The sequence below is a fragment of the Stegodyphus dumicola genome, chromosome 11 (genome assembly GCF_044657685.1).
Source record: "Stegodyphus dumicola isolate Sdum_Otavi_A_Nest chromosome 11, ASM4465768v1".
Classification (NCBI taxonomy): Eukaryota; Metazoa; Arthropoda; class Arachnida; order Araneae; family Eresidae; genus Stegodyphus; species Stegodyphus dumicola.
In genome coordinates this window covers 90,521,355-91,098,070 of record NC_140778.1, presented here as the reverse complement: position 1 = coordinate 91,098,070, position 576,716 = coordinate 90,521,355, and the positions used below count along the sequence as shown (strand labels likewise).

Sequence of the window (576,716 nt, the reverse complement as noted above, 5' to 3'; positions counted from 1 at the left end):
TTTTCCCTTGAAAAAAATATTGATAATAAAATAAAATCTGAAAGATTTCACATTTTAACTGTTGCATAAAGCTGTTTGTTAAGGTTTTCGAAGCTCTCGCTGAGCTCGCGGTTTACCAGTCTGCTATTGCACTCATTCCTACTAAAGCATTTTTTTTTTGTCTTTTTAGCTTTATTTATGAAAACTGTTTTCCTTCTCACTTACGTCATTTACAATTCAACAGCAATCACAAAAATCTTAAAAGCAGCATAGCAATATATATTTAGAATTCACGATGCACTGTTAAAGCCTTTTGCTTCGAATCACTATGAAGGCCTGTATTACTTTTCAAATCGTTGCCACCAAATATTAATGCCCTGCATTATATTCAAAAAATTAAATATACAAGAATCCGAATAAATGTATGCATGTTTCTCGCATTGTAAAAAAAAGATACCTCCCAAGCCAAAGTGCTACATGACGTAGCAGAGATGTTGCAAAGTGGTCATGGTAACGTCTTTGGTACGTCATGTGCTACTTGGGCTTGAACCATTAAATTTTAAATAACGTAGTCCTCCACCCGAATCTGTGCACCTGCAAGCCCGAATTTCCAATTTCCAAATTTATATTTCATATTTTATAAAGCTTTAATGTATTTTTAACAAACTTAAGGATCTGAATGCGAACAGTGGAAACGCTGAAAGGATTAAAATATTTTTATGTCCAGCGCGCGAGACTATCTATCGGAAGTTCTGAAAATATGCTGTTTATAAGTATTGTTAGCCCAAAGTGGCCTTAGCCCAAATGCTTTCGAAACGTGTATGTAAGTGTAAATGAAAACAACGCCAGTTTTTTTTCTATTTTTTGAATCTTTTCTCAATTCATCATATGAGTACTCAGTTTCCAAATCAGATAGCTTGCAAAACTTAATTTTATACTTTTATTATTAAGAGTTTGAGGGTTAATTTCATTTATTAAATATCACTGTTTTCGGACGTACTCCAAATGAAATTCAATTTAATAGTAAAATCATAAAATATTTTAAAACAGCATATCTTTAGAATTTCCGTCAGACAGCCTCCCTTGCTGGAGATAAAAATGTTTTATGTTGTTTAATGTTGCCACCGCTCGCTTTCAAATCGTTGTGATGGTTAATCAAAAATTCATTAAAGTTCTACAAAATACGAAATATATAATAAAAAATGTATAACTTCATTCTACGAAATGCTGAATATTAATTAAATACCTCATGAATTAAACGCATTTTATTATTTAAATCAATCTGATTCAAAAGTATGAAACGAATACACATAAGAAATACATTAATTGCTTTCATAAAGCTTAGTTTGGTAATCAACAACAGATTCAATTTGGAAGATAAATATCTTACATTTTGCCGAATCGCAACAGACTCGAATGAAAAATGAAGCAACACATTTATAGCGATTCAACGCAAAATGACGTTCCGAACCTAATAGCCCTTTTGGGATAAATATATGTATAATATAGGGACGAGTAATGTTCCATTACAGGACGAATTCAGTTAGATTTGAGTTTGACACGTAAGAGGCATCTAATACATCCAGATTTGTCATATGGTATTTTAGACACCATTCGTTTACATATTATAGATTATATTGATGATTTCCGAGCAACTGTATGTGAAGATTTATTTAATTTAATTCACATTTAATTTTATTTTGAAGCAGGGCTTTCCTATCCTTCTGTCTTCAACTGACGCTTTCTTCCCAGAATGTAAATGAGTTATCGCGCGTGTAGTCAAATGAGGTAGAAAGAAGTTAATATTTAAGGGAACGTTTTGGAAGGTGAATTTAGAGCATGTGCTATCTGCCTGAAGGTACAGATCTACCACAGATTAAACTTCTGGGGTATTGAGCTCTTCTTGCCATTAGGTTCGCTTGCGCCGACTTTCGACTCAGAGCCAGCTTGAGCATTAAGTAAACCTTGAAGCCGTTAGACTAAACGTAACTTCATTTTGCTTTAAGATAATTGGTATCTTCTTAAGACAAAAGTGCCCTTTTGGGCTAAATATAACTGATTTCTAACTTTTTCTAAGCAAGAGTCAATGCCATCTGTGAACTTTAACTTGAGACACCCTTATCCTGAGTTTCTGTTACCTTCTGACCTAGGAAAAATTCCTTGAATGATCTTCTAAGGTTCAGTTAGTTTATGCTACTAAAGTATACGAGACGTTATAAGTACACAATACGTATTAAGCTTTTGTTAAATTTTTATCGCAACTGTTTCTCATTATAGTCAGAATTCCTGTGATACTCACTTTTTATTATTTTACGTATACTGAATGTGTAAAACAAATTTTAAATGGATTTATTTTTCTCGAATTAATCACTTCGTAGTAATAATGACTGGTGATTATTGTTCATTATTTTTTACATTTTTACTTTGTTCGGATTCGTGGATATGAAGTAACTGATGATAACCCGTGATTAAGAATCAAAACACAACTTAGTCGCCAGTAGGCACTGTTACACGGGACAATTCGAAAAACACATTTACAGTCGTCGAAAAACTAGAATAAACACGCTCAAACAATCAGCATGACAATCTTCAGGCTATAACTGTGAAGATAGCTTCAAGGCAAAACACTACAGTACAATACGGAATTCAAGATACTACTTTCTTCGCGTACAGGCAGGGTATGTATAGCTTTAACCTACCTTCCAGAACATTCCCGAGGAAAACCACTAAGAATGTGTTCTAGAATGCTCTCGCTCCGTCTATGGTACATCGCCAATTTTGTCTCCTAATATCGCCAAATTGGCGATTTCGCGACGAAATCTGGCAACCTTGTCTTTACCCTGCTACTTTCTGGCAACCCTAATCTCACTTTGCGCGGAAGCTATCTTACCGCAGCTGGGCATTTCGCAACAATATTACTTAAATGCAGATGGCTAGTTTTAATAGTAGTTACATTCTAGGACAAGATCCCTCTGTTTCTTCATGGCAGATGGAAATCAAATTATCAGAATATTGCATATCCCTAAATGATTCATTGGAAAATGAATACGTACGATTAACTACGTATTCATTTTCAAATGCATCATTTAGTGTTTTCAGTTTGAAGCTTAACTTACCTGTTTCGTAATGTGCTAGAAATCCTTTACCCACATTGGTCCCATCTGCCACCAATTTCACCAGCATTTGATTACTAGTGGAAAAGATTATTCCTTCTGGCTTTGCACCGCAATACTTCGCTAACAAAGGCGCATTAGTGCTGTTTCCATCATGTATCTAAATCAAATACATTTAAATAGCTTAATAAAGCAGAACAACATTAACATTAAAACATTAAACTGTACATTAAACAAACCTGTACATTAAAACGTGATCCAATGTCGCATTGTTTTATCAAAATATTAGTCATATAGTTTAAATAAATGAATTCAGTCTGTGATTTTCTATTATTAGTTACTCCGATCAAGATTTAAAACGTGTTTATCTAAGTAAATCATATTTAGATTATGCAATCAGCTGTTAATGTTCGTTGAAAATGTAATTTGATTTAATTTGATTAAATAGAAAATATTAATTTCTTAACATCACAACCAAATAAATTAAATTGAGTATATTTTATAGCAACTGGTTGTGACATTTTATTTACAGCTAAGGGAGAAAATATGCTGCGTGAAACAAATATTTTAAAATATTTTTGGAAGTTTGTTGTTTCAAAATCATTCTTAAACCTAAATTTGCAAACTAAATTATTAAATGCCTATTTTTTTTTTTTTTTCTGTTGAGCACTTTTATTGTAACGTTATTTATATTGTAAATACAAATATAAGAGAGATTTGTATAATAATAATTACTTCAGTGTTATTAAGGCCTAAAATTCTGCAAGCATATTCAAATCAATCAATTAATAATTTAATTTACCAGTACCGAATTATTCGGCAATTAATTAATAATACAGTTTATGATAAAGGTGAAGGTATACATAATAAAATTGAAAATAAAACTTTGATGTGGACGCCACATGACTTTCTTGTACGTCCAATTAACTTATACAAATTTTTTGCTACATTTCATTTAAACTCATCTCCTCGAATTTCATTAGAGATATATTTCTCATTCAACTAATTCAATTCCCATAACGAGACAAAGCAAAAATACGTAAATCTCAAAACATCTTCATAAAAAAAAATACAGAAAAACGTATAACACCAAATACAGTTAAAATATTTAAAAAAATGTTTTACAATTTAAATTAGTTTCTACGCATAAACCAGTAATTCGACTAGCGGGCAAGAAGGCAAGTCTTTCGGTGCACAAAACTGAAAGTTTACCTTTGATCTCACTCGGCAAAAGGACATTAAAAGTGCAGAAATTGCCTAATTCACTATTCTACCGAGTTTCAAATGTAAACAAATAGCGCCTCGTTAGGCTTAACTCGCCACTTCAAATTTTAAAATGCTGGTAATTATACAACTATTCCATAGAGATTAAAATAAGGAACAAAAGCTTTAACAAGAACATAAAAACTACGTAATTCAATCACTTTTAAACCAAAACATGCACAATTTACCAACATATAAGACTTAAAAAACTAAGCTCACTCAGCTAGGTAACTGAGTAGGAATATATATATATATATATATATGATGTACCAGATTGGTGAAGAATCATAGATGTAGTCGTAGCTTAAATTATCAGTCAATAAGTTTAAAAAACAGGATCCATTTATTATTGGTCAACAGAAATAGCAATTACAAAAATCATATCTCCGGAGTAAATAAAAAAGAATTACTAATAACTTTTTGTATGAAGTTTACTGCATCGTTACATTAAAGAAAAGTCCCCGATATTCCTTTACGAGTCCTTTTATAGCCTCTGGAAAGGCGGAGCTTCCAAGAAATGACGTCAGCCTCGTCAGCCATTCCAGTTCGCTTTAAATATCTCCAGAACTTTCTATAACTGTACGTGTAGAAAAGGCGGGAAAAACAACTTGACTACGGGGCTGTGGATTGAATTCCACGTACTTTCAAATAAGAGACCGTCGCCATTAAAAATGAAAAGAACATACAGTTAGAATTTTAAGTGTATTATTGAATATGAAATTTTAGATATATATGCATATATTTATTTATGTACGATTAGTGCAGCTAAATGCAATGAAAAAAAGAGATGCACAACTATATGTTATAGAAGTCCCGTATGCAAAATTTCAACGTTCTAAGGCTACTCATTTTTGAGTCATGCGGGATACACACACACGTACAAACGTATGTACATAAGTCAAGAAAAGCATCTCTTCTGAATCCATTTAAAATCTATTTTACAAACCTTTTTGGCGAAAAAGGTCCTTTATTTTGTCCGTACATGCAGATGTCACACAGAAACACCGTTCAAATTGTTTCGAGAGCGGTCGAAATATGATGCCCGAAATGTTTCGTGATTACAGTATCTCTTTCACTTCGTACAAGGAAGTAAAAGTGAGTTTCTTAAAGTATTACAATTAATTAAAGAATTACAATGAATACTCTTTTTCTTAAAATATTAAATTTTCATTAAATGATAATCAGTTTTTGAGTTTTCGGTTAGAATAAATGTTTACTGCTAACAAATGAATTACTCTGGCACTCAGTAAATAAATATCTAATTTTAAATATTTTTTAATGACGGCTTCAAATGTATTTTTAATTCGTTATCAAGAAAATATTTTATTACATACATAAAAATTTATTGATTATAGTTTATAGAAGTTTGTAAATGAGTCAACAGTGAAATTTATTTTGCATGTTGCTTGTATTTAATAGATATAAGCATGTTACACAGGGAAATAAATCACTTATTAAATCAATGAATCAGTTTATAACAGTTATAGACTTAAATGTAAATATTATTAAAATCTCACCGCCACATGTCCTAGAGCACAATTCGTTCCAAGAGGTAGCTCGAAATCGTAAAATTTTAACTGTACTCGGTGGCCCAAAGATACTTGTATCAACCATTCACATTCGTCATTTGCGTTGTAAGGATCAGGAAAATTCGGGGACATGATTGTACTTTCTCCTGCTGTGAATCGACCTCCACATCCTGAAAATAGAGCATAGGTTTAAAGCAAAAGGAAAAGAAAGTTCCACTTATCAGATAGCGTAACACCTTACAAAATTCTAAAAGTAAATTGTGTATTTATTATAGAATAGACTTCTCGATGTAACACTACTCTTATATTTGATAATTTACTCTCTTGCCTCTGAAACATACATTATGCTATAAGGTTTTTCTCCCGCTTTCCTAGCGTGCCTTCGTAGTGTAGTGGTTCTGCACGCTGGGCGCGTATTTCAGAGGCCCGTGGCTCGATTCCCGGCGAAGGTGGTTGCTAATTTTTCATCTCTCCGGCTTTCAAGAATCCTAATGTCTCTACAGTGACGCCCAAACTAAAAGGGTGTTGGAGGATGATTCTCCTCACCCCAGTCTCCCTTTAAAAGGAGGAGTATATAAGGTATTTATTTCTCCCACCTTCTTGGCGTGCCTTCGTGGTGTGGTGGTCTGCACGCTGGGCGCGTATTTCAGACATCCGTGGTTCAATTCCCGGCGAAGGCAGTTGCTAATTTTTCATCCCTCTGCCTTCCAAAAATCCTAATGTCTCTACAATGCAAACACACACGCACAAAAGGATGCGAAAATTCTATATGCCGCATTTTGCTAGGCCGATTGACGAAATTTAATTTGTGTTTTTCATATATCGAAAGCGCAACTTAGATTATACATTAGGTTGATAAATTATTACGAATTTTGCATTTAGACAGATAATTTTAGTAGAATTATAATAAAAATTGTTGTATTTCGCCGTGCAATGCAGCTCGAAACAAATATTAAGAGAAAGCTATGACGGAAAAGTAAAAATACAGAAGTACGTGCATTTAACATTAAATAAATTGATATCTCGGTAATTTGTTTTGAAATTAAATAAGTGTAATTGACCACTATGTTAGCTGTAATCGTAATTCCATCTTCTTATTGGTTTCCAGAGATCTCAGCTCGGTTGTTTAGTTAGTTGCTTAGTTATTACAACTTATTTAGTTGCGCGTGAATTGAGATAGCTGAATTAGCTTTCTCTTTTGATAACGCTTTGAATTGCATTGTATTTTAACGTTTTTAGTAGTTTGAATTATAACTACTAATTGTACTGCATGATACTGTGAACACTTGTACGAATATCTCTGAGAAAAATTCTGATATATTTCTTTTGATAAGAATAAAATTTATTAACCTATTATCGAACTTATGCATTCAATCTACGTATTACGAACCCTTACGCAAGCAACAATATATTATTGTTCTTACACAGGTATTTTGACACAAAAGCGGGCATTTTCTGGAAAAACATACGATCTTTTCAGTATTTTGATTCTACGACTCAAATTATGCCTAAATATTAAATTTTAGTGAGAAATTTAAAAACACTGGTGTACTTTTTTCAGTTTGAGTGGCGAATTCACTTGGCGAAATTCTTACTTTACGACAAATAATTTCTCTTTCCATTTCATTGTGCAGGAGGGGGGGGGGAAGGGACATCGTTCATTCTTTCAAATAATTTTAACAGATACGTAAACAACATTTAGCTTTATTATCGTTTGTAACAAGTAAGCTGAATTTCAAAATGCACCAGTATATAAATTTACGTATATCTTGGGAAACTTTGAATAAAAAATCTAATTTTTTGCACGATTGGCTAGAAATACGTCTATTTTAAGATGAATGCATACATTTTATAGGAACATGACTTTGAAAATCCTGATAAGTTTTGAATAAAATACTTGTTTTTTTGGGGGGGGATTATTTATTTTCGTAATAAAATATTTACAAACTGTTCGGCAAGGCCGTATATATGCGGCGTAGACCATGTTTTGTGACGTTTTTAAGAAACTATATAAATAGGCATTTTGAAATATGTCCAAGAAATTAAGGCAATATATTAAGAGTACATAATTCTGTTTAGAAATTACAAGAGGCACAAGAAAACTCCTTATTTCTCCTGGCAGTTTTGGGAAATTTGAATATGTTAGCAGAAATCTTCGGTATTGAAAGTGCCTTCGTTTAGTTAATGAAAAGAGGTATGTTAGCAGTTATAGTTTGAACTCTCCCACACAACCTTGGCTGGCATTCTGCCAAAAAACTTAGACTCGTCTAAAAGGGACATTATTACTTAGTGCGATGTGAAAGATCAAGTAAAAGTATTCTCTTCTTCAGAAAGAGAGAATTTATATGCTCGAGGGAATAAAGTCCCTATCCTTCCACCCTATTTTGAGAATAATTCGGCCCGAATGGCGCATGCGTGCTTGCGGTCATGGTCTCGGCTGAGGTGGTCGAACTATACCTTGTTATAAGATAAGTTGGCTTTCAAATAGCAAAAGATGAAGAGGATATATTCATCGGGAGATATATTCATTGGGAGATATATTTGGGAGATATATTAATTGGGAGATATATTCATTGATGAAAACAATTTCTTCGTAGTATTTTATGATGACTAACGTTCCTACAGTTTCAGGCACACTTTATATTTTTCATATACTAATTATTATTACATAATTAATGAACTATATAAATAATTCACTAAATGTACATTATTATTAAATAATTTTCGTGTATTTTCAATACGTAGTTTCTTATTTAAATCCTTAAATTGAAAATGGTTTTCAGAGATGCTCCTCAACCAATGATCAGACACTTCGTCAGAGTTTTGAGAGAGCTTTCAGATGGTAGCTCAGCTATCACAACTATCAGACATCTAAAAGCCGCTGGCTTCATTCACGCCTCTGGAATAAAGTTTAAGCTATATCCTATACCTGTGGAAAAAAAATTCATGCGTGAATCTGCATTTGCATGTCAGTTCATGTTGGCTGTGCTGTGATTGGTTGATTCGTGTACCAGCTTGACATAAATTTGAAAAGTTCAAATATTTAGGCAACATTCTTATACCAGTTTCCGTGACGTAACAAAGTCATCTCACCTAGCAACGAAATTTCAGCTATTGGCATTTGTGATCGTAAAGCCCCAGTCTGATAACTCCCTTAGTGTATAAATGTTCATCTTCAGCTCCTCTAAATTGTTAACTTTTAAGTGCACTTTTATTCACTCTCTCTTTCTCCCTCTGCATTCATATTCGTTTTGCATGGTCTGAATTTATTATATTATGCTAAAACACTACGGCTATCTATCTGCCTAAAAGGAAGGGATGCTTTCGAGGAGAACTTGCTAAGGGAAATTCGCTCGCATTCACGTTACACATAATGGAATAACACGAAAGTTGACCCTCAACTATCCCATTCGTCAAGATTTGAACCTTTTTGTAGAACTAACTAATATTTAACCATCTGTACACCAGGCCTCTGATGAGACACATTTTACCCTGGACCTACAACTAAAGATATAATGTAAAAACCATAGAAATAAATGATATGTATATGCAAGGTGTCAATGACTATATATAAGCCATATGGTATGTACTATATGTAAGACATTAAATATGCGATATATATTGCATATATAAGCCATGTGTTTTTAATGTGCATCGTAAATTTTTCATATACACAAGATATCATTGTTATGTACTGTTCAAAGCACATAACCTGACTTTCATTATATAATTATTTTTGCGTTTAAAAATTAGGACTTCTACAAAAAATGTGCTTCTGGACCCATAAGTAAATGAAAACGTTTCTTATACCTTACCTGCACTGAGTTTCTTATAGGATGCTTTGAAGCCCCTGCCACGTATGTTAGTCTCACTGTTAAAATGGATTACCATTTGATTTCCATGACTGGTAACAATCTGAGAACCGTTTGTTGTGTGGCAGGCATTTAAAAGTCGTGGAGAGTTCTCATTTTCTCCCCCATACACCTGAAAATCAGAAGATTTTATAATCAGAGCAAATAAAAACTGTGACATTATATTCACAAATGAAAAGAAGCTGTCTTTAAACATTAGTCTAAAGAAGTATTTCAGGATTTTCTGTACACCAGTCTTTCAGCTGTAAAATATAAGCGTAGTCTATATTAATACGAACGTTAAATCGAAATCGTGTATTCCTCCTTTCAAAATTGCGCAAACACAAAATATTTCATAATTCCGATTTTATTTACCACAAATAAAAATGTGTTTCTAATAGGTATCCTTAACATTATTATCGCTATAGAATCTTCGAAAAGAAAGTGAAATTTCATTTTAAATTCTCAAGAAAACAATTCACAAACATACTAAGTAATAAAATGTATATGGACATATTACAGAAGCCATTCGCACATTTTTTAGACGATTTTCATTGTATTTACATAAATATATTATCTAATGCTTTTCTGTTTTAGATATTCTATTTGATAACTCTTATTCTTCACTATCTTTCTACACCGTGATTTCCAATGCAATAAAGCCTTTTGTATTATCGGAAGAGGCATATTATCCCATTCCTCTTGAAAAGCTTTCCTAAGGAGTCAACGTTTAGTCAGTCCACGTTTTAAAACTCCAAAAGAGGAAAAATACACGAGTGACGCATCACGCTATTTAGTAGGGATATGGGTGAAGGATATGGCCTTGATACCCATTGCTTATTCCACCCTTTTCAGAATATTAACAGTGGATTTGGACGTGGGGCTGCTTCTTTTCTTTCGATGCCGTTTTCTACCGATTTATAGCATTGTGGGTAAAGAGTAGGTATTTCATATTTGAAAACTGGATATAAAGTATATCCCTGATAATTTATGGAGTTGATACGAATCTTTTTCTCCCATTTCTTTATTTTTAACTAGCAGCTTCGCTGCCAGCCTTCGTCTTACCTTTTAAATGTACTAGAGAAATGGCTGAAAGGAACAACAAACGTTAAATTTAAAAACTGAGTAGAATTTTACTCTGCAGAACAACTTCATAAAAAAACTTATTACGTATAACAAAATTACAATGAAATAAGCAATATCCCTTAATAAAAATATTAATTATCCTAATAAATAAATTAACCAACTTCCCTTTGCAAAATCTTAAGAACTCAAATGGTATAAAGATGTAGAGATTTGCCGTAATATGACCTTAAACCATCAAAAAAGGATAAATTCTTCTGAAAAATTTTAGATTCCTTGAACCACGTTTTAAAATTATTTTCTTCTCTTTGATATTAATAAGTTGATTTCCTTTTATTGTAGTCATTTACGCATGTAAAGCGTAAATGACTACAATTCAGCCAAGATTCATCTATTGTGACAATATTTTTCCATTTTTTTTTGTCTTCATAAATGTTTTTCAGAAGGAAACCTGCAGCGCGTTTTGCATTCCGCGATACGCTGTGAAGAAAGACGACGCTTTTTAGAGATAGATTATTAGCTTAGATATTTTATATCTTACACTCTCACACCGACACATATACATACAATTACAAAACAGTTCTTTTGAAAACAAAACACAAACATGCCTAGTATTTTCGCGCAATAAGCTGCAGAAAACAAGTTCTTTAACCCTCCCAGCGTTGTGAAAGTAAAATTCCTTATAGAAGGATACCTTTCCAATCCCTTACACATGAGAATAGGTTCCAGCTTCTAATCTATCCGATTTCGGGTTGGACGCATTATAGAATCGAACCATCTTAGGTAGCATAAATTTAGTGCAGAACTCTAGTAGCGAATTATCACTATGACTTTTAAATACCACAGACGCAGGCAAAGGATTAAAGGACTTTTATTAATACAAATAAGGTTTAACAGACGGCACCAACTCGTGTTTACAAAAGCCAATAGCGTTGACTTTAAGTCAAAGATAATGGATGAACTAAAGCTAATGAAATTTACTGTGTAGCTTAACGGCGTCACAATATAACGCCATCTGGCCTTGTTGAAGTCGGAGTGAACAATTCAAATGGCAGGAATAACTCAGCTTCACAAAATGCTTATCGCTATAGAATCAAAGTTGCCAACATGGCCTTGCTTTTCTCGAACATTCGTCGTAGAATTATTGGAAGTAAAAAAGTAACTCTGCATTGCTGAAAAATGGTTTTAATTAAATAATTTCGTTGAGAAAGTGTCATAGCTACTAAAAGATGTATTTAAAAAATGTATTAAAAGTTATAAAAAAATCTAAAGCTTTTAGATTAAAGAAATTACTATTTTAGATTATTTACATATTACTCCCAAAGGGAGCGTTTTTTAAATTTACATACACATACACGTTTCGAGAGCATTTTGGCTAATGTTCCTTTGGACTAAAAATATTTTAAAAAAGCATGTCTTTCGAATTTTCACACAAAAGAATAGAATTTTAGAATTTTCTTCACCAAATCACAGAGTGCAGTCAATAGTTCACAGTCAATAGAGTACTACACAGAGTACAGTCAATAGTACTTCAAAGTACTATGAATATTAAACACAACTGAATGCAAAGCGCATCTAAGGCGCGAAGCTGAGCTGGAAATATCTCGGCACTCACGCCGAACTAACCACTCACAACGACAACAATAACTCTCCGGTCTCACAACAACAACTGTACAGTCTGTCTATGATAAGAAAAGCTCTCGCCAGTTGGTCTGCAGCTGTCTGTTGCGGTAGAAACGAGTCTTGACTCATTTCCCGTAGGGCTGCCTTGAAGATGAACGATAAGCTCTTTTCCCCTCAGCAAACAGTCGCCAAAAACAACAATAAAGCAACCATTGATTCCGCCCTATTTGAAATAAACTAGCCATGTTGCTATAGCGACGGCCACCCGCCAGACACTGTGACGGGTGTTGTTCTTCTCGTAGACAGATAGTATATTTTCCCCCGCCGCCGAGATATTTCTGAGTGTTTGACGAAATTTCTGGAAGACAGGCGGATTACGGTCACAGAGCACCTAAAATTAATTAGGATACAGGGGATGCGTTCGCATATTCAGGCATTAAAAATAATTGTTATTAGTAAAATCAAGGATTTCTATTATGATTGCTGGGAAGACAAATGGAACATTTCGGGAAGACTGAAAAATTATTGAAACTTGAACTCTCTAAAAATATGAGAATGATAAGTAATTTTGATTACAATCAAATAATTCCTGGACATTGGCCTTTCTCAGCGTAACCTAAAAAGATATTGATTTGCAAAGTAATATTCTTTGCAGCTTTTGTAATGTTGAAAGCAATGCACGACATTTCGTCGAAAGCTGCGTATTCTTGCGACATTCTAGCAGAAAACGCGATAACATAAAGAAATTCTATTCCCGCAGTAAAGAGTTTAGATTTGCAAAAGATTTGATGAGCTTTTAAATAGGCAATAGGACAATACTCGGAATTTCGATTTGATGTTTATAACTGTATTTTTGTTTTAATCTGGGTTGGGTGTGCTACGATGAGGCCGATAATGGCTGCAGCACTCTCGTACATTACATTAGATATCTAAAATCAATTATAATAGTTATTTAGTTGCAATACCTAGTGCTGTGATATAGGAACGAGATAAAATGTCGGAAAACTGTTCGCCAAATTTGGCAATTTCTCGCCAAATTTGGCGAAAGAATTAGTCAGCAAAGCTGTAGCCATTTTTAAGACATCTCGCCAATTTAGCGAAATAGCCATTTACTCAATGTGAAATAGATTTGCCCCTGTGTGGCTTCTGTAGAGACAAGCTAAGCGTTACAAAACTTACAAAGATGTTATGTAATAAACATGCAAACGGAATATTACTAGAAAGCATTTTCTGTAGTTATTAGATAAGACATGTGCGTAAAATATTTGGCATTAGAAAACAGTAGTAACGTATTCTTCGAAACTCAAACAAAGTTATCAAACAATCCTCCGTGCACTTCAGTTATTAGTTGTTCTGAAATAATTGGGTGATTCAAATTCATTAAAAGCTTATAGTCATTCTTACTCTAACATAATCAGATGCACATTCTGCTTCTCCTGGAAGATCAAGCTCAAGTATCGTCAACTCTACTCGTTCTCCAGGACGATAAAAAATGCGCCAGAAACAAGTCGTTTTGGATGGATACCCATTGGGGTAGCTCGGAGATGTAATGAAGCCTGAGTTCTTGTTCTCGATATCTTCACCACACCCTAAAAATACAATAATTTGTAACAAATAGTAATGATGATGGGGATAATAAAAATAATAAATCAATTATTTTAATGGAGTATTTATTACATATAAGACAATAACTAATATAAAAGAATCTGATGCCGACACTGAATGACTTCCTTGTACGGCCTATTAAGTTATACACATCATTTTGCTGCACTTCATTTAGACTTATTGCTTCGAATTTCATTAGAGATGTATATTTTATTCATTCAGTTCAGTTCTCACTTCGTGGCAAAGTACGTACGAAATCAATCATTATAATATGCTAATAATTGTTGTCTAGCTAAGAAGGCCAGATCTTATAATATCATGAAAAACTGTATTTTGTATACCTAACAACATTTAAAGAATTAACATATACATGGCATTAATAAATTATTTATCAATTTATAGGCAATTTTATAGAGATATCGAAAAATTTTTATAATACGCTATAACAAAGTCATTGAAATAACAAATTTAGCAAGAAATCCATGTACCCAAGAAAGGTGGTGGATCTTGATAACTGCTACAAGACATTGGAATACAGGTACAGGATAAAGGTGTGGGACACAAGAACTTCGCCATTGATCGGACAGATATAGTTTTACCGCCCTTAAATGCGTAGCTCCTCCTAACATGTTTTTCCAGAGGTTTTGTGGTCGAGGCTATTGGACAAAGAAGGACTATCGTCAGCCCATGGCAAACAAGCTTTTTAAGGATTATCTAGATAAAATTTAAACTTTTCTGAGAAGTGTTCATTAGCGTTTTAGGCCTATCTCCACTTCTGACGTTTTCTCCATAGAATCCTTCGTTCCATTGACATCTTTTTCCAGAGATTAACAATTTCCATTTCCCTCAGAGGGATATTACTGTCACTACAAAGTTTTCTCTGGTGATACCCACATGTGGGACTTTACCCATTAATGTCTATCAGAGATGATTTCGGCCGCAACTAAACCTGAGGATAATAATATTTTCCTTCCTCGGATCAAAAGCCTATTAATAAGGTTATAGGAGAAAGCACCACAAACGAGAACATCGCGAAAAAAACAATGTAAGGCGAATACGTCGTAGTACAAAACATCGTAAGACGAAACAAAGCAAGGATAAACCATCGCAGTTCTAAAACATCCTAGTACAAAACATTGTCATCGAAAATAAAGTGGTTCAAAAACCTCGCAATTTAAAAACATCGCCTTCGAAAATATCGTAATAAAAAATAAAGCATTTACAAATCATCGCATGACGATAACATCACAATCATGCGTTTTTCAGCTTTAAAAGCTGTAAATGCATGTTTGTAAAATGCTTTATGAACGCAAGAAGGAACGAGGATTATTTTTGGTTTATATTTTTAATTAACGAAGAAATTTTACTGAAAAATTAAGAAGGAACTTTAAGCGTCCAGAAACTGAAAATGAGCTGATAACTTATACTACTTATAGCAGTTGAGAGAAAGTTATATTTCGATAACGTAATTAAACAATTTTAATATAAGAAACAACATGCAGTTATTCATTCCTTTTCTAATCTTTTTTAGACTGTATTTTGCATGGAAATTAATGAAAGAGATGAATTAATTAATGACCATTACAAAACTAAACTAAACTCGACGGCGCAAACAGCCCTTAGAGAGCCATGGCCGGCAGAGCCCTGATATCTGCTTTTTAGACCGTGGGCTACGGGTGCTTATGCATCTCGCCTGGACAAGTGGTTAGTTTGTCGCAGGACCCCTGATGTTTAGTTTCCAAGCGAACTTAGTACTCATTTTATCGACCCACTCAAAGAATGAAAGACTGAGCAGAGGTGGTGGATTGACCTAAGAAAGTGACTTTTGTGAAATTATTATAGTTTTTCTATAGATTTAACAATTTATTGCATTATATAGAAAAAATAAAATATAATACTACAAAATTTTAAATATAATATACATATAAAATAATATAAAAATATTATAAAAAATACGATAAAAAATATTTTTTTATTCACTAAGTTATTGACTTATTTGGCTATGTTTTTTGTTTGACAGTAATTGTATATTTGGATCAAGCTTCGTAACACACAGCTTTAATTGATCCTCTAAATGTGCATCTGTAATTTGCGTTCTTAAATTTGTTTTTATTTTTGACATGAGAGAAAATGTTGTCTCGCAACAGTAGGTACTTCCGAAGCAGGAAAGTAAACGGCGAGCATGTTCTCGAAGGCATGGATATTCAACAGCATTTTTCCAGATTTCTATGGGATCCTTTATAGCGTTAAAAAGAGATTTGATGATACTATCTTCCCCTAAATCAATTAACTCCATTTGTAGTTCTGCAGGAGCCTCGGATATATCTATTAAATGTGGTTAAAATGCCAGTTTCATAGCAGGAGTGTGCTCGTCAAAATCAGAAAATCTATTAGTATACTCTTCTATTAAACAATCCAAGACACCTACATATTCATTGAATATTTATTTTCACAGTTCTGCTCATTTAACATTTTAGCTAGCTCCGGGAAGTGTTGTGCAGATATTTCCGATCGACAAAGCAATGTTTTGAAAAATGATAATGTTTTTCCAAACGCTTGGATCTTTTGCCACATTTCATAAATATACCTCGTTTCACCTTGCAGGCAAATATTTAAATTGTTTTGTTTTGTCATCATATCAGACAAAAATGCAAGGTTTCTGAGAAATACTTCATCTGATAGATCACATTGTTTTCCTTGTTCTTTATAAAAGTTTAAAATTTGTCGTCGTAAAGACAAAACTTTTATCAAAACCTCACCTGTTGATAGCCAGCAAACCTTGCAGTAGTATGGCAGGTCAACACTATACGTTTCCTCATCTAAAGAGAGCATCTGCCGAAATTCACGATGACGCATTCTATTTACGCGAATATAGTTGACAATGGCAATGGTTCTGTCCAGAGTGTCTTGCAAAATGGTAGATTTTGCGCAAAGATTTTGCTGATGCAAAATGCAGTGAAATGATATCAATTTTTTCAAGTTTAAGCTTTCCTTTTTTAACAAAGCAACGAATACTTCTTTCTTGCCTCTCATGGAAGGTGCGCCATCGGTGCAGACACTGACTAAATTACTGACATTCAATTGTAATTTATTACATACTTCTTTGAAGTTTTCGAAAATATCGGCTCCGCGAGTTCTTCCAGGTAGTGTACCCAACGCAAGTAGTTCTTCGTAACATTGAAAATCTTTAGTTATAGCACGAATAAAATATAAAACGTGTGCCGAATCTGTTTTATCAGTGCTTTCATCTAAAGCAATTGAAAAATAAACATCTTCATTTTGTATAATTGCATGAAGTTGCTCTGTTACATTTTGCGCTAATTCGTGCTGTCGATCTGTTACAGTTCTTCTTGAAAGAGGTAATTGTTTGTATTCGTCGACATTTCTTGTATCTAACATACTCACTGCTTCAACAATACATTCTTTAATTATTTCAATGTCACTAAATGGTTTGCCCCTTTTTCCAAGTATATGTGCTATTTTATACGTAACAGCAACTGCAGCGGAATTTTGATTTACAAAGGCACTAAAAGATGCCTGCTGATGATGCTTCTCATTTTTCAACTTTTGAAGTGCAGCTTTTCGTGATTCACCTTCTAAAACGAAATATTTATGTTCTTTATGAGTCAAATAGTGTTTATTTGCATTCGCTTTTTTTAAAGTATTTAAAACTGTATTGCACAACAAACACATCATTTTATCTTTCTCAGCAGTAAAGAAAAAATCTAACTCAAATTCTACATTAAATGTTCTGTTTTCATCACTTAATTTTCTTCTCTTACTATTTGACATGATGGATAAAAAAACGAATATCAAATAATATCTTTAACAAAGTGTGTACTTTCTAGAAATACAATAAAACCGTGTACCTGTTATAAGCACGCACTGTTAACTACAGTTAGCTGAAGATCGCAACAGGGAAGCGTTGAGAGATGCGAGTCAGAGAAGCCAAAGCAAGGTGTGACACTCAAATGGGAGATCTGAAACCGAGTTTTATTTACTTCTTAGACAAGGTAGTTGGCGCTGTTAGCTGTGGGCCAGAGCCTCGCTCATGCGTGTTAGAGTCCGTTTCAGATTAGTATTCTGACGTCATGTTACAATATGACTGTCTTTGGCGGGATTTTTCGCGCAACTGTCATGGCGTTGATGTACAATAGTTGTTTGAAACGAACTCTACAATTTTGTACTAGGTGGCAAAGGGCCGCACAAGAACCTCGCGGAGGCCGCAGGTTCCCCACCTATGGAGTAGACCTTACCTAGTCCGGGGATGGAACCTGGAGCTGTGGTATTGCGGCGCAACGAGCTAGGTTCAAAACGAGGTTCAATGACCTTTTACTAGTTAATTATGTTATTATAAAATTTTCTTAACTACTGCACCTAGCGTTAGTTTTCTACTCATTCTTAATTTCTGAATATCCTTCTCAGTTTTGCAGTAAAGCAGTCATTAGTTAATTCAAAGATATGAAATATAAACGCAAAAATATTCCTCATTCCTTCTTCATATCTCAAATCATTATGCGAATACGCATTTACAATATTTAAATCTTAAAAATGCATGTCAGCGATATTACCATCATGCGATGATTTGTAGGTGCTTTATTTTTTACCACAATATATTTTCGATGATGATATTTTAGAACTGCAATGCTTTCTTCTTGCTTTGTTTTCTCCCACGATATTTTGTGTGACGACGTTATCGCCTTGCGTTGCTTTTTCCTCTATGTTTTATTCCACAATGTATTAGCTGTGATGTTTTCGGTGGACACCATTAATAACATCTGCTGCAATGAGGATTTGAATAAGTTCATAAGAGCGATTAGCATCATTTAAAACACTAGGTCTTTCAGTTCTTTCAACCAAGGGCCTTTACTTACAGGCAAGACACTTATTGGCAGCTAGTGAAATTCCCATTTAGTTGCTTTCTTTTGTAACTATTACGCTTATCTTCCTTAATAAAAACACTACCAACCGAAGAGTGTTTAATCGTTTCTTGAAGACTTATGGGATATTTCATCTCTTTTACAATATCCTTTAAAATGTACGATTTTTGTGAACCAGTATCACATAGCACACGAACAATTCACTCTTTATCATCACAGATAATTTTGGCTTTAAAAGTCCGAACACATACTTTTGGGCTTGACTTCATATAAGTTAATACCTTTTCTAAGAGAAATTTCTTCTTTCTTCGTCTGATTAGATCTGCAGTTGATTACACACCAAGGACACATGTTTTGCAATACAGATGAGATGTTTTAAAAGCGTTCAGTGCAGATGAGATATTTTAAAGAGACACTTTCTAACTGGATGATCAAGAACAAGGTACGCGAAACAGCACTTATCATCCGTCTGCCTCTCCTCTAGTGTAAGTTTTTGAGAATCAAAGCAATCATACTTGCCTTCACAAAATATGCATCTTCCAAAAAATGCAATTTTCATTCTTTCAGGATTTTTAGTGGACGTTAGTGGATTTAGGAGATTTCGAACTACGATTTACGGTTTAGCTTGAGAGTGATTTGAGGAAAGTGCTAAGGAGGAAGTGCCAAATATCCGTATTCTCCTTGAGTTACTTCGAGAAACTATTATGCTATGTGAGATATTTATTTTGCTTATTTTCTTAAAGCAATTATTCATTTCTTCCTGCTTATCTGGAGTTATTATTTAAAGGAATATCAAGGATCCCAAATTCCATCAAGTTCGCAACAATATTAATATTATTAGCTAAATCATAAGTTTAAATGTTTTTATAGCAAATCCAGCTATTTTGCAATTTTATCTTGATTTCGAATTTTTTAATCTACTTCCTCTTTGCTGGACTGTTACTGATTCTACTTATACATAAAGTTCTAAAACTTACCTTTCATCTTCCATTCTAATCTGAATTGGAATATCTGCCAGTCTATTCGGAGTTCCACAAACACTTTGCTCGTTGAAGTCTGGATTGTCTTAGGAATAGTGCTCAAATCTCCGCAGTAGCGATAAAACCGATTATAACTTTCATATTCGTCAACTTCTGTAATCTGCAAAAATATCATTTGCTTTAAATAATTCTTATAATTAAACAAACCATTTAAAGCAACTATAATTCTGCCTCTTGAATTGTGAGCCTGAATTCAGTAATATATCAGAAGCAGTTGATAGCTCTGAGAAAGAAACTGTACAGTCACTAGGATTTTTGATGCTGGAGAGATAAGAAATGTGCAATGCCCTCGCTGAGACTCGAACCCGGACTTCTCGAATACGCGCCGAGTGTGCTACCGTTACACCACGAAGGCATGTTGAAAGGAGCGAGAGAGCGAATTGGGAGTAAGGGAACCAATCGCTTATTCCTTATGGTGAAGCATCCACTACCATTTAGTTTGCACGCTACTGTAGAATCATTAAGATTACCCACCAACATTTAGTTCGGCCGCCACTGTAGACTCGTTAAGATTTTTGGGGCTATGTGTTGTGGCCTCACCGGGATTCGAACCTGGGCTTCTAAAATATGCACCGACTGTGCTAATGTTACACCACGAAGACATCCAGGAAGAAGGGAGAAAATATCTTATAAAACACAGATGCAAAATTACTTCATCTGACATTCAGGTTATTGTCATAGAGATTATTTTCAATATTATTGTTAGATTTAGTAATTGTTTTCATCCTTATCATTCTATTAAATTGAATGTTTCGGATATTGCTTACCACTGTTTATTAAAAATTTTCTGAAATTCAAATATTCGCAAATCTTTCCTGAATGCTTGTTCTTTCTAAGTCAACTACTTTCAACACCTACTCGACCAATTTCATACAGCTAACGGGTAACGGGTAGGTATTAGAAGCGAAAAAAAAAAAAAATTGATGTGTACACCACATGACTTCTTTGCACGGAATATTAAATTATACCCATTTTTTCTTGCATTTCATTTAAACTTATTGGATTGAATTAAATCTACTTCGTCGATAGCTCATAAGCCACAGTAGAATAAACGGACTCTTTAAAATTCACTATATTTGTTTACCATAGCGACACTCTGGCCCTAGGTTCACTTAAAAGCGTTATATTTCATTCATATTATAACTCAGAACGCATACAAATTCATATCATTTGAAGAATTTTCTAATCGTTGTCACGTGTTCTATTCAAATACTATAATAAATCTAAAACGATTTATAAAAGAAATTAAGCAAACAAAACAAAAAAGAAATAGTTTTTCACAGACGATTCAGTATTCCTCATTCAATTAACTCAGTTCTCACTTCCCGATAAAGCAAAAATACATAAAAACGCAAAATATCTATATTAAAAATTACGAAGTAAATCTTAAACAATTATTTCCTTGAATAAATTCCAGACTGGATTAAACATGATTTAATTCCCATTAAAAAAAAGAAGGCGCTGTCTTTCTTGTTGCGAAGCTTAATATCTCTAGATTGGCAACAAATCCGCTCCTTTGCCAAGTTTGAAATGTAAACAAACATGTCTGCCATCGCAAAATTAATTAGGCTTAGCTTCACTGTTAAATTGTTGATAACTCCACAAATATTGCATGCAGATTTACTAAAGGCATAAAAACCTTAACCAGAAGATAAGAATAATATAATTCAATCATTTTTAAAGCAAAAATTGCACAAATTACAAACATATAAGAGTAAAGAAACTGAGATCACTGAGCCGGTTAACAGAGTGGATATATTTACATATATTTAGATACGTTTGGTGCGACCGATTGCAACCAAAATACGAGGTGCACATCTGCATTTTATAGCAGTCCTATATACAAAATTTCAACGTTCTGAGGCTACTTACTCATTTTTGAGTTATGCGAGATACATATGCGTACAGACGCCTCGAAAAATTCTCTTCAGAATTCATTTTAAATCAGTTTTATAATTTTTTTTGAGTGGAAATGAGTCTTTTATTCTGTCCTTACGTACACATGTCACGCAAAAACATCGTTAAATTGCATTCAATAGCTGTCAAAATGGATATTTTCGTTGAAATATGATGCCTGAAAATTTTCGCGATTACAATACTTCTTTTTACTTTGTACAAGGAAGTAAAAAGGCACATTTCTCTATCTCCTGTTCTAATAAGCCGATTGACGAAATTTAACTTGCTTTTTTTTCATGTTTCGGAGGCGTTACTTGCGATGTATGTTAGATTTATTTTTCTAACATAGGTGTTCTCCCCCAACATTGACTATTTCTGAAATTACATATCGATGTTATTCCATATTTCGTTTCTACGGCTCAAAATATGCTAAAGTGACAAGTTTCGTAAAAATCCCACAAAACGTTTTTAAAAAATTAGCTCCTCAATGTTAATTGAACTTGATATATATTTATTAGTATCTCTTTTCTATTAAACTTATTTGATTTCTTTTTCAGAATTCAAAATTTAGTTTCAATCAAAAAAAATTCTGCGATATTTTCTGATTTTTTTAAAAAAATTTGTATTTTTTAGTAATTTTTATAAATTTTTCGAAACATTTTCGAATTATGACTTATTTCTACCATCATCTTAAAGCAGATATTTGTAGGCACACCTGCAAAAATTTAGAATTTTTTCTTTTATGTACGAAGTGAAGGATGTATTGTAATCACGAAAAATTTCAGGTATCATATTTCTACGCAAACGTCCAGTTTGACCGCTGTCGAAGGCAATTTAAAGATATTTTTGCATGACATCTGTACGTAAGGACAGAATAAAGGACTCCTTTTCCCCAAACGAATTATAAAACTGATTTAAAATGGATTCAGAAGAGATTTTTTCGTGGCGTCTGTACGTACGAACGTGTGTATGCATGAATCTTGCATAACTCAAAACCGAGTAGCCTCAGAACGTTGAAATTTTGTGTGTAGGACTGGTATAGCATGTAGTTGTGCACCTTTCGTTTTAGTTGCAATCTGCCGCAACAAAATTATATAAATATTTATGTAAGATATAATAAAATACGATAGCTGCTTTAAAAGAATATTTAGCGACCTCAAAATTAACATTCTTGATTTGGCGCTCTACCCCTAAATTCATCTGTCCTCCCGGATTCAAGATCTTTCTATGTTACGTAACGTTTTAATGCAGATACCTGTTGTCCAATCAAATTAATTGTAAATCAAAACTTCCTTTAAACCGAATAGAAACTATCGACTCCCTCCCTTCTTCCTCTCAGTTGCAGCTTTCTCTTTCGCTTATACTTCCCTGCTGACAAGACGGTGCTTTCCACACTTCTGTTTATTTGCCTAAGATAATGTCTTACTTTAAAATGGAACTTACTGTATTCAACTATAATTAAGAAACACCTTGTCTGCAAAAGAATGATTTAATATGCGTCAAAAGATAAAGATTGTTCTTCTTCAAGCTTCTTGGGCTATATGCGTCATTATGCTTTTCCACACAGTGCTACCTTTAGCCACTACGGTCTTCTCGGCCATCTACGCAATATCGAAAGCTGTTGAAAGTTCCATTGCCTTTATGTACGCATTTTAAAATCATGGCATATATATATATATGTATGTATATATCTACTTTGTTTCTCACCTCTGTGAGCTCAGTTATATTTTTATTCTCATATGTTTGTAAAGTGTGCTTTTTGCCTTAAGAATGATTAAATTATGTTGTTCTTATCTTCCGGTTAAGATTTTTATGCCTTTAGTTTATCTGCATGCAATAGTTCTAGAATTATCAACAATTTAAAATTTGTTTAAGTGCGGCTAAGCTTCATTTATTTTTGCCATAGCAGCCATGTTTGTTTACATTTGAAATTTAGCAGAGTAGTAAATTAAGCCTTTCTGCACTTTCAGTGTCTTTTTGTCGAGTGGGAACATAAAGAAACTTTTAGTTTGTGCAATGAAAAATTTGCCTTCTTGCCCGCTGTCCAAATTGCTTGTTTTTGCTTAGAAACTCAAATTTTAAGTACCAAATAAAATTTTAAATGTAAAATTTGTCAGCTTAAAGGAGCAATTTCCCCAAAAGGGTTATTAATTTCTTTTTGGAATTTTGCTTCGAATCACAAGTTTGCGTAGAAACAAAGAATTGATATTTAGTATGTTGAAAATAATATAATCACGTGATAGCTGGCGACCGTGCGTTTGCAATCGTCTGATCTGGTATCTTTTTCCCCTGCAGGCCTTACGATAAATGTTTATGTAAACAAATATTTAGAATTCGGAATATAACGGATATTTTTTGCTTATTGGTTAGCTTATCTTTTGTTCTTTTTCGCGGTAGTGTATTTAATTATGGCAAAGCACACTATCTGCCTAAGGGGATAAGCACAATATCTGGGCTATCTGCCTAAGGGGAGGGATGCCTTCGTGGAGGACTTTCTAAGGGAAACTGACTCGTATACACGTTACACATGGGGAAAACCAGGAAAACGCCCATGCAGCCAGCCCGTTCGCGGGATTCGAACCTCTAACCGAACTACCAGTGTTCAGCCACTTTACCGCTCGGCCACTGGTGGGCGCTTCTTTTTTTCGGATTACCCAATTGATTATACTTAGGTTTCAGTCTAATATGTTTATGTATCAGACGTGCGAATAAAAATAAGAAAAACTTGGACAACATGGTTTTCCTGCGAGAAATACCCATTTCATGTTAGAATTTATATGTTTAGTGTGTTATAATATTATTTTTATGATATTGTTGTCGAAAAGAATTTTATGATTTAAGTGCGAAGAACATGATATTTAATAAATAAAGATAATACATAAAACTTTAAAAAAATATAAAATCAGAATATAAAATCAGAAAGCTTTCAGGTTTTCTTTCTTTCTTTCTTTCTTTTTTTTTTTCTAATTGTTTTATCTGTATTTAGTGTTTTATATTTTTCTATATTTTTAAATTTTTAATAAAGGTATTTTTGAGGTTTTATGTGTGCTTTGCCGCGAACAGAGAGCTGAATTAATTGAATGAGGAATACATCTCTAATGAAATTCGAGATGAAAAAGTTTAAACGAAATGCATTAAAAAATGCATATAATTTAAAATTCATGTGGTGCACACATCAGAATATTTATTCCAAATTTTTAAAGATATATGTTAATTTATATACAGGAGGGCTTCAAAATTTAGGATATTTGTATAACCGATAATGACGCCAAATATGCGTTATGCGCTTTGTTTAAATTATTTGAACGAATCAGTGATTAAGGGGAAAGGAAATAAGTTACTATAAATTAAGAATTTTATTAAGCGAATCATTTATTTATTATTAAATTTTTTTTAATTTCTCGCTAAGTATCTCATCAAATTTAAAAAAAATTAATATTTGAACATAATTTGAGTGGTAGAATTGAGATATGGAAAAAAAATCTGTATGTTATTTCAGGAAAATTCAATTTTGTTTGTCAAAATATCTATGTTAAAACAATACTATATATAAATCTAATATACACCCTAAATTCGACACATGAAAAATGCAAGTTATATTTCGTCAACTGGAAATTCAAGTTGCTCGACATTTTTCAGGAATCTAAAAGAAAGATAATTCATTAATAATTCACTTAGGGATAATTCTAATATATCCTAAGAGAAAGATAATTGTTGATCGGAGACCTTTGTAATGGTGTGAAGGCTGGCCTCAGCGCAACTGAACAGGCAAGTTCAGCACTCCCTTTTGGAAAAGAAGGCTATTCCAACCACCAAGGAAGGTAGGAATTCAAGCTACCTTTACTAGCTCCATGATTTGAGTCTCTATTAGTCAATTGTGTTAGCCCTGACCTTCTTCTAATGAAATTTACAGTACAGCGTCGTCGACAAATAGAAAATCGAATCCTCCTGTTGTTCGAGCAAAAATCATATAATTCACAAAAGTCACGAGTAAATCTCCCTGGAAAGATATTAATTATGATTTAAATTCGTGTATTTTATACCACCAGAGCCGAACTATCAGAGTACAGATCTCAGACAATACAATTAATGACCCCCCACGGAATCCACCTTCCTGTTAATATATTACTTGTTATGAACTTTTTATAAATATAAATAATAAAAAGGTATATAGTAAGTGCATATAATCTACGAAGGTATTAAATACATTTAACCATATGTGCACGAGAGGCAGAATGAGAAGTGTATTCTGTTAGATCTATAATAATGTGCAAAGCTCTAACCTTCTCTCAAATCATCTTTTCATAATATAAATAATGACTATTCCGTGAATCATTATTTAGATAGAAAAATGTACTTTACTTTATATAAGATCTTTATATAAGATACTTTATATAAGATCAGTACTTTATGCCCTTTGTAAATATTATACCTTTCACTTGTAAGAAGGGTATTACGTTTATACGTATCTACAGTCGGTTATAGGCTTAAAACAGTCTGATCAACAACTAAATACTATTAATACAAGTTGGATTTCCAGAGTAAATTATAGAACTCTTCTAAAGTAAAGCCATAATGAAAGTTGCACTACCCATGGTTTTTAGCTCATTGAGATCTTTGAGTGCTATTTTTAGTCGACCAATGAGTTTATATTTGAGCTGGGGTTATTTTAAGAATTTCTCCTTCCTAATGACAAGGCTCACATATCTGTCTGTGCGAAGAGCAAATTATATTACTACGTATAGGACGGAAACTTAGAGTCTTATAAACTCATAAAATGCAATATGGGCTTAATTTTGGCTGATTGAAAAGTTTTATTACCGTTTCTCTGATAGGGAATTAGACGAAAATACGCGACCTGTATTCCTCCTTCCCCACATTTAAGTCTTTTACATTGATGCGCACTTTTCGCATTTTATAAACGAACCAAACCCTGAAATAGATGGTTTTGTGACATCCACCTTAGCACAACAGTCATTGGCAAATTCATCTCCTAAGTTAAAGAAACCTCTTTTAGCATAACTTTCTTTTTAGTTTTAAGAACATCAGTATATATCGCTTAGACGATATGCAGAATGTTCTACAGCTGACACATCAATTTTAGATCGATGCCGACTACAGGTAAACGTATGGTGGTCACCAGCGAGGTACCAAGGGCCAGCTGATCTAGAATTTATCTAGTTTGCTTCAACGTGCAGCCGCATCGTACACCCCGTATTTTTTAAAATTAATGATTTAGAACATGAAGCGAATATAATATAATTACAATGCAATTTGAAATTCGCAAATTAAATCGAGAAAACTGCTTTGATACAACAAAAATAACAGATAAACAAAATGAGTATAAGGGTAAGCATAATGAGATAAATAATAGTAAGTGCTGAGAACACTTATAATGAACTGTAACAATAATGCTAAACAGATGTCCAGGGGGTTACATGTTACAGTTATAAATATTACAATTTATAATGTTCACAAGTGGAGTCCATTTGAACACTTGACAAAGATTTAGGTCGCAGGAAGAGAGTCGTTGCATAATTTTTTGGAACTTCTGATACCGATATTTATCTTTAATTAGAAACATTTGAAATGCCAGGAGATCAACTTTGTGGCGAATTTATGTGATTATCCTCAGTTAAGAGACATGAGAAAGTGTAATGATCGGGAGTTACCTGCTTCCTACATATACAGATGTCGAAGTTTGCAACATTTCTTGAGTTGAAATATGTGGTAAAGTGTCTTTTATATAGTAATGTAATAAAGGATTCGAGTACAGAGATTCGAAGTTTACAGTGAGTGAGCCTGAGGAAGGGGAAGCCCAGATTTGTCAAACTCGAGGCCGCCTTACACGGTTAGAAACGCTCCAACCTCCAGAGGCCATTCGAGACGACGCCATTCCCCTTGGTCAACGCAGGGGGACTTCACAGTGTCAAACACCATCCATCCTCAAGTATTGACTAAGGAGTCCACCCCATCGGGCATTTGATATCTGAAAACGTAATGTCACCACATCCAAGGGGCAGGAAAGATACTTTAAAGAAAGGATAAATTCTAGATACTTTGATACTTTTGAAATGACTGTTTCAGCAGGAATTATAACCCGCTATTACAGGCACCTCAAATAATCCCGGTTAGGGAAGACGTAACATACAGTGCTTCGCAGGAATACTAAATTCTATGACACCATAATTGCCTAATATCTACTTTATTTTCATGTTATTAGACTTCCCTCCAAAAGTTAAGGAACACCATGTCTTCCAAAGTTCACCATTACAAAAATGTCAGGAACATTTAAATTAGCCGTTTATATGCGTGATAATAACGAAGTTTAAGAAAATATATGCAAAAACAATAGCTACCACTTCTATTTTATAGAAATAAATACTTATACAGGAGTTGGGGGTCATAACTTCCCTATGATTAGTGCCATATGCCAATGAGCCTATTAATCTGTAAAATCTTTTTGCTTTAGTATCGTAGTTATGTGTTATAAAATTTTAAAAAATGCAAAAAAGTTTAAAATCATAAAACTTCCAAACTTAAAAACTGATTCAAATAAAAACTTGATTTTTCCTATCCCTAAACTTTCTCGAACTAATGTAGCTCCCTCTAGTGTGCATGATGATAACCAATTTTCCTATTTCTGGTCACTAATTAGATATTCTTCTGATGTGAAGGTACATGGTTTTGAACCATAGGCACTCCGTGACTTTTAATCATTGGCATTGACATAAACGAAAGAATTTTTAATTGTGTTAATCAGTATTGATCCTCAGTTGTTATTAGCAATTTAATTGACAATATCCAGGAGAGTCTACCAGTGCCCAGTGGAAGTCGTTTGACCGAGTCGTAGTGGGCGATCGTATAAATGGAGATAAGATTGTCACTAGATGATGCTGTTAGACGTCTCAATGTCTCTTGTAATCTGGTCCACCGACTATGGAATGAGTTTTAATCTCACGATTCTGTATGCAGAAGACATGTTCCTGGTAGATCAAGAGTTAAATACCTGCGGGAGACCACTACTTAGCCAATTCGACCCCAAGGAGAAGAACATTATAGTGTCTCAGCCCATGGCAGATCATTTAGTGGCAGCAGGAACCAGAATCTCAGCTACTACAATGCGCAGACGCCTACATAATACAAGTCTGTATGCAAGACGACTAGTTGTTTGTGTCCTTTTGACCCGAGGACACAGAGGCACCCGTTTATGTTAGGCAAGAGAACGTCTCCTGGACTAGTCAGCAGTAGGTTTCTGCTTTCTTCACAAGTGAGTTCAGGTTCACAATGCAGGGTGATTCAGGTCTTCAGGTGTTCTGGAGGGAACAACGCACCAAGTACAACCAATCCCACATTATGGAAAGCCACAGTTACAGATGTGGTGGTAAATATTTTGGGCTGAGATCTCTCTCGGTGATCGCACTGACCTGTATTTGTTCCATGGTGGAACTTGGACCGGTGTGAGATATCGAGAAGAGGTCCATGAACCATATTTACGCCCACATGCAGCTGCTATTGGTCCTGAATTTCCTCTGATGGACGAGAATCCGCAACTGTTCCGAGCTCGGGTTGCTGAAGAATATCTTGAGGATCATGGTATGGAGCGGATGGAAAGACCAGCTCAATCTGCAGGCAAGAATCCAATACAGCATCTTCGGAACTATCTCGGTAGATGGGCTGCTGCTTCAAGTTCTCATCCAAGATAGTTAGTTGAGCTTGAACAAGGATTACTCCGTGTCTGGCCGTTGCTTCCCATTTCACTGATGAAGAACTTAACTGACAGCATGAAACGTCGCTGCCACAAATTTATTGCAGTTAGGAATGTAAAAATTACATATTAGAACCTATTTTCGTAATGCTGTTATAGTTTTCCTCAAAAAACTGTGATATACTGTTTCTGCAAAACTGAAATTTCTCTGCCAAGGGTGCGATTTTTTGTTGTAATTCATGTTTGTGTTGTTAAACTTTAGAAACTTTCTATGTCGCATTCATTAAAGAACTGTTTAGTGATCATGTGCTCTCAGTTTCTTGTTCTTATGTTGCTTTATTCTCAAATTAGAGGCAAAAAGCCTGCTGTTCCCTAACTTTTGGAGGGCAGTGTATATAGTGCGGCCCTAGTTTTAAAACATTTCACTCAGTCTCAGATATTTCCAATAAACTTACGTACTAAAGACAGAAATACGGGATAAATACATTTTTGACGGGAAATTTTTAAAAGCTTCCATTTCTATCAAGGAACGGTGGAGATAAAAATATTGTAGTGTATTCCTTCTAGGAAGGAAAGCTAAATTTCGAAAATTTTGTCCAATAAAATACAATTCTTTAACTGAATCACAAAATCAACCTTTTCACATCTTTTCTAAGTAAGGAAAGGTAGCTTAAATAATATGACTTTTAAATAATATGACTTTTTTCAGAGTTGGCTTTCATGTTACACTGCTGATGCTTTTAAACCGACCTCTGATAGACTAAAGAAACATTTGCTAATGCGAATTTTCTTTGTAGAGTGTCCATAAGAAGTTACAAACGTATGCATTTTTAACTAAACGGAATGATTTGTAGAAAATTTGATGTAGAGTGAAATATTGCGCTTTTTGATTCAGCTTTTAAACTGGAAAGTACCCTAAGGGCTGACTTTTCAATAGTTGAACATGCCATCTTTCTAAAACAGCCACGTAGGGTGCCTTCCAAATTGAAAGTAAAGGACACCATGTTTTTTGTGTCTAATTTGCGACAGAAGCAACATAGAAACAAGAAATTTTTGGGATATGTTCACTACACAGTTTTTTAATGAATGCTACATGGAATGTTTCTAAACATCAACATAAGGGTACCGGGAAAGCCCTATCTCCACCATGTTAAACTCACTAATTTTATGTACTTTTCCCTCAGAAATGGTGAAAGATAACATTTTGAAACATTTACCGCTTTTAGAGCAAAATTTTTTACATATGTTAACAGACTCTTTCCTTTTAACCTTAAATAAAAAGTTGCTATTAATGTGTGGAGTCATTTGGATTTTATTTTAAATCACCCTCTAATCCTCATGATAGTATATGTGCTACCATATATTAAACGCCACATTTTCATAGCAGGAACGCCATGAAATGCAATTTTTCTGTCATAAATTTATAAATTGAACATTCCTCCTGTATTATTAACAAATTTTAGGCATAGATAGCTGCACGAACTTAAAGAAAAAAAATGCAAGAAGCATGGATGCAGCAAACAATGCAAGAACATGTTCAGACGTAAATTGTTTGTTTATTTTACAAACATTTTATTAATAAAACAGTAAAAAATTACTATTTATATAAAGTAAAATAGTTAATGTATCACACAGTGTAAAATAGCTTTTACAAAATTATCGTTTTTAATGCTAAAATGTATCTTTAAAATCATGGTAGCAAATTCGTTCTCTGAAGAAAACATGTTTTTATATTATATTTATTTTATGATCTTTAATCTTTGTAATTTTACAGATAATATATCCTTAAGTACAATTTATAGACTTAAATTTTGATATTTTCCAATTTAAAAAATATTTTAAGATATATTTTTTCTGTAAAAAAGTCTCTAGGAAAATTCCTATCTCCTTTTGAGATTTAAGTAGAAAAATTAATTTAATCTTCTATTAAATCTCAAGTTCTTTTTAATATATATGCATTTTATTTATTGAACGAAATTTCAAAAAAAAATAATTTAATAAAAATGTTTAAAAATTTTGGAATTTTGAATAAATTCTTGAACTTTTTTTAGCCATGCACTTCAGGTCCTTTTTTTCAACAGAGTAAGAGGAGGACATATGTTTAAAAAACTAGAAGATGCCAAAGCATATATGAATGGTTTGGAAAGTGATTTATCCGATATATCTGATGACGATTCTGATGATGAATATATGCCTACACAAAGGCCTGATATATTCCATGAAGAAAGCTCAGATAATGAAGATGTAGAAAATGATCAAAATGCATCAAATATTGAAGAAAGTGTCTATCTACATAAGATGTATAAAAATTTTAAAACTCTCTGGAGGAAAAAAGAACCTAATCTTATACCTTCATCAAGTGATGATAATTTTCCTGATCGTATAGAACCTCTTCGATCAACTCTTGCATATTTTCAGATGATCATATCAACAGATATGATAAAATTTTTAGTTGAACAAACAAATATAGTGTTCAATAAACAGGAACTCCTCTTATGGTGATGGCAAATGAAAAAGAGCAAGTAATAGGAATGACTATCAGAATGGTATTAGTCCTTATACCTCGTATTAGAGGATATTGGGAAGAGGGAATAAAGTATGAACCAATTGAAGAAGTAATGTCTAGAAACAGATTTAAAAAATCTTAAGATTTTTGCTTATTGCGGATAATTCACAAATTGATGATGATGTTAAGAAGTGACAAATGTGGAAGGTGCGATCGTGGTTTTCTAAACTTAGAGAAAACATGCTATCCTTTCCAGATAAGACCAAGCAGTCTATTGATGAAATAATGATTCTATTTCATGGGAGAAGCCACATCAAACAATATATGCCTAAAAAAAATCCCTTAGCAAATACGGTTTAAAAATGTGGGCCCGGTGTAGACAGTCAGGTATTTGTTACGATTTTGATGTTTACACTGGAAAATCTGAAGGTTACTATGGAGATCAAAGTGCTTACGCATTAGGTCTAGGAGCAGGTGTTGTGATGCAGTTATGCAACACTCTAAATAACCCAACAAAAACTACTATCTTTGCGGATAGCGTTTTCTCTGGAATCCCAGTATTATGTGAATTATCCAAGAAAAGTGTAGGATTTGTTGAGACTTTGAGAGAAAACAGGCTGAATAAATGTAAATTACAGAATGAGAAGGAATTGAAAAAAGAAGGTAGAGGATCCATTAAAATCCACTAAGAAACGTAGCTATCATAGCTGTAGGATGGTACGATAGCAGATGTTGTACTTTGGCATCAAACACTCTAGGCGGGGAACCTCGGACTACCGTGAGAAGGAAACTAGTCAAATCAACAAAGAACGAGGTCGAAATACAATGCCCGGCACTATAACAGAAATAGGGAGGGGTTGATTTAAATGACACGATGTCATTCAAATACAAGTATCCCATAAAAACAAATCGATGGTATATGTATATTTTTGGCATACAATTTCTATGGCAACAACTAATTCATGGCTTTTGTATCGACGACATTGTAACCAGCTGAAGAGCAAACACATCTGCTTTCGCAACCTTTTGAATGAATTGGCTGCTAGCCTTATCACAGTAAACAAAGAGAAAGTAGGTAGACCTTCTCTAGACAGTCCAAAAGCCCCAGTGAAAAAAAAGCTCCATCACATGAACCACCAAAGGTAAATAATATATATTTATGCAAATAGAAATATTGTAACCTTAAATATTTGTTTTTCAATTATTTATTACTTTTAGGATCAAAGAACTGATGGTGTGCATCACTGGCCAGTGTATAATTCCTTACGGCAAAGATGCCACATATGCCTTATGTAATATTTACTCAAGTTAAATGTGACAAATGTGAAAAATATTTTTGTTTCAACAAGGACAGAAATTGTTTTAGAGCTTATTAACATTAAAAAATATTTCTTTCATAATTTTTCACCATGCTTGTTTTATTTAACCTAAAAATAACACTCTTTTAACTAATAAACAATTTTTTGTTTGGAAATTTGTGGTTGGCATTAGAGGGTCAATCACTTTAACTGTATCAACATTTGTCGCTGCAACAATACCATTATGTGACACACGAACACGCTTTTGACATGTGCCATCAAAAGCAACACACAAATTTCTGTTACCATCATTAACTGATATGCATTCTTCAGCTGTTACCTTCATTTGTTCGGGGCACACTTCTTTTGATGCAACAGTCAAAACGTTAATGTACAGGGAAAATTCTATGGGTGGAGGAGGTAAATTCATCATTCCACCAGAATTCTACCAGCTGTTCGAACTTTTCTGAGTAGAGCATACACAAATCTGAAATTTAAATCAAACATATTTACTTTACATTCGGTGTCTTCTAATTTATCAGTGCTGAAAATTTCGCAAGAGCTTCTAAAATTTGTGCAAAATGTTTGTAATTCTGATGCAAGGCTTTTTCATCTTTTCACATGTACAGATATGCTTACAGTTTTACAAGCAGCAGGCTAATATAGAACATTCGGCACAACATTTAATTATAAAAATTGATATCCAGATTCTGTATATTCATCAAATTCATCGTACTGAATGCATGAAGTGTCTAACTTGTCACTTTCTGTCATCAAAGTTTCATTCGGTTCAAACCAGTCTCAGTATCAATAAAAACTGCTTTTAAAACACTTTTACGCCTTTTAAACAGATGTATACTTCATAGCATTTTAAATTAAATAATTAAGTATATAATATCAGTAACATATCACTTACTAACAGAAATGTAAGTGTATGAGCCGAGATAGGAGAGAAAATCAGCTAAAAAAAAGGGCGACGCACGAGCAGCAATGAAAAAAGTCAAAACACTTAAAAACAGTCACAGTTAACTTTAATGTTGCCAATTCTTCAATTATAAAAAAGTAAAAAGTGTTCAACAAAAATAATAATATATGTAGAGCATCAACTGAGTGACTATGTAAAAAGATAAGTTTGTTTACGTTCGCCAGCTGTTTAAATGGCGTATCAGCTGTGAAGTGCTTTGAGAAAGAATAACAAATTCTAATACTTCTATTGTTTTGATAAACAATTGTGATACATCCATGAAAAGATAAAGATTTAAACTATTTAATGCAAATGAAAACAAAAAAAGGATTACCTTCACCATAGACAAGATTTACAACAGAGAAATTCCTTTTTGGAGAAAATATCCCAATGTTTTGAGGAAATAAGTTGTAAAACATTACAAAAATAAGTTGTAATAACATTACAAAAATAAGTTTTAATAAGGAAAGTGTCAGCCGCTAGCTGCAATACATTGGCATCAGTGACGTTCGTTGCTGTTAGTTAAATTGTCAGTCAGTGAAATAGGAAACAACGACCAGACACGGGGTAAGCCTTTTTCAAGCTCATCTAACGATCTTTGAGGAGGGCTTAAAGCAACAACCTGTCTTCTAAGGTAGTCCCAAAAATGCTTTATCAAAGTCAGGTCTGGGGATTGAGCTGGCGATATCTACTTCATATCATGACCCTCAAGATATTGCTCAGCATCCTAATCTCTGCAAGGCCGCGCATTGTCTTCCATCAGAAGACATCCAGGGCCAATAGCGGCGGCATATGGGCGGACATATTGATCAAGGATCTTCTCTCGATATCTCACCTCGGTGAAAGTTCGTCTATGAAACACATGCAGGCCAGTGTAACCACTAAAAGATCCTAATCCAAACCATTATTCCACCACCTCTGTAACTCTATCTTTCCACAATGCGGGATAGCTTCTATCTGTGCGTTGTTCTCTCCAGATCAGCTGACGACTAGTCAACAAGCGTAGTACCTGAGATTCTTGTTCCCGTTGCCACTAAATGATCTACCATGAGCTGAGGCACAATAATATTGCTTCTCCTTCGGGTCGAAAGAGCTAAATAACGGTTCCCACAGATGTTGTAAATCTTGGAGCATGTTTTCTAGACCCCGTATGCTCAAATTCAAGCTGATTCCATAGTCGATGGACCACATTACGAAAGACATGAGACGTTCTAGCAGCCTCAGCTTATGATATCCCCAATTCAATTTTTCTGATCAGCACAACCTCAACGAATCGGGCATACGACGTCTCCTGGATATTTTCAGCGAAACTACTAATAAAAATTCAAGATCATTTCTCATGAACAAAACTTACAATTTGTTTTGCGTCTGGATCTGGATCGTAAATTTAAAGTCTGGCCTCTACTTCAAAGAGTAATCACCAGTAGATATCTTGGCTCTTGGGCTCTCACTTTATTTTTGAATTCATTCAAAGGCACACTGTCTTGTGTGCCGCGTCCTGGGGAGGAAAAAAACTAAGAAACGCAGGTGGGAAGTCAGAAAAATCATTCTTACGTGATAGTTCAAGCATTTAACCAAAGATGCTAAAATTAGTCCATTGAAGCAATAATGCCTTCGTAAATAAATGAGTAGGTGCGGCTGAAGTCTTACACACAGTTAGCAGCTACGTGAGCGTTCAACTGAGCAGGTGAAACAAGTACTTCGTAAAGTCACATGACTTAAAGTCAAATTCAGACTGGTCCTTGCTTAGAGCAGGGCGGTCATGATGATGAGACGCAAAAAGACTGATATCTAAAAAACTAGGAATTTTTAACAATTTAGTATTACTGAAAATCATTTATCTACGCCCTTTTAAGATTTTTAAATAATAAAAAAGATATCAAATTTAAACTCTGAGACGTGATTATTTTCTTTTGTAGGTAAAACACTTATGCAGTCACGTTTGGCTCGTAATGTAGTGGGAATTTAGGGATTATTCTGAATGAACTTCAGAGACTAATTAATTCCCACGTTCGTAAATATTTAAATTACAAAGTTCGGTGGCTTTGCAAAAACAAAATCCTTTGAAGATACACAAAAAACACATTTTAAAATAACGCTAAGCTTGGCTATGTACAAAATGCTGCACAGTTCGCTTTGTCAAGATGATTATAAAATCACAAAGTCCTAGGTGCAAAACACTAAACATAAACTTGAAAAGAAGTGGCAAAGAAGATACGAAAAAATACGAAATATTTAAATTATGCCGATTATTATTATTAGTATTCATTTCTATAAAATAAAAGTGCTAGCTGTTGGTTTTGCAAATATTTTCTTAAACTTGGTTATTATCATGCATGTAAACTGTAAATTTTACTGATGTTTTAGTAATGGTGGGCTTTGAAAAATATACTGTTCCTTAACTTTTGGAGAATAGTAGTTAAGTATTCAATTAAAAACATACACTTACCTCAGCATACACATATTTACACCTTTTGCAATTTGATCTGAAAGACAAATGGGAGAAAGACATGGTTATATTATTTCCTTGAGGAACCTCGATAGTCCATCTGCAGAGTGCGAAACCCTTCATTTCAAAAGGCAACTTCGGGCCCTCGATAACGCCACTCCTCTTAGTTAAGGTAACACTGCACACTATTGGAGAGAAAAGGTAATATTTCAGTTCACAGTTTCTTTAAAGAAAACCTACGCGCAATGAATATAATCTCTCGGTTAAGTTAAAAGATCGTTTAATCATCATTTTAAGAAGAAAGCAAATGTTAAAATATTTGGAATTTCAAAAGATATAGATTGCAATTTCATATCTGAGAGCTTTGATCAACAAAATTTCCAAAAATTAATTTGTTTAGATATAATTAAAAAATTCAATATGCTTGATATGCAGAATATATAGCACCTGAAATTATTTTAAGCAGGTACGTTAATTGTAACAGATTAAAAAATAATCCAGCAAAAATTAAATAAAAACAGTATGAAGTTTTATTTAGAAAAAAAAAATAATTCTGAAAGTTATCAGATTTTAACGGTTGCCCAAAGGGCTTTGTTAAGATTATTTATGGTCTCGCTGAGCTCACACTCTACCAGTCTGCTGTTACACGCACTTTTACAAGCTTTTTTTTTTTTTTTGTCTTTTTAGCTTTATTATTAAGCATTACTTTCTTCGCATTTACAATTTAACAGCGACATTACAAAAATTTTAAAGGCAGCATAACAGCATACGTTTAGACTTCCAGATGTAGCGTTAAGTGTTGACATACATTTTTCAGTTTTTACTAAAATGGCTTTACAAAACGTTTTTCGCCTTTTTATAATTCACATTTTGTATGTTTGCATTATTTCTTAAATATCACGCTTTTGACTATTACGCCATATAATATTCGATTCAACAGAAAAATCACAAAATATTTAAAAACTGCATATGTTTAGAATTTCCGATAGACAGTGGCGTGCGCTGGAGATAGAAATGTTTTATTCTGTACAGTGCTTCCACTGCTCGGTTTGAAATCGTTGAGTTTGTTAAAATTTTACAAAGTATAAAATACACTGATTTCCAAAAATTTATGAAAAATCACAGAAATAGTGATAATTCCACAAAAAATAACTTAAAAGATAATCCGTATAAAATATTATGCTGTAAAATTAGAATTGCTCAGTAAACCTGAAGTATTCAAATAGTGGTATTGCAATCGAAATATGTCATCCACGAGGAGCATAAAATTGCATGTTTCAGACCAAGCATGCAAATTTTGCTATGATACTTAGACAAGAAACCTGGGATAGCCAATTTGTAACAATGACCTCCATGTATCATTTGCTCGAACTGCAATGGAGAAATATTGTTCTTCTGTGGTTCACAAACTTTGTCAACAATTTTAACCACAGATCCAGGGAGTTCAGCCCAGGTCGGCCAACCGCTAAGACGAGCACTGATGACCGATATTTGTTATTATGCACACGAAGGAAGGAGTAGAAACTCAATTCGGAGTCAACTCACCGGAAAGTTGGCGTCGACGTCAGCCGTGCGTACAAGGTTTCATGACGGAGGTCAGTACGCGACGCGACCAGCTATTTGTTTGCCGCTCACGTCACGTCATAGAAAGCACGTCAACATGTTCACTAGAAAAATATCTCTGATCAATGGAAGGTGTATACGAGCCAGTTTCCCTTAGAAAGTCCTCCACGAAGGCATCCCTTCCCTTAGGCAGATAGCCCCCGAGGCTTTGCCATAATCACACACACACACACTGATCAATGGAAGGCTGTTCGCTTTTCAGATGAGTCCTGGTTTAGCTTCCAAAGCGACACAAAGCGTTATTTGATTTAGTTTAGAGAGAACCTGAACTCACAATCATCCATCAATCATCTGTGTCAGACGCATACTGAGGTAGCAGTGTCTTTGTTTGAGGTGGGATCTCATTGGTTGGACGCGAAGACATCCGTGTCTTTCCACGTAATAGGGGGACCGGAAAGTAATGTCGCTTTCTTACATTAAACTCAAACGAACACATTTTTAACAAGGTTTTTATTTTTAATCAATAATATAATCACCCTCGTTGTCAACAACCTTTTGCCATCTAATGTGCAGATTTTCAATCCTTAACTGATAAAAATTATTTGGTTTTTAAGTAAAATATCTCGAGAAGACATTTTGGAAATCATCCATATTTTCAAATTTTTTGCCACTAAGAAATTATTGTAGGGATCCGAATAAATGGAAATCCAATGCTGCGATATCTGCCGAGTATGGTGGGTAAGTATGGTAGTACCTCCCACCCCGATTCATTAATTTTTTCCAGTGTTCGTCTTGCACAGTGCAGTCTTGCATTGTCATGTTGCAGAATGACGCCTCTTCTGTTGACAATTGTTATTTTTGGATTAAAGATTGGTTCACTCGATCCAATTGTTCACAATAAAGGTCTGCATTAACAGTTTGTCCACGTTTCAGCAATTCAAAATGAACAATTCCGCGAATACTCCATGAAGCACCCAGAAGCGCCTTTTCGGGGTGTAATTCCTTTGTAAACCCTATTAGAACTGCCTTTTGAGTTTTGGATTATCATATAGGACTTATTTTTTTGTCTCCACTAATCAAACGATCAGAGAACGGTTCTGTATGGTGCCGTTGAAGCAATACGTTGCATGTGATGGATAAGTTGGCTTGTTCTTTTCGGACAGATTATGGGGGACTCAAACACATGCTTTGCTTATTTTTACATTCTGCTTTAAATGTTCTTGTATGGTCGACCAAGGTTGGTTAAGAGTGTTTGACATGGATTAGCTTTCACTTCTGCCCTTAGCATGTTGTTGTCGACATGCACAGAAACGACATTACTTTCCGGTCCCCCTATTAGAAGCATGAATGTTCAGGCTTGTGCATATGAGGCTTGTGCTTAGGCTTATGCTAAGGCTTGTGCTTAGGCTACTGCTTCAGGCTTGTGCTTAGGCTTGTGAATCCTTGATGCTTATGTGCACCCTTTCGCTGGGGCAATAAGTAGTAATTTCGTGCTACAGGACGACAACGCTAGATCGCATGTACAGGGCTCGCATCATTGATGATTATTTCAGCAGCAAACAGTTCAGCACATGGAGTGGCCGGCTTGATCACCGGGGGGGGGGGGACCTGAATCCTATAGAGCAGGGATGGCCAACTTTTTTGTATATAAGATCTACTTTTTATCTTAAAAGCATGTCGTGATAGACTTGTTGTCATAGGTGTAGTCTAAGGGGGGTAGAAAGGTGTAAAATAAATACAATGTTTATACACTGTGTTTCAGTGTAAGGTGCATATGGGTAGATAAGTAAAATAGATGTTCAAAATTATTTTTGAAATCACAAGTTTTCGAGATATACGCTGATGAAGAAAATAAACCTCCTGACCCAGCTTTTAATAGCAGCATTCCATACAGGCAATACCTAAAAAATTCGGTTTTCCTACACGTTAAGATAGATTGTTACTAAGTTAAAATGCAATTTCATTTTTTTATCTCCTGCCATGTATAAGTTATTGTACTATTTGATCGTTAATATGAAAAAGTTGTTATAAAAATACACAGTATGGCTGATTGTTTGATTTCAGCATTTCACTTTTGCATTTTTGGGGGGCCAGGAGAATTTATCATGACAGAATAGCATGGCTTACTTTTTACTAATCTATCAATAACTCGCTGAGCATACCTCGAACATAATCATAGATATAATATTTATCTACTTACATAAAAAACAACAATAATTATTTAAAGATCCCAAAAATTCATGGCAAAGGGAAGAAAAGAACAAGTATAATTATTAACAACTGTTATTAATTCAAAATAGCTACAGATAAAGACAGATTTAGAATTCTTAACATCAATGGAAAGACTGAGTTTTCATTTTCCTAACCAATTAATCATAACTAGATGTATATCCTGACAAAGATAATAATAATGAAGCTTCAGTATGGGAATCAGTCAGGACAGAACGTCTTCTTAGTTAGTTTCAAGTATGAAAATGCTGATTCGCATAAGTATGTATATCCAGAACAAAAATAGGTATATTCACAACGTTTGGTGATACTGGGATATTTTTCTCGGTTAACATATTTCCAAAAATCCTCCTTCAAATTTTCGGTCTTGTAAGATTAAATCAGTTTGTAAAATTATAATTTCATTTTCTAATGCCTTTTGATCCGTATGAAATATGTCTGAAATTGTTTTGACTAATATATTTCACACTTGATTCTTTTTTAAAAGGAAAAGATATGAATTCCACAATTTCTTTAATTTTTTCAAAATGCTGGAATCTTATCTCAGAATCTTCAATTACTTTTTGGATTTCCGTGACACATTTGTGGATCTTATAATTAATACTTTTATGTTTTTGTAGGTTATCCGCCATATTTGGAAAATGATTCAGATTATTTTGTTGCAGATCTTCTACAGCAAAATAAATTTTGTTTTATATCCGCCTATGCAGCTGACCATATCAATTACTGTTTTATTTTTACCTTGTAATTCTAAATTTAAATGGCTTAAAATTGAAGTAAAATCAATAAGAAATGCTTAGTCACTAAGCCAATTTTCATCATTTAAATTTTCACAGTTTTCATTTTGTTCGTGAAGAAAATCTATAATTTCAGGCAATAAATCACGAAATCGCTGAAAAAAGTTCCCTCTACTTAACCATCTGACATCGGCATGTAGTAATAATTTAGGTTCGCCTTCATCGAGCTGTAGTTGGAACAGACGCCGTTTGAGGGAACTTCCTCGAATTGAATTAGCAATTTTAAATGCTACGTCCATTACCTATTTTGTGTTTACCTATTTTGTGTCTTACCTCTTTTGTGTTTAGTCTCTTGCTAGCTAACTCTTGCTGGTGAATTATGCAGTGATAGCCTTAAAAGGCAGAGAATTCATCTTTCTTTTGACATAGAGCTATAAATCCATTTATGCTACCTATCACTGCAGCTGCCCCATCTGTTGTTATTGAGACTAATTTAAAATGCAGTACTTTCAAATCATTGAGCAACTTTTTAAAGGCTTTAAATACGTCTACACCTCTCTTACTTTCCTTCAAAGAAATCATACCCAACAACTCTTCTTTAGATGTTAAATCCTTAAAAGCCATACGAACGAAAACAAGTAATTGTGCCGTATCACTTATATCTGTCAATTCATCATATTAAAGGGAAAGACAAGAATAGCTATTAATATAATTATATAACTGCTCTTTTACATTCCCACTCATTCTTTCAATTCATCGCATCACTGGGGTTTGAGACAATTGTAGATCTTGCATTGCAGCAGCAATTTCACTCTTGCTCTTAAAATCGTTAAAAAGTGAAAATGGCATTTCTAAAAAAAATTGCTTTTATATATCCATCGTCGGAAAATGACTTAAAGTTTCTTGCGAAGAGATAGCTTACTTCGAATGATGCAGTAGTTCCTGCATGTGACTTTAAGAACGCTTTGTTGATTTGTTAACTGAGTTTTAAGATCCCTAACTTTATGTTTTCTCAGTACAGAATTTGGTGGATAATCTGTTTGATACTTGTTAAGTTAAGCTAAGAAATTTCTCCCCAGATTACCCTTTTTTTATCAATGGATAGAACTGCAGCTATTATCTCTGTTATGTTGAGAGAAATGATAACAATACTGCATAATACGATTGGACACAGCAATACAATATTAAAATCTAATAAAAATATATTCAAATTTGCAAGAAGTATGTTAAAGTTACAATATATTTATTACGGTTTAAACACGGAAATCTTAATTTAAATACAATTACTGTTGTTTCTAATATATTTGTAATACTGTCCCTTATCTCAGTGTAATAACCGCAGTTGAGATATCTGTTGCCGAGAATGCTCACTTATCAAATAAATAGATATGTAAAAAAAAAAGCAATTTGATTTAAAACAAAAAAGGTACTTATATTTTAACAGAAAAAAATTGAAATCCAAAGTGGTCACTGAGGATAAATAATATTGATTAATAATAGTACTGTTAGTATAAAAGAAAAGAAGCTACCGTATGACACTACCAAATATTCGGAGCTAACTGACTGTATTCTTCGATGAGTCGAGCCCTAACAGTTGCGTTCAGGTATTGTGTCCGGTAACAAGTTTAAAACATAAGTCCAAATGCACTGTGCTGAATGGGCGGAGATCACAGTGTCCGGCTGTCAGAATTCTAGGAATTTATGACCTCGGCAAATTCCCAGACTGCATTATACTATTGTTAAAAGGTTTTTGTCCTCTACAGTCGCTCCAAAATCCATTGTACACGGAATTCCACTACAGTCATTGCAAGCGATCGACGATCGATCAAAATTAGCCTCGCGATCGACTTGTTGGCCACCCCTGCTATAGAAGATGCTTGGGATGCTTTAGAAACAGATATGGCTGCTCTCAGTCCTCCTCTTCAGAACTTTGACGCACTTGTAACCGCTTTGCAAGTGTTAATTGTTTCACTTCCTATGGAATGAACAGATTGCATATTTGAGAACATCGCACATCGCTGTCCGTGTTGTATTGCTTTTAGGAGAGATCATACATATTGATGGCAATTTACCTACACCAAACTCACATATCCGATTTGTTCTGTTTATACATGTGTTAACTTCTATGACACCATAATTGCCTGGTAACTTATTTTCATGTTATTACACTGCCCTTCAAATATTAAGGAACAGCATGTTTTCCAAAGTTCAGCATTACAAAAATGTCAGTAACATTTAAATTAACCATGCGTGATAATAACGAAGTTTAAGAAACTATATGCAAAAACAATAGTTACCACTTCTGTTTTATAGCAATGCTTATATAGGAGTTGGGGGGGAAAGAATGAAAAAAAAAGTTAAGTTTTGTTCATATGTATTGATCTTTAGTTGTTATTAGCAAGGTAGTTGACAATACCCAGGAGAGTCTGTCAATGCCCCGCTGGAAGTCCCGATTCGTTGCGGTAGTGAGCAATCGTATGGATGTAGATAAGCTTGTCACTAGCTGATGCTGTTAGACGTCTCAATGTCTGTCGCAATTTGGTCCACCGACTATGAAATCAATTTCAATCTCAATATTCTATGTGCAAAAGACATGTTCCTGTCAAACTAAGAGTTAAATACCTACGGGAGACCATTATTTAGCAAATTTGACACCAAGGAGAAGAACATTACAGTGTTTCAGCCCATGGCAGATGATTTAGTAGCAACAGGAACCAGAATCTCAGCTACTACAGTGCGCAGACGCCCGTACAATACAGCTCTGTATGCAAGACGACTAGTTGTTTGTGTCCCCTTGAGGCGAGGACATTGAGGTACCCGTTTATGTTGGGCAAGACAACACGTCTCCGGGACCAGTCAGCAATAGATGTTTTCCTCACAGGCGAGTCCAGGTTCACAATGGAGGGTTATTCAGGTCGTCAAGTGTTCTAGAGGGAACAACGCACCAAATACAACCAATCCCACATTATGGTCACAGTTACAGATATTCCGGAATAATATTTTGGGATTTTATCTCTGTCGGTGGTCACACTGACGTGTATACGTAGGAACCGTGGAGGAACATATCATACACCGGTGGAATCCAAGTTTCTCCATGGAGGAAGTTCCACCGGTGTGAGATATCGAGAAAAGATCCGTGATCTATATTTACGCCCACATGTCGCTGTTGTTGGTCCTGAATTTCCTGTGATGGTTGAATGGGAAAAAAACACGAAAACACCCATGCAAGCTAGCTCGTTCGCAGGATTGGAACCTTGGACCGAGCTTCCAGTGTTTAGCGACTTTACTGCTTGGCCATTAGTGGGCAGCCTTGTATTGTATTGATTAGATAAAGAAAGAGAATGGCCAGTCTTTCTTTCCAGTAGAGTGAATGAAATACACACTCTATTTTCTGACGGTAATGTGCCAGGAAAATTGAATCCCGCTGATCCGATTTCTCGCGGATGATCTCCTAAACATTTATTTAATTCACATTGGTGGAAAGGACCCTCTTGGTTGAGAAAATCACCTGATTCTTGGCTTATGGTTGAAATAATAAGTAATGAAACTCCTGAAATTGCTTCTGAAAAGAAAAAAGTCAAACTTTGCCAAATAAATCTATCAAGAGATCAGTTGCCATGGTACGCAAAAACGTTCTCCAACTTTCATTCGATCTTGAGGTTAGTAGCTTGGGTATCGAGATTTGTTAACAATATAAATCTAATCAGAAGAACAGAAGAAAGTGGAACTTAACGTTAAAAGAGATTAAGAACGCTGAGGTTATGGTAACACGAGAAGTGCGAAAGAAATGTTTTCCTCCCGAAAGAGAAATTGCACATATATGTACATTCAAAGATGAAAAAGAAATTATTTGTGAAAAAATTCGTATAACAGAAAGAATTCATGAGCCTGAGTTTATATTGCCACGTCCTAATTCGTCCAATTCAAAGAATGTTCCCTCCATAGATTCGCAGTCAAGACTTGCCCATGGAGCTTCTTCCTAGGGAGATTTCTTCTTCAAGTGACTGACCAGCATATTCACCAGATTCAGATAATGATGACTCCAGAAAGTCTTCAAAGACTATGTCTAGATTTAGTTGTGCTTTCAAGAAACCAAGAGACTGAATTTAAGCTTTAAGTGACTCTTTTGAGTAGCTGTCCAGCAATTCAAAATGAGGAAGCATGTATGTTGCGAATGGCATCATTTCTCTCGCCAAACGACACGAGTAAAAGACTGACGTCACGTAATGAATTGTTGGATATAATAGCTTTAGAACCTAGCAACCAGTTGTAATTGCCTTGTAACCAGATGTAGTCAGAAGAATGTCTGAATGCTTAACGTAGGTTTTCTTATAAAATTGTGTTTTGTTATATGTCACACTATCTTTTCATTTTAGGAGTTACCAAAGTGACGTCGGGTAGAAGTTCTTTATTCTATTGTTTTTAAGAGACTGCGACTGCCTTTACTGCGAGACGTGCAACACACTTAAACCATCAAATTCAACTCAACGGCAATATCACAAAATATTTAAAAAGAGCATACTTGTATAATTTCCGATTCAGTCTCGCGCGTTGGAGATAATTTTTTTTTCGCACGGTGTTGCCGTTGTTTGCTTTGAAATCGTTGAGTTTGTTAGTCAAAAATTCGTTGAAGATTTTCAAAATATGAGATAGATAATAAAACATCTTCCAAACTCGGGCTTCCAGATTCACATATTCGAGTGGAAGACTGCGTTATTTAAAATTTGATATCTCTATGCACCGTGGTTTATTCACAATGCGAGAAACATACATACATTCATGCAGAGTCTTCATTATTTAATTTCGTTAAATATAGTGCATTGCTGTACTATTTGGTGGCAATAATTTAAAAAGTGATTGAGAATTTTATAGTGAACCAACAGAAAATGCCAAAACGAAATTAATAGCCTCTCTGGGTAAATTGCCGCTTTGGGCTAAAAACAAATGCAAGTAGATGAAGAAATGTCAATTCAAGATGATTATGGAGCAGTAAAACATCAAAATGTTCTTTTATAAATTATTAGTGTTTAAATGTTTTTTTTTTGTTTTCAGTTTTTCTCAAAATGTGTTATTTTTAACTTTTGGTATACTTTTCTTGAAAACTGTTCAGCTTAGACGGTTTAAATTTTCTGCAGTTATTTATCTTAACTATTTTTTTTTTAACTATGCATGCACGATATAAAATTTTCGATCATTAGTATTGGAGATATTATAGACTTAATACTCTTTTTTTATAATATTCAAAACATTTTACTAATTTATTTTTAATATTTTCCTTTTTAATCAAAATGTAAAATCTTTTTCTTATATGACATGTTTTTTCCCATTATGCAACATTTGGAAAAGCTTAGTGCAGTACGTTTTAAGAAAGTGTATTAAACTAGCACACTGTCACAAGAGATTTGTCAAAGGAAAGTGTAATAAAACAACTGATTTAAAAAAATAGACAATTAATTTAAATTTTATGTGTCTAATTTGTGTATTTTAAATGAAAAAATTAATTGTGTAAGTTTATTTTGAGAAAAGTTATATCCTTATAACTCTTGTCTCGAAATAGTTGCATTTATCTAGTGGTGATATTTTATGTCCCCTTAAACCTATTTATATTCATTATTTCGGAACTTGTGTTATTTTAGTGCTTAAATGCTAAAATAACACAAGATACAGTAGATACATGATACATGATACTGTTTATATCCTTAAATACTAGTTATATACTTGAATACTCGAATGCAATAAAAACACTTGAGTACTTGAGTACATTAACCTACATACACTAAATATATGAGCACTTGAGTACGATTCTTAACATTTATATATATATAGATTAATTCTTGAATACGTAAAATACCTGTGTACAATAGTTTAGATTGAATGCATATTTATAATAACATGAATTAAATTGTTATTCAAGTAACGTAATTGGAAACTACACAAAACCTCTAATTAAATTGGCTCAAATATTTTAAGTGCGCGTTTTTAACGTCGGCTAGTAAAATCGCTAAAGCCGATATAATTTCTGGCTTTATAGGCGATAGGACGTAAGCTGCAGGTAAGGCTGCCAAAAGCTCCAATACTAAAATTCAACTTAGTACAACTTAATACGAAGCTCTCAACTTTAATACTCAGACAGCTAATTTGCTTATGGGCCAGGACTACGGAAAAAAATTATAGTAAAGCTTTAAATCAAACGAATTACTTAATTAGCATAAAATACCTTAACTACTAAATTACAAATGGCGTTTCAAGTCATTACACTAGATATTTGAGGAAATAAACTCACAGGCTTTATAACTCAAGCGAAAACTTCCGGCCTCTCCCGTGCCATTCGATCGATACCGAAGGAACATGGAATTATCAGTAGATGTAATATTTCCCGGATTCTGTTGGCCGTTACAAATGCGCAACACGGATTTGGAGTCTTCTGAATCGCTATCAAATATCTGAAAGAAAATTATCATTCATGAAATCTTACTCAGAAAAATTATCATTTGAATCTCCATAGACTACCTGAAAGAAAATAACCTTTAAAAAATCTCCTTCATGAGAATTAGCATTTGAATCCTCGTGTGCTACCTGAAAGAAAATTATCAATCAAGAAATCTCATTCAGAAAATTATTATTTGAATCCTCATTGAGTCCCACGAAAGAAAATTATTTTTATGGAAATAAAGTAACGTAAACTAAATTCGAAAAAAAAAAAAAAAATTAACAATTTCAGATTTTTGCGATTTCCCCAAAGGGTTTGTTAAGGACTTTTACACTCTCGCTGATCTCACAGTCCACCAATTTGCTCTTACACTCACTCCAACTTGTGGAACCATTAGGTACTTTTGGAAACAGGCAAGATGAAAAATTAACAAACGCCCTCGCCCGGAATCGAACCATGGACTTCTGGAAAACCGGCCGAACGTGAAGAACCACTACACCACGAAGGCACGCTAGGGAGACGGGATAAATACCTTATATACTCCCCCTTTTAAAGGGCGACTGGGGTTTTAGGGGACCCAATTGCCAAATCCTGGGTGAGGAGAATCATCATCCAAACCCTTTGAGTTCGGGCGCCACTGTAGAGTCATTAAATATTTTTGGAAGCAAGAGAGATGAAAAATGAGTAGTCGCCTTCACCAGGAATCGAACCACGGACATCTGGAATACCGGCCCAGCGTGCAGAACCACTACACCACGAAGACACGCTAGGAAGGCGGGAGAAATACCTTATAAACTAACTACCTGTTTTACGTTTTTAAGCATCATCTTCTAGGCACTTACGTCATACACAAATCAACAGCAAAATTACAAAAGTTTTAAAAGCATATGGGGTTTCCAACCTTTTATCTAGCAGCTAAATGTGTAGGAACCTCGTGAACCGTTAAGCGACTAATCGATTTAGTTCAGAAAGAGAGTCTTAAACTCAAGACGGGTTAATTACCCTTTATTTCTCAAAATAAGAACTTAACAGCTGGCTGATTTCTCAGAGCGTACAGCAAAGCCTCCACTTGGGCTTGAACGCAAAGTAATAAGAAATAAAACTTTAGTAAAATGATATAGCCAAAGCTATCAAAAGTATAAGTAGTTGTTCCCTAAATATCAAATAGGCTAGCAAGCTATCAAGGGCCCTAAATGTGAATGAGTGCTAGTCAGAAACTCTGAGGCTCTCTCTCGAAGTCTTAGGTCGTGGCTTTGTAAGTGGTGTACGACTCGAGGGTCTCTATCATTTGTATGTGGTGTACGACCCGAAAGTCTTTACCATTTGTAAGTGGTGTACGACCCACTTACAAATAGGTAGGGTCTTTACCACTCTGTATTGGATTCCTAGAAGGAAAAACATAAAAAACGAATTAAACTGGCGAAAAAAGCCTGTCCCTCATAGTGTCCATTTTTGGCCTCGATGAAAAATGGTGCAGAGCAAGCCGGGCTACGCCCGAACCGACGACAGTCAGGTCCGCATGTCTTGACTAAGTCCGCTAGGCTAAGGTAGCATCGTAAGATTAAAGTAAGTAAATCAATCTTCTGCAAATTTCAGGAGGAGTTCAACTGTTTGGAAGGCTAGTATCATCTTATTTGCGGTAGTCTTTTTTGATCTTCTGAGCTATTGAAGTAATACCGATAAGGAGATTCAAAATTTTAGGATCTTTAAAAACTGATAAAATGTCTGTGCTTTCCTCAGCTTGCGGGAAGTTAGAATTTAATTTATAGCTGTAAGTCTGCTTCGTTTCTGCGAATTTCTTTGTTGGGTGAGACTTGATCAGAGCTGAAAATTCATCAGTTTTGAGAGGGGTAGGTCTGGGAGCTGGACTTTCTATTTTCTTGAATCTTAACTGATAAACCTTACATGCTCAGTATGATCTTACGTGATCCTCAGAGTAGAAAATGCATTTCGGTTTCTCCTCTGGTTTGAGCTGACAAGTATTTGAAGGGTGATTTTTCCCGCATTTACGACACCTGACGTTATTGTAGCAACTACTCCGGGAATGTCCGCACTCCTTGACAGTTGTAGCATTGAATTGGATGCTTCCTGGGAGTGTATTTTTCTATTTAAATGTCGAAACTGATCATGTTATCAAGCTTATGGATGCCTTTGCCTGCTGCATTTCTTTTTAATTCAAGGAAACAAATAGGTAGTTTGATAATTTGATCTTCTTGTTGTTTTGGTAAACTGTTTTCCTCTGAGAATAGGAAATCTTCTATTTTCAAGGTCTTGAAAGAATGCTAGCTCAGTAATTGAACTGAGGAGATCTTTTAGGATAATCTTGATAGTAGCTTCTGGATCGAGAGGGAAGGTATGGAAGCTAAGTTCTATTTTCTTGAAATTTTCGATAATCGTTTTGTAGTCTTCTAGTGTAGATGTTTGGAGAAATATTTTTCAGTCTTTTATAGTAGACTCAAGCAGCACGGCAACGTTGCAAACTCGTGGCGGATGATGTTGCAAAAACGTGGCAATATGTCGCCTTTAAGACGCCCAGATGTCTGCGAAGCTGAACTGTTTTGCAACCGTTGCAAACGTCTTTATTACGGCTTTGCAGTTGAGATTTTTGTCGCATGGATGTCGTTATTCCGTCTTCCTCAGGTTATATTTCGGTTGTGAAAACATCGAGCCAAAACGTCGTATCATATCACGACGTCTTAATGACGCCCAAATGTTCGCAGAATTCCACCTTTTTGCAACAGTCGTGAAAACGTGGTTTTTATTTCCTTGTGTTACATATTAAATTTTGCAGAAAAACAAGCTTAATAATTAATATGCTTTCTTCTTTCCTAAAGTTTTGTACTCCTTGTATTTTTCTAAAGTTTAAATATTTTATCATTTTCTGGAAACCAGAAGATAATACAATATTTCCTCTGTAGAATAAATAAGCATAATTTCAAGGAGGCAAAATTTCAAGAGAAATCAAAACTTACGAACCTGATACTACATTGCAAGTATTCAGTATAAAAATAATATACTATAAAGAATGATAATTTTGCATCCTTAAAAATAATTGCGATATTAGATTAAATACAATTCGCTTTTTAACAAATATAATTCGTTAAAATAAAACACCAATAACAATATAAGGTATTTCCCCCACTTTACTAGCGTGCCTTCGTGGTGTAGTGGTTCTGCACGCTGAGCCGGTATTCCAGAGGTCCGTGGTTCGATTTCCGGCGGAGGTGTTGGCTAATTTTCATCTTCCCTGTTTCAAAAATTATACCTAATGTCTCTACAACAAGCTATATTAATAGTTTTCAGCAGTTTACTATGCGATAAAAATAAAAGTTATGTTACAAAACCATTACATTATTTAACTATACAAAAGATATAAATACAGAATTCTATCAATGGTATTAAATGACAAAATTCTTACAAAATTATCAATGGCTGCAAAAGAAGTTTTCTCAAGAAACATTAAATGGATTTATTGTTCTCATGTACTACAATTTGAAAAAAGTGCATAATCTTAACAAATAAATATTTGCTAACGGTCTTTCCATAGAGTTAATAGATAGTTTATAGATTTAGTTATATTTATAGTCCATAGAGTTAGTTTTATATGCTTTTCAGCTAATGCTGAAACTTGACGAAGCTTCTGTCTATCAGTTATCCTAATATAATTAATCATCTACAAATAAAATACATACATATGCATATATATATAATCCTTTTTTAAAATTCATCTACATATTTAAATATCCAATACATGAAGGCAAAGGATTATTATTATTGTGATTTTCTAGACTAACAACATAACAGTTTACAATAGATTAATTCCTTTAACTAGTCATTTTCTAACATTGTTTGTTACCATAAGAGAAAAAATGCAAAAATAACTTTAGATGAAATGGACTATATATATTTTGAAATATTTCCTACACCTTTTGAAATAGTTTGATAAAAAACTTCATTTAAAACCTCACGAGGAAAGCTTCTGAATTTGATCGAATTTTCGAAGAAATACTTGCATACATGCTTATTGAAAAAGCATACTTTTCAAGATTGTTTTACTTAGTTATCCATACGTTTAAAATATGGCAATGATTATAAAAAGGTATAATTCTAAAAATTTTGGATTGCTCAAATTTTGAGATTTTTTAGTTTTTATTTAGACATTTTTATAACGTATTTAAACATGGTTGCCCATGAAAATTACAGGTAGTATAAGGTTATTTAAAATAATACTGATAAAATATACTTGGGGTGTGAAGAGTACAGAAAGCTCTCCGAATAATTTCTAAAGGGAATTAGAGTTAAATTAATTTTAGATTGTAAAGCTACTTTTGAACAAAATAGAGAAATTTAAAATTATGATTAAATTAAAAATATAAAAGGCAGGTTATTATCCAGAAATCTCAGCTTAGTAACAGCTGTTTTACTGCAGAACTTTCTAAGCGAATATTACACAGAGATAAGCCATGAAAAAATACATATGCAGCCGTAACAATAACACCGAGATTTAAATTGGGGTCGAAATAGCGATGATTCAGGATTTCATTCATTTGTCTGGTTAAAAGCTAAAACAATTAATGGCCAAGGAAAGCATCATCTTTTCCTTGTTGATTGATATGCAATACTAAGTTACCTGTAGTATTCCTAACAAAATATCATTAAATAACTATAATTTTGGCTATTTTTAGCCAAATCGACAAAATGGGAAATATGTATAGCATATAACAATTAAAGCGACAAAATGGGAAATATGTATAGCATATAACGATATTTATTTCAGAATTTTAATTCAACGTTACTTATGATTGTACCTGTATATTGTTGTTATGTAGCCTTTAATTATTTCAGCACTTTAACAGTAAGACCCCGCTTAACGGGGTCTTACTATATACAGTATAACCCCGCTTAACGCTGTTTCGTTTTGCGCTGTTTCGGTTTAGCGCTCTTTTATTTCAATCAGGGGATTCCACGAAATCGCTCGCAGCATAAGGGGATTCCCCGAAATACTATGCAGCGATAGGATACAAATACGAAAGAGTGTACTTGTATTTCTTGTTTGGTGCGGTATTGTACAGACATATTTTGAAGGGGTAATTGTGGAAGATGTCGAAGAAATAATTCAAGAAGCAGCGGCTAGTCTTTCTAATGATGAGCTCGAGGAATTAACTGAACAAGAAGAAAACAAAAATGTTGACAGCAGTGATTCAGAAGAAGAGCAAAAAGAACTTTCGATGGCGTTTGTAAAAAGGAGTTTGTCTACCATAACTGAAATAATGGATCAATTCATTGAAAATGATTCGAATTTTGACAGGAGCTCAAAAGTAAGGCGTGGTGTTAGAAATGCTCTATCCGTTTATGAAGAACTTTTAAGAGAACAACGCAAAAGAAAAAGGCAAACAATATTAGATGCTTTTGTCACAAAAAGGCAGAACACTGAAAACGCGGAAGGCTAACTAAATATGACTGAGAATTTTATTTGTTTTTTTTAAGAATATTCGTTTTGTTATTTATATTTTGTTTTTATTTTTGCAAGAAATAATAATGTGGTATTAATTTGGGCTTTAAGAAATAAATGTTTCGTTTTATTTTTATTAAAAAAATACTTTTTAAATTTAATACATAACCAATTTCCTAGCCATCTTCCCCTAACCCCAATATTTACATGTAAAGATAGCCTCGTTTAGCGCTGTTTCGCATTACGCTCTACTTTGATGGAACGTAAAGCTACGATTATTTAATATTTCATCATTTTTTCTTAATTATTTATTATTTAAGTGAGAGTAATTATGAAAGCAGTGATTATTATAAATATATAACCATAATAGTAGGTTTTAAGTAGGTAAAACTCAATCAGACATAAATAAAAGTAAAGCTAAATACGTGGCGGAAAATAGAGATCTGATTATAACAGTATTATCACATTCTTTTCTGTTAAAACTCAAGAGACAGCTTTGCAAAATAGCCATATCATTTCCAAGATATTAAATTATTACTGTAAAAAATTCTTTACTACAAAATATGAACATAAGCAAACTTTTTTTTTTTAATTTCAAAAATAACGATATTAATCAAAATACATGCAGTAAGAAAACTATAACAATATAAGATAAAATGATTAATTATGCACCACAAAAATGTTAGTCTTTGTTTAATCGTTGTAATTCATTAAATGTAAAAGCTATTTAAAAAAATAATTTTTTTAGTTGCAAACAGTGCTTACCTCTGCTAACAGACAAGGAAAATCAATTGGATCTTACAAAATATCGCGCCTGTTTTATGAATAATACACAGTTACAGTTAGCAAACTTAACTGATCAAAATTTTGCTGAATGCAAGTGTCATAAGGAGAATAAACATTATTTAAAATTTAACGTATATCTATCGCTGTTGTTTAATTTATTTGTAGTTGTGCCTAGTGATGATAATATTAAGAAGATTAATTAAATTAGTTAAATATTATGCACATAAATATTCACCATTTACAATAACGTCTGTTGCAGTAAAAGTAATTAGTATCTACAATTTATAATTCTCTTATAACGCGAGAAATAGCCGTCCAGCCGGTATAGTGACTCTGAATACCATAGCGATGGGCCCGGTTTCCAATCACGGAGAAAGCGTGGTTGTAACTGATCGTCCCTTCATAGAAAACAACAGTGGCCACCTATTAGTAGCTTCCATAATGAAATGTCCACCACTTCCTGCCCTTGTAGAGACACAAGGCTAATGGTCATTAAATAAAGCGCCTGGCCATCAAGAAAATGCGAGAAACTTCGGTTTTTACCCCTAGGCCGACATCAGCCAGATTTATTTTATTTATTTTTTTCCTAACGGCAGATTGTGAACAGTTGCAGTGTAATACAGTCCATTAATCTAAGCAAGGCTAGACGTGGTGGTGTCTTTATTAGGGAGGCACATAATAAGTGGCTCACCGTCGCCTCCTGAAGGACGGACAGTTATAACCGTGCCTTCTTCGGCATTCGAACCCAGGCCCTTTGGCATCGCAGTCAGCGAGATTCATCTGTATCTTTAATGGCATCCCGAACGTGAGCTCAACAAGGATGGTACTGGTTGGTGAATCTTGTTGTTGGTGAATCTTTTTAAAAAGCATATTTTTTTCAGATTATTATTCAATTTTTGCAAGCAGTGTATAACAAGTATCAATTTTTCAGTTTCAGAAAAAATTCCAAAAATATTCTATAATGAAATGATAAACAATGAACCTAGCTTTCAAAAATATCTTGACATTTCTTCTTACTTGTAAGTAGGCATTCAAGCAAGTCTCTTCCTCTTCGATGTTCAATTCGTTGATGGTCAAAGAATTATATTATGTTATCCTACTAATTTATACGCTGCTTAAGATTCAGATCTTGGACGACTTCCATTTGATTTTGTCCCTCCTTTCTGCATGCCCTAGTGGTGTAATGGTAACACAACTCGGCGCGTATTTGAGAGGTCCAGGTTAGAGCCTCGGAGAGGGAATTGCACATTTTTTACTTTTTCTGCTTCAAAAGACCTAATTTCTATTCAAATGGCGCCCGAAAAGGGACCACTCTAGAGTCATTAAATTATTTTGAAACAAAAGATGTGAAGCATGTGCAATGTCCTCGCCGGGACTAGAACCTAGACCTCTCGAATACGCACCGCATGTGCTACCGTTACACCACGAAGGCATGCTGGAAAGAGGGAGAAAATACCTTATAAGCCTACCAATGAACCGCTACTTTTGCACTTCATGTAAATGATGCTTGTGGGTCATTATTAATGACTGTAAAGCACTCTCAGAAATCCCTTCAATTTTAAATATTACACACACGAATTCCATTATGCGCCTTTTGCGCAACACGTTTTCTGTGGTCTAATTTTGACATTTCGTGTGCTAACCTTTTCCCAGAAGTCCAATTTTGCGTTCAATTGCAAAAATACAATAAAAGGTAGTTACTCTATTGGACTTGTTGAAAATTTTAATAAGCATATTTTTTCAGATTATTATTCAATTTTTGCATACAGTGTATAACAAGTATCAATTTTTAAATTTCAGAAAAAATTCCAAAAATATTCTACAGTCATTGAAATGATTTAAATCTTCATAGACAATGGACATAGCTTATATAAAAATATATTAATATTTCTTCTCACTTGTAAGTAGGCATTCAAGCAAGTCTCTTCCTCGTCGATGCTCAATTCGTTGATGGTCAAAGAGATCAAAGAGCCGAGCGGGACCCGAATTAGCCAATCGCAATCACCACTCAAGGAATAATTTTGCAACGCTATCTCACCGTAAGTAGACGTTAATAATCCACCACAACCTAACAACAAAAAATAAATCAGATTATTAAGAAAGCATTTATATAAGTAATTCAGATATGATGAATTTATGGAAAAGAAAAGGATGGCGAAATTTTATAAAATTGTTATTTACAAAATTTATTTATTAAATTATTATAATTGTTATTTATTAAATTGTATGAGAGTAGGTTAATTTAATTGAATGGACTTATATTATGTTTCGTTAATTATAACCGATTTTAGCTTCAGATCAGCTCCAATTTAAGTGTTTTTTCAGGTAATTAGGGGTTTGATTTGAGCGTTAATAAATTGTATTGGTAATATGACAAAAATGTTTGAAATAAATATCTTTCTGTATTATTCCTGGATTACGTTATGAGTCTGAAAGATTATGTGTATACAGTTTTAACTGTTTGAGGGCTGAAGAATTTTCGTGTATGTATGTTAAAAGTGCCGAATAAAATACGTAGCTATTTTTTTTTAAGAAAATAATAAAAACTGTTATAGTTGACTCTAAATTTTGATATAAAAATTAATTTTTATTCGTACTTATTACAAGCATGTTTTGCTGCACAAATTCCAGGAATACATTTTTACATATAGAGCAAATTAAGTTGAATCGTTTAATTCTATTACCATTTTTTACTTCCTTGTACGAAGCAAAGGAACTATGTAATCTGCAAATTTGATATTGTTGGTTTTCTCGGGTTTCTTGGATACGTGTAATTGATGATAACATTTGATGAAGAATCAAAACACAATTTATTCGCCAGTATTACACAGGACAGTTCCAAACACTGGTTACAGTCGTCGAAAAACTACGATAAACACGCTGAAACAGCAACACAGCCTTCAGGCTGTAACCTTGAAGACAACTTCACGGCAGAGCACTAAAGTACAGCTCCCGACTTGGTCAATCGCTCTTAAGCTAATCTCTGAGCTTACTACTCAATTCAAGATACTACCGTCTCTGCGTACATGCAGTGTATGTATAGCTTTCGATCTGCCTACGAGAACATTCCTGAGGAAAACCGCTAAGGATACGTTCTAGAATGTTACGGCTTCGTCTGTGGTATATCGCCAATTTTGGCACCAAATGGGCGATTTCGCTCCAAATCTGGCAACTTTGCCTTTTCCTGCGTCTTTCTATTAACACTAAATCCGCTTTGCGGGGAAGCTGTATTAGCGCAGGTGGGCATTTTGTAACAATATCATCCGTTGCTTCTGTCTTGTTGATCTGACGATAGCTACTTGATACAAGCATTATTAGTATTATACTTTAGTGTTAGACTGTATAATTTTCGAATCGGTAGTCTAAATTACAAGTAATTCGTTGACAATACAGTGCAAGACATCATTCATAAATTTATAACATCATTTCAATTACAATAGTTCTACAATGATGTAATAAAATAATGCATGTTAAATAATGTAAACTAGATATACAAGATTACTAATAAGCAAAATAAAGATTTTAATTTCTTAAGAATGCATTTGTAACTTTTAAATCTCTATTTCTCAAGTAATTATAGTGTAAAAGATAAATTAAAGATGTTATGTCATGCTGGATTGGATTGGATTGATTAATTATGGCAAAGCACTCGAGGGCTATCTGCCTAAAGGGAGGGATGCCTTCGTGGAGTACTTTCTAAGGCTTTCTGACTCGTACACACGTTACACATGGGGAAAACCACGAAAACGTCCATGAAGCCAGCCCGTTCGCGGGATTCGAACCTCGAACCGAAATACCAGTGTTCAGCGTCTTTATCGCTCGGCCGCTGGTGGACGTTATGTCATGCTGAAGAGTATCATCATTCTTGAAATTGCTCAGTCATAGTAGGTCAGTGGTCAAATAAGTTATTACATAGGTCAGTGTAAAATACATATGCCTCGGAAAAGAAGTACTTACGAGGCCATGTAGATGATAAACGGTCTAGTAATGCAAATAATAATTTTTAAAGTCCCTGCTAAAGAAATTTTTAATATTAAAATCTTTGTAATTTGGAAAATAATAATATGAGGTTAGTATTTTACAGTAGACTCATAAGTAACAATCTCACTCATGATAGTATATGCAGCCACGGCTTTTGAACATATTTTGGTCTAGATGCTGGAGTACACACCTACGTAAGGGTCCACTGTTTGTACTCAACTTGATGTACTATAAGTGACTTTCTTTCTTTCTCTCCACCGACAACAAGGCAGCCGATCCACTGGGGCAGTAAGCACATTGGCCAGAGAGCCCTGCTGACGGAAATAACTTGGTCCGCATAACACACTTTGGTGCATATTGTGCTTAAGACGAGTGTTGGAGGGCGGTGCAAACAAATGCTAGAAGAGACGATAGTGCAATGATGGAAGAAGGGGGCATTGCGGGTGAGGAGAATAATTTCAGTTACACATTTGCATAGCTAGATGGTTGCAATAGGCATCCGCAACGTGAACAATAAATGAGCACAGTACACTATACGAGCAATTAACAGAGTGACTGATAAAACAGTGAAAATAGTATCTAAAACTAAGACATGACTAAGTGACTAAATGAAAATGGATCGACTCCATCTGCTCTGCTTCAGCCTGTCACATGAGAAAAGCCCATAAGAACAAAGGGTGCAAGGAAAGACGCCTACAGGAGAAAAGCCCACAGTGGTCAATACTCGCAAGGAAAGCCACCTACTGACGTTGCAAAATACTCACATGTAAGAAAGCCCTCATAGGAAAAAGACCGCATTGTAAAAAGCTCATGTGCATATGCACTCACGCAAAATTAAAACATAAATAAATTGATATAGTAACAGAACAATTTGGATGTAACCGAACTATTTTATCGAACGCCATCTAGTAGAGACGACAACAACTTACAGCAGTCGATCTCCAGATGCGATGAGTATAGATTCTCCAATTTTATGTCCCCGTGACTCGAACGTTAATTTTAAATGTTAGGCTTTCTGTTTTGGTGTATATTCTGTTTTGATGTACATTTTCTTTGTAACTGTTGCTGTGGCATATTAATGAATATTTTTAGAGTTAGCCGGCGTTTGTATTTATATACGAGTGATGCTTTTCCTGGCATTCAGCAGGGTAATTCCTTAATCCGTGCCAATATCATCAGAGAATCCGACTGATATATGATGACCGAAAATATATGCACCTGATATATGATTGATACATCATGATGACCGAAGTTGAGAGTTCTCAATACGAGGTAGAATTGAAGAGGTGAAATATACGAGTGTTAGAATGTTATACGTATGTTAGAGAGTTATATTGTTTTAATACTCAGATACGCATGAAAAATCTGGTAGTCATTTAAATGATTTTAACTAAGGTTCCCCCCCCCCACACAGCACGGCGACATTTGGAAAATGAATGATGTTTAAATCTGACACTGAATTATTTTGATGACTTAATTTGTCGTGGGTTAATTTAAATTTTATAACATCTTTTCGACAAGAAAACTTTTTATAAAATTCTTAACATTAATCTCTAGAATACTTTTATCATCTTAAAGCCTTATGTATGCTTCAAACAGTAAGATCGTAATTATTATTATGAAGGTGTTTATGAATGCAATTATAATAAATAAAATATCTTCAACGGGTAGAAGTGAATTTTGATATTCTGTGCATATGTAATCTACAGATCTAATATTATCCGTTCTTTCTGACTTGTTGATCTGTATTTGATACTGAAAAGCGTTCTTAGCTTTACTTTACTGTGATTTAGTACAGGTATGTATTCAGAGCTACTTTCGGAGGTGCGAATTAAATTTTACGTTTTCTTTCTTGTTCATTATAGTATATGCGTCCTGCCAACCGTTGCCATTGCATGGGAGAAGCAAAATTTTCAAATTATCTTCCAAATAGATAGTATTTAAAGTTTTACGGGTAGATGTGGCATTAGATCTTTAGTTTGTGTTTGAAAGTATAAGAATAATTGGTTAGCAGTAGGTAGAAAACGTTGGTTCTGCACTAATGTGATTAAGAGATTAAAAGTTGCACAGTGTTCAAGCCACAGCTAATGCCGCTTTGCGCTGTCATCATGAATGTCATCAGTTAAATTTTGTTCTCGAACCTGAGAGATAAATTATTGTTGCACTGTGTTGGCATAATTTGAATATCGGCGCTATCTCAAACCGCATTCTAATTGGTTACTTATAATTTCACTGTGAATTTGTGTTCATGCTTTTTAAAGCTACTTTAAAATTAGCGCTCTAGGTCAGCAACGCTGGTAGAGAGTGGTATATTGTGCCTCTTGGAGTGTTTTCCCACTCCAAATTAGTTAACAAAACCATGCATTTTTTAAAAAATTTTCTTTATATATATTTTTTTATTTATCTACCGGTAGTTTAGAAATATTGAGGTTGTCACAAAAACGTTTATATGGCAGCGCATTCTTACACATACCTTTTTTTTTTGTAACATTTTTTAATTTCAATGTTATTTCTGACATTTCTGCCCATTTTATTTTGGTATTTTATTGAAGCCTGGGTTACTACATTAATATGAAAAGACTGGTTCAAATTTCATTTTATGCCGGAAGTTAAGTAATATTGTAAAGATAGAAATTTTTAATTTAAATTATTATTAATCTTAAATAATTCTGCAGGCCACTCAAACACCCTGCAGACTTTATACGCGAAAATCAATCAAGCAATTTCTTTCTGCCAATACTGTTGTTGTTGTGGCTTATCTCACATGCCTGACAGTAACGTCAAATCAAGCCCACGGAATTCATTGTATGGAACGCAAGGAGTGCAAGATTGTGCCTATCGTTCGTAAGAGCCTTGTGCACTATATAGGTGAGAGTAACGACTTAGTTCCGCCCACCCCCAGTTTTGATGGAGAGCTTCCGGGAAAGACGGAACCGATTATCTCCCACCCTCTTCACCTACCAACTCTCGGTAGGACTTTTCTCGTCGATATTTAGAATTCCCCCAAGCAGTAGAGACACTATACATTCACAAATATTTATTCCTTCTCCTGGATTCGAACCTGGGTCCATCGGAACAGCAGTCAGAATTACTAAGCACTATCCTGGTTCGACGACTCCAGATACTACCTGCCTCATACAGCAAGTAAATAAAACAGTGATAGCTAAATTTGAATTACATTGTATGGGGACAATAATTAATCAGGCCATCAAGGTGACGAGCAGGAAACGTGTGTCGAAAATTAAGAGTGTTTGATCCAAAGAAGCTTTGTCCCTGATGGACTATTGTTTTCGTTTTGCGTTTTTGCGTCGATTCACTACAAACGGCGAATCAGTTTTCAAACTCTTGTCACAAAGTATTATCACCCTGTGTTATATTTAAAGAAATTAAATAATGAAAAATCTGCATAAATGTATGTATATTTCTCGCATTGAATTTTGAATGACTTAATCCTCTTACGAGAAGGGGCATGTGGAAGACCAAATTTGAAATTTGGAATTTGTTTTTTATCGATTTCATATTTTGTAAAACTTTAACGAATTTTTGATTAACAAAGTCAAGGATTTCAAAGCGAGCAATGGCAAGGTGGTACAGAAGAAACATTTTTATATCCAGCCCGGGAGTCCCTGTATCGGAAATTCTAAAGATAGGCTCATTTTAAAACTATTTTGTGATATTGCTGCAGAACTGAATTTAAGTGCGAAGAACGTGATATTTAATAAATAAATGTAACACACAAAATGTTAAAAAAAAAGCCCCTTATTTTTTTTGAAACTCTATAATATATGGAACGCAATAAAGAACAATGGACACTCTTGGATTGAAATAAAAGAGTTAAAATTGAAAGATTGCTGAAAGAAATTACGTCCACAAATAATGAGTGCTTTTATAAATGATGAAGATGAAGTAGTTAGTCTAATAAATGAACGAAATTTAGACGTCAAAAAGAAGGTGGTGAGTTGTTTGAATCTCGCTCAGTACCTCTGTTTAAATGAGTATTTAATTATAGTAGCAGCATGAGTTAAATTAAATACACACTGCAAGTGAGGAGGGAAAAGCTGAAATATTTTGAAGGTTTTTGACAGTCAAAAATACGAATGAAGCCCTCATACATCTTAAAAAATTTGTGACTGTCATGAAATAATGTGATCCCAGTGCAGAACGTATAACTCAAGTACGTAAGGGGAATGAAAAAGACACTGCCTGTTGTGAAACTCTTCATCAAGAAATTAATAAAAATGTGGTATTCAGTTAACTCTAACAAACTTTTATGAAGAAAGTACTTGAAAGGGATTAAACACACCTTCTTAACTCAGTTATGTATACTGAAAAATAAATAATATTCTTTATAAAAAAAAAAGAAAATCTGAAAAGTTTCAGATTTTAAATTAGGTCCAAAAAGGCGTTTTTTAACATTTTGTCTGTTAACTTTATTTATTAAATATCACGTTCTTCGGTCTTAGGTCATAAAATTTAGTTCAAGAGCAATATCTCAAAATAGATTTAAATTGAGTATATCTTTAGAATTTCCGATACACAGTCTCGCGCGCTGGAGATAAAAATGTTTTTTCTGTGCAACGTTGCCATTGCTCGCGTTGAAATCCTTGAGTTTGTTAATCCAAAATTCGTTAAGTTTTACAAAATATGAAATCGATAATAAAACAAATTCCAAATTTCAAACTTGGGCTTCCACATGCTCATATTCGTAGGAGGATTACGTCATTTAAAATTCGATGGCTCTATGTACCGTTGTTTTATCACAATGCGAAAAATATGCATACATTTATGCATATTTTTCATTATTCAAATATAATGCAAGACTCTAACATTTGGTGGCAACAGTTTGAAAAGCGAAACGGACGTTTATAATGAAGCAACGCAAAATCGCAAAGCGAAATTAACAGTCCTTCAGGTGCAAAGCCTCTTTGGACTAATAATCTTTTTATAATACAGTTCTTATTTTTCTTTTACATCCCTCTACTACCGGTTCAACATTCGCACGCATTTTCAGGAACCAACTATGTGTGAAATTCGAGGGTTAACTTGCAGTACATTTTCATGATATATGTTTCAGTCAACAGAACTTGGATAATATTTATGTTTAATACCTATATCTTAATTTCTTTTTATTCTGTTTTTACTTCTTGCAAATTTTCATCTTCTGCTTCTTTCGAAATGAAATTGGATAAATTATTTCTTTATATTTAGTGACGTTTATTTATTTGTTATTTTCTAATATACACGATTTCATATTTTGCAAAATTTTAATTTCAATGCTTTATTTTTTTAATTCTTAAAATGCTTCTTCTTGGTTAATATTAATAATACTAGCTGAGGTTGACATTGAATTTCTATTACATTTGTCATTTGTGGTTAACAACAGCAGAGCGGTAAAATCATTAAACACTAGTAGTTCCGCCCTGGGTTTTAATCTAGGCGAACTGGTTGTCTGCATGGGCGTTTTCGTGTTTTTACTCATGTATAACATGTATACGAGCCAATTCCCTTTAAAAGTCCTCCACGAAGGCATCCTCTCCTTAAGTAGATAGCTCTGGTTTGCTTTGGCATAATCAGCTAAACTAAAGCAAACCATTAGTCGTTTAGTTAATAGCGACCAGTAATTAGGTTTAATCTTGATTACCAAACATTTGATGAAGGTAAAATTGATATAAAATATTCGAGGGATAAAGGAAACAAGTTTGAAACAAAAAACAAAGGCAAATTTACGTAACGTAAGGATCAATAATATGCAAAATAAAGAAAATTTCAAAATTAATGTTCTCCATATAACTTCTTTGCCTGCATGAATTCTCATGATTACGATAATCAAGTGTAGCAACATTAAGGAAAGTTCACTTTTATTATTGTCTTTGGATTTCATAATGAATACACATTTTCAGTTCTTTTTTCTAAGGTACACTCTGCATAATAAAAAAGAAAGAAAGGACAGTTTTACATCACCCGTTCCACTCGGCCGATTCACGAAATTTCGTTTCTAAAACTCAAATTATGACTTAATATTAAATTCTGTCAAATTTGGTGAGAAACTTCAGAGAAATCTTTATCTTGGCGCAGTTTCTAAATTTATCTTGGCCCAGTTTTTCTCAAAGTGCTCCAAGAGAAATCACTTGGCTAAATTCTTAAATTGAGGCAACCTATTTTCCTTTTCTTTTCTTTGTCTACGAGTGGAAAAAATGGTGTTACGTTCTTTCAAATAATTTAAACAAAGTGCGTAAACAGGTTTTGGTGTTATTATCGCTTATAACAAACAGGCCAAGTTTCAAAACGCGCCAGTTTTTGAATACGCGTATATCTTGGAAAATTTTGAACAAAAACTTCCACGTATGCCTAGAAATACATCTACTTTAATGTGATGGTAAAATTTTATAGTTTATAATTAAAAAAAGTTTTTGAAAAAGTAATAAAAGTTATTAAACATACAAATTTTAAAAATAAATCAGAAAATATCTGCGATCTTTATTTGGATTCAACCCATATTTCAAATTGTGAAAGAAGGAATTAAGTAAGTTTAATGAAATGAAATATATAGGCAAAATTCAATTAGCATTTAGGAGCTAAAATTTTGAGAGCTAAGTTTTCAGAAAGTACTCGTGCGATATTTAGAAAACTGGCACTTTGACATAATTTGAATCATTGAATCGAAATAACAAAAATCATCAGGGTGTCATCTCAGGAAAAGTCCGATTTTACGTCAAGATACCTATTTAGAACAATGCTAGACATAAATTTAGTAAGTAGCTGTTTCGAGAGTTGAAAACCGCAAGTTAAATTTCACCAATCAGCGTAGTAGAACGGGAGACACTGAACTGACTTTTTTCCCCAAGGTGTGCATGGCTACACACTACGTAAACACAAAATTAACATACAGATTTTTTATAGTGAAAATATAGCTTGCTTCTTACATTAACAACATTTTTTAACATTTATCAGAATTTAATGAGTTGTTACGTTTTTTTCCTTCTTTTCACGTTCGTAAGTACGGGTTCATGCGGATTTGGAGTGAATAACGAGAACAGAACTTGATGAAGTAGCGAAGCAATTTTTATTGGCCAGTATTCTCAGGACAGTTCCAAAACACGTCTTTACAGTCGTCGAAGAACTACTATACACAAGCTGTAACACTCTGTAACCCTCAGCGACACAGCCTCCAGGTTATCAGGCTATAACGGTGTAGACATCTTCACTGCGAAGCACCAGAGCACAGCTTCCGACTCTGCTCGGTTGTTCTCGGAACTCCACGTACTCTCGAGACTCTCCACGCTACAAAGCACCAGAGCACAGCTCTCGACTCTGCTCGGTCGTTCTTGAAACTCCACGTACTCTCGAGACTCTCCACACTACAACTCGCGATGCACTCGACGATACACAAGAGTACAGCTCTTGACTTTTCGGTTTAGTCGTTCCTGGAACTCAGCACGCTATCTCGACGACGCACTAACCGCGATACATTAAGAGACTCGGTGCACTCGACGACCAACTTGGCCCTCGCTCACTGACTGTCAACTCGATGGACTGCGCACGGGCTGACTAACTCGATACTAACTAACTGACTCTCCGCTTACCAGCAGGTTTTTTCTCGCCAAATGTGGGCAATTACTCGCCAAATGTGGCAACCCTGCTCTCTTTTGCCATTTCATGGTAACCCTTAACCTGCTTTGCGGGGAAGCTATCTTACCGTACCCGTACATTTTGTAACAATATTATATATAAGCTACAGTAGGTATATTCATAACAATATTTTGAATTTATTACTTGTATAACCTTGCATTTTACTTCTGTAATATGTTGAAAAAATTGTTTAAAAAGTTAAGTAGAAATAAATATCGACTCGAAATCTATATTTTTTATTCCAGGACGTTATTCTAGATATTTTTGAAAAAGGCGTAAGCAAAACACATTGGGAATCCAGGAACGTCAATAGACATCGGAAGTAGGTCCTTCAGTACACTATCTAACAATATAACATACGTATATATACATTTAATTTCAAATGAATTTCATAAATATTACATACTTTTCTAGAATTTATAACATGTTACTAAATCAGCAATACTTCAAGTTCGACATCTAATTTCCTACCTAAATTTAGTAATTAAAATTATTTTCCTTAATCTATTCAAAAATCTAAGCAGGGCTTCTCAACCGGTGGTACGCAAAAAAAAAATAGGTGGTATGCAAAAGAAGTATTTTGAAGTATTAAATTCAAAAATTAAACCCCCAACATCCTGATTGAGTTTTTTTTTTCTCTAACACTCGTAAATTTTTGCCATCTGAGCTTTGTTTAAGACTGGTGGTGGTAGTAGTGCTTTGTAGTGGTGGTACTAAAGGTTTTCACTTTTTGTTTAGATAGCATGTCTTAATCAAAAAAAGTTGAGAACTGCTGTCTTAAACCATTGCTTGAAAAATATGTTATACTATTAGATACTAAACTATTAGATACAGGGTGATCAGCGAATAAGCCCTGATTTTAAAATTAAATATCTCTACAGCAAAGATCGATAGAATTATGCGATAAACTGTAAGTTCATTAGCAAAACTGTAAAAATGGTGTACAAAAGTTTAGAAAATTTAGTTACGAAATTCGTTAACAGATGGCCCTCTAATCGTAATGACCTATCAATAGCCTAAAAATGTGCTTTGAATTGGAAAGTGATCAGTACGACTGTTGGCTAGTGAAAAAAGGCTAGCGTAGAAAGTGAAACAATGTATTCCATTGAACAACGTGTTTTTTTGATTCTGGAATTTCACCGATTAGAACACAGTCCTACGGCAACACGTCGCAGTTTTCGAAACCGATTCAATGTTCGATTTGGACCCGATGCGAAAACCATTCGCATGCTCTTCGCGAAATTTGAACGGACTGGCAGCGTGGCTGATGATCGAAAGGGAAGTGTTGGGCCTAGGCAAACTGTAGTCACTCCTGAAAATGCAGCCAATGTTTCTGGAATTGTTCAGCAAAATCCTAGGAAAAGCATCCGACGGATGTCATCAGAGACAGGTTTGAAGTACACGAGCACGTAAAAAATATTAACAAATAGCCTGCGGCTCTTTCCATACAAAATCCAAAGTCATTAGGCCATACCCATGAAAGCTGTGCAACAAAGGGTTGACTTTGCGAATCAGATTCTAACGATGGTCGACAACGACAGGTTTGAACCGAAAATCCTCATTTGTGTGAAGAGAAAGCACTGCATTCGCCTAAAGTTACTGTATGAGTTGCGGTATGCGCCAGAGGCATTATCAAACCATTTTTTGTACCAGAAACGATAACTACTGAACGTTACGTTACAATTTTGGAACAATATATCAGCACTTAACTAGCTTTGGAGGATCGACCAGGTATCGACTTGTTCATGCAAGATGGGGCTCGACCACATCGAACATATAACGTTTTTTCGCTTTCTTCATGAATACTTTGGAAATAGAGTAATTGCGTTAGATTATCCGCAATTTACTGACACAGGAATAGCTTGGCTTCCATATTCTCCCGATCTGAGTCCTTGTGACTTCTTTCTGCGGAGCGCATTGAAAGAGACTGTCTATCGAAACAATCCCACTACTCTAGATGAGCTTGAATCGTTGATTGGTGTTGCATGTGATTCCATTTCCGTTGACACATTGCAAAACGTGATGTCAAATTTCATTGTTCGTTTACGCCACCTCATTGTTTCGAACGGTGAAGATTTTGAAAAAATTGTATTTTGATTGCAAAGGCTGCTTCACTTTATTATTATTATTTTTTAATTTTTTTAATTCCCCCCCTACTCCTTTTAGGGAAAGCGTTTTCAGCACAGAGCGCCATCTGTTAACGATTTTCGTAACTAAATTTTCTAAACTTTTGTACACCATTTTTACAGTTTTGCTAATGAACTTACAGTTTACCGCATAATTCTATCGGTCTTTGCTGTAGAGATATTTAATTTTAAAATCAGGGCTTATTCGCTGATCACCCTGTATCTAAAGCATTCTTTGATTTCCTATAGAATAGCTAATTTTTAAGAAATAATAATATATGTTAATAAAGTTATATAAAGCAATGAAAATGTACTTTTATTTTCAGGATTATTTAAAATCTTCAAATATTACTGATTACATACCAACAGACGTTGACTCAAAGAATGCTTCGAAACCAGAAAACTCTTTCTCAGAATCGGACACAAATTTCAACCACAACATATTGCTGTGCGATTTAACTTCAGGCATTTTCCGTTTGGAGAAATATTTTTCCACTAAAGGCGATGCTTGAGTGTCTCCATTTCTAGTTTCAAAAAATAATATATTAAGTACAGAAGAAAAGCTGTAAATAGTACAGATCAACAGTATTATCTATATTTTCTTACAATCCAGATTTTGGCAGCACACACTAAATTGCTTAGACTCGAGACATCTTAAAATTTAACTTTAGTCTAAAAATACGTTGATTAAAATATTTCATGTTGAAAACTTTGTACGGATTTACTTATTTATGTTAAATAGCTTTACTGTCATTCTCGCCTTCCTTTTCTGTTCCAGAATGGAAATTTTAGTTCGCAGCATTCAAACGGGGTAGAAAGAGACACAGCATTTAAAGGAAGGTTTTAGATTGTTGAATCAGAGCCTGTTCCGCCTGCTGAAAGCCACGTTACTAGTTGAACCTCTTCGATAGCTGTCTGCCTGCGGCGTTGCGTTATTCTTGCCATTAGAGCTCGTCACTTCTGTATTAGGTTCGAGCCAATTTGCGCGTTATTGATTCTGTGTAGCCCATGGCTATTTTGCGACTTAGTTTAATTTGAATACATCATTTTAGTAATGCTGGCTGGTTTTGTAAGCACGAGAAGTAACTTCTGTTAAATCGCTGAATTTTAATAAAAGATTCCTTTACGCCCTCTTTGTATTCAACTTAGTGGTAAGTCATTTAGCTTCAGCTTAAGTCTCGTTCTAGCTCATACTTCCCAAGATCTGCCTCTACAACTTGAAAGCGCGTATGTAATGCGAAAGTCATTTAGTATTAGTTGACTTAAACTGAGTCATATGCTGACTGAGTCATATGCTGCGCATTCTGCGTTAATGTAGAAAATGCGGTACCTTATGTTCATGTGGTATCTTATACGAAAAATACCTTATACGAAATAGACTAACCCAAATGGTTTTTCTCTTTAATTTTCAACATAAGGCAAGTAACACTCTGATGAAATTAGCCTATATGCGGTCTAGTCGAAATGTACAACCCCATTTTTCACTGGGGGATCTGAAAAGGAGGGGATAATCTTGCTCGGGGTCGTGAGAAAATGTGAGGGCCCTTTAAACATCTAACTTCTCTGCATTCAGTTTTATACAGAGGAAAATAAAAATGAATTCTTCGAATGAATGGAATTTTGTAGAATGAAAATGTATTCTTGAACGATAAACTGTAAGGCAAATAACGTCTTTTTTCTAAAGCCATAGGAATAGAAAGACAGATATTTGTTACATCAATGAATTCAAAGTAAATATTGAGTTTTGCATTTCAAATGTTACGTTACATGTACGCGAATTATCTGAGAAACTGAGAAAATAGTCTTAACCCAGACTTCCTGGATCAGAAAACAAACAGATAAACAGAATTCCTACTTCCTGGATCCATAGCCGAAAACAGAAATTTACGGTTTGCTGTATCGAAATATCCCCAGGAATCTAACACCTCGCGAGGAGTACTAGTAGTATCAGCACTCGTCGACTTATCGGAGAGAGTTACCCCGGTGAGAGTTGCCAATGTAACTGACAAGGCGAGAGTTATGAGAGTTGCAACTTTTCATCTAAAAGACGATGTTACGCCGAAAGAATTATTCTGTGTGTTTATATTATGTAACTTTTCGTTAAAATATAAACGAAATGTCGTCATCCCTTTGTGTACCAAATCAAGATCATCAAATTACCACCGTTGCAAATTACTCGAAACCAAAGTAGCTTTCGTATAAGACTCTTCAAGTGGCGTATTCGCTTTTCGAATTTCGCATTCGTATTTCGGTTCGTAACATTTGAGGACTTAGGCCTGGAAGAGTCATATTGTGATGTGAGTAAATAGTTTTGTTGAAAATTTGTTTGAATAGAATATTTTGCAATTATTGAAATAGTAAAGCTGTTTTATGACATTGATCTTGTTTTCGTAAAAATTTTAAGCTTTCCGTTTCTCATTACTTAATGTTTGGATTGATATTTAGAAGTTCGAATGTATTTAAAAGTTAGAATCTGTTGTGCTTTTATAGAATGTGTTGCTAATGCTTGAAATGTGAAATGTTGTTGAAAATTACAATTTGTTCTGTTAGAGGTTTACATTTAGAATTTGTTATTAAAGTATTTGAGGAGTAAAATTTGTTGCTAGAAATTGCGAAAGTGGCTGAATTGTTAAGATGCAAACTAAGCGTGGAACACATCGAGAACAAATTCTAAAGTTAGTAGAAAAAACAAACAAATATTTTAATGAATGGGATATCCACATAGATGAGTGTAATTCATATTTAGAACAGTTGAATAGTAAAATCGAAATTGTTAACATACTTAATTGTGACATTGATGAATTGTTGAAGGAAGAAAGCGAAATTAAGGATAAAATTAGCAAGGTAGAGGAAAATAACGAAAAAATAATACCAGTTAAAATAAATTTACAAAACGAAATTAAATCAAATGGAAAAGTTCCATATCAGTCAGGTGAACAAACATTAAACCCAGAAAGTTCACATAGAAAATAAAACTGTGCATTTAGAAAACAGAAATAAACTCCCTAAACGTTCGCTTCCATGATTTATGGAGAGCCTTCAGAATATTTAGACTTTGGAATCAGTTTGAGAACTCTGTACATAATAATTTTAATTTATCTGAGGTTGACAAATTTTGCTACTTAACGTGGTTATTAGATGGTAAGACACTTGCTAGCATTAAAGGATTCTCAATTACTCCAGAAAACTATAACCTATTTATAGTTAATTTAATCTCTGAAACATTTGGGCAAAAAGACATTTTAACAAATATTCACTTGTCAAATTTATTAAATCTGACACCTGTAAAAAATGCTTCGGCTCTTATTTTGAAGCCAAATTAGATGTTTAGAGTGAATGTCAAATCGGAAACATACACAACAATACTGACTTGACTCTTGAACTTTCTAAGCAAAACATAAATAACTGTTAGGATTTACATGAATTGATGAAGAGTTTACGTAATGCCATCAGTGCAAGAGAAAAAGCGTACCGTATTCATTCTAATAATATCTTCATGTAATAATTTTCATTCTAACCAAAACAATTTTCGAAGCCAGAAATGAAACTTCCCTCCGAGCCGTAACAGTCAACACGCTTCAGTAACAGAATTTATGGCGAAAATATTTCAAGTTTGTTTATTCTGTGGTCAAGGTCACTGTAAGACTGAATGTGAAAATATACCTGTGCAACAAAAAAGGAATAAACTAATTAAGGAAAGGAGATGTCTGTTGTGTTGTAACATAAATTGTTTTGTGAAAAATGTAATGCTAAACAGTGTTCATTCAGCTCTGGCTAACATGTCAAAGCTATTTGTTTTAAATTTCAAAATTCTAGCAAATGTAAATCTAATTCGAATCCGGAAAACGAAAAACCAAAGGAAATGGAAATTCAGCCTACTATTTCGAATTCAGTTGTAAATGATAGGAATGTGATTTTATTGCAGTGTGTTAGGACAGAAATTGTTGGTCGTAAATATTCAGATATAGTTATTGAAATGTTTGATAACGGGAGTGAAAAAGGTTTTTTTAAAAAGAAATGTGTCCGTGATGTTGGGATTAAAATGTCTAGGGTCAGAAACATTTGAGATTTATTCATTTTGGAGCAAAGGAGCCTTGGTTGCAAACTTGTCTCAGAGTGGAAGTGAGATTGCGAAATATTTTAGACGGAAATGAAGTCGTAATACAGGCATCGGAAACAGATGAAATTTAGAGGACTTCGATTAATTTGACAAATGAGAGTACGGCAGCTGAAATGAAAGCCAAGGGATTCATTTTAACGGTGGGGATATAATCAAACGCCCGATGATAATGAAATTTCTTTCTTAATAGGTTCAGATTTTTATTGGAACTTGACAAAGTGTTTTGAAAGGTTAAATACGTCATTGATAGCTGTAAACACTGAACTTGGATGGTCCTATTAAAGAAATTGTGGTGATATGAGTAGGACATCTGCTGAAAACTTAGTTTTTGGTGATTAAAGAGCTGTGTTAGCTAGGCGTTTCTGAGAACTGGAAAGTTTAGGTATTACAAAGGCATGGAATGTTTGACTTTAGTGGAACAGAAGATACTTGAGGAATTTAATAACTCTGTTGGGTTCATAGATAAAAACGTTGCCGTGGAAACCAGGTATGCAGGAGAAATTAGCGAAAAATAGAGAAGTGGCTCGGAAACATTTTGGAGTTCTGGAGATTTAAAAATGATACTTTTTTTTTTTTTTTTTTTTTTTTTTAGGATTATAAAAAGGTAATTGATGGTTATCGTAAGGAAGGTATCATCGAGAACTCTTCGTCAGATATTAAAGTGTCATGTTCTGAGCAATCATTCTACTTACCTCGCCATGCAGTCATTCTCGAGGACAAATCTACTAGTCGACTTGAAATCGTGTTTGATGCTTCTTCCCATAAAGGAGGACAATTTTTGTTTAATGACTGTTTATTTAAAGGACTAAATTTATATGAAATTATTTTAAAGTTACGGCAACATACAAATGCATTCAGAGCCGATACAAAGCAAGCATATCTATAAATTTTGATCGATCCTAGTGATAGAAAATTTACTAGATTCTTCTGGACTGATGATATCGGTTCTAGTTCCTATCAAGAAATGAACTTTAGTAAAGTTTTACTTGGACTAAAACCAAGTCCATATTTATTAGCTGCAAGTCTGAAATATCATTTTGATAAATGCAACAGGAATTTCCCCGATACTTGCAAATTATTGTCAGAATGGTTTTATGTAGATGATTTGGTTAGAGGCAAGAAGACTTGCAAGCGGCTTTGAAAATTACGACTGAATGTGTGGAAAATTCTCAAAAGAGGTAACATGATATTACGAAAATGGAAAACCGATTCCACAGAACTTCGTAAGCTATGGAAAGATGCTGAGTTCTACATCGATGAGGAAAAGAGCTCAGGGACGGGACCAGATGAATCATCCAAGGTGTTGAATCTAGTTTGGGACCCAGATGCGGACAGTACATCTTTCAGTGCGAAAGATTTATCAAAGTTTTTCAAGAATAGAACTGCTTCAAAAAGGTTTATTCTTCGAGTAGTGGGTCATACTTATGATCCTATCGGATTTCTAGGATCTTTCATTGTAAAGTTGAAGAGCAATCTACAGGGACTATGCAGTCATGATACGGACTGGATGACAAACTTCCATTGTCACTGGATCACAAGTGGTAGTTGTGGTGCAGCGAAGTCGAACACTTAGAACATCTCCTGAATCCTAGATGTTACTTTTCAAATTTGAACTGTAAATTTATTTCATTTTAAATTCATTCTTTTTCAGATTCATCTCTTTTAGCCTATGGAACAGTATTTTATTTAAGAGCTCTATCTGAAGATGGAAAGATGGAAGGATAAATATTAGTTTTATTTGTTTTAAAAGGGGTGTAGCTCCTCTGAAAGGTCTTACAGTACCAAGACTCGAATTAAAGGGAGACTTATTATCTGCAAGATTAGTCCATAAAGTAAGTAGATGTCTTAAATTTAATACTTCTAGTTATTTTTGGACCGACTCGATGATTAGGTTATATTGGATTAAGGGACAATCTAGTAAATACGGAACTTTCGTAAAAAATAGAATTGAAGAAAGTCAATCTTTATCAGATATCAATAATAGGTCTCATTGTATTGGAAAAAACAATCCTGCAGATAACTTGTCCAGAGAAATTTCTTCAGCAAATTTAGCTACGAATCAGCTTTGGTGGCACGGTCCACCGTGGATAAGCCAATCACCTGAATACTGGCCTACTGGAAGGGAGAACTTAAAATCTACAGATGTAGACTTAGAGCTAAAAACGGAATTTGAAAGAACAGTGCAAAATAAATTTTTGGTAAAAAATTCTAAATTTATTTTAGATTTAAGGAAATATAGTTGTTTGTTAAAAGTACTAAGAATACCTGCACTAGTTAAACGGTTTGTTAATAAACTTCGAAAACGACAAACGGTTGCAGGTCCCCTCACAGCAGAAGAACTTTAAAATGCAGAAGTAGACTGGATAAAACATGAGTAAAACATTGATTTTGACCTAGAATTACAGAAAATTAAAAATGGTAAGTTCACTTTCGAATTTAGCCCCATTTCTCTACAGTTGTCGTGTACTGCGCATAGATGGAAGAATAGAAGGAGCATTTGTGAAGAATGAGGCTCACTCTGTGCTTCTTCTTAAGCAGTCTAAGTTTACAGAGTTAATTATTATTCGAGAACATAATAAAACTTTTCATGGGGGTGACATTTACGCTCGCGAAAATTAGGTCTAGAGTTTAGATTCTATGAGGTACACAAATTGTAAAATAAGTTTTAAGTAACTGCTTAATTTGTCGAAAATATAAGTTGAAACCAGCTAAACAAATTACTAGTCAACTAAAACCAAAAATTAGAATTACTGAAAACCCTCCTTTTACTGTAACTGGCATAGGTTTTTTTCTGGCCCAGTTTTAATAAAATCAGGAAAGAATACGCCTCAAAAGGCTTAAATAACATTTACATTTAACATTTTTTTGGTCTTCTGACGTAGGTCGTAATTTGACACAGAATAAAATCAATATGGGGAGTTAACTACCGATCCAGATACACCCAAGACGTTTATCGATTGCTAAGCAGGCAAAGATAAGAGGACTTAAAGAACATGCAAGAAACCGATGTCATCGAGGCTTCAGCAAGTCCATGGGCATCTCAAATCTTCCACGTCATAAAAAAAGACGGTTCAACCAAATTTTTCGTTGACTATCGCTGGCTGAATGAGGTTACGAAGAAACACAGCTACCCTGTTCCTAGCAAGTGGTTTCAGATGCTGGGGGTTTAAAAAGTGGATATTGGCAGGTAGAGATACATCCTGATAATCGAGAAATAACGACTTTACTACCTTACTTTACTATTCGAAAGCCTCCTGAAGACTATGCTGAGAGGTCTTTCCTACGAAGCTGGTCTGACATACATGGATGACATCATCATCGTCAGAAAGAATTTCGAAAACCATCTAGAAAATCTTAGAAAAGTGCTTCAGAAAGGGAAGGGAGCCAATATAAAGTTAAGTCCCTCCAAACGTAAATTACTCTGACAGCAAGTGACTTACCTGGGGCATGTAATCTCTACGGAAGGTATGTGTACCGATCCAGATAAAGGGTCAGCAGTTGAAAACTGGTGACGCCCCGAGAATGCGCATCAGCTGAGAAGTTTCCTAGGTCTTTGCACCTACTAAAGGAGATTTGTGAAGGATCTTTCCTTCTATCGCAGGAGCTCTTCGTAAGCTGACAAACAACAACCAATATTTTTTGTGGACAAAGGAATGTGAGGATACATTTAACAATCTGAAGGAAACTTTGATATCTGCTACAATCCTGAAGTATCCTCAGCTCGACAAACCAGTTATTCTTGACACGGATGCGAACAATGAAAGTTCCTGTCCTGCTTTGTCCCAAAAAATAAATGGCCAAAATGCGTCCTTTCCTACTGGAGAGCAATTTTTATCGGAGAGGAATTCTTGTGCCATCAGGAAAGCGTTGCTAGCCATAGTTAAAGCCATGGAACATTTTCATCATTATCTCTACGGCAGAAAATTCCTGCTACGCACGGATCATGCATTGTTCACCAGGCTTTTAAATTTCACGAACCCTAAACGTTAATAGCCAGGTGGGTTCAGAGACTCCAGGAATGACATCACTATCCGTCATCGGAATTGATCATCACATGGAAACGCCGACGCCTTATCTAGAAGACCTTGCCTAAGAAGCTCCCGATATGGTTCTAGGGTCAAAGCGAAATACGAGCTGCGTAATACGGTCTCGCGAAATCTTGATCAGCCTAACACCGACTGATCGAGGCTTATGGAGTAGCAAAGAAGTCAGAATAGCTCAGATAGAGGAAAGCGACATTTAATTTATAATTGACTTAATGGAGTCTTCAAACAGAAAACCTACCTGGCAGGACATTTCGATCTATAGTCCTACGACAAAACAATGCTGGGCTCTCTGGGTTCATTCCATATTCGAAACGGCGTTTTGTACTTTAAATTCGAATCGGATGATAGAAAGGCTTCCAAAAGTCGAAATAAAATACCTACGTATTGCAGTGGACAACCATTTGAATTTTATTATTCATTTTGTACTTTTCACCGTAAAACTGAAAACATTTTGAATAACTAAAGGTAAAGTTTTTTCTGGCGATGTGTTGTCCACCAAAATTGTCACCTGAGAGCAATTTAGGACAGGTGACAGGTGAGAGCGGATCCGGGTGTCTTACTAGGACTATTCAGGTATCGTCCGGAATCCGCAGCTGTACAACACGATAATTCTTTGGCGTCCCAGAAGCGCGGCGTCAGGAGCTGAATAGAAACTTTTGTTAGTCCTGTATATTGAAATTTGAGCATTTTAAACTGATATTAAAACATTTTACAATAATTGTAATTTACAATACAATAATTGTATACTGATGCACACACTGCAGCTGTTACATAAATATGACACATTAATAATTAAACATTTCCGTGGTGCATTTTATGTGTACCTAGGTTTAAACACTGGAAGTAAATTTTACAATAATATTTGTTTCTCTCATGCGTACGTTGTTGCAGGTACATAAACATTCCACATTAATAATTAAACATTTTACTCTTGGTTACAGGTCAGTTCTACAATGCTACATGCATATATACATAAATAAATAAACACATATAAGTTACCCTGGTGCATTTTACATATATAGTAGGTGTGGATAGGTTAGTTACTTTAGAATGTTCAAGTACTGGGCTCCATCATACACACACTAAATAGCACACTCACATGCCGCACAAGAGCACTAGTACCATACAACGAGACACTCAGAAATAAAGCAGTAAGTACTGAAGATTGGGCAGGAATCTGTACTGCAATAGGTGGCATGACGAAGGTCCTGTCCCAAAGCCTGCAGTTTTTCCATTATGAGTTTTAGTTTTCTGAGCAGAGCAGGATGCTTAATGAAGAAGAACATGAATGGTGCATCATCAACTAGTAGCCGCATGTGCCACGTCTCTGTGAGTGGGCATGCTGTTATGTAATGCCCACTCACAGAGACGGATGTATAATGGTCTGGAGTTCCAGCCTCACCGCACACACAGAGGTTAGATGAGACAAATCCCCTTTTACAGAAATACTCTGGAAAAGGGCTGTGGCCCGTTACAAATCTTGTTACAAAAGGTGCCGAGATAAGTCGATCAGTGGAAAGTTTATGATAAAATAAATGAGCTCTTCTACCTTGAGGACGTGCATCCCATTTCTCTTGCCATTTTTTTAATGCCTTGTCCATATCTGTCTCTTGAGATGAGATCTAGATAGCAGAATGGGCACAGGCTGAGCATTGGCGTTTCTTGCTGCTTCTTTGGCATGTCCAGAGGCTTCTTCATTCCCCTGGTATCCAGCATGTGCCTTTATCCAGGAGATATGAATAGTCCTTTGACGCTCGCTCTCTCTAAGCAAAGCCTGGATATCAGCTATCTAAGTAGAGGAAAGGTGGGGATTATGGATTGCATAAATAGCAGAAAGGCTGTCTACGAAGATGTGGAATGTGTGCTCATCAAATTGTTCCGTCACTGCGATGGCTGCCTAATTGCGGCCACTTCAGCTTGAAATATCGTATTTCCTGATTCTAAGTGTCCTTTCCATGTTTGTAAAACTTCATTGTTACATTTTATTACAGCACTGCATCCAACGCCTCCATCGAGTTTGGAACCGTCTGTATATATGCAAATTGCATTTTCCGAAATAGTTTGGCAATCGAGCATCATTGGGTGGGCATGAATATCTGCTCCATGTTGCGCTATACGGCATAGCTCCACGGGGGTCCAGCGGAAATAATTACATTAAGAACTAAATTAGATTAAATCCAGAGGGCTTGGCTTTTAAACGCTTACTAGATATTTTAGAATTATCTCCACCGAAGTTGCCAGATTATTGGCCGACGTGCTATCGTCTCTCAGAATCCCCACTTTCCACTATGACAAATTTTTATTAATGACCTGAAGAACAGGTTTTAAAACAAACAAATGCAAGGTAGTGACCCGTTGAGCCTTTGAAAATTTTGATATGCTTACAATTCACCTAGCTAAAAGACTTCAACAATTACCAAAAAAATATTTTACGAAAGCTCGATAATTATACATATGGGTCCTCCTGTGGAAAGAGTGACTTGCTAATAGATAATTATGTCACTGAAATTGATCACGAAAATAAAAACTGAACACGTAAAATTAAGTTTTCCAAGCAAAAGCGGCAGGTCTTTTATACGCAGTGAAATGGATCAAAAGAGGACTTAATTCTCTTATTTTGCTAAGTAAGCCCAAATTTCCCAAACCTGCAATGAGAAAGAAGTATTTTCGCGATTCTAGTAACAAAATGCCGCTGGTACTTAATACATGGATTTATGTTTTTAAGTATATTGCCTCAATTTCTCAGGCATATTTTAAGATGCACGCATATATATTCTACTTTCTTAAGATGTCACAAAAGTAATCTAGACCTTGTCGATCAAAAGGGAATAATAGTCATAATATAAATATTTACAATTATAACTCCAGCTTTTTAAGTGTAAATATTTACATTACACTTATACAGCTGGAGCAGACTATAGGCTTTACAGTTTCTACTCTGCAGGTCTCTCCCAGGCAGACCAGTCCAACGAACTAATTTTGGAAATCAAGGGAAATTATTACGAGCTCTCCAAGAAATATACTATTATCTTCAGTTGAGTGAAAGCAAGGGAGTACTTCTTGTGAAATTTGAGAGCCGAAGAGTTGATAAGAAAGCAATAAGCGATCTACTTTATATTTGCAGTATAACCTGTAGTTGTGTTCATATATGATTGCTCCTACTCACCTTATTTCTAAATAATCGTAATTATCATCCATTGGAGACTCTGCCAATTGGAAATGAGTGAAATTCAGAATAATCTGTCTGTATGGCTTTGCTCGAATTATCCATACGCACTCAGAATCACTTGGGTACTTATTTGGAAACCCAGGGGAACGGATTACTCCAGATTCTTGATAGTAAGTTCCACCACATTCTATAAAAAAAGAGAAAAATTTTAACTTTAAACTTGGTACTTTTTATTAGTTAACTAAAATTTTAAATACAAAATTGAATTGGAATTCTACTTAAATCTCAATGAGATATAATCAAGTAATAGCTAAAAAAAATTACATTGTTAATTTTCTACATACATCCTGGGCAACAATTATCCATTGATGGATATGTTATAAAATAAAAACTCTATTACATTTGTGAGAAATTAATAATAAATCTCATTTATACCTGCGATACTTTATATAATCTTGACAATCTTTACAGACTTTTAACGATCAATACAATGATTTCTTATCTCGAATAAAACAAAGAACTGTGATTTACGAGATTTTAAACTATTCATGAAACCTTTTATATCCATAATATTTTTCTTCTTGAACAAGAAACTCGTTCCTATCTTCTCCAAATTGAAAATTAACCTATACAATGGATTTTAACTTAATTATTAGTTTTATTTAATTTAAAATCTGAATTTTTCACACTTTTCCATACTAATCAGGACGATAATTTTCCTGTATTTCAGGGCATGTCGGCAGAAATTTTAAGCCATGACGTAAGCCAATTTAGGCCTTTGATACTTCGTCGGTTTAATGGCTTAAAGCAGGAGATATTTTTTCCTGCTCTTACCAGTACCTTTGAGATTCCCGTTTAGAGCCTGACTTTAATGAAATCCGCAACTAAGTATATCCTCTAGATGAACGTGAATTTTTCGGAGAAGAAGTTCGGAGCACTTTGTCTCTATTGTAAGCCGACCGGACGCTTGGGACCTGGTCAGGTGGGTTTCTTCGACCAATCCTGAAATGTGGGGATTATTTGCAAACTATAAACAACGACCATTCAAACGGCACAGAAAATTACATTCCTTACAATTTAAGCCATGACCATGCAATTCCGTACAATTTAGCCAAGGCCATTTTAAGTCATGACTGCAGAATATCAGTCGAATTTTATTTCTTCATTCTTCACGAAAATTTTTGAAATTATGAAAGATAAACCCATACTTGAAAGCTGATTCTTAAAAACCGATATAAAATCCTTAAAGGAATCAATCATCTAAATGCATTTTTCGATCCTACTTGAATTTCATGGCCCATGCTATCGAAATGTCGTCAAGGTTAAACTACTCGCATAGAGTTTGCGACTGCAATGTCTCCGCGATTGCTTTTATTATGACATCAAAAGGCCTGTCTTTGCAAGAGGATTTCCACCACGAGAATTCCCAGAGATGAGACTTTAGGTGATGTCGAGCCGTACGCCTTTGCTATTTGTTGTTGTTGCTTATGTTCACTTGTCTGACGTAGTCACTCCAAGTCCACGAAATTTCTCGTGCCAAGGAGAGCTAGATTACGCCTACCGTTGGCAACAGCCTTGAGCATCTTTCACGGGGTAGTGCAATTTAGCTCAGTTCCACCCCTAGTTTTGAAGAAGAGCCCCCGGGGAGACGTGTTCGGGGGTCTCTCGTCCCCTTCCCTTCCACTAAGCCACACGAGAGGACTCGACGCATATTTAGAGAGCCGCCATGCCGTACCAACACTAACCATTTACAAACATCCATGCCTTCTCCATGATTCGAGACCGGGCCATTCGGCACGGCAGTGACTGACGCTAATCACTACACAGGTTGGGCGGCTTGCTTTTTGTTTCGCCATTTAACACAGCGCAGTGGCTAATCGCACCGACAGTGCGAATAGCTAAGAAGCTATTTACACCACCTACGTTCGCGCATGCGCACAATCAGCCGCAGGTACCACCATTTTTTATGCTGATTTCCGTAAGGCAGGTGGTAGCGAGAACGGAGGTTGTTAATAGTTCACCAGCGAGAGAATAATTTGCAAGTAATAATTATCAGTAACAAAGACGAAGTCAGTCTATATACATGATAATGTTCAGGAAATGATTAGATGAAACAGGGATTTAATTATGGTTCTAATTGCAAGCGAGGACGTGTAATTAGTTAATAAATCTTTAATCTATTGACAAAAAGGCTACAGAAATTACTTAAATTCAGAGAAATTAACAGAGAAATTTTTATGCAAACTTAGACTCTAGTCTTATAGCATAGGACTGTCAGAATTTATTATTCAATAAGAAAACTTACTCAAAATTATAATATTATTAGCTATTCATCACTTTTCTAGTATCCACTCATGTTTATAGGTTCAAATGCCATATTTCAAATTCAAAGTTATTTATGAAATAAAACCTTATAAAATGTGATAAATTATTTGTGTGTGCAAATTTTTAAAACTAAATCTTTTACATTAAATTATTTCTCTCTTTTAAATTACATCCCATTATTTATTTCAATTTAATTTATTGATGTGTTTGTACTAATATTTCAAAGTTTTTTGAAATACATTTTGTGTCCTGAAAATGCCAAGTATTTCCATAAAAAAAATAAACAGGCATATAAAATTGTTAATAACCAATATTATATGATTAATTATTCATTTAATAGTTGATTTAATAGCTTTTAACTTATTTCATGTCTAAATTTTCTACACAGTAGTCCTCTGTCTAATTTTTATTATATTTTCTCAGACGAAAATTTTCAAAGAAGAATGAATTAAAGTCTTGGTTGTGCAAAACACATCTTTGAAGTTAAATGTATTCTAAGACGTACAAAAAATGTGAACAAGATTTGCCCCCCCCAAAAAAAATCAGTCATTTAAATTATTCCAACCGTTCAGGAAAGCGATAAACATTGTGAACATAAAAATCTGCCCTTTTTACTTCCTTGTACAAAGTAAAAAGGAAGTATTGTAATCGCGAAAAGTTTCCGACAGCATATTTCAACGAAAATATCCATTTTGACCACTATCGAATGCAATTTAACGATGTTTTTGCGTGATATCTGTACGTAAGAACAGAATAAAAGACTCGTTTCCTCCAAAAAATTTATAAAACTGTTTTAAACTTAATTCTGAAGAGAATTTTTCGTGGCGTCTGTACGAACGTATGTACGTACGTACGTACGTATCTCGCATAACTCAAAAACGAGTAGCCTCAGAACGTTGAAAGTTTGTATATAGGACTGCTATAACATGTAGATATGCACCTCGTATTTTGGTTGCAATCGGCCGCACCAAACGTATATAAATATATTTATATACTATATATCCACTCTGTTACCCGGCTCAGTGATCTCAGTTTCTTTACTCTTATATGTTTGTAAATTGTACATTTTTTGCTTTAAAAATGATTGAATTATATTGTTTTTATCTTCCGGTTAAGGTTTGTATGCCTTTAGTAAATCTGTATGCATTATTTTTAGAATTATCAACAATTTTAAAGTTGTTTAAGTCCCGCTAAGCCTTTATTTTCATGGCTGCCATTGATTGTTTACATTTGTGTGTATGTGTGTGTGTGTATTTAATTATGGCAAAGCACACTAGGGCTATCTGCCTAAGGGAAGGGATGCCTTCGTGGAGGACCTTCTAAGGGAAACTGGCTCGTTACACATGGGGAAAACCACGAAAACACCCATGCAGCCAGCCCGTTCGCGGGATTCGAACCTCGGACCGAACTACCAGTGTTCAGCGACTTTACCGCTCGGCCGCTGGTGGGCTGTTTACATTTGAAACAGCAAACTAGTGGATTTGTTGCCAATCTAGAGAAACTTAGCTTCGCAACAACAAAGATAATGCCTTCATTTATTATTGCCAATTAAATCATGCTTAATCCTTTCTGGAATTTTTTCGAGGAAATAAGTGTTTAAAATTTACTTCGTAATTTTTAATATAGATATTTTGAGTATATATTTATATATTTTTGGCTTCTCGCGGAGTGAGAACTGAATTAATTAAATGAGAAATACTCAATCGTCTGTGAGAAACTGTTCCTTTTTTGTTTTGTTTGCTTAATTTCTTTTATACATCATTCTAGCTTTATTATAGTATTTGAATAGAACATCTGGCAACGATTAGATAATACTATTCTTTTAATGATATAAATTTTGTGCATTATGAGTTATAATATGAACGAAATATAATACTGTTAAGTGAATCTAGCGCCAGAGTGTCGCTATGGTAAGCAAATACTAGTGAATTTTAAAATATGCATTTATTCTATTGTGGTTTATGCGCTGTCGGCGAAGTAGATTTAATTCAATCCAATAAGTTTAAATGAAATGCAAGAAAAAATGCGCATAATTTAATATTCCGTACAAGGAAGTCATGTGGTGTACACATCAGATTTTTATATATACTTTAATAAAATTAAATATGTTCCTTCTTTTTATATATATAAGGAAAGGAACCCATTTTCCTTTCTAAACTTTTGAAAATCGCCAACGCTTAAAAAATGGTAAACTACGCCGTGGTACTTTAACCCGCCCTTAGAAAGATTCACTACAACACTTAGCAGTTCGCGTACGTAGAATCCGTTCTTTTCTATTGGGTTCAAATGATGGATGCGACAACTCATGCGCATGCGTGATTAATGTTTGTGCGAATAGCTCCAGCGGCTAATCGCACCGCTGGTGCGAATAGCATCGGCCTTTAAGCCCCACAATCTTTCCACATTCTGGGTGCAAGCACCCACTGCTGGATCAACGAAATAAAATTTGTGATTTACAGTTAAATGGCTGTAACCAGCTTTTTCAAGCTCGTCTGTTACACAGGCTCGCCAACAATCTGAATACGTTGCCGATCCTTCCAATCGTTGATATCAATGTGTTTGCTTCCCAATTTGGAACCTGAAGAAGAAAGCAATCGTCACTTTCATAGCGTAATCTACCAAGTACCCACTGATGTAGAAGTACCCAGCCAGCGTTGCATTTTCACTGCACAAACAATTTCTCAACAGTTCAACTAATTTTTCAGGCTTATTTATTCGTCCTTTACGCTGTCGAAGTAAATCTAGCGAACAAATCCCTCTCATAAAATTGTTCAATCAACGTATTTTGACCTAAGTTGAGCTCTTTATAGCACCACTTAAGAGACGTTAGTTCTTTTGCTCAACAGTACATGAAACGATGTAAGTTCGAAGAAAATGGTGACAGCAGAAGTGAGTGAAACGGCAGACTGGTAAACTGTAAGTTCAGTGAGAGCGTAAAAAAACCTTAACAAATGCTTTTGCGCGATTGCTAAAATTTGAATTCTTATACATTTTTTTCATTCTTTATTTGTCCATGAATTCTTGGATATGTTTTGCTTTAACTCAGTTAAAAAGATCTGAAAGTCATCTCAGTAAATCAGTTTTCCAGTGAAAATAATACTGCTGTTTAGTCATTCTGACAATGACTGAACATTCTGATAATGACTGAACATTTTGACAATGACTGAAAATGACAGCGTACGGGAAATGCAATAATTCTGTCTCTCTGGACGTACAGTAAGACAACAATTTAATGAGCTATGATAGAAATATTTATTTAAGTTAAGTATCACTTAATCGACATTAAAACTGACGTCGAAAAAATAACTTCGCTTTCTAATTGAGGAATTTATAGTGGAAAAAGCTAAATCAGAAAATCGGTAATAGAAGCAATTTCAGCTAAATCATTTAATAACGTCAGTAGCAGTATCATTTATCAGTATGCATACCATAAAAATATTACTTTGCGTTTGCTTTCATAGTAATAGATATTTGGTAACTTAATTATGCAGTTTTCACATGGGAGAACAGCATGTACAAACTCCTCATCCATTTTCATGTTGAAAATTGATATAAAATTTCTATAATCACTAATTTTCGCAAAAATTTGTTGCTTTCAAGAAAGCATAAAAATCATCTATACGAATTTGTAGTATTATCACTTTAAAATCAAATCCATTACATTTTAGCAAAAGGATTTTCATTCTTATCTCATATTATTCTTATATTATTATACTCTTCTTATATATTTCTTATCATATTATATTATTCTTATATTTTTATACTATTTCTTATATTATTCTTATATTATTACATTATATTAACCTTACATTATTATATTATTCTTATATTATTGTATTATATTAATCTTATATTATTATGTTAATCTTATATTAATAGCGAATGCATTCGTTATTAATGCATTAACTATAGAACCGTTAATGTTATGAAAATATCCTCCATATACATTTAGCATTTCAGTCAGTTGATCAGTACACAATACCAAAATGAAAAGGAATGTGAATTTATGTCCATTGAATCAAATAAGGCATTTACATATTTACCTTTAGAGGTGTTCAAAAATACATAATTAGCAGTGAACCCATCTCTTGCTATACTCGCATCCGTTACGAATTTCACTATAAGAGTATTACTCACTGAAGTGAGAATTGGTGGTATTCCGTTGCCACAAAACCTAAAAATAAAGTAATAAACCCAAAAATGATTAATAATGCAGATATATGCTTATTTTGTAAATCTTCTATCATACTAGAACTTATAATACAGAGAAAAGTATTGCAATTCAGAAATAAAATAACATGTTCTATACCAAAACGTATTTCTATCTTTAAATTCTACATGTAAGCAGTATTCATACATCAATACTTAATTCAAAACTCCATTTACATAAATATTCATGAATACCCTATTTACAGGTTAATTAGCAAATAAATCCACATGTTGGGTATCTGTAAATCAAATAACGTGGCTTTATATGCCATTCCTGTCTATTCTTATCATCTATCTGTTCTTCCTCACCTTAAAGGGGGCGAGGTATGATGTCACATCTTTACAGTATATCTAAAATACACTGCTCCGAGCAACTGGACTTCTAAACGTGAGTCAACGAAGTGCTGGTGCCACTTTCGAGCAATTTCAATAATTGCACAGAATGCTGTTCTCTTTGTTGCACAACACTGAAAGTATACAGTTAGATTTACATTTTCTTCTACAAGGCCTCAATAACTTTTAAACATACAGTGGTGGCAGCAGTGGTTTGTGGAATACCCTGAGGTCAGCAGATTGTAGATTAAGCCATTTTGTTTTAAACGCGCACAATAAGGAACTGCATTATTTTGCAGATTCAAAAAATCACCAGGCATTCATAAAGAGCTGAAAATTGTGCATTTGTGTCAATTATTAGTTACCTCCTTAGGTCTCATGGAACCTACAAAGCTCAGCACACAAACAGGGTTAGGCTGTTCCCAACGCTAATGTCGCTTGCTTTTAGATGTGGCCAATGCCAAGAGACAAAGAGAGTTGGGAAGAAATTCCTTTTGAGTAGAGTAGGAGTTAGTGATGTTACACACGAACAAACCTTGTAGTATATTAACCTTCGGTACTCCAAAAAGAACATTACGTTTCAAGAGCGTTTGACCGCGTCTGGCATCCAGGACTCTTGTACAATCTCATAAAACTGGATATCCCTAGGCAATTGATTCTGCTGATCAATTCCTTCCTTGACAAATGCACCTGTACTGACAAACGCAATTCTATATCCAGTACAAAAAATATTCTGAAGGTTATTCTCCAAAAATCTATATTAGGACCAATATTTTATATACTCTCTGTCAACAGCTTTCCAAGTTTTACTGATGACATTAATGCACTCCTCCCCAGCTACGCAGAGGACACAGCAATAATCTCCAAATCTGGAGGACCTGATCTCGCTATAGCCAAGCTCCAGAATAAGATCCCTGCCGTTGAACTTTGCTGCAGCCAAAGGAAGATTAGCATCTAGCCCAAAAAATCCAAAATCCTACTTATCAGGAGATACTGCAAGAGAGACAGGAAATTAAAAGCACTGTTAAACCTTTCGGTACCCCGGTTTCAAGACTAATAAAGCGCAATATCTCGGAGTCACGCTCAACCAGAATTTTACATGGTCAGATCACGTGAACAAGATGTACGGTAAAGCGTTTGATGCGACTATCAGACTTTTCCTAAAAAGTGAAAAACTTGCTTTGAACTTAAAGAGGAGACTTTACGTATGGTCATCCGAGTGGTTATGACGTACGCCTCACCTGCCTGAGCTAATGCCACTGTTAAAGATCTAAAAAAACTCCAAGTTTTTCAAAATAAGGTTTTGCAGATTATAACAGGAGCCCCTTTGGTTTATACGTAATAGAAGCCTCCTTGCAGACCTCAGCCTGGAGTTCATTAAAGAGTTTATAAACAGTTTCAACGAAAATTTCTTTAACAGAGCACTTTATAACCCAGCTAACATTGCGAACTGCCCACTTCCTTTATTTTACCGGTGTAACCTAGCCAACCAATCAGTGCGCTTGACACCAAATGCAAACGGTCAGTTTGGAGAAAATTTTCATTGCTGTTTCATTTGTTCTGAGTTATTCTGTCTAAGTTCCTACTCATGGACCTTAATTTTGGTAATATTTTAAAGGGTCATAGCGCATATTAACTGCACATTCATGTGTTCAACCCAGATGCAAAGCGCATCTGCATTTTTCTCCCCTGAAATGTGTCTCGTCTGGAGAAATTATCTTCGGATTTCAACTCGAGTCAGGCCCAATTTGGGTCTCAAACATAGACAGAGCAGGACTTTTCTCCTGCTGAGTGCCAGTATAGTCAGCGAAGTATCGAGTATCAAAGAGCATTAAAAAATCACCTACAGATTTTCGAAGCACCTTACTGACAAGAAGGAAATATATAAATGTGTTCAGCCTCTTCCACCTTCTTCAATCTGCCCGAAATAGCTGAAGATATGATTCTTTCGATAAAATAATACTCTAGTTTGAAATTTTAGCGGAAAATAAACGCGGTCATAAGAACAAACATGCATGCGTCATTGGGAGCAATTTAGTCACGAAATAAGATAGATGGCCATGAATCATGTAATAAGGATTTTTTCCGTTCCTATTTTCTCCTGTTTGTATCCACAACGTTCAAACAGCACAGGAGGCAGAAAATTACTATTAAGTAATCTAAACTGATCATTATTTGCAATTAATTATTAGATTAGAAAGTGTTTAACTTCATCTATGTAATTTTTTATTGCAAAAATACTAGCTTTTTCCAAGTTTGCTGTATATGCAAAATTTTATAATAAAATGTGCTACATAATACTAATTACTACAAAATAATTATTTAACAGCAAATAAATGTTAAATTAATATATTTTATAAGATAATTTTCGTTATTATATTATCATTTCAATGCATTCTAATAATATTATTTTAATCAGTCATAATAATTATAAGATAATAAATATTAGAATTATAATATACCGTATTTGCCAGTGTACAAGACGCAGCCCCTTTTTATACACATTTTTGACGGATAAAATTTTATTACTGTATAAAACCTTATAATTATTCAATAGTTTTTTCTTCATATTTGTCTGGCATCTTTTGGGATATTTTTGCTTTAGTCCGCCTACATAAGTAATTTCTCTTCATGAATCTTGAACACAATGATGTTGATCCATTAAAATCGACAATCTCTCTATGAGTCGCTATCGTTTTCGCTTGACGACTAATGATTTTTGTAAAGATTGGAAGTCCCGTTTTTCTGTGGTCTAAAATCCAAGTATTTAGCTCTGTCTCAAGTTCAGGCCATTGTGCAGTTCCCCTTGGTAGGATATGTTTTACTTTAAGTTGCTTTTTTTAGATACCTTTTCGGATTCCGCCAACTTTTTATCATTTTCTCAGTTGGGGGGGGAAGGCGGATTTGCCTCTCTGCAGCCCTATTTCCATGTTTTTTACATATGCAATCACACGTAGCTTGTATGCTATGTTAAAACAATGCCGAAGTTGTTTTTGAGTTATAACTTGCCAACAAAATTAAGAAAACTGAACAGTAGAAATTTCACACACTTAAAAGTCTTTCACAAAAATTAGAAAGTTTAAACGAACCCAGCTGTGATCGTCGATGACAGCGAATGCGCATTCACTGTACTCTACGTGACTGTAATATTCCCACACTCCGCAAGGAAACAAGAAAAAAATCGCTTAACTCCGAAATAAACTGAGTATCGACGTATAAGACACACCCCGTTTTTCAAACCTATTTTCAGAGGAAAAAAGTACGTTTTATACACTGGCAAATACGGTAATTAATTATTATTCTGTATATTTTTAACTTTGCTCAAAAATTTGTGAGCTATTTACAGTCTGAAAAAATTCATAACGATTAATTTTTTTAGTTATACGATAATAAGCGATTATTATGTTTATTTAAGCAATTAAAATAATTATACTAATGTAAATAATTTTTACATAACTATTTTACTCTTTTTTTGATTTTTGCTCTAAAATTTTATTTGTGCGAAAATCTATATGCTTTGTTTTTACCAAATGTTACAGCGTTTAATATTTTAACTTCAGATTAAAACAAAGTATTCCCTAGCACTAATATAAAAGATCCCAATATTAGCAGGCTACTAATGATGAATGTCATACGAATCTCCAAATTTTCAAAATTATTATTATTGAAGAAAACAACTTTTCAGCGTGTAGGCTTTATCAAAAGTGTTTTGGGCTTGCCAGCTGCCGAGCGGTAAAATCACTGAACGCTGGTAGTTTTGACCTGTGCTCATTTTCAGGCGAACGGGTGGGCTATATGGGCGTTTTCATGGTTTATTACATGTGACCGTATTACTAGTAAATTACTACGAGCCAGTTTTCCTCGGAAAGTCCTCCACGAAGGCGTCCCTCCCCTTAGTTAGATACCCCTAGGATGCCTTGGCATAGTAAACTTAATAAAAACATTTTGCCGGGTTTTAAGTCTATCTTAGTGTATATGCTACAGCACGTGACTGAGTGGATCAGAGTGGATCAATTCCTTCGCCGCTTAATGTCGCTAAAGACTAAGAATTCAAAGATTCTTGCATAGCGTAGAGTACTACGTATACACCATTGCTGAAACTGCTGCGAATCCTACTTTGTCTGGAACACTTATGACTACTTATGACTATTACACTTTTGACTATTACGCCATCATTCTTTCAACATAATGATACAATTCTACTAGTTTTCATTGTCATCATTTTAACAACACAATATATTTCTTCAAAAATAATAGTTTTCTTGACGGTATGGTACTTAATATTTAAGATTTTCTATAATAAATTTTCATGCTATAGGCAAATTATACATTATACTGTTAATAATTAAATTATACAAGCTTATTCCAAGCCAAGCAGATAAAAGCATGCTTTACGCTCACCTTTGTGTCAGAGTGTAGAAAAAAAATTGGATTTGATTTTCTATTAAAAGACTGTTATTTAACAATGTTTTTATGCCTCTCTTTTCAAAACCAGTTTGCAAAAAATATATTTGTTAATACATCTATATGAAGAATTTTTTCAGCGTTTTCGCGGCAACGAGCTATGTAAGTATTTTTTAACATAAAAAATGTTTAGCATTATGTTACATCATTTTACATTTTATGGTCAACATGTTTAACATTTTTGTATTTGTGCTGCGATGCGCTAGCATATCGTCTGTGAGAGTATCTGCGCAGTCGCAAAGTGTTACCATGGTTACCAGTTTTTACTTTATCATTGTTATTGTTAAAATAAAAAATGTCTGTTCTAAAGCTTTTGAAGTTTTGTTTTAATTGCTTATTCGGACAACATTTTTTAATACTTCTTTCAGTCTTCTATAAATTTTTCGTAATGTCTGACAAGTTTTGAATAAAACATTTATTTTTAGCCTAAAAGAGGCCTTAGTCCCGAATGAGATACTAGTCACGAAACGGTACTTTTCATTTAATCACTATAATCGGTGTATCACTTTTGAAATTACTGCTACCAAATATTATTGCACTGTATTATATTTGAAGTAACCATATAATGAAAAATCTAAATGAATGAATGTACTTTTATCGCACTGTGAAAAGCAACGTTATGTAAAGGCATCAAATTTCGAATAACGTAGTCCTCCATCCGAACATGGACGCCTGGAAGACCGAATTTCGAATTTATTTTATTATCTATTTCATGTTCTGTAAACCTTTAATGAATTTTCGATTAACAGACTCAACGATTTCAAAGCGAGCAGTGGTAAATCTGTATGAAATAAATCACTCTTATCTATAAGCGCAAAACTGTCTGTCGGAAATTCTAAGATACATTGTTTTTAAGTAATTTGTGGTTTTGGTGTTGAATCGAATTTTAAGTATCGTAAACGCGCAGAACGTGATTTTTAACAAATCGAGTAAATCGTTAATAATAAAATGCCAAATAAAAATTTTGTGAAGCCTTTTTAGTAAGAAAAATGAGCATTGATACCGTAAACTGAGAAACAACTGGAAAAAAATAGAAAAGCGTGTGAAAGCTTTTAATCAACTATGGGTTAGTGTAGATGAGTGTAGCGACACACTGGTAGACTGCAAACTCAGGGAGGGCGTAAAAAACCTTAACAAACCCTTTTGCGCGACTCTTAAAATCTGAAACTATGCTTTGTATTTATTATCTATTCTTACATTTTGAATTAGTATTTTAGGAAAAAAATCAATTAATTACTGGTACTAACTAGTTTTATTAGCAATTTTTCAAAATTACTGATATCTGAAAAATTCTGTTAATTTACAATACATAATTTATGTACTTACGCGCACACAATTCCTACATGAAAGGTCTTTTCGAAATCATCTCATGTTGCTTGGTTAAGCAGGTTTTTATTTTTTCCATTACTTTCCGTTCTATTTACTTTCCCCAAACAAATTTTACCGTTTCCATTTTTTAAATTATTACAATTAGTACAATCGCAATTAAATATTTTACATAGATTTTATGATGACAGATTTTATTAATTTTTTACACTATGTCATCATTTAAATCAGAATACCTTATTAATTTAAGCATTCAATTTCAACAGAGGATATTTAAATTATAATGCATCTCGAAAAATAATTTTCATAAATATTTAATTACTAAAAATCCGATAACTGACGGAAAGAAAAAGCATTCATCTATAAACGCTTATAGAGTTGTGTCTTCTTTGGAAACATATTTTAGGACGTGACTTTTAAGATTAAATCGAATTATTTCTACGGCAAAAACGTACGAAGGCGTAACATCTTGTAATCTCGGTAAAAGCGTACGAAGGGTGTAGAAAACCCTTGTATTGAACTCAAATAAATTTAACGGAAGACACTACTTGTGCTTTCAGAACAGCCAGCATTTATGGCTTAAATCAAAAGCAACGAATTTTAAATTATGACTAAGTTACTTAAGTTAGTCAAAAGGCTACATAGACTAAAACGCGCAAGTTGGCTCTGCATTAATACCGATGTGGCAAACCTAATGGCAGCAAATATATTGCTCTTAAAAGAATCAACCAGGAAATGTGACCGTTAATAGGCAGACCACGTTCCGATTCTCCCGTCTAAAATCTTGCTTTAAATACTAATCCTTTCTACTTCATTTGAATGCATGTGAACTAGAAGTTAGCATTCTTGCAGAAAAGGACTGTAAAGCATATTAACATAAAATAACTGTTTTTTAAAATTTAAAACAGTCCATATACACTAATTAGTCATAAAATGCACTTATCTTAATTATCAAATTATTCAAATGTCTCAATATTTATTTGCGTCTATGAACAGCCGTCCTTGAAGTTCCGACAGTGTAATAATTATAGAAACCAGAGAACTAAAGATAAGCGATTTATACTGTTAGTTATTAGAACACATCTCACCTTCCTAAAGACATCCCATTGCTTTCTTCAATATCAACGTAATCGAACTGACATTCATTGTCTTCCTGGAGATCGAAAGAAGTGAAGGTCAAACGAATGACATGTTTTTCCGGAGCCTTTATAAGCCATCTGCATGTAAGAGAATGTGGGTAACTAAACGGATGTTTGGGTGAAGATATCTGTCCTTCATTACCAATTAACAAGGCACCACAACCTGCAAAAATGAACATTTTAGAGGAAATATTCTGAAAACCAAACCAAAGTTTTAGGTAATGAATTTGAATAAAAGTAAACAAATATAACTACTTGCTATTTTGAGTAATACTGCATGCATCTCTACGTTCATGGGTCAATACTAAGTTTTAAACTAGTCATATAAATTACATTTATTTCAACATATTATATGGTAAACTGATAATATATATTATAATTAAATTTAAAAATGTTTTGATAAATTTAATTCAAATCTATATTGAGTGATTAACCGATTTAAAATTAAATAATAAAAGAGTTGTAAAAATAAAGTCAAAACATAAAAGCGTTTCGGATAATGATTCGAGTGAATAAACATCATAATAGTGTTTTGAGTAATGATTTAAAAGAGTTCTAAAAATAAATAAAATCACAGCATAAAAGATACATCACAAAAGTGTTTCGATTAAATAACACATCATAAAAGTGTTTCGAGTAATGATTTCAAGGAATTAAAAAATGAATAAAATCACAACATAAAGACACATCATAAACGTGTTTCGAGTAATGATTTAATAGAATTGTAAAAATAAGTAAAATCACAACATAAAGACACATCATAAAAGTGTTTCGAGAAATGATTTAATAGAATTGTAAAAATAAGTAAAATCACAAAGTAAAGACACATCATAAAAGTGTTTCGAGAAATTATTTAATAGAATTGTAAAAATAAGTAAAATCACAACGTAAAGACACATCATAAAAGTGTTTCGAGAAATGATTTAATAGAATTGTAAAAATAAGTAAAATCACAACGTAAAGACACATCATAAAAGTGTTTCGAGTAATGATTTAATAGAATTGTTAAAATAAGTAAAATCGCAACATAAAGAAACATCATAAAATTGTTTCGAGTAATGATTTAATAGAATTGTAAAAATAAGTAAAATCACAACATAAAGACACATCATAAAAGTGTTTCGAGTAATGATTTGTTACCTATGGTTGTATTAAAGCCACTTTAATCATATGGTAAATTAGCAATGCCTGCTGCTAAATCGCTAGGCCCGCTTGCGAATCTCCTAAAAGGGATGAAAATACTTAAAATATATGATGCCGGAAGTTTTCCCTAGAGGTTACTGAGGAAGGAAGGGAAGATAAATAAAACCATCGGATTTCATTCTTTCAGGTGTTCTTGATCAACACTGGGTGGTCTGTGCGGAACATAAAGTCATTCTATCACCATCGACACTGAAGGACTCATGCCAAAGCTACGAACTTTCGACTATACACATAACTTGGATGACGTCTTTTAGGAATCCTCAGAAAATTAGCTGGGCTCAAGTCATCCAATAATTGTGAAAAAAATCCAACAAATAATTAGATTGCTTGTATAAGAGTCAACCACACTGCACAACAACATTGTATGGTTTACGTGATTACGGCAAAGCACTCGAGGTCTATCTGCCTAAGGGAAGAGATACTTTTATGGAGAAATTTCTAAGGTAACCTGACTCGTATACAAGGAGAAAACTACGAAAACCAAGCATGCAGCCAATCCGTTAGCCGAGATTCGAATCCCGGAGAGAATTACCAGTGTTCAGCGACTTTACCTCTCGTCCGCTGCTGGGTTGCACAACGACAACTTCAGCAGCATCAGAGTTATTAGAGCAGTAAAGAATGTTTAAACTCCGGTATATATATATATAAATACTAAGACTGAAAGACGCTTTTTGCATAAAATGATCGGAGTTGATATCTTGCTGTTGTTCTTGTTACTGCGCCAACGCTGCAAAGTGCGATAGTCCCCAAAATAAGAAAGAATGGCACTTGATAAATTTCTCAAATAAGTTTAGATTTGATGGTTCGAATCCTCTTTCAGATCGCCCACTAGCGGCCAAGCGGTAAAATTGCTGAACACTGGTAGTTCGGCCTGTGGTTCTAATCTCGATGAACGGGCTGCCTGTATTGGGCGTTTTTGTGGTCTTCCTCATGCGTAGAGGGCATACGAGCCAGTTTCCCTTAAAAAGACCTCCGCGAAAGCATCCCTCCTCTTAGACATATAGTCCTCGAATGCAAACAAATAAACCAAATCAAAATAAACCTCTTTCAGATCTAGTGTGACAAATACAACTGATTTCTCCCATATAAAGCCTTTCAAGAATAATGAAGGCATTGGGCGTAATTATAGGAATTACAAGATAGAAGAAGACAGAAGACCATCAATAGAGCAACCGCACCATCATTTAGACTTTCGGTTTGCCTGGTCTATTGATGGGTACAATCAACCATCTGCAGCTCAGCGACATTTATTAAAATAATTTAGTGTACATATTACGTTACAATTGGTTAATGTACAAAACATAAGTAATTAGAAATGTTGAATACATAATATAATTTTCAACTTAAATAACTTTTAAAATAAAATATAAATAAAATATAAAGTCCATGTAGAAGTCAACATATAAATATATGTAAAAGACCATATGTAGAAGTCCATATCTTGTAGAATGGTCATATGTATGTGAAATTCCATAATGTCAATAATGTAGTAAAATTAATAAAGTTATAAAATCAAAAGTATAAAGTCTATGTAGTAAAATTAACAAAGTCATAAAATCAAAAGTATAAAGTCTATGTAGTAGTCCATATAATTATTTGTAGAAGTCCATGTCATGAAGGGAGTGAAAGAATGTCTATATGTAGAAAGGTCATATGTAGAAGTCCATATCTTGTAGAAGTTTATATATGTAGAAGTCCATACTTTAACAATATTGTTAATTAGACCAGAATCTCCTTGTTCAATATTTTTATGGAGATTTTAAATTTTCGCAGTGGATGGATAAATAGTTTATGATATCTTAAAGTTTATTGCTTTGTAGTGTTTATCTGAATCAGAGTTGTGCTGACGTTGTGGTAAATGGCTTGCGATGGAGGTCATTTGTGATTTCGCAGTTAAAGAGGCATCAAGAGTGCCAGTGTGTCCGCAATTCATAGGTTTGAGTGATGGAGACCGAATCTGTTAAGATATTCTAGAAAAGGAACATGAAATGTGAGGTGCGAAAGATGGTGATTGCTCTATTGAAGGATAATAATTTTCTTGAGGGTACAAGGTAGGAATAGAAAAATTCTTCTACCTGTATTTTCCAATGTCCATTGCTGTTTCCAAAGGTCAAGTAAATCTTCTTCTAGTTTATTGCTTAAATAAGATAAAGGATTTGGATAATTACAAGATAGGAAAACCAGGCATTGGTCATAATTATAGGAATTACGAGATAGGATTCCTCATAGGAATTAAAAGATTATGAATTAACCAGGATGCCCAGCGGAGAAAGTGGTTAGTGACTCTGACTGTGGTATCGAATGGCCCGGATTCGAATCCCGTATAAGGCATTTATTTAAATTGTCTGTCCTTTCATAGGCTTCTTAGTGCTCGGTCGGAGAGCCACTTCGCCAGTCGAGTTGTCCTTTCATAGGAGGCAACGGCAGCACACCTATTAGGTGTCTCTTTAATTCAGTGACCACGGCTTCCGGCTTAACGCCTATAGCGCCTATAAACGTTACGCCAACGCCTATAAAGGTTAGTGCCCAGCATAATAACCCTGATGATTGCTCAGAGTAATTCTTCTGCTGATGATCGTAGGGGGAAAATGAATAAATCGGCGGCGTATGATTAACACTTTAGGCTGAGAATTTGCTGACAAATACGCATCGTTTTCACAGTTTTATGGTTAATATAGTAAGATATATTATGAGTTCCTCGTCGTTCACTTCTATGTACTGATATTTTTCCTCCTGCTTTTATAACTTTACTTGGTTGATGATAACAAATAAATACAGGGTGTAATGCCAAAATGGTGCCTAACTGCCTTTCACTACCACCAAAAATATGCAAATAACGACTATACATACTTATACTAGCTTTGGTGATAATATCGAGTCTTAGTCATTGGATGGTTCATACTTAAAGACTAACAGTATAAATGATGTCATATGTAAGCTACTCACAGTGATTGAATCTTTGTCCTTCCGCTTCCTTCCGCTACTGAAAATCTATAATTGTATCAATTATAATCTGCACTACAAATAATTTAGCGCAGAAGTGTATTTCTTTACATAATGTGGTTTTAAGCAATCTGATGAGCGAGAATATGTAAAAGGAAGAGAATTTTTACAATTTCATATAAACTACTGAGTTTTTATCCATAAAAACACATGAAGAAATTTACTGTTTCATTTACATATCTGAGGCAATGAAAATGGTATTAAATTATTCACATAAATAAATGCACGATAAAGTCAAATTTGACTCCAAAAGATTTGTTTCCTCTTTACTAATTTCTGCAATAAGCTAGGAAAATGAAGACTGCATACACATCAAGCTATTCAGAAAACGACTCTTACTCTACAGGCATAACGTAAGATTTTGTATAATCTGTTCAAAAGAAGGTTATCGTAGATTTAGAAATTCAATCCGTTATTTTCAAATACTGTTTTGCTTTACATCATTAAAACTAAAGGCAGCTAGACAATGTAAAGCGTAAATTTCAGTCAATTAAATTTAACAAGTAGTGAAAATTAGCTTCCTTACGCAGAGGCTAGTCGGAAGCTTTTTGCAGTTACAAAGGTATTTTATCTAAGTGTTTTTAGTTTATTTGAAAACTCTTACTCTTCATTATCTTTCTACACCGTAATTTCCAAGAAAATAAAGACTTTGTGGTATTAATGCCAAAGTCCAAAGAGGTCTGTAGCTCGACGTTTGGACAATTCGTTTTTAAAAACCCAAAAGCCCAAATATCCGTGGATATTTGCGCTTTTGAAAAAAAAAGCGCACTCTGAAAAAAAAAAAAAAAAAAAAAAAAAAAAAAAAAAGACAGTTCTATATCTCCCGTTCTACTGAGCCGACTAACAAAATTCAAATGAAAGCGCGAGTTAGGATATATATATTATATTTACACATAGCATTATTCTAACATACAGTGGATGGACAAAAATATGGAAACACCTTGTGAAACGCATGTTTGAAAAGAAAGATTGATTTTAATGAAATATGTAGGTGGCGCTGGCGTTTTTGACTACTGACGCCATCTATACAACTTCGTAAATGTGCTAAACAGTTCAGTTGTTGTCGGAGTACTGTTATGTGAGGTTGTCATTGCATTATGTCAGAGTTAACAGACTTCGAATGTGGGCAAATTGTTGGAGCACGTATGGTAGGTGCTTCCGTAAGCAAGGTAGCCGAGGTGTTTAGTGTTTCAAGAGGTACTGTATCGAAGATTTATTCCGCATATTTGAAAAGCGGAAAAACATCATCTGCTAAATCACAGCGCGGACGAAAGTGTGTTCTCAGTGATCGTGACAGACGATCATTAAGGACATTTGTGACGAAAAATAAGAAGACCACAGCTGCAAAAGTTACTGCTGAAATGAATGTTGTGTTACCGAACCCTGTGAGTACCAAAACAATTAGAAGGGAGCTTCATAAACAGGGAATTGCTGGCCGTGCTGCAATTGAGAAGCCACTCATCAGTGATGCTAATGCCCGTAACAGGAAAAAGGGGTGTTTAAGTCATAAATCCTGGACTATAGAGCAGTGGAAGCGAGTAATATGGTCTGACGAGTCTTCTTTCACATTGTTTCCTACTTCTGGCCGAGTTTACGTCTGGAGAACGCCATCTCAAGACTATAATACAGACTGCTTGTTGCCAAGAGTGAAACATGGCGGGGGTTCTGTTATGGTTTGGGCAGCCATATCATGGTTCTCTGCTAGCCCCATGATAACTGTGTCAGGGCACATGACTGCCAAGACTTATATGAACATTTTGGCCGATCAAGTTCATCCCATGGTACAAACTTTGTTCCCCGATGGTGATGGTGTCTTCCAAGACGACAAAGCCCCTGTTCACACAGCTCACATTGTCCAGGACTGGTTTTCTGAGCGCGAGGATGAGTTGTTCCATATTCCCTGGCCACCACAGTCACCAGAACTGAATATTATCGAACCTTTGTGGTCTACATTGGAACGGAAAGTGCGTTCTCGTTATCCACCGCCAACATCGTTATCTGAACTTGCCACCGTTTTGCAGGAAGAATGGTATAATATTCCCTTGGCAAACATACAGGAACTGTATTTATTCATTCCGAGAAGACTGCAAGCTGTTTTGGATGCCAACAGGTTTCCTACACCATATTAAGCAAAGAAACATGTTTTTTTAAAGGTGTTTCCATATTTTTGTCCAACCCCTGTAGGTATTTTGACACAAAATCGGACATTTTCTAAAATAACATATCAATTTTTTTCGGTACTTTTCCGTTTTGCCGGCGCAAACGATAAAGTCGCCAACAATGGTACAATTGATGCCAAACGCAATATCTTCGCTGGTAACCTTTTACGCCTCATTTTCGAAACAAGTCGCCGCCATTTCTTATCAGATTGATTGTTTCTTTCAATACTGGCATACAATTGCATAGAATTTTTACAAGATACTTAAATTTTATGCCCTAAGACCGTTCGCGGTAAATAAGTCAACTAGAGCCCAGACCGCCCATCCGAAGGCGAAAATAAAGAAAAGGCAAAATCAAGGGTTAAATTCATCAATTCTAATGACAATGCATTAGCGAAGTAAATGCACTAGCGGTTTTACATAATTTCTGAGTAAGCTATTCGTACGAATTGAAATAATTCTTGCATTTAAACTTGAAATTAATGTAGATAATTAATGAGACAATTAGATTTTTGTAGCGTAGTTTACGTAATATGAGATCACTTGGGCTCACGTGATATGAATCGGTGAATCAGAATGTTGAACCATGAAAGCATAGTAAATTCTTAAATTAATGTCTTTATACAAATTTATTGTCTTTTTATTGGCTTTTTACGAAATTTTAAACCATATTAAAATGTTTATGCATTCAAAATAAAAAATTCTTAGAACTAACGTTTGTTAAATTTTTTTATGTGTATAATGTATGTTGCTACCAACAAAGTCTGCTTGGCGAGATTTGCGCCGGCGAAACGGAAAAGTACTTTTTTTTTTTTTTTTCCATATTTCGATTCTACGACTCAAATTACGTCTGGATATAATTGTAAAAGTTGGTGCGAAAATTTCGGAGAAATTCAAAAATTTGTCTTGGCACTATTTTTTTCAGTTTGCGCCAAGAATAATTCACTTGGCGAGCGTCTTAATATATGGCAACCAATTTTCCTTTCCCTTCCATTATGCCGGAGCGGACAAAAAGGCACCTCGTTCCTACCTTTTTACATTGTGCATGATCGGAAAAAAAAGTCACGTTGTTTCTACTTCCAAATAATTTTAGCAAAGTGTCTAAACCACATTTGATGTTTCATTGTTTTCAACAAATATGTCAAATTTCAAAACGCGAAAATATATACATTCACGTATATCTTTGGAAATTCTGAATACAAATCTGTAAATTTTGCGGGTATGCTTAGAAATACGTCTACTTTAAAATGATGATAAAACTTTTACAGATTATAATTCAATTTTTTTTGAAAAATTTATAAAAATTATTTAAAATTACACATTTTAAAAATAAATTATAAAAAAAATCGGTCAGTTTTATTTAGAATGAACCTGAATTTCGAAATGTGAAAGGAAGAATCAAATAATTTTAATAAAAAAAAAAGAGTCTAAATTCAATTAACAATGTGGGAGCTAAAATTTTGAGAGCTTATTTTTTAAAAACTACTCGTGTGATTTTTACAAAACTTGCTAGTTTTGCGTAACTTGAGTCGTAGAATGGAAGTGGAAAACAAATTGATATGTTATTTTAGAAAAAATCTGATTTTTGTGTCAAAATACCTATATTAGAACAACACTTTACATAAATCTAATACATATCCTACGTCGCGCTTTCGGGACATGAAAAATGCAAGTTGAATTTCGTCCAGTAGAAGGGAAATATAGAACTGTCCCCCCTTCCTTTTTTTTTCCCTTTTGCGCAGTGTACATTGAGAGATTTAGCAGAAAAAGAAGTGAAGGGTATGGCCTTGATACACGTTTCTCTTTTCATTTTTTCCACGAAATTAATAGCGAATCTTGTCGTGCAGCTGCTTCTTTTGTCCTGATGCAGCTGCTTTTTTGATGCTTAAGTACGAATCATTTTCTTCCGAATGAGCATAAACATAACCATTCATTCATTTTTTTTTAAGAGCACCATTTCAAGAAAGCCAAACTGTCAAGTTAAAAACGATAATTTATACTTTCAAAAATACAGTTGCATATTCAAAATGGGCCTCCAAGCAGGCAATTTTAATAGCAGAGAAAAATGGTCTAAAAATGTGAGAATAGCCTCTGCAGTTTAAACTTCTAATAAGAATTTCTATTTTTTGAACAAATAAATATTAAGAGATCAGTAATATTTACTGCTTACCCATTTCTATGCCTTCATAGACAATATAAAATCCGCGCGCTGAGTAATAACTCTCCGTTTTGAATTTCATCCACAAAAAGTTATATGAGGAAATGATGTTACGTGGCATATCATAGCCACAGAGACGAGCGAGACGAGGTGCATTTGATGACTCTCCATCATGGATCTAACGAAATGAGACGGTTATGAAAAATTTGTTGTCATCATTAATAATTCGGAAGCAATTTTAACAATTTTGACAGCAGATTTAAATAAATCTAAAGATTGAGAGAAATGGGTTCTGTATCAAAATATAACACGTATTAACAATATTTAATGCTTTAAAAGAATTTTACGTTTGCTCAAGAGAACACGAATAAAAATACTCATCTGATTCGGCATCTTGAAGACATCTTGAACAGCAATTAAAAAATATTCCACTTTAAGCAAAAAACCAAAACATTCCATACCTGAAGGTTGTGTACTAATTAGAGAAGAATAAATACTTGAAGTTTTGCTTCGCTTACCTACTAACAAAACTTAGAAACAAAAATTTGAACAAAAATTCGAAAGTAATTCCTCTACATAAAAGCATATCATATAAACTAAATGAGAATACATTACTCGAGATTAATAATGCATTTCAACCACACATCACTATTCCTCTAACCGACGAAGCCGCATATATACGGACTAGAATATTTTTCGTGATGCCTATAAGAACGTATATATACGTGCATTTTGAAATATGTCCAAGCAATTACGGCTATGTATTAAAAATACATAAATCCAGATATAAAGTACCAGGATTATTTGGGCATTAAACTCAAGTAACAATGGCTCTTTCTCTTGGCAATTTTCTGAAATTTTGGCTTTATTAATACAACTCCGTGCCGGCTAGAAGGTTAATTTGCTTTTGTTCTGTAGAGAAATTAGATATATTGACACTATCAATTTCTTTTAGCTGTCATAAAACCAGAGAACTTTTACAATGATGTGTGCGATAGTGCGGAATAACAATCGTATCACACATTCAATGTGACAGCTTTTCAGCTTTGTCACTTGTTTCAGAAGTTGAGATCGTTTGTCACTTGTTTCAGAAGATGTTTGTCATTTGTTTCAGAAGGACAGCTTTTCAGCTTTGTCACGCGATATGAAACAGCTAGTCACCACGAATCGTTTAGGGGCTGCCATGTTAAGGAGAAACTAGTTCTCCAGTGCAAATGATAGTTGATGGGAGGGATTTGATGCTGATAGCTGATTGGTTGTTGAAAATGAACAACTGACATTTTTTTTTTAGAAAGAGGAAAAAATCGTGCGTCTTTCTTTCAATGGTGATATTGGTAGACAAATTGTCTGAAACAGTTGTTTCTCTGAACTAAATGGATGTGTGCCAGCCTAAGAGTATGAAAAGGATAGAAATTTAGAAAGCAGTTATTTTTTGAAAGAAATCACATGGTTAGTTTTTAGGAGTTCTAGAACATACAGGTTTAAGTAAATTTTGGTTATCTTACATCATTGTAAAAGTTTAAGTCGCTTTAGCTTCAAAAGATTCGAAAATCTTTCGATACACACGATGTTCAGTAGGACATTAAACAACTGAAATGCAATACTTATTTTGTCCCCCCCCAAAAAAAAAACCCAAAAGGTCCAATTTTGGTGTCAAGCGACGAAAGTTTCTATAGGAAATATAATCCTGGATTCATAAGGATCATGAACGCAGAGATTCAAATTCCAGCGTATCCTTAATTTCAAATTTTTACGTAAATATAAATACATCTATGTACGCTTTGATAAAGACGTGTAAGTGTACTACGTATGCGGACTATTAATGGACCCGAAAAAAAATGCGACACTTTTATAGCTTCCGTTCACGAAAACAAATGCGACGCACTTACAAAAATGTAATGCGAAAAAATGCGATTCACAAAAAATACTACACACTTACAAAAATATGCATTCCAGCAAAAAATGCGACAGTTCTACAGGGTACATCATTACAGCGGTAACAAACATTCAGGAGAGACAGAGTACACCTAGACGATTGGAAATCACACAGCAATGCATGGTCGAAAAAGCTTTTCTGGCGCGGTCGTGACGACAGAAAATTCAAGAAAAAAAGACACAAACGGGGTGAGAAAACATGTTTGTTGCTCGGAGTACAACAAAAATAAAGAAAAAAGAAAAACAACCTAAAGAGACAATGATCATCACCAAAGGTGTTCGAAATTACGACCCGGACCGTGATGCAGGAACCGTGTGTCATGCATCTGCCATGCGAGTTTCATTTATGATGCAGATCTTCCATGCGCCAGAGGAGTGAGGCCTGCATCACGGTCCGAAGTCGCAATTTCGAACACCTTCTTTAATGACGATTGTTATTTGTTTTGTTTTTACTTGTTGGTTTCCGTTGTACTAAAATATGTTTTGTCTCACTGTTTGTGTCCTTCCTTTTTTGCATTTTGTGTCACTACCGCTCCAGGAAAGCGTTTGCAACCATGCATTGCTATGTGATTTGCCTGGTCTATGTGTACTTTATCTCTCCTGAATGTTTGTCACAGCTGTACTGACACACTACAATTATAATCTGTCTCTGAACGTAGCGGACGTGCATGAATTTCGCTCCTACATTTTGCTTCATTGTGTGTGGAATATTCAGGCTTACAAAAGTATTTTTGTATCTGCAGCTACAGAAAAGCACTAGGAGTTCAGTCGTGTAAGTTTCTTCATTATTTTCTAATTAGTTAATTAGTTTTCCAAGTGATTATATTCTGGTAAGTGTTTCTGACCCGTCGTACTATAACACAGTATACGGTTACGTGATCTGCCTTCCTTCTGCCGATAAGACAAAGGAATTTCTTCTAAGCTTCTCAATATTCACATACATTTATTTTCATAATAAAGAAAGCATATTCATTCATAACAACATGCTAACCAGCAAAAAATTTACTAGAGGATTTCCCAAGGATCCTACCTGAGTGCTGATTTCTGAGAACACACATTTAATGACATCTTAAAGTATGAATTCCCGATTATACGAAGGTCTTCGCGTTTGCGGATGACACTGTATTGGTTGTTAGTGGCAGGACTAGAGACAACCTCGAAAGGAAAGGGAACGATTCTCTCAAACAACTTAACATTAGAATGCCAGAGGTTGAAACTCTGCATTTCACAAGATAATTCTAAGGCTATATATACTTTTTAACAAATCAGGCCAAAAGCTGTTATGGAATCCCACCTTCATCCTGGACGGAAAGAAAATTAAGATTATCCAAGTCCTGAAGTTTCCAGGTATCCACACAGATAACCAACTCAATTTTATCATCTCGCAAACATCTCACGGAGACTCAAAAAAAGACAAATCAAATCGCTAAGAATTTCAAACAAATGCAAGTCAGAACCTAGGAACTTCGTCCTCTCATTCAAAAGATTTTATTTGAAGCAGTAAAATCGAGTATAGTTAATTATGGGGCTGCAATCGGGGCGGATACTATGACAGAAAGGAAGAAAAGGAAACTTTTCGCCATACAAATATCTTTTCCCCTGAGCATCTGCAAAGCTCATAGAACGACATCTAATTACTCTCTATGCACTCTCAGTGGGATACCTCCCCTTCATTTACTTGCAACAAAGGAATCAATAAAAGCCAAAGTACTCCAGTTGAAAGAAGATGTTTACACCTTTTATACCTCAAAATATAAGTCTCCAGCCATACCGTTGACTTACCATCCTGCAAAGTATTCTAATTTAATAATCAATACGGACGCATCAGCAATCAATAGTCAAGAATGTCCAAGAGCATTTACAGACGGCTCTAAAATTAATGGAGAAGTGGGCACAACGTCAATAATCTATTCATCTTCCTCTATTCCAACAACATGGGAAGGAAAATTATCTCCAGAAAATTCTGTGTATCAAGCTGAGCTGTCAGCAATTCAATCTGCAGTATATAAAGCTACATTAAATAACTTCAGGACAATGGTGATCTATTCAGATCGTCAATCTGCATTATATGCCCTGAAAGATAGAAACAATAAGATCCAACTGGTTCAGAATATTCAAAATATAATAAGCGCCTACCCAGAAATCCAGTTTTTCCTCAGTTGGGTGAAAGCCTGTAACGGGAACAACGGCAACGAGGCGGCTGACCTCCTTGCAAAGGATGCAGCCACTAACATCAACAGTGAGGTGATTCATGTCCCGTGGTCCAAGTCCCATATAAAATTTACACTGAATGCAATTGTCGACTCAAAGTGGCAAAAAGAATGGGATTCTACATTGCAAGGCATTCTACACTGCAAGGAGTCCACGATTTTTCCCAAGAACTGACAAAAAGGCACTGCACTGTCACCATGTTCTGAATCAGTATATCACAGTGCACGGTTCTTTCCCCACCTACTTCCATGACAGAGGCATGTGCCCCACGTATCTCTGCATATGTGGCGAAAGGGGTGACCCTGATCATTATAATGTTGACTGTAATCTAACAGACGGTAAATATCGGATTAAGCCCAATAACAATCTAATACGATTTAAGAAATAAGCAATAGAGAACAGACACCTTAGGGCCAAAATCAGAGACGTTCTTTTACAAGACTCGGACTGGATATGTGTTATATGTAATGCTTATGCATCTCCATATATTACTAAAATATATTTATTTAAATTAATTGAATGTCCCAATGAACGCAATGCTGATGGACGGGAGCTCCAAAGACTTTCTTATTACACCTTCCACCTTGGAAAGTACATTTGTTCACACATTTAGATTTTTGGAAGCATCAGTTGTTCAACTTTAAAAGTACAGTCTTTTTTCAGTATGATTTGTGTACACTAATAATACTAGAAATCAGCAATCTCAGAAAGTCCTCTCAAGGAGTTGATGATAAAAAAGAGGGCCGGGAGATCCTTGAACCACCCCTCCGGGATGTTCTCTCTCAAAATTGGGGTGGAATGTTATAGTTAGCTAGGTTCAGCAATATCTTAATTACCTGTAGTACTACGGAGGTGCTGGCCTAACTTCTACCTGTACCTGTACTGACACACTCTGTATATCTCTCGTTCCATGGGGATGTGTAACGTGTATACGAGCCAGTTTCCCTTAAAAAATCCTCCGCGAAGGCAACCCTCCCTTTAGGCAGATAGCCCTCGTGTGCTTTGCCATAATTGAATAATCCAATCCAATCCCGTTCCACGAGGGCGACTGAAGAAATTTAACTTGCGTTTTTAATGTCTCGAAAGTGCGACTTAGGATATATATTATATTTATATATATCATTATCCTAACGTAAATATTCTAGCCTAAAATTGAACATTTTCTGAAATAACGTACCAATTTTGTTTCAGTATTTCGGTTCTACCACTCAAATTATGCCAAAGTGCCAAGTTTTATAAAAAATCGTGCCATTAGTTTTTAAAAAAATTATTCTCAACATTTTAGCTCTTCCATGTTAATTGAATTTGGTATATGTTTATTAATATCTCCTTTTTTCGTAAATTTACTCGATTCTTCTTTGACAATTCGAGATTTAGATTTAGTTTGAATAAAATTCAAAGTTGATCTTTTGTTTATTTTTAAAATTATATTTTTTAAAGTTTTTGTCTGAAAAATGGCGAAATAGTAACACGCATCACGCGTCGGGAAAGCTGTTGTCTTTACCCGTCTGTAGTATTGCTTTAATGCTTATTTTGATTAATACTATTGTATACACTATCTGTCATCTGTTTCCTGTAAAGTATCAAGATCTCATGAAGTTATTGGCAAGTTTCACACCTCCCCCACACGTTCCGGATGGTCGCTCGACATCATATGGCAGACAGATTCTTCCTGGACTTCCCGCGATTCACCAGCATTCCAGTTAAGCATTTAAGTTAAAAAAGAGCAAGAAAAACCAATCTCCTATCTCCTGCAGTGAAGCAGTATGAAAAGAACGGTACCATAGTATACGTTTAAGTGTTGCGTTTGTGATTTTAATTATTTAGTTAGTACACTTTATTATATTTGCTTATTGCATATTTGATTTAATTTACAATTTGGAACACCTTACATTTGCACGTGTTTATTTTCTCTCTTGCAGTTTTAACTCTGAGTTCACTAATGTTCTCTAAAACTGTAAGTTTCAAATAAAAATGGCATTTTATTTTACACACGTGAGCTATATTTAGAGATTTCTCGTCAAATATGCGATATTCTAGAAATTTCCTCAAATTCATTTTTGTCACTCGTGGAGTGATTCTCCTCGAAGTTTCAAAATTCTGTAGGTTTTCATAATTTTTGTCTTTTTTAAGTATCATGCATTTATATACGTATAATTTATTCTGCCAACGTATAAGTCTATTGTACATTCAGCATTTTACCACAGTTAATAATCTGTTCAAACAAACTACACTTTCGTCTTCCTTTATATTTTCTGTTAAAACAGTTCAAGACTTCCTCTTTTTCTCTGATTTGGGGCGCATATTTCCCTCGATATTTGAAATGAAACAACTGATATTATGTGGATTCACATTTCTCCAGTCGAGATTTACGAAAGGTTTGTTGGATAATTTAAACCTCAATATTCCAGTTGAAAATATTACTATACAAGACCCGCTGAAGTTTTTAGAAATACCTATAATTTAAAGCTGGATGAAAATGGAAAAAGAGACACATTAGATATTATTAAAAAATGTCACTATTGTAAAATAATCTTCCTGAACTAGAATTGCTATATGTATTTAGAGACGGCTCTAGAATGAATGCAGAAGTTCATGTCGTCATTTTTGACTGTGTCTAATTTGAAATCTAAAATTGAGGTTTTTACAAAGCCTGTTATTCTTGTTGATTCTAAACCTGCCATAGAGGCAATAGCTCTTCAACACCACTCTGAGCCTCTTGTGTCAAAAATGAAACGAGATATCAGAGATTTCATTAGCAACTGTAAAATTGTAGAATTTCAGGGGATACTTCCCACGTAGATAGTGATGCTAATGAAAAAGCAGATCTCTTGGCAAAGAGGGGTACAGAGTTATTTATTGAACGGATTTCCATTCTTTTGGATTCAAATGGAAGACGTATCGAGGGAATCTTATGTTGGCATACAACGCAGAACTAACAATTAAATCGAAGGGTAAACTCTCAAAGAGTAGCAGGAATGACTAGAGAGAGTTGAGTTGCAGACCACGTAGAGAGGCGGTGGCTAATTTCACACTGGGTACAGGGCACGACTGCTAAGCCGAACATCTCTGCCGAATAGGCATATCTACTAATAGCCAATGCCATATTTGTAAAACAGACACATGAACTCGCAGCACTTTCTCGTGTGTCCGGAACTTGACCTTAAGTTGTAACATACTGAAGAGGTTCTCCTGCTGCACTGGATGTCTGAGGATTTTATGTTTTGAGCACACAGTTGCTCCTCAAATGTGAAATTGTTATCACTTAATTTATTGGTATTACAAAGACTTAAATTTTATCGTTGTAAATTTTAAGTCTTTCTGATATTTTGAGGATGTAATTTTGAATTTAATGTTTTCTTTGTTCTGGCGAGTGGTTTGATGTAAATGGATTGATTTCATAATAAAGCCATAAGAAACAACCATAATTCGAAACATCTCTTCATCCAACTGTATACAAGGATCTTTCCTAAGGTCTCTGCTTAGAAATATTTCCGATTTGCTCTTTTCTTCCGACTCTAAAATGTATAGTTCCCTACGTTTTCCGAACTTAAGTAACTTATAAGCCCATTATTTTAAATACCTGTTTAGGCGTCTTAGAAAACATCGTGGGAGAAAATAAAGCAAGAAGAAAATGTAGCACTTCTAGAATATAGTGGTACAAAACATCATCATCGAAAATAAAGCGGTCCCAAAACTTCACAGTTTACAAACATCTTGGTCGAAATTATCGTGGTAAAAAATAAAGCACTTGCAAATCATCGCATGTCAATTACATCGTAGATATGTGTTTTTATTCTTTAAAAATTTGCATATTCGGATAATAATTTGAGAATAAAGATGAGTGAGGAATATTTTTACTTTTATATTTCATACCTTTTCAATTAACTTATAAATGTTTGAAAAATAATGCTAGGTATAGTATACAATAGAATTTAATTTACATAGTCATAGAATAAATATCATCAATTAATTAACATCTTTTATGAAGTTTTAGTGGTAAATTATGAAACATATAGTATAAAAAATTAGAAAAATGAAATGTTTAAATACATGTGGTAAACTCGATTAAAATTGTTTAAATAATTATCAAATTATAAAATTCTCTTTTATAGAAAGCATTAATATTCAACGCATATTCAGTTTTTGTATGCCTAAGATTCCTTCTTAATTGTTCAAAAAAATTATTAATTATTTCAAAATATAAAAGTAAAAATATTCCTCATTTCTTCTTGCGCTCAGAAATCGTTATGCGAATGTGCATTTATAAATTTAAAGCCTGAAACATACAAGTCCTCGATGTCATCTTTATAGGGTGATTTGCATGTGCTTTATTTTTTTATCAAGACAATGTTAACGACGATGTTTTTAAAATGCGAAGTTTCTGAACTGCTTTTTTTCTACAGCGATGTGTTGTACTATGATGTTTCAGAACTGCAAAGTGCTCTTCTGGATTTGTTTTCTCCCATGATGGTTTGTACGCCGGCGTTTTCGCCTTGCGTTGTTTTCTTCTCGATGTTTTTGTCCATGGTGCTTTTGCAGCGAAGTTTTCGCCTCTAACTATACTACAAAAGGACAACATGCAAGCTATTCGAGAAATTGCCTACCTAGGCATTTTAATTTGATGACCACATGGCTTGGTTTCGTTTTATTAAGATATCTGAATAGAAGCTAATTCCAATAAAATCTAATCCGGCTCAGTTTGAAGAACCGCTACATGAAACTGGGAAATATCCTCGTAATTCTGCAACATGGAAGGTCAGACAATGATGCTTTTCCTTGGACTTCAAAAGTTACAAAATACTAGAAAGAAGCTTTTTTTTGTCAGCGCAACAGCACTTCCTCCTAAGTATATATAAAAGATATTATGCCACACCGGTGAGCCGTCTCAGTGCATTCTCTGAGTTTTCATTGCTTCCTTTAATGGCTCAAAAACAATCATCAAGATATTACGTGCAAGGTAACTTGGCGAAGTCTGTTGCGTATACTTGACCACATTGCACTTTGCAACCAAGCAGACTTTAACTATAGCTTCGATAGTAAAGCTTCGGTGTCTTTTTAGAACAACAAGCCAGTGCAAAGAACGGAGCAAAGGCAAGTAGAGGAGGTTTCAAACCAACAATACAATTAGTAACTGTACGTGCAGACTATATAATGAAACATCTGTGCTCCAGCCGGAACTGGCAGTGTTGCATCTGTAATAACTCGTAAAATTACCAATGGACACCTTGCAAATGCACAGTTTCCATCTGAAATCTGCAGATTTACAATGCAGTAATCCTCCTGTAGGTAAAATACAAGAACTATTCTTAAAAATGCCGACAAATCTAACAATACTGGATTCTTGTTCCCTCTGGTTTAGTGAGAAACCAAGCTATAGGCGAATTAGCTAAATGAATGGCTAATACAATTACTTAAGGTATTACAGTGCGCTAGGAGGAACGAGCACCCAGACCTGGCCTGCTCGAGGCTACCTTAGATGTTTAATCATCCCCAAACCTAGAGGGGCAATCCAAGGAGATATAATCTCTCCAGTAAACTCAAAGAGATAATTTTTTATTCCCAGGGTTAAAAGCACACAAGTCAAAGTTGGACGACAACGCATCCACCACAAAGAGAACATAGTAAGATATCGACCGTCCCACAGTGTTGACAAGGTTAGCCAAACCTCCAAGGACAACCTTCGATATCTGAACATGGAACCTCTCCACAACCAAGAAGCAGACAAGACGGTACCATATGGTCCTGCCGAGTCTGAACCTACCACCGAGTAAACGATGGTTCTAGTCGTGAAGATTGTTAATTCCCCCTCCTTCAAGTATTACAATTAGTACAGTTTCGTACTTCAAAATGAAAATTTTTCCTCTTGCAGTTAAAAAATGGCATCGGACTGGAATGAATATAACTGTTGTGCAGAATTCTGCACTTATAAATGGCAAAAATCATTTCACACAATTCTTGTCCAGGCATGGCCCGTTCATTGCATGTCTCCACTGCTTCGATTTCTGAAGAGAGTATTTGTTTCGTTGCGTAGAGAATGGATGACCTGGAATGGGTGCAAGAATAAATTGACAATCGAAAATTCTGTTATGTGTTCCTAAAATAGGACTTCCAAAAGAAAAATACGGATGCCACAGAATCTAAAACTTGAAACTGGTATCGTCACAGATATGCAGTAGTATGCTATAAAATAGTAATCTCTATATAAATATTAAACTATTCTGTAATTTTCTCTAAGTTAAACCTTTTTATGAATTTTGTATCAGATTTTTTTAAATGATATTAATACATTTTATTCTTTAACAATCCTTTAACAACCTTTAACAACTAGTCCTTTAACAACTACCTCCCAGTCCTTTAACAACTACCTCCCATACCTTTAACAACTACCTCCTTAGTCCTTTAACAACTTTTAGTCCTTTACAACTACCTCCCATTCCTAAAATTCAAACTACCATTGTAAAAAATAAACATGATAAGTTACTTTTGTTCCAATTATATCATCTTATAATACCCCTATAAATCAAATATTTTTTCCTAAATATATTTAAATTTTAAATAGATAAATATAAGATTAATATTTCTGAAATAGAAAATTTTAGGCAACAAAGTATTTGAAAATATTTTATAAATAAATTTATTAATCAACTATTTAAAATACACATTTAGTTAATAAGAGTATATTAAAATGCCGAAATAATAACGGAAAATATTTAAGGTAGCTGTGTGTAATTGCTTACATGCTTCGTGCTCTCTCTCGCTATCTCATTGGCTTACAGCAAACCGAACTGTGCGATGAAATGACGTAAAAAAAAGAGGTGGCACCTTCTGTTATAAAATTAATTAACTAACTAGCGAAATTTGGTAGATCGCCAGTTGCGACAATACCACAGTTAATTAAAATAGATAATAAATTAGTATTAATTTTAAAACAAAAGTTTCTTTTTAGTATTAATTTTAAAACAAAAGTCATGTTCCTGAGTTCGAAAAATGCATTCAGTTCCTTATTTTCTCAACCTTTGCGTCGATTTCTCAATGAATAGTAAGTTATTCAAAATATAAAAAGATAACTTCGAAAGAAGAGATTTTTAAATCTGGTCACATACGTCTAAATAATCCAATTTGCATTCCGAGGACCATGGTATGATAATGCTATGAAATGTGACGTTGACGATGTATCCTGCTGGCAACCGAATCTCATAGATGCAAAGAGAGTGTCGGGGGTAAGCTTCGGGGTAATTAGGCGAGGACAACACTCCTGTGAGGTCAGTATATATTCCACCACAAACTGGAAGAAAAAAAAATAGTTGTTGGTCATAAAATGTTAAAATCTTAAAAACCTAGAAGTATTTAAGCTTAGAAAATATTAAACGTTAAATTCATTGAGAAATTAGCCGCAAGTTATCATTTTCTCCTCATAAAGAAATATATTCCTGCTCATAAAATATAAAACAATGGCAGAACACAGAATAAAATAAAAACTATTTGATGAACCTGCGTGATCCAAGAGGTTGTTGCAGAATTACTATACTACACAGCAAACAATAAAACAAAGACATACAAACACATCTATTGAGACCACCACATTGCCAATCACCAAATGGGTGGAAAGAAGGTTCAATGGAAACAACACACTAATAACGTTTATCATAACCTCCAGCTGAAATGCATGCTTGAAAACGGCAAGGAAAGCTGGCAATGGTGTCACTGATCGCTTGTTGCGGCAATAACGCTCATGCCTGTATTAATGCATGTCGGAACTCGTAGAAAATGCCTGGCGGCACACTGGGACCTGCTATCGTTCGTCACAACATATTCCACACATGCTCTGTACAATTCAGTTCCGGTCATCTAGTAGGCCACGGCAGATGTGGAATAATTTCACTCTCTAGATAACTCCGCAACACTAGAGCTCCATGCGGGCAGGCGTCATTGTTCATGCATAACTCGTCAGTACCCATTTCAGCGATAAAATGAAACATTCCATCAGGCAGAATTCCATCAGGATACCGAACGGCAGTGACGGAACCACCAGGAATCAAGCAGAGGATATGTGTGACCTTTTCGTTGCTATCCCAGCTCATACAAATAAGCCTTCTCTTCTAACAGTCACTTTCGACGATGTTTGGCGCCCGATAGCGTGTCTTTGGCTTTCGCCCTATCAGTGTCGTTTGGAAATTGTTGTGGATGATAAATGAAGACTTATCTGCAAAAGAGTCCGCTGCCCTAGTGTACAACTGCGATGTTCGCGAGCTGAATTCAAAGGAGTTCCGACCTGCGATGGGTATATAGGAACACAAACCATACGTTTTTGGGCGTACTGTCCACCTTCCGCGGCACATTTTGGCCAGATTTGGATCGTCCTGCAGCAGCAGAGAGATGTGAGGTCACCTCTCGAGCTGTCAATGATCTACGGCTTCTTGAGCATAGCAGAAAGAAACGATCATCTGCTGTTGTGGCAATCCCACGGCGTCCAGACCCACGTCTTCTACAACGGTTTCGATCCCTTAGGTAAGGATTCTACTGCCTATTGCTCATTCAGCTCTCTCGCAGCAGCGAATTGTCTTGCACCAGTTTACAACATCTCGACAGGCCTCCAATGCATTTCATCATGCGAATCGTGTCTTCGGCTCATGTTTTCCACTTTGGCAATCTCGTATTAATATCGCTGCTTGCGAAATGACGCATAGGTCTAGTATGCCCCTTTTTAAGGTGTTGTGATGTGACTGCGAGATTGCTTTTAAAGCTAATTTGGGTTGCCTACTTGCATTCAAATCTACGCTAGGGAATATTGTCAACAGGAAAGGATAAAAAAGTCTAAAGTTTGGCTTCAAGTGGAAAACATTATTCCTATCAAAGGAGAAAACGGAATGTTTCGAACGTTGCAAAGGTAAGATCTTTAATGTTGAAAGGAAATCTGACAAATCAAAAGACAGTTGCAAAATCATTAAAATGTTCAGTTTCAACTGTAAACAAAGGGATTAACGCTGATTTAAATCTTAAAAAGGTGAAAAACCATAACGTGCATCGTTTTCCTCCACGACATATAGACGAACGCAGAATGCGCTGCAAAATTCTGTATAAGAAACATTTATCTGCACAAAAATAGAAAAATATTGTCACAATAGATGATACTTGGGTTTATTTAAAGGATTGCACTTAAAAGAGATCGATTTATTACCATCAAAGAAACGAAGAAAATCCGAAAACAGGGATCAAAGGATCTAAAGAACGCTTTTCAAAGGAATTTATTGCGCTGCTGGATTTTTCATTTTACCGCAAATTAAAAATAAATATAATGGAGAAAAGTGTTTTCCGATCAACTCCACATATCATCAAGAACATATTTTATACTCATTTTTCAAATATGAAACGCCTTCTCTTTACCCACAGTGCCATCAATTAGTACAAGTAGAAATGTATCAAGACAAAGCAAACAACCACATGTCAAATTTCACTGTTAATTTCCTGGAAAAAATGGAAGAAGAAACGGGTATCAAGGCTATACTCTTCACTTGTGTCTTTTCTCAATCTCCTGAGGCATCACCCATGGAATTTTGCGCTTTTCGACTTCTAAAAAGTGGATTGTCGAAACACCGACCTACAAACCTCCTTGGACTTTGGAAAGCTGTCCAAGAGCAATGGGATAAAATGACTCTTCCGGTACTAAAAAAGACTTAGAAATTACGGCTTAGAAAGATAGGGAAAAATAAGCGTGATCAAATAGAACATTTAAAACACGAAAATTTTAGGTAACATATTTAGGAAAATGCTATAAAAATCGTCAAATATCCTCTAAAATATGTACTAAATTTAAGATTCTTATTCCTTCTAAAGCCTTGAGTTAAAAATGGTACTAGATTATTAGTATGAATAGTCTAGGGATTTAAATAGAAACAAATCTGCATTGAGGTTTTGAATCTCCAATAGTTTTAAAAATGGTGAAACGCCGATGTCTTAGCTTCACTAAATATTCTGCTTAAATCATTAATAATGGTCTATTATTCTGAACTCATGAGTTCTGCAAATCATAATAAACGTGTTTTCTCACCATTTTTGTGTCCTTCCTTTCTTATTTATTTGGATGAAAAATAAACACATTCAGAAATTTATGGCACTATATTATGATTAACAGAGGAAAAACACTTTTCAAAATTCAAAATAGTTTTTATTAATCCAATTTATCACATTTTATTTGAATTCATGAAAAACAATCTTATATCCATGTATTCTTATGTATATAAGAACTCTTGATAAATTGGATCTCTGTCATTGCCTTTCACAGCACCTAAAATAAAAAAACACTCACAATTACTATATGTGAATATAATTCATAATTAAATTTAAACAAATGACTATTAGAATGCAAATTAAAGGAAGCATTTAAAATATTTTAACATTTAGTACCTATAAACAGAGTAGCAATTATTTGATTTTTCGATTATAGTAAAATAAACATGGGGGATGCCTTTTAAAATTTTTTATGTCAGAAAATAAACTCAAACCACCAGCTGAACATATGAGCAGTTTTATCAATCAGCCACTGCTAGGTAACCTGGATACTGAATCAACATATAAAGTTGCTAAGATAAAGAGAGAAACAAAATTATGATAATCACATCTTACCTATTCATAAAACTATTTTAAATTTAATGTGTAAGCAAGTCCAAAAAGAGTGAGAATGAATTTATTTTGCAACACAAAGTAAGGTCTTGCAGGAGCAAAAAAAAACTTGTCTCATGAGATTGGCAAGTAAAAAATAATTAACTGCATCTGGTGACATTTATCTGACAACACATAAGTAATTGTTAGCTACGTGCAGAAAATAAAATCTGATCAGGGGCGTAGCTAGAGGGGGGCATCTGTCCCCAGGTGCAGAATCCAAGGGGTGCCAAACTGATGTTAGAACATTTTAGAATTAAATGTTTTCCATCCTTGGCAAGCAGTAGGGGGCACGAAATCTTCAGTTGTCCCTGAGCACTGAAAACCCTAGCTATGACTCTGAATCTGATCATGTTAATGCAATTTTAAACTTTTGAATTTAACCGCAGAAATTTACCAAAGAAGTACTTGTAATAGTAGTAAATGAAGATGTGGCTAATCTTTACTGTATGGTACACCTTACCTCTGTCTGAAAAAAAATCGCAAAGTGGTATTGGTTGTTTGTGAAATGTGGAAGACCATTGCGTCAAATAAGTTTTTCGGTAACCCTAATGTTGATAATGTTGGCAAAAGTAGCCTTTGGGGAAAAAAAAACTTTTTTTTTTTTGTCAATAAAAAGGAGTTATTTCTGCAAATATTGCCAACGTGCTGTGATAAATTTAGTTTTGGGCTACTTTTTTTAATATTAAACCTTTTGTACGGTCCCAGGTTTTTGGTTCTTACCATTCTTTTCAATTGCTGTGTTTGGTTGCACGGAAGTGGTATGGTCTTGTATTTTGAACATGCTATTTATTATTTTGGTGTGGGTACCATCGTTTGAGTATGTCTGAGGTGACTAAGAGACGAAAAATTTAATTGAATTGCTTACTTGGAGGATGGTGGTGGGAAGCCTAAACATATGCATGTGAAAAAAAAGGTATGTTAAAAAAATGATGTTTCATTTATTTTTTTGTCTCTGTGTGTTAATTTTTGTTAGAAGATTTGTTTTTTAATGTTTTTATGTTAGGAATATGTATATTTGGTAACTTATTCCTCTCTGTTTGTGTATTTTTGGTTGTCTGTGTGTTAAGACAGTGGCGAATTTTTTCTGGTAATTATGATATTTTTAACTTTCTGATTTTCTTAAAGTGAAAATAGATCAATGTGTACATGGACAAAGTTAAGGCAGTGCACAATGCCCAGTTTGTGCAGTTCTCTGATTTAATAGATCGATGTGTACATGGACACAGAGTTTGTGTATGTCTTTGACTTCTTATTTTGGTTTTGTGTAGCGGCCACCTTGAAATTGGTGCCGATCCTCTCAAGTGACGATCTTGATATAAAAAAAAAAAAGAAACGATTCACCAAGGGTTACAGTAGAGTAAATTTTTACCAAAGATATTCTACCATAATCACCATTTCAGTGGTTTAAACACTAGTGGAGCAGTATGCAGAGATGAAGATTTGAGTTTTGTTTACACAGCATGATGGTTTAGGCACTCCAGCCATTACAGTGAACAAAATTATAATAAACATAGCCACAATAATTGTCTATAAATATTGATGTATAACACTGCATTAACTAATATATTTCTTATGCTAGTATATACAGAATCCTTAATCGAAGGGAAAATCAGAAGACTGTGCATGCATTTTCCTTTAACTGAAACATGGATTTGACCATACAAATCTCAGTCTTACGGGACATGCCACACTATGCAGATAGACAGTATAAAGTGCTTGTGTTGTTTTTATTTGTTAGAGGTATGAAATAAATATACTTCTAGATTTTAATTTTTTCTTTTCTTGTTTTACATTTGGATTACCTATCAAAAAGTAAGGAATTTTGATATTATTACAATATCGGAGTTAAAATAACAATTATTAGACATGTTAAAGTAATGAAAATTTTAAATTAGGTTAAAAAGTAACCCTTTTTGTGGCATATTTTTTAATTAAACTCTATCAACATTAAAAACAACAAAACGTCCCTCTTTATTAAGGACTTTAATTAACTAATTTTAAATACGGAGCTATGAATGAATTTTTTCCCTTGCATGTTATAATAACTGAAACAAAATTACTCTGATACAGTCAAAATTCCTAAATGCAAGTACATAAAATTTACTTTAGCAGTTTACAGAGATGAGACACACTGAACACATGAATAAATTTCTATCAAAGAATAATTTATTAAATTTGGCCCGTTCCATAGTAAACTTTAACCATTAGATTACATTATTACACCATGTTATCAGTTTGAAAAGCAAGTCATATGCCAGATCTTGGATGTAAAAGAAATGCACAAAATAATATACAGATTATTGAAAAATGGTGTATAACAATATTTATAGATATGATTAAATGTAACAGAAAATTTACTGTCACAACCACATTTTTAAGTGAAATGTATTATTTTAACATTTTACAATATTTAAGGTATGGCATTAAATGCAACATTATGTGCCTGGATATAAGTTAGTAAATTAAAAAAAATAATAATAATCAAAGAATGAATGACATGAAAAATTTCAAAAACAAGCAGAATTTAATTTAGACCTTTAGACACTTATGATAAATAAATTTGAGAATTCTTCACCCAAAATTAAATTATAATTAACTAAAACCAGTTTGACTGACATTCTACAAAATCCTTCAGCTGCAATTTTTTCTAGCTTGAAAACCAAATTCTTCTCCACATGGTAATAACATCTTAACCAGTTGAAATTCCTGCAGAAAGTTTGATAACACAGTAATAGAATTAATAGAATAGAAAAATTAACACAAAAGTATAGAACATCATTTAAACTTAACATTATTACAAATTTTGGTGCTTTCTGACCATCTGCAAAGCTGTGAAAATTGGCAAAATGCTTAGTTTATGGTTCATATCTACTGCTCTGTTCACAAGTAGTAATTCAAATAAGCACTTTATAAGAAACAAGAAATTTTAGGATGCACACACACAAAAATATATACATTGGGTCAATATTCACATATTTTTCATCCAATGGAATACTATTCATAAATAAAGATTAAATATAAAGCATGTAAATACATGTGTGTGGCATGCATATTCATAGTTTGCTATTATCGTGTGCATACTCTTGCTGTTTTAGCATAAGCAGATGATAAGAAAGTATCAGAATTTTTCACATATAAGAAAAGATTGCCCTGACAATAGTATCTCAATTGTTTAGCACTGACGTTTACATAGCGCATTAGAAATATATAGTAATATATGTATAATAAAAAGATAATTGCATATTATTAATTCATTTTTTTAAACGCCAAACTTTAACAATTCTTTCACATATAATTAAACAGAATTCTTTCACACATGAACATCTAAAATCCATTCTTAACTAAAGAATAAATAATAAAACCATGTAAATTTCTTATCAAGCCCATCATTTCCGAAATGTCTACTTCTGAAAGTTCCCAGCATTTTTCAATATATTATTAAATTACTAAACTAAGCATCAATGATCGTCATGTTCGCTAATGTGGCAATATCTTTCACACTTCTTTGTTACCACAAGTAACAAGTAGGCTTCAATAAATCTTTAACTGTTACATGCTACTTTTGTCTAAAATTTGTACAAATAATAAAATTAAATGAGCTCTTTATAATATGCTCAAAGAAATAATTTTGTATGAAAATTTGTATGTTATATATTGGCCTGATTAATGATTCAGGAAATAATTCGGGTTTTCAAAGTGCTTCCAATAATTCAAATTTTAGCTTGTGTCAAAATAAAATCTATAACACAAAGATAAGCAAATTTCCTTATGAACAATGCATTTTAACATTATTCAATCACTGGCAATCACACAGTACTGATTGCTTCAATAAACATTACTGTAACTGTGTTATTTAAAAGACTGTAATGTTTTAATTATTTCCTTAATTAAAACATTACAGTCTTTTCCTCCTTCTAACACCAAAAGAAAACCCAGATAAGAAATATAAAAATATCAGTAAAATAAATTATATTATTGAATGACACTTTACATTAATTACACTTATGCATAGATTATTTTATTATAAATTATTTCAAAATCAAAGAAGAGAAGGGGGAGAAACTTTAGTATTGACATTTCTAAAATGATATAAACATTAATCATTTAGTACAGTTTGTTATTTCAGGCAAAAAGAATTCACTTTTCTGGATAGCATTTATATTTCCATCTCACTTTCAATGAAACCCTAAGAGAAATGCATATAATTTAAACACCAGTTTATTTTATTTATCAGACAGATTATGTTAACTCGAAAAAAACCTATCAGTAAAATTCGGTAGTAATAATTCTGAATGTTAGGCAACTTTTTATCATAATGACAATACTACAGTAACATGAACATACGTAAAATTAAACTGCATATAACTATAAAATAAGCCAGCATATAATAATGGTGCATTGGTTTCTAAAACAATGGGCTCGATGAAAAAATACATTTATTATGGTAGCTATTCATATTCTTCAGCTTTCCTAATATTCTCATGTTCACTTTACATAACTAAAGTATCTAAAATACAATAAAAATGCAAACAATATTTATGAGAAAATGTTAAAAGCAATCATAAGCATTTGATTGAATGACCATATTTTGTCTTCCTGCAAGTTGAATCTTAAAATGATATGCAGTTTGAAAAATGCTTAATCCTTTTATAAAATATTCAAAAAAGATTAAAAAAAAAGGTACTGTTCTGTTATCAGGACCGGGTTCAGAATTGTATTTATATATGCTTGTATATTTGTATGTTTGTATGTCTACATATACACATCTATGCACATACTTACGAACACAGGTTCATACATTTCCGATTCTGGTCCCAATAACAGAACAGTACACCCAAAAAAACTTGAATTACAAACTAGATTAAGATAATGTTTCAACCATACATATTTTGGACAAAACAATGCAAACTCTTATTTTTATACAATTGTTCAAACTATTTAACCATAAATTTATTGCTGCAATAAAATAATAAGCAATCTGATCACACATATTATTTTGAAACTGAATAACTAGACTAAAAAAAATTCAGTCATAAACATTTGGATAGCAGGGCAAATTAGATATTTGAAAAGACAGCCAGCCATTGAGATACACGTAATTCACGACAGAATGGAAACAATTCATAAAGCTGTGAAACATTTAACTGTCAAAATGACATAAATTCGAAAAGCAAAAAAAGTAAACATACAAGTATTGCAACTGAACTTACCTTTCATGTAACAAAAAATATCCATACAAGTTAACCTCAAGGCGCAGCCATTTTGGATTTCGTTTCAAATCAGACAGATGTTTACGGATTTGCGGAAGAATACGAGGAACTAGTAGTTTGCCGGATACAATGTGCAATGACGCGAAAGAATATAGTTCTGTAGAACTTCCTACATTATTCCGTAATAAACAGTACTATTTCCTAATTTTTTCTTTATGTAATTAATTAATTAATAGGGAAATAGTTAAATAATGCCGAATTCATTTTTAATGAAATGTAAAATTTTGCATGTATGGGACGACCACCTTCCGTCCAATATTTCTGAGAATATAAACAAATTTTGGAATCTGAGAGTATCAGCAAATAAATATATAGAATATCGCCTCTCAAACGACCACTTCTGAAAGTGACCAATAGTTCTGAGATTATAAATAAATATTGATATTAAGCATTATTTCTATAAGACGACCATCTCTATATAAGACCAAAGTTTCTAGAATCTTGGATAGTCATCAGAGATGTATCTTTACTGCGAAATTATCGCACGACAGTAATTCAATATCAATAACAGATCGCGCGATTGAAAAACATTTTCTGTCCTGTAATTAGAGGAAAAAAATTTTCCTTATGAGGTATTTCTCCCGCTTTCCTAGCGTGCCTTCGTGGTGTAATAGTTCTGCACGCCGGGCGGATTTTTCCGAGGTCCGTGGTTCGATTCAGGGCGAAGGCGGTTGCTAATTTTTCATCTCTACGGCTTCCCAAAAAAAATCCTAATGTCTCTACAGTGGCGCCCGAACTAAAAAGGTGTTGGATGAGGTATATCCACACCCAGGATTTAGTGATTGGATCCCCTTAAAAAAAAGTCGGTCTTTAAAAAGAGAAGTAATATAAGGTATTTCTCCCGCTTTCCTAGTGTGTCTTCGGCCCACCAGCGCCCGAGCGGTAAAGTCGCTGAACCCTGGTAGTGCGATCCGAGGTTCGAATCCCGCGAACGGGCTGGCTGCATGGGTGTTTTCGTGGTTTTCCCCACGTGTAACGTGTATACGAGCCAGTTTCCCTTAGAAAATCCTCCACGAAGACATCCCTCCCCTTAGGCAGATAGCCCTAGTGTGCTTTGCCATAATTAAATACACCACCACCACACCTAGCGTGTATTCGTGGCATAGTGGTTCTGCACACTGGGCCGATATTCCAGAGGTCCGTCCTTCGATTCCCGGCGAAGGCAGTTGCTAATTTTTCATGTTTCCTGCTTCCAAAAAAATACCTAATGTCTCTATACCCAAATTTAAAAAAAAATTCGTTTCCGTAATTAAATATATCTATATCTAATTTTACCTATATTTGTAGTAGGGTTTGTAATCTGTAAGTAATTATACATGTAATTTATACATTTTTTATAAAAAAAAATATATATTATTTAGAATTTTGCAAATATTCTAGAAAATGCTAATCCATTGAAAAAAATCTTTTCCGTGACTAAATAAATTTTTAAAAACGTCAGAAAAAATAGCAGTTAAAATTAATAACAAAATAACAAGAATAAATCATCAATCATATCAATATTTTTAATGTACAGCATTTAGAAACAACTTAGTAAAATACATATGAAAAATAAAATAATGTGCAAGTTTCAGATGTGCAATGTCAAAAAATTAAAACTGGTAAATTTGAGAACAAATATCCTCAAAATGTTTGACAAGGAAAGTCCTCCGGACAATGCAGAATGAATGTCCTCAGGATGTGAAATTGGTGAACTCCTCAGGACATCTGAGAATCAACATCTTCAGGACATCCTGTCATATCCCGGGACATAGCGACTTAAATAAGACATCCTCAGGATGTTAAATTACGATCTCCTCAGGACATCTGAGAATCAACATCCTTAGGACATCCTAAGTATGTCCCGGGATATTGCGACTTAAATAGGACATCCTGAGGATGTTTTGTGCTATGGGGGCGATAATACTACGATTGATGAACACATGGCATAGTACTGAAACCACACTGAATGAAGTACCTGTGATCCAAATTTGGTTCGACTCTTCTCATCCGGTTTACAGCCGTTGGTGTTGCCAAAAGTGTAATGAATTTTTCACGCCTTCTATCCCAAACCACCTGTAAATTTAATCATGTTTTCCTCCCATTGTGTATGTATATGTAAAATAACTAAAATTCTGGCATTTACTTTCCCACCATTCTCCATTTCCAAAATTCCACCACTTGCAACAAATTTAATAGCCAGCAATGTATTTTTAAATTAAATTCAAAACTTGTGATATTTATGCACAATATTTTTAACAAATGAGACTAATTTCTGTGAGGTAATGCAATCAGCATAGAAATCAATCAAAACTAGTTCCAAGCTACCTAGCGATTGGTATGTCGTTAAACCAGTTTACTAATTTCCGAGAAAATCATAAAGTATAATAAATTTTAATCAACATTTCTTTTTCGGTTATTTGGTAAATAGGTGATCGATATGACATCCGTATGCATCGTTATGATATCCGTATATACCGATGCATACGGATGTCATATAGATCACCGCTAGTGTCAAATTCCACCGCTAGTGTTTTAGAAAAAATCACATATATTTAAAATTAGAAACTTATTTTATTTGACAAAGACTTCTCTATTTCTCTGGTACAATATTAGCATTACAACCGTCAAAACTTTATTGAAGGCTATTATTCTGTATACTTTAATTTATAAAGTTCTGTTTTTAGAGTGATTTCAAATTTAAGGAGCTAATAAATCAAAGCATAGTTTTAACTAATGTGGGTGATGTTTTATCATTAAATAGAGATCATACCCACTGTTCTAAACATCTTGTTTAATTCCCTGGTTCACTAAAGTAAAGCTAAACAGAATGAGTATATTCAGATGAATTGATTACTCTAAACACTTCCAACCTACGTGCGGTCACTTTAGATAAGTCCAGGCCTGATCACCTACCCGCGACCCAAAAGCGTCTCGTCGTAGCTCCTTCGCCAGCGTTCCATTAGACCGCTTCTTTCAGACTTTCCGTACCAAGTGAAGATGCGTTAACCTGGACGGTTTCTACCGTAGATGTAGATAACGCCAGATACTAATCCCAAGTGAAAAAAAAAATGCTTTTTCCTGGACGCTTTCTACCCTAGATGTAGATAAAATCAGACACTAATTCCAAGGGAAGATGCGTTTACTTGGACGGTTTCTAATGTACATGTAGATAACGCCAGACACTAATCCCACACTAAAAAAATGAATGTAAGAAACCGCCACCTAGACTGTATAGTGATTAGAGAGCCTATTGCTATACCAAAGGGCCCGGGTTCATCTTCCTAGGTCTTAGGCTTTTCGCTTATTTAAGTGTTTGTACGACTCAAGAGTCTTACTCTATTTTTTGTTCCGAAAAGGAAAAACAAGTAAAATGTTTCAAAAACTGGCATTAAATGAGCAGATAGCGTCCATTTTTAGCCGAGGCCAAAAATGTCGAAAGGTGAGCCAGACTACGCCTGAACTCGTGATCCGTAAGTCTTGAATTTACCCGCTCGGCTGTGAATCGTCGTACAACATAAGCAATTTAGGCATTTTGAGCAAAATTCAGCATAAGTTCAGTCTTGAAGGCAACGCGAAGTTTCTCTATGGGTTCATCTTCCGGAGAAGGCATGGTTATAAACTGTTTATCCTTCATAAGAGGTAACGGTGGCCTCCCATTATGTGCCTCAGTAATAAAATGATCACGGCTTCCTGCCTTAGTAGTGGCCGAAAGCCTAAAAATTGCTAGTGCTCGTCTTTATGTATAAGAGCAAAAGCAATGCTGCTGAATTACCAAAACGAATACGAAAAAAAATAATTTTGAAAGAACTGTAACACGAAAAAATTTCTTAAGGCCAACTGCACTGACAATTACTGTAGATTTATTAATGGGAGAAAAATTTCAGTTCCTGATGATGATCAAAACCACTGTATGACCAAAAAAAATCAACTCTTATAAATCTGTAGATAAATAAATGAAGCTTTCAAAAAATGATTAGAATATTTTCACCAGAAAAGAGTAGGAAAAACAAATATTAAATAACATGTGATTTCCTAGCGACTTCCGGAACTATAAGTACTCAAGAGCTTTAATTATTAGGCTGTATGGTTTTGTAAAGAAAGCACAGTTTCAACAGTTTGAAAAATTTTTTATTTATTTGCGTATCTGTTTTTAAGAGGTCCTTAACCTCTATTAAAATATGCTTTCGAGAGGTTATGGTAAAGGATGAATCTTGGGAATCGGGTTTCATCTGCCAGGAATGATCTTCATTAAAACTACCATACTCTTTCTCTTGAAGCTTACGTTAGAATATGTTATAGTGGGCGACATTTCCGGATTATTTTCGTGAAATTTAAGTTCTTTATTTTAAATCCTTTGGGGAATATGAAATTTTTGCAAACATTAAATGAACTCTAAAATTTCTAATTTTTAGTAATAACTGGTAAATTATTTTATATATCCATGTAATTCAATAGACTTTACACAAACCATATATAATTAAAATAATCTCACTTTAGCATCTAACACTGAATCATGAATTACATCTTGAGCTTTCAGATCGCAAGACACATGATTATATGATTATTTTGCCAGTTTCCGGTGTTTCATTTGATGAGCTTCGTTTCCGAAATTGTCTGAAAAAGTTTCAGATGTGTACATAAACCTAAGCATTTAATCCACTTAATTCACAATATTTCTTAGAAAATGTGTGAAACGGTTCATAAAATTACTGTAGTAATATTTTAAGTTAAAATTTGTTTCGTTACAGAAAAGCTGTAAAAAATCAAGTTTTGCAAAAAATAGGTTTAATAAAACGTAAACACAAACAGAATGTTGTCAAAATGTTGTCAAGTATGAAGATTAAATTGCGAAACTAATCTCGTTCCCGAAAACTTCATAACAAATTGGAAAGTTCAAAACTATCTTTAGAACAGCATCAAAGTATTCAAATAAAACATTCTCAATTTAATGTTATTTAGAGCAGTGTGTGTACCTTTAGACATCAATTTCGGGGTTCTTGAGATTCGGAACCCCCTATACCGGCTATGTTAAATTGACCATTTTCGATGTATCTTTTCTCAAACTTTGCTGCAGATACACGTTTGAAATTTTTTGTGTAATTAAAGTACACCTTTCTGGTTATACCAAAATGGGCTTTTGAAACATTTTGAGTTTTAGAGTAATTTATAGAATATTGTATTAGGCATAGTAAAATTTAGCACTTTTTTCACAAAAAAAAATTGTTTTTGTTTAGTTATCTCAAAAAGCTCATTTTAGTAAACATTAGGAAACGTATAAACTAAGCCATAAAAAATGTATACATACCTCTGAGCAGTAGTGCCTGAGGAAAGGTACATCAAAAATAAAATATTACATTTGGAGAGAAATGCACTTTTATGTAAAAATACTCATTTATCAAAACATTCGATGATAAACTGAAACCAGATTTTTTACAGTTATAATTTTTATAGTGGTTTCATAGTATTGAACAAGGTTCACGGTTCAAGAGAACAACAGCCATAATTCTGCCCCTAAATATCGGAGAGACAAATAAAAGTAGTTTTGGGAAGCTTATTGTATAAGCTTTAAATTAACGTAATAAAAAGTGTTTAAAAAATTTCATCGAATTTGATGATTAGAACTTAGCCGGATACCTTAATAACATAATCCTTTTAAATGTATCACTTCGGAAAATATAATATATAAAGACGTCGGTCAGACGATACTTCAGATCTCAAGTTACTTAAAGTGGTGGTTAAATTAGTGAGCAGCCAGTGAGTGGATTTTTCTGTTCCGTTTAGTTAAAATAAAAGGTTGTTATAACCTTCGTTTGCAGTCATCTGTTCTTCCAAGACCTAACGAAAATTCGCTACTGAATGTTTCACTAGTGTCTACCAGTTTAGGCTCCCGAGACCCAAAAGAAGAATTTACAACGAGAGCATTTATAATAGGAGGACAGGAAAGTGATGTCGCTTTCTTATATTAAATTCACACGAATAAAATTTTAAACACATTTTTATTTTTAATCAATAATGTAATCACCCTTGTTATCAACAACCTTTTGCCCTCAAGTGTGCAGATTTTCAATCCCCAGATCGATATAAATCAATTCGTTTTGAGTAAAATATCTCGAGAGGGCATTTTGGACATCATCCAAATTTTCAAATTTTTTGCCACTAAGAAAATGTTGTAGGGATCCGAATAAATGGAAATCCGATGCTGCGATATCGGCCGAGTATGGTGGGTGAGTATGGCAGTACCTTCCACCCCAATTCCTTAATTTTTTCGAGTGTTCGTCTTGCACAGTGCGGTCTTGCATTGTCGTGTTGCAGAATGACGCCTTTTCTGTTTACAACTGATTTTTTTCGATTAAAGATTGGTTCACTCCATCCAATTGTTCACAATAAAGGTCAGCATTAACAGTTTGTCCAGGTTCAGCAATTCAAAATGAACAATTCCACGAATACTCCATCAAACACCCAGAAGCGCCTTTTCGGGATGTAAACCCTTTGTAACCCCTATTAAAACTGCCTTTCGAGTTTTGTATCATCATATAGAACTTATTTTTTTGTCTCCACTAATCAAACGATCAAAAAACGGCTCTGTATAGTGCCGTTGAAGCAATACGTTGCATGTGATGGATAGGTTGGCTTTGTTCTTTTCGGATAGATTATGGGGGACTCAAACACCTGCTTTCCTTATTTTTCCATTCTGCTTTAAATGTCCTTGAATGGTCGACCAAGGTTGGTTAAGAGTGCTTGACATGGATTTGCTTCCACTTCTGCCCTTAGCATGTTGTTGTCGACATGCGCAGAAACGACATTACTTTCCGGTCCCCCTATTCTTACCTCAAATTTCATCGTTTAAATCTATTGGGAGGAATTTGACAAACTGATTAAAATACCTTAACTGTTAATGTAAATAGTGGAAATGTCTTCAAAGCTTTTCCTTGCAATAAGAAATATGTTTTAGCACTTCTGTACACTGCGCAAAAAAAAAAAGGGAGCAGTTTTATCCCGTTCTACAGAGCCCATTGACGAAATTCAACCTGTATTTTTCATGTCTCGAAAGCGCTACATACGATATGTATTAGATTTATATATAGCATTGCTCTACTATTGATATTTTGACACAAAATCGGACTTTTTCTGAAATGACATGCCACCGGCTCAAATTATTCCCAACTGCCAAGTTTTGTAAACATCGCTCGAGTAGTTGCTAAAAAATTAGTTCTCAAACTTTTAGCTCCGCAGTGTTAGTTTAATTTGATATGTATTTATTAATATATCTTATTTTATTAAACTTACTTGATTCCTTCTTTCAGAATTCGTAATTTTAACCTAATCCAAATATAGTTCGCACATTCTGAGTCCAAAGGCGAAAAACTATTGTTTTCGTTTTGAGATTTTGCGTCGAATCACTATGAACGGCGTATCACCTTTCAAATTGTTGTCACCAAATGTTAGAGTCCTGCATTATATTTGAAGGAATTAAATAATGAAAAATCTGCATAAATGTATGTATGTTTCTCGCATTGTGATGAAACAACGGTACCTAGTGCCATCCAATTTTGAATGACGCAATCCTACTGCATCTGAAAGCCCAAATTTGACATTTGGAATTTGTATTATTATCAATTTCATACTTTGTAAATTTTAATAAATTTTTGATTAAAAACCTCCACGATTTAAAAGCGAGCAATGACAAAAATCTACGGGGACAGAAAAAACTTTTTTATCTCCAACGCGCGGGACTGTGTATCGGAAATTCTAAACATAGGCTCATTTTAAAATTGTTTTGCGACACTGCTGTTGAACTGAATTTATGGTCTAAGTGCAAAGAACATGATATTTAATAAATAGAGGTAACACACAAAAGTTGAAAAAAGCCCCTTTGGACGTAATTTAAAATCTGAAACCTTTCAGATTTTTTTTCTTTTATTTTTCATGATTTATTTTCAAAATTTGTATCTTTAAATATTTTTTATAAATTTTTCAAAAAGCATTTTATGTTATAACCTATAGAAGATTTTACATCATCTTTAAGTTAATGTATTTCTAGATACACCTGCAAAAAATTAGAGTTTTTTATTCAAAATTATCTAAGCTAAACATGAATTTACAAAAAAGTGCTTTTTAAAATTTATCATCCTTTTCTTTTTAGCGATAATAACGCTAAATGTGGTTTGGGCGCTTGTTTAAATTTATTTGAAAGTATGAACGATGTCCTTTTTTTCCTCTCGTCTGCAATTTAAAAAGGGAAAGGAAATTAGGTTTCTATAAATTAAGCAGTTCGCCAAGTAAATTATTCTTGGCGCATACTCAAAAAATTGCGTCAAGATAAATTTTTGTATTTCTCCGTAAATTTTGCATAATTTAATATTTAGGCATAATTTGAGTCGTAGAATCGAAATATGGGAAAAAGTGCCATGTCATTTCAGAAAGAGTCCGATTTTGTGTGAAAATACATACATTACAACAATGTTATATATAAATTTAATGTATATCTTAAGTCGCGCTTTCGAGACATAAAAAACGCAATTTGAATTTCGTCAATCGGCTCAGTAGAAACAGAGAGATATAGCGGAGAAAGGGAGTATATAGAGCGGGAGTCTTTTTTTTTTTTTTTTTTTTTTTTTTTCTTTTTTTTCACAGTGACCTTCCTTCTTATCAGTATCAGTGAAGACAACGTGAAACACGGAAGAGATGGTGTATAAACCTTTAAATGACTAACGTTCTTTTAAAAACGGAAAAAGAGAAGACCTTAACTTTACGGATAAATTATTATCAGAATTCTAAAACAATCTGCAATTATTTTCATTTCAAGTTTCCGAATTGGCTATTTTACTTCAAACACAGCAATATTTTACCAATACCTGAAATCCAGCACATTTCTTATATTTCCCTTAACTGGAGTAAAACCAACAATCACTGAGCCGAAAAACCAGCTCTTTAAATCTTTGTTGAAAAACATTAAGCATTAAAATTATTTGAAGCCCGCCAATTCCAAAGCACATCAGACCGCTAAACACTAACTTCACTAAGGTTTAAATCTAAGTGAATGTGTCTTTTATGGATTTCCCTAAGGTCAATATGCTTCAAGGTTACTGTACAAAGATTGCTCTTCCCGACCAGAAATTGTTGATTATGTGACGTCACTGACTAATATTCCACTCAAAAGTGATTAATCCCTACTCCCTTTGTGCCTTCGCTTCTCACGCTTCTGTTGGCAAGTGCCGTCACCGAACTCAAGCACCAAAAATGGCCTAATTTTTTTTGCCTACACTGACCTTGATTTTCCTTACCAATAACCTAAATAACCTAGCTTCCTTCTGAAATTCTTCCCGAAGGTAACCCTTTCCTTAGGCAGGTAGCATTCGTTGTTTTATCATGATCAACTAAAGAAACAAATAATATTTTTTAATAAAAAAAGGAGAAACTTTTTCTTTTCGGCAAGCCATTAATACACTGACTACCAATAAGTATTTGGACACCTGTGATAGAAAAGAAAAACTAGCTTTAATTCAAAATCAATAGTTGGTAGAGCCTCCACTAGAGGTAATTACAGCGTGCACCCTCCGGGGCATACTTTCCACAAGTCTTTGTATGACAGCTAGTGGTATATTCTTCCACTCGGCTTGGAGAAGACATAGAAGTTCCTTCACCGATTTTGCACGGGTGGTGCACCCCTGAATTCGGCGATGCAACTCGTCCCAAAGGTTCTCGATAGGGTTCAGGTCTGGACTCTGGGCAGGCCAGTCCATTCGATGAACTCCATCGGCACCATACCAAGCCTTGGTTAACGTCGAAACATGACAACTCGCATTGTCGTCCTGAAAGTAACAGGGGTCCAACCCGTAAAACTGCCACAACGTAGAAAACACATTGTCATCCAAAATAGTGCAGTAGGCATCGGAGTTGAGCTTACCGTCAATGGGGACCAAGGGTCCCAGCCCAAACCAGGAGAAACACCCCAGGACCATAATTCCGCCGCCTCCGAACTTGACTGTTGGCACAATGCATTAATGCATTCTGGCAGGAGACGTTCTCCAAGTAGACGCCAGATCCTGCCATCCGAACGGTAAAGGGTGAACCTTGATTCGTCACTCCAAAGAACCCGTTTCCACTGATCTACGGTCCAATTTCGATGTGCTTTGCACCACATTAACCGAGCAGCGCGGTTGGACTTTGTGGTCAAAGGCTTGTGGGCAGCAGCACGACCATGAAAACCAAGCAGATGTGCTTCCTTACGGATGGTATTCATTGGAACAATACTCCCGGATGCCTGTTGAAACTCCTCGCGGATGAGGGCCATCGGTTGGGTGCGGTTCTTTCGAATTTCTCTGGACAGCACTCGTCGGTCTCTATCTCCCAGTTTCTTTGGTCTGCCGACTCGGGGTACATTCCGACAATCACCTCTCACCTTCCACCTCTTAATCACATAGGCCACTGTCGGTTTTGGGTACTTCAGATCGCTAGATATGTCCCTTAAGGATCGGCCACATTTGTGATACCCGATAATTATACCTTTCTAGAAATCAGAGAGCTCCAAACTGCGAGGCATCTTGCATGCGACTAAAGCCAATGCTGTTTCCTACACGATATATACCGGCGGAGTCCGTGACGTACCTTAGGACCGCAGATATTGTCATTTGCATAGGTGTCCAAACACTTATTGGTAGTCAGTGTAGCTTCAAAGCTTCTTTATTTTGATTACTTTCAACATTGTTATGTTTCAGGTGATAAAAAGAGATTTTTAGTGACGTTGCGTATTCGAAGATGTGACCAACTAAAGTGTGAATTTTATTTATATAGAAAAGAATATAAAAAAGTTTTGCGTTAATAAAGGCCTATTAATCATTTGAAATAAAAATATCTATATAAAGATGAATGGAATCATCCCCTCTCACCTGCCACTACGCTCATAAATGTGTACGTTTTGTGCTGAACAGTCTAGTAAAGAATAAATGTAGTACATTTAAAATGAAAGAAAATGTTTCTTTTTATTTAATAGCACTCTTATCACTAATCTCATATTGCACTTATTAACTCATCGCATATTATACTTATCACTATCACTTATTACACTTATCACTAGCACTTATTTCATTTATTACTAGCCCTTATTACATTTATCATTATCACTAATTACATTTATTACGCTCATCACTAAGACCCTTATCATTTATCACTTACTTAAATTGCACTTTAATCATATGTAACGGAATAGCGTAATTGCCATAGTGGTATCAGTTTACAGAGATATGTAATCAATTTTAAAAAATACGATAAAATACTTATTGTGCCAAATATCTGCAACCTAGGTATTTATCAAAATTTGCTTTAGAATGAAATTAAAATATTCCTCCTAACTGCCAATAATTTTTATAATAGAATAACACACTATATTCTGCCTGAGTTGTATAGTCATCAGAAACGTAAGCAAGGCGATGTAGTTTATGCAGAATATATTGAGAAAATATATTTTGTTTCATAGCTGCTAAAAAGATAACAAATAATTATTATTATTTTCTAATTGTAGAAAAAAAAAGACTGACCTTCAGATAATCATGAGAACAATTTTCATGATGCTCTAGCATCATAGTGGCAAATACGAATTCTATTCTTTTCCCAGCAGGAACATTAACAGTCCACGTGCAAGTTCTATTGCGTGGGTATTTGCCAGGGTAGCCGGGAGAGTAAACGGATCCATAAAGAGACTCACTTAGATTTCCTCCGCAAACTAAAAGAGAAAGAGTACGAAAACATAAAATAGATAAACACTTGCACAAATTTTATTTAATTATTTAGAAACATTATTTCAAAATCAGTTATACTTCATTTCTGCGAATTTCATATTTAAATCGGTTCTATGTATGTCTAAAAATCCATAAAACTGGCTTCAACTACATTTAGAGCTTTCCATAATATTTAAGTGGAGATTCTTAGCCACCAGCTACTTCTAAACGTTTTTCTATGAGGTAATTTCTCAAAAATTATGTAATAAAATAATTTTCAATGTAAATTGAGCAAAATGCAATGAAAATAAACAAGAACAATCCTGAAAGTATTTTCAGTGTTTATTGTGACATTTAGATATAAAAGAAATAAAAAATATCTGATGTGGACACCAAATGAGTTACTGCTAGGGCCTGTTAAATTTTTCACATTTTTGCTGCATTTCATTTGAACATATTTCCGAATTTCATTACAGATATATTTTCATTTCTCACTTCAAGACAAGGCAAAGATACATAAAAACTCAAGACATCTTTATTAAAAACTGTAAAATAGCATAAAAACATAATCTATATAGTGCAGTTAAAATCAGTTAAAAAACAATTTTTATAATTAAAATTAGAGTTTCGAAGCAAAATCAAGCAATTCTCCCAACAGGCAGGAAAGCAGATTTTTCCATTCTGCAAAAAGACATTGTGTTGGTGCACCAACTGACTTATCAATATTCTACTAAGAGTTTCAATGTAAACAAATACTGACTCCTTAGGATTAGTAGCACTTAAACAACTTTTAAATTGTTGAATTCTACAACTATTGCATGCAGATTAACTACAGGCATAAAAACATAAGAATAATCTATTTCAATCACGTTTAAAGCAAAAACTGCACATTTTGCCAAAATAATAAGAATAAAAAATCTGAGCTCATCGAGCCGGACAACAGAGAGGGCTGACGGAGCTGGGAAACAGAATATATACGTATATATATATATATATGTTTGGTACCGCCGATTGCAGTAGAAATGGAGGTGCGCGGCTACATGCTGTAGCAGTCCCAACATAAAATCTAATCAACAGTATCTCGACAGAAAATAAGAAAAATTGGCTTCATTATGATAGCAAACATTTTGCTGGAAATGTTGTGCCCTCTGTATTTGTACAAAAAACTAATAGCCTGGTTTAGTTTTTTGTATATTGTTTCTATAAAGCAGATATGGTGATTCAGGTATGGTGTATTAAAATATTTATTTACATTCTAACACACCACGTTTGAGGTATATCGTTTCTTCCATACTTTTATCGTTTCTTATCGCAGCCCGTAGAATAAGTTTTTCTGCGATGGCATGGGGCTTCTTGCATTCCACGATTCTGTAAGCCACCTTATAAGATGTTAGCAAAGAGTTGTTTGGTATTGATGCAATCTTAAAAAGTGTAATTTAATTTATTGTTTCAGTTCTATTAACTCTCTGTCAAACAAATCTCGATATCTGCCAACTATGCTGCTGTGATTAGCTTCCGAATTGCGCTTCAATTTACTTAGAAAGCATACATTCCTCTGCTAAAATTTTCACCACCACAATGTTTTCTCTCTTCACCATTTATCTTCGTTGACGTAAAACCAAACTCTAAATAACCGTCATCACATTTGTAATATTTTCGTTTCTTCATGGTCGTGCCACTGGTTGAAGACATTCTAACTTTTATTACTGTTCAAAAATAAGTTCATCATCAAAGATACAGGAGGAAAACATAACAAAACTATTTATCAAAATAAATAAATAAATAAAAATCATAAAACTTTAAAAAAATTTGAAATGTTTCAGATTTTAAATTAGGTCCAAAGGGGTGCTTTTTTTTAAACGTTTTGTGTGTTACCTTTACTTATTAAATATCATGTTATTTGCACTTAAACTATAAAATTTAGTTCAATAGCAATGTCGCAAAATAATTTTAAAATGAGCCTACCTTTAGAATTTCCGATACATAGTTCGACGCGCTGGAGATAAAAAGGATTTTTCCTCTCCCCCCGTAGAGTGTTGCCATTGCTCGCTTTTAAATCGTTGAGCTTTGTTACTCAAAAATTCGGTAAAGTTTTACAAAATATGAAATGGATAATAAAGCAAATTCCAAATGTCAAATTTCTGCTTCCACATGCCCATATCCGCAGTAGGGTTACGTCATTCAAAATTCGATGGCTCTATGTACCGTTGTTTTTATCACAATGCGAGAAATAGACATACATTTATGCAGATTTTTCATTATTTGATTTCTTCAAATATAATGCAGAACTCTAACATTTCATGGCAACAGTTTGAAAAGTGAACCGACATTTATAGGAGCAAAATATCCGACGCAAAATGCCAAATCGAAAATAATAGTCCTTTGGGATTCAGATCCCTTTGTACTAAAATACAAAAAGTAACATAACACTAATACTATACGAAATAATTTATATCACCGGTTTACTTATATAAAGCGCTGAATTTAATTTCACTGTAGTTAGATTATAAACCGACTGGAGAACTGAGCCAGTAACGCTTGCTTATGTTTTCCCAAAACGGTCCAAATCTTTCGCAAATGGGCTCACCAGCGGCCGAGCGGTAAAGGCGCTGAACACTGGTAGTTCGGTCCGAGGTTCGAATCCCACGAACGGGCTGGCTGCATGGACGGTTTTGTGGTATTCCCCATGCGTAACGTGTATACGAGCCAGTTCCGCTTAAAAAGTCCTCCACGAAGGCATCCCTCCCCTTAGGCAGATAACCCTCGGGGCTTTGCCATAATCACACACACACGCGCTTTCGTAAATGGCCTACGCACTTCCCGTCATGTCTATACTACCAGTCAAGCTATGTTGAGAATACTAGATATAATAGAAAGTGTATGCGTCCGCTGTAGAATATAGTTCTACTATTTCGAGATGTCGTATTGTAATATATATGTAATAAGTGTGAATGAAATAGAAATATAGTTGAGCAAAACTAACTGAATGAAAAAAAAGTGTGCGAAATGATAGATTATTTTGCTCCGATCTTTTTATTTAAAAATTTGCTAATATAACGTCAATCATTTGATCATCAGTAGAGCAATAAAAAGACATACCCTTTTTTGGCATTATTATTTGAAATGACAAATTTCGGCGACCCCGAACTCACTCCCTTCTCAATGAGAAAAGCAATTACGGTATTCATTTATTCACTGACAGTGAGTTCTCCTCACTGTCAGTGAATGTTAAAGCGATAAAAGCATTTGTTATAACACCTGCTTCACTGCATGTATTATGGTATATACACTGACTACCAATAAGTATTTGGACACCTGTGATAGAAAAGAAAAACTAACTTTATTCAAAATGAATAGTTGGTAGAGCCTCCACGAGAGGTAAATTACAGCGTGGAACCTCCGGGGCATACTTTCCACAAGTCTTTGTGTAACAGCTAGTGGTATTTTCTTCCACTCGGCTTGGAGAAGACATAGAAGATTTTTCACCGATTTTGCACGGGTAGTGCACCCCTGAATTCGGCGATGCAACTCGTCCCAGAGGTTCTCGATAGGGTTCAGGTCTGGACTCTGGGCAGGCCAGTCCATTTGATGAACTCCACTGGCACCACACCAAGCCTTGGTTAACGTCGAAACATGACAACTCGCATTGTCGTCCTGAAAGTAACAGGGGTCCAACGCGTAAAACTGCCACAACGTAGGAAGCACATTGTCATCCAAAATAGAGCAGTAGGCATCGGAGTTGAGCTTACCATGAATGGGGATCAAGACCATAATTCCACCTTCAGACCATAATTGCACCTCTTCCGAACTTGACTGTTAGCACAATGCATTCTGGCAGGAGACGTTCTCCAGGCAGACGCCAGACCCAGACCCTGCTATCCGAACGGTAAAGGGTGAACCTTGATTCGTCACTCCAAAGAACCCGTTTCCACTGATCTACGGTCCAATTCGATGTGCTTTGCACCACATTAACCGAGCAGCGCGGTTGGATTTTGTGATCAAAGGCTTATGGGCAGCAGCACGACCATGAAAACCAAGCAAATGTGCTTCCTTACGGATGGTATTCATTGAAACAATACTCCCGGATGCCTGTTGAAACTCCTCGCGGATGAGGACCATCGGTTAAGTGCGGTTCTTCCGAATTTCTCTGGACAGCACTCGTCGGTCTCTATCTCCCAGTTTCTTTGGTCTGCCGACTCGGGGCACATTCCGACAATCACCTCTCACCTTCCACTTCTTAATCACATAGGCCACTGTCGATTTTGGGTACTTCAGATTGCTAGATATGTCCCTTAAGGATCAGCCACATTTGTGATACCCGATAATTATACCTTTCTCAGAGAGCTCCGAACTGCGATGCATCTTGCATGCGACTAAAGCCGATGCTGTTTCCTATACGATATATACCGCCGGAGTCCGTGACATACCTTAGAACCGCAGATATCGTCATTCGCATAGGTGTCCAAATACTTATTGGTAGTCAGTGTAGATGTAGTACTGACATGTATGTATAATTTCTAAACTTCATAAGGCTGGAAAAACATTACGCAAATAAGCTAAGATTATTCGGTTTGAAATTCTTTGTCAAATTACGGGAGCATTCTTGTAATAAATCAGGTATCGATATTGTTACTTTTGCTGCTGATTTGACTGCTGTTTCTGCGACAAGCATAAGTCGCATGAAAACACGACCTGAAAGTATATAGTGAATTCTTGATATCGAAAAACGATCTCTAAAATGTAGAACACAGGAACTGGAATCAAACGACGTGATGCGCTTACTTTAGCAACAATACGAAGAAACGTTCACCTTTTCTTTTCACGGAATGAGTCATGAAAAGCTGTGAAAATGTTTTTCTAGCCCTACACGTGTTCTCAGGTTAGATTGTCGTGAGATATATCGCGACTATATGGCGCGATCGATAAGGTGTGGAGTTGTTGTTTCGAATTCGCAAGAATATTCTGCGCCGGCTACTTTACAGAGTCATGCAACAGCAAACCATACAAAAAAGAATCTAAATATTTTTAGCCTCTCACTTTATTTCTTGTTTAGTAGGCCAAATGTCTTGTTTCAATTAATTATGAAGCTTTTACAATATTTCGCGGTGCCCCTGTGCAGAAACCTCGGCTCCTTGTGGTGCACATAAGCATTCTGTACCGCGCCACGCGCATAGGGGAAATTTCGTACTTGTAATTGGACATACTTTCAGATGACATCATTTTCTCTTGGCGCAATGACCTTTAGGCGGGGTTCGTACGGTTTTGTTTTCGTCAAATAACGCCATGAGTGACAAGGAAGCGGGAAAATTATCGTTTATTTTCTTTGAAACGAAAAAATGTAGCTGCAGCGTTCTGCTGATGGCTTCCTGTTTCATGGAATAATAAAATTATAAAATCTCTCCAAGCTGCTCTAGTATTAGAAGCAATCTTAAGTGCTTAGATTATACAAGTATAAATAGCTGAATGAGTTCAGTGCAAAAAACAAAGCACGACGATCTCGATCGAACTCTAAAGACATAGTGTGCTACTAAGTGTATTATTATTATTGCAATTTTGTTGCATTATGTTTCTTTCACATTGCAGAAAATAGTTCTTTTATAAATATTATGTTATTTCCATATTAATGTCCATGTCGTTCTAATATATCTGTTGACTTAAATGAAAGAAAAAAGTGCATTCAGTACTGTGGCTGAATTTAATACACGTGTATAAGAAAACTTCTTTCTCTGACAAATGCTATTTTTGATGCAAAGGTACAAAAAAAAAGTATCTCTATTTCTGTGTTCAAAATCTATATTAGTCTAACTTCAAAAATAAATTTTACTTTTTCAAACTGATTATAAATATTGTGAACGTGTGTAATTTTAGCTCCCAACATCGTTTTAGCTATTTCCGAAAACTAACTTGTCTCATGCTTCCCCAGATTGCATCAGCCGAGAATGGATATATATAATGAACATGAAATATTTAATTAATAATCACACCTATAATAAGATTTTAAATTAAGGAAACATTTATTAAAGATCTCTGCACTTACACACTTACGGAGTTAGCGCAAGAAGAAGTAATACTTTTTTCTCTCTAGAGGAAAAAAAATCATTACATATTTTACATAAAATTCGTCACACTCCAGTGTTGTAAGAAGTGTAATCTCATGGCAAAAATAAAATAAAATAAAAAAGAACACGCACATAAATAATCTTTTCCAAACTGTTATCAAAATGTAAACAAATGGTATGTATTTGTACCTTCGAGCCAAAGCAAAGTCAAGGCGCTCCTAAAAGTAGAGGAAATTATGTCATCGGAAGCCAAATCCAATCACGAAGGGGCATTATTCCCTATATGCGTGGCGCGGTACAGGATGCTTATATGCACCCGGGGTGCCACGGCGCACGATTTTGGAAACACTGCCGTAGATGGTACTAGTATAAAGAACAATTTTTGTTGCCCTTGTTTCGCCTCACTCTGCATCTGAAATAAATGCAAACAAAATGCGATAGTTGCTGTCATTTAAGAAACTATATGCAGTTATTACTGCAACTAATTATATACAACGTATCCAAGAATCTGGCATTTCTTTTCCTGACCTGGTATTTATTTCCGAAACAGTTGGTCGTAGTTGCTATACTTCCAGATAAGAAAATGCTTTAAAAAACGCAAATACTCGTGTTTTGGCAATTTTCGATTCACAAAAATAAGTTTGGGACAAATTACAAAATTAAAATTCTATGCGGTTTCCAGGTCTCTGTGCGTCTATTTAAGAAAATTGTATACGTATTATAAAAGCATAATAAAAGAAATTTGAGAACTTGCTGTTTAATTTTAAATTAGTGATTTCTGATATTTTTTACTTGCTTTATTATAAAAAATGATGTAGAATAAATCGACATAGTTTTTTGCCTCATCAGATATCATTTAGTAGTATTCTTTTTTTGATTTATTAAAGTGTATCATTCCTTAATTTATAATTTTGTTATTACCATTCGTGGGATAAAAGAATTTTCGCCCGAATACTGTATAATCTTTGAAACGTTAAACTACATTATTAATATTTTCATGCAGTTTTTTTACTGAAAAATCCTAATCCGAAAGTTAAACAAAAACTTCACTAAATTAAAAATAGTTTTAACATTTAATATACAAAAATTATGTTATGGATTGGCAATATGACAACACCTACCAGCGTTTCTTAGAACAAGAATTCTGTAAGTTTAGTGAAAGCCATTTTTTTAAATAAAACGTATTGTTCAGCACTTTTTACTGTAAGTAATATATATAGGAAACCTCGCCACTTATTATTATATGAATTCTTTTCTTAAGCTGGTATTTTGTTTTCAGTTAAGTACAAATGCAAATACCTTGCTACTTCATTCTTCAATTTGTGTACGACCCCTGAATATGATATCCAACTTTAAAACGAAATATTTCGGTCAGTTTTTCTCGTACATGTGTCACACTGTTTGTATTGCGCATTTTATAATAGCATTTACAAAATTAATTTTGTTTCTAGTTAAAATCGCTAAAGCATGAATAACTGCATCATTTAAAACAAACGATTCTGTAACTGGAAATGTATGTCTACACCAACGGCTTCGAGAATAAAGAGTAGGTAAGTACTTTTGAAGACAAGGTAAAGCTACGTTTTTGTTGTTGTTGCTAATTTCGCTGAGTTCCGCCTCCAATTTTGAAGCAGAGCACCCCGGGTGGCCGTGTCCGAGGGTCTCCAACCCCTCTTCCCTACCAGCAATCAAAGGAGTTTCTGCTCCCCTCCTATTTTGAATTCCTCAATGCCGAACAGACACTATACACTTACAAATATCCATGACTTCTCCGCGATTTGAATCCACACCCTTCGGTATGGCTGTCAGAGTCACTAGGTTGGGCAGCAAAAACTGCTCTGATTATCTAAATTTCACATTAATTGAATTATATACATAAATTTAGAATAACTAACCGGGTTCAGCTGCTGTCCAGTTGAGTGAAAAACCCGTTGCGGCGACAGTCCTGTTGGACCGGAACCAGATATACAGCTGATTATGAGTACTGACAAAACTCCGATTTTGCAAATCATCTTGACAGAAGCGGCCAATAACGTGAGAAGCAGCATTCGGACCATCGTTCAGTTGCAGAAAGTCGAATTCACAGTTAAGTCCGCTTTCTAAACCGAAATGTTCAAAAGTGATGTTCACAACCTGCAAATGTAACACAGACAAAAATTTCAGATAATAATAATCCTAAAAGGTTTAAAAAAAAGATATATTTTTTATTTTAGAGAGAGTATTAAACAATGGGCCATCATTGTTAGTGAGCTCTTGCGTTGCTGGTCTTCCTATCCTTTATCCGTGTTTGCTCCTCCTTACGGCGGACATTATGTGAAGATAGTTCTATGTTATTGAGCCCATCTGGCATAAATTTGATTGAGCCAGATAAACTATTGATCTCAGTGGTATTCTGGCTATAAGTTATCACCCAGTCAGTCAGTGTGCCTGAGTTTACTCGGGACGGTGTAGGCTCGGCAGGGACCGTACTGGTACTGTCTCGTCTGCCCCTGGGCCGTGTGGTTGAAACATTGTACATAAATAAGTTGGCGGGACGGCACTTAATTCCGATTGGTAAAAACCTTAGGACGGAAGTTGTACCATCACAAGAGTTGTCAAGGACTGGAAAAAAAGTCAAAGCGTTCCTACCTTTTTACACTGCGCATGAGAGGAAAAAAGCTGCATAGTTCTCCTTTCAAATAATTTTAACAAAGTGCCTAAACCACATTTCTTGTTATTATCACTTCCAACAAATATTCCAAATTGCAATTGATATGTAGCTGCATGAAAAAATTTAGGTAACATAAACGTTTGCTGTTACTAGGAATTATGGAACTCCGCACAATTCAAAAGATTAAATCTGGATTTTAAACCACTTTATCATAAGTTGAAATAACCAAATAACATTCATTGATAACATATTTAAAATTTCTACTGGTTATTCGTCACAAGGAGAAACAGATGGTCCATCATAATCTTGGTTTTCATTCAGTAATATTTCTTAAGTCCTTCCAGCACCGGTTTATCATACGAATCCTTTTTAAGCTCAAATGTGCACGTTTTTCGTTAAAAAAAGGAAAATGAAGACAGAAAAGAAGAAAGAATGAAAAAAAAATTAAATAAAGAGAGAATAAAAGAAATAAAGACAGAATTAAAAGAAAGAATGAAAAATATTTGTTTTACAAAATTGGCTTAGTCAAAATCTACAGTATTCGATTCATTTCTTAAATTTTAAGTAGGATTTTAAATTTTAAGCAGGGTTTAAAAGTCTAAAACCAACTATTCATACGACAATGAGCAGTATAAGTTTTTATAGTATCTGCTACATATTTTGCCGTAGCTCACTCTTTTGCCCGCTTAGTGGTAAAATATATATTGTGTGAATCAAAAATATCTGGGAAACTGTAAAGACAGGTCGAAAGGTCCGAAGTTAGATTTTCTAACGGAATGTATGTGCCAAAATGGCGGGTTGAGTTGGTACAGGGCGCTGTTGGTCGTTAGCCAAAAGCATTCTGCTGGTGTCAAATGCGATTTCGAAATTCATCAGGCGAAGTTCTCCTCTAGTAAACACGTTTTGAGGTCGAGATTACTATAACAATTGATTCATCGAATAACAAGTATATTTTAAAATTGAATACTATTCAGAGTTTTATGCTATTGACTGAATAGTTGTCGCCTTTTGGCAGTTATTGGATATCAAAAACCTCAGTTGTAATGATGAGTACTGTTCGAGTTGGAGCCTCAATTGCTGGAGTTGTGATTGCAAATACCCATCCTTTCTTTTAGCCCCAAAGGACGTTAACTCCAAATGGGATAATAGTCTCGAAACGCTATCTTGCGTCGAATCACTTTTCAGATTTTCGTTGAATCATTATTCAGACGGCGTATCACTTTTCAGAGTGTTGAGCCCCCGATATTATCGCCTTGTATTATATGTAAAGAAATTAAGTAATGAAGAATATTCATAAATGTATGCATGTTTCCTGCATTTGAAAAATCATCAGTACCTAGAGCCGTCAAATTTTGAATAACATAGTCCCCCACCCGAACATTTGTTTTATTATCCGTTTAATATTTCGTAAAACTAACGGATTTTTGATTAACAAACTCAAAGATTTCAAAGCCAGCAGTGGCAACACTGTACGGAATAAAATATTTTTGTCTCCAGCGCGCGGGACTGTTTATAGGAAATTCTAAACATATGCTGTTTTTTAAATATTTGTGAATTTGCTGTTGAATCAAACTGTATATAGCGTAAGCTCATAGGAAATGATATAAAATAAATAAATTAAACACGCAAAACGTTAATAATATAAAGATAAAAAACGTTTTGTAAATCTCCTTAGTAAGAAAACATTGATATGATGAACTGAGAAAAGACTGGTGGGGGGGAATAGAAAAATGTATGCCTCCCGCTTAACTCTGCACAGGGAATTCTAAATGTGTACGGCTATTGTGCTTTTAGAATTTTTATAATTTTGCTCTTGAGCTTGCGTAAGTGCGAAGGAAATGACGCTGAATAGTAAGAGCTAAATAGATGAAAAAGCTTAGGAGTGACTGTAACAACTCAGCGAAAGCATAAAAAACTTAACAATGGGCGACCATTAAAATCTGAAACCTACATTTTCTTATTTTTTATATCAAGAGATATTTTTATATATTTATTTTATTCCTTTTCTTAAGAAGAATTTAGTAGACCAGTTTCGCTCCCTGTCTTTTCAATATATTTATAAATGACCTCCCAAATCCCTTGGATTCCAAGATTCTAAAATACGCCGACGACACGGTCGTACTTACGGATTCTGTCAGGCCGCCTCTTGCAATGGAAAACTGCAATTCAAAGTAAATATCGTTACGAAATGGTGCGAGGATTGGAAAATCAATTTAAATTCCAGTAAATGCTGTGTTGTGCTTTACAGACGCTACAGGCAGAATGTAATTGTTAATACGGATATCAAAATTAAAAACGATACAGTTCCCATGGCTGTCTCCTATAAGTATTTAGGAGTTATTATAGATAGCAAGCTTACCTTTATATACCATGTTACAGCCGTAGCGAAAAAAGCGAATGCTGCGTTCTGTGCCCTATACAACTTGATTGGCAGGAAGTCTAACTTATCGATAAAAATCAAAAGAACACTGTATCTGTCCTTAATCAGACCGATTATGTTATACGCAGTGCCAGCATGGGCGACAGCCAACAAGACTGAGCGTGCTAAACTAGACATAATACAAAATAAAATACTTAGAGCGATTGTGAACTCACCGTAGTTTGTGAGGAACTCTCAAATTCAGGAGGATCTGAATGTGAAGGCCATGCATGAACAAATTTTGATCACTTCACATAATTTCTTTGAAAGCCTTAGAACCTCTTCCCACGCTTCTATTAGAAGCCTGTGCGACTATGATCCTACTGTTGAATATGTGGTCAAAAGACCCCGCATCATACATCACAACCCGTCTTGGTAGTTGTATTTATGTAAATAGTTTTCAGCTTTTTTCTATGTTTTATAATTACGACTTTTGTTATTTTTGAATGCAACTTTTGCCACCACGACCAGGAATGCCAGTCCCAAGCTCTGAAAGTATTTACGCCTCCGGGTGACAGACGTACCTAAAGTACATCTCTTTTATTTTACGACCGTCATTGGCCTTTGGCAACTCTGAACTTTTGGTAATAACTCTGTGTAGTTGAAACCAAGTGCGAGCGAAAGCAATTGGATTGAGTAGACCAGTTAGTGAGTGGATTAAATTGCTGAACACTGATTAATCAACCGGAATTCAAGTCCTGGTGAACGAGTTTGCTGCATGAGCGTTTTCGTGGTTTTCGCGAAGTGTAGTATCATTAAGTGCTAATTTCGTTTAGCAAAGCGTCCACAGAAACATCATTCCCTTTACGCAGATAGCTATTACATGCTTTTCACCGTTCAAATAATCAAACTGTCAAAAGTGCCGCTAATGTGTTTGCGGACTACTCTTTGGCACGAATATTTTACTTTGTTATAACGTAAAATGCAGTACTTCTCAATAACCCTAAAAGTTTTGCAACTGATGTTCTTGGCTTACCAATTACATAAACTCAACAGCATATTATTCCTTGAATAATACTACTATGCTCATTTTGTGTTCACACTAAACTATTTTATTCTTTAAACAATTAACCCTCTGTTTAACAAAGTAAACTGATTTGACCGTGATTTTTATATATTTTGTTCAAATCTTAAAAATTTTCATGACTTAACTAGAAAAAGAGAAATTCTTGAATAAAAAAACAGAGTCAAACTTACTCTCATTATATACTCACCTTATCATCGTCAACTGTTATCACCCAAGCGCAGCCCATCACATGGATGTAGTGCACTCCATTTTCAGGGAATTTAAGTGTCCCGGTGTTTCCATTCAGAAAACCACCACAACCTATTTGTCAAAGTCAATAATAGCATATGTAGTTTACGAAACAAATACTTGTTTGACATATAATCAGAGATGTTCAATTAGCAAAACAAGAAATATATTAACTGAAAAACTATTTGAAATGTTTTACCTACAGTTTAGAATGCAATGGCAAAATGCTTTGAAAAGAACTAGTCAGCTTTAAAAATCTTTAACATTTAGATGGAAAAATTCTCGTTAACAATGCATATCTGAATGATTTTAAATATCCACATATATTTATCATTAACCAGAACAATATTAGATTTGTTCATCAATAAACAATCATTATTATTCAAGTAATATTTTACGACGATTCATACTTTTGGAAATTAAGAATCTAAAATTTACTGTCTTAACAATTTAAAACTGACTAATAATTTGAACTCTATAATAAATCATGTCCTATTATTATTATCAACTACTTCAGGAAAGTTTTCATTAGCGGGCTGTGGCAACATCAAAACGTATTAAAATAGGCACAAAGTATTATAAAATTTACATCAGGGTTATCCTGAAAACAATGTATGTTATGAATTGTTAATTTTTACTGCTTCTGATAGAATAGTTCACCTACTTTTCTTTCCTTTATCTAATAGTTCTTTCCCTACCGGTAATACGCGCTGAATCATTCACAACACTTACATCCTTAATATGAAGCGACGCTATGTGATTACTGCCTAGTGTTATAAATGTTAAAGTGAAGAATTCATCCAAGGATGGGTAAATGGCAAGAAAAAAAATGGCTCTCTTAAAGGAGGTCCGATGTGATAGGAAGCATAAAACAGAACTCTTGCATCCTCCTGGAACTCTCGAAAGTAAGTTTATTGTTGCGCACTACGTTTTTCGGTTTCTCTACATAAGGACATGCAAGAACATTGAAAGTACAGTGACTTACAAGAGATCACAAACACATAACATGGGTACTCTCTGTTTGCCCGGTGTTCTCTCAAGGGCTTGTCAGAATACTTAAAGCATAAGAGACGACACCCGGCCAATCGGGACGCGTAACATAGAGCTCTCCGACCACCTGGATTTTCGAAAGCGATAGAGAAAGTCAGTGCACGTCATGTTAACCACGGAAATACTGCCAACTTTCAGACTAATGTCAGCCGGATAGCCGAAAGGCTAATACACAGCCGCCTCTGTCAGACTAATACACAGCCGCCTCTGTCAGACTAATACACAGCCGCCTGTGTCAGACTTTCAACACAGCGCTGAAATTCCGGACTGGGTAGATGCGCCTTTCTTGACAACATACACCGAAAGAAACTGGACAGGAATTAACTGATATACTAATTTACCTATTAAATTGTTCTTTTTGAAAAGCAATACCATTTCCTCTCTCTGGGGTACTTGCATTATGAATCTTTGGAACAAATAAGCGGTAGTCTGAGACCCAAGATGAGCCTTGTAAATCCTTCCTTCTTCTTCGGGCTTGGACTGGATCCTGTCGTTGCAGAAGTATGATGGCATGCTAAATATGATTCTGAGCAAAGTTACAATAGCCTCTGTGCGGTGGGCCTGGTTTTTTTTGGGGGGGGATTCCCCCAAGTGTAAAGAGAATTCCCCAACGTTAAAACAGACCAAGGAGTTCCACAGTCTCAAACGAGTTAGCTTGACCGGCAATAATTCCCTTGTAATTATTCGCCCGCCTTGTGTTACCTCATCCCTATGGTGTAGTTAGATTGTGAGTTATATATTTTTCTCATTTCAGGTAACTAGAAGAGCTTACCTAATAACAAACACTACAAGGGGCGAAATTGTCGGTTCGCGTCCACCTTCGGTCGTAGTCACGAGCGTTCAGAATGGCGGAAGGTGTCAGATACATAAAAGGCGGTATCTTATGCCAAACGAAAGGCCATAGTTCTATGTTATGTGAATGAAAATAAATAAACGTTATCGAGTGCGATGCTGTAGATGCCTTATATTCTTCCAGTGAAACTAGTACCTGTGGGAATTTGCCTAAACACTGAAGTCGTCACGTAACGGCCATAGCAATGACTTTTGAGATCACTCAAAAACACGATGTTAATAATAATATTATGGCTCTTTTATTATGAAGACCCTTCTCTAACCTGAGAAATATCGTCAAATATGAATGATGCAATCATCAAAGTATCTAATTTTCATATTAAATTGATATATTTTACATGATGAAACAATCGAGGAGTGACATTTCCTTACTATAACAACAAAATTGTTTTTATGGGAAACATCAACTAGTTATTTCTCAATGTCATTTTATGCTTCTGCGATTTGGTGTAATTTATCATATAGGCTTGCTTTGAAACATTATTATATTACACTCCTTATGATTCGTCTCATTCTTTTTTTTTTTTTTTACTTTTATTTCCACCTTTCGTTTTTTCAACTGGTGAAGTATATAAAATCAATGTTCAAATGGTGCCAAAGAGTTTACTTAGATTCTGTAGGAAGGGAAAGTTACCAAAAGTTAGTGAACAAAAGCTAGTTAACAGTAACAAGAGGATTTACATTATAGAACTGAGCAGATTTAGAAAATGAAGTCAGATTCATTCAGTTTTAACAAGTAATGAGGAATTTTGCAATTATTAAAGAAAGTTTATAATGCCTAATTTTTTATCCCTTACTCAAAGATCTGTATTTAAAAATATCATTCACTTAAAGAGTATTTCTGAAGATTATGTATCAGAACATTTTCTGTAATTTTCATTTTTCTACATTATTTTCCAATTATTTCAGGAATTGATTCTCAATTTTGTAATGTAACCTTTAAAACTCAATATTCCTCTCATCAGTACGTATCTATTCAATGGATTCCAATAATCTTATGAAGTCTTGCATTCTTTCGTAGCATCAAGTGTATGAAACACTTTAGACTAAAAGTGAATTATTTCTGTCTTGTAAAATGCCACAGAGACTCAGAAAGGGTGTAAAAGACTAACTCAGCTAAAAGTTTAACAGAAGCATTGTTCGTGTTTACAGTACAGCCGGCATGTATGGCTTAGATAAAAAGTAACGAATTTTAAATTATGGCTAAGTTAACTTAAGGTAGCCAAAGGCTACACAGACACAAAACGCACAAGTTGACCCTGGCCAACTTGCGCGTTTTACATAACTACTTTACTTTCTCGTTTATACCTCATTTGAACTAAAGAAATTTTTGTAATTCTTTAGTATCATTTAAATCAGAGAACTATTTTCTGTTAACCAAAGCAGCATCTTAAGTCAAAGTGTCTCTCATGGATCCCTTTGGGGTTACCATGTAAAGAAGAAACTAGTTCTTCATTACAAATGGTTGATGATGGCGGATTCGATGCTGAGAGCTAACTGGTTGAAAACAAACAGATTTTTTTACGAAAGGAAGGATAAAACGTTTTTCTTTTAATAGCAGAGCTGGTAGAAAAATTGTTCGAAACAGTTGTGCTTTTCAAAGAAATGGATGCATGAGATAGCAGCCGTATTGGCTGGTACGAGCATATCGATAAACTTGGAAACAGAAGTAATCATGGCAAAAACCCAAAGCATCCTTTAACTACTTCTTCGTTATTCCTTCTGTGCAACTAAACAAATAAAAAAACGACTATTTGGTGCATTGCAAGCAATAAAGGTAGAACACGAACACAAATGCAGATGGTTATCAAATAACGGGAAAACCCAACAGCGGGCAAAGTTTCAACTTCAATCCAACAGTTCTCCAAAAATCAATTCTAGCAATTTAATGCAAATAATAATGACTAAGAACATGTATTTTCAGAATGCGCAAACTTTTACTGATAATACACACATTTCCTATTTTCCATTCTATACTATTAAAGCTTGTACGCTTTTGTCTGTTTGTTTGCGACATCATCTCCTCCGGAACGATGGGAAGTTGAGTATCGAGAGAGGTTCCCTCAGATTTCAACAATTTTTGAGAAGCCATTTCGACCATTCTCGTCTTTGTACGATTTTAATCAACCAAGGTATTAATTAAAAACTGATTTTCGCTCTCATTTTTCCGAGTGGCAACAGTCTCGCGCAATGGAGATAAAAATCTTTTTAAATATTTCGAAAAGTGTTGCCACTGCTCCCTTTCAAATCGTAGATTTTGTTAATAAAAAATTCGTAACTTTTACAAACTACGAAATAAAAATAGCTGTTTTTGTTTCAGGTTAGGATAATTGACACGATATGTTATTCCTGCGTTAATTCTTTTAATGATATGGAAAATAATTGTTATATTACAATTAATTTAAATCGTGACGACATACGTATTAACCTGAAGTACCAAAAGCTTTTGTATTCTGGTTTCGTAACAGAAAATTATTTACGAATTGGCTGTTGCTTGGAAAGAATGAACTAATTTTTTTCATATTAATATATTTTTCAGATGTACAAAAACTTATAAATTTTGTTTTGGCCACAGCCAGCTAGCATGTTTTACTTCTCATTTATTCTATTATATGTTAGCAGTTTATGATGAAAAAAATGTATTTTCCTTAGGTATTTAATCAAAGCATATATTATAGTTCATGACCGTATTAAAATGCTCACCTGCTGGACAAGCTCCACATATCCTTGATCCGATCGTATTAGTGCATTGAAGAAAAGGATGCACAGAACAGCCTCCATTGTTTATCTCACACTCATTAATATCTGTACAGCTGTGTCCGTCACCAGTGTATCCTTTAAGAAAGAAATGTATAATATTCACTCAAGATATTATTTAAACTGTTAAAATTCTTTAAAGTATTTCATTGGGCTAAAAGACTAAAATAAATGTCTAATTTTACCGAGGAGCTATTCGCAAAGTATATTCTACAGCTTCCACACATAGAGAGAGTATTCACATATTTTTAGAATGATATCGGGGACCTTTAATTAATGTTTAAAATATAAAGAGTATTTTTAATGTTCGGTCCGATAGCCTCTTTTCTGCACTATTATGATTTCCATGACATCAGTATGATTTTCATGACAGAAGGGCCTTTCATTTATCATTTCCATTCGTTTTTCCATTGCTTTTCAGAGTCCATCCATTGTTGCAGTTTGTGCTTATAGAAAACTTTCAAGAGACCGACGGCCCAATATTCCATAGGTGATACAGAGAACTCCTTTTCTATAGGTGAAACATCAGTAGACTTAGCAAGAATACGTTGAAAATCTATATGCAGTACCTGTGTCAGTCTTCACTTTTTCAAGGAATGCAGTGGTACTTTTCGAAGAATGGCTCATTGCTTTGTCTTGATGAAGTTTCACTCTTTGAAAGTCATTGCGATAAAGGAATGAAATTTCTTCTATAAATACCGGACTTAAAACTTTCTTTTGATAGTACATTGAGTTGATTTTAATACTTTTTCCCAACCCTCTAAGCGGCAAGGCCGTATATATACGGCTAGAATATATTTTCTGATGTCTGTATGAACGTATATATACTTGCATATTAAAATATGTCAAACAAATTAAAGCAATATGTCAAAAGGAAACAAATCCAGGTTTAAAATACCAGAAGAGTTTTTACAATAAAATCAAAAAAATAATTTGTTCTCATAGCAGTTTTGGAAAATTTGAGCTTTCTTAGTGAAAACACAGGCCGCTCAGAGGGTTAAATCTCTAGATATAAAAGAATTCTAAGAAATCATAAAAATTTTCTTTGTATTTACGGAACAAAGTCTGTGCATTTTCTCCTTCATTTCCTATAATTAATAAATCTTTTTTTGTTGCAGTAATTTAAGTAAGCCCATGCTTCATTAAGTGTCACAATGTTTCTAAATAGTTTAATATAAACTAAATAGTTAACATTAAACTAGTTAATATTAAACCAGCTAAATAGTTTTCACACTGGTTTCTGCAAAATTATTCTGTGTTGATTCACATGCCCCAGCAAACGCTGGTGAACGTTATGTTTTTTGCCTTTTTTTAAGTTTTGAATCTTTTTTGTCATTTTGCTTATTGTTATTACAGATGTGTTTAAATACTTAGCAATTGTTTTTTCCGTCGGAGGATTTTCTCTTGTCACCACCGAAATAACTTTAGAAACACAAGAAGCAGTACGTATATTTTTTTGAGTATTAAGTCTTCTTACCAAGTAGATGTAATGATTGTCGGTTTTTCCCTTTCCGATTAATATTTTTTTATTTGAAATTTTAATACCATGCATTTCGACAACGTTTTTGAATTATGGAATAAAAATATTTCTCTTTGGAAAGCGCAAACAACATGCCCTTCAATCCACAGGAATTTTGGCAGAAATTTTTATTCCAAAGCACTTTTTTTGATGCTTTATCTAAATCGTTCTAAAAATATGTAAACACTTTTTATATTTGTTGTTTTGAAATAATGGAATTTTTTGTTTCTCAAGGAACGCGAACTGTCATGCAGAATTTAAATTCTATTTTATTATTAATTTTATTTCGTGTTAATTATGATTGCACATATCTGTGCAATATTTTTCGTTTACTCAAACGCTTAAGATAGCAAGCACAACCTAATATTGTGTTTACGCGTGTAAATCAAAGGAAATGAATATCAACGTCTCTAAAGAACTACATAAAATCATGCAGTACATTTTTTTGGCAAAGGTCTGTAAAAGCATCTTAAAATATAAAAATACTTCTGTAATCACTTTCATAAACGAGCGCGCGACTATTCGAGCATAACTGCATAATTTGAAGTTACATATTTTAAATATAGCAAAGCCACGAGATCTATGTGCGTAAGAGGCGGAATGTCTTCGTGAAAGACTTTCTGAGGAAAACTGGCTCGTATTCATGTTACACTTGGAGACACTAGGAAAAACCATTCATTCACTCAGCCGATTTCTAACCCAATCTAAGTTGAACTATCAGTATTCAGAAAGCACCCACCAACGGCCGAGCGGTAAAGTCGCTGAACACTGGTAGTTTGGTCCGAGGTTCGAATTCCGCGAACGAGCTAGCTGCATAGGCGTTTTCGTGATTTTCCCCATATGTATACGAGCCAGTTTCCCTTAGAAAGTCCTCCACGAAGGCATCCCCCTTAGGCAGATAGCCCTTGAAGCTTTGCCATAATCACACACACAGTATTCAGAAATCTTAACTACTCGGCTGGTGGAGATACATAATTTGAATATACTCCAAAAGAACTTGAGAACGGTCCTTCTTCAGGCGAATTCTTTTTCGAAAATTTTCAATGCAATTTTTCATGTTTTCCTGATAGCTTTGATAAAACGATATATCCTTCAGACGATGATAGTCATCATCAATTAAAAATTCATTATCATCTTCAAATTTTAACAGGTTATAAAATAAGGAACTAAAGATTTTTAAGCAAAATCATAAAATGATGAGTTATACTTAGCACAAAGCAGCACAAAGAAAGATAAATATATTGATGTATAACTATGCGGTTATTGTTAGGTAAATGAGTGGCATTGTACAGTGTTATAATCTAATATGAAGTAGATTTTATCTGAACTCGTCATGGTTGTAAACGCCAATTTATAATTATAGTAAAGTTAATCACTGCTAAATCCATTCAAAAATTAAATTAGTGCTGTATCAGGCGGCAATAAAATTCTTCATTTTGTAATTAGGCATTCTTCAAGAATATAACATTACCAATAAACAAAGTAATTTGTTAATGAAAGCTCAGTAGTTTAGCTATTAAAATGCTAAACACTGTCCATAAATATAAGCTTCCAATAAATTGAAACACCTTTTTACTTGTTGACATTACGGACTGGTAAGAGACATTCTTAATTCTTAATTAATAATTCTTAATTAACAATTCTTATTTCTCAATGGCACATACACTGGTGTGCAAAAATTAAGGACGAAGTCGAAAAATTAGCATATCAGCTGAACGAAGAGGCAGAGCGGACAGAAAGACCAATCAAAAGATTAAGTAAGGTGATGTACGGTAGCACATGCGCAGATACGCAGGTAGACGTAATGGGGGAGTGTCTGAGTAGTATAAAGCATGTTGTCGGTGTAAGATCAGTATTTCTGGCAAAGAGATTGCACGCCGTATAGCAGTTAAAATCACACCGAGTTGCTGCCTCAGCGAGAAATGGCGAATAATCAATCTGTTAGACGACATCTGGATGCTTTTACCCGAGGTCGAATCATTGGGAAGTTGGAGGAAGGCCGCAGTGTGACAAGTGTGGCTGCAGAGTTCGGAATTGCTCACAACATCGTTTCACGACTTTGGAGACAATTTCAAACTACAGGAACAGCTATCCGGGGGTTTAGTAGTAGTCGTCCACGAGGAACCACACCTGCAGATGACCGGTATATTGCCTTACAGGCCAGAAGAATCAGGCGACAGACAGCGGGAGAAATCGCTAGACACACGACACAGGCGACTGGACGACCGATATCGCGTTTTACCGTGGCCAGAAGACTGCACGGTGGTGGTCTGTTTGCACGACGCCCTGTGTACTTCTAACGCCGGCCCATCGGAGAAGGCGTTCGTTCTCTGTGGTGCCGGGAACACCGGAATTGGAGAGACAATGAATGGAGACGAGTACTCTTTACAGATGAGAGCAGATTCAGTCTGAGTAGCGATTCTCATCGCATACTCATCTGGAGAGAGCGCGGAAGCCGCAATCATCCCTCGAACATCATTGAAAGGGACAGGTATGGAGGTGGCGGTGTTCTCGTTTGGGGTGGCATCATGCTTGGTAGTCGTACAGACCTTCACATCTTCGACGCAGGTTCAGTCAACGGGACCCGTTATTGTAACGAGATTCTTCTTCCATATGTGCGTCTTTTTAGAGGCGCTATGGGTCCGCAGTTCCTTTTCATGGACGACAATGCACCATGTCATCGCACAGTAGCTGCCGAACAGCTCTTAGAGAGTGAGGATATTGAACGTATGGATTGGCCGGCACGATCTCCGGATCTCAGTCCCATCGAACATGTATGGGATTTTCTAGGCAGACGCTTGGCAGCTCGTACCTTACCACCAGTAACGATTCCGGAGCTTCGATTGGCGCTGCAAGACGAATGGGCAGCAACTCATTGACACCCTCATTCTCAGCATGGGCAGACGCTGTGAAACCTGCCTAGCAGTCAGGGGAGATCATATCCCCTATTAAAGACCGGATGTTTCTTGCTGGACACCCATCACAGGGATGTTTCGGCCTTCAGTCGCATTGCGCTCCATGCTACTTTTTCAATAAAGCTTCTTTTTATCCCTCTGAGTTCTCTTTTAGTAAGTGTTGCTTACATTACTCATGTCCTTACGTATTGGGGATCTTACGGTATTAAATGTGTTGATTTGGAAAGCCTTTGTACAAAGTTATATTGAAAAAACCGTCTCGTCCTTAATTTTTGCACACTAGTGTATGCTGATCCTTGGATTACTCTCCACTGTATCCAACACACTTCTCTAACCACCGAGCGAGTCGACCGTGGCCTAACTTACTTGTCCTGCCACTTCTTAATGATCTCTAATCGAATAAATTTTAATGCAGACGTGCAAACAAACTGTGGTGTGGTTGATGTCAGTCGGGGTAGCTTTCTTGATAAATGCGTGCAGCGTCTTGTCCATTACCCCGTTCGTATAGCATTCCATTCTCTTCGTACGGTGCCTACCGCTCGAATGAGGTAAACCTCACTTTCCACTAGCACTCTCCTGTACAGCACTGCCTGGCGGCGTACAGACACGTTTCTGGGCATGGTTTCCTATGCAATTCTTAATCCTTATGATGTGCCCTACCTCCCCGAGATGTTTGTCTCAACATTTACAGGACATCCTGTATACATCCTGTACCAATCTGTTAATCGGCTCAGTGGGCTCATTTTTTATTCTTATATGTTGGTAAATTTTGCACTTCCTGTGAAATTAATTGAATTATGACGTTTTTATGTTCAGTTTAAGGTTTTTATGCCTTAAATTATTCTCCATGCAATTGTTATAGAATTATCGGTAATTTAGAAGTTTAAGTGGCGCTGAGTCTAATGAGACCGCCGTTTGCTTACATTTGAAATTTTTAGTAGTGGTGAATTCACTGAGTTAAGTCATCTGGTGCACCAGCTTCAGTGCCTTTTTGCCTAATGAGGCCGAAAGTTAAATTAAAATTTTGTGCTCCGAAAATTTTGTCTTTTTGCTCACTGGCCGAATTGCTTGTTCTTTCGTTGAAATTCTAATTTTAATTAAAGAAAGTCATTTTTATTTAAACTGTTTGTAACTGTATTTGTTGTTTCAGGTTTTTCTGTATTTTACAATTGTTAACTTCTTAACAGATATTTAAACCATTAGCCTGTCGTTATGCAAAAAAATGTTAAAGTACTTACCTTCAGGACAAGGCCCACACTGAAAACTCCCAGGTAGGTTGATGCAGGTCACGGAGGGATTTTGTGAGCATCTTTTCTGAGGACCACTACATTCATCAATGTCTTGAGTACAGGCACGATTACCCCTGAAACTTTGCCAGCCCGGATCACAGATGCAGCGATATTTTGGCTACCAAAATAGTTGAATACGTTTTACATAAATATATAGGATAAAAAATATACAACATGGTGAGTGATGTAAAAAGGAGAATATGTGCCAGAAGAAATTATTAATTATGGAATAAATTTGTGTGTCTTGTTATCTATAATGTATTCCATATTTGCCAGTTCCTTCTTTTACTCTGACATTAAGCCAGCACCATTTATAACTATCGGGTATGATTACGAATATTTGTGTCTTCTTACCCGCATTCCTAAATCATTATATATGCATATATAATTAATAACTATTATAAAATAATTAGGACATAAAATAATTATTTTATTTTAGTGTTTTTTGAATTTTTGAATTTTGCTTCGAGATCGAAAGTGGTGTTGGTGTATATTTTTGACTGGGGGGGTAGAATGAGGATAAGCTTTTAGAAAAATGTTTGTATAAGAGTATTTTAAATTTGTTGATTCAAAACGTTAAGTTGAACAAAACGTGTCTTCAGAACTCCTTAAGTATTCTTGTTACATGTTTCAATTAATTACCCCCTAACTAAGCTAACTAGAACATGAAACTGTGAATAATTATTCTACAATTTATTTTTCGCATTTTTTAAAAAATTCCACCGTTATTTTAAAATTTATTTTAAAGATAAGATTGATTAATACTTTACTTTAATTGCATAATTTTTTGCTTCTTTTTTTTAAAAGCAGTGTTTGTTCTTTATTGCAATTATGATTACACTCCGTTCCGCACGTTCCAGAATAGTATAAGCTTTTTCTTTTAAAAAATTTTTATTTTGTAATACATATATGTAATGATAGCACAAATTTTGGAAGCACTGCATTAGAAGTTAGTTCCACGCACTTTTTCTGAAGAATTTTCAAAATGAAGTAAGCACCATATTTGAATACTCCATAATATCTTAAGAACGATGAACTTGCAGATACTTTTCCCTTGGAGTTCTAGGCAGCAGTTCAGCACATATTTCTTGAACAAAGAATGTAGTCGCAAAGCGTCTGGACAGGAGGAAAGCTTAAGAGAAAACGTCTAAACAGGATGAAAGCGTAAGCCAGAAGAGAGTGAGTGTCGCAGTAGTAATGCAGCGGAAAAAGGGAAGAGGCAAAACTTTCATTTTTGGTTTACATTTAGGTGATTGATCAAGAGGCATCTGCATTAAGGATTACGTAAGATCACATGATTAATTTGAATGGCGCAGTTTAGACTAAAGCGCTATTTTTAGGACAGATAGATGAAGTTCCCAAATAAAATAGAAAATAAAAGGGGTTATAGTGAATTAAATTTAGAAGTTTGCTTTCATATTTTTTATCTTACACATCCCCCCCCTTTCAAAAGAAAAAAGGCGGAGCGACAGAGAAGCCTTTTTGAGAGAAAAAGCATTCGAGTAGCAAAACATGATATATAATTTTGAAAGAAACAAAATATATTAGCTTCTGAACAATAAAATTATAATATGTAAAATTTAGATTTCAATAAAAATTTTTAAAGTCCTATAAAGATTTCAGTCCAATCTGTAGAAAGTTCTTGTTTCTGAAACATTCACATCATAATTTTGATACTTCAGGGAAAGATTTCCAAACATTTTTGCATACCAGGTCACAAATATAAAAATTTTATATACCTATAGATTATTAGGAATAATCATAAATCTTAAAATTTATACCAGTTTTTCACATTTATAAGTGATACTTTATCATTTCTAATAGCACTGCTGAAATGATGGTTTTTACTTTTACTACAATTTTCTTATTCTACGCAAACTAGAAGACCCCACAGCGTTCTCCTAGTACACACATCCAGTTATTTGGACAAATCCACTTTAAACAGACTCATGTATTAAATTTTCATGAGTGGTTAGTGAACTGCGCTATAACATTCCATTATATTAAAAAAAATCACACTCCATTATATGAAAAAATAAAAATTCTATATAATAAATAAAGTGGGAGCCTACAAAGTTTATATTACTCGTATATTGCATGAAGAGGGTAAAAGAACAATTATGTAGAGGTAAAACAGGCCTCTGTTTCTGAACCAATACTCCCTCATACTTCATATTTAACATACAATTATTGACAATTATAACATTCATTTACCATAATTCCAAACAAATTTAATATATTTTACTCTTAATTAAATTCTGATATAAATTTTATAACTATTATGCAATTTCTTAAATCTTTGGTATTTGCATATTAATTTTAACAGTATTTAACATTCTCTCATTTAATAATTATTTCATTTATACTTCATATAGACATCCTTCTCAAAATAATTATAAAATTCTTAAAATTAAAATTTTTAAACGGTAATCTTAATTACAAAATAATTTCAAAATTCTTATCTTGTCAACAAAATAAATCCAAAGTTTTAACATTAATTCAAAAATTTTTGACGAAACTTATAATTACTAATTACAATAAAATTTAAAAATCTTCCCTGAATAAAATCTTAGAAACTTACGACATTTTAATTTGATATTTTCGTAACACAGTGCCAGATTACATTTTCAGATTTCAAAATATAACCAATTATTGAGTAAGTTATTTATAATGATGTATATGGAGAAAAACTCAAAATGCTTTTTTTATCACGTAACACCAAAACACATTTTCGGAATATCGGCACTTAATTTTCTGGACGGAAACAACTTTGAAGAATAAATTTAGAACCGAAGAAATTAATCACACATCAATATCACTTTTGATGACGCCGTTAAATCACTTTTATATAAACACACCATATTTCGATGTTACAGTGACCTTGGCCTGATTGGGAATTCAGATGAATAGTTTCCTTTTTTTATTTTATCTATTCGTTAAACAATGTGAGATTAGTTGAAATTAACTGCACAGGAAGTTTCACGCCTGTAGGTTCGAAAATCCGCTGCGCCATTTTATTGTAATGATAGCACAAATTTTGGAAGCACTGAAATAAGAACACTGAGACGTAGATGCGTTGAAATACAAATTCCGTAGATACTTAATGCTTAAAGCGTCCATTCATTTTGAAGAAGAAGCAGTCGAGCCGGATTAAATTCTTTTTTATTTAAATTTTCATTTTGTGGCCACAATTCACTTGGCACTCTTGCCTATTAAAGAACATTTATAATTTTGATATTATTGGCATAGAAGCGAAAGTAGCAGTACACACATGATTGCAGAAAGGTGTCTGGCCAAAAGGAAAGCGCAAGCTAAAGTGACGCATCAGTTCATAGAAAGGAGGGAAGGAGTCAAAAGTTTCAGTTTTTAGTTTTGGTTTGCAATTTGGTGATTGGTCAAGAGGCATCTGCGTTAAGGGTTACGTAAGATCGCATGATTAATTTGAATGACGTAGTTTAGATTTACAGCGCTATTTTTAGAACAGAGCGATGAAGTTTCCAAATGAAATAAAAAATAGAAGAGGTTATAGTGAATCAAATTTAGAAGTTTTCTTTTATATTTTTTATCTTACATATATATATATTAACATAAGCATAAAACAAATAATTTATACGGGCAAAATAAATGTTGCAACTCAGATAATGATATGGTTTTTTTATTTTGAAATATTCTTACATTTCAACAAATGAGGCAATTTATATATTATGATAATCCTTGTGTGAACATAAATTTTTATTATGCTTCAGATAAATTACCAGTTTATGATATTACTTTGCTCATGAGATTGGGTAAACAAATTACAGTCTCAAACAGTTATTTTCATCTTTAATTTTACCACTCTTCATGCAAAAATAGGAATCCGGTTTGACGATAAACTGATGAATCAAAGCTCTTTACTGATAACTTAAATAATGATAAAAATCCAAATTTGATTTGGTTGTAAGTGTATTAATACTAAATGTCAGAGAGAACAAAATTTCCTTACAAATTACCTTTCCCGGTCGAACACGCTTTTTGTCTATGCATCTCCCATGCCCACACAGTTCCTGATGTGATGCCATACCGCAGCCATCAAAAGTTTGGTTGCAATGAATACCGTTCCAATTGTTGGCACACTGGCAGCTAAAACGCAATAGAATTAAACTTCGTTCTTTGTTATAAATATAGAAAATGTATGCTAATTAATGTATCTGTGCCCGCAATAGCTCAATTATACTCATAATTAAATAACTCGCTTTACACAACAACTCAAAAATGGACTGTATACTAAAATTTATTAATTACTCAAAAAGCTTCATAGTTAGTTCACATCTCTCGGCGGCATCTCAGAACACACCCAAACTCAATACAAGTGGCAGCAAGGTGGCGCTATCAACAAACATCAGCGTCATCGTTTTAAAACACAAATATTACATATTTTTCATAGATGGCGCCTCTGGCGTCAACATCTAGCCAGGCCTTGAATGTTACATTCAACAATAAATTTAGAAAACAAGTTATAAAATACAAGCACAACACTCCAAGATAATAATAATGATGGTTATACAATTGTACAAACTCAAGCTTGATAATTAACTACAAATAAAATTTAAGTAACTGAAACATTTTCATTAACAAAAGGCAAAGGTACAATTTTTGTCATTGGCCTTTTATAGGCCCCAATTTTATCTTTAAGTGTCACAACTAGAATAATATTATCTTGACCTAGATGGATTTTAATATTTCGTGTTAAATGCCACTTTACAGGAGAATAATCAACCGAATCTTTTACTAAAACTAAATCCCCTTTCCTCATTTCTACTTTTCCTTTATACCATTTAGGTCTATTTAAAAGTTTGTTTAAGTATTCAGACGACCATTTTTTTCCAAAAATTTTGATTTAATTTCTGAACCATTTGCCCTCTAGTTATCCGATTTATAGGAATCTCTGTAAAATTAGGTTCAGGCAATGCAATTAAAGATGAGCCAATAAGAAAGTGAGAAGGTGTCAATGCCTCTACATCATTTGGATCTTTTGATATGGAACAAAGAGCGCGAGTATGAAGTACAGATTCAATTTGAACAATTAGAGTAAAAAAATCTTCATAAACTAGAACTTTTTTCCCCACACACACGTTTCAAGTGATATTTAAGGGATTTCACACTAGCTTCCCATAAACCTCCAAAGTGAGGAGTAGAGGGAGGATTAAAATGCCAATTTATACCTTCAGTGGCCAAATAACATTTGATTTCTTCCTCACTTTTATCCTTAAGCAAATATTTTAGAATCACTCTTAATTCTCTATGAGCACCCACAAAATTTCTGTCATTATCACTGAAAATATCTGAGGGTTTACCTCGCCTGGCAATAAAGCATTTAAGTGCTGCTATAAATGCTGCACTTGTTAAATTATTTACAATCTCAAAGTGCAAGGCTTTCGAAGTGAAACATACCAAAATACATACAAATAACTTTTCTTACCTGTTTACTTCTACCTACAAAATTTTTTACCACAAATGGACCGCAGAAAGCGAGTCCTGTTCTAGTAAAAACTCTTGATAGGTCACTCTTCGCAGCTGGTAAATCAGCCATCTGTTGCTGCGCAGACCTAGAATTTACCTTTTTACAAATCATACAATTAAATATAATTTTTCTAATTACATTTCTTGCAGAAACAATCCAAAATTTACTCCTTATAAGTGATAATGTTGTTTCAGCACCTGCATGAAAATAAATTATTATGCTGCATTATTATGATGCATTATTATTATGCTGCATTATTATGAAAATGTTTAATTACAATTACAGTAAAATTATGTTTAGTTGGCATAATCACAGACTGTTTTCTCATTTCACTTAAGTCACTGTTTTTCAGTCTGCCACCCACTCTGAGTACTGCATCATGATGTAAAAATGGACACAAATTCAATAGTTTACTACTATTAGGAATAGGAGCACCGTTTTCTAAGCACTTGATTTCTGTCACAAATGAAGTCCCTTGAACGTTTTTCACAATACACAGTAACGCACTAGAAAGTTCACTGTTTGTCAACGTTTCGCGTGTAGCATGCAATGGATGCCTGGTGTTATGCAAGAATTTCTTGCACCAAGCCACTACTCTTAGCAATTTGTTGTAAGATGAACAATTATTGATGACATCTAATGGCTCAGAAGTGTTAATAAGTGCACATATTTCACTTACTACTGGTGGTTTTAATTCGCGAAGATACAGTTCTTCGGACTTCTCAGGGATACCATCTTGGCACTTAGTCATCACAGATTGAAGAAGAATTTAGAGACTACACCACCACAGTTCACACAGTTGAAGTTTGACCGGATCAGCACCTCTTGATACGAGATCCGCAGGGTTCTGTTCAGATGGGATGTGATGCCACCTCCGCCATTTCTTGAACCACCGCAACTCGATTAGCAACAAAAGTTTTCATACAACAGGGCTCCTTTTGCAGCAAAGCCAAAACTATCATAGAGTCATTCCAGAAAACTACCTTATTAAGTTTTAGAGCAGATATTACTCGAGTCATTAACTTCGCAAGCAATACAGCTGCGCATAACTCTAATCATGGTATGGTAACTTGCTTTATAGGAGAAACTTTTGATTTACTTGTTACCAGCCTTATCACCACTTCACCGTATCGGAAGACGGATTTACAATAAACTACAGCTCCATAAGCTAAGTCAGAGGCGTCACAAAATCCGTGTAACTCAATAACAATTGCTTCTGCGACAAGAATGCATTTGTTAATTTCTAATTTACATATATGTGGCAGTTCAGAGAAAAACCGTTGCCATTCTTTGGCCTCTTTTTCAGGTAGAAGATCGTCCCAATTGAGATTCAAAACCCATAGTCTCTGAAGAAATATTTTAGCTTTAGCTATCACGGGACTCAATAAACCAAGTGGGTCAATGATTCTCGCTATTGTTGACAAAACTTGCCTTTTAGTAATTTCACACTCAATTTCTAGTTTCACTTTAAAATTAAAACAGTCTTTATCTGCTTTCCGGGAAACACCAAGGACTGACACTTCATTCGCGCACTGAAATGTGTATTTGTTACGGTCAAAGCCCGAAGTCGGCCAATTCCCGTATTGGTCGGCTAATTCCCGTATTGGCCGGCCAAACCGCAAAACAGCCAGTATCGCTTCACAATGACCGGCCAATGTCCGATCCTTTCTTGATTTCGAAGTTTGGCCAGCCAGTTCGAGAAATGACATGAGGCGATCGGCAAAAGTCAGAAGAAAAAGGTCATGATCAATTTTGGGTGTTTGTATACGGTAATGCTAATGATAATCCCATTATAGTTGCCACAGAGAAGTTTTCCGACGAATCCGCTCCTCTTAGGCGCCTAGGATCGTCCTTCGGAACAAAGGCCAAGGAGGTACGGTGGCCCTTGGTGGGCTGTAGTCTTCTAATGGCACTGAGCACCACTCAGTGCCATTAGAAGTTTGAGTTAGGAGAAATTATTCGAAAAACTGTAGTTGCTGTGCTTGGAAAGCATGTACAAATTCTTGTAACTGAGTTTGATTCATAGTATAAAAAAAGAAACGAATATTGAAAGGCTTACCTATCCGGGGAAAGCACACTAACCCGCAATCGAAACTATTCAGTTGGCGGGCCCGTAAATAATAACGCGTTGCCAGATTCGTGATTCGATACAGGAATGTCAGATACACTGAACGTGTAGCACATCGAACATTGGCCAGGGAGTTCCGGGCACTTCGGGAAGTGGCCTGCTAAAGTCGCATATACGCTTCAGTCATTTTCAGTGCATCGGACATTAGCCACACGCGCCGGCCAATGTGCGAAATTGCCGACCAATTCGGGAACTGGCCGAACTTCGGGCGTTGGCCGTAACACATTCATCATCAACGTTAACTGCAAGATCCGGATTGTTGCTGCACCTTAGGTGACCGTGTCCAACTCAAAAGTTTTAACCGGACCATTAATTGACTCTTTCCACAAAATTATCTGTAGCTGCCGTTGAGTAGGATGAATCGATATCATTCGGTACATCTTTCTAATATCCGCTGTAAAAGCATAAATATGTTTTCGGAAACGTACCATAATTGGAAACAAGTCCTCTTGAATTACACCACCATTACAATGAATTGAATTCAGCTAATTACCTTTTGACGTTGCAGTCGAAGCATTGAACACTATTCTCAAAGGTGTCGAACTTTTCTCAGGGCGATAAATACCAAGGTATGGAATGTAATATTTCCCCTTCATCTTTCACCTCAGTCATGTGCAATAGTTCACTATATTCATGTATAAAATCAGAGTACAATAATAAGTAATTTTAATTCTTATTTAAACGAGTTCAACCTTTTAAGCGCGATTTGTTTCGAATTCCCTAAACACATTGGATCTTCCTTAAACGGTATCTTGACCATACTTTCCGGTTTCAGTCCTAGAATAGTTTCTGAGAAAATGCTGTTCACAAATTTCTGCTTCTTCACTCTTAGAAATCTCAGACTGTCTTTCTACGTTTTCGATTTCCCAAAAATCTCTTACTACTCTTTCTAACTCAAAATTATCTGTAATAAGCCCACAATGTAATTTACTTTCCCCTTTAGCAGGAATAGTCCCACTTACAACATAGCCTAGAACACTATTTTGTAATATTAAATTTAAATCCTGAAGGGAAATTTGACCTGGTTTTAAAAGCTCATAGAAATGTTCTGCACCTATCAGGAATTCAATTGGGCCTGGCTGGCTCAAAAAATGTTTCATCTGCTAAATTGATGTTATTTAAAGATGAAACATTAATTTCAAGAAGCCTAGAGGGCGTATATTCTGTTATTTTAGGAACCACCAAAAAATTTAAACCTAATTCAAAACTCTTGTCTCTAGTTAAAATAGTTGCACTAACTCTAACTTTTATATTCAAAGACAAATTATTGGCACCGACATCTAAAAAACCTCTAACTTTAAAAATGTCACCCGATGCATCTTTAATTAAACAAACAAAAGTACTGAGTAAGACTGCTTTTAATTCATTCGCAAGATTGCACGTTGTCGAAAATAAATTTTGATCAATACTCGTTTTAGCTTGTAGAGTTTCAAATGATAGAGCCGAAGCGTCCAAATTTGAATGAGTATTTTTATTTTCATGACTCACCACCTGCGCAACTATGTCTTTGTTTATTTTTTGTCCGCGAAGGAAATGAAGAGTCACATGATGTTTCTTTTTACAAATACCGCAGGAGAATTTATTGCTGCAATCAATCACCTTTTGATTTTCTAAACAGTTGAAACATAGATGTTTCGATTTCACTAGCCCAACTCAATCGCCAACTGTCATGTTTTTATAAACAGGGCATTTGTACAAAGGATGAATTTCATTGCATGATAAAATACATTTCGAATTTTGTACATCAGTTAGAAAAACCTTTGACATATTTTTAGGATAACTGTTTTTATTACTCAACCTAGAATTATCCACTACAGGTTTTCCCTTTGATGTATAATATAAATCTATCTCCTTCGCCAATTCTACAAGTTTAAACCACGAATTTCCTTGCCTTATATTTATAAAACACATAACCTCTTTATCAAGTGTTTGACATAATTTATCAGAAGTCATTAATGGTTTTAATGTTTCAAAGTCATTTACCTTTCTCAGTTTCAAATAATAATCCCAACTCGTAGTTAATCTAGACGCGAACTGCATGTAAGTTTCATTCGTCATTCGTTGTGTCTTCCTAAAATTTTCTAAACAAATTTTGAGGGACGGTTCGAATTCTCTTAGCACTATTTCTTCAACCTTCAAATAACCTAATTCATCGTCTTTAATGTACGTAATAACATTTGTGGCTTTTTCTCCCAACAAATTTAGAAGAATTTCCGATTTAAATTTCTCTGGAACACCTTTAGAAATGAACTCCCTTTCTAAAGATGAAAAGAAATAACCCCAACCTTCCAATGTAATTGGAATTTTAGTTGTTAATGTGCGTATAGTTTTAATAAGAGAGTCAATAGACTCTACATTTTCCCTTTTCTCATATTCTATGAGGTTTTCACTCTTTGATTCTGCTCGCAACTTCGCGAGTTCTAATTCCGATTTCGCTCGTTCCGTTTTCAATTTCTCAAGTTCGAGTTATCGGCTCTCGTCACTTTTCCTTTCGTCGATAATATTATTAGCTATACCTACAACTCATACAGGATCCTTCTTATAGTTTTCACTGTTTTTAATTATATCAGTTAAAGCTGATATAGTTTTCGCTTCTGAAATGTCTAAATTCAGCTCTACAGCAATACGCTGATAATCTTCTTTTTTTTTTGCACTTTTAAACATTTTGAAATTACTTTTACAACTAAAATTATTACAATTAAGGCCACGTACCTCCTTTTTAAGAGTAATCCATAAGTTTTCTTCCATAACGCTTGTCTTTCGAATTTGACACGTTTTACACAATTTGGTACACACGTTTTCACTACCGATATAACTCTGACTGGGTAAGGACCAAAAATTGGCCCGCAATAGCTCAATTGTGCTCATAATTAAATAACTCACTTTACACAAGAACTCAAAAACATACATTATACTAAAATTTCTTAAATACAGTATATTCAAATAGCCTCATAGTTATTTCACATCTCTCGGCGGCGTTTCAGTACACACCCAAACTCAATACAAGTGGTAATAAGGTGGCGCTATCAAGAAACATCACGTCATCGTTTTAGAACACAAATATTACATATTTTTCACAAATGGCGCCTCTGACGTCAACAGTATCATTAGATTTTTGTGCGCGTGCATAATATAAGTAACACTGAATTACGAATTCTACTGTGATAGTTCAATATTCCAATCGATGAAATCATGGGACAGGAAGCGCCAAAATGGCTGTGTTTTCAAACTTATTTATCCATCGTTTATACAATGAAAGGAAAAGCATGTGAAAATTTTCACCGTGACTCAATGCAAATAATAGATATTCTAATTCTCCCAACTTTGTTTCTTACCTGTATCCGCCTTGAGTATTGATGCAAGTCGCTCCATTCTGGCAGCCAAACGTCGTGCCATTATACACAGCACATTCATTGACATCTGTTTCACAAGTCACTCCCTGTGTATAGGCATAAAATAAGTATGCAAATTTTTTAAATAAGAAACAATATCTATGACACTAAGAAATACATAATGCTGTTCAAAAACATGAAGTTATAATTTTTTTCTTGAAGCAGAAAGAGTTTTAGCTCAAAGCAAAATAATAACTGCATTTGATTACGCAGAAAAGATAATAACACGTTCTGCAACATAAGAATAAAAATGATTTCGTATTTCCCTGTCAGGAGAAAAAGAGTGAGTTGTAATTTTTATTAATGTAAAAGCCCAAAGAAAATCTTTAGATTTTGACAAGGTAACAAGTTTATTTTCTGTTGATAGATTAAATTTATTAAACATCCCTAGAACACGTAAGGAATATCCCTTGCATAATTCTGGGAACATTTCGTGGACATTGGAGAATATTCTTTGGATATTGGAACATTTTTGGACAAAGTAGGTGGACATTGGGATATTTTATGTTTGTTCTAGTATGTAGTAGAATCCTACAAAATAATAGAATCAGGATCAGGAGAAGAAGGAAATATTCCGGGACTATATGATTTGCATTATATATGTGCAGCAGTCATCCGACGCTGGCGGTAAGATGTAGCCAAGATCACACGAGGTGGGTTCTTTAGTTGTTTTTCCTATAGGCGTTTCCGGCAAATTTTGGGATGACAGCAATATTGGAAATATTGCTTCTTAACGCCCTTACTGGCTTGATAAAAATCGCCAAAAGAAATATTAAGGAGATCTCTATAGTAACATTTTGCTCAATAAAGGTGTAATTTATTTAACGTACAATAAATTCAAAATTCTTACCTCCCAGTTCGATGGGCAATTGCAAATGTATTCATTGTTTGCATCGATGCAGATCCCACCATTTCTGCATGGATTAGTGCTACATTCATTTTCTGTCGAAAGCTATAAAATGAAAAACATAAAATAATTCTGAGCCAAAAAAAAAAAAAGAGTTTACTTATCAAATAGTTATAGGGGTTTATTTTAATGTACTAATAGTCATTTTAATTTTTGAACACGTTTTCCCTTACTTCCTCATTTTCCATCTGCAATTCCCTGCCAGAGGCTTGCGTTCTTAGTCAATGAGGTAGAACCAGTATTTAAGTGGAAGTCTCGGTCACTTCAGTAGACTCACTCTCAGGATTATCACTGGAGCCCCGTACTACGTACGAAATAAAAATCTTCACGATGACCTCAAAGTTGAGCTTATTTCCGAGTTTCCCAAACTAAACTCAAAATTTTATGACAAGGCCATCAGAAATACGTCAGCCTTCATTTCCGACATTTTTGGCTATGAAATACTCGACGAGGACAGGAATATCAGGCACTACGTAGCATTTCTTCACGAAAGTCAGAAAATGCAGAGCCAACATATTAGCAGACAGTGTTCCGCCCAGCCCGCATACTAGAAGTATTTCACTCAACTTAACTTTGTTGAAAAGCATACTCAGGACTTTACTACTTTTGACGTTTGCGTAATAGGATTCAAATGACTATTTTCTCGCTCCTGATTGAACTTCAGCTCATCACACTCTCACAGCCAGTGAGTCTGAAGAGACCACGTGTCTCATTTTATTAATCTCAAGTGTTCACATCTTTATGGTGAAACAATTATGAAGAGCCGTTATGTGTGAGGCCCCTAGTGATATTCCGTGATAAGCTCTGGTGTTCAGCAGGATAAATTCCTGCTGAGCACCAGACTATGAAACTAAAGAATCAAAGCATCAGTAGACTCATCTTCTATGGTGACACAGTTATGAAGAGCCTTTAAGAGTGAGGCACCTAGTGGAATTCATTGATTGATCTGATAAGGAGCAGGGTAATTCCCTGCTACATACCATAATCAGACTCGTAGTAGAGCGTGTTCTTCTTTCAAGCCACGTTGTTGCTTGAAGTCTACCACTTTTATGTCATATTGTCACGTGCATGCTAGTGGTAACCATTGAGTTTTAATAGGGATCTAATTTTATACCTCTTCGGCTGGTTTTAATTTAGCTAGCATTAGAATATTTTATTATTTTCTATCCTAAGACTAGGTTTAATCCCGAGAATAGCCATCTGTGAATCATTATTGAGTTGAATAAAAGGGTAATTTAACACTTGTTTTTACTTGTCTTTTCCATGTGATTTCAGCGATAATTCGCTATACAGTTGACAAGTATTTTAGCTACTGGGGCTATTAATTTAACTAGAACATTATATAGTATTTATTGCTAATTTTATAAATAGTAAACAGGCAATCTACTTCTCATTCATGTGTTCTATAAAATTTCGCGAACTCTTTACTCTTGACTGGAACAATATAAAAGCAATTTAACTTCTATCTATTTTTTTTTCCTTAACATTTTTGACGATACACATAAAAACGCAGCCACTCTAAAGGAAGCCTTTGCAATGGATAGAATGCAATCTCAGACACAATACGTTTACCAAATGTGCCATATATTGTTTTACATCTACCGGTAGGAGCAGCGTTCACAGTCTTTTCGAACAATGAAGAAATTCATCAAGAGCAATTCCGTCTAAGCAACCAAGCTTCAGTCTTCCAAGCCGAGTCTCTCGCTCTCAAAGACGCAGCGCTATGGTTAGGTACGCAACCAAAAGCTTACACTTCAATCTTCACAGATAGCATGAGCGTTCTGAATGCGCTGAATTCCTTTCCTCCAAAACATCTGCACACGGCAGCACTTAGAGAGATCCTCTTGATGTTAGGCTCTTCCATACCTTTAAAGATCAACTGGATGAAAGGACATACCGGGCAGAAAGGCAACGAACGAGCGGATGAACTAGCGAAGAATAGGATTACTTCCTAACACTGTAGTGCCATTAACTTGGTTTGGCAGGAACAGGTTAAATAAAGTGACCCTATCTGCGAGTAATTTCTTAAGGCTGAGGTAATTTTTAAAGTACAGGCAAACGGTGAAAAAAAAGTCTTACGCTATTATATTATTAACGTTTTAATGAGTTCTTGTTTATCTTCAAAGTGATAAGAAACATTGAAATTAATAAAAAGGGTAATGAAATGCTTACAGGAAAAACTTTTTCGGACGCCGATTATGCTATCGATATGTTTACATTCTTAACAGTAATGTAATCTTACCTTTTGTACAAAATAAAACGAACATTTATATTTTAGAAGCTTTAAAAATGTAACCACGTATCTCTTTCTATTTCATGTAATCCTGAAATTGATGTTTAATCATCAATAGATGATAATGATTAATCATGAGATAGATGATTTAAATAAAATCATCTATTTCATATATCTATTCAATGTAATCATGTAACTATTTCATCTATTACACGAATACATGATTTTTATTTTAAATGAAAAATCTTATACATGTCAAAATCTGTTTTGATTCAAGAACAGATTTACTAGAGAATGTAAAAATGGATGAATTCCTTTTTAGAGCTCTTATTCTTTCGCAAGACATTTAATTTAACCAGCCTCCTAAAATGGTAATTAAGAAAAAAAAAAGCATATAATGATTTTAATGGGTCTAGCGAGTGTAATTGCATAAAAACATTTAATATTTCTAATTAGGTTTAAATAAAATGCATTTTTTCTTTAGATTTGTTAAAGTATTAATTAAAATTTTATAAAAGAAATTTATTTGATAAAAAGCACTTTTATCTTTGATAACATGTTATAGGCGTATGCTATTACGTAATATTTACTCAAGCACACATTGCACTTAATCAGGAATTTTAGTTTTCAAAAGCCATTATGTTCAGGGTTAATTTGAATATTTGATAAACAGAAAATATCTTTGATAATCATAATCTTACCTGTGTTAAAGCGCTGACATTGTCACTGACCTCTTGCACCTAAAATATGAAGTTCTTATTAGTGCAAATACACATTATGCATCTTATTTTACGCCTTTTTAGGAACAGTAAAGTTTTGTCACAACGCATATTGGGTTATTTTTAACTTTTACGATGCAGAATATTTCACAGTTATTTATTTACAAGGAGCTTAAATTATTTAAGCAATTACTATTATTATTAAATTATTTAAATAAAATACTTAAGCCTTCATGCATTAGCATGCATGTTATTGCATCACAAGCATTTTCTTCACTTTTTTAAAGTGAACTTGTAATATTTGTCTCACAAAGCATTACTTTCGCTGTGAAATCAATTATGCCACCAAAACGAAAATCGACTACTTTATCTACACCTCAAGCATGAAGGAGAAAGGTGTTACGAGCTTCAGAAACACAATGTGTTTCTGAAGGAAAAGAAGCAGCGAGAAGCAAGACTGGATAACGCTCGATTACGCACTGTTGAAGACCGTTCGTCGTTTGTCTGAAACAGACGAGCAACGGAAAGCAAGACTGGAAAATATTCGAGTACGCACCGCTATATCCATGTGTATTTTAGTTAAAACGTTGTCCCGGTATTAATGTAAATCAACTTAAAATAAATACGCAAAGTAAATGTTTACGAAACGAAAAATGTACATTTTATTAACATGCATTTAGTTAAATTTTATAGAGGATATTTTCAAGTCCACGTCCACATTCTTTCGTTTGTTTTCACAAAGTCAACATTACGTGATTCAATATAAACTTTAATTAGAGAGAAAAAATGAGGTAGGCTCTCTCTTTTAGTTTAAAGAGCCACAGGTGTTTAATGCACAGGATTACTAACGGAAGTATGAGGGTATTAATGAATAAATAACACATATATATTTCATTCTTATTGAATACATTTTTTCATTCAAAATTTCCCTATGTAAAAGAATAATTGGTCGATGTTATGAGAAATACGATACATAATTAAAGATATCTGAAATTATATTTCTGATAAATATTAAATTTATAAATGAACTTCCAAGTGCATTTGGAAAGTTATTTGGCACCATATTGACATTAAAACGATGTTCGTAAAATCAAATGCCTTTTCATTTAGTTTGACGTTTACACTGAAATCTCCCATTATAATAATAGGAACATCTGCACAGTAAACTCTTCATCGATCAATAAAGTAGTCTCAGAATATTTCAATCAATGCACTAACCAAGCACATCTTCAGATCTACTGAATTAGCAACTAATTATGTGAAATCTTGGCTTGAAGCGCCCAGTCTACGAAACGTTGCGAACCTTTCCCCCTCCCCCGCATGAAGTTAACAAAATAATTAGAGCGCTCAAATCAAAAAAGGCCCCAAGTGTCGACGAGATTAATAATCTGATGTTAAAAGATCTGCCTTTCAAAACAATCAGTAAGACCTTACTGATTGTTTTGAAAGGCAGATCAAGACACTCAGGTTACTTAAGACCAAGCGATAATTCGCTTTAAATCGGTTAGGAGTTTGATGCCTTATTTTACTACCAAAGAAGGTCAAACTGTATAAGTTATTAATTTCTAACTCACTTTAAATATTAGAATGTTTTTTTTTCCTGATGATTTTTACAATTAGTCAAAGAAAATCATTTCTTTCATTTAGTGGAGAACGTTAGACACAATATCGTTATCAGTACATCTGGTGGGTCGTACTCACCCTCCTAACGATTCTTCTTAAATCCACATTGTTGACAATGTTTCCTTGACCACTCGTTGCAATACTGACGTTCCGGTTGAAGGCAGTTTGAAGAATGAAGTTTTCGTCTTGCACCACGATCGGAAACCTAGAGAAATAAAACGTGAACTGAAGTTTCTTGGAAAAATAAATTATATTGGCTGTCCTTTTTATTTATTTATTTTTAATTTAACGTTGTAGTTCACAGGTACACTTATTTGTTACTTAAATTTCTCAAACCTTGGAAGGGCCTGAAAATTCATAAAATTACTCTTAGATTTTAAAAAAGAGATTTCTATGCTTTACGACAGTAATTTACAGTTAACATTGATTTAAATAATCATATCTGAGTTACAAAATATTTGAACAATTTATGTTTTGATTTAATTTTGTAGTTTCTGTCAAATATAAGTGTATCTAATAAATTGCTGTATTACAGAATATTTTGATGATTTTCAGCTTTATGGGGAGAAATACAAAAAAAAGGGGAAACAAAAAAAAGAAAAAATATGTCCGTTTAAATTTTCTATGAAATATAAAACTTAATATTAAAATTTTATAAAAAATTTCATATGGACACCACATTATTTTCTTGTACGACGTCTGAAATGATAACCGCTTTTCCTGTAGTTCATTTGAACTCATTTCCGCGAATTACTCTAATTTAATTAACCGATCCAAGGTATCTTACATTGGAAGTCTGACAGAAACGACGTCAAAAGTTAAAAATTTTGAAATTAAATATGCTAGTCAATTTTCTTCGGGAGGAAGTCAACCTTCATATAATTTTAGTTTTTCCTAACGAGTATAAAGATTTCACGAATATGGGAACCAAGAGACTGCATTAAAAGCTAGATTTTGCTATTTAATAGTTTCGCTTATTGTTTTTTTAATTTGGAATTTTATTTCGTAATTGGAAGCATATGTCTACGACCAATGACTGCAAAAATAAAGGCTCGGTAAGGATTTTTAAACTGGGCGAGATATAGATGTAAAAAGATTTGGAACTACCAATTGCAGTAAAAAGGGAGATGCACAACTAAATGTTATAGCAGTCCCATATACAAAATTTCAACGTTCTAAGGCTAATCGTTTTTGAATTTTGTTAGATAAATATATATGTACGTAGGCAAGATACATACGTAAGTCACAGGAAAAATCCCCTTTTAATTCACTTTACAATTCGTTTTTTTTGCAAAAAGAAATCCTTTACATCAGCACATACAGACGTCACGCAAAAGAAATAGCCCATGTGAATTCGGGAAAGGATGGATATTTCTGTTGAAATATAATTCCTAAAATTTTCAGCTATTACACTACTTCCTTTACTTCATACAAAGAAGTAAAAATAAGCGCATAACTATCCCTTTTAACGCCCATCAAAAATTAACAGTACAACAAATTATTAATGTTTGAGCTAATTTGTATTTTATTTATTTATTTATTATGCAAAAATGATATTTTGAGAATAACAATAAAACTCGCATAAGAAGGCTTCACGAAAATAGTTTTTCCTCTAGAAATATGATTTTTAAAGTTCCGAAATAAGTCTCGTAAGATGCGCACTTATTCTTTTGGTATATAAAGTTTCCGTTTATTACGTCTTCCCAAATCGTCTAATACCAGGATATCAAGAATACGTGCTTCTACAAAGTTATATTAGTTTAGTAAATTTTAACGACACGGTACAAAATTTTTCAATGTTTTATATCTATCGAAGATGAAAAATGACTTTTTTCTTGTTTAAGTGACCATCGTTAAATTATTTAATATGCAAAATTTGCATCTTACAGATCCAGCGATTACGTTTTCCAAGTCTGGTTTTTGATCTATTTAACATGGAAGTATCTAAAAGTTGTTAAATTTTAAGCCGGTTGATCAATCTCTTGAGTATGGAGTTATCGATACATCCGATGAGATTTTTATATTTAATGAAGGTTTTTTAATTATATGATTTTTACCAATATGATGATTTTATTGTAGTGGATGATAATATTATACCGTGTCCATGCAAATGATTGAATACCTCTGTGAGGAGAGAAAACTTGCTCTTATTTATTGTACTTTATTGTCTTTTCGACATCTTTACTGTTAATATTCGTTTATAATATCTTATTTAATGCAATTTTTGTGCGTATTTCTTGTGGATATTTGGGCATATTATTCTCAGTTACTGTGTATGTACGTATCTGATTAAGTTATTGTTTTATAGTAACTTAAATTGTATGCAAATAGCTTTCGAAAATTTATAAGAAGAAGTAAAATCCAATACATAACCTACACCAGTTTGTTTGAGTCCATTATAACCATTAACACTCACATAAGACACAGGACCGCCCAGACGATATAGTGATTAGGGAAGCCGGCAGCGATACCGAAGGGCCCGGGTTTGATTCGCGGAGAAGGCATGGATGTGTAAATTGACTGTCCCTTCATAGGAGGTAACGGTGGTCGCTTATTAGGTCCCCCATAATAAAATGTCCACCACTTCTGGTCTTCTAACCTCCACGTAAGAGTTGCCAATGCCGGAAAAGGCATTGCCCGTCATCCGATAAAAACAGTAAATAAATCAAATAAGAAACGAAAATTATAAACCTTTCAGATTTTCCATTACGCCCAAATGGGTGTTTTTTAACTTTTTATGTGTTACTTTTATTCATTAAATACTGTTATGAAATTTTATATTTAGATAGCTAATACTATTAGAATTATGGTTAGAATTGTTTCATTTCCCTGTGCAATGCAACAAGAGATATATTTTAAGAGAAAGATACACAGGAAAAGTAAAAATACAGGAGCACGTGCATTTAGTATTTGAATAAAAGTCTATTTCGGTAATATGTATTTAATTTGAATAAATGTAATTGATTACTATGTTCTCTCGCGACCGATTAAAAATTTTTAAAAAGCCAGAGAGAGACATCTCAGCTCAGTTGTTTATTTAGCTGTCTTTGTTATTGTTACGAATTTGGTATTTAAAAAGCTAATGTTAGTTCAATTATAAATTAAATGGTTTTATTTCTCGCGCAGTGCAGCGCGTGACGAATATTAAAACAAAGCTAAGCAGGAAAATTGAAAATACAAGAGCGCGTGCATTAATAATAAATTTTTGTTCCTTTTTCATCGGACTTGTGCATTCATTTCGTAACGAACCCGTACGCACGCAACAATTTTTGGTGTCAGAAGTGGGATTTGAATGCCAATTACAAGAGCGATGGAAGAGCAGTTAAGACAGCCTTTGCTGCATTTAAAGAGGAAATGAAAACGGGCCAGCAAGAAATGAAAGCGGGACAAGAAGAAATGAAATCTCGACAGGAAAAGATGGAAAAGCTGGTCAGAAAAAGATGGAAGAATCCGTTAAAAAGGAAATGGAAGCCGTTCACGAAAAGTTGGAAGCTGGTCAAGTAACTTTTAAAGAATACATAAAAGCTGTACAAGAAAAGATTGAAGCAGGTCAAGACGAAATGAAAAGAGAAATAACCCGCGTAATAGAAAGTAAATTTGAGGCTATGGAAGACAGAATAGGAGCTGTCGAAAATAAAGTCGAGCAAATAGAAGACAGAGTTTCGGTCGTGGAACAACAAATAGGTTACAGAGTTGATTCAGTCAAAGAAGAACTAGAACGAAGAGTTTGCTCCGTTAAACAACAAATCGAACAACAAATTGATGAGAGAGTTTCTGCAGTTGCGAAAGAAATGGATACTTTAAAGAAATTCGTAGCGTCGGCAGGGAGCAGGAGTGATGATTTTAAATTCTTACCGATGCTTGCTCGTCCACCTCTGAAGCTATCCACATATGATGGGAAGACATCCTGGAAAGTGTATAAGACCCAATTTTCTATAGTTGCGGATGCGAATGGATGGGATTCCCAAGCTAAGGCCTGTCATCTCGCCGCTTCTCTGCGAGCAGACGCAGCGGATATACTGCAGACGCTTCTCGAAAACCAAAGACTTGACCTATCCAGCGTATTGGAGCTGCGCTTTGGCGAGAAATGCTTAGAAGACTACAGCAGGCTTCAATTAAAATCCCGTCAACAGAAGCCCACCGAATCACTCCAGGAACTCGCCACGGATGTTGAAAGGCTGTCCCACGTCGCCTTTACGGAGTGCCCGAGAGAAACGAGGGAAATTCTGTCGCTGCAATATTTCATCGATGGCATCCGGGACTCTGAAATACAGAAAGCACTGCGAATGGCGGATGTTAAAGATTTGAAAAGCGCTTTAGTGTACTCCATGAAATTCGAGGATTTGGATTGAGGTACCCTTTCCAATGGTGTGCAGCATGGCCTTGCCTGTAGTATATAAAGGCACTACCTACACCCTCAGCAGTTTTCGAGCCATCTGTGTAGAACGCGTGCATATTAGGGTTTCCTTCTGGTTGACTTCGTGACGGTTTGAGGATAGTGTGAATGCCAAGTCCCTTGTGTGCTGGGTGCGTGTGGAGAGGAGTACATGGATGTTCGTAATTTGCAGGGCTATGTAAGATGCCTGCAAAGGTTGCGTGTTTCTGTAGATGAATTATTTTAGTATATGTGGCCTTTAGCTCCGCTTGGATATGAAGTGGTATGATGCCTGCCAAGATGAGAGCTGCATAAGTTGCAGTGGTGCGGTAGGCTCTGCATAAGCCTATGGCGAATGGGCGCTGTAGTGATAGGAGTTGCTTAACCTTGCGTGCGGTCATGGGTTGTGCCCATATAGCTGCCGCATAGAGTGCCACCTTCTCAGCTACAGTTTTATAGAGTACCTTTTGAATGTGGGGATTCCGTCCCCAGTTCCGGCCTTGGAATTGTCGTGATCTCCTGGCAATTGCAGATGTTTTAATCTTTTGTGCCTGGATATGCGGAAGCCAAGTCAGACCTGGGTCCCATATTACCCCAAGGTATCTTAAAGTTTTTACGACCTTAATATTACGGCCTTGTAGTTTGATACATGGGCTACGTGTTGGATTTGTACCCTTTCTTGGAAAGATGATAGCAGTGGACTTTGTGGTGGATATTTCGAGTTTTAGCTCTTCGCAGAGGTTGGCAAATATAGTGCATGACTCACTGCCATGGGCTTCAAGCTCAGCGCGTGTGCGGCCTCTGACCAGTAATGCCGCGTCGTCCGCGTATGCAACTAACACAGTATGTTGTGGCCACCTTGCCTCTAAGACTTTATTAAAGGTGAGGTTCCATAGCAGAGGCCCTGCACAGGACCCCTGTGGACATCCTCTCACTTGTGTTATTGAAAGAGTACTACTGTTGTTAGAGATCATCAGTTGCCGGTCTGCCAGATAGTTGTCCAGAACTTGATAGATATTTCTTGGGCATCTTGCCTCTCTGAGGGCCTATTTGGCTCAACAACTGCGAAACAAACTTATCTGGACGCCGTCCTGCGTTACCCTCCAGACTGTGTCCGGTTAGAAGATCGACATCGACGGAAAAGTGAACGTTAACATCACGTTTGGAAGTGCCGCTTACCATCACACGGCCTATGTAGCAGAGATCACTGATTCTTGCATACTCGGATTAGACTTTCTAAGGAAATACAATTTTTCCTTGGACTTTTAAAATAACGAATTGCATTCTACATCTGAGGACATAGCCCTATTCGGAATTAATGATGGAGTTAAATCTATCCACAAAATTATAGCTCAAGATGATATCACAATAACCGCAAGAACTGAGTTTTTACTTCCTGGATCCTTAGCCGAAAATAGAAATTTCCGCTACGGCATCATAGAATATCCCAATAACTGTAATAGCCCAAAAGGAGTACTAGTAGCCTCAACACTCGTCGACCTATCTAGAACGGTTATCCCGGTGAGAGTCACCAATGTAACTGAGAAGGCGAGAGTTATTAAGAAAGGTGAAGTGGTTGCTGCATGTACTCCAGTAACCAGCGTTGAAAGAAAGAGTAACATTCAAGAAGCCGTGTCTTCAGAAAGCATTACATCAGAGTTACTTCAGAATGCGCAATTAAGCCATGAAGAGAAGAATGCTGCCGATCGCGTCATTAAAGATATTCAAGTTGTTTTTTCCCGCTGGTCTTCTGACGTGGGTCGTACTAGTTTGACACAACATAGAATCGATACCGGCGATCATCCCCCGATCAAGCAACATCCAAGACGTCTACCGTTTGCTAAACAGGAAGAGGTACGAACACTTTTAAAAGATATGGAAGAAGGCGATGTCATCGAGCATTCAGCAAGTCCATGGGCATCTCCCATCGTCCTAGTCAGAAAGAAAGACGGCTGAACAAGATTTTGCGTCGACTATCGCCGGTTGAATGAGGTTACGAAGAAAGACAGTTACCCTCTTCCTAGAATTGACGACATTCTAGACACTCTTTCTGGAAGCAAGTGGTTCTAAACACTTGATTTAAAGAGTGGGTATTGGCAGGTAGAAATACATCCTGATGACCAAGAAAAGACAGCATTTACTACGGGACAAGGGCTTTGGCAATTCAAGGTGATGCCGTTTGGACTGTGTAATGCGCTGGCAACATTCGAACGCCTCATAAAGAGTGTTTTGAAACGTCTTTCCTACCACGCTTGTCTGATATACCTGGACGACATCATCATCGTCGGAAAGAGTTTTGAAGAACATCTAGAAAATCTTAGAAAAGTGCTTCAGAAACTGAAAGAAGCCAATCTTAAGCTGAGTCCCGCTAAATGCAAATTATTCCGAAAATAGTGTGTATGTGTGTGTGTGATTATAGCAAAGCATCGAGGGCTATCTGCCTAAGGGGAGGGATGCCTTCGTGGTGGACTTTCCAAGAGAAACTGGCTCGTATACACGTTACACATGGGGAAAACCACGAAAACACCCATGCAGCCAGCCCGTTCGCGGGATTCGAACCTCGGACCGAACTACCAGTGTTCAGCGACTTTACCGCTCGGCCGCTGGTTGGCTCACTATTCCGAAAGGAAGTGACTTACCTGGGACATGTCATCTCTGCAGAAGGTGTGTGCACGAATCCTGAAAAGGTGTCAGCCGTTAAATCCTGGAAACGTCCCGAAAATGTCCATCAATTGAGAAACTTCCTAGGGCTTTGCACCTACTAGAGGAGATTCGTGAAGGACTTTTCTTCCATCGCAAGACCCCTTCACAAGCTGACAGAGAGCAAGCATAGATTCTTGTGGACAAAGGAATGCGAGGATGCATTTAACAACTTAAAGGAAGCTTTAACATCTGCTCCAATCCTGACGTATCCTCAGCTCGACTGACCATTTATTCTCGACACGGACGCGAGCAATGAAAGTGTCGGTGCTGTTTTGTCCCAAGAAATAAGAAACGTGTAGTAGCTAGACGTGTGTAGGCTAAGAACGTGTAGTAGCTTACTGGAGCAAGTGCCTTTCTAAACCGGAGAGAAATTAATGTGTCACTAGGAAAGAGTTGCTCGCCATAGTTAAAGCCGTAGAGCATTTCCATCATTATCTATACGGCAGAAAATTCCTCCTCCGCACGGACCATGCCTCATTGGCCTGGCTTTTAAATTTCAAGAATCCTGAGGGTCAAATAGCGAGGTGGATACAGAGACTCCAAGATCATGACATCACTATCCATCATCGTAAGGGATCATCACACGGGAACGCCGACGCCCTGTCTAGAAGACCTTGCCCAGAAAGCTGCCGATATTGTTCCAGGGTGGAAGCGAAATACGAGCCGCTGACTCCCGTCGCAAGACAAATTACAACATCAGCATCGGCTGATCGAAAACCGTGGAGTGATGATGAAGTCAGGAAAGACCAGCTGGAAGACCGCGACATTAAACCTATAATTGATTTAATGGAGTCATCAAACAGAAAACCTACCTGGCAGGACATTTCTATCTGTAGTCCTACAACAAAACAATACTGGGCACTCTGGGATTCACTTCACATTCGAAACGGCGTCTTATACCGGAAATTCGAATCGGTTGATGGGAAGACGTTCCGATGGCAGCTGATACTTCCAAGATCCCGCATTTCTGATGTCCTTAAAGAACTACATAACAGCCCTACGGGAAGTCACTTTGGAATAATGAAGACCTTACAGAGAGTTCGTGAGCGCTTTTACTGGAATAATGCAAAGGATGACGTGCAAAAGTGGTGCCTTTCTCGTGATGCCTGTGCAGGTAGAAAAGGACCGAGAAAACGCAGCCGAGGCAAGCTGCAACGTTACAACGTAGGTGCGCCTTTTGAACGTATCGCTTTTGACATCTTAGGACCTCTGCCACGAACTGATGATGCCAACAAATACATACTCGCTGTCATTGATTACTTCACCAAGTGGCCTGAAGCGTATTCTATTCCTGATCAAGAGGCTGTCACAGTAGCTGAGGTGATGATACAGCACTGGATTTCCAGGTTCGGAGTGCCTCTTCAGTTACATTCAGATCAGGGAAGGAATTTTACCTCGGCAGTAATTAAAGAACTATATAAACTACTCGGCATTGACAAAACCCAAACGACGCCATTACATCCCCAGTCGGACGGCATGGTAGAGAGGTTCAATCGAACCATCCTTAATAACCTCTCATTAGTGGTTTCCAGAAATCAACAGGATTGGAACAAGAAATTACCACTGTTTTTACTGCCTTACCGCAGTGCTGCGCCCGAGACTACCGGCTATTCCCCATCACAGATGCTCTTCGGTCGTGAACTTCTTCTGCCTTGTGACCTCTTGTTTGGTCACCCTTCGCATGCTCCTTCATCGCCTGAGGAATATATTCAAGATCTCCAGGCCCGGTTTGAAGTGATGCACAACTTTGCACGAGAGCGAGTCAACTTGGCGACGGAGAAGATGAAGACCCGATACGACACAAGAGCTACTGAACATCAATTCCACGAAGGAGACAAGGTGTGGTTGTGGAATCCGACTCGACGGAAAGGACTTTGTCCGAAATTACAGTCACCTTGGGATGGTCCGTACACGGTCCTAAACAGGCTGAATTACGACGTGGTTCGGATCCGTAAGTCTTTGAACTCTAAACCTAAAGTCGTTCATTACGACAGGTTAGCTCATTACTATGGCCATAGTACATAATGTAAATAATTGTAAATAGTGTAAGACCATGGTCCTTTTTGTTTCAAAATGTGTATTTAGTATTTGATTTGTGTTTTGCATTTGATTTGTATTTTGTATTTGATTTGTATTTGATAGCATTTGATTTGTTTTATTTATTGCATTTATTGTTCATGTTGTTTGATACTGTAATGTAATGTTTATGCCTCAGTTGTAAGTTTGGCTTCCTGTCCAGGGATTGTACTGCCCGGGACGTGCAGTCCTTGTGAAGGGGGCAGTGTTACGAATTTGGTATTTAAAAAGCTAATGTTAGTTCAATTATAAATTAAATGGTTTTATTTTTCGCGCAGTGCAGCGCGTGACGAATATTAAAAGAAAGCTAAGCCGGAAAATTGAAAATACAAGAGCGCGTGCATTAATAATAAATTTTTGTTCCTTTTTCATCGGACTTGTGCATTCATTTCGTAACGAACCCGTACGCACGAAACATTATTTTTGATCGAATAAGCTTTCTCTGGGCTTTGCGTTCTATTTAACGTTTTTGTAGTTTAAAGTATAAATAATGATTATTACTGCATGATATTGTGAACACTTGTACAAATATTTCTGAGAAAACTTCCAGCATTCTGTTATATTTCTCTTTATTAGAATAAATTTTATTAACCTTTTATCGGACTTGTGATTTCAGTCAGCTACGAACCCGTACGCGCGCAACAATTTTTTATGTCAGAAGTGGGATTGAATGCCAATAACAACAGCGATGGAGGAGCAGTTAAGACAGCTGACGGCAGCCTTTTTTGCATTTAAAGAAGAGATGAAAGATTATGTTAAAGAGGAGATGAGTGCTAGCCAAATATCTGTTAAAGCAGAAATGAATGTGGTTCATGGAAAGGTGGAAGCTGGTTCAGAAGAGATGGAAAAATCCGTTAAAGGAAAGATTAAAGCAGGTCAATAAGAAAAAAAAATTACCTGCATAAAAGAAAACAAATTTGAAACTATGGAACTATGGAAGGCAGAATAGACGCTCTTGAAAATAACGTTGGACACCTTGAAGAAAGAGTTTCTTCTGTGAACGAACAAATAGAAGAGTTTCTGCTGTGTAGCAACGAAGGGTAGGAACAGTTTCGGCCGTCCAACAACAAATCGAATAACAAATTGAAGAAAGAGTTTCTGCCGTCCAAGAATATCTCGAATAAAACATTGGAGAAAGAGTTTCTGCCCTCCAAGGACATATAGAACAACAAATTGCAGACAGAGTTTCTACTCTCGTCACCAAAGAAGTTGACAAACTAAAGAAATACATATCGACGACAGAAAGCAATTCTGACGGCTTTAAATTTTTGCTAGGGCCTGCTCGTTCATATATGAAGTTATCCACATATGCCGAGAACACCTCTTCGCAAGTGCATAAGACACAATTTTCTATAGTGCCGGATGTGAATGGATGAGATTCCCTAGCTAAGACCTGTCATCTCGCCGCTTTTCTGAGAGCAGACGCTGCAGATATCCTTCAGACTCTCTCGGAAAACCAAAGGCTAGATTTCGAAGCTTTATCCGGCGCTTTGGCGAGAAATGTGTAAAATAATACAAGAGGCTACAATTAAAATATCGTTCAACAGAAGCCCACGGAAACACTCAACTAACTTGCCACGGATGTTGAAAGGCTGTTTCACCTCGGCGTTTCGGAGTGCCCGACAGAAACAAGGGAAATCCTGTCCGTGCAATACTTCATCGACGGCATCCGGGATCCTGAAACGCAGAAAGAATTGCTACGAATGGCGGATGTAAAGGACTTAAAAAGCGTTCTAATGTGGGCCATGAAATTTGATGCAGTCCAGCAAGCAACTCATGGAGTCCGACACCCAGTTCACATCTGTGCAAGTCCACGAGGTAGTCACTCAAGTGATGGTTCGTTTAGATGATTTATCCAGACAAATCAATTCTTCGATGCGGAGTAGGAGTAAGAACAAACAAGTTCTAAAGTGTTGGACATGTGGTACTGAAGGCCACGTACGACGGAAGTGCAGAACAAGGGCACGGAAAATAAAACAAATGGCTTAACCAGACAAGTCAGTGCCTTGAGACGGAATAGAAATGAAATGAAACCCACCCTAAAGTTCTGTTACTGCAGTGCTGAAGGCCATGTACGGAGGAACTGCAGAACACCCCCAAGGCACGAAAATAAGACCATACCCCAGCGACGACGCGAGAAACAAATTAATGGCCATATCGCAATTTCGAGGAAAACGAGAAGCCCCATTTCAAAGCGCTTCACATTTCTGCAGTGAGTGGCGACAATATTTTCTTGCAGTATGTAACTATTGTCAATGGAGTTCCTTCCAATATGGTTAATGATACAGAAGCGAATGTTACTATCATTCGGAATCTGATGGTAAAACCGACATAGATGGGAAGTCAGATGTAAACATCTTTAAAAACCCTGCTCAGAAAGCTGCCGATAACATGCTATGAACACGAGAAAATACGAGCTGCTGAGATCGGTCGCTCGACACATTTTAACGTCAACATCGGCGGATCGAGAACCATGGAGTGACAAAAAAGTTAGAAATACCAGCTTTGAGGATGGCGACATTAAGCCCATTATTAATTTCAAACAGAAAACATACCTGGCAGGACATTTCGATCTGTGGTCCGACGGAAGAAAGTCTATGTAAAGAAGGAAAGGCTACATAGGCGTAATGTAAACCAGTTTGTCTTCTACGCCGCTAGAAAGAAGAGGGACAATTCGCCAAGGGATTTGGCGACGGAAACTCTTGGCGAGAATTTCGGAGACTTTCCACCTCCGCCACGTGTACAGGAAGTTGAGGAACACGGGTTAAGATGAATCGTTCTTTGACTTTTCGAGATAATTTAAACTCGAATTTTCGTGCATTTTTGCTTTACTAGTTGAACTTATATTATCCATATCGCAGTTTGATGTCTGATTTTATATCTGCCAATATGTAGGGGAAAAAATGGAGTCACACGGCTTTAAACTCTTGATAAACGTGACCATCGAACCTGTTCGAACTTCGACATCAGCTTCGAGCTTTGGCGCTTTTTGGCGACAGATATTTCACTAATGCGCAGTTGTGCTCCTTTTCGTTCGGAGGGAGCCACTCCTGCTGCTGCGAAGCTTTCCTTCTTAACAATATATATGCTTTGGTCCAACGACAAAACAATCCTGGGCTCTCTAGGACTCACTTCACATTGTAAATAGTATCTTAAACCGGAATTTCGAGTCAAATGGTGGAAAAGTAATCTTCACTTTCGCCGTCTTTCTCGGAGATTTCCAGCCTTCGTTTGTAGTTTGGGGTGGAGTCTTACTTTTACTAGCGGTGATTAGACAGTTATAAATTCTTCAGATTTCTTCCGTTCTTCTGGGTCTCATAAAATATCTTCGTTTTCTTTCAGAAACTTAATTTATCGTTCTTTATCCATTTTTGCCCTTACCTGAACTTCTTCCGACCTGCTTAGTTCTTTGAGTTCTTTGAGTTTGAGCTTAGTTCAGTGGGTCTTTCGTAACTTCCTCTGCTAGTGGGTTTTTGCTTTTCTTAGCTTTACGTTTAGGAGATTTCATAAAGTCTGATATCTTTAATGGTAGGGATTTTGCCGATATCCGGGATCTATCCGAGTCCATTCCTTCATCATCAGTTGAGTCAGCCGGTGTCCTGTATAAGGACATTTTATTGTACCCGCGGGTACCTTAGAGAAACGCAATAAATATTAGAACACTTCACTGCCTGCCTACTGGACTGGGGCAGCTACCGCACGAGATATGAGATGAATGAATAATCCGAATTCGAGACAAGCGTCTACGGAGAGAAGGCAACTTTTGGGATCATGATCTGATTCTCCCGTCTTATGCGCATCATATGACGTTTTCAGATACCTCAAAAATTTGTTTACAATTTGCATTATTTGACTTTGTGCATCTTAACATGTGAATTTTGCTTTCACATATTTATTATGAGTGAAGAATCTTTCAATAAAGGCCCTTCTCACATCCAAATATTTAGGAATATTCTGAGGATTATGAGCGGTTGCTTCAGAATATTAGAATATATAACATCAATTTAAATGAGCTGGATGAGGATACTCATGATCATTCAGACGATGGATCTGAAATTCACAGTTCCGCTTTGATTACGAGTGGTAACATGTTTCAGAAAACTGTAATTTCAAAATCTTTCTACAGTTCTATTTGCAAAAAGCGTTTTTCAAATGCCAGCAATTTATAGCAGCATTTGAAGAACATACATTCCAATAAAGAGCATATTTCTACTACTGAAATCTCTAATTCCAGTTCATATCATGCATTTTATAAAGTTGTCAGTGGTAATTCGATTTCAGATATTTTTCCTTCAGAATCCAGTATAATTTCAAAAACCTTTTAGCTGCCCTGATTGCTGAAAATGTTTCTCTAACAGCAATCGAAAATGCCACTGCATGAAATTGCATATGTCACAACAAACAACATTACTTAAAGCCAGTAAAAGTAAAGTTTTCGAATTTAAATGCAGTTTATGTAGTCAATTCAACAATAATAAAAATATTTACTATTTTCACAAGCACATAGTGCATTTATTGCCCTTGAGTGTTCATTATAAAAAATTATATAAATGCCAATTATGTAATAAATGTTTCCCACAGGAAAATTTTTCATTATATTTGCAAATGGAACATGAAATATCCATTGAAAAAGAAGAGAGAGAATTCTCTGTGTTTAATTATGTGAAAGGAGAATTTTGAAATGGAAACGTGATCTAATTTTTTTTTTAATTTACAAAGGAATATGACCAATTACATGTAAAAGATATTTATTTTATATGCCATCATTCAGGACATTATATATCTAAAGAGCAAGGTATACGACATTTAAAAATACAAGTGAGTAACAAAATTAATGCTTATTTCCCAGACTCTATAAAAGTAAGCCAGTTTAATAACGGGAAATGTACTGCTTATTTCGAAAAATTCACATAGGTCATAAAAAGGGTATAGGGCATCTGTTTCTTACAAACTTAGAACGACAGAATTGCCTTTGTAATTTTAATTTATGTAACCTGCTGGAAAAGTGTTTTTTGATGCAATTTTAGATAAAATTTGACATTCTGCATCTGATACTGGGCTTGAGAGAGAGAGAGAGAGGGAGTGCTTCTTTTGACAAAGAATCATTTACGGAATAATTGAAAATTCGGTACTCTTCTGCTATCAGAGCCACATTCAGAAATTTAGAAGGTCAGAACAGGGTTTTGAACCTTTATCTCAGGTCCTCGTGATACGCTGATGTATTTTGTGATTAATGAGTAAGTCCATTTTTGTTCATCCTCCCTGCATTACTGTCTTCCTTCCCCCCCAAATCCAAAAATACCAAATATTGTCCATACAATCAATCATTCATTGACTTTTGTACTGCTCAGTCAATAAATTATTACCAAACGTTTTAATGTAGATAAATATATTTTGGTGAAACTGAGTCAATCCCAAATTTGAACAGTAAGCAATATTTTTTACTATTTAATACTTGCTATTTAATATTTGTCAAGTTTTTTTATTTTCTGATTATTCAACTCCATGTACATTCACATGTCGTGCAATGGCTATTTTATTATGTGTACAATTGTTTAAAACTAACTGAACATTGTAACAAGTTCATCACAGTTTTGTTGATTGCCACTTGCTGCTACATTTTTATTTTGGGGTTTTAATTATTAATAACATTAAATAATAGAAACCTTAAGTTTTTTTATACTAACTAGCTTTACATACCTAGTGTGTACCTTTAATAAGGCTTACTTGTACATTATGTAAACTTGTATTTTATGCCAATCGGTCCCTCTCCCCACACATGTTGATGTCAGTATTTATTCGTATTCCTTACATTTTACAGAAATAATTCATAAGTTTGTCTTATGGATATCTGAGGTATGAAGGAATATGTGAAGTACATGTTTCCCCCTCCCCCTCTTCGGGGCCGAATTTTGAAAACGTTTGAAATTGGTTTTTAGGTTTTCATATTCCATACATATTAAAGCAAGAATCTTATGTACATCTGTTTCTTCCTTATATGAAAAAACATAAAAATACGCTTTGCCCGACGAATCTTAAAAAATCGCTTCTCAAATGACATCTTCGGTACAAAAGGAATAAGCTCCAAGTTTTGATATCTGTATCTCTAATAGCTTTGGGCGATGACCTGTAGGTGAATAAATGAATAAATCAGGAATTCTTCCTTTATGTATAAATTTATAATAAAACATCTGAACAAATAAATGTGTATACCAATTAAAAAGAAAACTATTTCAGAAAAACTAATAAAAGAACTTAATTTACATTCAGTAATGCGCACCAAGTTCGTAACGTGCTAAACGAGTTGCGTTTTAAAAAAATCGGCTTTGACCCATGGAGGTCCATGCTTTGACCACGCCGAGCTCCAAATACGCTGCGCATGAATCTGCGCAGATGATCAGAGAGGAGGAAATAGCATCTGAGGGGCTAGACGCTTGTGATCAGATCACGATCCCAAAAGGTGTCGTCTCTCCGTATGCGATTTCCTCCAACTCTACTTTGTTGTTGTTTTACGGATTTTGAAAATAAATATGACGCTTAGGAATATTAGATGTATAATGGCATAACTGTTTTATTTTAAGTTTATTAGGAGAACGGTTAGTTCTTGCATATCTGGAACGCTAGTTGTAACAGTAATTGTTCTCTTGTGGCATGTTATTTGGGAAAAGAAATAATTTAAATGAGTTTCATGCATATGTACACAAGGAAGAAACCTCAAGTGTGTGAGGTATGCACGAAGTCATTTAAACGAAAGGGTGATTTAAACAAGCATCTGCTTGTTCACACAGGAGAGAGGCCTCATGTATGTGAGGTATGTGAAAAGCCATTTTCACAAAAACCAAATTTAAAAAAGCATATGCTTATTCATACAGGAGAGAGACCGCATGTGTGTGAGGAATGTAACAGGTCATTTAAACTAAAACGCGATTTAAACGAGCATGTGCTTTTTCACAAAGGAGAAAAACCTTGTGTCTGTAAAATATGTAATATATCATTAAGACAGAAGGATAATTTAAGGAGGCATATGCTTATTCACACAGGAGAGAAACCTTATGTGTGTGAAAAATGTAATAAATCATTTAGACAAAAGAGTAACTTAAATAAACATATGTTTATCCACACAGGAGAAAAACCTCATGTGTGTGAAATATGTAAAATGTCGTTTAGACAAAAGGCTCATTTAAATGAACATATGGTTGTTCACACAGGAGAGAAACTTCATGTTTGTGAGATATGTAATAAATCATATACACAAAAGAATACTTTAAACAAACATGTACTTACTCATGCAGAAGAAAAATGTCATGTATGTGAGGTGTGTGACATGCCATTTAGACGAAAGGATTATTTGGACAAGCATATGTTAATTCACACAGGAGAAAAACCTCATGTGTGTCAGGTGTGCAACAAGTCATATAGAGAAAGGAGTTGTTTAAAGAAGCATATGCATATTCATACAGATGAGAAACCTTATCTGTGTGAGGTATGTAACAAGTCATTTGGACAAAAGACTGATTTAGATAGGCATAAACTAATTCACACAGGAGAAAAACCTCATATATGTGAGATATGTAAAAAGTCATTTAGACAAAAAGATAAATTAAAGAAGCATATATTTATTCACACAGGAGAGAAACCTCATGTGTGTATGGTATGTTGCAAATCATTTATACAAAAGACTGATTTAAAAAAGCACTTATTAATTCATATGTAACGTATTACACATATGTCTGAGGTAGATTGACCCATGCTGCTATTTATGAGCTTATAAACTACAGGTAGCATTGACTCGTATGCTATATGAAGGAGAGAGTATTTCTACCTTTTTCTACCAGCTGAAAATGAGACCTTGTCTAGCAAATGGAGATCATATTTGTTAAGATTTTAACACGCATACTAGCTGCTAAAAATATGTTTCTTTCAACAAGAGGTATTTTAAATAATGGCATGTAATCATTTCAATGAAATCTAAGGTCATTGTAATTTTTTTTCTTCTATGTACTATCAGTAACATATATATATACTGTAAGTAGGAAATACTGAATAAAATCCTAGTGTACGGTATGGCCTTGGTGAGATTTTGAAAACTGTCGACAACACCAAAATGACTCATTTACTTCTCATCACAAACATCATGTTTACTGATCATCATAATGCTGCCTAATCCCATGTATACCATGTACAAGAATTAAACTAAAATACTGTGCAGTCTCAATATGCATTAAAGAATTTTAAGTTGATTTTAGGTAATGATTCTGCATTTACTTTTCGTTTATATCCATATCCACATAGTTCGTCTTTGCCAACTGCAGTGTTGTAAAAAGGAGCAGTATCTCATACATTTAAATAGAATAAGAATAGCTGCTGGCACAGACAGTTGTCTAAAATAGTTACTATAAGAAGAGATATATAATGCTTTTAATAAATACAACTAGTAATTTGTAATAACAGACATAAAGAACTGTATCAATTTAAATTGCTGTTAATCAAGAACTGTTAGATTAAATTTGAAAGAAAAAATTAATATCTTTTGCATTGCCATATGCTAACAAACTGGGACATGAAAGACAAAAATATTTTACATCAGACAGTGATAACGTTTTTTTTTTTTTTTTTTAATAGCTGAGTTCTTTTATTAAATTTTAAAGGCAAATAATATGCACTTTGTAGAGTGACATAGCATTTTTTTAAATCCCTCAGTTTCCTGATTGAATTTGAAATATAAGTATTTCATACTCTACACAGTGGCAACACATTGCATTTGAATTCCTACATTTGTTAATCGAGAATTCATTAAATTCACATAAAATGTGAAATAAATAAAAAAAGAAAACCCAAATTCCTGCTTTGAAGTGCATGTATTTGGGTGAAGGCATACGTTTGCCACATGTGTTTGCAAATTTGGTGGCTGTAGGCATACCACGTTTCTGCAGTTCAAGGAACATTTCATTATTTAATAATAGATGTAACATGAATAAAATGGAACAACTGAATTCAAATGATATTTAAATTTTCTGTGATTTTGATTATTATCAGTAAATTAGTGCAGCTTACAGCTCATTGTTTGGCTTCATTCTTTTGATTTCAAGCCTTACAAAAGGTCACGTAAGCAAATTCTATGTTTTCATTGTTCCTACATTACATTCTATATTCATTATTCTGTCTTCATTAAAAAGTATTACTACTTCCACCATAGTTTTCTCACTGGTTTTGTTTGAGTGCAGAAGCATTCCTGTGCAAGAAGAATTTAAGAAACATTTAAGGTAAGAAATTTTTCATCCTCTTTTTTAAATATACAGTTCAGTACAAAGTCTGGACTCATCGGGACTTCGGCAATTCCGGATTTGGGATTTTTCCGGATATTAGATTATCAGTTTAAATCTAGTAAGATGGCATGTAGAAATTATAAAATTAAAAGCTCACCAACGGCCGAGCGGTAAAGTCGTTGAACACTGGTAGTTTGGTCCGAGGTTCGAATCCCGCAAACAGGCTGGCTGCATGAGTGTTTTCATGGTTTTCCCCATGTGTAACGTATATACGAGCCAGTTTCCCTTAGAAAGTTTTCCACGTAGGCATCCCTCCCCTTAGGCAGACAGCCCTCAAGGCTTTACCGTAATTAAATACCCTATCCTATAAAATTAAAAATATGAAATTGTGATTTATGAAATAATAAATTATTTATGATCTAAAGGATATCAAAATTTACAAAAGAAAGCTTAATATTTATTTGTTTAGCTTATTAAACATTTCTTTCAACGTAAGTTGTTTAAGCTGCTTCGATTTTTCTGCTAATACTTTCTTTTTAATTCTGTAGGCAGACATAATCTCTTGCTTAGTTACATTTTTGAAGTCCTGTAACTGCTGTTTCGAGAATTCTGACTAACTGGTCAATAAAAATTTTCTCGTTTTCAGAAACTTCTCTGTCACTTTCTTCACTATCGGTAACAGTATTTTCTTTATCTAGAACCATACTATAGATTACGCCATTTATTAATTGATTGATGATTGAGAAGCATTGTCATCACAATGAAAAACTTTTATAGGTACTTTTCCTTTTTGCCGGCGCAAGCGAAAAGTCGCCAGTAATGGTACAACCAATGCCAAACGAAATATCCTCGCTGGTAACCTTTTACTTTAACTTTTACATTTTCAAAACAAGTCGCAGCCATTTCTTATCAGATTGATTGTTTCTTTCAATACTGGAATACTATTACATAAAATTTTTACCAAATAGTTCAATTTTACGAATTGAAATAATTCTTGCATTTAACCTTGTATTCCAAATTAAGATTTAACTTGAAATTAATGTAGATAATTACCGAGAGAATTAGATTTTTGTAGCATAGTTTACGTGAGATGAGATCACTTGGGACACATGATATGAACCAGCGCAGGATATTGTACGATGAAAGCATAGTAAATTCTTAAATTAATGTCTCTTTACAAATTTATTGGCTTTTTTACGAAATTTTAAATGACATTAAAATGTTTATACCTTCAAAATAAAAAATTCTTAGACCTAATATTTATCAACATTTTTTATGTGTATACCATGTGTTTTCGCCAATAAAGTCTTCTTGGCGAGATTTGCGCCGGCGAAACAGAAAAGTACCCTTTTATATCATCTTCATTTATTACATTTCTTTACAAAATCCGTTAATTTTAAAATTTCCCCTTTGTTTTGTGATATCTGAAAACCTTTAAAATAAGTGGCTATCATCATCAAATTTAGCTATCCTTCACTATACATATTTGGTTATGTATCATGAGCTTGGCGACTAATGACAAGTTGTTCTGTTAAATTTTTTTTGCTTCTATCGCGCACTGAGACAATGAAGCCTGAATTGTATTAGTTTAGTTATGTATTATAATTTTGTCTATTCCTTGCACATGCTTAAGGCTTATCAGAGTTCTGAATATGTAAATTCCCACATGTACTTAAGCCTTATCAAGGATTGTCACTAGATAGCTTACTGCCTGATGGTCTCTGTGGGTCCTAAATTCTGCAATTTTGTGCGGCCATCCGAGCCCTGGCGCTGGTTCTGGATTTATGTGAATAACAAATCCGTTATTCTTAATTCAGATAGTCCTAAATGTAATCTTTGGGTCTATGGGTAACATCAATAAAATCTATTTTTAGCATATGGAAAGAAATTTTTGGTAAATTTTCCCCATCAACATTTTTTAGCGCATTTAACATAAATCTGTAATCATCGCCTAGCATACTGTCAACATAAAAGGTAACCATACTCTTTTATTATTCAATTACTAGCATAAAAGAATTGTTTAGGCATCGCTACATGAGTCATTACTCAAGTTGTCATATTTCAGTGATGAAAGAAAAATATAATAAATAATGGGCTAGACTGGAGATTATAGTCCAGTCGCGAAGTGAAGCAAAATTTTGCCAAATCTGGTAACCTTTTGGCTTAAATACAAATCAATGCTTTCCAATCATTTATTGCTCATTTAATGCTTATTACAATTTCTTGAATTTTGTGATAAAACGCTTTACTCCATTTTGCTACTGTCTGAAAAATGGTATATGATATTATGAAAACTTTTAATATTGTTGATCCTTTCAAATACATAGTTATTAACTTTCAAATACTGTAGTTAAAGTGCAGAATCACCCGCTTATTTGTTTGGCGCTTTTTACAAGAGTAAAATTAATTGGATTTTCGTCAATTTTCTTTGACTTTTTAAGTGAAAATAAGTCAATGTGTACGTGGATTAAGTCAAGGGTGTGCACACAGTCATTTTTGTGCAATTCTGGGATATTTCTTAAGTGAAAATAGGTCAATGTGTACATGAATACTGAGTATGTGCAATTCTTAAAAACGCGGCAAGCAGTGGGTGATTTTGCATTTCACCCTTTTTCGTTGTTTTATTTGAAGTCCTGTTTTAGATGTTTTTGCATGTTTACAGGTTGTTTAGATATTTTTGCATGTTTACATGATCTATTCTTTTGCATGTTTACAGAATTAATTCAAATTCACAACCATCTAATATGGCGACATAATGAGTTAGCAATTTTCTAAAACACGTGAAAACAATCGATTTGGCTACTTGGCAATTTTTTGAAAATGCACCAAACTGGACCGTAATATCCAATTTTACTTAAATAATGATTCGCCAGGTTGTCATCAGATCAACGATGTATCTGTGTGGAATGTTTCGGTTTGAGATGTGTGACAAAGTAGATATGCAGCAACAGAGCCAAATTACTGATCGTACAAATTTATGCTAAAATGATTGTTTCTTCAATAACAAGGTATTATTTTATTCAGTGTCGAAGTGAAATTAAGAATTTGAACTCTCCAGATGTTTTATTATGCGTGGGGTGGGGAATCAAATGTGCATGCGTAAAGCCTACGAGAAAAAACGTTGGTGGTTGCTTTGTGGTCCAGATTTTAGATCATTCTGGATAATGGACATCCGGATTTCAGACTTTTTGTACTATATAATGTCCAAGATATGTAATCATCAGTTAGAACTGGAAGGAAAGCTTGCTGTAATCCAATGGGCAGTAGAAGCCGGATTGCTGCCAAAGGCTTTCCCTTGTCCCAAATGTGGGAAAGAAATGGAACTTGCCCGACATTCAGATGGGTTTAACTGGATTTATCGGAAAACTGGAGAATGTTCCCATCACATCAAGCGATCTCTGTGAACAGGCACGTGGTTCAATGGATCAAATTTAGATATTTCAACTACAGTACGGAGTCCAAAATCCGAACTCGTCAGGACTTCGGCGATTCCGGATTTGGAATTTTTCTGGATATTAGATCATCAATTTAAATCTGGTAAGATGGCATGCAGAATTTATACAATTAAACATAAGAAATTGTAATTTATGAAATAAAGAACAATTATGATCTAAAGGGTATCAAAATGTACAAAAAAAAAAAAAAAAAAAAGCTCAATATTTATTTGTTTACTTTATTAAACATTTCTTTCAATGTAAGTTCTTTAAGTTGCTTCCACAAAAATTCAAAAAGTTTCTTTTTCTTATATCATATACAGTTGACTTTCCAATGACATACTCCTCACATAATTTTGAGATGGATATGCCTTTATCCATTTTTTTACAGCAATTTCACTTTTTGTTTAGTGGACATCGAAACATGGTTTCGCTTTATAGAGCCTTTGGCAGCTTCAAAATTAGAAACTCTATTGACATAATCGAAAGTTCAAGCTTAGTTTTTATAAAATTGCTGTAATAATAACAGTCTGCAAAAAATAATAAGCTGGATCAAACTAAAAGATTAAGAAGCAGCGCAGTCTACTTACTACATTAACGGAAATGCCTTTGTTGCAACTCTCAGGGCTACAACGTGCAGGTTACAAATTAAATAATCACAGCAGGGATTATTAATATAAAGATTTAATATGATATCTAACACAAGCTGAAAACATTGCATTACTCTATCAAGTGCATACATATAACTGAGTAAAAAGGGAATTTCCCCGCTTAGTTTGCAGTTAAAGAAAAAAATAATAAGAATAATAAAAAATAGCCCAATCAAATGCAGGGCTCCTTCTGTCGACTTCGGACAGCCGTTACATAATTGTCTGTCTGCAGCAGCCGTCTCCAACATTCTTCCCCTCTTTGAGTCGACTTCAGGTTGGCTCAAAAGCATACAGTACCTGGTCGAAGAGATCTAATTTCTGAGGCACCTTGATCAACCGTCCAAATCTTGACACTTTAGTACCTTGCAGGATGTTACTAGAGTCATTTGAAGAGTCATTAGAATCTGAATGCTCATCACTAGAAATAGAAGAAATAGGATTACTAAAAGCGTTATTGTGTATGGGATCAGTGGGTGTGTCCGTTAACTGCATTTCCAATGGAAAGACTCGCTGAATGGGATGAAGCAGCATACCAGCTTGAGTCTTCAGTTCCACAGTTCTCACCTTGCCAACTTTCCCAGGAATTAGTCGAATGACCGTAGCTAAAGGCAATGCATCCGTTTTTTTATGTCATCTCCTATTAGGACAATTTCACCCAACCATAGCTCTGATGATGGATCCTTCTTATTTTGGACCAGAAGGCCTAAATATCCTAAATCTATGCCTTAAATCATTAAGTAGTTTTTGGCAATATCTAGCCCTTTTTCATTTCATTCTTAAATCATTAAGACCTTTCGAATCGCAGAAATCAACATCAGGAACACCTAAGCTACGATTCTTGATGAGAAACATGGCTGGGGAAAGTGGGATTAAATCATCCGGATTTTCCGACAGATAGGTAAGAGGTCTATTATTGACTCGCAGTCGCACAATGCTGTGTACAACTCCTCGGTTGCAAGAACCGCGTTACCGAGTGTCTTTCTCAACAGTTCCTTTACTACACGAACTAACCTCTCCCATCAGCCTCCCTACCAAACGGCTGTGGGAGGACTAAACTTCCATATTAGGCATTGTATAGCCGCTTGCCTTAAAATTTTTTCCCAATCAATGTTACTAAGTTCTCTTTGCGCTCCTCTGAAATTAGTTCCGTTGTCGGAATAAATTATTCTCAGCCTCCCCCTTCTGGCTACGAATCATCTCAATGACAACAAGAATGCATCGGTAGACAATGAGGAAGTCAATTCCAAATGAACGCCTCTATATATTGCACATGTGAACAAAACAATCCAAACTTTTTCACCTCCCTTCACATACAAGGGTCCTGCCAAATCAATCCTACCACCTCAAACACCGCTGCATCATTGACACGATCGCCTGGTAGTGGCATCGGCGCGCTGCTGGGAAACTTGGCCTTGTATCGATTGCATTTTACACATTTTTTTACGATTTTCCTGACCGCTCTTCTGCCCCTCACTATTCAAAATTGCTCGCTTAATATTCCAAGTAATATTTGGATTCCAGAGTAACAATTTTGTAAATGATAATATTCTATCAGACGCTGGGTGAAAATACACCGGTCTGGTAAAATAATTGGACAAATAAATTCAGGGTTGTCTGATCACTCTGTAATGCGTGTTTTCACCCTTTTCATACCCTCTCTGTCTGAGATGACACTCATATTGGGAATAGAGTCGGCAGAGGGAAAATACTTATTTTGTACAATTTTTATAAGAGTTTTTTCGGCGTATTTCATCTCTTGAGCAGTTAAATCTCCAGTTTCTGGAAATTCACATTTACTTTTTGCATTTTTCACAAAGTGCAATATCCATGCGACTAATCGAATGATGGATTGAAAATTCGAAAACCTAATTGCATACCAAGGTATTTCCTCTTCAACTGAATTAAGGTTACACAATCTGACCTTTTTTTTTTCTCGTTCTATCTCAGAGGTCTCGTAAGCCAAATGGTCTGGTGGCCAGTTGTTATTAGGTTTCAGGAGCCAGGATGGACCCTCCCACCAAAGAGAATCTAAAAATGAACGAGGGAACTGCCTCTTGAAAGCATATCTGCTGGGTTTAAATCACCTGGTACATGGCGCCAACACTGAGAAGGAATTAGATTGTTTATTTCTTTTACTCTATTCGCAACGAACATTGACCATTCACCACGGTTCTTAATCCACCAGACTATTACCATAGAATCACTCCATGCAATAATTTTCAAATCGGGCAAATCCAAGGCGGCGTATACTGAGTGTACGAGTCTCGCGCCAGTGCAGCAGGCCATCAATTCTAACCAGGGTATTGTCAGAGATTTTAATGGCACTACCCTGGATTTGGCTCTGATCAATCGAATTTTAACTCCCACAGGCATTACAGTTCTAATGTAGACACATGCACCATAGAAGCTCTTACATGCATCAACGAATAGATGTAGCTCTGAATTCTCATTTATCTCTACATATCGTGGAATACTAATTTTCTTAAGCTATTTAATTTCATCCTGCCACTTCTGAAAAGTTTTCTGAATGTTGTCTGGCAAGGGGTCATCCCATTTTAATTTCATAGTCCAAGCTTCCTGCAATAGAAACTTAGGTAACAAGGTAGTTGGACTCAAAAAACTCTGCGGATCAAAAATTTTATGCAGTAGCCGTCTCCAACAGCCTTAAAATCAGTAAAGATAATTTTAGCCTAGCTTAATAGCATCCGTTATACATTAATGGCTGTGTATCACAAGATTGGCGATGAAAGCTAAGTTGTTTCGCTAAATTTTGTCTCGCTCTATTGCGTACTGAATTAAGCCTGAATTGTATAAGTTTAGTTATTTACTTTACCTACATTTATTTCTTGCACATGCTTAAAACTAATCTGAGTCCTGAATAAATAAACTCCCACATATACTTAACGCTTTATCTAGGGCCAGCGCTAAATACCGCATAGTGCAGTCTCTACAGGTCCTAAATTCTGCTACAAAGCGCCTTTCTAAGTTCTAAATTTTGCATCCCAGTGCTTTCCCTAAATCATAAAAAACTTCTCATCCCTTAATTTTCCCGCTCAGTGCTTCCCCAAATTCCAAAAATTTCATCTTCCCTAAATTCTGCCGTCCGGTGCTGACATATTCTGCCACCGCTTTTGGGTTTATGGTGAATAACATATCAGTTATTCTTAATTAAAATAGCATGAAATGTCATCTTTTGGCCTATGAGTTTCATTAACAAACTCTATTTTTAGCATATGAAAAGAAATTTTTGTTGAATTTTTCCTCGTCAACATTTCTTAGAAAATCTATAATCATCGCCAAGCGTAATGTTAGCATAAAAGGTTGCCATACTCTTGTTATTCAATTACTAATATAAAAAAAAAAGTTTAGATGTCACTGCATGAGTTATTACTGAAGCTGTCATATATTGATAAACATGCAGTGATGAAAGTAAAATATAATGAATAATGATTTGCCAGGTCAACGTCAGAGATGTAAAATAAGTGAATGCTTCAGTAAGCGCAGCGAACACCGGTAAATGAAATGGAACGTTTGAGATATATGCCAAGCAGATACTCAGCTGCGGAGCCAAATTAGTATTAATCTCACAAATTTATGCTTACATGATTGTTTTTCTATAACGAGGTATTTTATTTAGTGCCTAAGTGAAATTAAGAATCGTAATTTTTAAGTGAAAATCTCCACATGTTTCATTGTAGAAGAAAAAATCAAGTGTGCATGCAAAAAGTATATCAAAAAAAAAAAAAAAAAAAAAGAAAAGAAAAGAAATATTTGTGGCTTTGAGGTCCGGATTTTAGATCATTTCGCATAATGGACATCCAGATTTCGGACTTTGTACTGTAGTTTGTTTGCATTTCTTCTATCTTAAGCTCTTTTTTTTTTAATATATTTTTAAATTCAAGTTTTGTTTTTACAAAGCTTTGGGCTATTTGCTCATATTTTGTTTTTGTTGTTAAATTATAACTTAAATTTTCCACTAGATTTTGATTTTTGAATTTTTAGATTTGTGATTGATATGGAGGTTTTATGAAATTTTTTATAACAGTTCATTTTTTTTTCCTGCTTTGCCAAATTACTTTTTTGTATTTTCTAAAATTTAAACTATTCTGTTTGCTTTAGCTTTCTGGTTACTTGAATGCCAAATTATCAGGCTGTTACTGCATCACCTTGAAATACTTTTGAAATTTTGAAACACTGCTTGATATTTCATCACCGTGTACCTGCTGTAACTTGTAAATGTATTAAACTTGGCTCTTTCTGCGTGTGAAAAAGAATTTAATTGGACCTTCTGCGATTGATCACAAAAATATATTTGTCACAATCTGATATGGTGTAGTTAGTATTTCAATTCATTATGACCAAATAATGCGAATCATGGGTGTGGGTCATAAGTTTTAAACATGTTAGTATGTAATATTCACAAAATCAAGTACAGGATTACCAATTCTAATGTTGGAAATAAAGGCTATCTCAAAAGTTCAGTCAGTTTTCTCATATTCCAGTAGAGTAATCCAGTGCTGTTCCTAGCCCATTGGCTACCCAGTTACTTTCCTAAGATTGCCATCCCCAAATTAAAAAAAAATAATTGCTCAGTGATTTATAAAATTTTTATTTCCTACTTACTAAGTACTTACATATGACAAGTACTTACATATGAATTTAAAATATTTGGGTGTAGTAGTACGAGAGTCTGGCCATCCCTGATTTTGGCTGCGCATACTTTTACGTGCTGTACCCTCACTAGGAAATGACTCTGGAGTAATCCTATGTGCATAAAGTATATAAGAGGCTATTTGTGAAAGTGAATCATTAGAGAAACATCTTTTCCGTGCGGGTAAGAATCCCATATACAGGGTGATTCTAAATTGTTTTTACAAATTAAGAGGGGTGATAGTACTCATCCAGATGAGCAATAATTACCGTAGAACATAGGGTCACATTCCACTCTGAGAGGCAGAAAAGAGAAATATTATAATTCCAGCCATAATTTACCACAGTGTTGGGAGAGCAAATGAATGAGACCAAAAATTTCACAATCAGTTTAGTGAAAAACTCATAGAGCATGCACAAAATGATTAAAACTGAAACCTTGGCCTTCGAGTGTTAATTCGAGCTCAGACTTTGATGGCAAACATTCAAATGCACATCTTTGGCAAGGTCTCAACCTCACAAACAATTGCAACAAGTTAATTATCTAATCAAGGCTGAATACTATCAACTAACTCCAACTTCCGCTGTATGCCAAGATTAGCATGAAAAGTTAATGCTGTGTTCCGGCTGTCAGAAGTTCGTGTCATCAAAGTCTGAGTCGCCCAGACGGTAGAGTGATTAGGGGAGCCTACTACAGTACTGAAGGCCCTGGGTTTGAATCCTGGAGAAGACATGGATGTTTGTAAATGTATAGTGTTGGTGTGGCATGGTGGCACTAAATATGTGGCGAGCCGAAAGTCCTCTTGTGTGGATTAGTGGGAGTGGAGAGGGGTGGGAGAGCCCCAGAACCTCCCCTTCCCCTCCCAAGTGCTCTTCCTCAAAATTGGGGGTGGAAAATAGAAGTCCAACCTTTCTTCAAAGTAGGCTCTGGCAACCATTATTCCATGTAATATGCACAACTCAACAACATCAAAGTCCGAGCTCGAATTAACACTCGAAAACCAAGTTTTCAGGTTTATTCATTTTGTGCACTCTCTGTGAGTTTTCACTTAACTGATTGTGCAACTTTTTGTCTCGTTCATTCACTCTCCCAACACTGTTGTAAGTTCAGGTTGAAATTCTAATATCCCTCTTTTCTGCCTCTCAGAATGGAATGCGACCCTATGTTCTATGGTAATTACTGCTCATCTGGACAAGTACTGTCACCCCTCTTAATTTGTAAAAACAAATTAGAATCACCCTGTATACTAAATGTTTATTTTAAAATTGCTCTCTGATTTTTTCCCCCAATCCAGTGGCAGAAGAAACTTGATTTTTAACTTGCAAGTGTACTATAGCAGTTTGCTATAGTAAATATCAGTGCTTGTGTAGCAAATCTGAAATTTAGCTTACATCTCCTGCTTTTTTTTTTTTTTTTTTTTTTTTTTTTTTTTTTTTTTTTAAGAAGCATTCATGCAAATTACCAGTATCAGAAAAAGAAACCTAAAAATGTTTTAATTTGAATGGTAGAGAAAGTTTGGCTAAACAGTTCCCATAATAATGCAGCTTTAGAGATAAATAGAAACTAGCCAGATATGGGTGCTTTTCTGTTATTGAGACCGGATTCAGAAATGTATGTATATGTGGATGGCTGTATATGGGGATGCATGTATATATACATATGTATGTATATGAGTGTCATTGGGATTTTGATTTCAAATGCCATTCTGTTTTGATATTACACCCAACAAATATATGGGGAACAGAACTCATAGAAATAATTAAACTTTGCCAGATCGCTTTCATATTTTATTTCACGATATTTACTGATATCATGTTGTGTATATTTTAGTCTGCTTATTTTATTTAATAACAAGTCTGCTTTTTTAATTATAATCACACTTTTTTATAAATTTTATATATAAACAAAATAAAAAAATAATGAAGGTATTTAATGATACAAATTAAACAAGAATTTTTTAATGCAGTTTTGAAATAAGTTTGAAATGCAGTTTTGAAATAATACTTTAAATACTTTTTACTTATTTGAGAAGGTACTGATGTCTAAAGCAAATGTTAAATGTTATGTATGTAAAAAGCAGATTGTGGAAAGAGTTTTGCAGATTTCACTTAATACAAGTTTTTAAAAATAATTCATAATTAAATAGCTTTAGGTTTATGTATTTTTGATGTTCACTATATCAAAACGAACAAACATAACAGATAAAATAATGGTATCTTTGATTATTCAAGAATGAATATTTTAGTGTTAAGTCATTAACCTTTAAACTTACTGCACACAAAATTGAAATACTTATTTTCTACTTATAAAGAATGCATTTCTCATAATTTTATGTCGAATGAAGTCTAGAAGAGAGAGTGATGAAAGTATACTATTTTAGCATGCTATGCATTTTTACATATATAAAATAAGATGTAAATGTTTGGATTTAAAGTTAAGGGAATTCACATGAATGTCTAATGACTTCATTTATTGCGAGTGAGTGAATTTACTTGAGTGAATAAGGCATATATAGGCAAAATTTATTTTAAATATTTTATCTGTCATATTTCATAAGTAATGAATTACATTTTCTTCATCAGTAGCTGTTATTTTATTATGCAATAAACTTTCCTGAAGAAATATGTATGCCTTTAATACTCAAAATAAAGCACATAAGTGAGTTTGCAAACACATACATGCAGAATTATATATACATACATATGTAGTAGAACACAAGATGCAATACATTAGCAGCTGAGTAGTAAAGTCGCTGAATAGTTTGACTTGGCTTTGATCTTAGGTAATGGATTGGCTGCTCGATACAAGCACAGTAGTATTTATAGATGTGAATGATTGCATTTAATTATTTATTCTTATCTGCAAGATAAAGTTAACTATACAGTTATGAATACAGTAAGCCGGATTATTGGGCAAGCTCGGAAAATGTTGAGGTTAATGTGGAGGAGCGAAAGTTTTGGGAGCTAATTTTTTAAAAACTGCTTGGGCAATTTTTACGAACTTGGTAGTACTACGGCATAATTTGAGTCATGAAATCGAAATATGGAAAAACAATTGTTATGTCATTTCAGAAAAAGTCCGATTGTGTGTCAAAATACCTATGACAGAACAATGTTATATGTAAATCTAATATATGTCCTAAGTTGCACTTTCAAAACATGGAAAATGCAAGTTAAATTTCAACAATCGGTCCAGTAGAACAAGAGATACAGAACTCTCTCTTTTTTTTTTTTTTTTTTTGTGCAATGTGTACTTAGAGTCTGATATCCTAGCCTTTTTGAGAATGCAAATGTAGTTTTTGCAAAAATTCAAGATACATTCTTAATAAAAGAGTTTAAAATCTTTTTTGTGTTCTAAATTTAGAATAACAGTTTATTTTTCCCAATGTTTTTATTTTATAGGTTCGTAAGTGGAAGGCATAATCAATTAAACAGTTGCAGAAAGACATGTCCAATTCTAAGACTACCATATAGTTGAGGAAGAGTTGTTTAGGATAAATAGGATGGAATTTGCCAGTTCCTTCTTACAGAGGCCCCTTCTCTACTCTCTTTCAATAATGAAAGCTGATGAGACCAGTCACATTTTCACAGAAATGCAGCAGTTTACAATCTTATGCTACATTAATAAAACTAATGCAAACATCTGCTGATTATGTTGTGAAGTCACTGCTGTCCATTATTAATGCTAAATCACACTATTTAGCAGCATGGTTCTATATGTGTTTTATGATGACTTAACCCTCTGAGTACCATGACTGGCTTCATCCAATCATGAGATTTCTTGTCACTTGGTACATATTAGCTTGTAATTTAAGATATTTTACTTTTCTACTTTTTTCATGATATAAATGTCATCTTAATAAATGTAAGCTTTTGCAAATGTAGACTAAAATAAGTAAATATCCAAATTTAACTAATAAAGGCTGTTTAAATAGAGGTCTTCATGATGAATCCCAAAACCCTCACTGCTCAGAGGGTAAAAGTCTTGTATTTGTTTGTTTACTTTTTCAGGAGAGTGCAGAATTTTTTAAATTTGTAAAATATTCTGTTTACTTGCATGGTAGATAGTTTTACTGTAATTGTTAATTACGTGTTTCATTATTTTTATTAGTACATAACAGGTAAAGTTATATGAAACAACTTTTTATGTTGTGTGACATCTACTAGCTAAATTACATAAGTATAGATACATAATATGGAGGTACATGCCAAGTACTTACATTAGAACTTGTTTTCAAGATTAAGCTAACCATAAAATTATATAGGTAATTCAAGTATTATGTGATGATTGATTTTGAAATGGTTCTTTAGTTTGCTGTCATCCGTGGTGGTAATCCAATAATGGGACTTCTTTCTTCTCACACATTATTTTATTTATATATATATAAGAGGTATAAATTAGATTACAAAACATTTGCATAAGATTAACATTATTTAAAGTCAATTGGAGAGCACACGCCTGCGATAATCGTGCAGTCACCTCCGACGCTGGCCAAACCCTAACTGACTCTCCCCTGCAAAATCAATCGCCAGAGGGAGTTGTACAAACTTTTCTCCTCGAATACCAGGGGGAGGGAGGTATGAGACATTACATATTAATTATATAATTTAGTGCTTGCACCACTTGTATGCCGTAATTGATATTGGTGTACATAGTAAGGAAAAATACTGGAATAGAATGAAAATAATTCCCATATACAGTCAAAAGTCTTTAATCCGGACTCGTCGGGACTTCGATTCCGGATTATCGGTTTTTCCGGATTATAGATCATCAATTTAAATCTGGTAAGATGGCATGCAGAAATTTAAAATATGAAACCGTAATTTATGAAATAAAGAGCAATCATGATTTAAAGGGTATCAAAATTTACAAAAAAAAAGCTTAATATTTATTTGTTTACTTTATTAAACATTTCTTTCAACGCGCGCATGCGTAAAGCATACATTACGTATAGTCGAAATTAGAAAATTGCAACCAGAAAACTATTTGATGTGTATTCGTGATATTTATAATGACGCGGAATTTGATTCAAATCATATCAAAGAGGGAGTACGTCGAGATGAAATACTACGTTTAGTAAGGAATTATAAGCCGAATAAAATAAAAACATCTACCCTGAAGATAAGGATAGTGCTGACAGATAAACTTCCAGTTCATTGCGCGCCGCGAAGCCCCCCCCCCCGCAGAGCAGCGTGAAATTGATAAACAGATTTCGGAATGGTTAGAGAAACAAAGGATATACCTTTATCCATTTTTTGCAGCAATTCCACTTTTTGTTTGATGGACATCGAAACATGCTTTTCCTTTGTAGATCCTTTGGCAGCTCCAGAATCGGAAATTCTTTTTGACATAATCGAAAGTTCAAGCTTACTTTTATAAATTAGCTTTAACAGTCTGCAAAAAATAATAAGCCGCATCCAATTCGAAGATTAAGGAACAACGCAATCTGCAACATTAACTGAAATAGATAATTTTAGCCTAGCTTATACCATCCGTTATACATTAAACGCGCATGCGTAAACGTATTATGCGCATGCGTTTGCGTTTACGCATGCGCAGAAAGTTTGTAGCTTTGAGGTCCGGATGAAAGACTTTTGACAGTAATATGTTTACACATAGAATTATGAATATATATCTAAATGTAAATGTATGTAACAGATGTATGTGCAAGTGCTACTATAACATAATTTATGCACAATTGCATGCCAAATAAAATTAATTGCAGAAATATGCACGATACACCATTTTTGCTGTATTCAGATCTTTAAATTAGGTATCTTGAGGAACAATTTCACTCCCATTTTTGCTTTTTTCATAATCATAATACTAATATATGCCTTGTAGCCTTGTATAAAATGACAGTCCCTGGTCTCACTTCCATTTATTGGTGGCAGTTAATGTGAATACATGAAAAATAAACTTGAATATCTTGACTGTTGTGTTATTCAAATAAAATGTAAAAAAATCATTTCAGTGTGGGTGTATTACAAGCAAAATCACAAACAAAATATAAGACATAAAAGTAGATATAATTAAGCATACCAAATAACGAACAATTACTTATGTTGTGATGTACAGGTAATATGATCAAGTATCCAAGTGAAAATGAAAAAGATGTACATGAAAAAATTTACGTTAGCATCTGCTTATGTGTTACATTTTATGAAATAGAGTTAATTATGTTATTATTAAGTAATTTATTTATCTTTTATGTATGTTAACTTTCATAATAGTTGTATCCATAAACAGATACTGAATTGTACTTAATACTTACTAAAAGTAACACCTACGTATATGTATGCCTGAAACGAAGTGCAGTAAAAATTCAAGAAATGCTAGACAAGTAAAAATTCTAGGTATTTGAGTGTATAAATAGTGCAGTTCATGGCAGAAAAGCCAAGTGAATGAAGTAAGGACTTTCTTCTCTGAAACTATAAAAATTCATCTTATGTTTTAGAGGAGGGATTAAATTAATTATATTACTGTTAGTTCTCTTGAAGTTAAATTTCTAGCATGGGAGACATGGCCAATAAAAAAATGATAAAAAGATGTGTCTGATTTTAATACTTCCATGCAATTAGGGAGGAGTTACCTTTAGGCTTAAAATGATGGGATATAACGGCTGCCTATTATAGAGGCCTTATCTCTGTTCTCTTTCAGTGATGAAAACCAATAAGGCAAGTTGTGATTTTAGAAGTGTTTCTGTTCTGTGAAAGCATATGCTTTTAGGAATAATTCATAAAGTAAAGAATGTCTTATGATTGTGTTGCAAAGTCACATTTAAACATTACTGAGACTAAACCAAATTGCTTGATGGCAGTGTATTGTATATGCTTTCTGATGGCTTTACAAGTCTCTTGCTTACTTTTTCAAGGGAGGAGGGGCTTTTAAAATTCTATAATACTCCAGTTACTTGAGTTTTCCAAATAGTTGAAGGCTGGATAGTCAGATTTTTACTGTTCATATGAAGAAGTATATGCTTGGGAGGACAGTGTGTAGTAGTATCAAGATCCACTGAACACTCGCAAATTTAAAAGAGTTTATAAGATATTTCTCCCACTTTCCTGGCGTGCCTTCGTGGTGTAACGGTAGCACGCTGGTTCGATTACCGGCGAAGGCGGTTGCATATTTTTCATCTCTCTTACTTTCAGAAAAAATCCTAATGTCTCTACAAGTAGCGACCGAACTAAAAGGGTTGTGGATGATAATTCTCCGCACCCAGTATTTGGCGACTATGTCCCCTAAAAGCCTAGTCACCCTTTAAAAAAGGGAATATATAAGGTATTTCTCCCACTTCCCTAGCGTGCCTTCGGGGTGTAACGGTAGCAACGGGCCGGTATTCCAGAGGTCCGTGGTTCGATTTCCGGCGAAGGGGGTTGCATATTTTTCATCTGTTCTGCTTCCAATTAACCTAATAACTCTACAAGTTGGAAGTATTAAACCTAGGGCACTGGAATTCATTTGTGCTAGTGGTCTTGTATGAAACAGGCCTAGGATTGAATCCCAAGGTCATTATCATCTTCAAGGGCGTATGAAACTCGTGTCCTGCTGTACTTCTCATTGACACTAATAGATGGTGACAGAAGCAAGCAGCTACATATCAAGCAGCACCAAGTGAGCATACCCCCACGTGATCATTTCAATCTCCTAAAAAGTTGCATATGAATGGCAAGTTGATGACTTTTTCAAAAAAGGTTGCTGGGGAACTATTGACGATCTTCACTTGGCAAACATTATCAACGTATCAAAAGGAAGCAATTAAAAGTGAAATTTTAAATTCTGAAATTATATGATATACTAAACATTAGACATACTATACTATATGCTAGATTACTTTCATTGTTCTTTCCATATATAAAGTGATGTCTTTTGGCTTAAAAAACGTCTGAGCGTTGTTCAGACCTTTCATCTTTCACAGCCTCAGCGTTATACATGTTAATCTACCTCGTCTCTGGACTTAACCATACTAGGTCAAACATAGCAGGCTCTCGTTGTGCTTTGTTGGCCACCAACATCCCCAGCTCTAAACTTTTGTGATATTTTCTTCTGGAATTTTGTTAAAGACAAAGTTTTCGTGCCTAGGACTTACAGCAACTGAAGTGGTCGAATCGTTAACAAAGGCTATTCTGTCAGAATGAGTAGAGAAATGGAATACCGCATAAATAATTGCCGTTTCACCGGAGGATCACACATAGAACATTTATAGAAACTTGAATAATTATAATTTCACTGTAAATTTTATTTACCAAAATAAAATAATTACAGCCTACACAGATATGCGTTCTGTTTGTCTCATTCAATATGAAACACTCTATTTTAAGTAAATTTCTTTAAACTGATATTCAGATTTTCAATATCTGGAAAAGGTTTCCAAATCCTTTTGATATCTAGTTAACGAGAGCCTGCTATACATTCAACAATAGCAAAAATTACTCGAATAATCATTAATATACTGCCATCGTCAAATATTGGTTACGCAATTTCGAAATCGATTCTGGCAAATTTACTATTCTGTTTTAAAACACCGGTAATTAAAAATGCCATTCAGTTTATTGAGTTGAATCTCTTTCAAATAACAGAAAACACCCAAACATTTGCTTATTTTATTTAAGTTTTTAAAACAATGACCGATGTATTTGTCAGGGAAAAAAAAATATATCAGTGGCGGTCATTTTTTCATCTTCCGCCATTGATCGGGTAGTTGATTTAGTATATTAATGAAGAATAATTTGTCGTGGAACACGATGAAGTTGTTAACTCATTTCCGTACATCGTCAGATGTTCGGAAGATTGAATCATACACAGATAATTGAATAAATGATAGTCTGAAAAGACTATATCCGGATTATATGCACAGAAACATCTAAGCAAAAAAAAAAAAAAAAAAAAAAAAAAAGACTTGTAAATATTTCCTACCCCACTACTGCAGCTTACAGTCTAGCATTTTATGGAGCAATTTTGCGGGATATATTTATGATCGATTTCTTGATTTAATAATTGTCGGTTTCAGAAATCAGCATTAATAACTGATTAGCCATATATTTCATTTCTTCGTAAATGAATAATACCAAAACATTTTTCGAGTGGTTTTTGCGCTTCTACTTCAGTTGTTTGAGTTTGCTTCACCGGCATCTACCTAACTCTTTTTTCAGTACTTTATATTTGTTATAGCGTATTTGCTTTTCGTTACCCATCAGGAATTTCATCCGAAGAGGTTGGTTTGGTTTGCTTTATTTGATTACGGCAAGCACTCGAGGGCTATCTGCCTAAAGAAGACTTCTTTGAGGTCTTTCTAAGGGAAACTAGCTCGTATGCACGTTACACATTGGGAAAACTACGAAAAACATCCATGCAGCAAGCCCATTCTTGGGATTCGAACCTCGGACCGAACTAGCAGTGTTCAGCGACTTTACCATTGTTATAGCATGTTTGCTTTTCGTTACCCATCAGGAATTTCATCCGAAGAGGTTGGTTTGGTTTGCTTTATTTGATTACGGCAAGCACTCGAAGGCTATCTGCTTAAGAATGCCTTCTTTCATGTCTTTCTAAGGGAAACTAGCTCGTATGCACGTTACACATCGGGAAAACTACGAAAAACATCCAGGCAGCAAGCCCATTCGCTGGATTCGAACCTTGGACCGAACTAGCAGTGTTCAGCGACTTTACCACTCGGTTGCTGGTGGGGCCCTCCGAATCGAATACTGTTATTTTTGGTCGTCTATTAAAGCGATTAAAATATTCCACGACACCTGCATTCTGCTTCTTCAGGGTCAATTCATTTAGCACATGTTTTCATACTTTTTAAATTCTTCTCATTGCAAATAAACAACGGAAAACAGATTGTCAAGACAGTGCAATTTGTTTGATAAGCTCAACTTAGATATGACATAAATTTTCGTCCAGCGCTGCTAGCAGTGCCTCTGTGCAATCTGCTGCGCTATGCTATTAAGCTCGCATTTAGTAAAATCAAAAGGACCAACTGTAAACCGTCGGAACCAAACCTTCATATTAGCTTCACAATGCAAAATTCTCCTTATAAAACGTAAACATCAATATACGTGTTCTTATTGCAGATTTCCTTGACGAAACCTCTAATGCTTTTACTGCATTTTTTCTTCACGAAACTTCTAAAATCTTTAGTGGTTTCTATTTGAGTGACTTTGTCGCTTATTTGTTTAATCAACTAATATTAAAGTATGTTTATTTGTTTAATCAACTAATATTAAAGTATGTTTATTTGTTTAATCAACTAATATTAAAGTATGTTTATTTGTTTAATCAACTAATATTAAAGTATGTTTATTTGTTTAATCAACTAATATTAAAGTATGTTTATTTGTTTAATCAACTAATATTAAAGTATGTTTATTTGTTTAATCAACTAATATTAAAGTATGTTTATTTGTTTAATCAACTAATATTAAAGTATGTTTATTTGTTTAATCAACTAATATTAAAGTATGTTTATTTGTTTAATCAACTAATATTAAAGTATGTTTATTTGTTTAATCAACTAATATTAAAGTATGTTTATTTGTTTAATCAACTAATATTAAAGTATGTTTATTTGTTTAATCAACTAATATTAAAGTATGTTTATTTGTTTAATCAACTAATATTAAAGTATGTTTATTTGTTTAATCAACTAATATTAAAGTATGTTTATTTGTTTAATCAACTAATATTAAAGTATGTTTATTTGTTTAATCAACTAATATTAAAGTATGTTTATTTGTTTAATCAACTAATATTAAAGTATGTTTATTTGTTTAATCAACTAATATTAAAGTATGTTTATTTGTTTAATCAACTAATATTAAAGTATGTTTATTTGTTTAATCAACTAATATTAAAGTATGTTTATTTGTTTAATCAACTAATATTAAAGTATGTTTATTTGTTTAATCAACTAATATTAAAGTATGTTTATTTGTTTAATCAACTAATATTAAAGTATGTTTATTTGTTTAATCAACTAATATTAAAGTATGTTTATTTGTTTAATCAACTAATATTAAAGTATGTTTATTTGTTTAATCAACTAATATTAAAGTATGTTTATTTGTTTAATCAACTAATATTAAAGTATGTTTATTTGTTTAATCAACTAATATTAAAGTATGTTTATTTGTTTAATCAACTAATATTAAAGTATGTTTATTTGTTTAATCAACTAATATTAAAGTATGTTTATTTGTTAATTCAATTCTGAATCTGCTCAAAACAGATGAGAAACGCGCCAAAGTGAAACCTAAAATTAGCAAAGCAACAGCCTTGCGTAGATTTAGTCAAGGACTCAATCGGATTTCGAGGCAAACAGGTACAGACGGACATTGCTGAAGAGAGACCTGTAGCTGTTTGCATTCAAAATTGATTGAGTTATTGACTAAATTAAGTTTTGCTTTGCTAATTTTCAGACTCTGTTACAGTTATTGCTTGTTTTGTAAATAAGCATAGTTAATAAAGCAAAGATATAATTTAAAACTCATTAAATATGCACAAGAGATGAAACTAATATGGATAGATTTACTAAAAAAATGAATACACGATAAAATATACAGGCATTCGTTTCTAAATATCGTGTTGATTGTTGCTCTAAAACGACTGGAAAATATCTTTTTAAATCAAAATACGAAATTCATATAAGAAAAATAGGTAAAGACATTATACTGAAATATAATGTAGCTATGAATTAATGTATTATCTGATTAATATTGTTCGTACCATAAATTTAAGGACGGAAACATATAATAATTTGTTCTTAAAATATTACATTTCATTTCAATAAATTGATCTAGATATGACTGACATTTTCTAAATAAAATGGGCTCTATAAAGATTCTATTTTCCTCCAAAGTGAAACAATAGTTTCATTTGTGATCAGAAAAAGTTTAACATTAAAATTTAGCAAATTTCATTTGTGATCAGGAAAAGTTTAACATTAAAATTTAGCAAATTTCATTTGAGTAGATTTTTTGAAGTTCTAGTTTAGAAATATAGCATAAGTGAGTTTAACAAATTTAAAAATTTTTATTTTCCTTTTTTTATTTAATACTCTTGATATAATCTCTATTTTTAACTTGATAGAATTAAGACTTTTATGCGGAAATAATATATAATGTTTAAAATAAAATAAGCTGCAATTAATTATCATGAATTTTTGTGGAAGAATTTATAAAAGACCAATTATATTAACATCCTGCAAGACGAAACACCACATTGTTGTCCTTCGTTCAGTCAGAAATCAAAGCAGGATGAGATCACAAATGTCGGGACGATATGGTGATGGAAATTATTTTAGCGATCCGAAACTATAACAGTTATGGTTGCTTGGTTTTTATCACTGTATTTCGTATTTAGCAATTTAACAACTAAACACCATGAACTGTAAAGTTCCATTATAGTATTAATCTAACTAGTGCATTTCTCTTTTCCGTTATCCTCGCAGAATGCAAATCATGTTTCAGAGTTATTTAAGGCGACATTTGTACTTTGGTGTTATTTACACTGGTGTGCGAAACTTAAGCAACAGGTGTTCTTTTTGGCATAACTCCACGAGAAAACATCTGAGAGACATGAAATTCAGAATTAAGAGACAGCATTTCGTATTTAAACGATGACGAAATCATAATTGCTCTAAAAATTAATACAATGCATACAGTATGGAATCAAAGAAAAACAGGCTTTATTGAAATCATAGTATCGTTACACATGATTGTCCTGTACAAGAGGAAGAACAAGCAGGTGTTCCTTAGTATGGGATATGCCCTCCCCTTACTGCAATGGTTGCTTCGAACGGTCTCTCCATACTCAGCACCAGATTGTCCAACAGATCTTGAGGTAAGAGTGCCCATTCCTCAATCAGCATCTGTTTCAGTTGCTGGGTGTTCCTCGGAGGATGTAATCGTATCACAAGCGTCTTCCCAAAGCATCCCACACATGTTCTATGGGGTTTAAATCAGGGGAGCACGCTGGCCAATCCATTCGAGTGATATCTTTACTTTTCAGTAGCTTCTGAACAGCAAGAGTCCGGTGTGGCCGTGCATTGTCATCCATAAAAACGAAGTCTTCTCCAACGGTACCTCGGAACAGACGTACATGGGGAAGGATCACGTCCTGACGATAGCGATCTCCGGTTACAGAACTTCTGTCGAAAACGTGGAGCTCTGTCCGCCCGTTCAACACAATGTCTTCTCCAAACGAGATTTTCAGGACACCGTAACGGCCTCTTTCCGTAATGTTACTGAGATTAAACCGTGTCCCGACCTCTCTTCAAATCAATTTGTGTTGAGAATCGCTTGTGGCACTAAAACGATTCTCATCCGTAAGGATAATACGATTCCATTGATGAGATGCCCGGTTTTTGCGCTCCTTGCACCACTGTAAACGGTGATGCCGATGGCGAACTTTCAAAGGGATGCAGCTTTCAGGACGGCAGGCGCATAGGCCACCTTTGTGAAGATGTTTGGGCACAGTAAACCACGACAATTGTCGCCCGTTGCTGTTCACCGTTGTTGAGCTGTGGCGCTTGCTGACTGGTTTCAGGCTCTTTTCGTCTGCAGGACTTACATATAGGTTATTTGCAGTTATTTTCCTGGGACGGCCAACCTTTATAATAGTTGTACCTATGGTTTGGAAGGCTTTCTAAACTCATGAAACGCCACTTTTGTTGATTCCGAACTCTTCGGCTATACTGGTCACACTTCGCCCTTACTCCAGATTTTCGATCATTCTTCCACGTGTGAAGTCATCCAGATCATTTCTTCTAACCATATTTCACGGAAAAACTCCTTGTACTTGCAGCGAATGTCTTTAATTGCATCTCCATCTTTCCTTTTATGGTAATCTCGAGTTGAGCGCTGCGATCGTACGCGTTTTGAAGTACGTTCACTTAGCCTGTGACGTTTTTTCTTGATATTTGCATACGCGTGACCTTTCTACTGAATTGCGTGTTCATGGTACTGAACGCAAGAACCTCTTTTCTACAATTTCCTGGCTATCTGATTAAAATTTACATTATTGCTTAAGTTTTGCACACCTGTGTAATTTGTTAGGATGGTGAGACGTTTTATGTAGAAAAATGTCTGAATTTTTCTATTGGGAAAAATATAAGCGTAATTATATTCATTTAGGGAAATTACAATTTTTTTAATTCTTTGGATTAGTAGCTTGTGTTATTAATAATTTGTTCACTGAATTATTGAACGGAAAACCAATTCTTCAATGCTATTTTTTTTTCATTAAATTTAATCGGAAAATTCATGAAAATAAGTAAAATAATTTGTATCTAAAAGAACCAGGAAGGCTAACGCGACAAAATGTTACCTATGTCATTCGTTTTCAAAGCACGGGAAGGAAGTCGGAAATTCCAGAAGGTTTTTGTATTGTCTTTCGTTTGCCAGGGTGACTGGTGTACGTGAGGAGAAGGCCAAGAATTAATATGAGATTACGCGAAAAGGTGAACAGGTCTTGGTGAGAGAAGTGTTCACTGTTGGCTACTGGTTTTGACTGACTGCGTTTGCGCAGAAGATTGTTTTTGGTCGAGTTGGCGAAAAGGCGGAAATTTATTTTTTAGGGGGTGCGAAATTCTGCATTTTCTGGGTATCATGTTTTTTGTGTGATCGGGCATAGGATTTTCTTGTGTAGGCCACTTTTATTGAAGAAGTAATGCCTTAATAAAGTATAATGTTATGTTCAGACACAATAATACGCCGAACAAATACTAATTCAGAAGTCAAACAACAAAATTCAGCGTACTGTGAAAATTTTGAAAATATAACGCGGATTTTTGTTGTTTGACTTTTGAATTAGTGTAATGTTATGTATTAGAATGAAACAATAGTAATTTTACTCCTGCTTTAGTTATGAATAATAGCGAATTTTTTCAATATGTGCAAATTTTGTTCATTTTTTTTGGCATTTCATTAATGAATTTTATAAAGATAAAAGGCATATTGAGAGGGATGTAATTAATTTTCAGATAAATTACTGAAAATAATGATTATGCAATACTGATGTGCATTCCAGATTTTGTTAAAGAAAATGCACTTTTCTTAAGGCCCTAAGGTGAATAAATGAGATCATTCACCTGCTCGTTCCCGGAATAGTTATAACATAACGCAATGACTTATCGTAATTACGATCATAAAAATGTGCACTTTGGTAAAATTGAATTGCGGGATAAATTAGAAAGAGGGAATATGTTCCTTTAAATGAAGTAAAATTTTCTTTTGAGTGCTAAAGCTCGGTTAGGTATTTGAACCAGATTTATTGTAAAACATTGATGCCGTGACTTGAGCCCTTTGGCAGACAAGGCACAGTAAAACAGACGTTTTGAAACAACTTTGCATTAAACCCATTCTATAGCCTTTCAATATTACGTTTAAAATTTGAATCTGACAATTATCTTAAGTTACATTGCCACAAGTGGTGATTGATTTGAAAGCACGAGATGTGTAGTGTTCAAGTTCTGATTTAATAAAAAAAGTTTGTTTTAAAACCATCTTAAGATCATGAAGTCCTTTTCAAACTCAGCGATACTTCGCTTTAAGTTTGTTAGGAGTTTGGACTTCGTTTACGCTACCAAAGATATAAAACTGTGCAACATACTTAGGATGATTGCTCAAAGCAGCATTTTTTCCTGTGCATCTTTCAAGGTTGGTTTGATTTACGTGATTACAACAAAGGCTCGAACTCTATCTGCCTAAGGGGAGGGATGCCCTCGTGAAGGACTTTTTGAGGGAAACTGAATAGTATGCTTGTTACACATGGGGAAAACGACAAAAAGTTCACGCAGCCAACCCGTTCTTAGGATTCGAACCGCGGACCCAAACAACCAATATTCAGCGACTTTACCTCTCGGCCGCTGGTGGCCTCTTCTTTCTCGTTATGTCAATAAAATATATTCATTCCCAGAACTATTCTAAGATCTTAAAATGTCTGTGGTAGGTTTTAATAAACAATTATTTGCCGTTTCGTAACACGAATCTTGAATCTTATAGGGAGTAATTAAATAATTAAAAATGTGATTTCCTTTAAGACCTGAATATTGATTTTGAAATATTTATTTAAATATTTCAAATTATTTGAAATATTACTTAATCTTTTTAAAACAAATTTAAAGTAAGTTTCAGGCTGTCCTTCACTAGTGGATAAAATATGTATAACATTCAAGTAGAGGAAAACAAAAGTCACTGACATTTGCATGAAATTTTTAGGTATTAATAACTCTGAAAACTTCCCGTATAAACAGCTTAAAATTTGTTTTAAAAGATTTTTAATACACAACTCATTAAAATTACATTTGTATCAAGCGATGGATTGGTTATTGGTTCTATTTGCCCAATTCTGTAATTAGTATTTAGCAATAAGCCTTGAGCAAATCACCTTTAAAAAGGTCATCTTTTTTTTATATCCTTTACAACACGATGAAAACTGTTGGTTCAGAGAATAGGATATCTGTCGGGAATTTCATAAACATTCTCGCATAATAGCATATAATATCTCATGGACGAAGTTATCCATCTATGACTAAACATGGAGAACTTGTTATCAGCAATTTTGAATGGCATGTTATTTTATCATCAAACGGTAATTTAAATTTTTCTTGTAATATTTTATCTGCGAAAAACACTAAGATTTATAAATATCTGGCTGCTGTAAAAATAATTTGCTGAGCTTCTCAAATAGCTGTGATCTATATCAGAAGACAGGTAATATCGCTTTAAACGCTTAGGTTACCCCTTCTATTTAGATCAATAACTAAGATCAACTTGCTAAAAAAAATCTTGTTTCTGTAATTTCTTTTGTCTATTCTTTCAGTAATGAATAGGAAATGGAATTCACCACGTAGATTCAAACTAAACAGTAAATCTTTATAGCGCATGTCTCAATATCTATTCTGTTCGTAACATAAATTTTGTAATCAGTTGCGTGCTTATTTTGAGTCATAGCTGAGATTATACAAATATCGAATTTACAAGGAAATGTAAATTCAATTCCAATCCTAACGTACTTGAAATTTGTGATGATTTCTCATTACCTGCAATTGAGTTTGTTGCTAAATCTGCTACAGAAGGATTTCCGCTGATTACGGTGTCATTATTTCTCCAGTCACGTGTTGGTCTACAATTTTCTCGAATTCATATTGTTCCAAATAAAGAGGAGAAACAATATGTGCAGTTAAAATTACGCTTTTTAAGCTACCTGCTTTGTATTGGTTCACAGGCATTGTTTACATTGCGAGTTCAGAATCTTGAGATAGGATATACAGCAAATCTCGAAATTTTCGTTTCAAGTATCGTATCATACTGTTAAATAAATTAGGTGTTTTGTTAATGCCACAAAACTCAATTTAGGAATTATATCGTTTTGCCATAGTCTCTAATTTAGATATATTTTTTTCACTGTCAAGTAAAACATTTTGATGATAACTTTTCAAACAATGACGTACTTATCAGTATTCAGATATATACAGTACATATATGTAAATACCTATCAGTATTCAGATATATATAGCACATATATCTGAGTAACTATCAGTACTCAGATATATGTGCAGTTGCAATCGCCTTTAGTTTCTTTCATAGCAAGCTAGTCTTCCAATCTCTTAATTTCGATTTCTGAGATTAAAACTTGGATCCTAGCAGTTTCACATATTCCTTGAATACTTTGGAACTTTGGAATTTTGCGGTTATACTGGCTTTCAGCAGGAAATTAAAGTCCTGCTCTTGCCATTTCCTGATGTGATCCCATGTGGAGCCTGACAGAGTAGAAACCTGAAAGAAATTTTCTCTCGTGGAGGTAGAAGTGTGCTGGAGAGAGAGAAAGAGAAAAAGAAGCACTTTGCTCCTGTACTACTACATCTTGGATGGAATCCGTCAAGCAGGGGCCGGAGAAAGAAACTTCGGATGACCTGTTGAGGAAAGCCCGAATACTAACTGTTCATTCGTCGGAGCCAGTCACGTGGGAGGTCACCCTCCCAGAAACTGACCCCGATCGATGCTGCTTGAAAACCAGAAAACTGGAACTTAGAATTCTGAACTCAAGAGGTGGACGGCAAATGGGCGGAGGTTTTTGTCTTCAGCCAGGATTTCGTAGACAAGAATGTCCGTGAAATTAGCGGGATTCACATTGATAATATTATTAAAAAAGTTGTTGTTTATTCTGCTGAGGTAGTCCTGAATAGTATCTATTTTCAAGTCGGAGTGGAGGGTCCTATTCCGAACATAGTAAGGAGCTTTTGTGATGATTCTTAGCACCTTATTTTGAAGCACTTGGAGTTTGCTAATTTCGTTTGCTTTGTAGTTTGCCCAGGCTGGGGAAGCATACGTGAGAATGGGTCGGATTACAGTTTCATAAATCCTCTTTTCCAGTCTGAGGGTGAGGTTTTCATTCTTTAGGAGAGGGAAAAGCCTGAAAAGGATCCCGTGTGCTTTTCCGCTTACTCTAAGCATATGATCCTTCCAATTGTAGTTCTTGTTAAGGGTAACTCCCAGGTAATTAGCTTTATCAACTGTAGGGATGATTTTGCCAAAAAGTTTAACCTCAGTTCTGACCCGTTTCCTCTGTCTGCGATTTCGAATGAGTAGAATCTTGGACTTTTCTGGCTGAATGCACGTTTTCCAGCGACTGCACCACCGCTCAATAGCAGAGATTTTGGCCTGAATTCTTGACAAGGCATACTCTTGGTTTAGAGACTTGGTGGCTATCGCTGTATCATCAGCGTAGCTGGCTGCGAGAACATTTGTATCCTCGGAAAAGCATGGGAAATCGTTGGTATAGATGATGTAAAAAAGCAGGCCTAAAATATTCCTTGAATAAATTAAGGTATTTAATTTTAACATCAGTGCATTTACTTGAAGAGTGGTTGCTTACAAAAAAGAGCAAAAACTATTGTAATGTAAGCATATTACTATCCATTTTGTATGTATTTGTTAAAAATAATATTGTAAAGCAGTTAAAAATGACATTTAAAATCCAGTGAATGTGTAAATGAATTATAAGTTTACTTTGATTATCTCGGTAAAAGTATTGTAAATATGAATTCAGATAATACTTAAATGTGCACATAACTGTCATGATTTTATGTAAATATCACATGTAACTTGTACAAGACAATGTTTTTGATTAACATAGCTATGCTTATACACTCGCCTTGTATGCCCATGTAATATTTATACTTTTATACGGAAGAAATAATCTCTTCTGCCAGGATGACTATTAACACTGTAAGACTTTTATAACAAAGTCAGGTCAGTGGTCATCTCAGGCGGTGTTCAGTAGTTGCTTATAATATCTCATACGTTTTCAGGAAAATTCAGATTCGAACTGCCGAACTGAATAAATACTGTTGCTTCCTCTGCAACAGTTCTGTTAATTTAATTTTAAACCGAGCATTTTCTTGAAAAAACAAATTTCTGGTTTATCAATTCAAAACGAAGGTATATTAATACATTTTGTACAGTTAAGGTTTTGCTGAATCCATTTTATTACTTATCTTTGAAACTTCTACTTTAGATTCCATAGCTCAAACCTACCAAGTATACCAAATTTCTGGTTGCAATACGATGTGGAAATTGTGCACGTAACAAATTAACGAAATTCTCAACTGAAGAAAAGTGCATCTAATCTCGTGCCAATATCCGAAAACATTATTTCAGGCATACCAAATTATATAAAAGTAATAGGTAACTATCTTATAATTATAGTGACAACTAATTAGCATAAAAGGTTACACAAATGAGTCAATAATAAATAAATAATAAAATACAAATTAATTAAATAATCGCTAATACATTTTCAAAATTGATGACCTAAATCTGGCAATACTTTTATACCTGATTCAATTACAAGCTTTATTGATAACGATAATAATATTAGATGTGCACTATGTTAATAGTATGATTATAAAATAAATTTTATGATTGTGATACGAATATATGTTAATTATAGTAGAAATTTTATTTCTATCTATTATTATCTATTTTCTGAAGTAGGAAGCTAATGAAGGAAAAAACAATCTTTCTGAAATTTTAGGTATTTAATGGTAACGTTTCAAGAGCATATAGACTAACCTCCCTTTGGTCTAAAATATTTAAATATAGCATATCTTATGTAGAAAAACATAAATTTATTAGATTTCAATCAAAAAATAATTGTAGCTCATTAAAAAAGAATTAAATATGCAGGCTCACGTGGACTAAACAAAATTTGTAGCATAATTAATACATAAATTACTGATGACTTTAACAAAAACTAGTAATAAACAAATGTTAATAGTGTGACCAGGGGATTCTGATAAATTTATGGAAAAACATTTAGAATAAAAAACAAGCATAAATGTATTTTGAGAAAGTGTGAAAGCTTTCAGGTTTTATGTTAAACTCAAATGGGCATTTTTATCATTTACACACACATAGACGTTTCAAGAGCATATAGACTAATCTTCCTTTGGGCTAAAAATATTTAAAAATAACATATCTCTAGAATTTCCGCTAGACAGTCTCCCACCCTGGAGATAAGAAAGTTTCTTTTCCGTACAGTGTTGCCATTTGTCGCTTTGAAATCGTTGTGTTTTTTGATCAGAAATGCGTTAAGTTTTACGAAATAAGAAGCAGACAATAACAAATATTCAAACTTCCAAATTCGGGTTTCCAGGAGCCCGAATGTGAACTACGTCGAGTGCAGGACTACGCTATTCAAAATTTCATAGATCTAGGTACAGTTGTTTTTTTCACGCTGCGAGAAACATACATACATTCATGTAGATCCTTCATTATTTAATTTCTTTAAATATTATCAGCAAAAATAAATTTAAATAATGTTTGATAATATATTATCAGCAAAAATAAATTCAAATAATGTTTGATAATATATTATCAGCAAAAATAAATTCAAATAATGTTTGATAATATATTATCAGCTTATATTATCAGCAAAAATAAATTCAAGTAATGCTTGAAAATATAGGAACAAATTTTGCTTTTGCTTACGGGAAAGGAACGCAACATTTTGAAATTCCAACTTACCTCTTGGCGTTTCCAACATTAATAGCATATAGAAAGCAGATTGCGAGTACACCCAAAAATCCCATCGCAGTGGCAATTAATTTAACATTTTTATGAAATATTTTAGTAGCGATAATAATAATGATAATTCAATTACTTAAACTTTTTTAGGCTGCAATAATTCATTTTCTGAAGATTCTAGGAAAAACTGATTTATAGCTAGTTTTCCTTCAGTTAACTAGTGGCAGATATTAAGAAGCGATTCCTAAACTAATGGACCGCTCAGGTAAAAAAGCGTTGGTTAGATCGTATTTTCAACCCGGACACCAGCCCACTGCTCACTACGAGCAAGAGTAGAGAGGAGTCATTAAAACTGGCCTATCAGAAGTCAGCTCCGAAGAAAGGGGAGGTCTTGCTATATGAAGTATGAGAAGTATTTTGAATACAGGAGATGAAATTATTTGACTTATGTTTCCACATGAAGGTATAATTATCATTTTTTTAGACATTTCAATAAATAAAGTAACTTAATTATTATAAAAATTAAAGTTCAAAATATAAAACAAAATAAGAAGTTTATTTTTCAAATTTAAATTGTGCAAATGCATTGTATAATAAATTTTACCTCAATAGAAAGCGTACTTACAGAAATGATTCAAAATTCACATATTCTATTTGTGCAAACAAAACGACAAATTAATTCATTCAAATAACTAAATAAAAATATCTGTTATTTTTTAAGTATGTAAAATATATTTTTTAATCAACTAAAAAAAGATTAAACTTCTGTAGAAAAACATAGAATCATGGATAACGGATATATTTCAATTAAAAAATAATTGTAGCCCACTAAAAAAGAATTAAACATGAAGTCTCACGTGGACTAAACAAAATTTGTAGCATAATTAATGCATAAATTACTGATGACTTTAACAAAAGTTAGTACTGAACAAATTTTAATAGTCTGACCAGGGGATTCTCATAAATTTATGGAAAAACATTTAGAATAAAAAATAAGCATAAATATATTTTAAGAAAGTGGGAAAGCTTTATATTAAGCTCAAGTGGGCATTTTTATCATTTGTACACACATAGATGTTTCAAGAGCATATAGACTAATCTGCCTTTGGGCTAAAAATATTTAAAAATAGCATATCTCTAGAATTTCCGATAGACAGTCTCCCACCTTGGAGATAAGAATGTTTTTTTCCGTACAGTGTTGCCATTTGTCGCTTTGAAATTGTTGTGTTTTTTTGATCAGAAATTCGTTAAGTTTTACGAAAGAAGAAGCAGACAGTAACAAATATTCGAAATTCCAAATTCGGTTTTCCAGGGTCCCAAATGTGAACTACCTAGAGTGGAGGACAACGTTATTCAAAATTTCATAGTTCTAGGTACCGCTGTTTTTTCACGCTGCGAGAAACATACATACATTCATGCAGATCGTTCATTATTTAATTTCTTTAAATATAGTGAAGGGCTATAATATTTGGTGGCAAGAATTTGAAAAATGATTCAGACATTTACACTAATTCAACAAAAAATACAGTTTTTGGATTAATAGCCCTTTTGGGCTAACGATCCTTAGGGTTAATTATGTCTGTAGTGTTGCAAAAAAACTAAATACGTTTTTATTGTAATGAATTTTTAAAAGGATGATACAGCGGACACCGGAAAACGTGTGATGGATTGAATCTACAAGCCTCTGATCGGTATGCCTAGCGAACATAAGATAGCAAACTGATATCGGTATTCATAGAGGCATAGCAAACAAAAGAGATTATACTATATCACCAATGATATTGGATTTTAAACCAAAAGTATCGCAAGAGACCCGAGTAATTCTTCTAAGTATATATTCGTATTTTTTTATTTAAATATATATGATTTTTTCAGTAAAATTTATAATGAAGAATGGTGCTTAAATGTTTAGTTTCGTTCATCGTTTTTAGTAAAATGTTGTTAAGGTAATTGTGTGTTTGTAAGCTATCGTGCTTCCTTTTAAGTATCAAATTGTAAATTTATTAGGATTGAACTCCAACTTAAGCCAATCTGAAGCCTTATTAAACGTGTTCTGAACTATATCTTGTGCTTCTGAACTGAATCTGACTGAAACTGCTAACTGAAAGTGCTTCTGAACTGAATCTGACTGAAACTGCTAACTGAAAGTACTTCTGAACTGAATCTAACTTGAAACTGCTAACTGAAAGTGCTTCTGAACACTTCCCTTGAAAACAAACGCAGTTGTCATCAGCAAAAGCGATTGTTTTACAGTCCAGGCAATCTGAGAGTCTAGTGAGAAGATCATCTATAATTAAATTCTACAGTGAGAGTCCCGAAATAAAGCCTTAAGAGCAACCTTTTTCCAAAGTGCGGAAAGTAGAAGCATGAACAATCGAGAGCAATGCAGATTTGTCATGCAGAAATACTAAAGGGAAAAATATCACATGAAACACCTTCTTCAAAAGGCAAGTATCCCAGTTCACTAAGCGCGATCAAAAATACTTTTAATATCAAAGAACCCTAGACTTGCGTGTAAATTCCTTTTCTTACCTTCATCCATTTTGTTTTTCAGGTACAGGATGAATCGTCCTATCTCTTATTAGAAGTAAAACCAAACTGCACTTTGCTTAAGAGTTTTTATTGTGTAAGCACCAGTTAAGAAACAGTTTTTCTATGCATTTTCCTAAAGTGGGAAGAAAACCAATGCATTTGAAATCCTCTAAATGGGTTGTAGAAAGACCGCTTCTCTTAAACATTCAAACATTTGCTTTCTTCCAGCAATGAGGAAGTGAACTAAGTTTCAGACAGATTCTGAAGATTTTAGAAAGCAAATTTGAAAACATTCCACGAATTTGCTTCGAAATTTCTTTGTAATAGCATCAAGACCAGAAGATTTATTGGATTTAAGGTTTTCAATAAAATTATTAATTTTTGAACTAGTGAAAGGAGGATCTTGATTAGAAACAGTTTGTAGAAAGCTCAGACCGAAGCATACAATGTATAATTCTTGAGTTATAGATTAACAAATGAATCCAAGCGTTCAGACAATTTTAAATTTATACTCCACGCATAAGTTGTACACAAGCAGGTATTTAGTGGCAGGTTTCAGAGAACAATTACAACTCGTTAGAAAAGCCGCGAGGGCAGAATCAATACTACCAGCAACTTAAATAAAAATTAAGCCTTCTCTTTTTAGTCCATTCACAAAGGTTTCTGCCGCAAAAATCGTTGCCAGTCTCAAGCCTTTAAGCATTATCACAGCTGTTAACTTTTCTGGTAAAACCAAGATACTTTCCATTTTTTCATGACATCTCTTGGCCTCCCACATTCGTGAGAACTAATATGTGTTTATAACTGTACATGATATGTGTACAGACCGAGCATCGACAAACTGAGGCACAGGAACCGCATGTGCCTTTTGATGCCTTAAATGTGACTTGCGTTGTAATAGAATCGTTTTATTTCGGAAAAATAATTATAATTCAAAGAAATAGAATAGCATTTCTTTTTAGTGTCAGTTATTTAATTTTTTAATCACATTTTGGGTACAATAATTTGAAACTGCTTCAAACTATTTTTTTATTTGCTAATATGTGTTAAGTAGAACATACAATGGAAATAATTCTATATCTGTTAACATACTACCACGTTAGTGCTACTGTTAAAATGTGCAGTGGCTATCAGTGCTACAGAGAAGATAAATGTATGGTATGCTGACAACATGCTGCATTCATAATGTATCCAAAATCTTACTGAATGATGTATGAATATGTGCAGTTTTAATTTCCATCTGGAAAATGAAAACAGTTAACCTTTTGAAGACGGGGTGGCCATTATAGTGGCCATAGAGTCCTCTCTTTGAAAAGACGGGGTTGTCCACTTTAGTGGCCATGTCTTTTCCCCCCATTTTCCAGGCTGAAAAGTGGGGTGAAATGTCAAATTTGACGTCCCTAGGGTTTTAATCACTTATCTCTTTCAAAGGTCTTCCTTTTGCGACATAGATGCACCCCTCTGAGAATCCATTGAACTACACACAAGAATCTTTGTTGCAAATAGGAGGTGATTTCTTAAAGGGTGGAAAGCAGTCGGTTCAAGATTCCCCGTCCTTTGGTAGCTTTTACTGTTACCAAAGCCCCGGTTTCGAAAGGTTAATGATCTAGATTGCTCATGACTGACTAATTGACTGACTGATTAATTTATTGCCGGACTACCACACAGTGTGCAATTTTTCAGGCTCAATCAATTTGCCACATGGTCGCATCACATGGTACTATCTGCCCGTGGTATCCCAGAGGGAGCGTAGGAGGTGGAAAAAAGGGGGAGACAGAGACATTGCGTGATCATGGACAGCAAGTGGAACGTCCTAAAAGCACAATGTCTTAAAGTAACAGTACAATAGAAATACAGAAAGAGTAAAAATATAACAGAAATATATATATATAATATGTACACTATATACAGGATATTGCACACTACTAATCATTAAGTAGGAAAGTTAGAGTCATTTGCAAGGTGGACCGCTAATGGTCGAATTTCACAGTCCTCGTCTAGAATTGTATAAGTTAGTGTGTTTAAATTAGACAAATGTGCACAGTTAAGAGCTTTCATGAAGAAATTCCTGTTGAGTTTGTGCAAATGCTGCTCAATTGTACTAAGTTTCAAGTCTCTGTGTAGAGTGGCGTTGCTGACGTAGTAATGAGCATTAGTAATCATTCTAATTATGCTATTCTGAATTACTTGCAGTATGTACAGGTCTCTCTTTTTATACATTGCTCATGGATTAATTATGTGATTTAGTAGCAAGACAGTATATCTGTATATTGGTCCTCAAGTTAATAATGTGGGAAAAAATCACTATAATTTTTTAACCTTAGTAATTTGTCAGCTTACTAGGGTTGTTGTCCTCCCTTTTTTGTTTTACTTTTTCCAGAGGAGACTGTATAGGTTACGAATCAAAAGTCTCTAGTTTTTTTCTTTTTTTTCCCCAAATTACTCCATTATTTTAACTTTATTGTAAATAATAGTATGTCTCTTCCTTATTTTCAGTTTACTCCTATTAAAATCTGTTTTTAATTATAAATGGAAAAAAAATTGGGAAATCCCAAAAATTGTATTATTATTATTATTTGTAAAAGTAAAGTGTAGAAAAGTTTACAATTCGTACATACAAGGAATATGCAAAAGTAATCATGCTTATTTATTTATGTTTATAAAAAAGCACAATTATTGAAATGCAAAATTTTTGTTAATTTACTTAAAATATGTCTTTCCATTTGAAAATAGATTTACTAGTTTTAAAACATAAACCTTTAGTTGCAATTCTTGAATATTCCCGAATTCTAACATGCTCTTCTTGGCATGAAGTTTGGGAATAGAGTCCATTACTGTCCATAAAATAAAACAATTTAATTTATAATTATACTAACATTAGCTATTTAAATATGAAATCTGTAACAATATCGATCTAAAAACATGGGCAATCTAAATGAATTTTATTTGACCTTTTGGTTTTAGTAATATGCAATATTGGTACATAAAATTAACACTATTTTGTATTTTATTACCGTTGTTTCATTGTGCAGTAAAAATTGTAATAATAGTTCTTTGTATATGTACCTGTTGTTTCCCTCGATAAAAACTGCATACCAGTACTAACAAGTTTAAAGAGTTTGTTATAAATTTCAATGTTAAACTGTGGATGGTAATTTTGGCCCAATACATATAAGGTAAAGGAAAGGCGCCTATCAATATTTCGCACAACAGCGCTGGTAATACTCCGGGCGGTACTGTTCGTGAGAGGTCCCCACTTCCTGTGCTAACTCTTCGATGGTCATTCTTCGCTCTGATCTGATTAACGGTTTCACTTGCTCCACCGTTCCAGCTCCTTCGTTTTTGGAGGTTGAAGAACTTCCACTCCAGCTTTCGTCTTTCAGCGAATTTTGGCCGCCCCTAAATCTTGCAAAGCCACTCGTAAACTGTTATTTTCTTCAAAAAATCGTGACCGTGAACTGTTTGTAGCCCTAACAAAGTTTCCGAAGCAGATTTCCCAATCTGCCCATGAACTTGATGTTCGCGCTTTGCTCGAACTTCGACACTGCTCCAACTGATTACCACGCAATCCCACCTATCGCAGATAGTAGATCATCATTCATTTTAGAGGTCTTCGACCCTTGCGGGCCTTCTCCAATTCCTATTTCTTATCAATTTGGTAAAAGTATATTTTAAGGTACTCCTTGGCGAAACTTGGCGATTTTTGGCGGTAAATGGATACTCAGTTTGTGCAATTCTTTGACTTGTTATTTTAGCTTGCGTAGCAGCGATTTTTGGACCAAAAATCTACACAAAGCCGAAATAACGCAAAGCTACACAAAGCCAAAATAACAAGACAAATAATTGCACGAACTCGGTATCAATGTACACATCGACGTATTTTCACTTAAAAAATCATCTCAGAATTGCGCAAAAAGCATTGTGCACTCTCTTGACTTTATCCATGTACACATCGACCTATTTTCACTTAAAAAAACATCAGAGAGTTGCACAAACTAGGCTTTGCGCACTCCCTTTATCCATGTACACATCGAACTATATTCACTTAAAATGTCAAAGAAGCAGCCAACAAAAAGTATATAATCTGAGTAAACTACATTTTAAATCAAACAATGAAATAACATAAAAAAGGAAATTCATCTTAGCACTACACGAAGGAAATATCCACTTACCTCCTTATTTACGAATTTACGCGTCTTCAGTCAAACAAAATTCCTTAACAGCATCCAAACGCTTAACAGCATCCAAACGATCTGAACTAGAATCTGTATACTGGTGTCACCACATAAATTCACAAAATAAGAGTAAAAAATATCCTCCGTTCGAAAATATCCGATGTTCGACCACACGCATTTCCTTCCTCCAAACCAGACACATAATAATGGCTACTAAGCAAACGTTGATTTACACACCAGTCAATTAATGCTTTTTTCCCTTTCCTTCCAAGTACTACAGAAACTTCAAATTAATCTTATCACATTCAGCCAATTTACCGTGTAAATCACAAAATAACAACGTGCTAATCCATCATACACAAGCCCTTACCCAAAATCCGACACACACTTTCCAAATTTTTTCACATGATTCAAATTCGCCGCAACCAATTACGTCATAATAGGGTTCCATAGACTTCAACTACTCAGGTTGTCGTAATGAGACAACAACTTGGCGATAAATGAAACAAAAATTTCTCGATAATACAAGGGGTACCCGAAAGTCAACTCTAACCCCATTTGGACTTAAAGATGAAAAATGTTAAACACCAGACAAGTGGAAAGTCTTTTGCGCCTTTGCGCAAGAGTCTCTAAAGAGTAGTCATAATAGACGTAAAATAATTCGTAAAACTCATAACACATTTTAGATAACTGTTTGAGTAGTCATAATGTAAAATAATAATTCGTAATATCCTAACATGTACAGTAGGCAAGTTTTTAGCAATTACAAGTAATTATAAACATGTTTTGAGTAAATGTATAAACACAATAAGTTGAGGATACAGTATGAAGAAAAAGAAAGTGAAGAAAAATAACATAATAGTTACAAGCCCTTCGCTATATTTTGTGTTCGGTTGGGATCGAACCTGTGCGCTAAGAGTCTCGAAACGGAAACTTGACTAGAACCGCTCAGCTGTTGAGCTCGTTTTTCGAGGTGAGAATTCAACAGTCTCTATTATGATGAGAATTCAACAGTCTCTATTATGATGAATAGTTATGGGTCTTTTGTGGGATTGCAGAATAAATTAGTTACTAATTTGTTTGATGACACCTCGAGTAGTATTTTCGAAGTTTTTGTAGAATTTATGTGTGAATTTCAAAATTCAAAGTTGAGTTCAGATCATTATAAATAGCAGTGTTTCTTGTGAACCAAAGAGCATTGATGATGATGATTCAGAGCGGGGTGGGGGCTTTTTTATTTTGGAAATTTTTGTAATAGTAATCTTGCAACAGCTACTCATGCAGGCACAGCGTATAGTAGAGTTTGCCTAATTAATTGTAGGTAATGAATTATTGGAGTTGAGGGCGAGTTGGAAGTTCCTTCCAATTTTAATGGGTAAATTAGAGCTTTATAAGCTTTATCGGTTGCTTCAGTAATATGGTGTTTAAAGGTGAGATTTTGATCGAGATAGACCTCAATATATTTAATTTTGGTTTTACTTGATATAACTGTGCTGTCGAGCGTGATGTCTTCATAATATTTTCGTCTTGCGGAGTATTTTTAATAGATAAAGGATGATTTTGGTGCATTGATTTTTATTTTCCATCTCTTAAACCAAGGAGAAATTAGATTAATGGCATTTTCATGTTTCTCTTGAGCTCATTGTCAGCTGAAAGACTTACAAAGAAAGGCGGTATCGTCGACATAGCAGGCGATTAAGAAATCACTGTTGTTGGGCATATCATTAATGTAAATATTTAAAACCAACGGCACCGAGATTCACTTACAGAGCATGCTATGAATTTCAGTATTAAAATGGCTGCAATAGAAATATAAAGGAGTTACTTGTGGTGCTGAAGAATTACAAAAAATTTTGGAAACATTTTCATTGCCGGTCGTATAAAAGTCCTCCTCTGATATTCACTTGAAGAAACTCGTACTTAATAAGCATAAAATGCGAATGAGAAATGTATGGGAAATTATTCCAGAAATCTCCTGCAAATGAAAATAAGTATGTTCTAATTGGTTAAAAAAGTGATGAAAAAGTATCCTTTTGGGAAGTAAGAATTGTTTAAAGAAGCACACGGTTGCACATTCTAGTGAGAAACCTCATGAACGTGATAGAGATCGTACTACATTTGCTGCCAATCAGAATCTTGAAAGGCATATTTTTATTTACTCAAGGAACAACTATACGAATGTGATATACGGAATGTTTCGAAACTCATGGGTAAAAATTTAAGGCACAATAAAGACGCTTATTATAAATGCATTTACGAGTAAAGATGCATTCCTCCGTGAATAAGACATTTGTGAAGTGAAATCAGCTGTTGCAAAAACCAATGTATAAACTCTACACGTGGCGCATAATCTGTAGCTATCAAGGCATGCACTTTTTGTACAGGCTAGAGGTGTAATACTCGCCAAACTATTGAGTTGGGCACATATACGACACGGGAAATTTCTCGTGGGCTAATATCTAGACGATCGTCCACTCTTTGCAGAATGTTCTCTAGAACTTATAGCGTCCGCACACTCTTGTCGTGCCCTGTATGATGCATGCAGGTGACAAAGGATCCTGTTTCACACAGGCACCGATGCAAGCGTTCAAACACTTTCCGATGTGGCACGTGTCTTCTTGGGAAACGCTGGCGTGTACAGTCTTTCGGCTTCCAGAGCATTCCCATTCGCAAGACCGTACATATGCACCTCCGCTTTTTCTTGATTACTCTACGCCGACATGTCTTCTGAAATCCACGCTAGGAATAACGATGTGTAAGAAAACTGGCGCTTTACGCTTTTCATTACAGCGGCCTCAAGGGATTAACCGCTTGCTCTCCGCTCATGCATTGTGTGGTGAAAATTGCTTTTTTAGGTGTTTTCTATCATCCCTTAAGGTTTTGCCCATGAGTTTCGAAACACCCTGTATACAGGAAGTAATTTGTAGTGCAGGATTTATGCAACAAAAGATTTGTTTTGTCTAATTTCTCAAATCTTAATTGGTGCTATCTTCCTAAATATTTTCTCTAATATTAATACTATTTAAGCGAATGCACTATAGGACAAACGAGTACATTATATAAACAGAAGACGTAAAAAGGAAGAAAATATTCTTCTCAAAGTTAGATTTATACTCACAAATGTTAGAAATCATAGAAAAGATGTTTACATATTTTATTTAAATAGAACTTACTCATAATTCATAGCTGTTCAATAATAGCTTTACATTTAATAGGTATACCATGCTCGCACAAATGACGAAAGGTAAATATATTCATATAACTTTCACCAGGTATACCAATATTTTATTTGAACTAGAATACATCCAATTAAATTTCATATTCCTCATTCCAAGTTCGGCATTTTTTGCTTCGATTCATTGCTGTATTTGCTGGGCAGTTGAAATCTCTTGCAAACTGTGGTAGGTTGGACATAGCTCCTATGACTCTGAAACAGAGATATGATTAAATGCTTTTATACGAATCGTAATCTGTCTGTAATCAAATATTCTTATCTAGTTTTGAAAATAATCAATGAATGGATATCGTGCAATTGTAAAAATCATATCATTTCTAATAATCAGGCAAATTTTTAATGCGCCCATATTGTACACTCATTGTCATACAAATTCATCATCAAGAAAGTCTTGCCAAAATTGAAACAAATTTTATATATGTGGCTGCAATGTTGTTATATGTAAGTAATTATAAAATCAAAGCAAAAAGGATTATTTATTACAAGGAAAACTATAAATGAATGGAGGTTCTAGTGCTTTGTTGGACCACCTCTAAGTGAATACAGAATACGATATGGACGGGCATTGAGGCATGCAGGTGTCTTGTGTTATTTTGATACCGTATTTTCTGTTAAGTCCCCTTTTGTTTCGAGAAACTTTCAGGGCTGCCGAGATATGCTTGATTGATGGAAAACAATTGGTGTGTTTTTAAGAAAAGTTCAATTTTGAGTCAAAATATCTCTGTTAGAGCAGTGCTATATATAAATCTAATATATATCCGAAGTCGTGCTTTCGAGACATGAAAAACGCAAATTAAATTTCATCATTTGTCCCACTAAAACAAGAGATATAAAACTGTGTTTCTTGCTTTTGCAGCGGGAACATTATTGGTGATTCTTTTGCAGGGGAAACATTATTGGTGATTCTGCTGCGAAGCTGCTTTTAAAAGTGCCTATGTCCAACAGCGCAATTAGTCGGAGAATGCAACATATGGCAGAGGATATCAACGATCAATTAATTGAAAAAATTTGCAGCTAGATGAGGCTACGGATAATAATAAGGATGCTCATTTGATATGTTATGTACGATTTAAAGATGGTAGTAATATTAAAAAAGATTCTTTTATGTAAAAATATCACTGCATGAGGTAAGGCTCATTACCTGTTCGAGATTCTTAATACATTCATACTTGAAAATATTTTCAATTGGCTTAAATGCGTTGGTGTCTGTACTGATGAAACTCGCTTCATGTCTGGCTGCTATGGAGAATTACAGGCATATATTCGAAAGAAGGGACGATTGCATTTTTCACACAGATGCGATTGCATCAAAGCATCTGACTGCTGTACGCAATCAGATGTGAGAATGTATGGTGAATGTGGTAAATTTTGCAAAATCTTGTCCATTGAAAGCAAGGTTTTTAAAAAATATCTCTGAGGACATGGGAGCCAAGCACTCGTCTTTGCTGTAGAGCAGTGCACAAGTGCGCTCTCGTGATATTGTTTTATCACTACCTTTGAATAGCTGAAAAAAATCTTTTATTTAACTTTTAAAGGAGGATACAAAGATGCAGAAGATTTTGCTGACACCGAATTTAATAAACTGACGTATTAATGCGACATTTTTTAAAAGCATTAACCTTTTGAAGTCAAAAGTAAAAATATCAGCTTTTATATAAAAAAAACTCAAATTGGGAAGAAAAAAATTGAATGAAGATGTAGGAAAATTTTGCTTTTCAACATTGCAGCAGTTTTTAACGTCAAATGCTTCCTCAGGATATAAAAACCATGTTTCAAGGGCACTTATCGACGTTAATAATCGCGTTTCAGAAATACTTTAAAAAGGAAAACTTCGTTAGGTTTGCAATGGACTTGAGATTCATTTAACACTAGTGATTCGTCTGAATTTACTTCTGCGGAAGATTATCTTATCGAGTTATCTTGCGGCAATAGTTTGAAAGCAAAATTTGATAGCATGGAATTGACAGAATTTTGGATTTCAATTAAAGATGAATATCCTCTTTTCGCTGTACCATGTACGGTTCAGCGAACTTTAATTAAAATCTCTCTGTCGTATTTGTAAAAAGCTGGGTTTTCGTCGGTTGCTGTGATGAAAAGCAAGTATAGAGCGAAAATCTGGGTGGAAAGGGAAATGAGGTGGCCATGTCTAGTTTAATTCCACGATTTCGAGAAAATATGCAGTGATTGGTAGGGTCATCATCAAATTAATTACTAATTTAATATTAATAAAATATAAAAGTTAAATAATGAACATAAAGGGGTTTTGTTTATTTTTACCATTTTCTTCTTACGTTTAATCATACTTTTACTTTAGTTAGGGCGCCATGGAAAAATTTTAATTGAGAACAGGCGCCGTGTGTCGCAAAAGTTTGGGAACCACTGTCTTAACCCTTTGCGGCACAGTGTGTCCGCTCTGGACACACCTAAAAATTTCCTTCTGTACGCACAGAAAAATTGAATGAAAAAGGATTTATAGGTTACTATAGGTTACTCTGAACCTTCTTTATTTATAGTAGATGGCAGCTGAACACAAATCAGTCCATATATTTTAGCCATGTTTAATATTTTTAAGACCCTCATTTTTCAAAGAAATCTTCCAGATTGTTTTTTAGGGTATAAAATGAATTGTTCGAAAAGAAATTTTTATATGATATTTTTTGGCTGTGTGCTAATCTCCTTATTCTATATTAGTTTTAAATTTTTACCTTGAAATCTTGCCTAGAATTAAACGACGAACCCTACGTGCACGCAGACCGGGCTCACCGATAATCTAGGACAACTGAGAGTCTGCATTCTTTGTTTCTCCGCATCTCATCGGTCAGATTATTGACAACAATGCTCGTTTCAGCACTCTTTTGGAAGCTCTATTCAATTAGTGTGCCACTTTGGGCACATCCACAGAATTAAAACGATAAGTGCTATCTTCACCAAATTTTACTTGTGTACTCCTATAGGCCTAATTAAATTGCCTACTTTCTTTTTTTTTTTTAAATAAAAACTCTGACTTTAAAAAGTAGCGTGCCGGAAAGGATTAAGGAAATGATTACATGTGCAATATTTTCTCATAAATAACACAATGCATGCACGTTTTTCAGGTAGGAAATGATTACATGTGCAATATTTTCTCATAAATAACACAATGCATGCACGTTTTTCAGGTAGGAAATGATTTACATGTACAATATTTTCTCATAAATAACACAATGCATGCACGTTTTTTGAGGTAAACTCCCGTAACTTAAATAAAATGATACATAATTCACTTACCGAAACATTGGTGGAATGCGGGACCCACCGAGATCGCTATTTTGTAGATTCATCTTTCTTTGCTTTTCACAAAGTACCTGAAATGGTTTTTAATATTGTGTATCTATAAGAATATATATGTCGTATAAATAGACATACTAAGAAAAAATTAACTTTTAATGGCGCCATCCTCAAATGATTAAACATGCTATTTAATACTTCTACGAAAATTGAAGTTATTTTAAGTACTGTCTGATTTATATTACTAATTATGAGAATATTTCCTTGTGTAAGGTTTCCTATAAGGTTGCTTTTCTTTATTTCTAAATGCTTTAAAGTAATATTTTAAGTGCGCATTCTTTTTACGTTCCTTGACAGTACTCCGCTTTATAAATAATTCTTTAATCCAGCCTTATACCTTTTAAAAAGCTCCAACTCAAATTTCAATGCATAATAGTTTTTATTCATAACCATTTTTCTTTCAGATTAAGCTGAAGTTGGTTGCTTAAAACTTTAATTAAAGTAGTAATAAACATTGCATCTTACAAATAAAAGATGTCTAAGACGTTCCCATGCACACAAATTATAAAAAGAAATATGTTTTTGCTTATGTATGTTTGTTTAAGTTTGTTTGTTATGTGTAGTGTTTCAAGAAGTTTGTTTTGATTTCTCGTAGAGCTCATTATTCTTCCGTGGTTGTCATCCCTCATATCCTAGGTTAATGCCTTGAGTCTTCTTATTCCTTGCTGATACTTACCGTTTAAAAGCAAAAAATAGTACCATTTCCCACGTACTGGAGTATCTAGATTCTTTCTCCTAGTGTACTGCTAGCTTTTAATGTATCCGATTGCAGTTGGATGTATATTGGAAGAAAAGGAATCACGCCACAATTTGAGAGGGTTGTTTTTTAATTATAACAAAGAAAATACAATTTTGAGAAACGTTAAAATTTCAGGGCTAAACTCGAAACGCTAGGAGTATTAAATAAAAGTTTTTTTCAGTAACAGATTCCCATATATAAACGGTTTACTTACTTAAAGCAGCGCCCGAGTTCATTTATTTCTCTGAGACTAAAGGTCCGGATTGAATTGGCAAACAAGGAGAAAACAGATCTCCTTTTATAAGATGCTCTAATTTTCAATTTGAATTCAGATAGAGAAAATATTAAGGTTATAAGATCCGCCTTCCTAGCGTGCTTTCATGGTGTAGTGGTCTGAACGCTGGACGCGTATTCCAGAGGTCCGTGGTTCGATTCCCGGAGAAGGCGTTGCTAGTTTTTCATCTTCCCTGCTTCCAAAAAACACCTAATGTCTCTACTCTGGCGCCCGAACTAAAAGGGTGTTGGATGATTATTCGCGCCCAGGATTTGGCGAGAGGGTCCCCTAAAATCCCCAGTCGCCCTTTAAAAGGGGGAGTATATAAGGTATTTCTCCCGCCTGCCTAGCTTGCCTTCATGATGTAGTGGTCTGCACGCTGGGCGCGTATTCCAAAGGTCAGTGGTTCGATTCCCGGCGAAGGCGTTGCTAATTTTTCATCTTGTCTGCTTCCAAAAATACCAAATGTCTCTACATGGTTCTAGGATTCAAATATGTCAGGATTGTGGAATAAACGAAAGGAGAAAAAAATAATAGCTTCAGTCTCAGCTCCGCGAACACGTAGATTTGATTAAAAAATTTAGGAAATTCTGTAACTCTAGGCTATAATTCAATAGATATTGATGTAACATGTCATCTACCGCTTTTGCGATCGCATCCTACGATGGTCAGCTAAAATCCGCCAAAAGAACTTCGTCAATCCTGCAAACAAATTCTAATACTCTAACAACTGAAACGTGCTGGAGGCTGGAGCTTAAGATTCTACACAAAATACGGTACTTCGCAGAAGCATGGTGAAGAACCGTTAGCAAAAGTGACAGTTGTTATCTGACCCTGCTACATGACTTTCGGAGAGTTATACTGCGGAATGACTCATAACAGAAGGCGTTGTTGAGAGCATTTTGCTTTTGTTTTGCAAAATTGAAAGCAGTTTCAAGTTATTGAATTAAAAATTGAATAGAGTGAGTGAGCGTCACCAAGGAAGACCACTGACCTGGCCTCATCCTCACAGTGTGTTATCCCTTACTGGCAGAAACCACCTACTCTCTGCTCCACCCTGCTCCGAGAACGCAGCCGAATAGACGGCTAAGAGCCTCATAAAATCTACATGTAAGCTTGGATATTGTTGTTCAGGGAAAGAGTATCCTGTTAGGAACTACTTAAAATTAAGCAAAGAAGCAATCAAAAGACTGTTAAGAATCGGTGTTACAATAGACAGAAACTTGTGTTAGATAAAGTAAAGGAAGAAGGACTCTGCCTTAAAAAATAACTGTCGTGGATTTTCTGGACTTGCTAAATATTTGCATGCGGATGCTAATCCTGAGACAACTGTCATATATTTATGGGGCTTTTGTAAAGTCGTTGGTCCTGCATGGAGGAAAGATGTAACCTATTAAATTATTGCACATAGGAAACTTAAAAAAAAAAAAAAAAAAAAGAGAGAGAAAAATTATTAAAAAAATCCCATCACCCAAACGTAATTTAACGCAGATTACTTTCCATGTGCCTGACTCTTATGTAAAAACATTTAAAAGATTGTGTACCTGTTATCACTAAAATAACAAATTCCTGCATAATTTAGTTCTTTGCGTAAATATAAACTGGAGTTGTTTTACAAATTGAACCATGCATCTACATTTTCTTTCGTAGTACTTGCAGACAGGATAATACATACATAAGTACAAAACTGAATATTAAAGTGAAAAACTAACATGATGCTGAGTACAGAAATACAGAAAGCTGATCCCTAATACCTGCATACATAACACTTAAAAATGCATACGTAATACATGAAAACTAAAGCTAAAACTGATGAACATAATACATAAAACTGATCAGTAAGTAATGCTATGTAGTCTAAATCCTAGCTAAGAACGAAGTGACTTTCATGGTACATGCAGAGAAGTAAGAAATACAGACTTGAATACGTTAAAGTGAACATAAACAGAAAAGTACAGCACCATACTCAGTAAAACTGATATCTGATTCCAAACACTTGAATACATAATGCTGATACATAATTACAAAGAAAACCTTACCTACATTAATTCCATAGTTACTTTTATCACCTTAGAATATGCACATAATTTATAAAAAACATAAGTAAGCACTTAATGCTGATCGCTAGGGAGAGATTCAAATATACAGTTGATCACATAAATACAGATACCATATGTTTATGAGATAAATATATGATTAATTTCCTAAAATTTACATAAAACGTTGAATATTTATTAAAATTAAGAAGGCAAAGATGCCATACCATTCATTCACAAATTTAAGTTGAGGTGATAATATAAGTTGACCTTGCCCTTCTTGAACCTGCTTATCACAAACTTGTAATTTAAATACGCGATTAGTAAGTGTAGGAAAAACTCATTGCTGTTGAAGATTTTACTGGCTCAAACTGGTCTTGCGAGTCCTAGACCTGTATATTAATTGCAAAAGTAAAATTTTTAAGGAATATAGGCAGGTTGTTGCCATAGTCCTAATTATCTAAATTAGGCTTGGGCTGAGAGGTCCGAGGTTGCCCCACATACTTAACAGATTGATTTAGTGTCACTTTTACATTTTATTATTCAGAGCGCTAAGCACTTGATTATTTCTGTTTGGGAACACTTATTATCGTATTAGAGAATACTTTCTCTGACAATGGCTGATTACCGCTTTTAGCTTTTTATTTTCTGTTTTGTTTGTTCTCATATTTGCCGCCCATTGTGGCCAGTAAGCGTGACTTGGCTTTCTTATATGGTACTGTGCCGTGTTTGTGCAGTGGAAGACGTAGTGGTCTGGATCCCCCACCTCTCCACGTTGACATCTTTCCATGTCACTCAGGCTGAATCTATGCAGATAGGTCAAGAATGGGCCATGACCTGTATAAAACTGTGTCTGACTACCACTATTGCAATTTAACTCTAGCTTTGTTTTTGGGAAGAACATATATGTTCTCCTTCCTGTATACGCTATCCGCTGTGTGTCTGCAGAATTTCCGCAGAATTTAATAGAGTATTAAATTAATTAATTGATTGGGAATCATTTTCTTTATGTATTTTAATCATTTATATTTATTTTCGCCCTTAGACATAGCGCCTTAGTAGCGTCCTAAGCGGTAGATCGCACACTACATCAATATCTTGCAATGTGTATTTGTTGGCTCTTTGAATTAAGCCACATGCCACATTTTATTTCAGAAGAAAATTATCGTTTTTCGACTATTTTCCGCCAACTTTTCACACGAAAGACATGCCTCTCTAGCTTCCAAATAAATTTTATCTTCTGCAACAAAACAAACAGGACCTACGTTTGCTGCACTTATCCAAAATAACTGGTTCTGTGTGTACTTCACTCCTGGCAGCTTTTTCTCTTTTTCATTACCATTTACCCAGGATTGGTAAGCCTGAAAAGTGGAAGAATAGTATTTTTAAATAATACATATATTAAAAAATAAAAATAAAATAAAGAAATTTTTTTAAAAATACAAAATTTCACACAGGAAACCTAAAAAGAAAAATCAAATGTGTTCTGGGCTGACGACCATCTCAATATTACATAATTCAAAATCATAGGGTAATCTTTTATAATGTACACTAGTTTAAAGTTAAATTTAATGTACACTTATGGAAAAGTGCCCGCCCCCAACAGCACGTGTAATACTTCCAGAGTATATTGTTGCAGCACCAAACCATTTTATTTATTTTGATATTTTTCTTTTATAATTCAAGTAACTGCATTCAAATAAGTTTCTTATGAAATGTTTGAATTCTTTCCTTCGTTTCAGTAAAAGGCAAATTTAACTTTAAATTTACATTTTTAAGTTATATAAGTATACGATATAAGTTTCAATTATTAATCAATTATTTTTTTTAATAATTTTGTCTGTATTATTTATATTAATTTCACATTTTAAATCAGTTTTTTTTTACATTTTTTTAAGGATACCGTAATCTTAATAACAATATGTTTCGTTTTCACCCACGACAGCTTACTAGTATTAATATACATATATTTCCTTTTAACAACTGGCCAACCAGCTGCCGAGCGGTAAAGTGGCTGAGCGCTGGTAGTGCGGTTCGATGTTCGAATCCCGCTAACGGGCTGGCTGCATGGGCGTTTTCGTGGTATTCGCCATATGTAACGTGTATACTACCCAGTTTCCCTTAGAAAGTCCTCTATGAGGGCATTCATTCCTTTAGGCAGATAGCCCTCAAGACTTTGCTGTAATCGCATAAACCGAAACCTTTTAACAACTCGTACTAATTGCGTTATTAGAATCATAATTTTCTTCATTTCATTTATACGAATATTGAAGCACTTTAGCACTTCCTAAACAATATGTTGCAGATAAACTAGTATTTCAAATTATCAAATTTCGCAATAGTCAGTTTGTTAACAAATATATATTTAAAAAACACGGATTTTTATCTTGTAGATTATGTACATTTTGTATTAGATATATATATATTTATGTTGTAGTATATATATATGTGTGTGTGTGTATATATTTGCAGAACACAAATATATATACAGTATAATATAAAAATCAAAGCACTAAAAAAGAGTTACCCGAAAGGGACCATATATCGTATGCCCATATCTTACGATAAAACATGCAAATGACAGCTTTTGGAGGACAGTTCGCTTTAGCTGAAGCTAAAGCACATTGCAACGGAGCAATCGGATGGTGAATAAAATAAATGACCAATACTAAGGCGTAACTTCTATGCGAATCTGATTTCGTCAACCCATTTGGGCTTTACTTTCTTTTCTTTGCACCGGATGCAGGGCAGCCGATGCACTGGGGCAGATGGCATATCGTCCAAGTAGCTCTGCAAGCGGAATTAGCTTTGTTACAAAAGTTCTTCGATTATAGGCTTCCTCGACCTATGTTTCGCGAAGGAGGAAGTAAACTGATGTATTTTAGTTCTTTCCAGAAGTCCATATAATACACTTTGGTACGTTTTGTGCTCAAACCGAGTGTGCTGGGGGTGTAAAACAAATTCTGGGCGAGTTAATGATGCAGGGATGCAATACGAGTCATGAGTATACTTTCACTTTCACATGTAAATTAAAAAAAAAAAAAACAGATTTCTAGATAGTTACAACTTAAGTACTGTTAATAGACTTAAACGTGAACAATAAATGGATTCTGTAGATTTTTAAATCACAGGTAAAGATATAACTGAGTCACAATCAGCTACTAAATTGTACATCAAGTATGACTATGAACAGTTAACAAATTTATACATATACAAAGTTAAAGTAATGGGTTAAATAAGATTGTAGGGATTTATATTTATTTTAACTAGCAATTTAAAGTTTTAGTTTAGACCTTTCCTGTAAGCTTTCATTCCCCTCAGTGCCAGAATAGTTAAGTGTTGTAGCGCGTGGAAGGAAATGCAAATTTTCTACTTTGGAGGAAGTAGTTAAAAGCCGAGTTTCGGTAGGAGGAAAAGGGAGAGTTAGGTTTTAATTGCCATCGCTGTCGTAGGTACGTTTACTTATTGCTAGTTCAAATGGCTTAATAGCATTGCTTTGCTGCCACTAGCGTAAAAGAGGGTTTAAGTTACAGGATCTCGCTGAGCCATGTAGGCTAGTTTTATCACTTGTTAATATTTCAACTTTTAGTTTCAATTATCTGACTTTCAGTTACTGCCCAAGCAGAGGCGAAGTTTGTTAGCGTCGAGTTGACGCATTGTAAATCTTAAAGAGTTAATAAAGGGTATTTTAAGTCTTCTTCTGTGTAGTTTCCTGCATCTCCAGTATACCGACTGAAGTTCATTCACTGGACTCTACAAGGTAATACACAGAATTCAAATTTAGTCAACAGGAAGAAAGAAAAAACAGAAAAGAACAGAAAAAGCTAACTTAAAATAAAAATAATTAATTGCAAGTACAGAATATACAGGGGTTATGCTGGCGAAGAGGATGGCAGCTGAATATTACTCCAGCCTGTCTGAGGTATTACCTGCGATATTAAAGCAATCGACGATGCGTTTCGAAGCATAGCGAATTGTTGAAGTAACTTCAGCCCGTGCATGGGTATGGTCCGCTGCTGACTGTCTAAGGTAATTTTCTGCAGTCTCTCTGCAAACGAACACATCGAGATAAGGATCTCCTGCCATCCCGCATGAGCACTGGCCTTTTGCATGTCGTCTAAAGCGATGCAGGTAAGTCATAAAGGACCCATGCTCTGTTAGGAATTGCGTAAAAGTGAGGCGAGCCACTTCTGATAAACTGACCGACTTTGGAGAAAATTCTGTAAACTTTTCTGCCAGTATTGTCCGTCTCTCACAGATGTTGCCAAAACATGATTAACTCTCTTTCGAGTTCGACTTTTAAGAACGAGCCCAAGAAAGACATATTAAGTGTGCGAACGTGGAGGAGCAGTCGCTGCTGTTTTGACTGTTGCTTCTTCAATTTTATTACCCATTATTCTGGTGTGGGCAGATACCCAGTGGAGTCTGGCGCTTACTGTAGATTGGTGTATTTATTAGGGGTTTTTATGGCCCTGACGAATGGATTATTTACAGCATGTGCCTTGAATTGCCTGAAGGCTAAAGGCCGAGTCTATATGAATATTGGAATAATTATTTTCCATTGCATAGAAAATGTATATTTTAATACAATGAATTCAGCTTGAAAAACTGTGTTTTGCAGCCTGAGCTTCCTTTCCCAGGTCTTTAAGATCTGGTTTCCATGTACAATAGACTATCTGCTACCGGTGCCACAGTCTCCTTTGGGTCCACAGATGTGATCGCAATGGCTTTGGAACACACCAGCGACTTACAGTTAATCGAAATATTGAATTCTGCCGGGTGACAAAGTGGCTCAGAAATGCTTTGCTCATGGTCAGTATTAAGATAAGTCACATCCCACAAACTTGTTGTCTCTGAGGCACATTCACTATTGAACTCTCACGATGACTAAGGGCTGCAGAGGCGGAAATCTTGAAATCACGTTTAATGCATTAGTAGGTGAGATTTTGTACCCTAAGGAAATACTTAGGAAGAATGATCTTTATGTTGAGTGTAGCAGATTCTCCATTTTAGTAGTTATAGTTAAAACGGAGACCGAATACCTCAGAGAAGTTCTCGAACAGTATGAGCACGAGTCACCATTTGAGAGAGGTCAGGCAATTGATCTAAAGGAAGCAGAGTGGTCAAATCGCAAGATCGCTATCGATTTGGATTCTGAGCGATGATACCTTTGGACGATGTTTGCGGGAATGTGGGGACCATGGTCGTACAGCGCATCGAGAAGGTAGAGGTCGACAGAAGAATGAACGTCCTGTCGGTGCTCACAGCCTCCAACGATCTGACGTGTAAGCTGGACACCAATAACTGCAGTAAATGTCAGCGAACAAGGTTTGAGATTATGGAAGTTATTCCGCCGACTGATCTTCACCATTGTTCATCGCCAGACACATTTCCAGAGATACTGAGCTCATTCGATCTGGGATCTTACAGACTGAGTCGAATTGTTTTCAGAGATGAATCATGCAGCGAATAGAGCCCCGATGCCCAGCGAAGACGTATCTGTAGGTTTCTAGGATAGCCGTATGATTCTCACTTGACTGTCGTCCGCAAACAGCCTGAAAAACCAGGAGTTTTGGAAATGTAAATGAAAAGGAACTATGGGGTTCCATTTCATTCTATAGCCGAACCCCTTTGGTTTTCATCTCTGACACCTTACAGTATGGGGGCACGTCGAAAATAGCACAGCGGCATGCCTCATCGTGTATTCCTTCCTTTCACGGACCCCTAGGATTATATTCAACAGAATAATGCTCGGCAGCCACGGCCCAACTTCCTAGTGCTTGTTTCTAGGTAATGTTTCTACTTCTTGTTCCTGAGTGTCTGTGGATCACGCCGATAGTATTCGTCAAATAGAACGTGTTTGGCAAGCAGACTAGCCGGAACATATCCGTTAACTCTACGATTCAATTCCCAGCTGGAGTTTTTCAAATTAAAGTTAAAACTCACTTCTTTTGAGAGATGTGACAATGGTAGTCATTTTTTTTTAATTTTTTCTAACACGTTAATCAATTTTTTATAATATTTGAGATAATCCATTTCTTTCTTAGCACATTGCACGTAGTAAATCACTGGATATACCCAACCGTACTTTCTTAAAGTTCTTTATCGCAGGTTCAGTTGTAACATTATTATTTAATAGTCTAAACTGATATTTTAGTAATAGTATCTGTATTAGTCGAAAACGGCATTAGCCCGAATGGATTATTAGCTATAGTCTTGAAACGGGATTTTGCGTCGTCAATATAAATGACGAATCAGTTTTCAAAGTGTTGCCACCAAATATTATCGCTTTGTATTATTTTTAAATAAATTAAATAATGAATTATGCCTGTAGGTACGTATGTTCCTCGCACTGTGAAAAACGAGGGCAGCATCCAGTTTTGAATGACGTAGTTCAACTCTAAGGCCGAATTTTGAATTCCGAGTTTCATATTTTGTAAAACGTTAATGAATTTTTTATTAACAAACGCGACGATCTGAAAGCTACCACGTTACCACTGGTGGAATAAAGCATTTTTATCTCCAGCGCGAAACTGTCTATCGGAAATTCTAAAGATATGCTGTTTTTAAATATTTTTGGTTTTGCTGCTGAATTCAGTCGCATGTGGGTTAAGTGCGAAGAGAATATGATATTTAATTAATAAATTTAACACACAAAATATTAATAATAAAAAGATAAAAAATGCTTTGCAAACCATCTTTTACTAATAAAATTGAGTATTGAGAAATGACTGAAAAAAATAGAAAAATGCATGCCAACACTTAACACTTTACCGGGAATTCTAAACTCATGCCGCTTTTAAAATGTTTGCAATTTTGTTAACCATATGCTGCTTTTAAAGTTTCATAAACATATGCTGCTTTCAAAATTTTATAATCATATACTGCTTTTAAAATTTTTGCAATTTTTGTTGTTGAACTATATATGGCATAGGTGCAAAAAATTGCTTAATAATAAAGCTAAAAAAACAAAAAGGAATGGGTTAGCAGGTGCAATTGCAACAGCAGACTAGTACTTGTGATCTCAAGTACAGTGTAAAAAACCTTAACAAACACTTTTGGGTAACCGTTAAAATCCGAATCCTTTCGGATGTTGCTTTTTTTCCCGCGTTTTCTTTTTCACAGAATTTACTTGGAAAAATATATTGATCTGGAATGATCGGTAAGTAAAACAATTCTACAATTGTAAAACTGATAATCCTAAAACATGTCCTTTTTCAGTTACGTTTGCGTGGGAAAAAATACTGCTTGTTAAACCCAACCGGCATTACAGCTGATGGAATCGACGAAGCTGCACCGGAGAGCAGAATTTAGAAGTGGTAGAAATTGCACTTGACAGTTTTTAACCCGGAACCACACGTGATACTGAGATTCGAAAAAATATTGTTCACCAAAATATTGGGTTGAAACATTAGTAATGGCCGTTTTTTGAATTTAAAAATTTTTATTTTAACAAAACAAAAAACAAATTAGTCAATAATATCCGAGTTTTTGGATTTTTCCCACAGACCCAAGATGTCTAACTACAGTCATTTGGCTACTACACATTCGTTCGGCTAATTCTCGAGTGGTTTGACGCGACGTGCGTCTTCGTGCAGAAGTTGGGCTCACCAGCGGCCGAGCGGTAAGGACGCTGAACACTGGTAGTTCGGCCCGAGGTTCGAATCCCGCGAACGGGCTGGCTGCATGGGCGTTTTCGTGGTTCTCCCCATGTGTAACGTGTATACGAGCCAGTTACCCTTAGAACGTCCTCCACGAAGGCATCCCTCCCTTTAGGCAGATAGCCCTCGTGTGCTTTGCAATAATTAAATAATCCAATCGTGCAGAAGTTGATGCAAACGCTCTTCATCAAACTCATTTGGTCGTCCAGAACGAGCAGCATCTGCGAGATCAAAATTTCCATTTTTGAATATGGCAAACCAATTTCTAGCAGTTCATTCAGGCATTGCACCTTCTCCATACCTTCACAAATCTCTCGGTCAGCTTGTGCAGCTTTGTCGCCTCGATTAAACGCAAAAAGAAGAGGGTGTCGGAAATGCTTATTTTTGTCGACACTTGATTTTTAATGATCTGAAAAATAACAAAAATTAGCTCAGACAAAAAATTAAATACACCATCTTGCTAGACGGAAAGATTCTCTTTCGAATTACACAAAACATTATGCAAATACATTTTATTTTTACCTCGTAATTTTAAACACAACATAAACGGTCATTACTTACGTTTCAACCCAATATGATTTCCATTTATTTTATTTCGATAAATGTTTTAATTTGAATATATTTCAGCTAGTTTACAGTGCATTAAAATATTTCAAATATTCGTAAAAGTCAAAATTCAATTTGTGATGTTTGTTTATACATATTCGAACGTATATGGGCTTAAAAGAATCGTGATTAGACAGTCGCAATACTATTGAAACGCGTATAACGATTTCGAGAAGTTTAAAGAATGTTTCGTGTACAAAAGTCACTAACATATGGGAACTGAAGTTCAAAAAATCTCATCAATAGGCAATGACCAGGACCGTTTATAAAAAGCATTCAGTTTTATGTTGAGTGGATATAAAATGTGGCGATTATGTTTCTGATGTTGCTGTTGATGTTTTTCTGATGTTGTCCATGTATTTCATGGAAGAATGGTTGGCAGAGCCTCAAGAAGGTTGGACTTCTACTTCCACACCAATTTTGAGGGAGAGCACAACGAGGGAAGGAATCCGATGGTTCCCCCCTTTCCCTTACCACCGAATTACACGAGAGGTCATTCGGCTAGCCATATATTTAGAGTTCCCGATTCCGCAAAGACACTATACATTTACAAGCGTCAATGCCACCTTCGGGATTCAAACCCTCGCCCTTCGGTACCGCACTAAGCTCCCCTAACCACTATACCGTTAGGGTGGTGCTGTTTCTGATTATTACGTCAAATGATATAATTTCTTTGTTGGATATTACAGCATTAGGTAAAATCCTAGTATACGGTGCAGCCTTGGCGCGATTTTGAAAATTATCGCCAAGACCAAAAATGACCCAAACAACGTTTATGTATATACTATACACTATAACCATAGTATATACTATGTATACGATGATTAGATCTATGTATACGAGTATATCTATGTATATTCTATGTATATCTCGTATATTCTTTGAATGACCCGTTTAGTACTCATCGTATATGTCCAGTTTTTACTGCTCATCATAAAGTAGCCAAAAGTAGCCAAATCCCGTGTGCACCGGATACTAGGATTAAACCCAGCATTAAATACACTCATGTCCATAAATTAAGGATAATGCAAAATCAGGCAAAGGAAGAGTTAGAAGCAAACCAAATTTGACTTATTTGTAAAGCTTATTTATTAAACAAAAGGTAAAGAGCAAAAAAAAAGATGCTATATGTTTGATATTATTAAAAAAATTAGGGATTGTTTCTCCCTGGAGCAAATTACAAAAAAAATCTATTTACAAAAAACCAATATTACATGGTTGGTATGATTGTTAATACATTGTATGTCTCCCAGACGATGCAATACAGTCCGTACAACGCCTAGGCATGCTGAGTATCAAATTATCGATCTGATCTTGGGGGATATTACACCACTCAAAAAGCAATGCTCTCCGAATTTCCGGTAGACATGTAGGAGGACGCTGACGGGCTGCAACTCGTCGGCCAAGCATGTCCCACACGTGCTCTACTGGATTCAAGTCCGGTGAGAATGCTGGCCAGTCCATACGGGTGATATCCTCCGATTGAAGGCATTCGTTTACGATGTTTGCACGGTGAGAACGGGCGTTGTCATCCACAAACACAAGTTTTGCGCCCATGGCGCCCCGAAACAAACGTACATGTTGTTCCAGAATGACGTCCCGATAGATTTGATTTGTCATGGTTCCAATTTGAACATGCAGGTCAGTTCTGGAACCCAGAATGATTCCACAGAAAACGAGCACTCCTGCACCACCGTAACGGTGTCGTTCAATGATGTTTTCTTCGTGGTAACGTGTTACCTGGAGCTCTCCATATGAACGTCCGGCGAGAATCAGACTGCAAGCTAAACCTGGACTCGTCGGAAAACATCACACAAGCCCATTGTTGCGATGTCCACAATGCATGCTCTCTACTCCAGGCTAACCGCAAGCGAAAGTGAGTTGCAGTAAGGAGCACGCATCTGACATGTCTACGAGCATATAGACCAATCTGCCCTAAGCGTCTTTACACGGTCTGCCTTGAAATTGTCGTACCAGTGGCTGAAGAGAGCAGACGAGACAGGTCTGAGACTGTACTCCGCCTGTTTCTTTTGGCAGTAACTGCCAAATACCGGTCCTCATTCGGCGTTGTAACTCTGGGGCGACGTGTGCTGTAACGTCTACTCACATTACAATCATCTTGGAATCGTTGCCAAAGTCTGGAGATGACACTTTGGGCAATTCCAAGTTCGTCTGATACTTCCAGTTGGGTACGCCCACATTCCAGACGGCCGATAATTCTACCACGTAAAAAATCATCCAAATGCGTCTTTGTGTCATAACTATTCGGTTATTGCACTGAAATGCTTATAAAGCGCCTGCGAACAATTTTACTTCTTTGCCTGTATTCCTTATACACTCTTTTACACTCTCGTCATTGTGACGTACCATCGGTGTCATCTGGTTACTTCCTGAAATTTGCATATTATTCTTGAAGATGTGTGTAGTGATTTTACAAGTGATATATTTATTTTAGAGTTCGATTTCCGCGTGACTCCGAATTATCCTTAATTTATGGACATGAGTGTATTTGATCATATGTTTGGGGAAAACGGAACTACTCTGATATGCGCCCTCAAGTCGCCAAATTTCTCACCAAATGTTTTTGGCGAGAAATTTTCGCTGCCATATTACTATCTAAATTTTTTGTCTACATTTCGAACTTTAAGCCTAAAATGTCTCCAAAAACATGGTTTTCGCACCTGCAAAAAGTACGTTTTGAACACACGATTTAAGCTAAAAATCCGAAACAAAAACAAAAAATTTAGATAGCAAAAACGTAAAGTTTCTAACCAAAAATATTTGACAAGAATCCATGTACACAGCGACATGTTTTAACTTAAAAAAACATCTACGAATGGCACAGTGTAGGCAACGAACGAACCTACGAATTACGCACACCTTGCTTTAATAAATTAACATAACAACAATAAATTTCAAAGAATACCATGTACGCAGCGTTCTGTTTCAACTTTAAAAAGCATCTACGAATTGCACAATCTACACTAAAAACAAATCAAGAAAATAAACTAAAATAAATTTCAGACAATTCCAAAAACAGCAATAAAAACGGAAATTCATACTAAAAACAATGAATATAACATTCTACAAAATAAAACGCACTTACCATAATGAAAGCTTCTTTTAAAAGCAGAAATATCTTTCCCCCCTATCTTCTCAGATACAGAGCATACAAAGTCCAAAATACATTCGTTAATAAAATTTCGCCAGTCACACAACGTCTGTGAAGAAAACTTCCACGATTTTGCTATATCACATGCCTTCCTACGATTCAAAATTTCGAAAGTAACAATAAAAACTTCCTCCAACGTTAACTTGCTACACGAAAACCAAGATCCAAACCTTAAACTCCGCTGACACCAACATACTTTATTAGCAACAATTTGACTGCAAACCCACACAAGTCTATCAGAAACACCATTTTTCTTCCGAGTTCTGATATCAGCTCCGCATTTTGGACACGTCAAACTCCGTTTTAAAAGTCCCGACTCCCACAGAAATTCCAAAAATACACTACGATCCCCATAAATACATCGGTGAACAAAAGACTCGTTAACAACTCCAACATCGTACCTTCTCATACTAAATTTACTCTGCACATAATCTAAAATACGCAGCTGATACCTTCCCACCACGTCTGTCTTTCATCGCAACACAGGCCATTTCAAAAACACACGCGACACGAACCAACTAGCAATTAAACTACTCCACCAAAAGATTTTTCAACGTCGACATGGTTGCCGTACAACACGCAATCGCGCCAAAAACCAGCGCAAAACACATATCGCCACATTTGGTGAAATTAGGGCGTTTATCAGAGTTGTACCGGGAAAACTTTAGATTTGTGCATTGGTCTGTAATTAAATAATACGTATTCTACCTTCATTTCTCACTTTTTAAGTTGTAAACTTTGGGAAATTTTTACTTTTGTGGAAATGAACGTCTCTCACTCTATGTGTTTTTTTAGACCTAAAGCGACGCTACTCTCAAATGGGAGTTTGTTCTCAAAAGGGCATTTTTCGTTGAATCATTATAAACGGCGTATCATTTTTCAAATTATTGCTACCAAATATTATCGCCCTGTATTATAGTGAGGGAAATTACAAAATAAAGAACCTACACGAATGTATGCATGTTTCTCGAACTGTAAAAAACAACTGCATTTAGCGTCATAAAATTTTGAATAACGTAGTCCTCCACCCAAACATGGACAACTGGAAGCCCGAATTTTGAATTTCGAATTTGTTTTATTATCTGATTCATCTTTTGTAAAACTTTAACGAAATTTTGACTAACAAACTCAATGATTTCAAAGCGAGCAATGGCAACACTATACGGAATAAAACATTATTATTCCAGCGCACTGGACGGTCTATCGGAAATTCTAAAGATATGAAATTTTTAAATATTTTACAATTTAGCTGTTTAATCGAAATTTATATGGCGTAAGTGCCAAGAAAGTGACAATAAATAAAATGAACACACAAAATGTTAGTAATAAAAAACAAAACAAAAAAAAATTGTAAAGCCATCTAAGTATAAAAAACAAACTGAGAAACGACTAAGAAAAACAGAAACATTTAACCCCAACACTTAACGCTTCACCGGGAATTTTAACATATGCTGCTAGGCTGTTTTTAAAAGTTTCGAAGTTTGCTGTTGAATTGAAGTGCGAAGAAAATAGTGCTTAATATGATAAAAAGATAAAAGATATGAATAAGATAAAAAGATAAAATAAAAATGGGTTAGTAGGAATGAGTGTAAAAGGAAACTGGTAGAATGCGAGCACAGTGAGAGTGTAAAAATTCTAGCAAACCCTCTTAGGCGACCGTTAAAAATCTGAAGCCTTTCAGTTTTCTTTCTTTCTTTCTTTTTTTTTTAATTAAAGTAATACAGATGTTTTCCTTACCAGATAAGCTGTTTCGAGACTTCCACTGTCAACCATATATTCTACTTTTGTACTAGTGTCGTTTACCTGCGAAAGACAGTATTTTCAAGACATATTCAAAAATAGTTTGAGTTAAAAGAAGAGGCTTAATTATAACATATGATGAAGAAAATTATTATGTACATTCTTTCCCTCTAATAACCCTGCAATGGCAGCTAGAATATGAAACCTAAGCACTAACAGCTAGAGCCAACTTGAGATCCCGACGAGTTTGACTGCATAGAGGATTCGTGTTTTTCCCACGTCTAAGCAGAAATATGAGACAGTTTCTCTCGAAAAGAACTCTACAAAGGCATTCTTCACTTAGGCAAGCGGCCCTCATGCGCTTTAGATTAATGAATAAAAAAACTTAAGCTGTCTCTCTAGTCAGAGACATATACAGACACGAATCACTAACTGCAAGTAGTTAAGACCCCTGAACACTGATAGTTCGACCCGGTTTTGAGTGTCGGAGAACAGGCTGATTGATGGGTGTTCTCGTGGTTTTTCTCAAGTCTGAAGTAACTTAAGTTCTGTTAATATTTTCTATTCCAGATAGAAGCATTATAGAATTTTTATTTATTGATTATATTACATTTAAAATCCTCTTAAACGAACTTATAACTTCATAAGCTCACTCTAGAATTTTTTTAAACATAAATTTTGCTTTCATTTTTGGTTTCTTTGCATTACATGTAGAAAATAAGAGTAATGAATGCTAAAATGGTTACATAAATACTTTAGAGTCAAGGCTAATCTCTGGTTAAGATAACCGTTGGAGCCTGACTTTTTTTTTTTTTTTTTTTTGTTATTTTATAGCCTCCTCAATTACTTGAAAACAATAATTTTTTACCTTATCTTTCATATAAGTCTTCTCGACGAAAAAATCTAAGCCAAGTGAATTGTCCTTTAGATGGACTATTAGTATTTTGTTTAAAACTTTTTATTAATAATACTAGTATCACAATGTGTAACGAATGAGTTAACATTAATGTTTCTCACACATTTTTTATCGGCAGCTCGCTTTCATATAGATGCTAAGAAAAGTAAAATATAAAAATTTCGCATGCAGTTCCCGGGGCTATATTTAACAAACTACGTGCTAGAGTTGAATTCCTCTTTAAGATTTGATTTTTACGAGTTAATATTCAGGTTTGGTTTCACTCATGTAGTATCTAGTACCCCATGTTCCGTACCATGGCAATTTTCCAAATAATGACAGAATTAATAGGCATGAGCAACAGACCATTTTCCAGAAAGGGGCGATGTACCTGTTGGACACAGTTAAATACAATAACAAATTATTGTTTAATTTTTAAATTGGGGAGCTTAGAATTCAGTTATAGAATATATATTACAGTGTAGAAAAAAATTAAATTTAAAATTTAAAGAAAAAAAAATGCACAATTTACTAACATGTAAGGAAAAAAAATTGAGCTCACCGAGTCGGGTAAAAGAGTGAGAATATATATATTTATATATGATTGGTGCAATCGATTGTAACTACATATAAAGCAGTTTCATATACGAAATTCCAACGTTCTACGGATGCTCGTTCTTGAGTCATGCGGGACACATATACACATACGTACGTACGGATGTGAAGAAAAAAGTCTCTTCTGAACCCATTTTAAAACCTTTTTACAATCCGTTTTGGCAAAAACAGTCCTTTATTCTGTCCGTACGTACAGATGTCACGAAAAAACATCGTTCAAATCGTTTCGAGATCAGTTGAAATGGATATCTTCGTTCAAATACGATACTCGAAATGTTTCGCGATTACTTCCTTTACTTCGTACTAGGAAGTAAAAAAGGCAATGAAACATTTAAATTAACTAGATTTCATTGAGTTCTTCTAGGCGGTTATAATGTGACAAGTAACTCTGGGAGTCTCTTTGCATTCTGTCTATGGTTAAGATATAAAAAAACTCTCTTTTTCTTTCTCAAGTTATCGTTTTGTAATTTTACATTTATAGTATACCTTGTTTCCTATATATCTGATAATTAAGAGTTAAAAAATTATTAAAATTATGCTTTCTGAATAAATATCAGTTGAGTGCTACACTTTAGGTTACAGGAGTTTAAATTTTTCCATCACTCTGGAACTATGTTGGAAAAGTTAATATATCATAGGAAGTCATTTTATAGCCAAAGCTTTTAGTTATTTAATCTATAATAAAACCACCTTTTTTTAATTACCTCATTAAAATTTTCTTTCGTTAAATTAACTGCAATATATTGGCCGCATCAGTTTTCAGAAACACAGCATTTGGCTAAAGAATACACTAGCTTTTGCTTTCTTTAAACATATGATACAACTCCATTGTTCAATTCTGTTGTTCATTTTCTTCTATTTTACCTTCACTAGCCCTCTATCTCACCTGTGTAAATTTATGATCATAACAATTCTAGTAAATTTTTCGTTAGGCATTAATTTTTTTCTTTTTTTTAAAAAAGATTTTTGAATTACAAATTTATATGATTTTTCGCTTACATTATTTGTACTTTTATTTTTCATTCTACTTTCAAAAGTGTCTCATCATAACCATCTGTTAATTTTGAGTGTTCGTATGTTGCCTTTTAAAATTCAATTAAATTTCGACTTTTCGATCGAGCATATAATGCTTAACTAGTTATATATTGATCAATATAATGCTTAATATCATATAGGTAAGCGTGTTCAAAGCTTGAAAATCATGGCGTCCAAGATCAGATCAATCAAACTGTAACGATTTGAAAAATGGAGAATCCGCTGGAGAAGCTTCGTTTTCGACCCGCTTTGCGGGGAAGCTATTTCACCGCGCAGCCACTGGGCATCTCGCAAGTATATTCTTTAATTATAGTATATTCTCTTATTAATATTACCTAAACAAGTGTATTCTTTGCTCTAAGCAGAGCTGAAATAAACCCACCTATAATTATGAAAATAACTATATTAAATATGTCTTACCCATAGTTGAAATTCAGGTGGTTCATTAGCGTAACTTGTGTAATTTTGATACTGTTCTACAAAACACTTGACTTTCCTGTAGAAAACCGTGTCTGCAATTTGGCTCCAATATCTGCTTCCATCATACGCGTCTTTACCAGACAAACCTGTGATTTTATCATTGGTATTAGCAATGATGATGGAAAAAGAAACATATAAATGACAGTTTGCTAGTTTTTATTTCATTTCTCCTGCCCAGACTGGATAGTGGTATAATAGCGACTCTGACTACCGAACGGCCCGGGTTCGAATCCCTAAAAAGGCAAGGATGTTTGTAAATGCCTTACGGCGTGGGTGCATTCTAAATGTCTGGATAATCGATTGAAACCGAATTTCGACTTTTTAACACTTTGTTTCTTTGTTTCTTTTCCTTGAAACTTTCTGACAGTTTTAAAACTAAGACTGTAGAAATACATCTCCATCTCGTATGACTCTCTGAAAAGTTTTGTAACAGAAAAAGACTCCATTGTTCGTTCTCGTTACCTTTTCCTGGTTAACAGCCCACATTCCAGTTTCGCCACCATTTGAATTACTCGCAGAAAGCGCGGCTCTTAAATTTGTTTTTAGTTCTTTGCTATTCGACCTTCACGAGTTTTTCTGTTGGGAGTTTTTCCTTTTTTGATAAACTCCTAAGCCAGGTTCGTCTAAATTTTCAGCAAAGCATTCTGTTGATTTGGAAATCAAAGGAAATGTATGTTTGTATTTTATTTCATAATTTTCTTTGGTTTTCATTTTAACTTAGCTTGCCTAAGCAGCTTACTTTTATGATTATTCTCTGGCATAAATTTAAAATTTACAAAAAGCTAATTTTTCGAGGAAACTGAGCCGCCCTTGTTTTAGGCTTCATGTAATTCGACTGAACAATTTATTTTTCAGTTTTGAGCAAAAATTGTTTCATTAATTATTGATGTGGAATTTTTCTTCTTGACTTAATTTCGTTTATGTAATTAATTTGTATTTGCCTTTTTTAGGTATTTCATTATTACTTTGACTACTATTTAGAATTTATATATAATATTTGGTCTAATTTGAGGTCGAATGCATGCGGGAAAAAGATCTGAACATTTGAGAACTATTAGAATGTTGTTTTAAAATGAAGGATTGGTACTAAAAAGGAACTTTGAGTCTTAAATAATTCAGAGGAACAAAATATGTATTCGGAACTCATTAATAAACTTGGTTTAAAGCTTCAATTTTTTTTTTCTTGGCAAGTTCTGTTTGAAGTGTTAAACATAGGAGATTAATGAAAGAAATTTTTTATCTTGTTTTGTTACGTAAAATGTTCTGCAATTTTTTTTAAAGTTTCTGTTTCCTCATCTTAATTTTCAATTTAAGATCCCGTTTTTGAAGGTTTCATTTATTTGCGTTTATTCAATTCGGTAATTCTTACCAGGAGAAGAAAGATTAAACTTTCAAATAAAAGGAACAAAATTTTATTCATTTTCGTTCCGACATTTACTTTTTGATTTATATATATATATATATAATATATGCGTATGTATATATGTATGTATATTATATATGACAAGATATTTTAATATAAACATTTACTTTACCTATTTTAAATAATCCACGAATAAGTTTTCGACCAATCATTGAACCAATGGCTCCAAAATTCAAGTAGCTGAAAAAATATTTTAATATATATAAAGTTTTTCTGATCTTTTTACATTATAAAAGAAACCATAGAACTGTACATTAACGCAATACAACAACTTAATTCACGATTAAAGATATATGCGACTTTATTAATATCTTACTTTGGCCAATCCTTGTCGTAGAAGGGGCGTTGTAATATACCCGCAGGCAACTCTGCAATATAAAAGTTGTTGCTAAAAAATATGAAAATAATAAAAATTTCGGTTTATGTTCAAAGGCAGCTGTCCTGAAATATTAGCTTTCAGTTGACGGTCTTGTCAAATATTGCGATGTCTTTAATCACGATTAAAGTCAAAAGAAGTTCCCTCTGCCCAGGTAAAATTAAAACGGAAATAGTTCAGAAGACATTTATAAATATCTGATGATATTTTAGATTCAATTTTCTTGAGCTCTTTTATCCATTATTTAAATTAATATAATAAAAAGAATTATCTTGAAATGTCAGTAGAAACATGATGCCCATTTTCTTGATTATTTCATTGTAAAACAAAAATAAAAAATGAATGATAAACGCAGATTTCTCCAATTAAACATTTTCTGGAGTTGAGAGAAAACAGTAAATACTTTCCTGGGAGAAAGCGAGTAGTGCTTTGATGAAATTTTCTTATGTCTTTTTATTCAGCGGAAAATTTGAATCTGAAGTCCAGCTTCACCTTTAGCTTGCTGCTATAGTTATGAAAAACACGGTAAAAGCATCTTTTTTTACTTAGTTATTATGAAAAACATATCTTTCGTCCCCTCCTTTAAGATTAATGCAAAACACATTTTTCTTTGTCAGATTACTCTCTCGCCTATATCTGGGGTTATGGTACTACAGTTAACGAATTATTGCCCATAAGTCTGTAGTTACGCTCCCCACTTCTAGAGTTTAAGTATAAACTCATTCAAATTAATCTGCGTTCAAAACTAACCTTCATCCAAAGTGTAATATCACAGTTTGAGAAAAAAATAGTCCTCTGAAATTTTATAAAAATATTTTTTTTCATGGCCTCGCAGAAGTGAAAGAGATACTATTGCTAGGAAATGCCCAGCTGTGGTCAGACAGTTTCTCCGCAAAGCGTGTTTAGGGTCACCAGAAAATGGCAAAGAAAGTGCAGGGTTGCCAGATTTGGAGCGAAATCGCCCATCTGACGATGCCTGATCACAAAATTGGCGATATTCCCCAGACGAGAACATTCTAGAACAAATTCTTACCGGGTTGCCTCAGAATGTTCTCGAAGGCAGGTCAGAAGCTATATAAACGCTGCCTGTACGCAGAGTAGCAGGGTATCGTGAGATTACTGTAAAGGAAATCTGTAGTACGTTCAGTAGTAGTGGTCTTGAGCTCGAAGAGCGATCAACGAAGTCAGAAGTTGCTGATTGTTTCAGCGCCTTTATCTTAGTTTTAACACGTCTTTAGAACTGTCCTGTAAAATACTGACGAACTGTGTTTTGATTCTTCATCAGTTGTCATTAATCACTCCAAATTCATGAACCCGTAGAACGCAACTCTATTTTATAATGAAGTAGAATCATGCTAGTATAATATAAACAAAAATTTTAAAACATCAAAGCTCTGTTTCGATACCATAACTCTTTTAGATAATGATAGTCAATGAAATTTCAATTATTACAAGAATTATGCTAATTTGATTCATGTAGCTATTTCCCTAAAGCTAAGCCAGCAGAACTGATGTGAAGTCATGAAAACTTTAAAACTAGTAAAAACACTGAAAATATTAAAAGAGTTTGAAAAATATTATGTACGATATTTTGCCTTTTCATAAATAAACGTTTCATTAGTGTAAGAAAATTGTCCTGTAATTATTAAATACGCTTTCTGAAAAAGAAAAACTAAGTTTATATACAGCATATCCTCGCACATTTTCTCTCTTCGCATTTTAGCGCCAGTTCTGAAAATTTTAAATATGTTAGCGGAATTTCCTTCTTCTTTAGTGCTTTCGGAGAATGAGCTTTAATAAACTTTAAAATGGATTCATCTTCTATGTACTGATTGTTTTCGTCGTACTGTAAGGATCCTAAGTTTTACTAACGTTTATTTTGTTTTAAATCTTTACTATCACTTCTTATTTTCTACTTCCGGCCAGAATTAAAAGCTTTAACTTATTTATGCAAATTTGTCTTGCTAACGCAAGTACTTAAGTTGTGGCTTTTTGCCAAGCAAGAGAGAGGAAGGAGTTATTAGAAGCAGGCCGCTTGCCATAGTAGTTTTACTCTGTTGCTGGTTGCCTTCAAGGCCAGAGGTTTAGTCCTCTTGATAGTTTCAAACGTATCGTAGTTTTAGCAGCTCTCTGTACTACATTCGGATTTTGTTAAATAACGGCCAATCTTAAAGTTAGGCACTTGTATATTAATCCAAAGTTAGTTTTAGTTAGAGCTTTTAGTTAGTATTTTTATATTCTTACGTTCAGACCACAAGTGGTTGGTCTCTGTATTCCGAAGTTCTGGAAATCGATGTAAAGATAGAAAAATAAAGGGTTTTGTATACCCTTCCTGTGTGTATTGTCTACTTCACAATTTATTGAACATAGCTTGAGTAAGCTCCCTGTTCCGAGTCAGGACAGTTCATGTTTCCAAAGCAAGTAAAGAGGAATACAAGTCCTGATAGTACAAACAAGACAAACCTTCGCAAAGTACCTGCAAAGATCAAGCGAAACCTTTCCCTATTAATCGTTGAAATTTATGCCAGCCTAGTAGAAGAATCGACCAATAATAGCGAAGCAAACACGAACTGACATTCAGTCTACAATTTCGCTGAGTCAGCTGCACATTCACCTTCTCTAATTATGTATGAATGGCTTGAGGTCTAAGGAGTAGCAAAAATACAATATGAACGGACGAGATTCAAGTTACAGAGAAGTAGAAATGAAGGGTTACAGCCGAAAACATCGCGGATGAAAACGTCGCCGAGAAAACAAAGCAAGGCAAAAACATCGTGGTACAAAACATCGTCGTCGAAAATAAAGCGGTTCAAAAATTTCTCAGTTTAAAAACATCGACATCGAAAATATCGTGGTAAAATATAAAGTATCTACAAATCATCGCATGACGATAACATCGTAGACATACCTTTTCCAGTCCTAATAAATCTGTGAAAAACTAAACAAGAAATTTAAACAAAAAAAGAAATAATTTCCACTAAAAGAGTATCAGATTAACAAAAGTGAAGAAAATAATCTCATGATTAACTTAGCAATTTTTTTTATAGATAAAGGCATGCAATTACTTATATTCCTTTTTCTAATTTTTTAAAATTATACTTTTTATGAAAAATTACCAGAAAAATTTTATAAAAAATAATTTATTAATGACCTTTGTTAGTTAACTATGTCAGTTTAAAATGATATTAAGTGCTATAAGTTGCATTAATTTTCTATGCTTAAGTTTCCGTTTTACATTTCAGCAAATATTTATTAGTTTATAAAAAACATGAAAGTAGAAATTATCCTTCTTTCCATCTTGCGCTCACAAATCATTATGCGAGTATCCTTTCACAATTATTAAAGCTTAAAAAAGATATGTCTGCGATGCTATCGTCGTGCGATGATTTATAGGTACTTTATTTTTTCCATGATATTTTCGACGGTGGTGTTTTTAAACTACCAAGTTCTTAAACCACTTTATTTTCGACAACGATATTTTGTACCACGATGTTTTAGAACTGTGTTTTCTCTTTGCTTTATTTTCTCCCACGATGTTTTCGCCTTGCGTTGTTTTCTCCGCGATGTTTTCGGCAGACACCGAAATGAAAATGTCTTATTACATATTGCATCATTAATATTACTATTTATACACATTAGAATGTAAGTTTATTGTAAAGAACTAATATTTTGGCTTATACGCGACTACTTTTCATTTTTTACATTCTTCGTGAAATTACGTCCTTAATTAAATTATTGACGAAATTAAATTATTGACATAATTTTCTCCTCTCTGTTATCAGGCGATAAAATTAGCCAACAAAAGGGGGGAATAGGCGAGTAAATACGATTTAGAATAATGCATGGAGTTTTCTTTGTTTTCTTTAATGTGTTTTTTAAAGTTCACATGTTCGCATAATGAGAAAGGGGATTTATTAGTAATTTAAAATTGCTGGCTTTGAAAAAAATAAAACATTTTAAAAACTTGGGTGTCACGCTCTAACCAAAAAATAAATAAATAAATTGAAAATTTTGAATTATTTTATACAAAGTGCGTTAAAAGATATAATATTGCAAAAATCATGCAAATTGAATTAAGTTGTGGTCAATTTGAATCAAAACTTGTATCGTATTAATAAACTTGTAGAGTTCCTCACTGTTATTGCACTAAAGTAAATACGAAGGAAACTAGTGAACTATTAAGGACTTATCGCTGAGTTCAAATAACAGAGGTCGTAAACTCAAGAAGGGTTAACTACCTTTTATTTCACTTAAAATAAGATGAACAGTTGGCCCCTTTCTCTGGGCTTACAATAAAGCCTCCACTGGCGCTTAAAAATAAGAAATAAGAGCTAACTTAGAGCTACCTAAAAGAGACTTAGCCGAAGCTAACACAAATCTAACGTAGTTGGCCCTTAATTTAAACTAGTCGGCGAAGCCCGAAGGCAAATGCGAACTACTCAGGATTTCTAGCTCTCACGAAGTAAGTTGAACCTTCCTTAAATACTACTTCTCACTCAACGCGATTCTAGAAACTCATTCTGCCAGGGTGTTGTAAATGGGAAACAATAATTGATAGGAAAGATTATCTTACTTAAAATAACTGCTATAGAATTAAAATATACCTTACAAACTGCAGTATTAATAAGCAAAATAAATGAAATCTTTAGCATTTAATCTTATTTCAATTCAGAAAAATATATTCTTTCTTTGAATAGAGAAAATAATACTTTTTTTAATTGATGGAAGGAAAAAATATATTGTTGACTTAACATTGATTTTGAAGAAAATAACAGACTTAAAATTAGCTATTAAAATGATTTCTTTTGACACTGATATTCAGTGTTTATCAATAAAATTGAAAATGAAAGAAAATTACCAAACAGTTTCTTCAAAGGTTTATAGAAGTATCCTACAGAAAAGATATTTGCATATTTCTTCCATCTGAAAAATATATATATGTATATATATATATATACAAATAAATGTAAGCTGAAATTTCTTAGCTTTTATTCACAGTTTCTTGTCTGTACTATTAAAATCTCTGCGTGTCTGACTATTTGTTTGTGGTATGATCTCCTCCGGAATGGGGGGGGGGAGATGAATTTCGAGAGCGCTAACTCCGGATTCCAAAAATTTCTGGTAAGCCATTTAAACCATTCTCATCTTTGTACGACTTTAATTAGGCGAGATATTAATTAAAACTCTAAAAACATTAATTTTTGCACTCATTTTTCCGAGTGGCAATAGTCTCGAGCGTTGGAGATGAAAATGCTCTATTTTGAAAAGTGTTGCTACTACTCCCTTTCAAATCGTAGAGTTTGTTAATAAAATTTTTGTAAGCTTTACAAAATATGAAATAAAAATAAAATTGCCAAACATTAGACGTATTATTATTGTATAAGGTCATATTCTGACGTTGAAAGAAATCACGCAATTGCATGTGACGTCATTATATTTCGAAAAATGTTTTGTTAATGTCAGAATTTTAAATAAATAGCTGCTGTTGACGATTTTTGTTTCAGGTTAGTATAATTGTCAGTTAGTATAATTGGTACTATAATTCTGTTACTAATATTGTGAAAATGTTGTTATGTTACATTAAATTTAAATGAAGATGTCGTACATATTAACCTGAAGTATCAAAAGGTTTTGTTTCCTGGTTCGGCAATAAAAAAAATTATTTACGAATTGGTTATTCATTGGAAAAAATGAACTAATTTCTTTCATATTGAAATGTTTTCATACATTTGCTTCACAGGCGTGCATAGAACTTACAAATCTTGCTTTGGCTGCAGCCTGCTAGTGTACTCAAAATACTACAACAACTGAATATCAACACTAGGAAAATAGCTCACCCCGTAGAATAATAACAGGACTGTAAGAGCAAAACTATTGTAATGTAAGCATATTACTATCCAGTTTGTATGTACTTGATAAAAATAATATTGTAAAGCAGTTTAAATGATATTGAAAATCCAGTCAATGTGTAAATGAATTACAAGTTTAATTTTGATTATCTCAGTAAAAGTATTGTAAATATGAATTCATATAATGTTTAAATGTACACATAGCTGTCATGATTTTATGTATCTATCATATGTAACTTGTACAAGACAATGATTGTAATCAACATATCTATGCTTATACACAGGCCTTGTATGCCCATGTAATATTTATATGTATATTTTTACACGGAGGAAATTTTCCCTTCTGCCAGGATGACTACTAACACTGTAAGACTTTTACAACAAAGTCAGGTCAGTGGTTATCTCAGCCTGCTAGTGTAATATAATTTACGTATACTTACAATCGAACTATTAAGTTATTGACTGGAAATTCAAATTTCGAGTATAAAATCAAAAGTCGCAGAAAGAAAAGTTTGCCAACCACAATAACTTTTTTCTTTTCAATATTTTAAGCCATAACTAGCCCAAATCGCAGATCTGCATATGCATTGATCCCAAAATTTATATGCCACATTATATTAACTTTCAAATGATCTTTTCTAGAGCAGCGGTCGTCGACCCTTAGACCTTTACGGACCACTACATATATAATTTTATTTTTTATATCTTCTGTGTCCTAACTATGAGAGCAAAAGAAACGTCCTGAAACTAGGACTGAAAAATTTTAATATTAACTGGCCTCCAGAATTTTACGAATTTATTTCTGAGAGAAGTGCCTTTAACAGTTTTTGTCAATTCATTGTAAAACTTTGTAATCATCCTTAATTTTATTTCAGTTTTCTGTTCTGTTTATTAGTCCAAAGGGATTTGAATCCCGAAGGACTATTAGTTTCGTTTTGGCATTTTGCGTCGGACGGATAAATGTCGGTTCACTTTTCAAACTGTTGCCATAAAATGTTAGAGTCCTGCATTATATTTGAAGAAATTAAATAATGAAAAATCTGCATAAATGTATGTATATTTCTCGTATTGTGATAAAACAACGGTACATAGAGTCATCGAATTTTGAATAACGTAATCCTCCAACGAATATGAGCATGTGGAAGACCAAATTTGAAATTTGAAATTTGTTTTATGATCGATTTCCTATTTTTTAAAACTTTGACGAATTTTTGATTAACAAACTCAAGGATTTCAAAGCGAGCAATGGCAACGTTGTGCAGAAAAAACATTTTTATCTCCAGCGCGTGAGTCTCTGTATCGGAAATTCTAAAGATATGCTCGTTTTAAAACTATTTTGCGATATTGCTGTTGCACTGGATCTTATGGTTTAAGTGCGAGGAACATGATATTTAATAAAGAAAGGTAACACACAAAATGTTAGAAAACGCCCCTTTGGACGTAATTTAAAATCTGAAACATTTCAGATTTTTTTTTTTTTTTTTTTTTTTTTTTTTTTGTATTGTGTTTTATACTTACTTCTCTAAACCCCATGTGATACTATGTAGTACATGGGGAAATTATTGTGTTTCTTTTAGTAAATAAAAAAAAAAAAAAACAATAAAGCTAAAAAAACAAAGAGAAATGGGTTAGTAGGAGTGAAGGCAAGAGTAGACTGGTAGACTGTTAACTCGGGAAGAGCGTAAAAACCTAAACAAACCTTCTGTTCGAGTGAGCACTTTCAGATTTCTATATTTTTTAACAATTATTTATACGACTCTTTCTTCTTAAACAAAAATCAAGAGGAGCTTTGTAGTTAAAATATTACGTACTCTTCTCCTATTTTACGTTTCCGAAGCATAGAGAAGGAGTAATCTGTTGACCACTTGCGTAGCATTAGCAGTTTGAAGAAAAAATGCTCGTTGTCAAGGCTCAACTGTAAATTAAAAATTAGAAAACATACCTATGAATACTTATGAAATATTTATGAATGGTTGATAGGTAAATCTGCAAGAACTTCCATTGAAATAAGTTCTAAGAAACTTACATTTTTATACAAATTGGACATGAAACTGTCATTCAGAAGCTCTCTCGGAAACGCAATATTTGCTTTTGTGCTGTTTATCTGTAACACATAAATATATTAATACTGTAATACGTTAATACATAAATACATTAAAATATGTATTACAAAAATGCATTAATCTGTAATACATAAATACATTAAAATATCTAATACAAAAATGCATTAATCTGTAATACATAAATACATCACGTATACACAGGGGATGTAATTTTTACATGCATAATTTTATTGTTTCATAAATATTCATGCATAATTTTATTGTTTCATAAATATTCATGCATAATTTTATTATATATTTTAGAAACACATTACAATATATATGAAAATAGAGAGAGAGCACGGGGGACGTGAGCACTATCCCTTTACCAAACGGTTAATCAGTATATAACCACGTCCACCACTATCTATAGCACCCCTTCAATGTTTATGGCAGCAGGAGAACTTACGTTGTCTGACATAAGTCCATGCCCAGCGCAGACAGTTTGTCCATTAATATATTTCATATGAGAATAAAAAAAAAGTTTATAAATTGGTTTGATATATTAAATAACAGGTTTTATCAAAAAGTAAGGGAAACATATGCAAGGTTGTATTTAATATCCAATATGAGTTTAAGATGAAATTTGTCATCCATTCATTTTCGTTTATGACCCAACAATAACCTGGGATCGGTGACCAAAGAACGTTTACATTTGTAGTGTCATTAGAGTTTTTTGAAACAGGAGACGTGAAAAATGTGTAGTGCCCTCGCCGGAACTCAACCCTGAACCTCTCGAATACGCAAAATGCTGGTGATGACGAATTATCATTCACCCCCTTTTAGTTCGTAAGCCACTTTTAAAGTCATTAGTTTTTTTTTTTTTTTTTTTTTTTTTTTTTTTTTTTTTTTGAAGCGGGAGATGTGAAAAATGTGCAATGCCGTCGCCAGGATTCGAGCTCTGGGCTTCTCAAATACGCTTCGAGTACTTCTTCGAGTACGAGTATGCATCCAGTTACGCCACGAAGGCATGTGGAAAGAAGGTACTAAATACCTTATACATTATGGAAAAGATCCAAATATTGACCACAGAAATAATTGTTACATGTTTAGCCATCTCCTTTAAGACGCCGGACAATCTTGAGTTTTCCATTTCAAGATTTCAGCTTGAAAATTGATCCATCGATTCTGTTTTGTAGGTCATATTTTGAGGTGACGCTATGAATAACTGCTTTATAAGTTACTATTAACTTCGAATATCTTCACAAAGTAGATATAAATGTGCCCTCCGTAAATATCGCTCTTAGTTAGTGGACCAGGCGGTCCATTACAGGACATGACTCAATATGATACTTTAAAAGACTGTTATTTTACTCCAGACTATAGAGAATGGAAAATGAAAAGCTTAACGAAAAAGCACTCCGAATTTGAAGGCAACATATGCACATTCAATTGGGAATCTTGAATGATCTTGAAGCTTATCGATATCAATAGAGCTTGAAGTTTGAGTTTTAGGGGATGAACTAGAGATTAGAGGTACTGATTTCAAACACTGATAAATATAGGTTGTAAATGGGAGATATTATGGAACTAAAACCACGGTAAATTTTTGAATCTCGGAAAAGCTTTTTTTAGGAAATGCTAAAAAAATAGCCAGGTCTGAAAACATGCAACAGCTTTATAATTATTTGGAACTCTAATTATGCTTGATAATTATGCTAAATTTTTAAAAATCAATCTCAGTTTCAAAAATAAAAATACCTAAAAATTATTCCGGGTGGTTCCTCAGTTTCAAAAATAAAAATACTAATCTCAGTTTCAAAAATAAAAATACCTAAAAATTATTCCGGGAATTCGTCAGAAGAGGGAGAAATGCCATTTGGGTCAGTCCATTTCTTATAAGGTCCATGGGCGTAAATGCTCGTGCTCGTTTCTGAATGAGGCTTTAATGGCCTCATTCAAAAGACGATCTTTTTAACTCAAACGGCTTAGAGACTGTCTTTTTTAATTCAAACGGCCATTAGCCCAGAAACGGCATTGTGCTTTGAATCACTAAAAGCATTATATCACTTTTTAAATTATTTCCACCAAATATTATTGCCCTGTTTTATATTTAAAGGCAATAAATAATGAAGAATCTGCATGAATGTATGTATGTTTCTCGCAGTGTGAAAAAACAACGGTTCCCAGAATAACGTTTAAATAAAGTAGTCCTCCACCCAATATGAACATCTAGAAGCCCAAATTTGGAATTTGTTTTATTATCTGTTTGTAATATCATGTAAAATCATAGAATCCTACTATCTCATATCCTGTAAAACTTTAACGAATTTTTGATTAAAAGACTCAAAGATTTCAAAGCCGGCAGTGGCAATACTCTATGGAATAAAACTATTTAATCTCCAGTGCGCGAGATTGTCCATGGGAAATTCTAAGGATAGGGTATTTTTAAATATTTTGTGATTCTTCTGTTGAATCGAATTTTATCTAACGTAAGCGCCAAGAACGTGATAATCAATAAATAAAGCAGAGACACAAAACGTTAATAATAAAAGTTTTGTGAAGCCATTTTAGTAAGAAAAATGAACATTCATTTGATGAACCGACAAAAGAATGAAAAAAATACAAAAATGCTTGCCAACACTTTATCCAATCCGGAATTTTAAACGTATGCTGCTTTTAATATTTTGCTTTTTAATTGTATATGGATTAACTGCCAAGGAAATGATGCTTAATAACAAAACTGAAAATACAAAAAGAAAAAAAAATGGGTTAGTAGGAGTGAGTAGAATGGCAGAATGGAGCACTGTGATCTCAGCAAGACCGTTAAGAAACCTCAACAAACCGTTTTGGGCGACCGTTAAAATCTGAAACGTTTCAGGTTCTTTTTTTTGGGGGGGGGTACCTTTTCATTTATTTATCATAAACTTTAGGATCGTAAATAGTGCAAGAAAAGAGAAAAACGAAACAAACCAGGTAGCTCAATTTTATCTTGTCACGTTCTTCCATCCAGTAAAGATTTTCCAGGGTTTTTATGATTTCTTGCTTAATATATTTATAAATCTCTTCAACCTGAAAGATTCAGAAAAAAACCTGTAATGAATCACTAATTAATAAATATTGATGATGAATGTCAATGAATTTATTTTAAAGTATTACTGTATTAGTGAAAATGACTAATAATGATATTACTTAAACGAATTTTTGATAATGTTGCGTTAGTGAATTACCCAATACAAATGCCTTAGTGTATAAGAATGCAGTTTCAGTGATACTGATCAATAAGAAGCACATTACGAATTACATTAAAAATTGACTTGCAATGTTTAATGCATCTTGTATTAAAGATAACTAGAAAAATTTTGAAAACAATGTGAAATTCAATTTTTACTAAACTTTGTCAAAATTGTTATACAAATTTAAATATGATAATTTTAAAGAAATAAAATTGTCAGTAAAATAAATTAAACATGATATAAATTGATCATGTTATAATGAACAATGAGAAGGAAATTGAGTAGATGTATTTCTAAGCATACTTGCAAAAAATTAGAATTTTTTTATTCAAAATTTCCCAAGATATATCTGAATTTATATATTGGTGAGTTTTGAAATTTGGCATATTTGTTATATGCGATAATAACGCCAGAGGTGATTTACGCACATTGTTAAATTTATTTCAAAGAATGAACGATGCACTTTTTTTCCCGCTGATAACCAGTGAAAGGGAAAAGAAAATAGGTTGCCATAATTTAAGAATTTTGCCATGCGAATTATTCTTGGTTCAAACTGAAGAAAGTGCGCCAGGATAATTTTTTAAAATTTCTCGGTGAATTTCTAACCAGATTTTACAAAATCTTTATATATATAAGCAGCTAAAGTATGTGTCTTAGTTTATTGTTGCCACTCGGAAAAATTAGCACGGAAATTAACGTTTCCGTAGTTTTTAATTAATATCTCAGCCGATTAAAGTCATACGAAGATGAGAATGGTATCGATGGATTCGGAGAATTTTTTGGAATCCGAGGATACGCGTCTCGAATTTCAACTCGGCGCCGTTCCGTAGATATTCGAGAAAAAAGAATTTGGCACGTAACGAAATCCCTATAATAGGGAAAACTCAAGAAAGAAAGTGGAAAATGTAGGGAAGAAAACGTAGGGGAAAATTAGTTTTTAATTAATATCTCGGCTAATTAAAGTCCCACGTAGACGCGAATGGTCAAAATGGCATGCCATGGACCTGCGGAATCCAATGGTGTGCTTCGCTAAGCCCGGAAGCCAGCCGTTTCGGAGGAGATGATGTTACTTCACCCAATATATATATATATGCGGCTTAAGTGTCTGTTTGTCACAGATAGTTTATTGGTTGCTTGAGTAACTATTCTAGCCAATGGGGTGAAGTTGCCACTGTACAGGGTTGCCGTTTCTATTGAGATGTAGACAATTTCCTGTAAAACTTGCCTTTGCTATGACCATCCTTAAGTCTCAGGGCCAAACGCTTAAGCGTGTTGGCATTTTTTTACCTGAGCCTGCATTTGGACACGGTCAACTTTATGTTGCCTGTTCAAGAGTTCGTGAAAGAACGGAAGTAAAATTAAAAATAATGGATGGTTTTAATTTTACTTCCGCCTGTGCAAGGCGAGTTTACTTCAAGGCAAGTTGGATGGTTTGTAATTTTACTTCCGCCTCTGATCGCCTCTGCAAGGCGAGCTTAAAAATGATGGAAAGGTCTACAAAAGAAATGTTGTGTACAAGGAGATCTTTGACATGTGAATTAACATTTTATTATTTAAATCACCTTTATTTATTGAGCTAGCGGTGGCTCTTAAGAAATGTACCGCCAGTGGTTTTCTACATTGCACTCTACTTTAAGCAATTAAGCAAGTAGAAGGGGGAAACCCCATGGAGCAGTAAATAAAGGGGCGTCCTCACCGCCTGCCCTGGGTAATTCAATTTAAATTAGCAAACACCTTTGCAAAATCATTTTAATTACAATTTATAATATCTAGAACAGCGCTCATTTCATATGACCGCCGAGCTTTCTAGTTTAATATAAAGGTATAATATGCGTTGTAGAACCGCAATATGGAAAAAATTCGTTTTGCCATTTCAGGCAGTCCGATTTTGTGTCAAAAAAACCTGTGTTAAATTGATGATATATATAAATCTAATATGTATCAAAGTCGCACTTTCGGGATATGGAAAACTCAAGTTAAATTTCGACAATCGGCCCAGAAGAACGGGATATCCAAAACTGTCCCTTTTATTTTATTTATTTATTTATGGTGCAGGGTGTACGTGAAAAAATTTGAAGTCTTGAATTTCAAATTAGCCTTGTCAAGTGGTTGCGCCGATACAATCTGTAAAACAGGCATACGGAATAGTGGACAAATGTGTTCAGTACTTACGGATTCCTTACTTCCTTGTTTGAAGTAGTGTCGCAAATAATAAGAACTGAGAGCTAATCCGAAGTTTTCTGTAACGGTAGAGAGGCAATACTTCCATCGAGGTGGCTCTTGTATGATTTCTTTAGCAGAAGATCTTTCTGATAGAGTTCTCCAATACCACGACAACATGGGTAAAGATTCGTGAACAACTCTCCACATCATGTAATTAACCACTATCCTAAGCAAATAAAGCAAAAGTGGTAAATTGATAAAGACGTCATAATACAAGCTTGCCATCTCACACACTTTCCGTCCATGGATCAGTGTACTTAAAAATCCTTTGTAACATAGTGAGTCATTTTAAGAAATAAAATATGAAGTTGTAATTAAAAAACTATTATATTAAAATTAAAAGTCAAGACACATATTGTAAATTTTTCCCAGGTTTAATTTATTACACAGAATATAACTGCCACCATATTCAATTAAATATTATGTAAATCTATACATACTCCTGTGCAAAATTAAGAAAATTTGGGCATTATATCGACTTTCTGAAAAACTGGTGAACGAATTTTAATGAAATCTAGTACGAATATACCTTTACAGAAAAGTCACTTTATGTACACATGTCAAAAGTCACTCAAGCCATTAGAAAGTCATTTTATATATTCATGAGTTTCAGGAAAGCTCATAGTGCAGGAATGTCCAAAATTCAAGTGGTGACACTGAACTGAAAATGAGTCTAATATGAAGTATAGTCCCCTCTAACGGCCAAAATTGTCACCCAGCTTGATGGCATACTACACAGGAGGCAGTTGAGGAGTACCTTTGGTTGTCACTCCCATTCCTGCAGTAAGGAAGTTTTCAACTCCAGAATGATTCTCTAAGGGGGATGGAGAGATGGTATTGTTCTCCCAAAAGCGTCCCATATGCGTTCTATATGGTTAACGTCAGAAACGTTTGGTGGCCAATCAATGCGACGAATAGTCTTTCTTTCCAGGTATTCGTCGACCAGCTGAGTCTTATGTGGACGGTCGTTCTCTTTCATAAACAGGAACCCAGAACTAATTGCGTCCCTGAAAATTCAAACATAAGGCTGTAAGATTCCCCCTTTATACCTTATAACACTCAGAGATCTGTTGTCTGTGCGTCCGTGCAACATAACGCCCGCCCAAATCATTACAATTCTATCACCACAATGATACCTTTCGCTGATGAGGGAGGGAAGGGATTCGTGTTCAAGACTCTTTCCAGATACAGATGCGCTGAGAATCAATGTCCAGACTGAATTTCGACTCTTTCTGTAAAATGCACGGTACTCCGTTGAAGTATCGCTTAAGGGGCTTACGTTCTGCACCACACTAAACGCTCTCTTTTGAGAGATGCATTGAGAGGGGCTCAAACAGCGGGTCCTCTTGCATACTTTGTCGTGAAGTCTTCGGGCAAGTACCGACCATGAAACTTTGTTCCAGTAGCAGCAAACAGCTCGTGTGAAAACATTCAAGCTGTAGCAGTCCCGTATCGCCATACTGAGAGTGTCAAATAACGATTCTCGTTCTTTGTGGATCTTGGACGGCCTTGTCCAGGTCTTTTCGATATGGATAAACTGTTTTTCACAAATTGCAGACGATACTGGACATTACATTGAGCTCTGTAGCCACCTTCCCTTGTGAATGATCTGTCTCCAGTCTACCAGCAATTCTACATCATAGGCCTTTTTTGAGCTTGTGGAATACTAACATTATGTAACCAAATATATAGTACCTCAATTAACCCAACAAAATACACTTCTCATCTCAATAAACTCATTAATATTTTGCATATTGCTTTACGTAGCTACACCAAATGGAAAAACTGCAATATAGCATTTAGATGAAGTAAAAATATTAAATATTTGCGTAAATCTGTTTAAGTGACGTAAAATGTAAGTACTTAATTCGGAAATTCCACAAACTACTTTATGAGACAGTAACACTATGTTGTTTCGAATGAGTTGTGAAGCATTTCTTTAAAATGGAACATAAACTATGGTTTATGACGGTAATAATTGTAAACAATCAATAATCCATAAAAGAAGCTAAATTTAATAAGTTTATGCTATTTAATTTAATAATTAAACATAATTAGTAATTTCTGTAGGTTAATAGCAAACGAATGAAGACATTCAATTAACAATTAACAAAAATAATTATAAAAATTATTGAAGCAGCATTATCTTTGGAATTCAGACCAACTTTGTTTAAACTTTGTTGTTAGAATAGACACAGAGCTTTGATTACATTAGACTGACTTCAAATGAAACTGCTGTTACTATTGAATTTCATCTTTGGTTATATTAAATTTGCAATGAACTTTATTCACTTAAATATTATGCATTTCGCTGAAAGGTAGTTTAGTGTTTATATTCTACCAAGCTAATTTAAAAATAAGCTAACTCGTGCTGACTGCTGGCGTTAAATAAAAAGCCTTTTACAATTCCCAGCTGTTTAAGTAAAGTAACGCTGAATTTACAAAGATTAAAAAACTTTAAGGAAAGAAAAGCATAAATATTGTCTGCAAAAGCAATGTTTAAGCTTATCTTTCCTTTCACTTACATCTTTTTTATTAAATTTGCGAAGAGTTTTGAAAATGCTGATTTCGAAATTTTGTTATGAATTTATTTTCAAATAGATCTCACGTTTATATCACAAGGATCTGAAATCTCTACATATTGTTACGAATTTGGTATTTAAAAAGCTAATGTTAGTTTAATTATAAATTAAATGGTTTTATTTCTCGCGCAGTGCAGCGCGTGACGAATATTAAAAGAAAGCTAAGCCGGAAAATTGAAAATACAAGAGCGCGTGCATTAAATAAATAAATATCTCTTTTTGATTTCGAGAAAGTACTGGAAAATTCTAGCGCGTGATTTTAAAATCTTATAAAAGGAGGAAAACATCTCAGTTTGTAGCAGTTGCTTAGTTTGTTGTTGTTTAGAAAACTGCTGTTGTTGATTATAGCGAATTCGCGGATTAGCGTTCTTTAGCTGTTTTGAATTACGTTCTATTGTACATTTGAGTAGTTAAAAGATAATTACTGTGAGATATTGTAATACTGCATGATAATTTGAGAAAATTTAAGCATTTTTGTTGTGATAATAAAAAGTTTTGTTCATTTTTCATCGGACTTGTGCATTCACTTCATAACGAACCCGTACGCACGCAACAATATAATAAAAGGAAGAGTCTGTGTGTGTGTCTGTGTGTCTTTCGTTTGCGCTGCGCATAAGTTAATAGACCCACGGCTACGAATTTTGGTACATATGTGCATCTAGACAAGAGCCAGTGCACCTCGGAGCGATTTTTTTTTAAATTCGAATTAGAATTTTTTTTGTTTTATGTTTTTTGACGAAATCGCGTCATTTTGAGACATAATGGGCTATACGAAAGCGAGATTTTACTCTACACACTCCATTTTCAAATCGTCATGAAACGTAGGCACCTAGCTATTTTACGAACTTATCGTGTTTCAATAAATCAAATTATCAATTTCAAAATACGAACTTATTTAACAGAGCTTAACACCTTTTCAACAGGATTTTTTCTAAAATAGTTTATTTTTAAAAATGTACGAAGTTTATTTTTCTTTGATTTTTGGACACGTTAAACTTTCATCCTTGCGACTTCTTTTACAAAAAGAAATTTGGAAAAATGATAATATTTTGTATTTTTAAACAAATTTTTAAATGAATCTTCCGAGTACACTTCTCACATCCCACATCTTTAAAAATGTGATTTTGGCAACAATTTTCCGTTCTTATTGTTGTTGATAGATTTTTGATGAAATCGCATCATTTTGAATAGTTTCATTCTTTTAGAAATATGGGTTTGACAACAATTTTTCATCGTATTTCTTATGTCACTGTTTTTAAGAGATTGGCATATTTCGTTGTCATTTTTTTATATATATAATACATTTTTATTGATTTTTTTTGATAAAGTTGTTCTGCAGAGTAAAATTCTGCGCGGAATGTTTTGATTTTTGAGTTTCTTTCATGTTATTTTTTGCGGTGCTACTTTGGTAGACGGTTGCACGGATTTTGGCGATTTTTTGGCGATTTTCCTTTGGCGAGTAATACAACTTATGGTAAACCCATTGCTGGATAAGTTATTTATGGTAACCGATACTTTGTTGTCATTTTATTTAAAAAATAGTGCGTTTTATTGTGCATAAATTCCGTGTTTAAAATATTATTTATGGCTTTTAAATATTAAAAATCAATTTAATTTTGCATTTTTATTTGAAATAAAAATTTTATTGTTTATCATATTTTATGAAATTTTATGTTGTGAATGATGTAATCAATGACGTCACCTTACTTTAAAAGTAATTCGTTTTAATATGTATAAATTTAATCTAATGTTTTAAACATTATTTATGGCTCTTAAATATTAAAACACAATTTAATTTTGCATTTTTTAAAAAAATGATTGTATTATGTATGAATTTTTAAATAATTTTAATTCTAGCCGTGATGTAATAAGCTCTTTGATTGGTTATAGAATATTTGTGCATTAACGAGCTGTAATCAGCTCCCTTATTGGTTACTGACAATTTGTGCATTTCCGCGCCGTTTTAAAATTTAATTTATATCTTCGAATTCCTTCAAAGATATTATCTAAATTATGATTTTGATTTTTTATTGTGGGACTTATCAATATACAACAGGTTAAACACTCAAAAAAATGTAAGTACATATTTTTCTTTTATTTTGTAATTGTATACTTCAATTTTTGTTAAAAAAATTAATACACTATTTTCAGAAATTGCTGAGATAATTATTGTCCATATGTTTTAATGTTAATTATATTCTATATAACGTATTTTAAAGTATTTGGATTTAATAATATTCTAATTCTTTTAAATGTTAGTATGATGGTTTTTAATTCGATATTCAATTTCAATAATATTTAAATCGAATTAAACGTTGGCCCAATGTTTTTATAGCGGTGTTTTTATTCTCTTCTTTGCTATATGAAAGTCATAATAACCTTACTTTAGTATTTTATACTCATAGTAAATGTATTTATTTACACTTGCCTGCCATCTTAAAAAACGACATTTTCAACAAAAAAATTAATCTATTATTTCTAACGTTATTTATTTTTTTTTAAGTTTCGAATACTTTACTATGCGTAAAAACAGCGTTTTTCAAGATGGCTGACGTTTGTAGAAATCGCGCCAACAATTGCGCCAACGTAAATCGCCAAAATTCCGTGCAACCGTCTACCAAAGTAGCACCTTTTTTGCTTATTTCGCTGTTTGTAAGATATTGATAAGTTTTGCATGATTTTTTTTCTTCAACGGAAAGTTGGTTAATTTTTTTTATATATAATATATTTTTTTAAAAATGTGCGTTTTCTTTTTTCGGATGTTTTCTGCAGAGTAAAATTCTGCGCAGTTTTTAAATTTAATGTTCGATGTTCCCTTCAGGCACTTTTACGGTACATTTAAAAGCCAGACGATGGCTGGAGCGCAGCTGCTAGTAAGATATAAGTGAAATAACTATTAACTCAAACTGCGAGTGTTTAATTTATCTCTCTAAAATTTATTTTCTCTCTTTTTCTTTCATATTGCTTAAAACAAATTGTTTGTAAAAAAAAAAAAAAAAAACAGTTAAATAGAGTAATACAAGATCGAGGGAATTTTGTCTTACCGCTGGTCTGTTTCATTCACTAAATGTGCGAAATTCTTGATATAATCGATATCCATAACATTCAGGGGCTCACTTTCAGTTATGTTAATATCCAATAATCCATTCAAGTACTTAAACCAGTCAATCTAAATCACAAAAAGAAATTAAGAAAAAATATTTAACTTGTTTATTCGCACATTGAAATTTTTCTTATACATACCATAAAATACAGCAAAAGAAATTAATATTTTGCACTGTATACTACAGTGCTGATTACACCATTTTAAATCCATTATATAATCCGTTTTGGAAAAAGGTGTCTTTTATTCTGTCCGTATGCATAGGTATCACTCAAAAACATGGTTTAAATGGATTTTTCTCGATTACAATACTTTCTTTACTTTGTACAAGGAAGTAAGAATGAAGATAGTTGCTGCATAGTTTTAAGACAGTAATCCAAGGTTATGTGAAGTAATAGCTTTACCTCTGGGACCTCACGTATAAGTTCTTTCACAGTGTAATGTGTTCTCAGGTTCCGCCTTTCTTCAGGTGGCAAAGAAATCTATAATAAAATTCCATTCAGTTAAAAAAAAAGAGAAACACATAACATGTCAGGTAGAAAAATAAAAAGTTTATGTGAGCGGTCACGTAAAAGCATCAAACGAATATCAAGTCAGAAATCTTTATTTATTTATAAATATTTCTTAAAATAGAACCCAAATTTGTTAATTCGATATCACAAATTTTAGGAAACATCTGCTATGTTTGAAGTTGTAACGTTTGCCGAGCTTCCGTGATGGAAATACAGAGAGCAGTTGTCTTTATCAATTTTTATTTTGAAACTTAACACAAGTCTTTTTGCTGAAATAAAAGGTAAATATAACAACTCAATTACCGAAAGGGAAGGACAGCAGCTTTCCCGTCGCATGATGCGACTTATTCTTCCAGTATTTCTCCAGTAGACAAAAGCAGTTCTTTTACATTTTCCGTTTGCGTCCGCGAAAACCGCGCAACTTGATGTCCTTAACTAGTTTTTCCTTGATCGTTTACCGGCCATTTCGACAGGCACTGTGGTTCTTTCCCAAGTGAAACAGGAAATTCGCTTATATAAACCTGATGTTACAAAGTTTATAACTGTTCGTTATAGAAGCAATCTATTTTTATTATGAAAAGAACGCCAAAATCAAATCACTATTGCTAATTAGATGTGGGTTCAAATCGATGTGAAGCTAATTAGATGTCGGTTCAAATCGATGATCGAAGCGGTGAGAAGCTGGCTTCTCACCGCTTCATATTTCATAAAAGATGTTACTCGCCATTTTCATAAAATCACAATTAAAGTTTCCTTACTTACAGTTCTTTGCTTCCCGTTCTAATGACATAATGAAACTTAGAGATATTCAGAGTTGGCGACAGAGTACTGCTATCTCCAGAAAAGAGCTTAAATAAAGGATTGTAGACTCTCATTTGTTTTGGTAACATACACTAAGTAAAGACTCTATGTAGATCGAAGAGACGTATCGCTATGTCTAAATAAGCAATCAGAAACTTAAGGGTGTAAAGGACCTTTTTAAAAACTCAAATAGTTGAAGAGAAGGCTGGCCTGCTGCTTATAAACTCAGCTAGCATTGAGGTCTAAAAGTCAAAAGTAAAGAATCCAACTTTAAACTAATTTAGCCAAAGGCTATGCATAGGTACTTAACTCGCAAGTTGGCTGTAACCGACATCAGCGTGACATCACAATCTTCAAGAATAAAGTCGTAGACAGGAATGCTAATAACGTGGCCTTCAGCAAGCGGAACAGCTCTGATTAAAACAACCTCAAACACTCGCTTAAATACACGCCAGGTAAAATTTGCATTCCGGCAGGGAAACGAAGACTTGTAACATAAATAACTGCTTAGTTAACATAAATGCTTTACAACATAAAGCAAGAAATTTTTGACAGGTTTTCCAAGAATATTAAATACTGTAGTTAAAAACTCAAACTGAAAGCAAAAACTGAAAAAACTGATAGTTTTGAAAAGAGACAGGAAAGAATACAAGTGAAAGTAAACGGAATAGTTTTGCGTTGTGGCAAAAACTTAAGAAAATATTTTGTTCGAAAAACAACATGTTTCACAAATGAAGGTAGAAGACTATCAGAAGAGAAGTAAAAGTAAGTTTAAATTCTATACAAAATGCTCAAGAGAAATATAACAAAGATTTGAATGTTATAGAACATCCAAAATTTATCTGAAATACAGAAAAGCTCCTGGGTTTTATAATGTTCAACTTGAATTTGCCAAACTTATATGTGGATTATGTATGGATTGCGGTCTTATGTATGGATTGTGGATTGATCTAAAGATGACGCAGTCAAGAGAAACTTTGATAAATTGTAGATGCTAGGAATATAAAAATCTAAAGAAGAAATTTGAAGATCTGTTGCTAATTAAGTTATTTATTAGAGATTTATTATCTTATTTTATATTGCACATATCCCCCCTTCGAGAAGAAAAACAGCTTGGTGAGAGAAAAGCCATTTAGAGAGAAATTTTGACGCATATGTTAGGAGAAGGACATATAAAAGTTTAAAGAAGAAACTTAAAGAGCTGTTGCTAATTAAGTTTAATTTATTATACAGTCTGAGTAAAAACTTTAAGGCCAGTAAAACGTTTTGAGAAAATGTAAAATGAAATAAAAGGGATTCAAATAATATTAATTATTAAAGTTCATTGATAAGAAATAAATGCTATAAACATAATCTGTAAATACATAATTATGAGAAACATGTGGTTATTTACAAAGTTAGTATTTCTGTCTGAGTAAAACCTTTAAGGCCACCAGTCGTTTTTAAAAAATAAATGTAATATATTCGTGTAATTACCATTGCAACTACTAGCTTGTGACAACGCTGCAATTTTCATATTTGTCATACGTTTCTTCGAAGTATTGGTGATCTTTGTGAAGATGGCGAAGGGTAAGAAGTTAACTGATCGTGAAAGAGGAGAGATCGAAGCTTTATCCTCAACAGGAATGAGTAGTCGTGCTATTGCGATAAAGATAGGAATATAAAAGACTGTAGTCAACAATTTTTTTAAATTGAAAGACAATTATGGTAAAAAGAATACTGCGGGAAGACCTAAAACTTTGTCCTCGCGTGATGAAAGAAGAATTTACCGACTTGTATCTACTGGAAAGTACTCAACCAGGAAACTGATTCCGACGACAGGTTTAAAAGTTTGTCAAAAAACGATTTATAACACAATTAGAAAGTATGGAAGTTTCACTTATACAGCAAAATTGACTAAGCTAAGCCTCAGTTACTGCAGAGACACAAAATAGAGCGTTTGAACTTTGGCCAGAAAGTCATGACCTGGGACAACCAATGGATAGAAATTATTTTTTCTGACGAAAAAAAAAAAAAAAAATGGAATTTCGATGCACCAGATGGCTGGAATTTCTACTGGCATGATATAAGAAATGAAAAAGAAATATTTTCCAAGCGCCAGTTAGGTGGAGGGTCTGTCATGACTTGGGGCTGTTTTGCTTACAATGGTGTGGGCTCAATTGCATTCGTTTCAGGTAGAATGAAATCACAAGATATCAAAATGTCCTAACAAATCATCTTTTGCCAAATGCTGAATGTCTTGCTGGAGAAAATTGGAAATATCAGCAACACAATGCATCGATCCGTTCGAGAAAGAGCACAAAAAATTGGTTCCAAGTCAACAATGTTGAAACTGTGAAATGGCCAGCTAGATCACCTGACCTCAACCCAATCGAGAACCTTTGGGGTGACTTAGCAAGAAGAGTTTATGCAAATGGGAGACATTTTACATCAACAACAAAGCTGAAATCTATTATCGGAGATGAATGGTATAAACCCGACCCCACTCTTTGCCAAAAACTTGTTTCATCCATGAAAACAAGAATATTTGAAGTAATTCGAAGAAATGATTCCTACACAACCTCTAATTTTTTTTCTTATATGTTATTTTCTATGTTGGCCTTAAAGTTTTTACTCAGGCTCAAATATTCATCTGTGTGTTCTGTAATATTTTCTAATAATAAAATATTTTCAAATTAATTTTTCTACTTTTTTTACTTTTATTTAAGCTCAATAATTATCAATCAAATGGTATTTTAATTCCTCAGTTTAAATGTTTCCATTTTCTCAAAAATTTTTACTGGCCCTTAAAGGTTTTACTCAGGCTTTATATATGTATGTGTGTGTGTGTATAGTACTACAGAAATCTTTTACGACAAAAATTATCCCAAATAATTTCCACGCAAAATGCTGCTGAAATACTAACTACGTATAATCAAAAAGGCAATAAATTTAGAACCAAAACTGCAAAGACGGGAAATAAATTAAATATAAAATAGGTACAATCCCAAATTTCTCCAAACAAATGTAAAAAGACCCCCTTCAACTGAGTGCATTGAATGAATTTCCGCGAAGTGAGAACTGAATTTATTGAATGAGAAATGCATCTTTAATGAAATTCGACGAAATAAGTTTAAATTAAATGCAGCATTTGTGTTAAATTTAACAGGCCGTACAAAGAAATCGTGTAGTGTCTACATCAGATATTTTTTCTTTGCTTTAAAGCAAATGCATAAAGCAAGCAAATTTTAAATTGTTGCCACCAAATGTTATCACAATGTGTTATTTAAAAGTTAAATAATGAACAATCTGTAGGTATGCCTATTCCTCGCATCGTGGGAAAACAGTACCTCGAAGCACGAATATTTTTATAAATTTCTATTGTTATCTCATTTCTTCTGGTTTCAATAAACTGAGTTGAACATTTTTGTTGGTAAATTTGGGATTGTGCAGGTTTTACATATAATTTCTTTCATATCTTTGTAGTTTTGATTCTAACTTTATTACTTTTCTCTTTCTCTCCTTCTCTCTATATATATTCTAAGTTTATTACCTTATCGTTACATGTGACAAAATCAAACTCAGAAGTAAATGACCAGCAGGAATTGTGAAGTGCTAATCCATAATGAATAAAACATTGGGGCGAAGGCAGATTAAATCTTCACATTTTATTTCAGCAAACATGTTACGGCCACAAACAATTTAGCACATTAATAGTGCATATTCCAAAAATCTTACATTTTTGATAGATTTGCAGTAAAAAAGAAGGGGCTAACAGACTGCAGTCAAGTTAGGTGAAAGCGTAGAAAGCAAGTGCGTTATGTTTAGGGTGAAATCTTCTTTGAGACTGATTTAGTTTTGATTCTCAGTGCATTTTCATTGGATAGGTAATATTGCTGTAAAACTACTATTGACTGTTTAGTTCCATTTACATCATCAGAATTACTTAACAACCATATGACACAGATTAGTCTCGAAATGGCGTAGTGCAAATAGAGGTTACTTTTTTCAGAATACAGAAGGGAATTGAAGCTGCTAATTTAATCTCTCAAATATTCTTCAGTTTTCCTACATATAAATATATAGAGAGAGAAAGAGAGATTCTATGTTTATTGCCCTTCCACCCTCTCTCTCTCTATATATATATCTATATATATATATATAGATATATATATATATACATGTAGTTCAATTAATGAATGAACATGAAAATAAAAAAAAATATAAGTATTTGTATAAATATTAAGCTGAGGGAGACATTAAAATTGAGAAAAGTAGTAACATTAGCCAGCTTGACTCGAAATCGAAAACTTCAGTGATAACTTTTAAGTTGCGATTAGTTTCGTGATGAATCAACCAGTGAAGAGGATCATTTTTACTCAGAAAATAAGCTACTTTCGCATAATTTTCTTTCATGTCTTTGTAGTTTATATATATATATATATATGTAAGATAAAAATGTATGAATCAGGGTTGTAGTATAACTATAAACATTAATTCTTCCTCTCTATTCTAAAATCGTAATAACTTATCTGCATTGCGTCATTCAAATTAATCATGCTATCTTATGTAACCGTTAATACCAGATGCCTCTTGACGACCAATCACCGAATTGTAAACCAAAACTTTTCTCTTCGCGTGCTTCCATCTTTCATAACGACGCACTTCAGCTTTTGCTCTGTGCTGTGCTAAGATGTAATTTCACTGGCTTGCTTTCTATTTCAACAATATCAAAAATGTAAATCTTCTGTGGAAAGGCAGGACTAGAGTGCCAAGTGATTGTGGCCACAAATATCAATTGGAAATAAAAATGGAATTAAAACTGCTTCGACTGCCAAGTTCTTTAGATATTACCAAGTTAGCATTACTAGCATACTACGCAATCAAATTCTTCTTCAGTATGGGTCTAATCACGCATCTACACTTTTTTCCTTTGCTCTTATTATGACATATATATATTCTAAATTGTTCCATAAGATAAAATAAACAGTAAAGTTAAATTCAGTTTAAATAATTCTCTTGCGCCGTTGCTGCGAGAAGTGAAATTTGAATTTAACAAATATTATCTATTCGTATAAAGCTAATTTAAATTAAAATATGAAATTTTAATTGAATACAAATAAAAGATTAATTATTGCTGCCCACTTACAATATAATTTAAAATCTGAGAGCATATGTAAATTAAGTGCAAATATCTAAAACTATGAAAAAATATATTTAATAATCCAAAAAATTAATCCCCCAAAAAATTTTTAAAGAATTTTTAAGACTAAATTAATTTACATAAAGTGAATAATTGTTGAGCAGGCAGGAGATAGATGTTATCAAGGGGAATTTGCCTCCTCGTGTTTCGTCATCCATATCAGCATGGGTATAGTAATATTCAAAACCAAAAGTAAAACCAAATGTAGTGAATTGCTTAAAAAAGAAATTTAAACTATAAGGAATTTTGAGAAATTTAGTAAGAAAACTGGGAATCAAATATTAATTAAAAGTAAATTGCAAATGTAATTAAGAGTAGAAAACCAAAGTAATTTAGAAACTTTTGCCTATTGAAAACTTCCCCGACACGAATTATGTATGTAAACTGAAAATAAACTAAATACAATCTATAAAAATACAAAAATATTATTAAAAGGCAAGTAAATAATAAATTTTAATTTAACTTACGTAGTAACTACACATTTTGTATTCTGGAGAGTGGAGAATGAATAGCATTCTCGCAGTAGCATTGAGTGAACTATGATGTGAACTATGATTATTAATTGAGTGACCATTAACATTGAGAAAATACTTACATTAGCCAACTTGGTTTCGAAATCGAAAATTTCAGTGATAACGTTTTTCAAGTTTCTATTATTTTCGTGATGAATCAACCAATGACGAGGGTCGTTTTTACTCAGTACGTAAGCTACTTTTAGCATCAATTCGTAGTAAACTTTTGTGGAGGTATCATTCAGTCCACGCAACAGATGTTTACGATCGATTCCTAATGTTGGTTGGTCCAACTTGAAAGAGAAGAAAATATAACCTTATTTCAGTTGAATAAAAGGTGCAAAATTTTACAAGAAAAAACACTGAAACTGAAGACCTTTCGTCTGATGTTTCAGACTCTGTAAAAAATCTTCTTCCTCCTCCCCCCCTTTTTTTTTTTTTTTTTTTTTGTTGTTGTTGTTTTTTACTTTTTCTGTATAATTTATGATTACTCATTTATTTAAGTTAAAAATTCATAAAGATCATGAGTTTTTTTCAAATAATTTTCGTCTTCTTTAAAAATAAAATTGTATTCAACTTCTTGATGATTTAAATCGATTAGGCCATTATTTTGATTAATTAGCCACATATGAATACTACTGATTTCATTTCATTTAACGGTAAAAAATATCGGTTTATCAAACGCTTTTGGAATTATACTCCCCGGTGGATTTATGTTATTAAATGAATAAATAATTTTAATTAAAATTATGCAAAATGTCTATTTAAAAGTTTCAAGATAAGGTTGATTGGAAATGTATTTATGAACATCAAGAATTAACTGAAGAATTTATCGAAAATTTTCAAGGTAAGGTTGACTGCAGATGTAATTTTGCGTCTGCGTATCAACAATTAACAGAAGAATTTATTGAACAATTTAAAGATAAGTCCGATTCAGAATATATTTCTAGACAGCAAGAATTAACAGAAAAATTTATTAAAAGATATCAAGATAAAGTTGACTGGAAATGTATTGTGTCTTTATGTTTACTTATTTAATGCTGCAGAATTTATTTAGCAACTTTGTATAGTTTCATTAGGTATATTTCTGAGCAATACATGAGCAATACAATACAATAAAATCTCTGATTACTAGTCGTTCGATGCTGGGTATTAGAATTGAAAAAGATTAAGCAAGGATCCGCAATACACCATCTGAATTGCATGTTTAGCATGAATGTCACGATAGAAAAGTGCAACCCAAGAAAACGTCCAATACAGGGCTTTAGGTGCCAGGAGTGGGGGCACTCAAAGCACCTATGCACAAATGCAGTTAGATGTTGTAAATGTGGAGAAGAACATCGCAGTAATACCTGCCCGATGAAACAGGAAGAAAAACCAATCTGTATTTTCTGCAAACAAAACCACGTCTACAGCTATCGTGGTTGCGAACAATATACGAAAACGTTCAAGAAGAAACAAGCCCCCTAAAACAGGAAACATTTCTTAGAAGAAACGAAGATTTCCCGCAACTCACCAAAGCTACTGAAGGAGTTACTAAGATTACTCAGAAAGAACAATTTAACGAGAAACTAAAGAAAAAAATAAACCAGATCCTTAAAGAAGCAGACGAAGCATTAAGCTGGCTACAGGATGGAAAAGTGCAAGAATTCTTTGGTAATATACTGGTTATCATAAATTAAGGAAAAATCACAAAAATAGCGATTACTCCTTCAAAAATAAGCCAAACCGTGTAAAATTTGAATATGTTGCCAAGTAAGAGCAGCTGAGTAAAACTGCAATATGCAAATTAGTGGCACTGCACTCGGAATACGTCATCTGCGAGGAGCATAAAAGTCCATGTTTGAGAGCAAGCCCACATATTTCACTGTGATAGTGACATCAGAAATCTGAGATAGCTAATTCGTTACAATGACCGCTAGGCATCATTTGCCTGCAGAACTGCGATGGAGAGCCATTGGGAGACTAGAGGCAGGACAAAGTCAAACAGAAGTGGCCAGATGGCTAAATGTGAGTCCTTTTGTGGTTCATAGACTTTGAGGCAATTTCAAACCACAGATTCGGCATCTAGGAGGTTCAACCAAGGACGACCAACTGCTACGACGAGTGCCGATGACCGATATTTGACATTATGGGCACGCAGGAATAGAATCGCTACTCCGACTCTTCTTAGATCCTCCCTTGCTGCAGCCACCGGAATGTTGGTGTCAACGTCAACTGTGCGTACAAGGCTTCATGAAGGTGGTCTGTATGCAAGGCGACCAGCCATTTGCGTGCCTTTCACGTCACGCCATAGGAGAGACCGTTTGCAGTGGGCACGACAACATGTCAACCGGACGCCTGATCAATGGAGGGCTGTTCTCTTTATGGATGAGTTCAGGTTTAGTCAAGAAAACGATAGTAAGCGTTGTTTGATATGGAGAGAATCTGGAACTCGTTATCATCCGTCAAACATCCGTGAAAGAGATGCATACGGAAGAGGCAGTGTCTGTGTTTGGGGTGACATCTTTTTAGCTGGACGCACAGACCTCCATGTCTTTCCAAGGGGAACCGTGAATGCTCAAGTTTGCAGAGATGACATCCTTGATGTTTACGTGCGCCCATATGCCGGGGCTATAGGGGATGCTTTCTTGTTACAGGACGACAACGCAAGACCACACAGGGCTCGCATCGTAGATGATTATCTTCAACAGGAAACAATTATGCGCATGGAGTGGCCAGCTCGATCCCCGGAATTGAATCCTATCGAGCACGTTTGGGATGCTTTAGGAAGACGTCTAGCTGCTCTCCATCCGCCCCTCAGACCCTTGTCGCGCTTACGACTGCTTTGCGAGAGCAATGACTCTCGCTTCCTACGGAACTGATAGACCGCGTAATTGAAAGCATCACGCATCACTGTATGTGCTGTATTGCTTCTAGAGGCGACTATATTCCATATTGAAGGTATTTTTCCTATAGCAAACTGACACCTTCGATTTGTTCATTTTATACATGTGCTAATTTCTATACTACCATATTTGTCTAATAATTTCTTTTTATGTTCTTTGATACCTTACTATGTGTTGTATATTGTGGGTAAGTTTCATTAAATTCTACATGTAACTTTTTCAGTAATCGTGATTTTTGTGATTTTTCCTTAATTTATGATAACCAGTGTATTATTGAACTCATCGACAAGATCAGAAACGCAAAAACTGCCACCGAAACGCTTTCAGCAGGCTTCAGAACGGCAATGTATGTGATGAAAATAGCAGATGAAGGAAATTAATGGATGCTTACTTCCCCCTGAACTGATGAAACTCGAAGACTTGATTCATTTTACAAAAATTTCTCTCATCTCTCTTTGACAGGATAACCTGTTTTCAATCAGCAGCGATCGGGGTCAGTTCTTGGGAGGGTGACCTCTCACATGACTGGCTCCGACAAATCAACATCGGCTGTCTACAGAGATGATTTTTGCAGCTATGGTGAGGATTTTTTTCAGGCTCGACCTCATAGCTTTGCCACCTCAGACCTTTTCTCGCCTGTGGGCGGCGGTGTTTATTAGCAGCCATTACTTCAAAAAATAACAGCGATTGGCCTAAGGGCCTTTTTGATTTATTGGTTAATATCCGTTTGTGTTAACACCTAAAGTTAAGTGACAATTCATTTATTCCTCGAAGCTAAACATCCAAGAAATTGCTTATCCCACGTACTGCTAACTTCATTGAAGTTTTTCGGAAAATTTTTATTTCCGGAGTATTGTACGAACTAATAGATGGCCCTAGGGGATGCGAAAATTATGGAAGTAAAGGTCGCACGGTCGAAAACTTCTTATAGATGTTAACAGATTCAGATTCGAATCTGGCGAACGGACGAGCTGCATGGTCGCATTTGTGGTTTTCTTCAAGTGTAACGTGTTCATGAGCCAGTTCCCATGGAAAAACCCTCACGAAAGCATCCCTCTTCTTAGGCAGGTAGCCCTCGAGGGCCCTGCAATAACCAAATAAACAAAACTAAACTAGAGCAGGGAGCGCGAAAAATCAGCGATCTCTTTTATTCAACGAAATCAACAATTCGAACTTGATTTTCAAACTTCTAACACGACTCGTTTCGAATTACATCTCGATGAGATAAAAGGACGCGTAAAAAAGGGGAGAAAAGTTCCTTATATTCTCCCTCAATTAAAGGTCATTTGGAAAGAGGAGGCCCAATTGACAAAGACAAATGGTGATGTATCTTCCACAATTTTTAGTTCGGTCGCCACTTGCAGCATAATTAGGTTTACTTCGGAGCATGAAGTATGAAGATGCCTTCTCCGAGATTCGACTTCCTGCCTTCCCAATTGCTAGCCGAATGTGCTTATACGGAAGGCAATGTTAAGGAAGGAGGAAATTCTTAACAACTTATATCCCTGTTTAAAAACGAATTTCAGACATTCAGTTTTCCTACAAAGGCTTTCTAATATATTTCGATATAGTTGGAAAATTTTCAAATTTTTCCGAATTCTCTCTTAAGATATACATTTCTTTGTTATGTATACCACAACAATTTTCTTCGAGAATTTTATCATGCGATGTTAAGCAAAAATAATGACTTCCTCCAGTATGATAATAGTTAACGAAATTCCGGAAAGAAAACTGAAGACTAAATAATGGATTCCCAGGTAATTTTCAGAGTCGCTTCTTCCTGTGGTCGAGAGCATTATGCAGAAAACATAATTCACTCTTATCATCTACATTCTGAAGACATATTTTAAGATTCTGAGGATTGCACTCTAACCTCTATTTGCATATGGTATGTTTCTTTGACTGTTTTACCTCACTTGGCAAGATGAATAAATTTCTCAAAATAATAGTAAATTATCGAACAAGTATTAGGAAACATATGCTTCCATATTTTTCTTATTTATTTTTACTTTCTTATTTCTTTACATTTTCTTATTTATTTCTCTTTTTTTATTATTAGTTTTCTTATTTAGACCCCGAAAGTGGTGACCGAACTAAAAATCTTATTTAGATTTTTTTTTTTATTTTTTCTAAATGCCATCTATAAACGGGTCAGTCCATACTAATATTAGATAAAACACAAATGGTACCATACCTTCGACTAAAATCATATTGAGAGGTTTCCTTTCATATATATTCATTGCTTTTATCTTACTTTGTTTCATTAACCAGTTAGCTGTGAATGACGAGTATACTCGTTACGGAGAAGCGAGACGATTTTGTGTATTGACGAGTATACTCGTCATGCGCATATTATGTTAATGAAATGGGAAGATAAGAGGGAGGTTTGTTTAGTAAGTACTGTACATAATGACAACGTAATAGAAACAGAGGAAAGAAAAATAATTACAAAGAAACCGAAGCTAGTGATTGATTATAATTAAAAAAATGGGGGGAGTGGATAGGAGCGATGGAATTATCATAGCGTACTCCACAGCAAGAAAACGACTCCAAAAGTATTCCAAAAAGATATTTCTCCATTTCTTAGACATTATGTGTCTGAATGCATTCATATTATATAAAAAGAATAATGGAACATTATGGCGTATCAACTTTTTGCTCAAATTTATTGAAGACACTTTTGCGACGAATCCAATTGAAAGAGATAAATCGACACAAACTCGGCCATTTACACCTAATATAAGCCAATTAGGCAGGAATCATGTTTCGTATTATATACCCGGAATATCGAAAACTAAAACCCTACGAGAAGGTGTTCGCATTGCTACAAACGTAAGATCAGGAAGGAATCGCGTTACTGGTTTTCGATTTGCAAAGTCCCATTGTGTATAGTACCCTGTTTCGCTGAATATCACTCCACAGCAGGAATTTAAATTCTTACTTTTATATGTATAACATTTAATTTAATTTATTGCGTTTTTAGTTTAATATGTATGTAATATATGCTTATGTTAACCCAATAAGTAAATATTAAGAATAAAATTTTAAGTTTTATAAAATAAACCCATCTTTTTCATCCACTATCTTACCAGGTGACAGGTGACGGAGGACGGGGACGCTCAACTTTCTCTGTGATTGACGAATATACTCGTCATGGCTCGATTCTTGCGACACAAAACGGTGCGCACTCATAAACCAGAGCGCCACAGTTAACTGGTTAATACTTGTAATTCTGTTTCATGGGATAATTAGAATTTTTGATACGTATTGTTCAACAAAAATAGACAAATATGTTTCTTAATAGGTAGTTACAGATTAAATCTAAAAATTTCGAAAATAGGTATGGTAACAGACACTATTTAATTAATTACAACTGGAGAAAGATGGAGCGAGGGTGTATATATTGGCTTATGATGCATTTTGAGTGCTTAAGCATAACTCATAGAAACTGCTTTTGCATTCAGCAAGTTGCGGTTTATTCGTCACAGAGAAAAGTTACAAACTACAATCGTGTGCAAAATCAAAAGAATTTACACATTCGGAACACATTACATATTGAAAATTTAATGGGCAGATTTAATGAAATTTAATATGAATATACATTAATAATACAGAAAGATATTGTAGAGGCAATACGTTATTTTTAGAGCAGAAAACGTGAAGAATGTACGATTCCCTCGCCGGGATTCAAACATGGACCTCTCGAATACGCGCTGAGGGCGCCACCGTTACAACCCGAAGGCATGCTGGAAGGAGGGAGGAAATACCTTGTAAGAAGTACCATTTAAAAGTCATTTTGTGTACTCATGATTATCATTAAAGCTCTACTGTAGGGATGTCGAAAATCGACATTGTGATATCGAACTGAAAATGAGTCTAATATGGGGTATGGTGCCCACTCACAACCAGACAGGTCGAGCAGGGTGACGGCATAATGGACAGGAGGCAATTGAGAAATCCGTGTGGTAGTTGATACCACTGATGCAGCAAGGCAGTTATTCTGGGACATTTCTCGGATTGGGATGGCGAGATAACATTGCAATTGATAAAATTGCGTCTCATAGAAATTCAGGAGATCTATGTGACTAGTCCATATGACAATATACTCACTTTCCACGTAATTTTCGACCAGCTGGGCACTATATCGACGAGTGTTGTCACCAACTAACAGGAAACCAGGACGAACTTAGCCCCTGGAAATTCGAACATAGGGCTCCAGGATCTCCGTCAGTTAGGCAATTTTTATCAAAATTGCACAGGGGAGTGAGACCGTCCGATTTAATACCTGCCCAGACTTTTATACCTCCGTCATCGTAATGATCCTGCTCCCTGATGAGGGAGGGATGGTATCATGTTCCAGACTGTCTCCCTAGATACAGATACACCGAGAATCGTTGTCCAGGCTGAAACTTGACTCATCTGGAAAAAGCACGATGCTCCACTGAAGTGTGGTTCAAGGCGCATGTTGTCTGCACTGTGCTGAACCTATTCTTTTGCATGCTGAAGTCAGCAGGTGTGCAAGGAGCTGTTTTTTTTTTTTTTTTTTTTTTTTTTTTTTTTTTTTTTTTTTTTTGCATAAAGCTTTAACTCGTGAAGCCTTTGGACAAACGTAAACCGTGAAAGTCGGGTGGTTCCGCTGGCAGGACGCAGCTCACGTGAGAGTTATGAAGCTCAAGCAGTCCTCTGTGGGTGCGATGAAAGGGCGAAATCTCATTCTTCGTTGTGGAGCTTCGTCGATCTGGTCCAGATCTTCTCGATATTCCGGTGTCCTGAAACTTGTGATCAGTCTGCCTCCAATCTACCGACAATGCTTCATTTCATTCTGTCATTCATATGTTTGTAGCGACTCGTTTCACCTGATTACTTACAAAACTTATGTAACTATTGCGAGAAACACGGCGAATGTCATGAGAGAGGAGAAGCACACGAATCGCCGAAAACCACTTCGTGCTCCACGGTTTCAGCCGAAAACGTCGCGGTACAAAATATCGTCGTCGAAAATAAAACTGTTCAAAAACTTCGCAGTTTAAAAACATCGTCGTCGAAAATATCGTGGTAAAAAATAAAGTACCTAGAAATTATCGCATGACGATTTAAAATTTAAATGCACCGTGCTCCGCAGACGCGCATATAAACGCTTACCTATTTAATGCGGCATATTTGAATAATTCTTCGGCGGCATAATTAGCATCTTTGGTTCAATACGTTTCGTCACAGTATACATAATTTGAAGATTCTTTTAATTTTGCACTCGAGTATATTTTCGCTTAAATAGTCATGAGTCGTTTACTACTACGTAAAAGCCTAATTATACTTATTATTGAAACGAAAATCAATTCCACAGGAGAACCTAGGAACTACCTAGGAGGAGTCAGGCTGGCTATGTTTTAAATATCAGTTCCAGGGAAGCAGAACTACTTAGCTTTGGAACCTTTAACCCGCGATTTACCGAGTAACCAATTTCTAAATTTTAAGTGATTCACCTGAATTCCGAAAATAAAATATAATACATAAAAAATAAATTATAAAGCGTAAACATGAAACATGCACTTGAAGAATACATAAAAAATTAATCGAAAGTAAATAATAACCATAAACATTTTTGTTTCATTACAAGGTTCGAGTAACGAACATGCATTAAAATAAAAACTGTAACATAATTTCAAGGAGAAATCGATAATTTTTCCTAACGCCGTTTCATAATTTATAATTCTAAAAAATTGGTTTTGCCGTCTCGTCCGCATTTAGGTTCAACTTACAAATGCGAGCAAATATTTTCGCAATTTATTTGTTTTAAGTAAGAACAGGAGCAGTTTAACTACTGAAAATCCAAATGCTTGAATTCGTTTTAAGACTATTAACTAAGTCCAACTTGCCTTATAGTTATAGTTACGTCGGAAGTTCAGCATCAGGGAAACCACTGACATTGAAGAGAAAAATTATTTCAGTTATATTTGTTTTTATAATTAGAATTATAATTGTAATTGGCCCTTCTTCGTTATAACGGCCCCAACTATATATGGAGATTTTAGATTTGCGCTAAGGTCTTAGTTTTGCCATGCTAGTGAAGATTAAATGTAAGAATATACACTCATGTCCATAAATTAAGGATAATGCAAAATCAGGCAAAGAAAGAGTTAGAAGAAAAACAAATTTAACTTTTTTGTAAAGCTTATTTATTAAACAAAAGGTAAAGAGCAAAAAGAAGATGCTATATGTTTGATATTATTAAAATAATTAGCGATTTTTTCTCCCTGGAGGAAATTACAAAAAGAACCTATTTACAAAAAAAAAACAATATTACATGGTTGGTATGATTGTTAATACATTGTATGTCTCCCAGACGATGCAATACAGTCCGTACAACGCCTAGGCATGCTGAGTATCAAATTATCGATCTGATCTTGGGGGATATTACACCACTCAAAAAGCAATGCTCTCCGAAATTCCGGTAGACATGTAGGAGTAGGTTGACGGGCTGCAACTCGTCGTCCAAGCATGTCCCACATATACTCTACTGCATTCAAGTCCGGTGAGAATGCTGGCCAGTCCGTACTGGTGATATCCTCCGATTGAAGGCATTCGCTTACGATGTTTGCACGGTGAGGACGGGCGTTGTCATCCATAAACACAAATTGTGTGCCCATGGCGCCCGAAACAAACGTACATGTTGTTCGAGAATGACGTCCCGATAGATTTGGCTTGTCATGGTTCCAATTTGAACATGCAGGTCAGTTCTGGAACCCAGAATAATTCCACCCCAAACGAGCACTCCTGCACCACCGTAACGGTGTCGTTCAATGATGTTTTCTTGGTGGTAACGGGTACCTGGAGCTCTCCATATGAAAGTCCGGGAGAATCAGACTGCAAGCTAAACCTGGACTCATCGGAAAACATCACCCAAGCCCACTGTTGCGGTGTCCACAATGCATGCTCTCTACTCCAGGCTAACCGCAGGCGACAGTGAGTTGCAGTAAGTGGAACGCATCTGACAGGTCTACGAGCATACAGACCAATCTTCCCTAAGCGTCTGTACACGGTCTGCCTTGAAATTGTCGTACCAGTGGCTGAAGAGAGCTGACGACACATGTCTGAGGCTGTGCTCCGCCTGTTTCTTTTGGCAGTAACTTCCAAATACCGGTCCTCATTCGGCGTTGTAACTCTGGAGCGACCTGTGCTGTAATGTCTACTCACATTACCATTATCTTGGAATCGTTGCCAAAGCCTGGAGATGACACTCTGGGCAATTCCAAGTTCGTCTGATACTTACAGTTGGGTACGCCCACATTCAAGACGGCCGATAATTCTACTATGTAAAAAATCATCCAAATCCGTCCTTTGTGTCATAACTATTCGGTTATTGCACTGAAATGCTTATAAAGCGCCTGCGAACAATTTTACTTCTTTGCCTGTAGTCCTTATATATCACTCTCTTACACTGTCGTCATTGTGACGTACCATCGGTGTCATCTGGTTATTTCCTGAAATTTGCATATGATTCTTGAGGTTGTGTGTAGTGAATGGACATGAGTGTATAATAATAACAGTAATACTCATATGTCGTTCCCTAAATATTTTTAAGAATCCTTATCCTTATCCTTATAATTACTGTTATTATTTTATCACATGTAATTATTCCCATCAACCGCATCCAATTTCGCAAATATTAAGCTGTTTGTTATACTATTTCATGCACGTCAACTCCTCTGCCCAAGAATACATAAACCTAATAGCAGCGACGAACGATATTCTGGAACCGCTGAACCAATTTTCAAAACAGAGGCCCTTCGTTTTGCAACTTTTTAACATTCTACCTCCAAATGGTTTCCTTGTTGACATAAAATTTTATATTGTGACCATTTTTGCGTGCTCTTTTGTCAGGTAAAAGACCTCTTTCTTGAAAAAAAATGAAACAATGCGACTTCGAAAACCTCATCAAAAATGAATACTATAAGAACGCGTGGCGAGAGCACAAATGTAACATGGTGTCAATATACGACTACGTAGCGAGGTATAAGAACACGCAGCCAGATTTTGGCTAGATATCCTGATTGATTGGCGATTCAATCTCAGAGGCCGATGTAACAAAGAAGTACCTTTTAATTTTTATGTTTAAAGCATATTGTAATTATTTTGTTCATAAAATTTATCTTATTATTCACCAAGAAAGACTGTACTAAAATGAAAACACCATTGACCCGAAACGTCTTAATATGCATATTTTGGTTGATTTTGAGCCGCAGCCAAAACACGCTGCTGATGCCTTCTTTTGATGACGCAGACTTCTGAAAGTGCTTCCGATTAATTTTTTAAAGTCCAACTAATGATGATCTCTCTGAATCAGGCTTTGAAAGTAAATAAAAGATTTAAAAGCCAAAGAAGGCAATTCATCTAAATTACGTATACTCACCTGTATGATATGAGCCGCATCTGGTGAGAAATCATCTGCCACAGATAAATGGATGAAGATATTGTGACTGTAACCCCACTTGCGTATCTGAATGAGAACGTATAACCAGTCGGAAAAAGACGGCTTCCACGTTCCCTTCACAGACAAAGGCCACCTTACCATTTTCTTCAAAACTCGTTTCAGAGGTTTGTTTCCCTGTCGCTCGATCTTTGCTGTTTTATGAAGATGTTCAGTCAATAAAAACAGATATAAAATTCTGAGTATTTATGCACGCTTAGTATTATGACATTTATTTAAACACCTACTCAGAAATGCTTCATATTCAACGAAAGCTCATTTTGCATATAATGTCAAAAGTGAGCAATGAATAAAATATTAAGAAATTCAACAACTGTTCGCTATAAATGAAGGTACGAAGAAGTGCAACTGTCAGGTGCGCTTTACTGTCAAGTAGAAAAGTTTAATTTTAGGCCAAATTATCCTAAATTTTTGGCAGCATTCAGCATCTGAGAAGTGGAATCTTTCCTAATACGCAGTGATAGTCCTGAGCTCCGGACCTAGCTTTAGCAATTTGCATACGAAGTAAAATTTTTCATTCTTTCGATAGGTTATTCAAATGATAAGATGATATCTGAATAACATATAGGAGTTTTATGTGAGAACTATTTCGACCGTATGCAATCAGCATAAAGTGAGAGGGGCGATTCTAAGTACACATTTTTTAAGTAAACACCAAGTATAGAGCTGACGAAGTGTGACACAGAGCATGTTACAGTGGTACCTCGATATACGAGTGCCCTAATATACGAGTGTTTTGAGATACGAGCCGCCGAGCGAGCGATATTTTGTTTTGAGATGAGAGCAAGATTTGAGATACGAGGAATTGCACACTACACCGCTGCACACGACCGCAACATGCGCGCGCTTCTTGGCGTCGTGTGCAGCATCTAACTGTTTCTACCTAAACAACCTAATGAACTTTAACCTCTGCATAGAAAAAGCTGTGGCCTGGGGCTGTAGCTGAAAGGGCCTTCGAACGATTGGAACCCGAAGTGTCAGTCGTAGAGGAGATTGTTTCTCTGGGAAAATCCATGGGTCTGGAGGTCGATGAAAGAGATGTGAACGAACTCGTCGAGGAACAGTCTCAGAAGCTGATAACCGAGGAGTTACACGATCTGCATTCGCAGAAGCATACGGTGGTTCAACGAAAAACTAGTTTTGAAGAGGAGCCAGAGATGGAGGAGGTTATCCCTACAAGAGATATAAAGGAGATCTTGGGAATGTGGGAGAAAGTTGTAAAGTTCGTGGATAAAAATCACCCCGAAAAAGTTGCAACTGGTAGTGCATCGGAGTTGTTCAACGAAACTTGCCTAACTCATTTTCGCAATATCCTGAAAGGAAGGAAGAAACAAACCTCCTTGCACAGTTTTTTAAACGATTTGCAGGTGAAAATGAGCAACGCATGACGAAAATTAAGCTCTCCCGTAAGCACTTCATGTTTTCTTTTAATTATGTTTTTATAGAATAAATATTTGTTATTTATAAATAAAGTTTCTTCTTGTAAATACATTTTTCTTATTCAAAAACACTTAACAAAAACAACTGAGGTGGTATTTTGGGAGCTGGAACGGATTAATGGCATTTTCATTAATTTCAATGGGGAAAATTGCTTTGGTATGCGAGCAATTTGACATACGAGCAAGTTTACGGAACGAATTTAAACTCGTATGTCGAGGTACCACTGAAATTGAGTTACCATATCTGTGGTGAAAAGCACTGGTGTTAACTGAAGCAGCCTCTCGAAAGCTGTTTCTTCTTGTTATGCCCGGAGGCCTCTACCAACTAGGATATCAAATGGAGGAAGGTTTATTATGGATGGTTTTATATGGTTTATTATGGAGGATTATGGAGGGCTTTTCATGGAATGTATTCATATGAATTCAATATACATCTAGTTCCGCGTTTACGCAACTGTTCGGTACTGAAAGACCTGTTATTAAGAGGCTTTAAGAAACAAGGCTATAGATCTGAAATGTTTCGAATACAACGTACCTTGAGGAGCACGCTGAGACTTTAATGTCAACGAACATCTATGTGACAATGCATTCTATTTAGCCACGTAACAGTGTGAAGTTCACAATATTTGTTTTTAAAAATGTATGATATATCTTTCTCAATATTTAATTCACAGTATTTGTTTTCAATTCACGTACAAAACATCAGAAAATTTTTTTAAGAACTTGGAAAACATTACACAGAGTGTATAGTTGTTGTGATTAATCTCACTTGTTTGACTTAATCAGAACAAGCACACAAGTTTTATCTTGGCAAGGAGTACAGAACTGCGTCTGCTGTTAACCTGAGTCTCGAACAGCATATAGGCGACAGTACGGCTTTGCTCAGTTCCATCACAATTTTGAAAGACAGCAACTTGGAGGAAGGGTTCAAGGGTATCCCATTCCTCTTTACCCACTACAAAACCACTCGAGAAGATTTTCGCCGTATAAATTGGGCGGTCTCATGCTGCACAGAACACTATACGCTTATAAACATTCGTGCCTTATCCGGTATTCAAACCTCCCCCATAGGTACGGCAGTCAGTTTCACTTAATCCCTGCACCATCTGGGTGCCAGAGTATATAGTAGTTTGAGGGAGTAACCATAAATCACTTTAAAAAATATTAATGATGATCAGAAAATTTTATGTTTGGTACAAATGCAATTATATATCCGACGCTTTCGTCTGTTCTTATTTCTGTTGCGTTTTTATTTTTATGTTATTTTTGTACTTATATTTTTTAATTAATTTCTATGAAATAGGTTGATATAGCGAGATAAGACACAACCTCAAAGGAAGCAAATCTGTTGATTTATAGACAAAGGGACAAGGACTCTTTAAATACAATTAGGATTTGTTTGATATTTTGAAAGCAATTCGTATTATTTTCCATCTCCCTAAAAAAACATGTTCTAAATATAGCGAAGTGTGCATTTCCTTAGTAGTATTGCTTTCACAGCTGTCAGTGAGTGAAATAATTCAGGTTTATCTATGTTACGGTGAAACACCGAAATCTGGAGAATGTCGACTTTCACCGGTGAATGTCAACATTCACATAGTCGCTTGGTGTATGTCGGAAATATTTTCCAAATACTCTTATTTCTGACTTACACCGGTGAATGTCGACATTCACCATGTACTAATGGTGAATGTTGAACATATAAGAATGCTATATTTCCTTCTCCGTAATTCATTCGCGAAAAGACGCACTTGAGACTCAGAATAAGAATTTAAAACACACACTACATTCAAAATGAGAAAAGAAAGTAATAGAAGTTATAAACTTAACAAATTATGTGATTCAAATCTTATTTATTGCAACAACTTAAACTATTATGACACTTTGAATAGCACAAGAGGCCCTTGCTTTTACAACTGCATTTATTTCTGGAACACTTCCTTTTGGAATGGCAGCGTGTACATATACTCCTCTCTTTTCGACCTACACCAGAGCATATCTGTGATTGTCGACATACACCGGTGAGGGTCCGAATGTACAAGAATGTAAAGAAATATTCGATCTTTCATCGACGTATTTGGTGAATGTTGACATTCTCCGGTGAAAGTCGACATTCTCCAGTTTCGGTCTTTCACGGTAACATATACATTAAAAAATGTCATGCGGACACCACATGACTACCTTGTCCGAAATATTAAATTATACGCGTTTTTTGCTGCACTTCATTTAAACTAATTTCTTCGGCTTTCATTAGAGATAGATTTTTCACTCAATTAATTCATTTCTCATTTTAAAGCAAGGCAAAAGTACATAAAATCCTCGAAATAACTTCATTAAAAATTAAAAAATATAGAAAAACATAAAAAACAAATACAGTTAAATTCTTTAAATAACGTTACAATTAAAATTAGAGTTTCTACACAAAAACAAGCAATTCGGCCAGCAGGCGAGAAGGCAGATTTTTTGGAGCATAAACCTGGAAGTTTGCTTTTGGTTCTACTCGGCAAAAAGACACTGAAGTAACAGAAACTGACATAATTCACTATTCTGCTGAGTTTCAAATGTAAACAAATATGGTGTAGAGACATTAGGATTTTTCGGAAACAGGCAAGTTAAAAAATTAGCAACGCCTTCGCCGGGAACCGAACCACGGACCTCTGGAATACCGGCCCAGTGTGCAGAACCACTTCACCACGAAGGCGGGAGATATACCTTATAATGCTTGTTATGGTTAAGAAAAAAAAATTAGACTTAGCCGCACTTAAACAACTTTTAAATTGCTGATAATTCTACAACTATTGCACGCAAATTAACTAAAGGCGTGAAAACCTTAACCGGAAAATAAAAACATGACTCAAGAATTCTTAAAGGAAAAACTGCACAATTTACCAACATATAAAACTAAAAAAAATGAGTTCACCGAACCTAGTAACAGAATATATATATATATATATGCTTTTGGTGCGGTCGATTGCAACTAAAACGGGAGGTGCACAACTACGTGTTATAGCAGTCCTATATACAAAACTTGTTCTGAGGGTACTCATTTTGGAGTTATGCGAGCCACATACATAGATACGTACAGACGTCGAGAAAAAATCTCTTTTGTTTCCATTTTAAATCAATTTTATATTCCGTTTGGAGAAATATTAGAATCCTTTATTCTATCATTACGTACAGATTGCGCAAAAACATCGTTAAATTGCATTCAATAGCGGTCAAAATGGATATTTTTGCTGAAACATGATAGCCGGAATTTTTCGTGATTACAGCACTTCCTTTACTTCGCACAAGAAAGTAAAAAGACACATTGCATATTGAAATGTGAATCAGCAACTAATTGGGGAATGAAGAATTGTATTCCGATTTTCAGTATTAGTTTTCATCTGCATTTTGCGTGTAATTTAAGTAAACAGACTTTATCTTGGTAAACTAGGAAAGAAATGTTTAACATATGAAACAGCATTCACTTTATAGATTAGTTGATTTAAATTTAACATACGTTTCTTAAGAATTACATTACTTCATATTGATTGAAAATTTATGACTAAACTTCACTTATGACTAAAGTATTAAAAACTTATAACTAAAGTATAAAAAGATAAGCTTAAAATTAAACTTACCTAGATTCATGCACGAGTCGTAAGTCTTTTTCAACATGCGAATGAAATGTGTTTCATTTCCTGTCAAGCGCTTCTCTAAGAGAACTGAAAATAAAAATAAATAACCACAGATATTATCTGAGACTGCATTTCTATTTTTTCTTTATAAGAAATTGGTACGATTTCATTTCGAGGGGCCGTAAAAAATTGCCAAACTGTTATTGGCAACAGTGATGTTTAATTAATTGTAGTAAGCCTGACATAATTCAAGAGCTCTAACTCACTCATTTAACGAGTTTAATTTCTTTTTCGCAAGAAATAAATATTTATTTAAAGAACTTTTTATGGCGATTCTCTTGGATTCTACAATTTGGAAATTCTCCATGGATGAAAAGTATACAATTGATTTATTTCAAAAATGAGGAGTCATCAGAAATAAACAGATAGATTCGAAAGATCATGAAATGAAACTGAGTTGTTCAAATGACGTGAAATGGCGTCACAGGAAAGGATCTTGCAAGGTTCATGTCTTTCTGATGTCAGGAAATGACATCAGCCGGATTTTGCGAATTACATCTTAAGATAAACCATAATATGACTGTTGATTGGACCAGTCACATGCGGGGGGTTGCACAGCAACATTAACCACTTCACCGTTTGCCCCGATAGAGTATCGTCAGTTTGAAATGTTTATTTAACCGTCAGCGACGGCAGACTATCGTCGAGGTGAAATTTGGCATGAACCGTGACCCCCGAGAGAGATTCGACGCTTCTTATTTTTCCTACCCCTCAGTACCAGTCGAAAAGGAAAAGAAGTGATTGATGGCTTAATTGACCAGACTCACTCCACAGATTGTACCTGAAAAGCAAACGACGGGGGATCGCCTTTTTCCGAGGGAATAATTCCGCTTAACACAGATTTCGAGAGATGCACAACAATTCACACACCTTCCCATTAACTGACAAACAAGTCTGAAGGTTTTAAATGCTATCCTTTCAAATCCGAACGTGTCCTTTTTTTTTTTTTTTTTTTTTTTTTTTTTTTTTTTTTTTTTTGAGTACATACACTGCATACTCTGAACTCTTTCTGAAGTAATAAGAATTTCGCATAGAAATAATTCCCTTATCCCTTCATGATTAACTTAGTATAAATAAAATATTTTCTGTTTTAATTTTGATTCCTTGAAGAATTTTTTTTTAACTTTTTGAATGTAGAGAAATGAATTCACTTTGAAAACGTACCACTTTTTCATGTTATTTGGCTGTTTTTTAGTTGAAGTGATTGTATTCGCTTTTGTTTTATTTTATTACTGTGAGAAGTAAAGGAAGTTTATAAGCGCGAAAATTTTTGGGGTTCATATTTCATCGGAAATATCCATTTTGCCCGTTCCCAAATCCATTTTCACAATCCTTTTCCAACTGTGCGTACGGACAGAATAAAGAAGTCATTTTTTCTTAAATGGGTAGTTAAACAGTAAAATAGATTCAAAATAGATTTTTTTTCCTGACATCTGTATGGTACGTACATACGTATGTATGTATCTCGCATAACTCAAAAACGATTAGTCCTATAACAATGAAATTTTGTATGTTGGGCAGCTATAACATCTAGTTGTGCACTTCTCTTTTTTATTGAAATCGGCAGTACCAAATATATATATACTGCCCCTTACCAGCTTAAATGTTTTTACACGGCTTTTATTTTATTTTCTCAATCTTTGGTGGTAGTCATGTATATCCAATTCTGAAAGTATTATAAATGATGAAAATATGCATGTTTTGACAATGTCAAATTAAAAGAAAAAAAAATTATTTGGATAAATATTGAAATCTATCTTTCAACGTGTTCTTCAGGTTCCCATGCCTATTTAGGCTAGTTCTGTACTCGTTATGGAAAAAAAAAAAAGTTACAAGAAGCTTGACATCTGCACGACAAAAATTTCCCGGGATATTCAGTGCTATTTTTCGTCTCATTTTCAACTTGCATGAGGGATCGGTTAATTAGAATAATTCGAGAAAATAAGTTTAAATGAAACGCAGAAAAAATATGTATGATGTAAATAAGTCGTCTTGTGGTGTTCACATCAGTTTTTTTTTATTCTTCTTTTTGTTCATTCCCCAAAGTATTTCGGTTTGGTTTAGATGTATACGGCAAAGCATTCGAGGGCTATCTGCATAAGAGGAGGGATGCCTTCGTAGAGGCCTTTGTAAGGGAAACTGGCTCGTATACATGTTACAAATCGGAAAACAACGAAAGCGCCCATGCAGCCAGCCTCTCCGCAGGGATTCGAACCCCAGACCAAACTACCAGTTTTCAGCGAGTTTATCGCTCAGTTGCTGGTGGGCTCACAAAAATAAACGAGATGTTTTCATTTTTTGGTCAATAGTTTAACTTATTTTTGAAAAGAATAAATCTTAATTTATTCTTCTCTGGTTATTATTTCAGAAAAAAAAAAAAAATAGTTGGAAAACTTGTAGGGAGGGAACTAAAATGACTACTTCTTGTATCCATAATAATAAAAAAAAATTTTTTTTAATAATTTTTTCGAATTGTGTTGCCACTGTTTTCAAATCGTTGAGTTTGCTAGTCGGAAATGAATTAGAGTTTTACGAAATATGAAAAAAGATAATAATAAAATAAAATAACAAATTCGAAATTCAAAATTCGTGCTTTCGGGTGCACATGTTCGCGTGAAGGATTACTTTATTCAAAATTTCATAGCTCTGTGTAGCATCGTTTTTTCACAATCTATGCAGATTTTTCATTATTTAATTTCTTTAAATAATGCAGGGAGATAGCATATTTTGTGGCAACAATTTGAAAAGTGATACAGACAGAAAAATGACACAACGCAAATTTTCAATGGCGATGGTAAAACTGAGACTAATAGTCCTTTTGGGCTAAAAAAAAAATCTGAAAGTTTTAAGATTTTAACGGTCAACTAACGGATTTGATAGCGTATCTTAACACTCTCACTGAGTCCTTAGTCTCTATTGCACTCATTCCTGCTAACCTATTTTTGTTTGTATTCTTAGCTTTAATATTAAGTATCGCTTTCATCGCGCATACAGTTCAACAGCAAAATCACAACTTTTTTAAAAGCAGCCTATTTTTTGAATTCCCGATTCAGTTTTAAATGCTGCAATATATTTTTCTATTTTATTCAGTTTTTTCTCATTTCATAATACCAATCCTCAGTTTTCTTAATAAGATGGCTTAGAGAACTTTTCTTTTTTGTTTCTTTTTATTACTAAGTTTTCGTAAGTGAATTTTATTTATTAAATATAAACTTTCGCTACATAAAATTCTATTCAGCAGCAAAATGACAAAATATTTGATAATGAAAGAGAAATATCTTATTTTTTTTTCCGAATGGCAACAGTCTCGCGAGTCGGAGATAAAAAAATTATTTGGAATAGTGTTGCCACTGCTCGCTTTCCGATCTTTGAGACTGTTAACTAATAATTAATTAAAGTATTACAAAATATGAAAAAATAATAAAACAAATTCGAAATTAAAATTTGTGCTTTCAGGTGCACATGTTCGCATGAAAATTACATTATTCAAAATTTGACGGTTGTACCTACCATCATTTTTTCACAATACATGCAGATTCTTCATTATTTAATTTCTTTAAAAATAATGCAAGACGATAACATACTTGGTGGGAACAATTTAAAAATGATTCAGACATTTAAAGTGACAGGACGAAAAATCCCGATATGAGATTAATAGCGCTTTTGGGCTAATAATTAAATGTATGAAAATATATGAGAAGTAATTCGAGCGTGTTTTATTACAGTACATTAAGAAAAATAGTAGCAAAACATTATTTATAGCTATTTCAAATAAGCAAATATACTGATTTTTGCTTTAATTAACAAAGCTTTTATTTCACAATCAAAAATGGCATTTGCTTTTGAATAACTTTCAATCGATTTTACTCTTCTTACTAATTATCAGATGCAAATCGAAAACTCCTAAAATGCATAGCATAAGATGAGACGGATGCGAGTTTTTAACACGTTTTATCATCACATCATTACCCCGAATACACACACACACATTTATATATATATATTATATAAGATATTAAGATATTTTATTTATTTTTATGTAAGATTTTTAATTTAGGAATATTTCGTACGAATATAGTTTTATTATTTATAAAATGATGTATGATATATTACACTTTAAAATTATTCCTATATTTAAAATAATTATAAAAACAGATTTCCAGGGACGACATAGCTTGGTCTTAAATGGTAGTGTGGTCAAAGCTGATAATATCTCCTCTACGAGGTACCAGCTTTTGTGTTCGATGGTCGCCTTTATGGGGTTGTCACTGACGTCCTTGAGTGTGACAAGTACGGGGTTCAGGTTCATTTCAATAGAATTTCTCAATAGACCTCACAGGTAGTGGAAGGGGGAAGGAAATATTTCTCTCGTTAACTGAGCTAAATTTCAGACACAAAATGTTTACCTTTGGAAGAGAAAAATGGTACAAAATATAGAAGTTTTGCTCGCCGGTGAAGTGGTTAATACTTTGAAGACCAAAACTCCTGAGACAGCCCTTCATTCAAACGACCACAGTCACCCGAAACGGCCGACATCGCTATGTTGTTCCCTTTCCTCCCCCTAAGGTCTGCAGTAGCAGGTGTAGTTTCCTCAAATGCGCTTTATCAGTTTATTGCAGAAAATTTGTCCTAAAAGGCTAATTGAAGCTTCTTTTATCATGAAGTAGAAAGAATGCCATTTTAAACCTTCACACCTCTTAATGGACGGTCAGGGGAGAAAACGGACGAGACGGGTAATGGACTGGAATAGGCGTTTCGGTATTTTAAGCATACAGGTTAGAGAAGGCTTCGGCTTTCTAAGGGTTAATAGCCCGGCCAACAACGAAAATCGGCCGAAGCCAAAGAAGAAGTTGTCGAAATAGACGAAAGCCTTTTCACGATACTTTTTTGTGATTGGGACCGTATTCAGAAATTTATATATGTTATGCATGTATATATGGATATATGTGTTCATGTACGTGCATATGTATGAGGTGTGTGCATACGCATGCACGTACATGTACGTATAATATATACACATGTGCATACATTCATTTTTAAATCCGCTCCCGATAACAAAAGAGTACCCGTTTCTCAAGGAAAGAGAGCAAAGTTAGGCGGTTTGTTCCACACCAATGGGTATTCGACCAATTGTGCAGAGAGTCTAAATTATGCTTTTTTTCCCCAGTTCTTAATCGATCGGTGAAAACTTTATTGGCTGTTATAAGGAAAATACAGAAGAGACAACTATTTACACGGATTATTGGTAGGCATTATAAATCAGATGAACTGCGAGATGCCAGCTTCGAGCATTGCACTGTGAACCACAAATTTCACTTTGTTGATCCAGAAAGTGGATATGACAACCAAACGGTCTGTGTGGAAGCGCAAAATGGCGCAACAAACGGCATCGAAGCACGGCTCGACAACACCTCGAATCGTACTTGTATGAGTCTATGTGCCGACGGATGCATAAAACTAACATTTTTTCTTCCATGTTGAAAACTATTAAAAATTTTATGCCTCCTCAATAAAATAATAACTCAAGGTTAATACCTAGATTTCAGATTTTTGTCTTATTTTATGCTCTGTGTTTGATCTGGCAAAAAATTTTAATCGTCGCCAATGGCCCCCCGAAATGGAGTAGTACTGAAGTTTTCTAGTCAATAAAAAGGCATCAATAAGAAACTATCAATGCATATTTTTATAAGGCCGAAAATCATCTATATAATTTATGCAAAATGTTCAACTAATATAAGAAAAGGAAAATGTTTTCCATGTAATATCAAGAAACACTATTAACTGGGAACTGAAAACATCCGGAAGAGTAGTTTTATGAGATGTTGTTTTGAACTTCGGTCTACAAATACTATCGAAAGATATTTTTTGATAAGATTAATATTTACAGGAAGCATCTGGCAAATAAAACTGATTGAATCTGTCGAACACTGAACTGATAAGTAATTCAATGTTTTCGACCTATTTATCAACATGAATGCCACATATTTCTGTATGTTGTAATATTAGAATGAAATGATTCAAGTACTCTCAGTGAGGCGTGGGTTAGAATCCCACCGCTGCCACCAGATATTGATTCTTGTACACGTCTGTAATGAAGTTTTAAAGAACTCTCGCCATTTTTGAACGAACAAGCAACTTTATTAGTCAAAACTTACAGAATAACTGAAAAACATTTTTAAGCGCTCGCATCGTCTACGGATATTCTTTGCGGATAATCGTCTGCGGTAATTTACATTTCTTAGTGGACTTATGTTGGTAGCGTAGCAACGCAAATACGTTACAATGTACTGAAATGAATTAACATCTGAAAACACTATTGCCGATTGCCTATTTTGTGTCACATCGAGTATAAAACTTTAAGTAGCACAACAGTATATTTTATTTCGAGTGTGAATCGTACCCCAGGATCCTAGGTGATCGCATATAAAAGTTCGGTAGGTTTATCTTTTGTAATGTTTTCAACTACTCATCATTATTGACAGTTGTATATCCGGAAATGTGTAGATATCATAGCAATGATATAACTTCTCAGCCTGTCTTATGAAAACAACGCGTTAGGCACAGCAGTGTGGTGGACCTTCTCAAAATGAGTTTATTTGCCCTGAAATGTCATTCTCAGTATATGACTGTATTGATTGCATTTGTATACACTTGTATGACATTTATGACATTTTTCTCAGTCGTCCTTCTGAGCTTTACTTCTGAAAAGGAAGTTAATCTTTTTCAGTAAAGGTATAACGTGGTTCTCTGTTTTTAGAAAATATTTAAAAGTGGTTCTCTGTTTTTAGAAAATATTTAAAAGTCTTCAGATTTTGATGAGCACCGTTAACTCAATGTTAATGCTGACCACTTCTCCAAAGACGTTATCCTCCAAAAATTAAAATTCATATACTTACATTTGAGTTTGAGAAGAATACCATTTTCAGCTTTAGAAAAAGATGAGATATAATTTTTATCCTCAGGAATGATTTGCTTGGCCTCCCAACCACCGCAGGCGAATTGATAGAAATTGTCGCAAGGCTTTTCAGTCTCATCTAAATTGGATAAGATGTGGACAGCTGGAAGGTAAAAAAAACACATCTATAAGTATAGTTTGATCTCAGAATCTAAAATAATAGTAATTGGCTTACAATTATTGATTAACTCGATGCCAGAATTTGAGACCATATTTCTGAAAGCATTGTTAAAAATTTCCCTTTGTAATGGAAGAAAGGCAGAAAACTCTGAAGACGCCAGAAATTGTCGATAATCGCAATGACAGACTACATGAACCACAGAAACAGAGCATATCAGCTTTAAGGAGACAAGAAAACCTAGTGTCAATGCACAACATCAAATTCTACTGTAAACTGACTTACGCTCAAAGCTTCATATTTAAATAGCTTAGCCATTTTAACCGTTTTTATGCACATTTATATGAATAATGTAGACTTTAATAATTTTTAATAATGTAATTATTACATATGCAAACACTCAAGATCTTAATCTTACCTGGTGCTTCTATACAAAATTTACTATCTGCAAGATTATTTTATGTAATATCATAATTCGTATGCCCAACGAGTTTTATACCCTTATTATTTCTCATAATAACTTTGCTTCGTGCAGGAAGATTTTATTAATTATACATACTTCGAAAAGAAAAATGGCACTATAGTGTTTGATTTTAAAATGTGCTTACAAAGATGATTAGGCAGGTTTTAATTTGGTATGCTTGAAATGGCCTAATGCTGTGCTGAAATTTACATTAGACAAAAATGGCTTGTGAGGATTTTGGAGAGTGATGGCTGGGGTAGCGAGATAAGCATTTAAAAAAAAGAAAAAAAGGAAATCCAGGTAACTAGCTTTGAATTATATTTTGATTTGAATCTAACATTTATGACTGTACAGTTATTTGATCACATAATGATCTTAAAAAATAGTTTAAAATGTTTGTTAAAGATACTCATGTATATTTATTAAGGAAAAAAATCACAAAACGAAATAACAGAAAAGTGAAAAATTGAAATTAAACAAACCACATGCTGTACTATTCTGTTATCAGAACCGGATTCAGATATCGTTAAAAGCCGAGATCTCTCGAAGCAGAAAATAACTCTAAAACCTTTATGGTACTATTAATTGAATAAAGTTGAATAAAAATCCAAGGTAGAAAAATAACAGTATTCGTAAAATTAAAAAAATTTACTTTAAGTTAAACAACTTCCCAAGAAAATCGAAAAAAACAAAATTCGGATAACGAACTGGGATTAACTCCTAGTCATGAATCTGCGCATGTCATAAATAACTTACTTATTTACCACCAGTTGAGTTGCTGTACCGCCTGTTATGTGACTATCATTATTCGTATTCAATTGGTGGAGCATTCTCTTGTCCTTGGGCCTAGCCAAAAATGTCTATAGAATATTAAAATTTGCAGCGGAATTTATAAAGTTGCTTCGGAAGATAGGTATTTGTGATCTATGGTTATTAGAGACCCTCTTAAGGCTTTGACTGTGCTGAATGAGGATTTTAGTAATGTTTTTATGCATTGTGATTCTGGAGCATTTAAAATAACTGGAAGCATTTGCGATTTAGGAAGCTTTCGTTGCCACATAAACTCAATCAAACAGTTAACGGTCAGTGCTGTGTTGACGTTTATTTCGCCATTTCGCACTGCCACTTAACATTCCAACAGCTTGCGTATATCGCCAATATCGGCTTGCCAATATCTGAAATGAAAAATCTGCATTTTCGATTAACACAGAAAAGTTCAAATCCGGCCTTTGTTAATTGTTCGACGTCATATCATTTCTCAGTGTAGCAGTCTCAGTATTCATAATGCCGTCAATAATATTTTCTTCAATAACTTTGAACAAAGTTCTGGCATAGCGGTTAGTCATAGTAGTCATAGCAGTTGTTTTTTCAACTTGAAAACAGGCTTTCGTCAACTTCGACAATGTTACCATTTCCGCCTATTTTAACTGACGGTTTGGATATTAATGCATGGCCACAGACTTCCCTTATGTAACTGTTTCAGTCAACAACAGTACAACAGTTCATATCAAGTTAATACCTATCAAACCCAAAGGAAGTTGATTCTAAATACCATGCATAAATGAAACGAATAGCCATTAAGAAACTGGTTCTCGATTCTTCAAACGAATTTTGAGAAAGTAGTATTTTTATTTTTTTCCTCGGCAAGTCATATCTTCACATCTTTATTTTTTTGCTTCCTCCGACTTGAAGTACAGCTACATTTTCTGCATTTTCGTGCACTTTCTTTCAGATTGAACAATTCCTCGTTCCTGAAGAAATTGTATGGAAGATGTTTCATTATTAGATAAGTCTCAAAATTTCGTATCCATAATAAACACAATAATAATAATAATAATAGCACAAGTTAACGTTATATCTTTAGAATTTGTATTCTCGTTGCGACATTTTAAAAAACATTCTTTTACTTTTTTAAAAAGTAAACATTGTAACGAATTTAAAAGTAAATATTGGCGAATTCACATGAACCAATCTCTTGGCGAGTTTTGCAAAACATTTGGCGCCGATTATAGTTCCGGTAACAGAAGAGTACCCAATTTTTTGGACCTTATTTGTGAAATCATAAAGGGAAATATGAATGTGCTTTTAACGCGCCACCTAAACCTTTGAAGTTCGACACTAGTATTTTTTTCTACTTAGTTATTTCAGCAAGACTAGAAAACTGAATCTTAAAGCAAAATGCTGAATTCTGAACTAAACTGATTGACAACTTCAGATATTCACTTTTAAATAATTTAATCATGCAACATTAATAACATGAGCTTCAAATAAGTTTTAACAATGAAATTTTTATATACTCCAGTGTTCCATAATTTTTCTCCCAACCGATACTTTTTATAAAATTTTACACTTTACAATGTATTATATCATTTCATGCCATAACTTACTGTTTCAATATATCCTACACGCTTATAGTTCCCTGTAACCATTGTACTTTAGCAACATGATTTTACTAATTATTGATAATTTGAAAAATTAAAGTGTTTGGGTTTAAATTTCGCGCCCGAGGACCTAAGATGCCTAAGACATAAGACAGCTTGATATGGAATAATGATGTATTGAAATTAACACTGAGTGGAGATGATGCGTATAAATCTTGCGGGAAAAAAAATAATGCTACAAAAATCTGAAACCTTTCAGTTAACAGTCGCCCAAAAGGGTTTGGTAAGGTTTTATGCGCTCTTGCTGAGCTATCAGTCTACCAGTCTGCTGTCACACTCACTCCTACTAAGCTATTTTTTTTACTCATTATCTTTATTATTAAGCATCATTTTCTTCGCACAAAAACCATACGCAATTCAATGGCAAAATTACAAAAATTTTACGAGCAGCATAACAGTATAAATTTAGAATTCTCGAAGCAACGTTAAAGTGTTAAGGTACATATTTCTGTTTTTTTTTTTTTTTTCCCAGTCATTTCTCAGTTCATTATTTCTCATTATTTTTTCTCAGTTCATTATATCAATGTTTAGTTTTCATACTAAGATTGCTTTACATTTTTTTTTGTCTTTTTATTATTAACGTTTTGTGTGTTTACTTCATTTATTAAATATCACGTTCTTGTTGCTTAAGCCACATAAAATTCAATTCAACAACAAAATCACAAAATGTTTAAAAACAGCATATTTTTAAAATTTACGACAGGCAGTCTTGCGCGCTGGAGATGAAAACGTTTTTTCCATACATTGTTGCCATTGTTCGCTTTGAAATCGTTGAGTTTGTTAATCAAAAATTCGTTAGAGTTTTACAAAATATGAAATAGACAATAAAACAAATTTCAAATTCCAAATTTGGACATCCAAGTGCTCATATTTGGGTGGAAGAATATGTTATTCAAAATTTGATGGCTCTAGGTACCGTTGTTTTTTCACAATGCGAGAAACATACATGCATTCCTGCAGATTCTTCATTATTTAATTTCTTTAAATATAACAGACGATGATAATATTTGGTAGCAACAATTTGAAAACTGAAAGGCCGTTTATGGTGATTAAACGCAAATTATCGCTTCGAGAATAATATCCCATACGGGACTAACGTCCCTTTTCGGATAAAGAGAAAGACCAAACAACTAACTTCGTTGTATCTACATCCACCATTCAAGAGATATTTATTGCGTGATATTTTTGAAACGGGCTATTTTTGTATTTCGAACAAATTCATTTAAATAAAATAGTCACCATCAAAAGAACGGAGAATGCCGAATTGAAATTGATGAAAATAATTTTGGGGACTTAAACTGTTCATGAGAGAAATCTCTATCTGCTGTTTAATTGTCACTGATATTTTTCAACTTCTACACCGGCAACTTTTTCTACCTATTACCAATATTTGTTACTCTTCAGTTACTAAAACGGTTATTTTTGCTTGCTGCGTAATATGAAGGTTAGTTTAAATGGTGTAAGCCCTCTCCTTATGTCCAGTGCAATGAAAATAAAGCCATGATCCTTCACATTATGACGTCACCACTTATCATGGCAGCTGCCATAAGCGGACTTCTGGTTGCTTTTGTTTACATTCAAATCGCCATTGTTTACATGTTAGCTATTTATCATTGAACGTATATAAGTCTCCCGTTCTACTTTTAACACTATCGCAAGGATCGCAAGTGACTTATTCAAATTTAATAAAATGTAGATGCATGAAAATGTCTAAATTGTAGCTCTAACACAAATATATAAATGGTAAAACCCGGAAGATCAGTCGAAGTTTCAATAGTATTGTATGCAGATTATGCCTAAAAGCACTTTTTCTGAGCCTGTGGGCGTTGATATTTGCTTTCAGTGTAATTTTTCGTAGTCTTTACTGTACGCTGTATGGCGGAGTTGATAAGTTTCAGCGTCACTTTGCTAACATTTCCTTGGCTTCAGTTTTGTGACGTCATGCTTACTCCATCTATTCTAACCTCCATGCTCTGTTTACATCGCTTTGTACCAGATTTTGCAAGTTTTAGCACCGCGTGTTGCAATTGTTATATGCATTTATATCTTTAGAATCACACTATATCAGCTTTTGTAAATTTAGGTAGTGTTTGCCTCAATCGTAAAATGTATTCACATGCTTAATGTTCATTGTTTTGTTAAAACTTCGTTTTATCTACAATTTTACTAATAGCTTCTGTGATATTATAGTAAGTAATATGGCATCAGTGTTACTGTAATTTTCATGGAGGTTGTTAGAATAGCTGGCGTAAGCATGACGTCACAAAATTGAAGGCAAGGAAATGTTAGCAACGGGACGTCATTTTTATCATGGCCGCCATACAGCATGCGGGTAAGACTACGAAACGTATTGTTAAATAAAATTACACTGAATTTGGAAGCAAATATCAATGTCAGAAAAGTGTTAAAGTGTTTGGGGCATAAAATAGCTAGGAAACTTCCAGTGATCTTCCAGGTTTTACAATGTATACATCTGTGTTATACATATTTTCATGTACACATTTACACGTATTTAGATTTTAATAAATTTTTAAAAGTGATTTGCAGTCCTTGTGATTTTACTTTATACTATATAGAAAAGATTTTGAGTATCAAGAGACTCACAAAAAGTTCAATGTAGAATAATTAACATGCAAACAACGCCGATTAGAATGCAAACAAAGTCCGCTTATGGCAGCGACCATGATACGAGGTGACGTTTCACGGCTTCATTCATATTTTAAGTTTGATATCTACATTTATAAATCATTCCACTCCAGCGCCACATTTAAACGACAAAAAAATTCCATTCAAATATACTTTGATAAATTGCACAGTTGTATATTTTCTCCTTTGACGTAAGGTCTGTGGCAAACCACGAAACAAGTTTGATTTATGGTTATTTGACGCTTTCGGTGCTTTAAGTTGGAGTTTGCTAGTGGCGTCATCGATGTGTCGAAATCAGAGAAGCGGTGCAGTAGATCGTGTGTACCTTGAAAGACAGAACCTGGGTCTGTTTCATCCGAGTGAAAGTCACTTAGTGACAGGCGCCTGGGCAAAAGCCTCATCCTGAATTTAACATCGTTTCCACCGCGCATAACTTTTCTTTGACCTAACGTAGTTGTAAAACCGAGCTGAGGGTAAGATCTCAGTGCATTGGATTGAATAGTCTTCGTATATCATCTTTCAAGTAGTCACTCTGTCAAGCAAAGTCGGTTAAGAGAATCAGCAAACTGGCATGGATATTGTGTGCATGGTCTTAGAGATCTAAATATGGTAATAACAGGTGAAAACAGTTTCCGAATAGGATCGAAGGGTGGAGCTGGCTGGTTCAGGAGTAACGCCGTCCAATACGAAACCTGGAAGGCAAGCAACGAATTTCTAGCAAATCAGGCACAGATTGGGTGGGCTTTGTTAAACTGCGGAGGTGAGTTAAAAACTGAGTAGACAAGTAGCCACTAGATAGCGACACAGTTGTACAATTTACTAAAGTAATGGAAGAAATATTTACGGTAATGCCTACTAGATGGCGACACAATTGCTAAGATTTAAGTTACTCTTAGACATAGAAATAATAAGATAACAAAAACGTAAAAAGATCCAGGACTCAGAAAATTATAGGGCTAAAACAACATTGAGCAGATTAAATAAAATGTGAAACAATTTTGAATATAAAATTTAAATTGAAAAATACATCGAGTTTATTAACTTTTTAAATGGAGCAAGACTGCCCCTGGTCTTTTCCTGTTTGCTCTATCTTGAATATTGTAGTCCATAACAGGAATTGAGACGTTATTAACTTTTTCAATATTACGAAAGAATTTTTTGGCAATTTTTCAATGCATATGCTGATTTTATTAACCTCTAGTTCTCTATGAATTGCCTCATTTCGTATGAACCATTGGCAGTTTGCCATTTGTCTTAGGGTGACATTCTGCATCTGTTGAATTTTTAGCATTCTCCTATCACAAATATACCCCCAGACAGGACAGACGTATGTAATGATGGGACGCAAAATGGATTTATACACTAAAACTTTATTGTCTACCCATAAACCAGAATAATTTCGGGAAATTAGGGGAGTTGAGTAAAGCTTTAGTACCCCGAAATTTATTTAAGGTATATGTAAAGTGTGGGGCCATTGTGAGTTTTTGGTCTAAAATAACACCAAGGTATTTGACCTGCTTGGCCCAGGGAATATTTTGGTTGTACATATTCAGAGTGGCATTCAAATCAATATTGACTTTTTGCGTGAAGTAAACAGCCTCGGACTTCTCCACGTTTGTTTTAATTTTCCATTTCACCATCCAGAACCCTAGCGCATGGAAGTGTTCCTGTAATGTTTGAACTACTGCGGCCATAGACGCGTTTTGATGGAGTATTACAGTGTCGTCTGCGTATAATGCTAGTGTAGTGATGGGGTGGTGTGGAATGTCGTTTGTATAAATTGAAAAAAGGGTAGGTGAGAGTAAGCTCCCTTGAGGCAAGCCTTGCAAGGGTTTCGCTGCGTGTAGAGTATGCTTGTTTATAACGAACGACAAATTTTCTATCATACAGATAGGAATTAATGATGTTTATGATGTAATCTGGGAAGCCCAGAGTGATTAATTTGTATGTGAGACCCTTTCATCCGAGTGGAATTCTCCACCACTAGCGCAAAAGAGTTCCTGTGCATTAGGTTCATGGTTTCCGACTCTTTCAAATTTGCGAGCGTTGATTGGTTCTCGAGATCGCTACACACTCCACTCCTAAGCATTTCTGATGTGAGGAGATTCGAGTGGTCGTTGTGAAATGAGCCTGTGTTGTTGGCTAGGTTGTGAACGCAGCATTAATGGAATTGATCGTTTTGGTTTGACGGTTATGGCTGCGGTATGTGAACGTGCTCTGTTGGTCCGTTGATGCATGGTGGAGCGTGGTTGAGATAAAGAACATCTATGTAAAGAAGGAAAGGTTCCATACACGTAATGTAAACCAGTTTGTTATTACGCCACTGGAAAGCGGAAGGAAAATTTTCCAAGGAATTTGGCGACAGAACTTGGCGGCGAGAATTTCCCCCTCCCCCATGTGTATAGGGAGTTGAGGAACACGTGCTAAGAAGAAACGTTCTCTGACAAAATGTTTTTTCTTTGACGTTTCGCGATAATTTAAACTCGGATTTTTGTACTCTTTTTGTCAAAATAACTAATCCATTAATTAGTTTACTTGCGAGAAAATTTTTTTTCTTTTCCTTTAAAGTTTAAAGAAATTTAAAACGATGTTCGTTTTATGAACTGTTGATAAATGTGACCTTCGAACTTCGACGCCGGCTTCGAGCTTTCGCGTTTTGGCGACAGATACTTCGCGCATGCGCAGTGTTTCCCTCTACTTTGGAAAGGAGCCATTCCTGTTGAGGAGAAGTTTTCCTTCTTAACAATACATATTCTTTGGTTAAGAAATCCCAGTCTGTTAGCGCTTGTGTTGACGTTAGGCTGTGGAGTGGAGCGTGTGTGATGCATTTCGTCATTTGCCCTCAGTGCGCAAATGTTCGTGTAGTTCTCCGGGTCGCAACTGTGGAGATCATGTATGAAAATTTGATTTATGGTTCGCCGTTATTCAACCGTTTCGGTGTTTTAAGTGCGGCTTTGTTCATGGCCGTATTTCGTCATTTGCCCTCAGTGCGGAAATGTGCGTATAGTTCACCGGGTCCTTAATTGTGAAGATCATGTATAAAAAGTTGATTTATGGATCGCCGTTGTTCAACCGTTTCGGTGTTTTAAGTTGGGCTTTGCTTATCGATCGGTCAAAATCAAAAATGCGGTGCAAGGGACCGCTTTGTCCTTGAAGAACAGAACTTAGGTCTGTTTCATAGGAGCAGAATTCTTTACCACTAGCACAAAAGAACTCTCATACGTTAGGTTTAAGAATGCCGACTCTTTCAAATTTCCGAGCACTGAGTGGCTCTCGAGATTGCTACAGGTTTATTGTCATGTAACAGGTTTTAAATTTAATAAAAAATCGTTCGGCATTTCCGAAATCATTAAAACTATTTAGATATTGAAATATAGGAAAGGGTTTTTAAAAAACATAAGAAATTGTTTGATATATTTGTTGTTTGGCTTATCGCCGAAAATCACCTAAAATGTTAGAAAATATTTCGGAAATTTCCTCTACCATAAAGTGCTTTCCTAGTTTTTAGGAATGCACAGCTCTCTGAACATACGCTTTATATATGAGTTTCCATGATAGCTTGCATTTTAAGACTAAACATATGTTAACAGAATTATATATTTGTCGAAAAATAACTGACATGCCACGCAATTTTTTTAAGAAAAGGCATCTTTATTAATTGTAAGAGCGAAGACCAAATGCTATTTAAAAATGCTGATATAAATGTTATCAAAATCATTTTCAGGTTTAAACCTTTTATGTCGTTTTTCTATAGACAGCGATTTCAAATTTGTAGATCAGGAACTTGCTAAATGAAATAAAGAATAAATAAATAAAGAACAACTGGCAAACATTAAGTGAATAAACGGATTTCGTTTAACACTTCCTCGGAGTCGTGGACCATTTCATTCATCCATTGGGACATTTCCTTAAATTAATTTCAACTTATTCGTAGCAGTTCAAGCAAATGGATAAATTAAAAGCGGTTTCAGTTCATTTTAAGATATTTTATAATAATGTTTCGAAGTGTTTTGTTGAAAATACAGCAAAAAGATTTGAGATGTGTAACACAAAAATGTTCGATAATAAGTTCTGAAATTCACCTGCTTGGAAGCATCCGGGTGTCGAGCACACGTCATTGCACCATGGAACATTTTTGAAGAAAGATGGTACCTGATATATATGCGCTGACTTGCTAACTAATGCTCCTAAATCTAGAAAAGAATATTGTCGTTATTGTTGAGTAAAACGATGACAATCTGTGTACAAATGTTGATAATGAAATGGGTACTATACTGGAGTAATATAGTATAACGTTCTGTGTCATAAATAACGGAGAAAGTTAAGAAAAGTCTCTTATTCTCAAACTATTACCTGAGTGATCATTCGAAAGCAATGAATCCCTGCAAAATAGCGGCTGGTTTGTGTTGCAAGTTTCTGTTATTTCTGTTATTTATCTCGTATAATGCTGTGAATCGTTTGCTAATGAATTTTCCAAACTCTTGAAACTGTTAGAAAAAACTTTTGATACTGTTAGATATAAATACAATGTTCTCCTTGTCATTCCATTTATCCTTCTGTTAGTTACAAAATTGCTGGGTTCCTTCACAAGTTCAATTTCTCTGAAATTAGTAACATTCGATTTTGGATTCTTAAAGATTCCGTCTGTGATTTTATTTCTCCGAGAATTTAAAGCACCTCTTTGTTTCTCGAGGAATTTACAGCATTCAGCGGCGTGTCCCTGTATATTGAGGCTGTTTTTCTTTCCATAAATTTAAATCTTACTTTGACATGTTACTTAAAGTCTGATTAAATAAATCATGAACAAAGTTACCCGCTTTCTAAGTTAAACGAAGATCTCCTAGAATAACCAGCTTAACATGAATGAAATCAGCCAGTCGCTTTCTGAAACAAATCCAAGCAAATCATGTGACAAACTTTTGATGAAGATTATAAGGAATTTGGAAAACTGACTGAATTAAAAAGGCCTTAAACTTTCACATTTAGAGATCGCATATTTCAGATTCTAAAGGGAGGTATAAACAAAGGTTTGGGTGTTAATCATAGATTATTATTCAACTAAATTTTAGGTTCCTTAGATCCAGAGAAATGTTATTTATAATGCTTCTTCAGTTCGTCAATTATATTTCGACGAAAACTTATATAACCGCAGAAATTTACATCTTTAGTTATTAACTCTTCGGCTGTTGCAAAATTAAGAAATTCTCTTTCCCCAAATATGAGTGATATCTGTCAGCAGTAAATTTGTATTGCAAGCTTTGTTCGTTTGCGCCCTCTGCGTTGCGTAACTGAAATGCGAACTGAGCTCGTTGATGATCATCGAAAGGTTAACAATAATTCGCTACCAACGCTGTTTAAAATTCTAGCACCTTAGGATATCATGTTTCATTTGTTCTCATTCGTTTTCTTTTTGTTGCGCATATACGCATATTGATTTTCCTTATTGTTAGAAAATGTATATACTAATTTATTAAAGTTATTAATTAAATATTAAAGTTATTAATTAATTAAATACATAGGATTTATGCTGAAATCACCCAAAAAACTCACAATAATAATAATAATCCCATAATATGATGGAATATGTAAGGGATCAAATTAGTATACCGAGATAATTGGATTAAAAAGGCTAAAAGAAAAAATACTCAATCAACGCATATGCCAAGTAGACCAGGCACAAAAAAAAAATAAATAAATAAAAATAAATAAATAAATAAATCTCAAAGGTTTCAGATTGTAAATTACGTCTAAAGGGACGTTTTCCTAACGTTTCGCTTTCTGTGTTACCTTTATTTATTAAATATCACGTTCTTCGCACTTAAACCATAAAATTCAGTTCAAGAGCAAATATCGCAAAATAGTTTTAAATTGAGTATATCTTTAGAATTCCGATACATAGTCTCGCGCACTGGAGATTAAAATGTTTTTTCCTGTGCAACGTTGCCATTGCTCGCTTTGAGGTCCTTTAGTTTGTTAATCAAATATCCGCTAAAGTTTTACAAAATATGAAATCGATAATAAAACATTTTCCAGATTTCAAATTTGGGCTTCTACATGCCCATATTCGTAAGAGAATTACGTCATTCAAAATTCGATGGCTCTAGGTACCGTTGCTTTATCACAATGCGAGAAATATACATACATTTATGCAGATTTTTCATTATTTAATTACTTCAAATATAATGCAGGACTCTTAACATTTCGTGGCAACAGTTTGAAAAGTGAATCGGACATTTATAGTGAACCAACTAAAATAATAGTTTTTCAGGGCAAATTGACAAAGAAAGAAATCACTTAATGTGATCATCAAGTTGGTTAATATATAGTATTATGCAATGATTTTTTAAAAACTAAACTAAAATCATCAAATGTTGCCAAAGTCGCCAAAGAAAGTAAATCATAAATTTGCCATAATATCACCAAACAGGTGATTAAGCCGACAAACAGCTTGGCTTTGACTTTAGGCAACCATTTAAAAGTAGGCGAAAAAGCAGTTTGAGTTTGGCTTAGAGTTTGGATAAATCTGTGGATTTCGAGGACGATCAGACACATGTCCGATAAGGAAGTAAAAACCAATGTATTTTTTAAAAAAATTCTTAAAATATTTTTTTATTAAATGCAGATTTTAAATTTTACTTTATTTAAAATCTTTTAACGATAAGTACTTTTTTAAAATTTGAAATTAGATTATTTGATTTTAAATATTGAAAGTAAGAAATCTGATATTCGAGAAAAATTTAGGATTTGTCCCATCTCTAATTTATCATTCGTGCTATCAACTTCATTATATACCTTTGAGTCGTAAAAACTTCGTTACTCAGCTTCAACAATCATTAAGCATAACCAATAAACACAAAAATACAGATTCCAAATGTGTACTCTCGTCAAAAAAAAGGGGGGGAACAATTCTATATCTTTCGTTCTACTGGGCCAGTTCACGAAAACTGTCCTACTGAACAGTTCACCTGAGTTTTTCAAGTTTCGAAATCTGTATTAGATTTTCATACAGCATTGTTTTAACATAGGAATTTTGAGAAAAACTCAGACTTTTTCTGAAATGATGTACCAATTTTTTCCATATTTCAATTATACAACTGAAATTATGTATAAATATTAAATTTTATAAAATTTGATTAGAATCTTAGCGAATAATTTGAAATTAATCTAGGCGCACTTTCTTCAGTTTGCGCCAAGAATACTTTACTTGGCGAATTTCTAAATTTTTAGTAACCTATTTTCATTTGCCTTTCATTGTGCACGAGCGGAAAAAAAGGAGCATCGTTTATTTTTTCAAATAATTTTAGCCAAGTTCGTAAACCATATGTGGCATTATTATCACTTATAACATATACTCTAAATTTCAATATCAATTCCCATATCTTGGGAAATTTTGAATGAAAACTCCAATTTTTTGCAGGTATGCCTATAAATGCATCTTCTTTAAGTTTATGACAAAAATTTTATAGATTATGATTCAAAACCATTTTCGAAATATTTATAAAATTTACCAAATATAGCAATTTTCAAAAGAAACCAGAAAACACCTGCGAAATTTATTTGTATTGAATCTAAATTTCGAATTTTGTGAAAAGGAATCAAGTAATTTTAATATAAAACGAGATATAATTAAATATATATCAAATTCAATTAACAACTGAGGAGATAAATCTTGAGATCTATTTTTTTTTAAACTACACTAGTGAGATTTTTACAAATGTTGACACTTAAATATAATTTGAGTCGTAGAAAGAATCAAAATGTAGAAAAAACATTTGTGTGCCATTTCAGAAAAAGTTCGATTTTCTGTTAAAATATGTATGTTAGAACAACGCTATATATAAATCTAATATTCATCCAAATTCGTGCTTTCAAGATATACAAAGCGCAAATTAAATTTCGTCAATAGGCCCAAAAGTAGAGTAGAAGATATGGAAATGTCCCCCCTTTATTTTTTGTGTATGTGCAGAGCATATGTTTATTTCGTGGGCTTCTCAACTTAAAACGGATACTAAAACCTTATTATATTTTAAATTCCTACTCATTTTTTGTCAAAACTTTGATCAGACGCTTACGTGTAAAAGAAGTTGAAATATGAATTTGAAGTATGCTTCAATTATATCCGAATGCTGAACTGAGCATCATCTGTATATTAGCAGGATATTTTTGCTCTCTGAAGTTAGGGAACGGTGCTATTAGTCTCCTATAAAATGCATATGTAGGTGGCACTAGCATTGGTTTTTTATATAAAAACCAATGATATTCTAAGGATGAATCTGCCTAATTTTAAATCTCAAACTGGTCTGCACAACTGTTGTATGTTAAATTTAAATTATTTCATATTTGTGTCCTACATTCGTTCTAAATTTCGGTGTTATCCCCTTTCATACATGGTATTTGAAAGGAGTTAGCGCCCAGCCAAGCATGAAACGGAGGACTGAAAATCAGACCCCCCCCCCGCAAAGTAATTTCGTGCGCTAAGCAACTTACAGAATTTAAAGTTTCAAACGAACATATCAAAACAGAATGTAACAGAGATCGGAGATTATCACTTTGCATAAAAGTTTACGACGATGCACCCTTTGTTTGTTGTCTCATGTGTCCCTAGCGCTATCAGTTGTGAAGTCTTAAAATCTGTACGGAAGCCCTGTACTAATAAGTATGGAGACCCAGGAAAGAATACAGGAAAGTAAATTAAGCATTTCTCGTAGCTCCTAAATGTAGCGGTAGTTCACATAAGTCTTAGCAATTTGCAATTTGCGATAGCAGTTTCACATAAGTCTTGCGAGAGCAATTTGCAGTTATAAGTAGCACTTCACACAAATAAAACAGAAATTCAGTAAACACTTATAAAACGAGGACAAAAAATGTAAAAATCAGACAGCTTTCAGATCTTATATGACGCCCAAAGGGGCGGTTTTTCCTTTACACATGCATACACGTTTCGAAAGCATTTGGGCTAACGAAGCTTTGGAAGTACAAAAAACAACATATTTTTACAATACCCGATTGACAGTCTCGCGCGCTGGAGGAAAAAATATTTTACTCCCCACAATGTGCTACCACTGCTCATTTTGAAATCGCTGACAATGTTAATCAAAAAATTAGTTAAATTTTCACAAAATATGAAATAGACAATAAAACAAATTTCAAATTCGGGCTTCCAGGTGCTCATATTTGGCTGGAGAACTACGTTATTTAAAATTTGATGGCTCTGGGTACCGTCGTTTTTTCACAATACAAGAAACATATGTACATTCAATGCAGATTCTTCATTATTTAATTTCTTTAAATGCAACACAGGGCGATAATATTTGGTTACAACAATTTAAAATTTATACAGCCAATTATAGCGATTCCACTGAAAATGCCATTTCAATACTAATATCTTATCTAAGCTAACGTCATTTTGAGCTAAAAATGATATATACAAGTCCCATTTCCATTTTTCGTTCTCAATGGGGTGGGGGGGCAAACGTCAGGTTCAGATGAGAGAAAATATTACATTCACTCCTGCACTAAATATGCTGCAATTAATTACGTTGTAGAAAATTAAGATAAATTTTAATTCATTATTAAAAATAAGAGAGAAACGTATATACAAATCCAGACAATTTATTCACGAGTTCACTTAGGATCGCACTCTAGGCGTTCCTCTCTTTTGGAGAGTCTTCAATTTGTCCGCTCAGTTATAGAGTAGAGCCGTGACCTTCGAGAGGGAGAAGGCCATGACACTTAATAAACATGGCGGAGCTTTCCGTCCGATGTTATCGTCGGAAAGTCATCTGAATTTTTAAATTTTCGTCGGAAATATAACTTTATCATGTTGCTTAGTTAATTAAAATAGCTGAAAGAAAGGAGGCTTTATATACATACACACTTTTAAAACTTATTACAGATATTTTAATTAAAATAGCTGAAAGAAAGGAGGCTTTATATACATACACACTTTTAAAACTTATTACAGATATTTTAATTAACTTTGTGCATAAATATAATTGAAAGAACCGAGAAACAAACGAACATTTTACAAAAATTTAAACGCTGATTGAAAATTGCCAATGTAATGATAAATTGAGAAGGGGTTCTTAAGATAATAATTAATATTTTACCTAAGCTCAAGTATTAAATTATTCGCGTTTCAGAGCAAAATATATAACCATCAACTTCTATATCTCCAGCGTATGTAAAGGAAATACTTTGACATATTTAGTATTTGTGGCAATATTTTAAAAAACACATAAACTATGCAGTGTTTGAAAGTTACCAGAAAAAAGTAACAGAACTATTTATTCGATTTAATAAAAAATCATTTACTGTTTTTTAAATAGCAAGCTGTTAAAAGTACAATAATTAGTAGCAATGCTGATGATTTTTAACATCATTTCTTTCGATCATATGTAAATATATTTATATACACTAAATTTAGACAATGGCAGATTCTCACGGTCATTTTATTCATTTTTTCAAATCTATAACATTCCTTTGGGTACTTTTCCTTGGATACTGCGCAGAAATGATTTGAATAATATGCACAATAGTAAGAACTGCACATTTAAATCTGCTCTTCATTAAATAGCACACAACAAAAAGTTTTTTCCCAATTATCTTGAATTTTTATGCTATCACAAGCATGTACAAAAATCAATGAAAATGGAATGTATTAAAATGTAATAATTAAAAACCATAGCTTGCAACATTCGTATTCATACCAACAGATATACTACAAATTCCAAGAGAAAAATAACAGAACTGCAATTTGCAGTTAAATGTAAAATTTAATGTTTTTAAAAATTATATGATTAAAAATGCAATAATTATGGATTGCAATATTTAGTAGTAATGCGGATGTTTCTTAGCACCATTTCTTTCAATCATATACATATTTTTAGCTTCTAAATTTTAGGATAATGGGAATTATGATTATCATGTATATGTTTTTTATTGCTAGTTGTGTATGTTGTTTGTTATGTTTGTTTGTTAGTTTATTTCATTTCAAATATGAATGTTGGAAGGCTTTTTTGTTATAAGATTTAGGTATGTTTCTTGTATGAAATATTTTTATCACATTTATTAGCTAATTTATATAGCATTTCATTTACATTCGCTGGAGATATAGAAGTTGATGGTTATATATTTTGCTCTGAAACGCGAATAAATTAATACTTGAGCTTAGGTAAAATATTAATTATTATCTTAAGAACCCCTTCCCAATTTATCATGACAGTGGTAATTTTCAATCAGCGTTTAAATCTTTGTAAAATGTTCGTTTGTTTTCCGGTTCTTTCAATTATATTTATGCACAAAGTTAATTAAAATATCTGTAAAAAGCTTAAAAAGTGTGTATGTATATAACGCCTCCTTTCTTTCAGCTATTTTAATTAACTAAGCAACATGATAAAGTTATATTTCCGACGAAAATTTAAAAATTCAGACGACTTTCCGACGATAACGTCGGACGGAAAGCTCCGCCATGTTTATTAAGTGTCATGGCCTTCTCTCTCTCGAAGGTCACGGTAGAGCAGAGTACGAGAAAATTTAAGGAGTGCTTTCCGCGTCTGAACTATACCAGTTTACTTTATGATGAATATTTCGTGCTCATTTGTGAAGCTGCTCAATGATCAAGTTATAATTTCCAATATTTCAAACTATTTCATGGGAATGTGTGCCGCAGTTCTTGTAAAATTTCTATTCAAAAATTTCAGTGTTGACAAGTTTGAGTTTGAGGTAGGTGTGAATGACTGAGTTATGTAAAACAGAATATAGATTACTGTTTGCCATCATTTAGCGATAGTTTTATTTCCATACTGTACTTTTAAAACAAAAATGACCTTAAATTTGAAATTTATGTGCTTACAACAAGGATCCTAATCATATTGATTTAACACAGTTTCATAATGTTCTCCATTGACTTCAGTGTATACAACTATTAGAATTTCTTAATATATATTTGGTATCATAGTCACGATGGCAAAGTACATAAATAGCCATGTTTCGAAATATTCCTAATACATTCGTATAAAAGGAATAATTCTAATTTATACAAGTAATAGTTTTATACTTATTTACTTACGGGATATTAACGTACACCGTGCACAAAAAAAAAAAAAAGGCAATACTTTATCTTCCGTTCTACTGGACCGATTATCGAAATTTAACTTGAGTTTTCGATGTCTCGAAAGCGCGACTTAGGATATATATTACTTTTATATATAGCATTATTTTAACATAGTTTTTTGACACAAAATTGGAGCTTTTCTGAAATAACGTACCAATTTGTTTCCAGATTTCGATTCTAGGACTCAAATTACGCCTAGATATTAATTTTGTAATTTTTGGTGTGAAATTTATGGAGAAATTTAAAAATTTATCTTGGCGCATTTTTTTTTTTTTTCAGTTTGCGCCAAGAACTTGGTGACCTTCTTACTTTATAGCAACCTATTCTCACTTCCTTTTTTGTCATTGCACGCAAGCTGGGAAAGGTTTACAAATAATTTTAACAAAGTGCGTAAACCACATTTGACGTTATTATCGCTTTTAACAAATATGCCAAATTTCAAAACGCGCCAATATGTAAATTTCACGGAAAAAAATTCGTCTTAAGAAATTTCGAATAAAAAACGCTAACTTCTGGCAGGTATGCTTAGAAATACATCTACTAAATGATGATGGTAAAAATTTTATAGGTCATAATTCAAATTTTTTTTCGAAAAATTTATCAGATTTATTTAAAAGTGCAAATTTTAATAAATCATAAAAATGGGCGAATTTTATTTGGAATGAACCTAAATTTTGAAAAAGAATCTATTAAGTTTAATTAAAAAAAGAGATATCAATAAATATATAACAAATTCAACTAACATGGAACAGCTAAAATTTTGAGAGCTAATTTTTTAAAAACACTCGTGCGATTTTTACAAAACTTGGCACTTTGGCATAATTTGAGTCGTAAAATCGAAATATGGAAAATAAATTGTGGTGTTATTTCAGAAAAAATCCGAATTTGTGCCAAAATTAGAACAATGCTATATATAAATCTAACATACATGAAATATTTTCATATGCATTACATATACATATATTTTCATATACATATATACATTAAATATTTTCATAACATACATTTCGAGACATGAAAAACGCAAGTTAAATTTCGACAATCAGTGAGGTAGAACGGGAGATATAGAACTGTCCCATTTCTTTTTGTACAAGGTGTACATTAAATATCATGAATGAAATTAATAACTACGCATGTAATATATGTAATTTATTAAATAAAGTGAAAAGGTTCATAAATAAAAGAACTAGAGTCACTTACCGAACGTTATATTGACAAAAGATGGCAAGCAAAGAATATTCAATGCACTTGCTACTACGACACTATTCATTTTAAACTATTTGAAACTTCTTTCTGTAATAATTATAAATCTGGAAAGGATTTCTCTTTGTAGTTTAAGAAATTTACAATATACGATAGCAAAAACAAAGAGCTAGTCATGCTTCTAAACTGAGAAAGCGGAAGTAATTATTGCTGCCTAGAAGATGCATGAAAACTAATACCAGGAAGAAAACTGTGTTCACAGATCATAGTAAGTTAATGTCCTTTTCTGTTTTTCCATTGTTACATTGTGTTTTTACCACACATTTGTTTATGAAATAAGTTAATAGTTTTGACTGATAGCGTTCTGCATCTGACAGACGATTGAAGGAACACATGTGCAAAATTAGAACAATGTTCAACTCAGCTGGCTGTCATAATCCGCTGAAAATTGCTATTTAACAAATCTGTCACCTGTGCAAGGAGCAAAGCAGAAGTTCTAATTTTTTGCTCCAAAAGATGTGAGTTGAGTGTCAGTATTGAGTGAGTATGATATATCAGTCTCCGGATATATCATAAAAAGTCAATTATGTTGTATACCTTGTACCAAAAACAAAAAAACAAACAAAAAAAAAATGGAGGCAGTTCTATATTTTCTGTTCTACTGCACCGATTAGGGAAACTGACTTAGGTCTTTTATGTCTCAAGAGCTTGACTTAGGATACAAATTAGATTTATATACGGCATTGCTCTAACATAGGTATTCTGACACACAATCGCACGTTTTGTGAAATGAAATTTTTTTTTTTTTGGGGGGGGGGTCTATCTCGATTCTGCGACTGAAATTATGTTTAAATATTAATTTTTTTAATTTGGAGTACAATTTACCGATAAATTAAAAATTGCCGCACTTTCTCGATTTGCGCCGAGAATTTATAAGGTGTTTCTCTCGCCTTCTTAGCATGACTTCGTGGTGGAGTGGTCAGCACACTCGTCGCGTAATCGAGAGGTCTATGGTTCGAGTGCCTGCGACGGCATTGCTCACTTTTCAATTCTCCAGCATCGAAATAACCTCATGTCTCTACAGTGGCGCCCGAACTAAAAAAAAGGATAGTGGATGATGATTCTCCGCCACCAGGATTTGGCAATTAGGCCCTTTAATCCCCAGTCGCCTTTTAAAAGGGGAAGTATATAAGGTATTTTTTCCGCCTTCTTAGCATGACTTCGTGGTGTAGTGGTGAGCACGCTCGACGCGTAATCGAAAGGTCCCTGGTTCGAGTGCCGGCGAGGGCATTGCTCATTTTTCACTTCTCCAGCATCGAAATAACCAAAAGTCTCTATAAATCGACGAAACCCTTAATAGCCATCCTATTTTCCTTTGCCTTTTTTCATTGCACACGAGCGGAAAGTACTACATCGTCCATTGTCTCATATAATTTAAATTGTGTAAAGCCCATTTGTCATTATTATAGCTTATAACAAATTTGATAAATTTCAAACCACGCCAATATATAAATCATGCATAGCTTTGGAAATTTTGAATAAAACTCTAATTTTCTACAGGTACGCATAGAAATACATCTAATTTAAGACGATGGTAAAAATTTGAATGCTATAATTCAAAAATGTTTTCAAAAAATTTCTAAACATTGCTAAAATGTAAAAATTTTAAAAACAATTCAGAATGTGGCTGCGAATTTTATTTAGATTGAACCTAAAATTTGGATTTGTGAAAGAAGGAATCAAGTAAGTTTAATAATAAAGAGAGATATTAGTAAATATGTACCAAATTAAATTAACATTGAAGAACAAAAATCTTGAGAGCTAGTTTTTTAAAAATCTACTCGTTCGATTTGTGCAGAACGTGACATTTTGGCATAATTTGAGTTGTAGAATCGAAATATGGAAAAACATTCGCAGGCCATTTCAGAAAAAGTCCGATTTGGGGTCAGAATACTTATGTTAGAGCAATGCTATATATAAATCTAAAATGTATATCTTAAGTTTCGCTTTCGAGACATGAAAAACGCAAAGTTAAATTTCCTCGATCGCCGCTGTAGAGTAGAAGATATAGAACTGTCTCACTTTTTCTGTGTAAAGTGTACACGTGAACTGATTAGCCAAAGAGTAAGTATTTTTCATTATAATGTTTCAAAGGTCATACAAATTTATAATCTTCAAAAGTTCACTTTCCAAACCAATTTAATACAATAAGCTTTGCTTTTTTAAGATTAGTTCAGAGCAAAAACAAGCTAAAATTAAAGATGTGGATTAAAAAAATGCATTTTTAGGGATCAGTGTTCTAACAGTTTGAAAGCTTAGCTAGTTAATGCGAACGAAGTTTATTCGACTTGCATAGTATGAAGCATTCAACATGAGGTTTGCAAAATCATCACGGTGAGACATGATGTATACAGCGTAAAACTTTAGCTGCTCTGCATACTGCGTTGAAAAAATAATAAACTTTTATATCTTTTTATTCTTCTTCTGAACCGATATCGAGCAAAAGGGCAACGTTTCCGGCTGTATAAAATAATGCCGCAAAGCGCATAACGTGAAAATGTCTCATGCTTGGGAACCAAAAGAAGACTAAGGAAGGTGAGGAAGAGTCATGGTCACTAGACGTCACGAGACTTGCAAGACGAAACAAAATTTTGAAAGCAATGGAAAGGCAAGACAGTAGGGAGTGAGGAGTCATAAAACTATAAATGTGTTAAATACACTAAAGTTTAAAATTGGAAACTACTAGCTGCGTATAACAGGCAGTCCTAGAATGGTAAAATAAACAAAGTACACAAAATACAGCATATATTTACAAAATACAAAAAAAAAAAAAAAAAAAAAAAAAAAATATTGCATAAATGCATGTTTTACACACCTTGTATTTGATGATAACGATATTTTTTACAAAATTCATAACACAGTATTCTAAAGCAAGTCTTTTTCTTTCAAACGCACAGAATCGATTATTAAAGCCGCCAACGCGAACTGTTTGCGTAGACGATGTTTGCGGCGAGGGGAAACTTTTCGTTAACCCTTTCCGGCACGCTACTTTTTAAAAACGGAGTTTTAATTTTAAAAAAAAGGTAGGCAGTCTAATTAGGCCTAGAGGAGTACACAAGTAAAATTTTGTGAAGATAGCACTTATCGTTTTAATACTGTGTATGTGCCCAAATTGGCACATACACAGTATTAAATACACAGCACATACACAGTACACAGCTGATTGGATAGAGCTTCGAGAAGAGTGCTGAAACGAGCATTGTTGTCAATGAACTGACCGATGAGATGCGGAGAAACAAAGAATACAGACTCTCAGTTGCCCTAGATTATCGGTGAGCCCTGTCTGGGCACACCTAGGGTTCGCTGTTTGATTTTAGGCATGATTTCAAGGTAAAAATTTAAAACTAATATAGAATAAGGAGATTAGCATACAGCCAAAAAAATAATAAATAACATGGAAATTTCTTTTCAAACAATTCCTTTTATACCCTAAACAAAATCTGAAAGATTTCTTTGGAAAATAAGGGTCTTAAAAAGCTAAACATGGTTAAATATATGGACTGGTTTGTGTTGAGCTGCCATCTACTATAAATAAAGAAGGTTCAGAGTAACCTATAGTAACCTATAAATCTTTTTCATTCAATTTTTTTTGTGCATACAGAAAGAAATTTTAAGGTGTGTCTAGACCGGACACACCGTGCCGCAAAGGTTTAAAACCCGATATTTTAGTTTAAGTAAATGTAAGAGAATTATTCAAATTAAACATAGCTGTTCAACCCAAGGAAATGTTTTCATTAACTTCTTTCTACGATAAACATGAATCATATTTATGTGCTTTGGAAGCATTAGATGTCACAACAGGTAAACGTGTCTCTAATATATCCAATGGTCCAATCTGTTGCTTTCCAACAGATTTTTTAAAAACATGGGCTGATAAAAGGAAGCAGCCGGATATTATGTATTGATTCGATGCATAATATGAATCAGTATAATTTCTACCCACTCAGTTTGCTTGTTCCTGATGAATTTGACTGTGGATACCCTGTCGTTCACTTTTATTTCAAATCGTTTAGACGAAGAAACAATGTATTATCTATTTGAAAGCATTCATTGTGTGGGTTTAAGCATTAACTGCATAATGACAGATGATGATAAATCTACTTGGTGTGCATTTGAACAGGTATTTGGCCCACATGTTTGCCATTTATTATGTAAATGGCCTCTTCATAGAGGCTGGAAATGAAATTTATTTTCCAAAGTTTCAAATAGCACCAAAAGGGATGAACTGTATTGCTGTCTAACAATATTTATGGAAGAAAGAAGTTCTTTAAATTTTAAAAGCATGCTAGATAATTTTATACAAATATATAAAACTAAGGAACCTCTATTTATTGCTTATTTTGAGGAAACCTAATTATAGCAAAGCTCATCTATGATCGATGGCTTTTTCGGAAATTTTCCTATAAATTCAGAGACACCAGCATGTACTGGAATCCTTCTGGAACAAATTAAAGACAAACTATTTTCATATAAAATTTAATAGGCGTTTAGATAGCCTGATTAATGTCCTTTTAGAAACATAAGATGCATTTATGGTACATAAAGAAAGAATTTTAACTGGTTATGAAATAACGTTTCTCTTTCAGTCTGCCAGCAAGAACATATAAAGGTAATGAAAATTCCAGTATAACATCAGTCAATCTGGAGGCGCAAACATGGACTCTGACCTACTAGTCGAACACAGATATTCGGTTTACAGTCACACGGCTAAAATACGAATGCCAAGATAATTTTTGTTTTTTGAAATATTTGGAAATGTCCTGTTTTAATCTGTGCAGTCATCTCTATCATTGCAACTGCCCAAATATAAATATATTGTTACTTTATTTTTTTATTTATTTAGCTATTTTTAATAGAATTTATAATTGAAATTGTTTTATATTCCCGAGCAACGCAGCATGAGACTTATTTGAAAAGAAAGCTACGCCGGAAAAATTAAAATGCAGGAGTACGCGCATTTAACTTTTAATAAATAGATATCTTGTAATTGAACTCTTGCTATCCAGAAAAACCGAGAAAATACGAGAATGTTTTCATGCATTTAAAAAGCTTATAAATGCTGGAGGAAAACATCTCAGTTCAGCTGTTTAGAAAACTGTTATTGTTTCCTGTAGCGAATTCGCGGTGAAATCGGAGTAGCTTTCTCAGTTTTGAATTGCGTTCTGTAAAACGTTCTAGTAGTTTAAAATATAACTACTGTGGGATATTGTACGATAACCTCTGAGGAAATTTCAACATTTTGTATTTATTCTTGGGATAAGAATAAATTTTATTCACAATTCATCGGACTCGTGCATTCAATTCATTACGAAACCGTACGTACGCAACCCTATTATGCAAAAATATATATAAAATTCATTGGGTGAAATGTAGAAAATTAGAACTTTCTTTATAATTTCTACCTCTATGATTCTACCTCTATGATTTCTACCTCTGCTCCAAAGATTTCTATCCCCAAATTTGATCAAATTCGAAATATTTTGTATTCTATCAAGCCAATTTCTATCAATAATGGTTTGGTTTGGTTTATTAGATTACGGCAAAGCACTCGAGGGCTATCTGCCTTAAGGGAGGGATGCCTTCGTGGAGGACTTTTTAAGGGAAACTGGCTCGTATACACGTTACACATGGGGAAAACCACGAAAACACTCATGCAGCCAGCCCGTCCACGGGATTCGAACTTCGGACCGAACTACCAGTGTTCAGCGACGTTACCGCTCGGCCGCTGGTGGCCCTCTCTATCAATAATGAATATGAACTGTGTAAAAATTTACATGTCAAAACTACTTATTTTAATAGATCCTACAGTTCAAAACATTTTATTCCGGAAATATTTAAAAAAAAATTGGAAGCAGATGGCAAAGTTGAAAAGTAATCCACTCACCTTGAAAATATTACACAGAAAATGTCAAATGCCATACTCCACCAAATTTAAAATTTATCCAACAAAAATTATACAAAACTACTAAAAGTAAGAACCTTAAATGTAAAGACCTGAATTATCCCATTTCCAACAGCAAAAATTTGAAAAGCAAAATTTGTTTGACTTCAGTTCTAATGCTGATGATATCGACAAAAATCTTCCTCCATACAAAAGCGGCCATTTGGTGTATACAACAATCCCTTATCTTTTACTCCAAAATTAAGTTATGTTTCTGACGTTAGGAATTACGTACTACATTTTGGTACTACATTTGGTACATTACGTACTACATTACGTACTACATCTTTAAATTTATTAGAATTAAAATCTTTACATACTATGATAGTGCCCTTGTCTTGAAATTTTAGGACTGGCTGTCCTTATGATGGCATTACAGATGCCTCTTTTAGTATTAATTTAGATTCAAATTCATGGGCTTTTAATTGTCGCTATACACAATATACAGGGTGATTATAAATTACTTTTACAAATTAAGAGGGGTGATAGTACTCATCCAGATGAGCAATAATTGCTATAGAACGTAGGGTCGCATTTTACTCTAAGAGGCAGAAAAGAAGAATATTAGACTTCCAATCTGAACTTACAACAGTGTTGGGAGAGCGAATGAGAGATACCAAATGCTGCACAATCAGTCATCACGAGACCAAATGTTTCACTATCAGTTCAGTGACAAACTCACAGAGAGTGCACAAAACGGATAAAACCAAAAACTTGGCGTTCGAGTGCTAATTCGAGTTCAGACTTTCATGGCAAACACTCAAATGCTCATCTTTGATTGGCAAGGTCTCAACCTCGCAAATGATTGCAACGAGTTAATTATGTAATCAAAGGCTGAATATTATCCACTAACTCCAACGTCCGCTGCATGCCGAGATTAGCATGAAAAGCTCATGCTGCTTTCCGGCTGTCAGAACTTCGTATCCCATAGAAGGGCGCTTCAAGTAGAATGAGCGCAGCAGAGTAAGTCCAGGAAGACAGGATATAAATTGGCTAAGAGAAAAACAACTGCTACCTTGATACTTGATATCAAGGTAGTTTCCCCCTAATAGATAATTTCCCCCTAATAATTTAGATAATTAACTTGTTGCAATCATTTGCGAGGTTGAGACCTTGCCAACCAAAGATGTGCATTTGAGTGTTAGCCACCAAAGTCTCAGAATTAACTCTCGAACGCCAAGTCTTCGGTTTTATCCGTTTTGTGCACGCTCTGTGAGTTTGTAACTAAACTGACAGTGAAATACTTGGTCTCGTTCATTCGCTCTCCCAACACTGTTGTAAGTTCAGATTGGAATTATAATATTCTTCTTTTCTGCCTCTCAGAGTGGAATGCGACCCTATGTTCTATGGTAATTATTGCTCAACTATATGAGTACTATGACCCCTCTTAATTTGTAAAAGTAATTTAGAATCACACTGTATATTAATGGGGAGTTTAGTAGTGAGTATATGGAGTGAAGTTCAGCTAACTACAGCGGAATGAGTTTCCCTCCCTATTAATGTCGGAGATCATTGGATTTTAATAGTTGCAAAGGTTAAAGAGAGAGAACTGAATGTTATGGTCCTCAGGATGTTACAGATGATAAAAATTATAAATCCATACTCGATCTGTGGGAAAAAGAGCTAAAGAAACTTTTGAAGACGACAGAAGCCTGGATAATGTCAAGTTCACAACATGTAAATTAATAGTGACTAATTAGCTTAAAATTATTTTAGATGTGAAACTGCAATTTACGTTCACAGATCAGATCACAGTTTCTTTTCAATCTCATAATTTTATGTTTAAAGAAAATTTCTTCGACTTTTTGAATTTTTAATAGTAAATGTGAAAGATGTTTGACTATGATCTGAAGTTTTTAGTTTATCTTTCTTGTACTTACTTTGTACTCCTTGTTTAATTAATGTTACATCCCTTTTTTGTAATCTATATTCAATTACTTCACTGATATTGTTTGATTGATTTCTATTCAATTTAGTCAAATTTGTATCAAATTGACAATTGATAGTCAAATTTGTATCAACACCCGCTGTGAAACAAAATAAGAATAATGCATAAACAAATTAAATCTTTCTTTTTTCGATAGTGGAATTTGATTTAAGAAATATCTCCTTTATGTAGTACATAATTTTTTTAATTAACTGGGAGAATGAGTATATCTCAAAGGTTCAATAGTGTTAAGTTTTTGTACCTAAAATTAATATGTATGATATTGGTGAGTGACGAGTTATGAAAATTATAACAAAAAGCTCGCAATTTATCCTACGAAAACAAAATTGTAAAGTAAGATGAAATGTTTTATTTTTATCAAAAACAGAAAATACTAATAGCTGTGCATGAATAAGAAAACATTTTGAAATAAAAAAAAACAGTTAAAAGTTTTTAAAAAGAAAACCAGCTTAATATATTAGATAAGATAAATCCTTTAGCGATCTTCCTTCAGTACTAAGTCGATAACTTGTTTCTAAATGTTTTAAATCTGTTTCATCAAATTTAAACTTTTCCATCCATCAACCATTAAAGATCCAATACAACACGGTCCTCCAACCTGGATAAAAGCTTCCCCATACTGGAAAAAGTCTTCACTAAAGGTATGGAATCTTTTACATTTCAATTGTTTCACATTCAGAGATATTATTTTCGACATCGCTGATGTCACTTCCAATGTTAGAAATTGTTAATGGGTCAGCAACAAATGTAATGTTTTACATTTCAATTATATTCCGTATCACTTCAGAGAAATTCTTTTTTTGCACCGTCAATCTTTGGAATCACCTCAAGTGCAGAAAATTTTAATAGGTCAGCGAAAATGTAATCATTTCAATGGTTTCATCGAGTCGTTTTCAAATTGGAAGGTGTTGGTAAATTGAAAAGGATTATCCTTAATAATGTTTAGACTTTTTCCTAAGGAATCACTCATTCACAAATCGCAAGCTGTTATCCACACTTGGCCCTTGGATCGGATGCATATTTTTAATCGAAAAATCACTTGTTAGAAATGAAAGAAAAATTTGTGACGTCATTTTTTTAAAATTCCAATTTGTATAGGAATATACTAGAAAGCAACTCCAACTACCGTTTTCAGTATACAAATTCGAATGTAAACAAATAATTTTTTTATATTTTTTGTTTACATTCCACTTTATATTAGGAATATACTAGAATGTTACTCGCGTCTGTGATATCCTTAACTCACATGTGCCTCTGGATTAATGCTACAACTATGGGTAAGGCGGTTCAGAGTAAAACTTTACTAGTCATGTGAATATTGCTATAGAACAAGCAGAGAAGAGATCCTCTGTTTTGAAAATACTAGCCGATTCCAAATGGGGAAGCTCACACATTACCCTAAATAAAACTTACATCACTTATATTAAACCTATTTTCAAATATGCAAGTGAGGTGTAAATTTCTACCACACAAGGGGAGATTAACTCTTTGGAAAGAACCCAAAGCAAAGCTCTTCGGATCATTAGAGCGGTGAAAACTACCCCGATTACAGCTATGTAAAGCTATACTTCCAACGCACCAATTGCTACTGAAATCAAAAAACGAGCAGTTGGTACATTCGGTTAAAATGAAAGCATCGCATAGAGCACAATGGATGAGCGAATGCAAAGTAAAACAAACCTGGAACTTTCTTTATAAATACAACAAAACAATCGTTTTTCAAAAGATCTCTTCACATGTAGGTATCGACGGTAACGAAACGGCAGATTCACTAGCCAAGAGAGGAACACTTGAGCCAGAAGACAGCAAACCACTTCCTCCAGAACCACTTAAAAAGCATATTTTTGAAAAATTAATGTATACTTTTAAATGTGACCAGGCAGCAAAATCAACAGGCAGATCCTGGGCTAACATTCAAGACAAGGTTTTCTCGAAAACCCCCTAAAGAGGCTGTGGCAAACTTCAGACTGCAAACAGGCCAAGATTGCATGGCACATCTTAATAAAATTGGCATCTTTCCATCTAGTATATGCCAAATTTGTAATTCGGGCATCATGAATGCAGAGCATCTTCTTATATGCCCAGAACTCGACATAGAGACACTGGAATGCCAGAACTTTCATGAAATCTTAGTAAAGACTACAGCCCTTATGTTACTTTCCTTGTTATTTTAAATTTTTAACTTTTTACTTTTATTCTCGTGTTCATTTGTTCCGATTCTTACCTAAAATGCTTTCTTTTATTTTTAATCCAAAGGGGCTTTGTCCCGGGGGGACTACTGTTTTCGTTTTGCGATTTTGCGTGGAATCACTCTGAATGTCCGTTTCGCTTGTCAAACTTCTTCTTCTTCAATGTCCAGACAGCACAGGAAGGGCCCTTGCCTTCCTCAGAATCGAATTCCAAGCTCTTCTATCCATGGTCATGGACATCCAATTGGTTATTTTTAAAATTCTTAAGTCTGTTTCCAAACAGTCGAGCCACCTAAGTTTAGGTCTCCCTCTTTTTCGGGTGCTGAATGGTATGGCCGAGATCTTTTTAGTTACTCAATTTTCATCCATTCTGCACAGGTGTCCTGCCCATTTAATTCTCTGAATCCTTATATATTTTAATATATCTATTTCTTTAAAGGATTTATGGAGTTCAGAGTTAGTTCTTCATCTCCAGATATTTTTACATTTTATGCCAACAAATATACTTCTCAAATTTTTTCTATCAAAGACAGAAATAATACATTTAGCTTTTTCTGTCATTGCCCAGGTCTCAGCAGAGTATGTAAGAATGGGTCTGATTAAGCTTTTGTAAATTAAAATCTTCGTTTTTCTGCTAATTAAGTTAGACTTCAAGTATTTTTCGAGACCGAAAAAACATCGGTTAGCATCTGTACCGGTTAGCATCTACTACGGATCTCGGGCATTAAATCATTGAGAGTATTAACTTCTGATCCTAAATATTTAAATTTTCTAACAGTTTAAATTTATAATTCCCAATTTCAAACTAGGGATTGTCACTTGTCAAACTAATGCCACCAAATATTATATTTGAAGAAATTAAATAATGATGAATCTGCATAAATATACGTATGTTTCTGGCATTGTGATAAAACAATGTTACCTAGAGCCATCAAAATTTGAATGACGTAATACTACTGCAAATATGGGCATCTGGAAGCCCAAACTTGAAATTTGGAATTTGTTTTATTATCAATTTCAAATTTTGTAAAACTTGCTTTTTTTTTTTTTTTTTGGTTAACAAACTCCAGGATTTCAAAGCGAGTAATGGCGACGTTGTACAGAAAAAACATCTTTACCTCCTTATAACTTACTGAAAGATGACGCATTTGTTTGTGTCTTCCTGTTTAACTACTCTAATAAGTCATTTTCAAGATTTCTATTTATTGAAAAGGCCTGACTCCCCAAAAATTGTTTTCTAACCAGTTTTCAATGAATGGGGGTCGTGAGAGATCAATACAGAAGGCAGGCAATCTGGATTGCAAACATCCATGTTTGAAACAGTTGCGTTGAGAACGAAAAAATATTGTTTTTAGAAGCCCAAACAAAAAAATTAAAACTGTATACTAGAAATTTAACGCTAACCTCTTTTCAGTATATTTCAAATTGTATAGAAATATACTAGAAACCTACTCCAACCTCCGTTTTATATACAATTTGAAATGTTAAAAACATTTTTTTTTCTAAAATGTTTTCAAAGAATAAGATTGATTAAAAATATCTCATTAGAGAACAATAAAGAAAATCTGACAATCACACACATATTTGAAAATTACAATTAATTTGGGAAACACAAAGAATTTAAACTGTATACGAATCTTCCTAAAACTCATGTTTGAGATCTTTTGGGGCATCTCAGTATATTTTTCCGTCCATTAAATCATCTAAAACGTTATAGTAAAACATATTAATAATTTTTGTTATTGGAATAGCACTAGAAGATAGTAATTAAAATTCTAATAGGTCCGTTGCAACTAGAGAAGTTACATTGATTTACTCTGAAACCTAACGGTGTCCAAAAAAAATACTTTGAAGCAAAGATCTAAAAACGAAACAACTGAAATGCAAATGATTACATACCTTCAATGAAGACTTTTGTCTTCTCTTTTGTCCAGGTTGGAGAACCATTCCGTATTGGATCTTCAACAGCACAGAGTGATTTGAAGCGAAACTCGGAATGTTTGTATAGTTGAAGATGAGTTCATCCTTAAACAAAGTCTCTGGGAAAAATTTCTCCGAAAATATCTGACTCAGAACAAAAAAAAAAAAAAAAAAAAAAAAAAAATTTTGTTTAATTAATAATGATGTCTTACTTTCTAAAAATAAATGTATAGTTACAATGCAACTACCAGTTGTTGAAATATTATTTATTGGCTACCACATTTGAAGCAATCCACTTTTTTGCCTTTTGGGTTGCTCTTCTTTGGGGAAAAAAATATGCATTTCTATTTAAGAAACGTATTCTACAAAGCTCTTATGACAATGCAACGTGAAATATCTTTACTAGTTCAACTGATTTTTTCCTTCTTTTCTCTTCTTTCCTTTTCTTTTCTCTAGTTTTCAATATTTTATTACAATTTTCTAAGGATATTATTTTGTTCTTCAAATTATCAATACATTCTTGTTTATCTTTACACTTAGGTCATTGAGGGATGTTGTCACTTAGGGCATTGTTACTTGTGAATTATATTTCAAAATCATTCACATTTCATTTATTTTTGTCAGCTTCAATTTCGTTCTCGGCCTCAAAATAAATTTTCTTTGGGCTTAATTCGTGTAGTCTTTCAAAAGCACTCTGCATTAGTTTTCTTTTCAAATGTCTCCGATTTCTTGGTGTTATTTCGTTTACTGCACACGATAAATTTATTTTCGACACAGTATTTCATTTCAACAGTTTCTTTTGCGGCAATCCAAGCAAGCGATTTCTCATGTCATCTTCATAATCACTGCACAGAAAATGTTCGCCGCAAATTCTTGCGTTTTTCACATTAATAGAATTCTGTCTACGAAATTTATGTATCCATTCTTTCGACAAAAGCAAATTGTCCTTTGGGAAAGCATGAAATACAATATCTCTTCCTTTCGTATTTCTATAAGTGTTACGGCATGTTGCTACAGCACAAGAAGCCATATTACATAAAGGATACTTTAAATATAGAATTTAAAAGGAAAACTGACCAAAACTATATATATATATAATTTATTTCCTAAACAATATTGATTAATTGATTATATTATTAATTATATTATCTCCTAAGTTTAATTAAAGTAGAATTATTTTAAAAGAGTGAATGCATACTGGTAAGTTATATTTTGAAAGATGTTTTGAAGTAACTTGAAAGTAAAATGTTAATAATGTTTTAACGGGGACTGGAATTAAATCATCATGAAGAACAAAATTTCAATTGTAAAAGGAAAAATTAAATTAAAAACATGTAATCATTGTCATTGATAGGAAATTAGTTGACTTTTCAAGGGGAACAAACCAACTCCCGTTCAATGAACAATAATTAATAAAAATACGTAAATACGAAGGTGTTTCGTCTTTACTCGAGTTATAAGGTAAAGCCAAACCGGCAATTTTAGTCAAGCCAAATATTTCCGCGAATAGAAGGGATTACGAACCAATGCTGATACTCAAAGAATTTATTCTTATGAAGCATTTTAGCCAATTCAATTTGGAGTAAAAAGCAATTTCTGTAGAAAAATCAAAAAAAACTCGAGTAACCGTCCCCGACACCCTCATGTTTATGCATTTGAGTTCTATATTATTTGTAAAAATTAAACATTGGAAATTGTCATTATGAAATAGAATTCAAAGTAAAGTTGAAATAAACATAGACGATTACAAAATAAGATAAATAATGCAAACTTTGTAAAAACAAATCAAAAATAAAATAAAAATAATATAAAAATATAATAAGAACAGTTAATGTACATGAAGATATAAAGGCCAGAAAAGGTATTAAGTAACTTACATTCTTTCTAGTGGGGAGTTGGCAAAGTGTTCTCTTCGTGTCTGACTCATAAGTGTAGGGTGTCCGAAAATTCTTAGCGGCAGTGGGGGCTTTGAATAACATGAGTCGGTAAGACTTGGGTGAAGTAATTTATGGTAGTGGGTGGGACTCGGAATTCTTGAGGGATGTATTATGTGGAGTTCTTATTTGAGTGAAACTGTCTGTTAAGATTTTTTTGAAAATACTAGTGAATGGAAATTAATTAATTTCTGGCTAATTGTCGTGTCGCAATGATTAAGAATTTAAGAAAGGAAAAAAGGAATTTTCGCTGTCCAAGAGCTATTAGACAAACTAAAGTCATGAAATATGCCCATTTTTTTTAGTAACAGCATAAGTCTGAAGACAATTAGCTTTTTACAATATCTACAACTGACTAATTACACTATATACAAATCCTTCAACTGATAGTCATCCAACTTATACCGCCTTCTCAGGTTTAGGAACAAATTACCATATCCCTATCAGTTAAATGATTTGGAGTGGGTATTTAACGCCTGCTCTTTTAAGGCAATGGTTAATAAATTGAATGGGTATTAGATTATTTTTGAGAATTTAATAAGGAGCAAAATTTCGCGTTGTAAATCTACTGTATCTGTGCATATAATTTTAATTCGTTGTATTTGATTAATTATTGTATTGTTAATTACTTTTTTGGATATGTTGGAGTTCCAATTTATTAATTTGTTAGTATTGAAATTGAAGTTTCTTGTTTTGTCAAAAAGTGAAATTTTTTTGTAGCTAATGATTTGAAGATTTAGAAATATATATATATATATACACAAATTATTAAATATTTGCATTATTAGAAAACAAATATGTATGATTAAAATTAATTTGGTATATGCGACCTCCAGAAAATCGTTTCGCAACTGAATGAAACTACAGTTTTAAACGCGCGAAATCAGAACACAGACACGTCAGATTACTTCCAGTTAACGCCCTCCATGAGGCTCGCGTCGGCGAGGAGTCGAACAAAGGAATGACCTAGCCCTTCTATTTATCCCTGAGCTGGGCACTAAAAACCTTACCTATGACTTTGGTTACATTATCAGCTTTAAGAGTTTCCTCAGGCAGATTATTCTAGTTCTCATACTGTCTTCTGAACTAGTTGTAGGACATTTTAGCTCTGTGTATTCCTAAGCATTCATGATTCATTTGTAATAAAATTTTTCATGGTGAATCATTTCCATAAGTTTCTTCAGAGTATCAGGTATGAGCCAACATGTCAGACTTTTAGACATTAGTATCATATACTGAAACACAAGCACAGAAGCTAACCATACAAAATAAATGCCAATGATGATTTAATAGCAGTCCTTTAAAAAAAAAGGGAGGAGAGAAAGAAAAAGATTATATTTAATATCCTTTAATAAAGTTTAGTTTTTCTATATATAATATTCTATATATAATTCACCATAACTGCTTCGTTACTTTATACCATTTTGTCTACCGTTCTTTTGAAAAGTGGAGATCTATATTGAATTTATATATTTTAGATATGTACTGTTAAATATAATTTCGCAGAAATGCAATTATCCTTCACCCTCTCAACATCAGTTTTTACTATCCATTATCCACTTATATATTCTGATCGACAGAATGAAACCTCTAAAAGGCAAAAAATAAATATAAGTATTAATTAAAAAAAAAGTATTTAAAATAGACCATATTATGCAAAATATGATTATTTTGTCATTTTGTAGAGTCATTAGGTTAATTGGAAGCAGGAAAACATGAAAAATATGCAACCACCTTCGCCGGGAATCGAACCATGGACCTCTGGAATACCGGACCAGCGTGCTACCGTTACACCACGAAGGCACGCTAGGGAAGTGGGAGAAATACCTTATATACTCCCCTTTTTAAAGGGCGACGAGGGTCTCAGGGGAACTAGTCGCCAAATCCTGGGTGCGGGGAATCATCATCCACAACCCTTTTAGTTTGGGCGCCACTTGTAGAGTCATTAGGTTAATTGGAGGCAGAAAAGATGAAAAATATGCAACTGCCTTCGCCGGGAATCGAACCATGGACCTCTGGAATACTGGACCAGCGTGCTACCGTTACACCACGAGGCACGCTAGGGAAAGGGGAGAAATACCTTATAATTTTATTTATAATAAATGAATAAAATACTGTTTTAAAAACAAAATAGTACTATGGAATAAAATTACAAAGAAAAAATGTTCCATAAAAAATGACAAATGGTCAAATCAATAGTCATGTTTTTTTCTGAATATATAAAACTTCATATTCAGCATATAAAATTTTAATAAAAATTTCTATCCAGCAGTAAGAAATAATATTGACCTAAAATGGCGAGGATGAGTCATGTTAAAGATGTTTGATACTTATTGTATTTTGTGTAACGTGTATTGTATTTTGTGTGTATTTGTGTGTAAGTTATATATTTCTTAAATGCAATTGACTTATAATAAGAGTGATGTACGTGTGAGTAACACGTGCATACGAAAATATCCCTAACATTAACTAGGAAAGCCGAAATCTTAGTTAAGATAGACATGTTACAATTAATAATCAAATTTAATAAGGAAAAGTAACAGTTGCCGGGTACATTATAACGGCTTAAGAAATTCAGAGCACAGTACAGATGCGAGTACACAAGTTTACATATCTCGGCGAAAACAGAGACGCACACATTTGTTGAAGTAGTTCCACTTGACTGCCGGGGAAAAATCTTCTCTCTCCGTCAGCCTGTAGGTTTGCCAAACGGGTTTACTGTTTCGCCAATTGGCGCTTTTCTGTACAGTTTTTAAGTCCGTATCGCCTGTTTGGCGCTGCCGCTGCATACTCCCTCCGCAGTGTCAACGAAATGTGACATACCGATGCGGGGGTCGGATTAATCGTCCAGAACGGGTGATACAATTGTCCGAAGTTTTTTTCACACTCTTGGAAGCAACTTGAGAAGAGTCCATGGTTACAAAAGCGGGTTTCAGTCTATCTATGGAGATCGTTTGCTTAGTCCCTTTTATTTCGAGATCAAACGTTTTATCTCGTCTTTCTAGCACCTTAAATGGTCCATCATAAGGAGTTTGAAGTGATTTTCTAACTCCGTCGTGTCGAACAAACACATATGTGGACTTGTGAAGGCGTGGATGAATGAAACATGTTCGCTGGCCATGGCTAGAAGTCGTGGTCGGGCGGACACTGGCAAAGTGAGATTTTAAATCCTCCACAAACTGTTTGGGGGACGCATCCGGAGGTGTCGGATTGAAAAATTCTCCTGGGAGACGGATAGTCTTTCCATACACCAGTTCAGAAGTGGTTGCTCCTATGTCCTCTTTGAGAGCGGCGCGGAAACCCATCAGCAGCGTTGGAAGGGCAGCCACCCAGTCACTGGTATCGTGCGCTTTTAAGGCAGCTTTCAAAGGACGGTGGAATTCCTCGATCAGTCCATTCGCCTGTGGGTGGTACGGAGACGTCCTGATCCTCTTGATTCCCAATAATTGGGAAAGGGCTCGAAATAAGCCGCTTTCAAACTGTCGCCCTTGGTCGGTAGTAATAACAGTCGGACAACCAAATCGAGTAATCCAGTGGTCATAGAAAGCCTGTGCTACTGTGCGTGCTGTTATGTCTGGTATGGGTACTGCTTCGGGCCATCTAGTAAATCTATCTATCATAGTTAGACAGTAATAATTATTTTGAGAAGGAGGTAGGGGACCAACAAGATCAAGGTGGACGTGATCAAACCTCTGTGATTGGTCTGGAAACTTCATTAACGGGGTTCTAGTACGCCTGCTTACTTTTGCTTTCTGGCACGGAATGCACTGCCGTGCCCATTTCGCGCAATCTTTGCGGATGGAAGACCAAACAAACCGTGAACATACTAACTTTGTTGATGCGCGAATGCCGGGGTGAGACAAATTGTGCAAGGTGGCAAAAACTTTCTCACGGAATGCCGGAGGAATGTACGGACGGACGTTACCTGTTGACACATCGCAATATATCGGTAAGCTACAATTCGGTAAGGTAACTTTTTTGAGATGTAGAACTTTTGACTCTTTAAGCAATGTTTGTAATTCTGGGTCGATTTCTTGCATTTTAGCGATTTCCTCATAGTCGATAGGGTTAGGCATGCTTATTGCTTCTATACGCGAAAGTACGTCGGCAGCGATATTCTCCGAACCTTTTATATGGCGAATTTCAGTGGTGAATTGTGAGATAAAGTCTAACTGCCTAGCCTGACGAGGTGAACACTTATCCAAACGCTGTCGGAATGCATACGTGAGCGGTTTGTGATCGGTGATTAAAGAAAAGTTCCGTGCTTCCAACATATGCTTAAAATGCCTAATAGCAGCATAAGCTGCCAATAGCTCTCGATCATACGCACTATAGTTCCTTTCCGCCTGCGAAAGCTTTCGTGAGAAAAATGCGAGAGGCTGTAAATTTCTATCAACTATTTGTGATAGCGTTCCACCGATCGCGAAGTCTGACGCATCAACCTGTAAAACCAACTGGGCATCTTTCTTCGGGTGTGCCAAAAGAACAGCATTAGCGATTAGCTGTTTGCACTTTTGAAATTCACTCCGCGCTTCCTCAGACAAATTCAGGATTGTCTTATCATTTTTCTTAGCCCCTTTTAAATACGAAGTTAAATGTATTTGATTCTGGGCTGCGTTGGGTAAAAAACGACGGTAAAAATTTAAAAATCCTAAAAATCTCTGCAAATCTTTTACCGTTTTAGGAAGTGGGTAGTTAAGTATCTGTTCCACTTTGTTCGTCAGAGGCTTGGTACCATCTTTATTGATTATATGGCCTAAAAAAGATATTTCCGGAACGCCGAAAACACATTTCGAAGCGTTAGTTCTCAATCCATATGAAGTTAATCTTTCAAAAACAGTACGTAGGTGAGATTTATGCTCATCTTCCGTATCACTAAATATCAAAATATCATCTAAGTAGACGTAGGCGAATTTTAGATCTCCAAGAATTTCGTTCATAAACCTTTGAAAGGTTTGAGCTGCTCCGCACAGTCCGAAATTTAAAAACGGAAATTCGAAAAGACCAAATGGGGTGCAAACTGCAGTTTTCGGTATATGATCTGGATGGACTGGTATATGATGATATGCCCGAACGATATCAATTTTTGAAAAAATTGTCTTTCCGCTAAGCGTATTATTAAAGTCTTGTAAATGCGGGATAGGGTATCTGTCGGGTTCGGTGCACGCGTTTAGTTTTCGGTAGTCTCCTACTGGCCGTATGTCGCCCGAACTTTTAGAAACTACATGAAGAGGTGATGACCATGCTGATTTTGATGGTCTACAAATACCTTGATCTATCATAAATTGAAATTCTTTTTTTACTGCTTCGTATAACTTAGGGCTTAACCTACGCGGTTTACTGTGCACAGGAGGACCGTTTGTTTCGATGTAATGAACCGTACTATGCTTTACTCTACCCGAATCGGATTTTAACTTCAGTACTTCCGGAAAATCTTTCAAGATTCTGTGATATGCTGAATCACCAGATATTAACTTTACCGAAAAATAATTTTTAGAATCGGAAAGAGAACCAATACGAGTTAATTTCGTAGTATTATCGATAAGCCTACCTCGTTTTAAATCGATTAAAAGATCAAAATGCCTTAAAAAGTCGGCTCCTATTATAGGCACTGGTACATCGGCGATTAAAAACTTCCACGAAAAGTTTCGTCTAAGTCCTAAATTCACAGTTAACAATTTTGTTCCATACGTAGAAATTCTGGAATTATTCGCGGCAAATAATTGAAGCGAATCAGGATGCATTTTCTTAAACTTAGAAGTCGGTGTCACACATGAAACATCCGAGCCCGAATCAATCAAAAAGTTTAATTTAGTCTGTTATCGTAAACATGTAAACGACATGGATGCGCGACTGCCGATGAATTTCGATCGACAGCCGCTACTGCTAGTTTTCCTGGGCCGTAGTGTTCTGAGAAAAGGAACAAGGTGCTCGACATTTTCGTGCATTATTACCGAATCGCGAATGAAAATAACAATAATTGTTCACACGCTCTCGGGAATGCCCACGCGAAAAACTACGTGCTGTGTTATGTTGATCCCGGGGGAAATTATTCCTCGTTTTTCCGCGGGAGAGTCGCTCGACTTGTTTACTTAGGGCAGAGATTTCACTCCTTAAGGCCTTAAGCTCCTCGAGGGGGGCACCAGAATCGTTAGGGTTTCTGGGGGAACTCGCCGAAGCTGCCTGGACCGCGAACACGCTGTTGTTCGTTGGCGTGCGCACTTCAGCTATCTTATCAGCCATTTTTGCTAAATTGTCTAAGGATTCCGAACTTATTGATAAAATGGCATGCACCTCGGAAGGTAACCTTTGCAGCCATAATGATTTTAAAAATTCGTCAGTTATACAGTTTCCACCTAATTCTCTCATTTTTCTCAATAAGTGAGATGGTTTGTCGTCCCCTAAATGCAATTCAGAAATAAGTCTGCGTATTTGCTCGCTTTCCGAATCTGAGAATTCTACTATTAACCTAGCTTTAAGGGCATCATATTTAGCCGTCGCTGGGGGATTAAATAAAATATCTGATACTGCGGAAAGAGTTTCAGGGTCTATCGAAGAAACCACGTGGTTGTATTTTGTACTATCGCTACTAATCTTCGCTAAAGCAAAGTTACTTTCAACTTGAATAAACCAAAGTTTAACATTTTTTTTCCATAAAGGGGGAATTTTAACTGCCACGTGTGAGATTTGTGGCTCCTGAACCGCCATATTCGATTCCTCGTTGGTTTGGCCTTCCGATCCTGGCATGGTTGCCAATTATAAATATATCGTAAATCGTAAACTTAATGTTTTGCACTATACCTTATCAAAACAGTATCAATTTAGAATAAAATAATGAAGACATTCAATATCTCAATAAAGTGTGAGTACAAATATTACCCAAAGATCAATTTTAAACAATCAATAATTAAATTAAAACTACAATTTTAGAGCAAAACATATCACAAAAACATAATTAAGACCAATCACAGATAATTAAAAAAATTTGACCACATACCTGTAAATCCTCCTTAAGTGTGATAAACCACGTGTAATCCGTACGATAAAATGAGGAGGAAATAAATAGGGTTGAGCCTTTATCAGTCATAAGGAAGAGCATTGGCATCAAAATAAGGCATATTTTTAGTTTTTAAACAAACATTGAGACAGATAGTCATTAGGGATCGAAACAGAAGGAGCGAGGGACAGGGTCACCAATGATGTACGTGTGAGTAACACGTGCATACGAAAATATCCCTAACATTAACTAGGAAAGCCGAAATCTTAGTTAAGATAGACATGTTACAATTAATAATCAAATTTAATAAGGAAAAGTAACAGTTGCCGGGTACATTATAACGGCTTAAGAAATTCAGAGCACAGTACAGATGCGAGTACACAAGTTTACATATCTCGGCGAAAACAGAGACGCACACATTTGTTGAAGTAGTTCCACTTGACTGCCGGGGAAAAATCTTCTCTCTCCGTCAGCCTGTAGGTTTGCCAAACGGGTTTACTGTTTCGCCAATTGGCGCTTTTCTGTACAGTTTTTAAGTCCGTATCGCCTGTTTGGCGCTGCCGCTGCAAGAGCTTGCTTTTGTTTGCATAAAGGCACAAATCCACATGCTATTGGGGTTTCACCTTACCAAACCAATTCAAATTTTACACGTTCATCCATTTTGATGTTTTCAATGAAAGCAGAAATAAAAATCTGCATTTTGAAAAATTAATCTGTCAATTTAGTTATGATCTGTACATGACTTATAATAAGTATAACAAAAGTTAACATATAACACGTATGAAATTTTATTATTGTACAAAATCTTTGGTAAAACAATAATGGAAACATGAGAAAGTTAACAGTAATTCTAAGAACATAAATAAGCTTTAGTATTGGGCATTAGTAATAGTTATTCTCTTGTTTGAGCAATCTAAAAGCTATTAAAAGAAACAGAAATTGAAAAATCATCAGGAATCATATATGGTCATCTTAGGGAGATTTCGCTACATTTAATATAATTTATATAATGTTTTACTATTTATATATGTATTCGTGCTATTTTATCACTGGGTGCTAACATAAGTTGTCAATAACAATTATTAAATGCAGTGGTTTGTGAAATGTGCAGAAGTTTTGATTTTACTGCTTACTTATTATTGATCATTTTTAACAGTTACAGTGAAATCGTTGGGGCAACCACTTCCTGCAAATGAGTAATGTTTCTAAGATCATAAGTAAAACTTCACAGAATTCGTTTTTAAATATTAAAGTTTAAATGATGATGGATTCCATAAGAGCCATGGATGCCCTTCTTGCAGAGATTTCACTGTGTAGATATTTATTTATTGCTATTTCATTACTCATTATTTGCTTCTGCTCTCTCACTTAAACTATATGCATGATGCTTAAAAGGTTTTCGGAAATATGTTTAATAAAATTTATAATTTTAATCTAATAGTATAAATTATTACATTTTTCCACATTTCAGAGTTTTACCCCTCATGCCATACCTTGTCGAATGCTTTTTCAAGATCAATGAAACAGCTGGCTATTGTATTTTTCTTTGGAAAAGCTTCTGAGATGAACTCAGTTACATTTAAAAGCTGGTGGACGGCGCTATGCTCCTTCGTAAATCCAAATTGCTCTTTACTGATGATATTATTGTTGTCAAAAAGATGCACGGTAGGCGTTTGTGAAGGATTCTTTCGAACACTTTACCCATGCACGGAAGCAAGCTAGTGAGCCTATACGAAATAAAATCTCTTGGATTTTTTCCTGGCTTCACAAAAACAGTGATGTGAGCGTGTTTCCACTGTCCAGGGAAGTAATTAAGGCGTATGCAGGCATTTATGATATTGGTTAGCAGTACTATGTGGCTTTGGGGGAGATTTTTCAGTATTTTGTTAGATATTCCGTCGAATCGGGGGGCTTTCCGAGTCTTGAGGTTCTTAATTATGTTTCTTACTTCATTTGGGATAGTATGAGTTATTTGCTCGGTATCAGTTAAATTTTTAAGCTGGTTAAAAAAATTTTGAACTTCATTTTCAGTATCTACATCCTGACGAGAATGGGTAGTGAAGTTAATTTCAAAGCGATTTGCCAGGGCTTCTGCCATGTCTCTGTCAGAGTAAGCTATTCCTGAGTCGGTATTGATTGGGCCAAAATTATAATTGGTTTTTCTGAGGGATTTGGATATTTTCCATATGGTATCCTGGTTGGTTTCCATGGAATCAAGTAAGAGCTCCCAGCTGTTAGATCTGTATTCATTCATAAAATTTTTGATGTGCTGTATTTTTCTGTTGAGAATGGTTTTTATGCTTGGGTCGGCAGTTAAGCTCCATAATTTCGCTGTCCTATATTTATCTTTTATTTCGTCGCCCACCAGCAGCCGAGCGGTAAAGACGCTGAACACTGGTAGTTCGGTCCGAGGTTCGAATCCCGCAAACAGGCTGGCTGCATGGGCGTTTTCGTGGTTTTCCCCATGTGTAACGTGTATACGAGCCAGTTTTCCTAGAAAGTCCTCAACGAAGGCATCCCTCCCTTCAGGCAGATAGCCCTGTGCTTTGCCATAATTGAATAACCACCCCTTTTATTTTGTCTGAGATTTCTGTTGGTATTTTAGGTTTTTTATACTCTTCTAATTCTGTGGCGTGTAGTAGGGCTGAATTTATGCTTCTATTAATTCTTTTTATTTGCAGTTCTATATCTACAATGTCGGACAAAGCCGGCTGTGTAGGTAGTTTCTCCAGCGTATCTATGAACATGTCCCAGTAAACTATTATTTTTAATGGAGGGATGTTGTCAAATCCGTAATATATAAAATGCACCGGTAGATGATCAGATTTTAAATTTTGCATGACTTTAAGATACGGTGTTTGAGTAATATTTTTAGTTATTAATATATCCAAAACTTCTGCTGTACCGTTATGATGATATCTTGTCGGCTCAGTTGGTCCTTGAATTTTTAGGTCGTTATTTAGGGCGAAATTATATAGAAGATTTCCATTTGGGTTGATAATTCTAGAGTTCCATGAGGGGTGTTTTGAGTCCAAGTCTCCTGCTATGATGGTGGGGTGGGAGCTATCAGTGAGATGGTGCAAATCGTTGTATGTAAAGCTATTATTTGGCGCACTGTAAACAGAAATAAATATGACAGGTTCTTCAGTATGGGAATGTACTGTTATAGCTGCATGTTCAATATTAGTGACTCCGTTAATTTTGAAGCTGGTGGCTTGTAAATGTCTCTTGGTAAGGATCATTGTTCCTCCGCCGCGATTAAATCTTATATCTGTTCTGAAGGCTTTATATACCTGGATGCTGAATTTATCAGAGGCTCTTAAATGGGTCTCATTGACTAAAAAGGTGTCGATATCGTGCTTGGAAAGAAAAACTTGAATTTCTGTGTGCTGATGTTTCACACCGTTTTCATTGAAGAATACAATATTGAGGCTGCTGGGTGCAGCGGTGTGAATATTGTTAAATTATTTGACTAATTATCGCAGTTGTTAATTAATTCAAAGGCTTCCCGGCCTATTTGGAGTCTCTCCAGTATGTTTTTGGCCTTGAAAAACCTTTCTAGTAAGGATTTTCCCTGTTGAAATATATTTTTATCCATATGAACATGTCAGAGATGGAATTTGTATTTGTTTCAGATGTTGACTCTTCCTGATTGGTTGAGGTTTTGTTGACTCCATTAATATTCGGCTGAATTGGATCTCTGCTTGGTAACGGCGGGAAGTTTTTCAGATTATGAATAGGGGCTGTTGATTGATTTTCTTTTTGTAACTTTTTTAGCTCTATTGAATTTTTAATGTTATCGGGGTGTTTTTCACATCCACGATAGGACGAAACGTGCGAGCCTCCGCACAAACAACACTTCCCTGGTGTATTTCTATCCTTTTTACACATATATGTAAAATGTTTTTCGCCACATTTTAGACATCTAGGTTTGCGCTCACAATATGCCTTGCTGTGCCCATATCTCTGGCACTATGGCATTGTTTGTGCCCTGGTGTTGGTTTAAATGGACATATTAGAACGCCTAAGACGAGAATGTGCGTTACATCGAATATTTTCTTGCCTTCATTATTTCTAGCTACTTCTGGTTTCTAGCTATTTCTAGCTATGTTGGGAGTTTAATAATTTCTGTTTCCAGGGGCATGGCTAGAGTTTCCAGCGCCCGGAGGCGTATTTCCAAACCCTACCCCACTTTTCGAATTTTTGACGTCATGGACAAATCGACTAGTTTCGCCTGGATGGTAATTCTTGAGCATGCGCGGAAGGGCGAGAAGTAACATAAACAGAGCTTTGGCTTTCATTTGTAAACGGTATTATATTTTCTGATAGTGCATTCGTTTATGTAATTGCATAATTTTACTATTTCTGTAATAAGAAAACTTCATTCAGATAAAATTTATTTTAATATTATTATTATCTGCTTATAGGATTATACGAAATGCTGAGTACTCTAGGTACTATCGTAATCTTCGCATAACCTTTCACATTGGATTTTGCCTTATCATTGTAAAATATATTGTAGGAAGCACTTCCGGAGAGAACCCGGTGAATGTAAACATTGCCAAATTTGACGATAATAGTTAAAATCTGGTAACCCAGCGGATTCAACCTATTCGCTTGTTGCAACCATTCATCTTGCGTCCATTTTGTTTCGTTATCACTGTGGTTCTTCGCATTTGCAGATTTCTATTCTTCTTCTTTTATTTATTACTTTTTTTTCTTAATTTTTTAACAACGAATAGATAGAAATATTTTCGTAGATAGATGCCGGTTCTCGGTTCGGGATGAAAGGAAGAAAATACGGCGGGAGGGGTGAATGCTAATTTGTAACACGGCTGTTTACGTTGTGTTTTTAATTATTAACAGCTCTAAGAACCAGCAATTTAAATAACTAAGTAATGCTTTTATTTTTATTATTGGTTATTGTCATCTAAATTATGAGAATAAATCAATTTTCTGGCGTAAAATTTTAACAAGATAATATATTGTTAATGCTTTTCTAACAATAACCTTTCAGAGGATGGCAGGTGTGACATAAATAGATGATTAAGTTGAAATAAAAAAGATTATTGATTATCTAAGATGACAGAATAGTTTGATGTATCACCATGGTCATCAAAATTAGCAAACCACTGCTGGTGTAAGGAATATATTGTTTTCTGTGTTAACTGGAATTTAAGACAAATTTTTTTTGTTTATCACGTTTAACAGGTTAATTTCAGTACATTAATACTAATTTATACTTTTTAAATGAATTTTTATTTCCGTTAAAATGCTTATATAGTGTCTTATACTTAATATATTCTTTTCTGTGCTAACTTGAATTTAATACAATTTTCGTATATCACGTTTAACAAGTTAGTTTTACATCTACATGTTTATTATCTGTGGATTTTTACTACCATATGCTTAATATATTGTTTTGTCTGCTAACTTGAATTTACATGCACTAAAAATCACGTTTACAAAATATCACGTTTGCGGCTTGGCTCATCGCCGATGAACCGCGAGCTTGGCGAGTAAAAATGCAACGGCGCCAACGGGTTCTTTCCCGAAGCGCCAACGGGTTCTCTGCGGATGAAAACCCCATATTGTATTATAAAGATTATCAAAGCAAATTACTTTGTTAGAGATGTCAATATTCTAACTGAATTTTCTTTTTATCACGTATTATTTATTTCCTCTTTGAAAACACATTCATATTGACAAATAATTATCTCCGGTGAAAATTTTTTGATTGTTTGAAAACTATATTTGTCAATAATATAATAAAAACTCAATCTAGTGCTTCATTGATCAATATGACAACGAATTCAAAATGTTTTAAAAACAGTTCTTAAATCTTTATTTTGCAGTAGATGCAACTAATGTCACAGAGAAAAAAATATTTCAATAAAAAAGTTCTCCATGTTAATTCAATAGCAAAATTATTTCTATTTCAGTGAGAAATCCACTTTCAATGCTTATATAACAGAAAAATGGTATATAACATAAGCATTTTAGCAATACATAAGCAATGGGCTTATAAAACATAAGCATTTTAGAAGTTTTAAATATAAGCTCAAAGTTTATTGTACAATTTTATGTAAGAAACGTAATAATTTACTTTCATTCCTTTTAAATTGGCATATTAGTTTCCAATCAACTAAAATTTTTGGGGTTTAATCCTAGTATCCCGTGCACACAGGATTTGGCTACTTTTGGCGACTTTATGATGAGCAGTAAAAGCAGGACATATACGATGAGTAGTTAACCGGTCATTCAAAGAAAATATGCAGTTAAACATAGTATATACTATGTGTGTATAGTATATATAGAGACGTTCTTTGGATCATTTTTGGTGTTGGCGATAATTTTCAAAGTCGCCAAGGCTGCACCGTATACTAGGATTTTACCAATTTTTTGCAAGGTAGAGACTTAACACACAGTATTCCGTCACTTAAAATATCAATTAATTGTTCTTTTTCATTTAGAGATACATTGGAATTGAAAATACCAAAGGCAAAATGGGTCACAGATCCAACCTAATTCCTTATTTGAAAATTTTTCAAAAAATTTTCTGTCAATTTCATCATATGTTGTTTTAAACAAGAAATCTGTATTATTTTCTTTAGTAAATTCTGAAAAGCATGTTACTGTTCAATTCTCCTTGCCAAAGTATTGGCTTAGTTTTAAAAGCTTCCATTAGTACAAACTGCGACACAGTGTGTGTAGGTAAGATTATTCGTTTCAAAGTGTCTGTTAATAATTTCAAATATTTTCTCTCCAGTTGCTTTTCCTTCACAAATATTATAACATAAAAAATATTCTACTGCATCGTCTTCAAAAACATATGAGATAAACGATGAATTGAAACATTTTAGTAATGTCAGTAGTTTCATCAAGTTTTATAGTAAAGACTGGATTTTGCATTCTATAGTGTCTGATATGACAAAAATTTGGTGAGAAACGGTATCTTTTTTTAATGCTATTGTTTTTAAATCGTTACTATATTTTTCTGCATGCCTAAATGATGTTATTTTAATTGCTGAAGGAAGAATGAGCGATTCTCCAATTGTATGAGGTTTTAAATTTTTTGCAATTAAATATGAAACTTTTAAGGATGCTTGTAAATCATTCTCAGTAACTTGTATATTTTCTCAAATTTACATTTTAATTTTTCATGCTCTCAGCTCATTCCTTAAAAAAATTCTTCAGATTTATTTACTTAATCTTTATGTTTAGTTTCTGAGGTACTTTTCCGTTTCACTGGCGCATATCGCGCCAAGCAGACTTTGTTGGTGACAACATACAATAATCACATAAAAAATTTTAACAAATGTTAGTTCTAAGAATTTTTTATTTTGATGGCATAAACATTTTAATATCTTTTAAAATTTTGTAAAAAGCCAATAAATAAAGATAATAAATTTGTAAAAAGACATTAAGAATTTACTATATTTTCATGGTTCAACATCCTGATTCGCCGGTTCGTATCGCGTAACACCACGTGATCTCATCTCACGTAAACTACGCTACAAAAATCTAATTCTCTCAGTAATTATTTACATTAATTTCAAGTTAAATCTTAATTTCGAATACAAGTTTAAATGCAAGAATTATTTTAATTCGTACAAATAGCTTACTCAGAAATTATGTAAAACCGCAGTGCTTTACTTCGCTACTGCATTCTCATTAGAAATGATGAATTTAACCCTTGATTTTGCCTTTTCTATTTTTTTGCCTTCGGGTAAGTGATGTGATTGCAGTCTAATTGACTCTAATTAACGTGAATGGTCTTGGGGCATAAAATTTAATTATCTTGTAAAAATTCTATATAGTTATATGCCAGTATTGAAAGAAACAACCAATCTGATAAGAAATCGCTGCGACTTGTTTTGAAAATGAGGCGTTGAAGGTTGGCAGAGAAGATATTCTGTTTAGCATCAGTTGTACCATTGTTGGCGTCTTTATTTTTTGCGGCGGCAAAACAGTAAAAGTATCGTTTCTAAATGTGTTTTTAATTTTGCAGGTTTCATGCTTTCCATGTGCCAAGTTTTCACTGCATTTAACACACAATGGGTATTCATTTTCCATTGATAATGCAACATGTAAAACAGTATAAAATAAACTCTTCTTGATATTTACTCAATTTTTTTTTTTTTTTTCTTTTAGAAGTAGAAAGAGAGCCAATGGTTTTATTTTTGTTTGCATTTTCATTAACAGTTTTTCTCTTAAGTTTATTTGATGTTGGACCATCCATCCCGTTTCTCTTGTGAAATACCCAATGTTCACAAGAGATTTTGGGCCATTTAACCATCATGAACAAAATTGCAACTAAAATAAAACTGTTTTTATTATCCTTCGAGACACTACTGAATTTTCCAATGCTTAGGAAATGTTATGTGCTTACTTGACAACAAATTTGATTAGAAATAAGAAACATAGTTTATAAATGATGCATATTACAGTTACAAATTGCATGCAAGACACTACTAAGATAGCCGAAAAAACTAAATCTTAGCTGCGCGTATACAGATGCTTTGAAATTTGATTCGAGCTGTTTGGAAATCATCAAGCATAACACATAAATCAAGTGGAAAGCAATAAAATCAGAATTAAAATATGGAAATGTTTAATTTAAAATTCCTGGTAAATGTTAAAAAACATCCAAAATTCTCTTCAAATTCCATATATCTTTTATTGTGAAATAAATTTCTTTGAATTTGGTGACCCCCCACAAATTCGTTCATTTTGTAAAAAAACAAGTTATCAATTGCATTTTAAAAAAAAATTATTTCAGGCTTGTCTTCAACAGAACAGCATACAATAGAGTATTTTCAAATTTACGAGACAGTACGACTTATGTGAAAATTGATAAACATTGGCTGTCTAATGTGAAAAGTGAATTACGATTTAATATGTTATGTTCATAGCTTGTGTATTTTGATTATCTAACTAAATACAGAATGATCCGTTCTTGCAAACTTCTGCTGGAATAACTGGTAGAATATCTATCCCATTTGAGATGAACAGAAAGCAAGTGCTGTATTCTTATTCAACAATTACAATACTCTTGCATAATACTTACAAGGAATGAGTTAGGTAATTTAACTAAAGTGTAGTCAATTTTATTTCTTATTTACATGAATGATGTATCACACAATGCTGTATAGGCTGGTGACCTAGCGATGATGACTCAAAATGCATCTCTGCATTCAGGCATACACTCCTTACGAAAATATAACCATGCACTAGAGTCCTAGCTTCGGCAGGTACATTTTGTTGTGCTATGCAATCTCTTTGGGTTCTAAATTCTAAAAACTTTTCCACTCCTTAATTCCAAAAATTTTGCTACTTGATATTTCTGTAAATTCCAAAATTTTGCACATCTGCCATAACTGCACTGGCTGTGGCCTCAGTTATTCAATGTTCCAACAAAATCAAATATTGTAACGTTATTTTAGACCAGACTTTCTTAAACTGTAGATCACAACCCCCAACTACAGCAAGGGGTCGCAAAAAACTTTAGTAGTTTTGGCATTTCTTAAACTTAATATAATAATTTTACAATTACCCAATATTTTTACACAATGTGTCTGAAAATAGATAAAGATAATACAATCAGACAAAGAGAAAAACAAAAATGTTTCATTGCATTCTGTTTATAATATAAATGTTCATTTTACTTGCTTTGCTCGTGACGCTGTCATTTCGTCTGTTACTCAATTAAAATTTTCACATTGTTCTATGTCTTAAAAATGAGAAATTAAAGATAATGACCTAAAACTGCAATATTATCTTACAATACATGTGAAAAAATTGACAGTTTCACTCACGCACATGTCAGATTTTCGGATCATGGGGTTCCACAAAATTTTCGTAAATATTTTGGGGTCGTAAAAAAAATCTATGATAAAAAAGATTCACGACTGAAAAAACGTTTAAGAAGCTCTGTTTTAGACCAATCAGTTTCCTGACGCCAACCAAATTTTTGGCCTGTTTTGTTTCTCAGCCAAATTATGTTTCTGTGGGAATTTTTCTATATTTTTACTCTTTCAGCTGAATGGAAAAACACGCTAAAATGTTTCAAATGACTATTAGGGGAAGAGAATCAAATACCTCACATTATTATTATCTCTATTTATCTCCTGTTTCGATTCTGAGTTATGTTTTTTGATAGAATTTTTCCATATTACATATTTCAATTCAACAAAAAATCAACTTTTAAAATATTGAGGAAAAGCATGTACTAAAATGTTTCAAAATGAAAATGTGGGATAAATAAATATATAAATTAGTTTTTTCTAGGAGTGTAGGAGTTCTTATATATAGTATATAAAGAAATTTGGAACCAACTTTTCACAAAGACTTAAAAATTGAAGTTCAAATGATCTTCATAAAATCTTATAAATGTAGAACAAGAATACTTTAAAATGTAAAAATTAACACGTTGACTGCAGCGCGCATTTTACGTGATTTGCCCATGACGGCAACTTGAAATTTTTATTATGCGATATATATTATGTCGAAATATTATCTACAGAAAATAATGTTATGTAATTGTGCTTCATGCTGGGGGTCACCAGCAACCCCCAAACATCTGTAGACCATTTTTGTGATTTATAATTTAAATTTTTACGATTTATTATTCTTCAAACCATACAGTAACAATGGTACTATTTAAAAATTTATAAGTATCGATATTTATTCTAATTACGTATTTTACTGTTTGTCGCGTTGCCGATGGTACCCACGGCGTTGTAGCCAAGTCGAGTGCCGTTCACCCTTGACCCCCACGGCAGTCAACATGTTAAAATAAACCATCACAAGAAAAAACAAAAAAGTAGTATAAAAGAACAAGAAAGGTGAGGAATCCAACCAACTTTAACATAATATCACTAAGAGGAGGTATGTCGAATTTAATTACATTTCCCCATCTAAAACAAAATCCTTGCTTTTCTGTATCCAGAATCAGCTGATGAACCATTTCAATATATTTTTTATCTTAATAATTCACCCGAAAATTCTAGTCATCCTCAAAGCGAAGGAAAATCATTTAAAATATCTTCCAATTTAAAAATTAAAAAGAATCTTAAAAAAAAAAATGAAAACATGCCCTTAAAAATGTAGAAAAAATTAAAATCCTGCAGTGGAAAATCTTTGAAAGTTCAAAATAATTTTAACACAAAACTTTACTAGAACCTCTTATCAAACAGCAGTAGCAAAGGAAAATGAGGAGGGGAAAGTAAAATCATTAAAAATATCTTCTAGTTTAAAAAGATTTTACTAGTCTAAACAGGATTTTATCAAGTTAATTTGAATTTCAATTTTTATTCTTTCTGAAAAATTGGTTCTAAATTTCTTTCTTTATATATTTACTGATCAATTGTTAGCAGCATAATGCACGAAAATTTTTGGAAGGATTATAAATTTTCCTTTTAAAAAATTATTTGTATATACATAGTCCAAACACATCTGTATACAGTGGAATACGTTGAACACGAAATAATGCAACAGTCCCAACAAACTACTATGTATTTTCATGCATTTTGTTTCTTTTAACATGAAACAAAAATTGCTTAACACGAAAAGATATCCTTTCTGGAAATGAACAAAATACAGAAAACATTGGCATCGCAGGCGAGATTTAAGCGGGGTGTGAAATGAAAGAGAGGTGGTTTCACATGTTTCGTAGAAAAGAGGCTAATTTGGCTTTGAAATACCCTTGGAATGGCCTGCGACACGAGCCAGTTTTGTTTATCTACGCTACTTTCACCTTCCACGTCTACAAACGCCACACAAACATCTCATATCTCATCAGTTAGCTTTGGAATTCAGTGATGAGTACATGGCAGTGTGAGTAAAAATTAGTGAGTTTGGCTCATATGTTGCACTGCATAGAATTCAGCGACTCCAAGGATAAATGAAAATTATTTTCATTACACAAGATTCTCAAAAGTATCAGTTTCTTTGGCACCGAAAGAAATGAAGAAGTAGGATATTGAAACTAAGCTGACACTTAATGAAATGTTTGAGAAAGTTTCTGTATTAATGGACTGTCCTACTGTACCGAAGAATTCGTTGCAGTAGTTTATGATAATGTGTGTACAGCCCCAATTATGGCAGACAAAGTTATTTTGGAGCTTGTTCAAAGCTAAAAAGATATCATTGATGCAGATTCTGATGATGAAAATAAAATGAATGCAGTTCCTGTTCCCACGTCATCCGAAATGAGGAATATCATAAAAAGTATGGATAGTTATTTAGGCGCGCATTCCAATGGTGAAATGAATAACAAAATGTTCGACATTGAACAATTTGATGCTAAAAAAGACAATGGAAAGAAAAATATCAGATTATTTTCCCAAAACTCAATAAATGTTTTGTTTTTAAAAAACATGAAAATTTTGTATTAAATTCCATGAAGTTCTTGTGGATGTTTTTGTTTCATTGATTTATTAAATACATGCATATATACATATATATGTAAATAAAATGTACTCTAATAAGCTTAATTTTGTTGAATATATGTTTTTTTTTTTTTTTTCTCAATATTCTTTAACACGAAAAAATATTTCAGTCCCCTCAGTTTTGTGTTAAATGATTTTCACTGTATATCTATTGCACATAAATCCCTTTCTTACATAAAATATAAATGTATGTATAAAATAACTAAATAAATTGTAAAGGAAGTTTAATTAGCAACTATGAAATCTTAAAAAAGTACATAGTATGAAATTTATAATGGCAAACATTAAAAATAGATGAAAGTAAATAAAATTTAAATTATAGAACGTACTTTATAAAATTAATAACAAGTGGTTAAAAATATATATTTTAATTACTTAAAATATGGAAGTTATTTGGCAGAGATTGTTGGATATAAAATTACTACTTCAAATCTTTAGATTACTATTGTTCATATTTAAAGTCTCAACTTGCAGTCTTAATCCACATAACAACCATTATAAAAATCACTCGTTATCATATTCCAAAGATCAGCAGCATACATTTTTTTCAAAATCGTGCATAATATTAAATATTGGCTTTTGATAGTCAAGTTGATACAAATAAGATGAACTGTTTTTATGATTTTAGACTAGTAGTTTATTCTTCCATTCACTTATTACACTATTTTATTTTTTATATGCTTGACTATCCAAAATTTCAAGAGCTTTCCGGATATTTTTTTAGTTGAGTTTTTACTGTACAATCGTTTCAGTATTTACATCGTCAAAATTGCACAGACACATAGACACATACTTGAAGTGAATTTACTTTTACAGCTAAACACATAAACTGGAAAACGAAAAAGTACTTATTTGGAGACTGTATTTCTTTCGTTCATGAAAATCAAAGTTCATTACACAAACATGCAATCACACTGCACAAGCATGTATGGAAATTCTTAACACATTTAGTAATCCTGATAATTGATTACACATTTAGTAAATAAAACAGAAAATATTTTAATGTATAACAAATGAATAAAGTGATAAAACAGAGCATAATAGTACAGTTACGAAGATACTTAATGTTATAAAAGTTAGGTAATTTTAGTTTTTCACCAAAGCAATGAAATATTTTAATAATTATGAAGTTCCTTGTATATCTTTATAAATGAATTTTATTGCTGTTTTAAGCAATTAAACAACTGTCCAAGTTATTTTAATACTTTCGAAATATATACACTGAAAGAAACATTAAAATTTATTAATCTATTTGTCAACCTTGATTTTGGCATAAAAGTCTGCAGAATGCTTCGTAGTTTTTAAGCACACAGAGGCACTGCAATTCTTTCTTATTCCTTGATCTAAAGTTTTTATTTATTTATTTATTTATTTATTAAAATATCTGTGTTGGCACACATACAATTTTTGTATAGTGACTTCAGATGTGGATAAGTTTTGCGAACACTCGTTTGTTTTACTGGCTTCGCTGAATTTTGCGATGAATGCATCACATTTATTGCCGAGTCTTCCAAATTTTTCATACTGTTAATGCATCAGCAGTGAATTATTCTCCTCTTTCCTCAAGTACACTACGGCAATAAACAATACCCATTCACTAAAGATTTTGCTTAAATTTCCACTCGTAATAATTTAAATTGCGAAAATCTCACAATTAGCACCTAAACATACTAATCAACACCACAATTCTTTCGAAAACGCGCCGCAGTAGTCAAAAGTGGGATACGCCGTCTTGCCAGGTGAAACTAGTCGATATTTTGGTGACGTCAAAAATTCGAAAAGTGGGGTAGGGTTTGGAAATACGCCCAAGGCCAACTAGATATCTACAGGCCTGCTCCAAGCTGATGATCACATGATCTGACGTAATAATCTTAGGCTTTCAATTTTGTTAGTTGAGCTTGCTTCGCCGTAGGACTAGTGCTAGTGAGATAATTGTTTACATGTGTTTTTTCTTCTAAAAAATTTTGTATTTTACCGGAAAGTACAATATTATATTGTGAATTCGAATTTATAAGAAAAAGTGTGTTTTAGAATGCCAAGAAAGTGTAGTGTACCTAAATGCCGATCAAATTAGGATAGCACTACTGAACATGTGTCCACTTTCAAATTTCCTTCGGATCCTGTACTCTCTCAGAAATGGATAAAAAATATTAATCGCAAAGATTTTGTAGCTGGCAAACACAGTAGTGTATGCATTAAGCATTTCGAAGAAGAATTTATCGTTCGAGAAGATAAAGCTGTTCGTGATGATGAGACGGTATTAGTAGTTCCTAGAACTATTCCAGCTTTAAAAAAAGATACTTATCCAACGATTTTTCAAAACCAGCCATCTTATTTATCGAAGAAACTTCCCACAAAAAGAAAAACACCGGAAGAAAGAGAAGCAGAAATTGATATTCGTTGTGATAAACAATTTGAACAGTGGAAAAAGAATGATATTATTAGCGATTTTGAAAACCTAATAAATGGTTTTGCAAAAAAAATAGATCTTCCCTCTTCATGGATATTCATTACCAAAGGTAAGATCTTTTGGCTATCAAAATTAGAATTTTTAAACTGTCCAAAAGTGCTTGTATCTTTAAAAATATTGGAAGATTTAAATGTAAGAGGTTTTTTCAATGAAAATGAAATTCCCATTGAATAGTTCAATTGGATATTTGGAGAAGAAAAGCTATGTGATAAATGGTCTAAACTTGAGACAATGATTAGCCATTTGGATGGCTTTTCTGCTTCTGATATTCATGATGACTGCAATTTAAATTTAGATAAAATATCAAAACTACTGTTGAAATGTGCAGAAACAGAAAATAACCCACATTCTGAGAAATTTTAAGTTTTTGTATGAACAGATTCAATTAATGCAAATGAAACAACCTTCGTATAGTGCAGAATTCCTTGCCTGGTCTTGTTATATATTTTAGTGTAATCCAAACAGCTACAATATTATACGTAACAGAAGGTATTTTATATTGCCTCATCCGTCATACTTAAGGAAGTTATCTCTGAAAAAAAAAAAATGAAGCAGATTCTGGATTGCAAACAAGTCACTGGATGTATTTGAAAAAAAAATGTGAAATTTTAAATGATTCTGAAAAAATTGTCAATTTATTATTAGATAAGATATATATAAAACCACAAGTTTCGTATAAAAGTGGTCGTGTTTTAGGTTTTTCAGATAATTCACAGATGGAGGCCACAACTCTGCAAACATTTATGATAAGCTCTATATTATCAAAAAACAGAGATATTGTAGCAATGTTTCCCATAAAAAACTTATCATAACATCAATTATTAATGTTTACAAAACAAGTAATTGACCATGTACAGTCTTGTGGCTATCGAATTATAACTCTAATATCAGACAATAATAGAATTAACAGAAATATGTTCGAAATGCTTTGTGGTGGTGCATTAAAATCCTCATTTATAAACCCTACCATGCATAATCTTCCTATATTTATATTATTTGATATAGTTCATTTATTGAAATCTATACGAAACAACTGGTTCAATCAGAAAGATTCAAACCAAACATTTTTTATACCGTCATTTGAAAACTCAAATATTGTTTACAATTCCAGTGTTCTACATTTAAAAAAATTGTATGAAATAGAAAAAAATGATAATATTAAAATGGCTCCAACTTTATCAAGAAAAGTTTTATTTCCGTCTTTTATAGAGAAGCAGAATGTAAGTACTGCTATTAAACTTTTTGATGAAAAGACTTTAGCTGCTCTGCAAATTGAATCACAGAATAATAGAACTGGGTATGGAAAAGATGTCTTAGGAACTGAACATTTTATTGATATAATTTTAAAGTGGTGGAAAATTGTGAATGTTAAACACTCTAAAAAGGCCGTACAGTTTGGAGATGTATTTATGCAGCCTATAAGGACACCAGAAGATAAAAGCTTAGAATATTTATCACAGTTTTGTTCGTGGCTTATATCATGGAACGATTTTTGCCCAACAACAAAAAACTGTAAGTCACAAATTGGTAAACTGTCAAAAGAAACCCAAGTTGCTCTTCTCCATACAACAGCAACATTGAATGAACTTTCAAAGTATTTGTTAAAAGAATTTAAATTACCTTTTATTCTTTTAGGAAAATTTCAGACAGATAACCTTGAGGGACGTTTCGGTCAATTTCGACAAATGAGTGGCTGTAATTATAATGTATCATTACAGCAGATTATAGAGTCGGAAAGAAAACTAAAATTAATTAGTTTGCTTAAAATGCAGTCTTCTGAGAAAGGTTAATTTATTTTACAACATTTTTCTTGTAATGATATTGAAGATTTTAATGATTATCAACTTATTGATAAGGAATTTGTTGATGTTTTGCGTCAATCCAATGATGTTAATGTTACAGAAAAAGATATAATGTGTCTAATTTACATTTCTGGATATGTTTGTAGATCTGTATTGAAGCATATAAATTGTAATCTTTGCAAGAAAAAATTAATTCTTGACAAAGAATTAATAGTTGAATATAGTGAAGATTTTGCATACTTAGCTGCTATTGATCGAGGTGGTTTATTTTGGCCAACAGAATTTGTGCTTTTCATTAATACCTCTGCATTTAAAATATTATCAATCCTAATATCTGAAATGTATCAGAAATTATATATTTCATCAAAAAATCAACGTTCTATATTAATAAGTCTCATCACAGAGAAAGTTGAAAACAGGATTATTTGGGATGATAGTATTTGTGAGTGAGGCAAATCATTGCATGATTTGTTGAAAAGTTGTGCCACATGCATTTCCAATATATTGCTTAATAATTACTGTAAGGTTAAAAATAACAATTTAAAGGAAACCAATGACCAAAAAAGAAAAATGAGTAAATTAAATAATTCTGGAATTTAGGTGAATTTTTTACGTAATTTTAAAGTTAAATAATTAGTATTTACAAACTCTGTATAATTGAGCCATGGATATATATATGAAATTACCTGATCGCGAAAAAGTATATACCCTTTCCAAAGATGAACATTTCCACGTATAAAATAAATAAAATATCCAATAAAGAGAAAGATATGGCTTCAATTAGATAAGCTTTAAGATAAACAAATTGTAGATCATGATTTAAAAGTAATTTTGACTAAAACTAAAGCAGAAGAAAAGACGAGCGAGAACAATGAAAAAAGATTATGTAGTATGATGTATGAAATGATAGAACTAAATTCAATAGAGGCTCATGAAGTCTGGAAATTAGTTGAAAGATCCATCAATAAGAAAATTACGATTTTTACAAAAACTACAAAATAAGATTTTTGATGTAAAAACTGCATATTTAAATGGATACTTGAATAAACCAATTTACATGGAACAACCACCTAGATTTAAATCAGATTCAGACTGCCAAGCATTAATAGATTGGATAAAAAACCAAAACAAAGTAGTAGTTCAAGGCACATTAATCGAAATCCTTTGCCGTAAGCCAAAACAACTGGCTAAATCATGTTTATTTTTGTAGACCTCAAATCAGGGGCTACAATGATAAGCCTGTTTTGGCATTCATATTTCAAAAATTTGAATGGCAAACTTCTTGTTGATGTGAATTAGTGATGTTTAACTTAATAATTAATATCTTATAACGTAATGATTTGCTGGATTTTTCATTGCTTAATACTGCATGCATCTTTTACTATTTGTCTATTATTAAATAAATTTACAGTGTATATTTAATCAGATGTTCTTTCATAAGAATTTTTTATAGCATGATATGGTGCTCATTGGGGTAGATTGCATAGTTATGATCTCACTTTATTTTCAGGGAATTTTATAATATATTTTTGGATATGCTACAAGATTTCTCGGCTAATATTTGGAATATGGTAACAGGTAGTTTGGCGACATTTTGGTAAGGCGATAAAGGTTACTAGCTAGGACTTTAGCAGTGTACGTGGATAAAGTCAAGAGTGTGCGCCATGCCATTTTTGTGCAATTCTGGGATGTTTTTTTAAGTGAAAATAGGCCAACATGTACATGGATACCGTGCATGTGCTATTCTTAAAAACGCGGCAAGCAGTGGGCGATTCTGCACTTTCTCCCAATTTCGCACCTAATCTTCGTCATGATTAAGCACTTTTGTTCCATAAAAGTTCTAATATAAGCGTAATTAAATGTTGAGTTAAAAAAAAAAACCATGCCTTTACTCTGAGAAAACAAAATGGCATCCAAAACAAAACTAGTAGGTTGCTGTAGCGGGGTTGGTCGCCAAAAAATCGCCAAGTTACCATAATCCAAAGATTAAACGATTTCTCGTATAATGTTCATGCTTTAAAACATCTTTAAAATAAAACTTTTTTCCTCATATACAGTCAAAAGTCGTTAATCCGGACTCGTCGGGACTTTGGCGATTCCGGATTATAGATCATCAGTTTAAATCTCAAAAGATGACATGCAGGAATTCTAAAATTAAAAATATGAAACCTTAATTTATGAAATAAAGAACAATTATAATCTAAAGTGTATCAAAATTTACAAAAAAAAAAAAGCTTTATATTTATTTGTTTACTTTATTAAACATTTCTTTCAATGTAAGTTGTTTTAAGTTGCTTCGTTTTATGTGATAATACTTTCTCTTTAATTCTATAAACAGACACAATTTCTTGTTCAGTTACAAAGTTCCGCTGTTCAAGTCCCGTTAATTATTGTTTCGAGAATACCGACTAACTTGTCAATCGAAATTTTTTCGTTTTCACTAACCGCTCTGTCACATTCTTCATGTCTTTATCCATTTTTTGCAGCAATTTCACTTTTTGTTTGATGGACATCGAAACATACTTTCGTTTTGTATGATCCTTTGGAAGCTCCAGAATCGGAAATTCTATTTGACATAATCGAAAGTTCAAGTTTACTTTTATAAAATTGCTCTTACAGTCTGAAAAAAATAATAATCCGGATCCAATTCGAAGATTAAGGAACAACGCAATCATCAACATTAACTGAAATAGATAATTTTAGATTATGCCGTCCGTTATACATATGTTATGCACGCAAAAACGTATTCTGTGCTTGCGCACACGCATATGCACAGTGGTAAAAGGTCTTACGCGCACGCGTAAACGCCTATGCGCATGTGTGAACGCGGCGCATGCGCAGAAAGTTTTTAGCTTTGAGGGCCGGATTATAGATCATTCTGGATTATGGGTGTCCAAATTAACGACTTTTGACTGTATTTCCCAAAATGTTCACCTGTACATTTATAATTAAAAAGTACCGGTACTTACGTATTATCGCAACCAGGTCAAAATTCGCATAAATTGCGAAATTTGGCAACCCTACATGTTATACGTAGTTTTGTAAAAAGAGCATGTGGAGATTCACAAAATTTTCCTGCATTTTCGTGCAAATTTTTGTAATTTATGAGAAAATAGCAGTGTACATGGATAAAGTGAAGAGTGTGCGTAATGCCATTTTTTTGCAATTCTGGGATGTTTTTTTAAGTAAAAATAAGTCGATGTGTACATGGTTATGGCGAATACGGTTTTTAATCAGTGCTAAAAGCAATAGCCAAAAGATTTCCGCCGAAAAAATAATTCTGCAACTTATTCAAATTCGAAACCGGAAGGGTTTAATTGCTATTTTATATTTTAAAAGAAAATAATATAAAAAAACTGTATTAAAATTATCTGTAATTAATAAATGTACATTTTCTTTCTATTCATACTTTTTTACTCAAACTTAAATAGCGTCAACCTGGTTGTGATAATACGTAAGTACCAAAGTACCTTAAGATATTAGATTGAATGTTGAAACGTCGTTATGAGAAAGAAAAAAAATTGGCTTTTGCTTCAATAGGATTGCATGTAAAATCATAAATGTAAATCAAAATTTTATTAAAATTAATATGTTTATGAATTTTGTTATGAAATATCACATATCTTTTTAATATTTAAGCAGTATAAATCAATCTAATTAATTTAAGCAATACAAATTAATGTAGTAGTATGTGGTGTACAAAGAGTTTAAATATTTTTAAAAGAAAAAAAAAAAAAAAAAAGAAGAATGTCTAAATTAATTGAATACTAAGCGTCTGTAAACTATATCCATGTTGGCATATAGAATGATATAGATGATATATTGTGATATCAGTGAGTCGTAGAAACTTATTCAAGTTTGAAGTTTATTTTTGTGGACCTCACATCAGAGTCTACAATAATAATGTTCCATTATTAATATTTAAAAAATTCAAATGACAACTTATTGCAGATGTGAAATGATAATTTCAACTGGCTAATCAGTATCTTATACTATCGTAATGACTCTCAGGATTTTTCATTGCTTAATATTGTGATTTTTAATGAGATGTATTAAGAGTGTATTTTTAATCAGATTTTCTTTCATACGAATTTTTTGGAGCATGATATGATGCTCATTGGGATTGATTGCATAGTTATGATCTTGCTTTTTTAAGAGAATTTGAAATATATTTTTGAATATTCTGTGTAATGTTTTTGCTATAAAACATCTTTAGAATGAACCTTTTTTTCAATATGTAGACTAAACTTCAGATATACTTTTAATATATTAATAAGATTTATGTATTTCACTTAATGTCCACATGTGTATTTATTATTAAAAAGCATCTTAGGTTCTCTGATTGAATCTTGAAAAATCTTTATGGGAATGAAGAAAAGAGAGTTCATTTTGCTTCAATATCATTGCACCGAAAAATAATTATAAAGCAATATTTTATTATATTAGAATTAATGAATTGATATTAATTTTATTATGAAATACTATATATGTTTGTTTAGTAGTCAAGCAGTATAAATCAGTCTTCATAATTTAAGCAATATAAAATCATCTGATAGCATTAACATATTTTTTCTTTTTATTACAAAATGAAAACATCTCATGTTTAGTTCATTACATATGTTATATTTTCATTGATATTAACATACCGTATCATTTTTATAAATAATTTTGTGTCCATTTTATTTCTGTATAAAAGTTCAGATATGTTTCAGTTTATTTAAATCAGCTCTGCTATATTTACAATATCACTCGAATCTTATTTTTATTTTCTGTTTGATAAATCGGTAGAACGGTATTTAGTATTTAAATATCCATCATTACGATGTAATATAGTACGTTATTATTCCTAAAATTCGAAATATTAGTTGTAAAAATTAATTTAACTTGACTTGAGTTTGAAATAAAACGCTGCGTACTACATAAATGAATCAGTCGGCTGCGTCTACCGAGGAACGATCGCCTTCGATTGTGACGTCACAAATCGGTGGAGCAGGCCTGTAGATATCTAGTTGGCCTTGATACGCCGCCCGGAGACAACTGAAGAATTTGTGCCCCTTTCTGAGTGACAAGAATGGAAAACATTTCATTAAAAAATTTCGCAGCATCAATTTTGTGCCCCTTGGATGCTGCGCCCGGGGACAGATGTCACCCTTTGCCCCACCCTAGATACGCCACTGTCTGTTTCTGTCTTTTTGGTAACTTGTCTAACAGTGGAAACTGGAATTTTCATATCTTTTAGTTCTTGGAGTATATCTTCAATTTTGATGTGTCCAGGTAGCGCTGTGATTGGTTTCTCATGGGGTAAGGGAACAGTATGATATGGTATTGATTTTGAATCTAAATATCTGGTTAAAGCTCTATATTCATCCGAATCCCGAACTTTGATGCGTATATCGCCTCCTTTGAAATTGCTGTCGAATTTCTCAACGAGATTTTTAAGCTCATCTCGTAGTGGTTTCCATTCAACAATATCAGATATGATTAGTGATGGTATTTATTTGGTAGTTTTGTATGGTTTCATAAATACATCGTCATTTGTGGCTTGTGTGTTATCGTCTACTGTGTCCATGTTATCTTCTGTTCATAAAGCATTATATTTATTTTTAACTGAGATTCATTCATGCTAGTGATGAGTTACTAGCGTCACTAAGCGTTCTTTTATGTGTCTTTCTTGGGGGTGATCCATTCTTCCTCATTCTCGTTTTGTGTGGGATTATTGTCATGTTGTGATGAAGTGCTGGGTGCTGCTATGTTTGAATTTTGAGTTTCGTAATAGATCAGATTTGCTTCCTCATATTGACCATCTAGTAGAAGTTTTCGAGCTATAAGTCGTTGGTAAATTGCATCGAGTTCATCAAATAAGTCAGGAGCGACTAACATGGTTTTATCAATGATCTGGTTTCTCTGGATAGCGAGATAATTTATCTGTGCATCTAACTCCTCACGAGTGCCTTTTTCAACTAATTCTTCAATATATTTCGACTGCCTAACAAAATCGTAGAGTGCCATTTTAACATGACCCTATCGATGATCCTATCCAGGCATGTCCATCATGAATTCATAAAATTTATACTCACAAATAGTCAGGAAGCGCTGGAACCAAGATAACCTGCTCTCAGCAAGTCCAAAGCATGAATGAATCTCTTACACTCCCCTACCACTCCCTCGGAACAAATACAACTGGTACTCCCCTACCACTTCTTCGGAACAAATACTTGGCTGCTTTTGAACAATGCACTTGGCTCTAAATTTTATTCTGGTAATCTTAAGTTGCTACAGCGATTTCGAAAGCCATCATGGGGAAAATACACATTTTCGGTAAACTTCCGGTATCAGGGTCTCAGTTATCTGTAAAATTCTTGAGAACGATGTAACAACGCGAGGAGCGTCATTGATTTCTTTCGTGGTAATAAAGTTTGTTTTCGTTGAAACTGATTCTGTTGTGTAAATAATCACCGCAATTATAGTGTTTTAATGATGGCGACTATTTTTAAATCTATGATACGAGTCTTTAATTAAAGGCTACTTCGTGCCGAAGTGTGATTTATGATTTTAAGTACTGAAAGCTGAAAAAGTCGGTGATACTTTTTTCTTGTAAGCTTTAACAGTTCGCAAGATTAGGATTAACTTCACCAACAGACTCGCACCAACAGACACTTTAAATAACTGTAGGAAGCCATCAGCTATATCACGTTGCCCTCCGGTCCATTCTAATAATTTCGATTTAGCTTGAACATTAACAATTTTGCTTAAGCGATCCTTGCACTCGTCGTCAAATTGGGTAAGAATAGATTGAATTGTTTCAGTACACTAACAACATCTTGAATTGTTAATTTATCCTTCAGTAACAGTTCACTCCAGTCCTTATCCAGTAATCCGTCAGCAAAATTAGTAATTTCTTCCGGTAGATCCTGCACGATGTTACGCACAAGTTCCCTTGCTTTAAGCACTGCTTCCGTGAGGAAAGCAAAATAATGCTTAAAAATCACTTAATAGCTCATCACAAATAAGAAGAACAGAATCAAAAGCCGATTCGAAGAAAAATAAGCACGATGTAAATAGATTTGCACATGAACACGAGGCTCGCACGATTCATATCAGACAGAACTGGAGCGATTAAAAATGCGTCGTACCAGCTCGAAGTCAGACAGACAGACAAAGTAGACAGATGTCTTGTTTGGCACCTGCTAAGTCTTTCTACTCCGATTGGGAGAAAAATCAAGTTTAGATCGAAGGAAAGGTATATAGAAAGGGGAGCAATTTCATATTTCAGAGGAGAGTAAAAAGGAACTTCGTACATTTTGTACGAGTTCGAAAGGCAAGGAAGAAAAGATGAGACAAAATAAATTTTAAAATAAATGGCCCAAAAAATAATAGAGGGGGGGGGAAAGGGGACCTGTAGAAAGAGAAAGAAAAGAAGTAGAAAATATCCTAAAATACGATTGTGTCCATAAGTGTAGTCAAAAGGAGAAGAAGCTATCTTCATTTACACTAAATAGTGTCTCCCATGTGTGTGTGTAGTAAATAGTGTCTCACAGGTGTTTGGTGATGCTGAGTAAATGTGATACTGGGAAAAAAAGGGGGACAGTGTTAAAATGCTTCGTATCAAGGTATTTAGCATGGAATACAAAGTAATATGTATGCTTGCATCCTGAGACACAACAGCAAAAGAGCCATAACATCAGACAAAAGTATATATTAATTTAACTAAAGTAACTTATGGTATTTTCGTTTCCAACATTTTCATACATTTTTCAAAAAACAGCAGCAGACAAAAAAGATAGAACCATACACAATACAAGTCCACAAAAAAGTATATATGTTTACACACACACGCACACATATATATATATATTACGGAGTATATGTATTAAAAACATAAGTTAAACATAGTATTTATTAATTTAACTCTCCAAATTTATTACATGTTTAATTATTTTACAAAGATAATTTATTACTAGTTAATTAATACTAGTTTAACACATTGAGGCACATTGTTATTTATGTAAGCTCATAATTTTAAGAATTTATTTAAGGCAATGAAGAATAATCCAGCCCTTACATTTAGATATTTAACAGATAGCAAGGAACAACATAAGAAAAAAAATCGGTGAGGTATAATATTTAAAAGCGAAAATATATTCAAGCGAAAAAAAAAGGAAAACCGAGAGAAAAGTAGCCCGATGCCCCAAATCCCCAATTTTCCCTCTCACCAAATCCAGATCCTACGCCTCTTTGAAATTTTGGAAAATCTTCAATTTTGGAGGGAGGAGGTATTGCTTTCTATTCTGCGGGCTTTTCGAATCTTTTTCTGTAAATTTTACAACCTCTGTACTACGATACATGATTTTTTTCCGCAAAAAATGCATTTAGGATTTTTATTTTCTTTAAGTTTGCATGTGTTACTCCGGTGATTACCAGTACATTTGCAATATTTTACAGGTTTAAAACAATTAGTCTGTGAGTGTCCGTATTCCTGGCAGTTGAAACACTGCACAGGACGTTTCCTTGGCGTGTATTTTTCAATCTGGATATTAAAATCATACATATTGTTAAGTCGGTGGATTTTTTTCCCTCCGGTTGCATTTCGGTGTAACTCCAGGAAGTAAATGGGTAAAAGAATCTTCTGATCATCATGTTTTTTTAGAAATTTGCTGTACTTTAATGATAGGAAATCCTCTTCTAGATAAATCGTCTGTAATGTCGGCTTCTGTCATGGTTTTCGGTAGATTTTTAAGAATAACTTTAATTGTGGCATTAGAAATAAGTTGATACCTATGAAATTGTATTGGAATTTTCTTGACTTTCTCTATGATGTTATGGAAGTCAGTAACGCTTTTAGTCATTAAATAAATCGCTCGATATCTCATTTCCGCCTCAAACCTGTTTTGGCAATTAGATGCACAAATTTTATGGATTTCTTTCCAGTCTGGTTTGATTCTGTTATAACAATTGGTAGGATTTTTTCAGGTTGATTATTTTCTTTAACTGTTTGATTATTTTCGTTTTCTATTTCCATTTCGGAGTTAAGTTTATCAAATCTATTTTCTTGGTTTATTTCAGAAGGTTGAAGGTTGAAGGTTGACGTGCTATATTTGATCTGCAAGTTTTAGATGGGATGTGCCGTTCTTCTACTAGTGAGTCTTTTTTATATTTAGATGGTGCATTTCCTTGCTGATAATCGTTAAGTTCTTCTTTTTTCGTATTTCATTTTAAGGTTGCGAATTTTTCGGTTCGCTTTTTATGGTTTCAAGAAGGCTTTTTTTCTAATCTGCGTAGTTTTTCATCAGCCATAACAATGGTGGGAAACTCTTCGTACAGTCGGTCACAAAAGTATTCGAACACCGGTACCCTATCAGAAAATGACAAGATGGCTTTTTTTTTCTCTTTCTCTCTGTGTGTCGTGTTATTCCATCCTAGGTTTTCTTCTCGCCCCCCATCTTGTAAAAAACTGGAAAAAATTGGTCACGATCTCTTTTTGAATGGGGAGATGCCATTTTGAGAAAAAGCTGACGACCCTATCTTGGAGAATGAACATGACCGCTCTACACACCCTTTCATTCTCTCTCTCTCTCTCTTTGAATTGGGAAGCCATTTTGGGAAAATGCAGACGACCCTATCTTGGAGAATGGAAATGAACGCCTCTCCCTCTCTCTTTGAAATGGGAAGCCATTTTGGGACCCTCTATTCTTGGGGAGGGAGAAAACTGAAGTCTGCATTTCGCTGTCTCTGAATGCGGAAAGCCCTTTTGGGAAAAGCGGACCCTCTTCTTCTGATCTTGAAGAACTGAAAATGAACGCTCTACACGATCTCTCTTTGAATTCAGAAGGTATTTTGGGACCTTCTAATGTTGGAAAACTGAAATGGACGCTCTACGCTTTCTCTCTCTCTCTCTCTCTCTCTCTTTGAGATGAGTAGCCATTTTGGAGGATTCTCCACCACCATCCTAACCTTGGAAAACTGAAATGAACGCTCTACACCTTCTCTCTCTCTCTTTCTCTGAAATGGGTAGTCATTTGAAAACTCCCTAACTTTGGAAAAAACAGAAATGAACGCTCTACACCATCTCTCTTTGAAAATGGGGGGGGGTGTCATTTTGAGACCTCCCTCCCCTAAACTTGGAAAAAAAACTGAAATGAACGCTCTACACTTTCTCTCTTTGGACATGGGTAGCCCTTTGGGGACCCTCTCCTCTTGGCATATATATAAAAAAAAAGAACTGAAGTGAAGGCTCTACACAATCTCTCTTGGAACGGGATCCATATTTCGGGAAACGTGGATCACCTCATGCTGGAAAACTGAAGTGAACCACCAAGATTGGACTCTATATAATATTTTTTTTTAATTGACATCATGACCCTCCTCCAATTTGTATTAAAAAGTTTTTTTTTGTTTTGGTTTTTATCCCATTTCCGATGTGATTTCAGAAATGCAATTCCATAACAGTTCAATTTCATTCGAGGTTAAATGATCTAAACAGTCTTTGACCCACCCATCCGTATGATTATTTTCTTCTCCTTCCTGTTGCACCAAATTTTGTAAGTCCATATAATCATTCCATACGGGAAGGGCTGGATCCTCACAAGGCTGTCTTGAAACACTTGGAGTCTCTTTGGGATGAGTGGAGGGATCTAGGATGTCTGGACCCGGCTGCGATTCTACCTCCATGATTTCTGGACCCGTTGGAACTTGTTTACCCGGCTGAAATTCTACCTCTACGATTTCTGGACCCGTTGGAACTTGTGAACCCGGCTGTGATTCTGCCTCCATGATTTCTGGACCTGTTGGAACTTGTGGACCCGGCTGACATTCTACCTCTACGATGTCGGGACAGGTTAGAGAAGAAGAAGAAGAGGATACTGGAAGAGGTTCTGTCTGTGAGGAGTCCGAAAGAGGTTGCCTGTTTGAACAAGTCGGGGAAGAAGAAGAAGAAGCTTCTGGATTCTGAAGCGGATCTTGCACGCCAGGTAGGTTCCGGTAAGTCGACCGTTTTTTAAGAGGTAATTTTTTTTTCTTCCTCCTCATCTTCAATCGTGATGATTTCAATTGCATTCCGTTGCCGGGTCGATTTTGTTTCGGGCCATGACGGTTTGGTCCAGCTCCTCTTATCATCTAAGGAAGGGATGGGTAAAGGTGGCGGAGGGTTTTCTTCTTCTTTTTCTTGAAACATCATCGGCGATTGGAAAGAAATCTCTTCTTTCAATTGTTTCCAAAGCGAGTACGAGCACCGATCGACGAGAAAGACACTCTTCTGGGTTGTGACGATGAGATATTGCGTTTTCGGGGGAACGACATAGTTTTGAAAAGGTCTTAGAATATATTTCTTATATTTCATCCTGTCGCTGACTTTAAAACTTCTTTCCTTCAGATTGGGGGACGATGATTCGTAATAGGCGAGAGGAGCGGCTGTGGTTTGAACAATATGAAGTTCGTCCTCAGCCGTCGTTCTCACTCCAAACGTAAAATATCGTTTCGTGAGAAAAATATTCTTCCACCGAAAACTCGTGCGCGGATCCGTATATCGCCGGTCTGTTTGAATGGGCCGTCTCACAGCTCGATCCATCCGATTCCAAGAGAAGGGAGATTCCTCTTTCGTTTGTTGCGATTCGAATAAATTTCTGTATATATTCTGAACGAGCAGGTTGGAGGATTCGACATCTTGGTTGAAAGAAACGATCGCTTGATGAGGTGGTAAATGCGGAATAAATGTCGCACAATGACACGCCAAAAAAATTTTCAAGTTGGAGATTTGCTTTAGCGTCTTCAAATCCTCCCCGTTCGAAATCCGTTGAGTTGGAAAAACGTCTAATAGCGACATGGCTCCCAATGGAAAAGAAATGATCTCGCCCAGTACTCTCGTCTTTTTATATATCTATATAGACACACACAGACACACATAGAGGCTCTATGACGTCCGTTTTATTTGTTTTTTTTTGTTTCTCTCTCTCTCTTCTTTCCAAGAAATCTTATTTCCATGACCTCTTTTTCTTTTCTTAAAAAGATGAATGTGTGTGGGAATGAGGAAGTGAAAGTAATAATTTAATAAACAAAAAATTATCCAACCATGACCTTCTTTTTTTTTTCAAAGTCACCCTTTCCAATCCAAGGACGTCCAGAGATAGAGGAAGCAGGGGAGATGAGGAGGGAAGGGAAGGTCACACTCTCTTTCTCTCTATAAATAAAAGGGGAGAGCCCCAAAGTCGTATTTTTGTCCAAGTGGATCATGAGGAGGCATCCCCGGCTCACTACGTGTATTCCTTTCAAATATAAATATGTTGATCTTTCCTTTTATATCATCCAAGGTGTTGTTTACCTGAAAGCCTCCGATTTTTCAAAATGTGCGGGTTATCATACCGTGGGGAGTTATCAAAAGATGCGGGACGAATTTTTATCCGACGAAAACGTGTTGATGGCTCGTGACATTCCACCTTTGGATGCACAAATTTTGTTAATGAAACGAGCCAAATATTTTTACACGTCCCACTTTCTAACCGTCTCGCAAATGAATAGGATTATGGATCGTCTTGAGAAGACAAAAGGGATTCTCGTTCATTTTAGTGAATGGTTGCACAAATGTTTGCACGAACCTCTCTCGATCGAGAAGACTGGGAAGAATACCTATTATATTCTTCTCGAGGACTCTCCTCCTTCGTCTCATCTTAAAGAGGCTACGACTTTTGAAAAAATCCTCGAGCAAGAAAAAATAGAATGGTGGAACAACTACCCCATCCCTCTCCCCGAGCATCAAGAGGAGCCTGTTCAGAAGAAAAAGAAAAAACCTTTCCAAAAGGCTATCCTCATCCTCCTCGATAATGATGGGGATGAGGAGAAGCCTGTTCAGATTCCTCTCAGTTTGTCAAAACCCGTCGAGGATGAAAAACCTCTCCCTTCCTCAAGACCCCTTGAGGAAGAGAGACCCATCGAGAAGGAGAGATTTCTCCCATTGTCAAACCTCCTCAAAGATGAAAAACCTCTCCCTTTCTCAAGACCCCTCGAGAAGGAGGGACCTCTTCCTTTATCAAACCCCCTCGAAGATGAAAAAACCTCTCCATTTATCAAGACCCCTCGAAAATGAGGGACCTCTCGATTTGTCAAAACCCCTCGAGGATAAGGGAACCAAAACTTCTCTCTCTTTCGAAGAGGAGGGACCTCTCAATTTGTCAAGACCCCTCGTGAATAAGGGAACCGAAAATCCTCTCCCTTTCTCAAGACTTCTCGAGGAGGAGGAGGAGGAGGAGGAGGAGAGACCGCTCCATGTCTCAAGACAGGACCCCCCCTCTATCTCTTGAGGATCCGAGGGAAACGATTCTTATTGAAAAACCATCTATCGACGATCCCCAGAAAAGGTCTTCGGAGGAGATTAGACTTCCATGTAGAAAACGAATCTGCCACAATCATAATAATAATAATAATAATAATAATAAAAATAATAATAATATACCCCCTTCTCAACAACAGAATCCTACAACATTTGCAGATAAATGCATTCAAACCAATCCCTTTATAGTAACCCTTTTGATTGGAGAACCCGTGCATTAGCCTCGAAAAAAAAATGAGATTGTAGACTGTTTCTATGACCAGATTGTTAAGCCAATAGATAGGTCTAGCTCAGAATTTTTCTTTTTAAAAGAAAATAAATAAAGAATCCAAAGACTATTCGTAAATATAAATGGTAAAGTCTCGAGTCGGCTGGAAAAAAATTTTCAGAGCTGAAAAAAATTCTCCAACTCAAAAAAAAAAAAAAAAAAAAACTTTTTGTTAATTTTTATCATGTCTTAGACATGATAAAAATTAACGACCCCCTTCCCTTTTCGTCTGGGAATGTTGTTTCACTCTTTTGAAAAACAAATCGTGATTCATTCATGGAATGATTGCCATTAGCGAAAGGATGAGTCATGGTCTATTTTTAGAAAGGGTGAGACATCCTTCCCAGACAAAAAGGGAGGGTCATTAATTTTTATCATGTCTAAGACATGATAAAAATTAACCCAAAGTTTTTTTTTTTCATTAGAGAATTTTTATCTCACCTGTGAGAATTTTTTTTTCTCCCAGCCGATTCGAGACTACCATTTGTTTTTAAGAATGATTTCTCCCTGATCTATTATTTCAAAATTCCAAGTTTCGCTTCAGAACCATCTGTGCTGTTGAAGAAGTAACGTGATATATGTATTTTTTTAATGAGTTCTGTCAAGATTGAATTGTGCAGGATCGACCTTGCGAATTTCTTCTCTATGTCTATAAATAATAATGATACCGAGCCGCTTTTTGTAGAGCGCAATGGAAAAAACCTTTTGTATGGTTAGGACAATTCATGTGTTCGATCCCATTGTATTTGAGAATCTCTTGCGTCGATCCCGAAATGCAATAAATGGATCTTTGCAACCATTTCTCTAAAAACCGCCGTTTCATTTCTCCTCGCACCCAAATCATGGAAAAAGGTTCCGTCAACATCGTTAACACCCATGGAAAATAACTGTACGGAATTTCTCCTTCGTACCACGACAAGCCGTGATAATAATCACTCGCCCACACAGCGGTTCGTTTTTCTTTCTCGATGAGCATTTGCCATGGAAACGGGGGTTTAAAAACAAATACCCCTCGAGAAGTACCGTCCAATGTGACGTAAGCCAATTCTTTCACAATAAAGGCTCCTTGAGAATCGTAGAAACCTTCAAAGTCGAGCACGAGTTCCATGTTTTTTATTTCTTTTTCTTTCCAAGGTGACCTTTATTATTATTATGATGGATGTGTATTGAGATACGCACGATATTATTCAAAAAACAAATATATATACGAATGTGACCTTTCCCAGAATTCATACGACCTGTCACGTGCAACCTTCTCTCTCTCTCTCTCTATAAAAGAGGAGACGGCGAGAGAACGCTATCCATTTTTTCCTTCAGGACACACAGCGAGAGAGAGAGAATTTTGTTTTCTTTTTCTTCCTCAATTGAAGAAGATGGACATTTTGAGTGCCAATCCTCTCAAAGATTCCTACATTGTTCTGGACATGGAATACTTTCACTGTTATGATCCAAAGACGGGAGATATATGTTTCATCTTGAAAGAACTGGGCTACATCACTTGCGATTTAACCTTATGCGGATCCATGATTTTTCTCCCTCCTGTCCATTACGATGACTTATCGTCCCGCAATCAAGCTGTGGTCAACCAGACTACAAATAACCGACACGGCCTGCAATGGATCGAGGGTCGTCTTTCCTACGAGCATCTTCCTACGATCCTGAAAATACTGACCGAAAATGTGGAGACGATCTACGTCAATGGATACGATAAAGCCGAATTTTTCAGCAAGCTCTGCCAGCGATCCGTTTACGAGTTTTACATCCCAGGGAAAACCGAGTGGCGGAACAAGTCGAAATGCACGCGACACCAATATTTCCAAAAGATGATTCATTGTGCCGAGAACAAGGTGAGAAATTTTCGATACCATTTGATGGAGGGTAGTTACGTTTTCCGGAAATTACATTGTTACCCCTCCGAAAGCAAAGCTGTCGAAGACGAAGAGGAGGCGGAAGAATCTCCCCAGGAGAACTCGTGCGACGATGAGGAGGAGGAGGAGGATGAACTTTCCAATAATAATAATAATAAATGTCTAAGTTGGGATGATTTAGAGACCCAAGAATATTGGTCTCAACCCTTATCACACCTAGACCTGAAAGAGGATCCTCAAGTGTCCTCTTTGTGGTCTTCTTCTAAAATTTGGTCTTGGAGAGAACCCTTGAATGTTCATGAATGAAATGGTATGTAAATTCCTAGAGAAAAAAATAGAAAAAAAAAGTTCCTTTTTTTTTGTAATGTGTTGATTTCTTTCCAATCCCATTTCTTTTCCATAACTCCAGGCGAATCGATGAGAAGAAGAAGAATTTTCCAAGTTACACAAGACGAATCTTCCAAGTTACACAAGACGTAGAAAGATTTCACAAGGATTTATAAATCACACGCTTCCACATGATATATGTATAGAGAGAAAAAGACCCTCTGTTCTCTAGCCAATACGTCAAGACTTCCCTAAACTAAGAGAGATCATGAGTACCGAGGAAACCTTAGCAGAGCAAGTGGAAAGACTTTCAAAGAGATTAGAAGAGTTAAGACGGGATAGATTTACAGTTCCGCCGACTAAAGAGGAAACTATCATCGATTTCAACAAACCGCTGTACTTTCATCCCCTACCCCAAAGAATGAGACGAATGGACTCGCCGTTGAACAGTTCCAATGAGAAACAAAATGTCACTTATTTGAATAGCCAATTTCAACACATGAATATTTCATAAGTATTTTTTTGTTTTTTTCCCCTAAAGCGTAGGGAGATCGGATCAGTAGTTTTTCCCTTTTCATCGTCGAAAAAGATTGGGAGGGAAAATCTTTCTCAGCTCTCTCAGAAAAAATTTTCAACCTTAAAAAAAAAAAAAAAACTTTTTGTTAATTTTTATCATGTCTTAGACATGATAAAAATTAACTCTACCCCCCTTTTGTCTGGGAATGTTGTCTCACACTTTCTAAAAATAGACCATCACTCCTCCTTTCCTAAAGAATAGAATTTCAAGAATGGGATCTGGTCTATTTTTAGAAACGGTGAGACCCTATTCCCAGACAAAAGGCGGGTAGAGTTAATTTTTATCATGTCTAAAGTTCAGGGTCCATCCATCTTCTTATGTGAAACGGTGACCCTGACGAGATCGAGATAAACAAGTCCTGTGAGTTGTTTTGTAATCTTGACGCGATCCAAGAAAGACTTTTTATTTTTTTTTGAAATAGGCGGGGGGTGGGGAGAGAAAATGTTCTCACGACCCTCAGATATCTTTTCATAAATATATTTTTTATCAAAGTGTTTCTTTCATCCCGATCCTTTTAAGAGGTTGGAATGACCCTGACATTTAGATGGGGTCGCGATCCCGACAGATGTCGCGCGAGTATAAAAGTGTGTATCCTCCGCGAGATTTCTTCAGAGAACAGAAGAAGACGTGAACTGAGCAGGTAAGTCCCTTTGGTCCTATGAATATGGTTTAATCATAACTTCATTAAAAAAGACCTTTGAAACTTTGAAACTTCCTAACCCTTTGAAAAGAAAAATGTCTCTTTCAAGACGACGACTCTAAAACGTTTTATTGTTTTTTTTCCCTTTCTAGATCTTCCCTGTTATACATATATACCTTTTCGATTCTTTTTTTGCTCCTGTTTGTGGGAGACATCACCGTATTCATCGCCATGGCGTGTTCAGAAAACTTTATCGTGCTCGATCTAGAGGGTTTCCAGTCCTACAACCACAAGAAGGGTGAATTTACCTACGTTTTAAAAGAATTGGGCTATGCGACAAAAGATTTTTTGACCGTGGGATCGTTGACGTTTGCTCCTCCTCACCCCTTCCACCAACTGAGTGAAAAAAACCAAAAGACGAATGCCTGGCTGACGAGAAACCGGCACGGACTTCGTTGGAACGAGGGTCATATTCCCTACAACCATTTAGGACGCATTCTCCAATCGCTCACTCACAGCTTCTCCATGATTTATGTGGTGGGATGCCAGAAAGCTAAATTCTTTGCTAAAGCCTTGGATTATCAAAAACCCGTGACGGAAATTTATGTGCCAGATGGAATCATTTGGAAGTATCTGGAAAAATGTGCCCGACATCATCAAAGGAGGAAATATTTCCATTGTGCCGAAAACAAAGTGCGCAACTATCGATGGCATATTACGCAAGGAGATTTTCATATCAATCACGTCTATCCAGACGGAACGGAGAAAGAGGAGAGGATTCAGGAGGAAGCAGACAATCCTCTGCAAGCTTTTGATAAGGCCTACGATCAGTTAGAGAAGGATCCGTCCCCAAAAGCGTACGATAACCTCATCCAGAAATGGGATAATCTGTCCTGTTTCCAAGTGATGGAACATCCGGATGACCATACGCCTTTCCACTTGATGGGCTCTTCTACTTCTTCTTTGTCGTCAACTTCCTCCAATAACTCGAGGAAGACGGAGGGTTGGGGAGACATACCTGAAAATATTCCCCATTACGATCCAGCAGCCTGTTGGGACGAACCTTCCAAAGAATCTCATGAGACCCCCAAAATATCTTCAGAGGATCCAAAGACAAAATCCACTGAGTGTTGGGACAATGAACGGACGACTCATGCTCCAAAATCCACTAAGAATATGTCCACTTAGTGTTGGGACAATGAACAGACGACTCATGCTCCAAAATCTACAGAGACTATGTCCACTGAATGTTGGGACAATGAACGGACGACCCATGCTCCAAAATCGACTGAGACTATGTCCACTGAGTGTTGGGACGATGAAACCGAAAAGACGACAGAGAATTGGGATGACCGTTTTCAAAAGTATTTGAATTGATATATACATAAACTCAGGAGAAAAAAAATAAAGAAAAGATTTTTAGAAATAAGTAGGGAAAGGTTCTCCGCTTTCCCTATATTTATGGAAATGGACTGAGAAGAGAGAGAGACGAATCAGGAGACCAAAAAAATGGGTCTTGGAAGGAATGAGTGCAAATGCATTCGATTCCTTCCGAGACCCATTTTTTGGGGGTCCTCTCTCATCCAATCTTGGAAACGAACTTTGTCCTATTTTTCTAGGTCCATTCAAAAAGAAATGAATCTATCCATAAATTTTCTTAAAAGAAAAAAAACAAAAAGATCCATTACCTCTTGACGGTCCAAAGTCGAGAATCTTGGAAAAAATCATCCACTCTCCATCCAGTCAAGCTTCTCTGTAGAAAATCTAGTAGGTGCATCTGCATTCTTGAACACCTGGCAGTTATTATTGGACGCGAAACGTCGAATGCTGAAATAGTTAACAGTGAGCCCATTCTTAAAGAAACGGGTATGTTTTATTCATCCAGTCGAGTGCGGAAAAATTTCTGAGAGCCGGAGAAAAATTTCTCTAGCTAAAAAAAAAAAAAAAATACCCCCCTTTTAGTCTGAAAATTGATATCTTCAATTTTTCAAAAATTGAAGACATCAATTTTCAAATTTTCAGACTAAAAAGGGGGGTAATTTATTTTTCAGAAACTTTTCCCAGCCGACTCGATGTGAATAAAACTTTACTGTTTGTTAAGAATGTTATTTAATGGATCGATTTCAACCTATCGAGTTTCGCTTGAGTTCCGGCCGTGCTGTGGGCCCACCTGGATACACGTTTTCCCCTTTTGGAATAGAATAAAACTTTACTGTTTTTTAAGAATGTTATTTAATGGATCGATTTCAACCTATCGAGTTTCGCTTGAGTTCCGGCCGTGCTTTGGGCCCACCTGGATACAAGTTCTCCCCTTTTGGAATAGAATAAAACTTTACTGTTTTTTAAGAATGTTATTTAATGGATCGATTTCAACCTATCGAGTTTCGCTTGAGTTCCGGCCGTGCTGTGGGCCCACCTGGATACAAGTTTTCCCCTTTTGGAATAGAATTTCCGTCAAGGTAGGCTACTTTTCCTCTTTTAGCATTTTTCATGTCATTTCATTTGTATTACAATATACTGAATACGGGCGTTCGAACTGATTTCTAGGCTATTTCTATACAAATGGAGCTCGATCCATGAAAAAATTATGTCTTTTTTTTTATTTTGTGGACTGCCAATTTGTATTGGAATATACTGAAAACGGGTGTTTGAGTCGGTTTTCAGTATATTTCAATACAAATAGAGCTCGATCCAAGAAAGAAATGATGTCTTTTTTTTATTTTGTGGACTGCTAATTTGTATTGGAATATACTGAAAACGGGTGTTTGAGTCGGTTTTCAGTATATTTCAGTACAAATAGAGCTCGATCCAAGAAAGAAATGATGTCTTTTTTTTATTTTGTGGACTGCCAATTTGTATTGGAATATACTGAAAACGGGTGTTTGAGTCGGTTTTCAGTATATTCCAATACAAGTGGAGCTCGATCTAAGAAAAAAATTATGTCTTTTTTTTTATTTTGTGGATTGCCAATTTTGTATTGGAATATACTGAAAACGGGTGTTCACGTTGGTTTTCAGTATATTACAATACAAGTGGAGCTCGATCCAAGAAAAAAATGATGTCTTTTTTTATTTTGTGGACTGCCAATTTTGTATTGGAATATACTGAAAACGGGCGTCTACGTTGGTTTTCAGTATATTTCAATACAAATGGAGCTCCATCCAAGAAAGAAATGATGTCTTTTTTTTATTTTGTGGACAGCCAATTTTGTATTGGAAGATACTGAAAACGGGCGTTCACGTTGGTTTTCAGTATATTTCAATACAAATGGAGCTCGATCCAAGAAAGAAATGATGTCTTTTTTTTATTTTGTGGACTGCCTTATTTGTATTGGAATATACTGAAAACGGGTGTTCACGTCGGTTTTCAGTATATTCCAATACAAGTGGAGCTCGATCCAAGAAAAAAATGATGTCTTTTTTTTATTTTGTGGATTGCCAATTTTGTATTGGAATATACTGACAACGGGCGTTCACATCGGTTTTCAGTATATTCCAATACAAATGGAGCTCGATCCAAGAAAAAAATGATGTCTTTTTTTTATTTTGTGGACTGCCAATTTTGTATTGTAATATACTGAAAACGGGCGTTCACGTCGGTTTTCAGTATATTCCAATACAAATGGAGCTCGATCCAAGAAAAAAATGATGTCTTTTTTTATTTTGTGGACTGCCAATTTTGTATTGGAATATACTGAAAACGGGCGTCTACGTTGGTTTTCAGTATATTTCAATACAAATGGAGCTCCATCCAAGAAAAAAATGATGTCTTTTTTTTATTTTGTGGACAGCCAATTTTGTATTGGAGTATACTGAAAACGGGCGTTCGAGTCCTTTTTCCGACTATTTCTACACATATTCCACTATATTAAAATGACGTTATGGTTGAGTCCAAACAGAGTCGTCCCCGGACAGAGTCGTCTCCGGACAATGTCGTAGCTCTGAGAAATTTTTCCTAGCCGATCCCATTTCGTTTTTCGACTTTCACTTTCAACTCTTCACTTTTCCTATCCACTGTCGTTGGAATTGTGTTCACTGGAGGCTATTTCTTTTTTTGCAATCTCGCTTTTAGTTTTCTCTGAGATTCTTTAGAAATGGCTATACAAATTTCACCATCTATATAGAAATGATGTCCAAACAAAGTCGCCCCGGACCATCTTGATGATCGAATATGTATAGAAATAGTCTGAAAATGGGCTTGAGGGCCGGTTTCTGGACGATTCCTCTACAAATTCGGCCGCATCCAGAAAAACAAAAATACATAGTTTCTTTTTGAGTGGACAGGAGATGATAAATTTCTTTTCTCTCTCTCTCCCAAGATTGGAAGAGAGAGTGGCCCAAAAAAATGGGTCTCGGGAGGAAGCGAATGCATTTTGAAATGCACTCATTCCTTCCAAGACCCATTTTTTGGTCTCCTGATTCAACTCTCCAGTCTATGGAATAGGGAAAGCGGAGAACGTTTCCCCTTCTTTAAGCGACTGGAGACCATATCGCATCATCATCATCATCATCATCATCACCATCATCCTCTCTCTGATACTTTTCAACGAAGGCTTGATGTCTCTGGATGATTTTGGGGAGATGATGGATCCCGAATTGAGTGATGAAAAAGAGAGGACTCTTTTTCCTTTCTTGTTCGTCTTGCACAGTCTCTCGGAGGGTGATATACGTTTCCCCGTCCTCCTCAATTTTCGTCAGAGGTCTCATGAATATTTTACACATCCAAGGGAAGAGCGACTTGTTATGCAGGGATTTCGAAGCGACGAAGGCCGCTTCATTCGAAGTGAGGACAATCTGGTTCTTTGGAGTAGTTGTCCAAATCGCCTAGTCGAAGAAAATGGTGTCGATTAGGAAAAAAGACTTGGAGAACACTCGTCGTATGCGAGACGTTCGTAGGCAAGAGAGTCAAGATATCTTTGGCATTCCAGTACAGGAATCCTAGATCCACATACGCGTGCACGTAATAGTCATCGTTATATTCCAGTTTGAGCAGCATGGCTTTTGTATTTTTTTTCCGTTCTCAAGGCGAAACACTCGTCTGATATGAACAAGAGCTCGCTGGCGATCCGTTTATATAGACTCCTCAGAGAGAGAGAGGGAGAGGGGAGGAGGAACAAGGTTGATGAATTCTAAAATAAAAAAAAAATGATAAAACATGAGTGTTTGTGAAGGTCATAGAGAGATGATTATAAAGTTGTTTTATTTTTTATTTTCTCAAAAGGAAAAACCAAAAGGGTCCCATTCCATACGACATGGCCTTTGAGAAGGTGACGGGGTCATGTGTCTACAAAGTTGATAAACTCTAGAATAAAAAAAAAGCTTTCATCACGTAGCTCTCGAGAAGAAAATGACAGGGGTCTCTAGGAGAAGGTCATAGGTAGTATACAAAGGATGGTTTTTTTTTTTTTTCTTTTGTTTCTCTCAATCCCATGACCTTTGAAAAGGTGACGGGGTGTCCTTTAGGAAAAAAATAGAAGGTCATAGAGAGAAAGGTAGACAAAGTTGATTTTTTTTTCTAGAAGTCAACCGTCACGTCGCCCATCACGTGGTCTTCTCGTACATATAGAGAGGCGAGTGGAAGATAGACTCTATTTCCCAGAGAGAGAGACTGCTGTGCGCATCCATATTTCTATTCAAGATGATGATCCGCGTCTTATATAATGAGTTTGTGAGAATTCGCTGTTATGTGGATGACGGAAGATTGTTTTGGAACGCTACGGACATTTTGCCTCTGATTTATACTTCCAGTAAAAGAACCTGGGACATTCTCTCCGTGTTTTTCGACGAACACCACGTCTTCAGGAAAATAAAAGATCTCGAAAGTCTCGGGAGTTCTCAAGAGGGATATGTCCTCTCCAGCGAAGAAATGTTACATCTGGCCGAAAATAATCCTAAAAATAATCAACTTCTGGCCTGGGTGTATAGCATTTTAACTCAGCCGCTGGTTCGAGTTGTACCCAATCAACCCGTTTACCGACTGCTCTATCCGGGGGAGAGATTTCCCTTCATCATCTTTAATCTGGGAGTGCGCTACATACCGCCTCATCCAGGCATGACGGATTCTTCTATTTACCCTAAACAATATGCCAGCGGTTATTGCCAGACAGACCCCCGTCAAGAAAAGGTCGTCGAGACTCAAACGGATCCTCTGGTGGTCTCTTTAAATGTCACTAAAGTCATCACCTTCTAAAAAAAATTTGCTCCTCCTCCAAATCTTTTTTATCTTCTCGAAAGAAAAAAAAAGAAACTTTTCCATCTAGCCTCTTTCTCTCAATCCCTCTTAAGAGAGAGAGGGAGGAGAAAAGAAAGAGAGTTCTGAGGAGGCAAAAGAAATGGGTCTGGAAGGAAACGGGTGCATTGCGAGAAAAAGAGGGTCCTCTTTTTTTTGTCGAAATGCACTCTTTTCCTTCCAGACCCATTTTTTTATCACTTCTTCAAGCCAATCTTGGAAAGGGGGGACACAATAAATTGTGCGTAAAGTCCATTTCGATCAAGACTGGATTTTGTTTTTGAAAAGAAAACATAATGTTATATATAGATAGCTAAATCTTTATCATGATATTCTTTAAGAATTTCTTAGCCATTTGTCAAAGAAGGGGACTATAATTGAAGAATTTATGAATTTGGGAACATGTCACCCATGGCAAATCTAAAATCATGGAAGTGGATACTGGAAAGCCCCGCTCTGATTATAATTCTGAGTTCTAGCATGGGACATTTTTTAGATCGATAAGCTAAACTATTTTTCTAGTCTCATATTCTCTCGTGACTAGGGTTTCAGATTTGGGTAGAGAGAGACACTGTTCTGAACAGAAACGTGGAATGCTTTTAGCTTTTATAGAAAAGTGAAGAGTTGAAAGTGAAAGTCGAAAAACGAAATGGGATCGGCTAGGAAAAATTTCTCAGAGCTCAGAAAAAAATTCTCAGATGAAAAAAAAAAAAAAAAAAAAACTTTTTGTTAATTTTTATCATGTCTTCTAGACATGATAAAAATTAACTCACCCCCCCCTTTTGTCTGGGAATGTTGTCTCCCACTTTCTAAAAATAGACCATGACTCATCCTTTTAAAGAATAGAATTCCAAGAAAAGACTGGGTTCTGGTCTATTTTTAGAAACGGTGAGACAACATACCCAGACAAAAGGGGGATGAGTTATTTTTTATCATGTCTAGAAGACATGATAAAAATTAACAAAAAGTTTTTTTTTTTTTTTTAACATCTCAGAATTTTTTTCTGAGCTCTGAAAATATTTTGCCAGCCGATCTCATTTCGTTATCATTTTTTTTATTTTAGAATTCATCAACCTTGTTCCTCCTCCCCTCTCCCTTTCTCTCTCTCTCTGAGGAGTCTATAGAAACGGATCGCCAGCGAGCTCTTGTTCATATCGGACGAGTGTTTCGCCTTGAGAACGGAAAAAAAATACAAAAGCCATGCTGCTCAAACTGGAATATAACGATGACTATTACGTGCACGCGTATGTGGATCTAGGATTCCTGTACTGGAATGCCAAAGATATCTTGACTCTCTTGCCTACGAACGTCTCGCATACGACGAGTGTTCTCCAAGTCTTTTTTCCTAATCGACACCATTTTCTTCGACTAGGCGATTTGGACAACTACTCCAAAGAATGGGGTCAACCGAACCAGATTGTCCTCACTTCGAGTGAAGCGGCCTTCGTCGCTTCGAAATCCCTGCATAACAAGTCGCTCTTCCCTTGGATGTGTAAAATATTCATGAGACCTCTGACGAAAATTGAGGAGGACGGGGAAACGTATATCACCCTCCGATAGACTGTGCAAGACGAACAAGAAAGGAAAAAGAGTCCTCTCTTTTTCATCACTCAATTCGGGATCCATCATCTCCCCAAAATCATCCAGAGACATCAAGCCTTCGTTGAAAAGTATCAGAAAGAGGATGATGGTGATGATGATGATGATGATGATGATGCGATATGGTCTCCAGTCGCTTAAAGAAGGGGAAACGTTCTCCGCTTTCCCTATTCCATAGACTGGAGAGTTGAATCAGGAGACCAAAAAAATGGGTCTTGGAAGGAATGAGTGCATTTCAAAATGCATTCGATTCCTCCCGAGACCCATTTTTTTGGGCCACTCTCTCCTCCAATCTTGGGAGAGAGAGAGAAAAGAAATTTATCATCTCCTGTCCACTCAAAAAGAAACTATGTATTTTTGTTTTTCTGGATGCGGCCGAATTTGTAGAGGAATCGTCCAGAAACCGGCCCTCAAGCCCATTTTCAGACTATTTCTATACATATTCGGTCATCAAGATGGTCCGGGGCGACTTTGTTTGGACATGATTTCTATATAGATGGTGAAATTTGTATAGCCATTTCTAAAGAATCTCAGAGAAAACTAAAAGCGAGATTGCAAAAAAAGAAATAGCCTCCAGTGAACACAATTCCAACGACAGTGGATAGGAAAAGTGAAGAGTTGAAAGTGAAAGTCGAAAAACGAAATGGGATCGGCTAGGAAAAATTTCTCAGAGCTCAGGAAAAAAATTCTGAGATGTAAAAAAAAAAAAAAAAAAAAAAAAAAAAAAAAAAAAAAAAAAACTTTTTGTTAATTTTTATCATGTCTTCTAGACATGATAAAAATTAACTCACCCCCCCCCTTTTGTCTGGGAATGTTGTCTCCCACTTTCTAAAAATAGACCATGACTCATCCTTTTAAAGAATAGAATTCCAAGAAAAGACTGGGTTCTGGTCTATTTTTAGAAACGGTGAGACAACATACCCAGACAAAAGGGGGTGAGTTAATTTCACTTTCAACTCTTCTCTTTTCTATAAAAGCATTCCACGTTTCTGTTCAGAACACTGTGGACTGTTGAAAAGGCAACACGCCTCCCTCTCTACCCTAATCGGGAATCCTGATCCAGGTGTCCCCCGCTTCACGCTCCCCATCTTCACCCATTTCTAAAGAATCTCAGAGGAAACTAAAAGCGAGATTGCAAAAAAAGAAATAGCCTCCAGTGAACACAATTCCAACGACAGTGGATAGCTTTTTGGGGTCCTTCCAGATATATTACCGGTGACCGATAGGTTGTTCAGGGTCTACAGCACAGACTCAATGTACCCCTTTTGTCTGGGAATGTTGTCTCACCGTTTCTAAAAATAGACCAGAACCCATTCTTTTCTTGGAATTCTATTCTTTAGAAAGGATAAGTCATGGTCTATTTTTAGAAACGGTGAGACAACATTCCTAGACAAAAGGGATTAGTTAATTTTTATCATGTCTAGAAGACATGATAAAAATTAACAAAAAGTATTTATAATATATATTATATATTTTTTCTTTTTTTTTCTGACTCAGAATTTTTTCTCGGCTCTCAGAAATTTTTCCCAGCCGATCCCATTTTGCTTTCTGACTTTCACTTTCAATTCTTCTCTTTTCTATAAAAGTATTCCACGTTTTTGTTCAGAATAATGTGGGCTGTTGAAAAGGCAATATGTCTGGTCATCAAGATGGTCCGGGGACGACTTTGTTTGGACTCAACGATGACATCATTTCTATATAGATGGTGGAATTTGTATAGGAAGAGTTTAGAAACCGACTCGAACGCCTGTTTCTAGTATATTGCAATACAAATAGGGCTGTCCACAAAATAAAAAAGAAATAATTTTTTTCGTAAATAGAGCTCCATTTGTATAGAAATAGTCTAGAAATTGACTCGAAAGCCCGTTTTCAGTATATTGCAATACAAATAGGAGGCACTCTCTCATCCAATCTTGGGAGAGAGAGAGAGATCCGGTTTCCATAGTCATCCTGTCCATTCAAAAAGACATTCTTTTTGTTTCTGAATGCAACCGAATGTATATAGGAATATATTAGAAAGCGCCCCCCCCCTCCAAGCCCATTTTAAGTATATTTCTATACAAATTCGGTATAAAATTGTCCGCGACGACTTTGTCCGGAGACGACTCTGTTTGGACTCAACCATGACGTCATTTTAATATAGTGGAATGTGTCTAGAAATAGTTGGAAAAAGGACTCGAACGCCCGTTTTCAGTATATTCCAATACAAAATTGATTGTCCACAACATAAAAAAAAGACATCATTTTTTTCTTGGATAGAGCTCCATTTGTATTAGAATATACTGAAAACCGACTCGAACGCCCGTTTTCAGTATATTCCAATACAAAATTGGCTGTCCACAACATAAAAAAAAGACATCATTTTTTTCTTGGATGGAGCTCCATTTGTATTGGAATATACTGAAAACCAACGTGAACCCCCGTTTTCAGTATACTCCAATACAAAATTGGCTGTCCACAACATAAAAAAAAGACATAATTTTTTTCTTCGATGGAGCTCCATTTGTATTGAAATATACTGAAAACCAACGTGAACGCCCGTTTTCAGTATATTCCAATACAAAATTGGCTGTCCACAACATAAAAAAAAGACATCATTTTTTTCTTGGATGGAGCTCCACTTGTATTGAAATATACTGAAAACCAACGTGAACGCCCGTTTTCAGTATATTCCAATACAAAATTGGCAGTCCACAAAATAAAAAAAAGACATCATTTTTTTCTTGGATCGAGCTCCATTTGTATTAGAATATACTGAAAACCGACTCGAACGCCCGTTTTCAGTATATTCCAATACAAAATTGGCTGTCCACAACATAAAAAAAGACATCATTTTTTTCTTGGATGGAGCTCCACTTGTATTGAAATATACTGAAAACCAACGTGAACGCCCGTTTTCAGTATACTCCAATACAAAATTGGCTGTCCACAAAATAAAAAAAGACATCATTTTTTTCTTGGATAGAGCTCCATTTGTATTAGAATATACTGAAAACCGACTCGAACGCCCGTTTTCAGTATATTCCAATACAAAATTGGCTGTCCTCAAAATAAAAAAAGACATCATTTTTTTCTTGGATGGAGCTCCACTTGTATTGAAATATACTGAAAACCAAAGTGAACGCCCGTTTTCAGTATATTCGAATACAAAATTGGCAGTCCACAAAATAAAAAAAAAGACATCATTTTTTTCTTGGATCGAGCTCCACTTGTATTGGAATATACTGAAAACCGACGTGAACGCCCGTTTTCAGTATATTCCAATACAAATTGGCAGTGAAGAGTTGAAAGTGAAAGTCGAAAAACGAAATGGGATCGGCTAGGAAAAATTTCTCAGAGCTCAGAAAAAAATTCTGAGATGAAAAAAAAAAAAAAAAATTTTGTTAATTTTTATCATGTCTTCTAGACATGATAAAAATTAACTCACCCTCCCCTTTTGTCTGGGAATGTTGTCTCCCACTTTCTAAAAATAGACCATGACTCATCCTTTTAAAGAATAGAATTCAAAGAAAAGAGGGGACGACTTTGTCCGGAGACGACTCTGTTCGGGGACGACACTGTTTGGACTCAACCATAACGTCATTTTAATATAGTGGAATGTGTGTAGAAATAGTCGGAAAAAGGACTCGAACGCCCGTTTTCAGTATATTCCAATACAAAATTGATTGTCCACAACATAAAAAAGACATCATTTTTTTCTTGGATAGAGCTCCATTTGTATTGGAATATACTGAAAACCGACTCAAACGCCCGTTTTCATTATATTCCAATACAAAATAGGGCAGTCCAGAACATAAAAAAAAAGACATCATTTTTTTCTTGGATGGAGCTCCATTTGTATTGAAATATACTGAAAACCAACGTGAACGCGCGTTTTCAGTATACTCCAATACAAAATTGGCTGTCCACAACATAAAAAAAGACATCATTTTTTTCTTGGATCGAGCTCCATTTGTATTGTAATATACTGAAAACCGACGTGAACGCCCGTTTTCAGTATATTCCAACGAACGCCCGTTTTCAGTATACTCCAATACAAAATTGGCTGTCCACAACATAAAAAAAAAAAAAAAAACATTTTTTTCTTGGATGGAGCTCCATTTGTATTGAAATATACTGAAAACGAACGTGAACGCCCGTTTTCAGTATATTCCAATACAAAATTGGCTGTCCACAAAATAAAAAAAAGACATCATTTTTTTCTTGGATGGAGCTCCATTTGTATTGAAATATACTGAAAACGAACGTGAACGCCCGTTTTCAGTATATTCCAATACAAAATTGGCTGTCCACAAAATAAAAAAAAGACATCATTTTTTTCTTGGATGGAGCTCCATTTGTATTGAAATATACTGAAAACCAACGTGAACGCCCGTTTTCATTATATTCCAATACAAAATTGGCTGTCCACAAAATAAAAAAAAGACATCATTTTTTTCTTGGATGGAGCTCCACTTGTATTGGAATATACTGAAAACCGACTCAAACGCCTGTTTTCAGTATATTCCAATACAAATTGGCAGTCCACAAAATTAAAAAAAGACATCATTTTTTTCTTGGATCGAGCTCTATTTGTATTGAAAGATACTGAAAACCGACTCAAACACCCGTTTTCAGTATATTCCAATACAAATTGGCAGTCACAAAATAAAAAAAAAGACATCATTTCTTTCTTGGATCGAGCTCCATTTGTATAGAAATAGCCTAGAAATCAGTTCGAACGCCCGTATTCAGTATATTGTAATACAAATGAAATGACATGAAAAATGCAAAAAGAGGAAAAGTAGCCTACCTTGACGGAAATTCTATTCCAAAAGGGGAAAACTTGTATCCAGGTGGGCCCACAGCACGGCCGGAACTCAAGCGAAACTCGATAGGTTGAAATCGATCCATTAAATAACATTCTTAAAAAACAGTAAAGTTTTATTCTATTCCAAAAGGGGAAAACTTGTATCCAGGTGGGCCCACAGCACGGCCGGAACTCAAGCGAAACTCGATAGGTTGAAATCGATCCATTAAATAACATTCTTAACAAACAGTAAAGTTTTATTCACATCGAGTCGGCTGGGAAAAGTTTCTGAAAAATAAATTACCCCCCTTTTTAGTCTGAAAATTTGAAAATTGATGTCTTCAATTTTTGAAAAATTGAAGATATCAATTTTCAGACTAAAAGGGAGGTATTTTTTTTTTTTTTTTTTTTTAGCTAGAGAAATTTTTCTCCGGCTCTCAGAAATTTTTCCGCAGTCGACTGGATGAATAAAACATACCCGTTTCTTTAAGAATGGGCTCACTGTTAACTATTTCAGCATTCGACGTTTCGCGTCCAATAATAACTGCCAGGTGTTCAAGAATGCAGATGCACCTACTAGATTTTCTACAGAGAAGCTTGACTGGATGGAGAGTGGATGATTGTTTCCAAGATTCTCGACTTTGGACCGTCAAGAGGTAATGGATCTTTTTGTTTTTTTTTCTTTTAAGAAAATTTATGGATAGATTCATTTCTTTTTGAATGGACCTAGAAAAATAGGACAAAGTTCGTTTCCAAGATTGGATGAGAGAGGACCCCCAAAAAATGGGTCTCGGAAGGAATCGAATGCATTTGCACTCATTCCTTCCAAGACCCATTTTTTTGGTCTCCTGATTCGTCTCTCTCTCTTCTCAGTCCATTTCCATAAATATAGGGAAAGCGGAGAACCTTTCCCTACTTATTTCTAAAAATCTTTTCTTTATTTTTTTTCTCCTGAGTTTATGTATATATCAATTCAAATACTTTTGAGAACGGTCATCCCAATTCTCTGTCGTCTTTTCGGTTTCATCGTCCCAACACTCAGTGGACATAGTCTCAGTCGATTTTGGAGCATGGGTCGTCCGTTCATTGTCCCAACATTCAGTGGACATAGTCTCTGTAGATTTTGGAGCATGAGTCGTCTGTTCATTGTCCCAACACTCAGTGGACATAGTCTTAGTGGATTTTGGAGCATGAGTCGTCCGTTCATTGTCCCAACACTCAGTGGATTTTGTCTTTGGATCCTCTGAAGATATTCTGGGGGTCTCATGAGATTCTTTGGAAGGTTCGTCCCAACAGGCTGCTGGATCGTAATGGGGAATATTTTCAGGTATGTCTCCCCAACCCTCCGTCTTCCTCGAGTTATTGGAGGAAGTTGACGAAGTAGAAGAGCCCATCAAGTGGAAAGGCGTATGCTCATCCGGATGTTCCATCACTTGGAAACAGGACAGATTATCCCATTTCTGGATGAGGTTATCGTACGCTTTTGGGGACGGATCCTTCTCTAACTGATCGTAGGCCTTATCAAAAGCTTGCAGAGGATTGTCTGCTTCCTCCTGAATCCTCTCCTCTTTCTCCTTTCCGTCTGGATAGACGTGATTGATATGAAAATCTCCTTCCGTAATATGCCATCGATAGTTGCGCACTTTGTTTTCGGCATAATGGAAATATTTCCTCCTTTGATGATGTCGGGCACATTTTCCCGATACTTCCAAATGATTCCATCTGGCACATAAATTTCCGTCACGGGTTTTTGATAATCCAAGGCTTTAGCAAAGAATTTAGCTTTCTGGCATCCCACCACATAAATCATGGAGAAGCTGTGAGTGAGCGATTGGAGAATGCGTCCTAAATGGTTGTAGGGAATATGATTCTCGTTCCAACGAAGTCCGTGCCGGTTTCTCGTCAGCCAGGCATTCGTCTTTTGGTTTTTTTCACTCAGTTGGTGGAAGGGTTGAGGAGGAGCAAACGTCAACGATCCCACGGTCAAAAAATCTTTTGTCGCATAGCCCAATTCTTTTAAAACGTAGGTAAATTCACCCTTCTTGTGGTTGTAGGACTGGAAACCCTCTAGATCGAGCACGATAAAGTTTTCTGAACACGCCATGGCGATTAATACGGTGATGTCTCCCACAAACAGGAGCAAAAAAAGAATCGAAAAGGTATATATGTATAACAGGGAAGATCTAGAAAGGGAAAAAAAACAATAAAACGTTTTAGAGTCGTCGTCTTGAAAGAGACATTTTTCTTTTCAAAGGGTTAAGAAGTTTCAAAGTTTCAAAGGTCTTTTTTAATGAAGTTATGATTAAACCATATTCATAGGACCAAAGGGACTTACCAGCTCAGTTCACGTCTTCTTCTGTTCTCTGAAGAAATCTCGCGGAGGATACACACTTTTATACTCGCGCGACATCTGTCGGGATCGCGACCCCATCTAAATGTCAGGGTCATTCCAACCTCTTAAAAGGATCGGGATGAAAGAAACACTTTGATAAAAAATATATTTATGAAAAGATATCTGAGGGTCGTGAGAACATTTTCTCTCCCCACCCCCCGCCTATTTCAAAAAAAATAAAAAGTCTTTCTTGGATCGCGTCAAGATTACAAAACAACTCACAGGACTTGTTTATCTCGATCTCGTCAGGGTCACCGTTTCACATAAGAAGATGGATGGACCCTGAACTTTAGACATGATAAAAATTAACTCTACCCGCCTTTTGTCTGGGAATAGGGTCTCACCGTTTCTAAAAATAGACCAGATCCCATTCTTGAAATTCTATTCTTTAGGAAAGGAGGAGTGATGGTCTATTTTTAGAAAGTGTGAGACAACATTCCCAGACAAAAGGGGGGTAGAGTTAATTTTTATCATGTCTAAGACATGATAAAAATTAACAAAAAGTTTTTTTTTTTTTTTTTTTTTTTTTTTTTAAGGCTGAAAATTTTTTCTGAGAGAGCTGAGAAAGATTTTTCCTCCCAATCTTTTTCGACGATGAAAAGGGAAAAACTACTGATCCGATCTCCCTACGCTTTAGGGGAAAAAAACAAAAAAATACTTATGAAATATTCATGTGTTGAAATTGGCTATTCAAATAAGTGACATTTAGTTTCTCATTGGAACTGTTCAACGGCGAGTCCATTCGTCTCATTCTTTGGGGTAGGGGATGAAAGTACAGCGGTTTGTTGAAATCGGTGATAGTTTCCTCTTTAGTCGGCGGAACTGTAAATCTATCCCGTCTTAACTCTTCTAATCTCTTTGAAAGTCTTTCCACTTGCTCTGCTAAGGTTTCCTCGGTACTCATGATCTCTCTTAGTTTAGGGAAGTCTTGACGTATTGGCTAGAGAACAGAGGGTCGTTTTCTCTCTATACATATATCATGTGGAAGCGTGTGATTTATAAATCCTTGTGAAATCTTTCTACGTCTTGTGTAACTTGGAAGATTCGTCTTGTGTAACTTGGAAAATTCTTCTTCTTCTCGTCGATTGGGCTGGAGTTATGGAAAAGAAATGGGATTGGAAAGAAATCAACACATTACAAAAAAAAAGGAACTTTTTTTTTCTATTTTTTTCTTTAGGAATTTACATACCATTTCATTCATGAACATTCAAGGGTTCTCTCCAAGACCAAATTTTAGAAGAGGACCACAAAGAGTACACTTGAGGATCCTCTTTCAGGTCTAGGTGAGATAAGGGTTGAGACCAATATTCTTGGGTCTCTAAAGCATCACAACTTAGACATTTATTATTATTATTATTGGAAAGTTCATCCTCCTCCTCCTCCTCCTCCTCATCGTCGCACGAGTTCTCCTGGGGAGATACTTCCGCCTCCTCTTCGTCTTCGACAGCTTTGCTTTCGGAGGGGTAACAATGTAATTTCCGGAAAACGTAACTACCCTCCATCAAATGGTATCGAAAATTTCTCACCTTGTTCTCGGCACAATGAATCATCTTTTGGAAATATTGGTGTCGCGTGCATTTCGACTTGTTCCGCCACTCGGTTTTCCCTGCGATGTAAAACTCGTAAACGGATCGCTGGCAGAGCTTGCTGAAAAATTCGGCTTTATCGTATCCATTGACGTAGATCGTCTCCACATTTTCGGTCAGTATTTTCAGGATCGTAGGAAGATGCTCGTAGGAAAGACGAGCCTCGATCCATTGCAGGCCGTGTCGGTTATTTGTAGTCTGGTTGACCACAGCTTGATTGCGGGACGATAAGTCATCGTAATGGACAGGATTCTCGGTGAGCATTCTCGGTGAGAAAAATCATGGATCCGCATAAGATTAAATCGCAAGTGATGTAGCCCAGTTCTTTCAAGATGAAACATATATCTCCCGTCTTTGGATCATAACAGTGAAAGTATTCCATGTCCAGAACAATGTAGGAATCTTTGAGAGGTTTGGCACTCAAAATGTACATATTCTTCAATTGAGGAAAAAAAAAGAAAACAAAATTCTCTCTCTCTCGCTGTGTGTCCTGAAGGAAAAAATGGATAGCGTTCTCTCGCCGTCTCCTCTTTTATAGAGAGAGAGAGAGAGAGAAGGTTGCACGTGACAGGTCGTATGAATTCTGGGAAAGGTCACATTCGTATATATATTTGTTTTTTGAATAATATCATGCGTATCTCAATACACATCCATCATAATAATAATAAAGGTCACCTTGGAAAGAAAAAGAAATAAAAAACATGGAACTCGTGCTCGACTTTGAAGGTTTCTACGATTCTCAAGGAGCCTTTATTGTGAAAGAATTGGCTTACGTCACATTGGACGGTACTTCTCGAGGGGTATTTGTTTTTAAACCCCCGTTTCCATGGCAAATGCTCACCGAGAAAGAAAAACGAACCGCTGTGTGGGTTATTATTATCACGGCTTGTCATGGTACGAAGGAGAAATTCCGTACAGTTATTTTCCATGGGTGTTAACGATGTTGACGCAACCTTTTTCCATGATTTGGGTGCGAGGAGAAATGAAACGGCGGTTTTTAGAGAAATGGTTGCAAAGATCCATTTATTGCATTTCGGGATCGACGCAAGAGATTCTCAAATACAATGGGATCGAACACATGAATTGTCCTAACCATACAAAAGTTTTTTCCATTGCGCTCTACAAAAAGCGGTTCGGTATCATTATTATTTATAGATACAGAGAAGAAATTCACAAGGTCGATCCTGCACAATTCAATCTTGACAGAACTCATTAAAAAAAATACATATATCACGTTACTTCTTCAACAGTACAGATGGTTCTGAAGCGAAACTTGGAATTTTGAAATAATAGATCAGGGAGAAATCATTCTTAAAAACAAATGGTAGTCTCGAATCGGCTGGGAGAAAAAAAATTTCTCAGAGGTGAGATAAAAATTCTCTAATGAAAAAAAAAAAAAACTTTTGGTTAATTTTTATCATGTCTTAGACATGATAAAAATTAATGACCCTCCCTTTTTGTCTGGGAAGGATGTCTCACCCTTTCTAAAAATAGACCATGACTCATCCTTTCGCTAATGGCAATCATTCCATGAATGAATCACGATTTGTTTTTCAAAAGAGTGAGACAACATTCCCAGACGAAAAGGGAAGGGGGTCGTTAATTTTTATCATGTCTAAGACATGATAAAAATTAACAAAAAGTTTTTTTTTTTTTTTTTTTTTTTTTTTTTTTTTTGAGTTGGAGAATTTTGTTCAGCTCTGAAAATTTTTTTCCAGCCGACTCGAGACTTTACCATTTATATTTACGAATAGTCTTTGGATTATTTATTTATTTTCTTTTAAAAAGAAAAATTCTGAGCTAGACCTATCTATTGGCTTAACATTCTGGTCATAGAAACAGTCTACAATCTCATTTTTTTTTCGAGGCTAATGCACGGGTTCTCCAATCAAAAGGGTTACTATAAAGGGATTGGTTTGAATGCATTTATCTGCAAATGTTGTAGGATTCTGTTGTTGAGAAGGGGGTATATTATTATTATTATTATTATTATTATTATTATTATTATTATTATTATGATTGTGGCAGATTCGTTTTCTACATGGAAGTCTAATCTCCTCCGAAGACCTTTTCTGGGGATCGTCGATAGATGGTTTTTCAATAGGAATCGTTTCCCTCGGATCCTCAAGAGATAGAGGGGGGTCCTGTCTTGAGACATGGAGCGGTCTCTCCTCCTCCTCCTCCTCGAGAAGTCTTGAGAAAGGGAGAGGATTTTCGGTTCCCTTATTCACGAGGGGTCTTGACAAATTCAGAGGTCCCTCCTCTTCGAAAGAGAGAGAAGTTTTGGTTCCCTTATCCTCGAGGGGTTTTGACAAATCGAGAGGTCCCTCATTTTCGAGGGGTCTTGCTAAATGGAGAGGTTTTTCACCTTCGAGGGGGTTTGATAAAGGAAGAGGTCCCTCCTTCTCGAGGGGTCTTGAGAAAGGGAGAGGTTTTTCATCTTCGAGGAGGTTTGACAATGGGAGAAATCTCTCCTTCTCGATGGGTCTCTCTTCCTCAAGGGGTCTTGAGGAAGGGAGAGGTTTTTCATCCTCGACGGGTTTTGACAAACTGAGAGGAATCTGAACAGGCTTCTCCTCATCCCCATCATTATCGAGGAGGATGAGGATAGGCTTTTGGAAAGGTTTTTTCTTTTTCTTCTGAACAGGCTCCTCTTGATGCTCGGGGAGAGGGATGGGGTAGTTGTTCCACCATTCTATTTTTTCTTGCTCGAGGATTTTTTCAAAAGTCGTAGCCTCTTTAAGATGAGACGAAGGAGGAGAGTCCTCGAGAAGAATATAATAGGTATTCTTCCCAGTCTTCTCGATCGAGAGAGGTTCGTGCAAACATTTGTGCAACCATTCACTAAAATGAACGAGAATCCCTTTTGTCTTCTCAAGACGATCCATAATCCTATTCATTTGCGAGACGGTTAGAAAGTGGGACGTGTAAAAATATTTGGCTCGTTTCATTAACAAAATCTGTGCATCCAAAGGTGGAATGTCACGAGCCATTAACACGTTTTCGTCGGATAAAAATTCGTCCCGCATCTTTTGATAACTCCCCACGGTATGATAACCCGCACATTTTGAAAAATCCGAGGCTTTCAGGTAAACAACTCCTTGGATGATATAAAAGGAAAGATCAACATATTTATATTTGAAAGGAATACACGTAGTGAGCCGGGGATGCCTCCTCATGATCCACTTGGACAAAAATACGACTTTGGGGCTCTCCCCTTTTATTTATAGAGAGAAAGAGAGTGTGACCTTCCCTTCCCTCCTCCTCTCTCCCTGCTTCCTCTATCTCTGGACGTCCTTGGATTGGAAAGGGTGACTTTGAAAAAAAAAAGAAGGTCATGGTTGGATAATTTTTTGTTTATTAAATTATTACTTTCACTTCCTCATTCCCACACACATTCATCTTTTTAAGAAAAGAAAAAGAGGTCATGGAAATAAGATTTCTTGGAAAGAAGAGAGAGAGAGAAACAAAAAAAAAACAAATAAAACGGACGTCATAGAGCCTCTATGTGTGTCTGTGTGTGTCTATATAGATATATAAAAAGACGAGAGAACTGGGCAAGATCATTTCTTTTCCATTGGGAGCCATGTCGCTATTAGACGTTTTTCCAACACTCAACGGATTTCGAACGGCGAGGATTTGAAGACGCTAAAGCAAATCTCCAACTTGAAAATTTTTTTGGCGTGTCATTGTGCGACATTTATTCCGCATTTACCACCTCATCAAGCGATCGTTTCTTTCAACCAAGATGTCGAATCCTCCAACCTGCTCGTTCAGAATATATACAGAAATTTATTCGAATCGCAACAAACGAAAGAGGAATCTCCCTTCTCTTGGAATCGGATGGATCGAGCTGTGAGACGGCCCATTCAAACAGACCGGCGATATACGGATCCGCGCACGAGTTTTCGGTGGAAGAATATTTTTCTCACGAAACGATATTTTACGTTTGGAGTGAGAACGACGGCTGAGGACGAAGTTCATATTGTTCAAACCACAGCCGCTCCTCTCGCCTATTACGAATCATCGCCCCCCAATCTGAAGGAGAGAAGTTTTAAAGTCAGCGACAGGATGAAATATAAGAAATATATTCTAAGACCTTTTCAAAACTATGTCGTTCCCCCGAAAACGCAATATCTCATCGTCACAACCCAGAAGAGTCTCTTTCTCGTCGATCGGTGCTCGTACTCGCTTTGGAAACAATTGAAAGAGGAGATTTCTTTCCAATCGCCGATGATGTTTCAAGAAAAAGAAGAAGAAAACCCTCCGCCACCTTTACCCATCCCTTCCTTAGATGATAAGAGGAGCTGGACCAAACCGTCATGGCCCGAAACAAAATCGACCCGGCAACGGAATGAAATTGAAGTCATCACGATTGAAGATGAGGAGGAAGAAAAAAAATTACCTCTTAAAAAACGGTCGACTTACCGGAACCTACCTGGCGTGCAAGATCCGCTTCAGAATCCAGAAGCTTCTTCTTCTTCTTCTTCCCCGACTTGTTCAAACAGGCAACCTCTTTCGGACTCCCCACAGACAGAACCTCTTCCAGTATCCTCTTCTTCTTCTTCTCTAACCTGTCCCGACATCGTAGAGGTAGAATGTCAGCCGGGTGCACAAGTTCCAACAGGTCCAGAAATCATGGAGGCAGAATCACAGCCGGGTTCACAAGTTCCAACGGGTCCAGAAATCGTAGAGGTAGAATTTCAGCCGGGTAAACAAGTTCCAACGGGTCCAGAAATCATGGAGGTAGAATCGCAGCCGGGTTCAGACATCCTAGATCCCTCCACTCATCCCAAAGAGACTCCAAGTGTTTCAAGACAGCCTTGTGAGGATCCAGCCCTTCCCGTATGGAATGATTATATGGACTTACAAAATTTGGTGCAACAGGAAGGAGAAGAAAATAATCATATGGATGGGTGGGTCAAAGACTGTTTAGATCATTTAACCTCGAATGAAATTGAACTGTTATGGAATTGCATTTCTGAAATCACATCGGAAATGGGATAAAAACCAAAACAAAAAAAAACTTTTTTAATAACAAATTGGAGGAGGGTCATGATGTCAATTAAAAAAAAATATTATATAGAGTCCAATCTTGGTGGTTCACTTCAGTTTTCCAGCATGAGGTGATCCACGTTTCCCGAAATATGGATCCCATTCCAAGAGAGATTGTGTAGAGCCTTCACTTCAGTTCTTTTTTTTTATATATACCAAGAGGAGAGGATCCCCAAAGGGCTACCCATGTCCAAAGAGAGAAAGTGTAGAGCGTTCATTTCAGTTTTTTTTCAAGTTTAGGGGAGGGAGGTCTCAAAATGACACCCCCCATTTTCAAAGAGAGATGGTGTAGAGCGTTCATTTCTGTTTTTTCCAAAGTTAGGGAGTTTTCAAATGACTACCCATTTCAGAAAGAGAGAGAGAGAGAGAAGGTGTAGAGCGTTCATTTCAGTTTTCCAAGGTTAGGATGGTGGTGGAGAATCCTCCAAAATGGCTACTCATCTCAAAGAGAGAGAGAGAGAGAGAGAGAGAGAAAGCGTAGAGCGTCCATTTCAGTTTTCGAACATTAGAAGGTCCCAAAAGACCTTCTGAATTCAAAGAGAGATCGTGTAGAGCGTTCATTTTCAGTTCTTCAAGATCAGAAGAAGAGGGTCCGCTTTTCCCAAAAGGGCTTTCCGCATTCAGAGACAGCGAAATGCAGACTTCAGTTTTCTCCCTCCCCAAGAATAGAGGGTCCCAAAATGGCTTCCCATTTCAAAGAGAGAGGGAGAGGCGTTCATTTCCATTCTCCAAGATAGGGTCGTCTGCATTTTCCCAAAATGGCTTCCCAATTCAAAGAGAGAGAGAGAGAGAGTGAAAGGATGTGTAGAGCGGTCATGTTCATTCTCCAAGATAGGGTCGTCAGCTTTTTCTCAAAATGGCATCTCCCCATTCAAAAAGAGATCGTGACCAATTTTTTCCAGTTTTTTCCAAGATGGGGGGGAGAAGAAAACCTAGGATGGAATAACACGACACACAGAGAGAAAGAGAAAAAAAAGCCATCTTGTTATTTTCTGATAGGGTACCTGTGTTCGAATACTTTTGTGACCGACTGTCTGATTATACTGGGAGAACCATAAAATCGGAAAAGCGATGGGTTTCACAGTCAACGAGGCAATCGAAGACAGACTGGGAAAGAGAGATCCTTTTTTTTAGCTGAGAAGCAGATTACCCTGGAAATCCGTGACTCTGACCATATAATTTCTCCATAGAATCTTTGAACGGTATTCAGGAGACTTCCTCCATGAGGGAAAAAAATCTCCCCTTCCCCTTCTAAATCGACTGGAAAGAGAATGAGTTGGAAGAGATCCATCCACGAGAGATCATACTCTTGAACGTCAGACAAATATGAAGTCGAATAGCTTAAACAAAAAATGCTTGAAAAGTCATCGAGTCTCGAAAATCTAGGTTTCTCTCTCTCTGAAGGAAATGAGAAAATGGGAATCTGCGTTTTTCTTCCTAAACGGCTAACATTCATCTGAAGTGACACTCGAAATGTTTAAATAGATAAACGAGAGTCCATTCTTAAAAAAATGACGCTATGTCGTCAATTGGAGAATCGAGTCGGCTGGGAAAATATTTTGAGAGCCAGGAAAAAAAATTTTCTCACTCTAAAAAAAAAAAAAAAAAAAACTTTTTGTTAATTTTTATCATGTCTTTAGACATGATAAAAATTAACTACCTTCCCCTTTTGTCTGGGAATGTTGTCTCACCGTTTCTAAAAATAGACCATCACTCATCCTTTCTAAAAAGAATAAAATTCCAAGAATGGGTTCTGGTCTATTTTTAGAAACAGAGAGACAACATTCCCAGACAAAAGGAGGGTAGAGTTAATTTTTATCATGTCTATAAGACATGATAAAAATTAACCAAAAGGTTTTTTTTTTTTTTTAGATTTAGAGAATTTTTTTTTTCCCGGCTCTCAAAATTTTTTCCCAGCCGACTCGATTCTCCATTGACAAGACAGCGCCATTTTTTTTTAAGAATAAACTCTCGCTTATCTATTTAAGCATTCCCAGTTTTGCTTTAGATGAGTGTCAGCCGTTGAAGAAAAAGCATCCTTTCACTTGGGAGAGACATATTTTGAGGAGTCAACATGTTGTGTGGACCGTTGAGATCGATTTTTCTCTTCCCATTGTGTGGACATTGTTGAGCGTTTTGTGAAGCTTTGAAAGAATGGAGGGGATTTGATGGAAAATATTTCTTTTTATTGAATTTTTAAAAAAAAGATTTAAGATTGACATTTTATAACAGGTTTTACATGGAAAGAAGGTTTTTCTTCTAGTTTGACGATTTCTTTTTCTTGGGAGATGTTTCTATTGGAAAGATGGAAGGAAAGACGATTCCCACATTGAAGAAGGTTCATGAGAAACTCGTACGGATCTTGGTTCTCTTTTCGAGCCGATATATCATACGGAATCCGGGACATGTTTTGCAATCGCTCCAGTTCCTCCTCGTATTTTTGCTTGCTCGCCAATTTCATGCGGGGACGAAACTGGTCCAGAATATACAATCCCTGGGGTTGAGTCACTCGAGAAAAAGCGACATATTGCTGAAATCGATTAAAAGGTCCGTGCATGTAAATTGCGATCGACGGAAAGGTGGCTCCTTGGGCTTTATGAGCCGTGATCGCTTCGGCTAACATCAAAGGAAACTGTTCGCGATAAAATGCGAGTCTTTTCGTCGAACAGGTGTCAATACGAATGGAGACGCGATCGATAGGAGCTAGACTATTCGAAAATTGCAGCCAGACACGCGTCACAACTCCGTCTTCATCCTGGTCTATTTGGTGTAGTGTTCCAATCGCTCCATTCATCCATCCTTTGGATCTGTCGAGCGTTTTAGTCAATTGATATCGCGCTCCTCTTTGTAAATGGAGGACGGATTCGAGATTCGCCATCTGAGATCGATGTAAATGTCGACTCCGTTTCATCATCCTCTTCCGCAATTTTTCGCTCTCGGAATAAATCACGTCTCGAGCCAGACACGAACAGTACGTCCCTCGGGATTGGAGACGTTTCATATTATATTTCTCTGCATCCTTGCTCGAAAAACAGAGAATAATAGCTTCGCGAGGAATTTCGTCGAAACTGCGAACGCGGGACTGGAAAAATGCCACATCGTCCGGTTCTAAAAAGTGATTTCTGGTTAAACGATCGAGTCTCTCCTCGTAATCCAGAGAGAATCGCATACATTCGACTAGTTCATAGTAGAGCGTGGATTGAGGCGTCCACCACCCTTCAGAATAAAAAATGGGCGTGTCGCGAATCGGTTGGAGCTGCTGCAAATCTCCGAATTTAATCATATGCACATTCCCAAACGGCTTATCCGGCACATGACACAATTGTCGAAGTTGCTGGTCGAGGCGCGAAAATAAATTGGATCCGATCGTGGAAACGTCATCCAAAATCACCATCCGTAAAGGAGCATACAGGGGTCTGTAATAGTCTAAAGTCTCTTGGGTCAGAGGTCGAACAAAAGTCCCGTTCATTTGAAGACGCAGGGCATGATGCAAAGTATCTCCCGTAATGTAAACCGCTCCTTGAGCACTGAGTGCGAGTTTGAGAACCGAGCACGCTTCGCTAAAAAGTGGCGTTCGAATCAGAGTTTGGTATAAAGCTTGGATCAGGAAAGATTTACCCGTTCCGGCAGATCCTTGCACAATAATATCCAAAGGAGGGGGACGTTTCGATTCAGGTAACGCGTAATAAGTGTACAAACGGACGAGAACGTAGATCAGGAAATTGTATTGCTCTTTATTACATTGTCGAATACATTTTTGATAGGCTTCTTCGGACCACATATCCTTATACTGCAAATTCGTATAGCTTTCCCACTGCTTGGGAGGAAGATGTTTCTTTCGCGGTCGGGAGTTCTTTTTAAGAACAGCATAACGTTCCCTTTGAAGTATTCGTTCTCGCTCTCCATTAGCTGAATTGCTTCGCCAGCGTCGTTTCTGTTCACGCATTCTTTCCCTAAGACGTTCTCTACTGAATAGGCTCATCGTGACACCACTCAAAAAGGTGAAGTGTGTGTATGAAAATCACTTCCTTTAATTTATATATATATATACTTTTTGAGGAGGAGGGAGTGTGAAATGACCTCGTCTCGAAACGAACCAATAGCACTTCGAGAAGATTTGGAACGAGATAGGTTTCTTAGAGAGAGGGACACAAAAAATATATAAAAAATCAGAATGATTTATCCGTCGACCTCTGGGCTAAAAGTAAACAAACAAAATTTGAAAAGGTCAAGGTGAACTCACTGAATTCATCTTAGAAATCAGATAAGAAAAAAAAATGAGGGTACCCATGTTTCCTCTTCAACAACATAGACTCATCTAAAACGAAACTCGGAATGCTTACACAAATAAACAAGAACCCATTCTTAAATAAAAATGGGGACGTCTTGTCGATCGAGTCGGCTGGAAAAAATTTCTGTAACTCTGAAAAAAAAAAACTTTGGGTTAATTTTTATCATGTCTTCTAGACATGATAAAAATTAATGAACCCCTTTTTGTCTGGGAAGGATGTCTCACTCTTTCTAAAAATAGACCATCACTCACCCTTTCTAATAGCAACAATTCCAAGAATGAGTCATGGTTTGTTTTTTTCGAATGGGTGAGACATCCTTCCCAGACAAAAAGAGGGGACAGTTAATTTTTATCATGTCTATAAGACATGATAAAAATTAACCAAAAGTTTTTTTTCTTTTTTTTTTAACTTAGAAATTTTTTTGAGAGCTCTGAGAATTTTTTTCCCAGTCAACTTGGCTGGACAAGACATCTCCGGATTCTTTCTGGAATGGACTCTATGATCTATTTAAACATTTCGAGTTCCGAGTTTCGCTTCAGTTGAGTGTGAGCCGTTCTAGAAGAAGAAACCATCCTGTGAGTGGATAGAGAGAACTATTCCTTTTTTCTATTCACTCATTGTGTTGAACCGTTCAGATATTTGCTTTTATTAATATTTTTTTTCCTAACCCACCGTCTTTAAACAATAGAATAGTTTGAAAGGATCAACCCATTTTATAGATATCAACCTCATACCTTCATCTCAACGGGTCTCGAGTGGGAGGAAAGAAGGAGCAGGCGACGAGAACTAAGCATGTCTGTTTATCGAGTAGACGCATCGGGGAAAGAACGATATCCGACCGACCCCCAACATCCTCATTACGAATTATACGTTACGGATCCTGAAGGAAATCCTATCTTGGCTCGAGACGAAAACGGTCATGAGTATTACGCGGTAGATTTAAACGGAAACCAATACATTTTAGCTCCTCGACGGTATGCCCGAACGTCTTTTGGACGAGAATACTACCCGAAATTTCAAAATGGGGACGAGTATTCGCTTTATACGTCTGTTTTATTCCCTTATGCCAAAGACGAATCGGGGCATGAAATGTATCTTAAAAAGGCGGATGGAGTCGAATATTGTTTAACGGCCGGCGATCGAATTCGTTATGCTCGCGATGCTTGGGGAAACGAGTTTTATCCTCGAAGAGCGGATCAGCAAACGGAATACCTCTGTGAAGAAGTGGGATATGCGAAAAGAGCCGACGGATCCGAAACGTATCCTAAGTTTTATATCTACACTTCTGGTTAAGATCTCTCTCTCTCTCTCTCTATCGAAAGAGAAGAAAATAATAAAGAGTGTGTTACTGCAATGGAGCATTCTGACGCGCAACCTATTTCGTATTCCATTTGGTGTGTGAAATGCCGAGCCAAGACCGATACGGTCGACGTCCACTATCGCATGTCGAAAAATCGACGGCCGATGGTCACGGGAAAATGTCAGGCGTGTGGAACCAAGAAACAACAGTTTATTACAAATGCTTCCGTTCCACCTGGAATTCAGTTCCTGGATGAGGAGGAAGAAAAAGGAAAATGTTCCGAGTAAGAAGAAACAAGTATACAAATCAAAAATTGGAAAAAGGTGGATCTTACTATTATATGCTCTCCTAAAGCGGGTGGTTCTCCTTTACAGTTTGGTATACAGACGGATTCGCATAATAAGGTTCCAAGATTCGTGAATTTTCCTCAACCGGCAACTCCACCCTTAGATACTTCTTCTTTGAATGAGTTTTCTAGCATTCTGAAAGAATATCTAAACGTCGTGAGAGAATTGATTCTTCCCCTGCATCGAAATGTTGAAGAAAAGAGCTCTGAATGTGGAAGCAAGGACACGGATCCAAAGCCAAATTCGGAGGGTTGAAAGGGATAGGTGAAAGTCCATTATTAAAAAAAAAATGGTCATGTCATGTCCATCGAGTCGGCTAGAAAAAATTCTCTAGATCAGATTGAAAAAAAAAAAACTTTTGGTTAATTTTTATCATGTCTTAAGACATGATAAAAATTAACTCTCTCTTCTTTTTGTCTGGGAAGGAAGTCTCACCCTTTCTAAAAAGAGACCATCACTCACCCTTTCTCAAGGCAATTATTCCAAGAATGAGTCATGATCTATTTTTAGAAACGGTGAGACAACCTTCCTTGACAAAAAGGAGGGACGGTTAATTTTTATCATGTCTAGAAGACATGATAAAAATTAACGAAAAGTTTTTTTTTTTTTTTTTCATCACTCAGAAAATTTTTTCCAGAGCTCTGAGAATTTTTTTTCCCAGTCGACTCGATGATCCAAACAACAAGACATCCAAAATTGTTTCTAGAAGAAGCTCTCGCTTCTCTATTTAAACCCCTCGCGTTTCCAACTTCAGATCCGTGTGTGCTGTGCACTCAACCTAGAATTGCGCTTCTCCTGCCTCCTGGAAAGAGCCTTTTTTTTCCTGAGCTCTTAGCATTTTTTCTCAGCTTCATTTCCATTCTCCAGGTTTCTGTCTCCTCCTTTCCGTTAACACTGCAAAATTTCTAAATTTCTCATCACTCGGAGCTTGGAAATCTGTCATCAAAAAAACATGACATAGCTCTGCTTTCAAGGAGTCGGTTTAGATTCGTCAGGATCATGGCTGATTTTCCATGATGGCTCTCCAACCGCAATATTAGAGTTTGAAAGGAATAAGGTAAAAAAGTTCGTCCTAGATATCCAACGAAACGTAAAAAGAGCGACGAGGATCTAAAAAAACCTACGACCCTTTCCAGAAGGGGGAGGGAGCAATGGATATTCAGGTGAGTCCACAGCATGGACTGCACGAAAATGAAACGACTTCCGCAGATAACAGAATGTTCGAGATGTCTGTCGCCGATCAAGTCAGCTGGTAAAATTTTTCTAAGAGCTGAGAAAAATGTTCGCATACCTTCACAGAAATTCTTTCCAGGAGGGAGAAGTGTGTATCCAGGTCGAATTTACAGCACAGACTGAACTGAAGTTGGAAACACGAGTGGTTTAAATAGAGAAGGGAGAGTTCCTTCTAGAAACAATTTGGATCTGTCTTGTTTGGATCATCGAGTCGGCTGGGAAAAAATTCTCAGAGCTTTAGAAAAAATTTATGAGTGATGAAAAAAAAAAAAAACTTTTTGTTAATTTTTATCATGTCTTCTAGACATGATAAAAATTAACTCTCTCTTCTTTTTGACTGGGAAGGATGTCTCACCGTTTCGAAAAACAAACCGTGACTTATTCTTGGAATAATTGCCATGAGAAGGATGAGTTTTGGTTTCGTTTTCGAAACGGTGAGACATCCTTCCTCGACAAAAAGAGGGGACAGTTAATTTTTTATCATGTCTATAAGACATGATAAAAATTAACAAAAAGTTTTTTTTTTTTTCATTACTTAGAAATTTTTCCAGAGCTCTGAGAATTTTTTTCTCCCCCCCCAACCAACTCAATGGACTAGACGATGAGTTTTTAAGAATGGACGTTTTGTTATTTATGCAGATATTCCGAGTTTCGCGTCAGGTAAATGCGCGCTCACCTTAGATTGGATTTTTTTCAAACAGCTCTAGAGATTGGATAACCCATCAAGAATTCTTCGACAGGTTTTTGGAAAAAGAAATCGTCAAGAAGTGAGTATTGATTTTGATATTTTCTTTTCAACCTTGGTTCAGTTTCTAGTACATTCCTATACTAATTCCATTGTATTTAAAAAAAAATAATGTCAGCACGGACTGATCTGACCCTAAACGCTTGCCCATCCAGTTGGCTGGAGGGAGGGAAAAAAAAGAAATTTGTTGTGAAGGATATGTCAATTCTTTTCTAAAAATATATTTCTAAGAAAAGAATGAACCTGTGTTGGAAATCTATTTTTGGAAACATGTCTAGACAACATGTTGACAAGAAAAAAATTCTTTTTCTTTTCCTGAGAGCGAAATGATTTTTTTCTTTCCAACCACATTTCTTTCTTTGGGAGGAAGGAAGAACTTCCCTTCCCCCCGCCTTTTTTCCACTAGTATTTATATCGATCCGAGTTTTTCTGCCTACAGGGTTTATTCTCGTTCTTCTTTCTCAACCGAGCAAAACTAAAATGTCGACCGATGCCGTTGCAGTTCTACCTACCCTGGTGGAAATCACGCCCGTCTGTCATCTCGAAGTAGCTCATCAATGGGAACCTCTCTCCCGTTTCGAAGAATAGTTTCGGGACCCGGAGCGTATGGAACAAATCGTCCAAGAAACCATGTGCTATTTATCCTGTTACGATGGAAAAATCCTGCATTATTTTTCGTCCATCGAAGTTTTCAAGCATTTTGCTTTCCAATCGATGATGGAGGCAGGAACCTTTCGCTTACACGCTTATCTGCGATGGGAAAATGTGATCGCCGTCGATGCTGGAACCTTTTTAAAACTGTTTTACGTTTCACCCGAGTGGGTTCATATTCTTCAAACCGGAGAAGCTTCTATCCGTCTTTATGGATGGGAAATGGAATCAGAAGCCGACGGGTATCGTATGATTCCCTATCGACTGCGAGCTCGCTCCGTGTACATTATTCACGGACCTCTTTACTACCAACTCCAATTTCATGACAAGACGGTGTTTGCCGTAGACGCCCTCTCCAGGAAGAAAGTGGAGTCTTTACGAGCGTTGCATCCTGAACAGCATTTTCAATTCCCTGCTCTAGAGGAAGAGAGGAGAAGGAAAAGATCCAGAAGGAGGAGACACCTAAAGAGGTACTAAAAAGAAGTATATTTTTTTATAGAAGGTAGAAGCATATTTTTTTTTTCATTAACGGAAAAAACTGTGGATCATTCTTTGTATATTTCTTAGAAAAAAAAGAAAAAGACTAATAGTCATAATAGAGGGAATTAGGAGGGACCCTATCTATATATAGCTCTCTATATAAATCGGAAGCGTCAACAGGACGGTCCACCCAAACAATCTATCCTATCTTTCTCAGAGCAGAGTGGAAGAAAGGCCAAGATGCGGGGACTCATTGGAAGCAAAAAAATTCGAGTGGTTTAAATAGATAAGTGAGAAAAGATTTTGAGAGGTGTTGTTTTATGGATGGAGCTGGCTGGGAAAAAAATTGGCAGAGAAAAATTTCCTGAATTGAGAAAAAAAAAAAACTTTTTGTTAATTTTTATCATGTCTTATAGACATGATAAAAATTAACTCTCTCTTCTTTTTGTCTGGGAATGATGTCTCACCGTTTCGAAAAATAGACCATCACTCATCATCCTTTCTAAAATAATAGAATTTCAAGAATGGGATATGTTCTATTTTTCGAAACGGTGAGACATCATTCCCAGACAAAAAGAAGAGAGAGTTAATTTTTATCATGTCTATAAGACATGATAAAAATTAACCAAAAGTTTTTTTTTTTTTTTATACCCATTTTTTGGAGATAGGGGGGGGGGAAACTTTCGCAGTTTTTTTTCCTGAAACCCTCTATGGATCAGAGAATCTCACACATATCCTCCTCCGTGGATCGAAATGGACTGACCGCCATATCTGTTTTAGATAATAGTTTTGAATTTTCCACCTCCTCCCCAAGATTGGACTATCTCAATATTTTTTTTAAAGAAAAACAAAATTATTTTTTATGATTATTCTACAATTTTTAGTTTTCCCCCACTCTTTAAGAAGAATAAAAACATAAAGCACATTGAAACAGTTCCGATAAATTTTGAAACTGAAAGTCCATCACCTTGTTCTCCACGGGACTAAAATAAGTTTCCCCGGTCTGAGAATCTTCCTGGATTTGAAGAGGTTCTCTCATCACACTCTGAAGCCAGGTCGAAAAGAGGAGAGCGTCTGGACCCAAATCGTTGAGCAGTCTTTCCAGGGAATCGAAGGTGATAAAAGGGGTATAGCGGAGAATCCGGCTGGGGCGGTCCGACGTATCGATCCAGAGATCCGTCGTTAAGGATCGGTAAGGGCGAAAAGGGGCTCGAGAGATCCATTGCTGAATAGTCCGTTGACCTTTCGGACTCATCCAAGTCCCTTGCTGGGAAAGGCAAGTCACGAGTTCCGATCCTCGAAAATAGAGCGTGCCCGACCCCAAGTAAAACGTGAGGGGAATTGTCTTGGAAAAACGGAAACGAATCGCGAGGGAAAAAGACTCTCGCCGTAACCACTCCATGGCATTTGGTTTTCTCTCTCTCCTGAGGACGAGATGGAAAAAAAATAGACAACATTTCTCTCGGCTTCTTTTATATATAGGAAGAGAGAGGGGGGAGGGTTCTCGAAAAGACTCATGGGAAATTTCCTCTTCTTCTTCTTTTTGGGGTAGGTGGGAGGAACTTGTTTTTTTTTTGGCGGAGAGAATGCGTCGGATGACATCCCTAGACATTTAAAAAAAGAATAGATAGAATGGATTCTTCAAGTGGGAAATGCGGGGTGGTTAAGGGATCTTATTTTAAAGAATATTATTACCATTCTTCGAGGGTGAGACGTCTTACCATTAAGTCAGGTAATCCGAGATGATGAGCATTCCTTTTGACATGCCTCATATGTTTTCTAATAGTTATGTAACATAAATTTTCCAGGCTAAGAATACGTGGTTCAACAGCATAATTGAGTAACCGCATGTTTTCCTCTTCCAATTTTCCATTTTTTCGCCAGCGTTCTAAAACTGTTTTGGGATCGCAACACCGGACATTTGCACCAGCAAGCAACAACATATCCACGATGAGTTTCCATCGTAATTGACAGGCATAGTGTAAAGGGGTAAAACCAAAAATATCATGTTTCATGTTTGTTCATGTCGCATCCAAGAAGAATCAGTTGCCGAACGATATCATCCATTGAGAACAAAATAGCGAAATGTAAAGCATTTCTTTTTGTAAATCTGTGTTCATAAAAAACGGGTGGTTCCGCGTTTTTTATTAATTTTGTGAATATTCATTGATGAAAACTGTTAGAAAAACTCATATTGAATTCAACTCTATTAAATTTACGCGTAGCTTCTTTGATAGATAGGTAGGAGATATCCTTAAATTCTTCACTGGACGGGGTTCTTGAGAAGAGAGGGTAGAACCATGTTGGAGAGCACACACTCATTCTAAAAGGAAACACGGATTGAACTAAAGCGAAACTCGGAATGCTTAAATAGATGAGCGATAGTCCGTTCTTAAAAAATTGGATAGTTTTGTCCATCGAGTTCGCTGGGAAAAATTTCTGAAAGCCAAGAAAAAAATTTCTAAACCTTAAAAAAAAAAAAAAAAAAAAAAACTTTTGGTTAATTTTTATCATGTCTTAAGACATGATAAAAATTAACGAAAAGTTTTTTTTTTTTTTTTTTTTTTTTTTTTTTTTTTTAAGGTTTAGAATTTTTCTGAGAGAAATATTTTTCCCAACGACTTATCTTTTTTACTCCTACCTACTTTCATTCCCCCCCTCTCACTCTTTCTCTATATAAACGATTGCAGAAGGAATCGCGGCTCATTTTCTTGAGCAGATAGGTCGAAAACAGATGGCTACGGGAGACTTAATCATGACGTGTGAAGACGATGATGAACCCTGTTTGGACTTGCAACCTTCTTCGCCTTTATATGAATGTGTTTCTTCGGAGAATGAGTATATCACGTCGTGGTCTGATATATCGCCAACTCCTTCTCCTCCACCTGTCCGCCGTAGGATCAAAAAGAAGAAACCTAATCCAATTCGTGATACTCCTTCTCTGAATTTTAATCCGCCGTTATCGCCCATTTCGTCTTCTCCCTCTCATTATTCAGAAATAATGGACCAATCCTCTCCACCACGCATGCGTTCTACAATCGAAGAAGATCTTCCCTCCTCATCTCATTCTACTTCTTCTACTAAAAAAAAGAAATATCGAACTGAAATTCATCCGAGTGTCATAGGTGTGCTGGCCATCACGTCTGATGGATACACTCTGACAAGCAGTGTCCGGTTTGCCTCTAGAGACATGAAAACGTATCGACCGCATACAAAATGGATTCAGCAATTGAATGAGGATCTGCGAAAACTTCATATTCAAAGACTGTATGTCGCGAATGAACATTGTCGAAAAAAAATTTATCAATTGCTCCGTGTTGAATCTGTATGGACAGTAAGCTATAAACCTTCTCGTCGTCCACAGCAATGTGAGTATTGTGGAACGAAATATTGTCATCGATTTATGGCTATGATCGCCCTGCAACAAATAGTGAAATATGGTGTCAATAAATATATTCATTGAAGAACCAAATGAAGTGTCTTTTTTATAGATGATGATTAGTATTTTGTCCAACCTCCTCTGTGTTCTATGACAGATGCAATTCGTCGAGGCATGGACGCGATTAATGTTTCAAAATAAGTTTCTTCCAAACTATAAAAAGCATCGCGGACCAAGTCCGATAATTCCAATCGGTTTCGAGCTACCCGATTCGCTAATCGACGTTCTAATTCCGGCCAAACATTTTCGACGGGATTCAAATCAGCTCCTTTAGGAGGCCAGTCTTCGACCATAGGAATTTCATGTTCTCGAATCCATTGTGTGACGCGTAAACTCGTATGGATCGGAGAGAGATCGTGCATAAACAAGAGACGGTGTTCGGTGATCAAAGGGTTTAAAGAAACATCGGGAGGTTGACTATGATCGAGAAGCACCGGCTCTAAAATATTAGAGAGGTAATAGTCGGCATTTAAATGCTGGATCCCGATTCGACGGATTTGGTTGGGAAATTTTCCGCACATGCACATCCAGACACTGAGATTAAAACGACCGGAACGTTGACGGCCTTCTAACGCAGAAGAAAAATAACGTTCGTCTTGATAACGCAGGACCTGTCGAGGCCGCCATACGCGAATAGGACCGTACCCGATCGAACTGAATACTTTCTCGTCGGAAAATATAGTCCGGGACCAATCGTCGACCGTCCATTCCGCACGTTGAGAAGCAAAGTCGTAGCGTCGTTGACGATGAATCTCCCGCAAATAATCTTTTCGGATGGGGATGCGCGACACTAATCCTTTTTCTTTTAATCGTCGACGAACCGTTTGAGCGGTGCAAGGCACTTGTAATCGACGACCAATATCCGTCGCGGGTAAAAAGGGATCACCCGTCGACATTTCAAAAATACGTTGATCCATTTCTTGGGTCGTGGCTCGAGGTCGGCCGGATTTGTGTTTGGTTTGATAGTTCTCCTCATTTTCCGAGGAGCGGGAGATCCAATATTGAACTGTGGAAGGAGCGACATTCAAGTGTCGAGCAATTTGACGAACCGTTTGCCCTCGTTCATAATACGAACGACGAATTTCCCGTCTTATTTCAATAGGTGTATACGGCATGATAAGAATAAGAATAATACAAGTAGGATCTTGGTTACCATGTTCCTTGATTTCATTTCAACGTGTCACGGTCCCGATAAAATCGTAGCAGGTGTCAATGGTCAATTGCAGTGCACGGAATGTGATCAAATTCAAGATGCGTATGCTTTTATTTTACAAGCATCCTTTCCTGATGACAGTGATCCGTTCTTATCGGCTCGTCTAGCTCGAGAATATGCGAATTGGACGGGAGATTTGAACGTACCCTGCACATTTCCTCTCATAGGGATTCCTGGTATTTTACCGATCCGTAATGTTTCCGTCACGTTACGTATTTTATTAAACGGGATTCGATTATTACAATGCGTGAATGCCCCTTTTCGATCCCAGGCCGAACCTTTTGAATCGTATGAATCGCTCGAACGGTTCATGATCGAATACATGGACGAATACGCCCAGCATATTGAAAAAATCGCCAACGAAGAGAATCACTCCCAAGTCGATAAAGCGGCTCTGCACGCTCTTTTCACCAACATGAAATCGCTCATGGAAAATGTCCATCAAGACGAGGACCAACCTTTCAATTTCTTAAGTTATTATCACAAAGTCCTAGCTCCCTACGTAAAAATATGTGACGGCGACGATGCTTCGTTCCTTCTACCTCCTACTTCCAAGGATGTTGAAAAGGATCCCGCTTATCAATTATGTTTGGAAATGAAAGCCTCGAATCAAATTCGGGCTCGTTATTCTCCTTACACGACCCTATTTGATCTTGTGCACGTCATGATTTATTGCAATTTATGCCGGAACGAACTCAACGTGGTGGCGAATTTCGTGTTTGAGTTTGGAGTTCGCATTTGTCGTCGCCCCTTCTTCTTCAAAGAATCGTTCTTGACCCAGCAATTGCGAAAACTGGTCACTTCTCAAATTACGTACCATCGGAATACAGAATTCTACTACCTCCTTCGAGAGATTCAACAAGGCGGCACGTGCGATGCCTTATCACTATAATTTATTGAAAAAATGAGTCGAATCGAAACCTTTTTAGCGAAAGTGTTCCTAGGAAAAGCGGATGATCGAATAAAGCAATTTGCGTTCAAACAAAATTTCCCCTACGTCCTGTTTGTTCCGAAAGAAGACGAAGAGACGACGAAAAAAGCCACCCAAATTGATGAGTACCTCGGATATCTTTTCGGGACCGGGTTTATTATTTCCAAGCTCAAAGGTAAAGGATTAGTGAAAGGTTCGATCGCGACAGGTAAGAAATTTTACCGTCTTGTACAGAAAGTGGCCTTGAAAATACGCGAATTTGAAAAATCCGACGAAGAAATTTTCTGGACGATGGAAATGGTGAAACTGTTCTTATGTTCCGACGGGTATATGGAAAAAGAATTGAGAATGTTACTCAATGTAGCGACGAAGGAATCTCAAGTTCCCTTTCGTCAAGAAATATGTCAAGGAGGAGGAGGAGGAAGAAGAAACGAAGATGGCGAAGAGATGGATATGTCATAATCAAGTAAATCATTGGGAAAAATGGCAGACGCAGAGGAAGAAATCTGTGGAATTTGCTTGAAGGCCTTCAAAGAAACGAAACGCCATAAAGTCTACAATCTCGATTGTGAGCATTCCTTTCATATTAAATGTATAAAGAAATGGATTCGAGAGTATGGTAAAAAGAAATGCCCGACCTGTCGGACTCGTATCAGCCAGGATGATATGCTCTATTTCACCAGCGGAACATTGCAAATGGAACATTTAAGAATAGATTCGGATGAAGAGGAAGAGGAGGAAGAAGAAGAGGTGGAAGAACCGCCAAGGCAACGACGAAGACGAAGACCCGAAGAAGAATTAGTCGATCTGGGAGGCCATGGTCTCATTTTTTCAGGGCCTAGTACCAGTCAGACGAGACCCAGAAGACAGAGAAGAGAAGATTTAGTGGGAGATTATGCTTATATGGATACACCTAGACAAAGTTCACCTACCTCAGATGATGAAGAACGGGAAGTCAATCCTTATTTTGGTCGACCGAATGCATTTTGGAGAGAAATGAGACGACAAAGACGAAGTAGAAGGAATTAGATGATTCTTAAAATAAAAATAAATACAGTACGCAAAAATGGAAAAGTAAGACTCACGACTGGTGTATAATATTTTGTTATCAACAGATCCATCTCATATACATCGTTATATCAACAGATCTATTTCCAAATGGAAAAGTAAAACCGACCGACTGTTGAAAAATATTTCTCAAAAAAAATTGATAGTAAAAAAAAAAAAAAAAAAAAAACTTTTTGTTAATTTTTATCATGTCTTTTAGACATGATAAAAATTAACTGTACCTTCTTTTTTATTTTGAATGATGTCACCTTTTCTAAAAATAGATTTCTAAGAATGAATCATGCTTTTCTTGGAAATTTATACTTAGAAACATGTCTAGACAACATGTTGACATCATTCCAAACAAAAAGGAGGGTAGAGTTAATTTTTATCATGTCTAAGACATGATAAAAATTAACAAAAAGTTTTTTTTTTTTTAATACCACATTAGATTTTTTTGAGAAATATTTTTCACCAGTCGGTCGGTTTTACTTTCTTTTTTTGGAGATGTTGATAACGATATATAAGTTTCACTCACTGGGTTCTGATTCATTCGTTTTCGCCTTTGCTTTCACGAGATATCGAGACCGCTTCAGCATTTCGAAGGAAGCCCCTTTGATGTTATACTGTTTCTTCAATCGTCGCTTTAGATTAAATAAATACTGGTAATGATTTTTTCCAAATAGTTTGGATGGAGGAGCATTGAAAAGAAACTGGAATAACTTTATCTGATTTGGATCCTTATAGACTTCTAAAGATTTAGACGCAAACGCTTTTCGTTTCTCTGGATCATCGTTTAGATAGCCCAAGATGTGAATCATCCTCAATTCCGTTTCTAAAAGTAATAAGACTATCAGCGACAGTTCATCTGTTTCATAATTGGAGAGACAGTGATTACGGATTTGATTCATCTGCTCTGCTGTAAAACGTTGGTGTTTTCGACGACGAGGTTTCTTGACCACCACCTCATCTGCAGAAGGTAAGAACCATTTTCGTCGAATAGCATTTAAAGCATTTGAAATATATTTCGCGGAACGTTGTTTTTGATCGATAAGATATTGGTGATATTCTTGAAGTGTTTCGGTATGATTTAGATCTTTATGCATTTGTAAACACCAAGTTTCATATTGATTTTCATAAATAGAGTAGACTAATTTACTAGTTTTTGAGGGAGACATGATGCTTCTTTTATTTTTGGTATAATGAAGAACTCTTACTTATTTATAATTTTTAATAGGTTTTTGAATCAAAAAAATATTTATAATAAGAAGAAGAAACAGTAGAAACAAAATGGCCGAATGTTGTCCAATTTGCTTAGACGAACTCATTGCCGAAGATGTAGAAACCATTTCTACTTTAACGTGTCAACATCAGTTCCACACGAAATGTATTGACATTTGGAGAGAAAAAGCATTGACGTGTCCTGTCTGCCGAGAACCGTTTGAAGATGCCCTGCAGAAATTAATTTCTATGTTTCTCCCTTTGCGACGTTCTTTTTTATATGATGTAATTTACGATTATGAAAACCGCATCAGGTTTTCAGACGATGAGGCTGATTTAGATGACTTACTCATGTATGAATTATTGGGATCTTGGGAAACTTCTGATGAGGAAGAGGAGGAGGAAACAGAATCAATCGAACCTGAGGAAGAAAACCAGAGTGAGGAAACTAATTGAGACTGGAAAAAGGAATCGAGACCATAGATGGGTTTGAGTAAATTAGCCGATGACGGATGTAGGGATCGGACTCGAACCGATGGAATGGATTGGGACTGATATTCATCCCATTTCTTTAATCCCATCCGAAGATTTAAAGCCAATGACTTTTTCATATATTCGGAAAGAAGGAATCGCCAGGTTTTGGGACGATACTTTCCAACAATCTCGAGAGCGTTTAACATGCTGAGATAGCATTCTTGAGCTGTCCGACACAGTTTCAAATGAAAGACAACATCCATTTCATTCTCGACTTGCTTCCACCATCTCCCAGTTTGATATTTCCTTGGGTACAGCACTTCATTGTGTGGATATATTTCAGCCTCATCTTCTATCCACGGTTTCATGGTACTGGAAGGGAGGTCGTAGGGATCGCCTAAATGATAATTCAGTAACTGACAATTAGATAAATTGAGATGAAGATGGCTCGTGAAAACAATGAGACGATCGGCATAGGCTGGTTTGACCACCGAGTCTCCAAAATTCGGTTCGATCCAGATGAGAAGATCGCAATGCGTGCCGTCGCATTCGTAAGACGGATCTAACCCGCTGACGAACCAATCGTTGGAATCGTCGAGAAGAATATGAACCGTTTTATGATGTCGAACAAAAAGGGTTTCCAAATGATAGGATAAGAGGGAAGGATGCCTTCCTAAATTACCTAATACAACGGTCACGGGTGCGTCTTGACATTTCTTGAAAAGATCTTGAATGGAACCCATGCTGGTTGTTCCGCATACTTGATTCCCGAGACGAGTCAGAAAAGATCCCATGCTTCTTATTCTTTATTTTTTTAACGCAGCTCGCATATATTCTTGATCTTTCTGGAATTCCGATTCAGGATAAGGTGGCTTTTGAAGACTGGCATTCACTTCATTATGAAATTGAAACCAGACGTGGGCAAAGTGTTCGCCTAAAAACCGTTCTTTATATGTTTTGAGTTTGGATAAGTAATGATACACACAAATCCCGCATCGGAGAGTTCGATATAAAGATTCTGTCACAAAGTCTCTCCAAAGAGTTTTCGCGAGACGAATATCCTCGTCCTGCTCGTCCTGAACTGAAAACGCTTCGGCCATCCAATGTAAAAGCCGCCAGTAATAAGGACCAAAGACCAACGCGTTGTGGTAATTGATGTGATGAAAATAATCTTCGGCTGAAAAAGGTTGTGGTTGATACGGAAATGCCGATCCGGGTCATCAAGTCTCGAATCGCCTGACTTTTCCCCTGGAGTAATTCAATCACCGCTTCGTCTAAAAAGAAAAAGTATTCGCTCTTCCATCGAATACGGTACAGGAGCGTTAAGACGCAGTACGTGGTCAATTTAAAGAGTTGAATCCAACTGTATTCGCCTACCCAAGCTCCAGGTCGTAGAAACGTCCGTCCCCATTTATCTTGGTTCATTAAATTGGCCATGAATAATAAATAGGTGACGACGACTTCATCTAATCGTTGTTGGGGCTCTTCTTCTCGGAAAGCGGTCGTAAAGTGGGTGACGTCAATACCCGGAGGAGGAGGTGGAGAAGAAGGGGTTTTGAAGTGTAAAATTCATGAATTTTATGAGCCACGAACGGTGAAACACGAGCCTGGCTTTCTTGGAGTTCGTTCGAAACGATCGGTTCATCTTCTAAATAAGTTCGTTTTAAACGTTTAAAGGTTTGAGCATCCATTCTCTTTACTTAAACCACCATTGACGAAAACGGAAACCACCATTGACGAAAACGGCAATACCAATCTCCCACGTCTTTATTTTGCACCAAACTGCCGAGCAATTCCCCGAAAGTTGTAAAAATCGTCAGCTTGCGAATGTATCCAAAAGCCAGAAAGAGAAAAATGAGTCCGTTGATAAGGAGGAAAAGGAGAAAGAACCAGCTTTGTGTTAAAATGAGACAAAACAGGATCACGAAGGACGTATACGCTCCAGCGACTAAAAGCGTTCCTAATGTTAAGGAATCCGTTTGTTTTTTTTTTCTTCTTCTTCTCTATTCTTGACCTAATGTCTCGTAATAAAGGGTCCGATACGTAATATTCTGGTAAGCATTATAAACGGGATGGTGGATAAAGAGAAATAATAAAATCCATAAGAGGATCGATACCATATTTTTGTTTTCTTTGTTCTGAGTCAGAAGAGAAGAGATAATAATAAAGTAACTCATATTAATTTAAAAAAATGGTTCGAAGGGATAAATCCAAATCTGATAAAGCGGAACGAAAATTGCTTCGAATGGAAGCAGCTCCTCCTAATCATGTAGGAGACCCAGTCGTTGACAACCCCCTTAACAATCACCCTCCAAGCAATCCATCTAACCATCCTCCTCCAATCCATGACAATCCTCCTAATAATGATAATGTAGGCAATATTCCCATGGACGTGGATGAAGAAATAATTCGTCGGCATAGGCGAGATCTCCTCAATTACGAAGAATACTACCCCGATCGAATGAAATCAGATAAGCGCTATGCCAAATTGGCTGACGGAAATGAGATTTATGCTAAGAATCGACAAGGAGATGAATTTTATATGCTGGATCCCGATGGAAATATTGTGTTTGCAAAACAAATCTCTCCCATCACCGGTAAAATAACCCCTGTCTATGCCGTCGATCATCTGAACCGTTCTATTTTACCCGTCGACGCCCAAAACCGTCCCGTGTATGGATTTGATAGTGATGGGGAACCCATGTTTCCCATGGAAAACGGAAAAATGGTGTATCTGTTCTACGGAGGAAAAGAATGGTATCCGGAAAATCCTCAGACCAAAGAACAGATCTATGCTTTAGACGAGCACCATCGACCCTATTTTGCCAAAGACGAGCATCAAAAGCCTTACTATGCTCGAAAACTCGACGTCAATCAATTCCCCATCGAATATGCCCCTCTCGATTCCAACGGTCAACGGATCTATATTCCCTTAGAGAACAATAAATTCCAATACCCGTTTAATCTCGTCACAAAACGACCGCTGTTTGAACTCTCTCCGGATCAGGACGAAATGTATTTCCGAAACAATACGCTAGGCGAATATTATCCCGTCAACGAATTCAACAATGAAATTTACGCTCGAGATCGTTTGCACAATGAAATGCCGGCTAGGAACATCGATGGAACCCCTTATTACGCTAAGAGAGCGAGTGGGGACGAATACTATCCCAAGCAACTCAACGGTCTCGAAACGTATATTCGAATTGGAAATAGGGAAGAACCGGCCTTAGATGCTTTAGGAGGAAGTATTTATGCGAAAGATGAAAACTTGGACGAATATTATCCGAGAATTTACCACAACGACAATGACGAATAAAGCAAAACGATTACCAAAGGTTCTTCGATGGCAAAAGATGAGTATTATGCAGTCGACAATCTTGGAAATCAGCGATATAGAAAGGATCGAAGGGAATTTGAAACATATATTACCACTGACGATCCCAGTCTACTGTATGCCCTAGACAAATATAAAGTTCCCCATTATGCTAAAAAACCCGTGTATATCGGTGGAGAAAAAAAATTTGAGGAGTATTATGGAAAAATCAATAACTTGCCCGTCTTTCTAAAGTACCAGGGTCGAGAAATTTATGCCAAAGAGCATTCCGGGGCCGAGATGTATCCCAAAGATTTGTTTGGGAACAACATGATTGCTCGAGATGCCGACGGGCGGTATTATTATGCTAAAGATGAGACAGAAAATGAAAAATATCCCTTGTTCGCCGACGATACGGAACACAAACCCGAATACATGTCTTACGCCCTCGATAAAAACGGCATTCCGTTCTATCCTATCAATTCTCAGGGTAAACCCATCTATCCTAAAAATGCTACAGGCGATGAATTTTATCAAATCCTTCACCCTTTCACTCAGCAAGTCATCTTTGGAAGAGATACCGATCAGAACCAAGTGTATGCGCGGAAAGCGGATGGAGGCGAAATTTACCCGGACAGCGGTCAATTCGCCATGACGAGGTTGAAAGAATTCTTTTATGCTCATGATAAGAACGGGGTCATTATTTACCCGGTCGATCAACACGGTAACGAACGATATTTAGTGACGGACAAAGGATCGTACGATCAATTGATGAAAGATCCGGCCGTGAAACGATACGCCAAAGATGCAGACAATAATGAAATCTATCCGGAAATTATTCATGCCGGTAAGCGCATTACCCAAAAACCTTTAGGAAACCGGTACGCTCAAAATAAATTGGGTGAATATTACTACCCGGTCAATCGATACAATAACGAGTACATTGTCCAGTTCAAGAAAGTGAGTGAGGAACAAATCTTTGCGAGTGGATACCCCATCACGTGTGATCAATTCATCATTGTTCCCAATTTAAATGACAAGCCCTGGATGCCTGCGTTTATACGAGACCCTAGAATTGAACCCGAAAATTTGATAGGCTACTTGTACCGATCGCATTCGAAACCGATGGATTATTTGACCAATTTGAGATCTAAACGCGCTTCTCGACACGGGTTCCAACCCTATAAAGTTATATATAATAACTCGGAGGGTAAAGTGGTCGACAAAGTGGAAAGCGGTCTTCCAGGACAGGAAGATCCAGTGGAAGAGGAAGAGAAAAAGAAGAAAAGAAAGAAGAAAATATATGCCAACCCGATACAGTCTGACGAAAATAATCATCAATCCACCACCAACTGGACTAAAATCATTCTTTCTATGATAGGTATCTTGGCCATACTTGCGTTCCTAATCTGCATTAATATACTGTTTAAAAACTAAAGTCGTGAGAGAAAGAAAAATATCTGAAACAATCCATTCTTAAAAAGATTGGGATGTCTTTTCAATCCAGTCGGTTGGAAAAAATTTTTCAAAACTGAAAAAAAAAAAAAAAAAAACTTTTTGTTAATTTTTATCATGTCTTTTAGACATGATAAAAATTAACTATCTACTCTTTTTGTCTAGGAATGATGTCTCACCCTTTCGAAAATTAGACCATGACTCACCCTTTCTAAAAATAAAATTCCAAGAAATAAATGAGTCATGGTGTATTTTTAGAAACATGGTGAGACATCATTGAAAACAAAAGGGGTTATAACAAAAAGTTTTCTTTTTTTTTTCATTATAGAATTTTTTCTTAGCTCTGAGAAATTTTTTCCAGCCGACTGGATTCACAAGTCATCACCATTTTTTTAGGAATGAACTCTTCCTTATCTATTTAAGCATTTCGAGTTTCGCTTCAAATGTGTACGTGCTGTTGAAGAGGGACCCACCTAGATCCTAGTTGACTCATTCATGGGGAAGAAAAAAAAAGTATTCTATAACGTGTTGGATAATGTTGGAGGTAAGTCTCTTTCTTTTTCATTTTTTTCTAAATATTTATGAATGACAAACGGAAAGGTTTCTTTCTTGTACTCTTGAAGGCGATGAAAATAAAACAAAGCTTCTTGGAAAGCACAATATTTGGTCCGACCTATATGTTTCGGACAAAACGATGAATATTCATAGTTCATTGGTATGGGCGCGGTATGAAACGCCTCCTTGTTCTTGGAGACGAAATTGAAATAAATAGGACGGGCCAGTATCTGGTACAAAACATTAATTTTCCAATAATGAAGGCAGTAAATGTTTTTATATCCTGCCGTTAGAGCTACGAGAAACGGTTTTAATTGATCGTACAGCAAATGACCCTCATTCCATGAAAAGCCATGCGTTATATCCGCTAACGGTAAATGAACACTCGATATACTTTGTTTGGCGGAATAGGATAATTCAGACCACGGTATGGGTGGCTCCACGTAGATAATGCCTTGGGAACGATCATGGGTGATATAAGCCACTTCTTTAATAATATAGTCGGAAAAGTCATCATTATAAGAAAGATTGAGTTCTTTGGCGAGAGGATCACCATTCAATTCGAAACCTTCGAAATTGAGAACGATATAGGATTCCATGTTTTATTTTTATCGGTCATCTTGTTTCAGGAGAACATTGAATCTAAAATCCTCTACGGTTATCACATGAAAATCTCTCAATTTGCCTTTTAGATAGGTGGCTCCAACTAAGTGGATGGATTGAGTTCCATATTTTTTCTTTAATTGTTGGAAACAAATCCGCTCTGATACTTGTACTGCAATAGGTCCTAGACGTATCTTATCCTTGCGAGTGAACAGAGTTATATATTCTATACCCACTCGATGTTGACGAAACTTTTGTAGAAATTGTATTAAGGACCAAGATTGAAGACCCAAGGTCGATTTTAAATCTCTTTCCAAATTAAACGTGGCAGTATGGGAAATAAGAACAATATATCGAAAGGAGGGACCTATTTGTCGATTGAACCGTTCGGTGATTCGCCATGGAAGAAAGGTTGAATGATTCATTTTTTTTTTTTTTTCAATTTAATTTAATTTTTTTTTCTTCTTCGGTTCGAAGGATTAAACAAGCATGGCAGAGTATTACGATATTTCTGTTTTGAAAACTATTCAATTACCGATTGATCGACTCATCCGATTCGTGATTGGGCAAAATCCTCAACTTGAAAACTATCAAGCGACGTACCGGTTTCTGAATTTATTTTTTGAGATTACGCCTCGACTCGTTCGAGATTTTCAATCACAGGCCGTTGCTCATATCCGTCACGTGTTAGATAATATGTCGCAATATGGACACCTATATCTTTTAATCGATCAGCAGCCCCTGTTTAATGCCCTGGAATGGAATGATGAAGAATTTATTTTATCGAATGAAGAAGTCTTAGACCCTATTCGCAAAATGGCCAGTCAGTTTTTTCCTAAAGATTCTGCTCATTACCATATCACTTGCATCTATCTCTTATATTTTTACGCACTACTCGCGAATCCGAAATATACTTGGATCACAATGGATTATTTAATGCACGGCAATAAATATCATCAATATTTATTAGCTAAACAGGCTCACGAAGAAAAGTAAAAATAAAATCATTAGACGAGAAATTTATTTTTGAAAAGATAAAGCAATATAATGGAATTTTATCCGAATCGATATGGTAGTGAATATTACAAATATCGAAAAAAAGATCCAGTCTTTGTGAAAAGTGAATATGGTCATGAAAGGTATGCCATTCACTCCCAAAAGGGGGAAATCTATCCCGACAAAGGTGATCCTTTCGCTAAAACCCGAGACGGCCTTCCATATTATGCCAAAGATCGCAAAGGAAATCAAAAATATCCTCTACAACGTAAAAAATCCCTCGTTATTCAAATTCAAAACGAATTCGTTCTGGCCAAATACGCGGACGGAAAAGAACGATACCCGGTGGATTTTAGAGGGAACGAATATTATTTAGTGAAAAATGAAGAACCTTACGTCCTGAAAGATGCCCAAGGTGAAATCTACTTTGCTAAAACATGTAGTGGAAAAGTCCTCATTCCCTGGAATTATTTTGAACAGTACAAGTATCTTCTCTCAGAACATTATAAACGCACATGCGATGCTGCAGGAAACTGCGTTTATCAATCCACGGTACCCGTTGAAGAAATTCTTAAAAAGTTGTTTCCATGCCTCTGTTTGTGCTTAGCTGAAATACCTACAATGGCTTTTATTCTAGCAGCTACGTTAATGTCAATACCAGGACTGCAAGAACAACGTTCTTATATATAGTCAGTGAGAAGAGAAAGAATGACTCGAAGCTGGCTGAGAAAAAATTCTATTTAAAAAAAAAAAAAAAAAATCCTTTTTTTCTTCCGAAATTGATGTCTTCAATTTTTGAAAAATTGAAGACATCAATTTTCAGACTAAAAGGTTTTTTTTTTTTTTTTTTTTTTTTTTTTAATCTTTAGAATTTTTTCTCAGCTGTTAGAAATATTTCCAACCCGACTCGATCGACCGGACATCACCCTTTTTTAAGAATGGACTCTCACTTATATATTTCAGCATTGCGAGTTTCACTTCACATGATTCTGTGTTTTTGAAGAAGAAACATCTTGAAATCTGGCTTTCTTCAGTCAACTTTTGTTTTTTCCAAGTCATTACACAATGAAATGTTGGGAACCTACCTCATGCATATGTAAAAAGGTTAGTAATTCTTGTCTTTTTTCAGATTTTTCATGATAACATTATCGTAATAAATAACTTGTCTTTTATGCTGAGGCAGATCAATGGGTTCATCGTCCACTTTTAAATGTTTCGTGGTTGAGTGTTCTCCCTCTTCGTCGTCATGCTTTCGTTTGAGAGACGAATTCAATTCGGCATTTTCAAACTGAAGGGGTTCTACTAATCCAAAGAAGAGGAAATATTATTTTCGGCTGAAAAGGAACTGAAATCCATTTCGGTCCATTTCAAATGTCCAAATTCATCATTGAAACGCATAATGAGTTCCGTTTCGTGGATGGAGGTGTCGCGCATCGTTTTCAAAAATTGTCGAATGGCCGATTTCAGTTCGTTAAAGGTCGTAACAGAACCGGGAATGATTTGTACATCGGCATACTGTTTGAATTGTGTAAAAATATCGGTCGAAGATAAAAATTCTTTTTTGAATTCTACTAATATTTCAGGTTCGGAACGGTAACGGATCATGCCGTCCTCCATGTTAATATTGTGGGCCAGATGCAGATAAATCATTAAAAAGAAACCTTTATAGGAATCTTCGACGATAGAATCTTTGGTTTCGAGTAAATATTGATCCTGCATCACTTGTTCTGAGGTGAGGGATGGAGCATTTTTCGTAAACACGGCGTCAAAAGGAATCGCTACCACGCGATCATTAAACGCCTCTGTGGCCGTACACACTGGGAACGTATTGGTAGAAGCCATGAGTTTGGCACTGGGAATCGCTCCTACATTTTGCTCGTACAAATTCCGAAAACTGGTGGTCGAATTACCCGTGATTTCTTTCACGAGGTTTTCGTTTAATTTTCCCGACATTTCTTCAACAGTCACTACCCGACAACAAAATAACGAAGAGGCCAGTTCGGGTTGGGCTGATAGTCCTTGACCACTCGTCGTTTGTAAATTGACAGCTCGAATACCATGACTATAGCCTCCAAAGACCTTCGAGATCATTTGAAAGAATTTACTTTTTCCATTGCGCGTGTTGCCTTTCAAAATAAAAAATTTGCGACCGTAATTGGTCGCAATGAGAAGACTGGCCAGGACATCTAAAAGGTACATGAACAGATCGTATTCGAAACACGTATATTTACACATGTGAACATAAAAATTAAGCATGCTTTGAATGAGCGGGTTGGTTTCTAGTTTGTCATGAAACTCGCGCACTTTTTCCCGCAGCGTATCCAGTAAATCGTCCGTGAGGTCGAGAAAACAGCTTTTCAGGTATTGTCGAAAAAATTTCCGGTCGGTTAATAAACGATAGATGGCTATCAAATCCGGATCGTGACGAAATTGTATCAACTCGTGTCGACTAAAATTGATGCCCAGACGTCGATCCGATAGGTAAAATTCTGGAACCGTCCCTCCTACATGACCCGTCAAGAGATTCAGAACCCCATCGTGGGTTCGAATATGCCATTTATGTCGATCCATTTGAATGATTTTACGATCAATGTTGGTTCGACTCAGAATGGACGAGACCACATAATTAATGTTGACCTGTTTCATAATGTCTGTGAAAGGACACATGTTTTTAGTTTTATCGGCAAACTGATTCCGAGCATAGGCCTGAATGGAGGACCAGATGGCATTCATCAGGTTTAGAATTTCTATCTGGTGGGGCACTTCTTGCCAGTACTCGTGGATATTATTCCACATATAGCGTTGAGGTTTCTTACAGGAATTGTGCATGGTAATGACGAGAATCGGAAAATATCGCTCTTGAATTCGATGAATTTGTTCCACGAGCTGATCTCCAGACACCGAATATAAAATAACGCCTTTCATGGTTTTGATAATAGCTTCCAGTTTATCTTTAAATTTGTAAATTTTAGGATTGCGATTCGAACCACAAAAGAGGATCGTGTCAAGAGTAAAATCTTGGGAAATGATATCTATAATTTTACTGTTGATTTTTTCTACAGAATCTATGAGTTCGTGAGATTCTAATATCGTACGCAAATGGGATGCGAGTGTATGGGAGGACATTCGTAAATGTTGACACAAGGCACAAAAGACAGGTAAAAAATAGTAACCTTGATTGTACTGCATAATCGTACGAAGGGGATTGGGATCGGAATGCAAACTAGGATTGTCTAACTTGAGAGCTTGATTCACCGTCTGGAATACATCGTTTTCGATGACGATAGAATTTTGACTTTCCCGGTACCATCGTTTTAGAGCCCGGTTATTCGATTCAAAGTCTGAAATCACAAACCCGTTAAACTTGATAAAGTAAAACGTTTTTAACCAATGATGACCTTCGGTTCCAAAATCCTTCCCTTTGTAAATATACATCGGGGTTTTTAGTTTATACACAAACGTAGCCACTTTTTCATCGTCGGGTCCAGCTTCCTCATCTTTGCTAATAAGCGTGGGATACGATACTCGATACAAAGGATCATACAGTGTCACCACAGGCATCATATATTCATAAATTTGTTTTTGAATATCCATTGGCTGGAGGTGGAGCAGTTTACGAAAAAAGGAATTGGTATTATCCTTGCGACGTTTAAATTTTGATTGAATGCCTAACAATCGCATGCTGAAAGCATTAGGATTGGTCAAATCTAAACGCCAGGTGGTTTGTTCGTCTACATAAATAATCAGCATGGGTTCGTATTTATTCGTATAGGGCTTGGTGGAATTCACAAGCGTCGCATTCGCTAAAACGTCCAACTGGAAAATAAATTCAGATGTTTCGTGATAGAACCGGGGTTGAAGTTGGCTGCAGAATTGAATATAATCATCATGAGCGATCGAGATTTCCGGCAAATGGACATGAATACCACCTCCTGGATGAACAGCCACAATAAAAGTAAAATGCTTAAGGGATAAAAAGTAAAATTTTAAGGTTGAGAGAATAACAGAATCTACATAATCGTAGAGCATAGATGAAGGAAGGGATGCATCGCATTCAGTTTTAATATCAATATCTAGGATAAGGGAATGATGGGTCGTCGAGCAAAGATCCATCGTTAAAAAAAGATTTTCGGCAGACGTTCGAGTATAAAATCGAGAAAATTGTGCGTAGTCTTTTCGGTTACAGTAAAAGATTCCTCCCGACATCTGGTAGAAAATGTAAGCATCGTTGGGCGCATCTCCAACCGAATTAATCCTTGTTAAATAATGGAGGCTCTGCGACATGATTATATATCTTTAACTTGATTAATATTTCTTAAAAAAATACAAGCAATGCTTTGTAAGTAAATATCCTATAAAATCTCCACGTGCTCCTCTAAAGAATAAATAAACTGAGCACTTTTACCTTCATAAAGTCTGTTCCTATATAATGTTGAATTCACGGCACAGAATGATTTAAAGTGAAATTCGTTTCGCACGTCTTAAATAGATAAACCAGAGTTCTTTCTAGCCAGAGCTCAGAAAAAAATTCCAAAGTAGATATTAAAAAAAAAAAAAAAAAAAAAAAAAAAAAAAAAACTTTTTGTTAATTTTTATCATGTCTTTAGACATGATAAAAATTAACTCCCTTCCCCTTTTGTCTGGGAATGTTGTCTCACACTTTCCGAAAATAGAACATGACTCATCCTTTCTAAAAATAGAACTCCAATAAAAGAATGGGTCAAGGTATATTTTTTAGAGAGTGAGACATCCTTCCCTGACAAAAAGAGGGGACAGTGAATTTTTATCATGTCTAAAAGACATGATAAAAATTAACAAAAAGTTTTTTTTTTTTTTTTTTTTTTTTATATATATATATATACATTTCAGATTATCTGAGAAATTTTTCCCAGCCAGCTTTTACTTTTCTAGACATAAACGTCCTTGTTTATGTCCTTGAATGACGTCATCTCTCATGTATATATAAAGCGTGTAAGTTGGCTCTGTAGACTTATTCCTTTCGAGGAAGAAGGCGAGATAAAGTAAGCTCTGTCATGGATAATGAAAAGTATTACAATGTTTCGGATTATGTGGAAGCGTATGGAAATGTTTATAGACAATATTATTTTATAGCTGTTCGTTTCAAACTACCCATCTTCCATGTCGATACTTTGAAACATTTTAGCCCGGGTCTCGTTCGAGCACCTTGCATTCTCGTGGTCAGTGAAAATCGACTCATTTTCCAAGGAGAAAATTTAGACAAAGACTATCCGTTTCCTCGTGGGTCTTTAGTCTTTTGCGTGCATGGAACAAAAGAGGATCCTCGTTGGATTAACGTCTCTAGAGATACGACCGATCAGTTTTTACAAAGTTTATTTCCCTCTCGAGATTTTATCAAGGTCTACTATGAAAATAATACTTTATTTGTTTGTTCGACCATCAATCCGTTTTTCTTGTTCTGGAAAGTACTTCCTCGCAATATGGCTTTTCGCTCCTTAAGCGATCTGACGATGACCTACATAAAAAGAGAACCTTTCCAGTTAGAGCATTGCATGCGCCTCCGATTTTTCAAACGAAATACGCACGTCTGGGAATCGTGGTCCAACTGGTATCACTATTTACATCCCATGCTCATCCTCCCCTTCATACATTTAACGGGACAAGCTGCGAGTGCTCAGTTGGCTGCCAAACTTCATAAATTGTGGAAACGCTCCCTTCCACCTTACCTGCATACGGATTCTATTCCATCGGACTTTTATACTTGTGAAATTACTTTTGACGACACGAAATTAACCGGTGTTTGGTTTGTCGTTTTGAATATGTCTTTAGTAATGTATGTTTCGCCCATGATTGCGTCATTCCATCATGAAACGTTCCTCGACGTGAATCGTGAACAATGTAATTATTGGCTACCGTTTTACCCAAATAATGAATTATGGACCCGAGAAGGATTTAAAATATACGTTTCCCACTTTAGAAAGAATCGTCGCTACTTGAAAGAAGTCATGATTTGGTTATCGTCCCGCTCCGAAGAAAAATATCAATATATGTTGCTCGATTTGAACAAAGTAGCCTACCTTTTAATGATTTAAAAAAAAAGCAAAAAGAAAAGAATGTTACGAGAACTGGTTCGATGTCTTATTCAATACCAGTCCGACCCCACTTTTATATCTTTAAATGTCGTTGATGGTCTCAAACAAAATCTTCGAGACGACGTGATCGATGCTTTTCTCCTGAGTCGACCTTTACTCCATCTCTATCCTCAACTGTATAAAAAGAGTTCGAGCATCATCGATTTCTTGTTTCGCATTTCGGGTTTGCATTTGGAAGAGATTGTTCCGATGGAATCGCAGGACCTGGAAAACAAAATCGCTTCTTTGGAAACTCAATTGGAGGTAGATCGGAAAGCTTTCGAGAAACAAATCGAGACGCTCCAACAAGAGCACCGGAACGAAATGCGTTATTTTCTAGCAGAAAAAGAACAATATGTGAATACCGCTCGATTCGGAAAAGAGCATTCAGTCGTGGATTTGCAACGACAATTGGAACGCCTTACATGGGAGAAAGAAACCCTGCAGACTGAGTTGGAGCAGCTGAAACGGAATCACGAAACCTTACAAACTCAGTGGGAGCAATTGAAACGAGATCACGAAACCTTACAGACACAAATTCGAACGCATGAGTCTGAAAAATACAATGGCAGAGGCAAATAGTAGAACAACAACAACAACAACAATTGAATAATAATAATAATATCGAGTTTCCAAACCGTTTGATGAACGAATGGCAAATGCTCCACCAACGCTACGAAACGGGACTTGAAGAATGGATGCAACGAACGGAAAGTTTAATCCGCCCTTTGTAAATGGCTTTACAAGAAACGATCGAGCAACTGAAACTTCCTCCTTCTTCTACGACTACGGTCATTGAAACTTTACCGCTCGAATCGCCTCCTTCTCAGCAGCTCATGATCGAGTCGTCGCGATCTAAATTAGAGCAATTACAAGAAACCCTTGACCAGTTTTTAACATCGTATCAATCGGAACAAAAACAGCACGTCCAGCAATTGAACGAGGAACTGAAAGGACAATTGACCCTTTGTCAAAACGAAAAACGGATATTGGAAAAGCAGTTGGAGCAGGGTCAGAAAGAACGAACCGACCTCCTGCAAAAATGGAAAATCGAGTCCGAAACACATTTCCAGGAAGGTATTCAACGCGTTCTTGACACGCTGCAAAAGAAAAATCCTCATATCGAGACGATTCTTCGAGACGAAATGGCTAAACAAATGAAGGAGTTCCACGAAACGCAGTTTATGACGTTTTTACAGACGATCCTTCCCCCCTCATTTTGGAAACCTTTAGGTGCGAACCAAGATTGGAAAACGTTTTTCTTCCAGCAAATTCAAACGTATATCCAGTATTTACAAAATTGGCAAACCCAGCTTTTGAACCAATTAACACTTCTCGGGAATGCTTTAAATCAATCGCTAACGCCCGACAATTTAGCTCATTCCGTTCTTCACAGTCTCCCTTCTTCCTCTAAAAGCATGATGGAAGACACGACCCTCTTGCAACGATTGCACGATCTTCAACAATCGATTGAGAACCAGAACGAAGCGAAGGAGGTCCTACAACAAATCCAAGCTCAACTCCATCGGGATCGTAGCCAAGAACATAAAAAATTACAGCAGAGTCTAGAACATGAAAAACGGCAACGCGTCGCTTTCGAAAAGAAACTGGAGGTCCTGAAAACGAATTTGGTAACTCTGATACGGACTAAATGGAATGCGTATTTTGGAGCCACGGATTACGATCAGATTCTCGCGGAACTCGAAAAAGTATTCCATTTCAAAGAAAATCTAGAGAGGACCCTCGAAACGCAATTGGCGCAACTGAAAGGTCATTTTCCCGAAATACCGGTCGTTCAATTCGATAATTTGGCGTCGAGCATGATCGAATGGGCTCGACAGGTCGAGAATCGCAACGATTGTGAAGTCGAGCTCCGTAAAACCAAAGAACAACTTTTCGAATTGAAACAGAAACTCGATCAAGTCGAAAGTAATTATACGAAATGTAATGAGTACCTTCTCTACGCCAAAACGAAATTGACCACGTTCCTAAAAACGATCCTTCAGAATGACCCTAGTGATCAAAGAGAAGATTGGCCGCAAGCCGTTGTCCATCAACTCCAAAACGTGATTCACGAGCATCGACAATTTCAAGATCTCGTTTATAAACAAATTGTCACGCTTCGAGCCCAGTTTCCGAACATACCGGATCCTATTGAAGAATTGGCGAATTCGGTGATTTTATATTTCGAGCAGGAACGAGACCTATATCGACGGCAGTTGGAGGAACGTCCTCACATTACCGAAGTGAAAGAACCCACTACTGTACCGGCCATTACGTATCCTACGGATCAAGTGGAGGAATTACAGCGGGAAGTGAAAGATTTACAAAACCAACTGGAAGTGTCTCGGTCTCGAAACCAAACTTTAGAAAACCAACTGGCTAAAGCTCTCGTAGCTCCGCAGGATGTAGAAATGTCCGATACTTCGAAATATAAACGAAAGCACGTATCGACGGTCGACGAAGACTATGTAAGAGGTCTGTCATTGGATTTACAAGAGGCCAAACACGCTTTAGATCGATGTCTGGACGAAAAAGCCCACTTGCAAAAGGAATTGGAACACATTAAAACCGAACCAACCCCTTCTCCCTCCGTATCGTCCGATTTCAAAATGCTCAGCGACCTGTTTTATCAATTATACGTGTCCTATTTTCGATTACGATTTGATGTCGTGTACGGAAAAACCGTTTTTTCGTCGGAGGAATATATTAGATCCGTGCTGAATAAATTGGATTTCGTGGATCGAAGCATTCGATCCAATATGACTGTGAAAGAATGGACCGATGTTTTATTGCAATACATCAAATGGGACGTACAAACTCTGACAGGAGGGTTAGATTGGCAGGGGTCGCATACAGCCTACATTAAAGATGAATTCTTAACCTATTGCAGGAATCAAACGATTGAAATCATTGACCGGTACGCGAAAGAATTGAGGAAATAGACCGAGATGTTTAGAAGTCCATAAAATAATAATAAAGGGGAACTATGGAATATTCAGAGTTAATCGATCGTATTCTTGCGCACCCGATTTTAAAAGCGGGGATTGACGAAATCGTTGAAAATAACCCGAGAACGTTAAACCTCTTGAGTCGGGAATGGAAAAATATATTAGCCAACAATCCTCAGTTTCAAGATTTTCAAGCTAAAGCGATCCCGTTCCAGCATCCCGTAGAAAAAGGTTATATTCAGATTGAAAATATTAAAGATTTCAATCATCATTATAATATTCTCGTAGTGGGGTATTGGGTTCTCTGCGCTACTAATTATAAGAGGAATCTAAATGCCCATTCTTTCATATGTAAACTCTGTCCTCCTCTGGTGGACATTACCAAAGCCGTGGCCGCCGATCATTCCCAAATGCTGATTTCAGAACAATGTCGGTTCTTCATTGAAAAATGTAGACCTTCTCTCTGTAAAGCGTGTCGGCAAATGAGTCAACGAAATGATCTGAATTCTCAGATGTCTCAAAATCAATGGTGTTTACGCAAAACCAAAGTGTTTGATGGAACGACCCTTTTAAACGTGTTTCAAGAAACCCTGGACCAAGAATTTGTGAATAACGATATGTTTATTGGTATTTTAAATATTAAAATTAATTCGCGGTACTTTTACGAAACGGACGCTTTGTATTGTAGAGTAGGAGGCATTTGTAGAGATATGATTCTCTTTCAAGAAGATGCTCTGAATATGATCGAAAAACCCGTGTTTCAGTTAAATATTTTAGAACCTTCTTCGAGAAATATTATTAACGAAACCATTTCCACTACCTTCGATAAAGAGAAAATCAAAACTGAAAAGGTGGATCCAGACCAGGTTCCCATCAAAAGCAAGATCAATCCAGATCTCTGCAAACCATTCAAGAAAGAGAAGCCTAAGAAGGAGGCTGAGGATATAAAAGGCAATGAGGATCCAGTCTATTTAGGTGAGGTTTCTGTCAGTTCTATGAAGAACAAGTTTAGTAAATTTGCGTATAAACCGTACGTCTCAAGTCTCGTCGTGATCTGGATGATCTGGATTAGAAGTTAAAAAAAAAAAAAAAAAAAAAAAAAACTTTTTGTTAATTTTTATCATGTCTTTAGACATGATAAAAATTAACTACCCTCCCCTTTTTGTCTGGGAATGTTGTCTCACTCTTTCGAAAAACAAACCGTAACTCATTCTTGGAATGATTGCCATTAGAAAGGATGAGTTATGGTCTATTTTTAGAAAGTGTGAGACAACATTCCCAGACAAAAAGGGAAGGGGTTGTTAATTTTTATCATGTCTAAAGACATGATAAAAATTAACAAAAAGTTTTTTTTTTTTTTTTTTTTTTTTTTTTTTAAGATTTCAAAATTTTTTCCAGCCGACTCGATCAACAAGACCATTTTTTTTTTCAAGAATGTGTTCTCACTTATCTATTTAAGCCATTCGAGTTTCATTTCAGATCGTTTGATGCTGTGGCCTGTGTACAAGCTTCTACATGATGAAAACAGATTCTGTGTCAAGGTATATTACCATTTTGTTTTTTTTTCCTTTTTACATAATAGAAATTTTTCTGTACTGACTTTTTAACCCCCAACCAAATCAATTTTTTTCTCCAAACCTTTTCGCATTTAGCAAGTTAGGAACCGCGTATCAGAAAACTGCATGTCATTTTTCATAATGAGATTATCGGGCAAATCCTTTCCCGTCAATTGTTTATTTAAAGCCGTTTCTTTGGGATACGTGATGCATTTGGATTGATAGAGATACGAAGATCCTGTTTCTTCTCCCATCACAACAATCGGTTCAGGGTGACAAATATCTTCTAACTTATAAAACCCAACCCCTTTCTTGTACGCGACATTCGAAATGACGGTTTCGGGAACGAGGTCTAAATTGGGTAGTTTATGAAAATCGAATAAACAATGCGCCAGCAGGAAATTGTAAAAAGGAGAGAATTCCGTTTTAGGGTCGACAAAAAGACCTCCATTCGCCATGTCGCATACCTTTATCTTGTCGAAGAGCGTCGCTACATTTGAATTATTAATATAGTGATATAAACCGCAAAGACGTTGCTGAAGCGTGCTCTTGAAATGCACCATCATTTCTTCTTGCATCTTCGTGGTATTGTTCACGCCTAAACCAATTTCGTTCGTGTTGCCAACACTTAAATTCCGTAGCAGTTCGTAATGGAAACGCCGATCAAACACATCCATGGCGTTATTGCGTTTCAAGTCGGTCGGGTCTTGAGAATACAGGTGGTTGATATAGTGCTCGATGCACGGGTTGAGTTTAAACGTGAGATCGTCCAACTGGACGTCGTGTAAATCGGGTCGGAAATGTTTATCCAGGAACTCGCGTGTCGGTAAAATGACAGTATTTTTCGGAAACGAGAAATTTTCCTTCACAATCAGGAAAGGTCGAACGACTTTGGTATGCGATTCCGATTCCATTCGATGATAATAAATTTGTAATCCATAAGGATTTCGAAGATGGTTCAGGCAGAGAATATTCCGAAACGCCGAAATATTGTCCGACCCACAAGGAATTTTTCGATTACTAAAAATACAATTGGATTCGTTCATTGTCTTGGTTTCTGAAAATCTGGCAAGGGTCAAGAGACATGCGATTTTTTAACAAGTCTGGAGGCAAAGTCGCTAAACAATTTAAACGATTCGACATTCCTGTCAAACGAGCAGGGGAGGTCGCTAAAGTCGTCGCGAAGAATAAACCCCTTCAAAAAGCTTTTGATAAAGTGTTTAGTAAGAAAGCTCTTCTGACCGCAGGAGGGGTGACGGCCGTCGCGCTCGGTTCTCAATATGTCAACCAATACATTCGGGACAATTCGGGCTGTTTTCTCTACAACGGATGGGACATGGTTTGTAAACTTAAAGAATTGAGTTGTTGTCAACCCGAACCTGTTCACGGGATCGAATTGTGCACGGGATTTCCTATTCAGCAATGGAATGCGTGTAAAGGGTACGACAACGAGAAAGAGGATACGTGTTGTCGATTATGTGATTGTCAATATCACGATTGTACATCGACGCAAGAATTGAAACGCCGTCGACCCACGATCGGAGAAGCTTTAACGCATTTCAGTCAAGACGTGACGGGTTCCATCACGAGTGGTATTTTGGATGTTTTGGGTAATATACCGTACCTAAAACCAATCTTGTTGGGAATCGTTCTTGTCATCATCGGCCTTATTATTTGGAAATTCGTATAAGAAAAGATGGATATCGTTACACTTCAATCCTTAAAAACTCCTATTGATCACCTTCTTCATCATAAATATCGTCCTCGACTGAATACCGTGGTACCTCAATATATCAAATTTCATAAATTTCCGCCCTTCACGAGCCTCGTCACGCTCGAACTGGTGCGCGATCCAGAAGTACGGGAAGCGGTGCGAGACTATATTCAAACGCTGTTTCGAGAAAAAGAGAAATACGGCTATTTGTATTTTTTGAGTGAACAAAACCTCGTACTTCCATTTACAATTCAATGGAATACAGAATTGGTCGTGGATCCATTGAACTTTTTTACTATCATTACGGAAATAGATCAGATAGCCGACCAGTTCGCTCAACGGGGAGATATGACGTACGAAATAACTCGCGTTGAAATACTCTATTTTTTAGTGTTGATTGTGAATATTCAACTCAATTGGATCACGGTCGATTATTTGCTACGATGTAATCAGATGTATGATTACTTGATTGCTGCTCCTAATCGAATCTTGACCAATTCCGATATGGAAAAGAATACAATATGATCTCCAAGTGACGAAATGCTTCTTCTTCAACCCTCCTGAGCGATCTGAAGTAAAACTTGAAATGTTTAAATAGATAAGCGAGAGTCCATTCTAGAAAGAATTTTGAGATGTCTTGCCAATCGAGAAGACATGATAAAAATTAACTCTCTCTTCTTTTTGTCTGGGAAGGATGTCTCACCGTTTGAAAAAAACAAATCATAACTCATCCTTTCTCATGGCAATCATTGCAAGAATGAGTCACGGTTTGTTTTTCGAAACGGTGAGACATCCTTCTTCGGAACGGTGAGCCAAAAAGAAGAGAGAGTTAATTTTTATCATGTCTTAAAAACATGATAAAAATTAACAAAAAGTTTTTTTTTTTTTTTTTTTTTTTTTTTTTTTTTTTTTATAGCTTTTAGAAATTTTTTCCAGCCGACTCGATTCACAAGACATTTCAAGATGACGTCATCGTTTCAAGAATTGTGTATATCAATGGATAACTTTCGCACTTTTTGTGAGTTGAGTTCCTAGCTGAGCTAAGGGAATCACCATTTCTCAATCTACAGATATTTGTTTCGTTTTTTTTTCTCTTTACAACAGAACACATGGAGAGGAAACTGGTCGTTCCATAAATTCAATTCTTAACCGGACAATATCGAGAAATTTTCGAGCTTCCCGACTTAGGCGAATGACGATCGGGGACGATGAATTTCTTGGTACAATGATACCTTCTTCTTCTTCGGTTTCGACCGTTTCGGCCGAAAAGCATATTTTATGTCGAGCCAAAGTTAGAGCCAATTGAAAGAGTTTCAGGTTGCCGTACATGATTTCTGGATCCGTGGAACGATTCTGATGATAAAACTCCAGCCATGATTGAACCAGGTAAGGTAGATGAACATAGGGTTTAGCAAGTGGAACTGGTTTTTCTTCTTCGATTTTGGTCAGACACCATAAATCATGCGGAATGGAAGCATATCGAACTCGGTGAAGCGCATGCTGACAATCGTATTCGTAACTCTCGAGAAACGTCAATTCGCTCACATCTGTGACGGGATGGAACAGACACGCCGTGTTTCTATTAGCAGGTTGTTTCGGATGAGATTCGAGCATGACATAACTTAAACATAAGAAAGCCTTTTTGTATTCAAACCCGATGACCGTCGAACAGAGTACGACCGGTTGGAGTGGATACGTGGTTTCTGGTTCGTAAAGAATAGGAATCCAGTGCACGGTCGTGGGGATGGCTTGATATTCCATGTACCGCTGATACGGTGATCGAACATATAAAATCGTTTCCGGTTCAGAACCGTTGACGACGAGTCCAATGCATTTCCCGTTAGGATTCGATCGAGTAGCATTTTCGAACCCGATTTGAAACGGGTATTCGATCAAGAGTCCGACTTTCTCAAGCGAATTTCTCTGATCGTACGTATTCAAAATATCTTGGACAATATATTGAGGATGGTGCTGATACGTCCATTGTTTTTGAATGAGCGCCGTACTCTTATTGTATTCAATGGGAAACGGGATGGGTTTCTCAGGATTCACGGACGGTAAAAATTCAATAAAGGAAGACGGAAAAGCCGTTCGCGTTTTCAGAGGATCGTAATAAACGTCCGGTCGATCTTTCCATTCGTTGATGAAATTATGGACGAGGTCGTTCTCGTGATGGACCTGGTTGGACAAAAAACAAAGACGATACCTTTTCCCTCCGTCATCTTCTGGTAAATGTAATCTGGGCCCGTTATCGTCATCAAAGTAATGTCCTCCTGGATACGGTATATCCCATTCGTCTAAATATAGAATTGTATGATTATTTTGGGAGCGGTACACGTTTTCGAACACGGGATTTTGTAAATACCGTTCGATCGTTTTAGGATCTTTCACAAAAAATGGTGTGGCGAAAAGTTTGAAAAGATTGTGGGAGGATTCCGATGAATTCGGGATCGTGGGGAAAATGACCCGTTCGTTTTCTAAAAGAAGAATCCATGATGCATTGCGTTGAAGAAAAACGGTACACGATAAGTCCGACATTTTACAATAGGCGGCTAGGGCGAGAACGAGTGGTTTCTGACTCGGGACGACTTTATCGAAATGAACGAGTTTTCGAATCACAGAAGGTTGAAGCCGCATATGGGCTAAGGGAAAAAAATCGTATCTTGAATCACATTGAATCCTCCTAAATGCAAGCCATGAAATTGGCTGTAAAGTGTAGCGTATTTATGAATATTCATTATCCTTTGTTTTTGAGAGGGTCGGATTAAAAAAAGAAGAAAATAGACATCTGAGAAAGTATCCGCAAGTGGAAAAGCTTACGATGAGCCGATTTTATAGTTGGCGGAGTATCCGAACTGACATTCGCTAAGGGGTCTAATAAAATCTAAAATCCATGGCTAGAGAATAGATGGGAAAGTCTTTTATGCTTCTGATAAAAACCGCTCGTTGTAAATCCAGAATCCATTGGTTAGAACAGATGCGGGAAATGTATTTGGAATTCTAATAAACAGACCAAACTGCCTCGAGTATCTGCAAGTAAAAAAATCTTACGATGAGTCAATTTTATAGTTGAAGTAGAATCTTGGATCCATTAAGGATATTGATAGAACTTGTATGTAAATAGAGAGAAAGGAATGAACAAGATAAAATGAGTTATGAATCATTTCTCCGATCCGTTTTTGGATCTAATTATAAGACATTTATGCCTTTTATTCATACTATTCAGCTTTACTGTTTATTTGTCATTACATTAGTAATTTGTCTGACCATCTACATGATTTATGAAACACAGCAAGATAAATATTAGGAAAACTATGTTCCCCCTTCATGGTATTTGTTTTTCAGACATATATATTATGTATTAAGTTATTTCTTTATCAATAGCGTCAGATCCTGGCACCCATTCAAAAAATCATTAATAATAATTTAATATCATTAATAAAATTTTGAAACCTTCTAGTATAAACCTTTTTCTTAAATTTTTGTAAAATAACAAAAATAACTAAAGTTCTAACCCTTCTATCATAACCCCATTACTTGATCAAGGTGCCTTGTTCGAGAAATGGGGTAATAATAGAGGGGTTAGAACTTTATTATGCTTTGTATTTTACGGTTAAAGGATATTTAAAAGGTTTATAGAACCCCTATATTTTTTAATCAATTTAATTTTTAGATACCAAAAAAGGATTAGATTAAAAATATATAAGACGGAATCAAAAATAACATATATAATAATTAATATGAAGGGATTGAATCAAGATGAATAATGAGGAATCTACAATTTTATCTGAAAGGAAAAGGAAGAAAAAGGCCTATATGAAACATTATTGGTCATTGGAAAGAGTAAAAGAAGCAAATCGATGGAGATTACGAGAGAGGAGAAGAGATCCAAACGTTCGATTCAAAGAGAGGGAATACCAACGAATGAGACGATGGAAATGTTGGGAAAACTCTCTTCCTAAACATAGACACAAGCATGACAATACAGTATTCATACCATGTCCGTCAATGGAGGAATGTCAAAATATTATTAAACGGATGAATATTTCGGAAGCAACACGAACTAATTATGAATTTTATTTTAATGAATTCTATGACTGGTATCGAAAACATGGTGATGGTATAAAATATCATTATAAGAGAGCACTACAGAAATATGAAGAGTATCTGACTGAGGAAAAAAAGAAATCGCGTAATCAAGTGAAGAATAAACTATGGTTTTTATATCGTTTATTAAGTGTTAAATGGGAGCGTCCGAAGCAAACTAATATTAAAAGGTGTCGAGGCCCTCTTCTTACATTAGATGACCTAAAGAAACTGAAAGAAATAGTTATAAAGTGCTATGAATATGAAGAAATGGCATTATTTATTCTCATCATTCTTGAAACTGATTTAAAAGCAAAAGAAATTTTAAAAATTCTGAACGAAACAGATCTTCGACGGCATTATGCACAAAAAAAATTGGTATCGTCCAATATATGGGATCAACGTAATCGGTTTTTGTATGAATTTCTGGCTTGGGTTATTGCCGGCCCACTTTTCCCTCGAAGATTAGATAGTTGTTCAAGAAAGTTAAAACGATTCTTTCGAAAATATTTTCCGTATCGACCTTTTAATCCTTACTATACTATCATTAAACGTTCCATGAAAATTGTAGGTTATCGTAAACATATGCTAGAAGAAGCAAAAAAAGAGATGGAATCAAAAACGTAACAGCTTATTTTTTAAAAATATAGTAACTATTAACGTTTATAGATTGAGTCGAAATGCTTAGATAGAGTTAAAAAAAATGGGAGTGAAGAAATATGTCAGAGAATCAGAGTTATGAAAGAATATTCCATGAAAGGAGTTGGTCAGAGAAAATTTCTTTCAAACAAAATGAAAAATAGGTAAAAAGCAAAAGATTTCCTACCTTTACTGAAGTCTTTGTCATAATGCATATGTAAGCCAATTTGGAAGATGTTACCTCCTTCAACAGCACAGGCGATTTTGAAGCGAAAGTCAGATTACTTAAATAGATAAGAGAGAGTTTATTCTAGAAAGAATTTTGAAATGTTTTGTTGAATGAATAAACTAAAAAAATTGTCTGGGAATAATGTCTCACCTTTTCTAAAAATAGATTTGTGAGAAAAGATTGATTATACCTTTCTTGGAAATCTGTTCTTGAAACATGTTGAGACCTGATCGAAACAAAAAAGGGGAGGTAGAGTTAATTTTTATCATGTCTAAAGACATGATAAAAATTAACCAAAAGTTTTTTTTTTTTCACCCAACTTAATTGACTTGATCCTAACAGTTCATTATGGTTCCCTATAAAACCGAGCTATATTCCTATGTACACATTGAGGTTTTCCTTGAATTATAGCCTTTGCTTGTGGAAATTGACACATGCATTCGTGCTGATTGAACCCCCTATAGATAAATTTACCATTTTGACAAACATCTTTCGCCAATTCTCCACAATCTGGTCCATTGTAAAAAGCTGGATCCGTGCAGTAACACGACCACTGATAAAATCCATTTTTTCCGTAAGAATAATCATTCCCCCCTTTTCAGTTTGACACGGGTAAGGGTTCAGTTTGGGCATACAGAGTCCTCGAACACATTGCATTTCTTCCCCGTTTGTGCAAAGAAAATCACATGTATCCACACACCAGACTTTTTCTCGTCGGCAATCTTTAAGCGGTATCGATTCGTTCATGGGGATGGAATCCGATTCCATAACAGAAGTAGGAAAGAAAAATAGAAAGAGACCAAACATCATCAAGAATATATATATTTCAGCCATCTTTTTTCTTTGGACAAAAAACAAAGGATAAGGATATGGAAAGACGAGTTGATCAACACGAAGAACGTCGATCTTGTCGTCGAACGGCTCTTCAGTCTAAAATTAATACTTGGCGAGATGCTTTTACGGCATGCTTTAAAATCATGGATGATTGGGCCACGATCGATTTTAAAAAATTCCATTTCATATTTGAACGATGGGTCTCGATTCTCAATCGTATCTTGGAAAATCCAATTCGTCGATTGGACCGTTACGAAATGTCCATGTATTATTGTGAAGAGCCAGGAGGACCCAAAGAGATTATTCAGTTATATATTAATGAAACCGAAACCGAGGAAGGAAAAATTCCCGTCTACGTTATTTTTAATCTTTTCGAGTTTATTAAAATTCATCGCAATTACTGCTTAAACTATTCCACTTCGAACAAGATGCTGGTAGATCAAAACAGGGGTACGATCAATATGAACACCTATTATGCTAATCAGGTCAATGTAGATCAAACTCGATTTTATCGTAATGAAACGACATGGCAATTATTATTCATTTTTACTTTACATGCCTTGGCTCATTTAGATGTGTTTGATTTATACGATCACGCTTACTATGATACACACCAGCACGTTCGAGATTCAGTTTTCTTCCGATTATATTTCTATGGACAAGTCATTTGGGATATATAAAGCAAAAAAAAAATGTCTTATCCTTCCAAAGTTCCTATTGAGTATGTTCAAAAAGTGTTAGAAGAGGAATTAAATCGAAACGTGCGTCGTTCGGAATTAACAGGGACATGTTCGTTGGGGCACGTTTTATTCGACTTGTCTCATTTACAAAAATTTTTTCCCCGCTATAGTCCAGAAGAGTTTATAAAGTTTCGAGACGATAAATTTATAATCATTATTACTGGTATGACGCTATGAGTGAAGAACCTCGTGTCCAAGACTATGTAAAACGTTTCTTAAACCGTAATAAAGTAGAAATAAATCCAAATATGCGGCGTCGATCTCAACGTCAACGTTCTAGAAGTCGATCGAGAAGTCCAACGAGAGTCCGAACACGATCTCAAAGTCCAACAAGAGTCCGAAGTCGATCTCCAAGTCCAACAAGAGTCCGAAATCGATCCCGAAGTCGCTCTTCGAGTATAGATATACCCATTCGGCATTACTTGGCTCCTCTACCCAAAAAAAGAGGGAGAAAGAGAAATTCCAAACTCAAAGCTCGTGTTGGCTACGATCAAAAGTTTATAAAAGCCCTTGAGACAAACGAATCAGGTCTGATTCTAAAACCGACTCGAGGAATGGATCGAGATTTAAATTTGCCGGGATCTATTTGTCGGGGTATTCGCCAAGTCTGTCGCTACAAGGATCCTCAAACGAAACGTTACATCAAGTTTGTTCGTGACGGGAGTGAAGACGATGAGTATGTGCTGCAACTGGAATATTAATGAATGATGGGATTTTCTAACGGGTTAAAGGCCAGCGGGACAAGAGCTTTCCAGTGATCCGAATAATGTAAATTATAAGGATCGTAATCGTATATATAAGACGGTAAAATGGCTTTATTGGTATGATTCTTCCAAGCATAATCATCTCGAAGAGACAATAATACTGATTTAGAAGTGCATGGTGATAATAAACCTTGAATCATGCGTGTTTCCAGTAAAAGAGATGAACGAGTTCCAAAATATTCGGGATCCATAGCTTGATGAGTGATCTTGGCCGTTTCATAGTTATACACCCACAGTCGTATGGACTGAGGTAAATATCGAGTACTTTCGTCGTGAGTTAAGTTTAAAAATTCTCGAATGGCAGGAATATTACTATTCAGGTACATTATGAAATTATAAATTTGTTCTTCGAACATCTTGTATTTAAACATATCAAATTCAGCAAGATGGTGGCTGGACAGTTTAACACGAAAACATTTTTCCGGATATTGATTTATAATAAAATGTTTAGGATCGATTTGTCGTCGAATAACCAATTTACTATTATCATCCGAAGTGATAAATTCCAGTTTATACGGATTGGGTTCTTCTAAATATCTTTGATTCAGCTCGAAACATGGAGAGTCGAATCGTTTTACTTTCCCGTCTGATTTATAAACCATTTTATAATAAATATCCATAACTACATAATCCACTAAAATGGGATATTTTTTCTGTTTCAATAAATCGAGGACGAGTTGTTTATAATCCATCTTCTTGTTTATCTCACAGAAAGCCACGTTCGAATGAGTTGACGAATAGGCTCATGGGGCATGAGTTCTTGAAAAGTATCTAAAACCTCGGCCAGACTGCGTTGTCGACTTTTACAAATCAGTTGATGCGTTACATCGTTGAAGACGACTTTCTCGGAGAGAATGCATTGACCACGACATTTCTTCTTAAAATAATCCGGATGCATGAGTTTTACGTACCGAATAATGTCTCGAGTCGTTCGTCGTTTCAAGAACCGATGCCATTTCTTCTCGTTTAAAAATTCTCGATGACCGATGCGTTCTCTCTTTTCCACATTCAGAGCTCCAATATCCACGAGCACGGGATGATGGTCCGTGTACACAAAAGAACACAATTTTAAAACGGGAGCCGTTCCTCCGAGTCGATAACAAATACTACACAAGAAAACAATGAACGTGTAAAACGTTTCTGCTAAATATTCCGGTTGAAGAATGCGAACACTATAAAGTCCAGGATTCATTTCAAAGAGACCTATTGTATATCCCGAACGTTCTCGGAAATGCGTCGGAAAAGGCAACACATACTCCGAACTCAATTGTCGATGAAGAAGGATCAAATCGAAAAAATGTTCGGGCAAGTCACAAGAGCTGCTGGCACTGTAAGATCTCCATTGCATCGAGTGGGAAGTAAACAGGCAGTGGAATCGTCTTTGATTGAAATTATTTAAAATGAGGAAACAGGCATAATCAAAATGCCAAGGACATTTGGAAGGAGCATAATAAACAATTTCTTTCACGTGTTCAATAATAGTATGAGTGGTGGATCGACTCATCTTCTTCTTTCTTTAAAAAAGAAAGATGGTGGTGGTCTGTGTCTTAGATATGGATGAGACGCTTGGATACTTTGAAGGAGAAACATTTCAAATTCGACCCAAAACCAATTTCCTGATCCAGTTTTTACGTCTTTGCAATATCGATATCATTTTGTGGAGTAAAGGTTCGGATGATTATGTCGAGCGAGTGATCAACAGTTCATTGCACGATATTGCACGATATGCGTATCGGATATTTGGCCGCACACAATGTGAAAAGTCGTGCCGAAAGTATAATATTTCAAAATGTTCGGAACATATCAGAGTCTTGTACGATTACGACATTCTTTTAATTGGGGTCGATGATAACGTCAATGAAAATATGGATGAGCGCTATGATTTAAGAATTCACGTGAAGCCGTACAAGCAGATAGATCCCCGTGATCAAGAACTGTATAAAGTCGTGGAAAAAATTACCCAATTTTGTATAGATCATCAACGAGAGTTGTAGATGAAGCGAGATAGGGTTTTTGCTATGTCAGCTGGGAACCCCATTCCGTATAGAGAAGTGAGTACGAGAAAGTTATGTGTATATAGTTCTTGAAGCAATGACGTCATTCTTAAACAAACCAATAGCGAGCCAGTTTTAAAAAATGATGATTAGGAAAAGGTCGGTTGAAAATCTGGCTGGAAAAAAAATCTGTCAGGAAAAATTTACAACTTAAAAAAAAAAAAAAAAAAAAAAAAAAAAAAAAACTTTTTGTTAATTTTTATCGTGTCTTCTAGACATGATAAAAATTAATGACCCCCGTTTTTTGTTTTCAATGATGTCTCAGCATCATGTTTCTAAAATACACCATGACTCACCATTTCTAAAAATAAAATTCCAAGAAAAGAATGAGTCATAGTTTATTTTTAGAAATGGTAAGACATCATTCAGAGACAAAAGGGTGGTAGTGTTAATTTTTATCATGTCTTAAGACATGATAAAAATTAACAAAAAGTTTTTTTTTTTTTTTTTTTTTTTTTTTACTCTCCAGATATTTTTCTTCCAGCTCTCACAAAATTTTTTTTCCACTCGACTTCATCAACCAAACAAGACATTGCAAAATTCTTTCTAGAATGAATTCTCGCTTATCTATTTAAGTCATCCCATTTTCGCTTCAAATCAGTTTGTGCTGCTGAAGAGGTAACATCTAAGGCCAGTAGTCTAATAACCAAGATACTACATTCTACTTTGTTCGAAAAAAGAAATCTATTGAGTAAGAATGGATTATTCGTTGATTATCAAGTATATTCTTTCTTCTCCCATCCTTGAGAAAGCTATCGACGAATTAAAAGAACGTCAAGGTGCTCTCAACTTAATATGTCCCGACTGGGAAGATGTTTTAAATCACGATCCGCTGTACGAGACACATTGTCAACAAAAAGTTCAATTTTCCAAAGGAACTCGAAAAGATACTGTTCACATCCGAAACATTATTGGTTTACAAAATTGCTATAATGTTCTCGTGGCTGGTTATTGGTATTTGAAACCGGGGGAGAACAATAAAACAGGAACTTCGTTCATGACTCGACTGTGTGCTCCTTTAACTAAAATTGGCGAAAGCATGAAAGAGAATCCGCAACACAAATTTGCGGAGAATTGTCGTTTTTTCATGGACCGGTGCGATCCCGCGTTCTGCTCTGCTTGTAAAGGAGCCCAAGATAAATTTCAAATTCATAGAAATATGTGGTGTATACGAAAGAGTCGGATCTTTAATGGAGAGGGTTTAAAAAATACTTTTCAGTGTTCGATTGAAAATATGTTTGGTACGACGACTTCTTTTCTAGGTATTCTAAACCTTCAAATTTCTAACCGGTACACGTTCGGAGAAAATTCGTACAAGGTAGGAGGTTTAGTTCGCGAATTTATCTTATTTAAAGAATCTGTTCTGTTCTCGACCGATCTGGATATCGAAACTCCTCTTTCCCTCCCTGTAGTCGAAGAGATGGAAGAAGGGGAAGAGAAGTGTCCCGAAATTATCGGCATTCCCAATTACTTCAAACCCGTTACTCATTTTTAAATAAGAAGAAAGCATTTAGAAATGGATTTATGGAAAATCCATCGTCGACATTTATTATCCAAACGACGTTACCGATTTTTTGCCAAGATGGCTCAAAAAGAAATGGATCAACTTCCCTATCTCACCCCTCATAATATGTTTATTCATCGAGGTTTATCGGAATCGCTGTTGAGTAACAGTTTTGTGATTACCGATCATATGCTTTCCAGCATTATACACCGAAAAGATAATATTGATCCTCAGTACAGTCAATATTTGAACAAAATCGTTCCTTGCCGCAATTTTAATCAACCTCTCCTCCTTCAGTTAATAGCCACCTCGATCGCGGAAAAGGTGAAAACGGAACAGAAAGAATTACCGATGGACACAAGAGGACTTCCTAAAGACCCAATAGAGGATCCAAATGCTAGGAAAGTAAGTGTTATTAAGGGGGGTCCAGGAACCTCCACGGAGGATGCACTGAATCAAATGTTTGGCGTAAACAAGTAATTTAAAAAATAATGGACGACCCTGTCAAAATGGTGAAGGTTCAACGAAACGATATGGTCTACAGTGTTCGAAAGTATTTATTATCGATCCAGAATCTACAAACCAAATATAAATTTTTGCAATATTTTGACCAAATAGGGGCCCAACGAGATAATGCCGGTCTGGTGCATGAAGATCGAGGCGATAAAATAAAAGTTGTGAACCTCTATTGAAAAAAAGAAGATGACGCTTTGGATATTTCTTCTCGTCTTTTATCTTTACCTGATCATGATCTACCTGTTTCGAAACGAGTCACAAACGACTACAACCCCTCCTTGGCAATCCATTTCTTACCACCCTCCTCAGCGGACGACGCTTTATTCGACTTGCATTCACGCAACCGATTGTGACGACGATCAAATATGTTTTCGGGGTGAATGTCTTCCCAAATTCCTTCCCCATTCCACTTGTTCTTCAGCTACGGGAGAGTGGGTTCTGGTGAATCAAAAAGGATTGAAATTCGCGACCTGTTTTTGTAAATACCCTCATCTCGTCACGCAAAAAGAACGCGGGGGGAATTGTGACGTGGACATTGCTTGCGGACCTCACGGCCGATTAGAAAGTTTAGACAAAGATCCTTTGAAAGAAGGTAAATGTGTTTGCGATTTTGGATACAAACCGCTTTTGCAAGGTTTCGGGTGTGAAGAAATGACCGCTCACGAACGATTAGCATTTTCGAAGGAAGAAGAAAAAAACAACGTATGGGATCCGACCGTATTTTCCGAAAAGTATCTCGCGTCTTTCCAAAAACCCGGTTACTTCCAGCAGCCCTGTTCCTTCGATGCTTTTACAGGTCAGCCTTTAAAACATACTTTTTATCATGCAGAATTTGGAAGTTGTGTCTGCGATCCGAGGTATGGGAATATCGGGGTGCGACTCGATCATCCATATTATTTGAAAAATAACGATAAGGGCTATAATGCTTGCGCGAATATTTTTAAAAGCGAACCCGATTCCCCGATCCATCATGTGAAACTGTTTGCCTATTTCTACATGTTTGATTATTCGCCGGTCGCGTTCATCGAATTTGAGAATTTAGACCCGACTCAATTATCCTATCCTTTCAATTATTACGTGGTCCAATCCAAGAAACACCATCTACAAATCGAAGAAACGTGGCCTTTTGACTACATGCAATATGTTTTTAAGTACCTTCCCTTTACGGTGCATACGCGTCACTGCCACGAAGATCCTATTTTTCATGTCAAAACGTGCTACGAAACCATTATTCGACAAAACCAGCTCACGCGTTGCCAGTTGATCGAGCAAGAACTGGATGGAAAATTAAGTCAACACGCGAACGCCTACACGCTCCTGTATCGATATCCCGTATGTCTTTTTTCAGAGGAGGATCGACGCGTTCCCGAAATTTATCAAGGCCATGTCGTTCTCAATCCTTTCCATTTACTGTTGAAAGCCCTCCCAAACCTTCTTCGATCGAACGGTATTCAGATGAAACCGAATGAGGAAGGCATGTGGCACGTCACGTTTGCTCGAGCTCCTTATGTAGAAACATATGCGGCGACGTTAGATCCAGCCGTCTTTCCCGATATTAAAGGAGAACCCACGAAAGCGTTGGAAAAAGGTCATTTCTTTTAAAGAGAAAGAGAGAGAAAATCAAAATAAAAGAAAGGGAGACATATAATCAAAATAAAAATGAAACGCGCTCATGAAGAATCCGAAAAGGAAATGGACCATGGAGAGGGGAAGAAGGAGGAAGAAGAACCTACCCATAAACGAATTAAACAGTCGGACGTGTCTCTATTATTAGAGCTTCAAAATAAACACACAGATCCCGGTCAGCAAATGAATCGAGAATTGGAAACGGCTCGCGAAAAATATCTCGTTTCTTATCTACGGAAAGTCATTGAAAAACTGCCCATGAGTAAACACGTTCTAGATTCAACGACCGAAATTCCAGAAGGCTACGAAGGATTTTTAAAAATGTACAGTATCGCTAAAACATGCGTCCATTCAGAAATTCAGTTAAAAAAATTGATGGCGTTTAATTCCATCTTTGACATGTTGAATGGCGTGATCGGGAAAGTCATTCACGATAAATATATCGCTCCATATTTAACGAAACTTGTTACCGATCATGATTTGAATCGGGCTTTTGCCGTATTCCAAGAAACTCTGCAAGCAGACGATACGAACGTATCCACGGAACTCCATTGCGTTTCGTTTTTGATTCAAGACGAATTGTCAAAGAAGGAACCTCTCAAAGTCCCCAACCCTTTGTATAATCGTTTCACGCAGCAAATGTATGCCGTCAGTAAATACGTGACAAGTATATTAATGGCGATCGCAGCGAATCATGCAACGGCATCTACGCCTGACTTTGAAATGATCGGAACACCTAGAAAAGGAGAAAAATAACCAATGAAAAAAAAGCTTAGGAATACGAAAGTCCATTAGTAACAAAACATGACAATGTCAGTTGGAAAATTTTTCTAAGAGTTTAAAAAAAAAAAAAAAAAAAAAAAAAAAAACTGTTTGTTAATTTTTATCATGTCTTTAGACATGATAAAAATTAACTCTACCCCCTTTTTCTTTTTTGTTGTGAATGATGTCTCACACTTTCTAAAACTAGATTTCTAAGCAAAAGAATAAGTCATATCGTTCTTGGAAATTTATTTTAGAAACATGTTGACACCTGATTCAAACCAAAATAAGGGGTGAGGGGTAGTAAAGTTAATTTTTATCATGTCTAAAGACATGATAAAAATTAACAAAAAGTGTTTTTTTTTTAATGGCCAGTTTGATGTGGACAAGAAGTTACGCTTTTTTAACCAGAATAAACTTTCACTTAACTATTTAAATCGTCAGTCAGGATCATAGGAAATCGTCAGTCAGGATCATCATCGTCAGGATCATAGGAAAAACCTTCTTATTTGAGTCCATATTCTTAAAAGAATTTCTTTTTTGAATGTCTATTCTCCATTCGATAAACCACGCAACCAACACCAGAAACACGATCCATCGAAACTGAAATATATAGAAGAGTTTAGGAAAGAAATGAAATCCATGGAATATAGTTTCGGCCGCTTCATGGTACCGTAAACGCAGATCAAGTTTGACGAGCTGTTTAACCGGTTCAGGAGCGATTAATAATTGTCTGTCTTGATTCACCAGAATCACGGAATGAGCCTAATCCACCTCATTTAAAGAATCCACGTTGAATTTTTCTGCCGAGGGGTAATTGGGATAAACATGTTCCGTTACATATCGTAAATGCGCGTTTAAGAGTTGAGCTGTAAAAATAATATTTTTGGGATACGTCAATAACAATTGACTTCTTAGAAATTCTTCCTGATAAGGAATCCAAGCTGATGAACGATCAAGAATCGTTTCCATCATGATATTATTTCATCTACTCTGTTTTTTTCTTCTTTACCTATTCCAATGTTTCATGTACCGAAATTTACTCGTCTATTATTCGGGACAATCGATCCCTTTTCATTTCAATCTTCTTCAATGGTATCGACAAGTCCATCAAGAAATCACATAATAAAGGAATCATTAGTGGATAAAACAATGTTTGGTTTTAATCTTCGTTCGACTCTCGCCATAACCATTTTAATATGTCTGGTGACAACACTGGTCATCATGGACCTCATCGTATATCGTCTCTCCTACGGCAGTGTGGCTTTCGTTTACGATGCTGCCGATCCGAATAAAGTCACGACCAAAGGAACGACAGCGAGCGATTTCTGGACCAACAATAAAATGTTGCTCATTGCTCCAACGGTTGTCAATATAATCAATATACTAATGGTCGGTTTATTATTTTACGTGTAACCGAAAAGAGAATAAAGACTAGATTCAAAAATACATCACGATGGATACAAAGGCTATCATGGTAATTATCTTATTAGGAATTGTATTTGTCTCGTTACTCAATTTCGGCTACCTGGCAACAGCTATTTACAGTGATGCGACACCCAAAACAGGAGCCGAACATTTTAATCAACGCAACTGGATGTTTTACGGAAATATAATGCTACATATTATTGCTCTGATGCTAGGTGGAGGCATTTTTATGAAAAAGTAATGATTTAATTAAAAAAAATATGACAAGACCTACCCAAGATGAATCCAAAATCTTTCAGAGAAATACTTTCATAGATAACGATGAGTCACTCGTATTCATAAACACGTTCAAGGTGATGGACGGGCGTAACTTCAATCCAAGAAGAAATATACCAACAACTGCTTTTATTGACATCTTGCCCACTCAAGAAGGAAGAACAAGAATGATCAGAGTCAGCTAGAAAAATTTTCCAAAAGCTAAAAAAAAAAAAAAAAAAAAAATTTTTGTTAATTTTTATCATGTCTTCTAGACATGATAAAAATTCACTCTACCCTCCTTTTCGTTTTGAATGATGTCAACATGTTTCTAAAAATAGATCTCTAAGAATGAATCATACTTTTCTTGGAAATCTATTTTTAGACACATGTTGACATCATTCAAAGCGAAAAGGAGGGTAGAGTTAATTTTTATCATGTCTAAAGACATGATAAAAATTAACAAAAAGTTTTTTTTTTTTTTTTTTTTTTTTTTTTTTTTTTTTTTTTTTTTTACTACTAGAGAATATTTTTCTCAGCTCTCAGAAATTTTCCCAGCCAACTCGATTGACCAGACCACCATTTTTTTACAATAATGAACTTTCACTTATTTATTTAAACCATCCCAGTTTCACTTCAAATCAGTCTGTGCTATGACCTGAATACAAGCTTCTGTTCAGGTATGTTAATAATATTTTTTTGTTTCTTTGGCTTTTCGCGTTTAGTTTATGTGATTCGTCTTTCGCTATAGAGATCCAATATTTTATAATGGCAATTTTGATTTAAGATGGTCACCATTTTCGCCATTTTCCGTAGCGCTTGATCTGCTCGAGTGTCCATGTTGCGTCTATCTTCATAAGACATATCTAAATACAGCTCATTGGCGTTCTGTTCAATATTTAGGTGATACACTTCATGATTGCGTTCTTTGTCCATGAGAAACTTAAACACATCAAATTCATTTGGCCGGCGATCTGATTTGAACGGTTTTAGGACTCTCGGACTGTAAAGTCGTTTCCCCTTCGGATCAAAGACGAAACCCGGACAAGGTCCACCTTTTTGAGAACGAACTTCCACCTCGTCCGGTTCGACATCTTCTTCGACCTGTCGGCCATTGTCGGAACGATACTGTAATTTAAACCGTCGCCAATTGTCAATAAACGCGTCGAGAGTATCCTCCGATTCTGGAAAATATTGTCGGTAAAGCGTTTCGGCTTGAGTTTGTTCTTCGGGTAATAAATTGGCATAGTCCACATATTCAGTGAACAATTTCCGGAAAATAGGATCTTTCTCACTTAAATAAGTGGCCATTTCATCCAACGTCATTTCGTATAACTGTTCGACAAAATTCATGATGGAAGTGCTTTTTTCTTATTATTATTATTATTATTGAATTTTCAAAGCGGACATTATATCTTCCATTCTCTCACATTGATAGCGGTATTTTAAATATTTGAAAGATGTGATGGCCATGAGCGCTAGAAAAATGACGAGTGTTAAGACCGTGAAATGAAATTTAAAGTGAGTTTCTTCCTCATGCACAATCAACACGCAAATGGAATAGAGTAATCCGCCCGCTAAAGCAAAGATACCGAACGGTTCTAGCTTCGAAATATTCATGGGGATCCTAAAAGCGACTGGGCAACTCTCAAAATAGTAATAAATACTTTATTCCAAAATTCTTCGTGAATAGCGAGCGAATTTTCTAAAGAGGCCTGGAACGTTTCGTACTGAGGCAGAGTTTGAGCAAACGATAAAATACAGTCTTTGGGATTCTGCATCGGCGTATGAACTAACCATTCGCGTAACCGGTTCCACGTCTCGGGCCAACATTGAATTTCTTGGTTGAACCGATCGGCAATCGAGGGACCGAACGTTTCATTCAAAAACCAAGAAATGCAAGCTACAGTTTGTTTCATAATCGTTTCTGAATTCATGGTTCCTTATTTTTAAATATTTTTTTTCATTTATTTCAGAAAAAGAAAAAGAAGAGCAAAGAATGAATCATTTAGACGAATTGTTTCAGTACCTTCTCCAACACAAGAAAACGATTGTGTTTGGGAACCTGAGTCGATTGCCCTATGTGATCAACGATTACATTTCCAAACATTTATCCCACCTCACCATTTTTGTCATTTGTCCCTTTTATACGTACCCGTCTTTCCCTCATGTGCGTGTAATTAAACCGGAAGAATTGAGCACAAACACGTGCGATTTATTATTCTACATTGAACCTTTTCCGCATGCCGTTTTACACCACGACATTAAAACGGCTCAACACCTCATCATTTTAACGAACCACATGATTTTTATCGATCGATACCATACGTGTTCCTATTTATCCTATTTTCATTTCCCGGGAAGTTTAGAAAGGTATATGGAAAAAACCAAACAGCTGATGGATTTGGAACAGACGTTCCTTTACAAAACGGATCTACCCGAAGTTAAAGAGTCCAAGAAAATTCTTTCGATCGGTCCTAGTCCTACCCTGGATCGATGGATCAGTCCCGAGAATCCCGATCCGACTCCCTTAGAAAACATGTCATGGATTTTAATCGATCTCACGTCCTTCCGGAATACGTCGTCACTGTTATTTCATTTTTGGACAGCTTTTGATTACATGCTGAATCATATCGATCGCATTGAAGGCTGGCAATTGTGTTTTAAAACGTCCGCGGAAGCTCGTGCTTATAAGAAACTCGTTCAGAAATGGATCGATTATCTCTGTTGTAGGGAATTCCAGCACGGGAACGTGTTACAATTGAATGAAATTCTCTCCCTCACGCCTTTTTATCGAGCAGGGACGGTCGATCTTCCCATTATTTTAGAAAAGAAACGATTCGGACCTTTGGAATATATTCTTTGCACATCGGTTCAAGATGCGTATCGAGCTTCTATGCGATATAACTTAGATCCTGTCGTCGGATCCGTGTTTCGATTGAAATAAAGTCAGAATGAATGATCCTAACGAGGATGATGTTTCGAAGGAAATTCCACCTCTTGGAACACCCGAAGTTATTTATTATGACGATATTCTACCTTCACAAATTCAAAACCAAGTCGACCTTCCCGACGATTTCGAACTTCAATTTCCTCTCCACACGTATGCCAAATCCGATGTAACTACTAGCCCTTACATTATTCGACCGTCCGTTTCTCCTTCTTCTCGAAGTTCGAGTTCAAGTTCAAGAAGAAGTCCAAGAAAACGCAGTCCGAGTCCAAGAAGGAGCAGAAGTCCAAGTCTAAGCAGGAGCAGAAGTCCAAGTCCAAGAAGAAGAAAAAGTCGAAGAAATCGTAGTCGTAGTTTAGAAATACGTCATTCTAGAAGAAGTCCTGTAAGAAGAAGTCGTTCGGCTTCCTTTTCATCGTCTGCATCTTCTTCTTCCTCTCCTTCCAATATCAATCGTAGAGGAACACAAAGACCCATTCGTAGAAGACCTATGAGAAAACGTCGAGGATATGTTCTTGGATCTCGAACCGTTCGTGTGGGTCCTAATCGATTGCTTCATAAATATGGTAACCATTCCATTACGTTTGTGACCGAAGGTGGGGCCCACATACGAAATAAGAAAATTCCCAATAAAGCTTGTCGATATCTATTAAGCCATTGCTCACGACGGCATCCAACAGCTCGAGATCGATTGCCACGACAAGCTCGTATTGTTTTGAGAAAGAAAAGAGCTTAAACACAACGAGTTGAAAAAGAAACAATATCCAAGCAATTCACAAAAGCCAAAAAACAATTCAACAAAATAATAAAGTTCACTTACCAAAATGTGTATATAATAGACTTTAACTGAAGCTCTTTCGAGGCTGGTATCCAAAGCACAAACTGATCTGAAACCGAAACTCGAGTAATTTAAATAGTTAAGTGAAAGTCCTTTTTCTGGTTTTATCGATCGAACCAACTGGGAAAAATTTCCAGAGCTGTATTTAAAAAAAAAAAAAAAAAAAAAAAAAAAAAACTTTTTGTTAATTTTAATCATGTCTTCAGACATGATTAAAATTAACTATCCCCTTTTGTTCAAATGATGTTAATCTGTTGTCTCAATATGTTTCTAAAAATAGAACATGACTCATTTCTTTCTTGGAAATTTATTTTTAGAAATATGTTCGAAAAGATGAGACATCATTCCCAGACAAAAAGAAGAGAGAGTTAATTTTTATCATGTCTAAAGACATGATAAAAATTAACAAAAAGTTTTTTTTTTTTAAGCTAAATTTTTCCTACTACCCAACTTTTGCTTCTCCTTTCTACCTCCCCCCCTTTCGTTTCACAGTATATAAACAGCTGGAGCTGAGACGATTTTCTCATTTCATACTGAGGACAAGATGGATCAGGAAAACACTGTAACCCTGGAACCTTTGACATTACCCTTGAAGGATCGTCTCAAGTACGTGTTGGATGAAGTCGTGCTGGAAGAATTTAATCAATCTAATTTGTTTACGACTAAAACCACCGTTCAGTTGAGAGTTTTAAAAAGAATAGCTAATATGATGATGTTTCCGTGGACCTTGATTCAAGATTTGAAACCTCTTGTACCCGTCCATCAATACTGTTTAAATACCATTTGGCGTTTATGGATGGATATGCAACAGCAGTTGGTACAAAATAAAACCATCTCCACGCCAGATGAATGGAATATGATCGAGAAAGTTTTATCTAAAGACTATTCTAGATCGACCGATCTAATAAGACTTTCCAACATCTTATTCAAACGACAGGAAATACCTAAGATAGAAGTATATAAATTATTTGCCGTAGACGGATTGCTGGGCGAGGATCTGCAAAAGTATGTTTTTAATCTACAGTACGGAGGAGATGAAAAAACACCTTTAAACGAACAAGAAGCTCTAGATTTTAAAGCAGTTCATGCTCGAATCGTCCGTTGTTTATATCACGAAGTTTCCAAACGATCGGAATCTCTTCTCTACGTGGATGTGATTCGACGTACTATAGAAGAAATAATAAACACTACACCTTCTATCAGTGATGAAGTAAGCGAATGGGGTGCATTGTATTTAAAGTATCTTGGAGAGGATCTATTTTCAAATATATTTTACGAAATTAAAGTCTGGAAGACGAAAGAATTGGAACAATACCAGGCGAAAAAGAATCAACAAGAAAATAATTCTCAAAAGAAAAAGAATGTGAGAGAGGATCCTAGAATCAAGAAGAAAAACAGAAATAATATGTCGGACCCTACTTTAGCTTCGAGTGATTATTTCGACCCTTCGATTGTCGATTTGCAACCTGTTCGTTATCCTTCTCCCAAGAGTCCACCTCCATCGGAAAAGGGAGAAGAAGATCCTATTTCTCCCGAGAGTCCACCTCCATCGGAAAGGGGAGGAGAAGATCCTGTAGAAGCTTCCTTCGAAAGACTAGAGTGTGAAGACGAAAATGTAGAAACTACAAGTAGTGAACAAGGCAAAATGAACCCCTAGAGACTCGAAACATTTTTTCCATGGCTCTTTAATGGAATATAAAGAGTGGACAGTCCAATAATACATTGAAGGTATGTGGGAGACTATATATATATTTTTTGGAATAGATTTAAATACTTTAGATGCACAAATATTAGACGAAATGAACTTGTTTTTGTCCTTTACAAGAACTACTAACCATGATAAAATGTTTTTTGAATAGCATCCTTTCCAAAATATTTTTTCATCAGGTTCCATCCTCAACTGTAAAAACTGATTTTGACAAGATTTTATAGATAAGATAGTTCATTAAAAAAAAATTTTGAGAACTGGTTTTTATCGCTATTCCATACGCAACTGTAAAAACTAAAATTTATAGGATTTTATAGTTGAGACAATTTATTTTTTAATTAAAAAAAAATTTTTTTCGAACTGGTTTTTGTATATCTTCCATACGCAACTGTAAATACTGAATTGAATCTCATTTTATACTTGTTACTATATAAAAAAAGAATCCTTTTATTTTTGTTGTTAAAAAAGCAACAACATCGAACTTTTTTTCGATGTATAGGAACAAAGCCCTCCTTCAAGATGAAATGGGATTCGTTTCAAAATAGAAATGAATATACTGTCACTTCTTACGATCTCGATCACGCTATTCGGTATGCTCAAGAAGCGACTCAACTCTATATTTACGAACAAGCTCTTCAAAGTCGGTACGCTTTTATTTTTAAACATACCACCTTCCAAATAAGAAAAGCTGACTCCAAACGGGATTACTACATACCTAAAACCCTCAATCCGGAACAATGTCACGTCGTCGAAAAATTTGTTTTTACGCAAACGGGATGTGATATGATTGCCTGCTTCCCTTTCCAAGAAAATTTAGAATCGTGTTTCCCGGAAGATGAACCGCGATGGATTCGACTCGGAACGGGTTTCAGTTTAGCTTGCCAACCCGCCTGCGATCGTTTATATTCCAACACGCAGCAGAGTATGGACACGGAATATCGAAATGGAAAATGTGTAGCCGTAAATCTTGCCAAGAAATTATTAGCTCTCTTGCCCGAACAAGTTTTCTTTCAATCGAATCATCCTTCTCTTCCTCGTCATCATGCCGGCCTCAATCTCGTCGAGGGTCATTTACGACTCAACCAGCCTTATTGTGAAGCGTACGGTCTTGTTTTCAACGGGTCTGATTCTGTGACGACGACGGGGCAAGATATTGGCGAATTTTTCTTGGGAAGCAGTATCTATCGATCTATTTCCACTCTGCAAAAAAATCATACGTTACCACCATATCCTCCTCATCTTCCCGATTTTGTACAAAATTGGCCCAAGAAACATATGAAACGGTCCTTGGTTCATGAATTGGCGATTGATATAGGGATCGATATCGGATTAGAAGCCGCGCAAAAAATCCTTGAAAAACGGATGCCTAAACTCTTAACCAAATTGAGTATGCAGTCTCTTCCCATTCAATCGGCCATCCTTCAAGCCGTCGTTCGGACCCAATTAAGTACGCTCGCAACATGATAAAAATTAACCAAAAGTTTTTCTTTTTTTTTTTTTTTTTTTTTTTTTTTTCAGCTGTGAAAAATTTTTTTCCAGCCGACTCGATGGACAAGATACCATTTTTTAATAATGGACTCGTTTATCTATTTAAGCTTTCCAAGTTTCGTTTCAGATGAGTCCATGCTGCGGATACTGTTCTCCTGAAGATCTTTCAATAATACCACTTTCTTGGATAAAATTCATCACCATTCGCTTTTTTAGCATAACTTAGATAGATATAGAGAAATTCCTCGTTTTTATGATCTTTCGGGTAATACTCATTTCCATTTTCGTCTCGTGCATATCGGATGTAATTCGTCTCTGGCTTTTCCCGAATTCTATCCTGTATATAATATTCTTTTCCAATGCTGGATTTAGGATAAATCTCTCCTCCCCTCGCATTGACAGCATACGTTTTCACATGTACATCCAATGAATTTAACGGTTATTCTCCTCCATTGTTTAATTTAGGATAAAACTCGTCTCCGGAATTGGATTTGGCGTACCGACGAGGAAGCGTTATATATTCGTGACCCCGATATTCCACAGCGTAATATTCATTTCCATGCTCGTCTTTGGCAAAAATAGGTCGATTGTCATTATCGAAATAATACAGCTCCTGTTTAGGTTTTTTAGGATCTTTTGGATATCGTTCTTTTCCAAATTCATCTATGGTGTATACCGAAACCATGTTTTTTTCCTTTACCGATCTTGATATTTACATGAGTCACCTCCGATTATCCAGTTATCTTTTGATACATCTTTCGAATCCAGTCTTCAATCGATTGGCCCGTCGTTTTGAGATGTTCGGAATTATGAACGGTCAAATAAGCCATGTAAGCGGCTAGACCAAACGTAAGGACTAATAAAAATAAAAAGATGAGCCGGTTCGTTAAGAGGGTGACTGCGACTAGGATGATGCTGATATAAACCGTAGAGTAAAACAATATGCCTTGACCTAAATAACGATCCATTTTTTTTCTACTTTATTCCATTTGAATCAACGAGTCGGCCGAGACCGGATAGTCATCGGTCGTGACGGGCTTTTTGGTCATTTCACCCGTGTACAACAACGTCATGTCAGGATCGGGGAGGGCTTTTAATTTTCGGTCTTCCCAGTAAGCTGAACGAGGATGCGTGACGAGAATTCTAAAAAACAATTTCATGTCGCGCTCGGTCCAAATTTCATAGACTGAGGTAAGGAGGGGGATACCTTCGGGATGCTGCGTCGCATCAAAAACAGCTTCTCGTCCATCTATTTTATATCGCGATCCATGTTCCGGTATAATACGACTCAGCTCTTGAACTTCAAGTCGAAGGGTTAATCCAGCCGGTAAAATCCCTTCATAGGCTTCTTCTTTGGGTACGCATACGTGATACCCGTACGGAGTGGCTCGAATTCCTTCTGTGGAGGAAGAAGGACAAAAGACAAAAGGTTGACGCCAATTACAAGTGGCGTATAATACGGAATCGGGAATAAATCGTCCCGATCGTATGCGATGGCCTTCACGACACGTTTCGGGAGCGCTATAAGTCGAAGCCTGTTTCACGAATCGCTGCGACCAAAATTTCAAACCTTGCCGTCGAACGCGTTTCTTTCGAATTTTTCCCTTTTCGAAAAGACACATGTGAGGAGAAGTGGGTAAATAAATAGCTGTTTTCAATTGTTTGAGGAATGGGTACGGCGTGCAGTCGGGATGAGAACAAATATTATAGCCGGGAATATAAACTTCTTCGTTGGTTTTGTCACAAGAGGTACGAGGTTCATGATCAAGAGTCGTCCAGGGCCGAATCCAATTCGCAACGATCGATAAATGATCGAATTTAAACACATCGAGATGCCGATACTGAAACGCGCCGGGGATGCGCGGTCGACATTCATTTCCGTCAAAAAATGTTTTTGGAGGACACGTTTGAATTTCCCTCCGAGCGCAATCAAAATATTGATCGCTCGTATCGCCTATCGCGAGTGTCGACGACGACGACTTATCCTCACAAGCCCATTCAACCGTATATTGATCCGACACTCGATAGCCTGGTTCTAGAACCGTACGTTTTCGGGTTGGATCACACGTGTAAGCTACAGCTCGATCCAAGGATGTTGAAAATTGATAGGACGGGAGATGTTTCGTATACTCGTGAGCGGGAACGACAGTTTCTTTTGAGCTCGGTTGAACATTTTCACAGAAAAGAGGCGGTTGACATGTTTGGGACGTTTCGTCGTACACCATCGGTAAATGGAATAAGGCATCGCCGATCCATGTATCCCAGGAAAGAGGACAGGATATAGTGTCTCGAACCATTCCGTTTTCACAAATCGCGTAACCCGGAGAGTACAGAAAAGATCCTTTTTGGACGATGGGGAGAGGTCGTTGCGTATTATCCGGAAATCCGTCGCAGAGATCAGACACGCATCGCCGATAATGTGTCGAATATTTTTCTCCGGGCGAACATCGAATCATTTTCGGTCGATGGCCACGACACTCGATATACGTCACCTCGTCAATCGGAAAATGTTGACCGTCTTCACAGTAAGATACGAAATGTTTTCGCGAAGTGCAAGCGTCGTAGTAGAAAAATGTCTTGGGCGGACAGGCGATTCGAATCGGTTGTTCGTTCTGGCATTCGTAATAAAAACGTCGATTGGTTGGATCGGGTAAAACCGATCCGTCATGCTGATCGATGCAGGGATTGACAGGAATGCAGGTAGAAGGAGAATGTTCTTCTTGACACATGAGCACGTCTAGAACACGACCGTGCCGACATCGATAATAATAATACATCATGGACTTTTCGCGGGGTACAAAACTCTGCGATCGTAATAAAAACAGGTAGAGGTTTTTCCCCGTTGCGGGGAGCTGAGTATCATCGGGCTGTCCAAAACACTCATCTTTTTCCCAAATCCGTCCTTCCGCGAAATAATATTCGAGTGGGAGAGGAAACGTCCATGTTTTTCCCGTGGAGGTGTGAAACGAAACCTCGTTGTCGTTTGAGGTCTCGATCTGATATTGGAAACGCGTCATTGTCGTCGGAGGAGAAGAAGGAACTTTCGGGGACGGGACCGAAAAATTATAGAAATACAAGTAGCAGTAGTATAAACCCAAAACGAATAAAAGTATGGCGAGCATCCAGCCTTTATTCATAAACGAGATGTGCCAATTATGGAAAGAGCAAAAAATTCCGAAAAAGCAGCGTGTTGTTCCAAACCGAATTATCGACATTTTTTAAAACAAGATCGCGCGTTGGATGAAATGCCGGCTCTGTATCGTGAATGTTTATCCTGTCAACAAAAAAGAAAGATCTTGGCGCAATAAAAAAGTAAGTCAGAATGGATTCATATCGTCTAACCCGACGTTATTTTCGTCAATTGCAACGGCTTCACTTCCTCTCGCAAATGCGGCAACGCGATTGGTATCATCATATCGTCATCCAATACGTGATGGATCCCCAAAAAGGACGCCATTTCACACTTTTTCATCCGGCTATGGATACCCATACAGAAGAGTCGCTGGTTTTCTTTGGAAAACTTCGCTTGTTTCTTACGTTTATGTTGAAACGGATCGTTCACCAAGGTTTGAATGCCGAACAACGGTTACAACCGAACGCGTTATTGCCTCTCAAATCGCTCGACGATCCCGTCTATGAAACACAACGCAAGGCTATTCAAAATATTTGGGAGGTCGATGCTCATTGGTATACTACGGAGAATAAAAACGATATTGCGGTGAAGAATACGGCTCCTTTCATCAAAACCGAACCTCAAGCTCTGTAATTTAAAATATCCATCGGATGGGTAAGATGATTCGGATACGATACGATTTCAATCGTATGAGGCCATTTTAGCATGTATTTATAATGTAAAAGATCGTGCCGCTTCAGCGTATCGAGCCGGATAGCTGAAATATAGGTTTTTTCTTCGTTGGTTTTCTCGTACAAATAACAAATACCTTGATCGACGAACACGTAAACGTCTTGAGGAAACAGTTGCAGAAGCGACTTGTCCTTGGAAAAGTGTCGAATCACAGTATAATGAGAACTCGTAGGGATCGAAACCGGTTCTAATTTATAAAGAAGGAAAGAAAGAAAAATGATACACCCGAGCGCGATCATTCTATGCATTGTATTTCTAGTGACTCTCTTGAATCTTTTTTATAAACCCGATCTCCGGATGCCTTATATTCCTCCCTCATCATCATTAGCCTTACCAGAAATTTCAACCGAGACGTATTGCCCTTTCCAAATCTTTCAGTGTCCCGATAGCCATTGCGATTGTTCTCAGCTCTATGAAACAAATCCCACGTTTTACGAAAAATTCACTCTTTCTGATAAAACATGGAATCATCTCGAACCGGGTACTTATTGTATTCCCCAAGGAATCCGGACCGCTTGTCTTTCTTCCTCGGAAATTCCTATTTTTTCGGCCTCGGGATGGCTCTGTGCTCCTCGTTCCTCTTTCACCCATCCCTGTCAACATCCAGAAGCCCGTGATCCTTTTCTCAATGTTTTAATAGATCGTCAAACCCAACAACCCGCTCAAGAAGTAGCCGATTATTACGAAACGTTAGAAGATGGATCGTTCCGATACCAGTGTCAATGCCATTCTTTAGATCGACGAGGTAATCGAATGATTCAAACATCTCCGTGGGTCTGTTCTGTCGATTACTGCGTTCGAGATTTGTGGAACGTGCCCGGACTAGGATGGGACGCCGAACGACACGTCTGTGAATGTGGACCCTACGTGCATCGAGTTCTGGGCGATCTATCTTCCCCCTGTGTTTTGGAATATACACACATAGACGAAAAGCATAGGTTAACGGGAAAACGAGAATGTATGACCGACCAATCTGTTGAATTCCGACCGATTTATTGTCCAGAGAATCAGTCGGTTTTACGGTTCACAAAACGGGTCTTGCGAGGCAACACAGCGTACGATTATGTCATTGTACATGGAACAAGTGTTCCTAAAATTTCGAGAGGTCAAGAATGACATCTCATTTCAAACGAATCGAGAAAAAGTTTCAAACGGACCAAGAATTGAGTCGGTTTGAAAAGGAAGACGAAAGCCCCAAAGAGGAAGGATGGTCGAAGAGACAAACGTTCGCCATTCATTTCAAACGGACCAAGAATTGAGTCGGTTTGAAAAGGAAGACGAAAGCCCCAAAGAGGAAGGATGGTCGAAGAGACAAACGTTCGCCATTCATTTACTACTGCGGCGGGTCCTACGATTCTTTTCGCTTTACTGGGCAACGTATTGAAGATTCATTATTATGTCGTCTGTTTAATTCTATTATTTTACTTTGGAGCTCTGGCCTACTTGATACGATACCGATTTCAGTGGCTATTGCAAGCTTTTAAAGAAAGTCAGAAATATATTCCTTGAATATGGGACTTGAAGAGTGGATTATATAAAAAAACTTTGAAAAAAAAAATGAAGAGGGAGAAGAGGAATAAAAAAGGAAGAAGCAATAATTTAACCATGGCGATGGATCCTGTACTTATTCATCTATCTCCCAAAAATTCTGAAGGTAAAGAGTTAGATTTGGAAATATGGATAAACCCCGATGATACGGATGACAAGATTATAGAAATACATCGTCATGATCGCAAAGACAAAACGAAAGAATTTGAACCCTGTTGTCAAAATCCTTTTTTAACTCCCGCTATCCTCCAACGTAGAGAAAATGAAAAGAATAAAACGATAGATAAAACATTAGAATTGACCAAAGAAGCCATCCACATGTTGAAAGAAGTCTTTTCGGGAAATGGAGAATTCAGTACAATGGAATTTGATGCATCGTCCACTGAGGTAAGAGCTGATTTTAGACAGCCGACCAAAAAACCTGAAGTTGAGAAAGCAACAAGTTGTCAAGGTCGTAAACATAAGAAAAGAGTTAATAAAAAGAAATAGTACATTTAAAAAGACCTCCCCATCTTTCCATGAATTTCTTGAACAATGAACTGTTTTCACGAGACTCAATCCACATGTTTGCTGGATCTAAAGAGAATCTTGAGAGAAGACATGGCTTAAACTGTTTCCAGGAGAGTTGAAGTGCAGGCTTTTTCAACAGCACAGAGGGATCTGAAGCAACAGTTGAAATGTTGAAATATATAGAACAGAAATTCCATTCAAAAAAAAAACTATGATGTCTTGTCAATCGAATCGGGTAGAAAAAAATTCTTGGCTGAAAAAAAAAAAAAAAAAAAACTTTTTGTTAATTTTTATCATGTCTTTAGACATGATAAAAATTAACTCTACCCTGCTTTTTGTTTTAATTGATGTCTCACCTTTCCTAAAAATAGATTTCTAAGAATGATCATGTTTTTCTTGGAAGTCTATTGTTTACAAACATGTCTAGACAACATGTTGAAATCATTCAAAACGAAAAGAAGGGTAGAGTTAATTTTTATCATGTCTAAAAGACATGATAAAAATTAACAAAAAGTTTTTTTTTTTTTTTATTGAAGAATTTTTTCTCCTAGTTCTTAAAAATATTTTTCAACGATATCTCGATACCTCTACCTATTTTATTCCCCCCCTCTCTTAGTATATAAATGGTTGAAAAAGAAATCGGGGTTCATTCTGTTTCGTAAAAAGATAGCGAACACATGGCAACGGATAACTTAGTCATTTCATGTGAAGAAGATCCCTTTGAGGATATTCCAGATACGGAACCCACTTTCTATGGATCATTTTCACCCGTTTTTAGAGTACCGAAAAAGTCTTCTCCTTCTCCAACTCATTCTTTGGAAATACTGTCTTCTCCTCCCTCGTCATCCGCTCATCAGCGCTCTAGAAAGAAGAAGTCCTCACAGACCAAGCTCCACCAAAAAATTGTTGGTGTGTTGGCTGTCACCTCTGATGGATATACTCTTACGAACTGCGTCCGGTTTATAGCCAGAGACCTGAAAACACATACGAAGGAATTTATTCGGCAATTGAATGCGGATCTGGAACGACTTCATATTGAAAAACTCTACGTGGCGAATGAACCCACTCGAGAAAAAATTCATCAAAAGGTACATCTCAAGTTTTTATGGACTGTTATTTACAAACCTCAACATCGTCAGCCACAGCAATGTCCATCTTGTCGATCGAAATCTTGTCATCGATTTATGGCCATGCTAGCGCTCCAACAATTAGTGAAATTTGCTGTTCATAAATGTATTCATTGAGTGGATAGGTAATCAAGGAATTTTTCTATCTTTTTCCTTTTTTCAGATGATCCAGAGAAACAAATACTCTACTTCATATGGTTTAGTGGTAAAGACCTCATCAGGACAGGTGGTGATGATTCATCGAAAAATGCCATACTGTTTTCAAAATTATTTAATTCAGCTTTTAAAAAATAAACGTATCGAACCACCCTTCGATTTGGAAAAAATATCGGTGCTTCAAGATGAATTTGAAAACCATATTTATCCGACACTCCATCCCAATTTACAAGACGATTATGATCGGTACAAGGCTAAATTAGCTTATGAAGATGAATGGGATTTCCCGCATGGACAAATGGATAAAAGACGCTTCAAGAAAGATGACGACCCTCGATTCAAATGGTTCAGAGTCGCGTATCAGGAATTTGAAGAAGAGTCCGGCTACCGATTCGCCTACCAACCCTCGGACGTGGCTCAGTATCCCTTAATCAAACTACAATTTACGGGATTAGATCAATGCATTTATACACAATATTTTTTTATAGTCGAACATCCTAAACATTTACGCCGTAATACCTACTTTGATAATTATACTTTTTTCCAATTTCAAGCTGCTTATAGAACGGCTCTCGAACGCAATATCGGGAGTATTGATGATCGGATGGTCTATCGGGGTTACTTAATTAAAATCGAAGAGGCTCTAAAGTATCTAACACGTCAACAGGAAATGAAAAAGGATGGGAAGGATCAAGTGTTGCTATATTTTTTAGAAGGAGATAAATGGAATCCACCCGATTCTATTTGTTATTTAGAAAAGTAAAAAAAATGGAATAAGATCCCTTAGCCACCCCGCATTTCCCATTTGAAGAATCCATCCTATCTATTCTTTTTTTAAATGTCTAGGGATGTCATCCGACGCATTCTCTCCACCAAAAAAAAAAAAACGAGTTCCTCCCACCTACCCCAAAAAGAAAAAGAAGAAGAAATTTCCCATGAGTCTTTTCGAGAACCCTCCCCCCTCTCTCTTCCTATATATAAAAGAAACCGAGAAAAAAGTTGTCTTTTCTTTTTTTTCCATCTCGTCCTCAGGAGAGAGAGAGAAAGAGAAAACCAAATGCCATGGAGTGGTTACGGCGAGAGTCTTTTTCCCTCACGATTCGTTTCCGTTTCGCCAAGACAATTCCCCTCACGTTTTACTTGGGGTCGGGCACGCTCTACTTTCGAGGATCGGAACTCGTGACTTGCCTTTCCCAGCAAGGGACTTGGATGAGTCCGAAAGGTCAACGGACTATTCAGCAATGGATCTCTCGAGCCCCTTTTCGCCCTTACCGATCCTTAACGACGGATCTCTGAATCGATACGTCGGACCGCCCCAGCCGGATTCTCCGCTATACCCCTTTTATCACCTTCGATTCCCTGGAAAGACTGCTCAACGATTTGGGTCCAGACGCTCTCCTCTTTTCGACCTGGCTTCAGAGTGTGATGAGAGAACCTCTTCAAATCCAGGAAGATACTCAGACCGGGGAAACTTATTTTAGTCCCGTGGAGAACAAGGTGATGGACTTTCAGTTTCAAAATTTATCGGAACTGTTTCAATGTGCTTTATGTTTTTATTCTTCTTAAAGAGTGGGGGAAAACTAAAAATTGTAGAATAATCATAAAAAATAATTTTGTTTTTCTTTAAAAAAATATTGAGATAGTCCAATCTTGGGGAGGAGGTGGAAAATTCAAAACTATTATCTAAAACAGATATGGCGGTCAGTCCATTTTGATCCACGGAGGAGGATATGTGTGAGATTCTCTGATCCATAGAGGGTTTCAGGAAAAAAAAACTGCGAAAGTTCCCCCCCTATCTCCAAAAAATGGGTATCCAGGTTGAATGCACAGTACAGACTGATGGGAAGCCGAAACTCGAGTTTCTTAAATAGAAAAAAATAAGAGCTCCTTCTAGAAACAAGTTTAGATGTCTTGTTTGGATGAGTGAGTCGACTGGGAAAAATTTCTCAGCGCTCTGGAAAAAAATTTTGAGTTAAAAAAAAAAAAAAACTTTTGGTTAATTTTTATCATGTCTTATAGACATGATAAAAATTAACTCTCTCTTCTTTTTGTCTGGGAATGATGTCTCACCGTTTCGAAAAATAGAACATATCCCATTCTTGAAATTCTATTATTTTAGAAAGGATGATGAGTGATGGTCTATTTTTCGAAACGGTGAGACATCATTCCCAGACAAAAAGAAGAGAGAGTTAACTTTTATCATGTCTATAAGACTTTTAGTTTTTTTTTTTTTTTTTTTCAATTCAGGAAATTTTTCTCTGAGCTTTGCCAATTTTTTTCCCAGCCAGCTCCATCCATAAAACAACACCTCTCAAAATCTTTTCTCACTTATCTATTTAAACCACTCGAATTTTTTTCCTTCCAATGAGTCCCCGCATCTTGGCCTTTCTTCCACTCTGCTCTGAGAAAGATAGGATAGATTGTTTTGGGTGGACCGTCCTGTTGACGCTTCCGATTTATATAGAGAGCTATATATAGATAGGGTCCCTCCTAATTCCCTCTATTATTACTATTAGTCTTTTTCTTTTTTTTCCAAGAAATATACAAAGAATGATCCACAGTTTTTTTTTTCCGTTAATGAAAAAAAAAATATGTTTCTACCTTCCGACTTCTTTTTAGTACCTCTTTAGGTGTCTCCTCCTTCTGGATCTTTTCCTTCTCCTCTCTTCCTCTAGAGCAGGGAATTGAAAATGCTGTTCAGGATGCAACGCTCGTAAAGACTCCACTTTCTTCCTGGAGAGGGCGTCTACGGCAAACACCGTCTTGTCATGAAATTGGAGTTGGTAGTAAAGAGGTCCGTGAATAATGTACACGGAGCGAGCTCGCAGTCGATAGGGAATCATACGATACCCGTCGGCTTCTGATTCCATTTCCCATCCATAAAGACGGATAGAAGCTTCTCCGGTTTGAAGAATATGAACCCACTCGGGTGAAACGTAAAACAGTTTTAAAAAGGTTCCAGCATCGACGGCGATCACATTTTCCCATCGCAGATAAGCGTGTAAGCGAAAGGTTCCTGCCTCCATCATCGATTGGAAAGCAAAATGCTTGAAAACTTCGATGGACGAAAAATAATGCAGGATTTTTCCATCGTAACAGGATAAATAGCACATGGTTTCTTGGACGATTTGTTCCATACGCTCCGGGTCCCGAAACCATTCTTCGAAACGGGAGAGAGGTTCCCATTGATGAGCTACTTCGAGATGACAGACGGGCGTGATTTCCACCAGGGTAGGTAGAACTGCAACGGCATCGGTCGACATTTTAGTTTTGCTCGGTTGAGAAGGAAGAACGAGAATGAACCCTGTAGGCAGAAAAACTCGGATCTATATAAATACTAGTGAAAAAAATGCGGGGGGGAAGGGAAGTTCTTCCTTCCTCCCAAAGAAAGAAAAGTGGGTGGAAAGAAAAAAATGATTTCGCTCTCAGGAAAAAAAAAAGAATTTTTTTCTTGTCAACATGTTGTCTAGACATGTTTCTAAAAATAGATTTCCAACAAAGGTTCATTCTTTTCTTAGAAATCTATTTTTAGAAAAGAATTGACATATCCTTCACAACAAATTTCTTTTTTTTCCCTCCCTCCAGCCAACTGGATGGGCAAGCGTTTCGGGTCAGATCAGTCCGTGCTGACATTATTTTTTTTTAAATACAATGGAATTAGTATAGGAATGTACTAGAAACTGAACCAAGGTTGAAAAGAAAATATCAAAATCAATACTCACTTCTTGACGATTTCTTTTTCCAAAAACCTGTCGAAGAATTCTTGATGGGTTATCCAATCTCTAGACCTGTTTGAAAAAAATCCAATCTAAGGTGAGCGCGCATTTACCTGACGCGAAACTCGGAATATCTGCATAAATAACAAAACGTCCATTCTTAAAAACTCATCGTCTAGTCCATTGAGTTGGTTGGGGGGGGAGAAAAAAATTCTCAGAGCTCTGGAAAAATTTCTAAGTAATGAAAAAAAAAACTTTTTGTTAATTTTTATCATGTTTTATAGACATGATAAAAAATTAACTGTCCCCTCTTTTTGTCAAGGAAGGATGTCTCACCGTTTCGAAAACGAAACCAAAACTCATCCTTCTCAGGGCAATTATTCCAAGAATGAGTCACGGTTTGTTTTTCGAAACGGTGAGACATCCTTCCCAGACAAAAAGAAGAGAGAGTTAATTTTTATCATGTCTAGAAGACATGATAAAAATTAACAAAAAGTTTTTTTTTTTTCATCACTCATAAATTTTTTCCAAAGCTCTGAGAATTTTTTCCCAGCCGACTCGATGATCCAAACAAGACAGATCCAAATTGTTTCTAGAAGGAACTCTCCCTTCTCTATTTAAACCACTCGTGTTTCCAACTTCAGTTCAGTCTGTGCTGTAAATTCGACCTGGATACACACTTCTCCCTCCTGGAAAGAATTTCTGTGAAGGTATGCGAACATTTTTCTCAGCTCTTAGAAAAATTTTACCAGCTGACTTGATCGACGACAGACATCTCGAACATTCTGTTATCTGCGGAAGTCGTTTCATTTTCGTGCAGTCCATGCTGTGGACTCACCTGAATATCTATTGCTCCCTCCCCCTTCTGGAAAGGGTCGTAGCTTTTTTTAGATCCTCGTCGCTCTTTTTACGTTTCGTTGGATATCTAGGACGAACTTTTTTACCTTATTCCTTTCAAACTCTAATATTGCGGTTGGAGAGCCATCATGGAAAATCAGCCATGATCCTGACGAATCTAAACCGACTCCTTGAAAGCAGAGCTATGTCATGTTTTTTGATGACAGATTTCCAAGCTCCGAGTGATGAGAAATTTAGAAATTTTGCAGTGTTAACGGAAAGGAGGAGACAGAAACCTGGAGAATGGAAATGAAGCTGAGAAAAAATGCTAAGAGCTCAGGAAAAAAAAAGGCTCTTTCCAGGAGGGAGGAGAAGCGCAATTCTAGGTTGAGTGCACAGCACACACGGATCTGAAGTTGGAAACGCGAGGGGTTTAAATAGAGAAGCGAGAGTTTCTTCTAGAAAGAATTTTTTTGCGTCTAGAAAGAATTTTGGATGTCTTGTTGTTTGGATCATCGAGTCGACTGGGAAAAAAAATTCTCAGAGCTCTGGAAAAAATTTTCTGAGTGATGAAAAAAAAAAAAAAAAAAAAAAAAAACTTTTGGTTAATTTTTATCATGTCTTCTAGACACGATAAAAATTAACCGTTCCTCCTTTTTGTCAAGGAAGGTTGTCTCACCGTTTCTAAAAATAGATCATGACTCATTCTTGGAATAATTGCCTTGAGAAAGGGTGAGTGATGGTCTCTTTTTAGAAAGGGTGAGACTTCCTTCCCAGACAAAAAGAAGAGAGAGTTAATTTTTATCATGTCTTAAGACATGATAAAAATTAACCAAAAGTTTTTTTTTTCAATCTGATCTAGAGAATTTTTTCTAGCCGACTCGATGGACATGACATGACCATTGTTTTTTTTTTAATAATGGACTTTCACCTATCCCTTTCAACCCTCCGAATTTGGCTTTGGATCCGTGTCCTTGCTTCCACATTCAGAGCTCTTTTCTTCAACATTTCGATGCAGGGGAAGAATCAATTCTCTCACGACGTTTAGATATTCTTTCAGAATGCTAGAAAACTCATTCAAAGAAGAAGTATCTAAGGGTGGAGTTGCCGGTTGAGGAAAATTCACGAATCTTGGAACCGGATTATGCGAATCCGTCTGTATACCAAACTGTAAAGGAGAACCACCCGCTTTAGGAGAGCATATAATAGTAAGATCCATCTTTTTCCAATTTTTGATTTGTATACTTGTTTCTTCTTACTCGGAACATTTTCCTTTTTCTTCCTCCTCATCCAGGAACTGAATTCCAGGTGGAACGGAAGCATTTGTAATAAACTGTTGTTTCTTGGTTCCACACGCCTGACATTTTCCCGTGACCATCGGCCGTCGATTTTTCGACATGCGATAGTGGACGTCGACCGTATCGGTCTTGGCTCGGCATTTCACACACCAAATGGAATACGAAATAGGTTGCGCGTCAGAATGCTCCATTGCAGTAACACACTCTTTATTATTTTCTTCTCTTTCGATAGAGAGAGAGAGAGAGAGATCTTAACCAGAAGTGTAGATATAAAACTTAGGATACGTTTCGGATCCGTCGGCTCTTTTCGCATATCCCACTTCTTCACAGAGGTATTCCGTTTGCTGATCCGCTCTTCGAGGATAAAACTCGTTTCCCCAAGCATCGCGAGCATAACGAATTCGATCGCCGGCCGTTAAACAATATTCGACTCCATCCGCCTTTTTAAGATACATTTCATGCCCCGATTCGTCTTTGGCATAAGGGAATAAAACAGACGTATAAAGCGAATACTCGTCCCCATTTTGAAATTTCGGGTAGTATTCTCGTCCAAAAGACGTTCGGGCATACCGTCGAGGAGCTAAAATGTATTGGTTTCCGTTTAAATCTACCGCGTAATACTCATGACCGTTTTCGTCTCGAGCCAAGATAGGATTTCCTTCAGGATCCGTAACGTATAATTCGTAATGAGGATGTTGGGGGTCGGTCGGATATCGTTCTTTCCCCGATGCGTCTACTCGATAAACAGACATGCTTAGTTCTCGTCGCCTGCTCCTTCCTTCCTCCCACTCGAGACCCGCTGAGATGAAGGTATGAGGTTGATATCTATAAAATGGGTTGATCCTTTCAAACTATTCTATTGTTTAAAGACGGTGGGTTAGGAAAAAAAATATTAATAAAAGCAAATATCTGAACGGTTCAACACAATGGGTGAATAGAAAAAAGGAATAGTTCTCTCTATCCACTCACAGGATGGTTTCTTCTTCTAGAACGGCTCACACTCAACTGAAGCGAAACTCGGAACTCGAAATGTTTAAATAGATCATAGAGTCCATTCCAGAAAGAATCCGGAGATGTCTTGTCCAGCCAAGTTGACTGGGAAAAAAATTCTCAGAGCTCTCAAAAAAATTTCTGAGTTAAAAAAAAAAGAAAAAAAACTTTTGGTTAATTTTTATCATGTCTTATAGACATGATAAAAATTAACTGTCCCCTCTTTTTGTCTGGGAAGGATGTCTCACCCATTCGAAAAAAACAAACCATGACTCATTCTTGGAATTGTTGCTATTAGAAAGGGTGAGTGATGGTCTATTTTTAGAAAGAGTGAGACATCCTTCCCAGACAAAAAGGGGTTCATTAATTTTTATCATGTCTAGAAGACATGATAAAAATTAACCCAAAGTTTTTTTTTTTTTTCAGAGTTACAGAAATTTTTTCCAGCCGACTCGATCGACAAGACGTCCCCATTTTTATTTAAGAATGGGTTCTTGTTTATTTGTGTAAGCATTCCGAGTTTCGTTTTAGATGAGTCTATGTTGTTGAAGAGGAAACATGGGTACCCTCATTTTTTTTTTCCTATCTGATTTCTAAGATGAATTCAGTGAGTTCACCTTGACCTTTTCAAATTTTGTTTGTTTACTTTTAGCCCAGAGGTCGACGGATAAATCATTCTGATTTTTTATATATTTTTTGTGTCCCTCTCTCTAAGAAACCTATCTCGTTCCAAATCTTCTCGAAGTGCTATTGGTTCGTTTCGAGACGAGGTCATTTCACACTCCCTCCTCCTCAAAAAGTATATATATATATAAATTAAAGGAAGTGATTTTCATACACACACTTCACCTTTTTGAGTGGTGTCACGATGAGCCTATTCAGTAGAGAACGTCTTAGGGAAAGAATGCGTGAACAGAAACGACGCTGGCGAAGCAATTCAGCTAATGGAGAGCGAGAACGAATACTTCAAAGGGAACGTTATGCTGTTCTTAAAAAGAACTCCCGACCGCGAAAGAAACATCTTCCTCCCAAGCAGTGGGAAAGCTATACGAATTTGCAGTATAAGGATATGTGGTCCGAAGAAGCCTATCAAAAATGTATTCGACAATGTAATAAAGAGCAATACAATTTCCTGATCTACGTTCTCGTCCGTTTGTACACTTATTACGCGTTACCTGAATCGAAACGTCCCCCTCCTTTGGATATTATTGTGCAAGGATCTGCCGGAACGGGTAAATCTTTCCTGATCCAAGCTTTATACCAAACTCTGATTCGAACGCCACTTTTTAGCGAAGCGTGCTCGGTTCTCAAACTCGCACTCAGTGCTCAAGGAGCGGTTTACATTACGGGAGATACTTTGCATCATGCCCTGCGTCTTCAAATGAACGGGACTTTTGTTCGACCTCTGACCCAAGAGACTTTAGACTATTACAGACCCCTGTATGCTCCTTTACGGATGGTGATTTTGGATGACGTTTCCACGATCGGATCCAATTTATTTTCGCGCCTCGACCAGCAACTTCGACAATTGTGTCATGTGCCGGATAAGCCGTTTGGGAATGTGCATATGATTAAATTCGGAGATTTGCAGCAGCTCCAACCGATTCGCGACACGCCCATTTTTTATTCTGAAGGGTGGTGGACGCCTCAATCCACGCTCTACTATGAACTAGTCGAATGTATGCGATTCTCTCTGGATTACGAGGAGAGACTCGATCGTTTAACCAGAAATCACTTTTTAGAACCGGACGATGTGGCATTTTTCCAGTCCCGCGTTCGCAGTTTCGACGAAATTCCTCGCGAAGCTATTATTCTCTGTTTTTCGAGCAAGGATGCAGAGAAATATAATATGAAACGTCTCCAATCCCGAGGGACGTACTGTTCGTGTCTGGCTCGAGACGTGATTTATTCCGAGAGCGAAAAATTGCGGAAGAGGATGATGAAACGGAGTCGACATTTACATCGATCTCAGATGGCGAATCTTGAATCCGTCCTCCATTTACAAAGAGGAGCGCGATATCAATTGACTAAAACGCTCGACAGATCCAAAGGATGGATGAATGGAGCGATTGGAACACTACACCAAATAGACCAGGATGAAGACGGAGTTGTGACGCGTGTCTGGCTGCAATTTTCGAATAGTCTAGCTCCTATCGATCGCGTCTCCATTCGTATTGACACCTGTTCGACGAAAAGACTCGCATTTTATCGCGAACAGTTTCCTTTGATGTTAGCCGAAGCGATCACGGCTCATAAAGCCCAAGGAGCCACCTTTCCGTCGATCGCAATTTACATGCACGGACCATTTAATCGATTTCAGCAATATGTCGCTTTTTCTCGAGTGACTCAACCCCAGGGATTGTATATTCTGGACCAGTTTCGTCCCCGCATGAAATTGGCGAGCAAGCAAAAATACGAGGAGGAACTGGAGCGATTGCAAAACATGTCCCGGATTCCGTATGATATATCGGCTCGAAAAGAGAACCAAGATCCGTACGAGTTTCTCATGAACCTTCTTCAATGTGGGAATCGTCTTTCCTTCCATCTTTCCAATAGAAACATCTCCCAAGAAAAAGAAATCGTCAAACTAGAAGAAAAACCTTCTTTCCATGTAAAACCTGTTATAAAATGTCAATCTTAAATCTTTTTTTTAAAAATTCAATAAAAAGAAATATTTTCCATCAAATCCCCTCCATTCTTTCAAAGCTTCACAAAACGCTCAACAATGTCCACACAATGGGAAGAGAAAAATCGATCTCAACGGTCCACACAACATGTTGACTCCTCAAAATATGTCTCTCCCAAGTGAAAGGATGCTTTTTCTTCAACGGCTGACACTCATCTAAAGCAAAACTGGGAATGCTTAAATAGATAAGCGAGAGTTTATTCTTAAAAAAAATGGCGCTGTCTTGTCAATGGAGAATCGAGTCGGCTGGGAAAAAATTTTGAGAGCCGGGAAAAAAAAATTCTCTAAATCTAAAAAAAAAAAAAAACCTTTTGGTTAATTTTTATCATGTCTTATAGACATGATAAAAATTAACTCTACCCTCCTTTTGTCTGGGAATGTTGTCTCTCTGTTTCTAAAAATAGACCAGAACCCATTCTTGGAATTTTATTCTTTTTAGAAAGGATGAGTGATGGTCTATTTTTAGAAACGGTGAGACAACATTCCCAGACAAAAGGGGAAGGTAGTTAATTTTTATCATGTCTAAAGACATGATAAAAATTAACAAAAAGTTTTTTTTTTTTTTTTTTTTTAGAGTGAGAAAATTTTTTTTCCTGGCTCTCAAAATATTTTCCCAGCCGACTCGATTCTCCAATTGACGACATAGCGTCATTTTTTTAAGAATGGACTCTCGTTTATCTATTTAAACATTTCGAGTGTCACTTCAGATGAATGTTAGCCGTTTAGGAAGAAAAACGCAGATTCCCATTTTCTCATTTCCTTCAGAGAGAGAGAAACCTAGATTTTCGAGACTCGATGACTTTTCAAGCATTTTTTGTTTAAGCTATTCGACTTCATATTTGTCTGACGTTCAAGAGTATGATCTCTCGTGGATGGATCTCTTCCACCTCATTCTCTTTCCAGTCGATTTAGAAGGGGAAGGGGAGATTTTTTTCCCTCATGGAGGATGTCTCCTCAATACCGTTCAAAGAGTCTATGGAGAAATTATATGGTCAGAGTCACGGATTTCCAGGGTAATCTGCTTCTCAGCTAAAAAAAAGGATCTCTCTTTCCCAGTCTGTCTTCGATTGCCTCGTTAACTGTGAAACCCATCGCTTTTCCGATTTTATGGTTCTCCCAGTATAATCAGACAGTCGGTCACAAAAGTATTCGAACACCGGTACCCTATCAGAAAATAACAAGATGGCTTTTTTTTCTCTTTCTCTCTGTGTGTCGTGTTATTCCATCCTAGGTTTTCTTCTCCCCCCCCATCTTGGAAAAAACTGGAAAAAATTGGTCACGATCTCTTTTTGAATGGGGAGATGCCATTTTGAGAAAAAGCTGACGACCCTATCTTGGAGAATGAACATGACCGCTCTACACACCCTTTCATTCTCTCTCTCTCTCTCTCTCTCTTTGAATTGGGAAGCCATTTTGGGAAAATGCAGACGACCCTATCTTGGAGAATGGAAATGAACGCCTCTCCCTCTCTCTTTGAAATGGGAAGCCATTTTGGGACCCTCTATTCTTGGGGAGGGAGAAAACTGAAGTCTGCATTTCGCTGTCTCTGAATGCGGAAAGCCCTTTTGGGAAAAGCGGACCCTCTTCTTCTGATCTTGAGGAACTGAAAATGAACGCTCTACACGATCTCTCTTTGAATTCAGAAGGTATTTTGGGACCTTCTAATGTTGGAAAACTGAAATGGACGCTCTACGCTTTCTCTCTCTCTCTCTCTCTTTGAGATGAGTAGCCATTTTGGAGGATTCTCCACCACCATCCTAACCTTGGAAAACTGAAATGAACGCTCTACACCTTCTCTCTCTCTCTCTCTCTGAAATGGGTAGTCATTTGAAAACTCCCTAACTTTGGAAAAAACAGAAATGAACGCTCTACACCATCTCTCTTTGAAAAGGGGGGGTGTCATTTTGAGACCTCCCTCCCCTAAACTTGGAAAAAAACTGAAATGAACGCTCTACACTTTCTCTCTTTGGACATGGGTAGCCCTTTGGGGATCCTCTCCTCTTGGTATATATAAAAAAAAAAGAACTGAAGTGAAGGCTCTACACAATCTCTCTTGGAATGGGATCCATATTTCGGGAAACGTGGATCACTTCATGCTGGAAAACTGAAGTGAACCACCAAGATTGGACTCTATATAATATTTTTTTTAATTGACATCATGACCCTCCTCCAATTTGTTATTAAAAAAGTTTTTTTTTGTTTTGGTTTTTATCCCATTTCCGATGTGATTTCAGAAATGCAATTCCATAACAGTTCAATTTCATTCGAGGTTAAATGATCTAAACAGTCTTTGACCCACCCATCCGTATGATTATTTTCTTCTCCTTCCTGTTGCACCAAATTTCGTAAGTCCATATAATCATTCCATACGGGAAGGGCTGGATCCTCACAAGGCTGTCTTGAAACACTTGGAGTCTCTTTGGGATGAGTGGAGGGATCTAGGATGTCTGGACCCGGCTGCGATTCTACCTCCATGATTTCTGGACCCGTTGGAACTTGTTTACCCGGCTGAAATTCTACCTCTACGATTTCTGGACCCGTTGGAACTTGTGAACCCGGCTGTGATTCTGCCTCCATGATTTCTGGACCTGTTGGAACTTGTGGACCCGGCTGACATTCTACCTCTACGATGTCGGGACAGGTTAGAGAAGAAGAAGAAGAGGATACTGGAAGAGGTTCTGTCTGTGAGGAGTCCGAAAGAGGTTGCCTGTTTGAACAAGTCGGGGAAGAAGAAGAAGAAGAAGCTTCTGGATTCTGAAGCGGATCTTGCACGCCAGGTAGGTTCCGGTAAGTCGACCGTTTTTTAAGAGGTAATTTTTTTTCTTCCTCCTCATCTTCAATCGTGCTGACTTCAATTTCATTCCGTTGCCGGGTCGATTTTGTTTCGGGCCATGACGGTTTGGTCCAGCTCCTCTTATCATCTAAGGAAGGGATGGGTAAAGGTGGCGGAGGGTTTTCTTCTTCTTTTTCTTGAAACATCATCGGCGATTGGAAAGAAATCTCCTCTTTCAATTGTTTCCAAAGCGAGTACGAGCACCGATCGACGAGAAAGAGACTCTTCTGGGTTGTGACGATGAGATATTGCGTTTTCGGGGGAACGACATAGTTTTGAAAAGGTCTTAGAATATATTTCTTATATTTCATCCTGTCGCTGACTTTAAAACTTCTTTCCTTCAGATTGGGGGACGATGATTCGTAATAGGCGAGAGGAGCGGCTGTGGTTTGAACAATATGAACTTCGTCCTCAGCCGTCGTTCTCACTCCAAACGTAAAATATCGTTTCGTGAGAAAAATATTCTTTCACCGAAAACTCGTGCGCGGATCCGTATATCGCCGGTCTGTTTGAATGGGCCGTCTCAAAGCTCGATCCATCCGATTCCAAGAGAAGGGAGATTCCTCTTTCGTTTGTTGCGATTCGAATAAATTTCTGTATATATTCTGAACGAGCAGGTTGGAGGATTCGACATCTTGGTTGAAAGAAACGATCGCTTGATGAGGTGGTAAATGCGGAATAAATGTCGCACAATGACACGCCAAAAAAATTTTCAAGTTGGAGATTTGCTTTAGCGTCTTCAAATCCTCCCCGTTCGAAATCCGTTGAGTTGGAAAAACGTCTAATAGCGACATGGCTCCCAATGGAAAAGAAATGATCTCGCCCAGTACTCTCGTCTTTTTATATATCTATATAGACACACACAGACACACATAGAGGCTCTATGACGTCCGTTTTATTTGTTTTTTTTTTGTTTCTCTCTCTCTCTTCTTTCCAAGAAATCTTATCTCCATGACCTCTTTTTCTTTTCTTAAAAAGATGAATGTGTGTGGGAATGAGGAAGTGAAAGTAATAATTTAATAAACAAAAAATTATCCAACCATGACCTTCTTCTTTTTTTCAAAGTCACCCTTTCCAATCCAAGGACGTCCAGAGATAGAGGAAGCAGGGAGAGAGGAGGAGGGAAGGGAAGGTCACACTCTCTTTCTCTCTATAAATAAAAGGGGAGAGCCCCAAAGTCGTATTTTTGTCCAAGTGGATCATGAGGAGGCATCCCCGGCTCACTACGTGTATTCCTTTCAAATATAAATATGTTGATCTTTCCTTTTATATCATCCAAGGAGTTGTTTACCTGAAAGCCTCCGATTTTTCAAAATGTGCGGGTTATCATACCGTCGGGAGTTATCAAAAGATGCGGGACGAATTTTTATCCGACGAAAACGTGCTGATGGCTCGTGACATTCCACCTTTGGATGCACAAATTTTGTTAATGAAACGAGCCAAATATTTTTACACGTCCCACTTTCTAACCGTCTCGCAAATGAATAGGATTATGGATCGTCTTGAGAAGACAAAAGGGATTCTCGTTCATTTTAGTGAATGGTTGCACAAATGTTTGCACGAACCTCTCTCGATCGAGAAGACTGGGAAGAATACCTATTATATTCTTCTCGAGGACTCTCCTCCTTCGTCTCATCTTAAAGAGGCTACGACTTTTGAAAAAATCCTCGAGCAAGAAAAAATAGAATGGTGGAACAACTACCCCATCCCTCTCCCCGAGCATCAAGAGGAGCCTGTTCAGAAGAAAAAGAAAAAACCTTTCCAAAAGCCTATCCTCATCCTCCTCGATAATGATGGGGATGAGGAGAAGCCTGTTCAGATTCCTCTCAGTTTGTCAAAACCCGTCGAGGATGAAAAACCTCTCCCTTCCTCAAGACCCCTTGAGGAAGAGAGACCCCTCGAGAAGGAGAGATTTCTCCCATTGTCAAACCTCCTCGAAGATGAAAAACCTCTCCCTTTCTCAAGACCCCTCAAGAAGGTGGGACCTCTTCCTTTATCAAACCCCCTCGAAGATGAAAAACCTCTCCATTTATCAAGACCCCTCGAAAATTAGGGACCTCTCGATTTGTCAAAACCCCTCGAGGATAAGGGAACCAAAACTTCTCTCTCTTTCGAAGAGGAGGGACCTCTCAATTTGTCAAGACCCCTCGTGAATAAGGGAACCGAAAATCCTCTCCCTTTCTCAAGACTTCTCGAGGAGGAGGAGGAGGAGGAGAGACCGCTCCATGTCTCAAGACAGGACCCCCCTCTATCTCTTGAGGATCCGAGGGAAACGATTCCTATTGAAAAACCATCTATCGACGATCCCCAGAAAAGGTCTTCGGAGGAGATTAGACTTCCATGTAGAAAACGAATCTGCCACAATCATCATCATAATAATAATAATAATAATAATAATAATAATAATAATATACCCCCTTCTCAACAACAGAATCCTACAACATTTGCAGATAAATGCATTCAAACCAATCCCTTTATAGTAACCCTTTTGATTGTAGAACCCGTGCATTAGCCTCGAAAAAAAAATGAGATTGTAGACTGTTTCTATGACCAGAATGTTAAGCCAATAGATAGGTCTAGCTCAGAATTTTTCTTTTTAAAAGAAAATAAATAAATAATCCAAAGACTATTCGTAAATATAAATGGTAAACTCTCGAGTCGGCTGGAAAAAAATTTTCAGAGGTGAAAAAAAATTCTCCAACTCAAAAAAAAAAATTTTTTTGTTAATTTTTATCATGTCTTAGACATGATAAAAATTAACGACCCCCTTCCCTTTTCGTCTGGGAATGTTGTCTCACTCTTTTGAAAAACAAATCGTGATTCATTCATGGAATGATTGCCATTAGCGAAAGGATGAGTCATGGTCTATTTTTAGAAAGGGTGAGACATCCTTCCCAGACAAAAAGGGAGGGTCATTAATTTTTATCATGTCTAAGACATGATAAAAATTAACCAAAAGTTTTTTTTTTTCATTAGAGAATTTTTATCTCACCTCTGAGAAATTTTTTTTCTCCCAGCCGATTCGAGACTACCATTTGTTTTTAAGAATGATTTCTCCCTGATCTATTATTTCAAAATTCCAAGTTTCGCTTCAGAACCATCTGTGCTGTTGAAGAAGTAACGTGATATATGTATTTTTTTAATGAGTTCTGTCAAGATTGAATTGTGCAGGATCGACCTTGCGAATTTCTTCTCTGTGTCTTTAAATAATAATGATACCGAACCGCTTTTTGTAGAGCGCAATGGAGAAAAAACTTTGGAATGGTTAGGACAATTCATGTGTTCGATCCCATTGTATTTGAGAATCTCTTGCGTCGATCCCGAAATGCAATAAATGGATCTTTGCAACCATTTCTCTAAAAACAGCCGTTTCATTTCTCCTCGCACCCAAATCATGGAAAAAGGTTCCGTCAACATCGTTAACACCCATGGAAAATAACTGTACGGAATTTCTCCTTCGTACCACGACAAGCCGTGATAATAATCACTCGCCCACACAGCGGTTCGTTTTTCTTTCTCGGTGAGCATTTGCCATGGAAACGGGGGTTTAAAAACAAATACCCCTCGAGAAGTACCGTCCAATGTGACGTAAGCCAATTCTTTCACAATAAAGGCTCCTTGAGAATAGTAGAAACCTTCAAAGTCGAGCACGAGTTCCATGTTTTTTATTTCTTTTTCTTTCCAAGGTGACCTTTATTATTATTATGATGGATGTGTATTGAGATACGCACGATATTATTCAAAAAACAAATATATATACGAATGTGAACTTTCCCAGAATTCATACGACCTGTCACGTGCAACCTTCTCTCTCTGTCTCTCTCTATAAAAGAGTAGACGGCGAGAGAACGCTATCCATTTTTTCCTTCAGGACACACAGCGAGAGAGAGAGAATTTTGTTTTCTTTTTTTTTCCTCAATTGAAGAAGATGCACATTTTGAGTGCCAAACCTCTCAAAGATTCCTACATTGTTCTGGACATGGAATACTTTCACTGTTATGATCCAAAGACGGGAGATATATGTTTCATCTTGAAAGAACTGGGCTACATCACTTGCGATTTAACCTTATGCGGATCCATGATTTTTCTCCCTCCTGTCCATTACGATGACTTATCGTCCCGCAATCAAGCTGTGGTCAACCAGACAACAAATAACCGACACGGCCTGCAATGGATCGAGGGTCGTGTTTCCTACGAGCATCTTCCTACGATCCTGAAAATACTGACCGAAAATGTGGAGACGATCTACGTCAATGGATACGATAAAGCTGAATTTTTCAGCAAGCTCTACCAGCGATCCGTTTACGAGTTTTACATCCCAGGGAAAACCGAGTGGCGGAACAAGTCGAAATGCACGCGACACCAATATTTCCAAAAGATGATTCATTGTGCCGAGAACAAGGTGAGAAATTTTCGATACCATTTGATGGAGGGTAGTTACGTTTTCCGGAAATTACATTGTTACCCCTCCGAAAGCAAAGCTGTCGAAGACGAAGAGGAGGCGGAAGAATCTCCCCAGGAGAACTCGTGCGACGATGAGGAGGAGGAGGAGGAGGAGGATGAACTTTCCAATAATAATAATAATAAATGTCTAAGTTGGGATGCTTTAGATACCCAAGAATATTGGTCTCAACCCTTATCTCACCTAGACCTGAAAGAGGATCCTCAAGTGTCCTCTTTGTGGTCCTCTTCTAAAATTTGGTCTTGGAGAGAGCCCTTGAATGTTCATGAATGAAATGGTATGTAAATTCCTAGAGAATAAAATAGAAAAAAAAAGTTCCTTTTTTTTGTAATGTGTTGATTTCTTTCCAATCCCATTTCTTTTCCATAACTCCAGCCCAATCGACGAGAAGAAGAAGAATTTTCCAAGTTACACAAGACGAATCTTCCAAGTTACACAAGACGTAGAAAGATTTCACAAGGATTTATAAATCACACGCTTCCACATGATATATGTATAGAGAGAAAAAGACCCTCTGTTCTCTAGCCAATACGTCAAGACTTCCCTAAACTAAGAGAGATCATGAGTACCGAGGAAACCTTAGCAGAGCAAGTGGAAAGACTTTCAAAGAGATTGGAAGAGTTAAGACGGGATAGATTTACAGTTCCGCCGACTAAAGAGGAAACTATCATCGATTTCAACAAACCGCTGTACTTTCATCCCCTACCCCAAAGAATGAGACGAATGGACTCGCCGTTGAACAGTTCCAATGAGAAACAAAATGTCACTTATTTGAATAGCCAATTTCAACACATGAATATTTCATAAGTATTTTTTTGTTTTTTTTCCCTAAAGCGTAGGGAGATCGGATCAGTAGTTTTTCCCTTTTCATCGTCGAAAAAAATTGGGAGGAAAAATCTTTCTCAGCTCTCTCAGAAAAAATTTTCAGCCTTAAAAAAAAAAAAAAAAAAAAAAAAAAAAAAAAAAAAAAAAAAAACTTTTTGTTAATTTTTATCATATCTTAGACATGATAAAAATTAACTCTACCCCCCTTTTGTCTGGGAATGTTGTCTCACACTTTCTAAAAATAGACCATCACTCCTCCTTTCCTAAAGAATAGAATTTCAAGAATGGGATCTGGTCTATTTTTAGAAACGGTGAGACCCTATTCCCAGACAAAAGGCGGGTAGAGTTAATTTTTATCATGTCTAAAGTTCAGGGTCCATCCATCTTCTTATGTGAAACGGTGACCCTGACGAGATCGAGATAAACAAGTCCTGTGAGTTGTTTTGTAATCTTGACGCGATCCAAGAAAGACTTTTTATTTTTTTTTGAAATAGGCGGGGGGTGGGGAGAGAAAATGTTCTCACGACCCTCAGATATCTTTTCATAAATATATTTTTTATCAAAGTGTTTCTTTCATCCCGATCCTTTTAAGAGGTTGGAATGACCCTGACATTTAGATGGGGTCGCGATCCCGACAGATGTCGCGCGAGTATAAAAGTGTGTATCCTCCGCGAGATTTCTTCAGAGAACAGAAGAAGACGTGAACTGAGCTGGTAAGTCCCTTTGGTCCTATGAATATGGTTTAATCATAACTTCATTAAAAAAGACCTTTGAAACTTTGAAACTTCTTAACCCTTTGAAAAGAAAAATGTCTCTTTCAAGACGACGACTCTAAAACGTTTTATTGTTTTTTTTTCCCTTTCTAGATCTTCCCTGTTATACATATATACCTTTTCGATTCTTTTTTTGCTCCTGTTTGTGGGAGACATCACCGTATTCATCGCCATGCCGTGTTCAGAAAACTTTATCGTGCTCGATCTAGAGGGTTTCCAGTCCTACAACCACAAGAAGGGTGAATTTACCTACGTTTTAAAAGAATTGGGCTATGCGACAAAAGATTTTTTGACCGTGGGATCGTTGACGTTTTCTCCTCCTCACCCCTTCCACCAACTGAGTGACAAAAACCAAAAGACGAATGCCTGGCTGACGAGAAACCGGCACGGACTTCGTTGGAACGAGGGTCATATTCCCTACAACCATTTAGGACGCATTCTCCAATCGCTCACTCACACCTTCTCCACGATTTATGTGGTGGGATGCCAGAAAGCTAAATTCTTTGCTAAAGCCTTGGATTATCAAAAACCCGTGACGGAAATTTATGTGCCAGATGGAATCATTTGGAAGTATCGGGAAAAATGTGCCCGACATCATCAAAGGAGGAAATATTTCCATTGTGCCGAAAACAAAGTGCGCAACTATCGATGGCATATTACGGAAGGAGATTTTCATATCAATCACGTCTATCCAGACGGAACGGAGAAAGAGGAGACAATTCAGAAGGAAGCAGACAATCCTCTACAAGCTTTTGATAAGGCCTACGATCAGTTAGAGAAGGATCCGTCCCCAAAAGCGTACGATAACCTCATCCAGAAATGGGATAATCTGTCCTGTTTCCAAGTGATGGAACATCCGGATGAGCATACGCTTTTCCACTTGATGGGCTCTTCTACTTCGTCAACTTCCTCCAATAACTCGAGGAAGACGGAGGGTTGGGGAGACATACCTGAAAATATTCCCCATTACGATCCAGCAGCCTGTTGGGACGAACCTTCCAAAGAATCTCATGAGACCCCCAGAATATCTTCAGAGGATCCAAAGACAAAATCCACTGAGTGTTGGGACAATGAACGGACGACTCATGCTCCAAAATCCACTAAGACTATGTCCACTGAGTGTTGGGACAATGAACAGACGACTCATGCTCCAAAATCTACAGAGACTATGTCCACTGAATGTTGGGACAATGAACGGACGACCCATGCTCCAAAATCGACTGAGACTATGTCCACTGAGTGTTGGGACGATGAAACCGAAAAGACGACAGAGAATTGGGATGACCGTTCTCAAAAGTATGTGAATTGATATATACATAAACTCAGGAGAAAAAAATAAAGAAAAGATTTTTAGAAATAAGTAGGGAAAGGTTCTCCGCTTTTCCTATATTTATGGAAATGGACTGAGAAGAGAGAGAGAGAGAGACGAATCAGGAGACCAAAAAAAATGGGTTTTGGAAGGAATGAGTGCAAATGCATTCGATTCCTTCCGAGACCCATTTTTTTGGGGTCCCTCTCTCATCCAATCTTGGAAAAGAACTTTGTCCTATTTTTCTAGGTCCATTCAAAAAGAAATGAATCTATCCATAAATTTTCTTAAAAGAAAAAAAAACAAAAAGATCCATTACCTCTTGACGGTCCAAAGTCGAGAATCTTGGAAAACATCATCCACTCTCCATCCAGTCAAGCTTCTCTGTAGAAAATCTAGTAGGTGCATCTGCATTCTTGAACACCTGGCAGTTATTATTGGACGCGAAACGTCGAATGCTGAAATAGTTAACAGTGAGCCCATTCTTAAAGAAACGGGTATGTTTTATTCATCCAGTCGAGTGCGGAAAAATTTCTGAGAGCCGGAGAAAAATTTCTCTAGCTAAAAAAAAAAAAAAAAAAAAAAAAAAAAAAAAAAAAAAAAAAAAACCCTTTTAGTCTGAAAATTGATATCTTCAATTTTTCAAAAATTGAAGACATCAATTCCCAGCCGACTCGATGTGAATAAAACTTTACTGTTTGTTAAGAATGTTATTTAATGGATCGATTTCAACCTATCGAGTTTCGCTTGAGTTCCGGCCGTGCTGTGGGCCCACCTGGATACAAGTTTTCCCCTTTTGGAATAGAATAAAACTTTACTGTTTTTTAAGAATGTTATTTAATGGATCGATTTCAACCTATCGAGTTTCGCTTGAGTTCCGGCCGTGCTGTGGGCCCACCTGGATACAAGTTTTCCCCTTTTGGAATAGAATTTCCGTCAAGGTAGGCTACTTTTCCTCTTTTTGCATTTTTCATGTCATTTCATTTGTATTACAATATACTGAATACGGGCGTTCGAACTGATTTCTAGGCTATTTCTATACAAATGGAGCTCGATCCAAGAAAGAAATGATGTCTTTTTTTTTATTTTGTGGACTGCCAATTTGTATTGGAATATACTGAAAACGGGTGTTTGAGTCGGTTTTCAGTATATTTCAATACAAATAGAGCTCGATCCAAGAAAGAAATGATGTCTTTTTTTTTATTTTGTGGACTGACAATTTGTATTGGAATATACTGAAAACGGGTGTTTGAGTCGGTTTTCAGTATATTCCAATACAAGTGGAGCTCGATCTAAGAAAAAAATGATGTCTTTTTTTTTATTTTGTGGATTGCCAATTTTGTATTGGAATATACTGAAAACGGGTGTTTGAGTCGGTTTTCAGTATATTTAAATACAAATGGAGCTCGATCCAAGAAAGAAATGATGTCTTTTTTTTTATTTTGTGGACTGCCAATTTGTATTGGAATATACTGAAAACGGGTGTTTGAGTCGGTTTTCAGTATATTTCAATACAAATGGAGATCGATCCAAGAAAGAAATGATGTCTTTTTTTTATTTTGTACTCTGCCAATTTGTATTGGAATATACTGAAAACGGGTGTTTGAGTCGGTTTTCAGTATATTTCAATACAAATAGAGCTCGATCCAAGAAAGAAATGATGTCTTTTTTTTATTTTGTGGACTGCCAATTTGTATTGGAATATACTGAAAATGGGTGTTTGAGTCGGTTTTCAGTATATTTCAATACAAATAGAGCTCGATCCAAGAAAGAAATGATGTCTTTTTTTTATTTTGTGGACTGCCAATTTGTATTGGAATATACTGAAAACGGGTGTTTGAGTCGGTTTTCAGTATATTTCAATACAAATGGAGCTCGATCCAAGAAAGAAATGATGTCTTTTTTTTATTTTGTGGACTGCCAATTTGTATTGGAATATACTGAAAACGGGTGTTTGAGTCGGTTTTCAGTATATTTCAATACAAATAGAGCTCGATCCAAGAAAGAAATGATGTCTTTATTTTATTTTGTGGACTGCCAATTTGTATTGGAATATACTGAAAATGGGTGTTTGAGTCGGTTTTCAGTATATTTCAATACAAATAGAGCTCGATCCAAGAAAGAAATGATGTCTTTTTTTTATTTTGTGGACTGCCCTATTTTTATTGTAATATACTGAAAACGGGTGTTCACGTCGGTTTTCAGTATATTCCAATACAAGTGGAGCTCGATCCAAGAAAAAAATGATGTCTTTTTTTTATTTTGTGGATTGCCAATTTTGTATTGGAATATACTGAAAACGGGCGTTCACGTCCGTTTTCAGTATATTCCAATACAAATGGAGCTCGATCCAAGAAAAAATTATGTCTTTTTTTTATTTTGTGGACTGCCAATTTTGTATTGGAATGTACTGAAAACGGGCGTTCACGTCGGTTTTCAGTATATTTCAATACAAATGGAGCTCCATCCAAGAAAAAAATGATGTCTTTTTTTTATGTTGTGGACAGCCAATTTTGTATTGGAGTATACTGAAAACGGGCGTTCGAGTCGGTTTTCAGTATATTCTAATACAAATGGAGCTCCATCCAAGAAAAAAATGATGTCTTTTTTTTATGTTGTGGACTGCCCTATTTTGTATTGGAATATACTGAAAACGGGCGTTCGAGTCGGTTTTCAGTATATTCCAATACAAATGGAGCTCTATCCAAGAAAAAAATGATGTCTTTTTTTATGTTGTGGACAGTCAATTTTGTATTGGAATATACTGAAAACGGGCGTTCGAGTCCTTTTTCCGACTATTTCTACACATATTCCACTATATTAAAATGACGTTATGGTTGAGTCCAAACAGAGTCGTCCCCGGACAGAGTCGTCTCCGGACAAAGTCGTCCCCTCTTTTCTTTGAATTCTATTCTTTAAAAGGATGAGTCATGGTCTATTTTTAGAAAGTGGGAGACAACATTCCCAGACAAAAGGGGGGTGAGTTAATTTTTATCATGTCTAGAAGACATGATAAAAATTAACAAAAAGTTTTTTTTTTTTTTTTTTTTTTACATCTCAGAATTTTTTTCTGAGCTCTGAGAAATTTTTCCTAGCCGATCCCATTTCGTTTTTCGACTTTCACTTTCAACTCTTCACTTTTCCTATCCACTGTCGTTGGAATTGTGTTCACTGGAGCCTATTTCTTTTTTTGCAATCTCGCTTTTAGTTTTCTCTGAGATTCTTTAGAAATGGCTATACAAATTTCACCATCTATATAGAAATGATGTCCAAACAAAGTCGTCCCCGGACCATCTTGATGACCGAATATGTATAGAAATAGTCTGAAAATGGGCTTGAGGGCCGGTTTCTCGACGATTCCTCTACAAATTCGGCCGCATCCAGAAAAACAAAAATACATAGTTTCTTTTTTGGTGGACAGGAGATGATAAATTTCTTTTCTCTCTCTCTCCCAAGATTGGAGGAGAGAGTGGCCCAAAAAAATGGGTCTCGGAAGGAATCGAATGCATTTTGAAATGCACTCATTCCTTCCAAGACCCATTTTTTTGGTCTCCTGATTCAACTCTCCAGTCTATGGAATAGGGAAAGCGGAGAACGTTTCCCCTTCTTTAAGCGACTGGAGACCATATCGCATCATCATCATCATCACCATCATCCTCTTTCTGATACTTTTCAACGAAGGCTTGATGTCTCTGGATGATTTTGGGGAGATGATGGATCCCGAATTGAGTGATGAAAAAGAGAGGACTCTTTTTCCTTTGTTGTTCGTCTTGCACAGTCTCTCGGAGGGTGATATACGTTTCCCCGTCCTCCTCAATTTTCGTCAGAGGTCTCATGAATATTTTACACATCCAAGGGAAGAGCGACTTGTTATGCAGGGATTTCGAAGCGACGAAGGCCGCTTCATTCGAAGTGAGGACAATCTGGTTCTTTGGAGTAGTTGTCCAAATCGCCTAGTCGAAGAAAATGGTGTGGATTAGGAAAAAATACTTGGAGAACACTCGTCGTATGCGAGACGTTCGTAGGCAAGAGAGTCAAGATATCTTTGGCATTCCAGTACAGGAATCCTAGATCCACATACGCGTGCACGTAATAGTCATCGTTATATTCCAGTTTGAGCAGCATGGCTTTTGTATTTTTTTTTCCGTTCTCAAGGCGAAACACTCGTCTGATATGAACAAGAGCTCGCTGGCGATCCGTTTATATAGACTCCTCAGAGAGAGAGAGGGAGAGGGGAGGAGGAACAAGGTTGATGAATTCTAAAATAAAAAAAAATGATAAAACATGAGTGTTTGTGAAGGTCATAGAGAGATGATTATAAAGTTGTTTTATTTTTTATTTTCTCAAAAGAAAAAACCAAAAGGGTCCCATTCCATACGACATGGCCTTTGAGAAGGTAACGGGGTCATGTGTCTACAAAGTTGATAAACTCTAGAATAAAAAAAAAGCTTTCATCACGTAGCTCTCGAGAAGAAAATGACAGGGGTCTCTAGGAGAAGGTCATAGGTAGTATACAAAGGATGGTTGTTTTTTTTTTCTTTCGTTTCTCTCAATCCCATGACCTTTGAAGACGGGGTGTCTTTTAGGAAAAAAATAGAAGGTCATAGAGAGAAAGGTAGACAAAGTTGATTTTTTTTCTAGAAGTCAACCGTCACGTCGCCCATCACGTGGTCTTCTCGTATATATAGAGAGGCGAGTGGAAGATAGACTCTATTTCCCAGAGAGAGAGACTGCTGTGCGTATCCATATTTCTACTCAAGATGATGATCCGCGTCTTTTATAATGAGTTTGTGAGCATTCGTTGTTATGTGGATGACGGAAGATTGTTTTGGAACGCTACGGACATTTTGCCTCTGATTCATACTTCCAGTAAAAGAACCTGGGACATTCTCTCCGTGTTTTTCGACGAACACCACGTCTTCAGGAAAATAAAAGATCTCGAAAGTCTCGGGAGTTCTCAAGAGGGATATGTCCTCTCCAGCAAAGAAATGTTACATCTGGCCGAAAATAATCCTAAAAATAATCAACTTCTGGCCTGGGTGTATAGCATTTTAACTCAGCCGCTGGTTCGAGTTGTACCCAATCAACCCGTTTACCGACTGCTCTATCCGGGGGAGAGATTTCCCTTCATCACCCTCTTTAATCTGGGAGTGCGCTACATACCGCCTCATCCAGGCATGACGGATTCTTCTACTTACCCTAAACAATATGCCAGCGCTTATTGCCAGACAGACCCCCGTCAAGAAAAGGTCGTCGAGACTCAAACGGATCCTCTGGTGGTCTCTTTAAATGTCACTAAAGTCATCACCTTCTAAAAAAAAAATTTGCTCCTCCTCCAAATTTTTTTTATCTTCTCGAAAGAAAAAAAAAAGAAACTTTTCCATCTACCCTCTTTCTTTCAATCCCTCTTAAGAGAGAGAGGGAGGAGAAAAGAAAGAGAGTTCTGAGGAGGCAAAAGAAATGGGTCTGGAAGGAAACGGGTGCATTGCGAGAAAAAGAGGGTCCTCTTTTTTTTGTCGAAATGCACTCTTTTCCTTCCTGACCCATTTTTTTTGATCACTTCTTCAAGCCAATCTTGGAAAGGGGGGACACAATAAATTGTGCGTAAAGTCCATTTCGATCAAGACTGGATTTTGTTTTTGAAAAGAAAACATAATGTTATATATAGATAGCTAAATCTTTATCATGATATTCTTTAAGAATTTCTTAGCCATTTGTCAAAGAAGGGGACTATAATTGAAGAATTTATGAATTTGGGAACATGTCACCCATGGCAAATCTAAAATCTTGGAAGTGGATACTGGAAAGCCCCGCTCTGATTATAATTCTGAGTTCTAGCATGGGACATTTTTTAGATCGATAAGCTAAACTATTTTTCTAGTCTCATATTCTCTCGTGACTAGGGTTTCAGATTTGGGTAGAGAGAGACACTGTTCTGAACAGAAACGTGGAATGCTTTTAGCTTTTATAGAAAAGTGAAGAGTTGAAAGTGAAAGTCGAAAAACGAAATGGGATCGGCTAGGAAAAATTTCTCAGAGCTCAGAAAAAAATTCTGAGATGAAAAAAAAAAAAAAAAACTTTTTGTTAATTTTTATCATGTCTTCTAGACATGATAAAAATTAACTCACCCCCCTTTTGTCTGGGAATGTTGTCTCCCACTTTCTAAAAATAGACCATGACTCATCCTTTTAAAGAATAGAATTCCAAGAAAAGACTGGGTTCTGGTCTATTTTTAGAAACGGTGAGACAACATACCCAGACAAAAGGGGGATGAGTTAATTTTTATCATGTCTAGAAGACATGATAAAAATTAACAAAAAGTTATTTTTTTAACATCTCAGAATTTTTTTCTGAGCTCTGAAAATATTTTGCCAGCCGATCTCATTTCGTTATCATTTTTTTTATTTTAGAATTCATCAACCTTGTTCCTCCTCCCCTCTCCCTCTCTCTCTCTCTCTGAGTAGTCTATATAAACGGATCGCCAGCGAGCTCTTGTTCATATCAGACGAGTGTTTCGCCTTGAGAACGGAAAAAAAAATACAAAAGCCATGCTGCTCAAACTGGAATATAACGATGACTATTACGTGCACGCGTATGTGGATCTAGGATTCCTGTACTGGAATGCCAAAGATATCTTGACTCTCTTGCTACGAACGTCTGGCATACGACGAGTGTTCTCCAAGTCTTTTTTCCTAATCGACACCATTTTCTTCGACTAGGCGATTTGGACAACTACTCCAAAGAATGGGGTCAACCGAACCAGATTGTCCTCACTTCGAATGAAGCGGCCTTCATCGCTTCGAAATCCCTGCATAACAAGTCGCTCTTCGGATGTGTAAAATATTCATGAGACCTCTGACGAAAATTGAGGAGGACGGGGAAACGTATATCACCCTCCGAGAGACTGTGCAAGACGAACAAGAAAGGAAAAAGTGTCCTCTCTTTTTCATCACTCAATTCGGGATCCATCATCTCCCCAAAATCATCCAGAGACATCAAGCCTTCGTTGAAAAGTATCAGAAAGAGGATGATGGTGATGATGATGATGATGATGATGATGCGATATGGTCTCCAGTCGCTTAAAGAAGGGGAAACGTTCTCCGCTTTCCCTATTCCATAGACTGGAGAGTTGAATCAGGAGACCAAAAAAATGGGTCTTGGAAGGAATGAGTGCATTTCAAAATGCATTCGATTCCTTCCGAGACCCATTTTTTTTGGGCCACTCTCTCCTCCAATATTGGGAGAGAGAGAAAAGAAATTTATCATCTCCTGTCCACCCAAAAAGAAACTATGTATTTTTGTTTTTCTGGATGCGGCCGAATTTGTAGAGGAATCGTCCAGAAACCGGCCCTCAAGCCCATTTTCAGACTATTTCTATACATATTCGGTCATCAAGATGGTCCGGGGACGACTTTGTTTGGACATCATTTCTATATAGATGGTGAAATTTGTATAGCCATTTCTAAAGAATCTCAGAGAAAACTAAAAGCGAGATTGCAAAAAAAAGAAATAGGCTCCAGTGAACACAATTCCAACGACAGTGGATAGGAAAAGTGAAGAGTTGAAAGTGAAAAACGAAAAACGAAATGGGATCGGCTAGGAAAAATTTCTCAGAGCTCAGAAAAAAAATTCTGAGATGTAAAAAAAAAAAAAAAACCTTTTGTTAATTTTTATCATGTCTTCTAGACATGATAAAAATTAACTCACCCCCCCTTTTGTCTGGGAATGTTGTCTCCCACTTTCTAAAAATAGACCATGACTCATCCTTTTAAAGAATAGAATTCCAAGAAAAGACTGGGTTCTGGTCTATTTTTAGAAACGGTGAGACAACATACCCAGACAAAAGGGGGTGAGTTAATTTCACTTTCAACTCTTCTCTTTTCTATAAAAGCATTCCACGTTTCTGTTCAGATCACTGTGGGCTGTTGAAAAGGCAACACGCCTCCCTCTCTACCCTAATCGGGAATCCTGATCCAGGTGTCCCCCGCTTCACGCTACCCATCTTCACCCATTTCTAAAGAATCTCAGAGAAAACTAAAAGCGAGATTGCAAAAAAAGAAATAGCCTCCAGTGAACACAATTCCAACGACAGTGGATAGCTTTTTGGGGTCCTTCCAGATATATTACCGGTGACCGATAGGTTGTTCAGGGTCTACAGCACAGACTCAATGTACCCCCTTTTGTCTGGGAATGTTGTCTGACCGTTTCTAAAAATAGACCAGAACCCATTCTTTTCTTGGAATCTATTCTTTAGAAAGGATAAGTCATGATCTATTTTTAGAAACGGTGAGACAACATTCCTAGACAAAAGGGATTAGTTAATTTTTATCATGTCTAGAAGACATGATAAAAATTAACAAAAAGTATTTATAATATATATAATATATATATTATATAATATATATATTATATATTTTTTCTTTTTTTTTCTGACTCAGAATTTTTTCTCGGCTCTCAGAAATTTTTCCCAGCCGAATTTTTCTTCTCTTTTCTATAAACGTATTCCACGTTTTTGTTCAGAATAATGTGGGCTGTTGAAAAGGCAATATGTCTGGTCATCAAGATGGTCTGGGGACGACTTTGTTTGGACTCAACGATGACATCATTTCTATATAGATGGTGGAATTTGTATAGGAAGAGTTTAGAAACCGACTCGAACGCCTGTTTTTAGTATATTGCAATACAAATAGGGCTGTCCACAAAATAAAAAAGAAATAATTTTTTTCGTAAATAGAGCTCCATTTGTATAGAAATAGTCTAGAAATTGACTCGAAAGCCCGTTTTCAGTATATTGCAATACAAATAGGAGGCACTCTCTCATCCAATCTTGGGAGAGAGAGAGAGAGAGATCCGGTTTCCAAAGTCATCCTGTCCATTCAAAAAGACATTCTTTTTGTTTCTGAATGCAACCGAATGTATATAGGAATATATTAGAAAGCGCCACCCCTCCAAGCCCATTTTAAGTATATTTCTATACAAATTCGGTATAAAATTGTCCGGGGACGACTTTGTCCGGAGACGACTCTGTTTGGACTCCACCATGACGTCATTTTATTATAGTGGAATGTGTATAGAAATAGTCGGAAAAAGGACTCGAACGCCCGTTTTCAGTATATTCCAATACAAAATTGATTGTCCACAACATAAAAAAAAGACTTCATTTTTTTCTTGGATAGAGCTCCATTTGTATTAGAATATACTGAAAACCGACTCGAACGCCCGTTTTCAGTATATTCCAATACAAAATTGGCTCTCCACAACATAAAAAAAAGACATCATTTTTTTCTTGGATGGAGCTCCATTTGTATTGGAATATACTGAAAACCAACGTGAACGCCCGTTTTCAGTATATTCCAATACAAAATTGGCAGTCCACAAAATAAAAAAAAGACATCATTTTTTTCTTGGATCGAGCTCCACTTGTATTGGAATATACTGAAATCCGACGTGAACGCCCGTTTTCAGTATATTCCAATACAAATTGGCAGTGAAGAGTTGAAAGTGATAGTCGAAAAACGAAATGGGATCGGCTAGGAAAAATTTCTCAGAGCTCAGAAAAAAATTCTGAGATGAAAAAAAAAAAAAAAAAAAAAAAAAAAAAAAAAAAAAACTTTTTGTTAATTTTTATTATGTCTTCTAGACATGATAAAAATTAACTCACCCCCCCTTTTGTCTGGGAATGTGTTCTCCCACTTTCTAAAAATAGACCATGACTCATCCTTTTATAGAATAGAATTCAAAGAAAAGAGGGGACGACTTTGTCCGGACACGACTCTGTCCGGGGACGACTCTGTTTGGACTCAACCATAACGTCATTTTAATATAGTGGAATGTGTGTAGAAATAGTCGGAAACCCCGTACGCCCGTTTTCAGTATATTCCAATACAAAATTGATTGTCCACAACATAAATAGACATCATTTTTTTTCTTGGATAGAGCTCCATTTGTATTGGAATATACTGAAAACCGACTCAAACGCCCGTTTTCAGTATATTCCAATACAAAATAGGGCAGTCCACAACATAAAAAAAAGACATCATTTTTTTCTTGGATGGAGCTCCATTTGTATTAGAATATACTGAAAACCGACTCGAACGCCCGTTTTCAGTATACTCCAATACAAAATTGGCTGTCCACAACATAAAAAAAGACATCATTTTTTTCTTGGATCGAGCTCCATTTGTATTGTAATATACTGAAAACCGATGTGAACGCCCATTTTCAGTATATTCCAATACAAAATTGGCAGTGCACAAAATAAAAAAAAGACATCATTTTTTTCTTGGATCGAGCTCCACTTGTATTGGAATATACTGAAAACCGACGTGAACACCCGTTTTCAGTATATTCCAATACAAATAGGGCAGTCCACAAAATAAAAAAGACATCATTTTTTTCTTGGATCGAGCTCCACTTGTATTGGAATATACTGAAAACCGACGTGAACACCCGTTTTCAGTATATTCCAATCCAAATAGGGCAGTCCACAAAATAAAAAAAGACATCATTTCTTTCTTGAATCGAGCTCCATTTGTATTGAAATATACTGAAAACCGACATGAACGCCCGTATTCAGTATATTCCAACGAACGCCCGTTTTCAGTATACTCCAATACAAAATTGGCTGTCCACAACATAAAAAAAAGACATCATTTTTTTCTTGGATGGAGCTCCATTTGTATTGAAATATACTGAAAACGAACGTGAACGCCCGTTTTCAGTATATTCCAATACAAAATTGGCTGTCCACAAAATAAAAAAAAGACATCATTTTTTTCTTGGATGGAGCTCCATTTGTATTGAAATATACTGATAACCAACGTGAACGCCCGTTTTCAGTATATTCCATTACAAAATTGGCTGTCCACAAAATAAAAAAAAAGACATCATTTTTTTCTTGAATGGAGCTCCACTTGTATTGGAATATACTGAAAACCGACTCAAACGCCCGTTTTCAGTATATTCCAATACAAAATTGGCAGTCCACAAAATAAAAAAAGACATCATTTTTTTTCTTGGATCGAGCTCCACTTGTATTGAAATATACTGAAAACCAACGTGAACGCCCGTTTTCAGTTTATTCCAATACAAAATTGGCAGTCCACAAAATAAAAAAAAGACATCATTTTTTTCTTGGATCGAGCTCCACTTGTATTGGAATATACTGAAAACCGACGTGAACGCCCGTTTTCAGTATATTCCAATACAAATTGGCAGTGAAGAGTTGAAAGTGATTGTCGAAAAACGAAATGGGATCGGCTAGGAAAAATTTCTCAGAGCTCAGAAAAAAATTCTGAGATGAAAAAAAAAAAAAAAAAAAAAAAAAAACTTTTTGTTAATTTTTATTATGTCTTCTAGACATGATAAAAATTAACTCACCCCCCCTTTTGTCTGGGAATGTGTTCTCCCACTTTCTAAAAATAGACCATGACTCATCCTTTTATAGAATAGAATTCAAAGAAAAGAGGGGACGACTTTGTCCGGAGACGACTCTGTCCGGGGACGACTCTGTTTGGACTCAACCATAACGTCATTTTAATATAGTGGAATGTGTGTAGAAATAGTCGGAAAAAGGACTCGAACGCCCGTTTTCAGTATATTCCAATACAAAATTGATTGTCCAAAACATAAATAGACATCATTTTTTTCTTGGATAGAGCTCCATTTGTCTTGGAATATACTGAAAACCGACTCAAACGCCCGTTTTCAGTATATTCCAATACAAAATAGGGCAGTCCACAACATAAAAAAGACATCATTTTTTTCTTGGATCAAGCTCCATTTGTATTGTAATATACTGCAAACCGATGTGAACGCCCATTTTCAGTATATTCCAATACAAAATTGGCAGTCCACAAAATAAAAAAAAGACATCATTTTTTTCTTGGATGGAGCTCCACTTGTATTGAAATATACTGAAAACCAACGTGAACGCCCGTTTTCAGTATATTCCAATACAAAATTGGCAGTCCACAAAATAAAAAAAGACATCATTTTTTTCTTGGATCGAGCTCCACTTGTATTGGAATATACTGAAAACCGACGTGAACACCCGTTTTCAGTATATTCCAATACAAATAGGGCAGTCCACAAAATAAAAAAAGACATCATTTCTTTCTTGAATCGAGCTCCATTTGTATTGAAATATACTAAAAACCGACGTGAACGCCCGTATTCAGTATATTCCAACGAACGCCCGTTTTCAGTATACTCCAATACAAAATTGGCTGTCCACAACATAAAAAAAAGACATCATTTTTTTCTTGGATGGAGCTCCATTTGTATTGAAATATACTGAAAACGAACGTGAACGCCCGTTTTCAGTATATTCCAATACAAAATTGGCTGTCCACAAAATAAAAAGAAGACATAATTTTTTTCTTGGATGGAGCTCCATTTGTATTGAAATATACTGAAAACCAACGTGAACGCCCGTTTTCAGTATATTCCAATACAAAATTGGCTGTCCACAAAATAAAAAAAAAGACATCATTCTTTTCTTGAATGGAGCTCCACTTGTATTGGAATATACTGAAAACCGACGTGAACGCCCGTTTTCAGTATATTCCAATACAAAATTGGCAGTCCACAAAATAAAAAAAAGACATCATTTCTTTCTTGGATCGAGCTCTATTTTTACTGAAATATACTGAAAACCGACTAAAACACCCGTTTTCAGTATATTCCAATACAAATTGGCAGTCCACAAAATAAAAAAAAGACATCATTTCTTTCTTGGATCGAGCTCTATTTGTATTGAAATATACTGAAAACCGACTCAAACACCCGTTTTCAGTATATTCCAATACAAATTGGCAGTCCACAAAATAAAAAAAAAAGACATCATTTCTTTCTTGGATCGAGCTCCATTTGTATTGAAATATACTGAAAACCGACTCAAACACCCGTTTTCAGTATATTCCAATACAAATTGGCAGTCCACAAAATAAAAAAAAAGACATCATTTCTTTCTTGGATCGAGCTCCATTTGTATAGAAATAGCATAGAAATCAGTTCGAACGCCCGGTTTCAGTATATTGTAATACAAATGAAATGACATGAAAAATGCAAAAAGAGGAAAAGTAGCCTACCTTGACGGAAATTCTATTCCAAAAGGGGAAAACTTGTATCCAGGTGGGCCCACAGCACGGCCGAAACTCAAGCGAAACTCGATAGGTTGAAATCGATCCATTAAATAACATTCTTAAAAAACAGTAAAGTTTTATTCACATCTAAATCTCAAGCAAAACTCGATAGGTTGAAATCGATCCATTAAATAACATTCTTAAAAAACAGTAAAGTTTTATTCTATTCCAAAAGGGGAAAACTTGTATCCAGGTGGGCCCACAGCACGGCCGGAACTCAAGCGAAACTCGATAGGTTGAAATCGATCCATTAAATAACATTCTTAACAAACAGTAAAGTTTTATTCACATCGAGTCGGCTGGGAAAAGTTTCTGAAAAATAAATTACCCCCCTTTTTAGTCTGAAAATTTGAAAATTGATGTCTTCAATTTTTGAAAAATTGAAGACATCAATTTTCAGACTAAAAGGGTTTTTTTTTTTTTTTCCAACCAGAGAAATTTTTCTCCGGCTCTCAGAAATTTTTCCGCAGTCGACTGGATGAATAAAACATACCCGTTTCTTTAAGAATGGGCTCACTGTTAACTATTTCAGCATTCGACGTTTCGCGTCCAATAGTAACTGCCGGGTGTTCAAGAATGCAGATGCACCTACTAGATTTTCTACAGAGAAGCTTGACTGGATGGAGAGAGTGGATGATTTTTTCCAAGATTCTCGACTTTGGACCGTCAAGAGGTAATGGATCTTTTTGTTTTTTTTTTCTTTTAAGAAAATTTATAGATAGATTCATTTCTTTTTGAATGGACCTAGAAAAATAGGACAAAGTTCTTTTCCAAGATTGGATGAGAGAGGGACCCAAAAAAAATGGGTCTCGGAAGGAATCGAATGCATTTGCACTCATTCCTTCCAAGACCCATTTTTTTTGGTCTCCTGATTCGTCTCTCTCTCTTCTTAGTCCATTTCCATAAATATAGGGAAAGCGGAGAACCTTTCCCTACTTATTTCTAAAAATCTTTTCTTTATTTTTTTTTCTCCTGAGTTTATGTATATATCAATTCAAATACTTTTGAGAACGGTCATCCCAATTCTCTGTCGTCTTTTCGGTTTCATCGTCCCAACACTCAGTGGACATAGTCTCAGTCGATTTTGGAGCATGGGTCGTCCGTTCATTGTCCCAACATTCAGTGGACATAGTCTCTGTAGATTTTGGAGCATGAGTCGTCTGTTCATTGTCCCAACACTCAGTGGACATAGTCTTAGTGGATTTTGGAGCATGAGTCGTCCGTTCATTGTCCCAACACTCAGTGGATTTTGTCTTTGGATCCTCTGAAGATATTCTGGGGGTCTCATGAGATTCTTTGGAAGGTTCGTCCCAACAGGCTGCTGGATCGTAATGGGGAATATTTTCAGGTATGTCTCCCCAACCCTCCGTCTTCCTCGAGTTATTGGAGGAAGTTGACGAAGTAGAAGAGCCCATCAAGTGGAAAAGCGTATGCTCATCCGGATGTTCCATCACTTGGAAACAGGACAGATTATCCCATTTCTGGATGAGGTTATCGTACGCTTTTGGGGACGGATCCTTCTCTAACTGATCGTAGGCCTTATCAAAAGCTTGCAGAGGATTGTCTGCTTCCTTCTGAATTCTCTCCTCTTTCTCCGTTCCGTCTGGATAGACGTGATTGATATGAAAATCTCCTTCCGTAATATGCCATCGATAGTTGCGCACTTTGTTTTCGGCACAATGGAAATATTTCCTCCTTTGATGATGTCGGGCACATTTTTCCCGATACTTCCAAATGATTCCATCTGGCACATAAATTTCCGTCACGGGTTTTTGATAATCCAAGGCTTTAGCAAAGAATTTAGCTTTCTGGCATCCCACCACACAAATCGTGGAGAAGCTGTGAGTGAGCGATTGGAGAATGCGTCCTAAATGGTTGTAGGGAATATGACCCTCGTTCCAACGAAGTCCGTGCCGGTTTCTCGTCAGCCAGGCATTCGTCTTTTTGTTTTTGTCACTCAGTTGGTGGAAGAGGTGAGGAGGAGCAAACGTCAACGATCCCACGGTCAAAAAATCTTTTGTCGCATAGCCCAATTCTTTTAAAACGTAGGTAAATTCACCCTTCTTGTGGTTGTAGGACTGGAAACCCTCTAGATCGAGCACGATAAAGTTTTCTGAATACGCCATGGCGATGAATACGGTGATGTCTCCCACAAACAGGAGCAAAAAAAGAATCGAAAAGGTATATATGTATAACAGGGAAGATCTAGAAAGGGAAAAAAAACAATAAAACGTTTTAGAGTCGTCGTCTTGAAAGAGACATTTTTCTTTTCAAAGGGTTAAGAAGTTTCAAAGGTCTTTTTTAATGAAGTTATGATTAAACCATATTCATAGGACCAAAGGGACTTACCAGCTCAGTTCACGTCTTCTTCTGTTCTCTGAAGAAATCTCGCGGAGGATACACACTTTTATACTCGCGCGACATCTGTCGGGATCGCGACCCCATCTAAATGTCAGGGTCATTCCAACCTCTTAAAAGGATCGGGATGAAAGAAACACTTTGATAAAAAATATATTTATGGAAAGATATCTGAGGGTCGTGAGAACATTTTCTCTCCCCACCCCCCGCCTATTTCAAAAAAAAATAAAAAGTCTTTCTTTGATCACGTCAAGATTACGAAACAACTCACAGGACTTGTTTATCTCGATCTCGTCAGGGTCACCGTTTCACATAAGAAGATGGATGGACCCTGAACTTTAGACATGATAAAAATTAACTCTACCCGCCTTTTGTCTGGGAATAGGGTCTCACCGTTTCTAAAAATAGACCAGATCCCATTCTTGGAATTCTATTCTTTAGGAAAGGAGGAGTGATGGTCTATTTTTAGAAAGTGTGAGACAACATTCCCAGACAAAAGGGGGGTAGAGTTAATTTTTATCATGTCTAAGACATGATAAAAATTAACAAAAAGTTTTTTTTTTTTTTTTTTTTTTTTTTTTTTAAGGCTGAAAATTTTTTCTGAGAGAGCTGAGAAAGATTTTTCCTCCCAATCTTTTTCGACGATGAAAAGGGAAAAACTACTGATCCGATCTCCCTACGCTTTAGGGGAAAAAAACAAAAAAATACTTATGAAATATTCAAGTGTTGAAATTGGCTATTCAAATAAGTGACATTTTGTTTCTCATTGGAACTGTTCAACGGCGAGTCCATTCGTCTCATTCTTTGGGGTAGGGGATGAAAGTACAGCGGTTTGTTGAAATCGATGATAGTTTCCTCTTTAGTCGGCGGAACTGTAAATCTATCCCGTCTTAACTCTTCTAATCTCTTTGAAAGTCTTTCCACTTGCTCTGCTAAGGTTTCCTCGGTACTCATGATCTCTCTTAGTTTAGGGAAGTCTTGACGTATTGGCTAGAGAACAGAGGGTCTTTTTCTCTCTATACATATATCATCTGGAAGCGTGTGATTTATAAATCCTTGTGAAATCTTTCTACGTCTTGTGTAACTTGGAAGATTCGTCTTGTGTAACTTGGAAAATTCTTCTTCTTCTCATCGATTGGGCTGGAGTTATGGAAAAGAAATGGGATTGGAAAGAAATCAACACATTACAAAAAAAAGGAACTTTTTTTTTCTATTTTTTTCTCTAGGAATTTACATACCATTTCATTCATGAACATTCAAGGGTTCTCTCCAAGAACAAATTTTAGAAGAAGACCACAAGACTACACTTGAGGATCCTCTTTCAGGTCTAGGTGAGATAAGGGTTGAGACCAATATTCTTGGGTCTCTAAAGCATCCCAACTTAGACATTTATTATTATTATTATTGGAAAGTTCATCCTCCTCCTCCTCCTCCTCCTCCTCATCGTCGCACGAGTTCTCCTGGGGAGATTCTTCCGCCTCCTCTTCGTCTTCGACAGCTTTGCTTTCGGAGGGGTAACAATGTAATTTCCGGAAAACGTAACTACCCTCCATCAAATGGTATCGAAAATTTCTCACCTTGTTCTCGGCACAATGAATCATCTTTTGGAAATATTGGTGTCGCGTGCATTTCGACTTGTTCCGCCACTCGGTTTTCCCTGGGATGTAAAACTCGTAAACGGATCGCTGGCAGAGCTTGCTGAAAAATTCGGCTTTATCGTATCCATTGACGTAGATCGTCTCCACATTTTCGGTCAGTATTTTCAGGATCGTAGGAAGATGCTCGTAGGAAACACGACCCTCGATCCATTGCAGGCCGTGTCGGTTATTTGTTGTCTGGTTGACCACAGCTTGATTGCGGGACAATAAGACATCGTAATGGACAGGAGGGAGAAAAATCATGGATCCGCATAAGGTTAAATCGCAAGTGATGTAGCCCAGTTCTTTCAAGATGAAACATATATCTCCCGTCTTTGGATCATAACAGTGAAAGTATTCCATGTCCAGAACAATGTAGGAATCTTTGAGAGGTTTGGCACTCAAAATGTGCATCTTCTTCAATTGAGGAAAAAAAAAGAAAACAAAATTCTCTCTCTCTCGCTGTGTGTCCTGAAGGAAAAAATGGATAGCGTTCTCTCGCCGTCTCCTCTTTTATAGAGAGAGACAGAGAGAGAAGGTTGCACGTGACAGGTCGTATGAATTCTGGGAAAGGTCACATTCGTATATATATTTGTTTTTTGAATAATATCGTGCGTATCTCAATACACATCCATCATAATAATAATAAAGGTCACCTTGGAAAGAAAAAGAAATAAAAAACATGGAACTCGTGCTCGACTCGTGAAACGAACCGCTGTGTGGGCGAGTGATTATTATCACGGCTTGTCGTGGTACGAAGGAGAAATTCCGTACAGTTATTTTCCATGGGTGTTAACGATGTTGACGGAACCTTTTTCCATGATTTGGGTGCGAGGAGAAATGAAACGGCGGTTTTTAGAGAAATGGTTGCAAAGATCCATTTATTGCATTTCGGGATCGACGCAAGAGATTCTCAAATACAATGGGATCGAACACATGAATTGTCCTAACCATACAAAAGGTTTTTTCCATTGCGCTCTACAAAAAGCGGTTCGGTATCATTATTATTTAAAGACACAGAGAAGAAATTCGCAAGGTCGATCCTGCACAATTCAATCTTGACAGAACTCATTAAAAAAAATACATATATCACGTTACTTCTTCAACATCACAGATGGTTCTGAAGCGAAACTTGGAATTTTGAAATAATAGATCAGGGAGAAATCATTCTTAAAAACAAATGGTAGTCTCGAATCGGCTGGGAGAAAAAAAATTTCTCAGAGGTGAGATAAAAATTCTCTAATGAAAAAAAAAAAAACTTTTGGTTAATTTTTATCATGTCTTAGACATGATAAAAATTAATGACCCTCCCTTTTTGTCTGGGAAGGATGTCTCACCCTTTCTAAAAATAGACCATGACTCATCCTTTCGCTAATGGCAATCATTCCATGAATGAATCACGATTTGTTTTTCAAAAGAGTGAGACAACATTCCCAGACGAAAAGGGAAGGGGGTCGTTAATTTTTATCATGTCTAAGACATGATAAAAATTAACAAAAAGTTTTTTTTTTTTTTTTTTTTTTGAGTTGGAGAATTTTTTTTCACCTCTGAAAATTTTTTTCCAGCCGACTCGAGAGTTTACCATTTATATTTACGAATAGTCTTTGGATTATTTATTTATTTTCTTTTAAAAAGAAAAATTCTGAGCTAGACCTATCTATTGGCTTAACATTCTGGTCATAGAAACAGTCTACAATCTCATTTTTTTTTTCGAGGCTAATGCACGGGTTCTCCAATCAAAAGGGTTACTATAAAGGGATTGGTTTGAATGCATTTATCTGCAAATGTTGTAGGATTCTGTTGTTGAGAAGGGGGTATATTATTATTATTATTATTATTATTATTATTATTATGATGATGATGATTGTGGCAGATTCGTTTTCTACATGGAAGTCTAATCTCCTCCGAAGACCTTTTCTGGGGATCGTCGATAGATGGTTTTTCAATAGGAATCGTTTCCCTCGGATCCTCAAGAGATAGAGGGGGGTCCTGTCTTGAGACATGGAGCGGTCTCTCCTCCTCCTCCTCCTCCTCGAGAAGTCTTGAGAAAGGGAGAGGATTTTCGGTTCCCTTATTCACGAGGGGTCTTGACAAATTGAGAGGTCCCTCCTCTTCGAAAGAGAGAGAAGTTTTGGTTCCCTTATCCTCGAGGGGTTTTGACAAATCGAGAGGTCCCTAATTTTCGAGGGGTCTTGATAAATGGAGAGGTTTTTCATCTTCGAGGGGGTTTGATAAAGGAAGAGGTCCCTCCTTCTCGAGGGGTCTTGAGAAAGGGAGAGGTTTTTCATCTTCGAGGAGGTTTGACAATGGGAGAAATCTCTCCTTCTCGAGGGGTCTCTCTTCCTCAAGGGGTCTTGAGGAAGGGAGAGGTTTTTCATCCTCGACGGGTTTTGACAAACTGAGAGGTATCTGAACAGGCTTCTCCTCATCCCCATCATTATCGAGGAGGATGAGGATAGGCTTTTGGAAAGGTTTTTTCTTTTTCTTCTGAACAGGCTCCTCTTGATGCTCGGGGAGAGGGATGGGGTAGTTGTTCCACCATTCTATTTTTTCTTGCTCGAGGATTTTTTCAAAAGTCGTAGCCTCTTTAAGATGAGACGAAGGAGGAGATTCCTCGAGAAGAATATAATAGGTATTCTTCCCAGTCTTCTCGATCGAGAGAGGTTCGTGCAAACATTTGTGCAACCATTCACTAAAATGAACGAGAATCCCTTTTGTCTTCTCAAGACGATCCATAATCCTATTCATTTGCGAGACGGTTAGAAAGTGGGACGTGTAAAAATATTTGGCTCGTTTCTTTAACAAAATTTGTGCATCCAAAGGTGGAATGTCACGAGCCATCAACACGTTTTCGTCGGATAAAAATTCGTCCCGCATCTTTTGATAACTCCCCACGGTATGATAACCCGCACATTTTGAAAAATCGGAGGCTTTCAGGTAAACAACTCCTTGGATGATATAAAAGGAAAGATCAACATATTTATATTTGAAAGGAATACACGTAGTGAGCCGGGGATGCCTCCTCATGATCCACTTGGACAAAAATACGACTTTGGGGCTCTCCCCTTTTATTTATAGAGAGAAAGAGAGTGTGACCTTCCCTTCCCTCCTCCTCTCTCCCTGCTTCCTCTATCTCTGGACGTCCTTGGATTGGAAAGGGTGACTTTGAAAAAAATAGGAAGGTCATGGTTGGATAATTTTTTGTTTATTAAATTATTACTTTCACTTCCTCATTCCCACACACATTCATCTTTTTAAGAAAAGAAAAAGAGGTCATGGAGATAAGATTTCTTGGAAAGAAGAGAGAGAGAGAAACAAAAAAAAAACAAATAAAACGGACGTCATAGAGCCTCTATGTGTGTCTGTGTGTGTCTATATAGATATATAAAAAGACGAGAGTACTGGGCGAGATCATTTCTTTTCCATTGGGAGCCATGTCGCTATTAGACGTTTTTCCAACTCAACGGATTTCGAACGGGGAGGATTTGAAGACGCTAAAGCAAATCTCCAACTTGAAAATTTTTTTGGCGTGTCATTGTGCGACATTTATTCCGCATTTACCACCTCATCAAGCGATCGTTTCTTTCAACCAATATGTCGAATCCTCCAACCTGCTCGTTCAGAATATATACAGAAATTTATTCGAATCGCAACAAACGAAAGAGGAATCTCCCTTCTCTTGGAATCGGATGGATCGAGCTTTGAGACGGCCCATTCAAACAGACCGGCGATATACGGATCCGCGCACGAGTTTTCGGTGGAAGAATATTTTTCTCACGAAACGATATTTTACGTTTGGAGTGAGAACGACGGCTGAGGACGAAGTTCATATTGTTCAAACCACAGCCGCTCCTCTCGCCTATTACGAATCATCGTCCCCGAATCTGAAGGAAAGAAGTTTTAAAGTCAGCGACAGGATGAAATATAAGAAATATATTCTAAGACCTTTTCAAAACTATGTCGTTCCCCCGAAAACGCAATATCTCATCGTCACAACCCAGAAGAGTCTCTTTCTCGTCGATCGGTGCTCGTACTCGCTTTGGAAACAATTGAAAGAGGAGATTTCTTTCCAATCGCCGATGATGTTTCAAGAAAAAGAAGTAGAAAACCCTCCGCCACCTTTACCCATCCCTTCCTTAGATGATAAGAGGAGCTGGACCAAACCGTCATGGCCCGAAACAAAATCGACCCGGCAACGGAATGCAATTGAAGTCATCACGATGGAAGATGAGGAGGAAGAAAAAAAATTACCTCTTAAAAAACGGTCGACTTACCGGAACCTACCTGGCGTGCAAGATCCGCTTCAGAATCCAGAAGCTTCTTCTTCTTCTTCTTCCCCGACTTGTTCAAACAGGCAACCTCTTTCGGACTCCTCACAGACAGAACCTCTTCCAGTATCCTCTTCTTCTTCTTCTCTAACCTGTCCCGACATCGTAGAGGTAGAATGTCAGCCGGGTCCACAAGTTCCAACAGGTCCAGAAATCATGGAGGCAGAATCACAGCCGGGTTCACAAGTTCCAACGGGCCCAGAAATCGTAGAGGTAGAATTTCAGCCGGGTAAACAAGTTCCAACGGGTCCAGAAATCATGGAGGTAGAATCGCAGCCGGGTCCAGACATCCTAGATCCCTCCACTCATCCCAAAGAGACTCCAAGTGTTTCAAGACAGCCTTGTGAGGATCCAGCCCTTCCCGTATGGAATGATTATATGGACTTACAAAATTTGGTGCAACAGGAAGGAGAAGAAAATAATCATATGGATGGGTGGGTCAAAGACTGTTTAGATCATTTAACCTCGAATGAAATTGAACTGTTATGGAATTGCATTTCTGAAATCACATCGGAAATGGGATAAAAACCAAAACAAAAAAAAACTTTTTTAATAACAAATTGGAGGAGGGTCATGATGTCAATTAAAAAAAAATATTATATAGAGTCCAATCTTGGTGGTTCACTTCAGTTTTCCAGCATGAGGTGATCCACGTTTCCCGAAATATGGATCCCGTTCCAAGAGAGATTGTGTAGAGCCTTCACTTCAGTTCTTTTTTTTTATATATATGCCAAGAGGAGAGGGTCCCCAAAGGGCTACCCATGTCCAAAGAGAGAAAGTGTAGAGCGTTCATTTCAGTTTTTTTTCCAAGTTTAGGGGAGGGAGGTCTCAAAATGACACCCCCCCCCATTTTCAAAGAGAGATGGTGTAGAGCGTTCATTTCTGTTTTTTCCAAAGTTAGGGAGTTTTCAAATGACTACCCATTTCAGAGAAAGAGAGAGAGAGAAGGTGTAGAGCGTTCATTTCAGTTTTCCAAGGTTAGGATGGTGGTGGAGAATCCTCCAAAATGGCTACTCATCTCAAAGAGAGAGAGAGAGAGAGAGAGAGAAAGCGTAGAGCGTCCATTTCAGTTTTCCAACATTAGAAGGTCCCAAAATACCTTCTGAATTCAAAGAGAGATCGTGTAGAGCGTTCATTTTCAGTTCTTCAAGATCAGAAGAAGAGGGTCCGCTTTTCCCAAAAGGGCTTTCCGCATTCAGAGACAGCGAAATGCAGACTTCAGTTTTCTCCCTCCCCAAGAATAGAGGGTCCCAAAATGGCTTCCCATTTCAAAGAGAGAGGGAGAGGCGTTCATTTCCATTCTCCAAGATAGGGTCGTCTGCATTTTCCCAAAATGGCTTCCCAATTCAAAGAGAGAGAGAGAGAGAATGAAAGGGTGTGTAGAGCGGTCATGTTCATTCTCCAAGATAGGGTCGTCAGCTTTTTCTCAAAATGGCATCTCCCCATTCAAAAAGAGATCGTGACCAATTTTTTCCAGTTTTTTCCAAGATGGGGGGGGGGAGAAGAAAACCTAGGATGGAATAACACGACACGCAGAGAGAAAGAGAAAGAAAAAAAGCCATCTTGTCATTTTCTGATAGGGTACCGGTTTTCGAATACTTTTGTGACCGACTGTACAATTCAGCCATGCACTGAAGAATTGTTTCTGCGCGGTACTTTCGATTCCTCACGAGATTCCTCAAAACAAGATAAGGGGGGCTTTGTAGGTGGTGACAGAAGTGAACTGATAACGTTGGCGTCTGTTTGGAATTGTAACCACAAAGGAAGCCACAAGCAATGAGCAATTTCAAGTATTGGTTAATGCTAAAAGCGGATAAAAATTAAATTTAATTGATTCAAAGGCACTTATTTATAGAAATTTGATTTAGTGTAGATGAAAGAAGGGTACTTATCTTAAAATTCCAGGCTTTCGTAGTATATCCTCACATTGTCCGCTGTTTCATTTTCATCAACATCGGAGCTAAAAGTCTTTGGAAAAGGTATATGTTTTCTAGAAAAAACACTATATCAAAGTAATTTAATTGATAATCACTAAAGGGAAAGGAATGTTTTTCACTTTTTTACAGAGCGCTGCGAACGTACAGCCCTCTACATAAAATAACAAGAAATAACAGGACAAGCTCGAAGTCTCAGCAGCGATCGACATTAACCCTATGAACTCTTGATCTTTGATGCTTGAGCAAGCCTCACTTGAATTTTGTTAGTATAGTGTAGTAGTTTGTGTATGGCAACAGCGTTCAAAATCTAGAAACTCTAGTACAAGATCGTATTATAAGTTTTTTATATTGGTAATAAAGTTTGTTTTCATTGAAACTGATTTTATTCTGTAACTAATCACAGTACTTATAGATTTTTAGGCTCATTTCGGATACCCGGCTCTTGGCTGAATTTGGCGAGTTTTTGGCCGCCATCTTGGATTTCAGAAATGCGCCAAAAAGCGCATTTCGAAATCCAAGATGGCGGCCAAATATTATTTCCCTATCCGAGGGAAGTGGACAGGGAAAACAATTCTGAACTGCCAAAAGGAAAAATTGAACTTACCCTTGTTCATGTTGACATGATGACGCCTGACATTCCCTATTTCTTCAATGTTGTACAACATAGTTAATGTTATATTACTAAGCATGATATGATAACTTACTAATTGTAATTCAGTCTAAAGTAATAGAACAAGAAATTTTAATTAACGTGTACTTTAACGAGTGAAATGTTTTGCATGAAACGCTATAGGGCGAAGAAGTACTTACGCTCAAACTGTAAACAATCGATTTAAAAGAAAGCTTCCAACCTAAAAATTTGACTTGCATGTAATTTCGGCATTATATTATTTGGCATTTAAATTAATAATGAATTTATATTTAAATTAATTATGTTATGCAGGTAAGTGTATGATAGTTAAACGTGATATATATGGATGAGAAATGAAAAATTAGAACATTTATTAAGGTATTTGTAATATATGGTAAGTTCTTTTTAAGAAACTTATTTTTCAGTATATAGCACTCATTTTTTTTTATTAATTAATCAATTTGAACATATATTTTCTATTTTTCCCTGTGTTAGAATTTCAACTTTTTTTTAATTAATCAATTTAAACATACATTTCTTAACTTATTTTTCAATATGCAAGAATTTCAACTCTTTTAATTAATCAATTTAAACATATATTTCTTAACTTTTGTTTCAATATGTAAGAATTTCACCTTTTTTAATTAATAAATTTAAACAAATATTTCTTAACTTATGTTTCAATATGCTAGAATTTCATATTTTTTAATTTATCAATGTAAACATATATTGCAAAATGAAGGTACTTACCCCTAGATGACATTGCTTGTACAATCTTTGTCTTCTTAAATTATGTTATTTATATTTATATAAAAATTTCACTTTTTCACAAGAAAATTTTTATCCAGGTTCTCACAGTTTCACCTTTTCACAAGAATATTTTTATTCAGGTTCTCACAGTTTCATCTTTTCACAAGAAAATTTTTATCTAGTTTCTCACAGTTTTGCAAGAAAATATGTATCCAGGTTCTCACAGTCAACAAGTTCACAAGAAACTGTGTATATGATAACCAGGGCTAGAAAGGGGGCATATGTCCGTGGGCACATCATCCAAGGGAAGCCAAAATGATGTTACGAATTTTTAGAGTTGAATGTTTTCCATTTTTGGCCAGTAGTCGGGAGGGGCACAAAATCTTCAGTTTTCCCTGGGCGCTGAAAACAGTAACTATGACTCTGCTGATAACTTATAAAATTTCATTTTTTCACAAGAAAAACTGTTATAGATTCCTTCCTTGTTAAAATCCAATACTTCGTTTCACTGAACTCCACTCTTATAGATCGAGGCCTGCTCATCAGATCTGAAAAAGAACAATTTTTACAAGCATTTTGCATTTTGAAATTAGAAATGATTCCATTTCCACATCACCTTAAGACTTACACGTACTTAAAAAAAGAAAAATCTTTTCTTCTGCTTTTTGACTATTCATTTTAATTGAAGCATTACCAAATTTTGTAAATTAGTTTTTATAATTATATTTAAATCAATTATTTATAAAAAATATTTATGCGGGTATTATCATATAATTTCATTTAAAAAATAGGCACTATTTTCACATTACATGACGTTACATGCAGGTTAAAGTGATTTTTAATTAAATCTAAATTTGATAAAAAAAAATAGAAACAGTAAGAAATGTGATTAATGATATTAGTGAAACAAAATAGTTACAAATAATCCCAATTTTTAAGCTAGTACGTGTAAGACTAGGAGGTAGGAATCCTGATGCGTTTTTTTTTACGAGGTTTCGCCAGGAGCCATAATCCTCTAATTTTAATGTGTACACATATATTTTATATTACTTACCATTCAGCACCACATTTTGCAGTTTTCAGCAGTATTACTTGGCAGTTCACTATTTGGAGTTTTTTGTAGAGAAAATATCCATGTTATATATGCAGAATACAAGATAAATAAACAAGATTTTAAATTTCATGATCGTCGAGATTTCCTGTGGTGGCAGCAGTTGCTCAGTTCCTTCGCTTTCAGGTGTGGCCCGCATCAGTCGTTTCAACTCGGATGTGTTTCTTGAAAGAAAAACCTGGCTATACCCCCAGGTACTGGGTTTGTCATCCGAGTTGATTTCTCCATCTGCTTCTTCCCTCGTCTAAGTGGCAGCAAAATGTTATTTTTGAAGTCCCTAAACAAAATATCCATATTATGCATATTCAAAATACAAGATAAGTAAACAAAATTTTACATTTCACGATCGTCGAGATTTCCTGTGGTGGCAGCAGTTGCTCAGTTCCTTCGCTTTCAGGTGTGGCCCGCATCAGTCGTTTCAACTCGGATGTGTTTCTTGAAAGAAAAACCTGGCTATACCCCCAGGTACTGGGTTTGTCATCCGAGTTGATTTCTCCATCTGCTTCTTCCCTCGTCTAAGTGGCAGCAAAATGTTATTTTTGAAGTCCCTAAACAAAATATCCATATTATGCATATTCATAATACAAGATAACTAAACAATGTTATGATAATGAAAACATAAGTTAGCGTATATATAAACACTTTTATTAAATGTTTTAATATTTTTTCTAAAAGTGTTCTTTCTGTTGTTTAGTTTTAATCTTTTGTTAACTACATACTCTTTTTAACTAGAAAATAATAATTGAACATAGTACAAAAATACACAATTACCACAAAAGGGTGGCAAGTTTAAAAAGTTAATAATGTAAGATTGAATCCTTATATTTAAAATAATAAATAAACAGTAAAATTAAAATACTAAACGTAGTATGAAAATACATAATTAAAATAAACAGGCTGGAAACATTAAAAGTAATGAATTCACCTGTATATTTTCTGACTGAAGATTCATTTCTTTCCATGATTCATTTCTCATTTCTGCAATATTCTTTACCTGAAAGGGGTGATAAATTATCCTTAACAATAAAATGTTTTCTGGTAAGAAGTAGGCTGGAAACCTTTAAATTAATCAACTCACCTCTATGTTTGTCAATTTATCTGTCAAAATTAGTTTTCTTCTTTCTTTTATTTATTTTTTTTGGATTACCTAATTTGCAATAAAGTTTTTTTTACTGAAAAATAAGTAGGTAAACTTATACTAATAATAACTAAATAAATTTTACAGTTGCTTTTACTGAAGGAGTAGTATTAAAATAAAGTGAAGCACTAATTTGAAACATAAGCTGTGAATGGTTAAAATTTTGTCTTACCTCTGTCATAGTATTTCATGACATTTTGGATCTGCAGCTGTGAAAGAAAGTTTATTTTAATGAAGGAATAACAAAATATATAAAGAATAGCTCTCACGTCAAAATAAAAGTTGAGAATAACTGAAATACACATTTACCTCTTTCTGTAAAAGATATGCTACATTTTCGCAACATTTCCATCCTTTTGTTTTCTGGGCTCTGTTTTTTGGTTGAATTCTAAAAGGAAATAAAAAATAACAATTTCATGTAGTGAAAAACAAAAAGGTATTACATCAAAATTTGTGGACCATCTGAACATTTACACAAATTATAGTAAACAATTTACTTGTATGCTTTTCTTATCATTTATTCCAGTTTTAAAACTTGGTCTGTGTTCCCTTACTCTGAAAAATAAGCACATAGATTATAATGGTATGTAATTTAATATTTAAATGCAATTTTTGTATGTATATATATGTAAATAAATAAATTATGTCAAAAATAAAGTTATATTTGTTGCTTTTACCCCATTTATCATCATCTTCCTGAATGAATGGTATATCATCATCTTGTCGGGCTGATTTCTTTGGAGGCATCAGGTCCTCAATTCCTTCGCTTTCTGATGTTGGTTCGTCCAACATTTTAAGTTCAAGGCCGACTTTTCCATGGCCTGGATACACAGCTTTAATGTCCTGTAGAAACTGAGCAAGTCTTTCTCCATCATAAGTAAAGGGCTTCAAGCGGAACCGCCTGTAATAATGTACAGCCATGTACTGCGTGCAAATATCATCTGTTCTCTTGCTCTTTATAGACCTCTTAAAAAGTTTGTTTTCACCCTCAAGATCATTTATAGTGTTCTGTTTATCATCGGGATCTACGAATACGCCTGTAAATAAAGGATTAATGAATGTTAAGGATGGAAAAAAAAAATGTCACTCATTAAAAAAAAAAGACACATATTTACCTTTCTTGTGATTGGTAGTTTTATGTGTTGCTGCCGGAAATAAATTTTCTATCCTTTTATATTGTGGAGCAGAGTCAGTGTATATGAAGGTGGTTTCTGGGTGAACATGACGTTTAATGTAAGGCCACAAATGCCTTTTGCTTTTTCCTTTAACCTTGAAAAATAATCCTTCTTTGTCTTCTCGACAGTAGATGCCTAAAACTACGATGGTCATATTTTTGGTTACCCTGCCACGGTTGTACTTGCGGCGGGTCAAAAATGTTTCATCAATTAATATAGATTTTCCTTTACCACCTAACATTCTGCTATGATGAGAGGCAAAAATTTCACATACCTCACGACAATATGATAAAAAGTCAACAATAGTCTCATTTGCAATTACTGGTAATTTTTGCTTTTCCCTCCATAGCTTTAGCTGCTGATTTATGTAACTGAAACTGTGATCTAGAACAAAGTACACAGTTATGACTAAAGCTTCCCTTATTGGGATTTTTGTACCCTCAAAAAATGTATTTTCAATGGGGTTAATCATGCCAGAGCAGTTGTTGCGATTTCTCAGGCTGCAGACCCAACGCCATCCGAGCTTTGATTCCTTTCTCTTGTTGCTTCTCATCGGTGCCTGGCACTTGGGGCAAGGTGGTGCCTCATCCTCTCTGGGAAGAAGTCCAGCATCGGTGGCAAACTCGAGTGCAGCTGCCTCTGTATTAATTAAATGCATGTCAGTAATTAAACAGAAATATTTCAGTTTTTCATGCAAAGAAGCCATATTCAAAAAAGTCAGTACAGTGACAGAAATAGTTTAATGAAATTTATTGTTAGAAATTTCAGAAACTTGGTAATTATGCAAAAGTCAAAACTATCAGAAATAAAAAAGTTTAATAAAGATGAAAAGTAATTATAAATTTAATTAAACAATATTAGTTCATTATAGGAAGATAGAGAAGTGAAAAGTTCAAACTAGAAAGTACTGTTACAAAAAAAAAAAAAGGAAAATAAAAATAATAGTAATGATATGTATCTATGAAAACAAAGTATTAAAACAAATTTTAAGTGAAAAATAATATTAAAAAATGTAATGGATGAAAATAGATTAAAAGTAAACTTAGCTTTGGCAAAGTCCAAACCACGTTTTCACGTAAGTACCGAGGTACTGATTTTTTTCAGTACCTGACAGACAGCTGCACGGGCTTAACCGCGGCAAAATATGATCGCGAAAAATCTTCTTTTTTAAATTTATTTAAAATATTTTCGAAAAAAAAAATATTTTACTTTACAAATAAATGTTTTTCGGTACATATGTTTTTTTAAAACATTTTTAAACAGAGATGCAGAAGAATAATAGGTATTGTTATTTTTGTGTGCAGATATGCGTGCGTGATGAACTAAAAAATGATTTTGAAGGTTTCGTGGCATATTTATCCTCTCAAAAATATGCAACTTGCTCAACTTTTCGATTTTATTAAATTAAATAAGGCCTATCGTTTTTTTTTTTTTTTTTTTTTTTTTTTTTTTAAGCACTGACAATGAAAGCTGTTATGTTCTATTTTTGCGTTTTTATCCCAAAGCGCGTTAGCCCAGAAGGGCTATTAATTTCGTTTTCGCATTTTGCGTTGAACTGTTTCTACCGAATATTATCGCTGTGTGTTATATTTAAAGATATTTAATAATAAAGAATCAGCATAAATATACGTATGTTTAACGTACATAACATTTATGCAGATACTGTGATAAAACAACGGTACCTACAGCTATGAAATTTTGAATATGTACGTCACCACCCGAATATGGGCATCTGAAAGCTCAAATTTGTAATTTGTTTTATTAACTATTTAACATTTTGTAAAGCATTTATGTGTTTTTGATTAAGAAACTCGACGATTTCTAAGCGAGCAATGGCAACACTGTTCGGTGCAAGACTGTCTATCGGAAATTCTAAAGATATGCTCTTCTTTTAAATGTTTTGTCATATTGCTGCTTAAGAGAGAAGACAGTTCGGATGTACAAAATTTAAAGACCGCATGTCTGTTGATTTTGAAAATTCATTTCCATTGAATTTAACAATTGTTTTCAGTTGGCGAGAGGTATACATCTCTGTTGTACACTATTATTGGTAACCTTTAATTGTTGGTTATTTGTTACATTTTTTTGTCTTTCATATTGCCCTGGCTGCATTGGAAATTTCGTGGTTTTCCTCGTGTGTATACGAGCCAGTACAATTACACTAATGAATCATATCACTTAAATAATGTGAATAATTATAGAATTATTATATAAGTGTAGAATAATTGGGTTGGTTGTTATGTTCACGAGTTGTGTGTAAATGCGTGGCTTTGTGTGATTATGTAATTAATTAATGAAGATTTCAGCAACGGCCTGGCGGTAAAGTGTGTGAGCACTGGTAGTTCTGTCCGAAGTTCGAATCCCGCTAATGCGCTGGTTGCTTGTTATGTTCAGGAGTTGTGTGTAAATGCGTGGCTTTGTGTGATTATGTCATTAATTAATGAAGGGTTCAGCAGCGGCCTGGCGGTAAAGTATGTAAGCACTGGTAGTTCATCTCATTACACATATACTAGCTACGCATATATACATTATAGACAGTGGTGTAACTAGAATTCTTGGTCCCGTATGCAAAATAATTTCCTGGGTCCCTAAACCAATAAATTTAATGTGCTTAAAAATAAAAATTAAACTAAAGAAAAAAACGTGAAAAGTAAAAAAAAAAAAAAAAAATCAAGGATTCCTGGAGCCAATGTTTTCATGATTTTTATCACATCTGGATTAATTGTTAAAAAATAAAAGCACGTTCTCAGGGAACCATTTGAAAGTTATGTAATATGAAGAAAGAATAAAAAGGAAAATATTTCCCCTTTGCTAACTGGTGAAATGCAAATTTGCTTTAGTCTGGGTATTTGACGTCAGATGATTTTAATTCTGTAATTTAAGACTTTTTGTGTGCGTGCGTGTGAGTGATAGATAATTGATATTGACAGACAAGATAATTGATAAACGTACAGAAAAAATATTACATCAATAGATAGTACTCTGTGATTTTACTCAACTTACGAACATAATTTATGCAATAATGTACAAGTACATTTGTTAAATATAAAACATATTTATCATAAACTTCATAAAGAAAACTATTTAAATATATAATTTTAGTAGAAAATATGTAATATTTTTGCTGTCCTTTTAAAAATCCTTTTGGTACACTAAACTACTTGAATACATCATTTTTATAAAAAAACATGAATGCTAAAGATTTTTCCTGTTTCTTTTTAATTTTCCCTCAGCCCGTACTGCTGTTCTTCTCTAATTCCCCCCCCTCAATAAGTGTAATTATAACACTGGTGACCGAAATTCATCATAAAGACAAAAATCTTTTTTATTAAAATTTGCGTCTCCTAACCTTCATTTCCCCAAAATTATTTATCAATACCTGGACGTCCATTTTCACAGCCAAGTCAACTTCAACGCTCAATAGTGATAGGTTTAACAACCGATCTTGTATCATAGTGTTTCTTAAATATGTTTTTATTATTGAAAATGACCTCTCGCTCGTGGCTTTGGTTACAGATAATGAATGATAAATACAATATAAGTTAATTGCACTCCCGATTAACTGCTTGTCATGTCATAGTATTTTACCATTGCTAATTTAGCTAAATCCTTAACGGATTTCAAATTTTGGATATCTGTTCTGAAAGTATTTATAAATAATAAAAGTTGTACTTCCAGTACATTAGCAAAGTCTTCTTTATATTTTTTTCTGTATTTTTGAAACATTATTAATAATTTCCGTATTTGTTAACAATGACAAATATTCGTGATTTTCCGCATGTGTAACGTTTATGAAGTATGTTGTGGATGCATATGTGAATAAAGCGGGCGCAGCCCGCTTAGACCGCTGAACACTGGTAATTCGGTCCAACGTTCAAATCCCGGCTAACGGGCTGGCTGAATGCGTGTTTTCTTGATTTTCCGCATGTGTATGATGTTTGCAGTATCTTCTGGATGCATACGTGAATAAAGCGGGTGCAGCTCGCGCAAAACCGTTTAACGCTGGTAGTTCGGTCCAACTTTCGAATCCCGGAAAACAGGCTGGGTCCATGATTGTTTGGGTGATTTTACGTATGTGTACCGTGTATGCAGTATCTTCTGGATGCATAGGTGAATAAAGCGGATGAATCCCGCGAAAAACTGTTGAACGCTGGTTATTCGGTCCAACTTACGAATACCGGCTAGCGGGTTGGCTGCATGGGTGTTTTTGTGATTTTACGCATGTGTATTGTGTGCGGAGTATCTTCTGGATGAATACGTGAATAAAGCAGGCGTAACCCGGTCAAAACCGTTAAACGCTGGTAGTTCGGTCCAACTTTTGAATCCCGGCCAACAGGCTGACTCTATATGTGTTTCAGTGATTTTCCACATGTGTATTGGGAATGCAGTATCTTCTGGATGCACAAGTGAATAAAGCGGGCGCAGACCGCGCAAATCCGCTGAACACAGGTAGTTCGGTCCAAAGTTCGAATCCCGGCGAGCGGGCTGCCTGCTTAGGTGTTTTCGTGATTTTACGCATGTGTGACGTGTATGCAGTATCTTCTGGATGCGCACGGGAATAAAGCAGGGGGAACCCGCGCAAAACCGCTGAACCCTGGTAGTTCGGTCCAACTATGGCATAACGGTGATATTTAACATAGGAACTCTTATACACGTCAACAATTAAAAGCGGGCTTCAGCCCGCTAGTTATTAATAATTTCCGTATTTGTTAACAATGACAAATACGGAAATTTAAGTTCCAAAAATGAAAACATCATTGCGATTTTTGTTATTCCAGTCATTCTGTATTTTAACTGAGTATTTAAAATGTCGAGAGCAGCATAAAAAACTGTTACTTTAAAAGACATTTCGGAATTTTCAAGGCCTGTTATCCTCACATAACTCATCAATATTTTCTTGTTTTTATTTTCTTCTATTTTTCAAATTTAGTTTCTATGTCCCATTTATTTTATATACAAAAATTTGTATATAAAATTTGTATATAAATTTGTATATTTGTATTTTTGTGAATATACAAGAATTGTATATTCAAAACTCTGCTTCTTTCATAATGTCTTCAAACTTCTTTCTCATATCTTGCATATTAATAGAAACGCTTTTTACATGTTGGTGAGCTCCATTCAAGTGGATTGATTTTCGATTGTCGAGTCGATTGATTGATTGATAGATCCTGCAGATACAGCGCAGGACGTGTTTAAAAAATTTTGTTTTTAATTTTTGGCATTTTGCCAGAAATGTTTAATAATTTGTAGTTAAGCTCATCGACACAACGTATATTTCAAGATGAGAACTCACACTCTGTCACATGGATTTTAAAAGTAGTACACATAAATACTTGTTTTATACTTCCCTAAACAAGTATAACGTTTAGTTAAAATAAAGTTGTATGAAACAAGTTTTGCGTACTTTGCAGAGAAATGCGCAAAACTTCATTTAATGAAAATAGGTTTGTGGTGGATCAAAAAGCAAAAATCAATTAGGTTATGCGGATATATTTTAGGAGCATTAATATTTATGATTATTGTTATCTGCTTTATTTGCATCTTGAAAAACTATTAATGTCTCGGAAATTAATGACCTCAGATTTCCAGTTTTTACGCTGCTTATAAATTAAGCAGTATCAATTTTTTTTATCTATCTATCATTAATTTATTAAAGACAAAAATATAAAAAAATAAATATAATGTATGGGAACATATATTAACGGAAGCTATTTATGTCTTAGAAAAGTTATGCAGTGGTTCTGAAATGAAAGATAGTAATGTACAAAGGGATTATATGAGTGAAAATCGCTTCATTTATTATTAAAACGTATTAAATAAATTTTTTAATTTGCGAAAATTATTGAAATATTGTAATAACGGGGGAGAATTCTTTTCTGAAATATTCCATTCGTTTGTGTGGTGAAAATAGCAATGTAATTCGCGTTCTTTCAAATGTTGAAATGCAACTTAAAACTATTAGGTCCAACGCTGCCATTGATATGCTTAATATTTTCAGTAATTAATTTATCGAAATTTACGAAGTAGTATATACTTTTAGTTGTGTGATACCATTTTTATTATCATTATTATATTATTATTGACGGTTTCACGTACTGTATTGACGGTGCTGTAGAAAGTAAATTAAAAGCAAAAGTAAAGTAAATTGTAAAATTTAATTTCAAATAACAATTAGAAAGGCGTTCTTGCCCTCCCGCTTATTAGTGTAAATAACAGAGAAAAAATCTATCTGCCTTTAACTTTGCCATTTGGTAATGTCAATCGTACTTCTAAATCCAAACTTTTTCTGTCCCTAACCATGCCTCTTCGTGCGACTGCACAGGTTGCAAGTACTGTCGTTTATTACATTGTGAGAACTATACATTTAAACCTGCAATTTCTTCCTTATTTAATGATATTAAGAGATTCAAGATATGAAAAAAATTAAACGCTACGGAATGACTTGCAAAGTTCATTCCAAATTAAGTATCAGAATCCTGCCTAGTTACTTCTCTGATTTATAATTTTCGAGTTGTGATTGCAAAAAGAGGAACATTTCCTTAAAGGGTGGGTCGCCTTTTTATTTGCGTACGCTCCGATCAAGTAGGAAACACCGAATTTACATACATTAATTTATTATTTACATTAATAATTTATCATTTATTTAATTATCCGTTTTAATTCTAAAAATAAAAATGAAAAGCAAAAGGGAATTAAAATTTTTTTTATTAAAACTCCAATTACGAACAATATATGTAAAAAATGAAAAGCAAAAGGGAAAAACATAAAAATAATAATTAATCTTCTTATTATATTTAATTATCCGTATATATGTAAGAAATGAAAAGCAAAAGGGAAAAAAACATATAAAAATAATAATTAATTACATTATTATTTATTTATAATTATCGGTTTTAATTCCCATTTAACATTATTATTTATTTATAATTATCGGTTTTAATTCGCATTTACCATTATTATTTATTTATAATTATCGGTTTTAATTCGCATTTACCATTATTATTTATTTATAATTATCGGTTTTAATTCGCATTTACCATTATTATTTATTTATAATTATCGGTTTTAATTCGCATTTAACACTATTATTTATTTACCTACGCTCCGATCAAGTAGGAGACAAACTTCTCAACTTCTAACCACGCAGCAGAAGCGAAGAAAAATGGTCACGTGACCTTCAATATGAGCACACAGAAGTTTTCCCTAAATCCCTCCCGATACTCCGGATTCTACAGTAGCCTAAACGTCAGCAGAAAGTTGTCGGGGTGGGTAGCCGGGTTTGGCGGAAATCGCCACCACCGGCCGCCGTAGCGAGGTCGCCAAGAGCCGGTTATCCGAAATTGTCTTTTTCAAAACTGTGATGTTAGCCTTTAATTAAAGACTACTTCAGGCTGCATTCGCAAGTATTGAAAGCTAGAAGAATCCGTGGCTGCTTTCTGGAATATTAATCGTATGAATCAAACTACCATAGCATAAATGCAAGTAACGAAATGAATTTGTGAGCACCGCTTCGGTGCTTTGAGTTTGCCAAATTACCCGTTACTCTATAAGTTTGCTTCAAGTCAAGTAATAAATCATTTGGAAGAGCAATGCATGCCCATGCAGGAGAAAATCCTCATGTATGTGAGATATGTAAATAAATATTTTTTCGAAAGATTTCTGTAAACATGCATATGCTTGTTCCTACAGGAGACAGACCGTATGTATGTGAAGTATGTTGGAAGTCATTTAGAACTAAGAGTGGTTTAAAAACACACATGCTTATTCACTCAGGAGACAAGCCTTATGTGTGCGAAGTATGTACGAAGCCATTTACTCAGAAGATTAGTCTAATTAAACATACGCGTATTCACACAGGAGAGAAATGTCACGTGTGTAATGTATGTAAGAAGTCATTTAGAGAAAAGAGTTTTTTAAAACAGCATATGCTTAATCACACAGGAGAGAAGCCATATGTGTGTGAAGTATGCACAAAGTCATTTAGTTGGAAGGGTGGTTTAAATGCGCATATGCGCATTCACACAGGAGAGAATCCGTATGTATGTGAAGTATGTATGAGGTCATTTAGAACTAAGGAGAGTTTAAAGGGGCATATGCTTATTCATACAGGAGAGAATCCATATGTGTGTGATGTATGTATGAAGGCATTTAGAACTAAGGTTGGTTTAAATGGGCATATGCTTCTTCACACAGGAGAGAATCCATATGTGTGTGAAGTATGTATGAAGTCATTTAGAAGTAAGAGTGGTTTAAAGGGGCATATGCTTATTCACACAGAAGAGAATCCATTTCTGTGTGAAGTATGTATGAAATCATTTATAAGCATAGGTGCTTTAACTAAACATATACTTATTCACACAGGAGAGAAGCCATATTTATGTGAAATATGTACAAAGTCATTTAGACAAAAATGTACTTTAAATAAACATATGTTTATTCACACGAAAGAAAATCCTTATGTATGTGAAATATGTAATAAGACAGTTGGTGATAAGAACAAATTAGTCAGGCATATGCTTATTCACACAGGACGGAAACTTCATGTGTGTGAAATATGCAAGAAGTCATTTATTCGAAAAGATAAATTAAATGAGCATATGCTTGTTCACACAGAAGATAAACCTTATGTGTGTGAAGAATGTAATAATTCCTTTAAACGCAAGAGTAACTTAAAGGAGCATATGATTATGCACAGACTAGAGAAAGCTTATGTGTGTAAAATATGTAAGAAATCAATTAGTCGAACTTCTGCTTTGAAGGAGCATATGCGTATTCATACAGGAGAGAAACCTCATACGTGTGAAGTATGCTTCAAGTCATTTAGACAAAAGGTTGCTTTAAAACGGCATATTCTTATTCACACAGGAGATAAACCTCATAAGTGTGAAGTATGCTTCAAGTCATTTAGACAAAAGGTTTCTTTAAAACGGCATATTCTTATTCACACAGGAGATGGTTTAGTCAAAACTGCATTTTGAAGTAACATATGCTTTTTTACACGTGAGAGAAACTGTGTGTGAAGTATGTACGATGTCATTTGACAGAAGTATGGTTTAGATGTATGTACTTACACAGGAGAAGATACATACTTTGCACCTTATGTGTGTGATGTATATAAGAAGCTGTTGAATCAAAAACAGAGTTTAAACTGCCATGTACTTATTCACATAGGACAGAAATGTATCTGTCAAATATGCTATAAGTCATTAAGAGTGAAGAGTAATTAAACAAACATATTCATACGAGAACAGGGAAGAAACCTTTTGTTTAAGTTATGTGGAAAGTTATTTATTCTAAAAGGTGATTTAAATATGTATCAACACAGAACAAAAATCTAATGATTATGTATGTAAAAGTCATTTTTTAAGTTATTTAAGTATGTATCGATAGAAAAGAGAAGTCTCATGAGTTAGGTAAGCAGAATTTGGATGCAAGAAGCATTTGAAGAAACATGTTTATCTACATTATAAACAAGCCTTTTGAAAAAACAGGTTAGGTTAATAACAATTTTTAATTTTCGATGCCTTAGAGACTTGTCCTTTGAATGAAGAAACCCCATTATGTAAAAAGAAGGCTAGTTCAGTCGTACCAGTTAGGGGCAGTAAAATTCTTAGAATTTAGAGAAGTTCCCAGTTACAAAATTAAGGATTTGCAGGCATTATATCAGATGGTATAAAGCCGACTGTTGTTTTTGGTGTGAGGTATATCGTCAGTTTATCAAAATAAATAACAAACCGTTTATTTGTTTCTGCAAGAGAAGAATTTTCCAAGATATATCTCAGTCTAAAGGAATAATTTTTTGAAGTAGCAGTTGGTTATTCATCCAATTTTCACTTGAACTCAGACTTTATGGTTTTTTCATCTCCTGTAGCATTTTCCAGAGTTGAATCCTTTGTACTGTATTGCACTTTACAATAATTTCATAAACAGTATAAAGGTATGGAATATACTGTTTTATGATGTCCTCTTTAGCACTTAAAGCTGAAATTTTTTGTCTTCTAATTGAAAATGTACCTCCTTTGTAGGTGCGTTTTGAATGTTGAGAATGCCCTGAAGTGATATATCACCGAGTCAGTGTTATGCACGCACTGTTATAAAATTATTTCAAATTCTGCTGCCTTCACTATAGTTGAAATAATCAGCTCATATTATCATCAAGTAAACTAGAGGTTTTCGAGCAAAAAAAGTTTTTCCTAAGTTTATACAAGTAACTATCAGGTCATTTTTACTTACATTCACTGTCTACTCGTAAGTGATCAGTCTTTATATCTGTTACTTACCAATATGCACTATGTGGATCATATGCTTGTTGTCACTTTGAAATGCTTCTAGTAATGAAATTCTAAAGCATGGCTAAATGTTTCACCTTTATCTCTAACTTATTTGTGTTCTGTGTAAACTTGACTCTCTGAGTTTGATGCAGATACAATCACAGCTCTATGATTAGTGATGGAAATGTCTTAATTCTGCATGTTATAAAATAATTTATTACTACCGTAATTTCCGGAAGAAAGGCCGCACTCGAGAAAAATGGCGGGAAAAAAATTAAAATTACACAGAAACGCTGCAATAGATTAAATTGCGCGTGACATCGGCGTGGGCCGTATAGATGCAAAAACTCAACCTAAGTCCTGATATATGACATACCAGTTAAGAAAAATGCATGAAATGAAACCATAACTCAAAAATAAATTAAAGGTAAGAAATATATAGCTTCTGTGCCGTTTAGAGACATTTTCAAAAAATTTCGCTCCCTTCTTACTTAAAAACTATCCAACAAGTACTTGTACCCAAACTGATGGGATCTGTATTTGGCAGAATGCCAAGAAAAATCCATTCATGCTGAAGGGGAAATATGTCGGAGTTCATTATTGTGAGGCAGGTGGAGTCGTGTCCGCCTTTGAAAAAAATTGCAGAAAAGGCAGGGGTGGGGAGAGGATGGGTTCTGGAAAATTCATCGAATGGCAGAGGAGAGAGACTATTCAAACTGAAGAGAATGTTGATTTGAAAGGGGGAAGAATGTTATTGTTCTGAGATCTCGTTTAGGGTGAATAAGGCATGTAGGTCCGTTCGAGGCAAAGAATGTAAACAAAATAACATTCGCAAAAAGCAACTGAGTGGTCTTTTGTGTGGGAACAGCACCAGTCTATGCACAATGATAAGGCAATCCAAACTATGTACAATGACCATCATAGGAAATATTTTATTTTTAGTCCACCTAAACGCCGCATGGGTAGAAATGCCGCACCCACTGAAAATTTAAGTTTTAAACACGTAAACGCCGCGGCGTTTCTTCCAGAAATTACGGTAACTCATTTATAGTAAATAAATACTGAAGACCAGAGCTGCTGTACCAAACAAATACTGTAGTCAGTGCATAATATTCACCAAAAGAATACAAAATTAAATCTTCCAGTTTTCTAAAAAGGAAATGAGCTATTCTTCATATTTTCAGTCAAATCGTGGGTTTATGAAATATAGCAACTACATATGAATAAAGTACGTTGAAAGACATTTGGGAAATATTTCCATGCAGATAAGAAATCTATATATACTCTAGCCAATAGCTGGGTATGTGAAATTAGCCTAGATATTTATTTAAAACTATTCTAAAAAAAATTTTTTTTGTTCATCTATTGGTAAAAGAAAATGTTTCGCAAAGAACCCGGTAAATGTAAACATAGCCAACTTTGGTGATAATAGTTCAAACGTGGTAACATAGCTAATTCGTGCTATTCGCTTATGCGAAGGATGTCGTTGTTCGCATTTGGAGATTTATATTATTCTTCTCTTATTCATTTTTATTTTTCCTGAATTTTTTAACAACAAATAGATAGAAATATTTTCACATAATTAAAGAAGTTTTCGTCGAAAGATGCCGGTTCTCGGGTCGTCAGTTCGGGATCAAAGGAAGAAAATAAGGGAGGGGTGAATGCTAATTTGTAACATGGCTGTTCACGTTATGTTCTTAATTATTAACAGCTGTAAGCACACAGAACATAAAGTTTCCAACCCCTATAATAATTTTAAAATGCATAAAGTTCTAGTTTTATTAAAAATGCTACTGAAGAAAATTTGATTACTGTTGAAGATTATTTATATTGTGAAATATATTATGAAAAAGGATAGGTATTTGTTTCAACGTAAAATGCTTTAAGCTGTATGCAAGTAACTTGAAAAGAAAATGCGGTTTAATCCTAGTATCCGGTGCACACGGGATTTGGCGACTTTATGATGAACAGTAAAAACAGGACATATACGAGGAGTAGTAAATGGGTCATTCAAAGAATATATATAGTTATATATAGTAAATACTATGTGTTTAGTGATAGTTTATAGTATATACATAGACGTTCTTTGCGTCATTTTTGGTGTTGGCAATAATTTTCAAAATCGCGCCAAGGCTGCAGCGTATACTAGGATTTTACCAAAAATGCTGAAAACTATGTAAAATGGATGTATTAAAGGTCATGCATTCATTAATTTATTACATGGGCATTGCTCTTACCGAAATGCATCAATCAACAGGCAAAGTACTTAATAATAGAAAAAGACACTTTTAATAGAAATATTAGTATTCTATACGAATTAGAGAAAATACATATAAGTATAATGTAAACTTAAGTATAAGAATACTAATTGTTATTTTTTAAATGAATTTTTACTTCCCGTTATGTTTAATACATTGTTTTCTGTGCTAACTCGAATTTAATACAAATTTATTTTCGTATATCACGTTTAAACTGTTAGTTTTACATCTACATACTTATTATCTGTGAATTTTTACTACCATTGTCTGCTAACTTGAATTTACATCACTAAAAACCACGTTTACAAAATATCACGCCTACGGCTCGGCTCATCGGGCGAGTAAAGATGCAACGGTGCCAACGGGTTCTTTCCCGAAGCGCCAACGGGTTCTCTGCACATGAAAACCCTAGAATGGGGTTGGTGCCCTAAGAACTGATGCGGTTATACTGTTCTTCTGCATGCTACAGCATCTTCATAGGTATGGGTAATATTTATGTGACAAATACGAGGGCAATCCCAAAAAAAAGGTCTCCTATTTTTGGGGGACGTAGAGAAAGTTTTAATACGGTTGTTGGCAACACTGTTGTGAGTGGTGCCTTCTCCGCTACCACATAAACTCGCAGGCGCTTCGCTCGGATGCTCAGTCTTGGCTTGGCAGCCATTCGAAATGGAGCTCCCGATAAACGTTACCGCGAAGTGCACCCAGTTATTCAATTTTTTAACGCAAAAGGCGTTAAACCGGTTGAAATTCACCGCCTATTGACAGAAGTGTATGAACAGTCGTGCATGGATGTCAAAATCGTTCACAAGTGGTGTAGAGAGTTTACAGCCGGTCGTACTGAAATTCATGACGAAGAAAGGAGCGGGAGGCCGTCAATTGCTGACGAGACAATCGCGAATGTTGAGGGAGTTCCTCAACTTTCGCAATCGTTGAGTTCGTATTCATTCAGTTTTGCGATTGTTGAGTTCATAAAATGCGTAAAGATCGGAGGATCATCTGGATGCTCCTGAAGCTCTTCAACGCTTTCTGAAGGGCATGGCAGCAAGCTGGTATGACAAGGGCATTGTAAAACTGCTACAGCATCTACAAAAATGCATCGACCGAAATGTCAATTATGTTAAAAAATAAAGCATTCTGCAATCTTTAAAGTGATGTAGCAATTATAGAAAATAAACGGTTCTTTGTATATCTAAAAATCAAGGAGACCTTTTTTTTTTGGGATTGCCCTCGTATATTATGTTAAGGCCAATAAAATTACTAAATATATTACATACTTAATAATAATAAAATTATGTGATACAATTACAGATACAGTCAAAAGTCGTTAATTCGGACCTCAAAGCTACAAACTTTCTGCGCATGCATCGCGTTGAAGCATGCGCATAGGCGTTCATGCATGCACGTAAGACCTTTACAGCTGCACATATGCGTGTGTGCATGCGCGTAATATGTTTACGCATGCGCATTTAATGTATAACGGACAGTATAAGCTAAAATTATCTATTTCAGTTAATGCTGCAGATTGCGTTGTTCCTTAATCTTCAGATTGGATCCAGCTTATTATTTTTTGCAGACTGTTAGAGCAATTTTATAAAAGTAAGCTTGAACTTTTGATTATGTCAAATAGAATTTCCGATGCTGGAGCTCCCAAAGGATCTACAAAGTGAAAGCATGTTTTAATGTCCATCAAATAAAAAGTGACATTGCTGCAAAAAATGGATAAAGGCATATCCTTTGTTTCTCTAACCATTCCGAAATCTGCTTATCAATTTCACGCTGCTCTGCAGTGGGGGGGGAGGGGGACGCAGCGGCGCGCAATAAATTGGATGTTGATCTGTCAGCACTATCCTTATCTTCAGGGCAGATGTTTTTATTTTATTTGGCTTATGATTCCTTACTAAATGTGGTATTTCATCTCGATGTACTCCGTCTTTGATATGATTTAAATCAAATTCCTCGTCATTATAATTCGCTTCCGATAGTGAAGAAATTGACACAGAGGTTATTCAAAATGAAAAAAATTGTATTGACAAATTAGTCGGTATTCTCGACACAGCAATTATAGGACTTCAACAGCGGAACTTTGTAACTGAACAAGAAATTATGTCTGTTTATAGAATTAAAGAGAATGTATTATCACACAAAACGAAGCAACTTAAATAACTTACATTGAAAGAAATGTTTAATAAAGTAAACAAATAAATATTAAGCTTTCTTTTTTTGTAAATTTTGATACCCTTTAGATCATAATTGTTCTTTATTTCATAAATTATGGTTTTATATTTTTAATTTTATAAATTCTGCATGCCATCATACCAGATTTAAACGGATGATCTATAATCCGGAATCGCCGAAGTCCCGACGAGTCCGGATTAATGACTTTTGACCGTGTATTTAGTTAATGTGTTTATAACCATTACCTTACAGACGTATTAAATGTGTATTTCCATACTTTGGTTTTTCTTATTGCCAGTTTTGGTGAATCTTCGGATTATGGTAACTTCGCGAAAATTTGGCGACCAACCCTGCTACAGCAACCTACTATTTTTTTTTTTTTTTTTTTTTTTTTTTTTGACTCCATTTTGTTTTTACAAAGTGAAGGCAAGTTTTTTTTTTTTTTTTACTCAACATTTTTTCCAACAATCTGCTAGCCGAATTATGCTTATGCTAGAACTTTTATGGAACATAAGTGCTTAATCATTACGAAGATTAGGTGCGAAATTATTTCTAAGTGCTTTATTAGCTAAAATCATGGGGAAAAGTGCTGAATTGCCCACTGCTTGGCGTGTTTAAGAATTGCACATACTCGGTATCCATGTACACGTTGACCTGTTTTCACTTAAAAACAATATCCCAGAATTGCACAAAAATGGCATTGCGCACACTCTTGACTTTATCCATGTACACATCGACCTGATGTCACTTAAAAAGTCAAAGAACATTGACAAAAATCCAATTCTTACTCTTGTAAAAAGTGCCAAACAAATAAGTGGGCGATTCTGCACTTTAGCCAAATCACGATCGAAATTTTCTGGAAAGTAGTGGAACAAACGTGAACAGAAATTGTTTTACAGGGAAAATTTGGAACTCTGTACTTCTCAGATTATTGCTAAAGTCTTAGCTAGTAATTTTTATCGCCTTACCAAAATGTTGCCAAATTACCTGTTACCATATTCCAAAGATTAGCCAGAGTTTTAACCTTTATTAAAGGAATTTTAAAAGGCATAATAAAGGAAGCAACAAATAACAAAAATAAAATAAACTTGGCAAAAGTACTTCTGGTATTTTACTTTCATATCTGATATACACACCCACATACATATAAAGGAATATTAAAATTATTTTGAAATTCATCTTACAATTATTTCATAATATTACAGAATGATAATGTTACAAATTTTATGCATATGGAAGTAATTTTAGTGAAATCATATGCTAAATTGGAGTATTTTTTTATATAGTGTAACATGAAAATCTAAAGAAGCAAAGCTTTCCTGGAAAAGTAAGCATCCTGGGGCAAGTTTATTTAACATTGAGTAAATGGTTATCTCACTAAATTGTTGAGATATCATCAGCTTTGGCGAGATGTCTCCAAACTTGGTGACATCTGGGTCTGGTTTGGTGTATAACTGTAATGAGCATTGTAACTGATCCTCTGTGTAACTAACCATATATGGCCATCATATGCCATCCAGTAATTTCGAGAAGCGGAAGCTGCTAGAAATCTTTGGGTGGCTGGCAGAAAACTATATAAGGCCAAAGAGGGTATTAGTTTCTCAGTGGTTAGTACAGATCTGAATTAGGAGTATCGAGATTATTCATGAGAGTTTTTTCTTTTAGATGCATTCTGCATTGGGCTGTGTTTAACATTCTTAATAGTTGGAAGTGTTATTGCTGATGGCACTCTGTGATACTGTGAAAACCTGTACGATTATTTTTGTGGAAAATTCCAGAACTGTCAAGTTTTTCTCTATCATTTATTCCGTCTGCATTCACTCTTGTACAAACATGTACATGTGCAACAGTATTTATAATTATTAACTTACAAACATTAAGGTGACCAGACGTCCCAATTTAGGCGGGACAGTCCGGATTTCAGACTGAATGTTCCTAAGTCTCTCGCTAGTCCCGCCGGGACGCCTGTTTGTCCCTCTTTTCTGCAAAAGAGACTCTTAACGTCAATTAACTCGAATTGGGAACCATGGCACATTGGTGACGCTTCGCTAAAGCTATGCTTTCGATAAAGTTATGATGTCATTACTCAGAAACACGGGCGGCGACAGCGTTGGCGGCTAAGGCAAAGAACCAGCATGCTCAAAATATCTGTCGCCAAAGCTCCCAGCCGGCATCGAAGTTCGAAGGTTACATTTACAAAGATTCCAGAAAATGAATATTGTTTTTAATTTCTTTTCACTTTATAGGAAAAGAAAATATTTTTTTCGCAGGTAAATTAATTAATGGATTAGTAATTGTGAGCAAAGAAAAAGTGCGAAAATCCGAGTTTAAATTATCATGAAAAGTTAAAAAAAATGCATTTATCAAAGAACATTTCTTCTTAACACCATGTTCCTCAATTTTCTGTACACATCATGGAGGGGGAAAGTCTCGCTGCCAGGTTCCAACACCAAATCCCTTGGCGAATTTTTCCTCTGCTTTCCAGCAACGTAATAGCAAACTGGTTTACATTACGTTCTGTGGAACCTTTCCTTCTTACAAAGATGTTCTTTGGCTAACGTGGTTTTTGCATGCGATTGTCGGGTTTCGATAGTTACTTATTTTTTTCATATGTGAGTGACATTCTCGGAAGGAAACTGCTTGGTATTAGTTGTGCTGCTCATACCGTCCACAACGCAATCCAAACAGCAGGAGATTGCTTGCAAATTGATGTGGAAGCAATTATTATGAAAATTTATTATTATTTCTATATCTACACTGTTTCTATTGAGTCGCTCAAAGAATTTTGCAACTTTGCGTGTGTAAAGTACCAGCACATTTTAGGATATGGGAAAACCAGGTGGTTATCACTGATGCCTGCAATAGAGAGAGTTTTAAAATTGTTTCCTGCACTGAAATCCTATTTCTTGTCGGAAGGGAAGTGTCCTACCCTAATCCACAACTATTTTGAGAATCCCTAGGCTCAATTGTGGCTATTGAAAATTTTAACTTCTTTTTCAGAGATTATTGCCGGCCTGCTTGTTTCAAGCAGAAATTCTGCACATAGAAGCACAGACTGTAACAGCATTGGAAGTATCTTCTGAACTGGATGATTTCATACATTAATGCACTGAGAGAAATGCAAAAAACATTTTGCTAAATGAAGTACGTATGCTGATTACCCAATTAGAAGAGGAAAAATTGGCGAGAAAAAAAATGACATTATAAGAACCATCGTAAATTTTTATGACAACTATGCTGGATATCTGAAGGGTTGAGCGATTCGAAGATCTGAATGCATTTAGTTGGGTTTCATCTCTTTTGCCATTGCTATAAAATCCTTCCCCCCTCTCCAGCTCTTGAAAAATGTATATACATTTATTTAGATTCAGACTATGTTTCAACTTGTTTTATAAATTAAACAACAAAAGTGAGATAGAGTTGACTTTAAGGTACCCCTTGTATTATCGCGAAGGTGTTGTTTCGTTTTTCGCCAAGTTGTATCGTTTATGGTAACCTGAGTAGTTGAACGTTATGGAAACCCTGTTGTGACATAATCGTTTGCATTATTCTGGGAAATTTTGAATCATGGGATGTTTTGCAAAGGCTTTTGTGGTGTGTGTTGCTTAGGAAGTATATTGCTTGTTTCATTGTTTAGACGGTACAATGGCTGAATGTAGTAGAATTAATTTGAAGTTTCTGTACGATTTGGGACGAAAGGGGAAAAGTGCATTAATTGAGTGAATGAATCGTGTAAATGAAGGTTTACTTAATATCCATAGTCTGGAACTACGTAGTATATTTTTTACTCTTATTTTTGTTAATTTCTGTGGCATGCGGATATACGGATTGTAGTTCAGATAATTTTAGGAAGTTTTTGGATGCTGTTAGGGAATTTTTTGTGCCCCAGACTGAAGATGAACGAATTTCTAAATAAGGTAAGGGAATTTATGCTTTATGTAGTGCTAAAATACATAACAGGTTTTTCCCTTTTTGTGTTATTTTATTATTTGGTTTAAATTGTAGCTTTTTGAGATTATGTATTTTTTGTTTGCCTCTACTGTAGAATTGGGTGCTCCTTTGACTTTTTGAGTGAAAATATATCAATGTGTACATGGACAAACTCAAGAGAGTGCGTAAAGCATAGTTTGTGCAATTTGGGGATTTTTTTTTAAGTGAAAATAGGTCGATGTGTACATGGATAAAGTCAAGGGAATGCACAATGTTATTTTTGTGCAATTCTGAGATTTTTTTTTTAAGTAGAAATAGGTCGATGAGCACATGGATGCCGAGTTTGTGCAATGCTTTGACTTGTTATTTTGGCTTGCGTTGCGGCAATTTTTTCGCCAAAAATCGCCGCTACGCAGGCCAAAATAACAAGTCAAAGCATTGCACAAACTCGGTATCCATGTACCGCCAAAAATCGCCAAGGGTACTCTAAAATATACTTTTACCCAAAAGTGTAGAAAATGTTGATAAGTGCCGAAACTTGAACAAAAGTAGATTTTGATATTCATGAACTAAAACTAAATATTTAATATATAAATAAAAGGCTGAACATGTTCTTCCCCCTGAAGCCCCCTTGGTTGAAAATCCCTGTTGTAGAAGATATATCAAGATAGGAGAGGAAGGAAAAATTTTTTAAAAAGTAACATATTTTTCAAATCAAGTTGAATGTTTACCTCACAAAAGCATTCAAGGGATGGCTGCTATGAAATATATACCTGGCTAAAGGGTTTTTTCTAAGGATTATTAATATGTATGTATTTTAATTTTTTCACCACTGAGAAGTGAATGTTTTATCAAGTGCAGTATATTTTAAACATATTTTAGCTAATGGAGATCAATTTCATAAAATATTTAGAAAGTTTCAATTAGGCATTAGCAGTTGTTACCTGTTATATACAGTGATGAAATTATATTACTGGATATTCAGTAATGATTATTAACTTGTTTAATTATGAGTACACATTCAGTGTATGTGACACCATAAATACTGGATCAAAGTATCACTAATAACAATCATGGTAATACAGTGAATTTTAACTTCTCTTGAAATCAGTAATCTATATTTTTAACATGTAATACATTGTAGCATTTAATGGTGTTAAAATTAACCAGCTCTATTTTCTAAGTATAATGATGTAGGTACCGTTATAAAGGACTCGATTTAAAATATTGGATCTCTAAACATCTGATGTTTTGAATCTGATGAAAAACATCAGATCTTAAACATCTGATGTTTTGAATGTGACAGATGTCACTAATGCATGTTAATGATATTATTTATGTAAATAATGTACAGTACATTCGCATATAAATTATTTTGTGAAATAGCTTTATATTATTTAACAATTTTAATTTGTTGTTATTTAAAGGAAAAAATATGTCACTTTTTTGAATGTTTTGTTTTTATGGTTTCAGTTTATTATCTACTGTATTAAATATAAACTTATACATTTTTAACACAGTTTTTTTTTTTTTTTTTTTTTTTTTTTAAATCTGAAAGAAACAGAAAATGTGAAGTACTTTAAAATACATACTGAATTTGTGCTAAACTTTTATCAAGTTACAGATATGTGACAGTTTAATGCAATTAAATTGTTTATCAATTCAACAGTGAAGTCTATGAATAAAATATAAAATTAAAAAACTTCTTTTTTTCCAACTGTGAAAGAAATAATTTTGTCTAATGAATCTTCCTTTGGTATTTATGTATTAAAACCATCTTAAAAATTAATTTCTAATTGTTTAAGAAATCATGTTATTTTGCTTTTCATAATTTATTATATAAAAGTTTAAATGAATAAGATGGTAGTTCTTTTTATATTTTATATCTCTATAATTAAATAGTCATCAATTAAAATTTTAAAAAATGCTTAAGTAAGTAAAATATTTTAACAAAAATGGTCAGTTGAAAAAGGACATTGATATAGTTTTGATTAGTCTTTATTCAAAAATATCACTGATCTGCAAGAGTACAAGATAAAAATAGAAAAAATTCTGATAAAAAGCTGAAATACAAATTTTGACATTTCATACCTACTTTTTGTAGTTTTTCTATGTAGCCCACCAACAATCAAGTGAATAAGAAAGCTGAATATTGTTAGTTTGACTCGTGTTCAAATCCCAATGAGCAGGCTCACTGCATGAGTATTCGGATGGCTTTCCATATGAAACATAAATACAAACCAGTTTCCTCTAGAAAGTCCTCCATGAAGAAATATGTCTCCTTGAGCAGATATCCTCATGTGTTTTGCTTTAATAAATTAATCTGACCTAACCCTGATTATCAGTTTACCGCTATAGAGACTGAAATCTCAAGCATACCTGAATTCTGTAGATGATTGTGTCTTCTATACGATAAACAGACATCCACCAGTGGCGAAATCCCTAAATATGGATGCTTCAAATCCTTGTAAATGGGCTGGCTGCATAAGAGTTTGTGATTTTGGACATGTTTAACTTAATACAAGCCAGCTCACCTAAGAAAGTTCTCCACAAAAGTACCCCCCCCACTGTGCAATATAAGTAATCTAACCTAATTTAGTAAAAAAATATCTATTAACAACAGTTTTGCCCTATAACTGTAGCTCAAGTCTATGGTATTAATACGGAATTATCACCTATTTTTTTGTTTCCCTAAATTAAAACTATTCTGCCTCTTTTAACTATTGCCTGTATGTGTGTGTGTGTATCATGCCTTCAGGCATAGCATGAACATTTTGATTTTGTATCCTATCACATGCAGAACAACAAAGTTCTTTAATATTATCAAAATACATTGAAAATCTTGTGTCATTACCAAACTAAATTTAGTGACAGTTTTCACACAAATTAAAAAATTTTTGTTATTACCAGGTAGATTCTTTAAACAACCTCTGAAAACAATACATTGTCCCTTGTGAAATGTGGTGTTACGTAGTTTACTGCCATACGAATTTTTTTTTTCGGAATATTGTATAATCATTGCTTTATTTTTTCATATAACAGGATTAGTGCTATGTATTAAACAATTTTTATTGCTTGCATATTGAAATCTTGCTTTCATGTTTGAAATCATATGCACTGGAAAGGAATGGAACATAGGGAACACACTGAGATGGCACAAAATCCATAAATGTGATTAACAACTGTATCTGTAATATATACAGTCTACCATGGAATCTGGTGGGTAAGACTGCTGAACATTGATAGTTAGACAAACTCCAAATTATGGTGAACAAATTCGCTCCGTGGATGTTTCTGTGGTTTTCCCTATATATAACATGAACAGAAACAGTTCTTCGTAGAAAGTTATCCATGAAGGCATCTTTTTTCCTTCACAGCCCAGCAGGTAAGACAGCTGAGCACTGATAGTTCAGTCCAAGTTCAATTCCCAGGGAACAGATTGGCTGCATGCATGTTTTCATAGATTCTCCCATGCATAACATGAGTACAAGACAGTTTCCGTTAGAAAGCCCTCCTTGACAGCATTATTTCATCAAGGAATATACACTAGCATACTTTTCCATAACTTAATAAATCCAAATCTCTTTAGGCAGACAGTTTGTGTCAAATCTGAACTATAGATATTAAAGTTTTTTTCCGCATATATATTTAAAAAATACCTCAGAAAATAGAATATTAATTTGTTAATGTTTCTTGTATATTGTTAAGTGTATATCTAGAGATGATAGATAAAAACTATGTAAATCAATATTCTAATTGAAATTTGTTTTGCCCTTAACTTATCATTTTAATTTAGGTATTTTCATTTTCTGTACTGAAAATAGTAACTGCTTATTAAAAACCTCTCTGTACTGCGTCATTCCTCTATTAATCCATGTCAAGTGACTTCCTACATACACATTTCTAGTAACGTCTGTCTATATAATGCTGGTGATTTTTTTTAATTCGAAACTTAACCAGCCAATATTATTTTAGAGCGCTATTTATCAAGCGGGCCTTGAAGACAGCACAGGCATTAAGACATCACAAATGTAACGACATTTGCCCACATTATCTGTTATGGGAACAAGAGGTGACCAGGATGAAGGTGGAATGGCGCCTCATGCCAACACGCCAGTTGCTGAGCCCGTATGACTCACGAATGCAAGCTGGCAACGTTCATTCTCCTCTATGCTTCCACACACGGATGCGTTCGTTCTCATGCTGTACGCAGAATAGGTTTCGTTTGAATCACGATATTGTGCACTCCTGTGCCCAGTGTCGTCGATGATGTCCATTGTAGGTTCACTGTCTCTGTTGTAGCGTCTTGGAAAGCAGAACAGTGGTCACTGTCGTATTTATTAATGTAATGAGAGGAAGATATGATTAAATTAACAAGTGGTATGGGGTTAATAACATGCGCAATTCAGTACATAAAGCTAACACCTCTGGCAGCAGCAACATTTGTAATCCGGCTGAGCATCTAAACGAACTAAGCTCGAATAGCAAACACGGGTACTTTATTTCATGCAGCTTCAATTCTATTTTCTGGCCACTGATGGCACGGCAATCTCTGGCAACCCATGATAAGATAAGTGAGAGATCTAGAGAATGGGCTGATCAGGACAACACTCGAACATATTCTGTCTCAAGGAACTTCAGGACAGCACAGGCAACACCTTGTTAAACACAAGCCTCCCTACTGAAGGCTCGTAGTTTAGTGACGTCACAAACTGTTGGCCTTCTCGATGGGGTGCGAAAAATCGCCCCTAAACCAAGGCCATCTAGATGGCATTAGCAAGTTAGGGAAAATTCGTCCTTGGTCGTGAGAAGGCGCGTGAACTATGTCGCCTTAATTTGATATTGATATTTTTCGATTTCAATCATGCCTTTAAGGGGCTATGTGCCATTATGCCGAGAAAATTATTGTGACGGTTCTAAAGTATCAGTATATAGATTTCCTAAGCAACAAGATGTATTACATAGATGGTTAAAATCGATACCGCGAGAAAATTTTACCATTTCGAAGTATTCTCGGGTATGTTAAGCCTAATTTTAAATTTATTAAGGTATTTGCTTCTACATTTAAAAGAATGGATAGGTTAATATTAAGGAATTTCATTTTTATAGAATACATTGTGTATAATATTGTGTAATTACGTATCGATTAGTATAATTATGTATCGAATTGTATAGTTAATAATTATGTATTATGTATCGAATTGTATGGTTAATAATTATGTATCGAATTGCATGCTAACTATTCACTTACTTTTTAAAATGTCCAATTTTTTACTTTTTGATTAATTTTATAACTTGGAACTTTTAACTTCATACGTATATGGCAGCAAATGAAATTATTTAACTTAATATTTAATATATTTTGGTTTTAAAAGTTTTTCTAAAGAAACTGTGAAGGCAATAAATATGCTTATAGTTTTTTTAAACTGTAATATAAAGTTCACAGTTTTGCGTAAAACAAGAAATAATTTAAATTCCTAATGCATGAAAATTCAAATATTATTAAAACTTATGTCACTAAGAGAATCCTTTTCTCCCCCCCCTTCCCGAGTGGGAGACAAACACACATATCCTGTTTTGTTAAAATATAAATTGCATTACTAGAAATCCTGCTTTTATTACTTTAAAATTAGTAATTAGGTAATTATAGTAATCTGAGTGAGCTTTCATCATGTCTAAAAACTGTTAAGATACCTGATGATTTAAAAGTTGTGATTAAAGAAAATAGTATATTTTTTATCCAGATAAGCACAGAATTTGCTCCTTTTATATCTGCATCAGTCGTTATCCATGATGATCTGCAAGTAGAAGCATATTTTAGAGATATTCCATTAACAAAAATTAGTAACCATGAATTATTCCCTTTAAAAATTAATGATGTGCATAATCTCCGTTCATTGCTTAAAGAAGTTGCAAAAATTAAAGGTGGTAATAATGAAAACAGCTTTAAAAATTTATTATTCGTAACTCAAGGACTTCGGGAATTAGAAAAAAATGTCCCTGAGCATAAAAAGAAAGTACTTAAGTTTATATTTGAGCAGAGCTGACATTACTCGTTTTTGCATAAAAATAATAATAGGTATAGTTTTGATCTGTTAATATTATCAAGTTTGATGTTTTCAATTTCTCCACATTGCTATACATTTTTAGGAAATAGTGCATATGTTACTTTGCCACATCCTTCTATATTTAAAAGATTGTGTTCTGAATATAATGTTGATCCTAAAGTGGAGCAAACTCCTGAAAATTTCCTGAATTATGCTAAGGAAAAAATCCGCTTTTTAGACGAAAACGATAATATGTCACTTTAATGATTGAAGAAATTCACATTAAGCCATTCTTAGATTTCAAAGGTGAAAATATAATAGGAATGTAGCAAAATATAATTGTGAAAACGCTGCTAATTCTGCTTGTGTTTTTATTTCTGCTTGTGTTGCTGCAGTGGCGTAGCGACGGGGGGGCAAGGGGGTGCATGATGCCCCGGGCGCTGCTCCTAGAGGGGCGCCAAATGGTTTCCAAACAATACTTTCCGGAAAATTTCAGTTTTTATTTTGATCGATTTCTGGAAAATATATTTAAAATTAATAACTATTGTAATATAATTAATTATTTATTTTCTTGATTTGTCTGATAAGATGTGTAATAAAATGTTTGCAGTACATCAACCAAAACGTTCTTTCTGACCATTTTATTTCTCCAAAGTAGAGATATATTTTTATTTTTTTAAACGAAATGCACGTATATCTCCCGCTTTTTATTTTAAAACGATAACACGACCTTGTCCCGAATTTCTCAAACATATCCAGTTTCCAAAATCCGATTCCATAATCTGGAAATAACATTTTTTGAAAATCCTAACGCTTCCGCTACAATGGATTGCGTTTGACTCTCCTGTAAACGACTGATGGCCTTCCAGTCTACCGATTCAACTAAGTCATCTTGCTAAAACATCGGACTGACTGCTACAAACAGTCAACTCTTTTTCAATTGTTGCCCACCAGTGGCCGAGCGGTAAAGTCGCTGAACACTGGTAGTTCGGTCCGAGGTTCGAATCCCGCGAACGGGCTGGCTACATGGGTGTTTTCGTGGTTTTCCCCATGTGTAACGTGTATACGAGCCAGTTTCCCTTAGAAAGTCCTCCACGAAGGCATCCCTCCTCTTAGGCAGATAGCCCTAGTGTGCTTTGCCATAATTAAATACACCACTTTTCAATTGTTTTTAAATCTCCTACTACAAAAGGAATGCTGCAGGTCGCTTGTCACTCCTTATCTTAAACACATAGTTTTCGACGTCACAGACTAAATTTGCCTATTCCCAACTTTGTAAACAAAATAATTTTCCTTTATAATCTATTCTATTTTCTTTTGTTCAAGAAGATTGTCGATTATATGGTTATTTCATACCGAACCCACAACATCCCCTAATTATTTCTGAGCAGAGAATGTGACTGCATGACGTTACTCCGCAGTAGAAAAGAAACGGAACCTAAAACTCCACTACAGATCTATAGAGAAAATGTTTTTCCAAACCTAAGAGTCTCACTTCAAATACTACTTACTATTTCATTATCAAATGCTAGCTATGAACGTTCGTTCAGCTAATTAAAATACATTTTCACATATTTATAATCAACAATGGGACAAGATCCCCTAAGCCATCTAGCATTTTTAAGTGTGGAAGGAAAAAAATTTGAAAGGATCGACTTTGATGAAGTAATGATAAATTTGCTTTTCAAGACTTTGATGAAGTAAATGACAAATTGGTGGAAGATATGCTTTTCAAGAGGGTTTGTAGTTCTGAATCCAGGTGTTGTTCATCCGCAAGGGCAGCAAAGTTTATTCGCGAAGGAACGGCTAGTTGTTCAATACGAGACAAGGTGTCTGCAACAATATTCTGCGAACCCTCAATATAACGGATATCTTTTGAAAATTGCCCTATGAAGTCTAGGTGTCTCATTTGACGAGGAGAAGCTTTATCCTAACGCTGTTGAAAAGCATAGGTTAAGGGTTTGTGATCTGTTACGATCATGAAAACGCGTTCCTCTAGCATATGTCGAAAATATTTGACAGCTTCATAAACTCCTAACAATTCGCGATCGTGAGTGCTGTATCTGGTTTGTGCTGGTGAAAGTTTTTTTTAGAAAAATGTGAAAGTGGTCTCCATAATTCTTGATCTTTCTGTTGTAAAACTGCTCCTATAGCTGTTGTTGATCCACGCTGAGCAACGTCAACGTGGAGAGACATTAGGTTATTTTTGGGAAGCAGAGGATATGAAAAATATGCTACGCCTTCGCCGGGAATCGAACCGCGGACCTCTGGAGTACCGGCCCAGCGTGCAGAACCACTACACCACGAAGGCAGGCTAGGAAAGAGGGAAAAATACCTTATAAACGTAGAGTGATAATAGTTTAGATGCGGAAGGATACTGCAAAATTTGTTGTCGAAATTAAATCATGTTTGCATTTTTGGAACACTTCGCGGGATTCTGTGGTCCAGGTTATGTAACACGTTTATCGTTTTTCTTGCTCCAAACCAAAAAAGAATTTAGAGGAGCTTGTATGGTCGCTGCATAAGGTAAGAAACGTTGATAAAAATCGAGCATAGCAAGATTCTTAAGTCCTTCACTGAAGATGGTACGGGTATATCGGGGATAGCGGTGACTCTGTCTGGAAGCGGTCGAACACCATCAGCGGAAGTTTCATGACCAAGAAAGGATACTCTCGGTTGGCCAAAATTGCATTTAGAAGGATTAAGACCGACACCGTACCTTTGAAAACGTTCAAAAACTGTTCTCAAATGTGGTAGGTGTTCTTGCTCTGAAGAGGAGGCGATTAAGATATCATCAAAATAAGGTACACAAAAGTCGAGGCCGATTAACATCTCATTCATGAAGCGTTGGAATGTTTGAGCAGCATTGCATAAGCCTAAAGTCATGACCCGAAACTCAAATGGTCCAAAAGTCGTAATAACCGCAGTTTTTGGAATATCAGCTGGGTTAACGGGCAATTGGTGATACGCCCGCCCAAGATCAAGGGTTGTAAAAATAGCTCTTCCCTCTGAAACTTGCATACAGTCTTGAATGTGAGAGACTGGGTAACGATCAGGAATTGTAGCTGCATTTAACCGACGATAATGGCCACACGGGCGTCAGTTACCATTTCGTTTCCGAATTAGATAGAGCCCATAAACTTTTTGAAGGACGGCGAATTCCCTGTTCTATCATGTATTGAAATTCTTCTTTGGCAGCTTTAAGCTTGTCCGGAGGTAAGCGTCTTGGTTTAGCTGCAATTGGAAGTTCGGTGGTTTCAATATAATGTAGTACATCGTGCTTGGGTTCGAAAATACCTATAACTGGGCGCGTGTTTGTAGGGAATTCTCTGAGGAGTTGATGCCATGGGGAGTTACCCGAAATCAGTTTAATGCTCAAATCTTGACTAATGCGAATTACTCTCGGAATATATCAAACGGTGATTCTTAAGATCGACAAGCAGAAAATTTTTGAAAAATGTCTGCGCCACTAATAGGACTTGAAACAGTAGCAATAATGAATGGCCATTGGATGTTGCGGCGCAATTCTAAATCAACAGATATCAGGCGTTCATCAAAAGTTTGAACAGGAGTTCCATTTGCTACATAAAGTTGTAAGTTGGTAAGGCGCTTTTGTTCGTGAAAATGTGGTGGAATGACAGAAACATCAGCCCCGGTGTCTACAAGAAACCTCAAGTCCGAATTCTTTTCGATAACGAAAAGGCGTGCAAAATTCCGGCCGCTGTCGTTCACAACTTCGAGCAACGGCCCTTCTCGTTTCCCTGGTCGTTATAACGACACGGTGGGCGGCATTTGTTTGCCTTGTTTCCAAATTTGTGGTGGTTAAAAACAAATACTCGGGTTATGAATACCCGGCTTTCATAACGTTTCCTCAGTGGGCTACGACGCGTATTTCGACCACGTGATGTGGAGCGGTTGCGCTGAAAAGGTTCAGCTTGGATGGCTACTAACTGAGCAACCTGTTTGGACAAATCATCAATTTGAGCCTGTAACGCCACAATAGCAGGAGCCTGCACTGCGTTTATTTGAGCTGGAATTGTCAGCTCGTGAATTTTATCAACGGTTTCGGGAAGATTTTTAAGTGGCTTCGTACTGGCTGCTAAAATGGTTTGCATGTTAGATGGGAGTCTATTCATCCATATTGTTTTGAGAATGTTATCCGTTAGGTTACCGGCGGCTAGACATTTTACATTTTAGACAGCGATTGAGAAGGCCTCATATCACCCAACCGTAAATCGTGCAATAACTGCTTGATTCTGTCTCGGATTCTTCATAAACAGAAATTAATTTTTTTTAAAGATTTGTATTTGTCCGTCGCCGGTGAATTCAGAATTATTTCACGAGCTGATTGCAGTACCTCTGATTCTAACGCGGCGATCGCTGTATAAAATTGAGTTTCGTCGGCAGTAATGTGACTCAACTGCGCATAAAATTGAATGAACCATAACGATGGGTCTCGGCGACAAAAAGGCGGTGGCTTGCGACTCGCGAAAATTGTAAAGCAGCATCGTTGTCATCCACTTTAGATCAATCAAATATGCACAGTAATAATATGTATAGAAAAATAATCACTATGTATATAGTGACACAGTTTCTTGGTACTTGAAATCAGAGAAATTGGCGGCTCAAATACAGTAGACGATACATATATCCGCTGAAATTATGACAGAAATATGTTGAATCGCCGGAATGCGGCACAACGCTTGAAATGACATGTGAAATGTCTTACTTGCATCTCATCACACTGGATAACTTACTGCTGCTCAGAATTTTGACATATAAACTCCATATTCGTGCAACATTGAAGGTTGCTATTCGTAATAAATACGTGTCACCAATTATGGTAGTACAATCTTTTGAGACAGATCGTTAAATAATTATAACAATTGAATAGAATAAATATTATTTTGTTTTTGGTTGCTATGGGTTACCGGACTGGCAGAATTGAGTTGTAGTAGGCAAGTTGCCACATATCTATTTATCTATAATGTATATTAAACTTTTAATTGTTTAAAAACTGTACTTTTTAAAAACACTTATATAAATATGTAAAATAAATAACACCTTTTTAACTAATTCTAGATCATCGTACGTCTGATTTTTGTGCCGACACAGATGCATTTCCTAATCCAAGGCTAGTAGTTAGGTAGTGATTATTCTTAATATATTTTTGAGTATTTTATGGCAGATTCAGCATTTTATTATTATTTGCATTATTTTCTTATTGAGAATATATTCTATATATTATATTACTGAAAGTTTTCAAGGGGGGCGCCAAAAAAGGTATTTTGCCCCGGGCGCCAGTTATACTTGCTACGCCACTGTGTTGCTGCATAGTATTAGATCTTCATATAAGGATGTTATAAGTATTGTCTCAGTAAAATCATTATCACCGCAATTTTTGCATGGATATATTGTGAAAATAATAAAAGGTTTAGAAAATTTAGGTTTTTCGTGTAATATGTGTGCTTATAAATCTACCCTGCTGAAATTTAAAAACTTCTAATACCCTTAAAAATATTTTCACACATCCTTCTTATATATTTTTATGCAGTTAAGTGACTTGAATATTATTAGTATGGAGGGAGATTCCAACATTACCTTACTGTTACTTATCAAAGTACTTAAAAGCATTATTTTAACTGTAAACATACAATATAAGATCGTAGAAAAATTAATAATATATAATATATTTTGTGCAAAGGAAAATTTTTCCAATATTATATCCGCGAATGAATTGAAAATACATATTTTCAATATATATAAAGTAAAAAATGAAAAATAATATGTATCTACATCATTAGAAAATACCCTACTGTTAGTAAAGCTTTAAAAACATATATACTTTAAAGGCAGATAGTAGGTGACCAACGGCGATTGTCAGCCTCCAGTTTGTGACGTCACGATCTCGTAGTTGGGCTTCTGTTTAAGAAGGTATTAGCACAGGCAACAATAGGTCGTGTATCATTTTGTTGAAAGATGGCGTCACGCAGGCCTTGAAGACAGAGCACAGCCATGGGCATTAACACATCAAATGTAAAGACGTTTGCCCACATTACATGGGAACAAGAGGTAACCAGGATGAAGGCGGAATGGCACCTCATACCAGCACGACAGGTGCTGGGCTCATGTGATTTTCGCGAGTGCAAGTTGGCAACGTCATTTTCCTCTGTGCCTCCGCACACGAATGCGTTCGTATCATGCTGTACGCAGAATGTGTTTCGTCTGAATCACGACATGGTGCACTCCTGTGCCCTGTGTCGTCGATGACGTCCACTGTAGGTGCACCTGTTTCTGTTGTAGCGTCATGGGAAGCAGCAACAGTGGACACCGTGCTGCAGACGTCATCTCACTGCCCGTAACGTTCTCTCGAGTTTTAATGCCCCAAGGCCGCTGAGATTTTGCACGGCGTTCAATATGGACCCATTGATCTCATATTCGCCTTACAGTCATGGGATCCCGACCAACACGGGCAGCAATGTCGCGGAAGAATGAATCGTAGTTCAAAGAGTCCACGATCTTGCCGCCGTGGTCGAATTCCAACGCATACTAGTAAGAGTTTCTTCTTTCTATAGGGGGCGTAATATAATCTTAATCTGAGCAACTAACGCTTAAATACGATTTCTGAATGAAAAACCCGTTGTTCAATTTTTTCCCCTTTTATATGCAATGCGGATGGTATTACTCATACATGCTTTGCGCGCATGCGCTGGAATGCTAATTGTTCTTATATCCAGGATGCAGTACTTGGGGTTCATGCAAATTTGACATTTATTGCATGTCGCCTTCATGATGTTGCAATTTTAATAGGCAGTAGCGTAATGTTATCAGCTGACAAATAAGTACTGTTGCAAATAAATTGAAATCTATCGTACGTACATACAGGTATACATGCAGCCTATAACATAGAAATCGACTCATTGAGAAGTTATCCAAAAGGTAGAAATTGCGTATGGCTATACCTTACGACGAAATATGGAAATGATTAACATTTAGAGTTGAATGATTGACAATCTATGGAGCTCCAGCGGAGCATTCAGATGAAATGGATAGCTGTGTCAACACCTCTACACTCCACTGCTCTGCCAACTAAGCTATGGACGGATGGTACATAAAACGGAAAATATTCCACTGATAATGCATAACTTCCATGCGAGTATGGGTCCGTCGATCTAGGTGGACTGTACCAAAGTCTCGTAGACGGGTTCGTCAAAAGTATGAGCAGATGTCACCATTTAAGAATAAAGGAATGAGGGTGGAGGCAGGATAGCTAAATATTTGTATCCGAGCGATGCGACCATTCTATGATGTTGACAGGAATGGGTGAACCATGGTTGTAGTGAGTGTCAAGAATATAACGGTGGAGCAAAACCGATGGCAGAACGCAAGGACAAAGTGATCGTCCGAACACGCTCACAACCTCAGCCTCTGATGCTTTAATCCGACGTGTAGCCGGAACATCAGCGCAATGACAAGTGATAATGAGACTCTGGAAACGGGGTCTGAAGGCATTGCGCCGACTACCCATCCTCATTGCACAGCGTTAAGCATGTTTGCAGCGGTGACGGAGGTATTCGACCTGGGATCTAACAGACTGGAATATAATTGCTTTCAGCGATGAGTCCTGCTTCGAAGTGAGTTCCGACGAGTAGCGAAGACATGTCTGGAGACGTTCAGAACAGCAATGCATACTAATCTGGATACTGTCAACGAGACAACCAGGAGCTATGGTATGGGGTGCCATTTCATTTGACAGCCGTCCTCGTTTTGTGTGGCATCCTTATAGCACGGCAGCACTTCGATGAGATTCTAGCCCTTTATTTTTCCCCTTCCTTTCACGGACCTCTGGGCATACATTTCAGCAGGGTAATGCTCGGACGCACACGGTATGCCTTTCTACTAATTGCTTTCGTGCGTCTCCAACACTTCCCTGGCCGGCGCGATAGCCAGATCTCTCTCCAACTGAGCACGTTTGGGCTCCGAGGAGCCATGTGGAAGTATATGCCAAGGAATCCTCCAGGAGCACATCCGCCAACTGTACGAGTCAATGCCTTTAACCGGATTAGAGCTTGCAATAGAGCTAAAAGTGGGCCACTGCATTATTTATTTTGCTTTTGTAGCTGTATTTCCTAAACAAAAAATTAAATTCCTATCATACTAGTTTCGTTTTCAATCCATCTACAGATTTTCGTCTCATTCAGATAACTCCTTTTTGGTGTGTCGTTTTATATGTTACAGAAATGCAACTGAAATTGTAGTTTAAATTAATTCAATATCGCGATGTTTACGAGGGATATCTGCTTAAGAGGAACGATGCTTTCATGGAGGACTTAAGATAAACTGCCTCATATTTATGTTACGTATGGGAAAACCTTGAAAACCAATAATGGCCTTTATTTGTGCGTCTTTCTAATAAAATCTTACATAGACTGCTATACATCTTATAGCTAGAATAGAGCATTTTCACAGACTGATTTCATAAACTGGTTTTTCCTACATTAAATAATTCCTTCACTACCTAAATGCTTAACTTTCCTCTTATTATTCATTAAATACCAGGGACACAAGTGCAATTTCTCCCATATTAAGACAGATCTTTTTCTCAGTGTCCTTCAGCTGTTTATGAAAAATGCTTTAGCTATATAAATTCTATCTTCTTTTTGTAATAAAGATTATTTACAATATTTTTCTTATTTGCTATTACACTTCAGTTTTGAATTGATAGGACAATCAAATTAACCTCTTTTGCAGTTCTTGATAAAGATGCCTATAAATCTGAAAGTAAGGCATTAAATTGTTTTAAATTTTACATACTGTGCATGTAAGTAATTTTAGAAAAAATTGTATAATTTCATCTTTAAATCTATGGAAGATTTAAAGATGCTTTCAATTGAACTGCTGCCATGGTTTTGGTGCTAAGAAGCATCTTGTTCTAGGCAGATAGCACTTGAAATGCATATGCTTATAATTAATAAAACATTAAACCACATGGTCAAAATTTAGTGTGAAACTTCTCATCCTTTTGTAGAATGTTTTTCAATACTGACATGCAAAGTTGAAAGTCTTGTGAACTTTCTTCTTCTTGTTGCTTTATTTATACAAGATAATCTATACTGTACAATGGTTCTATCTAAAACGCATTTTATTTTATAATTTCATTGCCTTCTCTATATAACATTGTAATTTGTAATTTACTACTCTTGGTATTCTGAATAACTATTTACAAGAAATTACTCTTGGTATTATAAAAATTTCTAAAACTATTAATCTCAGTGTTTTTGAAAGAGATAATTTTTTCCCCTCCTTGAATTTTCCATTTATGGTTAAAAAAATTTGAAATGCAAGTTTAATGTAAGACATAAAAAAGTGTCATCAATTATGATAAAGCAGAATTTATTTTACTCAGTGTAAATGACAGTACATGTCTCATAACTCACAGGTAACCAGTGGCTGAGTGGTAAAAAAGTCACTGAATACGGGGAGTTCCTATTCGATTTCAGAAGAATTGGGTTGGCTGCATGGATGTTTTCATGGTTTTCCCAACCTGTACGATGTATATGAGCTAGTTTCCCCGAGAAAGTCCTCCACGAAGGCACATTCCCCTTAGAAAGAGAACCTAGTTTGCTTTCAATAATCAACTAAACTAAACCAATTATGACTCACAGTTCAAAATACCTCTAATATATTAAAAATATATAAAGTTTATGAAATGAATTTAGTTACATAATGTGAATGTGCCTAATTTCTTATTAACAGTTTCAGATATATAGATACCTTAAAATTTATGATATACTGAGATTTATAATAGCCTGATATATCTCAATAATTACTTTTGTAAAAATTAAGTAAGTTTAATATATAAACTGATCACTAAAATTTTGAAATTCTGTAATAAATACAATTTTTTAAAATAATAAATGATAATTAAGTAATAATTAAGCAAGTAATAAATGAAGGTCCCATTTTGACAAACGTGCTCTGAAATGATATATTTGAAAGCATAAGATTGTGTATGCAAAATAAAGTGCAACTCATTAGCCAATGGTCTTGTATTTATCTTTTTCTATCATCGGCTGCTCTAGGAAACTTTTGCTTCAGTAGAATTCAAATGCCTACATGCCAGAAAGAATATGACATTCATGCCTTTTCTTAGATTTGATACATGAAACTGAACTAGGTTGAGGTAACAAATTCTGTTTGACTATTAGGATTATCTGGGTTACTTACTTGTAGAAGGCTGACTGCTATCTTGGGGTTTAGATGAATCAAGATGACAACCTTTTTTACTAGTTACATATTTAGTAGCATTTTTTGGAAGTTTTCTTCTGGCAATTTTAGAAAACCTTTAGAAATGAATACCTTCATATTTTCTTCATTACTACCAGAAAAAGTATCTGGTTTCCTTTTAAGATGCATCACTTTGTGTACTTAATTTCTCTATTGTCAGGAAGTGTAGGCTGCTATAGAAATAAAAACCCATTCCTTTCATTGCATAACATTAAGACTTCTCCCCCCTTTTTTTGTTGTTGTTAAATATTTTTTGCAATTTTCAAAGGTGAATTTATGCAAAGATCAATCTATGAAGCCATACATAGTATCCCTTGATTAATGATTCCATACTCTGATCCAATTCTTGTACTACCACTTTGATAGTTTCAATATCTATATAATTCAGTAGTATTCTTCAGTAAATGAAGTATCTATCTTGTTATGAAGTATTAACGCACAGGCTCATTCCAATCAATCTTTCAAAATGGAACAACATCACTCACTGGCCTTCTAAGGCTGAAACCTGAATGTTTGATATATACAAGGTATGTCTTATGAATGTGTACAGTTATTTTTATGAAGGACATACTTTTAAGCTGTATAATAAGCATTGAGCAAGTTTTTAATTACACAAGTATTATTGGGGGCACATGTATGAATACAAGTCATTTGCAAAATGCCACCACAATAGTCTCAATATCACAGCTTAAAAACAGAAAATAAGTCCATAACTGTTTCAAAGAAAAATGTAAAAATACAATGCAAAAATTTATTCCATCATAACAAAAATGTGCCCACCAGTGCTTGAGCAGTAAAGTTGCTCATATCTGGTAGTTTGACCTGACTGCAATTCTAGGTAAACAGATAGGCTGCATGTGTAATGAGGATATGAGTGAGTGTCTTTTAGAAAGTCCCTCTATGAAAGCATGCTTTTGCTTATGCAAATAGCTCTCACATACTTTGCCATAAACAAATCATGCAGACCAAGCCAAATCAAATTAAAATAAAAATGAAAATCACAATAAAATAAGTCAAACTATTACTAAATAAGTAAATTAAAAAGTATGTAATTTGAGTTTAGCTGTAATTCTGTAAAATGTCCTATGCTTTATATGCTTCTTTCAAGAAGGGGGCAATTAGCTAATCTATAATCAATATTATTGTTAAACATATTAGTTGAATAACTGTATCGCTCTTACATGAGTAACAGATTTTACATGTTTCATTATTTACATGCCTTACAGATTTTCTATGCCTCATTATTTACATATCTTACAAGTGTTAAATGCCTCATTTTGTTTTTATTTGGTAAAAAGGGGGATAATAAATTTCATTGCAAAACATTTTGATAGGTAGTTATGTATATGACTTATGATATGAACTCTATATTCAACTATCATACAAATATTATTCCTAATATATATAAAATTTAATTTTTATTTCCCTCTATAGTTAACCCTGTAAAGTATAATATAGCATGGCTTAAGTAATAATTTTCGCAATACAATGTATTGTGGAATGTGAAACATGAATACAGAAACATATTAAGTGCAAAGAACATAGAGATTAAAATGGTAGGGAATAAAATGCCATTTTAATCATAGATATTTACAAGAAATAATGCTTTATATTTATCAGAATTGTTCAGATGAACTGTTACTAACTACAATACATTCATCACAATGACAAAGAAATGATTGGCATGTACATTGAAAGGGGTCCATGATACTTAGCCGACGGGACACTTAATCGACACCAGTTAGCCGACAGAACATTTAGCCGACACGGACACTTAGCCGACAGAACATTTAGCCAACACGGACACTTAGCCGAAGGACATTTAGCCGACACGGACAGTTAGCCAACAGGACAGTTAACCGACACGGAGAGTTAGCCAACAGGACAGTTATCCGACAGGACATTTAGGTCACACACAGAATTCGCCGTCAGGACATTTAGCTACGGGACAGTTAACTGTCAAGACATTTAGTCCACAGGACACTAAGCCGACATTGACGTTTAGCTTGTAAGGATGTTAAGTTTTACTAACGTTTATTTTATTTTAAATCTTTACTATCACTTCTTATTTTCTACTTCCGGCCAGAATTATATGCGTTAAGGATTTTATGCAAAGTTATCTGGCGAACGCCAAGTATTTAAGTGTGGCCTTTTTGCCAAGAGAGAGAGAGGAAACAGTGAGTTCGAAGCAGGCCGCTTACCTTAGAAGTTACGCAGTTGCTATTTGCCTTCCAGGCCAGAGGTTTTAATCCTCTTGATAAATTAAACGTATTGTAGTGTTCACAGTCTCTGTGCTACATACGCTTCCTGTTATTATAAGGCCAATCTTACACGTGTATTATTCTAAAGTTAAATTAGAGTTTAGTTTTATTTTGATATCTTTTTCGTTAGACCCCGAGTGGAGGGTCATTGTATTCCGAAGTACGGAAGTCATTGTATATAAAGAAAAATAAAGGGTTTTGTATACCCTTCGTCTGTATCCTGTCTACTTACTACAATTAGTGAACATAGCTTTAGTAAGCTCTCTGTTCTAGTCAGGTCATTGTATGTTTCCGAAGAAGGTTAGAAGAAACATTGAACCTGATAGTGGCGCCCGACGAAGAGGAATAACCATGGCCGAGTTTCAAGAAGAACCTGTGCTGCCTGCAGAAACGGCTCAGAATCCAGAAATGCCAGCTGCCGCCCTGGAAGGATTTGGGTACATCGTCCAGACCATGCGCGCTTCGATGAAACCAGAAGCAACATTTAACGGAAACTCACCGGTAACCAGTTTTTTGGAAAAATTGGATGACCACTTCATGCTCTACCCCGTGCACGAGTTTCAGAAAGTTACCTTAGCTACCAGCGCTTTGAGGGGCCAAGCGTTTAACTGGTTCAAATGTATAAGCAGAAGTCTCTTGGGTCAAGCAGGAAGTCTCACCTATACTTACGAGAATTTCAAGACTGCCCTAGTAAAAGCCTTCCCTGTCGTAAGGGATCGTGCGAAATTAGAAACGGAACTTTTCAGCATATATCAGCAAAGAATCGAAAATCTCTCAAGCTTTATTCTAAGAAAAATTCACGTCTTCAAATTCTTGTATGGAAACCGTCCGGATCCTGAGATAATTCAAGTGATTTTGCCGAGGTTACTTCCCCAAATGCAAGACTTTATTGAATTAAGGAATCCGACTACACTGGAAAAATTATTTGAGCTAGCAATCCAGTTTGAAAGTAGAAGAACGGCGGACGTCGAAAGAAGACGCCAATATCAACAGCGAAACCAATTTGGTACGCCAAGACTACAGCAAACTCAAGCACATGGCTACGGAGAAAAAGCGAATCAGTGGGCAAGGAAACCCGAGCATTCAAAAACAGCCGGCGAACGTCGACAGTTCAATAGCAACCCAGGAAAAAAGTCTCAAGGCCAGTGGAAAAAGAAAGAAAGCACGGAAAGGAAAAATAATTTAAACTAAAACGGATTTCTGCTGACGAGAGGGTGCGGAAATCCGAAGGCCACGAAAATCCCTCTTCCTACAAGTTAAATACAGTAATGGTGAAAAATTTAACTCTTCCGAAGATTGAAGTCTTGGTAAATAATATCCCGGCCACCGCACTCCTGGATACCGGCGCGCAGTGTTCCTGTGTGGCAGAAGTCTTTTTTAGAAAGTATTTTCGCAAATACCGCATATATAATGCGGATAATACGACAGTATTAGCGGCGCAAGGAGAACAATGTAAGTGCGTAGGTAAAGTACCTTTGTACATCCGTATCAAGGACGAACAAGTAAAGGTGATGTTTTTTATAGTAAAGAATTTGCAAGCACATTTAATCCTAGGAATAGACTTTCTTTCAGACGCACAAGCTACACTGGATTTTAATGAAGCGTCCCTTAAGCTGACGATGAAACCAGTGCGTGTAGAAAAGGTTGAACCGCCAAGGTTAAATCTTGACCACCTGCCTAATGACGAGCAAGATAGAATCCGACAAGTGGTAAGTGAATTTGCTTCCTTATTTAGTGATATTCCAGGATTTACTCAGGTTACTAACCATAGTATTGACACCGGAGATGCATTGCCGGTTCGTCAAAAACCATACCGGCATATCACCGACATGCTACGTAAAAAGATCATAACGCCCATCTCAAGTAGTTATGCTAGCCCGGTGGTTTTATGTAAGAAAAATAATGATTATCCTTTGGAGCATCCAAAAAGGTGGAGATTCGCTATTGATTACCGTAAATTAAATTCCATAACGAAATATCCGGTATATCCGTTACCGATCATAGAAAAAATTTTAAGGAACATAAAATCAACCAAATTTATGACGACTTTAGACTTAACGACTGGTTATTTTCAAATAGGGGTCAGGCCTGAGGACGTGCCTAAGACTGCTTTTATAACCAATTCTGGCACTTATGCATTTTTGCGTATGCCGTTTGGCCTTTCTGGGGCCCCAGCAACATTTCAGCGATGCATGGACATTGTGTTGACACCTGTTCTTGGAAAGTCCACATTTATCTATTTAGACGATATCATTATTACTAGTGATAATCTCGACCAACATATACAGGATTTAAGACAGGTGTTTTCTTTATTAAATGAGGCCGGTCTAAAAGTTAATGTCGAAAAATGCAAATTTGCAGCTCCTGAATTAAAATATTTAGGTTACAAAATATCGCAAAAAGGGATCGAGACAGATGAATCAAAAATAATCGCTGTACAAAAGTATCCGACTCCAAACACGGCAAAGAAGCTCTCTTCTTTTCTAGGACTTTGTTCATATTATAGGTCCTTTATAAAAGATTTTGCGGCTATCGCTGAGCCATTGTTAAAATTAAAAAGGAAAAAGGCAAGATTCTCGTGGACTGCCGAAGCCAATAGTGCTTTCGAAAAATTAAAACAAGCATTAACGCAAGACCCTGTGTTGAAATTTCCTGAAAAGGATGAAAATTTAGAAATTTCAGCGGATGCTTCGGATTATGCGGTAGGAGCGGTACTTTCGCAAAATCAGCAACCCGTGGCATTTTTTAGCCGAACTTTAAATCAAACACAAAGAAACTATTCCGCGACCGAGAGAGAGGCACTTACAGTTCTGTTAGCAGTGCAAAAGTTCCGAGTCTATTTTGGAAAGGCGCCGATAACAGTATATTCTGATCATGCGGCGGTAACTAGATTGTACTCAGGGAAAAATTTATCCCCAAGGTTAATAAGATGGGCACTCAAGCTGCAAGAATATAATCTGGTAATCAAGCATACCCCCGGAAAGGAAAATATCGTAGCAGATGCCCTATCACGAATTAAATTAGACGAACAGGGTAATACCGTAAAAGTTGAAATGCTTACAGCGTGTACAATAAATTCCCGAGAAACTGTAATAACCGAACTGGGTAAGGATCCTGAGTTTGGAAGTATTTATGAGTATTTGAAGGATCCTGAAAATTTTAGCCACCAAGATATTGTGGCGATAAGAAATAGGGCGGCCCATTACGAACTAATAGATGGTCTATTATTTTATACAAAAACTACGAATTCCAACAACGAATTTCGACCTGTTATCCCAGCTAGTCTTAGATTAAATATCCTGCAAGAGCTCCATGACAGCCCTTTAGCTTCTCATGCTGGTATTCGAAAAACTATCCAACGCGTACGCGAGGCAGTCTACTTTCCTGAACTGCAAAAGTTAACAAGGGCGTATGTCCAGTCCTGCCCAACATGTCAAGCCGTTAATTATATTAATTTCCGCCCGGCCGGGTTTCTAAATAGTATTAAATCCGAATTTCCAAATGAAATAATCGGCATCGATTTATTGGGCCCTTTCCCAAAAAGTCAGTTAAACAAAAGTCGCTATCTCCTTGTTATGGTTGATCATTTTAGTAAATGGACCGAAATTGTTCCCTTAAAACGAGCCTCCGCGAAATTAGTTACCGATTCTATTTTAAATAAATATATTTTAAAATACGGGGCGCCCCTAAAAGTTATATCGGATAATGGTCCTCAATTTGTAAGTAATATATTTGAAGACATGTGCCAAAAACTGGGCATACGTCATTTAAAAATGGTCCCGTATCGGCCGCAATCAAATATAGCGGAACGGGTTAACAGAAATATAGTGAAAATTATCCGTAGTTATGTTAAAAATTTTCATAAAAGCTGGGATAACTATGTCAATGAATTTGCTTTCGCCCTTAGGACCGCAAAACATGATACAACGGGCAAAACTCCTGCTGAGTTATTTCTAGGCAGAAAGGTTATAACACCGTTAGATAAACTATTTTATGAGCAACAAAGAGCCCCAGAATTTAAAATGGCTGATATAGAAAAACTAATAAAAGAAGCAAAAAAGAATACGGAAGTAGCACAAAGAAAACAGAAGTTATACTATGATCTGAAACGACGGGGAGTAACTTATAAAGTAGGGGATGAAGTTTTAAAAATTAAGCATTCACTTTCTTCAGCACCAGAAGATAAAACTGCCAAATTTTTTCCACGCTTTGAAGGACCATATGTTATAGAAAAAATAACTCACGCTGTTGTAGTGTTAAAGGCAAGAAATGGTGAAACCTGTTCCGCAAATATTGATCAAATTAAGCCCTACTTCGATCGTAATAAAATGCAAATCTTTTCAGGTCTTTTGCAGGATCCGGTACGGCAGACACCGCAGGTACAAGTTCCAGAGGTGGGAAAACGACAAGTACAAGGGCAAGCCAATGAGAGACAGAAGCAAGTGAAAAGAAAATTGCCCCGCGGAAAAATTGAAGGTAAAAAGAAAAAGAAGCCGTTCCACCGTCCAGAAAACAGAGTTCACGAACACCCCCAGAATGAAGAAGGGAGAAGGACGACGTATGTGGAAAGGACCGGGAGAAAGGACGGCAACTATTACCCGACTTTAAAACGGAAGATCGACTCATCCGACAGAACTCTCCGCAGCAAAAGTCGCCGAACTGCGGAAGGGCCATCAGCGGCGGAGGAAAAAGTACAAGAAAAATTTGAACGGCCAACAACGAGGTCCAAGCAGGATCACGACAGAAGTTTCCCGGTTCCGCCAAGACCAGCTGCCTTCAAACGGCCAAGACCACAAGCATAGGACAAAAGGAAGATGTTCAAGGGTGGCCGTACTGGTGAAAAACGGAAGCTTCCAGAGGAAAGCACTGAAGGGCGAGCCCGTACAAGAAGGAGGATCAACCAAGCTACTATCTGCTATACCTTTAAAGACTGGGCCCAGAAAAGGATGTCTGAATATTACAAAGATAAGTAAAATTTTATGTTACTTTGCAAACTTAAGTTAATCTTTCATTCTTACTGCAAGTGGCAGATTTCAAGAAGTTTTACCTCATGCGAGGTCTACCTTTATCGCCGAAAGGGCGAGAAATGAGTTGTGACCGATTTTCTTATTATGTTTTTCAATTACTCGCGCGTAAAACTAAAGTTGATGTATAATAGCGTTGTGTAAGAACTTAAATATTGTAAAATAAGTTATTGTATAAATTTTATTTAAAACATTCTAGCAAGAGAGAAGTTTTAGTCTGAAAGACTTTTTGAAATGTAGTATTATTTCAATGTAGAAAGAATTGGCACTTGCTTTGAAAAGAATAGAAGTTAACAATGTACTACTAATGTATGTTTTCAAATGTGTAAAATTAACGGCATGTTGATATGTTCTTATATACATGTGAACTGTTATTTTAAATGTTAAGAAATACCGTGATATGGTAAAAGTGAAAGTAATGATAAAAATTTGTTATTCGTGTGACTGTAAAGATTAAATTATGGCAAATATGTGGTAAAGGTTGAATGATGTAGTTAGGCTCTCTGACGCTACACTTTAGAGTTAGCCACTTTTAGAATAGTACCTCAGGGTTTAGAGTTGAAAGTAGGGTGTGTTAAGAGGTCTCGTATGTTGAATTTTAACACGTTAGTGTTTTGATTGTAGGAGGAAGTGTGGCACACGTAGACAGAAACACATTCGTGTTTGGTGTTCTTTTACAACACATGTCAGAGAGCACGGGGAGAGATAATTAAAATAGTCATGAATGAAATAAGAATGTTAAGAGAAGTATATTGTATATGTTATTTGCAATGTCATTCTGTAACATTTCATTAAACTAATTTTCCTTCCAGATCTCTGGAAGGAACCAGAATTGAATAAAGCTCCTGTTTAGATGCAGTACAGATGAAAAAAAAAAAAAAAAAGATTGTTGTATATCCCGGGAGCTGCTATTGTAACAAATTTCTTTCTTTTAAATTTTCTAGTTTCTAGCTAAGTTATGATTGTAAAAGGTTGGCCTCGCGTTAGTTTCTAGAGCTAAAAGTTTTCAACAAGGTCGTTTTAGACCTCAGTTTCAAACTAATTAAATCTGGCGGAAAGTATGTAAGGATCTTAAGTTTTACTAACGTTTATTTTATTTTAAATCTTTACTATCACTTCTTATTTTCTACTTCCGGCCAGAATTATATGCGTTAAGGATTTTATGCAAAGTTGTCTGGCGAACGCCAAGTATTTAAGTGTGGCCTTTTTGCCAAGAGAGAGAGAGGAAGCAGTGAGTTCGAAGCAGGCCGCTTACCTTAGAAGTTACGCAGTTGCTATTTGCCTTCCAGGCCAGAGGTTTTAATCCTCTTGATAAATTAAACGTATTGTAGTGTTCACAGTCTCTGTGCTACATACGCTTCCTGTTATTATAAGGCCAATCTTACACGTGTATTATTCTAAAGTTAAATTAGAGTTTAGTTTTATTTTGATATCTTTTTCGTTAGACCCCGAGTGGAGGGTCATTGTATTCCGAAGTACGGAAGTCATTGTATATAAAGAAAAATAAAGGGTTTTGTATACCCTTCGTCTGTATCCTGTCTACTTACTACAATTAGTGAACATAGCTTTAGTAAGCTCTCTGTTCTAGTCAGGTCATTGTATGTTTCCGAAGAAGGTTAGAAGAAACATTGAACCTGATAAGCTGACGCGTACCCAATAATTATTTAAATGTACAATGAATTACAAAATTTCTCGACTTCTCCACAAGTTCAATATTTAAGTTATTTTTTCACCTATCAGTAAAATTCAATTTTCGATTCTTGAAGATCTCATACGTGCTTTTAATGTATTGTGTTAATTTAGCATTGTTTGATATGTATCCTGCTGTTTGGTGTATATTGGCTAAATTGAAAAACCGCTGAAATTTCTCATCAAGGAATATGAATTAAATTTCGAAAGGAAAAAGAATTGTTTTAGCTAAGTACGGCGGCCACTTAATTACATTTTAATATGGGATCTTCAAAAATTATCCGTAAAGCTTCTTCATTTAATCAACTTTCACATCATTAATAATTTTTCTTGTTTATTGAATGATATTAATTTTCCAATCTCGCTTTTCCAAGTGCTTTCAAATTTCTAATATCTTTACATTACATTACTATTTTCCTCATCACATCGTGTTACGTTCCTTCTCTTAAAAAAATCGTTTGGCTCCTCCCACTAATGAAATTTCCTTTCACTGTCATGAAAAATCTGAAAAATGCAATAAAAATTATTGTTATTCTCGGATTATACTTTTTTATAGAAACTTATGGCGGTGAGGTTTAGTTTAGCAAATATATTTTATTTTGTTATTAAACACAATTTAGAAAAGTGCATTTTTAAGACCAGCAAAGACCAGCCACGGTATAAATTATTTCTGACCTTTATAATTTACAGTTCATGCCACCATCCTCACCTCATTTTCATAACTTTACCACGTCTGACTTACTATTGTCATGTGCCTTTAAACATCTCTACAAGAGCTGGAAACAGCACGCTTCGCGAGCTACCGTAGCAATAATTGTTCGGATCGGATCGCCACCATCCTTCAGATAAAAATTCTCTAACATTTTATTGACCACGCTTCTCGCTTAAAATACTTACTTAGGTTAATGTTTATAGCACTAAACTAGTGCTTAATGTTGAATTTAGAAGTAAAATATTCTTTAAGGTTTTGTTTTATTCATAACTAAAGCTGCAGAAGGAGGCGGCGACAATCCAAGTAGGGCGGAGCAAAGCGTGTCAGATCGTGAAAGTCACCGTAATGTGGTACCCTCTATCGATGCCAGATTTAACTAGATCAGTCATGTCAATAGATAATACAGTCAAAAGTTCTTAATCCGGACTCGTCGGGACTTCGGCGATTCCGGATTATCGATTTTTCCGGATTATAGATCATCAGTTTAAATCTGGTAAGATGGCATGCAGAAATTATAAAATTAAAAATATGAAACCGTAATTTATAAAATAATGAGCAATTATGATTTAAAGGGTATCAAAATACAATATTTATTTGTTTACTTTATTAAACATTTCTTTCAACGCGCGCATGCGTAAAGCATACGTTACGCATAGCCGAAATTAGAAAATTGCAACCAGAAAACTATTTGATTTGTATTCGTGATATTTATAATGACGAGGAATTTGATTTAAATCATATCAAAGACGGAGTACATCGAGATGAAATACTACATTTAGTAAGGATTTATAAGCCGAATAAAATAAAAACATCTGCCCTGAAGATAAGGATAGTGCTGACAGATCAACTTCCAGTTCATTGCGTGCCGCGACGTCCCCCCGCACAGAGTAGCGTGAAATTGATAAACAGATTTCGGGACGGTTAGATAAACAAAGGATATGCCTTTATCCATTTTTTGTAGCAATTCCACGTTTTGTTTGATGGACATCGAAACATACTTTCGTGTTCTAGATCCTTTGGGAGCTCCAGCATCGGAAATTCTATTTGACATAATCAGAAGTTCAAGCTTACTGTTATAAAATTGCTCTTACAGTCTGCAAAAAATAATAAGCCGGATCCAATTCGAAGATTAAGGAACAACGCAATCATCAACATTAACTGAAATAGATAATTAGATAATTTTAGCTTATACCGTCCGTTATACATTAAACGCGCAGGCGAAAACGTATTCTGCGCTTGCGTAAACGCATATGCGCAGTCGTAAAGCTCTTGCGTGCACGCGTAAACGCCTATGCGCATGCGTGAACGCGGCGCATGCGCAGAAAGTTTTTAGCTTTGAGGTCCGGTTTATAGATTATTCCGGATTATAGGTGTCCGAATTAACGACTTTTGACTGTATAATGTACGTACTATTTTGTGAATGTCGCGATGTGTAATTTTCGGCGCTAATCTCGCCAAGCAGACTTTATTAGCGACGACATACACATAAAAAGTGTTAGCAAATGTTAGTTCTTTTAATTTTTTATTTTGAAGGCATAAACATTTTAATATCGTTTAAAATTTTCTAAAATGCCAATAAATAAAGACAATAAATTTGTAAAAAGTTATTAATTTAAGAATTTACTATGCTTTCATGGTTCAACATCTTGATTCGCCAGGTAATATCACATGACCCCCAAATGATCTCATCTCACGCAAACTACACTACAAAAATATAATTCTCTCTAATTATCTACATTAAATTCAGCTTAACTTTTAATTTGGAATACAAGTTTAAATGCAAGAATTACGATGATTTTAAAAGCGTAGATGAAAGCAGTGGACCTCCCAACAGCTTACGATACTGCGTAGATGACCGAGAAGACCGTAGTGGCTTGAAGGTGGCAGAGTGGAAAGCATGATGACGCAATTTAGCACAACATATCTTGAAAAATCACAATCTTTATTTTTTCCATGCATATCAAATAACCCTTTTCAAACAAGATATTTCTTAATAATATTTGAATAGAATAACTCCCATTTTGAAGTACGACGTCATCTTAAGCAAGTAAGCGGCAGCAGCATGGATGAAAAGCGTCTTACCAGCAGGAGAGCTCACGCGAAGAAAGGGGAAGGTTATAGTACTTTCATAGGAAGAAGGCTGGGAGTGGGAAAGTTTCAGTTCACAGTTTTGGTTTAGAATTAATTTGATTGGACAAGAGGTATCTGCATTAAAACGTTACATAAGATAGAAAAGTCTGGAAACTGTGAGAAGAGATGAATTTAGGGGCAGATTAGCAAATTTAGAATGTTAATTTTGAGGTCGTCAATTATGTTTTTGAAACAGCTATCATACTTTGTTATATCTTACATATCACCCCTTCAAAAGAAAAGTTGGGTGAGCAGGGTGGAAAAACAAGCATTAGAACAGGAAAATGTGAAAGATATAATTTTGAAAATACACACATATTAACTTTTAAACAAAAAATTATTGTCATAAAATTTTGACCGATATTTGGAATCAGTTTTGACATTTCACTGAATGTCATAAAATTTTGAATTCAATAATAATTTTAGACACTGTACTCCTTTAAAACAATTTCACATTTTAGTGTTCTGAGATAAGAATGTCCAATGAAATTTTGTAAAGTTCTTGATAGTTCCACATGGTAAAAGTTCAAATTTTTTCACAAACTAAATGTTCAAATAAAATTCTTTCAAATTTTTGTTGATGAAAATTTCTATTATATTACAAATTAAGATGCCAATTTTCATATTATTTAATTATGTTTCAAGGCATTTTAAAATAAAAAAAATTTGTAAAACATCATTCATAAACACAATTTCAAATTTTTCACTATTATAAAGACATTTAAAATTTACTTATTCTTTACAAAACTTGAAGACTCCACAACTAAATACTGCATTTCCATCATATTGGTTTATCAGTTGAGCAAACTGGTGTTTCATATTCTTCACCAGTGGCCAAAAGATTTGCCAAATTAGCAGTTACTGTAGAAAAGACCTCCGTTCCTTCTGTAGAGGCAACTGGCCTTTTTCGAACTGCTGTTATTCCATATGAATATTAAAAACACACTCCATTTTATGAAAAAATAAAAATACTTAGATTTAAAAAAATTTTTTTCATAAGGTGAGAGGCTTCACCGTTTATCAAAAAAAAAAAAAAAAAAAAAAAACATTAAAGAAATTCCTAGAATTTAAAATTTTCAAACAATAATTTCTTTCTTAAAATACAGTAAAAATTCAAATAAAAAAAATTTTTAAACATTAGTACAAAAATATTATTTGCATTAGAAACCTTCCCTAAGTAAAACATTCCTAATTTTTACCAAATTCAATAATTTCTTTTTCCCAATTCAGAAATACAAAGCTGCATTTTAAATAAATCATAATATTTTTGAATTATTAACATTGATCTTAAAAAGATTAAAGCAAAATATTACCATTAACAAATCATAAAACAACGCGCAGTTACTTATAAATGATAAATTACTTATAATGCGAAGTCATTCAAAACCACAATTTACTCCATTTGGAACTTAATACCTACTTCACTATCATATTTGATGACGTATGATAATATAGCATTCTTAGAATATGAAGAATTTTCCGAATAAAACACTGAACATGGAAGAGAGCACAAAATACTATTTGGCATTTCATATTTCACTTTGATGACCTTAAAAGCACTTTGGATGTTTAATTTTCTTTCTATGCGATGTTCGGAGATGCACAAACATTGTGAATATTCGAAGCGAGCAAGGAAGATTAACCATATTTCACTGCGTTGGCGACACTTATCAGGTTCAATGTTCCGTCTTACTTTCTTTGGGAACATGCACAGACCTGACTTGGAACAGGGAGCTTACTAAAGCTATGTTCAATAACTGTGGGAAGTAGACAAGATACACAGGAAGGGTATACAAAACCCTTTATTTTTCACTCTTTACAATAATTTCCGTACTTCGGAATACAGAGACCAACTACTTGTGGTCTGAACGTAAGAATATAAAAATATAACTAAACTCTAACTTAAATTTGGAATAATCAACAAGGGCTACGTGTAAGATTGGCCGGATATTAACAGGAAGCCGTATGTAGTACAGAGAACTGTTAACACTACAATACGTTTAAAATTATCACGAGGATTAAACCTCTGGCCTGGAAGGCAACTAGCAACATCTAAGGTAAAACTTCTAAGGTAAGCGGCCTGCTTCGACTAACTCCTTCCTCTCTCTCGCTTGGCAAAAAGCCACAACTTAAGTACTTGGCGTTCGCCAGACAAATTTTGCATAAATAAGTTAACGCTTTTAATTCTGGCCGGAAGTAGAAAATAAGAAGTGATAGTAAAGATTTAAAATAAAATAAACGTTAGTAAAACTTAAGATCCTTACATACTTCTCGCCAGAGTTAATTAGTTTGAAACTGAGGTCTAAAACGACCTTGTTGAAAACTTTTAGCTCTAGAATCCAACGCGAGGCCAATCTTTTACAAGCATTTATCACTAGAAACTAGAAATTTAAAAAAAAAAAAAAATTGTTTTTACAATAGCAGCTCCATGGACACCCAATTTTTCATCTGTACTGCATCTAAACAGGAGCTTTTATTCAAATCTGGTTCCTTCCAGAGATCTGGAAGGAAAACTAGTTTAATGAAATGTTACACAATGAAATGGCAAGTAACATGCATATTTATATTTCTCTTAACATTCTTATTTCATTCATGACTATTTTAATTATCTCTCCCCGTGCTCTTTGACATGTGTTGTAAAAGAACACCAAACATGAATGTCTTTATGTATACGTGTTCAACACTGCCTCCTACAATCAAAACACTAACGTGTTAAAATTCAACATAACCAGACCTCGTAACACACCCTAGCTTCAACTCTAAACCCTGAGGTACTATTCTGAAAGTGGCTAACTCTGAAGTGTAGCGTCAGAGAGCTTAACTACATTCATTTAACCTTTAACACATATTCACCATAATTTGGCCTTTTTTCAGTCACACGAATAAGTTTTAATTTTTTTTTTTTTTCATTACTTTCACTTTTACCATATCATGGTATTTCTTAACATTTAAAATAACAGTTCACATTGTATATAAGAACATATTAACATGCCGTTAATTTTACGCATTTTAAAACATACATTAGTAGTACATTGTTAAATTCTATTCTTTTCCCAGCAAGTGCCAATTCTTCTACATTGAAATACTACATTTCAAAAAGTCTTTCAGACTAAAACTTCTTTCTTGCCAGAATGTTTTGAATAAAATTTATACAATAACTTTTACAATATTTAAGTATTTACACATTCCTATTATACATCAACTTTAGTTTTACGCGCGAGTAATTGAAAAACATAATACCAAAATCGGTAACAACTCATTTCTCGCCTTTTTGGCGATAAAGGTAGACCTCACATGAGGTAAAACTTCTTGAAATCTGCCACTTGCAGTAAGAATGAAAGATTAACTTAAGTTTGCAAAGTAACATAAAATTTTACTTATCTTTGTGATATTCGGACATTCTTTTCTGAGCCCAGTCCTGGAAGGTAGCGCAGATTCTGGTTTGATTTATCCTCCTTCTTGTGCGAGCTCGCCCTTCAGTGTCTTCCTCTAGAAGCTTTCTTTTTCCTCCAGTTCGATTACCCTTGAATACCTTCTTTTTCGCCTCTGCCTGTGGTCTTGGCCGTTTGATGGCAGCTGGTCTTGGCGGAACCGGGACACTTCTTTCTCGTTCCTGCTTGGACCTCGTTGCTGGCCGTTCAAATTTTCCTTGTATCTTTTCCTCCGCCGCTAGTGGCCCTTCCGCAGTTCGGCGACATTTGCTGCGGAGAGTCCTGTCCGATGAGTAGATCTTACGTTTGGGAGCCGGGTTATAGTTGCCGTTATTTCTCCTGGCTTTCTGTGCATTCGTCGTACTTCTCCCTTCTTCATTCTTGGGGTGTTCGTGAGCTCTCTTTTCTGGACGGTGGAACGGCTTCTTTTTCTTGTTACCTTAAATTTTCCAGCGGGGAAACTTTCTTTTCACTTGCTCCTGCCTCCTAATGGCTTGTCCTTGTGCTTGACGTTGTTCCACCTCTGGAGCTTGTGCCTGCCGTGTCTGCCGTGCCGGATCCTGCAAAAGATCTTTGCAAATTTGCATTTTATTACGATCCTAGTAGGTTTTTATTTGATCAATGTTTGCGGAGCAAGTTTCACCATTTCTGGCTTTTAACACCACTACAGCGTGAGTTATTTTTTCTATGACATATGGTCCTTCAAATCGTGGAAAAAATTTGGCAGTTTTATCTTCTGGTGCTGCTGAAAGTGAATGCTTAATTTTTAACACTTCATCCCCTATTTTATAAGTTACTCCCCGTCGTTTCAAATCATAATAAAGCTTCTGTTTTCTCTGTGCTACTTCAGTATTCTTTTTTGCTTCTTTTATTAGTTTTTCTATATCACCCATTTTAAATTCTGGGGCTCTTTGTTGCACATAAAATAATTTATCTAACGGCGTTATAATCTTTCTGCCTAAAAATAAATCAGCAGGAGTTTTGCCCGTTGTATCATGTTTTGCGGTCCTAAGGGCGAAAGCAAATTCATTGACATAGTTATCCCAGCTTTTATGAAAATTTTTAACATAACTACGGATAATTTTCACTATATTTCTATTGACCCGTTCCGCTATATTTGATTGCGGCCGATACGGGACCATTTTTAAATGACGTATGCTCAGTTTTTGGCACATGTCTTCAAATACATTACTTACAAATTGAGGACCATTATCCGATATAACTTTTAGGGGCGCCCCGTATTTTAAAATATATTTATTTAAAATAGAAACAGTAACTAATTTCGCGGAGGCTCGTTTTAAGGGAACAATTTCAGTCCACTTACTAAAATGATCAACCATAACAAGGAGATAGCGACTTTTATTTAATTGACTTTTTGGGAAAGGGCCCAATAAATCGATGCCAATTATTTCATTTGGAAATTCGGATTTAATGCTATTTAGAAACCCGGCCGGGCGGAAATTAATATAATTAACTGCTTGACATGTTGGGCAGGACTGGACATACGCCCTTGTTAACTTTTGCAGTTCAGGAAAGTAGACTGCCTCGCGTACGCGTTGGATAGTTTTTCGAATACCAGCATGAGAAGCTAAAGGGCTGTCATAGAGCTCCTGCAGGATATTTAATCTAAGACTAGCTGGGATAACAGGTCAAAATTCGTTGTTGGAATTCGTAGTTTTTGTATAAAATAATAGACCATCTATTAGTTCGTAATGGGCCGCCCTATTTCTTATCGCCACAATATCTTGGTGGCTAAAATTTTCAGGATCCTTTAAATACTCATAAATGCTTCCAAACTCTGGATCCTTACCCAGTTCGGTTATTACAGTTTCTCGGGAATTTATTGTACATGCTGTGAGCATTGCCACCTATACAGTATTACCTTCTTCATCTATTTTAATTCTGGATAGGGCATATGCTACGATATTTTCCTTTCCGGGGGTATGCTTGATTACCAGATTATATTCTTGTAGCTTGAGTGCCCATCTTATTAACCTTCGGGATAAGTTTTTCCCTGAGAACAATCTAGTTACCGCCGCATGATCAGAGTACACTGTTATTGGCGCCTTTCCAAAATAGATTCGGAACTTTTGCACTGCTAACAGAACTGCAAGTGCCTCTCTCTCGGTCGCGGAATAGTTTCTTTGTGTTTGATTTAAAGTTCGGCTAAAAAATGCCACGGACTGCTGATTTTGTGAAAGTACCGCTCCTACCGCATAATCCGAAGCATCCGCTGAAATTTCTAAATTCTCATCCTTTTCAGGAAATTTCAACACAGGGGCTTGCGTTAATGCTTGCTTTAATTTTTCGAACGCATTATTGGCTTCGGCCGTCCACGAGAATCTTGCCTTTTTCCTTTTTAATTTTAACAATGGTTCAGCAATAGCTGCAAAATCTTTTATAAAGGACCTATAATATGAACAAAGTCCTAGAAAAGAAGAGAGCTCCTTCGCCGTGTTTGGAGTCGGATACTTTTGTACAGCAATTATTTTTGATTCGTCTGTCTCGATTCCTTTCTGAGATATTTTGTAACCTAAATATTTTAATTCAGGGGCTGCAAATTTGCACTTTTCGACATTAACTTTTAGACCGGCCTCATTTAATAAAGAAAACACCTCTCTTAAATCCTGTACATGTTGGTCGAGATTATCACTAGTAATAATGATATCGTCTAAATAGATAAATGTGGACTTTCCAAGAACAGACCTTAACACAATGTCCATACATCGCTGAAATGTTGCCGGTGCCTCTGAAAGGCCAAACGGCATACGCAGAAATGCATAAGTGCCAGACTTGGTTATAAAAGCAGTCTTAGGCACGTCCTCAGGCCTGACCCCTATTTGAAAATAACCAGTCGTTAAGTCTAAAGTCGTCATAAATTTGGTTGATTTTATGTTCCTTAAAATTTTTTCTATGATCGGTAACGGATATACCGGATATTTCGTTATGGAATTTAATTTACGGTAATCAATAGCGAATCTCCACCTTTTTGGATGCTCCAAAGGATAATCATTATTTTTCTTACATAAAACCACCGGGCTAGCATAACTACTTGAGATGGGCGTTATGATCTTTTTACGTAGCATGTCGGTGATATGCCATTCTATAATTTGTTCCTTATTCTTATCATACCGATATGCTTTGTGGCGAACTGGTATTCAATATCCGGTGTCAATACTATGGTTAGTAACTTGAGTAATCCTGGAATATCACTAAATAACGAAGCAAATTCACTTACCACTTGTCGGATTCTTCGTTGCTCTTCATTAGGCAGGTGGTCAAGGTTTAACATCGGCGGTTCAGGCTTTTCTTCTCGAACTGGTTTCATCGTCAGCTTAAGGGACGCTTCATTAAAATCCAGCGTTGCTTGTGTCTCTGAAAGAAAATCTATTCCTAAGATAATATGTGCTTGCAGATTCTTTACTATAAAAAACATAACCTTTACATGTTCGTCCATGATATGGACGTATAGCGATAATTTAATATATAGCGATAATAGCGATAATAGCTTGATATGGATATATAGTGGTAATTTACCTATGGACTTACATCTTTTTCCTTGCGCCGCTAACACTGTCGTATTATCCGAATTATATATGCGGTATTTCCGAAATTACTTCCTAAAAAAATCTTCTGCCACACAGGAACACTGCGCGCCTGTATCCAGGAGTGCGGTAGCTGGGATATTATTCACCAACACTTCAATCTTCGGAAGAGTCAAATTTTTCACCATTACTGTATTTAACTTGAAGGAAGAGGGGTTTTCTTGGCCTTCGGATTTCCGCACCCTCCCGTCAGCAGCAATCCGTTTTAGTTTAAATCCTTTTTTGTTTCCATGCTTTCCTTCTTTTTGCACTGGCCTTGAGACTTTTTTCCTGGGTTGCTATTGAACTGTCGACGTTCGCCGGCTGTTTTTGAATGCTCGGGTTTCCTTGCCCACTGATTCGCTTTGCTTCCGTAGCCGTGTGCTTGACTTTGCTGTGGTCTTGGCGCACCAAATTGGTTTCGTTGTTGATAGTGGCGTCTTCTTTCAATGTCCGCCGTTCTTCTACTTTCAAACTGGATTGCTACCTCAAATAATTTTTCCAGTGTAGTGGGATTCCTTAATTCAATAAAGTCTTGCATTTGGGGAAGTAACCTCGGCAAAATCACTTGAATTATCTCAGGATCCGGACGGTTTCCATACAAGAATTTGAAGACGTGAATTTTTCTTAGAATAAAGCTTGAGAGATTTTCGATTCTTTGCTGATATATGCTGAAAAGTTCCGTTTCTAATTTCGCACGATCCCTTACGACAGGGAAGGCTTTTACTAGGGCAGTCTTGAAATTCTCGTAAGTATAGGTGAGACTTCCTGCTTGACCCAAGAGACTTCTGCTTATACATTTGAACCAGTTAAGCGCTTGGCCCCTCAAAGCGCTGGTAGCTAAGGTAGCTTTTTTAAACTCGTGCACGGGGTAGAGCATGAAGTGGTCATCCAATTTTTCCAAAAACCTGGTTACCGGTGAGTTTCCATTAAATGTTGCTTCTGGTTTCATCGAAGCGCGCATGGTCTGGACGATGTAACCAAATCCTTCCAGGGAGGCAGCTGGCATTTCTGAATTCTGAGCCGCTTCTGCAGGCAGCACAGGTTCTTCTTGAAACTCGGCCATGGTTATTCTTCTTCGTTGGGCGCTACTATCAGGTTCAATGTTTCGTCTTACTTTCTTTGGGAACATGCACAGACCTGACTCGGAACAGGGAGCTTACTAAAGCTATGTTCAATAACTGTGGGAAGTAGACAAGATACACAGGAAGGGTATACAAAACCCTTTATTTTTCACTCTTTACAATAATTTCCGTACTTCGGAATACAGAGACCAACTACTTGTGGTCTCAACGTAAAAGTATAAAAATATAACTAAACTCTAACTTAAATTTGGAATAATCAACAAGGGCCTACGTGTAAGATTGGCCGGATATTAACAGGAAGCTGTATGTAGTACAGAAAACTGTTAACACTACAATACGTTTAAAATTATCACGAGGATTAAACCTCTGGCCTGGAAGGCAACTAGCAACCGAGTAAAACTTCTAAGGTAAGCGGCCTGCTTCGACTAATTCCTTCCTCTCTCTCGCTTGGCAAAAAGCCACAACTTAAGTACTTGGCGTTCGCCAGACAAATTTTGCATAAATAAGTTAACGCTTTTAATTCTGGCCGGAAGTAGAAAATAAGAAGTGATAGTAAAGATTTAAAATAAAATAAACGTTAGTAAAACTTAAGATTCTTACACACTGACCTTGATTCCGAACACTTTCGATTTTGAACTTACAGATTTATTCGATGATTTTCGAAGCACTTTTCGAATATGCCGTTAAATCACACACCGGAAACAAATTTGGTGATTCACTGAAAGTTTGAGGCAGTAGAGGTCGAAATCTATTCGGGAAAACTTGCATCAGGTTAATCCTGTCCTGACTATTTATAAATATGTGATGATTTTAAAAGCGTAGATGAAAGCAGTGGACCTCCCAACAGCTTACCATACTGCGTAGATGACCGAGAAGACCGTAGTTACTTGAAGGTGGCAGAGTGGAAAGCATGATGACGCAATTTAGCACAACATATCTTGAAAAATCACAATCTTTATTTTTTCCATGCATATCAAATAACCCTTTTCAAACAAGATATTTCTTAATAATATTTGAATAGAATAACTCCCATTTTGAAGTACGACGTCATCTTAAGCAAGTAAGCGGCAGCAGCATGGATGAAAAGCGTCTTACCAGCAGGAGAGCTCACGCGAAGAAAGGGGAAGGTTATAGTACTTTCATAGGAAGAAGGCTGGGAGTGAAAATGTTTCAGTTTACAGTTTTAGTTTAGAATTAATTTGATTGGACAAGAGGCATCTGCATTAAAACGTTACATAAGATAGAAAAGTCTGGAACCTGTGAGATGAGATGAATTTAGGGGCAGATTAGCAAATTTAGAATGTTAATTTTGAGGTCGTCAATTATGTTTTTGAAACAGCTATCATATTTTGTTATATCTTACATATATATAATGTAATTCAAGAATAACAATAATTTTTTATTCCATTATTCAGAGCAGCCAGTTAAGTCTAGCCTACGATGTCTCTCAACTAACTGCGCGTCTAAGACGAAATGAATGATCCCACCTCACTGCGGATTCTCGCACGATATTCCTACAACCAAGTTATGCCTAAACAGTATCTGCCAGATAACTATAATTGCTCCCTACGAATATAATTGCTCATCGCCTCCTACTTCGCTAAAATGGTATCTGAATGCTTCGCATTCAAATCTCTTGAACTTAATGCTAGCACAGAAAAACTTATGCTCAGTAATTTCACTTGCTATATACAGAGTAAGGCAATGGCTGGATACCTACATCTGCGATTGCGTCGCTTCATAAGACAGGGAAAGGAAATTTCAATAGTGGGAGGAGCCAAAGCATTCTGTAAGGGAAAGAATGTAACATGATGTGATGAGTAAAATATAAATGAAACGTAAACATATTAGAAATTTGAAAGCATTTGGAAGAGCGAGATTGGAAAATTATTATCATTAAGTAAACAAGGGAAATTGATAATCATGTGAAAGTGTTCAAACATACCCAGTTGATTAAATGAAAAAGCATTACGTTTAATTTTTGAAGATCCCATATTAAAATGTAAATAAGTGACAGTCGTACTTAGCTAAAAAAATTCTTTTTTCCTTTTCAAATTTAATTCACATTCCCTGACGAGAAATTTCAGCGCTTTTTCAATTTGGCCAATATACACCAAACAGTACGATACATATCAAACAATGCTAAATTAACACAATAATTAAAAGCATGTATGAGATCTTCAAAAATCAAAAACTGAATTTTACTGATAGGTGAAAATAATAACTTAAATATTCAACTTATGGAGAAGTCGAGAAATTGTGTAATTGATTGTAAATTTAAATGATTATTGGGTACGCGTCAGCTAAACGTCACTCTCGGCTTAGTGTCCTGTTGACTAAATGTCTTGACAGTTAACTGTCCCGTAGCTAAATGCCCTGACGGCGAATTCGGTGTGTCGGCTAAATGTCCTGTCCGCTAACTGTCCTGTCGGTTAACTGTCCGTGTGGGCTTCCCCACCCGGGGGTCGACTCAGGCGAATGCCTGGGAAGTACTGGGTAGGATCTGTACCTAGGCAGTCTCAACCACGGGGGTATACAAATTATCTTCACAGGACTAGAACCCGAGTATTGTACTCAGGTTGGTTCAGGCTTGGCAAGGACCGTACTGGTACTGTCGTGTCTGTTCCTTCGGATGTGGTGGAGCTACATAGTACATTTGTCGACTGAGTTCCCGGGGGTTTGACCCCATTCAGTTTTCGTGGCGGGGACTGACAAAGCGGACAGAGCACCTTAATATAATGCGGTTTTGCCAATGGAGTGGTGCCCGGAGGCAAGGTGACAGCGTTTTAAAATTTGCAACGAAGCGTTCTGGCAATGCTTAGTAAAAGCCGGATGGGAACTGCGGGTGTTGCGCCCGCGAGAACGAAAGTCTCACGGGTGTTGGATATTTCAAACTCTTTATGGGTCCCGTATAATGAGGACCTCGGTGGGAGGTCCTTCACCCGGCGTGTCTGTCCGTGTGGGCTAAATGTCCTGTCGGCTAAGTGTCGTGTCGGCTAAATGTCCTGTCGGCTAAGTGTCCTTGTCGGCTAAATGTCTTGTTGGCTAACTGATGTCGGTTAAGTGTCCCGTCGGCTAAGTGGTTGTTGGCTAAATGTCTTGACAGTCCGCGACCGCTTTGAAGGCTATTCAGCAAGTCTCCTCTACAGTGATGCTAATTGGCTGAGAAGGTCTGCAGTAGAATCAAACTCTGTTTCGTAAACAAGATCCACTGTAATTGTAATAATGCATGAAGTTTGCATTATCTGTTTGTACAATTCATTTATACTATATATAATAATTCTCAAATATCTTGCTGTAATCATAAACAATTACCAAGGACTTCAGCAGTTTACTTAATTAAATTAAATAAATCATGAAGGAAATACTGCAAAATTTTCACTATCACATTCTGTAAGTTGGAGATGATTTATATTTATGACAATTAAAATCAAAAATGAAACAAACTATTTTTAGTTTATTCTTATAGCATTTAAATCCACTTTTATTAACTGCATACAGCATTATTTTATGACATCAGGAAATATTAATTTATTAAAATTTATTGAGACTTCTCAGTTCATAATGCATTATATATATAAGAAATACTATAAAGATGAGGAAATGTTTAATGCAAATTACTCTTTCCATTACATAATGCATGTAACTAAATATGATTTTAAATACTACAAAATATGTATCCTTCTACAGGTTTAAGGAAATTTTTATATTTATACTGCAGTTAAAAAATGAAATACAGTACCATTGCATTTTGTCGAATTTTGAACATTTAAGACTTGAGAGCATTACCAGGTCTAACAGCACACAAATTTATCGCATACATATTTCTAAAAAGTTATTATTTTTAATTCGTACAATAAATACCAAAAATATGAAATGTGCTATAAACTAAATATCAGACTGAGGCTACAAATATAATGCAAATATGTTTAGTCTGAGAACTTAGGTCTGTTTAAGCCAGATATTTCTAGCAACTGTGAAGTAAAACTGCCACTCTATAGGCAAATTTAAAGTTCCTCTGAATTCAGATTACTGTACATAACTATGAATATGATATGAAAGCACACATTGACTTATTTTATTGCATTACGATATGAAAGCACACATTGCAAGAAAGAAAGTACAAGAAAATGTTTACAGATTACTTGTAATCAATGCACATAAAATAAATACTAAAAAGCTATAGAATAAACCATGTTTGAACATCGATGAGTACAGGGAAGCATAACAAAGAAAATGAAAACAGAAAATAAAGCATTAAATAAATATTTACAAGTGCAAAACACTTATTTTAACATATATTATCAATATTTTATTCAATTATGTGCTATTTCTAATTTAATACTCTTTGCTTGATAAGCAAACAGCAAATATAATATTTTCCGAATACGTATCACGATCTGCTGCTACAGATAATCCCTTAGCAGGGAAAAAGTATCGCGCTGTCGTCCTAGAAGAAGTACAGTTGGTCACAAAAGAATTCGAACACCGGTACCCATTAAGAAAATTTACTTTTCCGTTGCGAAACAAAATGGTGGCTCGTGTCAATCTTGGTTCGATCAGAACACCAAAGGATGGCTGACGTCCATCCTGGCTAGGTGTCGGAAAAAAAAACACGAGCTATCTGGGTGAGCTGGGAAACAACATGGCTGCTGCAGCGATCCAGGTTTGCGCGCAGAGAAAAACGCAAACGGTCGCTGCGGCCCGACTTGGTTGGCGAAGAGCAAAAAAACAAAAGGGTCTCAAGAGTCTATATCAGTTGGATCGGAAAACAAAAGGATGGCTCATGTCAAATTTGTCTAGGTGTAGGAAAAAAATACAACACGACCTATCTGAGTGAGCTGAAAAACAAACTGGCTGCTCAAGTGATCAAGGTATAAGAGCAGAGGAAAAAAACAAACGGTCGCTACGCCCCATCTTGGCTCGCGAACAGAGAAAGAACACAATAGTCTCACTCATCCATCTTAGTTGGATGAGAAAACAAAAGGATGGCTCACGGCAAATTTGTCCAGGTGTAGGAAAAAAAATACAACATGACCTATCTGGGTGAGATGGGAAACAAAATGACTGATCAAACGATCCAGGTTTGCGTGCAGAGAAAAAAAACCAAACGGTCGCTGCGTCCCATCTTGGCTCGCGTAGAGAGAAAGAACACAACGGTCTCCTCAGAAAGTCTTCATTGGATGGGAAACATAATAGCTGCTCCCACCATCAAGGTTTGAGATGAGAAATAAAAGGGTGGTTTTCCATCTATCGAGGTTTAAGAGCACGAAATGATTCGAGTTGAATGAGCTTTCGTGAGACTAGAAAAATAGTTTAGCTTATTCGTTAAAATGTCCCGTTCATTACATCTTACACTTCTTTGACAAATTGCTTCGAAATATGAAAAAGAAATATCCAGCTCGTGTAAACTTCAGAAATTGCAAAACATTCCCAAAGAATTCCTTTTCTTGAGAAAGCATATCCTGTGTCCAGATGAGGTAGAGGTAGAGAGAGAAAACATGTTGCATCTTCGAGAGCCAGCAGTGTTCTGAAAAGAAACGTGGAATGTTTTAATAGATAAGCGAGGAAGTGAAAGTGAAAATAAAAAAAAAAAAACAAATCGTCTTGGCTGTCGAGGGGAAATAATTGTCAGAGCTCAGAAAAAATTCTGAGTCGCTGTGTTGTTAGAAAAAAAAATTTGTTAATTTTTATTATGTTTTTAGACATAATAAAAATTAACGATCCCCCCTTGTGTCTAGGAATGATGACTCACCTTTCTAAAAATTGACCATAGCTCATTGTTTTCCTTGGATTTCTATTTTAGAAAGGATGAGTCATGATCTATTTTTAGAAAGGATGAGTCATGATCTATTTTTAGAAAGGGTGAGACATCATCCTAAACAAAAAGAGTATGTAGTTAATTTTTATTATGTTTAAAGATATAATAAAAATTAATAAAGTTTTTTTTTTAACAACTCAGCGACTCAGAATTTTTTCTGAGCTCTCAGAATTCTTTCCCAGTCGACAGCCAAGACGATTTGGCTTTTACTTTCACTTTCAATTCCTCGCTTATCTATAAAAACATTTCGCGTTTCAGTGCAGATCAGTGGTGGCTGTTGAAGAGGCAACACATCTCTCTCTCTCTCTCTACTCAATCTGGATTCTGGATGCTCTTCAAAGGAAATTCTTTTTAGGAATTGTTTACAACTTCTGAACCTTAGATGAGTTGGATGTCAATTGCTCGCTTATTTATAAAAGCATTCCGCGTTTCAATGCAGATCCGTGCTGGCTATTGAAGAGGCGACACGTCTCTACTCAATCTAGACCCATGATGTTATTTTAAGAGGAAATTTTTTTATGAATTCACATCTCTCTCTCTCTCTACTCAATCTGGACCCAGGATGCTTTTCAGAGGAAATTCTTTTAGGAATTGTTTACAACTTCTGAACCTTAGATGAGTTGGATGTTTTCCAACGTATCGTGGTCGCTGAAATGGGGCAAAAGGATTTCTGTTCGGCTGGCCTCCTCTTTACGCTGTGATTTTAAAACTGTCCTTTTAAAGCCCTTCACGGATCAGCAACGAGAATCTAAAGCAAAATGCTTCTATTGATTACCTATTTCTAAAGGATCCCAGAGGCATTTTTTTTAGATTGGTTTTTATTTTCTGAGCTCAGAGAAAAAAAAATCTCTTATAGTTTTTTTTTTTTTTTTTTTTTTATTTAACTCCCTGAAATAAATCTCAAGCGAAACGGTCTGGACTCAAATCCTTTCCGTTCTACAGGTCCCTCCTTTTACGTTGACCTTTGAGGTGGGAGGGGGGAGTGCAGAACGTGAGATCTGTTTCCGTTTCCACGACAGACAACACTTTTGAGATTTAGAGAGGTATGAGAGACGAGCTAGAGAAATTTTTTTCTTTCCGTTAACAATGTGAAACGATCTTCCCAATTTCAAAATGGTCTGTTATGAGGAAACCATGATCCAAGTTGGAGGTTTTAATTTAAAATCAACCTATTTTTTTAACACTCGAGGAAGGTTGAGTTCTATTTTTTTTTTTTTTTTTTTTTTTTTTTTTTTTTTTTTTTCAAACCACCGTGGTATAACTAAATCGAACTTTGAAAAAAAATGTAAACAACAAAAACAATTCTTAGCTTTGCTGTAAGAGGTCTAGCTAGATCCATCAGGATAAACAAACCATGACAGTTGAATAAAAAAAAAATACTGGCGACTGATGATGGCCCGATAGAGATTGAAAGAAATAGGGTAAACAAACTGTCACATATATGAATTGAAACGGGAAAATTGTAGGAGGAATCTCTCTTCATACTAATTCTTTCCAGATCAGGGAAACATGTGTCCCGGTGGGTCCACAGCAGGAACTGAACTGCAGCTAAACGCAGAATGCTTCATTCAATAATGGAAAGTATATTCTTAAAAAAAAATAGGGTGATGCCTCGTCGATCGAATCGGCTGGGAAAAATTTCTCAGAGCTCAGAAGAAAATTCTGAGTCAGTCCTGAGAGCTGACATTGCTTTAGGTTGAAAATGCTTTTTGGAAATCTATTCTCGCTTTCGTCTGGATAGAAACAATTTTCATGAAAGGCATGTCCCATTTTCATTCCTCAAGTCGTTGTTTAAAGTATGTTTCTAAACATTTCCGAGTGAAATATTGTCAAATTTTCTTTTTATAGAGTGAAACTGTATTAAAAATGTTTTTAGTTGCTAATGTTGTTACCATACGAACATATACTCTTTGAAGTCTTGAGAAAGATCGTGTTGAGAGATATTGTTCTAGTTTTCTTAGATCACCCTGGTATAGCTAAAGCGAAACTCGGAAGGCTGTCTACAAAAACATTTTTCAGATTTGCTTTCAAAAGCTACGCAAA

The 576,716-nt window shown here is 35.5% G+C and overlaps 3 protein-coding genes and 1 long non-coding RNA gene across 6 annotated transcripts; all 4 read right to left on the bottom strand.

The window, feature by feature from the left end:
* Positions 1-73,899: 73,899 nt before the first annotated feature.
* On the bottom strand, positions 73,900-101,390 carry LOC146994201 (CUB domain-containing protein 2-like). The gene is made up of 5 exons (XM_085826319.1): positions 101,387-101,390; positions 92,801-93,014; positions 85,424-85,554; positions 79,053-79,242; positions 73,900-73,996 (listed from the first exon to the last, which is right to left on the bottom strand). The coding sequence occupies exons 1-5, from the start codon at positions 101,388-101,390 to the stop codon at positions 73,900-73,902; spliced, it is 636 nt and encodes a 211-aa protein (XP_085682445.1).
* A 14,276-nt stretch (positions 101,391-115,666) lies between these two features.
* Positions 115,667-511,484, bottom strand: LOC146994200 (uncharacterized). Its single transcript, XR_015044067.1, has 3 exons — positions 510,539-511,484; positions 118,802-118,891; positions 115,667-115,808 (listed from the first exon to the last, which is right to left on the bottom strand). It is a non-coding gene; the product is annotated as an uncharacterized LOC146994200 (long non-coding RNA).
* On the bottom strand, positions 230,461-323,662 carry LOC118204208 (neprilysin-2-like). 2 transcript variants are annotated; one of them, XM_085826470.1, is made up of 20 exons: positions 323,405-323,662; positions 314,172-314,282; positions 304,363-304,524; positions 297,410-297,493; positions 292,270-292,481; positions 281,055-281,264; positions 274,369-274,446; positions 273,906-274,030; positions 268,229-268,445; positions 265,794-265,892; positions 262,805-262,882; positions 262,590-262,693; positions 259,788-259,852; positions 254,870-254,921; positions 254,666-254,733; positions 253,071-253,216; positions 250,103-250,168; positions 238,192-238,287; positions 233,818-233,894; positions 230,461-230,742 (listed from the first exon to the last, which is right to left on the bottom strand). In XM_085826470.1, exons 1-20 carry the CDS (start codon positions 323,472-323,474, stop codon positions 230,625-230,627), a joined length of 2,238 nt encoding a protein of 745 aa, XP_085682596.1. In that variant the 5' UTR covers positions 323,475-323,662; the 3' UTR covers positions 230,461-230,624. The 2 variants fall into 2 exon arrangements, with proteins under 2 accessions (XP_085682596.1, XP_085682597.1); XM_085826471.1 differs by lacking the exons at positions 254,870-254,921; positions 259,788-259,852.
* Positions 511,485-513,096: 1,612 nt separating the features above from the next.
* On the bottom strand, positions 513,097-514,492 carry LOC146994199 (uncharacterized). 2 transcript variants are annotated; one of them, XR_015044066.1, is made up of 4 exons: positions 513,903-514,492; positions 513,465-513,824; positions 513,285-513,342; positions 513,097-513,175 (listed from the first exon to the last, which is right to left on the bottom strand). XR_015044066.1 is itself a non-coding variant. In XM_085826985.1 (3 exons), exons 1-3 carry the CDS (start codon positions 514,432-514,434, stop codon positions 513,338-513,340), a joined length of 897 nt encoding a protein of 298 aa, XP_085683111.1. In that variant the 5' UTR covers positions 514,435-514,492; the 3' UTR covers positions 513,187-513,337. The 2 variants fall into 2 exon arrangements, 1 of the variants encoding a protein (XP_085683111.1); XM_085826985.1 differs by lacking the exon at positions 513,097-513,175 and having other exon boundaries at positions 513,187-513,342.
* Between the last annotated feature and the right edge of the window lie 62,224 nt (positions 514,493-576,716).

Excerpts from the sequence above, each read along its gene's own strand:
- LOC146994201 (XM_085826319.1), bottom strand. Across the intron at positions 79,243-85,423 it reads ATTTTTGAACACCTCTAAAG|AATGTGGTGGAACTTACTAT; the intron begins GTAAATATGTAA and ends CTTTTTTTATAG. Across the intron at positions 73,997-79,052 it reads TACGATTATTTAGAAATAAG|CTCTAAGTCTACATCTGTAG; the intron begins GTGAGTAGGAGC and ends TTCCGTTTTTAG.
- LOC146994199 (XM_085826985.1), bottom strand. The coding sequence starts at position 514,434 with ATGATTAACCCCATTGAAAATACATTTTTTGAGGGTACAAAAATCCCA. Across the intron at positions 513,825-513,902 it reads AACTACCAATCACAAGAAAG|GCGTATTCGTAGATCCCGAT; the intron begins GTAAATATGTGT and ends CTTTATTTACAG.
- LOC118204208 (XM_085826470.1), bottom strand. The coding sequence starts at position 323,474 with ATGAATAGTGTCGTAGTAGCAAGTGCATTGAATATTCTTTGCTTGCCA. Across the intron at positions 265,893-268,228 it reads AACAAGGAAGTAAGGAATCC|GTTGAAGAGATTTATAAATA; the intron begins GTAAGTACTGAA and ends TGAATCTTTCAG. Across the intron at positions 254,734-254,869 it reads TACGACAAGGATTGGCCAAA|CTACTTGAATTTTGGAGCCA; the intron begins GTAAGATATTAA and ends ATATTTTTTCAG.